The following is a 556,172-nucleotide window of genomic DNA, read 5'->3' on the forward strand; positions in this document are numbered from 1 at the left end:
TTCAATTCATCCACGTGTCCAGGAATCATCTTCCCACAATTTGGCACATGGCATGAGAAACCTGAAACCTTACACTTTTTTTCCAGTATATATATATATATATATATATATATATATATATATATATATATATATATATATATATATATATATATATATATATATATATATATATATATATATATATATATATATATATATATATATATATATATATATATATATATATATATATATATATATATATATATATATATATATATATATATATATATATATATATATAATATAACGTGAATATTACCTCGCAACTTCATTGCAGTTTCAGCATCCACCTCTTCCGAAATCTTCTGCATGCTGGTTGTTCAAATCCACTCTTTCAATTAAAATGTATTTTACACACTACAACTCTAGCTTCAACTATTATAAATATTTGAACAAATTTTTATTTGTGAAAAAGTGATGAGCGATAACTAAACGAGCGTGTACCTACTAATGGAAAATGGCGGATGACGCTTGGAATTTTTAACTTGGCGAGAAACGGCTTTTCCGTTTGGTAACTCCAAAACGGTTTCTTGTGTAATACCCAAAAATAGAGTCAGAGTTACTCAGAGATATTATACATGACAACTCAATTTTTGACGTTTACGAACATCATTCAAAACTGAGTTAAAAGTACTCAGAATCTGAGTAACTTTTTACGAGCGTGTACACAAGTTGAAAACTTTACTTGTGTCAGTTCTCAGCGGTATAACATAGAGCTGGCAGATTCTCGCGAATTTATAACATGGATTACACGTATACGATGGATACAACCTTAGAGGAACTGTTCTAATTGGACAAGCTTTCGAAAATTGAATTCTTCTTGTATCTAAATGCGAGGGTGGTCTGCTTTACAGGATCGAAAAAAACCAAGTTTTATTTTTATTGCTAAGATTCTTTTGAATTGGTGTGACATATTCCAAAAAAAAAGTCTTTCTATCTTTGTAGTTTAACGATTTCCAACGTCTGCGTCAGTGGCATGACATCACGATGGGTTATGTTCGATCGCTACCGATTGACGCTGGGCGTAGGGGTAAATCTATTATGAGAAAGACATCGCTCGTCACCGGAAAGATGTTTTTCACCAGCTAGCCTCGATGAACGCTTCCGTATAACGTTTATCCATGTTGTCCGGGTACTTCTTTACTGTTCGATTAGTTTCTCTAACCTCCCGATTCAGTGTAAGCAACTGGACGGGTTCACGACTGCAGACGATGTCGTCGCAGCCGTCAAGGAGCAATGCGACGTAACAATCGAGCGGGCCTCTGTGCGCTTGAGAGGGGGACCCTCCGGCACCCAAGTAGCCTACCTCAGGCTACTGAAATCAGATGCCAAAAAGGTTACCGTGATAGGTAAACTGAAGATCGGCTGGTCAGTATGCCCAATTAGCATACTCCAGCCGCCTTCAGTGGATAGGTGCTATCGGTACCTGGAGTAAATCGTACGAATGTAAGGGTATAGACAGGAGCAAACTATGTCGTCGCTGCGGCGAGTAGGGGCATAAGGAGCGGGGCTGTATCAAGGCGCATAAATGCCTTATCTGCACCGCTAAGAAGCAAGCCTGTAATCATGCTATAGGCAGACCTTCGTGTCCCTTCGGTGAGGCAAATAAGAAGAAGCCGTGAACGTTACACAGCTAAATCTTAACCATTGTGCAGCAGCCCAACAGCTGTTGTGGCAGTCGGTCTCGGAGTCGAGGACAGACGTCGCCCTCCTATCAGACCCGTACAACATCCCTGCCGGCAACGGCAATTGGGTGTCGGACGGGCCTGGGATGGTGGCAATCTGTACAACGGGACGGTTCCCGGTTCAAGAGGTAATACACTCCTCCGCCGAGGGTGTTGCGATTGACAAGATCAATGGTTTCTATTGTAGCTGCTACGCTCCACCAAGGTGGCCCATAGAACCGTTCAACCAGATGGCTCTCGTCAGACCTAGTGGGCCGGAAACCGGTAGTTATAGCGGGAGACTTTAATGCTTGGGCAGTAGAGTGGGGCATCCGCTGTACAAATAGCAGGGGCCAAGCGCTAATGGAGGCGCTTGCGAAACTCGATACTGTGCTAGCTAATAATGGCTTCGCTAGCACATTCCGTAGAAACGAGGTGGAGGCATGGATTGATGTAACATTTGCCAGCCCGAGTGTGTTTCCAGGCATGGAATAGAGGGTAGACGAAGCCTACACCCATAGCGATCATTTAGCAATCCTCTTTAGGATCAACTATGAAGTGCAGTATCCGAGGGCGGGAGATCCCGGTCAGATACACGGGTGGAAGCCCTGCGGGACTCCGGCGGTAATCGGAACCCTTTTCTGACCGGCATCGGTCTCGTATAGCAGTACGCGGTTCGGGAAGTAGCTTTCCAGAATCCGGTACAGACCCACCGGTAGGCTAAGCCGGTGTAACGAGAGCGTGATGGCATCCCAGCTTGTGCTGTTGAATGCGTTCTTCACGTCAAGTGTTACTAACGCACAGTATCGAATGCCTCGCCTTTTTCGTTGGATCGCTATCTCGACAGTCTTTATCACTGAGTTGAGAGCGTCCACTGTGGACTTACCCCCCTTACTCCCGCCCTCGGATGCTGCACACCATAGTTTATCCTAAAGCGGATTGCTAAATGATTGCTGTGGGTGTAGCCTTCATCTACCCTCTATTCCATGCCTGGAACCAGACTCGGACTGGCAAATGTTACGTCAATCCATGCCTCCACCCCGTTTCTACAGAATGTGCTAGCGGAGCCAATGTCAGCTAGTACAGTATCGAGTTTCGCAAGCGCCTCCATTAGCGCTTGGCCCCTGCTATTTGTACAGCGGCTGCTCCACTCCACTGCCCAAGCGTTAAAGTCTCCCGCTATAACTACCGGTTTCCGGCCCACTAGGTCTGACGAGAGCCATCTGGTTGAACGGTTCTATGGGCCACCTTGGTGGAGCGCAGCAGCTACAATAGAAACCATTGATCTTGTCAATCGCAACACCTTCGGCGGAGGAGTGTATTACCTCTTGAACCGGGAACCGTCCCGTTGTACAGATTGCCACCATCCCAGGCCCGTCCGACACCCAATTGCCGTTGCCGGCAGGGATGTTGTACGGGTCTGATAGGAGGGCGACATCTGTCCTCGACTCCGAGACCGACTGCCACAACAGCTGTTGGGCTGCTGCACAATGGTTAAGATTTAGCTGTGTGACGTTTACGGGTTCTTCTTATTTGCCTCACTGAAGGGACACGAAGGTCCGCCCATAGCATGATTACAGGCTTGCTTCTTAGCGGTGCAGATAAGGCATTTATGCGCCTTAGTGCAGCCCCGCTCCTTATGCCCCTACTCGCCGCAGCGACGACATAGTTTGCTCCTGTCTGTACCCTTACATTCGTACGATTTATAGCCGGACTCAAGGCACCGATAGCACCTATCCGCTGAAGGCGGCTGGGGTATGCTAATTGGGCATACTGACCAGCCGATCTTCAGTTTACCTATCACGGTAACCTTTTTGGCATCTGATTTCAGTAGCCTGAGGTAGGCTACTTGGGTGCCGGAGGGTCCCCCTCTCAAGCGCACAGAGGCCCGCTCGATTGTTACGTCGCATTGCTCCTTGACGGCTGCGACGACATCGTCTGCGGTCGTGAACTCGTCCAGATGCTTACAATGGAGAGTCATTTCCGCCCCTAACGACCTCACCTGGGCGCCTTCACCTTCTTGGGCCAAGGCCTTATAGACAGCACTGGATTGTACGCCTGTATTGGTGCGTCTCACGCTGCGCACGTCTTGCCCGAGGGCCGAGAGGCTTTCGGCCGCCCTCATCGGCTTTAGGACGTCGGCGTATTTGTCCTTGTCGGTCTTTAACCACAAGGCCTCGCTTCTGTCCTTAGCCTTCTTCGCGGGCCGCGGTGCATCCAGTGTCGGTGTCGGCTTCTTCTTAGTGACCAGGGTCCAGGGGTTTACGCCCCCCTACCCCGGTTGCGCCGAGTTACTGGTGTCTTCTTCCTGCCCGGCGGGGTCATTTGCGCCCCGGTTTACCTCGACCAAACGGCGTTTGGCCGTGACGGTTACACGCCGTATGGTGTTGGTTTTTGCACCCTCACCTAGTGACTTCCTATGGTGCTTCGCGTTCGACGCCGTCTTGCGCTTGCCCTTGCCCTTACCCTTCGAGGGGACCTCAGCCGCCTCTTCGAGCGACTTGGCTGCTCCATAGAAGGGGAAGGGGGAGGCTCCTGTCTGTGTACCTATGTCGGCCTTCTCTCTCCCCTCCCTCTTGGAGGCCACTGTCTGGGTTCCTCTGTCGGATTTTTCTCCACACTCCACCCTCTTGGCGTAAGCCTGCTGTTCCTGTCTTGCGACACAAACAACATTCCGGAGCACCAACAGGCTCTGTTTCAGCTCCTTGCTGATATTTTGCTTCGCGTTAGTGAACTCGATTATAGTATCGAGCTGCCCGTCCAGCGCGTTGGTAGGGCTATTTTCTACCACTGCTGGGGGGTCACTGGTGCTGTCGGATACAGCCCTCGTCGCTCCACTACTCTCCCCACTGGGGGGAGACCTCATCAAACCACCTTTAGCAAAGGGGTTCGGCACTTCGGTTTGTTTTTGTTTTTCACGTCGCTCATTGATCCCACGAGTCGCGCGAGAAGGTCCGCCACACCAGAGCTCCGCAGTAACGTGGTAAGGGACGCTTACTGTGGGGGTTGCCCAGGTACCCCACAGGCTCCGTTAACGATCGAGCATCTTTTCCACCCCCTCGATCACTCATCCCTCGGCACGAGTCACTTCACACCTTGGACTTGGGGTTATGACCTATTTTGCTTTACGTGGTGATCGCGGCCCAGATCATCATAACCATCCTCCTTTACTAGGTCTTTGGACCTGTAGCTCTGGTTCTCAGTAGTTCCAAGTACGTAGGTTATTACAGACATGCTACTGTTGAGATCCGTCATTCACTAGCGGAGGTACAGTATCCTCATCTAGCCGAGTCAGACCGCACTATTGATTTTAAAAATTGAATTACTCCAGCATACATGATTCGTTGTAATCGATGAAGTGCAAAACTGCCAGTTATAGTACTCCAAAACAGATAAAACGAAGGAAAAAAACATTTTACCTAGGGACAATTTCAAGAGTATTTGAATATATCTTCAGATGTTCTGGGCAGAAGAAAATTGAAATTATGTGGTAGTTTCTAAAACAACTCCCTAACATTGTACTAAACGCTTAATTGTTAAAGTCGGAGTTTTGTTTGATACCCGTAAATTTAATTTGAACAGATATAGTAGGCGAGGTCTTTTTCGAGACAGTTCTGCTTTTTCCGTCGGTTTTTTTTTTCTCTGCACTATTTTGCTGCAGTTTCAGAAGTTTTTATTAGTTGGACCACTTCAGACGAATTTTCGGTTGTGGAACACGGAGTACTATACAGTTAATAGCTAATTCAGAGTTCCCGGAACGATTTTGGCGTCATTGTGCTGCTCTTGTGAGTGGAACGTTCGCCGGTCTACCGCTCCTGGATATGTTCAGAAGTGACCTCAGCAGTACAGGAGACTAGAAAGGCATTTGAGCAGATTGAGCGTGCTGGTGCGTGGTACGGATGGACGCCCCAGCTGTGGCTGCAATATACTTTGCGGCTAGCAAGTTCCAGCAGCAAAACTGACACTGCCGACGTCCGAATATATTACAACAGGGCCACAACGCAGTGTGATGTATCTGAAATTACCGGTGAGATCCTTCTGATTATATTGTTTCTTTTTCTCTTTTCCCTTTTTTTATTTCGACTATGTTAGTCACATTTTCTTTTTTGCGTTTTAACGACATTCAATTAGCTAGAGATTACTGGGTAGGGAAAGTTATGAAACTTAGAGCCATAGTACTCAAGTGAGAGCAAGGATGTGAAGTAAACAGATCGGAAAACTAGAACTATATTGTTTCTACTTTCAAATTGTTGTCATTTTTTCTATGCTGCTCATGATCGCATAGTTGTTCCGTTTTCTATGAGATTTCCTATCTTTAAGGGACTGATTTGCGATCATGGGCAGTATTATTCCTTCCAAGTATTTCATTGCTTTTTATTTTCATTATCTGAAGTATATCCATAAGGTTCGTGGATCGCCTGTCCCTAGTCAAAAGATAATATCTGCACTTCCTTCTTAATTCTTCGGAATTATGAAGTTATTGTTAATATTATTATCTGACACGGCACGATAAGTTTGAGAGCGAGTAAAGGCGCTTTAACCTAGACTTATTAGCCAGGGCAAGGTGTAAATACCTCTGTCCCATCCCAAAGGACCAACGGAGTGACATTAACCTTCTTAGCCAAGTCACTCCCAACGATTTATTATATTCCCTTTAAACTGAAAGGTCGGTACGGTTGTCCTCGTTTCTTCCTCCTTTATGATTCAAAATAATTCGTCAATTAAATTATTCATTAAATGAATAATTTAATTGCCATCTAATTTTGAAAAAACTTCAAAACCCAACTCTGCACAGTAGGATGACCGTTTTGATATTCGCGACATATGCTTCAAATATTAATATTGACAAGAAAAACACTACAGACTAACTGCTGTGTTTTCCAGGATGCTTTTCAATACTGGCTGTGTAAGGGTTAGAATAGAATAGAATAGAATACATAACACGATAGAGACAAAAATCGAAGAAATGCACTTGGGAAATTATTGGATTGTTTTGATAACTATCATTCTTTGTAAACATCACAAATATTTTCAGACATATTGAAATAAAAATATAATTTAGGATTTAGAGAAATTTATATAATAAAGACGTGAATTTGTTTGAGTCCCCTTTGACGTTCCCTTTCTTCCTAAATGGTTCAACGAGAATTTGACTGACGTGCATAATTCATATTTCATTCATGCCATGAGAAGACGATCCTATTGCCAGACGGTTTAAGACGTTCTTTATGCCGTTTTGCGTATACTGATTCCAGCAAAGGTGTGCTCTATCAGCGAGCTGCAGAGGTTAACCACTTTACGTCAACCCACACGTGCCGTTTCACAACGGTGATAAAGGGGCCAGTAGCCGTAAATCAAATTCACTAGATATGTTTAGTTTAATGAAATTTTTTAGCAAAAAAATAAATAGAAAACTTAAAGATAGTTTCGAATTTTTCAGCAACCCCGCCATAATTTTGGAGTTCATCAATTCACTCAATCAGCTTTTCAAATATACAATTTACTTTCCAAAAACCAAAACTTCACCTTCAGTCACCATGCAATTAAATGCCTTTTCAAAACGGTTAGGTTGCAGTACTCGTTACTGATATTCAAAGATTTCCCCAAACTAAGCAACTTATGTGCCCTGCCGTTGCATTGCTCGATGGAACTGGCATGAAATTGCTTTATGCAAATCTAAATAGGCAACATTTGCCGCCCGGGGAGTACAACTAAGCCGCACTCACTGAGTGGAACCTTTGACTAGCAGACTTGGCATACTTTGTCGGGTGAATTGCACCATCAGGCAGGCAGTGTTTTACTGCCATCAGGATAGGTCGACAACCAATTTCGAAACGATTACGTTCGGTAAATATATATACATGTCTTGATGCAGTTGCCGGTAGTTGGCTTTCATCCGACCGCTTACACTCACTGCTGGCAGTACAGATCACGAAATCCCTCGGTAGGTTGGTAGAAGCAAGAAATGTCGCAGTAAGTTGATTCCTAGAAAGTATCAAACGTTTTGACTAATTTATCAAGCGGTTTCAGTTAGTCCTCAATGGGGGTTCTATTTGAAAACTGGAAGGAGATTAGCATTGCCGGATTTAGAAGAATAAAATAGGTGTTTGTCGAAATTCTGCTTTTGAAATTACCCTAATCCTGTTCCAATTCGAACTACCCATTTCTTATCTATTTTTTGCAATATAAATGAAATCCTATTTTGGCCCTAAGTTATTCCTATATGATTTTCCCTAAATATCGAATTGTGAAAGAAATATGTTCTTTGATATATAAAATTTTGTAGTAAATCTATCTATCTATCTATTTTATATATTCTATATATATAAAAGTCAAAGTTTGTATGATTTATAGACTCCCAAACGGCTTAACCGATTGCCGTAAAAATTTGTACATAGTAGGCATTTGTTATGGAGCGTGTTTGTGTGCTATTGGTTGGGGATTATCTGCCCGCCAGATGGCGCTTCGGAATAAATTGTGTTTTCCTACTATTTCGAAGAAAGTCGCAGCAACGCGCGATGGGTATTAGCTAGTATACAATAAAAAGAAAGAGTTGGTCCAAATTACCTAAAAATAGGTTATGAGCTATACCGTCGAAATCTGTCAACCGATTTGCGAAAACTTATGTTTTCCTAAAAGCTCGACCGACTGTGCACATTTTCCTCTCAAAGGGTTTTTTGCGATCGCGTATATACGATGTATATACGGCAAAAGGTTCAAATTGGTCCAACCCATATTCTATTATTCACACACCGATTAAACTAAAACAGTTGATAGTCTAGCCTAAAAGAAGATGCTAAATAAAAGATATTATCCGGTAGGTTCAACATCACGATAATGCACTTGGCTTAATAAATTGTTGTTGCCAACAAAAATTTTGTTTTTTGGCTTACACATTTTTCAAAAAAAAGCGCTCGAAACCATCATTCGCCCCTACCGCACGCACACGAAAATTGAGAACCGCAAAATTTTGTGAGATAAAGCAAAGCTACATGGCAGCCATGAAAATGATGTATACACACTTAGAAAAAATGAAAATTTCATTTGGCGCAAACAACATTGCAACGTATTTTGCTGTCTAATAATGGAATTTTACATGTTTTGACATGTAGTATTTTCAACGAGAACGCGAAGATATTTGGGGGGTGGGGTAGGGTTTATACTTCTGGGTGTAAGAGTCAGGGGAGGTAGGGTGGACAAAGATGACAGGGGGGGGGGGGAGAAAATTATCAACTTTCAGTTTCAAGCATCGGGAGATCAACGGCATAGATTACAGAATCGGGTGGCCTTCATCAGGAAGAATCATGTACTGGGTCACTGGGTGGTCCTCGTTAAGACGGCAGAGGTTTCGATTTCGTAGTACGGCTCAGATGTGGATTGGCAACACTTCGAGTTGCGCGTGTGATGTTCGTACAGTAGATCCCGTGTTTGTTGGCTCATTCGACAGAGATGTTTTGTGTCGCCTTGGAGTCGCATCATACCTTCGTGGGTGTATGGTACAGGTGGAAGAGAGCTTTTCTGAGTATGATAGGAAATAAGAAGGGGCAGTTAAATTTTTATATTAATGGTTTTTACGAAGATGTATATAAGGGACATATAGAGGACATCGCGGCTTGCCAGTACATCTCGAACCGCGACGTTGGGTGGTCTTCCTCGGGCCCGGAGGGTGTCCATAAGCCGAGACCTGGCGAAACTGTACTCGGTGCACACTAGGGTGACAGGAAAAAATGACCCCTATCGGCCCACCTCTGCGTCGATTCCTAGTCCCACCAGGAGTACTTGCACCAAATTTGAAGCAAATCGGACAAGTCTAACTACCGGACCAACGGGCCTGAAGTTTGTATGGGAATTTTCAACAATTTACATGGAGAAAACCCACCAGCACGCATTTTCGCCGCTAGGTGGCACTGTATGCATCGTATTATCACTGTAAGTGAAAATAAGAAGGATAATTGAATTGTCTACAACTTAGTCGAAGACTGCAAGTAAATCCGACTTTGTTAAAAGAAGTTATTAAACTTTTAACGAAGTGATGTCTGATTAAGTTTTGCATGGGGCCTAATAGTGCATGGTTGTGTATCAGTACTCGATTCACACGAACTAAACATTTTTGTGAAATAATCGTTAGGTTTAGCTCAATGGTATGTTCAGAAGAATTATAGTAAATAATACGAGTCATGCTTTGATTAGAAAATCTTAGTTCCACCTGTTACCGCATAGAGGGCGCCAACACTAACTTTTCAACGGAGAGAGATAGAAATTTGGTGTCTTCTACAAAGTTATAGAACAGGCATTTTTCAGTATTTCTTCTGAACATCTTGATACTCTATCTCTCTTCTATGAAAAGTTAGTAGTGGCGCCCTCTATGCGGTCACAGGTGGAACTAAAATTTTCTAACCAAAACATAAGTCGTATTATTTACTATAATTCTTGTAAACATACTATTCGGCTAAATCTAACCATTATTTCACAAAAATATATAGTTCGCGGGACTCGAGTACTGATACACAACCATGCACTGCTAGGCCCCATGCAAAACTGACTCAGACATCACTTCGTTAAAAGTTTAATAACTTATTTTAACATAGCCGGATTTACTAGCAGTCTTCGACAAAGTTGTGGATAATTAAAATATCTTTCTTATTTTCACTTACAGTGATAATACGATGTATACAGTGCCACCTAGCGGCGAAAATACGAGCTAGTGAGTTTTCTCCATGTAAATTGTTGAAAAATCCAATATAAACTTCAGGCACGTTGGTCCGGTAGTTAGACTTGTCCGATTTGCTTCAAATTTGGTAAAAGTACTGCTGGTGGGACTAGGAATCGACTCAGGGGTAGGTCGATTGAGTTTTCAAAAATTCATCATTTTTCTGGGCAGTCTAGTGCACACCCAGACAATGTGCTCGATATCGTGATAACCGTCGCCACAAGCGCAGATACCACTTTCCACGAGCCCAATACGCCGGAGATGTGCATCCAGCGTGTGATGGTTTGCCATGAGTCGGGACATCACACGAATGAAGTCACAACCCACATCCATCCCCTTGAACCAAGGTTTTGTCGATACCTTGGGGACAATCGGATGTAGCCACCTTCCTAGCTCCCCATTGCTCCACGAGTTTTGCCAGCTTTGGAGGGTTCTCTGATGAGTAATACTGAAAAATTCGATGAAGCAAATTGGTCTTTCATAAATGTCACCTTCTAGGGCACCCACCTTAGCTAAGGAGCCCCCTTCTCATTGCCCGGAATAGAGCAATGAGAAGGGACCAACACTACGGTAATATGGAAAGATTTGTCAGATAAAACACTCAGTAGCTCCCGTATTTTCCCCAAAAAATACGAGGAGTCCTTTCCATGTTTCATCGAGCGAATAGCGTCAACGGAACTGAGGTTATCCGAAACGATGAAGTAATGGTCTGTGGGTAATGTTACAATGACTCCTAAGGTATACTGAATGGCAGCTAGTTATGCGGCGTAAACTGAAGCGGGGTCACTGAGTTTGTAGGAGGCGGTGAACTTTTGATTGAAAATGCCGAAGCCAGTGGACCCTTCGAGGTTTGATCCGTCAGTATAAAACATCTTAGAACAGTCGACTTCTCGGAATTTATTCTAAAAAATGTTTGGAACCACATGTGGGCGTATGTGGTCCGGAATTCCACTAATCTCGTCTTTCATGGATGTGTCGAAGAAAACAGTAGATTCAGAAGTATTTATGAAATGCACACGGTTTGGATTGTAAGAAGAAGGATGAATATTCTGCGCCATGTAGTCAAAGTACAGGGACATGAAACGGGTCTGAGAATTGAGCTCAACAAGCCTTTTGAAATTTTCAATCACGACCTGGTTCAAGATATCGCATCGAATGAGCAATCGATATGAGAGTTCCCAAAATCGATTTTTCAACGGGAGAACACCCGACAGCACTTCGAGACTCATCGTATGGGTCGACTGCATGAACCCTAAGGCGATACGCAAACAACGATACTGAATTCTTTCGAGTTTGATGAAATGTATGTTCGCGGCGGATCGAAAGCAGAAGCATCCGTATTCCATTACCGACAGTATCGTTGTTTGATACAACCTTATTAGGTCTCCTGGGCGGGCACCCCACCACGTTCCGGTTATTGTACGAAGAAAGTTGATCCTTTGTTGGCATTTCTGTTTCAGATTCCGAATATGGCATCCCCAAGTACCTTTCGAGTCGAACCAAACCCTAGATATTTTACTGTGAAGACCTAAGCGATGGTTTGACCCATTAGTAGAAGCTGTAGTTGTGCTGGTTCACGCTTCCTAGAAAATACAACTAGCTCAGTTTTCCCCGTGGAGAATTCGATACCCAACTTAATAGCCCAAGCAGACAAATTGTCCAAAGTATTCTGTAATGGTCCTTGTAGATCGACAGCTTTGGGTCCCGTTACAGAAACCACGCCATCGTCTGCAAGTTGCCTTAACGAGCAGGAATTGTCAAGACATTCATCAATGTCGTTGATATAGAAATTGTATAACAGAGGGCTTAGACATGAGCCCTGGGGAAGGTCCATGTAACTAAATCGTTATGTCGATAAGTCACCATGCGAAAAATGCATGTGCTTTTCCGACAACAAGTTGATTAAAGCCGCTAAAAAACCATGCTGGTGCAGCTTCTCTGAAAGAATGTTGATAGAAACTGAATCAAAACCCCCCTAATATCTAGGAATACTGATGCCATCAGCTCTTTGCTAGCATAGGCCATTTGAATTTCGGTTGAGAGCAACGCATTTGCTTCAACCCAATTGTCGAGGCGAAACATGATCATTTTCTCGAACAACTTCCGGATACAGGACAGCATTGCGATCGGTCGATACGAATTGTGGTCGGAGGCTGGGTTTCCTAGTTTTTGGATGGCGATGATGGCGTCTCTTGGCAGATTCTTCAACAAGTTAAATTTGATTCTGTCTGGCCCTGCAGCTTTATTGTTACACGACAAGAGAGCAAGTGAGAACTCCACCATCGAAAAAGGTGTTTCGTTCGCGTTATCGTGAGGGGACGCGGCGCGGTAGATCTTCTGTGCCGGCGCGGAATCCGGACAAACCTTCTTGGCGAAATCGAATATCCAACGGTTTGAATATTCCACCCTCTCATTAGTACTGTTTCGGTTTCGCATACGTTGGGCTGTTCCCCAAAGAGTGCTCATCGATGTTCCTCTCGTTAATCCGTCGACATACCGGCGCCAATAACCGCGTTTCTTGGCTTTCATCAAACTCTTCATTCGCTTGTCTCATGTCGCGTACTGTCGAAAACTAGCGGGTAACCCGTCATTCCGGATGGTCTTAAACGCGGCGGTCTTCTCCGCGTACACGTCTGAGCACTCTTTATTCCACCGGGGATTGGGAGAACGTTTTTGTATGTTCGCGCCGGATACTGGCTTAGTCTGAGCTTGATTCGCGCTGTCGAGAATCAAGCCAGCCAAAAAGCTGTACTCTTCCTCCGGAGAAAGTTCTTGGGTAAATTCGATGTTGTCGGATATCGCGGCCGCACAGCTCATCCAATCGGTATTTCGTGTGAGGTCATACGAAATCTTGATTGATTCCAATTGCCTTGAGCCGTTATTGATTGAGATTACGACGGGCAGATTGTCGCTACCGTGGGGATCAGGGATTATCTTCCACGCGCATTCTAACTGCAGCGAGGTCGAGCAAAGGGAAAACTACTGATGCACTTGGGCGGGCTGGTGGGGGTAGTAATCCGTGTCATTTCACCGGTCTTTAGAATTGTCATATTGAAGTTGTCGCAAATATTGTGAATTAAAGAGGAACGGTTATCATCATAATGGCAACCCCATTCTGTACCGTGAGAGTTAAAGTCTCCTAAAACTAGTCGCGGTGCAGGCAGGGATTCTATGATGTCATGTAGCCGACGGTACCCAATCGCGGTGCTGGGGGCAATATATATGGAAGTTATGCAAAGATCTTTGCCCTTGATTGTTACATGACAAGCGACAATTTCAATGGCTGGTATTGAGGGAAGGTTAATTCTGTAGAAGGAATAGCACTTTTTGATCCCCAAAAGTACTCCTCCGTAGGGGGTATCTCGATCCAAGCGAATAGTATTAAAATAGTAGAAGTTAAGGATTATATCGGAAGTTAACCAAGTTTCACATAAAGCGAATGCATCGCATCTCAAGCTATTTATTAAAAATTTGAAAGAATCTAGAATCTATAGTGATCAAATCCGTGACCTCGTTCGATGAGTTTGCCATCGAAAGATACAATCGCTGAGAGGAGGGGCCATTTCGCAGTCAACTGCTTTAAAAATGTTCTTACTGTAGGTAGAAGAGCTAACATCAGACTTTTAATAGGATCAGTTATATTGAAAGTTTTTATTATCCAGTCCACAATGCCCGAGAGTTTCATAATTCCAGTGCCGCGATTATTCTCGAACTGAAACGAAGGAACACTTGGGATTTTTGATGTTCCGGGAAATGCTGGGAACTCATTCTCTGAATTTAATCCTCCGAGACTAGGAGCTACTTGCTTCGGCTTGGTTGCAACACTTCCAAGAGATGTCACTTTCGGAGCCCGGTCTAGGGACACCTTCTGGTCTTTACAAGGAACTTTAGGAGAGGAAATGTTCCTCCTCTTCCTATAACTTCTGGGCACCCTAGAAGATGTTCCCTCTTGTGGGTCATCAGCCTCGCCCTCGTTAGGAGGCAAGTGAGCATAGATGTTTGTTGAGGTTGGAGACGTAGCTTTCTTTAGCATTTCTGCAAAAGAACGTTCGGATCGTCCCGCAAGGGAACGAATCTCTACACAGTAAGGACACTTCTCAGCATTATTACTGCACGAATCATCTAGATGATTCTCCCCGCATTTTCCACAGCAGGCCTTATTGCTACAATGGGTGGCTGTGTGACCCAATTGTTTACGCTTTGTGCAATTCATGACCCGCGGCACAAACAGACGCACAGGCAGACGAACCTTGTGCAAGAGGACGTAATTTGGCAAAGCGCTACCAGCGAAGGTCACCCGATAAGAGTTTGATTGGGGGTACGCTTTTGAACCATCGCCCGCAACTACTACTGAGTGCAAACGCTTGCACTCTAGTATTTTCACTGGCTGAAGTAAGCGTTCTCTAAAACGGCCAACCCCGTACTCCAGCAGATCCTCGCATGTCAAACTCTCATCGGTGACAACGCCTTCAGACTGTACTTTTACAGCTGGAATATACACATAGTAGTCCTTCGTAAAGTGCTCGCAGCAAGCAATATCGTTTGCCTGCTTTGAATTAGCCAACACAACGCTGACCCTGTCTGAGTGGACCTTTCTTATTTCGGTCACAACCGAGAACGGTTCCGTCAGGTCTTTTGAAATCTGGAATAGATTAGGCGATTTTGTTTTGGGCCGAAAGAAGAAGGAAGGTGCCGTCCATCGACGCACGGGGTTAGCACCCGCGCAGACGGGAATAAACCGTAAATGTGTCAAAAGAGGTAGAGGTAGGTAAAACTAAAATTTGGCTAGCTACAACTGTACAATCAACATCAGATATTCAACAAACGAAGACTGCCCCCATAATTTATATACCATCATTCCACGATGATACAAGCAATAAGCAAAATATAGTCACAACAATATAGCTCATAAGACTAAAGACCACCTGAATTGAGCAACAAACGGAAAGCCCCAAATTCGACGCTTCGACGAAGTAATTAACCCAGGTGCTAACAGCGCACGCAAAAGCCAATAACCCAACCGAAGTTATTTTTTGATTCTCTTTCATCTAATATAATCTAGTAGTATCATCTCGTATTAAATAAACGAATTGGAAAAAAACAAATCTCTTGAAATAGCATTTCGAAGATTCTTAGACGAACCATTGAACGTTGTTGATATTTTCTAAATTCGCTTATTTGACACGACTCGATGTGTGAGCTTAACGGAGTGTGTGTGTCTTTTACTTTTTTGCAACAAATAAATAATAAAACATATCTTAAGGATTATGCGGTTCATTTTTCTAGTTATTGGCCTTACTTATTATTACTGCTGCTCTCTTGAACATTATAGGACGCTTTGATTTATTTCTTCAATTTGCGGATTATGGTAGTGGAATCATTGTTTTTGTTTTCTTCCCGTGGTGGTGTCACTTGTTTTGTTTTAACGAGCTGGATTTTGTTCTAGAGTTTTGCATTCGAATTCGTTGTGGAGATGTTCTTGGCTTGGGCACCTTCACGTATGGTTTTTCCATAGAGTGCAGATTATATACAGTACTGCACGTGGGAAACTGATAATCATAAGCGCGGTCTCAGAATAGGCAAATTCAGGTTTCAAGGTCACAAAGAAAGAAATAGGGTGGTTCGACCGCATTCTCAATTTGTTGAAAATGCCTGTGAAAATTCTCATTCCATAAATTTTGTAATATAATGAAGACCCGTTTTTATCAAACCCTTGGTTAATTTTGGCTGATAAATCGAGACATATATTTATCGGTTTTAAGAAACCGAAGCTCTTACAATATTTTTCTTTAGTCCCTAGAGGTAGCCACATAACCTATTCTGATTAATCGGTGCAATTTCTCTTCCATTTGCCCGAAACTGAAAGTTAATTTTTTTTTCTCCCTGCTATCATGTCCATATTTGCCCTCTCTGTGTTTTACTGATTTTGATTGCTAAATTCAATAATGTAATTAAAAATGCCTAACTGTACTACCACTCAAAAAATAGCTCTAATTGACACCCTACGTGTTTGTCGCGTGTATAAATTCGGTTTTCTAACAGTGTGGCACATTGGCATGTGTTTAGATGATTGCGCAGACCGTGAATGTAAATTTATAAGTGCTACAACGTTCACTAGTCACCAGGGTGTTCTCGAGTTTACGAGATCGCGGGCGTAGGTGAGCGTAGATGATCGCGAAGGACTCGAGTATTTGTATGCTAACATTTTTATCTCCTGTTCTAGCGTGTATGTAGCCTCGCGTGTATAAATTTTTGTTATAACCGTGTGGCCATTCTCATCTCCGCGTGCTCTTGCTTGATCGCGCGAACCGTGAGTCAGATGTTTTATGGTGTTGTGGTGTTGGCGAGATCACGGGCGTAAGTATGTATGAATGATTGCAATTACATGTTTTTGACCATGGTTGTGTTACCGCGAAGGCCACGACCGTTTATACGTTAGGAATGAGAGATATTGTGAGTGTATATGAGAGAATATTCAATTTATTGTGTTAATGAGTGCCAATTTGAACCTAATTTAAGATATAGTAATAAAAGGAAAAATAACATGGCGAATAAAAATTAAAAGGAAAGAGATTAAGTAGAAACGTACTAATTGATCTATATTATTTATGGCACACATGAGTAGTGGAAAAGAAAGCTACTAGAAGTACAACACAAGTATGTAACTGTAACTCGTTCTCAGATAGTTTTGCTGTTTCAAATACAGTAATCGAACAAAAAATTGAAATTAATGCACGCAGAAACGTCTACGCCCTTTTAAAACATTGCACTTGTATATTCCAAATGGCAGAAAAAATCAAAGATTCATAAACCGAACACAACTGCAAAGTTTCGTTCGAATCGATGTTATTTTCGCGGTCCGACAGTTTCTCATGAAATCCCTTATATTTTCCTTTCTTATTCTTCATCAGTCGGTATGAAGAATAAGAAAGGAAAATATAAGGGATTCCATGAGAAACTGTCGGACCGCGAAAATATCATCGATTCGAACGAAACTTTGCAGTTGTGTTCGGTTTATGAATCTTGCCCAAATCCCAAATCCCTCTCCTCCCGTTATCCTTCCTTCCTTCTGCGGCTGTTCGCCCATCTAAATATGGAAGCTGTTCTTCAATGTCAGCTTCTTTCACCGAACAGCCTAGATAAGCCGTGTAGTGTCGGTAGTGGTTGCTTCAACCGGCTAAGAATTACACTACGGACTACCTGTTTCAGTGGTAAAAATCTACCAAACAGGGAACCCCAATTCCATAGTGTCATGCGACCCGTGCTATGGGTAAAATTGTTGAGGGGGTTTAAAACATTCTCAATGGCGAACGGAGCCTGGGAAGAGTTGGGCGAACTCCCCAGTATGCTGCATTACGCAGCGGAACGTTCACTCTACACACCGTTTTTTTCACCGATGATCCACTTAATTTTGCCGAATTTTTGTTGGCTGGGGGTTTGCTGAGACTCTCGGCTGATGGTAGTTCGGTGAAGTTTTGTTGAGTTTCGATTATCAAATTTCGATGTGTACAGATGAACCTGCCCAGAGGCCGTGTGGTATCTGGCCTAGAATTGAGCCACAGGAGTCCTGCTCCCATGTCGTAGGAGGCGACTGAAAGTAGGAGACCCTAAGTCAAGGTGTAGTTCCGTGCCGAGGACTTAATGACTGGAGGGTCTAAAATATGCCAGTCGCGCACGGAGCATTTTGGGTTTTGCCCTTACTGTGTTATGCGAATCTCTGACACAGTGGACCATTATTTTCTTCGCAAATCGTGGGAATTAAATGATCATGTCCCATTTAAACCTGATATGGCTCGCTATATGCGTTAACATCCCAACTCGCTTGGTGTCCTCTAGTTGTTGTGCAATTTGTGTTGGAGATGAAATGTACAGTTCTCTAATCAACAATGGTTAGAATAGCACAAATCAATCTCCAACATAAACGTACAGCAACTATGAATTTATCTCGACTCATGCAGGAAGGTAAAGCTTCCATAGCATTGGTTCAAGAACCGTATTTCCATAAAGGAAACTTCTATTTTGGAAAGTTACTTAACACTGCCTTCATTGCTTACAACAAGACAGGCATGACTAACCCACGTGAAATGCCTCGTGCTTGCATTCTTGCAAATAAGGCTATTGACGCGTGTCTCATATCGGAGCTCACAACTCGCGATATCTGTGTTGTCACAGTTACATTGACTGTCGGAAACGTAGACAAAAATATATATATATATATATATTGTTCAGCATTCCTACCGCATAACGAATCATTTCCTTCTGATGATTTCAAAAGCGTTGTATCATATTGTAGCAGAAATGGGCTTCCGCTCATTATCGGCAGTGATGCGAATGCTCATCACATCATTTGGGGCAGCTCGGACATCAATCTGAGAGGCTCTGAACTGATGGAGTACATAAGTAGTACAAATCTCCATATTCTGAATGTGGGAAACCGACCAACTTTTGCGAGGTCTGGGAGGGAGGAGGTGTTAGACATAACACTTTGCTCTGATAGAATTTTGCATGAGCTGGGAAATTGGCAGGTTCCAAATGAAACTGAACCGTCTCTATCCGATCATAAATATATATTTTTCGATCATTTCGATGTCCCCTTCAATGTGGTGACATATCGTAATCCTAAATCTACAAACTGGGACCTCTTTTTGGAAAACTTGACGACTAAATTTCATGGATATTTTCCAACAATTAGTCAACTAGACGACTTAGATGACGTCGTGGATACGACAAACTCATTCATATTAGCATCCTACGAAGAAGCTTGTCCACTTCGTACTATTAAATCGACTAGGGGAACCCCTTGGTGGAGGGCTGAGCTTGAAAGAATGAAGAAAGTTACGAGAAGAGCTTGGAACCGGCGTCAGCGTGATGACTCCAGGGCTTTCAGGTCAGCTCGTAGTGCATATAAGAAATGTCTTAGATCTGCAGAACGGGCTGGCTGGCAAAGCCTATGCACTAATGTCTCTAGTCTGAACGAGGCTAGCAGATTAAATAAAATTCTCTCCAAATCGAATGATTTTCAGATGAACTCCTTAAAAACCAGAGATGGTGTTTATGTGACGGACGAAAAAGATGTTCTTAATTGTCTCTTCGACACACACTTTCCAGGTTGTATCGATCCGGAGTTGAACAATGTTCACAGATCTCATTCTGGTGATTCGGACTCTTGGGCGTTAGCACGCACATTGGTTTCCACTGAATCGATCAAGTGGGCAGTTGACAGCTTTGCTCCATACAAATCACCCGGAAAAGATGGAATACTTCCCGTGCTACTGCAGAAGGGATTTGATATTCTTAAACATGTCTTGAAAAAGATTTTGCTTTCCAGTCTTGCTACCGGGTATATCCCGAAAGCATGGCGAGAAATAACTGTTAGATTTATTCCCAAAGGGGGGCGCTCAAGCTATGAAGAAGCCAAGAGTTTTAGGCCTATTAGCTTAAGTTCTTATCTTCTGAAAGCTATGGAACGGATAATCGATCATCACATCAGGAACGTTAGTTTTGTTGAATATCCACTGCACAAAATGCAACATGCATATCAGTGTGGGAAATCCACGATCACTCTGCTTCACGATGTTGTTTACAACATTGAGAAAGCCTTCTCGCTCAAGCAATCTAGCTTGGGTGTATTCCTAGATATTGAGGGTGCTTTTGAAAATGTGTCCTTCCAGTCTATTCTGAAAGCGACGCGCGGTCATGGGATACCTGCATGTATCTCGGGTTGGATAAACGCAATGCTTAGTAACCGCATACTTTGCTCGTCACTGCAACGGGCTGAGATACGGAAGTTGAGTATTTGCGGTTGTCCTCAGGGCGGCGTTCTGTCACCTTTGTTATGGAACTTAGTAGCTGACGGCTTGTTGAAGAAACTCAATGAGCTTGGATTTCCAACCTACGGGTTTGCTGACGATTACCAAATACTAATTACTGGATTTTGCATCGGAACAATCTTTGACTTAATGCAACAGGCATTAAGAGCTGTCGAACAGTGGTGTCGACAAGTTAAACTATCAGTTAACCCAAGCAAAACTTCAATGGTTCTTTTCATGAAGAAGCGAATAACAACCGGGGTTCGTCCCTTGCAGTTCTTTGATTCTGAGCTACTGTGTGCAGATCAAGTCAAATAAGTTGGAGTCATATTGGATTCTAAACTGAATTGGTCTGCTCACATTGAGTTCAGAGTCAAGAAAGCGTGCATGGTGTTCGGGCAGTGCAGACGAACTTTTGGAAAGACCTGGGGTCTCAAACCTAAATACATCTATTGGATTTACACGACAATTGTACGTCCAATACTGTCATACGGATGCCTTGTGTGGTGGCAGAGGGGAGAGGTGGTGACAGTTCAGTCAAAGCTAAACCATCTGCAAAGAATGGCGCTCATGGCGTTGACTGGTGCTTTCACCACGACTTCGACTGCTGCTCTTGAGGCACTATTAAATATCAAACCATTACACATACACTTAAAACAAGAAGCACTATCATGTGCATACAGACTGCAGGATACTGGGCTTTGGAACAGTAATCATGTTGATCTTGCTACCAGTCATACACGATTGTGGTCACAAATGGTTACATGGGGTGAAGATATTCTTGCTCCCAGCGATATTACACTCACTTGTAGTTTTCCTTACAGGACATTCCATGTGAAGATTCCCTCTCGAGAGGAGTGGTTGTCTAGCTTTATGGAAAGACAACAACAAACGCAAGTAGTCTGTTACACTGATGGTTCTCTGATGGAGGGACGTGCCGGTGCTGGTTTCTACTGTCGTGAAATGAGATTGGAACAATCTCACTCACTAGGTAGATACTGTACTGTATTCCAAGCAGAAATCTTTGCGATTATGTGCGGGGTGCAATCGGCCCTTCAACTGAGTTTGTCCGGCAGAGTTATAAACTTCTGCTCCGATAGTCAGGCTGCAATCAAGGCCCTTAGCTCAGACAAATCCCGGTCCAAGCTAGTGATCGCGTGCCGAACCCAAATCGAAGAACTAAGCATTGTCAACACTATCTACCTTGTCTGGGTGCCCGGACATTGCGGTATTACTGGAAATGAATGGGCTGACGAATTGGCCAGGGCAGGTTCAGCGATTGACTTCGTTGGTCCTGAGCCCGCGCTGCCAATTTCGACAAGTTGGATAAGGGAAAAAATACGGTCCTGGGCTTCGTCCGAGCACCGCAATTATTGGAGAAATCTACAAACCTGTCGCCAAACAAAGGCGTTTCTAGAACAACCATGCCCAGTGGTTTCGAAAAATCTCTTACATTATTCGAAGCTCCACTGCGGCATGCTGACCGGGGCTTTAACCGGTCACTGCAAACTCAATTATCACATGGCAACATATTCGCAGGCAAGTTGAACTACTTGTGAGTTTAACTTACCTGTTGTTTATTTTTGTTTTGTGCTGTTATTTTTCCCACCCTTCCAATTCTACTTCCCCACACGTCCTTGTCCTTTCCTTCCGCTCAGGAAATGATGAAAACACACGGCAAGGCACAAATCCTCGACTATGTACGGGGAACGTGCCATTTGTGCCAATATATTCTGATTCATCAGTCTGTATGAAGAATAAGAAAGGAAAATATAAGGGATTCCATGAGAAACTGTCGGACCGCGAAAATATCATCGATTCGAACGAAACTTTACAGTTGTGTTCGGTTTATGAATCTTTGATTTTTTCTGCCATTTGGAATATACAAGTGCAATGTTTTAAAAGGGCGTAGACGTTTCTGCGTGCATTAATTTCAATTTTTTGTTCGATTACTGTATTTAAAACAGCAAAACTATCTGAGAACGAGTTACAGTTACATACTTCTGTATAAAAAATATACACTGAAAAAATGTTGTGCCATTTTTTTAAAAAACGATTTTTTTTTGTAAAAAATTCTAGTTTCACAAAACACCATTTTTAATTTTTTTATCTTCTATCAACCAGTACCTAAAACGAAAAGAAACATTTTGAATGTGTTAATGGTGGAGAACTTATCGGTAAATTTTTTTTCTAAGAATAACTTTCTACATGTTTTCAAAGTTTATGCTAATTGGCATACAAAACCATAATTTTATTATAGAATATAATTCTATTTATCTTGTTAAATCAAAATGCATTTAACAGAAATCTTCCAAAATGCGATAGTTGTCGAGATATTTGTAATTTTGCTCCAACACAAACAATTAATTGTGTAATTATACCCATTTTAAAAGTTATTCGCGTTACTCCTTAACAAAATGTCAATAATCTAATGTTTATCGTTTTAAAGATGTAAAACAAAGTTTTTCAATGTATTTGGATCATGGAGAAGCTTTCAATTAAAAAGTTGTCCTAAAAACAATTGTTGACATATTTTTATAACTCATACTACTTGCAGTAAAAAATATAATTTTCATTTAGAATATGATTCTAAGCGCCATTTTAAATCAAAATGCTTATAACAAAAATTTACTTAATCACTACTTAGTTAATCTAGTAGTTCTCGAGATATTTTAAATTTTGTTTTATCAACACAAATATTTTGTTTTATAGCGACTTTTTCATAGGTAATTTCCGGTTCTCATTCAATAGAAATAGGGTTTTCAAAAGGCCCATAACCTTTTCTGTAACTTTCCCTACTTATTTACCATTAACGACAATTGTTAGAATTTTATCATGCTGTGCTGCCCGGGAATGGTTGCTTTACCTACGTCGGTAAATTAATCGTACCTTAATCTATCCAATCCGATCTTCCAGAATGAATCGAACTGAACACCGGAAAAAGTGACCGACATATTCTTGGAAGGATTAACGACTATTCTATCATATAAGCCAGCTCTGCATCCATTCGTTAACCCAGCTATTACAAATACTCAGAGGAACACATACTCAGATGGACATACTACAAGCAAATAACAATTTTACACTAGAACTAAATCATAATTATCACAACCCAACCACCAATAGGCTTCTACTTTTATATTGACCAATGACCCTCACTAAGAGCCGTGTCCGCCAACACTGTCATTAAGCTGTGGAACAATGTCTGGAAACACGGCCCGAAGTAAACCGACGTCAACTCGACTCCCAGTCTTCTCGATGCACCACTATTGAGGTGTAATTCAATAACCATCTTGAAGCAATTTTATGTCAGAGGTCATTTAGCACTGCAGCACGAAATGTGCTTGATGATGTTTGCAATACCGCCAAACCCATCAACCAACGGTAGGGGGTTTCAAACTAACAATTAGGTCCTTTAAGCGAGAATTTTTCTTTTACGCCTACCTAAAACGGTAATTTTATAGGTAGGTCCGAATAGATCCGGGATCTCCTAATTTTTCTTTATTTTCGTTATTTTATTTATTTTAATTATTTTATTTATTTTATTTTTTTATTTTTTTTTATTTATTTTATTTATTTTATGTATTATATTTATTTCATTATTCATTTGAATTATTTAATTCATTTCAATCATTTGGTTCATTTTTTAAACTTTGTTCAATTCATGATCAGTCATGAGTCAATTTAATTTACTACAAATTCTATTATTTTATCACTACTTCTAAATATTACCTAACTTTACATTTATTGAGCTTCTCTAATTTGGTTTGTGTATTTTATTAATTTGACGTATATTAATCATTCCATTGTTTTTATGAATTTGAGTCAATTCAATTTATTCCATTAGTCTTATAACTATTTTAAAATATTGCCTAATTTTTCATTTGATGAGCTAATCTAATTTGATTTATGTATTTTATAATTTTGCTTTATATTAGTCATTCTATTCATTTTACGAATTTGAAAACTTTTTATTGCATTTTTTGCTTTATTTTTTCATTTCGTTCGTTTTTGATTTTTTATAATTTATCCAGTTCATTCGAGATTTTTTTCAGGCAGGACTAAGGACTGTTTTCATCCCAGCTTTAGTTGGGTGCCTACTTCGCATGAGTTGCAAACTAATGAATAATCACAGTGATAAATATATGAAATGTATCATACTGACAGCCAGAAAACGCGGGACATAGGGCTGCTCTTAAACGTGATATAGTGGTAAATAAATTGCTTCTAGAGTAACAGAATATCACCCGTCAAATTTTAGGTGCAGGTGAAACAAGTCAAATATGGTTAAAAATACCTCGTTTTACTATACCATAATAGCTACAAGTAGCAAGACACGTGCTTTTCCCATTTATCCGACACATATTGGACTCGATGTACAACGATGCGAACTTAATGCAATCTAAAGTGAATTGAAAAACTTTTTCATCAAATCACCTACTCAAGCAGCGAATTGACCTCTGCTGGGATGGAGGGGTAGAAAATAAACGACGAAAACTGACCAACCGATGGAATTTTCAGTAAATCATTCCTGTTACTGCTTGATTGCTTGAGACGTTCGACAAAACTTCCAATATCCTGCGCTGTTTGACATTGTAAAGCGACCCACTCGATAGCTCGAGATCCGGCGGACGAAGGGGAGGAGGAGCAGAAGATTGATTTCACCATATCAGTGGAACGAATTACTTCCTTCATCGTTGTCAAAGTTTAACGTTAACCGGAGATTTTTTTTCCGATAGCTTGAGGGTGGGATCCATCGATTTATCGGTGCTTGTCCTACATTGTATAGGTCGTTGTTTCCAAGGTTAGCTACAGCAAAACAGCGTTACAACTTATATTCATCGATTTAAAAAAAAAAAAAGGTGGGCTCTTCAAAAGGTACCAACTTTGGTGTAACAGCATGATCAGATTAGCGCAATCTAGTGGGTTTGGGTATCCTAAAAAAATTGAAAGCTATAAAATTTTATACATTTTGCCACATCCATCATCGGTGGTGCAAAATTACGTGATGGATGGAAAACTGGGGGCAATTAATTTGAACTGACAGTGAGTTGTCCTCGTTCGGCTAACCTTTAGTTTGGGAGGACTCGGCCTGGTAGCACCGAAACTGACCAAGCATGACACGAGTTCAATGGCAAAAAACCTAACCTTATCCCTTTCATATACAGCTTTTTCGTATGGAAAATAGGATTTCAAAATTAAATCGCCACGCAAACTTGGGGTCGAGGGCAACATAAATCTTACCATTGATTGAAATAACTGTAATTCACACAAGTTTTGCGTTGGAATTCAATGGATTCTAAAATCTTTTATAAGAGATGTCGTACCAAACGTTTTTCACCGCAGAGCCCAAAAAGTAGGAAATTTGACATGAAACTTGTTGTGATCAAAATCGGTGCTGTCCTCGAAGCTATTCTTCTACCATATATTCAAAATAATTAGAATGTTTTAATGGCGTAATCTAACATGTTTTGTGTCAAACCACCACTGCACACGCAATTTTTTTTAGAGTAAACGTAGTAACATTAAAAGCTCTACAATTTCATTCAATTACTGTTGGAAAGTGAAAGATTTTGAAGAGTGTTTGTAGAAAAAAACTTATATAAATCAGTAGTTCAGCTAGCTCTAAACGTCGTTGTTCAATTAACAACATGGGCGAGAAAAGGTTAAAACAACATTCCATTCTAACGGTCGCTGATTTTTTCCTACCTGCCAAAGCGCAGCGTGATTGGATTGATGGTGGTGACGGATGGCAGGGTTTCGATTATAAATGGCATGATTCTAGGTCATACTAGCAGTGTTGTACTAACATTGGAACAATTTTAAGTTCCCACGGGTTTTCAATGGGGGCGTCATGTAGAGTTAATTTATAAGCTTTAAGCGCGTCAATTTTTTTTATCGAAGACGCGCGTAATTAGTGATTTTCATTGCGAAGACCCCTTCGTGCTGCTACCATTGTTAACCATGATTCTTCCAATCGATAGCATCACCTTCATGAAAACCCATTTACATGAAAGTCAACATTTCGCTTCTGCATTCCTTCCATGAGAACGAATGGATCATTAACACATCATCTAGCTTGTACTGATTCAAATTTAATGGGAATATTTGGAAAATATACGAATTATTCGTTTGAAACCAGATGAATTTTTTGTGTAAATTAGGAGCTTCTCGTCAATAGCACAACACAACGTTAACGAAATAATTTCGAATCTGTTTCATAAATCGTGCAAATTGGTTAATAAAATACGCGAAAAAATTCGTTCTATGATACGAAATCGTTCGTAATATATACGAATAATGTACGTAAATATACTAAAGTTGATCTTCCACTCAATTTATTCCTTTTTGGACCTGTGCAATTACCGTGAATTTTCGTAGATATAACAAAGTTCCTTGCGTTTTTTTACGATCGATGTTCGTATGTACTACGAATATATTCGTGTGTTACTTCAAACAACCCCTACTGATAACGAAATGTATTCTTTTTGCCTTTCACGTAAAGGTTATGGAATTGCTCCAAAAAACAACTTTCCAACCGAGGCCCGAATGTGATACACCATTCGACTCAGTCGAAAGCGTAAAATTTCTTTGTGTGGATGTATATGTATGTGTATGTGAGAATGTGTCGGTTTCACAAACTTAGTCGCAAATGAGCCTTTTTTTGATTTTGTTGTAAAAACAAAATGTGGTCTACGCACAGTTGCATTGTTATATTTTTCGAAGCAGCATTATTTTTGATAAATTGCTAAAAATGTCAAAGGTTGTATAACGAAAGTTTAAATAACACATACCCCCTTAGCCGTAGCTATACACTTTTTTCAACAAAATTACGTCCCTATATTCGGTTTAATCAATTGGAGTGATTCCTATACTTTTAAAAAAATTTAGGGGGCCAAGTTTTGAAGAAAAGCTAATGAAAAACATCAAATACTGCACCTTTTACAATGTTTTAATGGTTCGTCCGCTCTTATAATCCAAGAATTGTACAACCTAACTCTCCAAACTTCTCCATTTGGATCTCTAGAAAAGTAAAAAATGCTGAAAAAATCTAAGACAGTTAAAGAGCACTTCAACAGATATAAATTTGAAATTTTACCCATAATCGGCCGATTTTTCATGGAATTAAAATTCGCCACCAGTAGAGAGCGTTATAGCAAATCCACGCCGAAGAAGATAGATAATACCCTAACCTTTCATTTAAAAAGTGAGCCAGATGACTTTTTTAATATGATGTTATTTTGGGACACCCTATTTTATAGCCTTTCTATTGGAGAAAGGCAAAATGGATTCTTTTACTCGTAACTCTGGAACCAATTTTCGTTCAAATTGATTTCCGTAGCAGCCAATGTGAATACTATACCTTTCATTTAAGACTTAAATTGAGAGAATCGAGTCAGTAATATATGAGGAACAGGTGTGATCTAATTTCGGAAATTGATTATTTCCTCGGATCTACCGGAATCCTTAATGGTTCTTAGTGTTGTCAAAAAGGCTTTGAATTGGTAATCTGTTCCAACAATTTCAAGAAATTTTGAACTCATTTAAATTAGTTTTGCAACATTTATATATAATGATTTTACCGGCTTATATGGGAATTTCCTATGTGACCCGAAACACAGGAACCTGAACCAACGGAATTTAATAGCAGCCAATAGAGATGTTGTAGCTTTAAATTTGAGAAAATCGACATTTCTATGAAGCAGACGTGAATTCAATTCAGAAGCATAGACACTTTCCCGAAGCTTCCAGTTGCACCGAAGGTGTCCAAAGTGTTCAATGTGGGTTTGAAGTGGCATAGACTATAAATCTAAGTGATTTAGAGCACATTTGATGAAGTTTTACATCTTTTAGATAACATGCTGATACCGATTCATATGGGAATTTCATGCGTTATCGCACTCTTCAACCCGTAACTCCAGAACCGGAAGTCGGAATAGAATGAAATTCAATAGCAACCTATGGGAACCTTTCATTTGAGACTAAGTTTCAGGAAATCGATTGAGCCATCACCGAGTAACCGATGTGCATTTGTTGGTCACATAAACACATACAATCACGCACATACACACATAGGACGTCAGAAGAGAGGAGGAGAAGCAGAAAGAAAATGAGGAAAAGAAGAAAAAGCAGAAAGAAGACCTTCGGCCACGCTATCAAAAGCATAGGGGAGACGCTGTAGTCGTCAAAGCAAACGACGGCGCACAGTGGCTGGAGGCTGGCCAAAAACTCAAAAATTTATTTTTGAAATATTGATATTTTATATTTTTCCCAAATTTCTCATGTATTGAATGATGTATAGTCATTGGATAAAAACAAGATTTTTAACATGAGTTTAAACGTAGCAAAGTCCAGATTTTTTAATGATTTTCATTTCCGAAACCACCACTGTTCACTTGATATGCATGTTGCTCTTTTGATATTGGTCCGATTTTAGCACAACTAGTCTCATTGTGTAGAGGAACGAAAGAAGTTGGTTAGTGAATAAAATACATTTGGTGAATTTGCTTGGAACTATGATTTTTTAGTTTAAATAGGAGCCGTTCATAAACCACGTAGACTCATGGGGGGGGACGGGAGGGGGGGGTATGGCAATAGTCTACGAGGGGGGAGGGGGGGTGTTTGAAAAAGTCTACGTAGACTTTTCTTTTTTGTTATTCTCGTATTACTAATTATGAATGGGATTTAAAGATAGTTGTATTCAAAATATCGGTCTATTCGGTATTTATGCAGAAACTTCAAAGCTAGTACACTATTGAGGTAACTACTCGTTAAGCGATTTTTTTGGACAGCTTCACACGTTGTTGTTTCTTGCGTATATTTTGATATAGTTTTGATCTAGGAATAATACAAATTGACAGTTCTAAAGACGATCGCCCAAAATTCCTCTCGACGGAAGATTTTGACTGTGAAATCATCTGAGATACCACTAGTTAGGGACCATTCATAAATTACGAAACGCAAAAATTGCCCAAAATTGACTCCCCCTCCCTCTATGTAACAAATTGTCACAAATTTTTCCATCCCCCTCCCCTGTTACGTAACAAATTCCAAGAATTTTTTTTTCTTCGATGAAAACATGTTACGTAACGATCTAGTTAACACCCCCTGCCCCCTATGTTACAACTTGTTGTACCCCCCCCCCCCTAAAAGCGTTACGTAATTTATGAATGGTCCCTTAGCAGACATACATGGACCATTAAATCCATGAACCATAAAAAGTTAAAAAATGGTCAAAGTTAAGCATTGTAACAACAAAACACCCGATTTTTAACAAGTAGATTAATTTTTTTATTTTTTATTTATTAATTTCGATGGTTAAAGCAGTAGTGTAGTTAAACTTCTACAACAAAGTGTTTACTCGAGTTAATCAGTTTCTCTTGCAATCATTTACACTGATTTCAAAATCTTTAAACACCCGTTAAATTTTACGTCTTGACCCTATGCAACTCCGTGCAAACCGGTTCTACTATATTTATCTTCGAAAATATTCGGAGTTAAACTTTGATACTTTTCGATAGTTGGCATCTTTACGCAGAAAATATATGTAGAAGGCGCTACATGCTTGGGGTGGATGTTTTGCGAATAAACTGTCAGATCAGTAGCAAATCTTTAAAAGTTTACGTAATTTTTGCATTGTTACGAAAATTGGCCTTAGTTGTATAAAAAAATGGAAGTGAAGTGGAAGAAAACTAATTTCCTTCAAGATGGTAATAGATTTATTATGCAAAACAGGGATAATATAGCATATTTTTAAATTTTTCTTTCTGAAACCTATAAAACCACTTCGTACAAAGTTGTGTACATTCGAAATGAGAGCTAATTCTTGCCAAAAGTGAATATATACTGGTTATGCTTTGATTGGTGTTTAAATATTCTTAACTCGGGCGGTTGTGAACCCTAACCTAGAAGCACAATATACACATTTTCGAAGATTTATTATGTTTAACGTGAGTGTATCTACTAAAAACTATTATCATTAACTTCCAAATTGTTTTTCTTCCCCTCTGAGTCCATTATTTACTATAATTGATGCGTATTTACGGAAAAAACTTCAAAAAATTACGTCAAATTACTTATCGCTCAAAAACTGTTTAGCAATTCTGCATTGTTGGTGTAGGTCGCAGTTCAGCCAAAATTTAAGCTAGTTATAGCAATATATCACAGACCTACCAGACAGTTCACTGAATAAAACGTGATCATCATTTCAAATTTAAATTCGCTTGGCACACTATCGCCGCCTCGTGCCGATTCTTTGAACTATATTATCTGTTTGACACATCTGTCCATTTGACATGAAGGTACATTGGTGTGCGTAAGCAGCTATTATGGGCAAAAGCACCTAACAACAAACATCAATTAAACGGAAGTCCGATTAGTCCTTTAAATTTGTATTCCGAAATGAATGAATTCTAGGAAAGGTAGAGGCTTCTTTACGGGCAACTCCACTATATGAGGAAACTGAGCAATGGGTAGGTCATGTTGCCTAGAAAGGATTATCGTAAAGAAAGAAAGTGATGAGGACAATTTGATCCGTGTTGTAATGTGGACCCCACAAGTTGTGCTGAAGATTGTGGCAAGTGCTTGTTTAACTAAATTTAAATTGAAGAGAATATTTCTACACAATGCCATTTGATTTTCATTATTTTATTTTCAACTGGATTAGTTTTAACTCTTAACAATGTGTCAAATAACTTCCTAATCGACTCTCATTTGTTGGCCAGCAGTAAAACTTGCGGAATTAATTGCGAACTCTTCCAAAATCATCGTCTTTGCGGTGCATTTTGATGGCCACTGTTTCCTGCATACATTGCAGTTTACCCTCGTTTTGTTCATACAGAAAGCACCTTAAAGTTTTGATTTCAAGACGAATGGTTACTACAATCAATTGTAGAGCACCAGTTCATTTTTGTTTGTTCCTAACATAGTTCATTTGGCACAATAAGGACAATAACAAAACGCGGACGTTTAATGGTATGTTTTTGGGTATTTTTGTCTATTATGTCATACGGTCGCGCGCCTCTTGCGGTGAGCACGGAAAGCTATGAGAATGGTAATCTAACATTTGCAAAGGTCATTAAATTTTTGCAACACTTTAGTGATCTCGAGTGTCATTTCTGGTAGGTCTGTGAATATATCTTTTTGCATATATTGGAGTGACTAACCTTGAAAAGAAGTATTTCGCTACACAAACGTTGGAAAGTACCTTGAATCGGTATTAATTGATTTGATCAATCATAGACAAAAAACCAATGTGAAAAACCTTTCTTTAACATTTAAAAAGCTTGAAATAAATCTGAACGCTAATTTTTAATTGAACATTATAATGTGCTTCTTGCTAAATTCACACTTCCTGCGAATAAAAAAAAATTAGAAGTCTACGTAGACTTTTGGCTTGGGGGGGGAGGGGTTGGTAAAAGTCTACTAAGGTCTACTAGGGGGGAAAGGGGGGTTAAAAATTCTCAAATTTCGGTCCACGTGGTTTATGAACGGTCATTGTTTGAGGTGGTCAGATCAAAAATACTTTTTTCACTAATGTATTCTGTACAAATTTCGGAAACATTTCGGAACGGTAACATAGTATACATTCTATGGGAAATAACCTCTACTTTTCGAATATCATGGTCTCGTTCTGCGCCTAGGTGCGCAAAAAGTTTTAAGGAGATTTTAAAGCTTTGTTGCTGATAAGGAGGCGCATGGTGGTTTGTGTAAAATAGTTAGACAATCTACAGTAATCCAACACGTTATACAATGGATTTAAAGTAGTGTTCTTCATTTTTTATGATATTGCTGACATTGGTGAACAGTAACGGAAAATCTATCATGAAAACGGAATCATAGTTATATGAAAGGTTCAATAACACTGTATGGAAAAATGCATTTAATATTTTACGACTTTTGACATCAAAATGAACTAAGCACCTCAAAATTAGCTTAAATTGTGATTTTCATCCAATTTAGGTAACATTTGAGGTTTTGTCCGACTTTTGTTTGAAGACCCGCCACTGTGCGCCGCTCTAAGGTTGCCAACAAGTTTTTTGGGTAACTAGTACTTGTATTGTATTGTACGTGACGTACGCTGCGATCCTCAAAAGGGTGAGAGAGGATCCAAGAGGGTGAGAGGAGATCAATTGATCAAAACTCGGCCTATCGAAAACTCGTAGAAGATGCGGTGGGAGGAAAAGCCAATGTGAGATCTTTAGTTCAGGAAGCAGTGGTCGACTGCAGGAATCTGAACGAGACCACAACGGAAGACAATGTGAGAAGCACGCTAATAGAGCAATGCGACCAGAAGAAAGAGCAGATCCCAAGTAGTAATTCTGGTTTCATAGCACACTACAAGTACATGTTAAGTTTTAAGAAGGATTTCAAGAGTGCCATAAAACTTCATTTGTTACTAGGAATATCAATCAGGTTGAGGAATGCGTACAGTGGCACACAGACAGCAATGAAACGCTTATCGCCAACCGCAGCCAAAAAGCTTATCTCGACCGGTAAAATCAAAATCGGATGGTCGGTGTGCTCGTTATGATTGATCCCTAGAGCCACTGAACAAATGGATAGGTGTTTCAGGTGCCTGGATTTCGGCCATCAGGCAAGAAACTGTAGAGGCCTGGACAGATCTGATCTGTGCAGAAAATATGGGAAGAACGAACACATTGCTAGAGACTACACGAAGCAACCGAAGTGCTTGCTCTGCACAAATGAGGGCGGTAAAGACCACATGACGGGAGGCTTCTTTTGCTCAGAATACAAAAAGGCGAAGGCAGGCCAATGATGATGGGTATAACCCAGCTTAACCTTAATCATTGTGACATTGCACAGCAACTGTTGTGCCTGTCAACAACAGAAACAAAGTGCGACGTTGCAATTATTGCAGAGCCGTATCGTGTCCCTCCCGATAACGGGAACTGGATGGTGGATAGTGCAGGGATAGCGGCAATCCAAGTGATGGGCGGTTTCCCTGTTCAGGAGGTGGTGGATAACAGACACGCAGGTTTCGTGATCGCCAGGATCAACGGCGTATTCGTCTGTAGCTGTTATGCTCCTCCACGGTGGACACCAGAGCAGTACAACTCGGGTGTTGGACGCATTAACCGACTCGTTAGTCAGACGGACGCCGGTTGTTATAGGAGGAGATTTTAACAGTTGGGGCATGGAGTGAGGTAGCAGGCTGACCTACACAAGAGGTTACAGTCTATTGGAAGCACTGGCAAAGCTGGATGTAAAGCTGTACAATGAAGGTTCCGCGAGCACATTCCGTAAGGACGGCCGGGAATCTATCATCGACGTAACATTCTGCAGCGTGTCGCTGATGGGTAACATGAATTGGCGAGTTAGTGAGCAGTACACACATAGTGACCACCTAACGATCCACTACATCATTGGTCGGCGAAATTGTACGAGAGTGCGGACTGGCGAGCGGAAATGGAAAATATAGGATTTCGACAGGACCTTGTTGTAGAAGCTCTTCGTGCTGACAGCGTTACTCCAATTCCGAGTGCCGATGAGCTGTCGGAAACAGTAGCTAGGGCATGCGATGTAACAATGCCGAGGAAAATGAAACCGAGGAACTACCGGCGTCCGGTGTACTGGTGGAACTGGTGGAACGAAAGACGAAAGGCATCCTCTGGACTACCTGCCTAAAAGCCAGAAGACGCGTCCAGAGAGCAAGATCTGAGGCAGTCAGAGAAGAGTGTAAAGTAATATTCCGGGCGGCCAGGGCCGCTTTTAAACGCGAGATAGTGCTAAGCAAGTCTATCTGCTACAATGAGCTGTGCAGAGAAGTAGACCCTAATCCCTGGGGTAATGCTTACCGTGTCGTTAAGGCCAGGATCAAGGCTCCAATGACGCCAGTCGAAATGTGCGCCGGCAAGCTGAAAATTATCGTGGAGGACCTTTTTCTGAAGCACGACCCAACCGCATGATCGCCTACACCGTACGTTGATGCAGACGGTGGAAATACAGGTGACAATCAAGTTTCCAACGACGAGCTCCAAAGCATTCCAGTGGCAAAAGGGCTAAAGCGAAGAAAGCTCCCGATCCGGATTGTATCCCCAACGTGGCACTGAATACTGCGATTTTGGAATTTCCGGACATGTTCAGGATAGTCCTACAGAAATGTCTGGACGATGGCTATTTCTCAGATAGATGGAAGATCCAGAAGTTGGTGTTGCTGCCAAAACCAGGGAAACCACCAGGAGATCCAGCATCGTATCGGTCTATATGCCTGCTGGATACTCTCGGTAACAGGCTGACTACCTACGCCGGACTATAGCAGAGGCAGTTCGGGTTCCGGAAAGGGATATCGACAGTGGACGCCACCCGCACAGTCATCGCGAACACGGAGAAAGCATTGAAGCAAAAGAGAAGGGGTAATCGCTACTCCGCCGTGGTACCGATAGACGTGAAGAACGCGTACAACAGTGCTATCTGTGGGGCGATCGCCGTAGCGCTGTACAGAATGCAGGTTCCGGACTATCTGTGCAAGGTGCTTAAAAGTTACTTCCAGAACCAAGTACTGGTCTACGAAACGAACATGGGACAGAGGTCGATTAGGGTCTCGGCGGAAGTACCTCAGGGCTCCATACTCGGCCCAACGCTCTGGAATATAATGTACAATGGAGTGTTAACACTGCAACTGCCCAGGGGAGTGGAGATTGTCGGCTTTGCTGATGATGTTGTCCTAACGATAACGGGCGAGACCCTTGAGGAGGTGGAGATGTTGACGGCAGAGGCAATAGGCATCATAGAAACCTGGGTGGTTCTGCTAGAAAGTGCAACACCAGTGCCCTCCACCACACCGGTGCACAATAATCGAAAATCCTATATGTGTATAGGGGGAATTTCTTTTTATTTTCACAGATAATGTTTTATACGATTAGATATGACCAGTCTTCCCTAATGACCATCGCACACAATGTACGCTCTGGTTCTGTGCTACCCTACTCTATTCAAAAATACTATACAAATGCATGTTATCAAATTTCTTCGGAATCTTTAGTTGTGTCTTGGGTCTGTTCACTTGACTAGGAGTACCCTTTGTAGTTTCATTTGCCCTTAGTGTTGTTGCTTCTTTTATCTATGAAGTGTGATAGTGGTTTTCGTCGTTACCATTTTCAAAGTTTCGTATAATTTTTTAGCTTGCTCCACATTTCGAGAATACAATACCCCGCATTCGCTTCGCACATTTATTTTCGCGCCGTCTCTTGTTATTTTTCTAATGCCATCCTCCAATTAATGTTGTTTAGTTTGGAAGCCGCTAGTGCCTTTTTGCTTCCTTCGTTGTACCGCTCTACAGCCCCGTTGGATTGCAGGCTTAGAGCAATTCATTTTCGAACAGCAATTTCTTTTTATTTCCATGTTTTTGCGAACTTATCGCTCTGGAACGGTGGGCCCTTGTCACTTTGTATAGTAAGAGGATAACCCCATATTGCAAAAACTTTGCTAAGAGCATCATTCATAGTATCAGTATCCATGGACTTCATTTCGATAACGTGTAAGTATCTAGAATAGGTATCGACTATCACAAGAAATTCTCCATAACCAAATTCCTTATCCGTGGAAAAGTCGATTTGTAAAATCTCCCATGGTCCTTGTGGCAATTCTCTACTACATAATGGAATTGGTGGATTTTGTTGGACATTCGTAGATAAGTTCGTTTCGTAGAGGCTGCTCCAACATGGCCTTGATGAGCAGAAGTAATCGCTCGTTGCTGCAATGCTGTTGGTAGAATAATACGATTGCTCTTGAAAATCATCTCCGAACACATGACGTTCTTCAGCATGACATTCGAATTTACTGAAACCGCTCTGCCAAACTCCGGTTTCATCAGCCAATCTTACTGCATTTAGGTCTTCGTCCTTTTGGGCATGAATGCATTCAAAAAATAAAGAAAATTCTTCTCATTCATATAATCGAATGATTTAGCTGTTTTCGATTGAGCCACAAATCTTGAAAGCACGTCCGCAACATTAATTTCTTCTGTTACTCGCTTCACATCGAATTGATAAGGCTGCAGCCTCAACACCCATGCTTCTGCTCGAGATACAGCTCTTTTCCCAATTCTGTGCAAACCTCCAACGATAAATTCATTTGACTCTACGTTACTACTCTACGTACTACGAAATTAACGCCCATCAAAATAGAAAATCTTTCGACTCCCCAAACCATATCCAGAGCTTCTCATTGTGTTTGGGGATACTTTTGTTCCGTAGGAGTTTTTCATGCACCAATGATTCTTGATTTATTGAACTGCACCATCACAGCACCCAATCCGTGTGGAGAAGCGTCCACGAAGAGTTCTGTTCTATCCGCTCTATTGAAGTAACCCAACGTCGTAATGGTTTTCAATGCATCGTTTTTCAAGTATTCGAGTTCTTCCTCTAGGCCATGATTCCAATAGAATCGATCGGCTTTAGCTAACTATCGAAACTTGCGAGTTTTATCAGCCCAATGAACAAAGTTTATAAGTCCCAAGAAACTCTTTACTTCGGCTAATGTTTCTGGACTTCTGAAATTTTTGATGGCATTTACTTTGTCCTCCTCGACCTTCCATCCATCCGATGAAATTGTAAATCCTAAGAACGCCACTGACTGTTCTCCAAGTGCTTCGTTAATCCTAACGTTATGGTTTCTTGGACATTCCAAAACTTTTGCCAAGTTTTTATCATGTACACTCTTATTTTTGCCTGATACTAAAATATCATCCAAGTAGTTAACAGTACCTTCGCATTCGGCGAGAACGGCAGTTTGCAGTTTCTCCTGAAAAACATCTGGTGCATTGCAGAGACCAAACAGGAGTCGACGTTATCAATAAATTCCATCTCCAGTGAAAAAAAATGTGAGATGATAGGAACACTCATCTACTTCGACGTGGAAGAAAGTGCTAAACAAATCGATCGTTGAGAACCACTGTGATCCATGGAGTTCCATCAAAATGGATTCAAACGCAGGCATCTTGAAGGGGATTCGATGAATACAGCGGTTTGGACCTCTAAAGTCAATGATTTGTAGTATTTGTCTTTATTGAAGCAGGGAAAAGCCCCTGGGAGTGCAACTTTTTAGCCGCTTTTTCCCACAGGCACAAAACCTACTTGTCTTTTCATCTGGTATTACAATGATTTTAAATCCTACTAGCTAACCCAATGAACTTTAAGTTCTTTGAAGGGTTGGCAAATGGTTTCTATATATATTTTTAGCATGATAATTTAAACAGATAAAGTAAAGCTGATTTTTTTTTATGCTGTTCTTATATAAATTATTTTTAAAGATATCGCGCTAGGCTACCGCTTAAGTGAAGTTTCAGTTTTTTTGTGAATGAATTCCTATTTGTTGAGTTTTTTATATCAGTAGGCAAGTTATTGTACATAATGATTCCATCGTGTGTCAACCTTTTTCTTACGTATTCTGTTCTAATTATATGCAATTGAAAGTGATTTGAGCGTCTAGTGTGATGCGAATGACTTTGTCTGGTAAGTTGTTGGTTTGAAAGCGTGTCTTCTATTTCAGTTATTTTAAAAATATAGGTCAGTTTCCTGTAATCATGTAAGGCTTGCAAGGGTAAGATATTTTTTACTACTTCCTCGTATAGTCGTATCTTAGGAAAATCATACGGTAGCTTGTAAACAGCACGTAATGATTTATTCTGTACAAATTTTAGTTTTTGAAGTGCAGTTTTTGGTGCAGCTCCCCATACGCTCACTAGGTATTGCAACCTGGAGTGCAAGTGTGCAAAATAAATGTTTTTCAGGATTTTTGAGGGAATAAAGTGAGATAGTTTGCGGATTAGTCCGCAGAGAGGTGATAATTTTTTGACCAAATGATCTATATGGGAGCGCCAAGACAATGTTTCATCTAAAATCAGACCTAAGTACTTGTATTCCATAACTTGTTCTATATTAGTCTGCCCTAGAGATAATCTCAAGGTTGTGTTTACACGGCTTCTCCTGGATTTAAAGACGATTGTTTTAGTTTTTGCTACATTCAATGATAACATGTTTTGATTGAAGTAATCGTTCAACATTACTACATCCGATTGCATAGGAACTTCAATATATGATACATCTTTACCAACATAGAAGCAAGCAGCATCATCAGCAAACAATCTCAATTTTCCTTTAAGAGGAAGTCTGCCCATATCGTTTATATGCAGTAGAAATAGTAAGGGACCCAAACTGCTGCCCTGTGGCACTCCTATAGAAATTGGTTTTAATGAACTGCGAACATTGTGTATTTCGACAAATTGGGATCTACCACTTAAATAGCTGTTAATTAGATTGCCTGGAATTCCCCGAATGCCTAATAACTCTAGTTTTGCTTTCAGAATAGTATGGTCTATCGTGTCGAAAGCTTTCCGTAAATCGATGAACAATGTCCCTACAATATTTTTCGTATCGAATGCGCTAAGAATATCATCAATTGACTCCATGCAAGCAGTTTCTGTGCTGGAACCTTTTCTGAAACCAAACTGATTGCTAAATAAAATATTATTAGCTTTTACAAATGACATGATTCGTTCGGTTAAAATTTTTTCAAAAATTTTGCTAAAGATAGAGATTGTGGCGATTGGTCTGTAATTGCCAATATCCTCAGGGTTACCACCTTTAAAAATTGGTATTACCCGTGAAGTTTTTAAACAATTTGGGAACTCCCCTTCCGATATGGCTTCGTTGAAAACTCTGGACAAAATATTTGAGAGAATAATTCTATTTTTTTTAACATCCGAAACAGTTATTCAGGGCCTGGACATTTGTTGGGCAACAGCTTGTTGATAATGTTTCTAATTTCCACATCTTCTACAGGTTCAAGGAAAATGGATCTTTCAATTCTACTTATTGTTCTATATTTGTTAAAGTTTCTGTTGCTATTCAGGCGATTAGCCAGTTCCAAACCGACTGTAGTAAAATAGTGATTGAATTGTATTGCCATTTTCGAAGGATCTTCTGTACTGCTACCATCCACTGTGATTGAAAATTTCTGTTTGTGCTGTCTCTGCTTTCCTAGCAGTTTATTGATATTGTTCCACATTTTTTTTTGTATTTCCATCACTAAATAAGGTTCTATAGAAATTTGATTTAGCTATTTGTTTTGCGTTGTGTAATTTTTTGTTAACATGTCTTAGGAGTTCACTTGTACGGATATCGGTGGGGTGTATTTTTCGTTTTCTGAGTAATTTGTTTTTTATTTGCATGAGTTTCCAAACATCGAAGTTAAACCATGGGCAAGCCTTATCTTTAATTTTTACTTCAATTTCAATATATTTGGTATGTTTTAATCTTAGTTCGTTATATTTATCGATGATCTGAAGCAAGGTATCATTAGGATTAAGTTCATTCGGGATGTTGCTCAGAAACTGCGCAAAATCAGACTGAAATGAATGATTATTTAGAATATGTTTTACCAATTTAATTTTTTTTTTTTATTTCGATTATAGAGGTTTTAACCTTAAGGTCATTCGCCTCTTCGGGTTAGAAAAATCTCTTATGAAAAATTTCTAACCCTATGTGCGGGGTCGGGACTCGAACCCAGGTGCGCTGCGTACAAGGCAATAGATTTACCAACTACGCTACGCCACCCCCACCAATTTAATTTGTTTTGTCTTCGTTTTCAGCTCGACTTGGGTTAAAACGGGAATATGATCACTAATGTCATTATAGATTGTGCTGTTGGTAATAGTAGTAAAGTTGTCCACATTGCAAACCACATGATCGAGGATGTTTTCACTAGCAGGTCTTGTGGGGAATGAATTAGTTAAGTGAAATGAACAGGAAGTGACAAGATTTTTGTATTCGAGCACAATTGAATTAGTTTTATTCGCTGGGATATTTATATCGCCCAGTATTACAGTTGGTGAATGGATATAACTTTCCATAACTGATTCCAAAAAACCTTTGAATTCATTCACATCGGAAGAAGGAGGACGATATACAGCACATACATATAAGTTTTCCGATTTCGTTAGCCTAACGCGTATGTTAATATATTGAAAGCATAATTCTGCGTTATCAGTTTGTACAAGCGCAAAACCATATGCAGCTTTTATAAAAACCATTAGCCCGCCACCTTTTCTGCCAACCCTACTCGAGTTTATCTTAGTATATCCAGGAATATTATAATACATTTCAATTTCATTAGCAATCCACGTTTCAGTAATAACAATAATATCAATTCTTATTTTCAATTCATTAATAAACAGAACAAAATCATCAAATTTGGATAAATCATTTAGGCCGCGAACATTTTGTTGAATTATATTGAGCCTTTTTCCATTAGCTCTTGCAAGTGGGGTAACATTTAAATTAAACTGTTCTATATCAGTGAAGTTTAAGTTAACAATTCTAGCATCCATTTCTATTTTTGATTTATGAACCTAATCCAACCGAGATCTACGAACAATATCTTTTAGGAGTTTGATCCTGCTGTGGACTGATTTCCGAAGCCGTCCGTTTACTTTTTTCTTTGATGAGCATACTCCGCACATTGAATGCATCGTTCCAGTTCCGGATTTTTATAATGGACGAGTTATCATCCCTTTTAATAAGAACTACACTGCTACGACCAATCCAAACATACTGTACTCCCATATCTTTCTGCTTGGATTTCAGCTCCTTGTAGATTTGGTGACATCGTCTGGTAGCCTCCTCTCGAACGAGTATAACTGTAGCCAAACCTTTAATCGTCCAGTTAGCATCAAAGTCTGTTGATTTTAAGTTATGCAGCTGCCTTGCGATATCCATAAACTTGTTCCTGCAGTCAATACTTTTGAATGTCACTCGGATTGGTGGGCTGACCTTTGCCTTGTTTTTTTGTGGAAATCGGAAAACAGAAAGTATATCGTTTCTCGTGAATAGCTGTGGTTGTTCGTATGTCATGCGGTTGATTATTGCTTGCACGACGTCGCTTGTGTTCTGGTTCGCAAATAATGGTACTCCAAAAAATAGTATATTGTTGGCTAGTCGCTCTTTGTGTAGAAATTCAACTTCACCTTCCAAATCGTGGACTGTCCTCTCGAGTTGTGAACAACGTTCTTTTAGGTTTTCCTGTTCTTTGCCTAATTCGTCGTGCCCAAGTTGCAAATTACGTATATCACCAATCACAGAGTCCAGTTTCTCAGTCAAGGCATCCTTGATAACAGATGAGATGTAATCTTTGTCATCCTCGCAAAGTTTTCTGCTCGCCGTGAAAGTTGTAAATCTCTTGAATATTTCGGCACACTTTACAGAACAGAAATATGGTGCACTGGATAGTTTGCTTAGAGTGTCCTTATTGATCTTTTTACATTTGATGTGGTAACTGTTGAAACAGCAATCGCAAGTAATCATATAATCCGAGGTTTTTTCTGTTCGATCACAGACCTTACAGGTAAAATTATCGCCAGTATCCATTATATACGGTAGTATAATCAGCAGCCAGATAACAACACTCCACATCAGTAACAGCAACAACGGATTTCACGAACAGAATGCCTTCGATAACAAAGGTCGATGAAATTGATTGGGGCGATGAACAGTGTATATAATCGGTGGACTAGGTTCGGGACAGGATGGGATGGATGCGGAAAGGAATTAACTAATAGGGAAATACGACTTGGGATTATCTATCGGTGGAAGTCACTTAGTGTTAGTGATGATTGAGCACATCCAAAATATCCAATCGCATCTCTTATTCCGCGCCTGTGTATTGGATCACGATGCAATTGTCTGAATAGATCACAACAATGCCAATGAGTAATGGCGTGTCACAGGAAGTTTTTTTCTATTTTTCGACACCTTTCGGTCTAGTTCAGCTAGTATTTCACTTTATGCAAAACAAGTCAGATCTATTCATTACTTTGGCGTAGGTGATTAAAATATTCACTTTGATCTTATAGTATATTTTTAAGAAAACTCCCTGCTTCTAGTTCAAGCTTGTTATCAGCTAGAAGTGTTGCCAATATCTGCCAATAATGACTAAACGAATGTCATTTTTTCCTACTAGCAAAATGATCTATCTATATTCTCTGTTACTTTCTCCATAATGCCCGCCGAAAGTATGCTAGATGAATTAGCTTATGCTTGGTAATGTCTTTGAATGCTAGAGGAATGTGAGTATAAACGTTGCGTGATGGCGGCATGCTCTTGTCATATGTTAACGAAACAGGGGGCATCTATGTTTTAGCTTTGGGCGTTGAAGTCTGGATGTATTTGTTGGTTTTCAGGGGTGCTCAAGCACGGTTTTTCATTAGAGCTCAGAAATATTGACATCCCCGGGTAAACTTGAAAGAAGAACGAAATTTAATTCATGCCCGCCGCGATGAAGCAAATGTTTCAATGACGCTTTTGAAACGCAGCACTCTTAGAAATAGTTACAACCACACTTAAAGATGCATACTAACATTATTACTGTAAAATTCCATAAAAAGTACTTCACACATCTTATTACACCGGATTCCCTTCATTACCTATTTTTATTTGCAGAATAAGATGCTTTAATACATTTGGTCAGCTTTTTTGACCCGAATACTCCTCTGCGAACCGGTCGTGGGAGTATCGCCTAGAAAAGAGCTAACGATTAAGTTAAAACGAATGGTTAGCCCCTCCTAATGAAAAAGGCTGCGCACTCCTATGCTAATGGTGTTATAAAATTTTATTATTACTGGGCCTTCTTTTTCATTTTTTCACGCAAAATGAGTTTTTAAGTAAAAATGAACCCATTTCTTTCGCGGATTACTTTCATGATAAGCCGAACTCATCACACAAAAAACAATACTTTTTTAGATACCTTCCCCGACAAATTCATCACACTAACAAGCCAATCGTACTCCCTTCACTCCGCTGCAAGTGCATCTATCAATCCAGCAAATGAGCTCGGCAAAAGCCATTGCACAAGTTGGATGACTTTCCAGCGAAAGGGGCCAAAGTCGAACCGCGATAAACTTTCCGAAGGGACGATAAGCCAGGCCAGGCAGGCAAGCTAAAGCGAACCATAATGCAGATTGGAAAAGTTATTTTCCGCTCAAAGAAATCTTCGACGGCTAACTTTCTATTTACGGAACGGGACAAAGTTTTGTTACGGGTTGCATTCTTCGCGCGTCGAAAGCTTCTGTTTTGGCTTGGCGTGAAAAGTAGGTACTTTCCCGAAGAGCAAGCAGTCTATGTGAGCAAGCATCAACTCCCCCCTTGCTTGCCATGAATATCAAAAGCTTTCACTAAGTCCCGCAACAGTTGATTGTAAAAGAAAGTTTTTTTGTTCATTGACCAACTCAATCGATTTGTTGGAGAGGAACAAAGAAGAATTATAGAACCATAAGTTATAAACCAGAGGGTATAAACTTTTAATGGCGAAGTGCTTGTTTGCGATTTTGTATCTTAGTAATAAGCAGCGATGCTGTTTATTAGCGCTGGATTTTTTTCTATTGATCAGGACGGGGCGAGGCAGTCAAGGTCAAATTGAATACCCCTTTATTGACAAGTTTAACTGAGAAAATCTCAAAAAGCAACATTCTTTGAAAACAAAAAACCAGTTTTTTTGCACTCCGTTGGCAAAATTTTGATCAGTACCGTTCAAACAATGCTCCGAATATATTGTTTAATTTTCATGAAAATTTTGTATAGGATAACGAAAAAAGCACTTTTAAGGTTTTGTCAGCTGAATTCGAAAATCCTTTTCTGCCAAACTATTGATTGCCTTCTCTAGCAAACGAGGCGATGTGGTCACGACAACTATAAAACTATTTTACCTTTTAAATTTGCACAGGACGGCGCCGGTGATTGAGTGGTAAGCGTGACCGCCACTCACCCCAGTTGGTCTGGGTTCAATCACAGTCAGAATCTGAGATTTTTCTGAGGTGGAAAAAATCTGTGGTCATGCCTTAGTTTGGAAGGGAAGTAAAGCCGTTGGTCTCCGGTCCATGAATTGGTGGTGGGACGATATCATCCAGATAGGAGAGTGGAGTCCCCCTCTCTGGCGTCGGTCTTGGGCTTCGTAGCGGAAATAAGCCGACGGAAATAACTACTAAGACATGAAGGAAAAAGAAGAAACTTGCGGAAATTGCGTTTGAAAATATACCATCAAGGGCCAAAAAAGTATCCTTCTCTAGCTCCGATTTAGCGCATTGAAGAAGTTCGTAGTTTGAATATTTTTTTCGTAAAAATATGGGGTGAGGACGTCTACCAATTCAGCAATCATAAGTTAACGTACTACGCTTAAATACTCAATTTACAATAATGGAAGAGTTCTTTATCGTTTTTTTAATTTTTTTTTTATGATTTAAAAACAAAGATAATACAGTTGAAGTGTCTTTTGAAATATAATCGAATTCGAAAGTGAAGAAATGAAACCATTTAAAAAAAATCAGCAATGTCTTATTGTGTTCCTCATATTCACTTGTGTTTAACAAGTTTCGCGCAAACCATGTCGTAATTTGACAGAAGCTAGAGCCTCATTTAAAAAACAATCGTTATGTTGGGTGGAACACTTTAGAAATGCGTCCCGTACATCCGATTGTCGGTGGAGCCAACCCGTGCTTGCTTTAACTAATGTTGAAAAAAGTGTGTGAAATCTTGTAAATATTTGTAAAGTATTAAATAGACCACTACTTGACGTTTGTTTCTATCTTGACCGTAATCTAATACTAAATCGCAAATTTCTAGCTGATGACTGCTACATTTACATAAAAATGCAACTCTCGTTGCATTACGTATCATGAACAATCGCAGCGCTTCAACTTTAAATGTGCCCCGCGGCTTAACTGTCTCTCAGTCTTTTAATTTGGCCTGTGTTACCTCTGGACAGGAAATATAAATTCAACATGTATTGTCCTGGTCCATACCCTGGATTAAATTTATGCTCACCATTAATTTGATCACCATGAAAATAAGCCAATAATAGCTCCGCAGCTAATTGAAATCAGAATTAATTGCGATTACGCGTTGTGTTTTAAACACCGGTTGTAATTTGTAAAAAGAATCCAACTTTACGATGGATTTTAGTATATGGTGTTGTTTTAAATAAATTTGATCTCAATCATTTATTTATTTAGAGGATGTTAGTCTATCGTCATTCACAACCTTCATTAAATTTGCTTTGAAAAGGTAAGTTACCGGAAATTTCGCATTGATTTTTGAAACCCTCTGCTAAAATAGTTCACTAATCAAAAGAAATCACTTAGCACTTACTGATAACACTTGCAATAAAAACAAAAAAAATGATCTCCGATTATTCATGCTATTTTTCTGCACCAGGTGTAGGTTCACCGTTGAATCGTCAATAGATATAAGTATCGTAAAACGGGGGAACATTGATCAATTTTTCTACATTTTTTCGAATAAATTTCTTCAAATCAGGAAAATGCAACTGTTTTAAAAACAAGTACTGGTACCCATAGATTGAAAACGCTCAAATTATTTGGTAATTTATTTCGTTTTACTATAAAAATAAAATAAATTTGTTGTAAATTTTCATACGTTGTTTTCGGGGTAACTTTGATCAGCAAAATATGTGTATCGAATTGAGAGATAAGGCTTCAAATGTTGTGCAAATTGCATATCTGCAGGCGATTTTATGTGTCGTCTCGTAAGAAAACAAAATTGCCTTTAACGAACTTTTTCTGGAAAATAGTCGAAATAAAATAGTTAGCAATAAAAATCTCGGGTTTTTTAAATAAACTATTGGACAGAAATATTTACGGTTTCTGAAAAAGTGATCAGTTCAATTGAAGTTGGTTGATTTCATTAATATATAAGGAATTGTTTGAACAGATTGAAACGATGCAGGAAAGTTGTATCATTTTCAATTTGAATTTGTGTTCATAAAAGTTACATTAAATGACGAAATAGTCGTTGCAGGTAGATGCTGAACATGTTTACAATATGGTTTGTATTTTGTTTTGATGATTTTGTTAGAGGGAATCAGCTTTTCGCACGTTACTGAAAAAAGTCTCATTTGATCAAACTTACCCCGGTGATCAAAGATACCCCGTTTTACGGCAAGCACACAGAAAAATTTGGCAGCTCTATAAGATCATTTACGGGAGCAACGTCTAAAGCAGTGAAGCACTCTACTCCTCACGTTTCACTCTCCATTCTTTATTTTTCACCCGTCACTCGTCACTGTCACCTGTCACCTGTCACCTGTCACTCGTCACTCGTCACTCGTAACTCGTAACTCGTCACTCGTAACTCGTAACTCGTCACTCGTCACTTGTCACTCGTCACTCGTCACTCGTCACTCGTCACTCGTCACTCGTCACCCGTCACTCGTCACTCGTCACTCGTAACTCGTCAATCGTCACTCGTCACTCGTCACTCGTCACTCGTCACTCGTCACTCGTCACTCGTCACTCGTCACTCGTCACTCGTCACTCGTCACTCGTCACTCGTCACTCGTCACTCGTCACTCGTCACTCGTCACTCGTCACTCGTCACTCGTCACTCGTCACTCGTCACTCGTCACTCGTCACTCGTCACTCGTCACTCGTCACTCGTCACTCGTCACTCGTCACTCGTCACTCGTCACTCGTCACTCGTCACTCGTCACTCGTCACTCGTCACTCGTCACTCGTCACTCGTCACTCGTCACTCGTCACTCGTCACTCGTCACTCGTCACTCGTCACTCGTCACTCGTCACTCGTCACTCGTCACTCGTCACTCGTCACTCGTCACTCGTCACTCGTCACTCGTCACTCGTCACTCGTCACTCGTCACTCGTCACTCGTCACTCGTCACTCGTCACTCGTCACTCGTCACTCGTCACTCGTCACTCGTCACTCGTCACTCGTCACTCGTCACTCGTCACTCGTCACTCGTCACTCGTCACTCGTCACTCGTCACTCGTCACTCGTCACTCGTCACTCGTCACTCGTCACTCGTCACTCGTCACTCGTCACTCGTCACTCGTCACTCGTCACTCGTCACTCGTCACTCGTCACTCGTCACTCGTCACTCGTCACTCGTCACTCGTCACTCGTCACTCGTCACTCGTCACTCGTCACTCGTCACTCGTCACTCGTCACTCGTCACTCGTCACTCGTCACTCGTCACTCGTCACTCGTCACTCGTCACTCGTCACTCGTCACTCGTCACTCGTCACTCGTCACTCGTCACTCGTCACTCGTCACTCGTCACTCGTCACTCGTCACTCGTCACTCGTCACTCGTCACTCGTCACTCGTCACTCGTCACTCGTCACTCGTCACTCGTCACTCGTCACTCGTCACTCGTCACTCGTCACTCGTCACTCGTCACTCGTCACTCGTCACTCGTCACTCGTCACTCGTCACTCGTCACTCGTCACTCGTCACTCGTCACTCGTCACTCGTCACTCGTCACTCGTCACTCGTCACTCGTCACTCGTCACTCGTCACTCGTCACTCGTCACTCGTCACTCGTCACTCGTCACTCGTCACTCGTCACTCGTCACTCGTCACTCGTCACTCGTCACTCGTCACTCGTCACTCGTCACTCGTCACTCGTCACTCGTCACTCGTCACTCGTCACTCGTCACTCGTCACTCGTCACTCGTCACTCGTCACTCGTCACTCGTCACTCGTCACTCGTCACTCGTCACTCGTCACTCGTCACTCTTCACTCGTCACTCGTCACTAGTCACTCGTCACTCGTCACTCGTCACTCGTCACTCGTCACTCGTCACTCGTCACTCGTCACTCGTCACTCGTCACTCGTCACTCGTCACTCGTCACTCGTCACTCGTCACTCGTCACTCGTCACTCGTCACTCGTCACTCGTCACTCGTCACTCGTCACTCGTCACTCGTCACTCGTCACTCGTCACTCGTCACTCGTCACTCGTCACTCGTCACTCGTCACTCGTCACTCGTCACTCGTCACTCGTCACTCGTCACTCGTCACTCGTCACTCGTCACTCGTCACTCGTCACTCGTCACTCGTCACTCGTCACTCGTCACTCGTCACTCGTCACTCGTCACTCGTCACTCGTCACTCGTCACTCGTCACTCGTCACTCGTCACTCGTCACTCGTCACTCGTCACTCGTCACTCGTCACTCGTCACTCGTCACTCGTCACTCGTCACTCGTCACTCGTCACTCGTCACTCGTCACTCGTCACTCGTCACTCGTCACTCGTCACTCGTCACTCGTCACTCGTCACTCGTCACTCGTCACTCGTCACTCGTCACTCGTCACTCGTCACTCGTCACTCGTCACTCGTCACTCGTCACTCGTCACTCGTCACTCGTCACTCGTCACTCGTCACTCTTCACTCGTCACTCGTCACTCGTCACTAGTCACTCGTCACTCGTCACTCGTCACTCGTCACTCGTCACTCGTCACTCGTCACTCGTCACTCGTCACTCGTCACTCGTCACTCGTCACTCGTCACTCGTCACTCGTCACTCGTCACTCGTCACTCGCCAGTATTCAATTTGGGCCAGCAGTTCCGGTCCGGACGACGACGGCAATTGGTTTTGCCAGAGTACACCACGTGGTTCTGCGTGTGATCGTGGATAGATAGTCACGAATCCACTGTTTCCAGAATTAGTCTGCCATGATCTGTGTTTGAGTACAACAGATCCCTCTATCTACCGGACTGTCATCGAAGGGAACCCACGACCTCAGACAGTTTACTGATCCAAACAGAAAATGGTTAGGTGATAGCACAGGTGATTCGTCGTTGCCCACGGGAATAGTGGTCAGTGATTGCGAGCTTCACGCTGCGGATCAGGCATTCCCATATTCCTCCCATGCGGGGCCAGCCCGGCGGACAAAAGGTCGACTGGGTGCGACTTACGGTGAATTAGCTAGCCAGTTTTCAGAGATCGAGCCGCTCGATCGCCTGCTTGGGCACTTGCTTGTAGCTTTGAAGTTAGTTCTGCGATCATTGTAAACGACAGCCGGTATTCCCGTCGTAGCTATGACGCTTCGAATTGCCGTTACGCAGTGTATGAGCGATCTGCAGGTGGATGCCGCGAGTGGCTAGACAAGTGACGAGAATCGCCCACCATTTCTCCGAGTGAAGTCCAACCGAAATCAGAATCGGGCCGAAATAGGCCACCTCCATATAGGTAAACGGGCGGCTGAAAGCGGCCAGACGAGAATGTGGAAGATGTGGACCGCATGGTAGGTGGTTTTCAAACGAGGAATACGATAGCGTTGTAGAACTTTGTTGATGATTGTGGAATGGTTTTAGTGGTTGAAACGCGAGTGAATATCGGAATGATCAGCTGTGTGATGTGACGGTTACGAGGAAGAATGACGGGTTCAACAGAATTGCGTTCGGCGAACTTAAAGGCTTTTGTTCGACCACGGATACGAGTTAGGAAGGCGCTTCGGAGAAGTGGGTTGTTCTTAATCATCTTCGTTCACTCATCTCTTGCAGGGTGATTTGCGGCTAGCACGGCGACCTCAACGATATAGACTTCCGACTGCGCTTGGTGGTACAAGTAGTTCTCCGTTCTAGCTAACTCTTGTTGAACCAGCGGTCCAAAGACATGATATTCTTATCCCGTTGTGAGCTGAAAATTGTTGACGTACTGGAAAATACATTAAAAAGCTGTACTACGAAGAGGGATGGTCCATCTAGAGTATTCTTGCAGCCTTATAACAAAATCAACTATTCCAGAATGAATAATTAGATTGTTAGTTTTGTCCACGAGCTTCTGGCCCCCGGAACCAGCGACTGTTCGGCGATAGATTGGGAACACGTATCCACTTCGTCCCTTCATCGGCGACGTTCTGCCAATTTTCATCGATTCTAAAATTTCACTGACGCGAAACGCGAATTGGGCTATATCGCCGGTGGTTGGATCTCAGACATCATTACACGTCCTTGTAATTTGTCAATTCCCTAACCGTGATGGACAGTGACGTCATAACCGTATCCGCCAATCGGACACAGAGTAAGGCCGCTTGCAACTCGAACTTCGGGATGAACAGGAATTTCAATGGCGCTACTCTCGTTTTCACTCCTACCAACGAGCTTTCGATCGTGAGCCCCTCGCGAAATCGAAGATAGACAACCGCCGCGAAACCGTTCTCACTCGAATCCTTCTGTGCCCTAACGGTCGTTGACGTTCGGTAACCTCTCGGTACTTCCACAGATCGTACCTTCTGAAAAACGGCCAGCTACGCCAACCATTTTTCGAACAGCGTGTATTGAATGGGAGCATCCCAGCCGACCTCCATATTTCTTACAGGAGAACCTTCAAAAACATCAACAGATGCGCAATCAAATTCAATGGATCGTACACCATCGTCAATGTGAGAAGAACAAATTTTCATCGCAACGGGAAGTAATTTTGAAACTGAATCGGCCTCCAGCATATTCCGAACAACTTTTCTATAATAGCTTAGCCACAGATGTTTAGGTTCTTCTCTTCCTGCGTTGTCTGTTTCAGTTTTGCCATGACCGTAACGGAGATTGATATCCAGTTTCGAATTTCAAACCCAGCTTGCTCGTGAATCTCCTGTGAGATATTCGCTGTGTTCTCCTTTGTCTCAGTGCTCACGAGTATAATATCAACACCGTATTGCTTGATGACTTCGTCGACCGCCTATTGACGGTCCTGCTCGAACCGTCTTGCGTTTATGTTCTTGATGCGTTGTGCAGTGCTCGGTAAACAACATGCGCCGAAGGTCATCACCACAACGACGTAGATACTCCGACTTCTCGAGCTCCGACTCGTTGTTACCTTCTGCCGATGTTGGTCTTCGTCTCTCATCCGTACTTGGTGAAACATCTCCGTGCTGTTCCCGCATACTACCACTCAGAATTCGCGTTAACGGATCAGCACCAACAACAGCGATGTTAGCTGATCTGGTCCTTTCAGGAGGACTGAGTTTAAAGAAACACCGTAGACGGTGGCAAAACACTAGGCGAAACTTGCCCAGCTTCACCACAACGATAATAGGTAGATACCGAATACGGGCATGCTTTTCTTGAAATTATTCCGGAGTCAGCTTCCTCACGTAACCCTTCTTGACATGGTCTTGGATCATCTGCTCAAGAGCCTCGGCTAATACTGGATCCTGGCTCAAACGGTTTTCGAGACATTTTCATCGGTCGAAAGCCATCACTTCACTGTCCGGAAGTCGAACGTGATCGTACCTCCAGAGCAGGCCGGATTCGAAATAGTCATGCAGCGGACGAGTTAGGGATTCTAACAGTGACTGAGTCCGTTGATGGCCCATAGTGAGTGCTACCCGGCGTGAAGTAAGATTTCATCGCTTCGTCAAAATCGAAACCATTCTCCAGCCTACAATCACTTCTTCTCATACCGTGAAAGTTTACGTATTCGCTGGCGTCTCCGTTGCCGGTACAATTACCGTAAATCGTCCACCCCAGGCGGGTCTTTACGGCGATCGGGTCATTTCGCTTTCCTTCACAACTTTTGACGGTGACAGGCCAGTTAGAAGGTTTGGACTAGAAGGTTTGGACTGATATCGCGACGATCTTCGAGTGGTAGTCCAGCCAGGTACATATGATTCTCCTGCACACTGGAAATCAGTAAGGTCTGCGGTCGTATCTGCACACTGAGACAGTGTGGATCCCCGAAAGATTGTACTTTTTTGAGCTTCGTGCTCCGGAGATAAGAACGCTGATGTGCAGCGATTAATGTTCTACCTTCCGCGTGTCACCAGTACACTTCCACACTCCTTGTGCTTAAGCACAAGGGCTTCCTAGATCATTCGACGTCAAGTTCAGGTTTGCTCTATCATGGTTAGTTCGAATCCATCGTTGATAAAGTCAAAGGGCTTCACTTCTTTCTTCGATCCTTGCAGCACTACTGGCACAATACGGAATAGCACTGCCGACTGCCCTTGATGTAGGCAACAGTTTCATTTCGGGCGAATCGGTTCAGAATAAGAGGAAACGGTAGGTTGAGATGCCGATGACGTAGCCACTTCTGCAATTTTAACATTTTCTATTCGCATAAATGAGTTGAACATAGTCTAGAATAGAGGTTAGATCTCCAATATTCCGTCGAGCTCTGGCCGTCTGTCGCGCCGCAATCTGGCTTCAGTTGAGAGCGCACAGGGGATCATCACTGCTTCACCTGGTTGCGGATGATCTAGTCGTATCAGTATTGATTGCTGACCTGGAAGGAATGTATCTGGATGCCTGGATTCGCCGTACGAACGCCAGCCTTGGATTCGTGGTCCGTGTCGTATACATGGCCGAAGCATTTTTCGCTTCAAAGCGTCTTCATCTGTCAATAGTTCTCAACAGACTGAATCGGATTCGCACTTCAATCGGGTTCCCTGTCGCAAAATACATCAACACACTCGCTTACGTGTGTTCGATGTCTGTAGTCAAGACATGACACGCTGCAACGCACACAGCTGTATCGGGATTTGTCCGGGTATCGGGATTCGTCGCAGAGATGAACGCCGATCTTGGATGTGTCTGTGATCGATGCGAGAAGCCACCAGCCAATTCAGCTGGGAACGACGGTCTAACTTAAAAGTTCATTTGGGCGAACATGGTGGCTCTCGTTCTGGCTGATGTACTTCCATGTACTTCCGCTTCTGGAGTTGCAGAAGTCATGACCGTCAGTCGGTTATCGAGTTGCGAGTGAGCAAGTAAATCAAGACGAGTTGCAGCATTGTGTCCCGCCTGGATACTGGATATTGTCGAAGATATAAACGCCGACGTAGAATTCGTCTGCGGTTGGTCCCGTGAAGGATGGTGCATCGAGTGTTGCGGGAAGCCATAGCCCAATTCCGCTGGAGGCAGTAGTCTAGCGTCTGTTCATTCGGGCGAACTCTAGGGCTGACAGCTCTCGTACTAGCTGCTGGAAGTAGGGTGTTCAGTAGGGATATTAATTATCCTGTTTAGAAAACCACGGACTGAAGCCAAATAGGAAAAAATATTTCTGCAATTATTCGCTCTGGAGCTGTACCAACAACAACGCTATATTCGAGCAGTGTGAACAGTGGTTTATATCGGTGATTCGCACTTTAGTCATCAACTCACCATGTCAGATGAAGATAGTGCTCCCAAACAGCTTCGTGGAAACTCAGTTTCGAAGTCTAGTCGTACCCCTACTAACGACATGAGTAACACCGAACTCGCTAACCTCATGAGATCTCAGTTCTCCACCTATCAGCGAAGCTCTAAACAAGACATCGAAAACTTGGGTAACGCTCTCACTGCCCAAATGGAGAAGCTGAGAGATGATATAACTCGTGATTTCGACAAGTTACGAGAGGAAAACAACACAACATTCAAAGAACTCACCGCATCGATTGAGAAAAACAAAACGGATTGCACGATCGCTATGGACCGTCTCACGCGAACGAATGATCTCATCGTCACAGGAATTCCATTTGTGCATGGAGCGAATCTGTCCAATTACTTCCGCACTTGGTGCATTTCACTAGGGTATAGTGAAAACAATTTTCCTCTCGTAGATATACGACGGCTAGTTAAAGGAGATCCAGTTGCTGGTAAAGTGTATGCTCTGCTAATACAATTCGCGATCACAGTCCAGAGAAACGATTTCTATGCTCGTTACCTACGCTCCCGCTCCTTGTCTCTCTGAGATTGGATTCGCCGTAAACAAACGCATATTTATCAACGAGAATTTACCACCGGTTGCAAGGGATTTGAGATCTAAAGCACTGCAATTGAAAAAGGCCGGAAAAATTGGAAATGTTTTTACACGAAACGGAACCGTCTTCGTCAAGAAAACCCTGAATGATCGAGAGATAGCTGTGTCATCGGAATACGAATTGAATCGTCTAACTCAACAAATTTAACCCTATCCTGATTTTGTTTTTCTTTTTCCTTCCACACCCGTCCCGTGCAATCCTATGATTCCTTCCTGAAAGTCTGTTCGAGTGGTTGCTGTTATTGCTAGCTGCTGTTGCCGTTGCTGTTGCTATTGCTGTTACTTGTTATTGGATTGAGGCTGGCTGATGAATACTCTTTTGGTGCTGATCACGAGTGCGCTGCCGACACCGGTGACTATACACGTGTGTTAAATTAAAAATGCGGAACAGTTTGCGTCGCCTATTTGAAATTTGAAGAATGATTGTTTTGAATTTGTTTATTTTAAATGTTTTAGATAATAAGAATGTGCTCAATTTACTTTTTCTCTTAATGGTTGCTTTTGTTAACTCCTTTAATGGCTGACAATGCCTTAGGGCATACCTCTACGAGCTGGTCTTTACCTGCTACTGTTATGCGTTCTGCCTTGCTACCTGATAAGTTGTCAGTATGTTGTATGAATAGCCAAAGTATTTGCGCCCGTAAGCTCTGCAAACTAGATGAATTACGCCATATTATTGAGTTATCAAAGGTTGATGTAGCTTGTATTAATGAAACGTGGTTGAACGACAAAACGAACGATAATGTTATTGCGGTTGAAAGGTACAACATCGTGCGGCATGATAGAAAGGGTAGATTGGGAGGAGGATTATTGATTTACCTAAAAAATTACTTGAAATACAATGTAATCGACAAGTCCACTGGTACAGTTGGTTCTGCTTACACCGAGTTCATTGCGATAGAAATAATTATTAATGAAAGCAAAATTCTACTGGTTACATTTTACAATCCACCGGATGCGGATTGCTGCGATGTATTAGATGACATACTATCAAGTCATGGGATGAATTACAAATACATTTACCTTTTTTTTTTTAATTCGTTTATTTGACACGGCTCATAGCGGTAGCTTAACGGAGCCGTGGATCTTTTATACGTTTACAATACATGTAAAAATAAAAAATACAAACAAGACTTAATTAATTGGATCTCGTGCGCGCAACTTTTTATTGCGAGCGGAGACCTTCTTTCGCGAGGTCTGTTGGCAAACAGCGTCAGGGGGGTCATTTAATTCTCTCTTGTTTTTCACGTCCCGGTCGAACCTGGCTTGGTGTCCGGGATCAGATGTTCTCCCTTGCTTCTTGCACTTATTGTTGATCAGTGTAAATCCGTCGTCATTGTTACTGCATTCGTTGCCGATGTTGCTTACAGTTGCTTTTGGGGTGCTGGATGATTCTTTTGCGGTTGTCATTATAGTCTGAACAGCTGCCACAAATTTGGCCACCGTTTGTGGTTCAGGCATTGGTATTGAAAACTCTGTTTTAGGTTGGTTTGCCGTACATGAGTTGGCAATAGGTTGAGATGCAATTTCCTCTGCATCTTCCGCGCAAGGTTGTCCATGATGAGCTGTCTGATTACAATACTTGCACGTAGGAGTTTGCCCCTCATGGGTGCATAGTGTGGTTTGCATAATTGTAGTTCCGTGAGTATTGAGTTTTATTGCCAAGTAGGAGGGTATAGGCCTTTCAACCCGCATCCTCACTACAAAAACGCCGTTAGGTGTACCCGGGAAGAAGTTTCTCCAAGTATCAGGTGTAACGGATTCTACTTCTCCGTATTGCGACATGCATTTTGCAATTGGCTCAGGAGGAGTACGAGGTGATAGGTCATATAACCTTACATCTATATAATCATTCTCAATGTATACGGGAATCTTAATTCCAACGTTGTCACTTTCAACCACGTGTTTTAAATTGTTCTTCAAAACGAAACGCTCGGCTTGTGCTAACGTGTTGAATGATATTAACACTACATTGCGAAGATGATGGTACTGAAGGTACAAGACTTCCGCAAGCCTAAGTTGCATTTTTACCTTCAGTAGGTATTCCACTTCACTAAAACTCGGTCGTTTTAAACAAAATTTAAAGTCGACGACCGCAGCATTGGGTCGGAGTAGAGCTTTTTCGTCAACTTTACTCATGATGACAAGAATAATCCGATATTTCCTTTGTTCTCGAGACAATGCACACTAGATCGAGAAATACATTTACCTTCTTGGGGATTTTAACACAAATCTGATGGATCTAACAGGTAATAAAACAACAAGGTTGAAAAATCTACTGTCCATGTATTCTATGTCAAGTCTTGGAAATGAACCTACACATTTCCACAGAAACGGTTCATCCCAGCTTGATTTGATTATCTCCAATGATGTTTCCAAAACATTACTATTCAACCAGGTAGAAGCTCCAGTTTTATCAAATCACGATCTCATATTTGCCTCGCTCGATTTTGATATAAACCTTACTCCTAGCATCGTACAATATCGCGATTACGCGTCCATCGATATTCCGGGACTAACGAGTGCTTTTTATTCTGTCGATTGGACCAATTTTTATAGAGAAAGTGACTCAGATGACCTGTTGAATTTTTTCAATTCCGTGATGAAAAAAATTCATGGCGACTACGTGCCCATTCGTACTTTTTACCCTACTCCAAAGAAAAATCCGTGGTTCACAGAATCCATTCGCAGAGTAATGATCGATCGAGATATTGCATACAAAAAATGGAAAACGACTAATGATTTGAATGATCATAATGTGTACAAATGTCTACGTAACCTTGTTAACAAGCATGTACGTAGAGCCAAAGAATCGTATTTTGAAAATCATTTCGCCACTATTACATCGACTAGCGAGATGTGGAAAAAACTTAAAAATATTGGGGTAGGGCAGAAAAATTCCAAAATGTTACATAACTTTCCAGTAGAAGATATCAACCATTCATTCGCCAATAATTTTTCTGATTGTAATAACAGTATCGATTCTACCAATGCAGATCCTCCACAGAATCCGTTCTACTTTGGCAATATAAGTGAACTGGATGACGTCTCGGCCATGTTCCATGTACATTCCAATGCTGTTGGACTTGACGAATTACCAATAAAATTTTTGAAAGCCGTTGCTCCATTGATTGTTAAACCAATTTCACACCTTTTTAACGTTATGGTATACACCAGTAAATTTCCATCGGCTTGGAAACAATCTAAGATAATTCCCATAGAAAAGAAGAAAAACCTTAACAGCATTGAAAACCTCCGACCTATTAGCATTCTATGTGCTTTGTCGAAAGTTTTCGAAAGAATTCTCAAGGCACAAATTTGTAACCATGTTCAACTCAATAAACTCTTAACTCCATTTCAATCAGGATACCGCCCCAAACACAGTACGAAAACTGCAATGCTTAAAATTCTCGACGACATAGGCATCGTTATCGATAACGGCCGACCAGTAGTTTTAATACTTTTAGATTATTCCAAAGCATTCGATACAATATCTCATAGAATAATGTGCTCCAAACTTCTCACGCACTTCAGTTTTTCCGTTCATGCAACAAACTTCATCGAATCCTATTTGAGCGGACGAATACAAACAGTTTTTTTTCCAATGGATCATTTTCAACTTTCCTTCCCATAAAATCCGGGGTCTCTCAAGGATCCATACTAGGCCCCATACTATTTGCACTCTATATTAATGATCTCCCAAACATAGTCAAGCACTGTCGTATTCACCTGTTTGCCGATGATGTCCAACTATATTTCGACTGTGCAGACCATTCTGCTGGTGAAGTTTCAAATTTGATTAATAGTGATCTCAGCAGAATTTCGCAATGGTCATCAAGAAATAAGTTGGCCATAAATGTTAATAAAACTTATGCATTGTTTATTAACACCCACCATAACCGAGAATACCAACAACCTACGTTGATACTCAACAACATCCCTGTTGTATTTGTTGATAATGCTGTCAGCTTGGGTATTACAATCCAGTCCAATTTAGATTGGGAAAAGCACATATTGGGACAGTGTGGAAAAATTTATGCCTGTCTCCGAACAATACGTACCACTGCTTCATTTCTTAATTTAAGCATGAAGATTAAATTGTTTAAAAGCTTGATTCTACCCCATTTTATATCCTGCGACTTTCTGTTAACAGAAGCTTCTGCGCATTCCCTATCAAGACTGCGAGTTGCCTTAAACGCTTGCGTGCGATTTGTCTTCAACCTCAACAGATATTCCCGCGTCTCCCACTTACATCGTCGGTTGATCGGTTGTCCGTTTGAAAAGTTCGCAGAAACGAGATGCTGTCAATTTATTTTTAAGCTTACGACCGTAAAAGAACCGGGTTATCTCATCGACAAATTGCAGCCTCTCAGAAGCTCGAGAACCAGAGAATTCACAATTCCCCGTCATCGTACTTCTAAATAGGGAAGTTCCTTTTTTGTTAGAGGTGTGTCATACTGGAATCATTTGCCAAATTATATAGCTTTTGAACAATCTGCAGCTACCTTTAAGAGAAAATGTATTGAGCACTATGATTCAATTTAATTTAATTTAATTCAATTAATTAGCTATATTCCAAACCTGATATTTTAAAAACTTGATTTTCGATTGTATTCTTAAATTTTTTGTTGCGCACGTTCTACAGACAAGCATATACATTGTAACATTTAGAAAGACATTTGTCTTAAGTTACATAATATTGATAAATAAATAATAATAATAATGATAATTAATGCAGTGGATTCTAGTACTTATATTAACGGTGCGTTTAGTACTAGTCGCGAGAGTGAGATTTTGTTTTACGGAAAAGAATTCCGACGCTGGGATTTATTGCAGATTCTGTTGTCCCGGAATCATACCTACCTGCGAATACTTACAATCTCCGGAAACTCCTGTGTCCTGCTGTTTCTGGAAATAAGTGGCTGCTGTTACTTACCTGCTATCGCTGTGTTAATCATAAGTTCCTTAGAGCAGGATGATGTCGAGCTCCGTTACTCCAACAACCCATGTTTAATTAACGAATCGGCCGTCATTTTCTTCTGGAAGCCTCACCACGTGTTCCAACACAAGGATCGAGCCCAAATTGGAAGCTTGCAAGTAAAGGTACTCGTCAATGATATCTTCTTACCCGTATTTGATCGTGTTAGACAATGTTTGACCGGGATCGTTTTCTTGCGGGACATCATGTTAGACTACGGGTTTACTAAAAATATATTTTTTACGTTTTTGCCAGTAAGCTAGTGTCGAATTTTGATAAGACGAAGTCGTAACGTAAATTCCATAACTAATTTATGGTCATACACGGACAGATGAAGTATTTGAGTATACGTGTACTCGGAGATTAACCATCCCACCGCATAAAACAAATTCATTTTGTGGTCGCATTGCCTGCTTGTGGCGAATCCTAGACCTGTACCTGTCCTTCAATCCAACTCCGTAATACCTATGGAAGCGTCGCTGAGTCGGGGGCCTTCCTTAAGTAGGTATTACATCAACATTTCCTACCCTATCCTAAGTATCGGTGAAGATGGTCGTGGCCGGCAATAACGATTCTCATGCTATTGGTTTTCTGAACTCATAAGAGATAAAGTTCATTTCCGATCATTTATCTCACAAGCAAGATGAGTTGAGCTACCTATAGGCAACATGATAATCGTTAGTATGCAATCTACGAATAGCACCGTGCTTCGCAACGCAACGCAACGCAACGCATACACGGACAGATGAAGTATTTGTTATCACATTAATTGATTTACCATGAACTATTGTAATACTGATCCACATGCTATGCTCGTATGAGCATGCTCAGTCTCTATTTCAAATAAAACCTACAATGATAACAGTGTACGCATTCTTGTGTACTCCATTCGAATCAGTTCGTCTGTCTCTTTCACATGCTTCATTGATACTGATCTACAGATGACAAAATCTCCCAAATCGCTGCTTCGGCCGCTAAAAGTCTATACGATACAATTGACGTTAAGTACACGTTTGCATAAGAACTGACCGGATTACCACATTTCGATTTATGCTCTGAGAATCCAAAACTATCATCACATCACCATTTCGATACCAAGATAACCTCGTCATAATCGTTATTAAATAAACATGAAATCTTGTGGGTCCCTTCTAAAAGATTTGAGAACTTGAAGGAAGTATGATTTAGCAGAGATTGCAAATCTACTGTACACCATACATCATTTCTTTCCAAATATTCGATCGTCGGATAACAATAGGCAGGACATTACAGATTCAGATCGTTGCGCATACTTCAAATGAAAATCGTTATGCTTTTTAAAATTAAGGTCAATACATGCTACACCTGACTTGTACATGAACATTTTTGTCTAATATGACAAAACGGGATGAAATGCACCAACAGCAGTTATAAATGGCTGCATTGTAGTTTTTTGTTCCTTAGCAAGATTTCTCCGCTCGGCATTTGTCTCAGCAATTCCGTCTTCCGTCTGAGAATATTGGTGAATTATCAATAATATACAATATTTTGCAATATCACGCATCATAAATAAAATTGAATACAATAAGATTGTGATCCAAAAGGAAATAAATTACTAAGTCACACTATGTACCATAAATAATTATTCCGTACCTCAACCAGTGCCATGAAAGTTGTTCTGCTTTTCCAAATAGATACATTCATTCTTATCCTTCTTGGTTTAAGAAATTGCGGTCGCAATATCAGTGGAAGTGCGTAAAATACGACAAAAACGGAATGATCTATAAAAACCTCGTTAAAATACATATCACATATGAATGCTCACTATAGGAGAAGGTAGCCTATGTCGGCCACTATGGGTAAGACGAACACATTGCGTTTCTAAAAAATAGGAGAAATTCAGTTAAAATGTACTGATACTATATCATTTTTGGAATACTTCAAATGATTCCGAAAGATACTATTATTATCTAATTCTTGAATTATCAGATATTTAAGCAAAACAGCTTTTTCACGAGCGTTCTCTAATGTATATATTTTTTCGACACCAGAAAATAACGATTTAAACCTGAAAACCGTTCATATCGGCAAATATTTCTAGCACGACATGATGTACTGATTATTTTCCACTTGATTGGTGAATAAACAAAACAAATTAAAGAATCGTTCATAATTTAGAAACATACGCTTGGGCTATATTTATTGTCATCGTAACATTGTGATGTACCGACAGAAAACAGAATATATTGGTCGAGAAGTGGCTCACTCTGCTTTTGTTCTATGTCCATCTTTACCAATGCCAAGTGTCGGTCTTTTCGACTCCAGTTTTGAAATGACAATGTTGTGCCTTTTTTAAGAACCATTTTAAACATCTTTCTGTTTGAAGTTAAAAAACGCTTTTAATCCACCTAACAGTGTGATGAGACATTTCTTATAACTCTTATCACTCTCTTCGGATATTATATCGTTTGAGAACATTTAGAACTTGATGCTTCGCGATGTTTTTGATAACACATACTACATGGGATAGTGGCAGGACTCAGAGAATCGCTCAAATCAGCATAGGACAACATCAGTGCTAGAAATCTCAAACCAAATCAATGGGAAAGCGAAAAAATGGCTCATAAAATAGACATACCAACTAATTATTGTTAATGCTCTGTTAATAAAATATTTAAATTGTGGTGAGAAAACTAAATTTTCCTAAAGGGGTTATATATTGTACTGAGCCAAAAAAATCGAAATTTTTTTTTTGGTTCGAAAAAAGAGTTTGAATCGCAGCATCCTTTACATTATAATTGTAAATTAACTTTTGCCATAATTCTTGTTTAATGTTACACATTTCGAATCTGACAAAAGTCGAATGTAGCTGAAGAAATTATGTATCCACTGCTATCATTATCTTATTTTTTGTCGTTTTGCGAGTTGGTCCGGTCTGACTTAACATCGACCATATTTGACCAATGCCGTGGCCATTGTTTTAACTTGAAGCGATACATATTAGCAATCTTTCGTCAACACTCAGTCATTGACCTATTCGTCGAACTGAGTAAACAAATTGAGAAATAACGTTCCTACATTGCAATCCTCCATATACGAATACTTTACCAAAAACCTATACTCCAATCCTTTTAGCATCAGAAAGATAAATATAGCTGACACAATCAACACCGCTAACACAATTCCAAATTGATTAAAAGGCACCCGCCATCGGATTTCATTAAATTAATGGTTCGCTTAATGGAGCGGAAAGGTAATTTTTCGTAAAAGTGTTACCCCTTGCCACCAATCACCGTGATAAACCGACGAAAAAAAAAAATATAGGCCACTAATGGATAATGCAGCAAAGCGATTCTTTGATGTACTTTTCAATGTAGGTACACTTAAATGGGAGCGGATCAAAATAAACAACCCGAACGGAATCCTATTTTGATTCCGCGCGTAGATTCGACGCCGTTCTCCTAAAAACCATTAACTCTGTTGGTTCCGATGGCTGAACGGCTACGTTCGCTAAAATCTTTTGTAACGGCTCATAATTAAATAATCACTGTAATTGAATTTCAGTACAGTAGAGATGGCTGCAGTGGAAACTCGTTTTTTTTAGAGTTGGTGAGATGATTCTGTTAACGCTTATCCATTAGGGTGGGGCACGGTTGTATGGGAAAGCCTAAACTTGACCGCATCAAACCAGCACACACCTATTTTGGTTCCGTTTGGGGTCACAAACAACCGTACAACATTTGAGGTCGATTAGTTATGACTCGGCGAAGCGCATTGTGTCTGAAATTTATATGGGAATTTGTATTGGACCACCTACTTCTTGCATTTTCATTTCAAGAGACCCCAGATTTACTTAAAGAATACAACGTATAATATATATGCATAGTCCAGGATACGCCTAAAACTTTGCTGAAAGAAGTATGGTGCTAGAGTATCTCTGAACAAAGATATAGTCCGATAGCTCGAATTGAATGCAAAATCTCAGTTGTTTTGACTACACGGCCAGTAGAATAGTTGTATTGTCTTCGATTGAATAAGTTACATCGCACAAACTTAAACTAAAAACTAACTTAAACCTATTTTTAATTTAAACGATTCTTTGCTGATGTTGAAATAAAACAAATAATAGACACTGCTGAAGAGTTAACACCAAACATCCAATTGATTATTCTGTCCGTCACAAAGAGCACAAATAGAAGAGGTCCGAGATGACTCCCTTGAGAAACGCACGTTGTAATGTGAAAAAAATCCGATAGTGTAGTTCCAAGTCGCACCGAGGCGCTACGATTAGCAAGATACGAGGAGATGCAAATAATCAGGCAGTCCAGTCCGCCTTAGCTTTTCCACAGGAAGCTGGTGAGGAACACGGCTAAAAGCTTACGAGAAATCGATGTACACCGCATTGATCTGTTGATTGGTAGTTGTCGAGCGCTGGTCCGAAGTGATGATGTGTTTTAATGCGTGGCAGATAAGATCTAACAATAGATTAATAGTAAAATAAAACCGTAGTTTTGTTGTTTTATCGTATTTAGAGGTTCAGATTAACTGTCCTAAAGCATTTGCCTATTTTCATAGACGTAGTTAGATGATGGAAGAATCGGTCGAAGGGGGGAGGGGGAGTTTTGTACGAAATATTATCGAGTTTTGAAATTTTGTTTTGAAAGGATTTCGATGCTGCTCTATCCTTTTCTCATAGAATATAGCCCGCAATTAATAAATTTATGTATAATGATATAATTTGTTATCAACCTTCGTATGGGCATATTTACTCGGGAATTTGTTTAAAAGTATTCATATATAATGTTATGAATTAGTGAAATAATTTTACATAAATAGGAATATTGGAATAGTTATTACTAAACTTTGCACGACATTGAACACGAACATTGAACAAGCCTTGACCAAGTGGCAACAAATTGAAAAGAGATACAAAATTTCTGATATTTACGATTCTTTGGTACCTACTGTTAATTTCATTCACATCACAAAAATCCCCACCTTATACACCTGTCTATATCTTTATAGTGCTAGAACACAAAGTTAACAGTTATATGATATATTTCATGATGGGTAAACATACAATGTGAGCAGTACAGTTAATCCTTAAATGGAAATTCATTATCAAAATTCGAAATTTATGACATGCAATCGTTTCATATTTTTATTGGTGCCCAATGAACTTGACACTACGGAAAAATTGATTACAGCATGTTTTCTGTTAGTATTTTTTATTCTGATTTTTCAAAACTTTCCTGGTCAAGTCTCCCTAGGCCTACATACACGAACGAGTATGTACAAATACCTACACACAGTGATTTGTACTGTACTCAGGTGGCTTGGGTTTTAAAATTTACGTTGAGTTCAATGTTGCAGGGTGTGACGTGTGTGTGCTACTTGTCAGTTTGCATTGGAATCGATTGCGTTATTTTTAAGCTTGTGTGTGCGTTGTGCTAGCGAAACAGATGGAAATCTCATGTCAACACATTTTCGACGATTTGTAGGTACCCGGGGTAATGATCCTTTGAAACTACTTATGTTTTATTGGTACACGCGTCTCATATCTCGAATATTCGTGATGCGTATTTTACCACTAAGGCGCATCCGACAACATGTTTCTGTAGGTATTTATGAAGCACGGGTAGACTGCTATAGGCTTAAGAATTTTGTTATCATTAAGGGTAGATTAATAAATGTTGTTTTAAGGGTAAAGGTGTATAACAAATTGTAGCATATGGGAGCAGAAAAAATAGCTAGAACGTGATAAAGCATGTTTTTACAGAGGACTGTGTAGTCTTTAGCCCTAATAAAAATCGATAGATTTGATGTATCAAAATTAATTTGCGAATTATATTGAATGCTCCTGAAAACAGCTAATTTTTAAATGTCACCGTATTCGTTCCAATACACAACCCTTTGTACTTCAAATATTTCTACTTATCATATTTTTACTGTATCGATTTTGTTGGCTATTTTCGGCAAAGTTGAGACTAAGAGAAACGAAAGCAATGAAATTGAAAGACGGATAGGTATTCTAGAACGAATCAGTTATAAACTTAGAACAGAAAACTAGGACTAGGCAGGCTCATATGGACATGATCGAAAGAAAATGTGAAGAATCCTTTGCCTTCTGCTAAGTAGGATTTGTGCGTTGCACCCAAGTCTAAAACATAGTAACTTATCATATTTTTATATTTCCATTTTTTCATGTTTTTATTGGGGGCCTGGGGCTATTAAGACCGTGGCGGTAATTCGGACCCACTCGATTTCTCAGAAAATCGTAAAACTTTCTGACTGTCGTACATATTCGTGGTACCGCTATTCTAAAACCTACTGCAATTCTTTGGTTAGAAAGAAGACACAACTCGTTTCATTTTTTGACCATCCTCAATACAAAAATCATTGTAATGGTAAAACCGTGATTAAAGCAGCAAATAAAAATGAAGTAATTAACAGATTAGTGTTTTGGAAAGCTTGAGCTCTTTGAAAGCTCCCATTTCATGGAATGGTTGTTGTTTAGACACAGATATTTCAAGACGCTCACCACTTTTGTGTGCAATGAGCGTACGGGGCTATTCGGACCCCTTATTCCATGAACCACCGTTCAGCGGCTTGCGGCTGTGCACGCGATTGCAATCGCCGCAGCAAAAAAAATACATGGTGCGCTAATCAACAACAGTGACTACTCAGATTAATTTTTTTAACACAATTTATTTATATTCTGCTTCTTAAGGGGTTTCTCCAAAAATATTTCATAGGCAAACGTTATTCCATGCAAAAAATGACAGCCTGAATAGCCCCGCAGGGGGTCCGAGTTACCCCTACATTGTAAAAGAATGGAACAACGTAGAGTATTTCAAATCGTCGCCTAGCGCTGACATGAAGTGGTGCAGATGAGATTTTATGATACCGAAATGTAGCTGAAGTTTAGGCTTACAATTAGGACCTTCGACCGATAATTTTTTTCACACCTATCCACCTAAAAAGGCGATTCGCTCAGGTAGGTCCGAATAGTCCCCCTATATTAATATGTTTGTATGCAAGGATTTCTTTTATAATTTTAGTCTATTTAAATATTAATTTCTTTTATAGTTTTATTATATTTTAATTTTTTTTTTATTTTCATATTTTTATATCTTTAAATTTTTATATTTTTGTTTTTTAATATTTTCATATTATTATATTTCTATATTTATCAGCTTTAAATTATTATTTGTTTATATTTTTGCATTTTAATATTTCCATATATTTATTTATTATATTTTAACATTCATAAATTTTCATATTTGAATAGTTTTACATTTTTGTATTTCTGTATTTTTTTATTATTACTTGTTTATATTTTTGCATTTTTACATTTCAATATCTTCATATCTTTATTTTTTATATTTTAACATTTATAAATTTTCATATTTAAATAGTTTTATATTTTTGTATTTCTGCATTTTCAAATTTTCATATAATTTTTTTTTACATTTTAATACTTTGAAATTACAGTAAAGACCCGTTTTTATCAGTCCCTTGGCGAATTTCAAGCTGATAAAACAGGGACATTGATAAAATCGGGACATATATTTTTCTGTTTTTTAATAAACCGGAGCTCTTAAAATATTATTCTTTCTTCCTTAGATATAGCCTTGTAACCTTTTCTGATTAATTACTTTAAGTTCCCCTTAAGGGAGTCTGACTGCGCAAAATTAAAAAAAATTAGCTTACTTTGACATTTGTCACAATATGAGAGGGGGGGCCTTTGAGAATTCAAAAAAATTTTTTTTTTGCAATGCCCTATTACATAGTTCAAATCTGACAAAAATCGAATGTAGCTGAAGAAATTCTTTGTCCGGTGTTATCGTTATCTCATTTTTTGATGTTTTGCGACTTAGTCCGGTCTGACTTAACACCGACCAAATGTCGTGTAAATGACGCAAAAAAGAAAAGATCACGTTCCCATTCGGTTGTCCAAATCGAGTAGTGTTTTCACGCATTGATTCGTTTTCGCTTTTACTTGGTGTTACACTGCCGTTATAAGCATATTTGTCCCATGTTCTATGGGATTCCCTATATACATGGGACAATTATGCTTAGAGCGGCAGTACACTGATGTAATAAAAAAAGACTGATTACATCCCAGTTTGAATAAGAGTAGCACCGACTACACAAGTTTAGCGCACTGGCCAAAACGAAAATGCCATAATACTAGATATATGGCGATTGGAAAACCTACACGTTTACGTTACATATTTGAATTTCGTAGTCACTACACAATAAAAGTTAGACTATCTGTTCCGGTGCACTATTACCTGTCTCGTAAATCAAAACTGTTGCTTCGTAATACTAGCATAGACCGATTAAAAATGATTCTTATTCTAGTTTCTACTTCAGGATGGCAAAATCAGTCGGAGGACACCCTTGTTCATAAATGCCAATTTTCAAACAACACGTCACGTTACAGAGACAGTTGCCTCGAGCTTAAACGAATGAATCGAGACCGAAGCACACGAGCAAACGCAAAGAACGGACGTCAAATCGATATGATCCTCTTGGGGTTTTCATTCCTAGCAAAGTAGCTTTGCTCCGGCAGCGCACAGTTCCTCTTTTAGCTACCGCTTTTGTGATCATATGCTCCGAACAAATATGCTCATATGTTTACAAAGCAACCATAATGCTGCTGGTCGAGTTTTTTTGTTGTTGAAAGGGAAAGGCTTCATTGCCGACAGGTTTTCCGGTCAGAAAGAATGTACTTTAACGTTTTATCTGATAGCTTGCGTAAATATTATTTACAATTTTCTTTCTATGTCTAGATAAAGGAGACGGAAATTGGTTGGTGCTGCTTGAAAATCTTATTTGTCATTTATTTACTGAAGAAAAGTGCAAAATAAAATACAGAGCCGTAGCAACCTAAGGTGCAAGAGGTAACTTTGCCCCACCACGCTTTTCCCGCCGCACCGCGCATTTTTGTCATATATGAAACCGATACTAAAAATAATGAAGAAAATTAGAAAATCATCCAATAAAAACAAATAAAGAGATTGTCACCCTTGGTGAACATGTTCAACATACAGGGATATGATAGTATAGGCAGCAAACGTTCTGTGAGAGTTCTCGCTTTGAAATTGTATTGTGTCTGCTTGGTGCCTCGCCCAGATTCGAATGTTTTGAGAACCATTCGCTAGATACATATTCTGACCTGTTGGTGTCCCCAATGCGGTGAATTTTGGAACTATTTTTTTGTCTTTCTCATCACACTCCCCTCAGATCAGTTCCCCCGTTCCACCTCCCACAAACTCTTATTCCCATTGCCCTCACCGATCAGGTATACCAAAATAAGCTGGTGATAGGTTTTTCAACCTGTCACACACCCACCCCCACAAGCCCAAATGAGCTAATAAGAAAACAAAATTGAACTAATGCTGACTAATTAAGTATGATATTTTTTGTTTCAAGTGTTTCAGCGTAGACACGTACCTCATCAAGCTCGTGGCTGGCGAGCCATTGTATATAGAATGTAATGTAAGAATGTAATAGACATTTCCCCAATTATATCTATCATTACCAGCCACGAAATCAAAGTTTGGAAAAATGAGAAAGGCATTATTACACCACTAAGTGGATTAAAACAGGTTTTTAGCTAATATTACATCAGCTTCATTAACCTGATTGATCAAGCGAAGTGCTCAAATTATCAAAAGCTTTCAACGCATTAAATTGGACGTTTGCGAAATGTTTGAACAACCTATTATTTTATCCAATTTCAAAAAAGAACTCAAGAAAGCCTGTAGTGAAACATTTGCCTCTACATTTTTTCTGAATATTCTCACGTTGGCTAACAGAAAGAAAAATAACCCGTAATACGCGGTAAACGATAATTTGTCAGTTTTTTCACTACAGATATTTACGATCAAATGGGCGGGGCAATTGTGAGAAAACGAAATAAATTACTAACGAGTCGGATCCTATTACTCTCGCCGAAAGTTAAGCTGACATTCGCATTGCATTGTAGCTGCTCCACCCACCGCGTCGCTTTGCCACCGCACAGTTGACCAAATTGGGAAAAAAGTTTCTTTAAAATTATATTGCGCTTCTTTTGGGATAGGTATAGAAAACAGTTCTTTAGTCTTAATATTTATCCTTGCAAACATTCCTATTTGAACGGCTGGCGTCCGAAACGGGTTAATTCACATATTTTTTCCAAAATTGACATTTTTTTAATATTTCTAATGGATTCACGTGTCATTTGAGAAATTTGAAAATAATATTTTGATTTTCTGCTATTGACGAATTTCGCGCTAAATCGTATTCAGAGTTGGCAGCACCCTCTCAGATTTGAATGAAATTTGCTGTACATGAAGACTTTGTCACAAGAAGCTACTTTGCATACTTTGTTTTTCCAAAAATGATCTAGACTGTCTTGAAAACTGTAAAACTTTTTTTTTTCAAATTGTGACGAACCACGAAGATAAACACACGTCCGTGAACAAGTTTTTTCGGGACAGTTTCCCGCCACGTTTAACCAGTGAGGTGAAGTGCGCGCGTGCGACAGATAAAATACCTGTCGAAAAGTGCCGGCTCGTGGTTCGGGCACAGTAGAAAGTGTGGTGCTGGATCGCCGTCGGGGGAAGCTAATTATCAAGGAGCTTTCGCTTCCCCGGCTAACCGTAAAGGATCCAGACGCACCAATCCGGCCTCGCTGGGAAGGATAAGCCGAACGAGCCTTGCTCTTCTTCCCAGCTAATAGCCAAGGAGGGCTAAGCAGGGTGGATAACGGCTCCCCCTGGGAAGAACACTGCGGTGTCTTCCGGGATTCTTTGCGGGGAGCAAAGAATCCGGTGATTCGTCACCACCGTCGCTAGGGAGGTTCCGACAAAGGAGCAAAGCTCACCTCCCTAGCTAATTGTTAAGGACCGCTGCCGGAGCAGCCAACGTAAACAAGGAGAACTCGGCCGTTGCTGTCCAAGCCGGTCGGACGAGACCGCCCACCTTTCCGCCCAGCAGTAGCAGCTTAACAGCAGCAGCAGTGGAGAGTATTAGGAGAAAATAAACACGGTAAAATTTAATTTATTTGTTTTTCCTTTTTGTTTGTTGTGTTACGAAAATCCGAAATTCTGTAGAGGCGCCTAGGCCGCCCTGAAAAGAAGGGTTCGCCGGGCAAACAAGAACCCGAGTAGTGGGCAAACCTCTACTTACATTTGTCTAAAAATGACAAATCCTACAAAAAATGTTGTAGGAGTGATATTCACAAATTTAGTCAAATTTTTGAATAAAAATAAAAAAAAATTCTTCATCAACTCCTACACTGAAAAAAATCGATTGTAAAAATTTAAAGTCGATTTACAAAAAAACCCATATTTGATTTGGATGAAATTTTGTTCCAAGATAGGTAATTACGTTACCTATCTACCGTCAAAATTCAAGTTGTGCCTTTTCAAGGAAAAAAAGTATTTGACTCCAGAATCCAGAGTTCAGTGTCGAGAATGCAAAGTCCAGAGTCCATAGCGCAGCGATCAGAACTAAGAGTTCCGAAGACAGAGTTCAGAGTCCAGCGCGCAGCGTTCAGAGCCCAGAGTTCAGAGTTCAGATTCCAGAGCCCAGAATCCATAACTTAGAGTCCAGAGCCCAGAAACCAGAGTCTTGTCCCAAAAAACTCAGAGTCTTCAGCACATAATCCAGAGCTCAGAGACCAAAGTCCAGAGCCCCTAACCACAGACAAACAGACGTAACACGAGATGAATTTTCATCGCCCACAGAAAAACGGTCGATTTGAATTATGTAAAATGCGCCACCTCACCAAGCGTGGCGCTTGTGAAGCGATTTTGCCACATAGCCATAATGCGTCACTTCGTTACCGCAAGCACCCGAAAACCAAGATGAAGGGAAAGAAAGGTGGGAGCATTCGTCACTTTTGAATGTATTAGTTTTATACACGTCAAATTGAACATGGCGTCGGCGACCCATAAAATAAATAAACAAAGATCCGAACAAGCATCCTGATTCTTTTGCGCACGATGAAAAGAGAGAAAAGGCTGAACTTCACCACGGATCTTCTTCTTATCGTTATCGAAGAAAAATGACAACAATGGTCCAGAAATGTGAAATGAATTCCTGTCAAAGTGTCCAAGGCAAGAATTGTTCAAAATCATCTCGTAGTTTCGTGCACGATGTCGGTCGTTGAACAGATACATTTTAAGATCTTGCCAATTTAACTGGTTCGGTGTAACGAAACTACCTGGATGTATGCAATAGATTCGAATATGTCGGTCCCCGGAACTTACGGAGAATTTCAGCGTTGGCGGGGTGCAGGAGCTATGGAACCCAAAGATACGCTGTGGACATATTCAATCTAGATATATTTAATGATCAGTCGCAACCCAACAAGCGATAAAACATCTAGTCGTCGTAGAAGACCAACACATCGAGCATAGTTTGCACTCAAGAGAAAGATCAAAGATTTCGTTGAAAGGGAAAGTAGTCTCATGTACTCGTATGCAGAATCATCGTGGCGAACCATCAGTTTAGAATTTTAAAAAAATAAATTCCCCCATTGCCTACATAGTGAGTTTTCATTTACGGAAAACTAAAAGTGACATCGTTGATGCGAATTGATCTTGATATTGGCAAGGAAATTTTAGGGGTTGTGTCTCTGCGATCTTGATCCAATGACCTCGGTAATACAGCTAACTTTTTAAAAATAGGCTACATAGCCTCGTTTTTATAGTAAAAGTAACGCCAGTTTGAAAAATAAAATAAGGGCTTCCTGATGACTCCGGGATTCCAAAAGAGCGACGGCAAAGAAGAGTAAATAGAGACAAAAATCAATCATACGACCAATAAACGATAATAATTGATTTTTTCACACGAAAAGAAAAACAACTTTAGCATTGACTAATTTCTCGTAACAATAAATGGTTGAGTTGAGTTTTATAAATGCAGATGTAGCTCAGCATTCTTTAAATTTGTCAATTGCAATCATTATGCTATGGAAATTAAAATACGTGAAATAGGCGATTTTTCTATTTCGCTCTTCAAGTTTAACAACTGCAACAATGTTCCTACCTTTCATCTACTATCTTGCAGTTGACAAGCGTTGTGGGAATTGTTGACAGGACTTCGGTTTAAAAAAATATTTTTTTTTCATGGTTGCCAAGGTGAATTCTCACATTTTGGGCAATGAGTTCAACAGATGTCGCTAGTATAACGTGGGTGATGATTTTTTTAGAATTTTCTTCGAGCTGTTACGTCTGTTTGTCTCTGCCCTAACCCAAAATAGTGAGACCAGAGTTTAGAGTCCAGAATTTTTGATTCAATAATCCGGGGTATAGATTCCATAGCCCAGCGACCAGAACCCAGAGTCCTGAGGAGAGAGCCCATAGTCCGGAGTCCAGAATCTAGAGTCCCGAGTGCGGAGTTTAGAGTCCATAGTTCAGAATCCAAAGTCCAGAATCAAGACCCAGAGCTTATAGCTCAGAGACCACAGTCTACAGTCCAGAGTCTATAGCACAGAATCTCGAGGCAAGAGCTCAGAATCCAGAGCTAAGAATCTAGAGTCCAGAGTTCAGAGTGTAGAAAACAGAGTCGAGAATTCTGGGACCAGAGTCCTCAACCCAAATTACTGTGGTCAGAGTCCAGATCTCTGAGACCAGAATCCGGAGCCCGAAGTACTAAACCCAAAACACTGAGGCAAGAGTTCAGGCTCACGAGCCCAAAGAATCTAGAGCTCAGAGTTCAGAGACCTCAACCAAAAATACTGAGCCCAGCATCCCGAGCTCAAAGCCCAGTGTTCAGAACACAGAGACCAGAATCCAGAGACCAAAATACTGAACCCTGTTTCCCGAGTTCCGAGCCCAGAGTCTAGAGCACAAAGATCAGAATCCAGAGTCCACAGTCCCGAGAAGAGAGCCTGCAGTCCAGAATCCAGAGATCCGAGGGCAGAGTCTAAAATTCAGAGTTCAGAGCCTAGAGTTCAGATTCAGAGTCTACAGTCTAGAGTTCTAATTCCAGAGTCCAGAATCAAGACCCCAGAGACTATTGTTCAAAGTCCAGAGTCCATTGTACAGAATATCGAGGCCAGAACCCGGTGTCTAGAGCCCAGCGTGAAGAATGCCGAGTTCAGAGTTCACAGTCTACAATGAAGACTGACTGGGTATTTTCGGAATGATCTTGACGAATAGGTGCCAGAAATGATGCCATGTTGAAATCCAAGATGGCAACTTCCGGACGTAAATTATTACGATTACACTTCGGGTTGTTTATCTTTGCACAGCACTTGATACTGTTTAACTTAGATTTATACAATTGATCCATAATGATAATTTTACTAGCACTGCTCTTCACAACTGTTGTTACTAGACTACTGTAAGGCCTTAGTTTTATAGTACTGTTATTTGCTAAAATGAGTATCGATGCAGGTAAGGTACAGGTAACCAGAGTAATATGTCAAACGAATACTTATGGCATGTATCAGGCAACTAGCAGTTGGGAAATTGAATTCTGAGATGATTAAGACTTTCATTGATTTAGTTTTCGATAAAAATACATAGAAAAAAAATTCAATTTAGACAAGGAAAAGTTTTTTTTAAAATACCTTTATTCCTTGAAAGTGCACTGATAAAATATATTCGTAAATCGCTATGCATTAGTTTCGTACAGATAATTGTCATAAAATATACGAATTTTTCGAACATATAATGAATCGTTCGTAGTTCTATTGGAACACATTTATTTTTTCTTACGAGTTTTTCGTGAAAACCACGAAACGACTTTCGTTGGCTTATTACGAAGCAGCTTCGTTCGCCAAAAGAATTGTTCGCTGCTATATACGAATATTTTTATAATATTTACGAGCACCATTCGTCGAACCGTCAACGTCAACAGAGTTTCAATAGAGGTAGAATATGGAGTCATTGTTGCTATACGTCAGATAATTGTTGATGTTCACGATGGTCTCGATCTGGCTATTTAATAGCCGCCGGTTTCAGGAAGATTTTCTAAACCTCTTCCGCTTCTAGTTGATCCAGAATCCGGAGCAGTACGGATTCAGTTGAGCCATCGCTCGATGGTTTTGCATAAATAATTTTGAGTTTTCTCTACCGGAGCAATGTAAAAGAATATGCTATTAAATACTAAAACTTCTCTTAGATGAACGAAATAAATTCGTGCGACCAACGAGATTGTTCGTAATATACATAGACGTTTATTAAAATAAACAAAACATTTTGTTTCATTCACGAAAATTAATGTCGTTTTCAACGACAGCATTCGTGCAATGTACACTAAGTAAGTAAAATGCACGAAAACTTTCGTTCATCAAGCAACCATTTCTTCGTACCACAGTAAAATCGATTTGGCCACATCGATTTTTATAAATAAAAAAATCGATGTTGTCAAACATGACTGAAAACAATAAGAGGCCAATAATACGAAACTTTTCTAATATGTACAAAATGAATTCGTGCGACCAACGAAATCGTTTGTAATTTACACAACTGTTTATTAAAATAAACGAAACATTTCGTTTCATTCCCGAAAAATAATGCCGTTTTCAACAATAACATTCATGTAATGTACACCAAATATGTAAAATTTACGAAAACTTTAGTTCATCAAGCGGCCACTACTTCACACCACAATCTTTTTAGTCCTCGATAGAAGGGAGCAGGTTGATTTAAAATCGATTTTGCCAAATCGCTCCTTTTAGTTAATTGAAAAAATCGTTGTTGGCAAACATCGATCCTAAAATATCGATTGAAAAAATAATATGCTAATGAATACGAAAACTTTCCTAAGATGAACGAAACGAAGTCGTGCCACCAACGAAATCGTTCATCATATAAATAAACATTTATTAAAATACACGAAACATTTCGTTTCGTTCACGAAAAATAATGTCGTTATCAACGATTACATTCGTGTAATGTAAACTAAATAAGTAAAATTTACGAAAACTTTCGTTCATCAAGCGGCCATTTCTTCGTACCACAATAAAATCGATTTGGCCACATCGATTTTTTTAAATTAAAAAAAATCTATGTTGTCAAACATCGATCCTAAAAGATCGACTGAAAACAGTAAGAGGATAATAAATACGAAAACTTTTCTAAGATAAACGAAATTAATTCGTGCGACCAACGAAATCGTTCGTAATATACACACACGTTTATTAAAATAAACAAAACATTTCGTTTCATTCACAAAAAATAATGTCGTTATCAACGATAACATTTGTGCAGTATACATTAAACATGTAAAATTTACGAAAGATTTCGTTAACCAAGCGGCCATTGTTGTTAATGAAATGAACGAAACCTACTATTTAGAATGCACGAAAATACTTCGTTGCAGAAAACGACGAATGAATTCGTGTATTGTATGATCGATTTCATTATATTACGAATTAATATTATCAGTGTGCCCAATTTGATTTTTGGCGGTAGGTATCCCGATCAAAATGAAATAACATAATTATAACACAATAAAATTTTCGTAACAGATTGATCTTTTTCTTATGTGTTCCTGACCGGGTAGAGAACATAATTACTAATCTTAGAACAAAATTTCATCAAAATCAAAGATGGGTTTTTTTGCAAATCGAATTCAAATTTTTGCAATAGATTTTTTTCAATATTTTTATTGAAAACTTTGACTAATTTTGTGAAAATCTAACTCCTACAACATTTTTTGTAGGCTTTATCATTTTTATACTATAGCCATTTGAAAAAAATTGGCAAATAAAGTATGACCCTTTTCAAAAGATAGTCTAGATCATTTTTGGAAAAACAAAGTATGCAAAGTGGCTTTTTGTGACAAAGTTCTCATGTACAGAAAGTTTCATGAGAACTTTGTCACAAAACCCATTATTGCCCAACCTACTATATATAGTAGGTGCTAAGAATAACTCCTATTACTTAAGGAATAACGCACCCCTTAAGGGGTTACACATTTTTGTCATGATGAAAAAAATTGAATTTTTGTAAATTAGATATTCTCAAACTACATACGCTGAGGAAAATTTTCTCAAAATTTCATTAAGATCGGAATACTAAAACTTGAGTTACAGCGATTCATAGACCGCTACCCATTGACCACTCGTAGGCGGTGCGTAGTGTTTGATACGCTAGACCGTTGACTCGCTGCAGCGACAGTAAAACTCGATTATCTCGGAATTGTATTTTGTTGAAAAGTTCATTCGCGGTGACCACGATATCTCAGTAATTAATTAATCGATCAATCTGAAATTTTCACTGGTTGTTCCTTATTGTATCAGCTACTCTTAATAGGAAATTAATTTCACTGGAATGACCACATCATTTTTTCCAATCGAAAAACTCAATTTGTGCTGCGTGTGAAAAATAAGTTGGGCAATAATGGGTTAAGATCTGAGAGGGTGCTGCCAACAATTGTTCGAGTTGGCGCGAAATTCGTCTATTAGCTATCAAAGTTGACCATGAAGGTAACCCCTGTACTAACTGGTGTCCAAAAGACCAATCTTCCTTAAGGTTGCTCGTAGTTCCCGGCCTGTACCACGGGGAGGTAGGGATAGGAGTTGCTGGGAAGAGGCTCTGTCTTACGCATTACCCAGCCTTTACCGACCCAATTTCCTTGATTTATAACATAGCTCTTTGTCTGTATAACGTGTCATCACTCGGTAGTTTTCAACCTATTAAATATATCGTAGAGAAAGAATAGCAAAATCTATCTAAATACTGTTGCAATAAATACTGATCCCATTATGCACATAAGATTAACTTTCCTAGCCACACGGTCAGCCGTGTGGAGTTCAAATTGCTTTTGATTAGAAAACAGGATACTCTTGGCAGCCGGCCACCCAGAGTTTAAAAAGAACCAAAAACTAAACAAAATCTTTTCCTTTTTGAGTGATCATGTACTCGAAAACCAACTAATCAACTACTTAATAAATTATGCTTTACAGGTCGCATCGCTTGCTTGGAGCGAATCCTAGACCTTATATCCTTCCAAACTACCAACTCCGCGACATCTATGGAAGAGCCTGATGAATCGTTTACCTTCCGTTAAGTAGGTAGAACATCAACACTTCCCGTCTACCTTATCTTTTATCCTTCCCCGTGAACGATGGAGATGGCGGCGGCCGGCTATGATGGCTATCATGCTGTTGAGGTTTTAATATGGGTCTGATTGGTATGAATTCCTACTTACCACTTCCTAAGCAACTCTTATTAGAAAATCAGCAGTAAAACATGATAAAGTCAGTGTGCAATCCATCACAACGCAACGCAACGTGACACCTAGTATCCCTAGTAAAATTTATTAGTATAATATTTTCTAAAACTAACACATTAACCCTGCCTGAATATTAAACTTCGATATCACTACTAGATGTAAAACGTGACGAATGAAAAATTTTAAAGTCGCGTTAATAAAACTAAAAAAATGTCGGAATAAAAGGATAGTGCATTTCTTGTCCAGAAACTTGACCCCTGACTGAAATACAATATTCACGAAATACAATTAACCGGCTGGCGGTTGGCCGGCTTCACACAACTCTGAACCACTGTGTGCCGTACCAAGGCTTCTCCCGAACAAACACCGCATCCCACGGATCGAACAGATGCAGGGTAATTAAGAGTGCCTCTCGTTTCGCAAATTAAATTTATTCGTTGTTTTTATCTTTGACACTGAATGATAAAATAAATCCTATTCCAGTGAAATGGGAATGTACCGAGAAACAAACAAACAAAAAAATTGCTTCACGCACCATAAGGCCACTAGTAACTGGCGACGATGATAGCAGTAAAACGAGACAAACGACCGACACGAAAGTAGGATTATTTTGCGTTTGCCACCACACAATTGATGATTTTTTCATGTTTCGGAGGAGCATGCAATCATTTTTTTTCTCGCTGCAATTTAATTTCATTTCTCAGCTAACATGCCTATGACTGCTGAACGGATTAGAATGGGGAAGTTTAGGTTCATTGCTGTCATTATCTAGAGCTGTGAATATTCGATAACAAGAGGCATCTGGATTAATCTCTTGTGGACTATTCAAAATCCGAATACTATATATCAGGTTACGTCCCGCATTAGACTGGACAGCACTGGATTTTTGGGACTTGTCCCGCAGAGCAAGACGTACCGACAAGTATTCCGGATTTTCCAATATTTGTATTAAAAGGACCCATATATATATTCATTGTGTACATTGTGTACAACACTCAAAAAGTTTTGAGCCGTGCTACCAAATCTCCCAACAAGGCGGGGAACGTAAAAATTGTGTCTATTCTGATTCTCACGATATTAATCAGCTCATGAATATTTGCTAAAAGTTTTCTACTCCTACAAAAGTTGCGCAAATGGGTGAGAAACGTACATATTTAAGAGGTTTCTTGAGCATCAAAATGTCGATCAATAACTTTAAAAGAACGCGCTTTGGCCTCTTCCAGGTTTAAGAATATTGGTAGCACAAGTAATAAAAGGAAAATTGACATATTATTCGTGGCATTTAAAACTGGACTCCATGAATGTGCTACTTTTCTTATAAAAGTGCGCTTTTACATTGAATCGTTTTCATTTAAATGTTTTCATGTAGACGTTCATAAGGCGCACTTATTCCTCGTTGGATAATACATAAGTGCGTAATAGACACCAAGACGATTCAACGTAAAAGCGCAGTTCTATTTGCATTTCCGCACTTTCAGTCGCACTTATTAAGTGCGCAATGCGCTATATTTAGCACGAATGTGTGCATAACCAAACTTCAACTATCAATTATTATTTTCTGTTACCGTTTCCAATACAAAAAACAATCGATCGGCTACATTCTCAACCTCAATCAGACAAATCTAATAGCATGTTTGTTAGAAAACAAATTTCTCCCCGAAAGCTCTCTTCGATTCATTATTAATTACTAAATGAATAAATGCCGAAACCAAAAGGTCAAAGACTATTGACACATCAAAAGAAGCCGTTCCGATAATTCCTCTTAGAATTATAACTGTTTGCCTTGTACCTCTCTCTCTAGCAATTATGTCTGGATGCAACAAGGAGATAAACACAATAATGATGTTTACCGTTTAATTAAATGATTGTTCATTAATTATTAGCCGTGATTGAGGTGCATTTTGGAACGAATTCTCGCAAATCAAGCCAGATCAATCGGTTCTTTGATTCTCAGGAGGAGCAAATTCCATGGAACAGAAATTAATTAATTCTCCTAAAAGGCGCTGAACAAAGTAGCAACAATACTTCCTAGTATACTGGAGTCTTTGAACAGCAACTGAAGAAACGAGCCGATTGAATAGTAGGGAATGGCAATGTCAAGGATAGTCTTCGCTAGAAACCTAAAGCAAAGTATGTACACGTTTAGATTAACTAAATACTAGTTGACGGCTAGAGAGTGATGATTTAACAAATAGGAGATTTTCTGCAACGAGATGAATCACTTATTCTGAATTGAGTAAAAATTTTCCTTCCAATTCCAGGCTTATGACTTTCTGACTTGAGTTGCATCTTTTGATTAGTAAAGAACATTCACGGTGTGTTTGGTAGAACAATTTTATTCGAAAAAAATCGGCATCGCTAAAACTTCAGCATGTGATAGAATGGTTTTTCCCTTTCATTTGAAACTAAAATTAAAATATTCTGCGGGGGCTCCAGAGTCCAGAGCAGCTTTTTATTTTGTTTGAAAACTTAGGTTTTTCAATGAAACTGGTTCACATTTTTGCAACTAGGTAGTACTTTAGGGGCCGTACACAAATGACGTAGCTTTTTTTCGGCGATTTTTGAACCCTCCCTCCCCCCTCGTAGCATTTGGTCACAAAATTCCAACCTCCCCCTCGTAAATAACGTAGCATTTACCTACCCCCTCCCCCTCGTCCCTTGCAACGCGCCCGGGTGATGAAAAAAATTACATATGTTTTTCAGTTATTTTAAATACATGTTCTTTCAAAATGTTTGACGACTTTTATCAACATTTTCATTATAACAACAAATTGCGTGCAAAATAAGCCCATTTAATGACAAATATAGTGTTGATAGTTTTGTTTTGAATTTTATATGTTAAGGGGAGCATGAAGACAAGTTCTCTCAGTTCACAATCGTGAAGCTGCCAATGATTCTAAGAACCATACGTTGATCTAAATTACTAAATTTTGTTTGGTTGAATCCGAAGTGAAAATTTAATTCAGCTTCGAAACTAAGTCTACTAGTTAGCAACATTAGCGAACTAATGTAGCAAGTTAAATCCGCATATAAAATCTTTTCATATTTTTGCGAACTTGTAATTTCGCGAATCGAAAAATTTACCTAATGAATAACCACATCAAAAGTAACTTGTTTGAATTTAAATTCATTTCTCTTGGGAATGGAGGATCATTAAATTGTTTTCTCTAAACGATGGGTTTTAAACTTATTGCTACGTCGCGCAACTTCTGACCCTACCCTCCCCTTCGTCACACTTCGTCACAAATTTGGTATACCCTCCCTACCCCCCAAAATGCTACGTCATTTATGCATGGTCCCTTAGACATTCAAATATTACCAAAAGTGAGAATCTGATGGACAATTTAACTGTGTACAACTATTGTTTAGAAAACTACATTGCGATCTAAAATCGCCAGAGAAAGCTATTAAGCTTTTATCAATGTTTCTAGATTCGCACGGGGCCTATTGGTTAAGAATTTCAGATTCCACCGTTTTATGCGCATAAAGAAAGGTTATGCACGTCACGTCAACCTAATCCCGGCCCGGAGGTCCGAGTGTCATATCCCATTCGACTCAGTTCGTCGAGATCGGAAAAAGTCTGTATGTGTATGCATGTGTGTGTGTGTATATATGTGCGTATGTGTCAAATAATGTCACTCATTTTTCTCAGAGATGGCTGAACCGATTTGCCCAAACTTAGTCTCAAATGAAATGTGCAACCTTCCCATCGGCTGCTATTGAATTTTGGATCGGTCGGAATTCTGGTTCCGGAATTACGGGTTTCAGAGTGCGGCCACACAGAAATTTCTCATATAAACTATAGGAAAAATTAAAAATAGAATTTTTATTTTTGATGCTAAATGTGTTCAAGGTGCATGAAACGTCGAGATTTGATGCAAACTCGAAAAAAAATTGACGGCGATTCACTTTTTTGGATTTTGGCATATATTTGCCTTTCTCATATAGAAAGGTTATGCAATCATAACATCGCATAAGGTTTCTGGATTTTAACAGGGGCGTAGTTGATGGTTTACGGAGAGAGGTTACACCCCCCCCCCTCTACTGTTCACTCCCCTCCCTTAAAAATATCCTTAAATCACCCCTCAGACCACCACCCCATCCAGCCATCATACCACTACCTTTCAACCCCATCATCTTGTGTATAAGTGCAAAGTGTACTAAGGATGTAATGGACATTTCCACAATTATGTTGAACATAAAAAGCCTCCATGCCATAGTTTAGAGAAATGAGAAAGGCACAATTGCACCGTTAGGTGGATTAAAACAGGTTTTTATTTCATCACTCATTCTGAAGTATGCTTGATGTAATCTTGAATCAACCTTTTTGCTCTTTAGCATCTTGTGGGATATATTTGGCCTAAATTTTAACTTTTTATATGAACAATCTCGATTAGATAGGGGAAGATGGGGTAAAACGCACCCCCTAAGGAAATATGATCATAACTAAGCTATAGAACATCAATTGAGAGAATTTAATTAATGATATCGCGTAGCCAACATTTTCATCTGTAATCAAAATCATAACGCTTTGCAAAATATTCAAAAACATGAAAATAATTCAATTTTTCAAAATCATTAAAAATCACCTTTTGAAAAATAAGCGGGGCAAAACGCACCTGTGCGGGGGCAAAATGCACCACAACAACAGGGCATAATGCACTACAACAACGGGGTAGAATGCACCGCAACAACGGGGCAGAATGCTCGATAAACAAGCAAGTAGTTTTGTTTTCTAACGAGATTTCACAAAGGTGTGCCATTAAATAGCCTTAGGTTATGCAATCGGTAGGTTTTCAGAACGATTTTTCTGTTTTCGATTAAAAACCAGCAAAATCAGAAAAGCGGGCATTTTGCCCCCGAGGGAGCAGAGATATAAATTTAGCAAAAAGTGAATTATTTAGTAGATTTTTCATATGTAGTGCGACAGAATAATGCGCAACGGTATAAATAGAACTGGAATGCTCTAATATAATAGTAAAACAGTATTTATAAGAGCTGAAAATCCTTGTTGCACGAGCCACAATAATTACATGAGAAGAGCACGTTATTGTTTTTTGTTTATTTCTCGAGCAGCTATTGATGTACAATTGTCAAACTTTGACAGTGTATGTTTACTATGGCGGACTTCCGACTGGTGTTACCGTTTTCTAGAAACTTTCAGCTGTTTTCGATATAATCAAGAGGTGCATTTTGCCCCGGGGATGCGTTTTACCCCATCTTCCCCTATTCAGTCATTTGAATTGATTTGGATTGAGAATCCTGATTGACAGTTTCATGAAGGATAGAAAAATAATTCGACGAGATTTATGTTTAAGTTTTGCCTTTCTCATATAGAAAGGTTATGCAATCACTCTGAAAAACGTCAACCTAATCCCGGCCCGGAGGGCCGAGTGTCATATCCCATTCGACTCAGTTCGTCAAGATCGGAAAAAGTCTGTATGTGTGTGTGTATGTATGTATGTGTGTGTGTATGTATGTGCGTATGTGTCAAATAATGTCACTCATTTTTCTCAGAGATGGCTGGATCGATTTGTCCAAACTTAGTCTCAAATGAAAGGTGCAACCTTCCCATCGGCTGCTATTGAATTTTGGATCGATCGGAATTCTGGTTCCGGAATTACGGGTTTCAGAGTGCGGCCACACAGAAATTTCTCATATATACTATAGGAAAAATTAAAAATAGAATTTTTATTTTTGATTCTAAATGTGTTCAAGGTGCATGAAACGTCGAGATTTGATGCAAACTCGATAATAAATTTGACGACAATTCACTTTTTTGGATTTTGTCACATTTTTGCCTTTCTCATATAGAAAGGTTATACAATCACTCTGAAAAACGTCAACCTAATCCCGGAGGGCCAAATTTTTTTTTCGACTCTCATAAGGTTTCTGGATTTTAACAGGGGCGTAGTTGATGGTTTATGGAGAGGGGTTACACCCCCCCCTCTACTGTTCACTCCCCTCCTTTAAAAATCTCCTTAAATCACCCCTCAGACCACCACCCCATCCAGCACAAAGCATACCAATTTAAGCTGGGGAGTCGTTCGTTCATGGGACTTTCGCCCTCCTCACATACCCACCCCCGCATGACAAAATGAGTTAGCAAGCAGATAACATTGATCTAATGCTGATTAGGCTAATGGAGTATGATATTTTTTTGTTTCAAGTGTTTCACCGTCGACACGTAGCTCATCAAGTTCGTGGCTGGCATGCCATTGTGTATAAGTGCAAAGTGTACTAAGAATGTAATGGACATTTCCACAATTATGTTGAACATAAAAAGCCTCCGTGCCATAGTTTAGAGAAATGAGAAAGGCACAATTGCACCGCTAGGTGGATTAAAACATGTTTGTTAACTTTTAGCAATCGCTTTACATAAGACCTTTCCACATCTTAAAAAAGTTTTGAAATATACATGGGTCAGCTCAGATTTTTGTTCTAGGTGTTAATTTAAAAACTTTCGCCAAAAATGACTTAATTTGACCATGATTTAGAGGTGTCTCCAATCAAAAATCGTGTTTTTGCTATGTTTCCATAGGAAGATCACTTTCACTCTGATTTAATAGCCCCTACGTGACCACATATCATCAAAGGTTGTTCCTTAGATATATCCTAACCCGTTTTAACAGGTGACCATAGCTCTAATCGCAATAGAAAATTTGTTTACTGGATTTTTAAATAGAAAAGAATATCAAAACCAAGGAAAATTAGAAATATTTTTTCTTAGTTTTGATATTCACCTTTACCGGAAAAACGTGTTGCTGTTAATGTCTCCAGATTCTGAACTGAACTGGCAACTCTGTCTTCTTGATATGTTGTCTTTGCTCTTATCCCATATTATGAGGGAAATCTTCAATAAACAAACTTGTATTACTTTTAGAATTTACTGAATGTATGGTCCAGCCTGATATTTTCTTGTTCGTTTTCTGTTGTGATCCGTGTTCAACGAGTAACGACTCCGGAATTTCTTCTTAAAGGGCATTATGAAACTTGGTTTTGTTCTTTTTTCTAAGATTATGTGAAGTGTGTTCGATTTGGAAATAAAATTTGAGAGCTTTTTTCTCTTTCAATCATCTTTCTTTTAAAGTTGATAATGTTGACAGGATTCTCAACCCAAAGTTGCAATAAAATCGTTTATTACAATGACTCGAACTGTCTACTTTAGTTCATTCAAATCAGACCCACGCGCATGTTGGGGGGTTTGGGGTTCAACCCCCCCCCCCCTCTCATGAGCTTTTGAATTGCTTTTAAAAATTTATTATTTTCCTGTCCAGGAAAAAACTATACTGCAAACCGTTTGGACACATAAAATGTCATTTGAGTTCGGTCACTCTAGAAACAAGTCAACGAAGAAACCAAGGACGAAAATTTGCGAGGGTGGCTGGAAAGGGATGTATGTCAAATTTGACGGCTTCTCTGAAGGATCGGTTCACGTTTCGACAAGCTTCTATATTAGCAAAAGTAGTGAGTAGACAGCAGATGTCGGTCCGCGGGCTAGCAACGGCAGCTAAAGAGGAAAACACGAAGTTGGAGAAAATCGGGATATCGTTGTTTAGAGAAATTTTTCCGCCGATGATTATTCCGTTAGAGCGGCAGCGAAATGGATCGCGAATATGGGCATCGGTATAGGGTGAAATACTGCCGCCAAGAAGTTCTCAGCACCAGCTAGCATATCAATAGGAACGACTAGCACCAAGAAAGATAAGAAACCCGGCGATGGTGATTGTAAACAGATGTAAATCCTTATGGTCGACACCCCCCGATCCGTTCATGTATCAACAGGGTACGATATTTGCAGCAGACCTGAGCAGGTGAGATATATCGCGAAGGTTTGACAGCAAGTAAGGAAAAGTAGCTATGGATAAAAGCATAATCGTCAAATACAAAACAAAATAAGTAAGAACACAATCCTTACTAAAGCAGTACTTAACGGTTGCCCCGGATGGATGAGGATTACGGGATACAAGAGGTTTAAGTTTAGTTTAGTTTGGCTTAACAACTACTACAAACCAATCCGAGTCCACCACGAGCCAGCAGACAACGCACAGTGGTCGGAAATGCTAAAAATGTCACTAGAGGTCAAACCATTGAATATATTCATAGGATATCTTTGGAGAAATTGTTCGTAAGAATATTCCCCACAATCTGATAAAAATTAAATTGAGGCATGGCTTACTGTGAGTGAACTAGAAAAAATAACTTTTTATACTGGCGAGGTAGAAAGTAGTTTAGGAATGCTCATAATAAAGAATTTTGTTGAACTTGAGCTTGTAGGACTTAATGTTATCGATTTATAAAGCGTTTTCCAAGGCAAACCCCTTAAATTTAGCTTTTTAATCTAGATTTTTTCGCTGTGACTTTTCGTGCAAACGATGTTCCAGATAAATGTTTAGGTATTAAAACCACATAATATTGTTGAAGACAGCATATAAAAATTAAATTATTGTTGAAGACTGCATGTTAAAAATTTTGTTGAGCACTGCATATAAAATTTTTACCTGAAATCGGCGCACACCTCTTGTAAAAATACTCATTCGTTTTAGAGTTATTGAAGAATTTTAATTTTTTTTACACTAAGTTCAACTGCGTATAAGAGAGAAAGTTGCAAACCAAAATGGACGAGCAGGCACTATTTTCAATGTCCGGGCTACGCATAATAAAGGTAAGAAGGTTTTAAGCTCATTTTGAAATGATTTTTACTTGGGTATTTTAACTTACAGTTTTCAACAATATTATTTGGTTTAAACGCCTCAACTTTTGTCTGGAGCACGGTTTGCACGAAAAGTTAACAGTGGAAAAAGTTATATTAAAAAAACTAAATTTGAGGGTGGTGCCATAGAAAACGTTTAAAAAAAGATTACATTAAATCCTACAAGTTCAACTAGTTAACAAAATTCTTTAATACGAGCATTTCTAAAACTTTGTCGAAGACACCAACTTTCTACCTCGTTAGCATAAAAAGTTAATTTTTTTAATTTGAACGTAGTAAGCCATGACCAATTTTAATTTTTATCAGTTTGTGGGGAATATTCTTACGAACAATTCGTCCAAAGATACCTTGTGAATATATTCGATGGTTTGGCCTCTAGTGAATTAAGTTCACGTTTTTGGGGTTTCCGACCAGTATGAAGCGGTGTCTTTTGAAGACTCTTTCTCGATAACAAACATTTACCCAATTTGTTGAGCAGAGTCGTTTGATTCACAAGACTAGGTCCAGGCTTCTGAAAAAATCTTCAAAGTTTGAGGGTTTCTGTACGTTTCTTTTTAAATAAACGTTAAAAAATCACCATATTTACAATAGCACTTACAGTCATCAATTGCAACGTAAGATTAAGATAAGCTCATTTCTAACTTTTTGTTACATGAATTTCCTTCATTGCATCCAATATATTCACCTTATTAATAAGCAATATCGTCATTATCTCAATGTTGTTCATCATCTCACGATCACCGTTGCATTACTCAAACAGTTACCTTTTATCACTGGACTGAGATTCTCTGTTCTATTATATTATATTATATTGCATTATATTATATTGTATTATATTACACTGTGCTATATTGTGTTATATTATATTATATTGAATTGTATTGTTATATATTATGTTACACTATATTATGTTATATCGTATTATATTGTATTATTTTTTATTATATTATACTGAGTTATATTATACACTCAGGTTTTCCATTACGGCGGATTCTTTAAGTTACGGGGTTACGGGTTTTTTCAATTTATGCGGTTTTCATTTACGCGGTTTTTTTTAAATTTACATCGTTTTCATTTCCGCGGCCGGTATCTCCCTTGTAAAAAAACCTGAGCCCATTGTATTATGCTATATTATAATATATTATATTATATTATATTATATTATATTATATTATATTATATTATATTATATTATATTATATTATATTATATTATATTATATTATATTATATTATATTATATTATATTATATTATATTATATTATATTATATTATATTATATTATATTATATTATATTATATTATATTATATTATATTATATTATATTATATTATATTATATTATATTATATTATATTATATTATATTATATTATATTATATTATATTATATTATATTATTCATTCTTTACATCTTTTATTATTTTTTCAATTAGGTATGAACAAAATATCCATTATATTTATCGATATTGAGCTATGTGTCTACTATGCTATACTACATAATATACAATAAATTTAATTCACTATATAATATTGAAAACTGGGAGGGGCTGGGAGCTCCAGGGTATCATATAAATTGAGGACAGGACGAAGGAACGTGGGTAGCCAGTCTAAGTCACTTGAAGAAAACTTGTTTTCTTCAAAAGGTCTGATATGAGTTTGACGCACCCTTCTCAGAACAAACTATCAGGTGGGTAAAGCAGGTATAGCGAAATCATCTTTTGACTGGAGTATTATTGTTGGAAGGGACTCTTTCTTACCAGCAGGTGCGTGTAAGTGCTTCTGCTTACGGACCCGCCCAAACCTTTTGATTTCCCTTCGTAAACAGCAATAATGCGAAAGTTTCACGATAAACTTTTTCGGGGCTACCGTAAGTCTAACCGCATCCATTGGAAAACCCTTGAGCTGATGGTGGCTAAATATCACATCACATCACATCATAATCAGACATTCTAGTTGAAATTTGATTTTTTTTCGAAACACCAGGATAATCGAATTCCCGGATAATCGAGTCCGAACTGTATACTTATATGTGTTTAATGTATTGAGTGGTTGCATATTTCCGTTAAAATAAGTGAAACAAAATGCATAGTTTTTAGCTCTACAGTTATAGGAAAACTTTAATTTGAAATGAATTATGCATTGTTCAACTTGAAATTTATATGTTAATTTATATGTTAATATTAGTTAATCAAATACTCTAAATTGACACCTATTTTTGTTAATGGCTAGTTGAAATCACTGGTGTGAAAAACTTATGCTAATGCTACGACTGGCCTACTCACCCTATTTCAACGAAAAAAATAATTAAACATATTTATAATGATGTTTTCAAAATAAAAACAAGTTTTAGCCTTTAACGTGCGCAGTTTTTTTCAGAACCACGCGCAAAGATTCAGTATGATTTATACGAAAATTCCCCTTAATTGGTTACCACATAGTCATACAATATTTTGACGTAGCTCGCTATGGCAGTGAATACAATCGTTCTATGAAGACGTCATATTTTGCTCATTTATTAAGTTGCAGAGGCATCACTTCTTATTAACCCTTAACGGCACTTTTTTTTTAAATTTTGTGAAAATTATCTGATAGCTTCAAAACGTTGTTGTGTTAATTTTGATAAGATTTTCGCAATATTGTTTTAAAACAACATTGCGCTTTTAAGGGTTAAGTTAAGAATGAATGATGAAACCCCAAAATATTAGGAAAAAATATTCTTCCAATTGATGTAGTGCACGAAAGTAAACTATTTATAATCAAACTGATAAATCGTAAACCGTTACTTATCATATTTCCACTATATGTCTTATTTTACGGTATGATTTTCACTGCGAAACGTAAACAACATACGTACAATAAAAATTGTCAAGTGCTCCTCGAAGTAAATGCAAGGCACGTACACGCTTTGAATCTTAATCGTATGCATTCAAAGCTCGAACTTCCGCAAATTTAGTGAAGGAACACTTACGTATCAAACCCAAACTGCTAAACCCCCGTTCATCGGTATCCGCAATCTAGAAAATAACCGTTAAAACGAAGTACAACTTTATACTGTGGATTTCCCGAAAGGTCGATTCGATTCCGCAAAATACCCTGACCTTTCACCTGAACACTTGAAAGCTGGTCGTTTTCTTTTCTTACTATTTCTTTATTCGATGTTCGCCTGACTGTGCTGAACCACAATCCTTTTCCTCCTGTGCACTTATGCAGGTACCCAGCTGGATTTACCAGCAGTGGGAATCTGATTACCAATGTAAGCAATAACACTTGGATAATGATTCCAACCCGGTGACGGGAAGTTTCGGAAAGTTTCGGTGAGTGGAACTGAGGTGAAAAATATCAGTTTTTGTTTCCTGTCTTTTATTGCTTTGAACTTTCCCACTGGTGTTCCGATGGGAAAAAATTATTTTTTCTGAAGCGCTATCAGAACTTCCGCGCCACAGGTTAGGTTTAAGGGAAGTGCCATTAGTATTATGTAGTTTAATTCATTACTGCCAAATTTACTTTTCGTGTTTAGCACAAGTAGATATCATCATTAGAATAAAGACGTTTTCATTCAAGAACTAACTATAGAGTAACTGTGCCCTAATTCTTCTTAGAACCACTATTCATCCAACCCATTTGAATACATTGCTTAGAGCAGTGTCGGTTATCTCTACTCAACGCATTGGCACAGACAAACAGACGTAACAGGTTGAAGAAGATTCTAAAGTAATCATCGCCCACTGTATACTAACCCCAACTGTTGAACCCATTGCACAAAATGTAATTCTGGCAACCATGACAAATATTTTTTTCAACCGAAGTTCTGGCATCACCGCTTGTCAAATGCAAGATGATAAATGAAAACTGGGAGCATTGTTGTAGTTGTTAAGTTTGAAGAGCGAAATAGAAGAATCGCCTATGCCGCGTACTTCAATCTTCCATGAGATAATGATTGCAATCGGCAAATTTAAAGAATGCAGAGCAACGACTGCATTTTTAAAACCAAACACAATCATTTATTGTTACCAGAGATGTTTGTATAGCGATGCACAAAGACTGAAGCCAAAACTTCCAATCGAACCCAAAACAACGGTTCCAAACGAGCAATGTAAACAAATATGGCGGATTTAGGAAGTAAATCGTGGGTAGTAATGAGATTAAAAAAAATCCCATACGAAGAGTGTAAACTTTATATACATACATACTAAATAACTTTAATTACAAATAAAGTACGAGTAAATTTTATCACATTTCAAACATTACAAAGCCATTGATCGATTGTCTAGTCCCTCATTTTATATAACTGGTAAATGCAAAGTGTGAACATGATGAACTTATCGTCTAGTTTTCTCCTATTATCGTGACATTCGTCATAAATGACGAATTTCGCGCCAACTCGAACAAATGTTGGCAGCACCCTCTCAGATTTTAATGAAAGTTTCTGTAGATGAAGACTTTGTCACAGAAAGCCACTTTGCATACTTAGTTTTTCCAAAAATGATCTAGACTGTCTTTTGAAAAGGGTCAAACTTTTTTCACCAATTTTTTTTCAAATGGCTATAGTCTAAAAATCACAAATCCTACAAAAAATGTTGTAGGAGTGATTTTCACACAATTAGTCAAATTTTTGAATAAAAATATTGAAAAAATTCTTCATCGAATCCTACACTGAAAAAAATCGATTTTAAAAATTTAAGGTCGATTTACTAAAAAACCTCATCTTTGATTGGGAAGAAAATTTGTTCCAAGATAGGTAATTATGTTCCCTACCTATCGTCAAAAATTAAAGTTCTGCACTTTCAAGTAAAAAAACTTTTCCTTGTCCAAACTGAATTTTTTTTTCAGTATATTTGTATCGAAAGCTAAACCAATGAAAGTCATAATCCTCTCAGAATACAATTTCCCAACAGCAACAGTATCAGCAACGAATTTGGTATATATTCATAACAAACTTGAACGTAAACTTTCAAATGAGCACAAAAATTAATTAACACTAATAGGCTTCTACTTTTACAATTTTTTAAAGGATTAGCACGATGACGAAGTCGACCGATAAATCATCACACAATGACCTCCACTACGAGCCATGTCCAACAACTCAGACCGGTCGTTTGTTTGAGCAGGTGCGGAGTATGAAAAAACTGCACACATAAAAAAGGCCCATAAGCTCTCTCGGTCTCCTCGATGCATTACTATCCAGGCGTAATGCAATAACTATCTTAAAATACTATGCTATATTTCACCCTAAGGAGGAAAATTTGGTAAAAACCAAAATTTCTCACTAGGGTGAAAATTTGTTGGTAAAAACCAGTCTTTGTACAGGAGGGCACAAATCCTTATTTCATACTATGTTGCGTTTCGGCTTCGCCTCATCAGAAACCGACACTAACGTATTGTCGGAATAGATTAGCGCCGGCTTGACGCAAATCCCTTAAAACTAAAACACACTATGTGTTTCAAACAAACGACTGATCAAACGTGATGTCCCGTGGCTTAAGCCGGCGCTAATCTATTCCGACAATACGTTAGTGTCGGTTTCTGATGAGGCGAAGCCGAAACGCAACATAGTATGAAATAAGGATTTGTGCCCTCCTGTACAAAGACTGCTTTTTACCAACAAATTTTCACCCTAGTGAGAAATTTTGGTTTTTACCAAATTTTCCTCCTTAGGGTGAAATATAGCATAGTGCTTTCGCATAGGCCTGCTAAGCCAACACAAGTTTCGGCTTCACTTGTGTCTCATCGGCATAAACAGAACTTCTGCTCGAACGGGACATCACGTTTGATCAGTCGTTTGTTTGAAACACATAGTGTGTTTTAGTTTTAAGGGATTTGCGTCAAGCCGGCGCTAATCTATTCCGACAATACGTTAGTGTCGGTTTCTGATGAGGCGAAGCCGAAACGCAATATAGTATGAGATATCTTAAAATAATTGTCTGTCAGAGATTCTTTAGCACTGATGCACGCAATATGCTTGATGATGTTTGCAATACCGTCAAACCCCTCAACCTAGGGGGGAATACAAGTTAGGCCATTTTTAAAACAAAAAATGAGAATAACTCAAGAACTGTTCGATATATCAAAATAATCGGTTCAAAAAAACGATGTATTTCTATAACGGTAACAAGTTTGTGGAACTGAAATGCTTGAAAATCTTTTTTTAGAGTTGTCCTACTGGAGTAGTAGAGCTAGGTTCTCGAAAGGGCTCCCCGTCAGAATCACACACTACAATTGCAGACAAGACAGGCAACGTTGCCCACTAAAACACTGCTTAAGGCTAATTGCAGCGGGCCGTGATTCTGAATGTGATATTCATTGTACGGTTCAGATATGTGCGGGCGTAGAGATTTTGCGATCGCGTGTATCATCGCGAAGGAATCGAGCATTTGTACGCTAAAGTGTTTAATCGTGTGTGCGTTTGTATGTTGCGTGTGCTAATTTCGATTTTATAACCGGGTGCCTTTCGCACATTCGCGTGTGTTCTTGGATGATCGCGCGCGAGCTGTGAATATTATACTCAATTTTCGGTGTACGGTTTAGATGTTAGAAGAAAGTAAGATCTTCCATATCACTGAAGTTCCCGGTAATGTCGTGTTGTCGAGTGGATATGAGAGCTTTCTTTTTTAATTGGTTTAATTGAAGGCATGAACCTAGTCTGCTGATACCAGAGATAGAATCTTCCGGAAGTGACCGATTTATGATCGTACGAGCGCGGGAGTTGTTAGGTTCACGCTTGAGATCGCGTTTGAAAATTTATAAGCGCTGAGGCGTTCACCTGAATATCCGGATGTTATCATGCTTACGTAAAATGGTGTGTCACGTTATCGTTCCTCAGAACTAAATAAGAAAATAAAGAAATAATAATGGAATATTTGTTTAATGACAAAAATTCTTTTCAATGGGATTCTTGATTAGTAAAAATATACTTAGTTGCTAAATTAGATAATATATTCTCACAAACTGAGTTTTTATTGGATTCTGAGATGATTACGACTTTCATTGGTTTAGTTTTCGATAAAAATGCACTGGGAAAAAAATCAGTTTGGACAAGGAAAAGTTTTTTTTTAAATAACTTTTTTCCTTGAAAGTGCCCAACTTGAATTTTTGACAGAAGATGGGGAACATAATCACCTATCTTGGAACAAATTTCATCCAAATCGTTTTTTAGTAAATTCACTTTAAAGTTTTAAAATCGATTTTTTTCAGTGTAGGAGTCGATGAAGAATTTTTTCACTATTTTTATTCAAAAATTTGACTAATTTTGTGAAAACAACATTTTTTGTAGGATTTGTCATTTTTAGACTATAGCCATTTGAAAAACATTGGTAAAAAAAAAGTTTGACCCTTTTTGGGAAATATTTCCCAAAAAATCGTCAAGCATTCATTAAAACAACAAGTCATTCGCTGTTTACACAAAATTCCTGGTTGCCAAAACTAGCAGACAAAATAACTTGGTCAACCGTGCAGCCAAATTACCTGCTTTATCTCCGCGTGTCTTTATATTTAAAACATCGTCTTTGGTGCTCATGTATGAAATCAAGCGGCGTATAAGCTCGAGTTGAGCTTGCGCTTGAAAAATTTGAGCTGAGCTTGCGGTTAAAAATATTGTACACAAGCTCAACATGGTGTATGTTTTCTTGAAGACTGGTTCCAATAGTCGAATACTTACGGAATAATTTTAATATGTTAAATGAAAGCTTCCAGTCCCTTTTCATGCAAAAAGTATAAAGATTACTTATTAATCAATTAGCGTATATAAAACCGCTTGTACCACTATAGGAACACATGTGCCAGTAGTAGTGCAATTGCCAATTTCAGTTCTTATAAGAGAAAATCCCATAGATTTATTATGGGACATGCAACTATAGGTACATTCACTTAACTATAGGTTCAAAGGAGCTCAACATTCAAAGTAAATGATTTTTTTCAATTGCTATTTGAGCTAATTTCAAGGATAAAACTTTAAATTGTTGCATGATTTTAGTGTTATGTAACTATCAAAAATATTTGATGACTGTTATAGCCTACTACTACTACCATTAGTACACCTCAACTATAGGTGCACTCACTTTAGTTTCAAATCAACGTTGACTTAAATTATTATTACTCACCACATTTTCATGCCCTTTTCCTGAACATGTCAAGCCTGTTAACGAATTCTAAGATTAAGCAATAAAACTGTAAGATTAAGTTGCAATAAAACGATTACTCTTAACAGTTTTCCCCGACAACCGAGTACTTGCCAAGTACTGTAATAATAATCTATAACCTCGTAAGTACACTTTACGAAGCAACTCGTATCAAATCATCAGCAGAAAATCATAATATTAGCATGCGGTAAGCCAACACTTTCTCCCATACACAACAAAACAACCAGCGCAAATCAAGTCGTCAATCGCACCCGCACTGCCGCTCGCCAGAAGAAAACGAACCAAAGAGCACACGCCAGTGCGCACTCCAGTATACAATTCAGTGTATACACCGCAGTGCACTCTGGAGCGCGCGCGGTGAATTTATGTGAGCGCGCCGCAGAGAATTTAAGAGCTTTTTTCCACACTCTAGACTGTTCTGGTGTTGGGTGTATAAAAATTTACCTCTGCCATCAACATGTACTCACCACACATATCGAATACGGTGGTGTATATTAACAAAAGAGAAGCGCTCTCGTTTGGCTTGGCAGCGTGTGGGGAGAGATTATAACTACTAGAGGTCGAATGTCGCTGTTAACACTGATAATTTATCATCTCGCTTTTACATATGCTAGGCCCTTTAGTTTGACACATATTACTCCGGGTGCACACATGTCAAAGTAATGGGATACAATATGCTAGAGCGAGACCCCATGTTTCAGTCCGTGGATACATGGAGCTAGTGTCTCCATGTTGCTCCCTCTAGTAGTTATAATCTCTTTTATATGGATATCACTGCGTGGAAGCGCCATTCTGAAACTTTAATTTTGACAGATAAATCTCATTATGCAGTTTTTTTACGTGTTTATTTTTTTGTCATCCTCAAAACAAAAATCATTGTAATGATGAAACTATGATTAAAGTAACTAAGAAAAGGGAAAAAATATCAGGTAAGTGTTTTGGAAAGAAATTTTATTGAAGGATTTTTTTTTTGGGTCGTCAAACGGTGAGATAAAATTCTCACAAGTTTCCCATCTCATGCCTCCACGTGAGTCTAAGTCTATTGATGACATTTGGTCCTTAGACCGGTGACCACTGGGTGCTGGGTCAGCCTTCTTCCGATAGTAGCAGAATGAGAGGGTGCGAACGGATCTAGTCCAGAAAAAAATTCCGGAAAAATAAAAAGTTGATCGGAAATTAGTCCCAATTAGACTAATCGGACTAATATCAATGTTCACTGGTCAATATGTACTTAAAATTCGCCGCGTCTGTTGTTATGAACCTAATTTCAAGCTCCACTATTTCCAACAAGCCCGTGAATCAGGTTAACAATCCTTTATATTTCCCTTCAGTGTTCGTTATTATCTCTTGTATACTTATCCCCGTTTGGACAAATTGCCAAAACTCTTGATTTTCTTTTGATCATATCTCTAGTTATATTTACTCTAGAATCAAATCGCAAGATGTCTTTTTAAGGAAATTATTCAAGGAGTCTACAAAAAATATTAATTCTTGGCGGCAGTGCTGCCAACTATGCGGTTTTTTCAGTTAAATATTAAAAATTAATTTTTCTCCTAATACATATATTTTAATTCTGAAAATTCTAATGTCATCGTATTCCTCAGACATTATAATCTCAATATAATTTGAGCGAATCCTGAGATACAGCGTTTGGAAGGGAAAAATCGCAATTTCCTATATAAAATCGCGAGCACTAAAACCTAACTTGAATATTCTGAGTTCAAACATGATTTTTAGTGAAGTAGACGAGAAATGATGAAAAACTACGTTTTTGATTTGCTTCTAGCAGATCAGGGTCGATGTTTGTGAACGCTTGAAGATTTTCTCAATTTCGGCAAATAAAAAATGATTTTTATATGAGAAAGGGCAAGTTTTTCCCTTCAAAATGGTGTATCTCAGGATGCGCTCAAATTATATTGAGATTATAAGTGTTTCTTATGCAAAAAAGTCTGAGGAATGCGATGGCATTAGAATTTTCAAAATGAAAATATATGTATTAAGAGAAAAATTAATTTTAATATTAAAAAAAAACAAAAAATAATTATATTTTTTCTAGACTCCTTGAATAATTTTTTTCAAAAGCCATCTAGCGGTTTGATTCTAGAGTAAATAGAACAGGAGATATGATTAAAAGAAAATCCAGGGTTTTGGCAATTTGTCAAAACGGGGGGTGCTCCCATGACGCGAGGGGTGGTTCAATTGACACAAAAATTTGGGTTTTTATATATTGGCCCTAGACGAACAATTCCATTAACCCTTAAATGCGCAATGTTGTTATAAAACAACATCCTGAAAATCGTCTAAAAAATATTGTGTTAACGTGATATAGCTGTTGGACAATTTTCACAAAATTCTAAAAAAATTGATTTGCGCCTTTAAGGGTTAAATTTGGTTCAAATCCGTGAAGGTCGATTTCAAGTTTGCATCTTTTTTTGATCACTTCGCGTGGAATGACCCATATTGATTGTTACGGTTTTCTTTCAAAGTATATAAATACAACCGAATAATGTTTATTAATTTTTGTTTTTAATTCCTTGGCTTTTCGGTCTTTTAAATCAGAACTAATATTGTACACTGGCCGACGTTTCGGCCACTGGTTTTGGCCTTTTTCACGGGAAATATGTTATCGTTCTAGGTCTAAAAAAGTTAAAAAACAGCTCAGCAAGATAGCTTTTCAGATGACATTTCCTCCCATCATGTCTTGTACGGCAGTATTTGGTTTCAATTGTTTTACCACATTTTTTTCAAGTGATGCTTGATATTTTTTTAAAGAGAATAAAACCGAACAATTCGTCGGATTGATACCATTTTCAATAAAATTTACATCTTTCATGTAAATTACAGCTGTAATTGCACCTGGCTAAATTAAGTCATAATTTACTGGATCATTTGTTTCTCTCTTACAGTTGGAAATGTCTTTGCTCGAAATTTAAACAGCAAATTATGAGAAAAGTAAAACTCGCTACCAATAACGATTGGACAAACACCTAATATTTGCACATTTAACTTTCATAACTAAGTACAATCTTCTCTGTATGCTATCTCCTGTCGACTTCTATTGAGTGCCACGCCGTCGAAAAAGATGCAGACCCAATCAGTCAAGCTACAAAACTTTTATGTTTGAGCTTTAACTGCTCTTTACCGGCGAGCCACCGGCAACAGGCACAACACTGAATATACCCTTCCTGTTAGTAGGGCCACTCTTCAAAGTAACATCACAATCGAACAACTTTTCTCGTTTATAGTAATAAAATTTACGACTATTCTCGTTAATCCTTTGTACAGTCAGCTGCTAGGAACAGCCTTTCTTCCGCTGCTTTTGCGGTGAAAAATGGATCTCAATGGACAAATCCGCACAAGCCTGCTAATATGTAGTGACAACAAGATTGACGACCGGCACCATAACGCGACTCTTAGGGTTCCGATCTGGTTTACTGGTGAGAAATATTGCCTTTCACTGGTTGCCAGTGCACTATGGAGCCGTATATGTTTACTATCGTACAGTACGTTTGGATCTTTAGACAACTTTCTTGATATTGTTTTGCAGTTCTTTTGATAGTGATGAAATTAGGGTTCCTGGCCACTAAGGATTCGAAGCTCAAAATATCAAATATTTTTAGTTGCATGTGGTAGAACTGAGTAATATTTGAAATAGTTCGAAAACATTTATACTGTACTGAACAAATAGAATTTACAGCTCTAATGATTCACTGGTACCAGAATGTTTGATGGTGTAGATATTGGGTATTTGATGCGTGTTTCACAATACATTGGATGGGTAGCACATTGAAACAAAATCTATTTGCTCTTCTTATCATAAACATGCCCAAAAATAGTACAAAACATGTATTTGCAAGAAACTGATACATATATAAAAACTGAAATTGACGAAAACCAATTTTCGAAAGTTTTCTTATTGAATTGAAAATAATAATACGTGAACCCCAACAGGAAGAATTTTTAGTTTTTCAGTAGAGCTACTTCAAAATAATTATTTTGAAAATTTGCGAAACATTACTCCAAACAAGATATTTTGAACTCACAAACGAATAGAACAGACCTAATTTCAAGATTATGAAAAGATTAACCAAAATATGAAAAAAAAATTCCCGAAGACACTGTACAGTACATACATCTAAATGTAACCATACAGACGTAAACATTTTTGTCTTCCTAAGAACGGCTTTGGGACCATAGTGCAGTGTCTCGATGGATGTCATCTTACCATCCGAACATGCCCCCCCCCCCCCAGCCACGCTGCTCATCGCCCGCCGCAGAACAGTACAGAATTAGGGGGGGGGGGACTTTTAGCGTGGGTTCGGTAACAGCTGTGCTTATTACACGCTTGATGCTACAAAGGGAGTTCGGACAAAAATTTACGACACCACCTAATAGTAGTGAGTTCGCTCGTAAACGACGATCTTCATTGTGGCCGGTTTTGGTTCAGACAAAAGGATTGCACTACCATCAGAGAGAGAGAGAGAGAGAGAGAGAGAGAGAGAGAGAGTGTTTTGGTTAAGTGTGTATGTTTAGACCATATTTGGGACAAAAAAAATGTGGAAAAAGAGGGAAGTACAATGATTAACAATAATGATAATCTTGCCATCAAAAGATAAAAGGATGGGTTCAATGTTACTGGTGCACAGCGGTGACGAGAAATTACATTCCATTGACGTTGATTTCTGCTTTCAGTTTCATGCGAGCCATAATTCAACTACTTAAGTTTGGTTTGAAAACAATATGCCGCCTATGATCGGAAAGATAGGAAGTCCCAGAGAAAATAAGACAAATATGCAACCATTTGCCGTATATCGGAATATAAAAAGGTAAAAAATAGTTAAGTCACGATCAATTAATTAAGGCACAAAACAATCAATCAGTACGAGTTCTTCATAGTTTTGGTGTTTCAGTACATAAGGAACAAGAAAAGGATCTGGAGAAGAATATCACCGGAATGATCTTTCGTTAGACAATTATAGCCCTCTAATCCTTTGCAAAACGAATACAGTTTTTGTTACAATATTTTTATTTTCAATGCACTCCAATCACGTGACGCTTTTAAAGCTAAAACAAAACTTACGACAGCTTAGGTAGACAGCTCATATTTTAACTTCATGATAGACCAAATCCAAATCAGTACAAAAATGAATATTATTTTCTTCGAAAAAGTTGTAGAGCAAGTTTTTGTCAACAACTTTGTTGAAAACACAAAGTCCCAATCATTATTACCTTCAACATTATTGCTTGTTAGTTTTGGATGACCCCGTAATGACTACTTCATGAATATAACTTTTAAATACCAACCGTATGTTCCGCAAAAAAGTTTGAAATTCCAAAATGTACAGCTTTCTATATCACATACTTGGTTTATGTGCGCCAGCTGGAGTTATCCTTTTTCAACATACAAAAACTTCGCCTTTTTTCCAACCGATTTTTACAAGTAAAGTTTTTTAGGTTATTTTATGCCATTTATTATAAACCAAATATAGAATACAAAGTCGATTAAATGACCACCCCCATTCGATGCACAAAAAGCAGCTCTTTTGCGGGCACATTGCATGGCATCGGACAGCATTTCTGGCTCAACCGCAGCAATTTCAACTCGTATATTAGCATTGAGTTCGTTAAGGTTCTTAGCTTTACTAGAATGAACTTTACTTTTCAAGCAACCCCACATAAATAACAAAAAAAACTTTCGCCAAAAATAACCTTTTCGGCAAAATAACCTATTCGGCAAAAATAACCTTTTCGGCAAAAATAACCTGTTCGGCAAAAATAACCTGTTCGGCAAAAATAAATTTTTCGGCAAAAATAACCTATTCGGCAAAATTACCTATTTGGCAAAAAAACCTATTCGGCAAAAATAACCTTTTCGGCAAAAATAATATATTAGGCAAAATTACGTTTTCAGCAAAAAAAACGTGTTTAATCCACCTAACAGTGTGATGAGACATTTCTTATAACTCTTATCACTCTCTTCGGATATTATATCGTTTGAGAACATTTAGAACTTGATGCTTCGCGATGTTTTGATAACACATACTACATGGGATAGTGGCAGAGAATCGCTCAAATCAGCATAGGACAACATCAGTGCTAGAAATCTCAAACCAAATCAATGGGAAAGCGAAAAAATGGCCCATAAAGTAGACATACCAACGAATTATTGTTAATGCTCTGTTAATAAAATATCTATATTGTGGTGGGAAAACTGAATTTTCCTAAAGGGGTTATATATTGTACTGAGCCAAAAAAATCGAAATTTTTTTTGAATCGATTTGAAATTTATACTTTACTCAAATTTCCAACGCGACTGAGAACTAAGAAATCAACATTTTTTCTTGAAAAGGGCGACACCATTCAAAGAAAATCAACAGTGAATATTTCCAGAACTATTGTGTTTTTTTTACATCCTAGATTGCATAATTTAGTGATCGAAACCCAAAACTTCATAAAGTATTTGAAATTATTAAATTAAAATTTGTTTTTGCTATTGAAATTGACAAAATGATAGTATCGCCCCTTTGGCGATTGTTTACTTTTTCGGTCCCACCTATCAGCATTGAAGTATCGCCCTTACGTTTTTTACAATAACTACCGTTTTACACCACCGATTTCGTCCAGGTTTTTTCAATAGCGATCATTGTTACTATTTATAGCTGGTATCAGCTTGATAATCCTAAAAAATACGAAAAACAGTTTCGCCTCTAAACTGCTAGCAAAAAAAAGTATCGCTCTGTTTGTTTGCATTGAACGTGGAGGGAGAAACTTTAAGTAAACAAACAAAAATTCAGTTTCGCCCGTTGTATTTTTTGCTGTAGTTTAAGAAAGCAATATCGTAGAATCCAAATTTTTAGGTTAATTTGTTGCGTTTCAAAGCCCTCATTCGCATGTATGAAAAAAGCCTTATGTTTACATTTGTAAGTATCGCCCTTTTCACAAAAAAGCGTTGAAATGAAATCGCACTTCCTGATATCACGCTATCTCTGAAGTTCCAAATTTTACTTCGACATCGACTTTTTCTAAAGGAAACTTCCTAGTAGTATCCTTGATTTGAATTATTATCGCTAATCCTAATGTCACAGAACAAATAAAATCCTCTCGAAAACGAACCGTTTGGGAAAATCATCATCATTACTTTTTCATTTTCACGAAACTTTTCGATAACCTTCCGTCACTTGCGTTAATGCACTGGGTGCACAGTGCTCTGAAAATCTAGCGAAATCGTCTTAGGGCACCAGCGGGTCTAATTCAAAGCTATCTGCGCGGCGAGCTAAATCTGTAAAGAATACTAAAAATTAATTTCTATTCCATAATTTTCAGTTCAGCAATTCGAGAAATCGTGCTCACCGCAAGCCATGAAAAATAGACTACGTTGTGAAGCGATGGTCACTATTTATTAAAGAATCACGGTTAAATAAAAAATAAAACTATTAAAAAATTTCAAATAGTTTATAATTTTCACAAACTTATTAGGAAAGATTGTTTAATAAGCTTTCCTAATATTGTGTAGGAAAAAGCTGAAAATTTCAGTATTTTTTCTATCTGCAACATATAAACCCTTGAGTATACCAATTAATTGGTATACGAATTGGAATAGGTTCGCCAAATTTTGGAAGAAGTCTATAAAATAACCCCTTGAAAACTCCCTAAAAATTGTTGTAGTTCGATGCGATAAAAAAAATCTCCAAAAAAGAAATGTACCTATTAATGTGAAACACAGCGAATAATACATACAATAAAGACCCATTTTATCAGTCTCATGGTGTATTTTAGGCTGACAAAATGGGGACATTGACTAAATCGGGCAATTTTTTTTCTTTATAATAAACTGAAGCTGTTAAAATATTCTTCTCGTCCCTTTGTTGTAGTCTGATAACTATTTCCGATTATGATGATCTTTTTATTTTCCATTATTTCGCATATCTTCGTGATAAGGAAAACATGCTCCAGAAAGGATTTACTCGTATTCAGTCTTGTTCGTCTGCTAGAGCCCATCAAACATATATTCATATTTGGCTGATAAAATCGGGGTTTCAATGTGTTATAATAGATATTCAGCATTCGAAGAAGTTTCTTGTGAACGAGTGTAGAACGACTTTGTTTCTACTTATTTGAAATCAGCGGCGTAGCCAGAAATTCGGTTTGGTGAAAGTCGATCATACTGTCCAAACGGCATAATTCCGAAACCGTGATTTTTTAAGTTTTAAAATTATGCAGAATTAGTTTTTCAGAAAATAGTAACAGAGTTCATGAATAAAATTCACCATACATACTTCTTGGACGATATACCGCCAAAATTATTATATAAAATGATGCGCTGTTTAACGTTTGTAAAACTCATCGAAGATACTAAACCTCCGAAATTGGCGGTTTCAAAATGATGTTATCTTGACCTTACATTACTGTTTTTGAACATTTGACCTATACATATAATTGGTCATACAACAAAAATCAAATGCTCATCAAAATCGATCAGAACCTGCTAGAGTCGAATGGAAATCGTCATTTTTCATAAATTTCTCTACATTCGGAAAGTGTTATCCTCGTTATTAATCATATTACGTTTGCGTCTCAACTCGACGCATTCCCAAAATATAAACCTGTTTTAATCCACCTAGTGGTGCAATTGTGCTTGTCTCACTTGTCCAGACTACGATGGTTATGTTCAATAAAATGGTGGAAATGAATATTTCATGTTCAGTACGATTTGCACATACATACAATGGATCGACAGCCACGATCTTGAGATACTATGTGATACTGAAACATCGCTTGAAACCAGCGGCGGATCATGGAAAAAGATCCGGGAGGTCCGGGTTCGGCCGGACTTGTTAAAATTTTTTGAACTAGTTTTAATTTTAAAGTAGCAACCCCTCACTGCATACTCCCTCCGGGCCGGTATGATTGACGATTTTTAGAGTGATTGCATAACCTTTCTATATGAGAAAGGCAAAAATGTACCAAAGTCCAAACAAGTCAATTTTTGTCAAACAAAAATTGACTTGTTTGGACTTTGGTACATTGTCTTACGCATTTTCCAGCCTTTACCGACCCAATTTCCTTGATTTATAACATAGCTCTTTGTCTGTATAACGTGTCATCACTCGGTAGTTTTCAACCTATTAAATATATCGTAGAGAAAGAATAGCAAAATCTCTCTAAATACTGTTGCAATAAATACTGATCCCATGATGCACATAATATTAGCTTTTCTAGCCACACGGTTAGCCGTGTGGAGTTCAAATTGCTTTTGATTAGAAAACAGAATACTCTCGGCAGCCGGCCACCCAGAGTTTAAAAAGAACCAAAAACTAAACAAAATCTTTTCCTTTTTGAGTGATCATGATCGAAAACCAACTAATCAACTACTTAATAAATTATGCTTTACAGGTCGCATCGCTTGCTTGGAGCGAATCCTAGGCCTTATATCCTTCCAAACTACCAACTCCGCGACATCTATGGAAGAGCCTGATGAATCGTTTACCTTCCGTTAAGTAGGTAGAACATCAACACTTCCCGTCCACCTTATCTTTTATCCTTCCCCGTGAACGATGGAGATGGCGGCGGCCGGCTATGATGGCTATCATGCTGTTGAGGTTTTAATATGGGTCTGATTGGTATGAATTCCTACTTACCACTTCCTAAGCAACTCTTATTAGAAAATCAGCAGTAAAACATGATAAAGTCAGTGTGCAATCCATCACAACGCAACGCAACGTGACACCTAGTATCCCTAGTAAAATTTATTAGTATAATATTTTCTAAAACTAACACATTAACCCTGCCTGAATATTAAACTTCGATATCACTACTAGATGTAAAACGTGACGAATGAAAAATTTTAAAGTCGCGTTAATAAAACTAAAAAAATGTCGGAATAAAAGGATAGTGCATTTCTTGTCCAGAAACTTGACCCCTGACTGAAATACAATATTCACGAAATACAATTAACCGGCTGGCGGTTGGCCGGCTTCACACAACTCTGAACCACTGTGTGCCGTACCAAGGCTTCTCCCGAACAAACACCGCATCCCACGGATCGAACAGATGCAGGGTAATTAAGAGTGCCTCTCGTTTCGCAAATTAAATTTATTCGTTGTTTTTATCTTTGACACTGAATGATAAAATAAATCCTCTTCCAGTGAAATGGGAATGTACCGAGAAACAAACAAACAAAAAAATTGCTTCACGCACCATAAGGCCACTAGTAACTGGCGACGATGATAGCAGTAAAACGAGACAAACGACCGACACGAAAGTAGGATTATTTTGCGTTTGCCACCACACAATTGATGATTTTTTCATGTTTCGGAGGAGCATGCAATCATTTTTTTTCTCGCTGCAATTTAATTTCATTTCTCAGCTAACATGCCTATGACTGCTGAACGGATTAGAATGGGGAAGTTTAGGTTCATTGCTGTCATTATCTAGAGCTGTGAATATTCGATAACAAGAGGCATCTGGATTAATCTCTTGTGGACTATTCAAAATCCGAATACTATATATCAGGTTACGTCCCGCATTAGACTGGACAGCACTGGATTTTTGGGACTTGTCCCGCAGAGCAAGACGTACCGACAAGTATTCCGGATTTTCCAATATTTGTATTAAAAGGACCCATATATATATTCATTGTGTACATTGTGTACAACACTCAAAAAGTTTTGAGCCGTGCTACCAAATCTCCCAACAAGGCGGGGAACGTAAAAATTGTGTCTATTCTGATTCTCACGATATTAATCAGCTCATGAATATTTGCTAAAAGTTTTCTACTCCTACAAAAGTTGCGCAAATGGGTGAGAAACGTACATATTTAAGAGGTTTCTTGAGCATCAAAATGTCGATCAATAACTTTAAAAGAACGCGCTTTGGCCTCTTCCAGGTTTAAGAATATTGGTAGCACAAGTAATAAAAGGAAAATTGACATATTATTCGTGGCATTTAAAACTGGACTCCATGAATGTGCTACTTTTCTTATAAAAGTGCGCTTTTACATTGAATCGTTTTCATTTAAATGTTTTCATGTAGACGTTCATAAGGCGCACTTATTCCTCGTTGGATAATACATAAGTGCGTAATAGACACCAAGACGATTCAACGTAAAAGCGCAGTTCTATTTGCATTTCCGCACTTTCAGTCGCACTTATTAAGTGCGCAATGCGCTATATTTAGCACGAATGTGTGCATAACCAAACTTCAACTATCAATTATTATTTTCTGTTACCGTTTCCAATACAAAAAACAATCGATCGGCTACATTCTCAACCTCAATCAGACAAATCTAATAGCATGTTTGTTAGAAAACAAATTTCTCCCCGAAAGCTCTCTTCGATTCATTATTAATTACTAAATGAATAAATGCCGAAACCAAAAGGTCAAAGACTATTGACACATCAAAAGAAGCCGTTCCGATAATTCCTCTTAGAATTATAACTGTTTGCCTTGTACCTCTCTCTCTAGCAATTATGTCTGGATGCAACAAGGAGATAAACACAATAATGATGTTTACCGTTTAATTAAATGATTGTTCATTAATTATTAGCCGTGATTGAGGTGCATTTTGGAACGAATTCTCGCAAATCAAGCCAGATCAATCGGTTCTTTGATTCTCAGGAGGAGCAAATTCCATGGAACAGAAATTAATTAATTCTCCTAAAAGGCGCTGAACAAAGTAGCAACAATACTTCCTAGTATACTGGAGTCTTTGAACAGCAACTGAAGAAACGAGCCGATTGAATAGTAGGGAATGGCAATGTCAAGGATAGTCTTCGCTAGAAACCTAAAGCAAAGTATGTACACGTTTAGATTAACTAAATACTAGTTGACGGCTAGAGAGTGATGATTTAACAAATAGGAGATTTTCTGCAACGAGATGAATCACTTATTCTGAATTGAGTAAAAATTTTCCTTCCAATTCCAGGCTTATGACTTTCTGACTTGAGTTGCATCTTTTGATTAGTAAAGAACATTCACGGTGTGTTTGGTAGAACAATTTTATTCGAAAAAAATCGGCATCGCTAAAACTTCAGCATGTGATAGAATGGTTTTTCCCTTTCATTTGAAACTAAAATTAAAATATTCTGCGGGGGCTCCAGAGTCCAGAGCAGCTTTTTATTTTGTTTGAAAACTTAGGTTTTTCAATGAAACTGGTTCACATTTTTGCAACTAGGTAGTACTTTAGGGGCCGTACACAAATGACGTAGCTTTTTTTCGGCGATTTTTGAACCCTCCCTCCCCCCTCGTAGCATTTGGTCACAAAATTCCAACCTCCCCCTCGTAAATAACGTAGCATTTACCTACCCCCTCCCCCTCGTCCCTTGCAACGCGCCCGGGTGATGAAAAAAATTACATATGTTTTTCAGTTATTTTAAATACATGTTCTTTCAAAATGTTTGACGACTTTTATCAACATTTTCATTATAACAACAAATTGCGTGCAAAATAAGCCCATTTAATGACAAATATAGTGTTGATAGTTTTGTTTTGAATTTTATATGTTAAGGGGAGCATGAAGACAAGTTCTCTCAGTTCACAATCGTGAAGCTGCCAATGATTCTAAGAACCATACGTTGATCTAAATTACTAAATTTTGTTTGGTTGAATCCGAAGTGAAAATTTAATTCAGCTTCGAAACTAAGTCTACTAGTTAGCAACATTAGCGAACTAATGTAGCAAGTTAAATCCGCATATAAAATCTTTTCATATTTTTGCGAACTTGTAATTTCGCGAATCGAAAAATTTACCTAATGAATAACCACATCAAAAGTAACTTGTTTGAATTTAAATTCATTTCTCTTGGGAATGGAGGATCATTAAATTGTTTTCTCTAAACGATGGGTTTTAAACTTATTGCTACGTCGCGCAACTTCTGACCCTACCCTCCCCTTCGTCACACTTCGTCACAAATTTGGTATACCCTCCCTACCCCCCAAAATGCTACGTCATTTATGCATGGTCCCTTAGACATTCAAATATTACCAAAAGTGAGAATCTGATGGACAATTTAACTGTGTACAACTATTGTTTAGAAAACTACATTGCGATCTAAAATCGCCAGAGAAAGCTATTAAGCTTTTATCAATGTTTCTAGATTCGCACGGGGCCTATTGGTTAAGAATTTCAGATTCCACCGTTTTATGCGCATAAAGAAAGGTTATGCACGTCACGTCAACCTAATCCCGGCCCGGAGGTCCGAGTGTCATATCCCATTCGACTCAGTTCGTCGAGATCGGAAAAAGTCTGTATGTGTATGCATGTGTGTGTGTGTATATATGTGCGTATGTGTCAAATAATGTCACTCATTTTTCTCAGAGATGGCTGAACCGATTTGCCCAAACTTAGTCTCAAATGAAATGTGCAACCTTCCCATCGGCTGCTATTGAATTTTGGATCGGTCGGAATTCTGGTTCCGGAATTACGGGTTTCAGAGTGCGGCCACACAGAAATTTCTCATATAAACTATAGGAAAAATTAAAAATAGAATTTTTATTTTTGATGCTAAATGTGTTCAAGGTGCATGAAACGTCGAGATTTGATGCAAACTCGAAAAAAAATTGACGGCGATTCACTTTTTTGGATTTTGGCATATATTTGCCTTTCTCATATAGAAAGGTTATGCAATCATAACATCGCATAAGGTTTCTGGATTTTAACAGGGGCGTAGTTGATGGTTTACGGAGAGAGGTTACACCCCCCCCCCTCTACTGTTCACTCCCCTCCCTTAAAAATATCCTTAAATCACCCCTCAGACCACCACCCCATCCAGCCATCATACCACTACCTTTCAACCCCATCATCTTGTGTATAAGTGCAAAGTGTACTAAGGATGTAATGGACATTTCCACAATTATGTTGAACATAAAAAGCCTCCATGCCATAGTTTAGAGAAATGAGAAAGGCACAATTGCACCGTTAGGTGGATTAAAACAGGTTTTTATTTCATCACTCATTCTGAAGTATGCTTGATGTAATCTTGAATCAACCTTTTTGCTCTTTAGCATCTTGTGGGATATATTTGGCCTAAATTTTAACTTTTTATATGAACAATCTCGATTAGATAGGGGAAGATGGGGTAAAACGCACCCCCTAAGGAAATATGATCATAACTAAGCTATAGAACATCAATTGAGAGAATTTAATTAATGATATCGCGTAGCCAACATTTTCATCTGTAATCAAAATCATAACGCTTTGCAAAATATTCAAAAACATGAAAATAATTCAATTTTTCAAAATCATTAAAAATCACCTTTTGAAAAATAAGCGGGGCAAAACGCACCTGTGCGGGGGCAAAATGCACCACAACAACAGGGCATAATGCACTACAACAACGGGGTAGAATGCACCGCAACAACGGGGCAGAATGCTCGATAAACAAGCAAGTAGTTTTGTTTTCTAACGAGATTTCACAAAGGTGTGCCATTAAATAGCCTTAGGTTATGCAATCGGTAGGTTTTCAGAACGATTTTTCTGTTTTCGATTAAAAACCAGCAAAATCAGAAAAGCGGGCATTTTGCCCCCGAGGGAGCAGAGATATAAATTTAGCAAAAAGTGAATTATTTAGTAGATTTTTCATATGTAGTGCGACAGAATAATGCGCAACGGTATAAATAGAACTGGAATGCTCTAATATAATAGTAAAACAGTATTTATAAGAGCTGAAAATCCTTGTTGCACGAGCCACAATAATTACATGAGAAGAGCACGTTATTGTTTTTTGTTTATTTCTCGAGCAGCTATTGATGTACAATTGTCAAACTTTGACAGTGTATGTTTACTATGGCGGACTTCCGACTGGTGTTACCGTTTTCTAGAAACTTTCAGCTGTTTTCGATATAATCAAGAGGTGCATTTTGCCCCGGGGATGCGTTTTACCCCATCTTCCCCTATTCAGTCATTTGAATTGATTTGGATTGAGAATCCTGATTGACAGTTTCATGAAGGATAGAAAAATAATTCGACGAGATTTATGTTTAAGTTTTGCCTTTCTCATATAGAAAGGTTATGCAATCACTCTGAAAAACGTCAACCTAATCCCGGCCCGGAGGGCCGAGTGTCATATCCCATTCGACTCAGTTCGTCAAGATCGGAAAAAGTCTGTATGTGTGTGTGTATGTATGTATGTGTGTGTGTATGTATGTGCGTATGTGTCAAATAATGTCACTCATTTTTCTCAGAGATGGCTGGATCGATTTGTCCAAACTTAGTCTCAAATGAAAGGTGCAACCTTCCCATCGGCTGCTATTGAATTTTGGATCGATCGGAATTCTGGTTCCGGAATTACGGGTTTCAGAGTGCGGCCACACAGAAATTTCTCATATATACTATAGGAAAAATTAAAAATAGAATTTTTATTTTTGATTCTAAATGTGTTCAAGGTGCATGAAACGTCGAGATTTGATGCAAACTCGATAATAAATTTGACGACAATTCACTTTTTTGGATTTTGTCACATTTTTGCCTTTCTCATATAGAAAGGTTATACAATCACTCTGAAAAACGTCAACCTAATCCCGGAGGGCCAAATTTTTTTTTCGACTCTCATAAGGTTTCTGGATTTTAACAGGGGCGTAGTTGATGGTTTATGGAGAGGGGTTACACCCCCCCCTCTACTGTTCACTCCCCTCCTTTAAAAATCTCCTTAAATCACCCCTCAGACCACCACCCCATCCAGCACAAAGCATACCAATTTAAGCTGGGGAGTCGTTCGTTCATGGGACTTTCGCCCTCCTCACATACCCACCCCCGCATGACAAAATGAGTTAGCAAGCAGATAACATTGATCTAATGCTGATTAGGCTAATGGAGTATGATATTTTTTTGTTTCAAGTGTTTCACCGTCGACACGTAGCTCATCAAGTTCGTGGCTGGCATGCCATTGTGTATAAGTGCAAAGTGTACTAAGAATGTAATGGACATTTCCACAATTATGTTGAACATAAAAAGCCTCCGTGCCATAGTTTAGAGAAATGAGAAAGGCACAATTGCACCGCTAGGTGGATTAAAACATGTTTGTTAACTTTTAGCAATCGCTTTACATAAGACCTTTCCACATCTTAAAAAAGTTTTGAAATATACATGGGTCAGCTCAGATTTTTGTTCTAGGTGTTAATTTAAAAACTTTCGCCAAAAATGACTTAATTTGACCATGATTTAGAGGTGTCTCCAATCAAAAATCGTGTTTTTGCTATGTTTCCATAGGAAGATCACTTTCACTCTGATTTAATAGCCCCTACGTGACCACATATCATCAAAGGTTGTTCCTTAGATATATCCTAACCCGTTTTAACAGGTGACCATAGCTCTAATCGCAATAGAAAATTTGTTTACTGGATTTTTAAATAGAAAAGAATATCAAAACCAAGGAAAATTAGAAATATTTTTTCTTAGTTTTGATATTCACCTTTACCGGAAAAACGTGTTGCTGTTAATGTCTCCAGATTCTGAACTGAACTGGCAACTCTGTCTTCTTGATATGTTGTCTTTGCTCTTATCCCATATTATGAGGGAAATCTTCAATAAACAAACTTGTATTACTTTTAGAATTTACTGAATGTATGGTCCAGCCTGATATTTTCTTGTTCGTTTTCTGTTGTGATCCGTGTTCAACGAGTAACGACTCCGGAATTTCTTCTTAAAGGGCATTATGAAACTTGGTTTTGTTCTTTTTTCTAAGATTATGTGAAGTGTGTTCGATTTGGAAATAAAATTTGAGAGCTTTTTTCTCTTTCAATCATCTTTCTTTTAAAGTTGATAATGTTGACAGGATTCTCAACCCAAAGTTGCAATAAAATCGTTTATTACAATGACTCGAACTGTCTACTTTAGTTCATTCAAATCAGACCCACGCGCATGTTGGGGGGTTTGGGGTTCAACCCCCCCCCCCCTCTCATGAGCTTTTGAATTGCTTTTAAAAATTTATTATTTTCCTGTCCAGGAAAAAACTATACTGCAAACCGTTTGGACACATAAAATGTCATTTGAGTTCGGTCACTCTAGAAACAAGTCAACGAAGAAACCAAGGACGAAAATTTGCGAGGGTGGCTGGAAAGGGATGTATGTCAAATTTGACGGCTTCTCTGAAGGATCGGTTCACGTTTCGACAAGCTTCTATATTAGCAAAAGTAGTGAGTAGACAGCAGATGTCGGTCCGCGGGCTAGCAACGGCAGCTAAAGAGGAAAACACGAAGTTGGAGAAAATCGGGATATCGTTGTTTAGAGAAATTTTTCCGCCGATGATTATTCCGTTAGAGCGGCAGCGAAATGGATCGCGAATATGGGCATCGGTATAGGGTGAAATACTGCCGCCAAGAAGTTCTCAGCACCAGCTAGCATATCAATAGGAACGACTAGCACCAAGAAAGATAAGAAACCCGGCGATGGTGATTGTAAACAGATGTAAATCCTTATGGTCGACACCCCCCGATCCGTTCATGTATCAACAGGGTACGATATTTGCAGCAGACCTGAGCAGGTGAGATATATCGCGAAGGTTTGACAGCAAGTAAGGAAAAGTAGCTATGGATAAAAGCATAATCGTCAAATACAAAACAAAATAAGTAAGAACACAATCCTTACTAAAGCAGTACTTAACGGTTGCCCCGGATGGATGAGGATTACGGGATACAAGAGGTTTAAGTTTAGTTTAGTTTGGCTTAACAACTACTACAAACCAATCCGAGTCCACCACGAGCCAGCAGACAACGCACAGTGGTCGGAAATGCTAAAAATGTCACTAGAGGTCAAACCATTGAATATATTCATAGGATATCTTTGGAGAAATTGTTCGTAAGAATATTCCCCACAATCTGATAAAAATTAAATTGAGGCATGGCTTACTGTGAGTGAACTAGAAAAAATAACTTTTTATACTGGCGAGGTAGAAAGTAGTTTAGGAATGCTCATAATAAAGAATTTTGTTGAACTTGAGCTTGTAGGACTTAATGTTATCGATTTATAAAGCGTTTTCCAAGGCAAACCCCTTAAATTTAGCTTTTTAATCTAGATTTTTTCGCTGTGACTTTTCGTGCAAACGATGTTCCAGATAAATGTTTAGGTATTAAAACCACATAATATTGTTGAAGACAGCATATAAAAATTAAATTATTGTTGAAGACTGCATGTTAAAAATTTTGTTGAGCACTGCATATAAAATTTTTACCTGAAATCGGCGCACACCTCTTGTAAAAATACTCATTCGTTTTAGAGTTATTGAAGAATTTTAATTTTTTTTACACTAAGTTCAACTGCGTATAAGAGAGAAAGTTGCAAACCAAAATGGACGAGCAGGCACTATTTTCAATGTCCGGGCTACGCATAATAAAGGTAAGAAGGTTTTAAGCTCATTTTGAAATGATTTTTACTTGGGTATTTTAACTTACAGTTTTCAACAATATTATTTGGTTTTAACGCCTCAACTTTTGTCTGGAGCACGGTTTGCACGAAAAGTTAACAGTGGAAAAAGTTATATTAAAAAAACTAAATTTGAGGGTGGTGCCATAGAAAACGTTTAAAAAAAGATTACATTAAATCCTACAAGTTCAACTAGTTAACAAAATTCTTTAATACGAGCATTTCTAAAACTTTGTCGAAGACACCAACTTTCTACCTCGTTAGCATAAAAAGTTAATTTTTTTAATTTGAACGTAGTAAGCCATGACCAATTTTAATTTTTATCAGTTTGTGGGGAATATTCTTACGAACAATTCGTCCAAAGATACCTTGTGAATATATTCGATGGTTTGGCCTCTAGTGAATTAAGTTCACGTTTTTGGGGTTTCCGACCAGTATGAAGCGGTGTCTTTTGAAGACTCTTTCTCGATAACAAACATTTACCCAATTTGTTGAGCAGAGTCGTTTGATTCACAAGACTAGGTCCAGGCTTCTGAAAAAATCTTCAAAGTTTGAGGGTTTCTGTACGTTTCTTTTTAAATAAACGTTAAAAAATCACCATATTTACAATAGCACTTACAGTCATCAATTGCAACGTAAGATTAAGATAAGCTCATTTCTAACTTTTTGTTACATGAATTTCCTTCATTGCATCCAATATATTCACCTTATTAATAAGCAATATCGTCATTATCTCAATGTTGTTCATCATCTCACGATCACCGTTGCATTACTCAAACAGTTACCTTTTATCACTGGACTGAGATTCTCTGTTCTATTATATTATATTATATTGCATTATATTATATTGTATTATATTACACTGTGCTATATTGTGTTATATTATATTATATTGAATTGTATTGTTATATATTATGTTACACTATATTATGTTATATCGTATTATATTGTATTATTTTTTATTATATTATACTGAGTTATATTATACACTCAGGTTTTCCATTACGGCGGATTCTTTAAGTTACGGGGTTACGGGTTTTTTCAATTTATGCGGTTTTCATTTACGCGGTTTTTTTAAATTTACATCGTTTTCATTTCCGCGGCCGGTATCTCCCTTGTAAAAAAACCTGAGCCCATTGTATTATGCTATATTATAATATATTATATTATATTATATTATATTATATTATATTATATTATATTATATTATATTATATTATATTATATTATATTATATTATATTATATTATATTATATTATATTATATTATATTATATTATATTATATTATATTATATTATATTATATTATATTATATTATATTATATTATATTATATTATATTATATTATATTATATTATATTATATTATATTATATTATATTATATTATATTATATTATATTATATTATATTATATTATATTATATTATATTATATTATATTATATTATATTATTCATTCTTTACATCTTTTATTATTTTTTCAATTAGGTATGAACAAAATATCCATTATATTTATCGATATTGAGCTATGTGTCTACTATGCTATACTACATAATATACAATAAATTTAATTCACTATATAATATTGAAAACTGGGAGGGGCTGGGAGCTCCAGGGTATCATATAAATTGAGGACAGGACGAAGGAACGTGGGTAGCCAGTCTAAGTCACTTGAAGAAAACTTGTTTTCTTCAAAAGGTCTGATATGAGTTTGACGCACCCTTCTCAGAACAAACTATCAGGTGGGTAAAGCAGGTATAGCGAAATCATCTTTTGACTGGAGTATTATTGTTGGAAGGGACTCTTTCTTACCAGCAGGTGCGTGTAAGTGCTTCTGCTTACGGACCCGCCCAAACCTTTTGATTTCCCTTCGTAAACAGCAATAATGCGAAAGTTTCACGATAAACTTTTTCGGGGCTACCGTAAGTCTAACCGCATCCATTGGAAAACCCTTGAGCTGATGGTGGCTAAATATCACATCACATCACATCATAATCAGACATTCTAGTTGAAATTTGATTTTTTTTCGAAACACCAGGATAATCGAATTCCCGGATAATCGAGTCCGAACTGTATACTTATATGTGTTTAATGTATTGAGTGGTTGCATATTTCCGTTAAAATAAGTGAAACAAAATGCATAGTTTTTAGCTCTACAGTTATAGGAAAACTTTAATTTGAAATGAATTATGCATTGTTCAACTTGAAATTTATATGTTAATTTATATGTTAATATTAGTTAATCAAATACTCTAAATTGACACCTATTTTTGTTAATGGCTAGTTGAAATCACTGGTGTGAAAAACTTATGCTAATGCTACGACTGGCCTACTCACCCTATTTCAACGAAAAAAATAATTAAACATATTTATAATGATGTTTTCAAAATAAAAACAAGTTTTAGCCTTTAACGTGCGCAGTTTTTTTCAGAACCACGCGCAAAGATTCAGTATGATTTATACGAAAATTCCCCTTAATTGGTTACCACATAGTCATACAATATTTTGACGTAGCTCGCTATGGCAGTGAATACAATCGTTCTATGAAGACGTCATATTTTGCTCATTTATTAAGTTGCAGAGGCATCACTTCTTATTAACCCTTAACGGCACTTTTTTTTTAAATTTTGTGAAAATTATCTGATAGCTTCAAAACGTTGTTGTGTTAATTTTGATAAGATTTTCGCAATATTGTTTTAAAACAACATTGCGCTTTTAAGGGTTAAGTTAAGAATGAATGATGAAACCCCAAAATATTAGGAAAAAATATTCTTCCAATTGATGTAGTGCACGAAAGTAAACTATTTATAATCAAACTGATAAATCGTAAACCGTTACTTATCATATTTCCACTATATGTCTTATTTTACGGTATGATTTTCACTGCGAAACGTAAACAACATACGTACAATAAAAATTGTCAAGTGCTCCTCGAAGTAAATGCAAGGCACGTACACGCTTTGAATCTTAATCGTATGCATTCAAAGCTCGAACTTCCGCAAATTTAGTGAAGGAACACTTACGTATCAAACCCAAACTGCTAAACCCCCGTTCATCGGTATCCGCAATCTAGAAAATAACCGTTAAAACGAAGTACAACTTTATACTGTGGATTTCCCGAAAGGTCGATTCGATTCCGCAAAATACCCTGACCTTTCACCTGAACACTTGAAAGCTGGTCGTTTTCTTTTCTTACTATTTCTTTATTCGATGTTCGCCTGACTGTGCTGAACCACAATCCTTTTCCTCCTGTGCACTTATGCAGGTACCCAGCTGGATTTACCAGCAGTGGGAATCTGATTACCAATGTAAGCAATAACACTTGGATAATGATTCCAACCCGGTGACGGGAAGTTTCGGAAAGTTTCGGTGAGTGGAACTGAGGTGAAAAATATCAGTTTTTGTTTCCTGTCTTTTATTGCTTTGAACTTTCCCACTGGTGTTCCGATGGGAAAAAATTATTTTTTCTGAAGCGCTATCAGAACTTCCGCGCCACAGGTTAGGTTTAAGGGAAGTGCCATTAGTATTATGTAGTTTAATTCATTACTGCCAAATTTACTTTTCGTGTTTAGCACAAGTAGATATCATCATTAGAATAAAGACGTTTTCATTCAAGAACTAACTATAGAGTAACTGTGCCCTAATTCTTCTTAGAACCACTATTCATCCAACCCATTTGAATACATTGCTTAGAGCAGTGTCGGTTATCTCTACTCAACGCATTGGCACAGACAAACAGACGTAACAGGTTGAAGAAGATTCTAAAGTAATCATCGCCCACTGTATACTAACCCCAACTGTTGAACCCATTGCACAAAATGTAATTCTGGCAACCATGACAAATATTTTTTTCAACCGAAGTTCTGGCATCACCGCTTGTCAAATGCAAGATGATAAATGAAAACTGGGAGCATTGTTGTAGTTGTTAAGTTTGAAGAGCGAAATAGAAGAATCGCCTATGCCGCGTACTTCAATCTTCCATGAGATAATGATTGCAATCGGCAAATTTAAAGAATGCAGAGCAACGACTGCATTTTTAAAACCAAACACAATCATTTATTGTTACCAGAGATGTTTGTATAGCGATGCACAAAGACTGAAGCCAAAACTTCCAATCGAACCCAAAACAACGGTTCCAAACGAGCAATGTAAACAAATATGGCGGATTTAGGAAGTAAATCGTGGGTAGTAATGAGATTAAAAAAAATCCCATACGAAGAGTGTAAACTTTATATACATACATACTAAATAACTTTAATTACAAATAAAGTACGAGTAAATTTTATCACATTTCAAACATTACAAAGCCATTGATCGATTGTCTAGTCCCTCATTTTATATAACTGGTAAATGCAAAGTGTGAACATGATGAACTTATCGTCTAGTTTTCTCCTATTATCGTGACATTCGTCATAAATGACGAATTTCGCGCCAACTCGAACAAATGTTGGCAGCACCCTCTCAGATTTTAATGAAAGTTTCTGTAGATGAAGACTTTGTCACAGAAAGCCACTTTGCATACTTAGTTTTTCCAAAAATGATCTAGACTGTCTTTTGAAAAGGGTCAAACTTTTTTCACCAATTTTTTTTCAAATGGCTATAGTCTAAAAATCACAAATCCTACAAAAAATGTTGTAGGAGTGATTTTCACACAATTAGTCAAATTTTTGAATAAAAATATTGAAAAAATTCTTCATCGAATCCTACACTGAAAAAAATCGATTTTAAAAATTTAAGGTCGATTTACTAAAAAACCTCATCTTTGATTGGGAAGAAAATTTGTTCCAAGATAGGTAATTATGTTCCCTACCTATCGTCAAAAATTAAAGTTCTGCACTTTCAAGTAAAAAAACTTTTCCTTGTCCAAACTGAATTTTTTTTTCAGTATATTTGTATCGAAAGCTAAACCAATGAAAGTCATAATCCTCTCAGAATACAATTTCCCAACAGCAACAGTATCAGCAACGAATTTGGTATATATTCATAACAAACTTGAACGTAAACTTTCAAATGAGCACAAAAATTAATTAACACTAATAGGCTTCTACTTTTACAATTTTTTAAAGGATTAGCACGATGACGAAGTCGACCGATAAATCATCACACAATGACCTCCACTACGAGCCATGTCCAACAACTCAGACCGGTCGTTTGTTTGAGCAGGTGCGGAGTATGAAAAAACTGCACACATAAAAAAGGCCCATAAGCTCTCTCGGTCTCCTCGATGCATTACTATCCAGGCGTAATGCAATAACTATCTTAAAATACTATGCTATATTTCACCCTAAGGAGGAAAATTTGGTAAAAACCAAAATTTCTCACTAGGGTGAAAATTTGTTGGTAAAAACCAGTCTTTGTACAGGAGGGCACAAATCCTTATTTCATACTATGTTGCGTTTCGGCTTCGCCTCATCAGAAACCGACACTAACGTATTGTCGGAATAGATTAGCGCCGGCTTGACGCAAATCCCTTAAAACTAAAACACACTATGTGTTTCAAACAAACGACTGATCAAACGTGATGTCCCGTGGCTTAAGCCGGCGCTAATCTATTCCGACAATACGTTAGTGTCGGTTTCTGATGAGGCGAAGCCGAAACGCAACATAGTATGAAATAAGGATTTGTGCCCTCCTGTACAAAGACTGCTTTTTACCAACAAATTTTCACCCTAGTGAGAAATTTTGGTTTTTACCAAATTTTCCTCCTTAGGGTGAAATATAGCATAGTGCTTTCGCATAGGCCTGCTAAGCCAACACAAGTTTCGGCTTCACTTGTGTCTCATCGGCATAAACAGAACTTCTGCTCGAACGGGACATCACGTTTGATCAGTCGTTTGTTTGAAACACATAGTGTGTTTTAGTTTTAAGGGATTTGCGTCAAGCCGGCGCTAATCTATTCCGACAATACGTTAGTGTCGGTTTCTGATGAGGCGAAGCCGAAACGCAATATAGTATGAGATATCTTAAAATAATTGTCTGTCAGAGATTCTTTAGCACTGATGCACGCAATATGCTTGATGATGTTTGCAATACCGTCAAACCCCTCAACCTAGGGGGGAATACAAGTTAGGCCATTTTTAAAACAAAAAATGAGAATAACTCAAGAACTGTTCGATATATCAAAATAATCGGTTCAAAAAAACGATGTATTTCTATAACGGTAACAAGTTTGTGGAACTGAAATGCTTGAAAATCTTTTTTTAGAGTTGTCCTACTGGAGTAGTAGAGCTAGGTTCTCGAAAGGGCTCCCCGTCAGAATCACACACTACAATTGCAGACAAGACAGGCAACGTTGCCCACTAAAACACTGCTTAAGGCTAATTGCAGCGGGCCGTGATTCTGAATGTGATATTCATTGTACGGTTCAGATATGTGCGGGCGTAGAGATTTTGCGATCGCGTGTATCATCGCGAAGGAATCGAGCATTTGTACGCTAAAGTGTTTAATCGTGTGTGCGTTTGTATGTTGCGTGTGCTAATTTCGATTTTATAACCGGGTGCCTTTCGCACATTCGCGTGTGTTCTTGGATGATCGCGCGCGAGCTGTGAATATTATACTCAATTTTCGGTGTACGGTTTAGATGTTAGAAGAAAGTAAGATCTTCCATATCACTGAAGTTCCCGGTAATGTCGTGTTGTCGAGTGGATATGAGAGCTTTCTTTTTTAATTGGTTTAATTGAAGGCATGAACCTAGTCTGCTGATACCAGAGATAGAATCTTCCGGAAGTGACCGATTTATGATCGTACGAGCGCGGGAGTTGTTAGGTTCACGCTTGAGATCGCGTTTGAAAATTTATAAGCGCTGAGGCGTTCACCTGAATATCCGGATGTTATCATGCTTACGTAAAATGGTGTGTCACGTTATCGTTCCTCAGAACTAAATAAGAAAATAAAGAAATAATAATGGAATATTTGTTTAATGACAAAAATTCTTTTCAATGGGATTCTTGATTAGTAAAAATATACTTAGTTGCTAAATTAGATAATATATTCTCACAAACTGAGTTTTTATTGGATTCTGAGATGATTACGACTTTCATTGGTTTAGTTTTCGATAAAAATGCACTGGGAAAAAAATCAGTTTGGACAAGGAAAAGTTTTTTTTTAAATAACTTTTTTCCTTGAAAGTGCCCAACTTGAATTTTTGACAGAAGATGGGGAACATAATCACCTATCTTGGAACAAATTTCATCCAAATCGTTTTTTAGTAAATTCACTTTAAAGTTTTAAAATCGATTTTTTTCAGTGTAGGAGTCGATGAAGAATTTTTTCACTATTTTTATTCAAAAATTTGACTAATTTTGTGAAAACAACATTTTTTGTAGGATTTGTCATTTTTAGACTATAGCCATTTGAAAAACATTGGTAAAAAAAAAGTTTGACCCTTTTTGGGAAATATTTCCCAAAAAATCGTCAAGCATTCATTAAAACAACAAGTCATTCGCTGTTTACACAAAATTCCTGGTTGCCAAAACTAGCAGACAAAATAACTTGGTCAACCGTGCAGCCAAATTACCTGCTTTATCTCCGCGTGTCTTTATATTTAAAACATCGTCTTTGGTGCTCATGTATGAAATCAAGCGGCGTATAAGCTCGAGTTGAGCTTGCGCTTGAAAAATTTGAGCTGAGCTTGCGGTTAAAAATATTGTACACAAGCTCAACATGGTGTATGTTTTCTTGAAGACTGGTTCCAATAGTCGAATACTTACGGAATAATTTTAATATGTTAAATGAAAGCTTCCAGTCCCTTTTCATGCAAAAAGTATAAAGATTACTTATTAATCAATTAGCGTATATAAAACCGCTTGTACCACTATAGGAACACATGTGCCAGTAGTAGTGCAATTGCCAATTTCAGTTCTTATAAGAGAAAATCCCATAGATTTATTATGGGACATGCAACTATAGGTACATTCACTTAACTATAGGTTCAAAGGAGCTCAACATTCAAAGTAAATGATTTTTTTCAATTGCTATTTGAGCTAATTTCAAGGATAAAACTTTAAATTGTTGCATGATTTTAGTGTTATGTAACTATCAAAAATATTTGATGACTGTTATAGCCTACTACTACTACCATTAGTACACCTCAACTATAGGTGCACTCACTTTAGTTTCAAATCAACGTTGACTTAAATTATTATTACTCACCACATTTTCATGCCCTTTTCCTGAACATGTCAAGCCTGTTAACGAATTCTAAGATTAAGCAATAAAACTGTAAGATTAAGTTGCAATAAAACGATTACTCTTAACAGTTTTCCCCGACAACCGAGTACTTGCCAAGTACTGTAATAATAATCTATAACCTCGTAAGTACACTTTACGAAGCAACTCGTATCAAATCATCAGCAGAAAATCATAATATTAGCATGCGGTAAGCCAACACTTTCTCCCATACACAACAAAACAACCAGCGCAAATCAAGTCGTCAATCGCACCCGCACTGCCGCTCGCCAGAAGAAAACGAACCAAAGAGCACACGCCAGTGCGCACTCCAGTATACAATTCAGTGTATACACCGCAGTGCACTCTGGAGCGCGCGCGGTGAATTTATGTGAGCGCGCCGCAGAGAATTTAAGAGCTTTTTTCCACACTCTAGACTGTTCTGGTGTTGGGTGTATAAAAATTTACCTCTGCCATCAACATGTACTCACCACACATATCGAATACGGTGGTGTATATTAACAAAAGAGAAGCGCTCTCGTTTGGCTTGGCAGCGTGTGGGGAGAGATTATAACTACTAGAGGTCGAATGTCGCTGTTAACACTGATAATTTATCATCTCGCTTTTACATATGCTAGGCCCTTTAGTTTGACACATATTACTCCGGGTGCACACATGTCAAAGTAATGGGATACAATATGCTAGAGCGAGACCCCATGTTTCAGTCCGTGGATACATGGAGCTAGTGTCTCCATGTTGCTCCCTCTAGTAGTTATAATCTCTTTTATATGGATATCACTGCGTGGAAGCGCCATTCTGAAACTTTAATTTTGACAGATAAATCTCATTATGCAGTTTTTTTACGTGTTTATTTTTTTGTCATCCTCAAAACAAAAATCATTGTAATGATGAAACTATGATTAAAGTAACTAAGAAAAGGGAAAAAATATCAGGTAAGTGTTTTGGAAAGAAATTTTATTGAAGGATTTTTTTTTTGGGTCGTCAAACGGTGAGATAAAATTCTCACAAGTTTCCCATCTCATGCCTCCACGTGAGTCTAAGTCTATTGATGACATTTGGTCCTTAGACCGGTGACCACTGGGTGCTGGGTCAGCCTTCTTCCGATAGTAGCAGAATGAGAGGGTGCGAACGGATCTAGTCCAGAAAAAAATTCCGGAAAAATAAAAAGTTGATCGGAAATTAGTCCCAATTAGACTAATCGGACTAATATCAATGTTCACTGGTCAATATGTACTTAAAATTCGCCGCGTCTGTTGTTATGAACCTAATTTCAAGCTCCACTATTTCCAACAAGCCCGTGAATCAGGTTAACAATCCTTTATATTTCCCTTCAGTGTTCGTTATTATCTCTTGTATACTTATCCCCGTTTGGACAAATTGCCAAAACTCTTGATTTTCTTTTGATCATATCTCTAGTTATATTTACTCTAGAATCAAATCGCAAGATGTCTTTTTAAGGAAATTATTCAAGGAGTCTACAAAAAATATTAATTCTTGGCGGCAGTGCTGCCAACTATGCGGTTTTTTCAGTTAAATATTAAAAATTAATTTTTCTCCTAATACATATATTTTAATTCTGAAAATTCTAATGCCATCGTATTCCTCAGACATTATAATCTCAATATAATTTGAGCGAATCCTGAGATACAGCGTTTGGAAGGGAAAAATCGCAATTTCCTATATAAAATCGCGAGCACTAAAACCTAACTTGAATATTCTGAGTTCAAACATGATTTTTAGTGAAGTAGACGAGAAATGATGAAAAACTACGTTTTTGATTTGCTTCTAGCAGATCAGGGTCGATGTTTGTGAACGCTTGAAGATTTTCTCAATTTCGGCAAATAAAAAATGATTTTTATATGAGAAAGGGCAAGTTTTTCCCTTCAAAATGGTGTATCTCAGGATGCGCTCAAATTATATTGAGATTATAAGTGTTTCTTATGCAAAAAAGTCTGAGGAATGCGATGGCATTAGAATTTTCAAAATGAAAATATATGTATTAAGAGAAAAATTAATTTTAATATTAAAAAAAAACAAAAAATAATTATATTTTTTCTAGACTCCTTGAATAATTTTTTTCAAAAGCCATCTAGCGGTTTGATTCTAGAGTAAATAGAACAGGAGATATGATTAAAAGAAAATCCAGGGTTTTGGCAATTTGTCAAAACGGGGGGTGCTCCCATGACGCGAGGGGTGGTTCAATTGACACAAAAATTTGGGTTTTTATATATTGGCCCTAGACGAACAATTCCATTAACCCTTAAATGCGCAATGTTGTTATAAAACAACATCCTGAAAATCGTCTAAAAAATATTGTGTTAACGTGATATAGCTGTTGGACAATTTTCACAAAATTCTAAAAAAATTGATTTGCGCCTTTAAGGGTTAAATTTGGTTCAAATCCGTGAAGGTCGATTTCAAGTTTGCATCTTTTTTTGATCACTTCGCGTGGAATGACCCATATTGATTGTTACGGTTTTCTTTCAAAGTATATAAATACAACCGAATAATGTTTATTAATTTTTGTTTTTAATTCCTTGGCTTTTCGGTCTTTTAAATCAGAACTAATATTGTACACTGGCCGACGTTTCGGCCACTGGTTTTGGCCTTTTTCACGGGAAATATGTTATCGTTCTAGGTCTAAAAAAGTTAAAAAACAGCTCAGCAAGATAGCTTTTCAGATGACATTTCCTCCCATCATGTCTTGTACGGCAGTATTTGGTTTCAATTGTTTTACCACATTTTTTTCAAGTGATGCTTGATATTTTTTTAAAGAGAATAAAACCGAACAATTCGTCGGATTGATACCATTTTCAATAAAATTTACATCTTTCATGTAAATTACAGCTGTAATTGCACCTGGCTAAATTAAGTCATAATTTACTGGATCATTTGTTTCTCTCTTACAGTTGGAAATGTCTTTGCTCGAAATTTAAACAGCAAATTATGAGAAAAGTAAAACTCGCTACCAATAACGATTGGACAAACACCTAATATTTGCACATTTAACTTTCATAACTAAGTACAATCTTCTCTGTATGCTATCTCCTGTCGACTTCTATTGAGTGCCACGCCGTCGAAAAAGATGCAGACCCAATCAGTCAAGCTACAAAACTTTTATGTTTGAGCTTTAACTGCTCTTTACCGGCGAGCCACCGGCAACAGGCACAACACTGAATATACCCTTCCTGTTAGTAGGGCCACTCTTCAAAGTAACATCACAATCGAACAACTTTTCTCGTTTATAGTAATAAAATTTACGACTATTCTCGTTAATCCTTTGTACAGTCAGCTGCTAGGAACAGCCTTTCTTCCGCTGCTTTTGCGGTGAAAAATGGATCTCAATGGACAAATCCGCACAAGCCTGCTAATATGTAGTGACAACAAGATTGACGACCGGCACCATAACGCGACTCTTAGGGTTCCGATCTGGTTTACTGGTGAGAAATATTGCCTTTCACTGGTTGCCAGTGCACTATGGAGCCGTATATGTTTACTATCGTACAGTACGTTTGGATCTTTAGACAACTTTCTTGATATTGTTTTGCAGTTCTTTTGATAGTGATGAAATTAGGGTTCCTGGCCACTAAGGATTCGAAGCTCAAAATATCAAATATTTTTAGTTGCATGTGGTAGAACTGAGTAATATTTGAAATAGTTCGAAAACATTTATACTGTACTGAACAAATAGAATTTACAGCTCTAATGATTCACTGGTACCAGAATGTTTGATGGTGTAGATATTGGGTATTTGATGCGTGTTTCACAATACATTGGATGGGTAGCACATTGAAACAAAATCTATTTGCTCTTCTTATCATAAACATGCCCAAAAATAGTACAAAACATGTATTTGCAAGAAACTGATACATATATAAAAACTGAAATTGACGAAAACCAATTTTCGAAAGTTTTCTTATTGAATTGAAAATAATAATACGTGAACCCCAACATGAAGAATTTTTAGTTTTTCAGTAGAGCTACTTCAAAATAATTATTTTGAAAATTTGCGAAACATTACTCCAAACAAGATATTTTGAACTCACAAACGAATAGAACAGACCTAATTTCAAGATTATGAAAAGATTAACCAAAATATGAAAAAAAAATTCCCGAAGACACTGTACAGTACATACATCTAAATGTAACCATACAGACGTAAACATTTTTGTCTTCCTAAGAACGGCTTTGGGACCATAGTGCAGTGTCTCGATGGATGTCATCTTACCATCCGAACATGCCCCCCCCCCCCAGCCACGCTGCTCATCGCCCGCCGCAGAACAGTACAGAATTAGGGGGGGGGGACTTTTAGCGTGGGTTCGGTAACAGCTGTGCTTATTACACGCTTGATGCTACAAAGGGAGTTCGGACAAAAATTTACGACACCACCTAATAGTAGTGAGTTCGCTCGTAAACGACGATCTTCATTGTGGCCGGTTTTGGTTCAGACAAAAGGATTGCACTACCATCAGAGAGAGAGAGAGAGAGAGAGAGAGAGAGAGAGTGTTTTGGTTAAGTGTGTATGTTTAGACCATATTTGGGACAAAAAAAATGTGGAAAAAGAGGGAAGTACAATGATTAACAATAATGATAATCTTGCCATCAAAAGATAAAAGGATGGGTTCAATGTTACTGGTGCACAGCGGTGACGAGAAATTACATTCCATTGACGTTGATTTCTGCTTTCAGTTTCATGCGAGCCATAATTCAACTACTTAAGTTTGGTTTGAAAACAATATGCCGCCTATGATCGGAAAGATAGGAAGTCCCAGAGAAAATAAGACAAATATGCAACCATTTGCCGTATATCGGAATATAAAAAGGTAAAAAATAGTTAAGTCACGATCAATTAATTAAGGCACAAAACAATCAATCAGTACGAGTTCTTCATAGTTTTGGTGTTTCAGTACATAAGGAACAAGAAAAGGATCTGGAGAAGAATATCACCGGAATGATCTTTCGTTAGACAATTATAGCCCTCTAATCCTTTGCAAAACGAATACAGTTTTTGTTACAATATTTTTATTTTCAATGCACTCCAATCACGTGACGCTTTTAAAGCTAAAACAAAACTTACGACAGCTTAGGTAGACAGCTCATATTTTAACTTCATGATAGACCAAATCCAAATCAGTACAAAAATGAATATTATTTTCTTCGAAAAAGTTGTAGAGCAAGTTTTTGTCAACAACTTTGTTGAAAACACAAAGTCCCAATCATTATTACCTTCAACATTATTGCTTGTTAGTTTTGGATGACCCCGTAATGACTACTTCATGAATATAACTTTTAAATACCAACCGTATGTTCCGCAAAAAAGTTTGAAATTCCAAAATGTACAGCTTTCTATATCACATACTTGGTTTATGTGCGCCAGCTGGAGTTATCCTTTTTCAACATACAAAAACTTCGCCTTTTTTCCAACCGATTTTTACAAGTAAAGTTTTTTAGGTTATTTTATGCCATTTATTATAAACCAAATATAGAATACAAAGTCGATTAAATGACCACCCCCATTCGATGCACAAAAAGCAGCTCTTTTGCGGGCACATTGCATGGCATCGGACAGCATTTCTGGCTCAACCGCAGCAATTTCAACTCGTATATTAGCATTGAGTTCGTTAAGGTTCTTAGCTTTACTAGAATGAACTTTACTTTTCAAGCAACCCCACATAAATAACAAAAAAAACTTTCGCCAAAAATAACCTTTTCGGCAAAATAACCTATTCGGCAAAAATAACCTTTTCGGCAAAAATAACCTGTTCGGCAAAAATAACCTGTTCGGCAAAAATAAATTTTTCGGCAAAAATAACCTATTCGGCAAAATTACCTATTTGGCAAAAAAACCTATTCGGCAAAAATAACCTTTTCGGCAAAAATAACAATTTCGGCAAAAATAACCTTTTCGACAAAAATAATATATTAGGCAAAATTACGTTTTCAGCAAAAAAAACGTGTTTAATCCACCTAACAGTGTGATGAGACATTTCTTATAACTCTTATCACTCTCTTCGGATATTATATCGTTTGAGAACATTTAGAACTTGATGCTTCGCGATGTTTTGATAACACATACTACATGGGATAGTGGCAGAGAATCGCTCAAATCAGCATAGGACAACATCAGTGCTAGAAATCTCAAACCAAATCAATGGGAAAGCGAAAAAATGGCCCATAAAGTAGACATACCAACGAATTATTGTTAATGCTCTGTTAATAAAATATCTATATTGTGGTGGGAAAACTGAATTTTCCTAAAGGGGTTATATATTGTACTGAGCCAAAAAAATCGAAATTTTTTTTGAATCGATTTGAAATTTATACTTTACTCAAATTTCCAACGCGACTGAGAACTAAGAAATCAACATTTTTTCTTGAAAAGGGCGACACCATTCAAAGAAAATCAACAGTGAATATTTCCAGAACTATTGTGTTTTTTTTTACATCCTAGATTGCATAATTTAGTGATCGAAACCCAAAACTTCATAAAGTATTTGAAATTATTAAATTAAAATTTGTTTTTGCTATTGAAATTGACAAAATGATAGTATCGCCCCTTTGGCGATTGTTTACTTTTTCGGTCCCACCTATCAGCATTGAAGTATCGCCCTTACGTTTTTTACAATAACTACCGTTTTACACCACCGATTTCGTCCGGGTTTTTTCAATAGCGATCATTGTTACTATTTATAGCTGGTATCAGCTTGATAATCCTAAAAAATACGAAAAACAGTTTCGCCTCTAAACTGCTAGCAAAAAAAAGTATCGCTCTGTTTGTTTGCATTGAACGTGGAGGGAGAAACTTTAAGTAAACAAACAAAAATTCAGTTTCGCCCGTTGTATTTTTTGCTGTAGTTTAAGAAAGCAATATCGTAGAATCCAAATTTTTAGGTTAATTTGTTGCGTTTCAAAGCCCTCATTCGCATGTATGAAAAAAGCCTTATGTTTACATTTGTAAGTATCGCCCTTTTCACAAAAAAGCGTTGAAATGAAATCGCACTTCCTGATATCACGCTATCTCTGAAGTTCCAAATTTTACTTCGACATCGACTTTTTCTAAAGGAAACTTCCTAGTAGTATCCTTGATTTGAATTATTATCGCTAATCCTAATGTCACAGAACAAATAAAATCCTCTCGAAAACGAACCGTTTGGGAAAATCATCATCATTACTTTTTCATTTTCACGAAACTTTTCGATAACCTTCCGTCACTTGCGTTAATGCACTGGGTGCACAGTGCTCTGAAAATCTAGCGAAATCGTCTTAGGGCACCAGCGGGTCTAATTCAGAGCTATCTGCGCGGCGAGCTAAATCTGTAAAGAATACTAAAAATTAATTTCTATTCCATAATTTTCAGTTCAGCAATTCGAGAAATCGTGCTCACCGCAAGCCATGAAAAATAGACTACGTTGTGAAGCGATGGTCACTATTTATTAAAGAATCACGGTTAAATAAAAAATAAAACTATTAAAAAATTTCAAATAGTTTATAATTTTCACAAACTTATTAGGAAAGATTGTTTAATAAGCTTTCCTAATATTGTGTAGGAAAAAGCTGAAAATTTCAGTATTTTTTCTATCTGCAACATATAAACCCTTGAGTATACCAATTAATTGGTATACGAATTGGAATAGGTTCGCCAAATTTTGGAAGAAGTCTATAAAATAACCCCTTGAAAACTCCCTAAAAATTGTTGTAGTTCGATGCGATAAAAAAAATCTCCAAAAAAGAAATGTACCTATTAATGTGAAACACAGCGAATAATACATACAATAAAGACCCATTTTATCAGTCTCATGGTGTATTTTAGGCTGACAAAATGGGGACATTGACTAAATCGGGCAATTTTTTTTCTTTATAATAAACTGAAGCTGTTAAAATATTCTTCTCGTCCCTTTGTTGTAGTCTGATAACTATTTCCGATTATGATGATCTTTTTATTTTCCATTATTTCGCATATCTTCGTGATAAGGAAAACATGCTCCAGAAAGGATTTACTCGTATTCAGTCTTGTTCGTCTGCTAGAGCCCATCAAACATATATTCATATTTGGCTGATAAAATCGGGGTTTCAATGTGTTATAATAGATATTCAGCATTCGAAGAAGTTTCTTGTGAACGAGTGTAGAACGACTTTGTTTCTACTTATTTGAAATCAGCGGCGTAGCCAGAAATTCGGTTTGGTGAAAGTCGATCATACTGTCCAAACGGCATAATTCCGAAACCGTGATTTTTTAAGTTTTAAAATTATGCAGAATTAATTTTTCAGAAAATAGTAACAGAGTTCATGAATAAAATTCACCATACATACTTCTTGGACGATATACCGCCAAAATTATTATATAAAATGATGCGCTGTTTAACGTTTGTAAAACTCATCGAAGATACTAAACCTCCGAAATTGGCGGTTTCAAAATGATGTTATCTTGACCTTACATTACTGTTTTTGAACATTTGACCTATACATATAATTGGTCATACAACAAAAATCAAATGCTCATCAAAATCGATCAGAACCTGCTAGAGTCGAATGGAAATCGTCATTTTTCATAAATTTCTCTACATTCGGAAAGTGTTATCCTCGTTATTAATCATATTACGTTTTCGTCTCAACTCGACGCATTCCAAAAATATAAACCTGTTTTAATCCACCTAGTGGTGCAATTGTGCTTGTCTCATTTGTCCAGACTATGATTCCATGGCTGGTTATGTTCAATACAAAGGTGGAAATGAATATTACATGTTCAGTACGATATGCACATACATACAATGGATCGACAGCCACGATCTTGAGATACTATGTGATACTGAAACATCGCTTGAAACCAGCGGCGGATCATGGAAAAAGATCCGGGAGGTCCGGGTTCGGCCGGACTTGTTAAAATTTTTTGAACTAGTTTTAATTTTAAAGTAGCAACCCCTCACTGCATACTCCCTCCGGGCCGGTATGATTGACGATTTTTAGAGTGATTGCATAACCTTTCTATATGAGAAAGGCAAAAATGTACCAAAGTCCAAACAAGTCAATTTTTGTCAAACATCTCAATGTTTCATGCATTTTAAATTCATTTGGCATCAAAAATACAAATTTGATCTTGAAAATTTTTCCTTTCAGTTTATATGGGAATTTGCTGTGTAATTGCACTCTTCAACTCGTAACTCCGGAACCGGAAGTCCAGTCAATAAAAAATTCAATTGCAGCCGATGGGAAGGTTGTACCTTTCATTTGAGACCAACTTTGTGCAAATCGATCCAGCCTTCTCTGATTAACAGAGGTCATATTTTTTCCACATACACACATACATACACACACAGACATTTTCCGATCTAGACGAACTGAGTCGATTGGCATATGACACTTGGCCCTCCGGGTCGGGATTAGATTGACGAATTTTAGAGTGTTTGAAAAAGGCAAAAACATTTTTAGCAAATGTTGAAAGTTATATATTTTTTTGGTGAGCAGTTCTATGTTTCATAGACATTAAATCAATTTTAACTTCACTTACTATTAAATAAAGACCCTTATTACAGTACATCGCTACAAAAACGAGCTCAATTTGAAAATAAATCTGAGGATTATGATTGATTACAGAACTCTGGAATTTTCTATTGGAATGTTTTCAGGCAGGAATTCGATATTGATGTTATCAGACAACTGTGAAATCAAGACCAATAGATCAGTTACATATCAGGACCCCATTCCAACAATTTATCAAAAGTCCTCATGATGTTTACAACAACAGGTAATCAATCTACGGATCAGATAATTGTTATTGTAATATTGAATTAAATCAGTCTGCATCAATAAATTTTCAACTTCAATCCAATTCTTTTTTGTGTGGTGGCGGGGGGGAGTTGTATGGTGTTAAACCCCAAAACCTTCTCTTGGCTACGCCGTTGCTTGGAGTTATTTACTTCGCTTTTCATTTTCCGATATGTTTCAGATCGATCCGATGGTCATAAGTTAGAAAAATTGCAGTCAGAAGGTTCGCACAAATGAACATTTTTGTACTGATAAGTTATCAAGTTCCTTCCAGACAACTTGGAAGTGTTCGGTGATTATTTCTAGCGGTTGTAGATAGTAAAATGAAATACAAAATTCGTTTTATCGAAATAATGTTTGGCTTATTTCAATGGATTATTACTATATTGAACAATAAATAGGCGACAAAGAGTAATCAACAAACAACAAGCCATAACTTTTAAAGTATTCAAAATAGATATTTAAAGTCTTTAGCAAAGTTATTCGCAAAAGTAAGAGCTACAAATTTGCTGAAGGCATCATTTCGATATAATCACTTCCAAGAAAATTTGTGAAAATATCTCACTCATAGGGGGATTAATCAGCAAAAGCACAATACCAAAAGAAAGGGCATATTGCCTCCATTATATTCTCCGAAGATACTATTGACCTAAAATAAGCCGTTTTGGCGTTAATAATAGATTACATGTTTTTGGTCATATTTCTGGCAATGGGAAATGATAAAAATCTTTCGTCCGCATTTAATGTTAAATATCTCTTTTGATAATAGTCCGATTTTAACAATCTATAGCTTGTTCGAAAGGTATTCGTTGAAGCTGTCGAAAAACATATAAATTGTTAATCTATATTGTCAATTTCGACAGAAAATTAAAAAAAACTGCAAAAAATGCCATTTTTACGCATTCAAACATTCATATCTTGGAAACTAAACATCAGAATCAAAAACAAATTAATAGCGTTCATACTGTTTTTTAGTTCTTTCATTTAAAATTGGTTTGGATAAGATCGGTTCAGCCATTGCTGAGAAACACGAATGAGAATTTGTCCGTTACATACACACACACACAGACACACACACACACACAGACATTGTCCCAAATCGTCGAGCTGAGTCGATTGGTATATAAGACTCGGCCCTCCGGGCCTCGGAAAAAATCTTGAAAGTTTGAGCGAATTCTATACATTTCTTTTATAAGAAATGTAAAACTTTTCGGCAAAAAAAGCTTTTTCGGCAAAAAAGCTTTTCGGCAAAATAACCTTTTCGGCAAAAATAACCTTTTCGGCAAAAATAAACTTTTCGACAAAAATAACCCCTTTCAGCAAAAATAACCTTTACGGTAAAAATAGCCATTTCGGGAGAAATAAGGTAAAAATAACCTCTTCGGTAAAAATAACCTCTTCGACAAAAATAACCTACTCGGCAAAAATAACCCTTTCGGCAAAAATAACTTTTTCGACAAAAAATAACATATTCAGCAAAAATAACCCTATTCAGCAAAAATAACCTTATCGACAAAAATAACCCATTCGCAATAATAACCTATTCATCAAAAATATCCTTTTCGGCAAAATATAACCTATTTATCAAAAATAACCTATTCGGCAAAAATAACCCTTTTGGCAAAAATAACCTTTACGACAAAAATAACCCAATCGCAAAAATAACCTATTCGGCAAAAATAACCTATTCGGCAAAAATAACCTATTCGGCAAAAATAACCTATTCGGCAAAAATAACCTATTCGGCAAAAATAACCTTTTCGGCAAAAATAATCTATTCAGCAAAAATAACCCATTCCGCAAAAATAACCTTTTCGGAAAAAAGAATCTATTCGGTCAAAATAACCTCTTCATCCAAAATAAACTATTCGGGAAAAAATAACCTTTTCGACAAAAATAACCCATTCGCAAAAATAACCTATTCGAATAAACCATTCGAAAAATAACCTATTCGGAAAAAATAAGCTATTCGGCAAAAATAACCTTTTTGGCAAAATTAACCCTTTCAGCAAAAATAACCTATTCGGCAAAAATAACGTGTTCAGCAAAAATAACCTATTCGGCAAAAATAACCTCTTCGGTGAAAATAACCTATTCGCAAAAATAACCTTTTCAGCATAAATAACCTTTTGCGACAAAAAGAACCTATTCGGCAAAAATAACCCATTCAGCAAAAATAACCTTTACTGCAAAAATAACTTTTTCGACAAAAAATAACATATTCAGCAAAAATAACCCTATTCAGCAAAAATAACCGTATCGACAAAACTAATCCATTCGCAATAATAACCTAATCGCAAAAATAACCTTTTCGGCAAAAAATAACCTATTCGGCAAAAATAACCCATTCATCAAAAATAACGTATTCGGCAAAAATAACATATTGGGCAAAATAACCCTTTTCGCAAAAATAACCAATTCGGCAAAAATAACCCAAACGCAAAAATAACCTATTCGGCAAAAATAACCTTTTCGGAAAAAATAATCTATTCGGTAAAAATAACCTCTTCGGACAAAATAACCTCTTAATCAAAAATAAACTATTCGGCAAAAATAACCTTTTCGACAAAAATAACCCATTCGCAAAAATAACCTATTCGCAAAAATAACCTTTTCGGCAAAATTACCCCTTTCGGCAAAATTAACCTATTCGATAAAAATAACCTATTCGGCAAAAATAACCAATTCGGTCAAAATAACCTATTCGGCAAAAATAACCTATTCGATAAAAATAACCTATTGGGCAAAATATTCGGCAAAAAAAACTTTTCGACAAAAATAACCTATTCGCAAAAATAACTATTTGGCCAAATAGGCTTTTCTGCAAAAATAACCTATTCGGGAAAAAGAACTTTTTCGGCAAAAATATTCATTTTGGCAATAATAACCTTTTCGAAAAAAATAACCTATTAGCAAAAATAACCTTTTCGGCAAAAATAAACCTATTCCGCAAAAATAAACCTATTCGGCAAAAATAACCTATTTAGCAAAAATAACCTATTCGGCAAAAATAACCTATTGGGCAAGAATAACCGATTCGGCATAAATAACATATTCGGCAAAAATAACTTTTCGGCAAAAATTATCTATTCGGCAAAAATAACCTATCTGGTAAAAATTTATTTATTTAATTATTTCGTCAATCGATGTAGCCTACAGATTCCCTTAATTACTAATGTGTATATTTCGTGAATTTAGTATAAATGAAGCAATTTCGGCTTTTACAGAATCATCCTCTTACGCGTTAGAATTTCTTTTGTGTATAAAATATTGTTTTAGTTTCAGTTTAGACATTGTAAAATCAATTGAGTCGCAATAGTGATTATAAATAGACATCATTCGATTTATGGGGCTATATTTTGCATAGTTTGAGCGAAAAGGAGTTATTGAAAATATACTTCGATTTCGTAGCTGTCGTGAAGGTGCATAAAAGTTCAATTTGGATAAAATTTCAGCTGAATCGATACGATGCGAAACGATATTATTAATGAACGAGAACATTGCAAATTCGCGACGCTCCTTTAATGTTTGAATATTGATAAGCAAGCAGCGTGCTTCATAAGATGGCAGAGGGAATGCTGTCCATCCTAATTTACGAAGGGCAAATAATAAAACTGTTTTTGTACCGATTCTATTCGTTCTTCATGTCTGCTTGAAAAAGGGCACCAAATAATATTGCAATATTCCAATATCGACCTAACATATGCAATATATAATATTTTTATTGTATAAGGATCTTCAAAATGATAGCTAAAGCGATTTATAAAACTGAGCATGTTGTTAGCTTTGTGTATAATTGTGTTATAATGATCAATAAAATTTAACTTTGAATCTAATATAACACCTAAATCCCTAATTCTTTCACATTTTACTACAGTCTGATTTCCTAAGGTAATCTCAACATTCGGTGTTTGTCGTTTTCGACTAAAGGTTATTGAATTACACTTTTTCACGTTCAGTTGTAAGAGGCTTTTTTGACACCACATGTGGAAAATTTGTATTTCGTTTTGAAATGTATTAATATCCTCGGCACTTCTTATCTCCAAATAAAGTTTCATATCGTCCGCATAAATTAGTATTTTCAGTTTTTTGAGAATGAAGGAGATATCGTTCACGTATAAAATAAACAATAGAGGGCCTAAATGAGAGCCTTGTGGAACTCCTGAGGTGACTTTAATTGGATTAGATTGCTTTCCTTTAAATTTAATTATTTGCTGACGTTCGGAGAGATATGATTCTAACCATGTAAGTAGCCCAGGCTCAATGCCGATCTTTGTCAATTTTAAAGTAACATTGGGATGTCGATTCGATCAAATACTTTACTAAAGTCTGTATAAAGTGCCCCCACGTAGTTTCCATTATCCATTGCGATCAGTGTATAATTAATAAATTCTAGTAAGTTTTAACCTATTCGGTAAAAATAATCTATTGGGCAAAATAACCTATTCGGCAAAAATAAACTTTTCGACAAAAATAACTCATTCGCAAAAATAACCTATTCGCAAAAATAACCTATTCGGCAAAAATAACCTATTGGGCAAGAATAACCGATTCGGCAAAAATAACATATTCGGCAAAAATAACCTAATCGGCAAAAATAACCTATTCGGCAAAAATAACCCAATCGCAAAAATAATCTATTCTGCAAAAATAACCCTTTTGGCAAAAATAACCTTTTCGACAAAAATTAATTCGCAAAAATAACCTATTCGTAAAAATAACCTATTCGGCAAAAATAACCTATTCGGCAAAAATAACCCTATCGCAAAAATAACCTATTGGGTAAGAATAACCTATTCGGCAAAAATAACCTATTCGGCAAAAAAAACCTATTCGGCAAAAATAACCTATTGGGCAAAAATAACCTAATCGGCAAAAATAACCTATTCGGCAAAAATAACCCAATCGCAAAAATAACCTATTCGGCAAAAAAAATCCTTTTGGCAAAAATAACCTTTTCGACAAAAATAACCCATTCGCAAAAATAACCTATTCGCAAAAATAACCTATTCGGCAAAAATAACCAAATCGGCAAAAATAACGTATTCGGCAAAAACAACCCTTTTGGCAAAAATAACCTTTTCGACAAAAAGAACCTATTCGCAAAAATAACCCATTCGACAATAATAACCCAATCGCAAAAATAACCTATTGGGCAAGAATAACCTATTCGGCAAAAATAACCCTTTTGGCAAAAATAACCTTTTCCACAAAAATAACCCATTCGCAAAAATAACCTATTCGGCAAAAATAACCTTTTCGGCAAAAATAACCCTTTTGGCAAAAATAACCAATTCGGCAAAAATAACCTATTCGGCAAAAATAACCAATTCGGCAAAAATAACCTTTTCGGCAAAATGAACCCTTTCTGCAAAAATAACCAATTCGGCAAAAATAACCTATTCGCAAACATAACCTATTCGGCAAAAATAACCTATTGGGCAAGAATAACCGATTCGGCAAAAATAACATATTCGGCAAAAATAACCTAATCGGCAAAAATAACCTATTCGGCAAAAATAACCCAATCGCAAAAATAATCTATTCTGCAAAAATAACCCTTTTGGCAAAAATAACCTTTTCGACAAAAATTAATTCGCAAAAATAACCTATTCGTAAAAATAACCTATTCGGCAAAAATAACCCTATCGCAAAAATAACCTATTGGGTAAGAATAACCTATTCGGCAAAAATAACCTATTCGGCAAAAAAAACCTATTCGGCAAAAATAACCTATTGGGCAAAAATAACCTAATCGGCAAAAATAACCTATTCGGCAAAAATAACCCAATCGCAAAAATAACCTATTCGGAAAAAAAAAATTCTTTTGGCAAAAATAACCTTTTCGACAAAAATAACCCATTCGCAAAAATAACCTATTCGCAAAAATAACCTATTCGGCAAAAATAACCAAATCGGCAAAAATAACGTATTCGGCAAAAACAACCCTTTTGGCAAAAATAACCTTTTCGACAAAAAGAACCTATTCGCAAAAATAACCCATTCGACAATAATAACCCAATCGCAAAAATAACCTATTGGGCAAGAATAACCTATTCGGCAAAAATAACCCTTTTGGCAAAAATAACCTTTTCCACAAAAATAACCCATTCGCAAAAATAACCTATTCGGCAAAAATAACCTTTTCGGCAAAAATAACCCTTTTGGCAAAAATAACCAATTCGGCAAAAATAACCTATTCGGCAAAAATAACCAATTCGGCAAAAATAACCTTTTCGGCAAAATGAACCCTTTCTGCAAAAATAACCAATTCGGCAAAAATAACCTATTCGCAAACATAACCAATTCGGCAAAAATAACCCAATCGGCAAAAATAACCTATTCGGCAAAAATAACCCTTTTGGCAAAAATAACCTTTTGGACAAAAATAACATATTCGCAAAAAGAACCTATTCGCAAAAATAACCTATTCGGCAAAAATAACCCAATCGCAAAAATAACCTATTGGGCAGAATAACCTATTCGGCAAAATTAACCTATTCGGCAAAAATAACCCTTTTGGCAAAAATAACCTTTTCCACAAAAATAACCCATTCGCAAAAATAACCTATTCGCAAAAATAACCTATTCGGCAAAAATAACCTACTGGGCAAGAATAACCGATTCGACAAAAATAACATATTCGGCAAAAATAACCTAATCGGCAAAAATAACCTATTCGGCAAAAATTACCCTTTTGGCAAAAATAACCTTTTCGACAAAAATAACCTATTCGCAAAAATAACCTATTCGGCAAAACTAACCTATTGGGCAAGAATAACCGATTCGACAAAAATAACATATTCGGCAAAAACAACCTATTCGGCAAAAATAACCCTTTTGGCAAAAATAACCTTTTCGACAAAAATAACCCATTCGCAAAAATAACCTATTCGGCAAAAATAACCCAATCGTAAAAATAACCTATTCGCAAAAATGACCTATTCGGCAAAAATAACCCATTCGCAAAAATAACCTATTCGCAAAAATGACCTATTCGGCAAAAATAACCCAATCGCAAAAATAACCTATTCGGCAAAAATAACCTATTCGGCAAAAATAACCTATTAGGCAAAAATAACCTATTCGACAAAAATAACCTTTTCGGCAAAAATAACCTATTCGGCATAAATAACCTATTCGGTAAAAATAACCTATTCGGCAAAAATAACCTATTCGGCAAGAATAACCTATCTGATAAAAATAACCTATTCGGCAAAAATAACCTATTCGGCAAAAATAACCAATTCGGCAAAAATAACCTATTCGGTAAAAATAACCTATTCGGTAAAAATAACCTATTCGGCAAAAATAACCTATTCGGCAAAAATAACCTATCTGGTAAAATAACCTATTCGGTAAAAATAAACTTTTCGAAAAAAATAACCTATTCGCAAAAATAACTATTTGGACAAATAGGCTTTTCTGCAAAAATAACCTATTGGGCAAAATAACCTATTCGGCAAAAATAACCTTTTCGGCAAAAATAAACCTGTTCGGCAAAAATAACCTATTTAGTAAAAATAACCTATTCGGCAAAAATAACCCATCCGGCAAAAACAACCTATTCGGCAAAAATAACCTATTCGGCAAAAATAACCCTATTGGTCAAGAATAACCGATTCGGCAAAAATAACATATTCGGCAAAATAACCTATTCGGCAAAAATAACTTTTCGACAAAAATAATCTGTTCGGTAAAAATAACCTATTTAGCAAAACTAACCTATTCGGCAAAAATAACCCATCCGCCAAAAACAACCTATTCGGCAAAAATAACCTATTCGGCAAAAATAATCCTATTGGTCAAGAATAACCGATTCGGCAAAAATAACATATTCGGCAAAAATAACCTATTCGGCAAAAATAACTTTTCGGCAAAAATAACTTTTCGGCAAAAATAATCTGTTCGGCAAAAATAACCTATCTGGTGAAAAAAACCTATTCAGTAAAAATAACCTATTGGGCAAAATAACCTATTCGACAAAAATAAACTTTTCGACAAAAATATCCTATTCGCAAAAATAACTATTTGGCCAAATAGGCTTTTCTGCAAAAATAACCTATTCGGCAAAAATAATCATTTCGGCAAAAATAACCTTTTCGATAAAAATAACTTATTGGGCAAGAATAACCAATTCGGCAAAAATAACCAATTCGGAAAAAATAACCTATTCGGCAAAAAATAGCAAATAGGGTTTTCGGCCAAATAGCCTTTTCGGTCAAATAGTCTTTTCGATCAAGTAGCCTTTTCGGTCAAATAGCTTGCTTTTCGGCTAAATTTCCCTTCCTGTCAAATAGACTTTTTTCGACCAAATAGAATTTTTTGACCAAAAGCATTCTTTCGGCCAAATAGCCTTTTTCGACCGAATAGCAGTTTTTCGACCAAATAGTCATTTTCGAACAAATGGCACTTTTCGGCCAAATAGCGTTATTGGAGTTCATAATAGTCATTCTATTTTGCTGTAAATTTCATTACATATACTCATTATTTTTTTTAATATTTTCATTGATTTTATTCGTTTTATTTATTGTATCCGACCTGTGTATTGAACCAATTTTAAATATATAATAATTTCATTTTAATCATTTATTGCATTAGGTATATTATTTTTATTCATTTTTTTTGTTTGAGTTCATTTTTCCATTTTATATATTTTATTCGTTTCTTACGCTGGAATCGTGCAGATGAGTAAATTCTTTTCACAAATTTAACTGGTTTTATTCATTATTTTCAATTTGCGCATGTTGTTCATTTAATTTATTTTATTCGGTTTATTAATTTTATTCACTTAATTTGTTTTGTTCATTTAGTTCATTTTATTTTATTAATTTTGTTTATTTGATTAATTTTAGTAATTTTATTCATTTCAGTCAATTTAGCTATTTCAATCTTTTTATTCATTTTATTCATTTTATTTGTTTTTGTTCATTACATTCTTTTGATTAATTTATTTATTTTGTTCGTTTTGCCTTTCTCAATAGAAAGGTATTGCAATTGCTCTGAAAACCGACTTTTTAACGGAGGCCCGGAGGGCCGAGTGACATATACCATTCGATTCAGTTCGTTGAGTTCGGCAAATGTCTGTGTGTGTATGTATGTGTGTGTATGTATGTGTGTATGTGCGTCTGTGTGTGTGTACGCGAACACAATCTCACTCACTTTTCTCAGAGATGGATGAACCGATTTTTACAAACTTAGTCCCAAATGAAAGGTGCAACGTTCCCATAGGCTGCTATTGAATTTCTAATGGATCCGACTTCCGGTTCCGGAATTACAGGGTGATGAGTACGATCACGCAGAAAACGTCGATTTTAAGAAATTCTGCAATGAATGTATAATGGTGAAAATTTTTCCAAAATGTGACCACAACTGCTTCGATTTGTAGTACTAGGTCATTAACAGCCATTCAAAGTCTCTTTGGTCACATTGGCCACCATCATCGGTTCCGGAAGCCCTGGCGGAAGTATCTAAATTCGGAATAACAGTCACATCGGTTTCTCGGAGATGGCTAAACCGATTCGACTAAACTTGGCCTCAAATGAAAGGTATTGCGTCCCCGTAAATGGCTATTTAATTTCATCCCGATCCGACTTCCGGTTCCGGAGTTACAGGTTGTGGCGTGCGATCACATAGCAAATTGTGATTCAAACCGATACTCCGATGAAAGCAAAAAAGGTAAACAAAATTTTTTTCAAAGGGGGGACCCCATGAAATTTCAGAAATCGAATTCGTATTTTTGATGCCAAACATCTTTAAAATACATGAAACGTCGAGATTTTATGTTATCTCGAAAATTTTTTTTTTATAAAAATCGACTTTTTGGGACTTTGCCGATTTCGCACCTTTTTGCCTTTCTCAATAGAAAGGTATTGCAATTGCTCTGAAAACCGACTTTTTAACGGAGGCCCGGAGGGCCGAGTGACATATACCATTCGATTCAGTTCGTCGAGTTCGGCAAATGTCTGTGTGTGTATGTATGTGTGTGTGTATGTATGTGTGTGTGTATGTGCGTCTGTGTGTGTGTACGCGAACACAATCTCACTCACTTTTCTCAGAGATGGATGAACCGATTTTTACAAACTTAGTCCCAAATGAAAGGTGCAACATTCCCATAGGCTGCTATTGAATTTCTAATGGATCTGACTTCCGGTTCCGGAATTACAGGGTGATGAGTACGGTCACGCAGAAAACGTCGATTTTAAGAAATTCTGCAATGAATGTATAATGGTGAAAAATTTTCCAAAATGTGACCACAACTGCTTCGATTTGTAGTACTAGGTCATTAACAGCCATTCAAAGTCTCTTTGGTCACATTGGCCACCATCATCGGTTCCGGAAGCCCCGGCGGAAGTATCCAAATTCAGAGTAACAGTCACATCGGTTTCTCGGAGATGGCTAAACCGATTCGACTAAACTTGGCCTCAAATGAAAGGTATTGCGTCCCCGTAAATGGCTATTTAATTTCATCCCGATATGACTTCCGGTTCCGGAGTTACGGGTTGTGGCGTGCGATCACATAGCAAATTGTGATTCAAACCGATACTCCGATGAAAGCAAAAAAGGTAAAAATTTCGCTAAAATGTCTCTCAAATAACTTAACTTTGCAGTTCTAGGTCACCGACGGCCAAAAAAACTTTCGTTGACTACATTGACCACCATAGACGGTTCCGGAAGTGCCCGGGAAAAGCGGCCATCTTTCATAACTAGCAAACTCATATCAGTTTCTCGGAAATGGTTGGGCCGATTTTCACAAACTTAGTCCCAAATGATAGCTATATTATCCCCACAGATGTCTATAAAATTTCGTACGGATCGCTTCTATGGGTCCGGAAATATAGACTGAACGGTCCGGTCACACATGAAATTCCCATATAAGCCGGAACTCAAAATTTTTTTCAAAGGGGGGACCCCATGAAATTTCAGAAATCGAATTCGTATTTTTGATGCCAAACATCTTTAAAATACATGAAACGTCGAGATTTTATGTTATCTCGAAAATTTTTTTTTATAAAAATCGACTTTTTGGGACTTTGCCGATTTCGCACCTTTTTTCAGTTCGATATTACTGTGGCTGTTTTTGCTTTTTCAAAATTTTAGAACTCGAATAATGATTTATTTTCCTGTATATAGTTATCATGTGATGTATAATAATAAAATGTAATATATTCATTTAAAAGTTTTTAATGAATATAAACAACGCACACATTCTCGTGATTCATGATTGAGAAAGGCACAATTGCACCGCTAGGTGGATTAAAATAGGTTTTTCAGTTCGATATTACTGTGGCTGTTTTTGCTTTTTCAAAATTTTAGAACTCGAATAATGATTTATTTTCCTGTATATAGTTATCATGTGATGTATAATAATAAAATGTAATATATTCATTTAAAAGTTTTTAATGAATATAAACAACGCACACATTCTCGTGATTCATGATTGAGAAAGGCACAATTGCACCGCTAGGTGGATTAAAATAGGTTTTATTCATTTGTTCTTCTTATTCATTTGTTTTTTTATTTAATTTATAATTTATTTTCTAATGTGTTTATGTTGCATAACATTTTACTTGCAGAAGTTGTGTTCGATATTATGATCCTCGAGCACAATCAGTATAGTATCTTAATTTTAAAAATATTGCAGTATTCAAATCTATTCCACGAATGTTTATATTTTTCGATTGTACGTACAAAGACATTTCTGTAGCCGTACAGATATTACCTAATTTAAAAGAAGTTCATTTTTAAAACTTTACTTCTTGACGTTAGTCCAAAACAAGAAAAACTTTTTCTTGTGCATCTCGTCACCAACTTCACACTTTCGCCTGATGAATTCAAAGAATTTGCTTTTGACTGTGGTGTACGTGTCAAAGTCATAATCCCGGAGTATTGAACCTGAAAAATAATGATAAGTGTCGATTGATATACCGTTTTATTGAAATGATATTCAACACACTCTATGAAAAATTGTGAAGTTTTATTAATTCCATTTGATTGCAAACCACCAACTAACCCGTAGTCGTAGTTGGCGGGATTTCCGCGTCACATATTTATACCCATAAAACTGAAGACAATTTCGTTACATATGTCAACACTCTGATAAAATCCTAATACGTGGCCAGCGGTTTTCTCCTTTAAGCAACGTGTTCCAAATTTAAATTGAAAGCATCACCAACTAGCTAGACTCTTCGCCCGACGAATTTTATAAACGAGTCCTTTATATTTCAAACTGTTTAGTAACCAGTAGTAGTCTTCAACCAAGTAAACCTACAAGTTCCAAAACTATGATGGCATGATAATGAAAACAGTTCTAGCGAACAAACCTGAAAACACAGTTTGAGTCTTTTCATCTACTAATCGAGGCTGTTCGAAGTGCTCCTAGTAAATATCTTTCGCTTCTAACGAATAATGTCACAACCTGAATGCAGTACACTGAAAGACAACTGGTCGTCGGGGCAGTCCAGAAGCGGGGCTTCCTTGACGTTCACTTCGTCAGCGAACGTGTAATGGGTATGCATCGTTCGTTTCGAATTTGGCAAAAGGGTAGACAACTTCATTAAAAAATCACGACAACAGAGAACATTCATCAAAGGGCTCCTCGCTTCGGTAAGACCGATCCCGAAAAAGGGGCAGAAGTTTCCGTTTTTGTTTCCTTGCAACCCACACCACCCGGTAAAAAAGCCGCTACTCGACCGTGCTTAATGGTACTGTGCTGTGGATGCTCGTTATTATTTGAACACAATGATTTTATTGGCTTTATTTTCAAACATAGTTCCAACTGTGCAAGCTCTCTGGTTGACTTTCAACTAAACGGTTTTTAGTTTGGCATAATAAGGAAAAGTTTATTATATGTCAACGGGAAATATTGAATTCCTTCCGATGATAGGAAAGCATCGCGCACCAATAGAGCCTCATTAGAATAGGAATCAAATAAATTGTAATAGAGTTCCTTTTGCTTGTGAAGGAACGCCGAGCACAAAGTTCAAAGCGGTGATAATAATTCCAATACAAATATATCACCGAAGCATCCCCGCGTTACAGGAAGCTAAAGAGGAATGAACGATTCCGGAGCGCAATATTTCCAGAGGCGAAAAATGCTCTCGACATCGTTCTTCAATAACGTCATTGATTGAGATTCCTATGCTGTTCCAACGACTTCCGCCTTCTGCCGGTGCCGTGAGCTTTTTGGGCTTGAAAGAAAAGTACGACTCGAGAAATGCGTTATTCCGATTGAATATTGAACTATACAAACTTTTGAAAGACAAGCTAGCAACGAAGGCTATGGGAGAAAAAAAATGAACTAATGGACTACCAGTATGATAAGAGTAGTTCTGGTTTGTTTTTAGTATGTCAGGCATTTTCCTTTTAAAACCGAGATACAGTGCTAAGCCTAAGGAAAGGAAAATTCAATCCCGAATGATAGGAAAGTCGCATCACTCATCACGATGCACAGTGTGGCACGGTACCAGTACTCGGGGTACGATGTTTATTCAAATTGTCTTCGAGTGGATTGTCGGCTTGACTTTCGAACCAACCAGCATCGTGCTAGTTCCGGTAAGTGGATCACAATAGCAAAGTGGTTCGATTAGTTACAAGCTATCCTGGTTTCTTCTGACGGCTCTGTCGTGGCACAAGTCAATTAGGCAGCTTGTTTTCTTGGCAAACAGCACGGATAGTTTGAACGTGCAACCGGATTCGGTGAAACGAGGAAACCGAATCAATAACAAGAAACTGTGGTTTCTGATGCATGCTCCATTAGTACTCCGGTTGGAAACATAATAAATTTCTTAGACAGGAAATGGTTGAACTTGTAAATTCTATTGGCATGTCGAAGGAAATTCGCTCGTCTATTAAATAATATTTACTATTACATTTGAAAGAAGTCATAACTTCTTATGACTCGTGTAGGAACATGCACAAATAAGAGCTGATTGAATCCATCTAGTAGTAAGGATAAGCCATATCTCTTATATCCATATATGCAAAACTATTTTCAATATTTTTTTTTCAGGCGGTGGTCAGCTGTTTTCGTTTGCGTCTGCTATCACTTATTTTAATAAAGTGATTCATCAGCAATGCTATCTTTCAAAATGAACCACCTCGGTTATGCAACCAATTTTTTCCAATGTTATTTTAATTTTAAATGTTCTTTGATTTGATGGCATTGTAAGAGTGTGGCCACTTTTGAATGAGATCAGATCCGTAGATTTTGAGATTACCCCAAGAATTCATTTTTGGAGGAATTATCATACGTGAATTTGGATTCTTTGGTAATCTCAATTGCTGTAGCGTTTCTCTATCTTGGAATTAGTTTTTATTTTCTTAAAGAGCTGAATTGGAGCCCTGGGGCGTTTTTTCAGCAACTTTATTTAATACTTTTCAGTTTTAGATCAGCAAATAGTTGATATTTATATCAGTTTTTCTGTTTTCATTGAAATTATCAAGTTATGAAACAACATAATTATGGGTAAAATCTTCCATTGATAAGTTTAGTATTATCGCGAATAACTAAAAAAAGTCACGTCCTGATTAGATGTGCATATTATACAATACATATAGTCGTGTTAAGACAGAACTACACACTTAATTTTTTCTGCCGAGTCACAGCTTTTTTCGCATCTTTTGCCGAACTCAACAGCTGAAATCTCAGCAAACATTTTTTTTTGCAGAGACTTCAGTAAAAGTGACGTTTGATAGCTGAGTCTCGGAAAATATTTCACCGAAAATCAACAAACAAATCTCACTTTACTGAGACATCAGTTTTTGAATTTGCTGACTAAACAGCTGTTGGGAAATTGCCGAGCCGAATTGAGTGTGTGACAATAAATTGATTTCGAGAAAAACGAGTTTAAAGTTTGAATCACATCATCCATTACGCTATAATTTAAAAAAAAAATTTGCCATAATTCTTGTTTATTTTTACATATTTCAAATTTGGCAAAAGTCTAATGTAGCTGAAGAACTTCTTTATCCAGTGCTATCATTATCTTATTTTTTGATGTTTTGCGACTTAGTCCGGTCTGACTTAACACCGACCATATAAAAGAACTAACATCGACTCTGGTTTATAGCTTAAAGTGCCTAGTATCACCCTATTAGGGAGGGTGCTTCACTAATTCATTAATTACTCGGTCTACAATCGATGGAATGCGTACAAATTAGCATCAACAGCTTTTCTTCCTTGTTAAAAACCAAGATAATAACACAAAGGCCTTGAAAACGGTGAAATGCTCGCGATTGAGCGCTACGAAAACTAGAATCGACTGCCCCAATTGTTGCCCTACCGTTTGACTCAATGCGTGGAACAAAGATAGCAGACGCTACTGTAACCAACGGCTTCAAATGGGTAGGCTGCTAACAGAAACATGGCGGCTAGTGGAGAGAACATAATTTTTATCGGTGCGTGAAAGAGAGAAGCATCCAAGCATTGTTAACTTACGCTGAATGCAAAACGAACAACTGTGCTGTAGAAACTCGATAACTGGTATATGCGAGAAACCGAAAATATGTAGGTTCAATTAATTGACTTTAGGAAGAACTCGTATTGGCATATTTACGATCTTACAGATTCTTATCATATCTTATAGATCAGCGACATGAATGGCAGATCCCGGCTGGCGAACATTGAGTGATCTAGCTCGGACTTTTAAGAAATTTTATGACCAAACAACATGCTCGATGTCGTGGTAACCCTTGCCATACACGCATAATTCACAATCAGTGATCCCAATATGAAAGAGGTGTGCATAGTGTGTATATCCAGCGAACGTAGATGATCCGGACTCTTACTAAAATTCTATGCAGAACGTGTAATCTGAATGTGAAAGAAAAACACGGAAAGGAATTAATACTTTGCGCACGTAGCTAAAAAGGATATCCCAGAAATGAAATTCGATTTCGGGCAATACGCTAACAACGCTACTACATTCGTTCCACGTTGATAATATGATAATTTGCGGCTGAATCGAAACAGTAGCTCTCATACTCAGTTACAGAGAGTATAGTTATTTGATACAATGTTTTTATGTTTCCTTAGCAAACACCGGATCAAATTAATGCGCGAAATTAATTCCTGGGTGACATTTAGTCTAACGATATCGCATGTTTTTTATTCAAATGCATAGTGAATTGAACTATCCTTCAGGTACTTAACTGCGAAATTTCAGCGATTATTATATCTTTTATCAGAAGCTGAAGTTGAGCTGCACCACGCTTCATTGAAAACCAGCTCAATGTCCTTCTTGGAGAACTCGATACGCGAATTTACAGCCAGAGTATAAAAGTATTCAAAGATACGTTGCATTGCTTTTGGCAAATGTGTACCTCTGTGACAGAAACCACGGCTTGTGGAAACAACAAATTATACAAATAGTTATTTAAAATTATACGAAATTATACGAACAGTTATCTAGAATTAACGGTGAAGTTTATTCAAGATTACATTTGCTACAGAATCGTATGCTCCTTTATTGGTCACGAATACACAAACCAGTTGCTCTTTAGAGCGTATACTAGTTGAATTTTCGCCGAAAGCATCGTAGGAAAATCATTCGTACCCTGCCCTTTGCGAAAGGCAAATTGAATTTTAATAACAAGCCGATAACCGTCTGAGCGTATTGTAATGCAATCGACCGATACGAATTGTGGTAGAAAGCGTATTATATATGAATAACAATCAATGTTAATTGTCCCCTTTCCCGTGGACCAATTCCCTTCTGCAGAAATCAGTTGTATGAATTCAACTATCGTCTCTTTGTCGGATCAGCAGATACTTCAAAAATTGAGTTTAATTCTATGAAGACCATTATTTTTGCATGACACTAGTGCATCTGGGAATTTATCGTTAAATGTGAGAAAATTATGTAGTTCCTCGGAGACATGTCACGCACAATTTTCTGCATATAAACGGAGTACTGGCAAACCGTTCTTGCAAAATCTAAAGTTTATCACGTCGAACTACCAACTACTGTTCCAAAGAAAAGGTCGAAAAAATCCAATCATCGTTTCGTTGGCATGACGATTTTTGCCTAAGGTTATGTTACACCTATTTCTCGAGTGCGGGATCTGCACCAACGACATCCAGTTTCACAACTGAACAGAACTTTAGTTGTTTTCTTTTCCTGCAAACTAGCTACATACCCGGTTATCGGTAGTCAACCGTACTTTATATACCTTACATGTTTGCATACTAGTTGATAATCACTTTTGGTGAACGAAACCCACCTCATATCTGAACAGAGCAACAGGGAGTACCAGCGATATGTATGGAGAATGTTTTGTATGTGTCAGTAGGCTGTGGGACTTCAGTTGAATACGCAAATCGTAGAAGATGTCATTTACAGCTGCAAACCGCTTTTTATCTCACGGCTGTATGCGTTATCACATGTCACTCATGTCGCTAATCTTCCAAGATATATGAACTTGTCGACAACCTATTGCCGCATCAATTTCTATCTTGGAACCGACTCCGTGCTGGCGACCGGGTTCTCTATCAACTACAATTTACTTTATTTTTGCTATAGTTAATACTCAGACTTCTCTTTTAAAGGGCACAAAAGCCTCTTCCACTGCTCTACGGTCGACTCCAATGGTGTCTAAGTCACCCAGAAACCAATAAGCATGCGAGATCTTTTAATGAAAATGGCGTTCCTTTGCACAGCAGTTATTGGCATCGCACTTTCAAGAACACTCCAACAACAAATCAGGAAGTGCATCGCTCAGCTACAATACAGCAAGCGTCATAAACGAGTCGGACGATTAATAGCCAAAGATGTAGGTTGTTTTTAATCCAAACTATTTTGAAATCTACAAGCAGATAATAAGTTCACAAGTTGTATTCCCAGAATATAGGGTTGGTCTTCTAAAGAGCAACTATTAAAATCGTGAGCCATTACTTTGTTGTATTGGTTAATATTCGTGTAAAAAGCTTAATATCGAATTTCCGGATTTAAATATAGATAACTCAAAAAAGATATCCTAACAACTTGTTCGAACATGTTCAATGTTTCTGGAATTTGTTTCAGTAACTGCACAAATTTGAACAAAGTTTTCTGGTTCCACAAAATATCCCAATATTTGTTTCACTTTCAGTCTTCTGCCCTATAATACAATTTCTCGATGCGAATAATCTGCTGAGTTCATCGGTGATCTGTCCCACTAACGTCAGAAATATAATAAATTTCAGTTATAGGGTCCGATGATATTTTAAGAATTTGTTTATCATCGAAGAAATTATCCATTTTTTCAACCCATAGTTAATATTGGCTCAAAGGTACCAATAGTATTCCCCATTTGCCTTCATGAGAGAAAGCCCCCATCGTCCATTATGAAATGAACAAACTTTACGAACTTTAATTTAAATGTTCTAGATTGAATACTAGTCAAATTTTGCTGAAATATAATTCGCGATTCTTGTCTATTCCGATGTAAAAACCGAATGCGTATTATTTTTCTAAACTTCCGTAGAATTCTGAAGAAGTTTTGAAAATTCCGTAGATTTCACGAGTTAATGCGTAGATCCGTACAAAGGACAGCAATCCGTAGATCTACAGGAAAATCCGTAGATTTGGCCACCCTGAAGGGAAAACGTATCCGCCGGTTGGTGCCAATCGAGCTGGCATTTATTTAGACTGAGCAAACTATTTTTTTTGTTTGTTTAGTGTTTATTTGACCAACTAGGAAACTAATCCACTGGGTATTTAATGCGCGTGGGTAATTACGCATGGTCTTGTCCGAGTGAATGATGACTTTTGAATTATGTGTGAGGGTTGAAAATTGACAATTCGCAAGAAGAATTCCAAATCAGTTAGGGGAACTGGGGGTAAGACGGACATGTTAAGGTTATACTCAAATAAAACATAGTAAAAGCATGTTTTTGTCAACATGAAATACTCTATGTTGTAGCTCCATATGTTGGCTTTCGAGTGCCCAGAGGGATTATGTTACAAAAATCAACAAGTATCTTTTTTGAAAGAAATCGAAAACAAAGAAATATCTGCACTTTTTCCAGACTGCGGGTGAAACGGACATATGGTGGGGGTAAGACGGACATGTCGCCGGAAGGATGATCACAATACGTAATATTGAGAATTGTGACTGGTGGCTACGGAGGGTTGGGGAGAGTGGTGGGGGGGTCTGCGGTAATGAGTAGAGATGTTTGTGTGTGTAAAGAGTAGTCGTGGAGTGTGTAGTGTAGCTTAGGATAAAGAGTAGTAGTGTAGTGAGTGATAGTAGTGAGTCGTGTCGTGAGTGAGAGAGTAGAGATGAGTATATATAGTTAGTATATATATATATAGAGTATATATAGTATATATATATATATATATATAATATATATATATTATATATTATATATATATATATATATATATATTATATATATATAATATATATATATATATATATATATATATATATATATATATATATATATATATATATATATATATATATATATATATATATATATATATATATATATATATATATATATATATATATATATATATATATATGTTCAATTCGAGGTGAAAAATAACGTTTTGGGGTTCAATTTAAAGTTGAAGCAAATGATGTATTTTTTAATATCGTTTTTTCCGTTTTCATAAAGAGGCTATACAATCAGTTCCAATGATCAGTCAAATCATTTATACAAAACTGGAAAGTTGCATATTAAATACGCAATTGGTAACATCAGTTCCTAGATTACACATAGCCAGAATACGGGACCTGCACAAAGTCTTCTACCTTTTCCAGGTCCTAGGAATTCCGTGTTCAGAAGTCAAGCCGAAGCCGAAACGCAACATAGTATGAAATAAGGATTTGTGCCCTCCTGTACAAAGACTGGTTTTTACCAACAAATTTTCACCCTAGTGAGAAATTTTGGTTTTTACCAAATTTTTCTCCTTAGGGTGAAATATAGCATAGAAATATTGTGATTTTTCCCAGATTTTTCGGAAATTTATCAGTTTTTTTCTGTTTTAGTTATCACAAAAGTAATTTTTGGCCGAAACACAGATATCAATGTGGCTTCCCTGTTTGTTAGCGATTGCCTGCGCAACCTGCATGATAGCAATCTGTGCTTTCGTTGCGCAAAGACGAAAACTTTCTTAGCAACAAATTTACGCGGATCGATGAAAAGCACAACGAAAGTTTATTATTTACTTTCGATCAATTCATTGAGTCATTTTCACTTCACGTGATTCATTTCCACTCAGCCTATTCTATTTTGACTTCGCTAATAGGTACATACTACTTTTATGAATGAATGCACTGCCACTCGAAAAACCGTTGCAAAAACGCCTCTAAGTCGAAATATAAAATTGTTTTCGATTCTTGTATATTTATAGTTTCGATATATAATTAAGACCACTGCATTCGCTACATTCGTATTCGTACTTTAGGAAACTTATAACAACGGCAAAATATAACTAGAAAGCTTGGATTACACATGAAATGTAATCATATTGTCTAAGAATTGAGTTTTCTTCACCAGTCCGGTCACAATCGAAAAGTTTTTACAATTTTTTAAAGTTGATCTTGTGCTATAAAGATTTAGTTCCAGATTTTAGTTCGGTTACGGTTTTCTGTCTTCTTTCTTCAGATCTTCTCAAATAAGTTTCATCGGATTCGATCACCTACTACAAATGAAATGACCTGTTAACAAAGAAGGTTTGGTTCAATATGTAACATTCGATGTTGATTGGTTGTGCTTAGACTATGCGTAAAAAATATATTTGATTTATTATTACTCTAAATGTACTATGAAAATCAATATTTTACATTAAGTAGTATAGTCCTACATCTACAGTTTGTGCAACCCTGTAGGGCATATTCGCATGTAGTTTTTAATTACAATTCAAGTCACAGATAATGGATGCTTTAGCTCGATTCAAAATGTGTTTAAACATCGGTACATAATTGAAATTTCGAACAACGCGGGTGGCTTAAATGTGCTTTGTGGCGCAGCGATTGACGCAATGCAGTTGGACTGCAACTGTGACTTTCAACGTTTGCCAAAGTTTTTCAATAAATTTTGTTCCAGCCTAAATGTCTTTTATCTGGTCTCAAGCTCGAATTATTTCGTTATGACCGGAGCCCGAACAATAGCCGAAAATCCACCGAAGGTGGCGTGTTAGTAGCAGTTAATTCCAGCTTGAAGGCAAAAGCTGTCGAGAACATTTCTTGGGTTTGCCTTGTAAATTTGTTCGGCAGTGTTGTCGAGCTTGGCGACCGTAAGTTGTTCCTGTGCGCGTTGTATGTTCCACCCGACCGCGCGAGATTTATCAAGTATCGCACAATACCATTCAGAAACTATTGCGTCAGTCTCAACCACGCATATAAACCAGCCAGTCAACACTCTATCTTTCGATATCAGCAAAATATTCAGCGTAATCTTAAGTCGCATCCTAAACGTTTCTGGAAATACGTGAACGAGCAGCGCAAGGAATCTAGACTGCCGTCGTCTATGACTTTCAATGTAAACAGAGTTACCACATCTCGAGACATATGTGCACTATTTACGGAAAAATTCGCGAATATATTCACAAATGAGGCACTAACCATTTAGCATATCAAACTATCCTGAAAAGGCTTTGATTACTCCACTTCTTCACATCTTTCGAGCATCTATTGCTAGAGGAGTTTTCCCATCTTGCTGGAAATACGCGAATATGTCCACAAAAAGGCTAATAAGCGAGACGTCAATAATTACCTTGGAATAACATCATTGCGTGCTGTTTCGAAGTTGTTCGAGCTGGTGATTGTGGAACTTCTTCAGGCTCACTGTAAGCAGTACCTAAGTGACGATCAACGCGGCTCCATGTCCGGATGGTCAACAGCATCTAACATGCTGTGTTCAATTGAAGATTGCAGATTTCTCCAACTGCAGCTTTATGTCTTTGCTGATGGGCACAACACGAACCGCATGTGCGTGAACCCAAAGAAGTGTTCGGTAGTATAATTTTCACGGATAAAGGATTCGATTCATTTTAACTTCATTGAACGCGTCAGTCACGTTAATGATCTCGGCGTGATTCTAGATTCTCAACTTACGTTTAAAAAACACGTCTCCTATGCAGCTGGTAAAGCGCTTCGAGGACTTGGATGCATCTTCAGGATAGCTAAAAATTCTACGGATATCTATTGTCTCAAATCGCTCCAGTGCTCTTTATCGCGATCAATCCTAGAATATTGCTCTGAAGAGTAGAGTGTGGAGTCGTTGAGAGAATAGAGTCCGTTCAGCGTAGCTTTTTACCTTCGCGCTTCGTGGATTGCCATGGAGAGATTCTGCCCGACTACCTTGCTATGAGAACCGATGTCAGCTGATTCAACTAGAGCCCCTACATTTTCGAATGAATTCCACAAGAGCTTCGCTCATCGCTGACACTCTGCAAGGTCGTATAGATGCCCCAGCTATTTTGAACAAATCAACATAAACGTCACACCCCCGCAACATTATATTCCGGTCACAATTACGACGCACTAATTTTAGTATGCATGGAGCCATCACCGGTCTGCAACGAATTTTTACCCAGGTAGCTTCAGCATTTCAACATTTCTCGACAAACTTTGTGTAAACGTTTTTCCACGCTTTTCAATCAATTCGTTAACAACACTTGATCTTGTTATTCTTTGTTTTTAATTATTGTATGACTATTGTTTTGTGTACGACTTGAGACATAAGATTAGTATTATGGCCAACATTATTGGGGTTTTGATATGTCTGTTGATGTATTAAACAAATAAACAAATATACAATAAGTATGCAAGTTTAAGCGCAAGGCGAATATAAATTACAGGTATGTAGATACAATGGTCATTTTGGAATCCAAGATGGCGACTTCCGGTTAAGCAAAACATTCTAAAATCTTAACAATTAGGATATTTTTGGAACGTGCGTAACAAGTAGATGACTGAAATCGATGAGTGAGGTCATTTTGAAATTCAAGATGGCAACCTTCGGTTGGGCAAAACTTTTCAAAACCGCAACAATATGGGTATTTTTGGAACGGGCGTGACAAGTAGATGATGGAAATCAACGAGTGTCGTCATTTTGGAATCAAAGATGGCGGCTTCCAGTTGTGCAAAATTTGCTAAAACACTTACAATATGGATATTTTTGAACCGGGTTTGTAGAGCAGATAGCAACTAAAAGTTGCAAATTTATTTTTTAAAGTTGTGTCATATATTGAGTTGTGGATTCTAGAATCTACTCAGCTAGTTTAAAAATATCCATATTGTTAGGGTCATAGAAAATTTTGCTTCAACAGATGCCGCCATTTACGATTGTAAGATGGCATCGAAAATCGATTTCTAACATTAATTTTGCACCCCTATTCTGAAAATACTAATAATGGTAGGCACATCAATAATTTAGGTCAACCGGAAGTAGCCATTTTATACATCAAAATCATATTAACCGTTATGTGTCCGACGCGGTACCCGGGTACCATTTTAGGTTTCAATTCGAGAAATTCCTATATTTATCCATAGCTGGAAAATGAAACTTTGTGACATCGTAGAACTTCACTAAGTCAAGCTTTTGGGTTAATAATATTGTTGATATAGTAAGGGGGGGAGTTAGGAGGAGCTCCTGAATTTTTTTACTATGTAACAGGCCGACGTGGGTACCCGGGTACCCACAAAACTAAAAAACCAATAACTAAGGTAATATCCAACCGATTTCGATACTTTTGGGTGTTTTGGATTCAGGAACTCATCCGCTTTTGGACTTGGTAAAAATAAATCGGGTTACTTCATTCGGTTTCCGGGTTTCCGGAAGCAGGTTCCAGTACTGGGATATTATTTGTGAGCTTCAATGGAATACTAGCAATATGGGTATCAAAATTCTTGGAATTGCATCAGTAGGCTGTATCTCGTGGTTTTGGAACCATTTGGTGATTTGAACACGGAACGGACATTCCGGAGCAGGCTCCCGTGGGGCCGTGAGTGGCCATTCCATTCCAATTCCACTTTTTTAAATTGCCATAGGGTCCCGTAACAATAAATACTAGACTTCCGAGACAATTTGAAGAGTTTTGATACTAATATTGCTAGGACATTATTAAAATTTACATATCATACCCTAATACTGGAACATTACCCCGTAAAATCCGGATTACCAAGCACCGGATCCATTTATCCGGTTCAATTTTATAAATCAAAAAGTAGACGAGTTCCTGAATCCAAAAAATCTAAAAGTGACCAAATCGGATAAAGAAAACCATAGTTATGAGCATTTCAATTTGTGGGTACCCGGGTACTCACGTTGGCCTGTTAAAGGTGTTTTTTGTTGGACACATAACAGTTAAATGTATCGATTTCTGTCATTCACTCGAAATTTTTGTTCCGAAAATCTCCATTTTGTTTTGTTTGTTTGATCCAAGAAAAATTGGAGTACACAAATGCTTTCTGGGGTATTTTTTTTACCTTAAAGATTCAAAAATAACGACATAATTTTTTTTAATTTTGCTCTGGAGATTTATGATTAATAATCAAAGGGTTATGAGGTCGTGTCTAAGGACTACCGGAACCGGAAGCAATAATCTTGGATTTCTAAATGGCCTAAAACGTTGATTTCCGGCATCCAATCCTCAATCCTTTTCCGAAAATATTATTGAGGTTATGGAGCGTTTCTAAACCGGATTTCACCGTCTTGGACTTCAAATTGGCCCATAATATTGATTTCCGTCATTGACTCGTCAATTACATTCCGAAAATATCCACATTGTTGATTTTATAGGGAGTTTTCTAAATCGGAATTCGCCATCTAGAATTTCAAAATGGCCTAAAACATCGATTTCCGTCATCTACTCGTCATTCCTATTCCAAAAATATCCATATTTTTGAGGCGGAAAAAAGTTTTCTAAACTGGAAATCACCATCATGGATTTCAAAATGGCTTAAACATTGATTTTTGGCATCCAATCGTCGATTCTTTTCCGAGAATATCCGAAATTATTGTTGAGGTTATAGAGCGTTTTCTAAACTATAAGTCGGCAACTTGGTTTTCAAAAAGGCCTAAATATCGATTTCCAGCATTGATGCATTGGTCTCATTTCTAAAATGCATAACTTTTTTAGTAATATTTAGCTAAAAATATTTTAAATTGTGTACCTCATACGGTACTGTTCGTACTCAAATAGATTTGGAAAAGAGTTCGATATTTCGAATTTGGTTCGTTAAAAAAGTTACGTTAATCGAATATTAGGTAAAAAGACTTCGTAATTGGAGGTTTCAGTGTACAGAAAGCTATATTGAGGAAAGGGTACTTTAAAGTTCCGTAGATCGTATAAATACATTTGATATTTATATACCTCATATCTATAAAAAAAATCATGTAGGCTGTTCGGAACAATTGTTGTTTTACTTAATCTTAAAACTCACTATTTACAAATCAGGATTTTGCCACCAAAAGTATAATACGTGTTTTACAAAAGACGCACGCTGCGAAATTAATAATAAGTATAAAGAACAAATGTAATTTTTAGAGATAAAACAATATCAATGAGATAAATGTATTCTGCTGACAATTTGGATAAAAAAAACACATCTATAATAACCGGGACCACACTCTATATAAAATGGAACCACTGTGTGTTAACTCGATCCTCCTGGAACAACACTTTAAGGGGACATAGATGTTCTTTACTGTTTTCTGACACATTTTCAATTTTTTTTCCTCGAAAACGGGAGGGCAAAATGGATTGTGGTTTTTTGCATATTACTAAACACACCTTAGTGTTAAATGACAATTTTTAGTTGCATTCGAAAACCTCTTCGGCACTCTGCACCGGTCATATAAATTTTCCAATGCAAAAAATAGATGACATCCCGAACAAACGAAAAGCCCATAATACACCCATGCTTATGGGGTTTGACATGGGTGTTTGAAATGGGTTCAACCCATGAAAACACCATCACCATGGTCCGGTAGATCCCTTATAAAATACCATATGTTGGTGTATTTATGGGTTATTGAGACCATTTTATGGTGTCTTGATGGTTGTGAATTTTGGCACGGGCCATGTTTAAGGTCTTTTCAAGGGGCTATGTGGTGTTTGAACCCATGAGTATTTGCTCGGGATGCGATACCAATCCAGCACGCACGATCAAATTGAAAAATTCGAAAAGCTGATTAAATTAGTCAGCCCTAAACAAATCCTTTTTCGAAACATCAAATTATAGAAAAAATGAAGGGGATTTAAGCAAAAAAAAAATTCTTTTAAAAATCGTGTTTGCTGGCATCAAAATACTACTTGCACTTTAAAATGTTCCAAAAAGGATGGGTCAAAGACTAGATCAATTTATAAGCGGTTCTTAAGATATCCATGGTATCGATTTGAAGACATGGTTTCGAGAAAAACACGATTAAGGTTGAATAGAGAAACAGACAAAAATCGAAAACGACAAAAGCAGTTTTTTTCCGCACCGTTTGTGAGATCTTCATGAAAATCAGTCAGCAGTACTGTAGCAATATTCTACATAAGCTGATTGATTTTCATGCAGATCTGACAAATTATGTGGAAAAACTGCTTTTTTCGTTTTCGATTTTTGTCCCATTGTTCGTTTCTCCTTAAAGTGCTCAAACCAAAATTTATTTATTTTCTTCTTTCAGAAGGGAGATGATTTTAAAATAATAATTCCTAAAATGTTAATATTTCAAGAAGAAAAAAGAAAGAAATCGATATTTTTTAGGAAAATAAAACTTCTATGCCCGGCTTGTTTTCATCCCAGTACGACTATTGTCTTCGAGATAAGATAAGATAAGATTTAAATGAATATAGCTTCTAACTGGGTAAGTGTTCCGAGCTGGCTCAATTTTAGCCTCCAGCAAAAACAACATAAGACTTCCAATGCAAACCCAACCGATACAATTAATCATTTATGCATGTTCGAAAATCGACAAGCAACCACCACACGAATGTATTATTCATTCGTTCGATTTATGCCCAGCACAACAACGTTAATTCAAGGTCTAGCCTAGCTAACCGCCTATAATAATTATGTACACTTGTGCAGGCTACTGTCTACTGATTTGCATCTCCTACTCGCTCCCATTGCCGTAAGCCGTAAGCAGAGCCACCGCTGAACCGCAACCAAATCGCCAACATTCGAGCAGCTGCTGTTCGCTTGACCTAAACAATAAGCTACATTCAGTACATCCATGATTGATATTCCCACGGGACAGTAAATCTACCAGCAGGGTAGCAATAATTCTCTTCGCTGTGTACCTACCTACTGTTAGACAATCGTAGTTTATGAACCTCGACGCTGCTGGACTAAATTTAGGTTAAGTACACCGAAACCGTGCCCGGCACAACCCAGCGAGACCGACTCTCTTACAGGAAGGAAGTTTAATCCCGAATGGCACTAGGCCGTTTTGCATCGACTATACCGGTACTGTTCTGTTTGGTGAAATTATAACATGTATTTCGATTTTTTTCGGCATGCGGCCTCTGGAAATATATTTCGTTCTAATAGATAATTCCATTTAAAAGGTCGACAATCGGCTGATGTGACAACTGTTTTGAAAGATTTTCTAAATTATTTAGACCCAAATGTACAATTCAATTGAGTAACGATTTCAGGAACAATTATTCGGAGTAAAAATAATAGCCGAAAGCTTCCAAAATTCCGGCTGTTCTGAATATTTGAAACCTTAAAGGTAATGAACAAGTTGGATTAAAATACTAAATCTTAATTTGTTACGGTCTACTGAATACACATATTTTATAGATGTTGACAGCTCAAAAGAAACGTATTTCCAACAATTTGTTCAAAAAAACCTGTTTTAATCAACCTAGTGGTGCAATTGTGCCTTTCTGATTTGTCCAAACTATGATTCCATGGCTCATTATGTTCAATACAATGGTGTAACCAGCGGCGAATCAAGGAGGAAGATCCGTTAAGAAATTTTAAACTAGTTATAATTTTAAAGTAGCAACCCTTTACTGCATACGCCTACCTAAGCCTATACAAGCCAAAAAAATTAGGGGCCGGGATAAGGTTGACGATTTTTAGAGCGACTGCATAACCTTTCTTTATGAAAAAGGCAAAAATGTGGCAGCCAAAAAAGTCAATTTTTGTCATTTTTTTCGATATTACATCAAATCTCAACGTTTCATGCATTTTAACTCATTCATGCTCATGTTGTTTGTGGACAACAATGTTTTTTAACAGCAATAACCTTTGATTGAGACGATATTTACTCACAAAAACAAGTAAGGCTCATTAATGTGATTATTACCTTTAATTTGAGTTTTAACAGTTACAAGGATCAGCTCTAGAACAGAAGTTATTGCAATTAGTCTGATTGGATTCCGGTGGAGCAGTGCTGCCAGGGACAGTTTACGTTGACGACGGAAAATTATTTTTTCATATATCTTCGTTATGGTGCAATATTATTGAAAACTGATAAAACTTATCAATTTAGTCTGTCGTTGGCTACGTTTTCCATGTAATTGAACTATTGTAATTATTCTAGGAGAATTGTATTGAGTGGAAGGTAAAAATTGACCAGATTCTAGCACTGTCATGGAAGCACCTATCTTTATAAAAATAGACTTTTCGTGTTTCTTGACCCCACCGTTTTCAATGAAAAATAGTTTTGAAACCCTACATTCACTAGAAAAAAGTTGGGCATGAAAGGGTTAAAGTCATTTGACATCCATACATACAATTTCGATTTTGAAATTTTCCCTTACTCCCCCCCTTGAGAATTTTCCATTTCAGTTTATATGGGAATTTGCTGTGTGGTCGCCAGAGTTAAAAATAATCGAAGCTCTTTTTTGACGCCTGAAAATGAACCTGACACCACTCGCGGTGAATAGAAAAAATATTCAATCAAATATCCATCCTTATTCATTCAGTTGAATGTCGTACAATATATTCATTTCACTGATTATCTAGGAAAATGTTTTCAAATGCAGATAAAGCATATGAAACAACAATCATCATCGCTTACATTATGCCAGGGCCTACTTTGATGCGTTTGATTCGTTGCTGCACGGTCGCTTCGTGTAATAATCGGAGACGAATGAAAATCTGCATGGATGAATGGGCGGTTTGTTCGTTTGATGTTTTCAGCTGCGTCACTGAATATTGAAAATGAATGCGGCTGACTATGATCAATTTTCATTCAATGAATTTGAATATTTTTAACTCTGGTGGTCGCACTCTTCAACCCGTAACTCCGGAACCAGAAATCCAATCAACAAAAAATTCAATAGCAGCCGATGGGAAGGTTGTACCTTTTATTTGTTCTAAGTTTGTGCAAATCGGTCCAGCCATCTCTGAGAAACATAGGTGACGCGAATAACTTATGAAAAGGTCGCAATCAAACGGAATAATTGTTTTTAAAATTTAAAATATCTTGAAAAACTACAACATTTGGATAAATTATTGATATGGGCATTTTGATCTTAAATGGCCTATAGAATTAGTATGAAATTTGGCAACATGTTTAAAGTCTTCGTTAGGATAACTTGTGTTCGGGACAATGGCATTCCAGATGCCGGTCACCCTATGGTTGATGAGAAGATAAAAGACACATGCACCTAACCCGTTGTAATCCCAATCAGAAACACATAACAAAAAGATTTTAAATCTATATTCCGCTTTGTTATTTGTAATAATTTTCTGTTATTTTAACCAGCAACGAGACCAAATGTATAACACAATATGTTACGAAAAATGCTTTTTTGGTAAAACTGTTGGACAGAGAACTCTAACCTAAAACCAACAAACTTTTAGAAGCTGGTTTGTGCGGTTGCTTCCGTGCACAGATTCATCAATACTCTCCAGCGTTGAGAGCACCTTTGCCTTTGCTTCATCTTGTTGACCGCAGCTTGCTGTGGTGTTTGTATTATCAATGATATCACTATGATCGACTACGAGGTGAGTACCATATCGATGATGGGAAATCTGAAATCGTACGGTAGATGCTCGCCGTTTGCCTTCCTAGTTTCCAAACGTAAAAAAATCAGCGATCGTTCAAGAACGGTGTAAGCTTAATTAGTTTACTGTTCGAATCCAATATTTCACGCTTCTCCAAGGGAACCTTCTGATTCCTGCTAATGACGAGAATCTCTTTGGCATACTCCTGGAACAGCATTTGCTTCCAGATTGTTCTCACTAGTGTTAGGATTTTTTCCCGACTGAAGCACTTCGATGTTTGGATAGCTTTGTCATGTCTTTCCATGAACATCGACAAGTTTGTTCTTGTGTACAAAATTTCGTGCTCGCGTTTAACCTTAAGCATGCTTCGTATTGATGTACAGGTTCGCCTCGAACATCGAACCCAAGCGAACGATGTGCAAACTCTAGTTCAAACATCCGTGTACGTACATCGGGTGCGTACATGAGAACGATTCGCACAAAGGCAAAAAGAGGCAACGTCAGCAGAGCTTTCACCATTCATTCAAAATTGAACTGAACGAACTATGAAACTGCTCGGCACAACTACAGCGCTCACGCTGACTGGCTGAGGTGCCGCTATTACCTGTGAAGACACAACATAAGAAAACAGCAGCGATAACGAATGCTCTCATACATGCAAGCGGATGAACGCGTCCTTATATAATTATATAGTGGTGAGCATCGTGTGAAGAGAGCGTAGCAATATTCTCAAATCTCTTAAATACAAATCGCTTATTATATTGGTGGCTTAATGGTATACATGGTTCAGCCTTCTTCTGGTTACTGAATCATTCACATTCAGTACATATTCCAGAATTTGAATTTGGAAAAACTTCAGTGCGTTGTGGTTTTCAGTTCTATGAGGATCTAGAACTATGCGCGCGTATACTATACATTTCTCGTCACTGAGTTGTTACGTTGAAATATTACGTGCCGCAAGGGGGTTGAGGATAGGTAGTTTGGGATCAATTATTCCACAATGTAATATATCGGATGGTTTTGTAATATTATATTTAAACATTTATTTTTGTTCCACAGACAAACAGACATAACACTCTAAAACGCACCATCGCTCATGTTGAAAACAGTTATTTTACAAACATGTTAGTGTGCAGAAACGCCGCACTCAATATGATGGCGCCACTAGTCATATTTAGAAGCTTGTACATAGTAGCCTGGTAAATAACTAAATTGGTTGAAGGTACGAGTCTGTGTTATGTCAAAGCAAAGAAAGTTCGACAATATGAAAATCATTCGGTTTCCAGGCGGGAAATCGTTTGGATTTCAGATCATTGTATCTTATCTGTAAGATGAAAAATGCAACTAGGGAGGATGTACCAATAGTCGCATGCTTAAGGAAAACTTTTGATAAAAAATCGATTAATAGACCTATGGGCAATGTAATTACATTAAATGAAAGCTTTCAGTCCCTACCTCATAGGAAAAATATAAAGATGGCTTAGTAACCAATTTATGTATTCAAAACCGCTTGTACCACTATAGGAACACATGTACCAATAGTGGTGCAATCGCTAATTTCGGTTCCTATTGTTGCAAATCCCATTGCTTTCTTATGGGACTTGCAACTATAGGTACACTACATCAACTATAGGTGCAAGGGAGCTCAAAATTCTAAGAAAATAATTTTTTTCAATAGTTATTTGAGCAAATTTCAAGGATAACAGTTTTATTGTCGCATAATTTTAGTGCGATGAATCGATAAAAAAATATTTGTTGATGGTTGGTATCTTAGTTAGGCGTATAACCCACTACTGCAACTATTGGTACACCTCAACTATAGGAGCACCCACCCTATGATTTCGAGCAGCGCATTATATTGCATAGGGTTTCAAGTACCTCACTGTGTGCAAACAAAGATTTAAGAAGTTCCATTGTCCGACAGAAAGTGAAAACAAGGTTGAAACAATTAGTCTCGATCCGTGTGGGGCTTACATCTGGCAGCATTGAAACTATTTATTGCTTAATGTCATTTTTACACTCTAATACAATGATTATTAGGCAAAGTGAATTTTACCGAAAAGGAAAAGAATAAACAACGCTTTTTGTATTAACTTGCTTGAATAAGGTTGGCTGAAAATTAGTTCTACATTTTATGTTTCGATTACTGTTGCTTTGTAAACAGTAAAGTGGGTTGTACTGAGGATAGTTGTTGGAGAACTCCATAATCATTCCAATAACAACCATATTATGGCCAAATTACGGTTTCCGGCAATATCAGTCCTAATTTTTTCGCAGTGAATAAAAACTACCATATTTGCGCTAGTTTGAGCATTACACAAATAAGATCGAATAACACATGCAATATTGGTTTCAGACAGGAATACATTCAGGAATTATTCGTTGAATTAAATCGATTCGATATCATATTGTTGCTGTACCATGATCAGATCGTCTATCTAGTTAATTTTGGCAAGTAGATGTGGTATACGTAACGTTCTCGTTATGATGGCTAACACACGTACCTGAAACTTTTTTCATTACGAATCTTCTATCTGTTAATGGCAACTAGCGCAGCGTCGCTTTCTTTGATAAGGTCAATAAAACGTTGAGCAGGAATGACGATAGGTTGCGCTAGTGGCAAGAAGGAAAGATCGTATAAATGTGATCGATAGAAATTTTGAATAATTGTTCAAAGAGTTATGTCTGTTTGTCTGTGTTTGTTCGTTACAAACAGTTGTATAGACGGTTAGAAAATTTCATTGAAGTAAGATTTAACATATATCGCATTATGCAAACGTTACCTATAACGCCTATTTATTTCGATTATCTACGCTGCAACTTACCTTGTGAAGTTTTTTTCTCATGAATTAACTAGCAACTTCAATTCAAATTCTGAATAGACTTGATAAGTAAGGCCAGAATATTCGGTTGAGAAGAAAAATTCGAAATATTAGACTGATTATTTTATTCCTCTTTGATTGTTATATAATGAGTTCGGCAATACGCTAGTTGTCCGATTTATTTAAAGCATCACAAAGTGCCGCTGGGATTAGCGGTTCATTTAATTTAATCTGCATGATGTTCTCTAGCATTTCCTCGCCAATTGTGTGACGATATGGAGTAAAAACTAATGAGAAGTGTGAATTATCTCTCTCTACTGAAACTTGAGTAGATGCTGCGGAAAACACAATCTTAACAATATCCCAGATGCGACAATTGTACACTTTCTGTTTAAAATAATAGTCAACTATTTTGAAATTGGAGTCCGAAGCAGATTGCCGTCGTTGGTACTGTATATTGCGTAGTACTGACTCTATATTGTTCTCAGCTGTTTTGACTCTTCTTTTCCCTCTCCGAAATGGCTAGATACGTATTTATCTATATCGAAATCATCCGTCGAACGTTGTCCAGGATCCTGGGATGTGCTGGCCTTTGCAACTTGCGTGTTACCACGAATGTTAAATTTATTCCACACACCCAACAAATATTGCTGACAATATTATTTTTCTAAAACGTGCATATAACCTATAGTAATGAAATGTTCTTACTATTATTGATTCTTTCTCGTTTGCAGTAAATAGAGTCGAGCCATTGTAGACAAACCTCGGATCCATGTAGAGTGCTGCTCGATAAGCTTGATTCTTGAAAATTGTCATTTGGCGCTTTTGCATGGAGTTGAGTATTCTCTGTTTGAAACGATTGGTCGAAGATATTGAAGAAACCTTTCCGAAAACGGTATGCCATTCCAAATAAAATTGGCTTAACGTACAATCAAGACTTTGCACATGCACAGTTGTTACATAAAGAGATGCAAATGCTTCATTGAACTCGTTCACAAAATCCCAATATGGTGATAGATCTGAGAAAAAACGGCAGATTGTTTCATGGCGAACAATGTTATGTTAAAAATTCTTACTTAGTTTTGAATGATTTGTACCCAGTTTATCAAAAAACATGCGCCCATCTTTCAAAACTTGCATCAATAGAAAACACGTTCCCCATCGGGTGATATTTGGAATTGGAGGATATTTTTGTTGTTTGAGTTCAAAAGACTCTTTGAATTCAGCAAGGCGATAAGCTTTTACCACCTCGATAATCTTGGAAATATTGGCAGAAGTCGCATTGTTGTGGATTCCAAATGTATTATCGGTTACTACGAGATTGAATGTGTGGGCACGACATCGAGTACATTCAAGTTCTTGAATGTTAATACGATCGGCCGGAATGTTAATATGATTCATTCATCAACTCGCTGTAATCTTCTTTCTGTGATTCTTTTAGTAACTGTCCAGTAGCCACAACGTTCCGTGCATTGTCTACAGTAACACTGTATATTTGCCATGATTTAATCCCAAATCGCTCATAAATCTCCTCAATCTTTTTAGTTAAGTTAATTGCAGAATGTCGCTCGTGAAGCTCTACCATGCCTATAAGAATTTTTCAAAATCTGTCAAAATCTACACTATGAGCGGGAGGATCTAATAGATTTTTTTTTGAAATGCACAGCGCTACGTGTTTTCACTAACAACTATGCCTGAATATAAAAGCAGCCTATTTGAGCTGTCACTATTAAGGGGTTACATACCTTTTTGTGAGAAAAAATCAGCCCGGGGACAACTTGACAGCTCCCATATATTGAACTCATAGGCAAATTTTGTGGTGATTTGGTGATGTCATGGCGGCTGGAATGGAACAAAATTTAAAAAAGACGCATCCCATCTATTATTTTCTATAGCTGTAAAAAATGAACAATTTAAGCATTTCTATCACCAAATTTATTTCGCTGTTCAAATTGAAAACTGTCCATACCTTAACAGAAACATAGATTCCATTTTGGATCTAAAAATCCAAGAAAAATAAATCGATTTTCAGAAATACAAGAAGATGGTTTTCAAAATCGAGCCACTTCCACTTATATTGAAATTTCCGAAAATCTTCGAGATCGAACCGACATGAAATACTCCGGTAGACGTGATTCAATTAGTTTTCTGTCGGGCTGGAGCTGAGTAATATACGAAATGAATTCTGAAGGCATCCGTACCAAAACCATCGCAAAATCTTTTGGACAGAATTATTGCAAAAGTCGAATAAAACTCTGGCAAGAGTCGAAAATAATTGTAATTCCTGGCAGCATTCTAAAACCGGGCAATACCAGTTTGCTGCCAGAATTCTGGTAAAAGCGCTCAAATTCTATCCAAAACCAATTTTGCTAACTGTGTAGAAAATCCTACATATTTCGTTTATATTCCCAAACAAAATTATAGAATTCTTGACGTTCTTAATTAATTTGAAACAAGATGTCATATGTTCACGAATTGTTAGGCTTGGTGATTTACTTTCATTGGCCAAAATGATTTTCATTCATATTTCTCGGGCAAAAAGCACAAATGATTACACACTTCACACAACAATAAAACAAAAAAAAACAACGACTTCCAGTTAAATTTATAATAAGATTTATGTACCTTGCTGACAGTTTCCAGTTAGGGATAAGTTTATTCTCTAATAATTGTTTTCTTTATCCACATTTTTGAATACGCTTTTTCTAAATGTTGTTCTTGCTGCTTTGACGACGTTCATAACACACGTAACGAAACACGCTTTTCTCTTGAAACTATTTCGTTTCGTTGTTCGTGGTACTCGTACGGAGAAGGCATACTAGCGCCACCATCAAATTAGTGGTACACATATGAAACAAGCACTATCTGTCAAGTTGTCCCCGGGCTGGAAAAAATAAAGGGATGTTTGAAATTTTTAAAGTTATGGAGAATTTTTTTTCTTACATCAAAGTTTCAGTTCTTTTCATAGTACATTTTTAGTGAAAAAATAAACATTAGTTTATAAAACATATTGATAATTGGTGCAGTTATGGTGTTTCCCCCGGTTTGCGCTGAAATCTCAAAAAATTGCGTTAGCATAGCAGAATTTCCGGTACTTAAACGATTAGTTGAATAAATAATAATTTCTACCTGCACCCGGAAACGTTTTCCCAAAAAATCGATGCTTCGAGCTCTTAAAATTGCATCAAAAAAGTTCTTATCTGCAAAAAAAACATTTATACGCAAAAAAGGAATCGTTAAGGTCAAACAATTCAAAAAAATAAATTAAAAACATTGGTTAGGTAGTTGTTTGGCAAACGTGATCACGGAAAATCCATTTTTGAAAAAAGAAAACATTTCGAGATATTCGAGTTGGAAATTTCAAGTGGTCACAGGTTTTGATAAAGGAGGCGTGCTTCGAAGCGCTGCAATTTTCGATCTATTGATCGGATCTTTATGAAAATTTGAGCAAATATTCTCAAGGAGTTGTACCCTCAGATAAAGTAAATTTTTCTTTCGATTTATGGAAAAAGAAAAAAAGTATGTAACCCCTTAATGAAGTATAAATTTATGAAATTGTTTTTCGGGCAACTGAAGTTGCACAATATTTATATTTCAGTTCAGATAATTACTCATTAAATGTGGGATAAAACGTGTGTTCAATATTATTTTAATGAATTTCCCGAAGATTACTAATATCAAAACTAACACAGTGATTATAACTTAGGAATGAACATAACAAATTTTTAATTAACGAGATGAAAAACTGAAACATTCTATTAAAAAATTTGACTTACCTAGAGTTCGTTTAACCAATATATTATTTTTATAAAACTGAGCATTTAAACCCAATACACTGCGGTACCGTTTTGTTGTGGTGTCGAACTTCAAAGATACTATTTCTCCTTTTACCTCTTCAGAAATCAATTTGTCAATTGCTAAACGCAAAGCTCCAACGTAATTCCCAATATTTTTGTTATTCAATTTAATGTTAAACGGTGCCAATTGATGGTCAATGATATCGTGCAATCCATCCCAACTTAAGGCATTAAATGGCAAACTATGTTTTGTAACCAGTTCAGTGGCGTAGTAAGAAAATTTTTCGGGGGGGATATGAATTTTTTTTGTATATATATGAAAAAATGTTCAAAAACATTCTGAGCAGGAAAAAAATGTTCAAAACCTCAGGGAACGGATTTGGGTAGTCAAGGTAGTAAAGCTGTTGGTATAGAATTAATGCTCTTCCCCTACGAGGACAATCTGGGCGGCAAATTTCAGACTGTCTAATTTACTGAGCCCTTCAGTTCCCTTGTGCCATTCAGTACCACTTCCTCGTTGAGCTTCCGACTGGTTCGCGAACTACTCGGTCTAGTCCCCGACGATAGATCTAGCCTACTCCGACGAAAAGTTCCCCGGCGAGAGAAGTTCGAAAGCAAGCCAACGAGCCAGGTGCTGCGAGCAGTTCGGCGATTCCGGTAGAGTAGGGCATCCGGTTTGCTGGAGCCCCGGCGCGGCTGGTGGTGTATCGTCGCGATCTACGCGGTCTCGTTCCCGGCGGTGAATCTGACTACGCTGACGGAGAGGTCCCAGACGAAAGAAGTTCTCCCGATACCGATTCTTATTTGGTTTCAGTACTACAACTTCTTGAGCCCTTTGGCTCCGTGGCCGGTGCCATTTAGCACCCCAACTACTTTAAGCTCTTTAGTTCTCTTCTTGGGCCATTTAGCACTACTTCCTTGATGATTCATTCAGCTCCTCAACTTGTTCGCGAACAACTCGGTCTATTCCCCGACGATGGACCTGACCTACTCCGACAGAGAATTCCTCGGCGCGAGAAGTTCTCCCGAGATCGAGCTAATCAGCTAGGTGCCAAGGTCAGTTCGGCGATTCTGGTGAAGCAGGGTGTCCGGTGCACTCGTGCGCCGATGACCCGTGACTAGTGGTGGCTCGTCGCTGTCTACTCAGTCTAGTCCCCAGCGGTGAATCTAGCTTACGCTACCGGAGAGTTCCCTGGCGAAAAAAGGTCTCCCAATATCGATTCTTCTTTGGTTTTCGCTATTTTCTATCGGAACAACCGGTGGGGTGCCGTGGTCGGTCTGACGAATCCGCATGGAGCGTGACGTCCGGTTCGCTGGCGTTTCGACGACTCATACTCGCTGCTCTGTTGCAGTCTACTCGACTAGTCCTCGGAGGTTCGATGTCCATTCCGTTGTAAGACGGTCATGATCTACATCAGCGGTTCTCAACCTTTTTCGTACCAATGACTCCTTAGATATCACACTGGGTTGCTGCGGACTCCCATAGTTAAACATCAATTTTGTATGCTATCAATATGTTATTTTCAATTTGTTAGGAAACATGACTTGCAATTTCAATATGCACTCGGAAAATATGTTTTTCTTCGCGGACTCCCAGCAATGACTTCGTGGCCCCCTAGGGGTCCGCGGACCCCTGGTTGAGAATCACTGATCTACATCATATCTCTGTTTACTGCGTTCCACGTCTTTACGTTGCTTGTCATTCTGTAGGCTACATTATCCGGGTTGATGATGATGAGGACCGTTTTAAGTAGCTCCCTGCACATCACTCCAAACCTCGGACATTCAAAGACTCTCCTCGGACATTCAAAGACTTCTAACCTCGGACATTCAAAGACGCTCCGGTGTCTCCTCGACGATCTCACACTCCAAGCACAGTATTGACGTTGCGTACCCACACCGATGAAGATACTCCTTAAGCAGCCGTGGCTCGGTAGGAGCTGTGTCAGGTGGAAGGTCATCTCTCCGTGCTTTCTATTGACCCACGCCGATAGGTTTGGATGAGCCGGTAGGTCCACTTTCCTTTCTCCGTATTGTCCCATTCCTGCTGCCACGTTACCATCGAATCGATTCTCATCATCTTCCTCACGTTTCTGGCTTTTCATTGTTTGTAGCACTTGATATCCTCCGTCAGGATAATGTAGATGGGGATCATCTCGGCGACAAGGCATACTGCCTCCGGTACACGATCGCAACTCGTACGACCAGCAGTCGAAGCGTCCTGTTCAGCTTTTCGCGGTTTCATTGTCTCCGTCACCGACACCTCCATTTCTTCAAGTGTCTCACCGTTAGTGACACATCGTCCACGAAACCAACGATTTTCACTTTCCTGGGAAGCCGCAGTGTTAAGACCCCATCGTACATCCCATTCCAAAGTGTTGGACAGAGATTGGAGCCCTGAGGAACGTCCGCTGTGACTCGCATTGCATATTGCCCGTTTGTTCGTCTGGTACAGCAGTGCTCTACTCTGGTAGTAGCTCTTCAGGAACTGGCTCATTCTTTTATGTCACGCTGCAGCATTGGTCTATTCGAGGCTGGATGGCCCGGTGACTTCCCTGACTTTAGCAGCAACATCAGTTTCTACACCTTCCTCATTTCGGGGATTACCATCATCTAAAGACTTCAGCAGTAGCATCCTGAATATGTCCGGATATGCCAGGATCGCAGCTTTCAGCGCCACGGTTGGTATTTCATCCGGACAGGGGGTTTTCTCTGATTTTAGTCACATCGACGCTTCTTTGAGCTCGTCGTTAGTCACTTACCACTCGGCTGTGTTACCTCCTTCTTCTTCGCCGTACGGTGTCGGTGAACAGGTAGTTGAATCGTGATTCGGGAAGAGACCCTCAACGATTATCTTTAGCTTACCCGGGTATATTTCAGCTGGTGTCGACGGACCCTCGTCTTCGTCATGACGACTCAGTACGCGTCCCCCAGGGATTGGCGTTTATTTCTCAGCACAGCTACTTATGGCAATTGGCTTGCTAAGCTTGATCTCCCGTTTTAAAGAGTCCCTACCTTCTCGAAACGTCGCTTGCGCTCCTCTCTCACTCTCCGTTCTTACGATCTGAGCCTGCCTTCTGGCTCTAAGACAAGAAGCGTGTACGCCGTCTACTGCATGGCCCTAGTTTTCGTGACATTGTATCGTCACAAGTCGTCACAATCCTTCTTGTTAGATCAGCCGCATCAACGTACTTGATTACGTTGTTCGCCGAAGTAACTAGGTTTTCGTTAAAGTCTTTCGTCTTCCACTTTAGCTTGCGGCCCGTCCTTCTTCTTGCTGCAGCAGGGTTCCATTGGCTGATGCGGTAGCGAATCGCCTGGTGGTCTCTATGGGGATACTTCTCTCGCACTCTCCAGTCCATGGTCGCCGTCAGTCAAGGACTACAGAATATGGCGAAATTTCTCTCGGTACCGATATCCGTTTCGTGAACCAATAAGCTCCCAGCTCCTCGCTTCGCCGCGATCTACTTGGTATAGTCCTCGGCGGTTGAGCTAGCCTCCACACCGTGCCGTCAGGTAGGTGTCGAGTCTGCAGCCAATTTTTACTACAAGGAAATATTTTCACAAGATAACTTTAGCAAATAAAACTTTGAGAATTTTATGTAAAATTTTAGGTATATTTTTGTTTAACATATTGAATTTTTGTAAAATTCTCCAAAATATTTCGGGGGGGGGGGTTTCGTCCCCAAAACCCCCCCCCCCCCCCCCGCTACTACGCCACTGAACCAGTTTAATTACACCGCCTAGAACCCGCTGTTTGGACACTTTGACAAGAGCAGACTCTTCAATTTTTCTCGTACTTTTCACAACACGACTGATATTCTCATTGCATTCTTTGCCCAACTCCAGAATATTGTACACTGTTGGGTGATATGCCTTCACGTGACGTGCAAAATTATGTTGGTTAAAGGACGACTGCTTATGGTTACATTCTTTATCAACTTCACAGTAAAAAATACCATTTTCTTCCCTGACAAAACTAAGCACTTTTTGTTTCAAAGTGGGTTCACCTGGAGAATTTATTTTTCTTTTAGTGGCCATGTCTATTGAGGTAATAATTATCAGGCACAAAATGCAACACGTGTACAACGAACAAATCAACCAAATAGAATGAGAAACAAATCTTCTAGCGTTGCCCATAGAGCAGGAGAGATTTCCTTCAAGTCTTTTTTCCATGCACTATACATAACATCTGTGTGCACACGAGTCTCACGACTCTTCGCTCTCTAGCGAAGAGAGTGGAAGTGTTTATGTACAGTATACGAGATATGGTGAACAGTCATCGGCAGTAGCAATACATACGAATGGTAAAGCTAACGAACGATGATTACTGATGTGTATACGCTTTTAAAAGAAACCCAAAAGAATAGTGGTTCACTGGTTTCGGTGTAAGGGAACCACGGTCATCAACTCAGCAACTGGATGGTGAATGATTCTGGTGCTCATAGATATTTGAACAGAATAGCGAATGAACAGCGTTTGTTCTTATTCGGCATGTTCGTTTTCCAAGCTCTGAACGTCAGTGATGATGAGAGTGAGAAAGGGAAAACTGGGGTTCGGTTGTGCAGGCAAACATGTGTACGTGTTTTGGTATGAAATAGCGTGTTTGAGTTTGTACACGAAGCGTAGGTTTAATATGAGCACAGAACCAGAGCGAACATTGTGTACGATGTTCATTTGGAAAGACTGACGGACACAATAGGATGGGGAAAGATGGGCATATTTCTTGGGTGAAACACAGCAGAATGCCGTTGTCCTATCTTCATCTTTACCAACACCACATGTCCATCTTACCCATAGCAGTTTTGAAATGTTGATTTTGTGCTTCATTTTAATAACCATTTTAAACATCAGTTTCAGTTTGAAATTTTATTAATATCAGTTACTATGTTGATGATATGTGATCTCAAATCACGGTTGGCGTACAATTTGCGAGCACTGCATCAATCGATGAGTCGCATTTGCTATTTAACTATAAGGTGTCTGTCGTAGGCACAGTTCCCCTAAACCGCAAGTAAAATGTAATGTGAAATTCATATTTGGAATAACCAAAAACTATTTAAAGCAAAAATGTGAAATTCAAAATAGAATTGGTCTTGTAGTAATGAATTACTTTACCATTACGCGAATTATTTTAAGAATACAGACAATTACCCTGCTTATTATTGATTACCAATGTAATCGACGCATTACCGAATTATTTCGAAAAAATCGAAGTAATTCTTGATTAAGTGTCACTATTTTGGCTTGTTGTATCCCTTGGTATTATCCTAGGAATCATGAACCAGTTTACGAATAGATCAATAATATTTGATGACTAATATATTAAGAATCATGAATTAATTCACGAGGATTGTATGGATTCATGAATAAAATTCCGAGTTTCGTGAAATAGTTCACGAGAAGGTATCCAGATTGATTTGATTTTATGAACTAATGTTCCTAAATCTATTAATAAAACCATCAGTCAACCTTTGATTTTGTGAATTATGTTCATAACGTTGTAAACCAGTTCACGTACGGAAAATCGATTTGGTAATGACATGGCGGGAAACATGATTTAAGTTCACAAAACAAACACAATTATTAACACTAATAAAAGCGTTACGAGGGCATTACTGAAAGGAAAATTGAACATAATTATTAAAGCCATGATTTTTTATCATAGTCCTGTTTTCGTAACGTAAAAACGTGGCTGTTCCAGCATTCATGGCACTTTATTGACGATTTTGGGAAGATTTTTTTTCCGTGGATGTTTGACGAAACATTATCCATTTTAGCATGAGACCAGTAAGAGTTGAGAGCAAACACACATTGGCACTACCACTAATTACGAGGTCTCTTTTAATTTCCAGACCAAATACTTTTCTCTATACCTACGCATCCATAGATGGTTTGAATTACTCTCCCAGATTCTGCCACTATTCACGGTTCTGATTGACATCAAACAGGATGCTGGTTGCAGAAAAAATAAGGTTAGGCACATGTGCAGTGATATTTATCAACAAATATTTTTTTTCGCAGAACCCTGGGAAAAAAGAGAACAATCCATACCTAATTTGAACCGGCTGTAACCTTTATAATAAAATTTAGAAAGGGTAGGAAGCACTCCATGTTTTTATGGACTTTTACAACCATTTCATATAAGATTGAGATATGATTGGATCAGTCTAGAATATCTATCCATCCAAAGTGTTCATATTCGTTGTTACTCATCGTATCTGTATTTGATATTTGCAGTTGAAATCCATCTACATGTAGGAAATATGATTAATGTGATTTGTGTATTTATTCAGTTGCACTGTTGAGTTGAGTTCGAATAATTCCGAGTATCGTACTGATTACTGAACATGTTATTTCACCTGAAACGCTCTCGCAGCTTGCTTCATCAGTATGCTATTGAGTGAAAAATATTTATTATTGCCATCAAACAATTATTAAACCAAACTTTACACCCAAGCGCTCCAATAATGTTTTAATTGCATTTACATTTCGGTTTCCATTGAGAGTATTTTTCTATTCACAGCAGCTCTTTGCTGGCTTTTCACTTAGCGTTTTATGTGCGGCAAAACTTGCCATTCAATTTAATTTTCGCTGCTCAGTTTTCAGGGTTTTTTTTTCTCTTCAGCTCTTGCAAAACCCCACAGCTCCTTTACCCGCCTTTTGTGAAATCCACAGAAAGTTGCTCATTCATTAATATTATACATTTTGCTAATAGTTCTGCACTGTGGGAGTCATGGGAACATGGCCTAAAACTGAGGGGTAGCTGAAGCGAAAAGTTTTCCCCCCATCCGGAGCTTTCTTTCTTGCGTTGAAATATCTTTCAGGATCCGTAGGTGGGGTTAAAAATTTTCCCCAACAGGAAGCAGGAAATTATCATAGACAAATTCATGAGTAACGTGAGAACTTCCGGAGAACCGTATGACGGCAAATCTGCAGAAAGATAATGAAACTGACACATTTGGTGAATGACGTGAATTGCCTTAATGGTAATTTTGTTTCACATAACCCGAACTGTTAGTTGTTGAGTTATCTTCAACTATTTCTTCGCTTGATTATCAACACAACCAGTGATGCCACAAGTACAGATTTATCTGGAAAGGTACAGATTTTTGAAGCATTTTTGGTACAGATTCTGTACGGTACAGATTACAGATTTTTGTAAAAAAGTACAGAATAGTACAGATTTTTTTACATGACAGCAAGGTAAAATAAATTGAACCCTGCGATGCATCCCAGTAAACAGCCGGTAAACGTTCACACTTTGAAAAAATGAAAATTACATTTAACGTAAACAACCGTGCGACGTATTTTGCTGTCTAATAATGCAATTTTACATGTTTTGACATGTGAAATAAAATTTTGTGTCTTTTTTGATATAGTACTCGGTTGCATTGAGATGGAAATTGTGAACAAAGCACATTTTTACATGTTCTTGAATGAAAATTCATGTGAATTGTGACGCTCCTTTTATGTGCATCTTACGAGATGTAAATATTTTTAAGTGTGTTGAGTTAGGCAGCAGTGATGGCAAGAATATGAAGTGGAGTTGGTACTGATTGAGCTTGAACTGAAACTTCCAGCAAATCAAAGGGATGATCTCTAGTGAAAGCCGAGCGAATCTTCTCGGAGTGCATACATTTGCTCTGACCTGCTCCATTTGAATTCCTGCAAGCAGGTTTCTCGCATCCTATTGATATTACCAGCCCCATCTCGGCCGTTTTTGAAATATTTTGCAAAAGACTGGCTTGTTTCCGTTATTAATGCATGTCATACAAGCTCCAAAAATTATTACAACATCGCTGAACATGTTTTCGACAAAATGGTATAGAAATCGATTTGTTGCATCCAGTACAATTAGTGTCCCCCTCTATGGAAAAGTAAGTCGTTAGTCACGAAAAAATGGTCTGATAATGCCGATTCCTCTTTTGTAAAGGAAGTCTGAAGCAAGTATCCAAGGCTAGTAACTTTTGTGCCTATTAGAAGACAATGCCATTATTAAACGACCCCAATTCTATCCATAGAATTCTCTTTTCCATATTGCAGATAGTAATTGAAACTCTTGAAGAGCAATTTGCATCGAATTAAATTGTTGCCGTGTAGAGACCAATTTTTTAAAACAAACTTTATCTGCTCCGGCCAGTGTCTTGCCTGTGGGATTCGGGATACACAAAAGACCACCCTCGTCAACTCAGATGCATAGAAAATATTCCATGAATATAAATTTCCGCCTGGTGCACACTCACACAAACACTAGGCCAAGCTTAATTTATTTTAAACCACACACTTGCTCTCCCCAGTCGTCGTTTACCTTAAAGCGAAGAAACGTCCAACAACACTCTTGTTGTTTGATGGTGATGGGTGCAAACTGCATACCGACTCCCGCTCCTGCTCCACCCGGTTGGAATAAAACATAAAAATTATGAAAACTATGAAAACTATCCCCTTGGAGCATACAAACTCGATGAGTTGTATCGTATATGTGTGTGTGACAGAGGAACAAAATGCGGAACTTTGAGGAGGGTGGATGATGGATGCATTAGCATAAGCATTGCATGGAAAAACGGTATTCCCTCTTCGAGCCAAAGCAGACTAAATCTAGTTAATGCAAAACGACACCTCGGAGGATAGAGCGGTGTGCATTAGATTTATTGCTCGTACTTTCATAATATCCGTAACGAGCTGCTTGCCTTTCGGAGACACGGTGCTCGAGCTCAGTGGAATTCTGGGTGCTTTCGTAGATATGGATGTAGGCACTGTTGAACCGCGAAAAACGAGGAAATTCAATTAGTTTTAGAATAACTTAAATTGACATTTGGCGATGCTTTTATTGCTATCAAATTCGACTGGAATTTTTTGGTATTATTTCCGGCACCAAACAGATTAAATCTGGAAACTTAATTTCAAAATGCACCGTAATTAAAAAAAAAAAATAAAACAGACGCAGAGTTCAATTTGCACTGACAACCGAGAATCTGGTTAGCATTGATTCGCCTAGTTTTGCTTTGAGAACAAAAATAATTTACGATCAATTTAACCACAGCTGAAAATATGAGCCATAAACCAACTGCGAGAGACAAAATGTTATGGCAAACCACCGATCTGACACAGATAGAGAGAGTGATTATTCATAAGACGCCTGGCCGCATCTATTCCGGTTACCTTTGGCTGTGGCACAAAGAAACTTAGCCTATTAAAGATTCAGTGGCACGATAACGTAATCCATTTTCCAGCCATCTGCACACCACATTCGAACGCGGGAACTTGTCCCCCCCCCCCCCCCCTCAGCATCAGTGGGTAGAATTACCACGGGAAGAAATCCCATTCCATGGCCATACCGACAAACTCAGATGCTCCAGAGCAATGGAAGATATCTCTAATGATGCATTCATATGGTGGAGGTTGCTTAGAAGACGGCATACCTGCCTGCCAGCAGAGCGGGAAGAAACTTTCAGCGCGGTTACCGAGTATACATCTCTCGTAAAGGACCACAATTGAGCTCTAAGTGTACGTGTCAACTCGGTTATCGAAGCGAACCCGGCCGCCCCAAGTTGACAACCCGTCACGTTTTTCGGTGCAGGATCATAGTTTTCCACTAGCAAATGGCTCTTTAGCGTACCTTCAGTGCACAGCGGCGGTGTGGGGGGTGGGGGCGGGCACAATATACCATTAGTTCGCGTAGCAGTTTTCCATATTTGGAAATATGGCAGCCGAATTCCGCCCACACATCAACCACACTGGCTGGATTCAGACGCGTAGCAGCCATTTGGGGGTGATAAACTAGCTTGCGTGCAATACCAGTTTTCCACCTGCTAAGCTATGAATGTGGTTCTCTGCGCGAGAAGTTTTGAATAAATAATTTAAGATACCAAAAATCGAACGGAATTGTTTAGGAGTTTCAGTATGGATCTTTTTCACTCTGCGGTTTATCAGATGGATGTGAAGCTCCGATTATTTATCATTATCGCGTTTTCTTATTTATAAACGGGAATTTTCTAAGAAATAAGTTCATCAGTCTTTCTCGAAACCAAGCAAGATATTTCGTTGCTCACAACTTAAAATGGCATCCAAAGGTGTCTCTTGAAGATTTTTTTTTGTATTTCTGCACAGGATCGGTTTTAGAGTCCCTGAAGGGAATACTTCAGATTCTCCTCGTGCTGCTTGTATGCAGGACTTGCGGGAGTTCATGTAGACTTTCCTCACAGTAGAGACATTTTTCGACATTGCTTCCATAGGAATTATTTACATCTATGAACAAAACCAAGGGTCCATAAGTTGAATTAGAAATGCTCGTTATTTGGGATTTAGCTCGTAAAAAAGTTCGCTTCACATTTTTATCTCAAATCGTTTCGTCGAAGCAGTTCACATAATTTAATGAATACAATATAACATATTTTTGGAACAGGCTTAACATGTAGATTATGGAAATGAATATTTGGCGTCATTTTGAGATACAAGATGGCGGCTTCCGGTTGAGCAATATTCTCGACAACACTAATTATACAGGTATATGTTGGAACGTGATTAACGAGTAGATGATGGAAATGGATGTTTAGCGTCGATTTGAGGAATAAGACGACGACTTCTGGTTGAACAATATTGTAAATAACTCGAACTATATGGAAATTTTTGGAACGACGAATGCTTGGCACCATTTTGAGATCCAAGTTAGCCAGTTCCAGTTGAGCAATACTCTCCATAAACCTAACAATATGAATATTTTTGGAACGGATTTGACAAGTAAATGATGAAAATTTCGTTTCCAAGTCGAAGTCCAAGATGCGGATTACGTTTGGTTAATATTCTCGATAACTATAACAATTACGGTATTTTTTAAATTTTCTTGCTGAATAGATTATAGAAATTGATAAGTGACGTCATTTTGAAGGCCAAGATAATGACTTCCTGCTGAGCGAAATTGTCTATAACCATGCCATCACTATAACTATCCCTATACATCTACTTCATAATTTACCACTCCGGAAACACTTATTTTGTTGAGGTTATGGACATTTATCTAAGCCAAATGTCGCCATTTTGGTCTACAAAATGGATTCCGAGATCGATTTTCGCCATCTACTTGTTAATACCATTCTGAAAATATGGTCATTATTGATAATATTGAGAATTTATCTAAACCGGAAGTCGCTATTTTGGAATTTGAAATGGCTTCAGACATCGATCGATCGTCATCTATTCGTCAGCCCCATTCCAAAAATAGCCATATTGTAGAGGTTATAGAGAATTTTCTAAACCAATAAAATTGTGAAAATGGCTTCGAACAACCCGTTTCCGAAAATATCCAACTTTTATTAGTAATAATTAACCAAGAATGTGAAATTGTATTCAACCTCATACGGTATTGCACACACCAAAACCTTTTTTTTAACTTGGTTCATAAAAACTGACTTAGTCCACCTAAGAGTGAAATGTCAGATTTCTTACACATATCACTGTTTGCTGAACTCATGCGAAGTAGGCACACAACTAGGGATAGTAGGAAGACAGTCCTGCACGAATAAAACCTAGAATAAATTGAATACTAAAATCTATAAAACAAATTTAATTATTTAGAATATATATTAAGGCACAGACTAAACCTAACAAATGTTGCAAAAAATTTCAGTTTATAATGTTATGCAACTAAAAGAATAAATTGAGTTGAGTAAAATTGGCGAAACGGATAAAACGGATAAACTGAACAGAGTTAATATGATTAATAAATTGAAGAAACTAAATGAAACACATAAACTAGAAAAAAATTAATGAACTGAATAAAAGGAATTAAATTAATAAAACGAATAAAAATAAAATGGATAGAATTAATAAGATCAATAAAATGAATTAAATCGATTAAACCACCAGACGAATTTCGCGCTAACTCGAACAAATGTTGGCAGCACTCACTCAGATTTCAATGAAACTTTCTGTACATGAGAACTTTGTCACAAAAAGCCACTTTGCATACTTTGTTTTTCCAAAAATGAGCTAGACTGTCTTTTGAAAAGGGTCAAACTTTTTTTCAAATGGCTATAGTCTAAAAATGGCAAATCTTACAAAAAAGGTTGTACGAGTTAGTTAAATTAGTCAAATTTTTGAATAAAATTATAGAAAAAATTAAAGTACTCAAAAACTCCCATGTTTTTCTCCAGGAAATACAAAGTGTGCTTTCCATGCATCATCAAACGGGGATCCTCCTGTAACTGTAACGATCTGGTCATGATCGTTGATAGGTAAATAAAAAACAATCAGTTTTGTGGGAGAATGTTGGCAGCACAGCCTCTTTTATGATTGCACTCACCACTACTGCCAAAATAATTAGCATAAAAGCGATGCATAGCTGTCATCATACGACGAACGTTCCGTGTATTCCAATCACAGGATGAATCGATTACACAACGTAGGCCCTAGCCACCAGACGAAACATTGTTTCTCTGATGATCAGTCCGTTAAGGGGGGCTTCTACTCTTACGGTTTCAAAAAATCGATTTTTTTCTTTCTTTAATTTCAATCTATATGTATCTGAGAATACGCCACAGAAAGGAAAATCATATTCCTTGGTATGTTTCTGGGAACCGAAAGGTACCCATCTCCGGCCATTTCTGAGACACTAAGCGCGACGCACCACGATGGCGCTTGTCTATGGAAAAATTATTGTTTAAAGAATTCACCGGTCCTTTATTGACGGTTTATGGATATATGAGCATCTGTGAATGATTTCTTGTTTTTTGGGGACGAGATAATCGTACGGAAGAAAGAATGCGTCGGGCATGTTGAGGAGCGTATGGGAACAAGATTACGAAAACTGTAGAAACAAACCAACGGTATCGGTGGGAAAGGAAAGGGAAAGTTGACAGAAAAATTAATCGGCAGGCTAATAAAATTTTACGGGCTGGCGATTTGAAGAAACTCAAATTCTGTAGAGTATTTTCCACAGCGTGCCTTGTTTCCACAATAAATCGCTGTAGGCCCAATTCAGTTCATGCCGCGCGACAGAAAAAGGCGAAGAGGTAGACTAGCCCCGTCCAAAGGATCAAAGTTTGGTAGAGCAGATTCGGCGAAAGGTTCGAAATGAAGCTGATGGAAAATATGTTGTTTTCATATACTTCTTGATTTTTCCTGAACGCAGTTGCTTGCGAACCAGAATTTTCACTGGCCGGAGCAAAGGGTTCTTGAAGGAGTGAATCCAATACTTCGCAATTAAGGCCCTTGATGGAGACTACACCATCAATCTCTACTTCCCGGGCGGGTACATAGACAAGATATTTCTTCGTACACGGCCAAGTGGTATTTAGTTAAATCTCGCATATATCGACGATGTTAAATGGCTTATCATTGTCCTCATTCAAGTTTGTTATGAAAATATACCAAATTTGTTACTGATGCTTTTTGCATGTATCAGGCAACTAGCAGTTGGGAAATTGGATTTTGAGCTGATTATGGCTCTTATTGGTTTAGTTTTCGATAAAAATACACTGAAAGAGATTCGGTTTGGACAATGAAGTTTTTTTTCAAATAACTTTTTTTTCTTGAAAGCGCCCAACTTGAATTTGCGACGGTAGGTAGATAATTACATATCTTGGAACAAAATTTCATCCGAATTAAAGATGGGTTTTTTGGAAGTCGACTTAAAATTTTAAAATCGATTTTTTTCAGTGTAGGAGTCGATGAAGATTTTTTTTTAATATTTTTATTCAAATTTTGTAAAAATCACTCCCATAATATTTTTATGTAGGATTTGTCATTTTTAGACTATAGCTATTTGAAAAAAATGGTAAAAAACCTTGACACTTTTCAAAAGACAGTGTAGATCATTTTTGGAACATCAAAGTATGCAAAGTGGCTTTTTGTGACAAAGTCTTCATGTACAGAAAGTTTCATTGAAATCTGAGAGGGTGCTGCCAACTCTGAATACGATTTAGCACGAAATTCGTCACCAATAAAATTAATCAAATTAATAAATTTCATTAAATGAATCAAATAAACATAAAAATGGATCAAATTAACGAAATTAGTAAAATAAATAAACATCTCAACTCGCACAGAGCAGAAGCATAAAAAATCGCTCCTCTATAGTGAATAGCACGACCTGCGATAGCCACTGATTTCTCCTTCGTAACTTTTAGCGGTTGGCTTCTTATTCGACCGCTCTCAACCGTTTGCGATTATAATGCTCTTCGGGGACTTCAACAATTATAAAGGTCGCCAGGAGTGCAACGTTGGGCTTCAAAATTCATTTTGACAATCAGTTATCAGCTTTTTATTCAATCACTTTCACACAAATCAACTTTACGGCAATAATTGGCTAACTGACTACTTTCGCTCTAACTCTATATCCGTACGCTACGGAGTTACTAACCGGTCTATGCCGGGCGCGAACTACCTTAAGACTCACCCCTTAATATTGGTTCAAAAGATTTTTTAACACGCGCATGTAGACGTCTTTCGCGCGTCTCTGAGAATGCCAAGGTTTTAAAAGTAAACAGAAAGTAGAAGTTTGGAATCGCTCTGAGAACTCCATTTCGAAACATCTCTACAGGCGCGCATACCGTACTATCTGAAGCACAAAATAAATTATATACTCCATCACAGACGATCATCCTAACCTTGGTGGAGAAAAATTTGATCATACTAACGCTAATGATGTGGTAATTAGAACGCGTAAGAGAATCTCAATTGACACACTTCGACACAAGTTTGGTGCCACAAACCCGTAACGCGGGTGTCGTCGTGTGAACTGTTGAATACAAATTGCTAATTGCCATAGCTTAATTTCAAACATGTAAAAAATTATACAAAACTGATCTTGCAGAAATGGTTTTCGATGAAAAAAAAATAGAAACTTTGGATGAGAGCGACGGGCAGGGTTGTTTGAAGCAATCATCACTAAGTTTTTTGTTTCCGAGTTAGCCGCCGATTTATCCTTCTTCCATATTGTAAGTTTCTTAGAACATTACAAATTCGCTAAATAACGTTTAATAACAGTAAATATAAATACGAATTCCACTTGTCATTAATTTGGCAGTAATTGGACGCGTTTGATGCTGCTTCACATTCGCGTGATTCTATCATAGATGAGGTTAGAATCCATCTCGGGTGCTGAACATTCAACATTCCAGTATTGAAAAGCACCCTGGAGTTACTCTGAAGTGTTTTTCTTGTCAACATTAATATTTGAAGCATATTTTCATATGTCGCAAATATTAAAACGGCCAGGCCTACTGTGCAGAGTTGGGTTTAAAGATGTTTCAAAAATAGACGGCAATTAAATTATTCATTAATTGAATAATTTAATTAACGACTTGTTTTGAATCTTAAAAGTGGAAGAAACGAGGACAACCGTACCGACCGTTTTAGTTTAAATGGGATATAATAAATCGTTGGGAGTAACTTGACACAAAAACTTAACACTGCCATGGGGTTCATTGCGAGAGTATTTCGGCTGTCTACTTGCAAATCTGAAATCGAAAAGAAGCAGACGGTACGAGAATATTTACGCAATAATAATTACCCCAGCGGCCTGATAAACAAATTAATAAACCGAATCATCAACCAGCAAGTGAGTGCTGAGAGTGAGCGCATCCCCGAGAGCGAAAAAATGGAATTTCGATCGCTCCACCATGTAGATGGTCTCACGCCTGCCCTCTCTAAAATCATTCAAAGAAACCACAAAAATGTTTCCTTAAGCTTTAAATGTACAAAAACCATTTCTTCTCTATTCACAAAATTAAAAGATCCAACATCAGAACAATCTAAGCGGAATGTGATCTATCGCATTCCTTGTTCAGATTGTGAGAGCTCATACGTTGGCTTAACAACTCAGCAACTCAAACAACGACTAGCTGGCCACCGCTCGCTTATAAAACGATACAACGATTTCAAATCGTCAAACTGTGAGCGGGAGACGGGAAACGCAGATGAGTTCAAAAAGACGGCGCTAATGGTTCACACGATCGAAAAGGAGCACAGTTTTGATTTGTCAAGAACCAAAATTCTTGATCATGACAATAGACTGCCGGCCCTTCAAATTCTAGAAATGTGCCATATTTTCAGTGACGGTTCGACGATAAATTTCAGGACCGACACAAATAATTTGAACGCAGCATACGCTGGTGTGTTGCATTCTCTCTCGCATTAAGCATAACCATTACTTGCTCTTTCTCTCATTGTTTCTCTCGCTCTGCGGATTCATCCCATCTGTCAAATTTTCGTTTCTACTACCATCTGTTCCGTACCAAGACGATAATTACACATACTTTTGCTCTATTGAAACATTTCATTGCTCAGTCTGCTAGTGATGTGCGCGGGGTTCCTTTATGTAAGCTTTCCGATAAATTAAATATTTCCGTTTAAAATTAATTTCAACCAAACTTAATGATATTACAGTGTAGAGTAGCGTGTTGCGTTTTGAGATTCAATGTTCAAAATCACTTGACTATGATATTATTGTAACCGTTGTAAGTAATTCTGTACTGATTGTAAATCTGTGATTGTTATATGTCATCAAGTTGTTAATTGTAGTTTTGCCCTGAAGATGAAGGCGGTAGACCTTCGAAACGTAGGCGATAGACAAAATAAAATAATATTGGCTAAACCGTGACCAAAAGCCATCTCCATCTGTTAATAAGCCTAGGTTATATCCCCGTTCAGTGTTTTCCTACCGATTAGTTGTTTACATAAATCGCTCCAACTATTTTTACTTTTTGACGAGATTTGTGAAGTTTTTATCGTTGTTTGTCGTGTTAATCGACTCAGTATTTTGTTTTTAACATTGTTATTGTGCAGTGTGAAAGTGTCTCCTGTTTGCTTTCGTGTTGCGAAAAAATCAGCGAAGAACGTAACTGAGTGAACTTCTGTGACTTAACCACCAAAACTTTACACCGAACGCAGCGCCATCTATATTTCATTGTTCGCATGCTCAGATCGGCACGCATTATGGCAAGTGCATGCGATCACTGCGCGAAAACCGTCAAATCGGATGACGACTTTATTGAATGTATGGGTTTTTGCAAGAATGTGCTACATATGCAATGTGGGGAACAACTTAACAAGCCGTTTTTGAAAAAACTTGCGGAAAACCCAAACTAATTTTGGATGTGCAACGAATGTGTCAAGCTGATGAAGTTTGCTCGCTTTCGCGACACCGTTTCTTCACTTGGATGTATTATCGCTGGGAAAACGGATGACGTCTGTGCTGAACTAAAGGACGAGTTATCCAAAAATAACCCGCAAATATCGCGCCTGGCTAGAAAGGTTTCAACAGCTACTCCAGTCCGGCCAAACTCCGGTACCTCTCGACCACCTCAGAAACGTCGTCGCGAGGATGGCTCTGATCCGAGCAATATTCTTGTTGGTGGTCAAAAGCTAGTCGATAATAGCAACATTATTACGGTTCCACCTAACGCGCCGTTGCTCTGGATGTATCTTTCCCGCTTTCATCCTAGCGTTAGCAAAGAGACTGTCGAAAAAATGTCTAAAGAAGGACTAAATTGTAACGAGGAGATAAAGGTTATTCCGTTTGTTAAAAAAGGGCATAGACGTACTTTGAACAATTCCATAAGTACATATCCTTCAAAGTTGGAGTTCACCCAAAGTACCGTGATGCAGCTCTTAATCCTGACACATGGCCGCAAGGCATACTGTTCAGGGAATTTGTAGACAGCCGTAACCAGAACATTTGGAGCCCGCCGACTGATTTTCCACTGACTGATTCCATGTACCTCTCTAATGCAACCCGGCCCATCAATGGTCCTGCAGAGCACTCCGCAACGATTGGCCATGCCACTATACCAAACCACACCGCCCTTGTGAAGGAGTATCGATGCCGATCGCATACTGGGATGCAACGCAGTTGGTACTATGGAAGCCCTCGATCCCCCCGCCACAGTCGAGCACTTGCAGCCAGCGATCATCAGTCGTCCCGGTCCTGTGTGTGGGATGGGTGAAAGGGTCTTCCAACCTGCCGCAAATGGCAAGTATACATCTGTTCCGAACACTTCAAGCGCTGATGTATTCTTCGCTTCCAGTCTTTTGCCTTTTGGTCCGACATCTTGTTATCAGATGCCAACCATTTCTCTCGACGATGACGATAGTCGTATTTTGGGGCGCGACGCAACAACATCGAGGTTTACTACCAGAATGTTGGTGGCTTAAATTCATCAACGGACAGCTATTTGCTCGCTACCACGGGTTGCTGTTACGACGTTATCGCCTTGACCGAGACGTGGTTAGACAACCGTACTCTGTCTAGCCAGGTCTTTGGTTCAACATTAGATGTCTACCGCTGTGACCGCAATGCCCTCAACAGCCACAAGACATCAGGCGGTGGTGTGCTTATCGCCGTTCGCCGTGGTATAAAAGCCCGAGTGATCAACGATGACCGGTGGGCGAGCTCCGAGCAAGTGTGGATATCAGTGAAACTTGCCGATCGCAATCTGTTCCTGTGTGTTGTGTATTTTCCACCTGACAGAATTCGTGATTCCATCCTGATCAATGTACATCTTTCCTCCGTTTCTTTTATAGCCTCGATCGCCGCCCCGTCTGATGATATCGTTATACTGGGCGACTTCAACTTACCTGGCTTGACGTGGTGCCAAGCAAGTAATGGTTTTCTACGATTGGATATCGAAAAATCTGCGCTTATTATCAATTCCAGTTGTATTTTGGACAACTACAGCAGCGCAACTCTTCGGCAAATTAATAATGTCACCAACGAGAATGGACGTACATTGGACCTCTGCTTTGTAAGTGCCCGGGACTGCGCTCCGTACTACTGCACTGCACCGACTCCTTTAGTCAAGCAGGTGCGTCATCATCCCCCACTACATCTTGTATTCGCTGGTATGCTAGGAGTGAATTTTGAAGACGTCTCAAGCTCTATCGTCTACGATTTTAAAAACGCTGACTACGACGGCATTGTTACCACGCTGTTGGATATAAACTGGGACGAAAATCTTAACAATGACGACGCGAACGAAGCAGCGTTGACGTTTTCTAGTATTCTTAACTACCTTATCGACCGTCATGTACCAAAACGAACAATTAGTACCGATGAACACCCTCCCTGGCAATCAACCGTCCTTTGACGTTTAAAATCTGCCAAACGAGCTGCATTTAAAAAATTCTCGAAGCATAAGACACTTGCATTACGAAATCACTACTTTCAACTCAACCACGAATACAAACAACAAAGCAGACGCGCCTTTTTTAGACACCAGCGAAACGTCGAGCGTCAACTGAAATCCAAGCCCAAGTCGTTCTGGAAGTATGTTAACGAGCAGCGAAAAGAATCCGGTTTGCCATCTTGTATGTCGTTTAATGGAGTTTTAGGCACCGACACTAAGGAAATTTGCCAACTGTTCTCCGACAAATTTTCAAGCGTTTTTTTTTCCAACGAGCGCCTGCCACCACAACAAGTCGCTGCCGCCGCTAATTTAACTCCTTCTCTAGGACGAACCATCAACCGAATTTGTGTCGATAATTCTTGCAGCAAATGCCAAACTGAAAGCATCTTGTTCCCCGGGTCCAGATGGTGTTCCCTCGATTTTTGTCAAAAAGTGCATCAGCGGGCTTCTTGAACCACCTCGGCGAGTCTTCGAGCTATCACTCACTACTGGTACATTCCCTTCCTGCTGGAAAGCAGCGCACATGTTTCCAGTTCATAAAAAAGGAACCAAATCGAACATTGACAATTATCGGGGAATCTCGTGTTTACGTGCTGTATCAAAACTGTTCGAGCTGGTTGTGTTAGATCCTATTTTCTTTCACTGCAAACACTACATTGCAGATGACCAACACGGTTTCATGCCTAAACGATCGACAACGACAAACCTGCTCTCGTTCACAACATATGTACTCGATGGATTCGCTGACGGATTGCAAACCGATGCTATTTACATGGATCTATCCGCGGCCTTCGACAAAATCAACCATGATATCGCAATAGCGAAGCTTGACAAACTCGGCATTCATGGTCAACTTCTGTGCTGGTTTCGTTCCTACCTCGATGGAAGGCAACTCCAAATCAGCATTAAGGACTGTCTATCTGCACCATTCTTCGCTACATCCGGCATACCACAAGGAAGCCATCTCGGTCCAGTAATATTCCTCCTCTACTTTAATGACGTCAATTTCACATTACAAGGACCCCGCCTTTCTTTCGCCGACGACATGAAAAATTTTCAACAAATACGGGATAAAACCGATGCCGAGCTTCTTCATAGGGAACTGGACAGCTTTAGTACGTGGTGTGATCTAAACAGAATGGTTTTAAACCCGAGCAAATGCTCAATCGTTACGTTCACGCGGAAACGCCAACCGACTCAGTTTAACTACCATTTCTTCGGCTCGAGCATTCCAAGACACTCTCACATCAAAGATCTCGGAGTCATCATGGATTCGGTATTAACTTTCAAACCACATACGTCATACATCGTGGATAAGGCATCACGACAGCTTGGGTTCATCTTCCGAATAGCGAAAAACTTCAGGGACGTATATTGTCTTAAATCGCTTTACTGCGCGTTGGTCCGCTCAACGTTAGAATATTGTTCAGCTGTTTGGAATCCGTACTACCAGAACGGGATTGACAGAATCGAGGCTGTCCAACGCAGGTTCATACGCTTCGCCCTTCGTCATCTCCCATGGCGAAACAGATTTCAGCTGCAGAGCTATGAAAAGCGTTGCCAGCTAATACACCTCGATAAACTCAGCATTCGGAGGGACTGCTCTCGAGCCCTGTTCGTCTCGGACTTACTGTCTGCCAGAGTGGATTGCCCTACAATCCTCGGACGTCTGGATATTCAAGCCCGCGTTCGAGCTCTACGTAATAACTCCGTTCTGCGAGTTCCGTTCAGGAGAACCAACAAGCGACTTTGACTTCAACTGGACGTGGAATGCGATAAAAGCGAAAATTTTGTCATTTTTAAAATGTAATTAGTTTAAGCAACCACCATTGGGGCCAAGGGGCAACATAAACGAAAAAAAATATATTTACCTGGTGTTAAATAATACGCTGCGTATTGTTTGTAGCATTGTTGGCAGTGTGTAGGTTTCGTATCATTATCTCCCGAATATCTGCCCTTCATTTTTTTAGGTAAAATTTCGATTTATTCTAAAGTTAATCCAAAAATTACTTCATTTTAAATTTATTTTCAAACCTATTAGCGGTCACATGGTTACGCCATTGTACCACATCTAACTGAATTAGTTCGCAACGAAACAAATCAAATCAACGAAAACTCATTCAGCAACAACGAATTCGGCGAAAACAAATAATTGCTTTCACCGGTCCGAACAAAAGCCATTCTTTCACTTTGAAAACTCAATCATCATGGGTAGCTTCTGGTGGGTTGCTCTATCTGCCCACCCGTTATCCAAACCGATTCAGCGATCGTCCCCTTTCCGCCATTGCATTTGCTTAGTGCCAATTACCAAGTCCCCATTTGAACAGCGGAAAATTCAAACTCACTGCCAAGCCGACGGATACCCCCACTGTACTGGACCAACCAACAGCGCCCGGAAAAAGCCGGAAACTAACTCCCACTCCCCGGTGACTCCAAACACGAATAAAGCCCACTGGAATAGGAAGAGAAAAAAGGAAAAATCTTCTAACCCGGATAAAATTGATGTTAATTGCCAAAACTTTTGTCGTAGGAAATTTTATTATTTCTTTTCTTCTACTGGGCACAACCCAAAGTGAGGTCGAACAGAGGCAAATAAGTTCGAGCTCTTTTGTGAGGCTCGCCTCGGCAGGAAACGTGCAGACAAAGACAAAGTTTGCTCTTCTTTAATCACCCCGGTCCGATAGGGTGGCTTTATCACCTGGTGTTAGATTTTTTCCGGTGCTTCTTTCAATTGCTGTTTTATCTGCTAAAGGCGACACAATTGCATAGTGAAAAGGTTATTCCTAAGCTTTGATGACTGTGGTTGAACGTTTCTAAGGTTAACTCAGTTGCATAATTTACTAACCCACAGGAAGCTTCTCAATTGCTTCTATCCCTCTGGATTACGAGCTAAACCTGCAGATAAGACACAGGTCATTGGAATTGAGAATAGAACTTTGACCCTAGCTCAGGTTCATGACCAGTTGTCTTTGTATGTGATATAAATTGAATGTTTCCTAAGAATGGTTTTTATTTCCTTAAAAAAAGAAATTTATAGTCACTCTTTCAAGTCGACATCATTAAAGCTTTACCGACAGAAAACACAAAACCATTATTTTTAAAGGAATACGCAAAAGCACGGTATACAAGCTATAGAAAGCAACTTTTACCTCGCAAAAAGTCACCAACGGGATGATGGCAGCTTTCAACGTCACTAGTCTCCCTTCCAAACGAACGAATGAATATACAAAAGAACGCTTCCACTGTTCCAGAAACCGGCGTACTGAACCCGAAAAGGGCAAACCATCCTGCTGGATTAACTAATTGGGCGCCATCGTTTTGTGTCATCCTAAACGACAGCAAAAACCAGGTGATGATAAAAGATTGCGCGATAACCTGCTCCGCCAATCCCACGGACATTATGCAACCTCGACCATTTGATGTCCGGTAACTGTTTCGTTCCTTTTGACGTCTCTGTTCCATCCGTACGGCAGGTACCTACTCCCACTCAGCCCGCTCAACCATGCCGCGCCGTAATGAACGAACGAACGATACCGGCCCGATTCGCCCGAAATTAACTGAAGTGGTACTCCTTTATCGTAATTTTCCGAAACATTGCACGCAGGGTTGCCTTCTCGAAAAAAGGATACTTAATTTGAGCGGAACAAAGCAAAGTAACACCGAAGTAATTGGCAAAGTTTCCCCGGGTTAGGTGTTTTTTGCATCCTAGGAAATCAAAGGCTATGTTGACCTTTGTTCTGAGAATCAGGAAACAAATAAAAAAATATAGAGTACTAGATGGTTATTAACCGGACCATTTTCACACGCGCTGGATGTAATTACGAAATATTGATCCAACATTGTTTTCTGATTATTTGGACAAACTTACACCGTAATGCCAAATTGTTATTTGGAAGAAGCTGGGGAATATTGGGATATTTGGAGTCCTTACCATATTTACATAAGGCAGCGTTTTTTTACAATGAAGAATACATTTACGTACTAGCCCAGTACACGTGCTATTAGTAGATGCCAAGCTACCACACGGGGTGTACTGGGGGTGTGTCGGGCTCGAATGGTGAAGCTGCCATTAATACCGACTAAACTCCATTGGGCTCCGCCATTGTTCCCCCCAGGGACTACCTCTCGGTATTACTTCTGGGGGGATGGCTGTACTTGATGTACTCATTCACTCTCACTCACGCGCTCATACGTCCTGTATGAGGCTTACTTGGGTGCTCTCTTTCTCGCACCTTGATTCACTCTCTAACACTCCACATGAGGCTGACTTTTGTGCTCACCTTTCTCATTCCTTGATAGGCTTACTTTTGTACTAGCCTCTAACCATGTGAGGCTGACTTGGATGCTCACCCTATCACCTGGTTCACTCTCGATCGTACCACTCTATTATATCCCTGTCGCTCCCCATGTGGGACATTTTTCTTAGGCCTTTCCTGACATACCATTCGAGGCTTACTTGTGTGCTCACCGTTTTCATACCTTGTGAGGCTGACTTTTGTGCTCACACTTAACATACCGTGTGAGACTGACTTGGATGGTCACCCTTTCACTCAGTGATGCCACAAGTACAGATTTATCTGGAAAGGTACAGATTTTTGAAGCATTTTTGGTACAGATTCTGTACGGTACAGATTACAGATTTTTGTAAAAAAGTACAGAATAGTACAGATTTTTTTACATGACAGCAAGGTAAAATAAATTGAACCCTGCGATGCATCCCTGTAAACAGCAGGTAAACGTTGAGTTAGACAGCAGTGATGGCAAGAATCTGAAGTAGAGCTGGTACTGATTGAGCTTGAACTGAAACTGATATTAGAATGCGATATGCGAGAAACCTGCTTCCAGCAAATCAAAGGGATGATCTCTAAGTGAAAGCCGAGCGAATCTTCCCGGAGTGCATACATTTGTTCTGACCTGCTCCATTTGAATTCCTGCAAGCAGGTTTCTCGCATCCTATTGATATTACCAGCCCCATCTCGGCTTCTCGCTGCGACTCTGTTGGCCACCTTTGGTTGCAAACATAGTGGCGGCGAGAATTCGAGGTGGAGCTTATATTGACATTACCCAGTCAAACTGTCCGGAATTCTAACTCGTTTCTTGCGGAATTCCAGCTCAAACAAACCAACTAGTTTGATTTTCCCGAATGAAAAATATGTAAAAGAAAAATGATATTTATAATACAACCTTGTTATTATTTGGGTACAGAATCCGGTACAGATTTTTCTATAGAAGAGTACAGATAGGAAAGATTTTTCAACTCCCGGTACAGATTTAATTGTGGCAACACTGCTTTCACTCCTCTGCCACGCCACGAGGCATCGATAGCTAAGTCCCAACATACTACGTTACGAGCCTCCTATCTTGGCATAAGGCAGTCCACATATACGCCTATAGACTCACTCTTCTGCCTTGCTCACCCCTTCGGGGTGGCTGGGTTTACCCCTTACGCGGTTGCCAGTCGCTGCGCCAAACCTGCCTCAGCAAGAACAAACCATTCACTCAGTTTTTTGAACTCGGCCTTTTTCGCTCCAACTAACCAATCACTAGTTAGTCGTGCCCGTCGTCTGTTGCTCGGTGCGCCAAATTACCTGTAGCCTACAGGCAATCTGGGTGGTTGCAGTCGAGACTGCGTTCCACTTCTGCACCGATTGACACATCCGCTGAATAAGGGTATCAGGGGTTGTGTCCCAGCTACAGACGTCAAGCATTGCTCTTCTTTCGACGTCGAAACGAGGACATACGAACAGTATGTGTTCGGCAGTTTCGTCTACACCTGGGCAGTCAGGGCAGGCGGGGACCTCCGCGTACCCGAACCTGTGGAGGTATTGTCGGAAGTAGCCATGGCCTGACAGGAATTGTGTCAGATGGAAGTGAACTTCCCCATGGGGTCTGCCCACCCAGCTCGATATGTTAGGTATCAGCCGGTGGGTCCACCTACCTTTCGAGGAGTTATCCCACTCACGCTGTCATCTGGCGACCGAGGTCACCCTGGTGCGCTCGCGGGCTCCTCTATATCCACGTAGCTCGAAGCACTCCTCATCTTCCCGAATGACCAGCCCGACTGGTATCATGCTCGCTATCACGCAGGATGCATCGTGTGATACCATGCGGTAGGCTGATATTACTCTCAGGCACATCCAGCGGTAGGTGCGCTCCAGTTTCTGTGGGTAACTGGTTACCCTCAGTGCTCTAGACCATGACGGGCCGCCGTACCTGAGGATAGATACGGCAACGCCTGCCAGTAACCTACGTCTACTGCCGCACACCTTTGAGCTGTTGGACATCATCCTCGATAGTGCCGCAACAGCAGTCGACGCTCTCTTGCATGTATAGTCGACGTGGCTGCCGAAGGTCAGCTTGTCGTCTATAATGATTCCGAGACACGTCAGACTCCGCTGTGTAGTGATCACGACTTCTCCCACATGGATAACTGCATGTTGTGCCGTCTTATTCCAGGCTCATCCATTCCTCCACCGTGTTGATCGCGTGTTCTGCAGTTAGTTCTACCTCAGGAATTGACTCCCCGTAGACCTCCAAGGTTACGTCGTCGGCAAAGCCAACGATCTTGACCCCAGGAGAGAACTTCAGTTTCAGAACCCCGTCATACATGAGGTTCCATAGCACCGGGCCTAGGATCGAGCCCTGCGGGACTCTGGCGGTAATCGGAACCCTTTTCTGACCGGCATCGGTCTCGTATAGCAGCACGCGGTTCTGGAAGTAACTTTCCAGGATCCGGTACAGACCCACCGGTAGGCTAAGCCGGTGTAACGAGAGCGCGATGGCATCCCAGCTAGCGCTGTTGAATACGTTCTTCACGTCAAGTGTCACTAACGCACAGTATCGAATGCCTCGCCTTTTTCGTTGGAACGCTATCTCGGCAGTATTTATCACTGAGTTGAGAGCGTCCACTGTGGACTTACCCTTCCGAAAGCCAAACTGGTTGCTTGACAGGCCGTCCGTACCTTCCGCGTACGGGGTTAGCCTATTGAGGATAATCCTCTCAAGCAGTTTGCCAGTCGTGTCGATCAGACAGATTGGTCTGTACGCCGATGGGTCGCCTGGCGGCTTCCCGGGCTTCGGCAACAACACCAATTTCTGCCTTTTCCATGTATCGGGGAAACGGCACTCATCAAGGCACCTCTGCATAGCTAGCCTGAACATGTTCGGGTTCGCTATGATCGCTGCCTTGAGAGCGCTGTTTGGAACTACATCCAGCCCTGGAGCTTTGTTCATTGCTAGGGAAGCCACTGCGAGTAGTTCTTCATTCGTCACCGGAGCCACCATTTCGGCCGTGCCCGCACTGTCTCGTAGTGCAGGTGGCCAGGGACTTGTAGCTCGAGACGGGAAGAGTACTTCGATAATCGTCGCCAACCGGTCCAGAGACCGTTCTGGTGGTGAAGAGCCCCCTTTGGTCTTGGCCATCACGATTCTGTAGGCGTCACCCCACGGATTCGCGTTGGCACTCTCACATAGGTTGTCGAAACACGCTCTCTTGCTGCTTTTAATGGCCTTGTTAAGGGCCAATTTCGCAGCTCGAAACACTTCACGGCGGTTCTCTCTTCCATCCTCGGTGCGGGCTCTTTGCATCCTACGTCTAGCTCTGAGGCAGGCTGATCGTAGAACTGCAATCTCGGCACTCTACCAGTATACCGGGCACCTGCCGTTTCTTGGCAGGGTTTTTCTCGGCACAGTGGCGTCGCACGCGCGTGGTAGAACAGCTACCAGTGCATCCCCGCTTAGACTGTCGGTGTTGGCCTCCAGTCCCAGGTCCGCGGTGAAAGCTTCGCTGTCGAAGCGATTGGACTTCCACCCGCATACCTGACAGGGATCTCCCGCCCTCGGATGCTGCACACCATAGTTGATCCTAAAGCGGATTGCTAAATGATCGCTATGGGTGTAGCCTTCGTCTACCCTCCATTCCATGCCTGGAACCAGGCTCGGGCTGGCAAATATTACGTCAATCTACGCCTCCACCCCGTTTCTACGGAATGTGCTAGCGGAGCCATTATTAGCTAGCACAGTATCGAGTTTCGCAAGCGCCTCCATCAGCGCTTGGCCCCTGCTATTTGTACAGCGGCTGCCCCACTCTACTGCCCAAGCGTTAAAGTCTCCCGCTAAAACTACCGATTTCCGGCCCACTAGGTCTGACGAGAGCCTGTCGATCATCTGGTTGTACTGTTCTATGGGCCACCTTGGTGGAGCGTAGCAGCTACAATAGAACACCATTGATCTTGGCAATCGCAACACCCTCGGCGGAGGAGTGTATTACCTCTTGAACCGGGAACCGTCCCGTTGTACAGATTGCCACCATCCCAGGCCCGTCCGACACCCAATTGCCGTTGCCGGCAGGGATGTTATACGGGTCTGATAGGAGGGCGACATCTGTCACAAGGCAGTGTACCTTTGTGTAAATGTGGTATGGACTCCAATTATCCCAATACTCCCCAGCTGTTTTCAATTGACATTTTCGCATTAGGGCGTAAATGTGTCCAAATGATCTGAAAATAATGTTGGCTTTTGGGGCCCCGAAATTATGATAAATATAATATCATAGCAATCTTCTTACGAACGAGTATGAGGTGATTGAGAGGTGGAAGCAGTACTATTACGAGCACCTCAACAGTGAAGTAGCAGAGGACGAAGGTGGTATAGCAACGGATCTTGGAGCACGGGCAGAAGATAGGCTGCCGGCCCCTGATCTCCAAGAAGTCAATGAGGAGATCGGTCGACTAAAAAACAACAAAGCTGCCGGTGTAGATCAACTACCCAGCGAGCTATTAAAATACGGTGGTGAAACACTGGCTAGAGCGCTGCACTGGGTAATCGCCAAAATTTGGGACGAAGAGATTCTTTCGGAGGAGTGGATGGAGGGTGTCGTTTGTCCAATCTACAAAAAGGGTGACAAGTTGCATTGCTGCACCTACCGCGCGATCACACTACTTAGCACCGCCGACAAGGGCCTCTCCCAAATTCTTTGCCGTCGATTGTCACCATTTGCGGGATTCATGGGTTCCCGCACCACCACGGACCAAACTCTCGAGTCCCTTTGAATCTCGAAGAGGGTTTACGGCAAGGTGATGGTCTATCGTGCCTGCTGTTCAACGTTGCGTTAGAAGGTGTAATAAGGAGAGCGGGGATTGACACGAGTGACACGATCTTCAGAAAGTCCGTCCAGCTTCTTGGCTTCGCCGACGACATTGACATAATGGCACGGAGCTTTGAGGCGATGTTGGAAACGTTCATCAAACTGAAAGCTGAAGCCAGCAGGATTGGGCTTGCCACCGACGTTTCGAAGACAAAATACATGAGAGGAAGAGGTTCTAGAGACGACAATGTGAACCTCCATCCCGAGTTCGGATTGACGGTGACGAAATCGAGATGGCCGACGAATTCGTGTATTTGGTCTCACTGGTAACCGACGACAATGGTACCAGCAGAGAAATTCAGAGACGGATCTTGGCGGGAAATCGTGCCTACTTTGGACTCCGGAGGACGCTCCGGTCAAACAAAATTCGCTGCCGCGCGAAGTTGATTATCTACAAGACGCTGATTAGATCGGTGGTCCTCTAAGGCCACGATACCTGGACTATTCTCGTGGAGAACCAACGCGCCCAGTTTTCGAGCGAAAGGTGTTGCGTACCAACTATGATGGCGTGCAGATGGAAGACGGAACGTGGCGCAGACGAATGAACCATGAGTTGCATCAGCTGCTGGAAGAACCACCCATCGCGCATACCGCAAAAATAGGACGTTTGCGGTGGGCTGGACACGTCGTAAGAATGTCAGACGACGACCCGGTGAAGATGATTCTTGAGGGCGACCCTACAGGAATAACAAGACGGGGCGCACTGCGAGCACGGTGGATCGACCAGATAGAGGACCCTTCGAAGACTGCGAGGCTGGCGACAAGCAGCAATGGACCTAGTGGAGTGGAGACAGCTTCTGCATACAGCAAGAGACAACAAGGTTCCAGCCTGAACGGTACAGTAAGTAAGTAATATCATAGTTGCTCAAGGGTGTACGGCATCAAATTGCATCACTTCCAAGCTTCCGTATTTTTTCCCTTCATTAGCTATTTTTCATTGCAATTGTACGTGACATTATTTCAATGTGTATTGTTTACATTGTGAATATTATACGGGCAATTGTGCAACCATTGCGAAAATGGCGTCACAAGAACATCACCGCTCCAGATCTCTCTCAGCGTGCCATTAACAAGAAGCTAGGCATGATCCAATCTACGGTAAGTCCTATAGTTCAGTGAGAAATGTGGTGAAAAGTCTGCATTTGATTGGCAATATTGGAAAAGATGCAAAAAAACAGTGAAGGACTAGCACGTTCAAAGCGAGCCGAATGACGGCACATTGTAGTGGGCGAATGACATGCGCGGAAGCTCTACACTCAGTTGTTGATAAATCCGCATTGTCTCAGAACCGATTTTTGGCAACTTTCTGGGCTTCTGTTCTGTCCTGCTCGTCATTGGAGGTTAGCAAGCAGAATATATCTGATTTACAAAAAAAGCATTATTTGGCAAGATATTTGCTCATATGGAAATTAAAGCACCGCATTAGGGACCGTTCATAAATTACGTAACACTTTTAGACGGGAGGAGGAGGTACGACAAGTTGTGACATCTTGTGAAATATGGGGGAGGGGGAGTAAGCTAACATGTTTTTACAGAATAAAACAATTTTTTTCGAAGAATTTGTTACGTAATAGAGAAAGGAGTATAGATAAATTTGTGACAATTTGATACATGGGGGAGTCAATTTTGGGTAATTTTGCGTTTCGTAAATTATGAATGGTCCCTTAGTGACAGCCGGAATACCTTCAAAAAGTCTACTTCCACTCCTGAGTCTGGATTAAGCGTCGTGCAAATTACTCGAAAGAAGTTCTGGAGTTGCTAAAGTGGTCAATTTCGTACCAAAGGATCTTAATCCCTCGAACCCCCAGAAAATGTGACCAATTGAGAAATGAGAGGCTGAGAGCAAGAGTGGGTTTAAAATTTTGAATAAAAGTACAGTACAATGATATATTTATTAACACCTCAGGCAAAAGTGCGTCGAACACTAATAGCGCAAAAATAGTTCGACAAAATTTTCAGATAAGGTATGAAATATTAACCAATTTTTGCGCTAAGAAAATAATACATAGGTTCATAACAATTCATTTATTATTCGGACTTGTGGGTAATGGAATTTTGGTACATTTTTCGATGCCTTAGAAATCGTGAGATATAAGATCCGTATAGGTCAGTAGACATCGGAAATTGTTTATTGACGCCGCAGTGGAAGCCAAGATGGCGGCTACCGGTTACCACAAAACAGTGAGGACCAGCATCAATATTGATGTCATTTGAAAGGGGATGGTCAGTAGACATCGGAAATTGATGATTAGCGCCATTTTGAAATTCAAGATAGCGACTTCCGGTTCGACATAAAATATTGAGAACCATTATCAATATGAATGTCATTTGACAGGATGTAGTCAGCAGATATAGTAAATTAGCGCCATTTTGAAATCCAAGATGGCGACTTCCGGTTACAACAAAATAGTGAGAGTGATCATCAATATGAATGTCATCTGAAAGGGGGTGGTCAATTGACATCGCAAATGTATGATTTCCATTTTGAAATCCAAGATGGCGACTTCCGGTTGCCACAAAATGGAGAGAGACATCATCAATATGGATGTCATTTGAAAGGGGTTGTGATTACCGCCATTTTGGAATTTTGGTGATGCAGTAATGAACTTTGTCAGTTCATACTGTGTTGTTAATATATATTCATAACCTTCAGAGGGAATCAATGGTCCTACAAGGTCTAGATAGATTTTTTCAAATGCTGTTGCAGCTGTTGTGGTTATCGTCATTTTTGGTTTTGCAATATTGGTAGTCTTATATTTTTGACATATTTCGCAAGATTTAATGAATTTAGTCACATCTTGTTTCATGCTTTTCCAATAAAATTTCTGTTTTATTGTGTTTATCATTCTTCTTATACCTGCATGTCCTGCAGTGGGTAGTATGTGGTAATCGTTCATTATTAGTTTTTTGGTCATATTGTCATTTATAAATTTCACTTTATTTGATATTCTTGTTATATTTGGGATTCCCTTTATTAAATCATTATTAATTATTTCTTCATTAAATTTGTGCGCACTGTTGTTATTCATTTTTATATATAATTCGTCGACGTTATTTTTCTTGCATATCAATCCAAGTTTATCCATTGTCTGTCGTAACGAGACTAATGTTTCTGTTGGGTTAAATAAATAAATAAATAATGATTACCGCCATTTTGGAATCCAAGATGGCGACTTACGGTTACCACTAAACAGTAGAAACCATCATAGTGAATCGAATGCGAATAATTTAAAAAATTAACGCTTCTTTATCAGCAGGCATACTGGTGGACTTGACTGATTCGCAGCTATGCTGCCTAAGCTCGACCCCCATCAGCAGAAGGCAAAAGTTAAGCTCGTGATGTATTAAGCCTGTTCTAATGACTGCCACTTCTAGTTTTCCGATCTGTATACTTCACATCCTTAACCCATTATGTCCTAGCGTATGAAATTTCATACGCAAAAACAACTCATTTCTGGATCATACTTGTTATACAATAAAGCCGTTTTCAAACTTCTGGTCTTCTGTGAATGTTAACTAATACCCTATAGTTTATAATGTGTATGCTCAATAATCATTTTTTATTAAATTCCATTGTGTTTTCGAATGTCAAAGTTGGATAAAATTCAAACCAAAATGTGAACAATACATATTATTAATTTTCTCTTCTAAATCACTAATTCTTGTTTCGGATTGTGAACGAATGGCCATAAGAGATGTGAAAGATGTGGCTCAGTGCGAAAAAATGGAAGAAATTGGCGAAACAAATGCAAACATTCTGCTGGTAGTTCAACGTATGAAATTTCATACGCTAGGCTGAACCGATATCTTTTTTCCCAAGGCAAAATTATTTTCTCTTTAGGATTAGGAGGAGAATTACAACTTTCTCGCTGATTTTAAAGTTGAATCAGTACATTCAAGGCTAACAAATGCTTAATACGTAGCAAATCATACCTGGTTCTACCCGGAATATTTTTTATGTAAATTCTCGTAAGAAAATGTTCTTTTTCTTAAAATAATTACTAAGTTTGAGGGAAAGATGGTTTGATGCAACGAACCAATCATGAGACGAAACGGCACGAGAGAGGAGAGTAGTGTTAAAATCATTCAAAAAAGCTGCTAAATGAATGATCTCGCAAGGTTGAAGATATTATTCTATTTTATGCTGAGTATAAAGATTTTAGCCGAATTTTCTCTGTAATGATTTTTTGATACCCTATCAGCCCAGCGTATGAAATTTCATACGTTAGTTTTTTTCGCAACGAAACGGTCCAAAGTGGTTATTTTATTTTTCCCATACTTAATTCGGCATAATATGAGAGCTCACGAAGTATTTTATAAATTACCAAAAGTTTTAACATAGCTGGGTTATAATGGGTTAATCTCTCTTGAGTACTATGGCTGTAAGTTTTCATAACTTCCCCTACCCTGTCATCTCTAGTTAATTGAATGTCGTTAAAATGTAATTAACAGATATACTCCCTCTAATTTCATGCTGGATGCATTATGATGCCTATAAAAAGAATGTATAGACAGAAAAGTAACATTAACTATATCATTAATTAAATGAAACCGATTGAATCTTACCACTAAAAGCAGAGTGACATTTTCCTGTTTCAGCGTTCTCTGTATTATCGGTTCCTCTAATTAACTTTTTTCGCATTCATTTTTTTTCGGCAAGTAAGCTCCATTCTTCAGCATGCGCCATCTTGGTTTCATGCATTACAAAAGTTTAGAGCATTTCATTTCATATCTATTAATTGTCCTATGATTGTTACCGTTGTCAGATAAACTAAACTGAAGTGAAGGAGCGTCTTCTTGAACTTAAGTGATGTTTCACGTAGCTTTGACGTGTGGTTTATTTTGAGTGTAGTATTTTTCTACCAAACCGTGAACCGATCTACTGTCAGCGCCCCTTGAAAAATACTTCCTTCGATCGAGCAACTCTTGTCTTGCAGCGGTTCACTTTATCACAATTGCATTACATTCAAATTTATTCAAACCGCTACTAGTCACTTCCAATTTTCACTTTTCACTATTAAAGCAGTTGATAATGTACACTATAAAACTGTTTACACTTATAAACACTCTTTATAACACCTGAAAATAGTTGATAAATTTCATTGAAAAAAAATCGTTAGTCATAGTACAGTGTTTCCAGAATCTCTCTATCGAAAAACTTGTTTGGGAATTCACAGTCGGGTCCTCCTTCGGCGAACAGTACACGTTTCGTTTTATGTTAGACTGGATAGACGGTATTATTCGGACCTCGTATCTACCCGAGAATGGTAAAAATAAAAAAAAACATGTGATGACAATTTCCAAAACTACCATTATAGTTTTCAATGGTGAAAAGCAAAGCTCTACGAAAGCTATTGTTGTTTTATAAAACGCGCAAATTTGTTTAATTTTGGTTATTGGAAAAAAATGTATTTGCTCCCTGATTTTTTCAGCGAAGGGGGGTGACATAATATTGACGTAGGACTATGTCTTTGTTCTCGATATGGGGGTGCACTTTGAAAATTCAACAAAAATGGCATGTAACGAAAAGTGGTCCAATTCTAAACGCTTATAATTCAGCCATCTCACGATAAATTTTCAATTTTTTTGCGCATATCGCTTACGAATACTTCTAAGAATAGATTCTAATAGATAAACCCAAAGATTTTTGATATCATGGCATTAAAAATTTAAATAATGGTCCACATAGTAAAAATACCACGCATTTGCACACAGAAGGCTGCGCTTCCCTAGCCTAGCACGACAGATTTATGTACCTAACGCGCAACGCTTCTATAACTGACGTCATCATCGACTATTTAAAGGGTAGATTTGGTCGGACAAGCTCAGTTGCCTGTTGAATGGCAGGCAGAGCTGAGTACTGCGCTGCGTGCTTCCACAGCCAGTGTAGCAGACTGATAAGTCTGTTACACTGGCTGTTGAGATACGCTACGCAATGCAGTTCAACAGCCGACTGAGCATGTCCGATCAAAAACAATGCTTTTTCTTGTATTGTGCTCGTTTCAAGCACACAATTCATGTACTATCTCGAAAGCATTAATTCATAAAAAAACACGTGAACAAAATCGCTTGTACAGTCAACCCCCCTGTGCAAACACGGTTAACATAGCGTTGTGGTACTAGTTGTCTCTTTCGCTCCACCAATCATCACCAGCGTTAAGTCATTTTGCTTGGTGCGTATCTTCCATTCGTGTACGGATACGATGTACTGCCACAGTTTTTTGATTCGAGCACTGTACACCGTTCGCTTGGGTTGGGTTTATTGTTTGAGGCGAATGTGTAGGTATATCCAAGTGTTGCGTGTATGATAGAAAACTGAGCTCTCGTTGCGCGAAGTGAAAGCTTTCGTTTTTTCTTCGTGTTGTCATCTCCATGACACGCTAAGGAGACGAAAACTGTATTAGCAACAAATTCACGTGAATCGATGGAAAGTGCAACGAAGGTTAATTATTTACGTTTTATCAATTTATTGATTCCACGAGATTCATTTCCACTCAACCTATCCCACTTTGATTCTACCAGGCCCGTGCGAAAGGAGGGGGGCTCAAGCCCCCCCCCCTTGAGTGTTTTGGGTTACTTTTGAAAATTTATTAACTTTCTGTTCAGGATACAAATATACTGCAAACCGTTTTGACATATAAAACTTTAGTTTGGTCACTCTAGTGACAAGTCAATGATGAAACGAAGGACGAAACTTTGCGAGGGTGGCTGAAAAGGGATGTATGTCAAGTTGGACTGCTTCTCTGAAGGATCGGTTCACGTTTCGACAAGCTTCAATATTAGCAACAGTAATGAGTAGACAGCAGATGTCGATCAGCGGACTAGCAACGGCAGTTAAGAAGGAAAACACGAAGTTGGAGAAAATCGGGATATCGTTGTCTAGAGAAATTTTACCGCCGATGATTATTCCACTGGAGTGGCAGCGAAATGGATCGCGAAAATGGGCATTGGTATAGGGTGAAATACCGACGCCGAGAAGTTCTCAACATCAGCTAGCAGATAAATAGGAAGGACTAGCACCAAGAAGAATAAGAAGGCCGGCGAAGGTGGTTGCAAACAGATGTAAATCCTTATAGTCGACACCTCCGGATCGGTTCATGTCTCAACAGGTGACGATATTTGCAGCAGACCTGAGTAGGTCACATATATCACGAAGGTTAAACAGCAAGTAAGAAAAAGTAGCTATGGATAAAAATATGACGATTAACACAAAACAAAATAAGCAAGAACACAATCCCTACTAAAGTAGCACTTAACAGTTGCCCCGGATGGATGAGAATTGCGAAATAGAAAAGGTTTAAGTTTAGTCAGTTGGCTTAACAACTACTACAAACCAACCCGAATCCACCACGAGCCAGCAGGGAGCGCACAGTGCACAGTGGTCCAGAATGCGAATTTAGCAGGAATTTTAACTTTTCGCTAAAATTAAATGACTTAGCCTTACAACATGTTTGGCAAAGTTGTTGTGCTTCGCAAGGCACTTCTTTTTGTTTAAACCGATGCTAGGGTGGTTCTAAATTTAGCAATACTTAAAATAGAACTTTTTAATGGTTTGAGATAGAGCTTTACTGTCTTGGAAAAAGTTGTAGAGCAATATATTTTAGACAAATTTGCTGAAGACATTCAAGCTTTAGCTTTTATATTTTCCATTGCACGAGGAATTCAAATGTAAGCTTTAGAGTGTACCTTTAAAAAACGGGTTTATTTCTATAACTTTTGAAATTTTTATTTTACGCTAAAGTACCCTTTGGACAACTTGAACATTATTTTAGGGCGCATAATTTACTTTAAAACACCAACTACTTAACTTTTTTCGTTTTAAAGTTATAAGAACTATTATATAAAAAAATATAACTTTTTCAAATAGGATTATCTTCGATTCGGGCACTGAACATTGAATACTGTTGCTTTCATAAAAAATAGCATGCTTTGTAGTATAGATCACCAAAAATGGCAAATACGATATTTTTTATATCTTGCAATATTTCTTTAAGAAATAGTTTATTTTTAGTAAAAAGTATATATAACTTTCTAACGAGCGAAGCTAGAGGTTCATTATATTAAGACAAATTGTTCTCCTTCAAAATATCTGAAAGTATTTCTAAAGTGATCGTAATAAAAAATCTAAACTGCAAAAGTTATACAAAGAAAACTATTTTTTTAAGAAACACCCTAAATTTTTGTGGTAAATTTCTTGTAAAATGAAAAGTACACGACATAGAGTTTCAGTGTCTTCGACAAAGTTTTTTAAAATTTTACTTTCTTCAATTTTCTGGAAGACAGCTAAACTCTATCTCGAACCATTAAAAAGTCATTGATTTAAAAAAAAATAGAACCACCCTACCCACTATTTAAAATAATAGAAAAGTGTTGTAAAGTGCAATATTTTACCATGAAAATGAAACTACATTTTTATGTTGTTCACCGTGAAAGTAATTTAAACAAATTACAAAGAGTCAATTCAGGAAAAACCAAATTTTTAATATAACTTTTTCAGTTTTCATTTTTTTACAACCTATGCTTCAGATATTTTTCAGAGTTTTTGAAGACGAACATTTTCTTCTAATACATCAAAACTCTAGCTTTTATTGTTCAGAAGATATAAGAACTTAATATTTCAAAAATAGATTTTTTAAATCAATTTTATGAAATTTTAAAAAATATCGTATTCGCCCTTTTTTGCTCAATTATAACTCTAATCATGACCTTATTTATAGTTCAAAAAGAATTATCTTTTATTTGCCCCAAATGAGTGATATTGTTACTCCAAACAACCCCATTTTTGGCGAAAAAGTGCGCATAACTTTTCAACGCAAATAGCTAGATATATAGTGCCACGAAACAAATTATTCGCCTTGAAACAACCTTAAAGTTGTCTGAAGACTACTTCAGTTTTAAATGAATACAACAAAAGTTATTGGAATAAAACTGTATTTCGAAGAAACACCCTAAGCTCCGACTTTAAATTTATTGTTAAAAAAAGTATGACAGATAGAGCTTACATGTCTTCAGCAAACTTTACCAAAATTTGTCGTTCTACAACTTCGCTGAAGGTCGTTTGGCTCTAGGCAAAATGATTAAAAAGTTAATTTTTTGATCTTGGTAAAATTAGAACAACCCTAACTGTTGTTTTAACAAAAAAGGGGGCTCATAAAATACGAAAACTTCTCTAAAGACTTAATAAGGCTAATTAGTTTAGTTTTAGTAAAATCTCAAAATTCCTGCTAAATTTGCATTCTGGACCACTGTTCAGTGGTCGGAAGTGTCAAAAACGTGAACTTAATTCACTAGAGGCCAAACCATCGAATATATCCACAGGGTGTCTTTGGAGGAATTGTTCGTATGAATATTCCCCATAATCTGATAAATACTAAAATTAGGCATGGCTTACTATGATTGAACTAGAAAAATTGTAGGACTTAAGGATATCGATTTATAAAGGGTTTTCTAAGGCAACCCCCTTAATTTTAGTTTTTTTATATAACTTTTTTCACTGTGACATGCAAACGATGTTCCAGGCAAATGTTGAGGTATTAAAACCACATAATATTGTTGAAGACCGCATGTAAAATTTTTACCTAAAATCGGCGGCGCGGAGCACACCTCTTGTAAAAATACTCATTCGTTTTAGAATTATTGAAGAATTTTAATTTTTTTTCACCAACTTCAACTGCGTATAAAAGAGAAAGGTGTAAAGCAAAATGGACGAGCGGGCACTATTTTCAATGTCCAGACTACCAGGGATGCAAGAAGCACAGCACGAGAGCCTAACACGAGCTGAGCGGCCGCTTTGAACGAACCAAAAGCAATAAGCACTGACACCGCTCATGCTAGGTAACCTTCGTGCTCGAGCTGTAGGATTCGAAGAGCTAGCACAACGAGTTAGCACGATAAGCTAGAACCATGAGCCAGCTCGGTAAGCTGGCACGAGCAAGCTCGGTGAGCTAGCTCAGTGAGCTAGCACGAATTAACTCAATGAGCTGGCACGATAAGCTTGTCCGATGAGCTAGAACGGTGCAGTAGTGTAAGCTATGGAACGAAGGATTGGACAAAGCAAGAAATATGCGTTGGTGAATGTGCGACAGGTTGCTGAAAAAACGATGCAGGCATCATTACTCACACTAACGCGTTGTTTTTTTATTCTGCTTTGCTATTGCTGAGCTATAGCTCCGTGCAGCGTGCTAGCTAGCACCGTGCTAACGAGGGCTCTCGCTCATCGGTGCTCGTGCTACTTGCTAACTCTAGCTCATCGGAAACCAGCGCAAGCACTAGCTCAATGAATTTAACGCTGACACATTATGAATCAATGCACAGCAATAGGACACGGAGCAGCACCGTTCTTGTACATGCCTGCAGACTACCCGTAATAAAGGTAAGAAGGTTTGATGCGTGGCACTCTAGAGCCCTATGAACAGGATAAGCTCACTTTATAATGTTCATTTACTTTTTCCATATAAAAATCAACAAAAAAAATTTTCGGATTTTTTCGCAAAAATTTTTAATTAACGGTAAAAAATTATAAAATCGTCAATAACTTTGAAACGAATGAGTATTTTTACTTATAGTCTTCAACAATATTATGTGGTTTTAATGCATCCATATTTGTTTGTAACAAGGTTTGCACGAAAAGTCACAGTGGAAAAAGTTATATTAAAAAACTAAAATTTAAGGGTGTTGCCAAAGAAAAAGCTTCATAAATCCATAAACTTTAGTCCTACAAGTTCAAGTTGTTCAACAAAATTCTTCATTACGAGCATTTCTAAAACTTTGTCGAAGACACCAACTTTCTACTTCGTCAGTATAAAAAGTTTTTTTTAGTTTGATCGTAGTAATTCATGCCCAATTTTAATTTTTAATAGGTTGTGGGGAATATTCATACTAAAAAATCGTCCAAAGGTACCCTGTGAATATATTCGATGGTTTGGCCCCTAGTGAGACTAAGTTCACGTTTTTGGGGTTTCCGACCACTATGCAGCGGTGTCTTTTGATGACAGCTTCTCGATAACAAACATTTACCCAATTTGTTGAGCAGAGTTGCCTGGTTCACAAGACTCTGTCCAGACCTCTGAAAAAATCTTCAAAGTTTGAGGGTTTCTGTACGTTTCTTTTCAAATAAACGTTAAAAAAATTAAACCCCCCCCTTGAGAATTTTCTGCGCACGGGCCTGGATTCTACTAATACATAGGTACTACAAAGCCTATTTACTGTTACTCAAAAAATCGCTGCCAGAAACGCATCTAAGCCCATCTATAAAATTATTTTCGATTCTTGTGTATGTTTTGTTTGGATATAGGATTAATACCACTGCTTTCGCTACATTTATACAGGGTGTTTGGTTCATGGTTAAGAATCTCTTGGGGGGTGATAGACTGCCATATTTGGAGAAAAAAATTGTTCTACACATACCATCAAATCTCAACCGTTACAGAGTTATTGAACTTTTAGTATAAAAAACTTATTTGTCTTGAAATACCTTTAACTTTAAAAGTATACTTTGTATTTTAAATGTTTTAGTTCCATTTGAAAGGTGAGAAAATTTCGCATTGAGTGATGCCCTCACGTGTTTCAGCTAAAGAGTTTAAGTAGCCTTTTCAAAGTAATTTATTGAAAATTAAACAATTTTAAACGATTTTTCGTTCATTTCTTGAAAATCCTAATATTTAACCTCATCATTTTAATAATTCAGATTGTTAGTCTTGATGAGCTGTTTAATTCGTTCTTTAACATGATACACTTACCTTTTCTTATTTTCATGATTATGGGTTATTCAACTTGGATATTTTTATCTCATTTTCACTAGTACCAGCTCTAATTGCAAAATTATGGCACTTATTGTACTTTTTTCTTTTTATTCGAAAGCCAGGAAAATTTTACAGTGAAAAATGTATTATTACCTTTCAGTTAAGTGAATTTAGTATTCGTTTAAAAGTAAATTAGTTTAAAGTTAGTGCTATTATTAGCATTTTCGTTAATTTTCTTCAAATAGTAAATAATAAACATCACCATTATTATCATGGAAATAATGTATCTCAGCAAGTTCTACAGTTCTTTCTTTGAATCAATTCGATTATCTCTTTTGGTTTCGACGCAAAATCGTTTTTATCATATCGTTTCATATGCAAAAATAACGATTTCGAACCCATTACATTTGTGGCCAACTCATGATGTGTTAACTATTAAATATCAGAAAAATGAAAAGAGATATAGACAAAGTGTCTAATAAAAAGTTATAGAGAACATTAGGGGGCATCAAATGAACAATAGTAACGATAAATTTTGTTGATTAATAATTAGAATAATTAAAAAACTCTCCAAAAAACACAAATTTTGAGTTATTTCGTTAGTAAAAAATCATTTAGTACACTTAACTAAAAGATATTTGTACATACACTGATAGGACATTTTCTCAGCTTTCCAATGAAATCTTGTAAATAACGATATAAAGCATATTTTTTAGATTAGAGTCTTTTAAGCACTTGCAAGTCGGTTACTGGAAAAGTATAGTAATGAAATTACAAAGAAATGAGACGAGATAGAAATATGACGTCCAAGAACAAATTATGAATCGTCCTAAAACCCAACTTTTGGATAATGGATATTGCCAGGCTTGCTGGAGCATCACTCATGATGCAAAAATGAGGTGAGGTATCAATATTCTGAGGAGGACTTCACACACCTCTCCAATAGCAGAAAAAAACTCTTCTCCCACTCAACAAGCAAACTCATCATCAGAGGTGATGACTTGTTCAATGATTAGAGGATGTTATGTGCATCACACAGGAGAGGCGAGTGCGCAAAACTGATTGAAGATGGGTTGGAATCCCTCTTCCAAAATGCTGAGAGTGTGGAGCGCGAGAGTGATTGTTTCCCTCTCTTGTTTTAATGGAATTTTGTCTGCTGCGTAGGATGGGGATATAAGTATAATTTTCGTGGTGTAGATCAGTGCTTCGTGGAATATGGATATCATCATGTGGTGGGAATGTAAGAGGCTGGAGGACCCAGTTTTGACTCTACTGTGGCAAACGGCCTTGAGCACAGGTTTCAATTGAGCGAGGATTCAGTGGCCTAACTAAAATACTAACGATCAGACAACACTAAGCTCGGAAAATTTAAAATCAATCCTATTCGTCAAACTCAATAACACCATAATAGAAGATAAATATTTTGATTTTGAAATCTAATACAACATGAAATCGCTTCCAATTAAAATGGGTGCAAAATATTCGATTCTATTCTAGTGTTCTTTCTCAATAAAATTTTTAAAAAAAATGTTTTTATCAAATAGTTTCCTTTTTATCTCCTTTATATATTGTTTTGGCCGGTTAGTTTCCAAGTAATGAAGTTTTAAAAAATAGTTGTGTTTATTTATTACTAAATGTCAAAGTAGAAAGTTTGTGCGGATTAATTTCCAATGGGCAATACATTTTTAAAATGAGATATTTATCGACAGCAATATTTAAAATTATATATAGTCGAAAATTTTATGCTATTCTGATTATCTTTCAACGCTAGGGTAATGAGCCTATTTTCGGCCTGTTTCTATTATCACCCTACTAATTTGTAGCCGTTGGTTAGAGCAGTTTTTCCCATCTTTGTTCAACGTATTGGATTAAAAGGTAAGGCAATAATTGGAACACTCGATTCGAGTTTTCGTTGCGCTTAAATACGAACATTTTACAGCTTTCATACCAATTCAATCAGATTCACAAATTTTGTTTTCGTACTCGAAACGCTTCTCCATAAATAGTTTAGTTATAGGTTTGTAAGAGGTTTACCTCTTTTCCCTATATTCGGAGCAGAAGACGAAGCTTCTTATTTTGATACTGATTTCACTAAATAATCCCCCTAGAAGAGAAATAATGTTTTAAACAGATTGATTGACATTTGTAAATTTTCATTGCACGTTATTAAAAATTGGGTGAGTGGCATTGAATTTTCAGGAGGAAACTCGAAAAAATGCGGTGTACACACTAACTTATGTATTGTATTGCCTTCAAAGTGCCTTCAAAGTGCAATGAAAAATTTGAAAAAATAAAGGCTGCTCTCATTACTCCTTATCATCTTCACTTATAGCAAAAAACATTTTCTGAGACCTTTGGCACCAAAACATTAGTTACGTTGTCCAGACTTAGCCGATTTCTAGAAAGTTCTAAAGAGAACAATTGCACCTTTCCAAAGGTATGCTGTATTATTCTGTTATGCAAGAAATATTGTGCTAAATTGCGACAATAATAAGAAAATTGTCATGTTTTGCATTTTTTTCATGACAAATATGCAAATGGTTCAACATTCTTCCAAAGGCACTTTATGGTTCTAATAAGAATTCGGAAGAACATTTAATTCTGTTATAAATCAATTTGGGGGCATGCAACATTTTTCAAAACATTTTGTGTTGCACTATAACCTATGCTAGTTCACTTGAAAAGTTAAAAAATCACTATAGCACCATAAAATGAGTTATGATGAAGTTTTGGTAACAAATTCTTAATCCACCTGGACAGTGCGTAACGAATAAACGGTTTGCTTCAATAGAAACATGTGTGTCACGTTTTAGCTTAGCTATGGGTGCCATTAGGATTCGTCGCGGTGCGGATGTGGGCGGTAAATGGATAGTCCGCACCACAACCGCAAAAAAAAAATAATAAAACCGCACCGCTTACCGCAACCGCATTGCATTTACCGCACCGCACCGCGCGGTAATGCGGTAAAAATCATGTATTTTAAAAATTGTGATGAAAAATTATTCATTTGTTTTGAGTAGCCATATATAGTAAAATGTTATTCTTATTTACACGAAAATTATCTTTGACGGACTCCTCAGAATGTAACTTTTATGAAAATATTCAACTTTGCAAGTTTTATTAAGAGGGGTGAGGGTTTTGGCGTGAAAAAACACTTTTTCTCGATTTTTTAAACTTTGAGTGAAGTGAACTGATCAAAACTTTTGTACATTATAGTGTATCATTTCAATAACATGCTGTAATTTTTCCATGCAAAAATATCGACAAACGACTCGGTGACGAAGCTTTTTGTAGAACGTCTCTGAAAAAACATGATTTGCGGTGTTACCTGCCATTCAAAAACTACTTAACCGATTTCTTTCAAACTTTGTATACAGATTCTACGTAAAAACCCCTATGTTAAAGTTTCGAGATAAATTTTCAATTAAGACAAAAACTGTCCAAACTATGCAAAATTTGGCATCTGGGCTAACTTTGACTTGTCACAATATGAAGGAAGACCTTGAGGGAGACTTTGAGAAACACAAAAAAAAATCGCAATGCCCTACACTAACTTCGAAAGCTTTACTTTCAAAATGTTACAAAATACTCCTAACTGAAAAATATTATTTGTTAATTTGGTAGAAAATGTTCCCAGTTGGACAAACAATGGACGTACGCGAAAAAAATTCCTTCGAATTCGTTTGGTTTGATGATGATAATTACATGCTTTGGATTGTTTTTATCATTAGGCCATCTCTAAATTCTCCAAATTAACCAAAATTCACAGTTGAGACAATGTCATCGAAAACGATTCATAATTCCACGATTTCTAAGAGGAATCAGGAGAAATGATGCATTTTGTAATTGGATTTGACAGTAAAATTCAATTGTTTTTCAATGATTGGATTTTGCGTTTTATGTATTTGAAAAGGTTTATTTGTAATTTTTTTCTTTGAAGTATAAAATAAATAGTTTTCAAAATATGTCGTTAAAATAATGGCGCCAAATTATATTGGACACAGCTTATAGATTTTATTTCTTAGTATGTTTTATCATGTTTGAATGACCAAAATGTAAAAAATCAAGTAGCGATGGGTCGAATACAGATTATATTCAGATTTCTTTTCAAATCATTGTCAAGCCTATGGAAATTAGAGCAATTAAATGTTTATCATGTTTCTCTATTGTAGGGTAATAAATAAAACTCCAACGTTCTGAGAGAGAGAGAGAGAGAGAGAGAGAGAGAGATGTTCCTAATAATGATATTGCTAAGTATTCGTTCAGAAAATCAATCTAGTTGCGTCCTTCTTAAATGGTAAAAGTCATAGCTTTAATCCACTTTTTAATGCAGACTTTATCAATTATTTTTTGAAGTGCGGTTGCGGTAATACCGCGCGGTAAAAGCTCATTTCCCGGACCGCATCCGCGAGAAAAAGTGTCTCACCGCACCGCTGTTTTTGCGGTGCGGGTGCGGTAAACACCGCGCGGTTGCGGTAATTACCGCAACCGCGACGAACCCTAGGTGCCATACGTCAAAAAACGTAGCAATTTTTGATACCTAACTACTTCTTCCTAAACGAGTATTATATTTTAATAATATATCGCTTGGCAAATTATGGCCCCTTAAGGAGGGTATTGTACTATTTCATCACTTACGAAGCCTACAATCGATGAAATTTCTATAAATTGACACCAACACGTTGGCTTCGTTCCTAAGAACCACTAGTAAAATAATAAATGGCCCGAGAATGGTGGAATACTTCTGTTTGAGTGCAACGAAAGCTCTAATCTGGTGCCCAAAATATCGCACTACCATTTAAGTCAAAAGATAGTACAAATATATGGCAAACGCTACTCTAACCAATGGTTTCAAATAGGTTAAGAGCTGATTGTAATAGGGCGAAAAGAGGCTCATGACCCTATACATATTTGAAAACTATGTATATATTTAAACAGTTGAATTGCTTCATGCAACGCTTAACTATACATTCATTTCAAAAACAAAAATATATATCAGAAATAAACTTTGCACACGCATCAAACCCATATAACAAAACCTCATAGCAACTAATCATTACCTCCTCACAAGGCATGTGAGGACATCACAAACTCCTCTTGAATCATCATGAGGTGTAGCCCACTCTCCTCCACGGAGCAAATATCCCACGCGTAATAAAATATTTTTCCACATCATTTCGTTGAGCAAGAGAGGAACTCTCTCATTTTTCGGGTCCTCACACACAACGGTAGAGATGCTCCCGTTGCATCATTCTTTTCTACCTCATCCTGAGGGAGGGATAGCAGCCCTCATTGTGTGTTGAAGTGTTTATAACAAGTCTGGCTATAATCATACTTCATTATTTCGAGAAAATTAGCAAAAACCTCCTCAAAAACACTAACTTTTAACTACTTTGCAGCTAAAAGGTAATTAAAACTAATTACTTAAAAGAAATGAGAACACCATTCAATAGGAAATTTTCTCACCTTTCGAATGGAACTAAAACATTTAAAATACAAAGTATACTTTGTAAGTTAGAGGTATTTTAAGACAAATAAGTTTTTTTACACAAAAAGTTCAATAACTCTGTAACTGTTGAGATTTGATGGTATGTGTAGAACAATTTTTTTCTCCAAATATGGCAGTCTATCACCCCCCGAGAGATTCTTAACCATGAACCAAACACCCTGTATGTGTGCTTTAGTAGAATTACAATAACGGCAAAAGAAAACTATAAAGCTTGTTCTGTACATGAACTTTGACTGTATTGTCTAAAACATGATTTTTAAGCATCGGTCTGGTTTTTTGCCGCACACAATAGAAAACCTTTTAAAATTTTGAAACAGTTCCCGATATTAGTTCGGTTTTCCATCGCAGTTTTCTGTCTGTTTTCTTTAATCGAATTCAATTGCCCTTTATAAATAAAATGACCTGATGAGCAAGACGGTTTGATTCGTGAAGTGAACTGTAGAAAGAAATATGCTTGAGTAATTATTAATCCAGATGTAATATGAAATGAAATATTTTACGTATTGCAGTCCTACGGCTACAGTACGTATAACCCCATAGGGCTGTCCCTTGTAGTTTTTAAAAAAGATTTGTAATGGCCTTACCGTAAAAGTATTAGACACATTCCAGCGTTAGGGGACAACGTTTGCACGCATTATGCAACTGTTAACAGCTCGGCGTTTGAAAAATCCTACGATGTACGCTCCAAAAACTTAATTGAATACTTTAAAAGTCCTAACACAACGTTAATGTTACGGGTTTGATGTTTTTCAGGTTGTTCTTTCATTCTGAGAGGTGAAAACGTCGCGTTAGGGGACAACAGCGCAAAAAAATGATTTTCCACCCTACAGTTGTATTTATCAAAAAACCTGCTCTGTCTCGAACTTTAGAGCATCTATTTGTTCTAGAAATTTGAGCATCGTTAGTCACAGAACAATACTGTATACTTAGATTTTCGAGTTTTTAGGAATTTTTTTCACGACCGCTGCGAACACTGCGTTAGGGGACAACACCAAAATGAACACAAACGGTCGCATATGAAGTGTTGTCCCCTAATGCGACTGAGGAATTTGTTGAAGCTCAAACAAAGCGATGTATATTACCTTTGAACCTGTGAATAACTCAAAATAAAGATTTGAAATGCCAAACCAGATGTATTTCTAGTTTCACCTTCATGTGTTTTATTATGAAATCAAATTAATATGAAATGAGAACAGGACATACCGCATACCACAGTGTGGCCCGGTATAGAAGAGATTATAGGCCACAATCGCCACTTTCTAATGGATCGAAAAAAGTGGTTTTGAAGTAGTTTTGGTAAGTTTAATATATTATTGACATCAGTGGCGGATCCAGGGGGAGGGTCTTGGGGGTCCGGATAATTTTTAAAAAAGTTTCTTTTTTAAATTCATTCTAAGTTCAAATTCTTTGCAAACCAGATTCGATTACCAAAACTGATTTTAATTAAATGAGGGTATTACATATTACGTATTGTACAATGAACATTTTAAAGTCGAAATTTTGGACCCCCTCCAAATTTTTTTCTGGATCCGCTCCTGATTGACACAGGAAAATATATGAAATAAAATTAACTGTTTCATAGGGTGACTCAATTTTTTTATTTCGTTCACCAACTAAGTTTTTTCATGTAAGTTTGATGCACTGACTTTGTTTTTTGACCTTATAAAATCTTGAAAATAAAATTGACTGGCGATTAGGGCAGATAAAATACTCCATAGGGTGGTTCAATATTTATTTTCTTGCTACGTTACAAATCAGTGACTCAGAAGCAATTCAACAAAGTAAAGACTGTCTAACGATTATACTCAGTCGAGCAGTTATTCTATTTACATATTGTATATAATGTTGTCGCGAAATACGAGGAACACGGTTGAAAAAAAATCGAAAGAGAATATCGCCCTTCCAGTTCATCCTCTGGCGTTTGCACAACTGTTTCTACTCATAGATCTGCAAAACGACACTTATTAGTGATGATTGCGGAAATTAATCAAAATGTAGCCGTTTTACGCAATTTTCGGAAAAAAGAGTAAGATCCAGCTTTTTGAAAATTTAGATATATTAGAGTACAAAAAAATTCGTTAAAAAAATTCACACAATTGCGGTCTTATGGCTCAGATGGCTGGCTTATCATTGAATTATCTAAATAATGGAAAACTGGAGAATTTCGTGAAATTGTATCTTTTATTAGCGAATTCTAAGAAATGCGCATCCTCAGGATAACAATTTGAATTTAACGTATACAAACATAAAAAACGGCATTAAACTACGATGTTTGGTTCATGTTGAAGAAAAGCTATCCCGAAAAGACAAATCGGGTTAGTTCCAAGTAGTCAATAGTTATCCCGCTAATTTAAAAGAATGTGACGACGAGTGAGTGTTATTCCCTATGACCAAATTCTTCCGCGCGCTCTCATACTTATTTGGTATTCTAATGCGTTCCATTCTATATCTTTGAAATCACTTCGAACTCTGTTCTGAAATTGTTGATTTATCCTTAGATAGATATTTACTGATATATTTAATAAAAAAACTTGATAATTTTTCGATATTATAAGGCCTCCCCCTTAATGGAACCCACCCCCCTCCCAGCCCCTGAAGCCACCTATGACACTGCATGGCTTTTGCTGAAATAGGTTGGTTATATCTGTTACGTCCATATACTATTCTCTAGGCTCTCAAAGTAACTCTGCAGAAGGATTTATCGTATTGCAACGGAAAGCGTTAGGGGACAACACTTCAGTGCACCCCTCTGAAAGAACGATTCCAAAGCTTGTTATATACAAATAGCATATTTTTAGAAAGGTATTGATGAGTACTAATAGCTTCTAAAAAGATTTCATAGATAGCGTGCTTTGTTTTCATGAAAAATTGAAAAAACATGATATTTGCGTTAGGGGACAACGCAAAAATGGTCAATTTTTGCCCCCCTTGTATCCGATGATCAATTCACTCAATAAATCTGCGTCCGAAGATGAAATCTTTGCACAATATGTGAACAATAAAATGGAATTTAAGATTATTCCAAATAAATTTTCTTACAAACCTGTCGGTGTAGTGCGGCAGAATGAATTCAATTATTAAAAACGAGTCATAAATGTATTATTGGTTTCCATTGACGACCGTCATAAAATTCTTTTAAAAAATTTCTGCATATCTATGATTTGGGAGCCTTAAACCTACACCAACATATTTCAGAACAACTTTTACTTATATTAACAGATTTATTTTCATAAGGTAAGCGATACAAGTGCGTGGAATGTGTCATTACGGCCTAGTTTTGGGTTTAGTTTTCATTGATTTGTTATAAATAATTTCTGAATCTATTCTTAGGATAAAAATGGAAATATTTATTTTCTCAGGGCAAAAGTGGTATATCTTTTTATCCCATTTCTGCTTTGACTGGTACACAAGCCAGTTTTGCTCTTAATAAAACGTATGCCTTTTTTGCTCGCAGTGAATTTTTAACCTCCTCTTGCTCTCAGCCTCTCAAATAAATCATTGTTCACGTAATATGTAATTTTTACTTTTATGAAGTGTGTGGAATAAGAAAATTTTCATCTTCCTGTGTAGTGTGTCGAACAGCATCCCATCATCTTATTCGTGCACAAATATAAACTGTAGCAAAAAATTAATGCATTCCTGTGTCTTCTTCAAGTTTGAGGAACGATGATATAAAAAAAACTTGGTTATTGTTCTTTCGGAGTAATGAAGACAAAGCAGAAAAGTTTCCTAATGGTATCGACAGAAATTAACTTTCATCGTTGGCCAGACAAGTGGATGTAATGCACTCCATAGTAACGACCATAAATGATTCTCACATCTCGACCAGCAGCGTCCAGCTGCTCTGGTATAAGCCATTTTCTCGGATCACTTGGTACATGAAAAGAGGCACACAATGAGGCTACCTTCCAGGCCGTCAAAGTCCGTGTGCACGCTGTGGGAAATAAATTTTCTAATTTATTCGCATAACACTGGGAACGGTGCCGACCGTAAGCTATTGTTTTCCCGACAGCGCGCCGAAATGAAAAGCGACGGAAATGACAACCAGCGACGGCCCGGGGAGGTAAATGAGGGGTTATATTGCTTTCTGCAAAAAGGCGAGCTGTTCCGTGGAAGTTTGATGGGAATCCAGCAAAAGTTAGTCCTAGCTTTGTTGCGTTTCAGCGAGACGAGACATCGACAAAGCGTGGCAGGTGCCAGCAAAAACTTGCAAGTTGGTTAAATTATTAGATTAATAGCGTGCCCTCAAGGGCGCCGAGGGAAAGCGTGAAATTTTTGTTTACACTAGAGTAAATCATTTGTTCGAATTCCGTTTGTGTGATAATAGTTTTCTGATTGTTTCAGTGAGATTATCACACGCATTGTGTGTGCTGGAGCCGGCTGTTGCGACACAGACGAAGTTTTACTTTCGGATATTTGCATCACCGCATGAGTAGCTGACGATATGGGGAAAAGCTTGTCGAGCAATTAGAGTATCTAATCAATTCCAACTCAAGCTGCTGTCATTCATCAACTACAATAGACCGTAACGCAAAAGTTGTTTGAATTTCACTAGCTTATATTCGACGGTGTCAGCATCAAGCACTTGAATACATTTATTTTTTATATTTTCACAATACTTTAAGCCTTTCACGTCTAATGAAAAGCTATGGAATTTAACTTCAAGTTGGCAAATGAAAGGTTGCACTCGAAAGAAGGTACGGCTTGAACACGTTTCAGGTTGGTGTAGAACATTTCCACGGATTCGTTCTCGAAAGTGGAATGAATAAAGTCCATTAACTTGTCTGTACACCTATAGTCAGCGGTAAGAGCAAAAAACGATTTCCTTTTCCTTTACACTTAACACCTACGCCGATAAATTTAACCAAAAGTCAGGAAAAAGTGATTCATTTTTATTACATATTATCAAGACCCGTTTCTTGAGAATGTTTGGTATCTTCAGATCTCAGACTCAACAACAATAGAGACCGATCCTGCATTGAGCTTTGCAAGTTACTATGGACCAAGTTGGGGCAACAATGGCTGAGTTTTTGTCGTCCCACAGCTTGAAGTTCTGAAGATAGCAGGCCAGCAGGGTATTGGAAAGGTCGACGAATTTGTTTGGCTTTTTGTCGAGCAGTAAACTTATTTTTTGGGGTTCAGCACTTACTGGTTTATATCAGAATGATACAATGCACAATGGGGCTGGAACGAAAAATAGCAAGACAAAACCTCTAGCGCTGTGGGAGTGCATTTTTTTGTAGTTGCTGTGTTCAGCAAAGTATCTTGGTTTTATCTGCGCCTTATTTTGATGATGTAAATTAGTTTGAATTTTCACAGCACAGGTTCGCATCTTAAAGGTTTGGTGTCTTCGGCTCAAAACTACGACAAGTAGTCCAAGATAGTTAAGCTCTATGTCTTCAAGAACCAAAGCTATAGCGATTATTATAAAACTTCACTGAAATTCAAGTTTTTTGTACTATTTTCTTCATACAGTAAAGACCCGATTTTATCAGCCACCGATTTTGTCTACCCATGATTTTATTGACTTTTTGACCCTTTTTGCCTTTCTCATATAGAAAGGTTATGCAATCACTCTGAAAAACGTCAACCTAATCCCGGCCCGGAGGGCCGGGTGTCATATCCCATTCGACTCAGTTCGTCGAGATCGGAAAAAGTCTGTATGTGTGTGTGTATGTATGTATGTGTGTGTGTATGTGTGTGTATGTGTGTGTGTATGTGTGTGTGTGTATGTATGTGCGTATGTGTCAAATAATGTCACTCATTTTTCTCAGAGATGGCTGGACCGATTTGCCCAAACTTAGTCTCAAATGAAAGGTGCAACCTTCCCATCGGCTGCTATTGAATTTTGGATCGATCGGAATTCTGGTTCCGGAATTACGGGTTTCAGAGTACGGCCACACAGAAATTTCTCATATAAACTATAGGAAAAATTAAAAATAGAATTTTTATTTTTGATGCTAAATGTGTTCAAGGTGCATGAAACGTCGAGATTTGATGCAAACTCGAAAAAAAAATTTGACTACGATTCACTTTTTTGGATTTTGGCACATTTTTGCCTTTCTCATATAGAAAGGTTATGCAATCACTCTGAAAAACGTCAACCTAATCCCGGCCCGGAGGGCCGGGTGTCATATCCCATTCGACTCAGTTCGTCGAGATCGGAAAAAGTCTGTATGTGTGTGTGTATGTATGTATGTGTGTGTGTATGTGTGTGTGTGTATGTGTGTGTGTGTGTATGTATGTGCGTATGTGTCAAATAATGTCACTCATTTTTCTCAGAGATGGCTGGACCGATTTGCCCAAACTTAGTCTCAAATGAAAGGTGCAACCTTCCCATCGGCTGCTATTGAATTTTGGATCGATCGGAATTCTGGTTCCGGAATTACGGGTTTCAGAGTACGGCCACACAGAAATTTCTCATATAAACTATAGGAAAAATTAAAAATAGAATTTTTATTTTTGATGCTAAATGTGTTCAAGGTGCATGAAACGTCGAGATTTGATGCAAACTCGAAAAAAAAATTTGACTACGATTCACTTTTTTGGATTTTGGCACATTTTTGCCTTTCTCATATAGAAAGGTTATGCAATCACTCTGAAAAACGTCAACCTAATCCCGGCCCGGAGGGCCGGGTGTCATATCCCATTCGACTCAGTTCGTCGAGATCGGAAAAAGTCTGTATGTGTGTGTGTATGTATGTATGTGTGGGTGTATGTGTGTGTATGTGTGTGTGTATGTATGTGCGTATGTGTCAAATAATGTCACTCATTTTTCTCAGAGATGGCTGGACCGATTTGCCCAAACTTAGTCTCAAATGAAAGGTGCAACCTTCCCATCGGCTGCTATTGAATTTTGGATCGATCGGAATTCTGGTTCCGGAATTACGGGTTTCAGAGTACGGCCACACAGAAATTTCTCATATAAACTATAGGAAAAATTAAAAATAGAATTTTTATTTTTGATGCTAAATGTGTTCAAGGTGCATGAAACGTCGAGATTTGATGCAAACTCGAAAAAAAAATTTGACTACGATTCACTTTTTTGGATTTTGGCACATTTTTGCCTTTCTCATATAGAAAGGTTATGCAATCACTCTGAAAAACGTCAACCTAATCCCGGCCCGGAGGGCCGGGTGTCATATCCCATTCGACTCAGTTCGTCGAGATCGGAAAAAGTCTGTATGTGTGTGTGTATGTATGTATGTGTGTGTGTATGTGTGTGTATGTGTGTGTGTATGTGTGTGTGTGTATGTATGTGCGTATGTGTCAAATAATGTCACTCATTTTTCTCAGAGATGGCTGGACCGATTTGCCCAAACTTAGTCTCAAATGAAAGGTGCAACCTTCCCATCGGCTGCTATTGAATTTTGGATCGATCGGAATTCTGGTTCCGGAATTACGGGTTTCAGAGTACGGCCACACAGAAATTTCTCATATAAACTATAGGAAAAATTAAAAATAGAATTTTTATTTTTGATGCTAAATGTGTTCAAGGTGCATGAAACGTCGAGATTTGATGCAAACTCGAAAAAAAAATTTGACTACGATTCACTTTTTTGGATTTTGGCACATTTTTGCCTTTCTCATATAGAAAGGTTATGCAATCACTCTGAAAAACGTCAACCTAATCCCTAATTTTTTTTCGACTCGTTTAGGGTTTCTGGATTTTAACAGAGGCGTAGTTGATGGTTTACGGAGAGGAGTTACACCCCCCCCCCCTCTACTGTTCGCGCCCCTCCTTTAAAAATCTCCTTAAATCACCCCTCAGACCACCACCCCATCCAGCCCTCATACCCCTCCCTTTCAACCCCGTCATCTTTAAACCACCACTGTATCACAAAGCATAATAATTTAAGCTGGGGAGTCGTTCGTTCATGGGACTTTCGCCCTCTTCACATACCCAGCCCCGCATGACAAAATGAGTTAGCAAGCAGATAACATTGATCTAATGCTGATTAGGCTAATGGAGTATGATATTTTTTTGTTTCAAGTGTTTCACCGTCGACACGTAGCTCATCAAGTTCGTGGCTGGCATGACATTGTGTATAAGTGCAAAGTGTACTAAGAATGTAATGGACATTTCCACAATTATGTTGAACATAAAAAGCCTCCGTTCCATAGTTTAGAGAAATGAGAAAGGCACAATTGCACCGCTAGGTGGATTAAAACAGGTTTTTATTATAATTTTTATTAACGTAACTTTAAATTTTTATTCATTCGTCACGCATGACTTTTTGACCCGATTTTGTCGGCTTCATATGAAAATTGATAATTGGTAGTTTGATGGGTTCTAGCAGACGAACCATGTTGAATTCGAGTAAATCCTTTTTTTAGCACATTTTTCTTATCTTAGTGTTTCCGCGCGAAGGAAACGGAAACGAAACGATTGGCAGCTGGCACCTAGAGACGTCCTTTCGTGGAATTGGTTCTTTTACTGAGATAAACTTCTTCAGACTTTAGGCTAGTGCTCTACGATATGAGAGCCGGCGCTTCTAAAGTGGAATTGTTTTACATCAATATAAGAACAGTTCTTTTAGCGCTGAGATAGACGTTGAAATCAAAATAGACTAGCATCTCACTGCAAGTGGAGACCTATATTACTATTACGGATTTCAGAACGGTTTTCGCAGCGAAAGAACCTTTAAAACCCTATAGGGGAGAATTTCGGTGTGTACAGCACGACGCATCGATTAAGACTAACCGAAAAATTCTAACTTTATTAACAATCTTTGGCCTTATATACTAGTTCCTAGCCTAACCAAATAGACCTCTTGCATTGATTGCATTATTTGATAGGCAAACATTTCCCGTATGCATCTCATGCGCTGGTTCTATTTTTAATTCTGTTTTCTTCACCCACGCATGGCTGAGGGCTAGCGCATGGTTTGTTTTTGTTTATACATTTATTTGAGACGTTGCACATTGCAACGTTTGACTCGTCGCGCGGTAACACTTAGAGATCCGAAAAATGCAAAAATAAAAATCTCATTTTTTTTAAATTTTGCCCTGTCCGGCCCCCTTAAGCGAAATGTAAACTAAGTAATCCAAAAGGGTTATGAGGCTATATCTAGGGATGAACAAAGAAAATTGCAAGAGCTTCGGTTTCTTAAAAAGAAAGGAAAATATATGTCCCGATTTAGTCAATGTCCCTGTTTTATCAGTCTAAAATTTACCAAGAGGCTGATAAATGATTCATTCGTTTTCGAGCTCTCCATCGAGACAGAGGTTGTTTTTTTTTTCTAGTCCGTAGTGCTGTGTGAGGCGATAAAGAACAGTGTTAATCCGCATTCAAGGTTATTTTGCCAGTTCGGTCCGGTCCTCAGTCTTTTGTTCGCGTGTGAGGATTAAACAATAGCCAGCTGTATAAGCTGGATCGGTTCGTCGTTGGACACCAGTTTAAAGCTAAGTGGTTTTTGTCATTTGTAACACATTTATTGCTTTCTTCCGCTGCGCGGGCGCTGACCCCGTGCGTTGACGTTTTCTATGGTTCCCTCTCCGGATGGTCAAATGGAAGTTCAATCGGGTTCAACTTCTAAGGCTCCCCCCCCCCCGGCCCAAATGCTATCAAGAACTCTCAACTGGTCTAGAGACCTGACGGAATGGTTCTCGGCTGTGACCGAAATTTCAAAGGTCCGCTCGGACAAGATAAGGGTGTTGCTAGCCAACTCAAAGCAGGCAAACGATATTGCTTGCTGTGAGCACTTTACGCGGGATTATAACGTGTATATTCCAGCTGTAAAAGTACAATCCGAAGGCGTCGTAACCGATGAGAGTTTGACGTGCGAGGATCTGCTGAAGTACGGGGTTGGCCGTTTCAGAGACCGCTTACTTCAGCCAGTGAAAATACTTGAGTGCAAACGTTTGCACTCAGTAGTAGTTGCGGGGGATGGTTCAAAAACGTACCCCCAATCAAACTCTTATCGGGTGACCTTCGCTGGTACCGCTTTGCCAAATTTCGTCCTCTTGCACAAGGTTCGTCTGCCTGTGCGTCTGTTTGTGCCGCGGGTCATGAATTGCACAAAGTGTAAACAACTGGGTCACACAGCCACCCATTGTAGCAATAAGGCCCGCTGTGGAAAATGCGGGGAGAATCATCTAGATGATTCGTGCAGTAAGCAAGCCCAAAAGTATCCTTACTGTGCGGAGAGTCTGCATGATATCTCGGCATTTCCCGCGTACAAACTACGCGGGGATAAACTGAAACGTTCCCTTGCGGGACGATCCAAACATTCTTTCGCAGAAATACTAAAGAATGCTACGCCACCATCCTCAACAAACATCTATACTCACTTGCCTCCTGACGAGGGCGAGGCTGGTAACCCACAAGAGGGAACATCTACTAGGTTGCCTAGAAATTATAGGAAGAGGAGGAACATTTCCTCTCCTAAAGTTCCTTGTAAAGGCCAGAAGGGTCCCTTGACGGGGCTCCGAAAATGACATCTATTGGAAGTGTTGCAACCAAACCGAAGCAATTAGCTCCTGGTCTCGGAGAATTAAGCTCAGAGAAGGATTTCCCAGCACTTCCAGGAACATCAAAAATCCCAAGTGTTCATTTGTTTCAGTTCGAGAGTAATCACAGCACTGGAATTATAAAACTCTCGGACATAGTGGACTGGATAATAAAAACTTTCAATATTACTGATCCTATTAAAAGTCTTATGTTTGCTTTTCTCTCTACAGTGAGAACATTTTTGAAGCAGCTTTTTTGACTGCTAAATGGCCCCTCCTCTCAGCGATTGTATCCTTCGATGGCTAGCTCATCGAACGAGGTCACGGATTTGATCACTGTTCTACAGTGGAATTGCAGAAGTATCATCCCGAAAATCGATTCCTTCAAAATTTTAATAAATAATTTGAGTTGCGATGAATTTGCATTATGTGAAACTTGGTTAACTTCCGATATAGATCTCAACTTCAACGACTTTAATATTATTCGGATGGATCGAGACACCCGCTATGGAGGAGTGCTTTTGGGGATCAAAAAATGCTATTCCTTCTACAGAATTAACCTTCCTTCGATAACAGGTATTGAAGTTGTCGCTTGTCAAGTAACAACGAAAGGCAAAGGCCTTTGCATAGCTTCCATATATATTCCCCCCAACACCGCGGTTGGGCACCGACGGCTACAAGACATCTTAGAATCCCTGCCAGCACCGCGACTAGTTTTAGGAGAATTTGACTCTCACGGTACAGCATGGGGTTGCCTCTATGATGATAAGCGGTCTTCCTAAATTCACGATCTTTGCGATAACTTCAATTTGACAATTTTAAACACGGGTGAAATGACACGGATTCCTGCTCCTCCAGCACGCTCGAACGCCTTAGACTTGTCCCTTTGCTCAACATCGCTGCAGTTAAATTGCACGTGGATGGTAATTCCTGATCCCCACGGCAGCGACCATCTGCCGATCGTAGTCTCAATCTATAACAGTTGGATTGGAAGAGCTATGCTACCGCGATATTCGACAACATCGAATCTACCCAAGAACTTCCTCCGGAGAAAGAGTACAGCTTTTTGGCTGGATTGATTCTCGACGGCGCGAATCAAGCTCAGACTAAGCCAGTACCCGGCGCGAACATACAAAAACACTCTCCTAATCCGTGGTGGGACAAAGAGTGCTCAGACGTGTACGCCGAGAAGACCGCTGCGTATAAGACCTTCCTGGACGACGGGTTACCCGCTAGCTATCGACAATATGCGACGTTAGAAACGCGAATGAAGAGTTTGATGAAAGCCAAGAGACGAAGTTACTGGCGCCGGTTCGTTGACGGACTAACGAGAGAAACATCGATGAGCACTCTTTGGGGCACGGCCCGGCGTTTGCGAAACCGAAACAGTACCAACGAGAGTGCAGAATATTCAAACCGTTGGATATTCGATTTCGCAAAGAAGGCACAGAAGATTTACCGCGCCGCGTCCCCTCACGATAGCGCGAACGAAACACCACTTGCTCTCTTGTCGTGTAACAATAAACAATAAAGTAACAATAAAGCTCCAGGGCCAGACAGAATCAAATTCAACTTGTTGAAGAATCTGCCAGACTCTACCAAAAGAGACTTGTTGAACTTTTTTAATAAGTTTCTTGAGGCTAACATTGTCCCATACGATTGGAGACTAGTAAAGGTCATCGCCATCCAAAAACCAGAAAACCAGCCTCACACCACAATTCGTATTGACCGATTGCAATACTGTCCTGTATCCGGAAGTTGTTTGAGAAAATGATCCTATTCCGCCTCGACAATTGGGTCGAAACAAAATGGCTTGCTGTCAGATACACAATTTGGCTTTCGCAAAGGCAAAGAGACGAACGATTGTTTTGCGTTGCTCTCAACCGAAATTCAAATGGCCTATGCTAGCAAAGAGCAGATGGCATCAGTGTTCCTAGATATTAAGGGGACGTTTGATTCAGTTTCGATCAACATTCTTTTAGAGAAGCTGCACCAGCATGGTCTTTCAGCGACTTTAAACAACTTTTTACTAAACTTGTTGTCGGAAAAGCAACGACATTGATGAATGTCTTGACAATTAGATTGATTTAAAAAAAATCAATATGTAATCCCCTAGTTTGAAGTAATTTAAAATGTAAAACAAAACAAAATTGGCACCTTTAAGCTAACGCAACGTGGCTTATCAAATAAACAAATTGAATAAAAAAAACTGTTTTGGGATAAGGGACGAGAATCCTTTGAAACAATTCGAACCTTGCCGGCGATTCGTTTCTGCTGCATACACACAGACGAACATTCCTCTTTCGCAGCTCACGTCAAATGAGCACTATGTAACACAAGGCGATCTCTGTTATCAACTTTTTGGTGCAGATGGAAGACCATCCTTTTGTGCGACAAATGAAAATATTTTCACCATTCTTTTTGGTGTGGCTTTCGCTTAGTGGCAGGGTTGCCACATTCACCGATTTCGTTAAAGGTTTGGAAAAGCTATTGGGTTGGTAGATTATTATTTTGAAGAATATTTGAATATTAGGGTGTCTTAAAATGACACCATGTTAAAAAAGTCATCGGGCTCACTTCTTAGAAGAAAGGTTTGGGTATCAGGACCACTTTCTTTTTCGGAGTGAATTTGCTAAAACGCTCTCTACTGGTGGCGAATCTTGATTTTTCCGATTTTGGGTAAAATTTCAAATTCATGCCTGTTGAAGTGCTCTTTCACTGTCTCACATTTTTTTAGCATTTTTTATTTTTCTGGAGATCCAAATGAAGAAGTTTGGTTAGTTAGTTTGTACAAATTTTGGATTATAAGAGCGGCAGACCCATTAAAACTTAGTAAAAATTGAAATTTTTTATGTTTTTCTTTAGTTTTTCTTCAAAACTGGGTTTCTACAAAATTTTAAAAGTAAAGAGAACACTTCAAATAGTTGAGCCGAATATAGGGGCGTATTTTTGTTGAAGAAAGTGTATAGCTATGGCAAAAGGGGTGTGAGTTATTTAAGTTTTTGTTATATAACCTTCGACATTTTTAGCAATTCATAAAAATAATAGTGATTCAAAAAAAACAATAGAAATGTGCTTAGACCACATAGGGACCGTCCATAAATGACGTAGCATTTTTTGAACGATTTTTAACATCACCCTCCCCATCGTAGCATTTCGTCACAAACCTCTAAGTACCCGCCCTGGTAATTACGTAGCTTGACAGTAACTGTCCCCCCCCCCTTGTCACCGTAAAAATTAAAAATAAAAATAAAAAAAGCAATGTTAGTTTTTCCCCTTTAAAAAGCTACGTAGCATGCACATGACCCCCTGTCATCACACATCATCACAAAATACAAAACTCCCCCCTCCCCCATATAATGCTACGTCATTTATGGATGATCCCATATTGTTTTTCGCAAAGTAGATGAAAAATGGTACGTCTTTAGTACGTCAGGATCGGGTTTAATGTGAGTTTGATGATTTTTTTGTACCATCAATTATAAAAATAATGATAACTTTGCTAATGATGCCCAGTCTCAAATTAATTTATGAAGAGTTAAAGCTCCATTATTACTTCTTATTCACCAAAATTATTGTGTTAGAAGATGCACTGTATTCTGTTGCAAAACATTTTCGAAAATACGAAGCCTTCAAAATTGACTATTTCTGAATTTCTAAATCGCAAAGATCAGATTTTTACATTTGCCCTACTCTTCTGCATTTTTCTTCACTCTATGATACCTAACATGGAAATGAGACTTTATTTACAAAATCTTAATACGCCAATCAATTCGGCATTCAAATACACCCAGGATTTTTTTACGCGGGGGATACGTACCGCGTAAAAACCGCGTTAATTGGACAATCCGCGTAAAAAACCGCGTTAATTGGAAAATCCGCGCAAAAAAACCGCGTTAATTGGAAAATCCGCGTTAAAAAACCTCGTTGATTCGAAAATCCGCGTAAAAAAACTCAGCAAAAGACTAAGAATATTTTTGGAAGTTTTTTTGCGCGGATTTCGCAATTAACACGGTTTTTGAAAAAAATATTCTAAGTCCTTTTGAATGCCAAAGGTTTTCGGAAAGATGGAAGAGACGGGTCTGGAAGACTCCTTATGGCCAAACGCCAACAATATGGGTATTTTCGGAATGGTCTTGACGAGTAGTTGCCAGAAATAAAGAAATCTGCAACTTCCCCGCAAGGTTTTCCATGAAAATTGATTTTTGGTGCCATTTTCAAATCCCAAATGGCGACTTCCGGCTTAGCGAGATTCTCTACAACTCAATCAACATGAGTATTTTCGGAATGATTTTGACGAGTAGCAGACAAATGGTTGGCGTCATTTTAAAATTGTAGATGGCGACTTCTGGTTTACCGAAATTCCCGCATGGAAAATCTGGGCAATCATCTAAATAACCCTCAAATATAACATCTAATCATAAACCAGCAAAATGCAAAATATTTTTATGTGTTCATCCAGGAAAGTGCGGTGAGAATGGAAGAGAGAGAAGAAAGAGACCTATGTGGTGTGAGTTGGGGGTTTGAATTTATTCAAATTAAACATATTGCTTAAATTTAAGTAAATTCAGCTGTTTAATTAAAACTATTTGTACTAAAACTTCAACTTCCAAAAATACCAATATTGATTGGGTTATAGCGATATTCGCGAAAGCGGAAATCGCAATCTTGGATTTAAAAATGGCGCCAAAAATCAATTTTTGGAACCTATTCGTTAAATTCATTCCAAAAACACTCATATTGACTGAGTTATAGTGAATGTGGCTAACTCGGAAGTCGCCATCTTTGAATTCAAAATGGCGTCAAACATCGATCTTTGTCTACTACTCGTCAAGACCATTCCAAAAATACCCATATTGTTGGGGTGCGGGCCATAAAGAATCTTCCAGACTCGTCTTTTCCATCTTTCCGAAAATCTTCTGAGTCTTTTGCATTCAAAAGGACTATTTTTTTGCAAAACCTGTGGTAATTGCGAAATCCGCGCAAAATAAAAGCTGCCAAAATTTTTCTAAGTTCTTTCCATTAAAAAGGACTTTTTTTCAGAAAGAAGTCTAAGTCTTTTGCATTCAAGAGGACTTGGAATATTTTGTAAAAACCGCGGTTATTGGAAAATCCGCGTAAAAAACCGTGTTAATTGGAAAATCCGCGTAAAAAAAACCTCGTAAAAAAACCCGAGCAAAAAAAAACCGCGTAAAAAACCTGGGTGTATATGCCATAATTTGCAGCTAACTCAACGTATTTGTTTAATTTTCGTAATTTTCAACCCCTCTAGGTGGTTATTAATATACTAAATATTTTTAAAAAATCGTCAAATGCTCATAAAAACCGATTCTGGTTTACTAGAGACAAGCGAAAATCGCCGTTTTTATCACTTTCCTCCTTTTTTCCGAAAAACAAAATGCGGACTAAGCACACTGAAATTGTTTTATTTTCTAGAATAGTGTTATTTTTGATGAATAGCATGAAATGTCAAAAGGTCATCTAACAAAAACTTAAATAACTCATACCACATTAGCCGTAGCTATACACTTTCTTCAGTAAAAATACGCCCCTATATTTGACTCAACTATTTGAAGTGTATCCTATATTTTTTAAAATTTTGTAGATACCCAGTTTTTAAGAAAAACTAGTGAAAAACACAAAAAATTACAGTTTTTATCAAGTTTCAATTGCTCTGCCACTCTTGTAATCAACAATTTGTACAAACTAACCAAACTTTTCCATTTGGATCTCCAGAAAAATAAAAAAAATTCTGAAAAAAATCTAAGACAGTTCAGGAGCACTTCAACAAGCATGAATTTTAAATTTTACCCAAAATCGGCCCATTTTTCAAAAAATCAAAATTCGCCACCAGTAGGAAGCGTATTAGCAAATTAACTCTGAAGAAGAAAGTGGTCCTGATACCCTAACCTTTCATTTAAGAAGTGATCCTGATGACTTTTTTTTAACATGATGTTATTTTGGGACACCCTATTGCATATATTATGATTCACTGGTAAAAGTACAGAATTAACAAGCACAAAATTAATACAAGTTAATAAAAGGAATTTTCTAATTGAATTATTTTCCATTATATATTCGTCCTAATTAGGACGGTTTACTAATCGCTATGTTTTGGGATACGGGACGAGAATCCTATGGAACGATTTGAGCCTTGCCTGCACGGCTGATAAGCACGGTATAAACCAGCAATTCGCCATCTCGCTTCTGCTCCGCTATCGTCGTTTGAAGATGCGAACAAAATCCTTCCAGCGCATACAGACAAACGTTCCCCTTTCGTAGCTCGTGGGTCAAATGAAAGATCTAACAGCTATCCTACAAGCAACAATAGCGACAATCTAACTAGTTCTGCCAGAAGAGCCAGTGGCTGTTCGGCCATCTATGGGAGCTGTCCATAAATGTCAGCTTCTTTCTCCGAACAGCCTAGATAAGCCGTGTAGTGTCGGTAGTGGTTGTTTCAACCGGCTAAGAATTACACTACGGACTACCTGTTCCGGTGGTAACACCAAACAGGGAACCCCAATTCCATAGTGTCATGCGACCCGTGCTATGGGTAAAATTGTTGAGGGGGTTTAAAATATTCTCAATGGCGAACGGAGCCTGGGAAGAGCCGGGCGAACTCCCCAGTAACTGGCTGTGGTCCACCAGGAGGTTGATAACTCTATTATCTTTCTCCGGACAAAACCAGCCTAGAGGCCGCGGGGCATCCGGTGGGTTTGAAGTATGTCAGTTATGGAAATAACAGTCAAATTCATTCGCAAAGGTGGCCGCGTCACTTATGAGGAGGCAAAGAGCTTAAGATCGATCAGTCTGACCTCCTTCCTTCTCAAATCAGTGGAACGTTTAATCGACTACTACATTCGGGATGGTAGCTTGGGCGAGCACCCGCTGCATGCAATGCAACATGCATATCAGCGGGGGAAGTCTATTACCACCCTGTTACACAATGTTGTCTACAACGTTGATAAAGCTTTTTCACAAAAGCAATCAAGTTTAGGAGTTTTTCTCGATATTGAAGGTGCTTTTGACAACGTGTCTTTCGAATCCATTTTGGAAATAGCACGAGATCATGGAGTACCTTCATATATCACGAACTGGATACACGCAACGCTTAGCAACCGACATCTGTGCTCATCGTTAAGACAAGTAGAGATGAGGAAATTGAGTGTCTGCGGATGTCCTCAAGGTGGTGTAACTAGCCACACAAGACTGTGGCCCCAAATGGTTACTTGGGATGAATATACACTTGCTCCCAGTGACCTTACACCCACATGTAGTTTTCCTTTTAAAACTTTCAATGTGAGAATTCCTCTTCGTGAGGAATGGCGGTCTGGCTGGATGGAGCGACAACTTGAATAATACGTAGTTTGTTATACGGACGGTTCTTTGTTGGGGAGCCGAGCCGGTGCTGGTGTCTATTGTCATGGGATGAGATTAAACCAATCTTATTCGCTTGGTAGATACTGTACCGTATTCCAAGCAGAAATCTTTGCGATTCTGTGTGGCGTACAATCCGCACTTCAACAGGGAATTTGCGGTAAAAGAATCTATTTTTGCTCTGACAGTCAGGCTGCCCTGAAAGCACTTAGTTCGGCAGATTCGAGATCGAAATTAGTAATCGCATGTCGAACTCAAATCGAAGAACTTAGCCTTTCAAATGCTATCTACCTTCTATGGGTACCCGGTCATAAAGCACAAGATTCGCTCTTGGGCTGCATTCGAACATGCCAAACATTGGCGTAGCTTGCAAACTTGCGTTCAAACAAAGGCTTTTCTGCCGGATGTGAGTCCGAAAATGTCAAGAAATTTGTTGCATTTTTCCAAGCACAACTGCAGTATTCTGGTCAGGGCACTGACTGGACATTGCAAACTCAATTATCACATGGCTACTATTCAGCGCGCTGAGTATTATTCATGTGATTTTTGTGAATCCGATTACGGAACATCATATCATTTGATATGCAATTGCCCTGTATTAATGCAATTGCGCATCCGGTTTTTTGGTTCTCCATACATAGATGAACCTATGTACAGAGAGCTGAAATTTAAAGATATGCTTTTGTTCCTAACCCAGTGTGGTAAAGAGCTATAGTTTTTTTAGCCGTATTTGAATGACAATATCTCTTCGGGGGTGTTGTCGTTCTGTTATCTCAATATCCCCTCGGGGGTGTTGATATATCCGCTCACTGTTTGGGTAGAGGTTCTAAATCCCTCCGGGGGTTGGAAGTTTTATTCCTGCTGTTGTAACACCTGCAGATCGTTCAGCATCACTCCGGGGGTGCAGAATGCTCTGTTTTAATTGTTCTGTGTCGTTGTTTTCCTTACCCCTAACCTTACCACTTCCCCAATCCTTCCCATCAGGAAAATGATGAAAAGACGATTCTTGGCAAGGCACAAATCTCCGATCAATATGGGGAACGTGCCATTTGAGCCAGACGCTACTGATTCCTGATTCCTGACACAGACAAACGTTCCCCTTTCGTAGCTCGTGGGTCAAATGAAAGATCTAACAGCTATCCTACAAGCAACAATAGCGACAATCTAACTAGTTCTGCCAGAAGAGCAGGCATGACAATGAAGGAATTCGGTCAAAAACATTCCTTTTATATCAAGCGATGAAATGTGTACGACGCCTATGAATGTCGAGATGAGGTGCGTGTTAGGGAATGTCTTGCGCAAATTTGTGAAAATTGTATATGTTTTCCATATTATTTGCATATTTACAGATTTTTCAATTGTGTGCTAATAAAATTTGATAACAATTTTTTACTGGCAATTTTTAGAGTCAATTGGTGTTCGAATCATGAAAATCCATCAATAATTAACAAAACGTAAGCGAAAACTTTGCTTTTTTACATTTTCCCAATGTTTTAACAATTGTACGGATTTTTCAATATAGTTCAGTTGAAATACCAATTTATAGTGGCAACCAATTTTTAAGTTGGACTTCTCTGAATCAATTATTATTTAAATGAACAAATCCATCAACAGTTTACAGCACTACAGTCCTTTAAAATTATGCCACATTTTCGTGACGCAGTTTAAAATCGGATTTTAGTTTTACACCTAGCCCCAGCCCCATATAGTAGAGTAAAGCATTTTCAAAGCTAAAAAATCTGAATTAGTATTTGCGTTTCGACTTCGTCACATCAGAATCCGACACTAACTTAGTTGACGAACTTAAGAAGTGTCAAAGAGAAGGATTTGTCGAATTCGTAAAATCTTTTACAATAGTCGAAAACCATCAGTTCTGGTAGAAGCGTACTGTTGTAACTGGTAAATTTAACAAATATGATGAAGACCCGTTTTTATCAGCCTCTTTTTTTAATTCAAATCGTTTATTTGATAAGGCACGTTGCGTTAGCTTAAAGGTGCCAATTTTGTTTTGTTTTACATTTTAAATTGCTTAAAACTAGGGGATTACATATTGATTTTTTTTAAAATGAAACTAATGTGATTTTATAGCTATCTTATATATCTACACAAGGGGATAATATTATTTTCCTAAGATTAGGGGGGTCATTTAGTTTTTGTGGCAATATAGTTTGACATTGTTATCAGTGAGATTATTGGAGCAAATAATGTTTAACTAAGGGGGACAATTTTTTACGACTATCTTAAAAGTAGGAATAACTAGAGGGCATGATTGAATTTTGTAAACATTCGTAATTATAGTTATTTTTGTGGGTAGTAGAGTTGGGCATTTTCAACGAGATTATATAATATAATAGTTAAAACTAGAAGAGACAAGAAGAGCTAAATGCTTCGTGATGATATTGGGGGGGGGGGGGTAGGGGTGTTACTTCTGGGTATAAGAGTCAGGGGAGGGAGGGTAGACAAAGATGGCAGGGAGAGAAAATTATTTCAGTTTCAGGCATCGTGAGATCACCGGATGGATTACAAACTCGGGTGGCATTCATCAGGGGAATCATGTACTGGGACGCCGGGTGGTCCTCCTCAAGATGGCAGGGGTTTTTCCAGACGATTTCGTAGTACGGCTCAGATGTGGATCGGCTCAGATGTGGATTTCGAGTTAAGCGTGTTATGTTCGTGCCGTAGGTCCCGTGTTTGTTGGCTCATTCGATACAGATGCTTTGATACAGGTGGAAGAGGGTTCTGAGAATGATAAGGAAAATAAGAAGGGGCAGTTAGACTTGTATATTGATGGTTTTCACAAAGGTGTATATAAGCGACATATAGAGGATATCGCGGCTTGCCAGTACATCTCGAACCGGGACGTCGGTTGGTCTTCCTCGGGCCCGGAGGGTATCCATTAGCTGAGACCTGGCGGAACTGTACTCGGTGCACGCCCAGACAATGTGCTCGATGTCGTGATAGCCGTCGCCACAAGCGCAGATACCACTATCCACGAGCCCAATACGCCGGAGATGTGCATCCAGCGTGTAATGGTTTGCCATGAGTCGGGACATCACACGAATGAAGTCACGACCCACATCCATCCCCTTGAACCAAGGTTTCGTCGATACCTTAGGGATTATCGAATGTAGCCACCTTCCCAGCTCCCCACTACTCCTCGAAGTTTGCCAACTTTCGAGGGTTCTCTGATGAGAAATACTGAAAAATTAGCTGAAGCAAATCGGTCTTTCGTAAACGTCTCCTTCTTAGGCACCCACCTTAGCTAAGGAGTCTGCCTTCTCATTGCCCGGAATGGAGCAATGAGAAGGGACCCATACCAAGGTAATCTGGAAAGAGTTGTCAGATAAAGCACTCAGTAGCTCCCGTATTTTCCCCAAAAAATACGAGGAGTGCTTTCCATGTTTCATCGAGCGAATAGCGTCAATGGAACTGAGGCTATCCGAAACGATGAAGTAATGGCCTGCGGGTAATGTTTCAATGACTCCAAGGGTATACTGAATGGCAGCTAGTTCTGCGGCGTAAACTGAAGCAGGGTCACTGAGTTTGTAGGAGGCGGTGAAATTTTGATTGAAAATACCGAAGCCAGTGGACCCTTCGAGGTTTGATCCGTCAGTATAAAACATCTTAGAACAGTCGACTTCTCGGAATTTATTATAAAAAATTAAACGACATCGAGCACATTGTCTGGGCGTGCACCGAGTACAGTTCCGCCAGGTCTCAGCTAATGGATACCCTCCGGGCCCGAGGAAGACCAACCGATGTCCCGGTTCGAGATGTACTGGCAAGCCGCGATATCCTCTATATGTCGCTTATATACACCTTTGTGAAAACCATCAATATACAAGTCTAACTGCCCCTTCTTATTTTCCTTATCATTCTCAGAACCCTCTTGTGGGCGTATGTGGTCCGGAATTCCACTAATCTCGTCTTTCATGGATGTGTCGAAGAAAACAGTAGATTCAGAAGTATTTATGAAATGCACACGGTTGGGATTGTAAGAAGAAGGGTTAATATTCTGCGCCATGTAGTCAAAGTACAGGGGCATGAAACGGATCTGAGAATTAAGCTCAACAAGCCTTTCGAAATTTTCAATCACGATCGGGTTCAAGATATCGCATCGAATGAGCAATCGATATGAGAGTTCCCAAAATCGATTTTTCAACGGGAGAACGCCCGACAGCACTTCGAGACTCATCGTATGGGTCGACTGCATGCACCCTAAGGCGATACGCAAACAACGATACTGAATTCTTTCGAGTTTGATGAAATGTATGTTCGCGGCGGAGCGAAAGCAGAAGCATCCGTATTCCATTACCGACAGTATCGTTGTTTGATACAACCTAATTAGGTCTCCTGGGTGGGCACCCCACCATGTTCCGGTTATTGTACGAAGGAAGTTGATCCTTTGCTGGCATTTCTGTTTCAGATACCGAATATGGCATCCCCAATACCTTTCGAGTCGAACCAGACCCCTAGATATTTTACTGTGAAGACCTGAGCGATAGTTTGACCCATTAATAGAAGCTGTAGTTGTGCTGGTTCACGCTTCCTTGAAAATACAACTAGCTCAGTTTTCTTCGTGGAGAATTCGATACCCAGCTTAATAGCCCAAGCAGACAAATTGTCCAAGGTATTCTGTAATGGTCCTTGTAGATCGACAGCTTTGGGTCCCGTAACAGACACCACGCCATCGTCTGCAAGTTGCCTTAACGTGCAGGAATTGTCAAGATATTCATCAATGTCGTTGACGTAGAAATTGTATAACAAGGGGCTTAGACATGAGCCCTGGGGAAGGCCCATGTAGCTAAATCGTGATGTCGATAAGTCACCATGCGAAAAATGCATGTGCTTTTCCGACAACAAGTTTAGTAAAAAGTTGTTTAAAGTCGCTGAAAGACCATGCTGGTGCAGCTTCTCTAAAAGAATGTTGATCGAAACTGAATCCAACGTCCCCTTAATATCTAGGAACACTGATGCCATCTGCTCTTTGCTAGCATAGGCCATTTGAATTTCGGTTGAGAGCAACGCAAAACAATCGTTCGTCTCTTTGCCTTTGCGAAAGCCAAATTGTGTATCTGACAGCAAGCCATTTTGTTTCGACCCAATTGTCGAGGCGGAATAGGATCATTTTCTCAAACAACTTCCGGATACAGGACAGTATTGCAATCGGTCAATACGAATTGTGGTGTGAGGCTGGTTTTCTGGTTTTTGGATGGCGATGACCTTTACTAGTCTCCAATCGTATGGGACAATGTTAGCCTCAAGAAACTTATTAAAAAAGTTCAACAAGTCTCTTTTGGTAGAGTCTGGCAGATTCTTCAACAAGTTGAATTTGATTCTGTCTGGCCCTGGAGCTTTATTGTTACTTTATTGTTTATTGTTACACGACAAGAGAGCAAGTGGTGTTTCGTTCGCGCTATCGTGAGGGGACGCGGCGCGGTAAATCTTCTGTGCCTTCTTTGCGAAATCGAATATCCAACGGTTTGAATATTCTGCACTCTCGTTGGTACTGTTTCGGTTTCGCAAACGCCGGGCCGTGCCCCAAAGAGTGCTCATCGATGTTTCTCTCGTTAGTCCGTCAACGAACCGGCGCCAGTAACTTCGTCTCTTGGCTTTCATCAAACTCTTCATTCGCGTTTCTAACGTCGCATATTGTCGATAGCTAGCGGGTAACCCGTCGTCCAGGAAGGTCTTATACGCAGCGGTCTTCTCGGCGTACACGTCTGAGCACTCTTTGTCCCACCACGGATTAGGAGAGTGTTTTTGTATGTTCGCGCCGGGTACTGGCTTAGTCTGAGCTTGATTCGCGCCGTCGAGAATCAATCCAGCCAAAAAGCTGTACTCTTTCTCCGGAGGAAGTTCTTGGGTAGATTCGATGTTGTCGAATATCGCGGTAGCATAGCTCTTCCAATCCAACTGTTATAGATTGAGACTACGATCGGCAGATGGTCGCTGCCGTGGGGATCAGGAATTACCTTCCACGTGCAATTTAACTGCAGCGATGTTGAGCAAAGGGACAAGTCTAAGGCGCTCGAGCGTGCTGGAGGAGCAGGAATCCGTGTCATTTCACCCGTGTTTAAAATTGTCAAATTGAAGTTATCGCAAAGATCGTGAATTTAGGAAGACCGCTTATCATCATAGAGGCAACCCCATGCTGTACCGTGAGAGTCAAATTCTCCTAAAACTAGTCGCGGTGCTGGCAGGGATTCTAAGATGTCTTGTAGCCGTCGGTGCCCAACCGCGGTGTTGGGGGGAATATATATGGAAGCTATGCAAAGGCCTTTGCCTTTCGTTGTTACTTGACAAGCGACAACTTCAATACCTGTTATCGAAGGAAGGTTAATTCTGTAGAAGGAATAGCATTTTTTGATCCCCAAAAGCACTCCTCCATAGGGGGTGTCTCGATCCAGGCGAATAATATTAAAGTCGTGGAAGTTGAGATCTATGTCGGAAGTTAACCAAGTTTCACATAATGCAAATTCATCGCAACTCAAATTATTTATTAAAATTTTGAAGGAATCGATTTTCGGGATGATACTTCTGCAATTCCACTGTAGAACAGTGATCAAATCCGTGACCTCGTTCGATGAGCTAGCCATCGAAGGATACAATCGCTGAGAGGAGGGGCCATTTAGCAGTCAAAAAAGCTGCTTCAAAAATGTTCTCACTGTAGAGAGAAAAGCAAACATAAGACTTTTAATAGGATCAGTAATATTGAAAGTTTTTATTATCCAGTCCACTATGTCCGAGAGTTTTATAATTCCAGTGCTGTGATTACTCTCGAACTGAAACAAATGAACACTTGGGATTTTTGATGTTCCTGGAAGTGCTGGGAAATCCTTCTCTGAGCTTAATTCTCCGAGACCAGGAGCTAATTGCTTCGGTTTGGTTGCAACACTTCCAATAGATGTCATTTTCGGAGCCCCGTCAAGGGACCCTTCTGGCCTTTACAAGGAACTTTAGGAGAAGAAATGTTCCTCCTCTTCCTATAATTTCTAGGCAACCTAGTAGATGTTCCCTCTTGTGGGTTACCAGCCTCGCCCTCGTCAGGAGGCAAGTGAGTATAGATGTTTGTTGAGGATGGTGGCGTAGCATTCTTTAGTATTTCTGCGAAAGAATGTTTGGATCGTCCCGCAAGGGAACGTTTCAGTTTATCCCCGCGTAGTTTGTACGCGGGAAATGCCGAGATATCATGCAGACTCTCCACACAGTAAGGATACTTTTGGGCTTGCTTACTGCACGAATCATCTAGATGATTCTCCCCGCATTTTCCACAGCGGGCCTTATTGCTACAATGGGTGGCTGTGTGACCCAATTGTTTACACTTTGTGCAATTCATGACCCGCGGTACAAACAGACGCACAGACAGACGAACCTTGTGCAAGAGGACGAAATTTGGCAAAGCGGTACCAGCGTAGGTCACACGATAAGAGTTTGATTGGGGGTACGAACCGATACCGATCACTTTCCACTATATATATATATATATATATATATATATATATATATATATATATATATATATATATATATATATATATATATATATATATATATATATATATATATATATATATATATATATATATATATATATATATATATATATATATATATATATATATATATATATATATATATATATATATATATATATTTTCTTCTTTTGCCCGATATTTCGCTTCAATAGAATAATATTGGAAATATTTTACAAATAAAATATTGCAAAAGAAGCAACACTTTTGCTTAAAGTTTTAGATACAAAAATACCTTTACCTTTAATGTTAATTTTCATATATTAATATTCGGCAAATATCTCAAAAATTAGAACAAAAATTTACACAACGTCGAATTTCATGAATTATATAGATGTGTTTACAAACCCCAATACTTTAAATCGCAAACTAATCAACCTCTGAATTCTCAATAAAGTAGTATTCTTTTGCTAAGATCTTATTTTTAGGTATTGGAAAAGGTTAAACGAAAAAGAATAAAACATGTCATATTTTGACAATATCATCAAACTAAAAAGCATAACCCAAAGCAAATTAGAGAGGTTTAATTGCCATATTACCTTGACATGCAATATCTTGTTTACATTCTTATGCTAAACTAAAATTCATCTATCCTTAACACCGTACTTTCTTCCCATTACATGAACTCCCCTAGCAAATTCATGCCAGCATGAACTTTCGATTATTTTCTCACTCCAACCCCAACATGTGCCGGAACCATCTGATCCAAACCAAAACATTCAACTTCGAAAAGCCGGTCTCTTTCCCCGCAAGCAGTTTCTCTGAGCGGACCAACTCCCCAGCGAGCGTTTGCACATTTTATGCTCATCTCGGGCACGGGGTGAGAGCACCTCCCAATCAGGTCTAGCTGCTGCGGAAAATTCTGCCTGGAACTACCGGTGGTTGGAAAATTGGATTCAGTTTATCGGGATTTCTGTACCAGTTCGGACATAGTTCGGAGTTGATAGCAGCAGCGGTAGTAGCTGATCAACGGTTTGAATACTGGGGGCCCTCATTCAATCATCTCATCTAGCCCAACGGTAGACCCAAACCACACGGTCATAGTTTTTTGCTCAACCTAGTCACAGGATGTGAGTGTGTGTGTGTTTCAAGTGCGCCAACATTATTGTTGCCCCCATGTCTCAGTGGGTGAACGTGAAGCTTCGTTTTCCACCGACGCGCCAGCGGCTTTTCTTCCGTAGGTTTACGAAGTGCAAGGTTTCTAGATGACGAAATTTTCTGAAATGAAAGTCGGCTGAAGCTTGGAGAAGGGGAAATTTTTTTCCGCAACTCATCATACTTTCGGATAGAAAATCCGTAGGACTTTGAGAGTGGTCGTCGTGGTCGTCAGCGTCGTTCGCGTAGTTGGTTGATTTTTCGAGGAATGCTACAGTTCACGGTTGACCTGCAAGGTGCTGTATTTCTTCTGGGAAATTTTACGCCTGACCTGATCCTGTTGGGTCGAAATAAGTGGTGTGATTTCAGGCAATAAAGTGTGCGTCAAATTTTGGGACAGCAAAATAAAGGGAATATTTAATGATTCGTGGAGGGCGGTATAATTCATCACTTGGAGAAAAAAAATACAGCTAAGTGTGTTGTTGTTATTGTTGTTGCTGTAGCTGTTGAAGAAGCTATACTCCAGCTCGGAGCCTAAAAGCTACGGTAAAGTGTTCGTTGAGTGAAAATATGTGAGGCAGAGAAACAAAAATTACGCCGTTTGAAGAGTCAATGTCGAGCCATAAATCATCCGACTTCAGTGTCTGAGCAAAAAAAATCGAATTGAATTCCCGATCCATCCATAGAAAATTGCGCTCAACGTCCGAAGCTCTGTTCCCGGCGTGGATTAAAAGCCCTCGCGGCATGACGTAGTGTGCGATTGAGTGCTAAGCTTAAAACGAAGTGTGATGTTGCTGATTGAAGCAAGCAAGTCATTCCGGGAAAATCCTGGATACACCTGTGCGGTGCCCGTCTGAGCTGGCGAACGGGGAATAGCGGAAGTTGTGTTCCGACTTCACATTTGGCACAGTCATCGGTCGCCGTCGTCATCGTCATCATTGTCGCAATCGGGTGAGAATAACGAGTACGAAATTGATTTTATTTGTGCAGTTTCCATGTATTTTTTGGAACTACTGAAATAACAATCTGAAGTATTTTAAGCAGCTTTGTTTTTTTATTTGGCTTAGGAAGAAGGTTCGGTTAGCTTGATTTCAATTTATTCGTAGCGGACACTTTCGATTATGGCATTATAGTCACACGAGGAAAAGGAAGCGCAGTGCAGTGGTTTTAGTTCTTTATTTAAGACCTTGGAAAAAATATTCATCGTTAGTTAAAGTCTTATCACATATTTATTGTGTTTTTTAGTGTTTCGGATTCTCCTCGTCAGTAACTAACACCAACTTAATGCTAGTTAGATAAGTCCGATTCACATTCCTCGTCGGCAAACAGAACTTCTGTGCTAACTATCGAGACATCACTCGATACTAGCCAGTTGTTTAGCGTTCACAAAAGACGTGTGACTTTTTGGATTACAGTGTCTAACTAGCGCCAATTTGGTGCTATTTTGGACTTATCTAACTAGCATTAAGCTGGTGTTAGTTACTGATGAGGAAAATCCGAAACACTAAAAAAACTATGCTGTATGTAAGGTCTTGTGTTCTTATGAAAAAAATTTCACATATTTATTAGTTTATAGATTGATTGGGCCTTTTTCGCCAATTTGATCAAATTTTGTTTTATCGGTAATACTAAATTTGCAAATATTGGGAAACTTCTAATATGCAAACTAACGAAAATAATGTTCAACGAGCAACATTGATTTGAATCAAATGTATATTCATCACTTTACCATATTATTTTTGAAAAAAAATACAAGCAATACGTTCAACAGTGCAAGCTGGGAAGCCATTGCGGAATCACTACACAAAATGAGGGTCTCTAACTGTCTATAGCTATGTAGAATTATAATGAGTTATTTCCAGAATCGGGTCCTGATCTATGTGACAAATGGGGGCCAAAAATCGATTAGAACTACGGCAGGATTCCCGCAAGGCTCTACCCTGGGTCCAATGCTTTGGAACGGGATCTATAACGGATTGGAAACTGGATGCAAGAAGCGAAGTTGCAGATAGCCCATCACAAAACGGAGGTACTATTGGTCAGCAACTACAATTTTACTGCAGCGAGCAGTAATCACAGTCGGGAGCATGTCATACTCTATGAAGCGGGCGCTGAAAGAGCTGACCGACTAAACTTCAACACCCATGTCGACTATGCCTGCGGGAAGGCGGCCAAAGCTATAAACCCTTTAGCCACACTCATGCCGAACAACGCCGGGTCATGCAATAGCAACCCGATCAGGAGAGCATAACAAAACAATAATACAATTATAATTATGGTTGATATTTATAACAGCTGGAGTTATATTCAGATAACGGAATTGAAAGTAAATTGCGGACAGTTTTCTGTACTATCAATATTATAACATAGTCTGTTATGAAACGATCAATTTCTGAAAAAAATTTTTTTGCATATTTCGGATCTCTAAGATAAGAAAAATATGCTCAAGAAAGGATTTACTCGAATTCAACTTGGTTCGTCTGCTCGAACCCATCAAACTACCAACTATCAATTTTCATATGAAGCTGATAAAACCGGGGCTGATAAAAACGGGTGCTTATAAAATTGGGTCTTCACTGTTCTGTCGATAGCACAAAAGCCGTGCATTCAGTCGATTACAATACAGTCTCTTTCCTGTCATCCTTATAGCTTCTATTGTTTCATTCGGAATTCTTGTTCCGGAGATATGGATTAATGAGTCCTACACAAACCAATACCACGAAAAAGACTACTAATTGTGACGGCCATTGAAACTCCAACTAAGGCAATCTCAGTATACAGCAAATATAAACAACTACAACCTTCGCTATAAGTAAGCAGAATAATTATACCTGCAGCCCCCATCGAGAGTTCAGGGGGTCTTTGGGAGACTCTTGCCCTGATTTAATTTTGTGGATATTTTTTGACTTAGATCCAATATTTTTATAAAAGTTCATACCAATAAATAAATATGCATATTCATTTATATCTTTTCAAAAAAGTAAATTTTTGTTTTCAGATGACATATTTGGACATATGTTTCATTCAAAAATCACTCCAATCAGCATGCGTTGAAAAAACCAAAGTTTGACGAATCATTAAAATCCATGATTTCATCACTCTTGGTTTTTTGGCTCCTGAGAAGTGAAAACCGCCAAGAAGTGAAAACAGGTTACTAGCTTATAATTGCAGCATTGGCTGTTTATAGAGTTTGAAAGCTCGATTTTAGGCTCAATTTAGATTTTCAATTTTCATTTTCTCAGGCGTAAAATCAAAAACAGAACCTTGGTGCAGATCGTGGCGAAACCTTCTTTTTCGACAGACCTCGCAGGATAGCATTCGATAGCTGGCGTAAACGGGTATTAGAGTAAATAATAAACATCTAATATAACTGCCACAATATATTTTGAAGTATATTTATTACTGAATAATCAACAATGTTATGTATGTAAGTTCAACGATGGAATTATGTTTCGACAATTAAAATAAGAGATAGGTATCATACTGTTGGCGCTCCAACAAATAGTGGACCGAGAATTTTCCGTGTTCGTATAACTTTATTGAAGAAATAAAAATCTCCTGAAATAGGACAGCTTTGAGTTCAGTGTTGTTCGTTAATGCTTAGACTTACGTTTAGTAATCCTCGGCCACCTTTCTCTTCCCGATTTTCTTCCGCCTATATTTGCACTACCTACCAATATACGGATTCGGAGCAGATGGATCTGCGTTCTAGCTACCTAACCTAACCGTAGTTTAATTAGGTTTTAATTCAGTTAATAATTAATAATTTTAGTTACCTTTAAGGCTCAGTAGTGACAATAATTCAATAACTTAATTATTAATTTAATCCAATTAATATCTTGAAGAATGTGGTAATTTTAATATTGACTTACGATCAAACCGTGCAAGTTTTTTAATCGCTTTGATGACAATTTGCCTCTGTCAACTATCACGCCTGTCATACGATGTCGTCACAGGATTGCAGCCTTTGGGTGTTACCCTTTCAATTTTTATCAGGGTGCGTGTTGCTCGAAATAGCGCAGGCAATACATACTGTAAAACATATCAATTCTACTGCTTCTTAGCATAATCTACCACAGATATTACTTTTGATATCAAGTCCCGATTGCATCGAAGTAATAGAAGGTTGTCTAATTTTTCAGAACCCAATCTACATCTGTGATTGTCAAGCACAATTTTTAATGCTGAGAAACACCTCTCAACCGATACCTGTGTACACGTTGCACTTAGAACTGTGTATGCTAAATCATAAAGATCCGGTTCTTCGTATTGCTGCCCATGCCACCAATTTAGAACATCAAGCTTCGAATTTTCGCTTGTCGTTCGAGCACCGAAGTTCATCAGCTTAGATTTTACGTCAACTTCGTGTTTACCCAATCCAGATGCAACTTTGCACTCAGTTTCGATTATTTTTTTCAAATTCGTCTTCATCAGGCTGCATTTCCTCCCCGACAAGCGGTTCTTCTGCAAACTGCGAATTCACTGACTTCAATAGTTTAAAAGTTTTCAAAATATGTTCCTACAATAAGAATTCTTAAAATCGAGGAGCATAAGAGTTTAAAAATTTAGAAACATACATTTGCCATAGTCTTGTCAGCAGCTGATATGTATGGTGTGCTGTGAAAATTCCAGCGAGGATCGAAGTAAAGTGCAGCTTTGAACCAAACATTTCCAAACAACTTTTGCCTTCGACTCACGAGGTGGTTTAGTATAGTAGGGACCAGTGAATTAGTCTTCGAAATTTTCGTTAATTTAAATTTACATTCGCGGATTATTTTAAACATGTCTCCCAAAACGAGTCTTATTTTTTGCAGTTCTATCGTTGCTTCATGAAAAGGTTTGAATGCTTCTAAGAATCGTCCCATGTAGGCGAAGTTTGGAATTATTGTTTCCCAATTTTCTAAAAAATGGTTCGTCAGGTTTCAATGAATGCAGCATGAAATACGTCGACCCCCAAGCATGGCATTCGTACTCCAGCTTCTTTGAATAATATCCGGTACTTCATTCGCTTCATTAACTTGATAATTTTTCGAATTTTCGATAAATGTCCAAATGATAAATTGAAGAACTCATACTGTCTTTTACAATTAGTTGAATTGTATGTGCACCATATCTACCATTTTGAATGCATGATTTACTATCTAGGCCATTTTCCTTTATTTTCCTCGCTATTTTCAATATCTTCAAATCCTATTTTTTCATCCTCATATTTTCTATCTAACAATTGCTGATCAACAAAAGTTTGTAATAACTCGCTCTTCTGCGCAATATTTATTTTTTCAATAGATTTTGTTATATTTCTTGCATTGTCTGTTGTAACTGCGTACACATGTGCCAGTGAAAGGTCATATTCATGCAAAACTCTTCTGATGTGCGCACATAAATTTCAGACGTTTGTTTATCAAAAGCTTCTGTCATTGCCAAAGTGTAGTCCTTCACCGAGCTTTCTTCATTATACTGGGCATTTATGCCCAGTATATGCCGGTTCATTCGAGTGGCCGAATCGAAAACATGCGATTTTGAAGCAACTGCGAAATAATTTTCCTAGTTGTATTTGCAACATCTTTTACAAACCGCGAATATGTAGCCTAGGTGTGAATAGAAAAGCCATAGCTGTCGATTATATTTCTACGTACCTAGGGTGGATGTACCAATAGTCGCATGCTTAAGGAAAATTTTTGATAAAAAATCGATTAATAGACCTATGGGCAATGTTAATACATTAAACGAAAGCTTTCAGTCCCTACTTCATAGGAAAAATATAAAGATGGCCTAATAACCAATTTATGTATTCAAAACCGCTTGTACCACTATAGGAACACATGTACCAATAGTGGTGCAATCGCTAATTTCGGTTCCTATTGTTGCAAATCCCATTGCTTTCTTATGGGACTTGCAACTATAGGTACACTACATCAACTATAGATGCAAGGGAGCTCAAAATTCTAAGAAAATCATTTTTTTCAATAGTTATTTGAGCAAATTTCCAGGATAACAGTTTTATTGTCGCATAATTTTAGTGCGATGAATCGATAAAAAATATTTGTTGATGGTTGGTACCTTAGTTAGGCGTATAACCCACTACTGCAACTATTGGTACACCTCAACTATAGGAGCACCCACCCTAGATGTATTCGATTCATTTACGGTCATATTGATTGCCCCCGCTATTTGTCCCGCAACCTTGTGGAATGCTGCTGAATTGAATAACCTCAAAGGCGTGGAGTGGATCGTTACAAGTTCTATGATCCCTTCCTTAAATTCATTCTCATCGATTGTCACGGAAACTTTGACTCGCTTCTGGTCACGTCTTCATCATTAATTCCTTTCAGTTTGATTCCTAGTTGATTGGCAATATTCGGATGGCTTCAAGCTATCTGACGATTCAAATTAGATGTATCATCTCTAGATAGTACACCTGTTTTGCACCCTTCCACTATACATTTCAACTTTTGGATTTCTTCACTCCGCCACAAATATTTTTTCACTGGAGTTGAGGTGTGTTTTCCCATGACTCTATAGTTATAATCATAAATTTGTTAAAGAAATTTAATTGAGAACAAAGGACTTGCTTATATATATATATATATATATATATATATATATATATATATATATATATATATATATATATATATATATATATATATATATATATATATATATATATATATATATATATATATATTATATATATATATATATATATATATATATATATATATATATATATATATATATATATATATATATATATATATATATATATATATATATATATATATATATATATATATATATATATATATATATATATATATATATATATATATATATATATATATATATATATATATATATATATACACGTGCTGCTTGGATAATTGAGAAATTGAACGCACAAAAGAACTGTTAGCCTATGCAGTATGAAATTGAATTCGGTCTATAAGCGGCAATAGCACAAGAATCACAAACCGGAGTGACCACGAGGAGCCAAAACCAGGAGTGAAAACCTAAGGGTCAAAACCTACTTGGATTGCTTTTATTTTTTACTCACGCCCAGAAACGTGCAAAACAATTATTGGTTTCCACCGCTACTTTGTGGTTTATTTGAAATACTGTTAAAAATCAATATAGATAGGAAAAGTACAAAAAAAACGCACGTGGAATGTCTGTTTTCAAAATTTTCTTCAAACATCCATATTACCCAGTTAAGTCGAATATTTGTCTGAAATACCCAAGGATTCTGGTAATCATAGTACGTGTACAAATACTCAGTAAAGAATTGAATTAAGTTGGAGTTGATGTGGTTTTCAAAATTTTGGGTTACGTGCCTTTCCATAGTGCAACATTTCAAAAGAAAATCCCTTCGTCTTCAGGGAAAAGTAGGGCTTGAACACAAATTAGTTATAGTTTTCTTATAATACATTTTACAAATTTTCGCAGGACTACAAATATTTTCATTTTCAAGTAAGAGGTAATCTTAAAATTGTTTCCGTGAATCTGTTTCTAACATGAATGTTGAAGTCTAAAATACTGTTTATAGGAAAACAGCAGACAAATAATAGTTTTGTCTTCAGAAACCTTGGACAATAACAAATATTTCAGATAAGTAGAAGATCTTTTGACACAACTTTAAAATGGATAGAGAAATAGCAAGACATATGTGAGTCGTGAAAGAGAGATTGAGATAGAGAGAAGAGAAGGGGCGTGTGAAAAATGATAGCTGATAGTTGGTGCCGTGACGTTATTTTTGTATACTTTGCGTTATTTTATTTTCTTGAATCCTTATTTTAAATAATGCAACTGGTAATTTTTTTCGCCGTGACCAGTAAAACCTAAATCCTGTAAAAGAAATGAAATTTTCACTACAGTTTTGGGATTCAAAAATAAAGTTGCTCTCGGTGCTCCGCGAGTATAATATAAATATGAATTATATAAATATTATTACACAGATTACTTTGTGATCTGTGTAATAATATACCATCCAACATCTACCCATATTTTGTATTTGAAGTGAACTGACATATGAATTTTAAAGAAATAGTTAGTTCCTACATCATCAAGTAGATTCACAAAAAGTTTTCGGAATCTATTTCCTTGAATCTATTTCCTTGAATCACATAGATGTTTTTTCGCCAATATTCAAAATCGGTTAGATTTTGACCCCAAACACCAGTACAGAAATTCTCTTTATGTAACGGTATCGTTTTTAGTTATTGAAATTTAAAAAGTGAGGAATGAAAATATATAAATATATAAATATCTCCGCCGTTCATGAACGAATTTTGACAACCCAAGTAGCAATTTTTGTTTCAGTAACTATTTCATAACCAATTGGTAACAAAAAATAAGTGCTGTTCAGGAATCAGGAATCAGTAGCGTCTGGCTCAAATGGCACGTTCCCCATGTTGATCGGAGATTTGTGCCTTGCCAAGAATCGTCTTTTCATCATTTTCCTGATGGGAAGGATTGGGGAAGTGGTAAGGTTAGGGGTAAGGAAAACAACGACACAGAACAATTAAAACAGAGCATTCTGCACCCCCGGAGTGATGCTGAACGATCTGCAGGTGCTACAACAGCAGGAATAAAACTTCCAACCCCCGGAGGGATTTAGAACCTCTACTCAAACAGTGAGCGGATATATCAACACCCCCGAGGGGATATTGAGATAACAGAACGACAACACCCCCGAAGAGATATTGTCATTCAAATACGGCTGAAAAACTATAGCTCTTTACCACACTGGGTTAGAAACAAAAGCATATCCTTAAATTTCAGCTCTCTGTACATAGGTTCATCTATGTATGGAGAACCAAAAATCCGGAATACAGGGCAATTGCATGTCAAATGATATGATGTTCCGTAATCGGATTCAGAAAGATCACATGAATAATACTCAGCGCGCTGAATAGTAGCCATGTGATAATTGAGTTTGCAATGTCCAGTCAGTGCCCTGACCAGAATACTGCAGTTGTGCTTGGAAAAATGCAACAAATTTCTTGACATTTTCGGACTCACATCTGGCAGAATAGCCTTTGTTTGAACGCAAGTTTGCAAGCTACGCCAATGGTTGGCATGTTCGAATGCAGCCCAAGAGCGAATCTTGTGCTTTATCCAACTTATTGACAGTGGTAGAACTGGTTCTGAACCAACGAAATCAGTCGCAGCGCCAGCTCTAGCCAATTCGTCCGCCCATTCATTTCCGGTAATACAGGAATGACCGGGTACCCATAGATGTTGTCGAGAACTCACCAGTCATCGCCATCAAGTCCATCCTCTGAAGATGGTTTAACTTTGATTGGATTGTCATGACTTCTCCCTTCTGCCACGAAACAAGGCACCCATATGCCAGTATTGGTCTAACAATTGTTGTGTAGATCCACTGAATGTACTTGGGTTTGAGTCCCCAAGATTTGCCGAAAGCCCGTCTACATTGGCCAAAGGCCATGCAAGCTTTCTTGATCCTGAAATCGATGTGAGCTGTCTAATTAAGTTTTGAGTCGAGAATTACCCCAACGTACTTAACTTGATCTTCGACAATAATTTCAGAGTAAAAAAACTGCAATGGACGAGCTCCGGTTGTAATCCTTCGTTGCGTGAAAAGCACCATTGAGGTTTTATTTGGATTAACTGATAGTCCAACATGAAGACACCACCGCTCAACAACACATAAGGCTTGTTGCATCAAATCAAAAAGTATGTTAATGCAAATACCGGTGATCATTATATGATAATCATCGGCGAAACCATACGTCGGAAACCCAAGCTCATTTAGTTTTCTCAACAAGCTATCGGCGACAAGGTTCCATAGAAGTGGTGACAGCACACCACCTTGAGAACATCCGCAGACACTCAGTTTCCTCATCTCTACTTGTCTTAACGATGAGCACAGATGTCGGTTGCTAAGCATTGCGTGTATCCAGTTCGTGATATATGAAGGTACTCCATGATCTCGTGCTGCTTCCAAAATGGATTCGAAAGACACGTTGTCAAAAGCACCTTCAATATCGAGAAAAACTCCTAAACTTGATTGCTTTTGTGAAAAAGCTTTTTCAATGTTGTAAACAACATTGTGTAACAGGGTGGTAGTAGACTTCCCCCGCTGATATGCATGTTGCAGTGCATGCAGCGGGTGCATCCCGAATGTAGTGGTCGATTAAACGTTCCACTGATTTGAGAAGGAAGGAGGTCAGACTGATCGGTCTTAAGCTCTTTGCCTCCTCATAAGTGACGCGGCCACCTTTGGGAATGAATTTGACAGTTATTTCCATAACTGACATACTTCAAATCCGCCGGATGCCACGCGGCCTCTAGGCTGGTTTTGTCCGGAGAAAGATAATAGAGTTATCAACCTCCTAGTGGACCACAGCCAGTTACTGGGGAATTCGCCCTTCCCAGGCTCCGTTCGCCATTGAGAATATTTTAAACCCCCTCAACAATTTTACCCAAAGCACGGGTCGCATGACACTATGGAATTGGGGTTCCCTGTTTGGTGTTACCACCGGAACAGGTAGTCTGTAGTGTAATTCTTAGCCGGTTGAAACAACCACTACCGACACTACACGGCTTATCTAGGCTGTTCGGAGAAAGAAGCTGACATTGATGGCCGAACAGTCAATTTATATATAAATATATAAAACGTTAAATATCTCCGCCGTTCATGAACGAATTTTGACAACACAAGTAGCAATTTTTGTTTCAGTAACTATTTCATAACCAATTGGTAACAAAAAATAAGTGCTGTTGCAACTGACATCCAACTTCCTGCGTGACCCAAAAAGCGCAGTTTTAGACCGATTTTCAACATAATTATGATTGAACAAAACTGTAAAAACTAGTTCCCGTTTCGTTGCAATAACGATTCGAGAATAGCTAAATGAAATCATATTGTTGTCAATATGTTACATGCAGATCGCAACAAAATTACTTAATGATATCTTTTTGTCGTTCACCTGTACTGTCAATCGCAACTAAAAAGTAACATATTTTCATGCAAATAGTTAAGATTATGTTACCAGTGGAAATTAAAATGAATACCAAGTCAAAAAAAAGTTGATTATTTAAATATGAACAGTACCGCCATTCTTCATATCAAAAATTGCCAATGAAGCATCAAATTTTACTGCACATCAGAGTCAGTCGAGTGATATTTTATTCCACTTCTTATTATTTCACGCGCTCTCGGTGAAACCAAATTATAAATAGTATTTAAAAACAATTTTTCAAGGGGAAACCCGAAACATATTAGAAATTCAATGTTATTCAATAAAACACACACTAATCATAAATCAGGAACATAAATTGCTTTAACAATAGACTTTTATAAATGTTCGCAAGCCGGTTGAGGTTTTATTTCCAATACAATAGAAAATGATGCATTTAAACAACATGGCTTTCATGCCATCATGGTTCAAATTTAGGATGTGATTTTGGTGAAAACGAAACAATACGCTTTACGAACAAATTTTTATCAATGAGCAAAGCTTTTCATTTGTAAACAACTATTATTCCAGCATACGATTTGCCTCCATCGAACAATTTTAAGTTCACATCAAAATATACCTTTCCTGAATATGACCCTGTACTATACTATTATTGCTGAAAACGTTATAGTCGTATTCTTGTCATACGCACGTATCAGACACATGTCATCGTTATACCGTGAATCACAAGCTCACACGTATTTATGAAAGGTATTCGCAACACTGAATTGACCAACTCATAACTAAAGTTCAGTAAAATAATAATTAAGTTGTATTTTTGTTTGCATTACGTTGCGAAAATTCACCGATGACACTTCATGCGCTACACTTCATATTATAGAGGCGTCGAACTGTACAGTGGCTCCAACTATAACATGTTCGGTGTATCGGAAACATGTAAACATGTGACATGAATGATTTCAACGAAATATTTCTGTTGCCGCAGTAGTAGCATTAATACCAATAGTTGAACTATTGGGTTATATTCCTATGCGAAACACAGGAAAATATTATTACAAGACACAATAAAAATAAACTATTTGCTCTAAAATAGAAGCTATTTTAAACCAACGGCAAATCAAACGGATAGGGATAAGGACTCAATGGTTATAGGAACTGAAATTGGTAATAACACAACCAGTGTTACACATATTGAAAAATAATTTAAAAAAATGACATGTGATCATCCATTTTTTCATTATTTCAGTTTTCGTTATCTTCTGAATCATTACAAATGACAGACCGTTGAACCAAACTTTCCCTAGTTCACCAAGTTCCACCGTATTCAATTATGGCATCTAGCTCATCAGTTGTTTAGATTATGAGAGACATAAATTCGAATGGTATCGAAGCGCAAGAGCAGGCGGTCAATCGACATTACTCTTTTTCAATATGATTCATCTTTCGAACTTGGTTTCAATTAATCGATGGTCGGCCGTATGACTTATTACACCACTAAATCTAAAACTAAAGGTGTTGCAAACCTTGTACGGCAACATTTGGAAACAAGCAGTTCTCTACATAATTTTTGACACAAAATTTATAGGATGCCAGGGAGTTGCTAGGATATCTTCAGGCCACTCATCATACCGACAACATCATTTTGTTTGTTTTCCATACCCGTTTTAACCGAAAAATAGCCTCGCCTAAAAAAGTAATTGTTTTAGGTAAAATATCAAAATTCGTGAAGGTAGTTCAAGCGTAGATTTTTTCATGAAGGCTGCAACAAAAAAAATAAGGATACTACATCAACTCATTTGGTAAATAATCTCAATTGTAAATTAAATGCTACCTACCTACCTACCCATTTTACCGCCGCACGAATTGGAAAAAAATATTTTAGTGGAACATTTTTAAATACTTTTTGTTGGGAAAAGCCTACTCAAGTATACGAATGGGTCTAAAAATGCCGGAATTTTATCTGCACGGTTTGTTGACGGTCCCTTTTCGGGTGGCGGTATCAAGAAATTTTTGCATTCATAGACAAAATGTCATTCTGCAAAACAATTACAAAAAAAATATTTTGAAAATTAACATATCATGGAATAGTATTTTCAAATGCTTCACATTTTAAACAAGGAATTTTCTAAATAGTATTACTCTTAATATCACGTTATTTTGCTTTCGGAAGGTACTCTAAGTAAATGATTTGTTTCAAATTCATATTACTCGTTCCACCCTTCTTGTTCTTACTTCCGAAATTATTTTCTAGTATATTAATTATTAATAATCTGTGTGGAAAGTATTTAGTCGTTTCGTTTAAAATCAGTAATAACATACATGCTATTTGTTTATATTTTTCCAAAACACCGAAAATATAATAGTTGGCGCCACCGTACAGTTCAATGCCTCTATAATATCAAGTGGAGCGCATGAAGTGTCGTCGGTGAATTTTCGCAATGTAATGCCAACAAAAATACAACTTATTTTTCGTTTTGCTAGGCATTAGTTGTGAATTTGTTGGTCCAGTGTTGTGAAAGCATTTTGTTAATACATGTGAGTTTGTGCTGAAAGGCGTAATGGTGGTATGTGACGGATACATGCATATAACACGAATATGACTTTGTAAACTGAAAAGTTTTCAGTAAGAATCTTGGTGTTGGACAAATTGTCAAAATAGTGTTGAAATTGTCAAAATATCGTCACAAAATCAAAATCGTAACTAAATTTCAACAAACTCGGCAGCATCAGCAATCAGTTCGGAACATTAATGAACATGTTATAGCTGGCTACATAAATGACTATTTGGTGACAAAAGATGTTATTAAATAACCTTGATGTTATCTATGTTCAACCAGTGTAACAAAAATAACTTTATTGCTTTCTCGTTGCAACATAGTTCGGACTTAGACGATTAAAACTAGTTGCGATTTGCTACTTGGGAATAAATAGTTTGTTAAAAAGGTATTTTTATAGGGTTTCAAATTGTATGCAAAAAGTGTGACGAAATTGCTTCTACTAATGAGACATTAGTTTGAATCTTGGTAAGTTCCCCGGAGCATCAAGAACCGTCATAGGTGGCCAATGTGGTCAAAGCAGGCACGTAGCCAGAGGGGGGGCTAGGGGGCTAAAGCCCCCCCCCGAAATTTTTCAAAAATAAATTTAAAAAACCGGTGACTTTTAACAAAACTTGTTGCTTATTTGGTTTGAACAAATTATTGAGAAAAAGTTAAAGAAGGCTATTTCTAACCACCGAAGGCAATGGTCACGAAATTCAGTGTGCTTTATGCTTTTGCTCGAGCCAGTGCGAAGCGAACAACAAAAAAGTAACTTTTATATTGTTTGCCTTGTCTGAAGAATACAAGAGACTGTTACTTTAATTGTAGCTGTAATAATCTGTCGAGATTAGTGATTAGCAGAAGCAAGAATTGGTGCTCCAGCCAAATACGGTGATTATAAAATTATTGATCATTCGCATCCTGAAGGTGTAAATAGAGATTAGACTTTCGGAAACCGGCTCTATCGAGTTCTACCATGGCAGGCATTTAGCGCTCAACAAATTAGTGCAGACGAAACCATTCATTTCGCACAACTTAAAGCACAAGGTTGTGTGTGACAATGCTATAATTAAGATCCTCCTTTATATGGACGATGAGAAAATGAATGTTCCGGTATCCGATCGGATACCGCTTACTCGCAGATTAATGTCACATTTGGGAGAGATGAAATCTGTTTGGAAGGACAATTATTGAGGGCGAAAAGCAAGGAAGATATTCGCGAACATAAAGGCAGCAACTACGATGATGACACAGAAATGTACAACAGCGAGATAGAAATGAACTACTCCCCCCCAAGACATAGTTGGTGAGGAAAAAAATATTTCCTCGCCTCGTAAACAGGTTTCCACGTGCAATGGCTAAGCGCTTGCGCGAGATCTGTAGGACAACCACATAAACTCGTTATATTATTTTTATTGGTTACATAAGGAAATATATGACCCACGACCCAGTTTGTTATTTTTAAATGATAAGTTTTTGAATTGCACACAATTTTCAATTTCTGTATTAGGTCAGTGCACACTGTACACTCTGTTCTCTGTACACTACTCTGCGCTACACAAAAAGTATTTCAATTTATCTGAGAACGATTGAGCCGAGAATAGAATTTTCATTTCGCGTCATTTTAACGCAATACCATTTTTATTATCGCTTCATTTCATTGTTACGAGTAATTCGTTCCGTACTAATACACTGTTAATCCATAAATCCGTGATATCTTCGACAAACGTGCAAAAAAAATTCTTTTAAAAGTGGACCGGGCAAAAAGTGGTAAAATAATAGGCAATCACGAAGAGGGACTAAAATGTTGGGACTGATTGAATCTATAAGTCAATAAGTTGGGATAACAGTTTCGATTTCATGTCTTAAGTATGTGACAGTCTTTCGTTCCGTTTTTGCTCGTCATGGAATAAAATGAGAGAGATAATCTTAAATAAGAGAGCAAAGAGAGGAAAAAATCAACCAATCTAAATCGACTCAAGATCACTCTTTTATCTTTACTATACACTCAACACGAGTTCTTTCCGAATTGCGCTCTGATCTTCTCATTTCGTCTTCGTTGCGTTAGGTGCAACAACTTTAATTGAAACTTTTTCCCAAATAGTGGTAAAACAAACATGTAATCAGACAAACATTACAACTTTCTTCAAGAAATCATACATCTCTTCCAATCTTGATGATGATTGAAAAAAATCAAGAGCTAATTATTTTTAGTCACAAACAAACCTATTATTAAACAGATTAGTGTTCATATTTGTTTAATGAATTGACAAAGAGTTTTGCAAAAGTTTTACAGGAAACGGATAATTTGCTGTAATTTAAAAACAGACAACTCTAAAAGAAAGCCTCGGCAAATTAGGTGCAAGTGCGATGTGTTCTCTTCCATGTGTCGGAAGCAAGTGATGCTGAAATTATTATCTATGTTTATAGTCTCTAGTTATTTTGGTGGTGTCATCAATGTTATATTTACCAAATTTTATGTAAATTAGAAGCATTGAGTAATCAGTGCTAAATAATTTTCTTTCGATTTGTGAATAAATTCTGAGCAGTTTCGCTCAGTAGATTAAATTCTGGGTAGTTTCCATTAGTAGATTAAATCATTGAAATATATATTTGACATTGTCCAAAAACCCACGAATTCCGAAATAAAACCTTCAAATAAATAAATAAAACCAAAATGTTCAAATATAATATTTACTTAATCTAGGTAATCTTCTCAAGTTACAACGGTTTTGCAAGATTGTCAAAAGTCAATAGAGCTAAGGCATTCTTGCTTTGTAGTGAAATCAGTAGTTTTTGCACTCACTTTACATTTTGACTTTTACTATAGTTTTAGGGATCTAGGAAAATCAGTCTACGATATTTTTAATTCATAAGTACAATGATATAAAAAGTACCTAAAAAGAATCAACTTAAATAGATAAAAAGATAGTTATTCTGAGTTGCCTGATAATGTTGTCGAAGATAGTCTTTAACCCATTACCTATGAGAGTCAAATGAAAAAAACATGTGTTTTTTTCAAGATTGTTTTGATTACGACATGATCAGTATCATTTAAATTGAAAATTTCATAAAGTCGAGTTAAAGCAAACTTCGGATGAAGTCACAGAACTAGTAATAGTAGAAAGAAACCTGATCATGAAAATAGGAGCTGAACCTATTTTCTGCATCTACAAATCGCCTGCCTTATCAGAAGATTTGAAGCAAATTTCGACATTCACTTTGTTCGGACATTCTTTGCAACGGTAAACTTTGATTTCACACTGATATATTCCTATTCATGGGGACAACCTTGACGTTGGTTTCGTTCTTCTGATTAGCAAATGCGTGTAAAGTTTCATGAGACGGGTTTTTGGATATTTTTCTACTCATTCCAATTTAGCGTCTTCTACAAATTGTAAAGGTGTATCGAATGTGTAGCATTTTCAAGCAGCGTAGCATGCAGCGTAGCATTTTCAAGCAGCCCTTAATACTTTGAGCTCTTGACTATTCATTTTTGTAACTAGAGAAATTTCTAACTTGTAAATCAAAAATAATCAAATTTAATTCGTCGATGCACTATAGCCTTTCTTGTAACAGGCAACATATTATTAGAGTTTTTAGTGTCTATTGTCTTATTTTTGGAATTGTTTTCACTAAGAACTTTTCATAATTACGTTCAGTTTCCAGTGATTGTTTCAAGTCATCAGAATTAATACATTTATGCAATAATTTTTAAGCCCCTCCCGAAACAAAAACCTGGCTACGGGCCTGGGTCAAAGCTACTTTGATTGGTCATTAGTGATCTGGACTCGATCTAGTAATGTTGCATATATTCTAATATGTATTGCATCCTTTGGACATCATGGTGGTATCAGCATACATCAGAATTTGCTGCGTAACCGCACTGTTCAACCGGTAACACGGAAACCGGAAGTGCGATAACAAAGTGAGCGCCGATGTACCTGATTTCGCCGGCCATATTCACTTGTGGCAAACGTAGTGAATTACTCGTAACCTAAAGCACCATAAACGATGAGATTAACAAATCTGAGTACCCCCAACACTGGCTTTTTCCAAAAACTATACAGTACATTTCATAATGAGTCATCAGAGTTAAATCCTAGTAATGGAAAAAAAACGCCAAGCGGGATGCTGGTAGTATAGTATTATCTTAGACAAAAGGACATGTTTTAAACTTTTATCGTATATTTCTTGACTGCATGATTTGAGACATGGGACAGATACGATTGGAACGACAGTGTAATTCGTAACAAATTTTTAACAGTTGATTAGTTTGTATTGTATGTTTGTTTCGAGCGAATAATAGCTCCCAACCGTCGCAGTAAATCTGGGGTAATAATTCATATGATTTTGTTACCGATGCTTAAAAAATTACATTGCATAACAAATAATGGCCCAAAAAGTTATGATATGGTAAAATTTAATTCAAATCATTCCGATAATTTGTTGCATGTTACCATTTCCCACGAGTTTTGTGCTCATTCACAAGGATATCACCAAACATCGGGGAAGCCTGACTATCTATCACCTACCGTGCATTTACGATTCATTAAATAATTTGCTGACTACCACACAAGGTATTCATATAGATACGTATGTATAGTACCAAACCGGAAACCGGTAAATCGATAGAAAATCATACGTCATTCATGTGGCGCTCACTCGTAGCTAATGTACGTAAAGTGAAACTAACCAATCAACCCACGCCACTGCCGCCTACTGCATAGTAAACGAATGTGTGAACAGTCGTGTTCCCTGTCAAGCACCACCATTGCAACCAATCAGACAATCAGGTAATTGCATAAGGCAGGCACCTAGTCATCAGAGTCAATCAGTTGAAAATCATTTTTAGCGGATTGGATTCGTCCAATTCGTTTAATTCGTCGTAAAAAAGTGTTCGTTATTTTGCTTCGCAAAACAAGTGCTCGTCAGATTTTTTTGCAGTTGATTTCGTTAAACAAGTTTATGAAAATTAATGATTATATAACCTAAAACAGAGGAAGAAAAAATTGGGAATTTCAAAAAGTTTTTCTTACCAAAATTGGCGCAGTGTGTACCCTTCTAAAAAGAAAAGTGCAGTTAAGTCCTTTTTTTAATAATTGTTAAATTTATTTAGGCCCAAATGCGGTAGCTCGACAAGGCCGATTGTTCGTTTTTGACAATAAATAAAAAAAACAACTAAGTCAAGTTTTTTGTCTCGTTCAGACGCAGCTTTCTGCTGCGTGTTGAGATCCTTTTTCTAGGGGGCGAAATATTGCCAGTGTTGTCCACTGCAATTTGAGGTTCGATCCGTTTGTCTTCTTTCGCGTTGTCGTTCATGTCCATGTCCTCATCGGTACTACTTTCCTGCTGCTCGCGGTCAGATGTTCCAGTTTGTGTCTTACTCTTATCGGTCGTTATTGTATGTTCGTATTTTTCGGCATTCGTTTCGTTGTTGTTGTTGCTGGTTGTTGGTGCTTGATCCGGAGATGTTGGTTTTGCAGCTGTTAGTGGTTTAGCGTAAGATGGTTCTGGGCTAATTTCAGTTGGATTGGTTAAGTTTTCCTTAACAGTTTCTACGCAAGGTTTTCCGAGGTGCAGCTTCTTCGTGCAGAATTGGCCCTGGGTACGTGACTAGTGATGTCTGTTGAATGAGAGCATCGTCCCTTCCTAACACTGTGAAGCTTAAGTATGAGGGAATTGGCTTGGTCACACGCATTCTCACCACACGAACACCGTTAGGGATCCCGAGCAAACGGAAAGTCCATAATACCCCCATGCTCATGGGGCTTGACATGGGTGTTTGAAATGGGTTCAACCCATGAAAACACCATTACCATGGTCCGCTAGATCCCATATAAAATACCATATGTTGGTGTATTTATGGGTTATTGAGACCATTTTATGGTGTCTTGAAGGTTGGGAATTTTGGCACGGACCATGTTTAAGGTCTTTTCAAGGGGCTGTGTGGTGTTTGAACCCATGAGTATTTGCTCGGGATGCCCGGGAAAAAAATCCTCCATGTATCATGTGTAACGGAGTCTACTTCTCCGTATTTTTGCAAGCATTTTTTAATCGCGCCGTAAGGGGTACGTGTAGCCAAATCATGGACCCGAATTTCTACAGCACCGTTCTCGATGTATACGGGAATGCTATATTCAACATTGTCGCATTCGGCGGTGTGCTGCATGTTGTTTCGCGAGGCGAATGACTCAGCTTGGTTAATGTTGTTGAACGAAATCAGCACGCAATGTTTGATATGATGCATTTGTAGGGTTTTCACTTCAGCCAGATTGAGTTCCATCTGCACTTTTAATAACTGTTCCATTTCCCAAATGGCTGGTCTTACGGGGCATTTTGAAAAATCAACAGCAACACAGTTCGGCCGCATCTGGGTTGCTTTTTGCTGGGCACCGTCACTCATCACTATATCGCACAGTAGGTATAGGCTATTGTTATATGGACTGCTTGTGTGATAGGCACCGATTGATTTTTAGGTAGAATTGACTGTTTCACTTGCGCGGGACGATTTTTTGCTTCTGCTCAGGACGAGATGTGAAGACAAACTGAGTTAAGTCCTTTTTACAGATAGCATTAAACAACACTCAAACATCAACTTGAAATTGATTTTAAATTTGTAACTAATTTTAACAAAATAAATATTTCGGTGGTGACTCGGACCCCAGGACCCCCTATGTATCTAGAACCAATGACGAAACCAGAAATTCAGTTTGGTGGGGGTTCTGATGAAAATCGATGATTTTTCGAAATTTGATAGAATTTGATGTAACATTAATAAAATAGTCCACAATCAATAAAAATCATTTATGACTTTCTTTTATAATATCTTTCAAAAGATGAAATATTCTAGATATGCTCTCGCGAACTATTTCTGCGAAATTCAACATTTTGTTCATGAATCCATTCAATTCTCGTGAACTAATTCATGATCTCCAATATATTAGGTACGATCCAATATCCGTGCTCGTGAAATAGTTCACAAAATCATCAAATATTATTCATGTATTCGTGAACTGGTTCATGATACCTAGTATAAGTCACAACTCACGTTCATTTTTGTGAAATAGTTCACGAAATCATAAAATATTATTCGTGAACTGGTTCATGATGCCTAGTACATGATTCATAATCTATTTTGCATGCAGGTGATAAATAGAAGATATCGCTAATCATTTACAATTTCATGCAACATGATAATGAAATTTTCCCGTGAACTCTTTCACAAAATTTGGAGAATCATTCGTGGAATCATTTTTATTCCATGCATTGTTATATGAAGTGCCCAGCTGCTAGCGACCATAGTAATAGACACGAGCATTAGATATAACAAAAAAAAACCTGTTTTAATCCACCTAGTGGTGCAATTGTACCTTTCTCAATAATGAACACGAGAATGTTTGCGTTGTTTATATTCATAATACGCTTTCAAATGCATATATTACATTTTATTATTATACATGACATGACAAATATACAAGAAAAGAAATCATTATTCGAGTTCTAAAATTTTGTAAAAGAAAAAACGGCCACGGTAATATTGAACTGGAAAAAGGTGCGAAATCGGCAAAGTCCCAAAAAGTCGATTTTTATAAAAAAAAATTTCGTGGTAACATAAAATCTCGACGTTTCATGCATATTAAAAATGTTTGGCATAAAAAATACAAATTCGATTTCTGAAATTTTATGGAATCCCCCCTTTGAAAAAAATTTTGAGCTCCGGCTTATATGGGAATTTCATATGTGACCGGACGGTTCAGTCTATACTTCCAGAACCATATAAGCGAAATTTTATAGACATCTGTGGGGATAATATAGCTATCATTTGGGACTAAGTTTGTGAAAATCGGCCCTACCATTTTCGGGAAACTGATGTGAGTTCGTAAATTTTGAAAGATGGCCGCTTTTCCCGGGCACTTCCGAAACCGTCTATGGTGGTCAATGTAGTCAACGAAAGTTTGGTTGGCCGTCGGTGACCTAGAACAGCAAATTGAAGTTGTTTGAGAGACATTTTAGCGAAATTTTTACCTTTTTGCTTTCATTGGAGTATCGGTTTGAATCACAATTTGTTATGTGATCGCACACCACAACCTGTATCTCCGGAACCGGAAGTCGGATCGGGATGAAATTAAACAGCCATTTACGAAGACGCAATACCTTTCATTTGAAATCAAGTTTAGTTGAATCGGTTTAGCCATCTCCGAGAAACCGATGCGACTGTTATTCTGAATTTAGATGCTTCCGCCGGGGCTTCCGGAACCGATGATGGTGGGCAATGTGGCCAAATAGACTTTGAATGGATGTTAGTGACCTAATACTACAAATCGAAGCAGTTGTGGTCATATTTTGGAAAAATTTTCACCTTTATATATTCATTGCAGAATTTATTAAAATCGACATTTTCTGCGTGTTCGTACTCATCACCCTGTAATTCCGGAACCGGAAGTCGGATCCATTAGAAATTCAATAGCAGCCTATGGGAACGTTGCACCTTTCATTTGAGACTAAGTTTGTCAAAATCCATCTCTGAGAAAAATGAGTGACATTTTTGGTCACATACACACACATACGCACATACACACACATACATACATACACACACAGACATTTGCCGAACTCGACGAACTGAATCGAATGGTATATGTCACTCAGCCCTCCGGGCCTCCGTTGAAAAGTCGGTTTTCAGAGCAATTGCAATACCTTTCTATTGAGAAAGGCAAAAACTTTTAGAACCTCGAACATCGTTATTCGTTTGATAAGGTCCATGGTGATGTCTGGATAGAAAATGAAAATTGCGCTGAGAATCCCAAATAGAGTGCGTGATATTATTCACAGAACACAAAATCGCGAATCAGTCACATTTTTATGATCCAGTTGTCACGCTATTCCGAAAAAACCGATAGTAACCATAAAATAATAGATCACAATTAGGCGAAGAGAATTTACGTATACCATAATAAAACTGCTGATATCATGAACATTAGTCATATTACTCTCAAATTTGAAAGTAAAAGATTACGATAACTTGAACAGATTACGAAAATCATGACTAAGATCCTGAAATTATGAACATGAATCACTCTACTCATAACTAAAATATCACGATAGCGTGAATAGAAATTACAAAAACCGCGACAAAGATCCTGAAGTCATGAATAAGATAGTACAATAACGTGATGAGAAATTACAAGAATGGCGAATAAACTCTTGAAATCATGAACAACATTTGACTGTCGGCTGTGTATTTCCAAATCATGAACTAGAATCACAACAAAAACTAAACATGTCCAGGGAACAACAACAGTACCCTAACCAAACATTCTAATGAAACGCCATGTATATATTCGGGGCGAACTCGTTTTTTGAAAACACAAATAGTTTCATGAATTCGAGGTTTATAAAACATAATTTCAGGAACTTGGTCATGGTTTTCGTAAATTGTGCAGTTCTCGGAACCGTGACCTGTAGTTCATGAATAGATTTTTTTTTCAGTGTACGATTCCATGGCTGGATATGTTCAATATCATGATGGAATTGTCTATTATATATTCAGTACGATTTGCACATACACAAAATGGATCGACAGCCACGAACTTGAGAAGCTATGTGTCGAAGCTGAAACACTTGAACCCAGCATGAAATTGAGCAAAGGCTTTTGAATAATTCATCCAAAAGTATCAGTGTGGTAAATCTAAAATATATGATTTTATGTTAGTATATTATATGCAATATCACTGGAATGCCTGCAGTGTTTGCAAGAAAAATGATTTTTAGCATTAAATTCGATCTATCGAACTTTGAACAGCTATAACTTGCTCTATATACATTCTAACACCATACAGCCTTCAGCAAAGTTGTTCAGCATATCCTGGACTACACTTCTATCTAATTGTTGGCATACTGCAGGAAGAATTGTAGTGTGTAGAATTGAAAATGCAAAACAGTAGGTTTTCCCATACTAATTTCCATACAAATTTCAAACGCAATGCGCTACGCCAGGTCAAAACATATCGACTTCAAATTTTGCAGTTATTTGGGACCCCAAATGGGATCGAAAAAGTACTGTGCTGAAAAAATGATCATTTCATCCCACCCTAATACATACACACACAGACAATTGCCTAACTCGACGAACTGAGTCGAATGGTGTAAGAGACGGTTTTCAGAGTGGTTGTATAGCCTTCCTGTAGGAGAAAGGCAAAAAATCATCGGGCACACTTTTTAAAAGATAGGTCAGGTTCCTACTACTTTCTTCTGGTGCCGAATATTAATTTTTTGAATAATGGGCCGCAGAGCCATTTAAATTTAGTAAAAAGTATTTTTTGCTGTTTTTCGTTAGTTTTTCTTCAAAACTGGGAATCTACAAAATATTGAAAGTATAGAAAATACTTCAATTAGTTGATCCGAATACAGGAGCGTAATTTTGCTATAGAAAGTGCATGTGATGTGTTGAACTTAATTAACATTAGTTTTTCTGATGGAGATATTCTTGCTGCCATTGGAAAAATGAAGTCATCAACATCAACTAGACCAGATGGGATTCCTGCTATAATCCTGAAAAAATTTGCATGCACAAAATGTGCTCCGTTGAAATTAATCTTCAACCAATCGCTTTCCCAAGCAGTGTTTCCGCTGTGTTGGAAGATTTCAGTGTTCAGGATTCCAGTAGTGAATGTCCTATTCAGAGCGACTAAAACGTACATATCATCAGAACTTTTTTTTTCCTTTTTTATTTCGACTAGCATGTAGTCACATCTTCTTTTTCACTTTTAAACGACATTCAATTCGTTATAGATTATTGGGTAGGGAAAGTGTCAGGAGTCCCCAGGGAAGCAATCTTGAATCCCTACTTTTTTCCTTGATCTTCAATGACATTTGCTTTATCTTACCTCCGGGATGTAAACTAATCTACGCTGACGATCTCAAACTATTTCTCATCATACGTTCCATAGAAAACTGCATCGCACTACAATGAAACTTAGATGTTTTCTATTATTGGTGTGCTCGTAAACTTTTAACTCTCAGTGTGTCCAAATGCTCTGTGATCTCATTTACCCGCAAAAAAATCCAATCTCTTGGAGTTCTACGATCTCAGGACAATCACTCGAAAGAGTGCCAGTTGTAAGCAACCTTGGCGTTTTGCTGGATCCACAGCTGATCTTCAATGATCATTACTCGAATGTTATATCCCAAGCAAACAGAAACCTTAGTTTCATCACTAGAATCACAAAAGAATTTACCGATCCGTACTGTTTACGATCTCTGTACTTCTCGTTTGTCCATTCTATTCTCGAGGGGTCAGTTATCGTCTGGAGTCCACACACGGGTGTTTGGACAAATATAATTGAAGCTGTTCAAGCTAGGTTCATTCGTTACGCTCTCAAATCTATACCATGGCGAAACCCTTGCCAAATGAAGAAATATGTCTAGAGCTGTTTTCATTGGAAACCTTTTAGCCACTATGTTAATCATTGATTGAACTTCCATTAGCTGGAATTCCAGCTTATTCCAGTTTCTATTAATGCAGTGTCCGTACCTCTTCCGGCACTGGTCAATATTTTTCAGAAGCTTGCTGTACTTGAGTGACGTTTAGAACATGACTTGGTTTTCATGTCGCATCACACTGAATAATACAATGGAATACGATCGGAGCTGGATGGTGGCCACATATCATTCGCTCACAACGGCAGATGTTACTACAACCACTTCTGACTACGATTCGAGGTGTGACACGGTGCCCTATCTTGTTAAAATATTGCTCCATATTGCTCTTTTATCCATGGTCCATTTTGTACCATCCGAATTCACCAACCCAAATACCGTAACACTATCGGAATGTTTTGTGAAGTACACAAGGGGCGGGTATAGTGTTGTTCCATTCCCAACCCCGCACATAGGCTTAGAACTTTTTCTAAACGGATTTTTCTAACCCAAAAAAGGAAGCGAATGCTTTCAATAATCGAAATAAAAAAAAAGTTCAGTACACAAGCACTCGTCTGTCAAGTATTTTACTGGAAAGTGAGTTTATATAATGGTCGGTTCTGGAATAGGGCACAGGATCGACGGTAAACATATTCTCGTCTGTGAACCAATCCATTTTTTGGATTTTAATGTAGAATACATTTAAGCTTTCAATATAGGGGTCCCGTTTCAAAATATCGGCTGTGGCAGCCGCGTCAGATTTTGAACGTTAAAAACTTCCATTATACTTAACCCTTTCATGCCCAACTTTTTTCTAGTGCATGTAGGGTTTCAAAACTATTTTTCCTTGAAAACGGTGGGATCAAGAAATACGAAAAGCCTATTTTCAAAAAGATAGGTACTTCCATGGCAGTGCTAGAAGTTGGTCAATTTTTACCTTCTAATGCTCAATACAATTCTCCTAGAATAATTACAATAGTCCAATTACGTGGAAAACGTAGCCAACGACAGTCTAAATTGATAAGTTTTATCAGTTTTCAATAATATTGCACCATAACGAAGATATATGAAAAAAATCATCTGCCGTCGTCAACGTAAACTGTCCCTGGCAGCACTGCTCCAACGGAATCCAATCAGACTAATTGCAATAACATCAGTTCTAGAGCTGATCCTTGTAACTGTTAATACTCAAATTAATGGCAATAATCACATTAATGAGCCTTACTTGTTTTTGTGAGCAAATTTCGCCTCAATCAAAAGTTATAGCTATTTAAAAACGTTGTTGTCCACAAACAACATGGGCATGAATGGGTTAACAGAATGTTTTGATGTTTGGGCCATTTTGTCGAAAATATGTTCAGCAATGTTGTATTAAAATTTGGAATATGTATAACATGCATTAATAACGAAAAATTGTGTTTTGAAGAATCTTTCGAAAAGTAGTCGGAAATGGCGAAAATTTTCAGCGCATCTCGGTCCGAGCCGTTAATATGATGCACCAACCGAACACTTATATGATGAAAAGTTCTAAATATAGGTCCGCTATTATCATTCGAGTTTGTCTGCTTGGTGCGAATAAAGGTCTGTACAATACCAAGGAAATATTTGTGAGCTGTACATGGCTGGGGGATGTATCAGTTTGGGTCGTTACGTGCTACTTGAAGAGGCTATCAGTTTCATTTCCGATTAGGGGAAGATAGCATACACACATGAAAAAACGGATTTTCAAACATTCGACCGAAGCTGGTTATTGTTTGGTTCCCGCTAATTTCATGCACCGAACTGTTAATCTTCCGGAAGTATTGATTGGATTGCACGATTTATATTAGTTAAGCTTGTTGGATGGACTACATTTCAACATCGGGAGAGAAGATGATTATTAAGATTCAGCCGGGTTTGTGAACTGACTGCAATACCAATTATTTTGTACTAGTGACGAAGACCAATTGGACCAAAAATCTCCCACCTAAAGAACCTTTTATTAAGGAGTTATATATGTTGAGATGCGGGAAAAAAGGGAAAAGTTTGAATTTTTGTAAAGGTATGTAGCCATATTTTTATGAAATACTTGTTATACGTCTAGCGTAGTACAATGTCCATTTTACAAAATCCACTTGAGAACATAAAAAAACATAAATAATTGTCGAAGTTATAGCAATTTTCCGCAAAACGCGTTTTTTACAGAGGTTTGCCGTAACTATGATTCCAGTCCAACAGCTCAACTGAAAGCATAAAAACTACAAAAAAATCATTAGTATATGCACCGGTAGTGTCTTTGAACGATTGATTTAAAAAAATGTTTCTTCTTTTTGGAAACGAGAAGATTTTCCAAAAAAAACACTATTTTCACCTGAAAATAATCATTGAAAATTCATAACAATAATATAAAAAATTTCCCGAAAAAATGGAACCGAAGGTCCAGACAGTTAAATTACGAACAAGCTAAAAAAAGTTTTGAGATCGGTTGAAAACATTTTCAGCAATCGTAGTCAGCGTGAAGGCGTTTTTGAGAAAACAAGAATTCGAGATAATCGCTTTTAAAGTTTCAAGTATAAGCCACGCCTCCGTAAGGGAGCAAAATGAAAAACGCTATAACTTTGCTTCTACTGTTCCGAACTCTATAAAAATGTGAGATAACATTTTTAAGAACCTGAACTTTACGATAGAAGAATAAAACAAATTTCGATTTTTTGGCCGACCTCAACATATGTAACCCCTTAACGACTAAGAGAGAGTCAGTTTTTATCTTATATTTTTATCGACATTTAATTAGCAAGTGACTGGAAGGTGAAGTATATTTTTCAATATTAAGTACTTAAGGGAGAGCAAGGAGTTGAAGGAAGAAAGCTTAGAGAAGCATGGAATAGGGTCATATGGGCAAGCTTAGTGTTTCCCGGCGACTTAACCCTCTGTCTGCTACCGCAGGAGTCAAGATCTATTTGTATTAGAAGCGCGAATCACCTGAGTCTGCGGAATGTGCGGACAAGTTTAAAGTAACTATGTACTTCATGCTGTCGGAGCCGCGCTATCCAACAGTAAACCGAAAATTAAATTTGAACGTACTTTCCTTCACAAACTATTATTTTTCTTTCGGGAGGGTCGAAATTAGCATATACACACGAAAAAAAACCCGATCTTTAATCATCTGACTGAAGCCATGCCTTATTGGTTCCGGCTAATTACATGAACCGAGCTGCAAATCTTTAAAAGTTTTTGTTCGAAGCTCCTCCTCTTTCTCGATGCAAGTGAACTTATTTCAGTCGATGGCCTGCCCATTTGGCTTCGAACGCAGCCTGAACCGTACACAAATACATTATTTGTAAGGAGTAGTGCGCGAGGGACGCGAGTGTTGATTTTCTTTCCTTTCGATGGCCAGCTCCTTTGGCTTCGAACGTAAACTGAACCGAGTACAAAACCGGGAGTCGTATGCGAGTGCGGCATCATTCGTGTGTTCCACCCGCACTGGCAACATGCGCTCGTCCGGTCGCGATAGAGAAGGAAAGGCGAGGGAAATGCATATGTCCCGTTTAATTCGTGCCGGTCCAGGCACGTAGCCAGAGGGGGGGGCTAGGGGGCTAAAGCCCCCCCCCCCGAAACTTTTCAAAAATAAATTTAATAAGCAACATGTTTTTCGGTAACTCGTAAAAAATTGTATCTTGTTTGGTTTCAACAAATTAATGGGAGAATGGTGAGGAAGATTGCTATTTCGAGCCACCGAAGACATCGGTCACGATATCTACTCAGTATGCCGAGTCTGATAACACACTTCCTTTCATATTGTGTGACTCGTCGGAAGAACAAAAGAAACTGTTACTTTAATTCTTGCTGGGGTGATCCGTCGGATGATTGAATCGTAGAAGCAAGAAGTGGTGCTCCAGCCAAACGTGGAGGCTATTGACTTCTGGAATTTTTGCATAACCGAATTTCATGATGGGGAATATTTGCTGAAGGTGAAAATAGAGGTTATGCTTACGAACATCGCCTTTAACGAGTTCTACCTTGTCAGGCATTCAGTACTTATGTTACTCAACAAATTAGCCTAGGCGAAACCAGTCATTTTGCAACTTGTAATACGTGGTTGATTCTCATATATATGGATGATGAGAAAATCAATGTTCGTCTACAAGATCTGATACCTCTTACTTGAACCGCGGGCGAACGACCAGAAGGTTAAAGCCCCAATAAACAAACTTAACTTCTTTGAACCGTGGCCATTAAAAGATTCCTGTCACATTTGGAAAAAATGTAATTTATTATAAAGGACTCATCTAGGAATTAGACGGGTAGGGTCAGCTAGGATTTCGTCCTAGCTGACCCTGCACGCACAAAACGCAATGCGATAATATCATCATACACGTTACATCTTTGCACATCCATAGTCTCCAATACGATTACCTGAAAAACAAACAATTGTCAAATTTGTGGCTGCTGTTCATATAATATTGACGGCAAAAACTGCGTCTAGTATCTCAAAATTAACAGTCAGCATCATCATTGAGGAAGTCGACACTGGTGGCCCGTAAGGGGACAAAACAAAAATGAAATCAGATATTCGCGAACTGCCATGTCCATAGCAGTTACCACGATAATAATACGGAAGTGTACAAGATAGATATGAACGACCACCAAGACGCGGTTGGTTATGAAAAATATTTCTCAATCAGTAAACAGGTCAATCGCACGAGATCTGTTGGACAACCATTAGCGTTTTATCATTTTCATTGTTTTGCATCGTGGAAATATATTAAAGACTCAAGGCTTCATTTAGCTAATGCATTGAACCGACTCAAGTAAACGAATTGTATAATAAAAAATTAGAAGTTTCATAGAAAACTGAGTACAAAAACTGTCCCAAAATTAACATTCATCGCTAGTAATGGTATCTAACAAAACTCATTTTATGCTAGATATTGGCCTGAATAAAGAAAGTTAGTTAAATCATACGCAAATTGAATTTCTGTAATAGATTAGAGCAATGTGCGCTTAATATAAACGTCAAGCATCTTCCAAACTGTTTTCTTACATTCTTTAGCTAAAAATAATTGACACGTATTTTTTGGTTTGGCTAAATATTATATTTTTTTCAAGTTATTCGCTTTTGAACTTTTGAAGTCTATAAAATTGAACATTTTTCAATCACTGATAACTCGGAAACGACTCGATATATGGAAAAAAATATTAAATAAAAAAGTTGCGTTTTCAAATAAGCTTACCAAAAAAAAAATCACAATTTTTTTGTTATATAACTTATGAAATTTGCAATTACTTGAAACAAATTGAATTTTTTTAAGGCTGGACCAATTTTTTTATTTATTATTTTATTTAAGTATTAAAATCGTGTTAAAAAGATTGTGTAAAAATTTGGCAGTGGAATTCTTTGCGAGATATTACAATTATAAACATAAAACATGGCAATTTTACACTAAACGCCCAGCGAAAGGCCTGTTATAACTGAAATGTCTCGTAACACTTCGAGTTCCATTCTGAATTTTTCACATAATCTTCTTAATATAGTTATGTAATCAAAATAAATTTGATTTCGGGGGACTTTAGAAAATATTTGCATTTGACATGAGAATACCCCCAAAAAAGTCTTAAATTTGCAGAATGCGAGTCATTCCACGATTTACAACTATAATTTTAGTTCCCTTCAATTTTTTTGCACTCTTTAGCTGAAAATTATAGACACGATTTTTTTACTTTGGCTGAATTTGACTTTTTTTTCAAGTTATGAGTTTTTGAACTTTATAAAGTACTAGCTAATACCCATCGCACGATGATGCGACTTTCAACGAAATAGGAGGAAACCATAATTTGTTCCGAAGCGCCTTCTTGTAGGCAGATAATCCCCACCAATAGCACACAAACACGCTCCATAACAAATTCCTACTATGCATAAATTTTTACGGCAATTGGTTAAGCCGTTTGGGAGTCCATAAATCACATACATACAAATATCGACTTTTAATAATATAGTGATTTTTTAAAGTTTTATAAATTTAATAGAATTGGACATTTTTCATTCCCTCATAACTGAGAAACTATTAGATTTCTGGAAATAAGCAATAAATAATAAAAGCTGCGTTTTCGGAAGATCTCGGCGGATTTTTTTTTTGTAATATTTGTTTTTGTTAAATAATTTATGTATTATGCAAATATTAGTAACAAATTTTTTTCAGGGTGGAGCCAAAAAAATCTTTTTAGCTTTTTCAAATAATTTATAATTATATCGAGAAGATTGTGTACAAATTTCAGAAAGAAATTCGAAGTATTTTACGAGATATTTCAATTACAATAGGCCTATCACTAGGCGTTTGGTGTAAAATTGCCTTGTTTTAAGTTTATAATTGTAATATCTCGCAAAGTATTTTGATATCCACTCCCAAATTTTTGCACAATTATTTTAACATGATTTTTAATATTTAAAGAAAATAATAAGTAAAAAATTGGTCCAACTTTAAAAAATTCAATTTGTTTCAAACAATTGCAAATTTCATAAGTTATATAACAAAAAGAAATTGCTATTTTTTTCAGTAAGCTCACAACTTTTTTATTTAATATTGTTTTTCCATATATCGAATCGTTTCCGAGTTATAAGTGATTGAAAAATGTTCAATGTTATAAACTTCAAAAGTTCAAAAACTAATAACTTGAAAAAAATTCATATTTAGCCAAAATAAAAAATACGTGTCAATTACTTTAACTAATGAATGCAAGAAAAAAAATGGAAGGAATTCAAATTTTGATTGTAAATCAGACGTGGAATGACCCATATATTTTGATCCTATTGATCACCAAAGATCCTCCTTCCTAACTGGGGTATGCCAAAAAATTATGTTAGCATGATGCATTAGAACTGGTAATAGTTACAGGACGCCAGATCAAGAAAATAGAAGTTGAACCATCTACAATTCGTTTGCTAAATCAGAAGATTTTGTGCAAATTTAGACATTCTCTTCGATCGAACATTTTATGGATATTTGTCTACTCATTTCAATTTAGCGTCATCTACACCTTTTAAACGTGTAGCTTAGAACACCTTGCGTTTTCCAGCACCGTCAAGGATTGTCATATTCGGTTAGCGCATAAATACTGAGAACTCTAGAATATCCATTGTTGCAACGAGAGTAAATTGTAACTTGTAAATAAAAATAAATAATAAAAATCAAATTAAACATCAATAATTCGTTGATGTACTATAGCCTTTCTTGTGACAATGAACATGGATTGTCTTAGATTTGGCTTTGTTTTCATTAAGAACTTTTCAAAATTTCGTTTAGTTTCTGGTGACAATATGAAGTAATTAGAACTAAAAGCTTTATGCAGGGGCGGGTAAAGCGTAGTTGGTAAATTGATTACCTTTTACGCAGCTCATCACGGTTCGTTCATCAATCCCGCACATGTAGGGTTAGAAATTTTTCTAAAGAAATTTTCTAACCCAAAAAGAGGCGAATAACCATAAGGTTAAAACCTGTATAATCGAAATAAAAAAGCTTTATACAATAATTTTTTAAGCCCCTCCCGAAATAAACTCCTGGCTACGGGCCTGTGCCGGTCACCAGTTTCCTGTCGGTTCGCTGAGAAAGGGTCACTACGCCGAGCGTGTCGGTGCCGGAGCACTCGGCTGCAGTGAATATCTTGCCATCGTATTGGAGCTGGCAGGAAATGCCCGTGATAACAAATAAATCCAAAGCAGGCTCGTACAACTTAAAAGGCAAACTTTCTGTCCGAAACAACGAAAAAACCGCCCTCTTCAGGGCGACGATTTTCTTCGTATAAAGAATTGAAATTGTTTGCACTACGGGCAAGGACAAGGGCGTACTTCGTTGCTGCTGCTGATGCTGGCTGCTAATACGTCACAGACGGTCAAATATGAATGGTGAGAACTTTGATTCGCAGGAATACGCACTACTATTACTCTCTCATTCGTGTTCTTGCCATGTGTCTTTTCATTCCTTTTTTCTACTAATGCTAGCATAACCAAAATAAATATGCATCGTTCCCCCACCATCTATTTAGTGCCCAGTGTTGCCACAGGCATTTTCAGCTTTTCATCAAAAGCTTTCTAACAATGTTTTCAAAGATTGTTGCAGATTGGAACAGAAGGAAAATAGTTAGTGAAGCAAAAAGATTCTCAATTTTTTTACCATATTTATTCTAATGAATTGTTTAAGAATTTCCCATTTAAACAGGATAGTAGTTTTGATTTAATACTCTGAAGCGTAGTCACGGCACTCCGTTTATAGCCTATTTCAGATTCCTAGTTTAAAAATATGGGTGGATGCTGTACCCATATTTTTAAACCAGGAATCTGAAATTTTCGAAAAGGAGAAGTGGCAGCATTGGCAAATCGCCCGGACGTATTGTAGTTAACGTCCAATGTTTTTCAAAGTTTTTCAGTGATATACAATATATTCAACAGGAAAATGAATTCAATCGTTTAATAGGTAGTTTTTCCTGTTGAGTTACGTGTTAGTAGGTTGAAATATCGCGAGAAAAGTGTGATTTTGCTTAGAAATTTGTCGTCACAATTTTGTCATTGAAGTAAGTGAAAGATACAAACGGGAATCTTCTCACGGACCAGTGTGAGGTGATCCAGAGGTGGCGGCAGCACTACGAAGAACACCTGAACGGCGATGCAGCAGACGACGAGGATGGCACGGTAACGCACCTGGGAGCACGCGCGAAGGACATTACACTACCGGCTCCGGATCTCCAAGAAATCCAGGAGGAGATCAGCCGGCTCAAAAATAATAAAGCCGCTGGGGTTGACCAAATACCAAGCGAGCTACTAAAACACGGTGGCGAGCCACTGGCTAAAGCGCTGCACTGGGTGATTACCAAGATTTGGGAGGAGGAGATTTTACCGGAGGAGTGGATGGAAGGTGTCGTGTGTCCTATCTACAAAAAGGGCGACAAGCTGGATTGCTGTAATTACCGAGCAATCACCCTACTGAACGCCGCCTACAAGGTACTCTCCCAAATACTATGCCGTCGCCTATCACCAATTGCAAGAGTTCGTGGGGCAGTACCAGGCGGGTTTCATGAGCGAACGATCTACCACGGACCAGGTGTTCGCTCTTCGTCAAGTACTGCAGAAATGCCGCGAGTACAATGTGCCCACACATCACACATCGTGGGGCAGTACCAGGCGGGTTTCATGAGCGAACGATCTACCACGGACCAGGTGTTCGCTCTTCGTCAAGTACTGCAGAAATGCCGCGAGTACAATGTGCCCACACATCATTTGTTCATCGACTTCAAAGCCGCATACGACACTATCGATCGAGATCAGCTATGGCAGATTATGCACGAGTACGGATTCTCGGACAAACTGACGCGATGGATCGGGTGATGTGCGTAGTACGTGTCTCAGGGACGCTCTCGAGTCCCTTCGAATCACGCAGAGGGTTACGGCAAGGTGATGGTCTCTCGTGTCTGTTATTCAACATCGCGCTGGAAGGTGTAATAAGAAGAGCAGGGATCGACACGAGTGGTACGATTTTCACAAAGTCCGTTCAGCTACTTGGCTTCGCCGATGACGTTGATATTATTGCACGAAACTTTGAGAAGATGGAGGAAGCCTACATCAGACTGAAAAGAGAAGCCAAGCGCGTCGGACTTGCCATCAACACGTCGAAGACAAAGTACATGATAGGAAGAGGTTCACGAGAAGAGAATGAGAACCGCCCGTTTCGAGTTTGCATCGGTGGCGACGAAATCGAGGTGGTTGAAGAGTTCGTGTACTTGGGCTCACTGGTGACCGCCGACAATGATACCAGCAGAGAGATTCGTAGACGCATCGTGGCAGGAAATCGTGCTTACTTTGGCCTCCGCAAGACACTTCGGCCGAACAGAGTTCGCCGTAGTACGAAGTTGATAATCTACAAGACGCTGATTCGACCGGTAGTTCTCTACGGGACCTGGACCATGCTCGTGGAGGACCAACGCGCACTTGGTGTCTTCAAACGGAAAGTGCTGCGTACCATCTACGGAGGAGTGCAGATGGAAGACGGCACATGGAGACGGCGAATGAACCATGAGTTGCATCAGCTGTTGGGGGAGCCGCCCATCTGTCATACCGCGAAAATCGGACGACTACGGTGGGCCGGGCACGTAGCCAGAATGTCGGACAATAGCCCGGTGAAAACGGTTCTCAATTGCAATCCGTCCGGTACAAGAAGACGTGGCGCGCAGCGAGCACGATGGATCGACCAGGTGGAAGACGATTTGCGGACCCTTCGCAGACTGCGTGGCTGGCGACGCGCGGCCATGGACCGAGTGGAATGGAGGAATCTTTTGTATACGGCACAGGCCACTTCGGCCTTAATCTGTTAATAAATAAATAAATAAAATAAAAAGTATGTGAAAGAAGACGCGAAAAAATACGCCCGTTCGTTCCGCTTAGCTTGTGCAGCGCCGCCTGGACCTGAGTAGCTGATGCAATAATTTCACGGAAGGAGGAGAATTCTTCACAAAAATCTTATGAATTTATTTATTCAGGGCTGGTGATATCGTTTCATGTCATTTTTCAATGCTTGTCTACCTTCATAAATATTTTGCTTTTTGTAAATACGTGCCAGATCAATCAGATCAAAATATTTTTTATTCTGGAAGTGCGAATATATTGCAAATATCCAATGGATGCGTGGATGTAATCGCGCGGGGCTTATTGTATATGAAGGCGGCCTCAGAATGTACGTGTAGGAACAGGCATTCTTGAAATGAATCGTTGGATGTACAATAGAGCTATCGCCTTTTATTTCCAGGTACAAACATGTGTACATCTATCGATGGAAACCAAATATATTATTACATAGACGCAGACAAGTTTCTTCCATAAAAGCACTGCCGGACAGAGGGAAATGGATTGTATATACACACACAGGAATCTGAAATTTTCGAAAATTTGTGCCTTTTCATTCCTTGCTGCTACTAATGCTAGCATAACCAAAACGAATATGCGTCTTTTCCTACCATGCATTTAGTAGCAAGTGTTGCCAGCGCCATTTCAGTTTTTCATTATTAATATTCCTACAATATTTTCAAAGAATGTTGTAGATGTGAAATGAAGGAAAACAGTTGGCGAAGGAGATTTATTTTTTGACCATAATGATCATAAAGAATCATTGGAAAATTTCCCACTGAAACATGATTCCGTTTCATATCATTAGATTTGTCTCCAAGCGTAGTCACGACACTCCGGTTATGTCGCAGACTTTTTTTATAATGAATAATTTGAAATATTCCTCGCCCAGATCACTTTTTATCCGGAAATTCTGAAAAGTACGTATTTAATTTTTGCTGCGAATCTCAGTTTTCTTTTCGCATCTTTTGCCGAAATCTCAACAGCTGACATTTCAGTAAACAATTTTATTGCTGAGATCTAAAAAAAAGCGACATTTGATAACTAGGACCCGGAAAATATTTCACAGAAAACCAGCAAAAACAAATATTACTATACTTAGATATCAGTTTCTAAATTTAACTACGCGGCTGTTAGGAAATTTTCCAGCCGAATTGAATGCGTACTCAACGCATTTGAGGTACCGGCTCCTTTTGTATTCTACATCTCTCCGGTTATGTCGCAGATATTACCCACCCATTTTTTTTTCGATTGAGAAATTCCAAAATCTTCTTATAGCGCTCGATTCGTAGCTCTTCTTTTATGATTTTCTGGGCAGTAATTTCCCTAATTCCAATTTACTTCGCAATTTTCCTCGTGGAACACCACACATGATTAACCCGGTGGAGTGGCCCTGTTCAAAGCTTTGCATACCGCACGTATTTTGCCCCAGTTTATGTGTTTGCGAATGGTGTTTAAATGCGAGGAAGGCCAAATGGAACAAATTATTGCTTCTCACAGCACGGTAATCTCTATAATCTGATCAGTGTTATTTCCTACCTGATTTATGGTAATCGGGCACGGCAGAAAGCTTCAGTTGACACATCAATTTGGCGACGAATAATTTATGTGCCTATTCCCAAACAGTTACTCTCGATTCATAAGCAGTCTTCGTGTGTGTGTTCACCGTTCCACGTCCTTTCGTGCCGCTAATTGAATGCCAATAATTGATATATGATTCACTTTTGGCTTGTTACGTGTCATGCTTCAATTGTTGGCTGCCGCGGTTCAGTGCTCCGGAGGGGCGAGAACCTCTTATTCTGATTACTTGCGTAAAAATAGATTTTCCCAAATTGATTGAAATATGTACTCAAAGGCGCACCACGGGCAAGCAAGTACCTACATACAACAAGAATAAGAACCGCATGTTGTGCCCATGGACATGTCGAGCTGCCTGAGTGTACGTAAATATTCATTTTGATTTCTTTTCGGGGTTTTTTGCTCGCAAAACCCCTTTTGATTTTTTGCTTGATTAGGTATGGAAATTTCACCTGCTGTTGCGTGGTACCTTTTTTTACTACCTTCTTCTACCCCGAAGCATGCTGTCGGCACCGGCTGCCTGTTTTGTAAGGATGGAGGTTTGCACAAAATTTCCACCCATGCCGGCGGCACTCGGGGAAAATTAAAACGTGCTCAGATACAGAGTTTCAGTTTGTTTTTGGCCCGTCATCCCTGTACGAGGCATCAACGTGTACAGTGCGGATTTACACACACACACACGTGTGGTGCTGAAGGACCTGCAAACCTATCGTCGTCATGTTTTATTTTATGGTGCACGGCGGCGGTTTGTTGGTTCCGTCTGATAGTACTTTTTTCTCTTGAAGTCGCAACCGGGTCGTTGTTTGGTGAGAAATTTTCAACAGACACCCGAAGAGCCTCTTCCGCAGTCAGCATTGCGTCGTGTGAAGTGAATTTAGGTTAGGATAATATTTTTTTGAGATTCCATATCCTTGTTCGTATCGCGAGAGGAGAATGAACTATAAGGCGGAACAGCAGGCAATTACCTGGTACACAAACAGCAAGTGTAATAACAAGCGAACGTGTTCATCATTCGCGAGGAGTTTTTTCAATGGATTTATCCATAAATGATGCGATGTGATGAGCCATTGAGATGTCATATAATGAGACCTTTTATGCGTCGCAATAAGTGAACAATAGGTTGAATAAATGGTTATCATACGGTGTTGACATCGATTGTTCGCATATTTTTTTATGTTCCTGCGTTGATTGAAAGGCAGAGATATTTTATTTCATATTTTTATATCGAAACTTGGTTTGGCTTAGCAACCCAATGAAATATACACTATGCTTTATTTATCCTTAGTGGAGAAAAATATGGTAAAAACTATTTTGCCTATATTGAGGAGGAAATTGTTTAAAGCCATCTTTGCGCGTGAATAGCACAAAACTGATGGCTAAGTTAGTTATGGAATTTGCGAATGCCGCGCGATCTGTGGAAATAACATAGGGGAACTAGTGGTAAAATGAACACGTTAAGCAAAGTCATTATTTTCTAACTAATAAGTCATTGAGGTACTATAATCACCTTATATATTTCTTGTTAGACATGTTTTGTACATATTTGATGAAAATACTTCGACATACACACAAGTTTTCAAACTTTATTCTTGATTTCAAAACATGTCTAAAAAAGAGACATGTTTATAGCGTGTGGGTAAAATGAACATGTGCTGGTGGTAAAATGAACACCTAGCGACCTGCAAAATTTTCTGTATGTATGCAATGCTTAACGTTGAAAAGCGTTTTCCGAACAATTGCTGATGTCCCAGCGGCTCATGAGCATTGCATACACACAGGGCATTTTGTAGGCAAAAAAAACTTGTCACGGAAAAATTAAATTTGCATGTAATACTAACCAATTTACGATTCTGTGACATCGAAACATATCTACAAACTTGGGGTTATCCATATCTGTTTAAACTTTAAGGATCTGTTAGAGAACAATGAAGATATAGCAACTTGAACTTAGCGATTTATTTTGAGGCTTGGTACTTGGAGCAGCAAGATGGTTCATGTTACCCCCCTACAACCTGTTCATTTTACCCCCTAAGACATTTTATTTTCAAACAGCCGTTCCGATTGACCCAATTTGTTCTCATCCCTACTTATTGCTGTGAAATATCTGCAAGATGTTCAATTACTGTCATGTAACACCATTTCCATAATAAAATAAAAATTTCACCTCAAAAGACCTTATATTCTACATGCCAAATTTTACATCAGCGACAAACATGAATGCCGATTTTGGTTTTCATCATATTTATTTCACATTCGACAGCTTTTTATCAAAAGAAATGATTTCAATATCCTTTGAATACTTGGCAGGTCACGTTTCTGTGAAGTTTGTTCTAAATTTAACTAACATTGACTTGATTTGGCAACCTGTTAATTTTACCCACAATTCCTCTACTAACGCCCTAGAGAGTTTGAGAGCCACCCGCGAGCTATGAGAATACCACACTAGTGCCCCAGAAAGTTTGAGAGCACCCTGCGAGTTTTGAACATGTCCTACTCTGCCGCCCTAATTAAATATTTTAAGTAATCATGCTCCCTACAAAACAATTTTTATTCTTTATTCTTTATAATATATACCTGATTTCATTACAAAAAATAATAAAAAGCACTCTTTAGTTGGTTCGATCTGTTGAAGAGATTTGAGATATCTGGGCCGGTCGAACACGTGGGTAGTATGGGTAGTACTACCCACTCGAAAATTACCGAGGGGGGAATTACCCACTTGAAAGTTTGGAACAAATCTGAGATTAACCACGAATGTGTCTCGCACGCAAAATGTATGCGTCTGGAATTCTGGATGTAAAACAATTTCACCTTTTTTATTCAGATACAAATTTCTTTCTTTTACAATTTAATTTCAAATATGTGATAATAATAAAGGAATTGCTTGAAATTTGAAATTATTTTTTGTATTAGTATTTGTATTTGTAAAAATTTTATTCATCTAACATATGTCTCAATGAAATTTCCTAAAACTAGTGTAATGTTAAGGGGAATGCAAATAAGTAGTTCAGATCGGTATACAAAAAATATTAATGCGTTTTATTCAGACTAAAGCATGTAGTAAGAAATATTTTTAACTGTTATGTGTCCAACAAAAAAAACTCTTTAACAGGCCAACGTGGGTACCCGGGTACCCACAAATTGAAGTGCTCATAACTATGGCTTCCTTTATCCGATTTGGACACTTTTAGATTTTTTTGGATTAAGGAACTCGTCCACTTTTTGATTTGTAAAATTGAACCAAATGAATGGATCTGGTGTTCGGTAATCCGAATTTTCCGTGGTAATGTTCCAGTACTAGGGTATCATTTGTAAATTTTAATAATGTCCTAGCAATACGAGTATCAAAACTCTTCTAATTGTTTCGGAAGTCTGTTATTTATTGTTACGGGACCCTATGGCAATTTAAAAAATGGAATTGGAATGGAATGGCCACTCACGGCCCCACGGGAACCTGCTCCGGAATGTCCGTTCCGAGGTCAAATCACCAAATGGTTCCATAACCACGAGACATTGCCTACTGATGCAATTCCAAGAATTTTGATACCCATATTGCTAGTATTCCATTGAAGCTCATAAATAGTATCCCAGTACTGGAACCTGCTTCCGGAAATCCGGATTCCCGGGAACCGAATGAAGTAACCCAATTCATTTTTACCAAGTCCAAAAACGGATGAGTTCCTGAATCCAAAACACCTAAAAGCATCAAAATCGGTTGGAAATTACCTTATGTATTGGCATTTTTGTGCGTGATTGAATTCGTTCGGGTGATGTTAATTGTTGTGGTCTAATTAAATCAATTTGCGATCGGGAAAAAGATCAATTACCGCCGCAATATTGACACCAGCGGGTGCGCGAAAAAGTTTCTGTAAGGTGATACGGTTTGTTTAACGTTTAAAGTGCAATCTACTTAACTAAAGCGATAAAACGCTTTGCTATTGCCACCGGTCAGACACAACAAAAGCCAACCAGTGATCAGTGGCTTATTATTGCTTCGTTGGCCCGTCGCGGGGCGAAGCAAAGAAGAGCGTGAAACACCGATAGTCAGATGTGACTACTGTGCTGTGCAGCGCGTGTGCCTTGAAAATTTCGTCAAGTGATCGTGTGTATTGTTTCGGCGGCTGCGATCACATCCTACATGTGAAATGTGCGGATCTCAATACCGCTAGTGCAAGTGCCCTTAAAAGCAGTAATGCGCTACGATATGTGTGTTTTCACTGTCGTAAAAACAGTCTTGCCTGAATGATGTACTGAAAAAATGCGGGAACATGAGCTGACCAACAAGTTGTTGAATGAATGCGTGAGTAGAATCGAAAGCGGGATCAAGCAACAACTTGCGGACCTTTTCCAGTCTAGCAAACAAGCGTCCGTGAATGTTAACTCCGGCGGAAACTTAAATGTTCGTTCATATGCTGACGTCGTTCAATCCAGTGTGGGCCACCCCGCATCAATTAGAAAGAGGAAAGCTGCCGTCATAACTGCAGGTGATCTTCCGGTGCACAAACAGTCAAACTCTAATTGCGACTCCATGGAAGTAGGTCAACTTCGGTCGGACAAACGTCGATTTTTGACTGTTCCACCTAGCAGTGATAACCTTGGCAATGAGAATACGCCCAAAAGCGCACCCCTGCGTAACTTTGCAGAAACACATCCAGATTAGTCTAATGCAATTGTGAAGCGAGAGCGAACAGTCATCATTAAACCAATCGAACAGCAAGTCGCGACTGTTACAAAGCAGGAAATTCAAGGCAAGCTTGACCCAGTTTCATTGGGTGTCAAAGAAGTATATTACCGACCCAATGGAGAAGCAACTGTTAGATGTGGCTCCCGTGAATCAGTGCATAAATTTCTCAGTACAGTGAAAGCGAATCTGTCTGATAAGTATAACGCCGACGTCCAGAAAGCTCTAAAACCCAGAGTAAAAGTTGCTGGTTTTACTGACGACATCACTGCGGAAAACTTCGTGGAGAAACTAATTCAGCAAAATAATTTTCCTCAGCCTGCCAACCTGACGGTGATACGAATTGTGCGAAACGAAAAACACACAGATAATCCGGTGTCTGCCATTATTGAAACTAATGCCAAAACATTCGAAAAGCTGATGCAACTACAACATGTCAACTTGGGTTGGATGCGCTGCAAGATCTCTGAATGTGTAAACGTGCTCCGCTGTTATCGCTGCTCGCATGCAAGAAGTCCCCATGCTGTCCGATTTGCGCCGAAGGGCATGAGCACAAAGAGTGTGTCTCAGACATCCAAAAATGCATTAATTGTCACAATGCAAATGTGACAAGAAATCCTGAAGATCAAACGCCAACTGATCATGCTTCCTGGAGTTCTGAGTGCCCCCTGTATCAAACTCGACTTAGGTAGTCACGCCGTATTATTGACTACAGTACATAGCAACTAGTGCAACACGGCGAAGCCGCCCAGTTTTCCGACCGATGTAATCAGCAAGAATCTGCCACCGACGCCCATATGATTGGCACGGAACATAGATGTTATAGCAGCGACCTTTCCCGGTCAGGTAAAGCAAAGGAGGGTATATGTCCTCCCGAAGCTATTCGAGATACTGCGCGCCCTGAATTTGGTCTACAATTGCAGTTTGCCAACGAACGGAATCAGCTTGACTCCACCACCGACTCCCACCTGTTTGCCGTGGAACTTGGAAGTTATACTGGCGATCTTTCCCGGTCAGGTAAAGCTAAAGAGGGTATATGTCCTCCCGAAGCTACTCGAGATACTGCGCACCCTGAATTTGATCCACCATTGCAGCCTGCCAACAGACGTAATCAGGTCAACTCCGTCACCGACACCCACCCGTCTACCACAGAACTTGAAGGACACGACATCAACCTTTTCCGGTCAGATAACAACGCTCTAAACAAGTCAGACCAACTCGAAGGACATGGAATTCCTGTATCCGTTTCCTCAGGTAAATACAATGAATGTATATGTCCTTCCGAAATAGGACATACAGATGCTGTCCCCGTTGAAAGCCCACCCCATTTACAGGCATTTGCTTCCACAATCACTCGATCTACCACTGTTCAACCGTCAGGAGAATACTTGCAGGGACATATTAAAATCTACTATCAGAACGTGAGAGGGCTACGCACAAAAATTGATGAGCTGTTCGTCGCTGCTTCGGATGTTGATCATGATGTTATTGTTCTGACCGAAACGTGGCTGAATGATCAAATCAACTCGCTCCAATTATTTGGCTCAAGGTACTCTGTATATCGTAACGATCGCGATCCTAATAGTGCAGGGAAGAAACGTGGTGGTGGTGGTGTGCTCATTGCAATTTCCAACCGACTCTCATCCAAACACAAAAATGACTCTCACAATCTCGAACAACTCTGGGTAAATATCCGTGGCCCCTATACTAATCTCTGTGTGGGTGTTGTATATATTCCCCCCGATTCCGCAAGTGATGTAGAAATTATTCAGAAGCACATAGACTCCGCACTTGACATTGCAACTTCCATTGAACCCAACACGGCACATCTACTATTTGGTGATTACAACCAGCCTGGACTTCTTTGGAAGAGCACTCCCTCCGGGTATGCTTTCCCAGACCCTTCTGAATCAACCTTTTCGAGGGCGAGTACTATCTTACTGGACGGAATGTCTGTACTGAACATGCGACAAATGTCTACATTGAATAATAGGCGAAATCGAATCCTGGACCTCCTGTTTATAAATGAAGAAGCTTCAATGAACTGTACCGCATCAGAGGCACTTGAGCCTTTAGTTGCTATAGACGCACATCATCCTCCACTTCTGGTAACGCAGATTTGTCCGCAGCTGGTTCTCTATGACGAGATGGAGGATATCAGGGAGTTCAACTTTTCGAAGACTGACTTCTCTAGGCTTCATAACTCACTACAAACAATCGACTGGGAGACTTTCTTGAATTTCGCGATCGATGTAGATGCTGCCGTAGAAAAACTCACACTGCTGTTAAAACAGCTTTTCAGTATACATGTGCCTGCACCTCGTCCCCGAACAAAACCACCATGGTCCAACAACAACAACAACAGTTTTGGTCCTTTGTAAATGGGAAACATAAAGAAAATGGGCTTCCTTCCAGTATGTTCCTCGCAGGTGAAACGTCCAATACTCCCAGCGGTATCTGAAATTTGTTCGCAAAACATTTCTCGAGTGTGTTTAAAAATGAATCGGCTAGCTCAACTCAGGTGGCCTTCTAGATGTCCCTCACGATGTAATCAATTTTGGAAACATTCAATTTACTGACGAAGACATTATGGCTGCCATAAGCAAGTTAAAGTCCTCTACATCGGTGGGGCCAGATGGGATTCCTTCCATTATACTGGAAAAATGCGCAAGCGCATTGTGTACACCTTTACGACTAATCTTCAACCAATCACTGTCGCAATCAGTGTTTCTCGTGTGTTGGAAAAAATCAGTAATGTTTCCCGTTTTTAAAAAAGGTGATAAGCAAAATGTTGCGAACTATCGTGGTATAACCTCACTCTGCGCTGGATCAAAGTTGTTTGAGATCCTAGTAGCAAAGCATACATATCGAAGGACCAACATGGTTTTTTTGCAGGCAGATCAACAACCACCAATCTAGCCCAATTTACATCGTACTGTATTAAAAACATCGAAGATGGATCACAAGTAGACACTATATACACTGATCTTAAAGCTGCCTTCGATCGTGTAGACCACTTTCTTCTTCTGGCAAAGATCGAGCGACTGGGTGCTCCATCAAATTTTACAGGATGGCTTAAATCATATCTCGTAGATCGTTCTCTGTCTGTGAAATTAGGAACTAACGTGTCATATAGCTTCATCAACTTGTCGGGTGTACCTCAAGGGAGCAATCTCGGACCGTTGCTTTTTTCTTTATTCTTCAACGACGTCTGCTATGTTATACCCACAGGGTGCAAACTCATATATGCTGATGATCTCAAACTCTTTCTCATTGTGCGGTCAATAGAGGACTGCATCGAACTTCAGCGACATCTAGATACTTTCTGTAACTGGTGTAATCGCAACTTGTTGGCTCTCAGTGTGTCCAAATGCTCTAAAATATTTTTCACGCGCAGAAAAAATCCAATTCTCTGGAACTACAACATCGCTGGCCAATTGCTAGAGAGAGTGTCAGTTTTTTATAGAGGTTTTAACCTTAGGGTCATTCGCCTCTTCGGGTTAGAAAAATCTCCTATGAAAAATTTCTAATGTGCGGGATCGGGACTCGAACCCAGGTGCACTGCGTACAAGGCAATCGATTTACCAACTACGCTACGCCCACCCCCTAGTGTCAGTTATCAGAGACCTTGGTGTACTCCTGGACTCGCAACTGACATTTAGAAACCATTACTCTCACGTTATAGCACAGGGAAATAGAAACCATGGCTTCATAATAAGAATCGCCAACGAGTTTACTGATCCATATTGTCTGCGGGAATTGTATTTTTCACTTGTTCGGTCTGTCCTGGAAGCTTCCGCAGCCATTTGGTGTCCTTATACGAGCATTTGGACTAACAGAATTGAAGCAGTACAAGCAAGATTCCTCCGCTTTGCTCTTAGAACTTTGCCGTGGCGTAACCCAACAGAGCTACCACCATACATTGGTCGCTGTCGTCTGCTCGATATGGAAACTCTGGCAAAAAGGCGAAATACATCCAGAGCGATATTTGTTGGGAAAATATTGACTGGCCAAATGGATGCCCCAGATATTCTCTCACAAAACAACATTAACGTACCCCCCAGAAACCTTAGATCACGTAACTTTTTAAGACTAGACTTTCAGCGCACCGAGTACGGTCAGAATGAACCCATAAGGGCGATGTGTAATGTTTTCAATAGTGTGTATGACCATTTCGATTTTTATGTTTCTAGTGATGTTTTCAAGAATAGACTTAGGAGGTTGACTTAGCTTATAAGATTATGTGAAAATATTTCTGTAATGTTATTGAAATGCTGTATACCTTGTATGTAATTAGCTATTATGTAACTATTAGCAAAGCTGCAAATTTTCAACAGGTTGTTTTCAACTTGAAGGAGGAACAAATCTCAAATCATGCCCTACTATGTTCAATTCATAGTTTTTCTTTTGTATCATTCATTCAAACAGCCGAGCTACTCAATCATTTTCCGTTCATTTGCAATTTCATTGAACCTGTGCATATCCTTCTACTGGAGTATTTACTAGGTTTTTCAAACAAAACTACCCTGTACATACCTCTTACTGTTCATGTAAGCTTGAAAACGCAAAACATGTCAACATTTAAGCTAAACTAGTCTCTACAGAGTAGATGACAACTTTGCTTGGTGAGTGAAAAAGCAAAAATTTGAAATGAAGGTACGTACGGTTTAGTAATGAAAATCCCGCCAACTTGAAAGTGAATGATTAAACGAGGCTTTGAATTTGAATTATGGTTGGAGTGAATTGAACTGAAAGTTGGCAATTGAAAATGAAAATTTGCATCACTGGCTGTTAGCATGTTAACCAAAAGAGAAAAGATTTGGATATCAAACGTGTTTAAAAACATGTATATGAGAGACATATAGGATCGATCGAGGATAGCCACTGGACTGGAAAGAGGCCGAAGAAATTTGTTTAGCGGTGATCTGGCGCCGGTGCACTAGGCCTACGACCAGACAACATGTTTAATGTTGCGATAACCGTCACCAGCGCAGAAACCGCACTCCACGACCCCAATACGCTGCAGATGCGCATTTAACGTACAATGATTGGACATGACCCGAGCTATCACCTGAAGGAAGTCACGACCTTCATTCATTCCCTTTAAACCAAGGTTTGTTAATACCTTTAGGATTGCTAAACTTCCCTTCGAAATTTGCCAAGTTTCGAGCGTCCTCTGACAAGAAATACTGAAAAACTCGTTGAAGCTCGTTCATAAATATCACCTTCTAATCCCTAAGTGTCCGCCTTCTCATCACAATTCTAATCTAGGTCTCGCCTTTCTCATTACCTGGGTATGGAGCAATGTGAAAGAACTCAAACTAATATTTGTATCTGGTACGATTGAAACGAAGCACTCATGAACTCCCCATTCCCCCAGGAAAAACAAGAAGTTCTTTCCATGCTCCTTCAAACGGAGAGCATCCTTGGAACCGAAACGATGTGGGCATGGTCGTTGATGGGTAAACATAAAACCATAAATTTTGTGTGGAGAATGTTTGCAGCACAGCCTGTCCTATGATCGCCCTCACCGCTACTGTCAAAATAATTAGTATAGAAGCTATGCTCTCCTTATCTCAACATGGAATGCTGTCGTCGACGAAAAAGGATTCTTGGTTCCGTGTATTCCGATCAAAAGTTGAATCGAGAGTACATAACGTAGGGCCTAACCACCAGACGAAATATTGTTTTTCTCGTTAATCCGTCGACGAACTGGTGCCAAAAACCGCATTTTTCAGCTTCATAAAGTTTTTCTTCTGTGTTTCTAAAGTCGCGTTCATTCGGAAAAATTCGGGCGATCCGACGTTCAGAAAGTCCTTGTAAGACTTTTGCGCGTACAATTCAGTGCTCTTACTGGCCACCACGGTATGGGAGACCGTCCACGGTTGTTCGCGCCGGGTACTCGTTTCGTCTGACCTTTAATCGCAGTAAAGAGAATCAAGCCTGTCAAAACGTTGTACACCTTCATTGGAGGAATTTCTTGTTTTGGTTCCATTGTTTCGAATATAGTGCACGTTGAAGACTTCTAGAACCAGCTGAGGTGCGATGAATATGAAAGCAATATCAATAAGTTTCTGCCTTTGATTCGGACTTGAAAAGCGACAACTTCAATGCTAACAGGCTAATCCGATTGAAATAATAGCATGTGTTGATCCCCAAAACGCTCCTACATAGTGTATTCTCGGCCCCGACGATTAATGTTAAAATTGTGGAAGATCTACGTTAGAAGTTTACAAGGCATTGTGAAAAACCTAGGAAAATAATAGGATGGACGCACTTACGTCGGTTTTGTAACAACATCCGTAAAGGGACATTCTCAGGTCTTTATGAGGAAGTTTAGGAGAGGAAATGATTCTCCTCTTTCGAAAATTTGCAGGCACATTGGAAGATGCTCCCACAGTGGGATTGTCAGAATCTCACCGTGGCCGGTGGCGCAGCCCTTTTAAGTGTTTCTTCTCGGAGCATTCCTTAAAAGAATGCTTCAGTTTTTCCCCGTATAATTTATATGTGGACAGTTCATGCAGAGTCTCTCCACAGAAGCAAAACTTTTCATAATTCACTTCGCATCTTCCACACCGTGCCTTGTTTCTTCAATGGGTAACTCTATGGCTTCATTGTTTGTAACAACGGCAGTTCATGCCCGCGGCACAAAAAAACGAACAGGTAGATTAGCTCCGTTCAAAAAATCAAAGTTTGGAAGAACAGATCTGGCGAAACACGGAGCGCAAATGTCACTGACTAAAGCGAAGGGTTCTGGAAGGAGCCATTACCATATTCCGCAATTAAGGCCCCTCTCGGAGACTACACCATCAATCTCTACTTCCCGGGCGGGTACGAAGACAAAATACTTCTCCGTACACGCCCGAGTGTTGTTTAGTTACATTACACGATATATGGATGGTGCGAAATGGCTTGTTTTTGGGCCGGAAGTAGACCATCCAGGGGCCGGATGTATTAATTGGATATGGGTTGTATGGGAAAGTATTATTTTTGCCATTGGTATTCAAAACCCATTAAGCCAGAAAGGATATTGGTCGACGGAGTTGTCTTCCCATATTTCCACATCATTATGGGGGCTTCAATATCCATCAAGAAGGTTCTATCGCAGGGAATGGAAATTTATAAGAAAGGAATAATTGGAACTTAACGCTACAAATGCACCATGTAGTATCAATATTCAACAAACACATTTTCGCTGAGCCATCGGTCATACAGCTCGTCAACAGACGATGTTTTCAAATTGCCTTAAGCTATTATCAGGGAATTTCCGTTTTCATTTACACACGCCATGTCCGAACTTTCGTCAGTACGGGTAGAAATCATTCCGAATCTTACTACCCACTCGGGAAAAAAGTGTTCCGCCGCCCCTGTGATATCTTACTGTCAACATTTTAATATTTTAAAATAAAAGAGGATGCGATAAGGAAGCTCAAAATTCATTCCAATCAGATACACACTACAACGCAAAGTTCCTAACGTACCAGCAATGTTGTACCGAAGAATACCTTTATCCTTGATCCATGAATAGTTCACTCGGCAGCGGCGAAAGATAAAACACAGTTGTCAAGTTCATAGCGTGTCCAATATTATCTTAAACATACCCAGCCCACTTCCCGCTTCCAGTTCCGCAATCGCATTCTTAGCCCGCGATTCGCAGTTTTCCGCATGGTCGCGAGAAAAAAAAATCCCGACTTCGGTGAAGCGTATACTGGAAAACCTGTTAGCCAAGTGAATCGAAAATAAATAGCACATCGGGTGCGCGTTCCTCAGTTCCTCCTCGCGAGGATTTCTTTCCAGTGAGGAAAAACGAAAAGTCCGCTGTCTGTATCTCTACAGTTTTTTTTTCAATTCAAAAACGATTTTCCAGCTTGATGCGATTCTAACGATTGCCGGTGGAACCTAGAACCCTGTACATTGAAATGTGGAAACATCCGGGGAATGCGAAAAAAGAGCCGGAAGCTTCGCTTCTTTCTTAGAAGCTGATCCCTTGCCAGAGCTACCCACCAATCGTTCACTCAATCATTCGGTTGAACTGCCGAAGTTACGGTCTTATGGACCAACCGGCCGACCCGCTGCTAAAATGTGAGTTATGTAAATATATTGCTCTGACGTAGTTCGAAATCCATCAGCAGCAGGAGCAATGTGATTGGGCGAGGTGGCCGGAAAATTGATATGTTTGCTTTTGCACGGTCTGCTAAATAATGAATGCCACTGACCCACCGATGTATATGAGACTGTTGCTTTCGGGTTTGTGTTATTGAGCTAATCATTTCTAAGAAGCTTCACAAGGCTACTGCTGTGAAGATTGAACACTGATTAAGTTGCTGTTTACTTTTCCAATAATTGGGCTGAAAGTTGTAGCACATTCGATAGCGTGCTTTCTTAAGAGAGATAATCGGAAAAGTAGGGGTCAGGCTAGAAGTGAAATCTTTTTATCCGAATGATATCGTAGTATGATATTCGTCTCGCTTACAAAATTTCTCAATCGGGGATGGGCGTAGCGTAGTTGGTAAATCGATTGCCTTGTACGCAGCGCACCTGGGTTCGAGTCCCGACCCCGCACATAGGGTTAGAAATTTTTCATAAGAGATTTTTCTAACCCGAGGAGGCGAATGACCTTAAGGTTAAAACCTCTATAATCGAAATAAACAAAAATTCTCAACAACAGGACACACAGTAACCAACGGCATGATCTGTAGCCTTCATAAGGACGGATTTGCCGTACAGTACAGTAATTAAGTAATTAGTATTCAGTTTTGTTCGCCAATCCGAGCTGTAAAGAATGGCCACGATTTTCCACTCCAGAGCTTTCTTGTACTTTTTAATCACTTGAACCAGAGATTATGCTAATTGAGCAGTATTGAAAGCTCCCGAGTTTACACTGATGGATTTTGGAGGTAATCGTGCACAATTATTCTCCTTTTTCTGAAAATCTCATAACCACGTTAGTTTAAAATAGACCGTGCGGAACTGTTTTCTAAAGTCTTTAACAGTTTCGAAGACTATGAGTTTTCACAAGGATTCTTACCATGAACGTAGGCAGCAATAAGGCGCTACCGAAACAAAAAAAATATTTTGGGAACCGAAAAAATGGAACTTTTGATGTCCTTAAAAACCCGTAGCGAAGTAATATAAAAACTGGAACATGGTTTCACAGTTTAAAACCAAAATTTGTATAGAAGAAACCCTGAACCTTTGTTAGTAGAAACCCTGGTAATTGTTAGTTTTATTCTGTTCCGCAGTTCAGTTCGTTTTGAAAATAGAACGGTTAAAATGTTTGAAGTCCCAAGGAAGATTTTTTCAATTATCCTCAACTATCGCCAAAAATTTTTGTTTTCAAGATTATATATCATTATCAAGGTATAAGATTTTTTTTTCTAAACATATACTTTTGCGTTGACATCAGACCTCGACTTTTCATTTTAAATTCAAAATGATTTTTTTTATTTCCGTAGAAGCCCTTGGTAAAATTCCTATTGATGACAATTGTTCAATCTTAAATTGTACAAAGTAACCGGACCCACTTAAAATGTTACGTTATACGTTGGTCAAAAAATACCAACTAATTATTTTGTTAAATATCTTTTTAGTGTAATATATTTCGATAATGTTTTTAAAGCAAACGAGATAAAAGAATGATTACTCAAGTTAATATCGTTTCGGTCGTTTAACGATTGAAAGATCAGAAGCAGAAAGTTTCCCCTATGACATCAATCAAAAATCTGTTTCTGCTATCAGTGTGATCAAATTGAAAACTCGTTGAAATGTTGAAATTTCTTGTTGATTAAAAAATAAACATTTAACTTGAATCTTCTAAGGAACACAAAGTGAAAACAATAGCAAAATGAGAAATATGATTGTTATGACACCGAATTAACACTTCCAAATTCGAGATCTTATCCGTCACAAAAAACATGCTTTCCTTGCTATTGGAGCAGATATCTTGCCATATAATATTTTTTAACAAACACAAACTTGAATATGCCACGAAACTTTCCGCGGACAAGAACCTTGGAGAATTTGGGCTCCAGCATTTGCTTAAAATCGGCTTTCGCAAATGGTTCATCGCCGACCAAGACACATCCATTGAGCTTCATCAATACCTGGTTGTACAGAAAATGGAGTCGTATTTTCACCGCTATTTGTTTTTTGGGCCTTTGGCTGGGAGTCAAGATTTTTTTTAAATTGAACTATTGAAGAATCGCGATTTTTTGGACGCAGCGGTCTAGCGTGGAAAGAGGCACTCTAATGACAAAATAAAAAACTACAAGGGGCAGCCCAATGATGTTGCACGAACTGTAGACGTAGGACTATACTACTGAATGTAAAATATTTATTTTCTTAGGACATTTAGAGTAATAATAAATCAAATATATTCCTTACGTATAGTTTAAGCACAGCCAATCAACATCGAATGTAACATATTGATCTATTTGAGAAGATCTGAAGAAAGAAGACAGAAAACCCTAACCGAACTAATATCTGGAACAAAATCTTTATAGCACAAGATCTGCTTTTAAAAATTGTAAAAACTTTTCGATTGTGTGTTGTAAGAAACCCGGACCGCTGAAGAAAAATCAAATTTTAGACAATATAATCACATTTCATGTATAGACCAAGCTTTCTAGTTATATTTTGCCATTATTGTAACTTTACTGAAGTACGCATGCAAATGTAGCGAATGCCGTGGTCTTAATCGTATATCGAAACTATAAGTATACAAAAATCGAAAACAATTTTATATACGGACATAGAGGCGGTTTTGCAACGGTTTCTCGAGTGGCAGTGTATTCATTCATAAAAAGGCTTTGTAGTATGTACCTATAAGCACAATCAAAATAGGATAGGCTGAGTGGAAATGAATCACGTGAAGTGGAAATGAATCAATGAATTGATCGAACGTAAACTTTCGTTGTACTTTCCATCGATCCGTCTAAATTTGTTGCTAAGAAAGTTTTTGTCTTTGCGCAACGAAAGCATAGATTGGTATCATGCAGTTTACGCATGCAACCGCTTACAAACAGGGATGCCACATTGAAATCTGTGTTTCGGTCAAAAATATCTTTTTATCATTTGTGATAACTGAAACAGGGAAAAATTTGTGATAAATTTCCAAAAATCTGTGAAATTTTCATCAAAATTTCAAACATTGTGAAAAAAAATTGTGATATTAGCGAAAAATTTGTGAATATGGTAACCCTGCTAATAAATTAAGTACGACTTACACGATACACCATGCTTCCGTCACCGGTACGGAACGTCAAGATTAGCTACATGCAGTCAAATGGAGGCATTCACACACAACATCAACGGCACGGAACGTTTTGTCGTACGGCACGTGTGAACGGGCACAAGAGAAATGCATTTAACTTATCCTGACGGAACGGTGACGTTGACGGAAGCTGATGTATCGTCCTTTAGATATACCTACATTCGCTTCAAACATTGAACTCAAGCGCACAAAGCAGAATGAGTCAACGCTGATGATGATGGGTAGAGCAAAAGAGACAACTAGCATCACGACACTATATTTGCAAATAGAGCTCGAATGTACAAGCGAAAATATGTACGAATAAATGTGTTCGAGATTGTACGGTGATGAGCCCATCTTCGCCATGTTTCTATTATCATGCTACCCATTTGAAACCGTTGGTTAGAGTAGTATCTGCCATCTTTGTTCAACGCATTGAGTCAAATGGTAGCGCAACAATAGAGGCACTCGATTCGAGTTATCGTTGCGCTCAAACACGAGAATTTCACTGTTTTCAGCGCATTTGTGTAATTATCTTGGTTCTTAACAACTAAGCAAAGCTGTTGATGTCAATTTTTACGCATTCCATTGATTGTAGGCCAAGAAATTCATGAATTAGTGAGACACCCTGCTTAGTATGGCGAAACTAGGCACTTTACCCTTCATAAAAGTGTACTGGAAATGAGCACAACACAAAAGAAAACATAGTGTTTTAACGGACAAGCTCAGTCGTGTGCAGCGTTGCCAATGTTCCAGATTTATCTGGAATCTTCCAGATTTTTCCCAACTAAACAGACATTTGTTCAAGCCAGATATTTCGACTGATTTTTAAAATTTTGCCAGATTTTTCCAGATATTCCGAATTTCACGTTACACCCAAACAATGTTACCATTATGCCAGATTTATTTTGAACAGCCAAAGTTTTTTAAGCTTCCAGCCAACAGTAAAACTTCGATGACTTTGAGGTCGTCAAGTGACAGATTTTGCCAGACTTTTTTAGTTGAACTGCCAAATTTTCTTCACAAAATAGTGACAACCCTGGTCGTGTGCTGGACGGCACTGGGTAGCGTACCTCCACAGCAAGTGTAACGCCAGCTACACTGACTGTGAAAACACACAGCGCAGTGATCTGCTCCGCCTGCCGTTCAACAGGCAACTGAGTTTGTCCGACCAAGTCCGTTCTTTAAATAGTCGATGATGACGTCATTCATAGAAGCGTAGTGCGCTAGGTACATAAATCTGTCGTGCTGGACTTGGGAAGCGCTATCTTCTGTGTGTAAATGCGTGATATTTTGACTAGGTTGCGCTCATAAAACGGTACAATGAATTCAAATCGTCAAGCAGCGAGCGAGAGACAAGCAATGCAGACGAGTTTAAAAAGACAGCGCTAATGGTTCATGCCATTGATAATGAGCACAGCTTTGATCTATCAAAAACAACAATTTTAGACCATGACAACCGATTACAAGCTTTACAGATTTTGGAAATGTGCCACATTTTTAGTGATGTTTCAACAATTAATTTCAGAACCGACACTAATAATTTGAATGCAGCATACTCTGGGGTGCTACACTCTCTCTCTCTCATTAAGCATAAACTTCGCTCACTCTCTTCTGCCCGTTTCCTATACGTCAAATTATTGCTGTTTCCACTTCCATCTGTTCCATACCTCGATACTGTTTACGACACACACTTTTGCTTTTTGAAACGTTTCATTGCTCAGTCTGCTAGTGATGTGTGCGGGGACCGTCTGTGTAAGTTGCCACAATTAAAACGAATTTGCAATTCAAATCAAATTCAAACTTAATTTTGACATTACAGTGTAGATCAGTGCGTTGTTTTTTCCGTCTAAATGTTCAAACCAACTTGACTAAGATAATATTGTTCGTGTTGTAAGTAATCTGTGTGTTTGCAAATTGAATGTTGTATGTAATTATTGTTCAAATTATTGTTCAAATTGTAGTTTTGCCCAGAAGATGAAGGCATAGACCTTCGAAACGTTGGTAATAGACGCAATAAAATATTATTGTAAGAAATCCGTGACCAAACGCCATCTCTCATTACTGAAAACAAAGTGGTCGTTCATCTTTCTATCGAATAACAACAATGGCGCCAAGATTAGATTCCAGTACCGCAACCTTCTACAATAGTTTACAGCCGCAACATCGCAGATTGTACAAAAGCTATGCGCAAGCCGTCGGAAAACTGTGCGCTCAACTAAACCGGAAAGAATTCCTGAGAAGATGTAGGAAATATGGATTGAACCCAATACACATCCAGAATAGTTTTCGCTGCATCAATGGTCTTCTTGAAGATGCTAGCCCATACAGAGGAAGTTTGCAAAAAGCAATAGACCGCTTCAAGCGAACGATCATCAACATCGAAATCAAGGACAGTTTCTATAAGATCAAACAGTTAGAAGAAACTAAAGTGTCACTCGTAAGTCAGATAACGCAGGCAACCCCTCCACACATATACAACTCATTCTTTAGTGGTCAGGAATGTTACTTTAACAAACAAGGTCGCGCACTCAAAGCAAAAACAGACAGTAAGTTTCAACGCCTAATGGCGAAAGTGGAAGTTGAGTCGCCTCTCAACTTCACCGTAAACGAGTCGTGGATACGGAACACCACTGATGTGGAAGTTCCCAAAGAAACAATGCTATTACTAGGATATGGTCCTAAGTTTGCCTTGCCTTTCCAGGATAATCGAGAAATTCCGTATTTCAAGATTATCGCAGACTTAGAATCTATTCTAAAGCTTGAACCCGACGACACGGTGCAAGCGGCAAGTCGCAACCAGTTCACCAACATAATTCACAATTACGTGAACAAACGAAAAAACGGTTGCTTCAAATCATCCACTGATCCCGTCAATCATTTTTTGATCGAAGCATACCATACGACCCAAAAGTTCATCCGTGACAATCCGGAAATATGTATTGTGGCTGCCGACAAGGGTAACAAAACAGTAATAATGAAAAAAGAAGAATACGAAATGAAAATGCAAACCCTTGTTGGCGACAGCGATACGTATGAAGGTATTGACACGGACTGGACAAACAAAGTACAGACCAAAAATAATCAAATGGTAAATGCTCTATACGATCAGAAAATGATAGACCAGAAAACCAGGCATCAATTAATAACACATCACGCGACTTGCCCTAAAATTTACGGTCTTCCAAAAATACATAAACCCAATAGTCCGCTGAGGGTCATCCTGTCGTGCATTAATTGCCCAACATATGATCTCTCAAAGTATTTAGCTGGTATTCTCAGACTATCGATCAATCAGAACAAATACAATGTCCTAAACTCTTACGAGTTTTGGTCATTCATAAACAACACAACGCTGCCCCCGAATCATGTGTTGGTTTCGTTCGATGTCGTTAGTTTGTTTACTTGCATCCCCAAAGACCTGGTCATCCAAGCGGTGCGCAATAACTGTAATTCGATAGAGAAAAACACAACCATCAAAAATGAAAAAACTTTCATAGACCTCATCGATTTCAATCTCTCCTCCAGTTATTTCGTATTTCGCGGAGCATATTACAGGCAGAAATCGGGAACAGCAATGGGTAATCCATTATCCCCTGCCTTAGCAGATCTAGTAATGGAAACATTACTAGATGACGTGTTGAAGACGATCAATATACCTATCCCCTTTTTAAAGAAATATGTGGATGATTTGATCACCGCTCTCCCAGCTAATGAAATTGATCATGTGAAGAGTGCGCTGAATGCCTATAATCCACATATCCAGTCTACATGTGAGATTGAGAGCAACAACCGTTTGCATTATTTGGACATGGTTCTGATAAGAACGGACGAGCAGAGGATTCTCACCGACTGGTACAAAAAGCCGGTGGCATCTGGCCGAATTTTAAATTTTCTCTCTCTCCATCCGCTCACGCAAAAGCTAAATACAGCCATGGGGTTTATTGCAAGGGTATTTCGACTATCAACGTACAAAACAGAAAACCAGAAAAAGCTAACGGTACGAGAATACTTGCGCAATAACAATTATCCCAGCACCCTGGTAAATCGACTGATCAATCGATTTGTCAACCAAAATCCCAGCACAGTAAATGATCGCCCTCCCGAGAGCGAACAAAAGGTATATCGATCGCTCCACCACGTAGATGCTCTCACACCCGCCCTTGCCAGGATCGTTCAGAGGAATCACAAAAATGTAAGGTTAGGTTTCAAATGTACAAAAACCAATGCAATATTGTTTTCCAAGCTGAAAGATCCCACTCCTCTTCTTTCAAAACGCAATATAATCTACCGTATACCCTGTACAGATTGTGACAGTTCCTACATAGGTTTAACTACACAACAACTCAAACAGCGCCTGTCTGGCCACCGATCGCTCATAAAACGGTACAATGAATTCAAATCGTCAAGCAGCGAGCGAGAGACAAGCAATGCAGACAAGTTTAAAAAGACAGCGCTAATGGTTCATGCCATTGATAATGAGCACAGCTTTGATCTATCAAAAACAACAATTTTAGACCATGACAACCGATTACAAGCTTTACAGATTTTGGAAATGTGCCACATTTTTAGTGATGTTTCAACAATTAATTTCAGAACCGACACTAATAATTTGAATGCAGCATACTCTGGGGTGCTACACTCTCTCTCTCATTAAGCATAAACTTCGCTCACTCTCTTCTGCCCGTTTCCTATACGTCAAATTATTGCTGTTTCCACTTCCATCTGTTCCATACCTCGATACTGTTTACGACACACACTTTTGCTTTTTGAAACGTTTCATTGCTCAGTCTGCTAGTGATGTGTGCGGGGACCGTCTGTGTAAGTTGCCACAATTAAAACGAATTTGCAATTCAAATCAAATTCAAACTTAATTTTGACATTACAGTGTAGATCAGTGCGTTGTTTTTTCCGTCTAAATGTTCAAACCAACTTGACTAAGATAATATTGTTCGTGTTGTAAGTAATCTGTGTGTTTGCAAATTGAATGTTGTATGTAATTATTGTTCAAATTATTGTTCAAATTGTAGTTTTGCCCAGAAGATGAAGGCATAGACCTTCGAAACGTTGGTAACAGACGCAATAAAATATTATTGTAAGAAATCCAAACGCCATCTCTCATTACTGAAAACAAAGTGGTCGTTCATCTTTCTATCGAATAACAACAATGGCGCCAAGATTAAATTTTTAATGCCATGATATCAAAAATGTTTGGGTTTATCCATTGGAATCTATTCTTAGAAGTATTTCAGGGCGATGTGTGCAAAAAAGTTGAAAATTTATTGTGAGATGGCTGAATTATATGCGTTTAAAATTGGATCACTTTTCGTTACATGCCATTTTTGTAGAATTTGCACCCCTATATCGAAAACAAAGACATAGTCCTACGTCAAAAATACGTGCCTAATATGTTTCAATAAAGAACGATTCTAATAAATATTACGAACGAATTTCGGCTAAATGACCCATTCGGCTAAATAACAATGGTATTCGGCCAAATGGCTTCCGGCCAATTGACCTAGAATTGATGAAAGTATTGTAAAATGTCCGCATAAAATAATTTGTTTATTATTTTTATTATTTATTACATGTTATTTTAATATAAATACTTTAAATTATATCTTTCTTGCCTTCGCTGTGGGCAGAAGTTTCACCCTTTTTCTCAGCGTAGTTTTTGAAAAACTAAATTTGAAAGTGGCATTGTTTACATATTTTCGACTAACCAATACATCACACAAATGCAATTTGCCGCGTATTTTGATGAAATTTGTTAAATTTATCTGTAAAAGTTTTATTAGAATTTGTACTGAATTTAAATATATTAATACCGAGTAAAGAACATATAAGAAAAAATAACCAAGCAGACCTTATTACGGGACAAATTGAAAGGGCGAGATAGCTGCAACTAGCATAAATATATAATGAAAGTAATAAATATAAATAACCATTTATTAAATTTAAAATTTTGTGGAAATAAAAACAAATAATTTAGCAATTGTGAGATAAATCAAAAGTAAGCACATGACAATGTAACTCATCTTATAAAAGAGTGTTTTCAATGACCCTAGGTGACAGGCGGCCAAAATGAAACTCCCCGACATTCGGATATTTGCAAACAAGCTAGTATAAAGTAAACTGCTGCAATGTGGGTTTTTTCTTTCTCCGACCATTCAGGATCACAACGCAGCGAACGCGTTCTCCTTTGGTTGTTGCATTGGCTGCCCCGGCAGCGCTCCTCAACGATTACCTAGGAATGTGAGCAAGGTTCTTATTTTGGAACCTTTCTAATGATAGGGCGACTAATCGCCGAGTCCACTCACGCTGGGAAAGGCCAAATAATCACCTGTTTCGCTTTTCTTGACGATCAGCAGTGGAGGAGAGCACTTGCATGATATGCTCCGTAATGAGCAATTCATAAACCAGGTCACAGATCCTTAAAATTATCTCCTCAATATATTGGTCTTGATATACAGATATAGCATATTGAAAAAAAAAGTCCCTATCAATCGGAAAAAATGTCTTATAATGTCGTGGAATATCAAGATCTGGAGTAATCTAGAAAAAAATGCCTCTCTGGGACATGAAATTTTAATTAATTGAGATGCGACCTGAGTTTGGAGATGCAGTTTTTAATTTTTTGGATGTCTTAGATATGCGTGTAACGTCGAGATCTGATAACAATTCGAAAAAGAAATATTTTGATACTTTTTTAGAAAATCCAAAAGTTCCAGAGGGTATGACTTACAGTCGGGTCTCCTACTACGCGATTAACTGGGGGCGTGAAAAAGGAATCCGCGTTGGGCAACTCCTACTTGAATTCCCACACAGTATACGTTTAGTAAGCAGTAGCTGGTGGCGCACACCTCTTGATTGCATTGCACCGTCCCACACGAAATTGTTCTTATTCTCGTCTCCCTAGTATTTTCAACATTCAACGTAAAATTCATTCAACGTAACGATTCCAGCATGCAAACAATGAGTTTGTATGAAAGCTTAGAAAGTTACGAAGGAGGTTTGGTAGGAGTAACAACGTAAAATCGTGTTTTAAATATTTAACAACGACTCTCCTAAATCCTGCCAAATTGCGGGGTCATGCAGCACAGCGTTGAAGCAAAAATACCACTGTGGGAATAAATATTATTCCATAGGAACAATAAAATGCGTTACAATGAAAAACCTTTTCTATACTATCGTCATCTCGACTACCGATAATAGTCATCCTGTAGTTTGAAAAACCTTCGTTTCGGCGAAGCTGGCCCCAACAAAGGGTAGCCTCGAAGGAGCTTTTTCACAACAACAGCGAAAAAACTCTTTCAAAAGTCGAATCAGCATTAACATATAAATCCACTCATAAACACGTGAGTCCCTATACCTTTGCCCCGGTACCGGTTCTCCCTCCCGCTCGCCAGGTTATTCAAATGGAAAGCGAAAGATCTGAACGAGGGTAGAACTGATAAAACTATGAATGAACCCCCGCAGTGGAGCATAACCTCGTATTGGAATGAAAGCTTTCAATAGCATATTAACAACACCATCAGCTTTTTGTCACGATCTAATGGGCTGCCGAGTGCTACTGTGGTGTCACTTTTCGAAATGGCGATGAAGGATGGTGGTTGACTGTGAGTAACATCCAGTCATCGGCAGCACACTTCGCCAGGCTGCATTCCGGTTCTACTTTCACGAAACATTTCTTTTGAATTCAACTCGTCACAACGATCCAGAGGCTAGTGCCTTAAGTCCAGATGCTCTATATCTACAGGATCAAACCTGCTTCCCCGCGACGCGCCGGTCGAACGGTATGTTAAGTGTTGAGGGCCCAGGCATGGCATCGTTCAGCTTCCCATTCACCATCGCAAAGCAACTTCCTTCCTTCGGGCAAATCACAATTCACACTTGCTGTGCACCAGGGAAAACTGGGAAGCCGCTGCCGTTGACTGGTTGGGCTGCCAGGTTCGTTCGCCCCGACAGGTGTGTGAGTTATTATGCACATATGCATTTGCCCGTTCATCATCAGAAAAGGCTACAACCTTCCAAGTGTGTACATATAGAAGTCGCATTCGGCAGTCAAGCACATCCCCCAACTGCAGTCACCATTCACTGTCAATCACGAGCACCTACGCTTCCGTTGTAGACTTGTGGGGGGGGAGAGGGTGCAATCTGGCAAACAATCTCTTTCAATGTTTCCAAACAATTTTCCCCGTAGCATCAATGCACGCATGAATCCGCTAGGCCGCGTTCCGGTGAAACCGGGATGAGGCACTTTCGCATAGAAGAACTGACACAAGTGTGCAGAAATTGCTTCGGGTTTGCAGTTTTCTTTATGGTTCTTACTCGAGAACTACTCGAGCGTTCGTATTCGTTTGAATGATTGCATGTAGGCCCTCCGGAGTGGAACTATTTCAAGCGAGAAGTGATTCTTCACGAGGAAGATAAAGCAGCTCGAAAGGCACTTGATTATGTTCCCATTTCAATTATGACAAGCGGCGCGATAAAAAATAATTGGGTCTTGACTAGATAATGCAAGTGAGAATATGACGGCTGTGTGGCAGTAAAAATGGTTCAATGCGTTTTGCTATAAATACAAAATTACATAGTTGTTCTTATTATAGTATTTGTATGCACATTCGCCGTACCTATTTGTTTAAAAGTTTTAACTATAAAACGGCCCCTGATTATCAGCTGTTTCAGGCTAATGTTTTCATTATATCTTATGCAAACCTATTTATTTTCGCAAAGAGAGTTCAGTTCGATAGTTCAAATAAAGATTCATTTAAATTGTTTACCCGTTAATTCAACTGTCATTAAATAAACTCGGATCTATTTCATTATTTGTACGAATTGTTCAATGAAATTCACGAAAAATTTGGTTAGGGTAACATTTCTAAAAATCAATCCTGTATCAAAGTTAACCATACAATATTTGATTTAATCATTTTTATCAATTTCTACAAGTATCTAAAACATATCTAAAACAATGGTTTTTGTCATGAGAAAATATTCATCAAATTTCCACGTACATTTCAAAAAAACTGTTTTGATCCACCTAGTGGTGCAATTGTGCCTTTCTCATTTCTCCAAACTATGACTCCATGGCTGGTTATGTTTAATATAATTGTGCAAATGCCTATTACAGTCTTAGTACACTTTGCACTTATACACAATGGCTCGCCAGTCACGAACTTGATGAGCTACGTATCGACGGTGAAACACTTGAAACAAAAAAATATAATCTTTAATTTAACAAGTTTTGCATGATTTTAATAGTGGTGATAGTAGTATCATAGTGGTACCAGTTTCAATGAAAAATTGCTGTGTTACCGCACTTTTCAACCCGTAACTCCGGAACCGGAATCCCGATTGAACCGAAATCGATAGCAGCCGATGGGAAGGTTGTACCTTTCATCCAAGAGTAAGTTTGTGCATATCGGTCCAGCCATCTCTCAGAAACAGAGGCAATATTATTTGCCGTTGATCGCGAAATGGACCCTCCTTTCAGCGATTGTTTTCTCCGATGGCAGTCGGTCTCGGAGTCGAGGACAGATGTCGCCCTCCTATCAGACCCGTACAATATCCCTGCCGGCAACGGCAATTGGGTGTCGGACGGGCCAGGGATGGTGGCAATCTGTACAACGGGACGCTTCCCGGTTCAAGAGGTAATACACTCCTCCGCCGAGGGTGTTGCGATTGCCAAGATCAATGGTGTGTTCTATTGTAGCTGCTACGCTCCACCAAGGTGGCCCATAGAACAGTACAACCAGATGATCGACAGGCTCTCGTCAGACCTAGTGGGCCGGAAACCGGTAGTTTTAGCGGGAGACTTTAACGCTTGGGCAGTAGAGTGGGGCAGCCGCTGTAGAAATAGCAGGGGCCAAGCGCTGATGGAGGCGCTTGCGAAACTCGATACTGTGCTAGCTAATAATGGCTCCGCTAGCACATTCCGTAGAAACGGAGTGAAGGTATAGATTGACGTAACATTTGCCAGCCCGGGTCTGTTTCCAGGCATGGAATGGAGGGTAGACGAAGGCTACACCCATAGCGATCATTTAGCAATCCGCTTTAGGATCAACTATGGTGTGCAGCATCCGAGGGCGGGAAATCCCTGTCAGGTACGCTGGTGGAAGTCCAATCACTTCGACAGCGGAGCTTTCACCGCGGCCCTGGGACTGGAGGCCAACACCGACAGTCTAAGCGGGGATGCGCTGGTAGCCGTTCTATCACGCGCGTGCAACGCCACTATGCCGAGAAAAACCCTGCTAAGAAACGGCAGATGCCCGGTATACTGGTGGAGTGTCGAGATTGCAGCTCTACGATCAGCCTGCCTCAGAGCTAGACGTAAGATGCAAAGAGCCCGCACCTAGGATACAAGAGAGAACCGCCGTGAAGTGTTTCGAGCTGCGAAATTGGCCCTTAACAAGACCATTAAAAGCAGCAAGAGAGCGTGTTTCGACAACCTGTGTGAGAGTGCCAACGCGAATCCGTGGGGTGACGGTCACCCCCAGAACGGTCTCCGGACCGGTTGGCGACGATTATCGAAGTACTCTTCCCGTCTCGAGTCACAAGCCCCTGGCCACCTGCACTACGAGACAGTGCGGGCACGGCCGAAATGGTGGCTCCGGTGACGAATGAAGAACTACTCGCAGTGGCTAATTCCCTGGCAATGAACAAAGCTCCAGGGCCGGATGGAGTTCCAAATAGCGCTCTCAAGGCAGCGATAATAGTGAACCCGAAAATGTTCAGGCTAGCTATGCAGAGATGCCTTAACGAGTGCCGTTTCCCCGATAGATGGAAAAGGCAGAAATTGGTGCTGTTGCCGAAGCCCGGGAAGCCGCCAGACGACCCGTCGGCCTACAGACCAATCTGTTTGATCGACACGACTGGCAAATTGCTTGAGAGGATCATCCTCAACAGGCTAACCCCGTACGCAGAAGGAACGGACGGCCTGTCAAGCAACCAGTTTGGCTTTCAGAGGGGTAAGTCCACAGTGGACGCTCTCAACTCAGTGATAAAGACTGCCGAGATAGCGATCCAACGAAAAAGGCGAGGCATTCGATACTGTGCGTTTGGACGTGAAGAACGCATTCAACAGCGCAAGCTGGGATGCCATCGTGCTCTCGTTACACCGGCTTAGCCTACCGGTGGGTCTGTACCGGATCCTGGAAAGCTACTTCCAGAACCGCGTACTGCTATACGAGACCGATGCCGGTTAGAAAAGGGTTCCGATTACCACCGGAGTCCCGCAGGACTCAATCCTACCGGTGCTATGGAACCTCATGTATGACGGGGTTCTGAGACTTGTAACATGTTCACCTTTTTCGTAGTTTTTGTCATTATTCGTTCACTACGCTCACTATGCCAAAACGCATCACATCAAGAAATATTCAGACGCTTGTGTACAAATATTCCCTTGCATGCAATTTTAGCCTATTTCGGATGAACTTTCAAAAAATATTCCGTCTCACCGAAACCCAAATGCGCATTAGAATGAAATGGATAGATACGAATGTGTTAAGAGGAAAGAGTATTCTTAAAATTCAAGCGAGAGAAATGGTTGTCGAAAGAGTAGTATTTGTAAAAATACGTACTTTCGACTACGAATACTCGAATCACTTGACGCCTATCTGAGGATCTACAGAACTGCAACTCGTCCATTTCGATCCTGATCGTGGAAGAGGCAGCAGTGTGAAGTTCTTTTTTAGTATCGCGGTGTGTTTTAAAAGGTAGTTTGTCAAAAATGTGAGAAGTTCTTTTAGGATTAAATTTATTAAAAAAGTTCCTTTCCGATAGGCATAGCTAGTGCGGTCAGTGAATTGTGCGGTCAGAAATACAAATTTGAATTCGCTACATTTCGTGCGAACTTGTGTGTGAAAAGAAGGTAAGATTAAATAATTGAGTTGTGTGATAAAAAGCTTCAAAGCGTCGAATAGCCGATCGACGGCTTCTTTTCTTTTATTGCAAAAGTTTGGAGATTTTCCGCCATCCGCGTTCTAGCGACGCATACGCTCGGCACACCGCCCGTCTCGTTTACCACCCTGCTGACCCCACGTTCCGGCTTCGAAAGTTCCCGACGCTTTTGGCAAAAGGTCGGAAGGAAGCAGCAAAACCATCAACGCGCTTCGTTAGAGCGACGGCCATCTTCATCGTCGAAAAGTTGGCCGAATTCAACACCCGGTAGGCAAAGACCTAATTAGCGTCATCATTGCGACGCCATTGTAGACGCCGTTCGTCGCCATCGCTGAATAGGTTTGCGATAGGAAGTCGGTGCCGAAGCCGCAATACCAGTCGGCACCCAGCTGAGATGCAGTTCTACTAGATCGACGCTGTTCCTGAAATAGCGCATGTAAGTTAAAAATAGATCATTGATCCGTGCACGTAGATCCCTACACACACAACACTCAAACCTTCGAAAGCTTTCTTTGCCGCTCGAAAGCTAAAGCCGAGCGCGCATTTGTACTGCTCAGCGCAGCTTTATCCGCTAGCAGGAAATTTTGACCGCACATAGGTAGACAGGAAAGGGGAAAGCTAGAAAGGGAAGGAACCGGAAAAATGTACAGTTAAATGAATATATAAAACATAGGTTAAGAATAAAATGCCGTATTTTAATCCGTCCAATAAAATGTTTTCCTGTTAGTTAGTGTTACCTGAAATGTTTGTATTTTTTATGTTGATTAGCTTTCCCGTGTAGTGAATTTGGTTCGAGAAGATTTCTCACGTTTCGCGTCGTTTCCGTAGATTTGAATTTTCTTTGTGTTTGTTTTACTCCGATGGGCTATCGGGAATTAGTCCCCACTACTACTTACGAAGCGAGAGGGAAAGAGTGTTCGACTGAGTTCTGCCTGTGATGATAACTGACCGTTTTTTTAGTGCATGAGCTTTCGAGTTGGTATAACGATCATTTCTCTTGCGTCTTTGCTAAACATAGTAGTGGCTCCATCTATACGCGAAACGGAGTGCATCTTTTCACATTTTGTGTTTACCTACCGTTTCTTTGCGCCATTTCGGGATCAATTTCTATAACCTGCCCTGAGGTTAGGTTTCATGCTGGGCAATTCTAACCTGACGAGTGGTCCTCTTCGGGGGTGGCGCTAAAGCTACTCGTTTAAAACGTCCTGAGGAGCGTTTTGGTAGACGGAAACCGTAAACGGCCATTAGGCCCGCTACATTTTGGCGCCCAACGTAAATTTTGGGGTAATTTTTTTCCTGTTGCGCGCATCACATTTTGGCATCCAACTTTAAAAAGGCTAAAATTTTGCGGACTCATGTAATGCAATTTGCATCTTGAGTTAATCTAGTGTTGGAATTTTTTTAGTTGTGTTTTTGGGAACTGCATTTTCTCAAAAAAAATACATAACGATTTCGGGTAATTTTTTTTCGGATTTGTTGAAATCAAAAACAAAATTGGGCATTTTTATAACGTTTATTCTTCTGTTTTTTTATATTTGTACATGCGTCCTGAATATACTTAAGTTACAAAAATTTATTATTTCTAGTTTCTGTACATATATTCTTCTATGATAACCTTAAATTTATTGGTACACATTAATTTTTTTAACTTAATAAAAATAAGGCAGTGAAGTTGGTGAGTGAACTTGATTTGAATTACTGATTGTTGAATTTAACATTTGAAAATGGCTTTGAAATTTCCATATGCGGAACACTTGTCGAATGAAGAAGTGGATTACGAACTATTGCTTCGGAATCAGTTAGAGGAGCGGCAAAAAGACACGTCGTCAAAACTACGGTTATTACGACGACTATTCCAGGAAGACCAGAAGGAGGGAAGGGAGTATCGCCCCCCATACAGATTCGAGCAGGAAATTGACGTCATTAGGAGCCGGCTACACCAAATAGATGTGTCTCTGCAGGATGGATCGAGTCCCAAGTTGGTGTCTCGTCTTAGACACTATGATTTGCGGGTACATCGAGGTGAGGCTACAAACGAGAGTGGAGAAAGAGCGCGCCAAGAGCTTCTGAAGTACATTCATGAATTGCTTCAGAAAGCTACCAATAAGCTTCAAACACTCCCCGAATATGACGGGAATGAGAGCGAAGCCGTAGGAGGTGAGGACAAACAAGAACTTGAGGCTGACCTGGAGAACCCTAAAGGCTTTAACCGGGAATTAACACTGGATAAAAGCTTTGGAGCGATCCAGAAAACCAACCAGACACCGGCTAAAACTACAAATCGGCAAAATAGTGAGTCGACAGCGGTGCAACCGTCGATTGAAGAACTCCTGAAACGCATCAACCAACTCGAATCGCAGTTAATCCAGTGTAAGATGGAAGCAGCCAATAATATATATCCTAGAATGAATGCAACCGGATCAGAACACGGTAACAACGAGCCGGAGAGGAGAAGATCAGTTCAGCTACAGGCAGGGCATGTCGCCAGGACGGAACGACAATACCCGGATGAGACGCTAAATCGTAGGATCAGCGGACTGCCGACTCAACGAACCGAAGAAAGTAGCGAAGTTGAATCGGAGGAAGATTTTCGAAGACATAGGGCGACAGACTGGCAAGGCAGATGTCATAGGCAGAACTATAGAGAGGTCAGCGATGATTGGTACGGTTCGGGAGAATACAGTGACCGAGCAAGCCATGGAAGGATGGCGCGTCAAGGCGGAATCTTGCGAGAGAATCGCGAACCTCGACACTACCGGAGAATAGAACACTGGAAATTATTTTTTTCAGGTGATACTAAATCCGTTTCGGTGGAGAACTTCCTATATAAACTGAAAAAGATCGCCGGACGTGAGGGAGTGTCAGACAGGAGTCTACTGCGTGACATTCATCTCATTTTGGAAGGACAAGCTTCGGACTGGTTCTTTACGTACGTCGACGAATTTGAGAACTGGAACGATTTCGAGGAGAGGATACGATATCGGTTTGGCAACCCGAATCAGGACCAGGGAATTCGGCAGAAAATCCAGGAACGCAAGCAGCACAGAGGAGAGCCGTTCATTGCGTTCGTGACAGAAATAGAGAGGTTGAACAAACTGTTATCAAGACCCCTCTCACGCAGACGAAAGTTCGAAGTAGTATGGGACAATATGCGACAGCACTACCGTTCGAAAATTTCGATCGTTCCGGTGCGAGATCTTGACCATCTGATTCGACTGAATCACGGCATCGATGCAGCCGACTTCAATCTTCAACAGCCGGATGCTCGAATACAGCGGATGGTTAATCACGTGGATTGTGAGCAGTCAGAGTGCGACAGTGACACCCCGCAAGCGATCGACGCAATCAATCCAAGAGCGGAAGCGAAAAATTGGAGACCGTCAGCAGATAAAAGGAACGCGACGAATCTTCAAAATGCAGAGCACACCCAGCTAAATATCTGTTGGAACTGCAGGAAATCCGGTCACAATTGGCGGGACTGCAGAGAGTCCAGAAGGGTGTTCTGTTATGGTTGCGGAGAACTGGGGAGGACGATTCGCACTTGCACACATTGTGCTGCAACTGCTCGAATACAACCCAGTCAGAACCAGGGAAACCATTAAGGGGGTGTACGCCGGGGAACACGGTCATCCCTACAAACGGCAAAGTTCCCATTAAACTCGGTTACGACCCAATTAATCGTGTCCACACGATTCAAATCGAAACAAGAAAGTGTCCATATTTGCGAGTGAACGTTTTTGACAGCGAAATAACAGCGTTGTTGGATTCCGGTGCAGGCATATCTGTAATTAATTCGTTGGAGCTCTCTGAGAAATACGGATTGAAGCTTCAGCCAACAAAGCTGCGAGTGTGCACGGCCGACAACACCCAGTATAATTGTCTGGGTTATTTAAACATCCCGTACACTTTCAAAGGTGTCACGAGAGTAGTTCCGACCGTCGTAGTTCCCGAAATTTCAAAACCAATATTAGGTTGTAATTTCTGGAAAAGTTTTGGCATTACTCCTATGGCCGACCTGGGACACGGACCAGAACCAGTAGGTGATTTCGGTAACGTTAACGAGCTCATCGCTTTTACGTTAGAGCCGTTAGGCACGTTGCCACCTCTACCGCTAACAGGCGAGGATATAACGCTGGACGTTCCCACATTCGACGTACCGGATAACGCACAGGTCCCAACTGAGGATTCGATCGAGGTGGAGCACGAATTGACACCTAACGAACGTCGAGAATTGGTGGAAGTTGTGAAGGACTTTGCATTCACATCCAGCGAAAAACTTGGTCGAACCAATATGATCGAGCACGAAATCGTTTTGAAGGAGGGGGCGAAACCTCGGAACCAGCCAACGTATCGCTGCTCTCCTAGCATACAAAAGGAAATAGATGCTGAGATTGAGCGATTTCGGAAAATGGATGTGATAGAGGAATGCTACAGTGAATGGACAAACCCGCTGGTGCCCGTGAGGAAGTCGAACGGGAAAATACGAGTTTGTCTCGATTCCAGAAGGCTGAATGCGATGACGGTGAAGGACCAGTACCCAATCCGGAACATGCTAGAGATTTTCGGCAGACTAGAACACGCGAAGTTCTTTTCCATCATCGATTTGAAAGATGCGTACTTTCAAATTCCGCTGAAGGAAGAGTGTAAGAATCTGACCGCTTTCAGGACCTCGAAGGGCCTGTTCCGGTTCAAGGTCTGTCCATTTGGAGTAACCAATGCGCCTTTCACTATGTGCCGACTAATGGACAAGGTGATTGGCTTCGATCTCATGCCAGCGGTATTTGTCTACCTGGACGATATCGTTATTGCGACCAAGACGTTGAGCGAACATTTTCGTCTCTTGCGGATTGTAGCCGAGAGATTGCGAAATGCAAATTTGACTGTTTCATTAGAAAAGTCAAAATTTTGCCGGAAGCAAATTAAATACCTCGGATATTTGCTGACAGAAAGAGGTGTAGCAATCGATAGTTCCAGAATCGCACCGATTTTGGACTATGCGAGACCGAAGAACGTCAAGGACGTAAGACGGCTGCTGGGATTAGCCGGATTTTATCAGCGGTTTATAAAAAACTATAGTCGGATTACCGTGCCGATAACCGACCTGCTGAAAAAGTCCAAAAAGAAACTCGAGTGGACCGAAGAAGCGGAACTGGCATTTACAGAGCTCAAGTCAGTTCTAACGTCGGCACCGATACTGGCAAATCCGGACTTCAACCAGCCTTTCACCATCGAATCAGATGCGTCCGACACAGCCGTTGGAGCAGCATTAGTCCAGAGCATCGACGGGGAAACACGGGTGATTGCATATTTCAGCAAAAAGCTCAGTAGAACGCAACGAGCGTATTCAAGTGTCGAGAAGGAATGCCTCGGAGTGCTGCTCGCGATAGAGAACTTCCGACATTATGTAGAGGGGTCGCGCTTCAAAGTAGTCACGGACGCACGAAGCCTCTTATGGCTGTTTACCATCGGAGTTGAGTCCGGAAATTCAAAACTCCTCCGATGGGCGCTAAAAATACAGTCATACGACATACAGCTGGAGTATAGGAAAGGAGCTTGCAACATTACCGCCGATTGCCTTTCAAGGTCCATCAATCTCCTCGATCTAACGTCCCAGGATGACGAATACGAAGAACTGGTAGAACAGATTAAAGCAAATCCAGCGAAGTTCGCCGAATACCGAATAACGGACAACGTAATCTACCGTTACGTTAAAAGTGAAAGCCGTGTCGACGATCCACGATTCCGATGGAAAATGTTCCCGAGAAAAGAAGAGAGGGTACCAATCATTCAGACCGAGCATGATATTGCGCACTTAGGAGTAGAAAAGACGCTGCAGGCACTGAAGCGTCGCTACACCTGGCCAGGAATGGCTGAAGAGGTAAAAAAATTCTGTCGCGAATGCGTTAAATGCCAGACCTCAAAAGCCAGTAACATCAACGCAACCCCTCCGATGGGAATGCAGAAAGAGTTCGTTGAGTATCCTTGGCAGTTCGTTACGCTGGATTATGTAGGGCCGCTTCCAGCATCGGGAAAGGGTAGACACACGTGTCTGCTGGTTGCCACCGATGTTTTTAGCAAATTCGTCCTGATACAGCCATTTCGAGAAGCAAAGGCGAATTCGCTTGTCGATTTTGTCAAGAATATGATCTTCTTACTCTTCGGCGTACCAGAAGTGATTCTAACAGACAACGGTACTCAGTTCACGTCGAAAATCTTTCGCGATCTGTTGGCAGACTTCAACGTGAACCACTGGCTTACACCGGCTTACCACCCTCAGGTAAACAACACTGAGCGAGCGAATAGGGTAATAACAACAGCGATTCGAGCCACGATAAAGCAGCACAAAGATTGGGCAGACGATCTGCAAACGATTGCATGTGCAATCCGGAATGCGGTTCACGAATCGACGAAATATTCGCCGTATTTTGTAGTCTTTGGTCGAGAAAGGGTGTCTGATGGTTTTGAATACCAGAAAATACGGGATCAGCCAACCGCAGGTCCAATGCAGAATGACGAAGCACAGAAAAGAAGAAAAAAATTGTTCGACGAAATAAAAGAACAATTAACGAAGGCTTATGATCGTCATAAAAAGCAATACAACCTTCGGTCAAACTCAGATTGTCCCACCTATGCTCTCGGGGAGACTGTTTTGAAGCGAAACTTTGCGCTTTCAGACAAAGGGAAAGGTTTCTGTGCAAAGTTAGCCCCAAAGTATGAACTCGCCGTAGTCAGGAAAATATTAGGAAAACACTGCTACGAGCTTGAAGATTCGACTGGGAAGCGACTTGGCGTCTTCTACGGGAACCACCTGAAGAAGATGCATTTGCCCAAGAAGTAAAAATATTCTCAGCTATGAAACTCTTCGGAGTGACAAAATGAACTCGTTTCATAATAAAACACCTTCGGGTCAATACTGAAACATTGTTATGGAGTAACAACACCCTATTCTCAGCTATGAAACTCTTCGGAGTGACAAAATGAATCCGTTTCATAACAAAATACCTCAGGGTCAATACTGAAACTGTGTTGTACAATAACAACATCCAACGATTTCCAGCTATGTAGCTCTACGGAGTAACCACATACCACTTTTATAGAAAATACCTTCGGGTCAGTATTGAAATCGTGTTGTAAAATAAGACCCACTTCTTCCAGCTATGAAGCTCTACGGAGTAACTACATGCACGTCATAATAAAACACCTCCGGGGTCATTATTGAACATATAGAACAACACCACCCTTTAATTTCCAAGCTATGTATCGTGAGAGACAAGAACTTCAAAAAATATTTCAAGAAAGTAAACCCACGAATACTACTTGAATCATTTGCTTTGAGATAGCCAAAGAGGAATCTGTGCGTTGATTTCAAGAAAGTAGTAGGATTCATGAATGATAAGAACGAGCCAAGGCGATGACCTGTCAACAGTAGTTAACAAACGAATGTTTAAAGTGAGCCTGGCGATGACTTCGAAAAACAAAAAAGTATATGTTTCCTATAAGAGCGAGAATGAGCACGACTCTGAAGCCATCAAAAGTCGATTCTTGGAGTCATTCTCTAGGAAACTTGCTAGCTTTCTTCGATCACAGTAAAACGTGATCAGACCTCACGAGATGGATTTCGAGCTATGTTTACTTCATCTGAAGCAACTAAGAAATTAAAAAAAAATCCATCAAAAAACCCAAACGGAGAAGAAATAATCAATCAACAAAGAGGACTTACTTCCCCATGTAAATACTGTAAATTAGTGATTAGTACGCGCCTAACGCCCTACGTTAAATGTATTGTTAGTTTAAGTTTCTGTTAGTTAATTGTTCAAAGACTCACGATTAATTCATTGTTCTTCTTCTTATTTTTTATCCAAATCATTTGCATGCCTTCAATTTAGTATCTCTTCTCTTCATAGTTATTTTTTCAATATTTTTCTCTCCGTTGTATTTTTTATTTTTGGCCATAATTATTCGTTGCATTCGTTTACATTTTTTATTGTAATTGTAGTCGCATTTGATCCATCGCTAAAACCATTTTCCTCCTGCAATCTACCTGAAAAGGAAAAATCGCCGGGTTCCTGGAAAATAATTGCTCAAATAAGCAAAACAACGACACGACACATAAATAAAAAAAATACTTCCCTAAGCTTTCGGCTGGATTTTCCGGGGTTTTCCAAAGAAAATTTACGGAAAACCATTCCGCAACCGTCCGGGCACTACAAAAGTAAACAAAGCCGCCATCACTGTATTTCATTTTGACATTTGATTTTTCGTTTTTGTTCCGTTTTGTTGGCAATGCAGAAGGAGTGAATGAGCTACGGGAGTGAGTGACGATTTGCTCCCAGTATGGATGTGAGTGATTGAGAAGTAAATTGGTATTGTTAGTTTCGTCGAAAATATAATATTTTCGATTTGACGTTTTGTGTTTATGATATTCAGTTTTTCGGATTATTATTTCTGGAGAGTTTTTCATAGCGCAAGACGAATTTATTGTGGAAAATGAATGCAATCAGAGTTTCGGAGTATACTCTGGAGGGATTGCCATTCAGGATTCACAGGTTTATTATTGTGGAGAGTGAATACGATCAGAATTTCGGGATTAATTCTGGAGTGATCGTTATTCAGGATTTGCAGGATTATTTTTATCGTTTATAATGTGGAAAACGTACATGATCATTAATTCGGAATTTATTCTGGAGTAGATCATGTTTCTGGATCCACAAGTCGCGGGTTATTTTACAGATTATTGTTTTCAGTGGTTCGGCTAATTCGTTGCTGAAGTGAAAACAATGTTCTAGTATTGTTATTTTCTGGAATTTTCATAAATTTCAGTAAAGTAATGTTTTTATAATTGTTGAATGAATGTTTTTTGTTGCGTGTTGATGTTTGAATGAGTTTGCTTGTCATATTTATTTTGGAATTTCATGTCAATAGCCAAATTTTTCAATTCAGTAAAGTTAAACCCTACGAAAATTTGATTGAATTTTGCAATTCAATCAAATTTTCGTACAATTAGTAGGGGATGATGTAACATGTTCACCTTTTTCGTAGTTTTTGTCATTATTCGTTCACTACGCTCACTATGCCAAAACGCATCACATCAAGAAATATTCAGACGCTTGTGTACAAATATTCCCTTGCATGCAATTTTAGCCTATTTCGGATGAACTTTCAAAAAATATTCCGTCTCACCGAAACCCAAATGCGCATTAGAATGAAATGGATAGATACGAATGTGTTAAGAGGAAAGAGTATTCTTAAAATTCAAGCGAGAGAAATGGTTGTCGAAAGAGTAGTATTTGTAAAAATACGTACTTTCGACTACGAATACTCGAATCACTTGACGCCTATCTGAGGATCTACAGAACTGCAACTCGTCCATTTCGATCCTGATCGTGGAAGAGGCAGCAGTGTGAAGTTCTTTTTTAGTATCGCGGTGTGTTTTAAAAGGTAGTTTGTCAAAAATGTGAGAAGTTCTTTTAGGATTAAATTTATTAAAAAAGTTCCTTTCCGATAGGCATAGCTAGTGCGGTCAGTGAATTGTGCGGTCAGAAATACAAATTTGAATTCGCTACATTTCGTGCGAACTTGTGTGTGAAAAGAAGGTAAGATTAAATAATTGAGTTGTGTGATAAAAAGCTTCAAAGCGTCGAATAGCCGATCGACGGCTTCTTTTCTTTTATTGCAAAAGTTTGGAGATTTTCCGCCATCCGCGTTCTAGCGACGCATACGCTCGGCACACCGCCCGTCTCGTTTACCACCCTGCTGACCCCACGTTCCGGCTTCGAAAGTTCCCGACGCTTTTGGCAAAAGGTCGGAAGGAAGCAGCAAAACCATCAACGCGCTTCGTTAGAGCGACGGCCATCTTCATCGTCGAAAAGTTGGCCGAATTCAACACCCGGTAGGCAAAGACCTAATTAGCGTCATCATTGCGACGCCATTGTAGACGCCGTTCGTCGCCATCGCTGAATAGGTTTGCGATAGGAAGTCGGTGCCGAAGCCGCAATACCAGTCGGCACCCAGCTGAGATGCAGCTCTACTAGATCGACGCTGTTCCTGAAATAGCGCATGTAAGTTAAAAATAGATCATTGATCCGTGCACGTAGATCCCTACACACACAACACTCAAACCTTCGAAAGCTTTCTTTGCCGCTCGAAAGCTAAAGCCGAGCGCGCATTTGTACTGCTCAGCGCAGCTTTATCCGCTAGCAGGAAATTTTGACCGCACATAGGTAGACAGGAAAGGGGAAAGCTAGAAAGGGAAGGAACCGGAAAAATGTACAGTTAAATGAATATATAAAACATAGGTTAAGAATAAAATGCCGTATTTTAATCCGTCCAATAAAATGTTTTCCTGTTAGTTAGTGTTACCTGAAATGTTTGTATTTTTTATGTTGATTAGCTTTCCCGTGTAGTGAATTTGGTTCGAGAAGATTTCTCACGTTTCGCGTCGTTTCCGTAGATTTGAATTTTCTTTGTGTTTGTTTTACTCCGATGGGCTATCGGGAATTAGTCCCCACTACTACTTACGAAGCGAGAGGGAAAGAGTGTTCGACTGAGTTCTGCCTGTGATGATAACTGATCGTTTTTTTAGTGCATGAGCTTTCGAGTTGGTATAACGATCATTTCTCTTGCGTCTTTGCTAAACATAGTAGTGGCTCCATCTATACGCGAAACGGAGTGCATCTTTTCACATTTTGTGTTTACCTACCGTTTCTTTGCGCCATTTCGGGATCAATTTCTATAACCTGCCCTGAGGTTAGGTTTCATGCTGGGCAATTCTAACCTGACGAGTGGTCCTCTTCGGGGGTGGCGCTAAAGCTACTCGTTTAAAACGTCCTGAGGAGCGTTTTGGTAGACGGAAACCGTAAACGGCCATTAGGCCCGCTACAGACTGAAGCTCCCTCCTGGGGTCAAGATCGTTGGCTTTGCCGACGACGTAACCTTGGAGGTCTACGGGGAGTCAATCTCTGAGGTAGAACTAACTGCAGAACACGCGATCAACACGGTGGAGGAATGGATGAGCGCGAGGCCTGGAGCTCGCTCAGCCTAAGACGGAGGTAGTTATCGTCAACAACAGCAAGTCGGCACAACATGCAGTTTTTCATGTGGGAGAAGTCGTGATCACCTCACAGCGGAGTCTGAAGTCTCTCGGAGTCAATATAGACGACAAGCTGGCCTTCGGCAGCCACGTCGACTATACATGCAAAAGAGCGTCGACTGCTGTTGCGGCTCTATCGAGGATGATGTCCAACAGCTCAAAGGTGTGCGCCAGTAGACGTAGGTTACTGGCAGGCGTAGCCGTATCCATCCTCAGGTACGGCGGTCAAGAGCCCTGAGGGTAACTAGTTACCTACAGAAACTGGAGAGCACCTACCGCGTGATGTGCCTCAGAGTCTGCCTACCGCACGGTATCAAACGATGCATCCTGCGTGATAGCGAGCATGATGCCAGTCGGGCTGGTCATCCGGGAAGATAAGGAGTGCTTCGAGCTACGTGGAAATAGAGGAGCCCGCGAGCGCACCAGGGTGACCTCGGTCGCCAGATGGCAGCGTGAGTGGGATAACTCCTCGAAAGGTAGATGGACCCACCGGCTGATACCTAACATATCGAGCTGGGTGGGAAGACCCCATGGGGAAGTTCACTCCCATCTGACACAATTCCTGTCAGGCCATGGCTGTTTCCGAGAGTACCTCCAAAGGTTCGGGCACGCGGAGGTCCCCGTCTGCCCTGACTGCCCAGGTGTCGACGAAACTGCCGAACGCATACTGTTCGTATGTCCACGTTTCGATGTCGAAAGAAGAGCAATGCTTGACGTCTTCGGGTGGGACACAACCCCTGATACCCTTATTCAGTGGATGTGTCAAGCGGTGGAGAAGTGAAACGCAGTCTCGACTGCAACCACCGAGATTGCCTGTAGACTACAGGGAATCTGGCGCACCGAGCAACAGACGACGGGCACGACTAACTAGTGATTGTTTAGTTGGAGCGAAAAAGGCCGAGCGTAGAAAAAGTGAGTGAATGGTCTGTTCGTGCTGAGGCAGGTTTGGCCCAGCGACTAGCAACCGCGTAAGGGGTAAACCCAGCCACCCCGAAGCAAGGCAGAAGAGCGAGTGTATAGGTGTATATGTGGATTGCCTCATGCCAAGATGGGAGGGTCGTAGCGTAGTATGTTGGGACTTAGCTATCGATGCCTCGTGGCGTGGCAGAGGAGTGAAAGGATGAGCATCCAAGTCAGTCTCACACGGTATGTTAAGGGTGAGCACAAAAAGTCAGCCTCGCAAGGAACGAAAAAGGTGAGCACAAAAGGCAGCCCGTGTGGAGTGTTAGAGAGTGAATCAAGGTGCGATAGAGAGAGCACCCAAGTAAGTCTCATACAGGACGTATGAACGCGTGAGCGAGACTGAATGAGTACCTCAAGTACAGCCATCCCCCCAGAACTAATACCGAGAGGTAGTCCCTGGGGGGAACGATGGCGGATCCCAATGGAGTTTAGTCGGTATTAATGGCAGCGTCACCATTCGAGCACGACTCGCCCCCAGTACGCCCCGTGTGGTAGCTTGGCTAGTACGTAAATGTCTTCTCCATTGTAAAAAAAAAATCCTCCGATGGCTAACTCATCGAACGAGGTCACGGATTTGATCACTCTTCTACAGTGGAATTTCGGAAGTATCATCCCAAAAACAGATTCCTTCAAATTTTTAATAAATAGCTTGAGATACGATGCATTCGCATTACGTGAAACATGGTTAACTTCCAATGTAAACCCTAACTTCCACGATTTTAATATTATCCGCTTGGATCGAGATATCCCTACAGAGGAGAACCTTTGGGGATCAAAAGTGCTATTCTTTCTACAGGATTAACCTTTCCTCTATACCAGGCATTTAAATTATCGCTTGTCAAGTAACAACCAAAGGCAAAGATCTTTGCATAGCTTCCATATATATTCCCCCCAACATTGGGCACCGCCAGTTAAACGCATCATGCAATCCTTGCCTGCACCGCGACTAATTTTAGAAGACCTTAACTCTCACGGTACGGAATGGGGCCTTTATGATGATAACCGCTCTTTTTTAATTCACAATATTTGCGACAACTTCAATATGACAATTCTATGCTGCCGCGATATCCGACAACATCGAATCTACTCAAGAACTTCCTCCGGAGGAAGAGTACAGCCTTTTGGCTGGTTTGATTCTCGACAGGGCGAGTCAAGCCCAGACAAGCCAGCACCCGACGCGAACATACAAAAATGTTCTCCCAATCAGTGGTGGGACAAAGAGCGCTCAGATGTAAACGCAGACAAAGCAGCCGCGTATAAGACCTACCGCGACGATGGGCTACCCGCTAGCTATCGATGTTAGAAACGCGAATGAAGAGTTTGATGAAAGCCAAAAAACGTGATAACTGGCGCCAGTTCGTTGATGGATTAGCGCGAGAAACAGCGATGAGCACTCTTTGGGGCACGGCCCGGCGTATACGAAACCGAAACACTACTAACGAGAGCGTGGAATATTCAAACCGGAGGATATTCGATTTCGGCAAGAAGGTTTCTCCGGATTCCGCCGAAGAAGATTTACCGCGCCGCGTCCCCTCACGATAACTATAACGCGAACGAAACACCGTTTTCGATGGTGAAGTTCTCACTTGCTCTCTTATCATGTAACAATAAAGCTCCAGGGCCAGACAGAATCAAATTCACTTTGTTGAAGAATCTGCCAGACTCTGTCAAAGACGCTTGTTGAATTTATTTAACAAGTTTCTTGTGGGTAAACCCATTCCAGTAACATTTTAAAATATAATCACATGAAGATAACATTGAACTCAGGCTGATAAAGTCAATTAAATATTATACTTTTTGTTTAAAGTGATTCGGTGTCAACTTTCGTGGTAGTAGTAATACGTGCTAGGGGTGAGCGTAGCGTAGTTGGTAAATCGATTGCCTTGTACGCAGCGCACCTGGGTTCGAGTCCCGACCCCGCACATGGGGTTAGAAATTTTTCATAAGAGATTTTTCTAACCCGAAGAGACGAATGACCTTAAGGTTAAAACCTCTAAAACGAAATAAAAAAGTAATACGTACTACGTATAATAAGAATGTAATAGACATTTTCACAATTATATTGAACAATCCCAGCTAATTAGCAAGGGACTGGTAGGTGTGAAATATTTTTCAATATTAAGAGCTATAGTACTGAAGGAAGAGCAAGGAGTTGAAGGAAGAAAGTTTAGAAAAGCGTGGAATAGGGTCATATGAGCAAGCTTGACGGCGCCGGTGGTTGAGTGGTAAGCGTGACCGCCACTCATTCCAGTTGTCCTGGGTTCAATTCCAGCCGAGGTCGTTGAGATTTTTCTGAGGAGAAAAAATCTGTGGTCACGTCTTCCTTCGGAAAGGAAGTAAAGCCGTTGGAAAATGAAATTGGTGGATCGATATCTAGTCCAGGTAGTGGAATCACCTCTCTGACGTCGGTAAAGAAGAAGTAGATCCAACTTCTATACTCTTACTAACAAAAATATCCTCCTCCCGTGATACTTGTGGAGTGAGCAGTAGTGTATACGGTCTCTAGCAAATGCAAGTATCGGACTAACCATTCCTTCCCTTTCCTTCCGAGATCTACGTTCGGACCGTGCCGGCGCCGGTATTGATCAAAAGCACTTTAGGGTTACCAGGAGTTGCACATTGAAAGATGTTTCGCTACTCCCAAGCATAATTATCTACTGATTCCCTGTGCTACTTCAGCTAGTCCCGATCGATAACGGAGTAGCAGCCAGGAGTAGTCGCACAAGCTCAAGAATAGGGTCATATGAGGAAGCTTCGAGTTTTCCGGCGATTTAACATTTTGTCTTCTGCAACGCAGGAGTAAGGATATTTTGGCATTAAAAGCGAATCGCTTGAGTCTGCGGTATACCCAGACAAGCGTAAAGTCACTTAATGACTTATGTTGCCAGAACCGGGACAAACTAAGCTTGCTCATATGACCCTATTCCACGCTTTTCTAAACTTTCTTCCTTCAACTCCTCGCTCTTCCTTGGCTCTTAATATTGAAAAATTTTCACACCTTTCAGTCCAGGCCCGTAGTCCGGATTTTGTTTCGGGAGGGGCTAAAAGTATGCAATTTATAAAGTGTTTACGATTAGAGATGACCGAACAAGTTGCAAACCAAAATGAGGTGCAGGAGACAACAAACCGAATTGTCATCACAAAAGTTCGTGTTCGTAAATGCAGTTACTTTTCAATTCGATGTACATCGCGATCGATGACACAATTTGCGTAAAAAATAACTTAAGTTTTCTTCGTAAACAAGAATATTTCAGCAGGCCAATCTAAAGGCATTTCAGAGTAATTTCAAAAGAATAAAATGAATTTTTTCTTGCGGCCGATTTACAGGTGTGGTAAAACTGGCATTGAATTCTACTTTTCACAACTAATGCAACAGAACTATTTACATTCCCATTACGAGAATAAATCTTGCATTTTTTTTTATTTTGCTTGAATTAAAACAAGTAAATGTTTGAATTATCGCCTGGGCCGATAGACTATCCAACTCAATTCATTCGCCAATATCAAAATGGGAGTGGGATATACCAAACCATAAATGAAACTAATCTGCTCAGTAAACTCACGTGATACATATTCGATAAATCTCGATCGTGTTCATGAATTTTTTATTACTCCAATCTAGGGGCAGATCACTCTGGGGATGTATAACAAATTTGGATGAAATCAGCAAAAATGCATTTAATCTCCATTTTTGCTTCAATTTTACACTACCTCGCAGAAAAATTTGTTTTAACAAACGTTCTACGCTGATCCACTTTGTTCGACGTTTTGTTGAGTATAGGACAAATTTTTTATAGGGTTTTGACGCTTTACATGCAACGCAAAATACATTGCACGTAACGCAAAATTCATGATGAATTTCTATTATGATGGAAAAAACTGCATTTCATTTCGCTGATTTTTAAAAATGCTTCACAAGTGATCTGCCCCTAGACTACAATACTAACAGTGCACAACCGCAATTAAAAATAAACGGTTGTTGTCTAAATAGTATAATCACCAAATTATTAAAAGTATTTTAATCAGATGATTCTGATTGGGTTAGTGCATAAAAGAACACAATCTACCGACAACCTGCAAATTTTAATGTCTCATGGCCCCTAATAGTAATTTTGGACATGCAAAGTGAAATCTTTAAAAAGTATCGTTGACTTATCCACGGCTCAAAGCGCTAGCTTAACGAAGCCTTGGATCTATCATATATTTTTATAATGTATAACTTCAAATAAAAAAAATTAAGTGGGTGTCCGAGAGATCACGCACACGCAACCCGCTATTTTGCATGGAGATCTTTCATCTGGGAGAAACATGGGCTTTAAATCACTCTTGATGCCGTTATTAGCATCTTCAATGATGTGATGGTGTTTTTGTTCAGATCTTCTCTGTGATATTAGCATTCTGCTGGCAGTTTGTTCGAGGGTATCGGACGCAGCTTTTGACTACTTGGATATGAGCACCGCTGGTTTTAGACTGATTACGTTTTGGCGTCTCTACTGTTTCCTAATACATTGCGCATGTGTGTATATATATATAATCATGTAACGCGACTAAAATGTTGCTACTGATAGCCACATTAGGTTCCTCATGATAAAATTATCTAAGAGCGAATGATGGAAGCAAAAATTGATACATATTGACGTGACTAATAAATCTATATGTGATCGGAACCCGACCAAAAGAAACGACTGAATCACGTTGCTTACTTCACTTACTTTAAGGGGAGGTTGTCATTCTTCTGACCAAAAAGTAAAAAAAAATGGATTTTTTTGTGGGCCAATGATGAATTATAGAAGGAAATAGTTTTAGGGTTCAAAATTATAGAAGGAAATAGTATTAGGATTCACTTATATTTTCGTCTTCATTTACAATTTTTTTCAAGACGAATAAACAAAATGGCGCCCGTGGCGACGTCCTGTCTAATTTAGGTGCGCGTGGAATACCAAAACTGCACAGAACCTGCTGCTTCAGGATCGATCTAGAAAACCAAACTTATTATAATGCTCTAAAGTAAACTAAATTTATTGGAGGAATTATCTAAGAATGGGTAAAAAACTTCAAATTTGACGTAATGGTGCGAACGCAAACTTTGAGATTGATTTTTAGCCCTTTTTCCACTTTAAGGATTTACTGAAAAAGGTGAATACGAAGTATTTGTAGATTTTATGGGTCATTTCTCCATTTAAAAAGGTTTTCTTTCGAGAGGTAAAAAGATGAAGACTTTAAATTGAGCCGTTTTCAAATGAAATTGTACGCAGTTTCGAAAAATGATGTTTTGAGATAAACACGTTTAAAGTTTTGAGCACACTTTCGATTATCCGTGGTAGAATGTCAATGCTACATAAAATTATGTGTTTTGGACATCGCTGATCACGAATCTGAAGTCAGTTTTTCATAATTCAAAATGGCCCGTCCAATATGGCGGACCCCTCCTAAAAATAAGTGGTATTTCATTCAAAATCGTCAAAAGAAGAATTTGTGGTTTAAAAACAAGAATTTGAACCTAACCTTAATATGTATTAAAATTAAAAAAAAAATGAAAATGGCGATTCCAATATAGCCGACTAAAATGTTATTTCAACAATTTTGACCAACTTTTTTCGTTTTTCACCGTTTTCTGTGGTTGTTTGAAAACTCACGTTTAATCTGCGATGCCTCTACAGATCAAGCCGTGAAATACGTTCCCGAGACATGTACACTCCTCTTCTACCTGATCCCGTCCTGGAGAAAATAACTGGCCAATAACCTGAGCATACTATTTTCTGGTATCATACCAAAACCTAGTATTAATTTATTATTAATACCTCATTGAGGTATTAAACGGGTATTGAAGAAACATTTTCCAATACCTGCTTAATACCTCAATAAGGCATAATTCTTAATTTTAGTATTCTTTATGTATTCCAGTGATTTTTACAAATACCAAATCAATACCTTATTGAATACCTCCATACAGTGAATTTTGTTATTGGAAGGTTGAAAAGGTTTTGTTATTACTCAGGTATTATAAAAACTCGTTTTATTATCAACTAGTTATTCGTAGTATATGTCTCAGTTATTATTTCAGGTATTTTACCTCTTATGCAAGGCTCCTCAATACCTTATTGTAGTGTACAAGTATTGGGTACAGTATACCTGAATTTAGTATTCCGAAGTTATTTTCTTCTGCTCGGGATGAGCGCGTATCGAGCCGAGAGCGTTCTTTGACGGCAGGTACGCTGCTTCGAACAATGGCCTGTAGGAAATTTTTTGATGCGCCGTTTAACACAATATAGTAGACATTAGTGTCCTTTCCAAAAATGTATAAAGTCATTTTTTTGCAAATTTTAAATGATAATCTCCCCTTAAACATTTTGTCTTATACTACTATATACGTACGCAATTCTTACTAACATGGAAACACCATAGGCTCTCACGACTAGATTCGCAAACCGCTTAAATTTTATTGAATACATTGAATTGCATAAGTAATAATCTGTTGATTATGATTGTAGCAATCAATTTTATCGCAAAGTCTTCTTTATGATATCTTCTACAACATTTTCAAGTTAAGATGTATTCACTAAACGGAAGTGTATTACAAATTGTTTAGGATTACTCGAAATATCTAAAAAAAATCAGAAAAGTTTCGGGATGGGCTTTAGCCCCCTAGCTCCCCCCCCTCTGGCTACGTGCCTGTTTCAGTCCCTTGCTAATTAAATATCGTTACAATATAAAAAGAAAAAGATTGACTCACTCTAAGTCGTCAATATCAAAGAAAAAAACAACTAAGGAAACATAGTTTGGATAAATGAGAAAGGCTCAATTGCACCACTAGGTGGATTAAAACAGGTTTTTTAAAGTGTGTCTCCGTCGACTTTCGTGGTAGTCGTTTCCTCAATTATATTGAACATAACCAGCTAATGAATCATATTTTAGATAGATGAGAATGGCACAATCACACCACTAGGTAATTTAAAACAAATGCAAATGTAATGAATAGTATCGGAATAGCTCGATCTCACTATTTGCTGAATTTAATCGGATTTTTGACTTCTGAGTTAGCTTTAGGTAATTCGAAAAAATATTTTTTCAGAAGATCATAAGTCTCTACGATGAACAGGTTCTAAGATAATTAGGATTGAAGCGTAGGTGGTGGTACATTTGCCGTGTTGGCAGATTTACTAAAATTCTGTGGTTAATTCAACAAAATCGCAAAAAATATATAAAAATCCTGGAGATGCAAAAAATTACATTTTCTCTAATTCTAAATTCCCTACTAATTTTAATTGCGTTGTGCTCCCTAATTAGGATTATTTTGAATTTTATCCTCGAGCCAGTCTAATGTGTATTCAGGAATGTTTCTGGGATAAATATGACCTACTCAAACCTTTTTGGTTTTGATATAGATGAGTTCTATCCGTTGATAGAAATTTACTAGTTCGTTTAATTGCTTTGAATTCGACGCCTCTACTCCATTGAAGCTGTTTTATCCAAAACATACCGTTTTATCCGAAATTTATTCTATTTAGCTAGTCACTTATTTAACACAATCGAGAAAAGTGACGCAAAAAAGTTATAACTCCCCCCAAAAACATCCCATTACTGCAATTTAGAAACCTTCAATTTCAACCAAACGATAATTGACAACGTTTCTGGCATGTCCGTCTGGTGATGTTCATTGTTCATTGTTGGCATGTTAATATCACCATCCCTCAAAGTAATGGACTCCTGCTGCTTCCGGTATCAGAGCCGAAGAATTATGCAAATGAAACAAGTCATCTCTCTCCTTCCACCTCTCTACTCGTTATCGGAACTGCGTAGCAAACTTTTAATGAATCACGGCACAAACAATTTTCGAAAAATCGTTCGATCCCAGGAAATTCGAGAATCTGACACCCACAGCTGATACATATCTCACCGAGAACAGGAAATTTTACATTTGCCGGTGCGAAATGAAATTCGAGCTGTTAAAACTCACTCGGCGAGATAATACCGTCGATCGCATGAGATTAGCATAAATTTCCCTCCTGGGGCGAGCCACATCAACAACCGCCCATCAAAAAACTGGTTGCGATAATAGCTCCAAACGTTCTACTCAACTTATGATGAGATTACAACTTTTTGATAGTCGCTGTGCGGCAGTGCGAGAGGTTTCCCTGCAGATCAAAACTTTTCCGGACGAGATTTATTACTAATATAATAATACTGGGATAACGAGAAATATGATTAGTCTTAATGGTAAGATGGTAGATCTCCTTGCAATCGGGACATTGACTACGGTCACTGAATTTGGCCCATTTAGCCTTTCCTTCTATCGAACTGCTTGAAGCGATGATTTCATTGCCATGAGTCATAACTTGTTTTCGGTTAATTTTTGACCGTTATTGATACTGAGTTGCGATTTGTGCTCGTTATCAACCGATCTTCGACTCCATTTTCCAGCAATTATTCCACCAACCCGTTTAAATGCTACTATTAAAATAAACGTCAAATTGCCTCGCACTTTATTCCAGATAAGCGCAGTGTCGTTCTGTTTTTTCTTGGCTGGCAAAAGCGTTCTTTTTGAAGTAAACGGTACAATGAGCGAAGATAGGACGCATTTTCACGCATTCTAGCATGAACAATCCCAGCACCATTAGGATACCCCCAATGAAGATCATGGGTGGCTCCAGTCGGGTGGTAAAGCGGGGGGACGCCTTCTTGGCAAATAGTATGTCATACACCATTTGGAAAATGGAATATCGAATTTCGGAATCGTGTTTCCTAATATGCGTTGGCAATTCATGCATAGAAATCACTGAAGATGTCGCTCAAGGAAGCCACTAAAGACAACTCGTATCTGTTTTATTCATCAATACTATTGATTCAAAAAGCATCAATGTACTAAATAAAGACATTAACACTTAATACTGATTTAAAAACACAAGGGCCCCCATCGTGCCTCCTCCGAGAGCCGCCACTGACGAAGATTATTTGACAATGGGAGCTTCGCTGTGCAATTGCCGGTTTTGGTCCAGTGAAGTAGCAAATAGATGCATATCTTCCGAGGGAGGTTAGCATTAAAAATAATCTTTTCTCTTCTCTAGTTTTAAAAAAAATTGAGTTCCACTTTCACTAAATTAGTTTACAAGTACTGCTCGATAATATTTCACGAAATGTTCCTTTGTGCATCCAACCAGAAAACCTTTTGAGTTTCATATTCGTAAAATTCCAATGTTCGTTCCATAGCTGGACAATTGAGTAATTTGCACTCTTGAAGTCTCTTTTAAAACTTGTATTGCACTTGTAGTGTACTATTAAACTTAAATTGTTACTTGGGGATTTTGATCCTTAGAACATCACCAAAAAATTGATTACGATCAAATTGTCAATTGGTGTTTATAACTATGACAATTTTTGGTCAATTTAGATGTTTCGGAATCGTGATGAATTCAATTGATTCCTGAAATGTTGATTTTCGAAAACATGTCCCCGTACAGGAATAGTGTTTGTGAACTGTAATAAACTGTTACCAATATGGGAACCAAAACTCTTGGAATTACATCATCTTATTATTGTAGGTCTATCCATGGTTTAATCCCGGAATTGTCTTATTCTGGACAGGTTCTAGTGGGACCATAAGCAGAGAAGAGAAGGGCTACTCGAAATCAAAACTTCTCACAATTCTTTTTAAAATCACTAGCGGCACGTGGTGTCGAAGCTCTGCAAAAAACGCTGTTAATCAACACATTAGTTCAAAATTATACGACGTTACTGGTATAAAATATCTAGCAAATCCATCCCCGATAATCCGACAAGTGGTCAGAATATGTTCTACCAAATAAAAATTGTTATGCAATAATTAACCCATCTTTCAAACATTGACTGCGTTTTTGGGTTGCAAACGGTTATTTTACTTTAAATATTAACCTATCTTTTTCCATCGTAAAACGAAAGTGTTAATGTTGAACTATGTAAGCATGCATTTACGTTTAAATATCGAAAGTTTTGACTGCACAGTTCATTCTTAGCGCACTGCCCAAGAAAGATTTTCAATGGATATCTTCCCAATGGCTATTGTGTGTCCTTTCTTTTGCGAACCACCAAGCAAGTACATTAAATATAAACACAAACAGCATTTTGTTAGCCAGCAATTTTCCTTTTCCAGGATTCGATATAAGTTTTTTGGTCCTTATAAAAGTAGAGGAAATGAGTTTATAATTATTTATAATTTATTACAAAATGTCACCAAGGTGTGTGAACCATGACAATCGTTCTGACTACTCACCAGTGCTGCCACAATTAAACCTGTACCGGGAGTTGAAAATTCTTCGTATTTTGTACCAATACAATGACAAATCGAATCATTTTATATAATTATTTTTCATTCGAGATAGTGACATACTGAGTTGGTGCTGATGCTGATATTTGGCTGCGAAAAATCAAAAAAATCCGACTCGGAATCAGTTGTTTCATTTGCGATAACATTTCGGCAGAAACCAGTCAAAACTCCGGAGTGTTCTACTGGGCAATGTCAAAATCAGCTCCAGTTCAAATTCTCGTTGTCATTTTGTTTTCAACCTAAACTGAGCTGCGGCCAGGGTCACATTGGAAGCTGTGTTTCAGTCTAAAAAATCTTTTGGCCATCTGTTTTGCTTTGAACAGTAGGCAGATCTGTGTAAAATTTCCGAAAAATCTATAAAAAATTGAAACATTTCCAAAAATTTGTGGAAATCGGTGAAATTTTCATGAAAATGTTAAAAATCTGTCTTCTGAAAAAAAGAAGCTGTGACCAAAAATTAGGCAATCTATGAGACGTTTGTTTGACAACGCAGTGGAGGGTTTTGTAATAAGTTTGTTTTGCTTTACTCCTGCAAACACAAACATCTTTCATTAGTTCCGATTCGTTTTATGTTGGAGCGAAACAACGGTTTTATCGGACGTTGTGCCCAGCTGATCCAACACGTCTCATTGATTACCTAATTGTTAAATAAATCTGTGACATTAAAGAAAAATTTGTGAATGTGCAACCCTGGCTGGAGCCTGTATTGACATTTGGATGCGAGATGTGACAAACTTGTATTCAGCAATTCAAATGAAGCCCATGGGTGCTTTCAGAGTGGTGGCGAGAAGCTAAGCTGGGGCTAGAGCTGACATTAGAATGCGAGAAACCTGCTTGCTGCAAACCACAGGGATGATGTCAGAGTATAAACCGAGCGGATCTGCACCGGCTATCTGCTTTTACACTGGCAGGTTCGAATTTGATATGCTGCAAGCAGGTTTCTCGCATCCTACTGTCATAAGTAACCATAAGTATTATAACGTAGCCTAATATCTGCTTTAGATCCACATATAATGCTGTCTTAAAGATCCGTGAAGCCTGATATAATGCTGATATTATGCCAGAACAGGCGATATATAGTGCTATTACTGTGCATAGATTGACAGCTCGTTTCTGCAGCACTAATGCTATTAGCATTAGTTTCAGTTGGCTGTCAATGTCCGCCATGGCTTTAAAATCATTTTTTATGTTTCCTTTCGGTATGATGAGCAAAAAGGAAACATTTTAAAATAAAATGTTCTGTTTAAAACCGTAATTGACTCTTTTCTAATGCATTGTAACGAATATCCTTAATGGGTTTTCGTTCTCACATGATATTTATTTATTTATTTATTTATTTATTTATTTATTTATTTATTTATTTATTTATTTATTTATTTATTTATTTATTTATTAATTTATTTATTTATTTATTTATTTATTTATTTATTTATTTATTTATTTATTTATTTATTTATTTATTTATTTATTTATTTATTTATTTATTTATTTATTTATTTGTTTTATTTCCAACGGACCTCAGCGGTCTTATTGAAATTCTAAAGTTACTTGGTACAATTACGTTTACACAAAATAACATAACAACATAATGAACATATTTTACAAATATTTCAATAATTAAACTAGCACAATAAAACAAAATATAAAAACATCACAAATGTTCAGTGCGGTTATGGTGCCCATGGATCCTGAATAATTCCTACGAAATTCTCGGTACCGTAGCTTTTTCCTTCACTGAAGAGTGTAGTTCAATCTTGAATGAAACAAAGTCGAGGGCTGTAGTGCCTTGCCAAGCCGGGACAAGCTTCTTAACCGCTAAAGGTATTTGGTTATCTAAACATGTTGAAACAAGATTAGTCACTTGTTCTTCGCTGACGTCACTACAAATGTTCGAGAGAAATAACTCGAAATTTGTACCGGGTTCTGAAATGCTAGCAGCCATGTTCGATTGCGTCGATGACAACAGGTGAACCCGCTCAATTCCAGTAACATTAGCTACGTTCTCGAATAAATTTTTCGATGCCGGTAATCCAACTAAGCTGTTCACAGATGCGTTCAACTGATCGATACTGGACTGTAAACGAGCAATCTTCTCATCGCGTCTCCTTTCACTTTGTGATTCTAAAGATGAAATAGTGCTACGAAATCTTGCATTTTCCAACACGTCGCGGCACCTATCGCACATCCCGAAAACATTTGAGTTTTTGCATGCTTCAATTTCGTCTGCATATAAACCAGTAGATTTCTTGTGGAATACGCGCCAACAATCGCAAAAACCATCGCAAATCACTATTTCGTTTTTTCAACGTGAAGTGTACACTTCCCACAGTTAATTTCCATCTTTCAATGCAAAGCGTAAACAGATATTAGATATGAATGTTTCACGAAAATTACCTTTAGTAAGTCTCGAACTGAGGTACCTTGCCTCGTCCTTCACGGTAAGTGCGCTGCGTTTGCTCCCTAGACTATATTGCATATGTTCGATTGAAATGAAATATGCCCAATATAATCTTCAAGAAGAGTTGCATAACAAATAAACCCATACTGCCCATAAAAGCATAAGAGTCCCATATTGAAAAACAGCAAGCCGAGAAAAACGTTGTTGAAGATTTATATTCTCATTGAGCCTTATAGATGGGACAACCATGTTTTGGTATTTTTTCGATATTTTCTAAACAAACCTGGTAATCTTATTTGTGCATTGTGATTGAGTGGTGATACAGAATACAATCCAACAGATAACTCATTTTCGACAAAAATCCATATGGGACTCTTATGCTTTTATGGGCAGCATAGTATTACAATAGCATTATATCGGCTTTTTATTTGCTCTATAATGGCACTAAATGCACTTGTAAAGCTTACATGTTTTAAAGATCCTTGAAGAATGTACGCGTTATATCAGCTTTATATACGCATATAGAGCCAGTGATAATGCTATATGTCGGTTGCGCAGTTATGCATTATTGATGCTAATATAGAGCTTTATTGCATTGTTAATGCTGTAATAGAGTTTCAATGCAACATTAGTGCAAATGTATAGCCAATATAGTGCAATGGCTTAATGCTTATGGTTACTTGGGCAGCACATACACAATTTCGCGCCGCCACTCTATAAGCGGCCTATCGCAGTAAACGCAAGCAATCCGCGCAGATCTGCTCGGCTTACATTAGGTTTGTTTCAATACACGGTTCTTACTCCTAGTTGCTCCGTAGCAAACAGGAACAAAAAAACTTGCTGATTTTGTGGGACCAAAAATTCAAGAAATATGCCCTACTTGCTAATTTTTAATTCGATTTGCTACTAGAAGTAGAAAAGGAGATGTACTTTCAGTTTCTCCTGGTACTGTAACAAACCTATTTTGACATCAATTTTTTGATTTGCTGCAAGCAATTTTCTCAAATCCCGCATCCTAATGTCAGTGCTAGCTCCAGCTCAGTTTCTCGCCATCACTCTGTCAGCGGTCTAACTCAACATTTAGAACCTGTTTACTGGTATGCATACCAGTGTTAAATTCTTTTACCTGTCGTGTTAAAAAAAACTGTACCAAACTGTACTTTTTTACAAAAATGTGTTATCCGTATCGTACAGAATCTGTACAAAAAATACTCGAAAAATCTGTACCTTTCTAGATAAATATATACTTGTGGCATCACTGCTACACACTTTTCAGATCTCCGTACCGAGAAGCTATTCTTAATCAGTTACTCAGCAGCCAAGTTAAAGAATTTTTCTAAAATACATTTAAAAATAGTTAAACTGTTAGACAATAACAACTGCTGTTAAGACCGACGATGGCGAGATTGTATACGTTCATTGGGTCATTAAGCCATATGCTGTTTTCGATTTTTTCCGATGCAGCTGACGTTTTATCGATTTTTTTATGTTTTTGTTCGAAAAATTACAAATATTTTTTTTTACAAAATTGTATTATCACGACAAAAATCTTCCATTGGATTCCCTAATATGTGCTAAGTGCTCTTGTGACCTTAAGTACTCACATTAGCTGTCACTGCATTGGATTGAAATTCAGAGAAAAAGTTAACTTCTTCAGCTTAATTATCTCAAGTAATATTTATGACAAATGGAAAAATCCTCCAGTCATGCGGAAGATCACGTTCCACCAGTTAGAAAGAGGGCTCTGCAATCATGTGCTGCTTAGCAAAGGTTCCTTACGAGTTACTCTTCAATATGCAAAATTAATAAAAGCGGACCAGATATTCAGAGAAAATTCCATTGAAACTGGATGATTCTCCGGACGCCCCGCAAAAATAACAGATAATTTAGAAAACGAGCGCTCAATGATTACATACAGCAATAAGCATAATATCAATCAGATAAGTAAAATCTATGATACGAAACGCAATAATACATTTTCTGTTATTTACTATACGCTTTAGCGAAGCTCGACCTTGCCGCCTGCAACGATGTATACGAACCAGTCTCAAAAGTTATACTAGTTGAAACGTCATATGGGTGCACTATCAATTCAAAGCAAGGAAAACCAGCAACAAATCCGATTCGCTTTTGTGAGAACTTTCGTAATTTTTTTTGTTCGAAGTGGTACTTCTCTTCTCTTCTCTACCATAAGTGAGCGTTAAAAGATCATATAATTTAAGTTATTTCCAAGAATGTTGACACCCGTATTGCGAAAATTCTAATGAAAGAATTTCTGAGTTCAAAATATTCCTATCTTTCACCAAAGAATTTCTTTGCTGAATACATATCGGTAGAGTTGCTGTTCAAAACCATGTATCGACTGCAATAACCCTGTCACGAACTCAACATACACATCAGAAACGCCCCTGGCAACTGCTCTCCCGACTGTTCCGACCTGCACACCGCAGAGTGCAAAATCCCACCAAAATGTCGGCAAAGCACCAAATCGATGGCGCTTTGTTGATGGTGAAAGTGGATTTAAAAAGTTCGTCCTTTTCCCTGTTCTTCAAAACATTTCATCTCTAATAGGTTGGTTGTGCGAGGGAAAATTTTCCACTTCAAAAAGCTTTCTGCAAGCTGAAATGAAGATAAATTGCACGTTTCTTCCGTTCCCACGGCTAGACGATGTGGCCATGGCCATCGTGGCTTAAATTGACGCCATATACACACATAAACCGGGCCAAAGTGGAGAAAATTAGGATAAAGCCAGGGAGATTTTTCTCGTAGTTGAGGCAGCCACCCACCTCGCGATGCGGGATGGGGTGATATCACTTTTTGTTCATTTCTCCTTTGGGACTGCGGTGCTCCACTTACTTCGGGCGATGATGATGGGAAAGATAATGAAATTATAGGTGACGAGGATGAAGATAGAGAGCGAGCGGGAAGTGCTATAATTTGATTGCGACTGATTGGTCCAGCGTATGCGTGTTATGGACTATTTGAACCAGAAGGACCATAATCATGTTAGACGAAGACGGTCAGTTAAGAGAAAAAAAAATTGCTGTAGAGCAATGAGTTTTTTTGTGTGTTGATGGTAGATAATTCAGGGCAATGAGCGTTACTAATCATATCATCTGCACTAAACCCGGAACTCATCGTCCGACGGTACAATTCAATCAGACAAAACGGACATCACCTGAAAGGTTAATTTCGATGCCGAATGACTAGGGAAAATTGTATTTAGGTGCGATGAAATTCTCCGTGGTTATAACATATCAAATGGTGTTCAACTATCGTTCGATTGAAAAGGAAGGAACAACCCAGAATAGCAATGACGATTTGGGTGTGATCGGTCCTGGCCACCCTTGCAAATGCGTTCACCATAAAAAACTAGGCTTTAATATCTTCCAGCCATAAAAAAAATTCTGAATGGAAGGACAATTATTTAATAAAAGATAATGTGTCTCATTCCTTTCTATGTCACAGTTGTGATTCTTGATTGTACTACAGTCCGTATGCTATAAACATGAACGCTTCAGATTTTTTGTAAAGTGTATAGCATTTCAATTCTCTTTTCCTTTCCCAAACTCCAGACAAACCCACAGTGGTCCAGAGGTGTATATTTAGGAATGGGATGACTTTGAAAAAAGCCCCTACTCTTGGCGATGACATCTCAATAAATGGGTGTTCAATAAAAAATGCGACTTTTTCAGTCAAAAAACAAAAAAAATTCAAATAATTCGCTATTTTTTATTAAAAACATAATGTTTATTCTTCAAAAAATATATTGGAGAAGGGACCATGGTCAGCCGTACGACGCAACTTAGTCGCGATACTCTCACAAGAGCACTGGACGACACTGACGTCCATCTTCCGGGTACAATTCCGGATCCTGGTGGTCAACTGCTTCATATCCTTGACCCGCCAATTATTTTTGTACGCTAGGGTACTGAAGGAGCTGAAAAAATCCTCAATGGGGGGGCAAGTTAGTCGGGTTCGTTTCTTTCGGCACGTACGATATCTTTTTCTGCTATATCTTACTTCAGCGTCTTCTTGGCGTAATGGGAAGGCACCTCGCGCGGCCAGAAGACATACTTCCCATACGCTCGATGCTCCTTTAAGAACAGGAGAAGAATTTTCTCAAGACACTCCTCCTGGTACACTTGTTGATCGATTGCCAGACCGCTCGGCTTGAAATCCCTCTGAACGACATGGCGCATAACTTTATTTTCAAATTTCTGCTTAAACTTATATTCTACTTTGGGGGGTGTGGCCGACTTGTCGCTGGAATAGTAGCTTTCATTTCCTGGTATGTGGGTCTTCGAAAGCGGAAAGTATCTTTTGTCGTCCAGCACGTCCCGCAGTAGTTCTTCGTCATCCACCGACACTACGATTTCACGATCGCTATCTGCTCGTCCGTGTACTCGGCGGACCGAGCCTTCTTCCGACAGATGATGCCCTCCATCTTTAGGGTTTGGTGAATCAAGCTATAGGAGCAAGGATATTTTCGGCCGGCGTCACGCAAACTCGTTCCGTCCTTGTTGTCGATCAGCTTCATCAACGCTTTCTTCTTCTTCTTCTTCTTCTTCTTCTTCTTCTTCTTCTTCTTCTTCTTCTTCTTCTTCTTCTTCTTCTTCTTCTTCTTCTTCTTCTTCTTCTTCGTCATTATCTTCGCCGGACGGCCGCTACTGGCTACGATGACCATGCGTTTCGTAAAACAGTACAACACGCTCGCGGAGTGCTTGCTGTTTCGACACCATCTTCGATTGAACTGACAGCACCCGGGCGAAAAGAAACATGCCACCCATTTCTAGAAAGTCGAGAGAGCAATTCTTCAATTTATGCTCTTTACTCTAATTACAGAAAGGTATTGAAATCATTCTCATTTTTTATTGAGCAGCCGTTATTAATTCATTTAGTACACTGAAGCCTGTATTTATGAACCCTTTTTGCCTTTCATCTACAGAAAGGCTATGCAATCACTCTGAAAATCGACCAATTAACCGAGACCCGGAGGGTTGAGTCTCTTTTACTATTCGACTCAGTTCGTCGAGTTCGGAAAATGTATGTATGTGTGTTTTTTTTTTTTTTTTTGAGAGAGAGAGAGAGAGAGAGAGAGAGAGCAGAATAAAACTTTCAAAAAAGCACTGAGAATGCACGAAAAAATGTACAAAACCCTACTCAGCGAACGGGTTTGGGCTTGCTATCACGCGACCCGCTAAAAACCACTGCTCTTGCCCAGAACCCGATTCCTCCCCGGCACTACCTTACGGCATTACTTCGGGCAAGGTTTTTATGTGCATAGGACCCACTCTATTTCAACTACTAAAATTTAGTTTCTTCTGTAGCGTTACAGCACTACTCCTGGACACAGTACTAGTTCACCACCATCCACCAGTCGGAGAACTAACCTGTGGGTTGAGATTTAGTGCTCTTCCCCTACGAAGACAATCTAAGCGGCAACTTCAGATTGTCTAATTTACCGATTCCTTCGACTCCCTTGTGCCATTCAGCACCGCAACTCCCTTCTCGTACTATTCAGCATCACTTACTCGTTGAGCTCCCAACTTGTTCGCGAACTCCTCGGTCTAGTCCCCGACGATGGACCTAGCCTACTCCGACGGAGAATTCCCCGGTGAGAGAAGTTCTCTGGAAACCGAGCCAACCAGACGACCTGCGACTGGTTGTATCTCGTCGTGGTCTATTCAGTCTAGTTCCCGGCGGTGAATCTAGCTTGGACCGACGGAGAGTTCCACGGTGAAGAAAGTTCTCCCAATACCGATTCTTCTATGGTTTTAGCACCACAACTTCTTCAGCCCTTTGGCTCCCGGTCCGGTGCCATTAAGCACCGCAACTCCAACTCTACTTCCACGATGAACTATTCAGCTTCCGCCCGGTCTAGTCCCTGACAATGGATCTAGCCTACTCCGACAAAAAATCCCCGGCGAGAGAGCTTCTCCCGAAACTGAGCGGTAGATTTCTCCTGATTCCGATGTTCTTTTCCGTGAGACATTTAGCTCCCTGCTTCGTCCCGATCCACTCGATCTAGTCCCCGGTGGATCTAACCTTCTCAACGGGCCAGCAGGAGCTGAGCTTCCGGTCCACTAGAGCCCCAACGAACCGCAGCTAGCTGAGCCACGCGGTCTACTCAGTCTAATCCCCGGCGGTGGATATAGCCTACTCACGAGCTACCCGGTAGGGTGTCCAGGTCGATCCGGCGATTCCGGTGAAGCTTGACGTCTGGTTCACTAGCGCTTCGACGACCCAAACCCGGTGCTACGTCGCGTGCTACTCTTCTGGTCCCAGGCGGTGGACCTAGTCTACACCGTCGGAAAGTTCCCCGCCGGCGGAATTTCTCTCGCAACCAGATTTGTAGCTTCACATCGATTTTCTAGACAGTGGCGCTACTTTGTTGGTCCCTTCACCATTTCCTCTGCAGCTCGGAGAGTATGCTCCTAACCACTCTGTTTACAGCATTCCAGGTATGCTCGTCGTGGCACATCTCTTCGACGAAATTGTCCACTGTCACATCAGGTATACCCCTACGAACTTATTCGAACCTAAGGCATTCGTAGACCACGTGATCCGGTGTCACGTACACGTTCGCACACTCCGGGCAAAGGGGTGACGAAGCATGTCCAAACCGATGCAAATACTTCCGGAAGCATCCGTGCCCGGACAAAAACTGCGTCAAATGGAAGATCACCTCTCCATGCTTCCTATGCACCCAAGCCGACACATTTGGGATGAGTCGGTGGGTCCACCTTCCTTTCTCCGCGTTATCCTACTCCTGCTGCCATTTAGCCAATGAGTCCGCTCGGACCAGTCTCCGCTGGTGGCATTTCACGTCCTCTGCCAGAATGATGCAGATGGGGATCATCCCGGCGATAACGCATATTACATCCGACTTTATTGTCCTGTGGGCACTCGCGGCTCATACGGCCATCAGCCGGAATGTCCTGTTCAGCTATTCACGGTTCCGCTTGGTTTTCAGCGTAGCACCCCAGGCAGGAACCCCATATCGAAGTATCGATGACGAAACAGTAGATAGCAGACGTCTCGTTGCCTTCGCCGATTTTTCGCAGGCGTAGTCGACGTGGTTGTTGAAGCTCAACCGGTCGTCGATTATCACTCACAATTGCTTCAGTGCCCGCTTCGATGCAATCACGTGCCCTCCGACGTCGATCTGCATCCACTGAACCGCTTTGCAGTTGCTGACCAATAACACCTCCGTCTTGTGGTGGGCTATTTGCAGCTTAACCCCATGCATCCAGCTCTCGATCGCATCTATTGTCTCCGTCACCGATACCTCCACTTCTTCAAGCGTCTCATCCATCACCGTTAGTGACACGTCGTCCGCGAAACTAACGATTTTCGCTTTCCTGGTCAGACGCAGTGCAAAGACCCCATCGTTCCAAAGAGCTCTGCCCTTCACTCATCTCGTACAGCAGCACTCTACTCTGGAAGTAACTCTTCAGGATCTGGCATAGATATTCGGGAACCCTCATTTTGTGCAAAGCCGGCCACCCAGCTGGCACTGTTAAATACATTCTTCACATCTATCGTGACCACAGCGCAGTATCGATCTCCTTTTCGCCTGTTTAGATGCCTTTTCAGCACTCTCGAGCACTGTCATAATTGAATCCACTGTCGATGCTCCTTTGCGGAATCCGAACTGCATCTTGGACAGTCCGCGTTCGCCTTCCGTGAATTTGGTCAACCTGTTAAGGATTGACCTTTCCAGGAATTTTCCTAGTGTTTCCAGCAGGCATATGGGCCTGTAAGAGGCCGGATCGCCCGATGGCTTCCCTGGCTTCGGCAGCAACACCAGCTTCTGGACCTTCCACATTTCGGGGAAGTTGCCTTTATTTAGACACTTCTGAGGTACCATCCTGAACATGTCCGGATATGCCAGGATCGCCACAGAACGAGCAGCCGCTGGTGTACTAAGATGATTTCGCTAAATTTTCAGATCAGCGTGCATTCAGTGCACTAGCGCGACTTCCGGAAGGTTAATCGGGTACATTTCGGCAAAGGATCTCGAGCCCGTCATTTTCGCCATGACGACTCGGTACGCGTCGCCCTAGGGGTTGGCGTTTACTTCTCTGCACAGCTCCTTGTGGCAATCTGACTTGCGAAGTCTGATCTCCCGTTTTAAAGCGGCCCTAGCTTCCCGAAATGCTGCCTTGCGCTCTTCTCTATCTGGCTCCGCTATTGCTCTCTGAGCCTGCCTTTTGGCTCTGAGACAAGCATCGCGTAGCGTACTGAGCGTCTTGTTCCATCAGTAAGGTGGACACCGCCTATTGCCTAGTTCCAGTTTTCGCGGCATTGTGGTGTCACAAGCCGCCACAATCCTTCTTGTTAGGTCAGCCGCATCCACGTTCTCAGTGCGTCAACGAAGATGTCTTTGTTGACGACTTTCGTCTTCCACTTTCATTTACCGGTCTTCTTTCTCCGTTCTGCAGCAAGGTTCCGTTGACCGATACGGTAGCAAATCACCTGGTATGCATATACGTTTCGAATACTTTCCAGTACATGTTCGCCGTCAATGACGGACTACTGAATGTGAAGTCGATGATAGGCTCACTCTCGTCTCTCCGAAATGTGCTAACAGAACCATCATTGCACAATTGTATGTCTAACTTCGCTAGAGCTTCCTGCATGATACACCCTCTTGTGTTGGTTACTCTACTGCCCCATTCCACAGCTCAGGCGTTGCAGTCACCACCAATGACTACCGGCTTCCGACCGATTAACTGCTCCAGTATTAGGCTGAACTGCTCTACTGTCCACCTTGGAGGAGCTACACACGAAGACGCCGTTGATTTTGTCTCTCATATGAACGTTCAACCACTTCTTGAATGGGGAATCTGCCCATAACCTGTATCACAGCCGTTCCTGATATGTCCGCCACCCAGTTACCGTTATCAGGAGGGATTTGATAAGGCTCTGCGATCAATGCGACATCGCGCATAGTTTCGGTCGTAGACAGCCACAACAGTTGCTGTGCGGTGTCACAGTGATTCAGGTTTATCTGGGTTATCTCCATTACCGTGGCCTGGAGTAGCCTTCTTGTAAGCGGGGCATTTATAGCCACCCGTCTGGTGGATGTTTCCGTCCGCTAGGGTGCAAAGAAGGCACTTCGGCCTCTGCTCGCAGTCTCTCGCAAGATGGCCCGTCTCCCCGCATTTCCAACAACATCCCAGATCTGTCCGGGCCATAGCAGGAACCTGCAAAATGTCCAACGCTCAAACACTTGAAACATTTCTCCGCTTGCGTTGCGTTTCGTTGCGTTGCATTGCGTTGTGACGATGGTTTTGGCGGATTGCACACAGACTTCATCATGTATGACTGCTGATTACCTAATAAGAGTTGCTTAGGAAGTGGTTAGTAGGAATTCATACCAATCCGACCCATATTAAAACCTCAAAACATGATAGCCATCATTGCCGGCCGCTCCCATCCCCATCGTTCACGGGGAAGGGTAAAGAATAAGGTAGACGGAAAGTGTTGATGCTCCACCTACTTAACGGGAGGACGACGATTCATCAGACTCTTCCATAGGTGTCGCGGAGTTGGTGGTTTGGAAGGATATAAGGTCTAGGATTCGCTCCAAGCAAACAAAAGCAATTTGAACTCCACACAGCCGGCCATGGGAATATTGCCTACAAAAGCCAATATTATCTGCGTAATGGGCCGGATCATTATCTATTGTAACAGTATTTAGACAGAATTCGGTACTTCTTCTCTACGATATATTTATTTGGTTGAAAACTACCGAGTGATAACACGTTATACAGACAAAGAGTTATGATAGCGCGAAATGTTATAAACCAAAGTATGTACTTGTATGTATGCCATTGAAAAGAAATACAAAGAATTGTTAACCTGATACACGGGCTGGTTAGCAATAACGGAACTTGAAATAAGATTCATAAAAACAGACGCGGCGAATTTTCAGTACGTATTGACCCGCGGTTATCGATACTAATCGGATTAAAGTCTCATTGTGGCTGATTTCCGATCAGATATTCATTTGTACGGTAGTGTTTTCTTGATTAGATCTGTTCACACCCTCTCATTCTGCTACTATCGGCAAAAGGCTGATAGCACCCAGTCGTCGCCGGTCTAAGGACCAAATGTCATCAATAGACTTAGACTCGCGTGGAGGCATGAGATAGGAGACTTGTGAGAACTAAAGAGATTAAAAAAAAACAAAGAAACGACATGCTCCGTCCTGAATCCGAACTCAGCTATAAGCTTCTACAGTTGAATTGAAACTCCAAACGGAACATGGCGTCTCCTTTCCATTCTAATTCCTTTAGTGATGATCATATTATCTCACGTTTGACGACCAAACACTTGAAACATTTCTTCGCTTATTTATTTACTCGTGGGGCGTCTCGCATCGGGCATCTCGACCATCTAACCGTAACTTTGCCTACTTCCAGTGCATTCTCTGCAGCGGTTACCGGTAAACGAATCATCGCTGTCTGAGGTCCTCCGTATCTCTTCCTTAACCGGATCGTCATGTGCACCTCACCCAGGTTACACTGCTGCTTCATTACTCCACTCAGTTCGTCTTCCGTCGTGATTTCATCGTCATTTCATCCTTTCACACAATGATTTTCATTGGGTTATCCTCCAGTATTTTAACAATATGTACAGCCCACACCAACTGATCAATTTTCAGCGTATGTACGATGAGTAGCTCATACGTGAATACGGAACGTTCAGTCGTCCATCTGTACTCCATCGTAATTGGTTCACAGCACCTTCCATTCGGATACACCAGAGGGGCATTTTTTCTTCGCCGGCATACTCTATGTCACGCGACCGATGAGAACAACTATTCCAATAAACTTTTTGTAAGTGGGTAGTTTCATGCGGTAACTATTTACTCTACCATATGAGCTCTTAGTATAAATAGACAACATGACAGTGATTATAATTTCAACAATACCAAGCAAGTCTAAATTAAATTCCACAAAACTGACATCATCAAAATTAAATAAATTGCGACTGATTCACTGAAATACGTACGCTCTGGCAAAACAAAGAACACTGTATAAGTATTGACTTTGTGTTTCTGCTAGATAGAAAGGAATCGTCAAATGAGCAAATATGTTAAATGGTAAAAAAATGTTGCACGAAAGTCATGCAATGAATCCAACATAAAGTATTTCTATAATAATGCAACCAATCCCGCTACCAGCTAACAGTCGACACTGATTTTACGGTGATTTCGACGACTAACTGAATCAAAAAATTGGCGCACCTCATAACGGCAGGCAGAAGACGAAAAACTTTAATCGATATGTTTGCCAAGCATGCAACACCCCAATAATCACGTATAGCTAATAAAAACGTCGCTGCGCTAATCCAAGCCGTCCCCAACGGTTCATAGAAAGTTTACCCGGTTGGGCAAAAACGGTTAAATCATACATGCCACAGTACTAGCTATAAGAATATGTAGCCAGCAAACGTACCGACCAATTTTCATCAAATTGCCACCACACTGCCGCGACGCTGCTGTTGCTGGTGTTCCTGGACGCGAAACGGTCCGGAAAGGAAAACCACACGCCGAAAGCAGGTTATGCAAATATGATTCATAACGTTCCGACCGAGCCATCCGGTGAGTTACCGAGCCAGAACAAGCCTTTACTTTTATGCTGCCGCAGAGGACGATAACCACAAAACTACGAGAGAGAAAAAAAGAAAACCCACCCGTCAACCGACGAAGGCACGAAAAATAAAACACGACCAAATATAAAGTTTGCGTGTTTGAAATTTATTTCTTACCGCCCAACCCCGCCATCCTGGATACGTTCCCCGTTTCGTGGGCCCAACAACCCCCACTCTCTACTTACGATCAGATGGGTGCTTGGAATATTATGATTGTTCGGCTCTTCTTTGGCTACACATTCTGCATCCACCGGTAACTCTCGCCAGGACGCTTCTCTTACGCTACTGTGCAAAGCATCCTGCTGAGGGGGAAATTAATAGACCGAGGCTGAAATTCGTGACTGATATATCCAAGAAGGAACACCCCTCCTCTGAAACCTTTTTCGGAGCATGAGGCAATCGAAAGAAGGTTTTTTTTCCTTTTTTTGTGAAGGTAATGTAATTATTCTTTTACTGGTTTCGTTCTCGATGTTAGTTTAGGTTCGACCGCGCTTTGTTTGAGTTCAATTATTCTAGTTTTGGCTATCTAGCAGAGAACGAATATATTTCGGCAGAATTTTTATTATTTAACCATAAAATCATTCACTTCCACGGTAAGTGCAAACTTTACTTGCATTTTTGTTTTCGCGCTTTCCCATTCTCAATCTTCAGGTCAAAATTTTTCACAATTTATCAAATCAGGGAAATCCATATTTTTATAAAAGATAACAATATATCAAAGATATTTTATATAAATAATCTGAATCGATATCACCATCTTTCAAATTAAAACTCGATTTAATAGACGTTTTGCCAACAATTAGGAGCATACGAAGCTGAAACTGTTTTGTCCCCCCCCCCAAATGTAAGCTTCATCATATAAAGGCATACCAGAAAATATCCCTAGGATGTGTCGGATAATTTGTGCCCGAGCAAACTTAATCTGTGCATAACACACAGTATTTGTAATTATTCAAAACTGCCTGGGGTATAATTAGTTGTGTTTTTCAACAGTACCTGACATAAGACGATTGTTTAGCGGCTGCTGTTGAAGCGTATAGCCTAAGTTAAAATCCGCAAAAGTTTTGTGTACATCCCTGAACTGAATCAAAAACTTATCATGAACTTTAACTTGCAGGCCTAAGGAACAAACCAAAACATATGTACATAATGTAGCCGCTTCTTAACGAGTTGAGATGATGTCTATTTGTGTTTGGAATGTGTTAATTCAATTTGTTGGAGGTTGCCCACTCCCCCCTTAACAGAAGCCATGAATCAATTGGCGATTTGCGGCAAAACCAAAATTAGTCATGCGACACTAGAGTGGCCCAAGAATGTATGAAAAAAGTGCAAAGTTTGGAATTTCAAACCTTACCCCCCAAAATGATAGTTTGGGTCCCCACCAAGCTTTCCTGAAAATTTCAGCTCGATTGGTCCACTGTAAGGGGTTCCGCAAACTGCTCAAAGTTTGTATGGAAAAAAGAGACCAAATGTATGGAGAAATGCATCAGTTTCACATTTTCAGCTCTAGGTGGCGCCGTAATCGATGAAAGTCTTTCGTGTGACAAAATAAGAATCTTCATGTAACAATGAATGGACTCGTGAAAACCGGAGGTCAATCTGATGACAGCAGACAAAGTTATAAGCGGGCAAAGTTGAGGGTGTCTGGTACTGCAGTTGGGGTGGCTCTGTCGAAAGTGCAAAAAAAAAATTTGCTTATGAACGCACGAATTACATGAGGTAGAAACACTCGATTACATGGTTTAACAACTTCTAATAACTCAAAATGCTGGCTATTTGGAAGAGTGGTATCTTCGGCAAACTGGACAACTATGTCAAGGGCTTTCCCGTAAAGACCTGAATAATTCAGAATTCTCTCACTAGGTGGCGCTAGAGCGAATGAAAGTGCCCTATACTTTTTTTTAATAGTGCTATAGCTCGTGATCGGGAACACTTGGCTGACCGTAGTCTTCTGCAAAGTAGATCATAAGGTCAAGGGCTTTTCGACTGAGAACAGTTTAATTCAAAATTCTTCCTCTGTGCGGAGTTGGAGTGCCTGGAAAATTCTAGCACTCTCTCATTTTATATTTCATTTTATCTCGTGATGGGAATCATTTAATGGGGCGGAGTTTTCGGCGCAGTAGTACAATTTCTAACGGTGAACATGATTCTCGTACTAATCGACATTTTATTTTTCTTTTTGGCTTATTATCTCTCAAGTGAAATTATCCGGTGGAGATGTAGAGTGGTTTTTTTTCTCAACATTTCACCAGAGTTACACATCTATTTTACATTTATTAATTTTATTGTGCTACAAAACCTTCCTTTATTTTAGTGCGTGTGGTCTTCGGAAAAGTCTGTCTACGCTGCTGCACTACTTGCAGAAGAAATTGCAGTTGATCTTCATTTTTCGTCAATTTTCCACAATACTCCTGGATCAACTTAACACCTCGTTCCGCGCAATCGTTCACTACTAGTAATGCTTTATTTTTTTACTGCCTTCTAAAAAATCTGCCAATTGATCCCATTTGTTCGGATCTTCCGGAAGGACATTCACGGATTTTCCGGTAATTTCGAAAAAATTCATTGAGTTTTGAGAAACGACAACTCGTATGACTTCACTTTCACCGACTTTTTTGCATTTTTTGATAGTTCTAAGTAATAATCCACGTGTACTGCCATTTAAGAACCTTGAAAATAATTTTTAGATTTTTTGCAATTAGCAGTCAAAGTTGACCATGAAGGTAACCCCAGTACTATCTGGCTTCCAAAGGGGGCCCCACATTGAGTCTTATGGGAATTCAAGTTTTCTCGTTCGTTTTCCAAGGTTTTAAGAAAAAGTAGTCTGTCGATTCGCAATCAGTAAATTTTATGTTGAAACTCACATATCGGCGAACTCGATATAATACTGTTTTAATTGGATTGCATTGTACGTTGACGTTCCGGCCCAAACAGTCGTTCCTGAAGGTAAGGGCAGCTGATACACTTGCTATGTATGACTATTTTCTATCTAATATTTATTTCTTGCGCAAATGTATATTTTTGAGCATATTTTTCGAAAATTCCAGTGAAGGTATCATGTCACTATATTGAAAGTTCACCGAACAATACGGAATTAAAAGAAAAACGGTACATTGGGGTCGGAAAGTTGAAAAAAATTGAATAAATTATTATCTTTCGTTATAGAGTTATCATGCCTTCGGAAGAGTTTCTGTACGACAATTAGCGTTTTATTTGGTTGAATAACACTAGTTCGAAATTCAGTCACTAGGCGGCGCTGTTACAAACTTTTTAATAAAGCTAGATAGAAATGTAGTGTCTTCGAAAAAGTTGTAGGTTCTATAATTTTAAACATATCTTGCAAAACTTTGTAGGTCCTGTATGTTTCGAGATAGAGAAGGTTTTAGTTAAAACATTTACTTATAGATTATGTTTTCAAAAATGCGCCATATTTCAAAACCTGTATGACCTACAAAGTTGGTATCTTTAGAAGATATATTTATAATTACCTGACATACAACTTTGCCTAAGACACCATCTTTCTATCTCATTCCATTTAAAAGTTGAAAACAGCGCCGCCCTAGCGATTGTTTCCGAACTAATATGAAATGATCAAATAAAGCGCTAGATGTCACACAACAACTTTGCCAAAGGCACCATACCTAACTCTAAAACGAAAAATAAGGAAAGGACGTGTGAATTGTGGGTTGGCCCTTTTTGGACGCTAGGTACCCCCGAGGTTCGCCCCCTCCCCCGAATTACGAAAATGTTCGTGAATTGAAAACTAGTACATGTAATGATCTTATTTTTTCTAGACACCATGGGTCAATGAACTACTAATCAAATAGTGTATTTTTACAATGCAGACAATGCTAATTTGGAAATGCGGAAGTTTTTTCCATTTCCTTTAAAAAATGCAAAATGTGGGTTAACCTCTTTTGGACGCCAGCCATTCAGTTGTTCTTTCTTGTTATAAACCTTTGGTTGCTGTTGAAAATCGTAATATCGTGATTGCAACTTACGTTTTTTCCCGCTATTGTAGTGTTGATAGTTTTGTCTTGAATTGGATGCCATGGAGCATGAAGAGAAGTTTTCTCACTTAACAATATTGCAGCTGCCAATGATTCTAAGAAGCACACGTTCATCTAAATTACTAAATTTAGTAAGTGTTTGGTTGAATCTGAAGAGAAAATCTAATTCAGCTACCAAACTAAATCTACTAGTTTGCAACATAAGCTTACTAATATGCAAGATAAATCCGCATCTTTTCTTTTTTTTGCGAGAATGCAATTCCGCGAATCGTAAAATTTGCCACAACAGAAACCGCGTGAAAACTAATTTGTGTGAATTTTAATTTATTTCTCTTCGAAATGGAGAGACATTAAATTGTTTTCTCTAATCAATGGGTTTTGATGCTCTTAAAAACAATTAAACTTAATGCTACATCGCACAACTTCGGACACTACCCTCCCCCACGTCACACTTCGTCACAAATTTGGTATACCATCCGTACCCTCTAAAATGCTACGTCATTTATGTATGACCCCAAAAAGGTTTTACACGGGGTCTGAAATTCCGATTTTTAAATGTTCGGTTTTAAGACAGAGCGAACTAAGTCACAAAACATAGCATTGGATAAAGAATTTCTTCAGCTACATTCGACTTTTACCAGATTTGAAAATGTTGCCATAAGAAAAAAATATGGCGTAAATTCTTTTCAAATTAAAATATAAATTATGCTGCGATTCAAACATTAAACTCGTTGTTCTCGAAATCAATACAATGTCCCTTAATCCGGTCTGACTTAACACCGTCCAAATGATCATTGTACAATACGTAAGGGGTTACATACCTTTTTTCAGAAAATCGAAAAAAAATTATTACTTCATCTGAAAGTACAACAGCTTAAGAATATTTTCCCAAATTTTTATAGAGATGCAAGAAATAGATTGAAAGTTACAGCGCTTCGAAGCGCGTCGAATGTCGATGTCGATTAGTACGAGAATTATGAAATTATACTACTGCGCCGAAGACTCCGCCCCATTAAATGATTCCCATCACGAGATAAAATGAAATATAAAATGAGAGAGTGCTAGAATTTTCCAGGCACTCCAACTCCGCACAGAGGAAGAATTTTGAATTAAACTGTTCTCAGTCGAAAAGCCCTTGACCTTATGATCTACTTTGCAGAAGACTACGGTCAGCCAAGTGTTCCCGATCACGAGCTATAGCACTATTAAAAAAAAGTATAGGGCACTTTCATTCGCTCTAGCGCCACCTAGTGAGAGAATTCTGAATTATTCAGGTCTTTACGGGAAAGCCCTTGACATAGTTGTCCAGTTTTCCGAAGATACCACTCTTCCAAATAGCCAGCATTTTGAGTTATTAGAAGTTGTTAAACCATGTAATCGAGTGTTTCTACCTCATGTAATTCGTGCGTTCATAAGCAAATTTTTTTTTTGCACTTTCGACAGAGCCACCCCAACTGCAGTACCAGACACCCTCAACTTTGCCCGCTTATAACTTTGTCTGCTGTCATCAGATTGACCTCCGGTTTTCACGAGTCCATTCATTGTTACATGAAGATTCTTATTTTTTCACACGAAAGACTTTCATCGATTACGGCGCCACCTAGAGCTGAAAATGTGAAACTGGTGCATTTCTCCATACATTTGGTTTCTTTTTTCCATACAAACTTTGAGCAATTTGCGGAACCCCTTACAGTGGACCAATCTAGCTGAAATTTTCAGGATAGCTTGTTGGGGACCCAAACTATCGTTTTAGGGGGTAAGGTTTTGATTTCGAGATTTATGCCATTTTGGGCCAGTCTAATGCGACACCTATGATTCAGCTCATGAACTGGCAAAGTGATACACTTTACTTTTTTTCACCCGCAAGTGAGTCGTAGCTTACAACAAAACCTTCAAAATATGAATGAAACTAGTAAGAAATTTAGTTTTATTTGCAATTATTCTGAAATTACAGTCATTTGCAACTATTTGGTTCATACATTTCATCGATATGTAATCGGGGTATTATTGTGGTTATAAAAAATCGTTCCATAAAAAAAGTTCCAACTCGAAACCGAGACCCAATCAGTACCAATGTCAAACTCCTTCATATTTTGGACTACGTAGAAGATTCAGTGAAGACTATCAGAGAGAAGGATCGGCTGTGTATGATACAAACCTGACACTTTCTTATTAGTCGGACATATTCTTTCCTCCGGTGCTCAACAAATTACATTTCGGAACAGCACACATATAGTTCTGCGAATAACACTAGAAACCACTATGTTATACACCCTTTTCGCAAGAAGTTTAATCATTATTATAAATTATGGTTTTCCTTCATTTTCATAAACAATTATCAACAAATTGATCGGTGATTTGGTGTTAAAAAGTTATTTTTTACCAATGTTTACAGATAATATATGTACTATGACAGAACAGAATCAAATCAGCAACACTTTGCTTCCAGCGCTATCTGTGAGCGGTTTCAACGTAGAATCGCCAATAGCAACTGGCACAAATGGAACGTTCCCCATGTTTATCGGAGATTTGTACCTTACCGTGATTTCCCTTTTCATAATTTATTCTCATGGGAAGGATTAGAGAAGTAGTAAGGGTAGGGATAAGGATATAACCACATAGAGAACATAGACAACTATTCTTCACTCCCAAGAGTAGTGAAGCAGCAGTACTTCTTTACCTATAAGCTGCCTGGATACAGCTACATTTACAAGTTAAGTACCGTTATAAAATTACATTTTCCAAACATGTCTCTAATACCATCCCGCACTGGGCAATGGGCCAGTGCACAAATAACCCCCAGCGAATGGTTTACCTCAAAACGAGATGGATACCAAAAAAAAATCGACTCCCCGGTTCAAGGTATATTATGCTCGTACATAAGGCACGGTACGTGATCTTCATCCGGGCCAAAGACAAATTTATAAGAGATATCACGAGTTGTGACGGAACGATATTCGATCATCACAGAAATATCGAAAATTCGCACCGATAAGCTTCGGGTGGTGGTAAATAGTATGAAGCAGGCAAATGATATTGCTGGATACGAGTATTTTTTTTACGAAGAAGTATAGAGTATATGTACAATCAAATCAGGTTGAATGTGACAGAGTCGTCACCGATTCGAGTTTAAATTGCGCGGATCTGTTGACACATATGGTTGGTCGTTTATAAGACCCCATGATTCAACCCGTGAAGATACTAGAGTGCAATCGTTTGCATTCAGCATCAGTCGCAGCACGAGGACACATATCAACACAGACTCGTACTAGCCAACTTTTGTAGGGTATACTCTACATCTTCTTTTTGACTTTTTGACATCTCCAGCCTTTCCTTTCCTGAGCTTCGTTGTAAAGGGCAGAAGGTCCCCCTAAAATAACTACTGGAGGAAGTACTGGTGCAAAACCGAAGCAAGTAGCTCCTGCTCTCAGAAACCTGAGCTCAGAAAAGAGTTCCCAGCACTTCTCGGGAGCTCAAAAACCCCAAGTGTTTCCATGTCTCAGCCGAAGGAAAAAACCAGCGCTGGATTAATAAAATTCCCTGACATTGTAGACTGCATTTTTACAGCTTTAAGTATTTCTGATATTTGAAACAGAAGCACCAACAAAGGATCAACTTTCTCCATACAATAACCGTAACATGCGCAATCTCCAGCTGATGCCGTGTATTTGTTTGCTGATTTTTTTCGTGGAGTGTTTAGAAGCGACTATACCGTCCTTTAAGAAGAGTATTTAGAAACATTTCCATCGTACAACATAAATCTCCCTCGTCCCGGCTTAAAAGCTCTGACTGCTGTTGATTCTTCGAAAGGTCTAGCCCCAATTATAAAAGGCTGCGCCCATGTGCTGTCTCTGCCAGTGTGCCTTATTTTCAATCACTCTCTCGCTGAAAACATTTTTCCTATAGGCTAGCATGAAGTTGCAATTGTTCCCATCCATATGGCTGGAAATATTCACAAAATCGAAAATTACAGAGGTAACTCATTATTAAACTGTCGCTCCAAAGTTCTGGAAAAGCTGGTCTACAACGTTACATTATCTCGGAGTATCAACACGGATTTGTAACGAATGATCAACATCTTCTAACCTGATAGCTTATGCCTCTATGTTATTTCCCGCCATCGAGAGCGTCATCAGGTACCGCACAATACGGTTAACTGGCAAACTGGTTGCAGTCTTGTCTTTCCGATGGCTCGGCATTCATCAATATAATAAACACGCGCTCACACGCAGGTGTGCAACAAGCCAGTCATCTGGACCCGCTTATTTTTATTTTATTTATTAACAATATCTGTAGTCGTATCAAGTCTAGGAAATTGCTACACGCGGACGATTTGAAAATCTTCCGAAATATCGCTTAGGGACTTGACGCCGTAGTGCTTCAAGAAGATATTTGTATAATTGGTGAATGGCGCACGTTTAACGGAATGGGGGTCAACGTTAAAAAATGCAAAGTAATTATTTTCTGATGTTTTGCTTACTCCAGGACGTTTTGAATACAGCCTACAAGGTAGAACAATTGAAAGCGTCGACTTGATTCGTGACTTGGGAGTACTCTTCAATAGGAAGTTCGGAAGCTTTTCAGACTATTTCACTGCGACAACTGCTAAAGCTTTCGAAATGCTGGGTTTCTTAAAGCGGAACACCGCGGACTTCGATGATTTCTACGCACTGAAAACACTTTACTGTGCCCTGATCAGAAGTGTCCTGAAGTATGCTGCGCAAGTGTGAGCACCATAAAATGCCTTTCAAAGGAACCAACTTGAACGTATACAAAGATGTTTCGTGCGATTCGTTCTCATGGAACCATGGAATGATCCTATTATATTGCCTCCTTACGCCAAAGGATATATGGTACTCGATCTGCAGACTCTGGCGACTCGCTGTATTTTCCTGCAAAGAGTTTTTGATTTCGACTTGCTGCCAGATAATATCGACAGTCCAGATCTTCTCTCGGGCGTTAATTTGCATGCGCCTCGCCGTGTTCTCCGTAACCCCACCGTGTTGTGGATCGCTAGACATCGTACTGTAAATGGACAAAATAATCCATTGGAAAGATGTTGGTGCGGATTTAACGAAACTTCTTCATTGTTTGATTTCAACATTTCAAATCAAAATATGGGAGCTCTTGAATGCTTTGTCTGTTAGATTCGGGTTAGAGAAATCTCTATTGGAAAATCTCTAACCCTCTGTGCGGGGGTGGGAATCGAACCCAGGTGAGCTGCGTACAAGGCAATCGATTTACCAACTACGCTATGCCGTTCCCCAGTTGGAAAAACTTTTGACCATCGAATTTTTCTAACGCACTAAGCTTGGAAGCAGAACAAATCAAAATTATGGCAGGGATTTAGGGTTCCAACTAAATTATTGTGAAAAATTTTTTGAAAAACATTAGACTTCTGTCAAGCATGAGAAAATCTCATCGTGAACCGTTCGTTCGCACTTCACAAGCAAGTTTTCTTCAGTAGTGATGCATTCTGTTAGCTTCGAAAGTGATAGCTAGCAACCTGTCGCTACGGACATACGCGAGCCAAAGCTATAACAACCAACGAAGAATCACATCAGTTGCGACTTTATTCTATCCTTCCCCAACGCGGATGACTTCGTTCGCGAAGCTCTTCTCTAGCGGTTCGCGGTTTGTATATTTCATGTATTTTATTTCATTTTCATATTCGCACAAAATTATTAATAATTGGAAACTAGCTGATAATCAAATTCTTCAAAATTTGCAACAATTCACCGCCAAAAAGTGGTCCGCAAAGAACTTCAGTGGATCAAATTGCTTGTAAAGGGCGAACACGAAATTATTGCGACACATTCAACAGGGCATAACTTTTTTACCATTGGGTAAAAATCAACCAAATTTTGCACACTTTCTCATTGATGTGTATTGTTTACATGCTGTCAAACTCGAAGTCGTGTTTTTCGATTCAACAAAAATGGAGGTGAACCAACGCGAGTCGAGAGAACAAATTCTTTCCAAACACCTGGAATTTCCTGACCTGTTGCACCTGCAGTTGGGAAAAATGTTGAACATTCACCATTCAACCGTCTCCAGAGTGTTGAAGCGGTTCCAGGAGTGGTTGACGTTGGACCGCGGCAAAGAAGCTGGAAGAAAACCGGGACCGGAGAACAAAAAGACGGAGGGAAAGGTGAAGCGGATGATTAAAGCAAATCCCAACGTCTCAAGCCGTGATTTGGCTAAAAAAGATCGGCATGTCGCAGAGCTACGTCCAGAATGCAAAGAAGAGAGCTGGACTACATACATACAAGGTACAGAACTTCCCAAACCGCGATGAGCGGCAACAATCGACGGCTAAAACTCGGGCTCGGAAGCTCTACGAGAAGATGCTGACAAAATATGGCTGCTGTGTGATGGACGACGAAGCATATATAAAAGCCGATTTTAAGCAAATTCCGGGGTTGGAGTTTTTCATCGGCAAGAGCAAGTTCTATGTGGACGACAAATTTAAGAAGAAGAAAATGTCGAAGTTCGCCTCCAAATATCTCATTTGGCAGGCCATCTGCTCTTGCGGACTGAGGAGTGAGCCTTTCGTGACAAAGGGCACAGTAAATGGTGAGATCTACAAATCTGAGTGCCTCGAGAAGCGCCTTTTGCCGTTCTTGCAGCAGCATGACGAAGCTCCGCTATTTTGCCAAGATTTGGCATCATGCCACTCTTTTAAAAGTGTCCTGGAGTGGTATGATGCCAATTCTGTCCATTTTGTTCCAATGGACATGAATCCGCCAAACTGTCCGGTGCTGCGCCCGGTGGAGCAGTGCTGGGCAATGATGAAGCGGGAACTTCGGAAGAGCAAGACGACAGTCAAAGACGAGAAGGACATGTTAAGAAAATGGAGAAAAACTGAGATACTGGTACCGGATGACACTGTAAAGACTTTGATGGAGGGCATCAAGCGAAAATGCGTTCAATTTTACACTCAAGGCTCCATCGATTAACTTTTCTTTTGATTTTTGAAGTAAATATATGTATAAAACTAATCTAAAATTTTGGTTTGATTTTAAACATTATAAGAAAATTGGCATGACATTTTCGGTGTCGCAATAATTTCGTGTTCGCCCTTTGAACAAGAAAATATAAAACTAATAATGGAATATTTGTTTAACGACATAAGCTCTTTTCAATGGGATTCTTGATTAAGGGGTTACATACCTTTTAGTGATAAAAATGTCAAGAAAGTTTGAATTTACGTAAAGAAATAAAGCAATGATTTCATTACATCAAACTTATAATATTTTGGTAGTACATTTTTCAGTAAAATAAACAAGCGCATGTTTATAAAAATAAATTGATAATTGGCGGAGTTATAGCTTTTATGCGAAACCCTTTTTTATTTGAGAGGTTTGCGGTAATCACGATTGGTAATCACGATTGGAGTCCAATCATCTAAAATCCCAAAACTCAAAACATTGCATTAGTATATGAGTGTACCACGTACCTTAACGATTAGTTGAATAAATAATAATTTTTTCCTACATTCGAGAACGTTTTTAGTAAAAAATCGTTAGTTTAAGCTCCAAAAATTATATTAAAAAATTCTTATCCATGAAACAAAAATTTATGAATAAAAAGGAATCGTTAAAGTACGAGAAAAATTATTTACGATCAATTAAAAAAAATAAGAAAAAAATAAGTACGATCGATTAAAAAAAACAAGAGTAGTTTTTGGCAATCATGATCACGGAAAACCATTTTTAGTAAAACGACATTTTCAGGGCCGGCGGAAAGCGTGGGTAGTATGGGTAGTACTGCCCACTCGAAAATAACCGAGTGGGTAATTACCCACTCGAAATTTTGAACCATTTCAAAAAATTTAGATGCGCAACGCTTGTATCTCGCACTACACACATTTGAAAACATCGATGTACCACAATTCCATTTGCATAAACGAATGTGATTTAATGTGAATGTAATGTAAGCGTGTGCATTGCGAAAAGGGAAAAAATCCTTACTAATGGACCCCTCACCCTATGCTTTCTACCCACTCGGGCGTAAAGTGTTTCGCCGCCCCTGGACATTTTGAGATAATCGAGTTTAAAATTTCAAATTACCACTGCTCTCGGTAGACGAAACGCGCTTGGAAGCGCTGTAACTTTGGTAAAACATTCTCAAGGAGTTGTACTTTCAGATAAAGTAATAAAAAAAAATCAATTTCATGAAAAATTAAAAAATAGTAAACCCGATAATAAAAATACGCTTAGTTGCTAATTAGACAATATCTTCTCACAAACTGAGTTTTTTTTGGATTCTGAGATGATTATGACTTTCATTGGTTTAGTTTTCGATAAAAATACACTAAAGAAAAAAAATTCAGTTTGGACAAGGAAAAGTTTTTTTCAAATAACTTTTTTTCTTTAAAAGTGCCCAACTTGAATTTTTGACGGTAGGTAGGGAATATAATTATATATCTTTGAACAAAATTCCATCCAAATCAAAAATGGTTTTTTTGTAAATCGACTTTAAATTTTTAAAATCTTTTTTTTAGTGTAGGAGTCAATGAAGAATTTTTTCAATATTTTTTTTCGAAAATTTGACTAATTTTGTGAAAATTACTTCTATAACATGTTTTGTAGGATTTGTCATTTTAGACTAAAGGCGCTTGAAAAAAAATGGTGAAAAAAGTTTGACCCTGTTCAAAAGACAGTCTAGATCATTTTTGGAAAAACAAAATATGCAAAGTGGCTTTTTGTGACAAAGTCTTCATGTACAGAAAGTTTGATTAAAATCTGAGAGGGTGCTGCCTACTCCGAATTCGATTTGGCGCGAAATTCGTCTATGATGTCTTCGGCAGAGTTGTTGTATAGCACTTAGCGCTTTATTTGGTTAAATCACAATAGTTCGTAATTCAGTCGCTAGGGCCACGCTGTTATCAACTTTTTAATAAAACTAGATAGAAATGTGGTGTCTTCGAGAAAGTTGTAGATACTATCATTTTAAGCGTATCTTCTGAAGATGTAAACTTTGTAGGACCTGTACGTTTTGAGATAGAGAAGGTTTTAGTTAAAACATTTACTTACAGATTATGTTTTCAAAAATGCGCCATATTTCAAAACCAGTAGAACCCACAAAGTCGGTGTCTTCAGAAGATATACTTATAATTACCTGACATAAAACTTTGCTGTAGACACTATATTTCTATCTCGTCCCATTAAAAAGTTGATAACAGTGCCGCCCTAGCGAATGAATTCCGAACTAATATGAAATGATCAAATGAAGCGCTAGATGTCACACAACAACTTTGCCAAAGACACCATAACTCTAAAACGAAAAATAAGAAAAGGATGTGTGAATTGTGTGTTAGCCCCTTTTGAACTCTAGGTTCCCCCGGGGTTAGCCCCCCGAATTACGAAAATGCTTGCGAATTGAAAAGTAGTACATGTAATGATCTTATTTTTTCTAGACAACATGGGTCAATGAACTACTAATAAAATAATGTAATTTTACAATATAAACAATGAAGAATTTCGCGCCAACTCGAACAAATGTTGGCAGCACCCTCTCAGATTTTAATGAAACTTTCTGTACATGAAGACTTTGTCACAAAAAGCCACATTGCATATTTTGTTTTTCCAAAAATGATCTAGACTGTCTTTTGAAAAGGACCAAACTTTTTTCCCACTTTTTTTTTCAAATGGCTATAGTCTAAAAATGACAAATCCTACAAAAAAATGTTGTAGGAGTGGTTTTCACAAAATTAGTCAAATATTCGAATAAAAATATTGAAAAAATTCTTCATTAACTCCTACAATGAAACAAAACGATTTTAAAAATTTAAAGTCGATTTACAAAAAAAAACCATTTTTGATTGGGATGAAATTTTGTTTCAAGATATATAATTATGTTCAGCACCTTAGGCTTCAACTAAATTTTGTTTGGTTGATTCCGAAAAAAACAATTAATTCAGCTACCAAACTAAGTCTACTAGTTAGCAAGATTAACTAACTAATGTAGCAAGCTAAATCCGCATACAAAATCTTTTCTTCGTTCAGTAGTGCCCAGGGGCCCCGAGTGGTCTAAAGACGGCCCTGTCGGCGATGGTCATGTTTTATGGTTGGCCGCTTTCTCATGTAATTTCTTTACTACTGTACATAATACGATTTTTGAATTTACGCGGTATCCATTAATGGAGGTTTCAATCAACACGGATTCTTAAATTTTTGCGGTCTTCATTTACGTGGCTTTTGAAATTTACGCGATTTTCATTTACGCGGCCTGTATCCCCCGCGTGAAAAAAAATCTGTGTGTAGTTTTATAGCATCGAAAGGGGTTCATCCTGTTAGGTAAACAGAACAATAGTAACGCAAGATATTGTAAACTTTATATTTGAATTAAGAAGATATTGAATAATAGTTTGGATAAATGCAAATAGTTTTAATAATTTCACCCCTTAAAAGATTAAAACATTTTTGATTTTTGAAAATTTCGCACAGCAGATTTCATTGCTAGAATAACATGCGTCTCTATTAAAATGTACTCATATGTAGACGCATGGTGTTTTAGCACAGAGAGTATTCTATCAGATTTCGGACTAGAAACTGAGCTGCACTGGATTCACGTACATTATCGTTTATTTACAAAAATAATGCGAAACATTTATAAAAACTTATCATATTAGAAATGATCGAGTTAAATAACCTAACTGAGCGCAAATGGATAGTTAATAGTTGGATCTGTCAGCTACAGTTAGATCAGCCACCAAACCGGAGAAAGTGTGATCTCTTTGCATGGAAACTGAGAGAAAGAGTTGCAGTATTGTGTCGTGTAGATGATCACCGCTGGGGAAAGCCAAGACCGATTATATTTGATGTGTGAATTTCGTGGTGTGGTGAACGTATCAGGTACTGAATAGAAAGATTTTTCAAAACCTTGTGTGTACTTTACTTACTCTTTCAATATTCTGAACAGTCGTTTCGACAATTCAGTATTTTGGTCGTTCTGCTTCCGTAGTATGTGTGTTATTTTTCAGCATATTATGTAAAATCGTTGGTTAAGAGGTTGCATACCCATTATTTTTCAAAAAATCATAAAAAAAAATCTTACTTTATCTGAAAGAACAACTCCTTAAAAATATTTTCCCAAATTTTCATAGAGGTCCGAGTAAAAGTTTGAAAGTTACAGCGCTTCGAATTTTTTCGCTTAAAATTTTAAACTCGATTATCTCGAAATTTCGTTTGTCGTAATGTTAAAGCAACACTACGTTGACGATATGCTCCTGAGTGTGGAATGTGAAGAGGAAGCAATACAAATGGTTCGAGAAGTACAGACAGTGCACAGATCAGCAAGCTTCGTAATGCAAAACTGGATCTCTAACTCACCCATAGTTGTGGCAGCTATGAGTGAAGCAGGCTCAGCTGAGAAAAGCCTGTGACAAACACGTGTCAGAACGGGTTCTCGGAATGTGGTGGAACACCTCAAAAGACTGCTTCACATATAAAATGTCACTCCCGTACGAGTAGCTACTGAACAGTGGGCAGCAACGACCGATAGAACGCGATATATTTCGTACGTTGATGACGATATTTGATCCCTTAGGACTCATTGCGCACTCCTTAATGCAACTAACTGCCGCAGGTATCGTCAGTGCAGTGTATTTGCGTTTTCAGGAAGGAGAAATCATCGCATGCAGACTGGTCGGAACAAAGACGAGAGTCACGCCGCTAAAGTATCTCTCAATTCTAAAGTCCGAATTGCAAGCCGCCGTGATAGGCGTGAGATTAGCGGATACCATTGCCAAATTTCTATCCATCAAAATCAATCAACACTTCTTCTGGATTGACTCCAGAGATGTCCTCTGTTGGCTCAACTCAGATCACCATCGGCCAATTTGTTGGCCTTCCGTGTAAGCGAGGCCTTCGTAACGACGAACGTCAACGAGTAGCAGTGGGTGCCGCCAAAGCTGAACGTGGTAAAGAGGTAACCAAATAGACACGAGCTCCGGATATGACTGTTTTCAGTCAGTGGTTTTGCGGTCCCGAATTTCTCTGACAACCGCAGGAAGCATGGTCTGTTTCCCCGAATTCATTGGGATCGACTAAAGAGGAGTTGCAACCTTATCTTCTGCTTCATACTGTGCCGTGAGACCCAGTGGTTAAACCACAGGATTTCTCGGAATGGTCTTCTCTACTGCGCCGATTCGCCGATTTCGTTGACAACCTGAGGCGAGCTAAGATAAAATAAAACAACTCAAGCGGCGTCAGCGGTAAAACATATGGAGAGTTATGTTCTATCAATGACCATGCGGTAGACTTGGGTGGAAAGCCCAACTCCTACCAGCAGAAGACAAAAGATTATTCACGTTTCCTTTCGGCCATGTCCACATGAGCCTGCCTAGTCCTAGTTTACCGTTCTAAGTTTATAACAGATTCTCTTAGTCTTAAATTTACCTAAAATATCCAACAAAGTCGATATAGTAGAACCTTTCGGCAATTAAAACATAGTAACATTGAACGATTATTGTTTAAGCAACAATTCCGTGGACAAAATAATTTCTACAATTCCAACAAGTGAGCGAATTCCCTTGCAAAACTGACACGCAGTTTACGAGTTGCACACATAGCTCACTTGTGCAAGCAACACATTGTATGTTTCATTCTATGAACAAAAAAACCCCACATGAAAAACATTTTTCACCCGAGCATATCAGCTGCGCGTGACACTGGCACGTGAGCAAACGGTGCAGTTGTTCTCTGATAAATAAATCCTCTTTCCTGTAACGCTGTATATTTTTTATAAATCGTACCTTTCTACCACTCGGGAAAAAATCCCCGTGTAAATACAATGTTGGACAGGAAATAAAACCTGCCGAATCGACCGCATAAAACGCAAAATTGTCAAAGTTGTCTTTCGGTTGGGCTAAAAATTTCCACTTTTCAATGCAAATCCAACCTGTCGGCGACCCGACTGACCAGAAGTGGTTTTTGGTCGGAACCTCCACCGGCCACGTTGGGTGTACGTACCGACGGACGGGACACCTCTCTCTCTGGTGGCATTTGTGGCTTACGTCAGCGAAACCAATTATCGCAGCCAATAAATCAACATCAGTTCGCTTTCGTTCGGCCGGTTAGTTTGCGAATCAACATCGAATTGAAATATCCATCAGAAGAGCTCGACCGCCTCACCACACACCAACACACCAGGTTTATCGGTTCTAGCTTTGAGGAGTTGGGTTAATTTTTTGCTCAATTAAATTTTACAACGGTGGTGCGATGAAAAAATATCCAGTTATGAATATTGAATTGGGCCGCACGAATGGTGCGAATGATATTACTTATGGGATATTGGAGTTTGTATTAGATGGAATTATTGCTCCGGTATTTGTGCGTTGTAGAGAAAGTGTTGGATCAACAGCGAATAATTCATGATTTGTTTGTTTTATTTTACAGCTAATTTATTCATTTGATATTGATTGTTTCTGGGGTTTTTATAGTGATTTGATACATTAATGAGGTACTACGAATAAGGTAGCACTAATTAGGTGCTGCGGTACTGTATTTATATCAATAACACCAGTTGAATTGACACAATTTTCGGCATCGAACACCCCCGAACTATTTTTCCTCGAAAACATTTCTATTTGATAGCAAAATCGTCGCAGGATTAGATTCCTATGGCGTTCGTCCTTTAGAATGCCACAATTGGTGTTTGAGAATTAGATATAAAAAATCGATTTTCTGAGTTGTCGGAAAGTTCCAATTGACAGATTTTGCAGATCCATGCTTTCAATTTTTTTTATTCACAATTTACAGAAATTTCAACACATGTTGTTTAGTGCAAAATGTTCACGTTATCTCAATATGAGTATACAGTAAGCGATACTGGAATCTAAAAAGTGGGACAAGTTCGAAATTCACCGAGTTGTTCAGATGGTAAGGATTTAATCAAATTGAAATAGTCATTTTTTGTGCGAATAGAGGTCATGAAAAATCAGACACTCTCAAAAGATAGGTCTTGTGATGCATCGGAGCCGGCGTTACACGTTAAGCCCAAGTGGGTTGTACACTGATAATATAAATTCTTAAAGATAACGAAATCGAGCATGCAATGCACGAATTCATTCGTCGTTTTCTGCAACGTTTGTGTATATTACGAACGATTTCATTGCTCACACGAATTTATTTCGTTCATCTTAGAAAACTTGGCGTATTTATTAGCATGTTGTTGTTTTCAGTCGATCTTTTGGGATCGATGTTTAACAACATCGATTTTTTTTATTTAAAAAATCGATGTGGCCAAATCGATTTTGTTGTGGTACGAAGCAACGGCCGGTTGACGAACGAAAGCTTTCGTAAATTTTACTTATTTAGTTTACATTGCATGAATGTTATCGTTGATAATGACATTATTTTTCGTGAATGAAACGAAATGTTTCGTTTATTTTAATAAACGTTTATGTATATTACAAACCATTTCGTTGGCCGCATTCGATCTTTTAATTAAAGAGATCGATCTGGCAAATTCGATTCTATTTCAACCTGCTCATCATTGTTGAGGACTAGAAAGATTGTGGTGTGAAGAAATGGCCGCTTGATGCACGAAAGTTTTCGTAAATTTAACTTATTTAGTGTACAGTGCACGAATGTTATCGTGATAACAACATCATTTTTCGTGAATGAAACGAAATGTTTCGTTTATTTTAATAAACATTTATGTATATTACGAACGATTTCGTTAGTCGCACGAATTCTTATTGTTCATCTTAGAAAAGTTTTCGAATTTATTATCGTCTTATTTTTTCATTCGATCTTTTGGGATCGATGTTTGACAACACAATTTTTTTTTAATTAAAGAAATAGATCCGGCAAAATCGATTTTATTGTAGCATGTAAAAATGGCCACTTGATGCACGAAAGTTTTCGTAAATTTTACTTATTTAGTGCATGGAAAGATAGAAATCAGCTGTTTTTAAGAGAAGGTTTTAGTTAAATAAAATCCAGGACACAATCCAGCAAAACAAAAACTAAAAATAAAATTTGCATTTTCAACTTTGTTTGCGGTTGAATTTAGGAATGAAAACAGCATTCTCAACCAAATAGATAAAGAATGCTATTTTGTTATTTCGGGGCTGTGTATATAGGGTGAAGTGCCTATTTTCACCATACTAAGGAGGGCGCCTCATTGATTCATTAATTACTCGGCCTACAAACAATGGAATGCGTACAAATTGGCATCAACAGCTTTGCTTCGTTATTAAGTACCAAGATAATAACATACATGCGCTGAAAACAGTAAAATTCTCGTGTTTGAGCGCAACGAAAACACGAATCGAGTGCCCCTATTGTTGCGCTAGCATTTGATTCAATGCGGTAAACAAAGATGGCAGACACTGCTCTAACCAACGGCTTCAAATGGGTAGCGTGATAATAGAAACATAGCGATAATGGGCTCATCACCCTATGCTGTGAAAATTCAGCACGGCGAATAGCAAAAACCTTTACTGAATTTTATAACCAGAAAAATTATTAAAAACAGAACAGTTTTTGCTCATGTCAAATTCACTTGAGCGAAAAAAATAAATTGTTAGTAATTGGTGTTGTGGCTGATTTTTGCACGAAATATTTTGTGAATTAACGTTGTTTAGTTATAGTTCAAAAGGATTATTGTCAATAAGTAGTGCACAGATAAAATGAGAAGTTAATGTTGCATGAAATTGTCCACGAAAAGTGTAGTATTTTGGTTGAAAATGGTGGTAAGCTTTTATTTTTCTCTTATATTCTGGCCTGGTGGAGTGAAATTGTGGCAATGTATGTATTGTCAAGAAAGATTTAATGTCAGTCAAACAATTATAGTATCATCGCATAATGTATTTATTTAGCATGTTTACGTCCGTTTAGTTCCCTACGTATAAAATGTGTCAGAGGTGGATGTTAAGCGCCATTTTGAAATCCAAGATGGCGACTCCCGGTTAATCAAAATTTTTTTGCAGCACAATCAGTATAGGAATTTTTAAAAATGACTGACGAGTGAGTGCCGATGGTTGATGTTTAGCGCCATTTCAAAATTAAAAATGGCGACTTTCGGTTTAACGAAGTTCGGAATAACCTAATCATTATGTTTATTCTAGGAATGGTTCGGATGAGTTGTTTCCAGAGACAGATGTTTTACGCCATTCTAAAATCCAAGTTGGCAACTTTACACGCAGAAAAATTAAGCATATTTAAACCAAAAATATGTGTTATTGAATCTTATCATTTATTGTTTATTACTTCAAAAAATAAACTTATTGGTCTGAAAATATTTTTTTATCGCAACAACAATAAAAAAATTTTTCAATAGAATCATATTTAATTTCAGTAATTTTGTTTTAATTTTAATAACATATTAATTAAAAAATGGAATAATATTTTTTTTGAAACAATAAATAAATTTTATTGAAATCAAAATAAATAAATTTTGTTGTCTCCCGACCAATAATTTTATTATTGAATTTAATCCATATTTTTATTGAACCTACAAATCTTTTTTTCTGCGTGTAAGTTAAGTGAAATTGTATAATCTAATCACAGCTTTTTCGAAATGGAGGTGACGAATAGGTATTAGAGGTCGATGTTGTTTGGGGTTTTATGTGATTAATCCAGAAATTATGACAGATTCAAATAAGGAATATTTGTCATAGTTTGTGGTTTACGTTTTTAGAACCCATTTACGAGAATATATTCCTAACAAGAAATTGTTATAAGCCAAGGTTAGGAACCAAGGAAAAATTCACGCAAATATTCATCAATCCTATTCAAAAACAACTATACTGAATGAGTTACAGAATTATATTCATCTTGATTGGGTTAACCCTTTGCGACGCGAGTTTTTTTTTCATAGTAAATACTGTTATTTCTAGCTTTATATAGGTCACTGATTCTGATGCTGACGTCAAAAATGTAAAATTCAAAATGCGAATCCAGTATAACGACTATGGGACCCAAAAAAACCGTGAATCGAGTTTTATACTGACGGTAACAAAATTTGCCAAATTCGTAAAAATGGTTGCCATTTTGTAAGCGCCATTTTGAATTTTCGAATTCTGGTATCAGAATCGTAATCAGTGACCCCAAAAACTCTCGTTAATCGAGTTTTATGCGCATTTTTTCAAAAAAATTGACCTACGAAAAATTGTGCAAAAAATATATTATTTTGAACTAAATAATATATTTTTTGCAGAATTTTTCGTAGGTCAGTTTGAGATACTTTCAAAAAAAATGTTTGAGTCTCTAGGACTTTTAGTTCATTTATTGTAAAAAACGAGATTTTCGAGTTTTAATTGTTTATAACTAATAAGTAATTAACAAGTTCACATATTTTTTGTGCTAGTTATACTTCTTAGAGGAGGGGTGCAAAGGTTTCAGCATGAAAAAAAAACACTTTTTTGATTTTTTTTAAACTTAGCGTGAAGCGAATTGATTGAAACTTTTATACATCACAGTGAATTTAATAACATGTTATAATTTTTCTATGCAAAAATATCGACAAACGACTCGGTGACGAAGCTTTTTGTAGAAAGCCTCTGGAAAAACATAATTTGCGGTGTTACCTGCCATTCAAAAACTACTCAACCAATTTCTTTCAAACTTTGCATAAACATTCTATTAAAAAAATACCTAACTCCTACGTAGAGTTTTTAAGATAAATTTTCAATTAGGGTTTTTTTACTCATTTATTTTTTTTTGTTTCGCGAAAATTACGCCTTTTTATTAGTAAACACCCCTTTAATCGAAAAACTATCTCAAAAACTCAACGTAGGAGTTAGAGATTTTTACATAGAATGTGTATGCAAAGTTTGAAATAAATCGGTTGAGTAGTTTTTGAATGGCAGGTAACACCGCAAATCTTGTTTTTTTTTTCAGAGACAAAAGGCTTCGTCACCGAGTTGCTTGTCGATAGTTTTGCCTAGAAAAATTACAGCATGTTATTTAAAAAAATACACTATAATGTACAAAAGCTTTGATCAATTCGCTACACACAAAGTACTAAAAAAATTCGCAAAAAAGTGTTTTTTTACGCTGAAACCTTTAGAACCCCCCCCCCCTAAAACAAAATTTCGTTAAACCGGAAGTCGCCATTTTGGATTTAAAAATGGTGCTAAACATTGTCCTCCGGCACCCTCGTCAAAACCATTTCGAAAATACCCATATTGATTGTTTTCTAAAGGACTTCAACTGAATAAAATTAATGTCGAAATATAAGTCTAAAAAGCAGGAATTTTATTTTTTTAAATCAGTAGAAAAAACGCTAAATTTAACCAAAGCTGTCGTAAATTTAAAAAATTGACATTCTAAATTTAACTACGAAAAATTTTAGATTTAAAAACAGAATGGCTTAAATTCAAAACTGACATTTGTTGAAATCAACTGAGGAAAAAACTAGATTGAACAAAACAACCTCCCTAAAATTATCATATTTTTTCAGGAATTCAACTTAATAACTAGATAATTTTAATGCCAAAAAGTTTTGAATTTAGAGTATAAATTAGTTGAAATAACAGAAAATAGCACTAAATTCAGCACAAAATTTAGTTGAGAAGATGGAGAATGTGTCTCCGCTAAAAGTGACAGCATCATTTTCTCGCCAAATCAGCAGAGAAAACAGAAATTCCAACTAGCATTTTAGCTCTTTTCGGGAAGATCGAGAACAACTAATCAAAATCAGCAAATTGAGAATTTGCTTAGTGGTCCTAAATAACAACTAATTCAATTCAGTAAATCAACTAAGGTTTTCGCATCTGAGCCGAATTTTGGTTCTCCGTGTGTACATTGCACGAATGACGTCGTTGAAAATGACATTATTTTTCGCGAATCAAACGAAATGTTTGGTTTATTTTAATAAATGTGTGTGTATATTACGAACAATCTCGTTGGTTGCACGAATTCATTTCGTTCATCTAAGAGAATTTTTCGTATTTAATAGCATATTATTTTGACATTACTCCAGCAGTGAAAAACTCAAACTTATTCATACAAAACCAACAAGCTCAACTGAATCCGTACTGCTCCGAATTTTGGATCAAATGGAAGCGAAAAAGGTTCAGGAAATCTTTCAGGCAGACACGGATACGGCTACTAAATAGTCAGACCGAGACCGTCGTGATGATCAACAATTATCTGACGTATAGCGACAATATTCTATCTCTATTGAAGCTCCTTTGACGTTGACAGTTTGACGAATGGTGCTCGTAAATATTATAAAGACTTTCGTATATACCAGCGAACAATTCGTTTGCCTAATGAATCTATTTCGTAGTAAGCCAACGAAAGTCGTTTCGTGGTTTTCACGAAAAACTTGTAATAAAAAATAAAAGTGTTTCAATAGAACTACGAACGATTCATTATATGTACGAAAAATTCGTATATTTTATGAAAGTTTTCTGTACGAAACTAATTCCTAGCGATTTACAAATATATTATATCAGTGTATGATGGGGCATATGGTGGGAGCTTTTACTAGAGATTTGTCACCTTTTCATAAGCTTACAAAACAATCGCTTAAAATTACTGCGCTTGTGCAAATGAAATCCTCGTATATAGAGAATTTCAGACGTGCGCTTTAAATGGAGTACGGAATCGAATGGTATCACAGATGACTGTAATCAAAATTCATCATCGTTTTCACACTTTCAGGGAATAAAATATTATCGATATTATCGATCAGAAGTGGAATAAGACGCTTTGAAGGCATTTTTAAGTACACCCCAGGTTATTTTGAAAAGAATGCTCTGCTTTGCATATGAGCAAATTGCCTGCCAAATCATGTTTTTTTGGTAAACATAGACGTCTTCTGCTTTCCAGCTTCCTCAAGAATGTCGATCTTATGACAAGCTGTAAAAAAAGAATGCAGCCGGAAATCTGCTTCTATATAATTCTCGTCATCCTTAACGAGATGGTACCGTTTCATCAACAGTTGAGCATACAGCTACCGCGCACATGACTTCCCCATAGTATTCTGTTGTTTTTCGATTTGGTACCAAGTGGAAGAAAGCTACAGCAATTTGAAAGGGATGGAATTTGAGTTCGTACACTTTTTAGTAGGTAGCTATAGTATCTTATCATTGCAAACTTACACCGGTAACAATACTATTGTAGAAAAATTAACTTCCTTTCTGGAATATGAGTAATGAGGAATTGCAGAGGAAAAGACATTTTTTAATGTTGTATAAAATATATTTTCAAAAATGGGAGCACTTGGCGTTTGTTCTGAATGGCAATAAGTGTAATTTTATGTCATTGCGCATGTAAAGTATATGTTTCGTGAAAAAATATACGGAACACGGTAACGTTTCGCCATTTCGTGAATTACGGTTTGTTAAGTTGTATCATGCTTGCAATTACGTCATTGATAAACTTTATATTTTTTTGGTGTGTATGTATTAATTACGGCGTCGTTTATGTTTTCGTGTATATGTTCTGCGAAAACGCTTTGACTTTCGTCCTCAGTGCAGTACATTTAATCAATGTAAAAAATGTCAAGTTAGTTTTATCTTACGTAAAAATCGATGCTGAACGCGAGTTTTGTGTTGGATTTTATACATTTTTGTTTAAAAAAAACGGACATCAATATAAAACATACGTTTGTGGGGCACAATACGTCAGCCGTTTAAGGTCACTATAGTTCACTACTATAATATAAATTTGTACTAAAAAGGAAAATGGTGCGAGAAGGAAAAGGAATCAGAAAAATTGTCCGAAGCGCAAACGTGGTTGTCCCACAGGTAAGAAACCACGTGATCCAGAATGCACGACTTCCATTCTACACTCTGGAGACGACGAGGACACCGAAGAAGTCTTTCGCAAGTACAAAAAAGGCGCAGTTACTGAGACGTTTTTCAATATTTCCTTCCGAAGTTTCATAACTTTTCACATCTTTTGCCACTTCCTCATTTTCTTGCCTGAATAACGTCAATGGATTCCATTTATTATTTGTGTAATTATTTTTAAATAATCTGGCAGTATTCGTACTCTTAAAATAGAAGTTGGACCCCTTACCATCACCATCGCACGAACTCGCCAAAGAAAACTGATCTACTTGACCCCATTCTACTCTGCTAAATATCAAACAAAATTTTCTAGTAACAAGGTTTGTTTAAGGCACAATGTGTTCTGTATGTATGTAATGTTCGAAACCGAAGATGGTTCGCGATTTGAAAGATCTTCGGACTAGTCTTGGCGGGATTACTCTATAGAAGTTTGCAAATTTAGGAAAAATCCTCTTGAATTGTTTCGAGATTTATTTAAAACTCGGTGACAGTTTAGCAAACATACTTTTATTTGTTTTTATGAAATCAATTAATGTTCAGATAAAACTACACAAATTTTGAGAACATTTGAGCTAGAGCTTGAGCTTGTGCGACCACCCCTGGCTGCTACTCCGTAATCGATCTAGACTAGCTGAAGTTGCACAAAGAAGAAGTAGATAATTATGCTTGAGGTAGCGAAACATCTTTCAATGTGCAACTTCTGGTAATTCTAAAGTGTTTATTGATCAATACCGGCGCCGGACCGGCCCGAACGTAGATCGCGAAAGGAAAGGGAAGGAATGGTTAGTCCGACAATTGCTTTTTCTAGAGGCCGTATATACTACTGCGCACTCCACAAGTATCACGGGAGAAGGATATTTGTTAGTGAGTATAGAAGTTGGATTCTACTTCTTCTTTACCGACGCCAGAGAGGTGACTCCACTTTCTGGATTAGATATCGATGCATCAACTCATGGACCGGAGAACCATCGGCTTTACTTCCCTTCCGAAGGAAGACGTAACCACAGATTTAATCATCTCAAAAAAATCTCAACGACCTCGGCTGTAATTGAATCCAGGCCAACTGGGATGAGTGGTGGTCACGCTTACCACTCAACCACCGACGCCGTCACAAATTTTTAGAACATTCGATTAATATTTTCTGGTTTGCCTTCGAACTGCGATGCTGGGATCAAATCTCCCCAGGGATCAAGTTTTCTCAGTCTCCTATAGGAATTATAGCATGTGTGTCCGGAAAAATTACCTCTATGTATTGTTCCATAATATGCACGGAATTTTCGAACTCGGAAGAAGTATAAGTACTCCCAGGACAATACCAGTTCTTTCATAGATGGAAACAGACTAAAACCAGATTTCCATGGCCCAAAAATGAAATTTTTGCAGTAATTTAAGATAAATTAAGCAGAATGGTAATTAATCGATTTTTTGCAGAATAAAACGATTTTCGTATCCGCCTTTTAAAACTAAAAATTGCTGTTTAAATATTGCTGTACCATTCTGATAGCGATATTTTTTTGTTGGAATAAACAATGTCTAAACAAATTCCTCTCAAAAGCCGTAGCAAACCAACGTGGGTTGAGCATTAACGTTGCTCATTAGTTGCTTAGACTGAAGCGTGTGTAGGAAGGGTGCACTATAAGAAGAAAGATCGAGGATGACCTTGAATTGGCCCAACATTAAAAATTTCTCAACCATGTGATTAACAATCCACTACCATTGAAACTGACCGATTTATTGGAATACCGCACGCAACATTTATTGCCATTAGAAGAGACCGGCTGTGGATGTGACAATAGACCGCAAAACTCTGCATCATTGAATCTAAATTAATCCACTAAACCATTCGTGAGGTTTGGAATGGATGTTTGACTCAAGATATAAAAACTATAGAATCAGCAAAGGTAATTGTGAACTTAAATAATTCATAATACTATGTACGCGATGCAAGCACGTAACATTTTCCCTAGACATCTGACAACCGAAAAAGTTCCACATTTGGAAAATCCTCTTCGATGGAGCAATGGTACCTGCAGATGTTAAATCATAATTGCCAGGGCAGGAACGTGATTTTCACCGACCGGTCATTACTGAAAACTGCGGTACTGTCGAAAAGCACGTTTCACATTAGGGATACACGTGGCACACAATCCATTTGCTTCTGCCAACACGTGATAAGCTCCTGGAATGGCACTTGAAAAATAAAAGCTAGCAAGTACATTCAGGGAAAACAGGAAAAAAAGCCCCAATAAAGTTTTTGACTCACGTCTACGCAGCGTAGGACCGATGAACCCAATTGAGTAACTAGGTTTCTTTGTTTAGTCTGGCTGCACCGTGGCCGAGGGCGGTGATGCTAAAAGTCAGAGAGTGCACGGAAAGAAGGTTCGCCAGCATTTCAACTGAAACAATGAATTAATATTTTTTTCAAATGACCCTTCACCGCGTACTAGTTAATGAAAGCGTTATCAAACAACACACGTCAAAATACGGAGAAGTGGATACCATTAAAGAAGATACTTCATTCGTTTTCGAGCGGTCGGTCAAAACACAAGTGTTTTGTTGCCAGTCCGTGCAGTGTATAGCGATAAAGAATAGTGCTAATCCGTGTTCAAGGTTATCTTGCGCACTCTCCGCGTCGTCGAGGTTTCAGTACTTTTTCCCTTCTTTTGTGTTTCTGAGTACCGTTAGCCAGTCAGTGACCAGTGAAGCAGTGTTCTTCTAGTAAGCCGTTTGGATACCGTTACATACACAAGTTGAGTATTATTTTACGTTTCCCGTTCTTGGTTCTCCTACAAACGTGCACTGGGCAATTGTCCCGTGAAAAATGACTTCCCTTGACGGTGGTTCACCTCAAGGTGAGATGGACGTCCAAACAAAATTGTCTCCCCGGCACAAAGTATATCCAAGTTCGGCCACCGGGCCCTTCGTGATCTTCTTCCGGACTAAAGACAAAAAGTGTTTGAATCTGCTGCAGATTTCTCGAGTTCTGACGGATCGGTATTCGGCTGTGACAGAAATATCGGAAATTCGCCCTGATAAGCTTCGGGTGCTGAGTTTAACTCAGGCAAACGATATGGCTGGCTATAGGCCCTTTACGAAGCAGTACAGGGTGTATATACCAGCTAGCAGGGTTGAAGTCTGTGGGGTCGTTTCCGATTCGAGTCCAAATAGCGAGGACCTGCTGAAATATGGGACTGGTTATTTCAAAGACCCCATGCTTAAGCCATTGAAGACAATGGAGTGCAAACGTTTGCATTCAGCAGCAGTCACCACTGACGGGAAGAAACATACGTCAACTCAGACTCTTATCGGGTGACCTTCGCCGGTTCTGCTCTACCCAACTACCTCCTCTTTGACAAGGTTCGTCTATCTGTTCGCCTTTTTGTGCCGCGGGTAATGAACTTGCAAACAATTGGGACATACAGCTTTTCATTTTAGCAATAAGGCCCGTTGTGCGAAATGCGGTGGGAATCATGAGGATGATTCCTGTGGAAGGGATGTCGACAAGTGTATCTACTGTGGGGGAAACCTACATGATCTCCCGGCAAATCCCGCGAAAAAACAGCGCGAGGAGAATCTAAAGCGTTCCCTTCAGAGACGCTGTAAGCGGTCTTTTGCAGAAGTGCTTAAGAAACTATCGAACACGAAAACGCCACCGGCCTCTACAAACATCTATACCAACTTGTCCACTGACGAAGGCAACTGTGATGAATCCCGGAAGGGAACATCTTCTGCTGTGCCTACAAGCAATAGAAAAAGAAAGAACATTTCCTCTCCCAAGCTTCGTCGTAAAGGCCACAAGGTGTCTCTTCATGCCCCCTAAAATAATAGCTCAAGGAAGTACTCGTGCAAAACCGAAGCAAGTCGCTCCCGGTCCCAATCTCAGAAAAGAAGTTCTCAGCACTTCCAGGAACATTAAAAACCCTAAGTGTTCCCATATCTCAACCAGAGAAAGAAAGCAGCGCTGGCTTAATAAATTTCTCTGACATTGTGTACCGTATTTTTACAGCACTAAATATTCTGACCCTCTTAAAAGCATCTTAATAATTTTTCTCCCCGCAGTAAAAACATTTTTGATGCAGTTCACTGTGAAATGGACCTTCCATTCAGCGATTGTATCCTTTGATGGCTAATTCATCGAACGAGGTCACGGATTCGACCACTGTTCTACAGTGAAATTGCAGAAGCATTATCCCGAAAATCGATTCCTTTAAAATCTTACTAAATAACTTGAAATGCGAAGCATTTGCACTATGCGATACATGGCTTACTTCAGAAATAGACCTACACTTCTACGATTTTAACATTATTCGCTTGGATCGAGAAAACTCTTATGGAGGAGTACTTTTGGGGATCAAAAAGTGCTATTCTTTCAATCCAATCGACCTCCCCTCGACACCAGGCATTGAAGTTGTCGCTTGCCAAACCAGAATTAAAGGCAAAGATCTTTGCATTGCTTCCACCTTTATCCACCCGAGCCTCAGTTAGCCACCGACGGCTTTGCGATATTGTGGAATTCTTCCCCACACCGAGGCTAGTTTTACGTGATTTAAGCTCCCACAGTACGGCCTGGGGTTGCCTTCATGACGATACTGGGTCTACCTCAATCCATGAGCTTTGCGGCAATTTCAATAAGACTATTTTGAACACGGGTGAAATGACACGGCTTCCGGCCCCTCCAACGAGTCCGAGCGCCTTAGACCTATCCCTCTGCTCGACATCGCAGCGGCTAGATTGCATTTGGAAGGTAGTCTCTGATCCCCACGGCAGCGACCATCTGCCAATCGTAATTAATATTGCTAACGGCTCAGGGCCAGACAGAATCAAATTTATTTCGTGAACCTGTTGACATTTTTCTTCAACGAGAAAAGTCAACAAGTTCACGAAATAAATATGTTGCGGTTACCATAAAATCATGTAGAATCAAATTTAACTTGTTAAACAATCTACCAGACTCTGCCAAGAGATGCTTGTTGTATTTATTTAATAAGTTTGTTGAGGGAAACATTGTCCCTCATAACTAGAGGCAAGTGAAGGTCATCGCCATCCAAAAAACAGGAAAACCAGCCTCCGACAACAACTCGTATCGACCGATGGAATGCTGTCCTGTATCCGAAAGTTGTTCGAGAAAATAATCTTATTTCGCCTCGACAATTGGGGTGAAGCAAATGGCTTACTGTCAGATATAAAATTTGGTTTCCGCAAAAGGCAAAAGGACGAACGATTGTCTTGCGTTACTCTCAACAGAAATTCAAATGGCTTATGCTAGCAAAGAGCATACATGTTGCTGACCAAGGAATCCTCTGCATCTATCTCCTTATGTATCGCAGGAAGGGGAAATTCATTAGTAAGTGTGCCATTAGCATTATCATGCTATAATAGTTCTGGGCAGCTGGCTGCCGAGTATTACCGAGATTTATTATTTGTAGTATTATGTTACTATGTTTTAATTGCCGCAAGGTTCTACTGTATCGATTTGGTTGGCTATTTTCGGCAAATTTGAGACTAAGAGAAACGAAAGCAATGAAATTGAAAGACGGATAGGTATTCTAGAGCGAATCAGTTATAAACTTAGAACGGAAAACTAGAACTAGGCAGGCTCATATGGGCATGATCGAAAGGAAATGTGAAGAATTTTTTGCCTTCTGCAGAGTAGGAGTAGGGCGTTCCACCCAAGTCTACCGCATGGTCTATGGTAGAACATAACTCATCATCATGTTTTACCGGCGTCGGCGGTAAAACATGATGATGAGTTATGTTCTACCATAGACCATGCGGAAGACTTGGGTGGAACGCCCAACTCCTACTCTGCAGAAGGCAAAAAATTCTTCACATTTCCTTTCGATCATGCCCATATGAGCCTGCCTAGTTCTAGTTTTCCGTTCTAAGTTTATAACTGATTCGCTCTAGAATACCTATCCGTCTTTCAATTTCATTGCTTTCGTTTCTCTTAGTCTCAAATTTGCCGAAAATAGCCAACCAAATCGATTTGTAGTATTAATACGATTTGTGAAACAAACACCTTGAACTCCGGGTAGCCGTCTACACACTTAATTTTTTCTACCGAATGTCAGCTTTTTTCACATCGTTTGCCGAAACCTAAGATCTCAGTAAACTTTTTTTTACTGAGATCTCAATAAAAGTGAGACTCGGAAAATATTTCACTGAAAATCAACAAACAAATCACACTATACTGAGGTATCAGTTTCTAAATTTACTGACTACACAGCTGTTGGGAAATTACCGAACCGAATTGAGTGTGTATAACGACTTGCTAATGCGTCTATGTTCCCATTTGAATAAAATACCAAATCTTATTTGTCTGCAATTTACTTTTTCTGTAGCAGGTACCATTCTTATGTATAGTTGTGATTGCTAACGTATTATGACTTTTACTAATAGTATAAATATTAAGAAATCAATAATGGAAAACTGTTATTTCCATAGCACACAAACGAAATGATACTAAACAATCATTACGGGAGCGCTTTATGTATTGTTATGCTAACTACTGGTTGTGCTAAGGGACCGTTCATATACCACGTGGACGAAAAATCTTCATTTTTGATCCCCTCCTTCCCCTCCGTGGACAAGCGTGGACTATTCCTATACCACTACCCCACGTGGACTTTCCAAAATTTTGTTTGGGTAATTTTATAAATAAAAATGGGTCTTCAATTCTAAAAGAAAATTTCCCAATATGTTAAACTTACTTGATGAAACTTTTGTTTAAACTTTAACCAGAGAACACCAAACCAAAAGTTCGTATAAGGGAGCTTCATAAGCTTCTCGTTTTAGGTAACTCTGCGATAAGTTTCGTGTTCTAATTACGGCTTAAGCAGCATTCAAGTTCCATTAAACCTTAAGCAGCTTGAAGGTTCGCTAAGCACTTTGTATGAGCTTTGAAGTGTGCTTTTTAGGTATTTTCCGAACTTTTAGTTGCATGGGTATTATAGAATCTCTTTGAGAAATTTCCATGGAAATGTCTCATTTAAGTTTTAAAGATTCATCATATTAACTCAAAGTTGATATAGATAGATTGAAAAATTCTTGAGTTGGCAGGTTATATGAAGGCCTGCTCATTCACACACTATGCTATAATAAGCGCTTTGGCTATTACAAAATCTTGAAAAATTTGAATGTAATCAGACGCTTACACAAATGACGATACAAATTTGTTTCACTTTCCTATATACGACAAAAATTTAATGCAAAGTACACGTGGACATTTCCCATACCCCTACCCCCATACCCGTGGACAAGCGTGGACTTTCTCGTTACCCCTATCCACCCCTTAAATTGTCCACGTGGTATATGGATGGCCCCTAAGTAAGTGACAGTTAACTACTAAACACTCTAAATTGCATCGCGTAAAAAATTACCTAGTGAACCGATCCTTTCACTGAAAATATAAATTCGTAAATATAATGAAATTGATCGTACAATGCACGAGTTCATTCGTTGTTTTCTACAACGAAATATTTTTGTGCATTGTAAATAGTAGGTTTCGTTCATTTCTTGAACTGAAGAAATGCCCGCTTGGTGAACAAAAGATTTCGAAAATTTTACATATTTAGTGTACATTGCACGAATGTTATCATTGATAACGATTTTTTTCGTGAATGAAACGATATGTATCTTTTGTGTCAATAAATGTATATTATGAACGATTTCGTTGGTCGCACGAATTAATTTTTGTTATTCTTAGAAAAGCTTTTGTATTTATTAGCACACTATTTTTTTATTCGACCTTTTTGGATCGATGTGTTTGACAACACCGATTTTTTTTAATTAAAGGAGGCAAAATCGATTTTATTTCAACCTTCTCACCACTATTGAGGACTAGAAAGATTGTGCTATTGTAACCCGTCAGGGTAACAATTTAGCACTGGGTGGAAATATACCTATTTGTGCGTACTCTCTCCGTAGAGTGTATTGTTTACGTTACTTATGCTCACCACTGTTCCATATGATCGTTCGCTTTTTACGTTAAATTCTGTTTATATTTTTGTTTGTGAACGATTTTGTTAAATCAGATAGGTGTAGCAATTTTTCTAAACATTTGAGTATACATAACATAGGGTTTAGTTAGGTAACCGCTCTCCTCTCTCTGCAAAAGTGATTGCTGACTATGCTGTACCTTAGCATTGACAGCTATGCGGCGGTGCATTGTTTTGGTCGAGTGAAAAAGGCGGCCATCGTAAAAAGAAGAAAGCGACGGACCACAGCCACGAACAGACGTTCGAAAGCTATTTCTTCTTTTCGGGACAGTTTCCCGCCACCGTAACAAAAGTTCAGTGCGCGCGTGTGACGGCAAGTGAAATTCGTCAGTGGATCGGTGTGTGGTCCGGGCATACAAAAAGTCCTGGTGTAGGGTCGCCGAGACGGGAAGCTAACCGCCAAGGAGCCACTCGTTTCTCCGGCTAAATAAAAAGGACCCAAGTGACACCAGTGCCGTTCTCACTATGGAAGATCAGTCGAACGAGCCTAAGTTAATCGCAAAGGAAAACGAAGCAGGGCAGACAAAGGTTCCCCCTGAGGTAGGTCACTGCGGTGTCTACCTGGGCCATTCACGGGGAGTGAGTGGACCCGGCGATTAATCGCCCCGTCGCTAGGGAGGTTCCAACAAAAGAGCCTTGCTCATCTCCCTGGCTAATTGTAAAGGACCGCTGCGATACAGCCAACGGTACCAGCAGGAGAACACGGCCGTCGGAATCCCGGCCGGTCGGATAAACCTTCACCTTTCGCCATCATCAATAGCAGTAGTTTACAGTAGGGTAAGGTGGGGCAAATCCGACCGTTGGGTAAACCCGACCCCCCTCTGTTATCGCGATTCGGAAGCACTAAGCGAACTAATATCACTGTTGTCGTGTAGAGCATCGAAAATAATCATAATGGTGTCACGGCAGCATTTTATTAGTCTACATTGAGATGCTCAAACGACAATAAGTGTGTTTTTACAACTTTTGATTTGATTTTTGTGCATCATTGGCTACAGGATATTTTTGAATGTTAAAGTGATTGCATAAAAAAAATGTAAGTGGATTTAGATTCTTTGATTAAAGTCCTACAAAGTGCATGGATGAATTTACTCCAACTTTTTTCATATTTTTTTTTATTGGCATCGTAATGAAAAATGACGCGGTGGGGCAAATCCGACCTCTAAATGGTGGGGTAAATCCGACCGCTTTTTTGCTAAGAAAATGTTTTTTTATCAAATTGAAATATATTTTTATTGTTATTATTTATTATTTTTTTGCACAATGGTTCATAATTTTAAACGAAAGACACAAAAACGTGATGAATGTAGTATTCGTCGAACAATTGTTCCGATGCAAGTGCAATATCTCTACGTGCTACTGCTCGTGATCTTGACATTCCAAGATTGACATTGACTTCCATTTTCTTCATGTTACAATTCAATAACATAACATTTATTGATTTATCATCGAAAAACTATAAAATTTGGGTAATATCTGTACTAAATCAACCAAAAACATAGGCGGTCGGGTTTACCCCATCATTTTTGAAAACAGCAAAAATAAATGTTTTCGTAAAACGCTTGTATCTCAAAACTTTCTTAAGATACGAATATTGAGCTATTTATAGAAAGTTGCCCAGAAGTCTAAGCTTTAATTTGGCATGTAAAACTACTTGATCCGATGTAAAATGAGCATATTACAGCCAAAACCATTTACTAGGTCGGATTTGCCCCACCTTACCCTATAGAGGAGGAGAATAAAAGTCGGTAAATTTAGTAATTTATTTTGTTTTGTTTACCTTTTTTTATTGTTACTAAAATCCGAAATTCTGTAGAGGCGCCTAGGCCGCCCTGAAAAGAAAGGTCCGCCAGGCAAATGAGAACCCGAGTAGTGGGCAAACCCCTACTTACACTATGAACAAATAGCATAGCAAAACCAACGAACAATTCACGATGACTCAACTAAACCCGATCGAATCCGTACTGGTCTGGATGCTGGATCTACCGGACGCGAAAGAGGTTCTGGAAACCGACGGTTTCTGACTGTTTGAGTGACGTAATGATCAACAATTATCTGACGAATACCAACAATGACACCATATTTTTTTTTGTTTCGGTTATAGAGGTTTTAACCTTAAGATCATTCGCCTCTTCGGGTTAGAAAAATCTCTTACGAAAAATTTCTAACCCTATGTGCGGGTTCGGGACTCGAACCCAGGTGCGCTGCGTACAAGACAATCGATTTACCAACTACGCTACGCGCACCCTCTGACACCAGATTCTACCTCTATTGAAGCTCTTTTGACGTTGACGGTTTGATGAATGGTGCTCGTAAATATTATAAAAACATTCGTATATTTCAGCGAACAATTCGTTTGCCTAATGAAGCCGATTCGTAATAAACCAAAGAAAGTCGTTTAGCTTTTTTTAAAAAAAACTCGTAACGAAACAAACGATACACTTGCCGTACGTGAGTTCGTTGTACTTTAAAATTTGCGTTCTCTTCATAACATATACCATTTCATGTCAATTCTGAGGGCCCTAAATTAGATTGCACATTAGTAAACAAAAAATATTAACTTTATTGCCCGATTTGATATCATATATTACACTGAGTCATTCTACTGATGAATATGTCATTTAACTCCCATTATTACAAGATAGATTTCTGGAGGTGATGGTAATTTAGTTCTCGTCAAGTTTTAGCTCGAGATTAGATATTTACATTATAGAAAGTTTTACATATTACCGAAAATACCGGTACTTATTATATTTACTACCGATATTTCGGTACCAAAAATTGGTCGGTATTCCCGGATTTTCGGTACCGCAACCATACTCACCGGTTTCAATTGTTGGGTCCAATACAATCCGACCTCGATGCGGCATTCTCCCCTGTCTTGTCGCCACATGTGTTCAGTTACTTGATTCATTGTTGAGTTAAGCAACAATTTACTCGAGCTCTGCGTTGAGCTTGACCCACTTCCGAAAAACCACGAAACATGTTCTTAAATAATATATTTCTTTTCGTCCTACTCCTGGACGTCTAAGATCGGTTTCGTTGATTTTCACCCCATTCGATGACCCAAAAATAAGTGATTTTTAACCATTGGAAACCACTGCAACAATCAAAACCAAATCCAATTTTACAACTTTTCTAATTTTTCAGTTGTTTCGTTCTTTTAGTCACCGAACGGCTTTCCGTGTACAACATATACGCCATGACGCTTGCCCTAATAGCTCGAGGGGCCAGGCAAACATCTGTGCTTCCTAGCTTCATTTGTTTGCTCGAACTTTGTATTCCAAATAAAAAAGTAAAAATGAGATGGATTAGAACAAACCAAGTTGGCAATTTGATGGACGAGTAAGCGGAGGAAGCGAAACCCACTCGAACATATTCGTGATGAACCTACGCTTTTTCTACCCCGACCTAGCTGGAGACTCGATTCTTGAACTTATCAACAACCGGTCACAAAAAATGTCAAAGATTTTAGCGACCGTCATTGTTACTGGCTCTCATCATCCTTTTGTGGACACATCTCCCGGCCAGCGGTGATTTGAGAACGGAAGAAATGCTTCCCGGGCGTACCTTCCCGCCCTTTACACCCACCACCGGAAGGCGCACAAATATTTTAACGTGCAAAATGGACCACATTTTCATTTCTGATTCCTGATGGCCAACAAAACGCAGCAAAAGTTCAAAGCAAAGTAACAGATTACAAACTTTTCCACGTTGCTATGCTTTGATGTGGTTTTGACGGTTGGTTGGGACGAAAAGAAGCAAAAACTTTTCCCTTCCAGCCGAAAGGTGTTTGATCTTGTCATTTCGTGTGGACTTGTTTGAAGAATTTCGGTTTTTCGATGGTTTCTTCATGCACGTGTAAAGTTAGAGAATTTCGGAGACGATGTCAAAAAATGTTTTTTTCTTTTAAGCAATTTTTTACGAAATAGATTATGCTTAGGCTAAAAATTCGTCTGTTGTAGGTAAGACTCAAATCTGTTTGATTTACACAAAATTGAATTGAAAATTGAATAAATCGGCTTTACAAGACTTTTGCGAATAAGAACAAGGTGTGGACCAGGTACAATAGACCTACAGTTGAGTCATCAGTATTAGATCTATGCTATATTTTTTCTTTTCTCTTCTCTCTATTCCAGGCGAATTCAGACACTGAATATTTATAATATTAAATCCGACGACGAAATCACTTCATGTCATGTCAACCGATCACTGTTGCAGCACAGTTCACAAAACGAGTCCAAGCCCCAAAAGCCAGGCTACCCGAAACCGATGAGTATATCGCTACCGACTGCCACGACGGAAGCATGCATTCGGACAGCGAGCATCACAAAAATGTCCCATTTCGCCAACAATGACCATTAATCGCGCCGGTAATGATGTTCTGCGACATCTTGCTTTGCGTCTACTAGTAGCTCCATCCATTAGCTGGGAATTCAGGCCGAAGTGTTTTCTCGGGTGCTGCAGCCGAAAGGGGATCGTCAGTTCTAGTAACAGTATCAGCAGCAGGTTCCGGTGGTTTCAGGTGTTGTGCGTCCTGCTGACGGTGATCATTCCTCGCAACGGCCAGAGCTACGCCAAAAATGAGAAGGAAAATTTCGGTAAGTTTAATCAGAGCAAGACACTACTGAGCCAATTTTTTTCTTACTTTTGTAAAGAGGGACAAGTCCTTTGGCATGTTGGTAGACTAGAGCGACTGACAGTAACTCTTCCTAAGCTCGACTCCAACCAGCAGAAGACAAAATATTAATCCGTTAAATTTTGGACATATTAATGACCCTGCTACTTCAAGTTTTCCGATTCAAGTATTTAAAATTCTTGTTCTCATTTGAGCACTATAGCTTTAAATTTTCTTAAGTTTTCGTACTTACTAATCTCTAGTTAATTCAATGTAGTTAAAGGGAGAAACTAAGAAAGAGACTAGTTTATAAAAACATCAGTCCCTTCTCATATCGTAGTACAATTTATTTTATTGCATTTTGTGGATTGGAAGCTTTTCTGAAATTTACAGGATATTGACCCGATTATTCGAACAATTTCTGAAACTATGCACACTACTTTACACATAAAAAAATCCGTGGTCCCGTCTTCCTTCGGAGGAAGTAAAGCCGTTGGTCCGCGGCCCATGTGTTGATGGGTCAATATTTAGTCTATATCGTGGAGTCACCTCTCTCTCGTCGGTATTTGGCCTCGTAGCGGAAGTAGGCCGACAGAAAATAACTAGATCAAGAAGGCACCCATAACCTCTAATTGATGTCAGCTCTTGCGCTGGTCCTTCGCCAGCATAGTCCAGGTTTTGTAACATAAGAGAACAAACGGTCTAATGAGCGTTTTGTAGATGGTTAACTACGTATTGTACTTTCACTATATTTTTTTCGGGGTAATCGGTAGGGTGCCGTGGTCGGTCCGGCGATTCCGAGTGGAGCGTGGCATCCGGTTCGCTGGAGCCCCGACGATTCATATTCGATGCTCTGTCGCAGTCTACTCGACTAGTTCCCGCCGGTGGATCTAGCCTACTGCGGCGAAAAGTTTCTCGGCGGTGATTGCTCTCCCGAAACCGTTGCTCGCTTTTTATCACGCCATCCCCGCTCTAAGGCGGTCATGATCTGCGTCACCATTCTTTTGTCCGCATTCCACGTGTTTACGTCGCTTCTCATTCTGTAGACGACATTATCCGGGTTGATGTCCAGTCCTTCCGTTTCAACCCACTCCCTGCGCGTCTCTTCGAATCTTGGAAATTCGAAGACCACATGCTGCGGTGTCTTCTCGACGTTTCACACTCCAAGTACAATAATGACGTTGCGTGCCCAAACCAATGAAGAAACTTCCTGAAGCAGCCGTGCCCCGACAGGACCTGTGTCAGGTGGAAGTTCACCTCTCCTTTCTATTGACCCACGTCGACTGGTTTGGAATGAGCCAGTAGGTCTACCTTCCGTCCTCAGTATGGTCCAATTGCTGCTGCCACTTCGCCATTGTATCGATTCTCACCATCTTTCTCACGATTGTGGTGTTTCTCTGATTATAGCTCTCCAGAAATGGCGATCATCCCAGCGATAACGCATACTGCCTCTCACGATATTGTTTTGTACGTACTCGCAACTCGTACGGCCATCAGCCGGAACGTTCTGTTCAACTTTTCGCAGTTCTGTATGGTTTTCAGCGCCGCACCCCAGGTGAGAACTTCATATCGCAGCATCAATGACGAAACACTAGATAACAGACGTCTCGCGCCACCGATGTTTGGCATGATCCTCGCTAATGCGTTCGTTGCCTTCACCGACTTTTCGCAGGCGTAGTCGAAGTGGTTGTTGAAGCTCAACCGGTTGAAGCTCAACCGGTTATCACTCCCGATTGCTTCAGTGCACGCTTCGATGCAATCACGTTCTCTCCGATGTCGATCTGCATCCGCTAAACTGCTATGCAGTTGCTGGCCAACAATACCACCGTCTTGTGGTGAGCTATCTGCAGCTTGAGCTTGCTTCAAGTGTCTCACCCATCACCGTTAGTGACACGTCGTCCACGGGATCCACGATTTTCACTTTCCTGAACAAGCGCAATGTCAAGACACCATCGTACATCCCGTTCCAAAGAGTTGGACTGAGACTGGAACGCTGTCACTTGCATTGGCTTCTGCCCTTTCATCGTCTCGTGCAGCCAGCACTTTCTCTTGATTTAACTCTTCTGGATCTAGCATAGATTGTCGGGGACCCTCATTCTGTGCAGCGCTGCGACGATGGCCCCCCAGCTGACGCTGTTAAACAGATTCTCCACACTTATCGTTACCACAGCGCAGTATCGATCTTCTCTTCGTTTATATGCTTCCTTCGGACTCTCGAGCACTGTTCGATTTGCATCTAATTTCGATGCGCCTTAGCGGAATCCGAACTGCATCTTGAAGAATCCGCGCTCGCCCTCCGTGCATTTCGTCAGCTGGTTAAGAATGATTCTTTCCAGGAGTGTATCCAGCAAACATCTACGAGATCGGTTCACCGGCGGCTCCCTTGCCTTTGGCAGCAGCACCAGCTTCTGTAACTTTCTGTGCAAGAAGCAAGGGAGAACATCGGGAGATCCCGGACACCAAGCCAGCTTCGACAGGGACGTGAAAAACAAGAGAGAATTAAATGACCCACCTGACGCTGTTTGCCAACAGACCACGCGAAAAAAGGTCTCCGCTCACAATAAAAAGTTGCGCGCACGAGATCCAATTAAGTAATTCTTGTTTGTATTTTTATTTTTACATGTATTGTAAACGTATAAAAGATCCACGGCTCCGTTAAGCTACCGCTATGAGCCGTGTCAAATAAACGAATTATAAAAAAAAATTCCTGCTAGTGAAAATAAGAAAGATAATATCATTGTCTACAACTTTGTCTGAGACTGCAAAACAAACCAACTTCCTTAGGAGGAGTTATGAAACGTTCAATGAAGTGATATCTGAGTTAGTTTTGCACGTGGCCTATCAGCGGTGAACTACTAGTCGATTCCGATGAGTTTAATTTTATTGCGAAATTTTAATTGAGTTTGGCTGAATAGTATTTTTGGAATTTTAGTACATGATATGAGTCATCTTTTAACTAGAAGTTTTAGTATTACATTCCACCACATAGAGGGCGCCAGTACAAACTTTTCAACGGAGAGAGATGGACATTAAGTGTCTTCTACAAAGTTAGAGAACAAGCCGTTTCCAGTAATTCTTGTGAACAGGACCATAGTCTATCTATCTTCTTTTAATAGTTCGTCGCTGTTGTGCTATCTTATGACAAACGCCATTTTGGGGTAAAGTAAGTTAGATATGCCACATTACTTGTTTGAAAAATCTCTACAAAGTGGCGTTTTCAGAATTTTGAAATTCTACTTGGTTACTTAGATATAGCGTGAAACATGATGAGAAATTTTGAGTTCTTTGCTTCAAACCACCGTATCTAGGGATTTGCACAAGTTATATTGAAGGTTTAGATGTTTTTATGTGTAAAAATGTCTGAGAAACACAATGGCATTTTCAAAGGAAAATTACACCAGTTGTTAGAAAAACACAGTTTTAGTTTTAAACTGGCAATAAAGGATATTTGGCAACACTGTAACCAAAAATAACAATTTTTTCTAGATTCCCTGACTCATTTCCTTCAAAATGCATTTCACCGATTGTTTATAGACTATATGAATGCAAAGATATGAATAAAAGTTAAAAATTGATGATTTTTTTCTATGGAAAATTTTCCATGCACGATTATGACACGTCATACAAATTTTGTCATCAATATACGCCTATGACACGTGTGAGTGCGACTTTTGTTTACATTCATAGTAAAAACTCGCAACATAGTCAACCGATCTTCGTAATATTTGAGAGATTAATGCAGAATAGGTAGAATCATCAATTGTCGTCTTTGGATTGTTTATAGCGTTTATAAGTTTCAAGACATTCAATCTCAAACTTTAAAAATCGTTTTTCTCGAAATGTGCTAAATGGCGCTTGTCATAAGATAGCACAACAGCGACGAGTTAGTGTTGACGGCCTCCATGTAGTGAAATATAGAACTAAAATTATCTAATTGATAGATGACCACTGTTCCATCATCATGTGCTGATAGGCCCCATGCAAAACTGACTCAGACAACTTTTCTTCAAAAGTTCAATAACTTCTTCTAACGAAGGTGGATTGATTTGCAGTCTTCGGTAAAGTTGTAAGTAACTATCTGTCTTCTTTTCACTTGCAACACGTTGGTCCGTTAGTTAAACTTGTCCGGTTTGGTTCAAATTTGGTGCAGAGATTCCTGGTGCGGTTTTTTCTGGGATTCATTTTCCTCGGTAATGTTACATCACATGCCCTTCCGACTGCTCATTGGCGTTCGGAATCGGAGTGAGGATGTCAGCAAGAAGTACTGTGAGTGTGTGTTAATCCGTCTGGATGGCAGTGGTTTTATGAAAAAGTGCATAGGGTCCTACCAACCCACGCAAATAACTCTTGGGATGTAGTAGGTGTTAGCTCTACTGATTTTCCAATGACCCATTTCAGAATGACAGAGGCCTTGCGATGCATTCCTGGGTAATTTTCCCATCGGCAAACCCCGCTCAGTTATTATACGTGTACCACAATTATATTAGTGCTATAATCAAACTTGCGATTCTTTGCCATGAATTCGCGTTCAATGATCCTACATCGATTCGATTCCTTGACGCTAGATAGAATAGAGTGAAAGGTTTTTCTACTATAAACAAAATTATTGTTGGATTTAAAATCCTTTTATATTAAATATAGCTTGAATTCACACAAAGAGGCATTATGGAAAGTTTCTAATTTCTTAGATGCTTGTTTGAAAAGAAAGGTTTCTCGGTTCGAGTATTTCCTTCAAAATCACCTGCTCATAGAAACAGTCAAAATTCCCTCCATTGCCTGCTGCCTAGCACCACGTGCGCCATTATGACAAAATCTCCCCGGAGCCATTAAACCCCAATCAGTTACCATTAAAAATGCCTTTGTCATAAATCGTACAATCCCCGGCAACAAAACAAAAATAAACCGTATCACTTCCTCACTTTTAATCGAAAAACTTTCCTCGACCGTGTCCCCAAACCCCATTCATCAGACAGTACACGACCAGATCATTCCCATTTGCTGGTGCTTCCGCACGTAGCTCTCATAAAATCATCCCCAGAAATGAGATTAATTAATATGTTTCCGCAAAGCTCCTACGGCTCTGGTTATCATTGCCGCAAAAGTGAAGAAGTCAAAGAGACGGCAAGCTTCAGACCGGATCTGACGTCACCGGCACCCGACGGCGGCGGCGACCAAACACATAGTGGTTTAACTCGCAGTACAGTTAGTACAGAAATAGGACAAATTACGTTAACGAACTGGTAATGACCAACTTTTTCCCCGCAGTTTGATTCAATCTAATTTAGGCCACGAGTATCAGAGGAAATTATTATTTCTGTTTAGTGAACTAGTCATTTCTAAACTTCAATCCGACTTCGCCAGACTATGATCAGAATGATAACCCTGGTTAGGAAAACATTTTCTATCACTGTTCCATCTTGGGATGCAAACAAGAATGCTTCGGAAAGAAAATACTCTGGTCGGCGCTGCGAAAAGTTTTGCATACAGTTATAAATTAGATTTTAAATATTAATTGTTTAATTCAGAGTTCACTATTTTATTAATATATATACACATTGGTAAAACCGAACAGGTGGAACTCAGGGGAGTGATGATGAGCGGCCGCTTTCCGAGCGGTTTGGGGAAACGGAATGAATGGATGCCCTCAACTCAGGCTGACACGCGAAACGCTGCCCTATTATTTATACCAGGTAATTTCGGTAAAATACCCCCATGAATACCGTATGAATTTGTGAAAATTTTCCTCGAGCTCAAAAATTATTACGGTTCGCTTTTTGACTCATTCCGAGCGACTGGCACGACCACCTTATCCAGTAGAGGGTGTGTGTGTGTATGAAGCACACCACGTTCTACTCGTTTTGATGTTTTTACGTGGAACCGGGATAACGCCGGGCAAAGTATTTTTTTAGCTTATAGCTGCGGCTTATCAAACGGGGAACAGATATAAAAGGCCCCTTCCAGCCACCTACTGCTAGCAAGATTTATACTGAAGGTCAGACACGAAACGCAAATACCTATATACATTTGTACAGGAAGGGGGAGGTTCCGGTGAGTGGGTTGTTCAACAAGTGAAACAAATCGGATTACAGATATTCGAGTGCTGTGGCCGAGGTCGTGGTAAAAAGCGAGTCAATTTTGCTAGGTTTAGGTCAGCAATTATATCACTTGGGTGTCGGGATGTTTCGGGAACGAGTGAAACATTTAAACGAAATCGACCCTAATTTATCCGTAGAAGAAATATATAAAGCGAAACGAGTTCAGGTAAACCAGTTCCGGTGATTCGTAGTACATGGGAAGTAATTGCTTCGTGAAACTAGTTGAAATATGTAAGAACTCACGAAAAGTTAGTCGCATAAGAAAACAGTAGCTCGAAGTTATACCTCAGCAGTAATAATCCTTGAGTAAATTTATTCGTAGGATAATTAGTTCAGTAATCTGTTCTGGGAATAACAATAACTGTCGACTTGTATAAGGTGCAAACTGGTTCTAATCTTTAACCATTTGAGGAATTGAAGGGTGAGCCATTTCTGGAATAATGGAGGAACGACGTTGTTCAAGAAAAAATATTGTGTTGGAAATAACTGTTTGGTGTGATTACATATATAACAAAACACTTTTTGACACGTCATGTATTAATTATATCACAGACTAACAGACATAACACACAAAAACAATTGATCATCCGCCTTAACGGTCATTTTAAATATGTTTTGAATTAGGACTGTTGTCGCAGATGCAATGATAGAATCAGTCTGCCTTCTCTCACGTCTTTCTCGATTCCATTTCTATACAACTAAGGAATTGAATTTTTGGGGATTCTTGAAATTTGCGACATAGCACGCGTTTTTCAAAATCCTCTTTTTTCTGAAATATACGTTTACTCGAGGTTTCGTTTTAACAGATTTGTCATAAAAATATCTATCGTTTTTGGATTGCACAGTAAATTCGACTCTAATTTGATGTATTTTAATCATATAGAAGACAGAAGACGAAAAAAGGAAAACGGAAGACGGAGGACGGAAGACGGAAGATGGAAGACGGACGATGGAAACTGGAAGTCGGAAGACGGAAGACGGAAGATGGAAGACGGGAGACGGAAGACGGAAGACGGAAGACGGAAGACGGAAGACGGAAGACGGAAGACGGAAGACGGAAGACGGAAGACGGAAGACGGAAGACGGAAGACGGAAGACGGAAGACGGAAGACGGAAGACGGAAGACGGAAGACGGAAGACGGAAGACGGAAGACGGAAGACGGAAGACGGAAGACGGAAGACGGAAGACGGAAGACGGAAGACGGAAGACGGAAGACGGAAGACGGAAGACGGAAGACGGAAGACGGAAGACGGAAGACGGAAGACGGAAGACGGAAGACGGAAGACGGAAGACGGAAGACGGAAGACGGAAGACGGAAGACGGAAGACGGAAGACGGCAGACGGCAGACGGCAGACGGAAGACGGAAGACGGAAGACGGAAGACGGAAGACGGAAGACGGAAGACGGAAGACGGAAGACGGAAGACGGAAGACGGAAGACGGAAGACGGAAGACGGAAGACGGAAGACGGAAGACGGAAGACGGAAGACGGCAGACGGCAGACGGCAGACGGAAGACGGAAGACGGAAGACGGAAGACGGAAGACGGAAGACGGAAGACGGAAGACGGAAGACGGAAGACGGAAGACGGAAGACGGAAGACGGAAGACGGAAGACGGAAGACGGAAGACGGAAGACGGAAGACGGAAGACGGAAGACGGAAGACGGAAGACGGAAGACGGAAGACGGAAGACGGAAGACGGAAGACGGAAGACGGAAGACGGAAGACGGAAGACGGAAGACGGAAGACGGAAGACGGAAGACGGAAGACGGAAGACGGAAGACGGAAGACGGAAGACGGAAGACGGAAGACGGAAGACGGAAGACGGAAGACGGAAGACGGAAGACGGAAGACGGAAGACGGAAGACGGAAGACGGAAGACGGAAGACGGAAGACGGAAGACGGAAGACGGAAGACGGAAGACGGAAGACGGAAGACGGAAGACGGAAGACGGAAGACGGAAGACGGAAGACGGAAGACGGAAGACGGAAGACGGAAGACGGAAGACGGAAGACGGAAGACGGAAGACGGAAGACGGAAGACGGAAGACGGAAGACGGAAGACGGAAGACGGAAGACGGAAGACGGAAGACGGAAGACGGAAGACGGAAGACGGAAGACGGAAGACGGAAGACGGAAGACGGAAGACGGAAGACGGAAGACGGAAGACGGAAGACGGAAGACGGAAGACGGAAGACGGAAGACGGAAGACGGAAGACGGAAGACGGAAGACGGAAGACGGAAGACGGAAGACGGAAGACGGAAGACGGAAGACGGAAGACGGAAGACGGAAGACGGAAGACGGAAGACGGAAGACGGAAGACGGAAGACGGAAGACGGAAGACGGAAGACGGAAGACGGAAGACGGAAGACGGAAGACGGAAGACGGAAGACGGAAGACGGAAGACGGAAGACGGAAGACGGAAGACGGAAGACGGAAGACGGAAGACGGAAGACGGAAGACGGAAGACGGAAGACGGAAGACGGAAGACGGAAGACGGAAGACGGAAGACGGAAGACGGAAGACGGAAGACGGAAGACGGAAGACGGAAGACGGAAGACGGAAGACGGAAGACGGAAGACGGAAGACGGAAGACGGAAGACGGAAGACGGAAGACGGAAGACGGAAGACGGAAGACGGAAGACGGAAGACGGAAGACGGAAGACGGAAGACGGAAGACGGAAGACGGAAGACGGAAGACGGAAGACGGAAGACGGAAGACGGAAGACGGAAGACGGAAGACGGAAGACGGAAGACGGAAGACGGAAGACGGAAGACGGAAGACGGAAGACGGAAGACGGAAGACGGAAGACGGAAGACGGAAGACGGAAGACGGAAGACGGAAGACGGAAGACGGAAGACGGAAGACGGAAGACGGAAGACGGAAGACGGAAGACGGAAGACGGAAGACGGAAGACGGAAGACGGAAGACGGAAGACGGAAGACGGAAGACGGAAGACGGAAGACGGAAGACGGAAGACGGAAGACGGAAGACGGAAGACGGAAGACGGAAGACGGAAGACGGAAGACGGAAGACGGAAGACGGAAGACGGAAGACGGAAGACGGAAGACGGAAGACGGAAGACGGAAGACGGAAGACGGAAGACGGAAGACGGAAGACGGAAGACGGAAGACGGAAGACGGAAGACGGAAGACGGAAGACGGAAGACGGAAGACGGAAGACGGAAGACGGAAGACGGAAGACGGAAGACGGAAGACGGAAGACGGAAGACGGAAGACGGAAGACGGAAGACGGAAGACGGAAGACGGAAGACGGAAGACGGAAGACGGAAGACGGAAGACGGAAGACGGAAGACGGAAGACGGAAGACGGAAGACGGAAGACGGAAGACGGAAGACGGAAGACGGAAGACGGAAGACGGAAGACGGAAGACGGAAGACGGAAGACGGAAGACGGAAGACGGAAGACGGAAGACGGAAGACGGAAGACGGAAGACGGAAGACGGAAGACGGAAGACGGAAGACGGAAGACGGAAGACGGAAGACGGAAGACGGAAGACGGAAGACGGAAGACGGAAGACGGAAGACGGAAGACGGAAGACGGAAGACGGAAGACGGAAGACGGAAGACGGAAGACGGAAGACGGAAGACGGAAGACGGAAGACGGAAGACGGAAGACGGAAGACGGAAGACGGAAGACGGAAGACGGAAGACGGAAGACGGAAGACGGAAGACGGAAGACGGAAGACGGAAGACGGAAGACGGAAGACGGAAGACGGAAGACGGAAGACGGAAGACGGAAGACGGAAGACGGAAGACGGAAGACGGAAGACGGAAGACGGAAGACGGAAGACGGAAGACGGAAGACGGAAGACGGAAGACGGAAGACGGAAGACGGAAGACGGAAGACGGAAGACGGAAGACGGAAGACGGAAGACGGAAGACGGAAGACGGAAGACGGAAGACGGAAGACGGAAGACGGAAGACGGAAGACGGAAGACGGAAGACGGAAGACGGAAGACGGAAGACGGAAGACGGAAGACGGAAGACGGAAGACGGAAGACGGAAGACGGAAGACGGAAGACGGAAGACGGAAGACGGAAGACGGAAGACGGAAGACGGAAGACGGAAGACGGAAGACGGAAGACGGAAGACGGAAGACGGAAGACGGAAGACGGAAGACGGAAGACGGAAGACGGAAGACGGAAGACGGAAGACGGAAGACGGAAGACGGAAGACGGAAGACGGAAGACGGAAGACGGAAGACGGAAGACGGAAGACGGAAGACGGAAGACGGAAGACGGAAGACGGAAGACGGAAGACGGAAGACGGAAGACGGAAGACGGAAGACGGAAGACGGAAGACGGAAGACGGAAGACGGAAGACGGAAGACGGAAGACGGAAGACGGAAGACGGAAGACGGAAGACGGAAGACGGAAGACGGAAGACGGAAGACGGAAGACGGAAGACGGAAGACGGAAGACGGAAGACGGAAGACGGAAGACGGAAGACGGAAGACGGAAGACGGAAGACGGAAGACGGAAGACGGAAGACGGAAGACGGAAGACGGAAGACGGAAGACGGAAGACGGAAGACGGAAGACAGAAGACGGAAGACGACGGAGACGTCGAGAGGAAGAATAATGGGTAGCCTTTCATAGGGTTTGTTGGTCACTTTTTTCGGGTGTTCCATTCGAGCATTCGATTCGATTCATTGAAGATCGAATTGGATAAATTGAGGTACAATTAATTTCCCAACGCAGCTAATCACTTGGCACCTTCCTATATTCGGAATGTTATTTTTCCTTTACTATATATCATAAATTAGATCCATTCTTACACTCACTAACACAATCAATTGCATATTCTCCCGCAATCTCTCTCATTTCAAACGTACAAGCACTAGTAGTCTCCACAATAACACAATCCTGATAACAATAGCGAAAATGAAAAATCATCCAGAATATTAACGCCCAAGATATAACAACATTAAGTAACTAAGTGAACGTTATAGCACCTACAAATTAACAAACGCGATGTCGAGCTCGCGCGATCATGATTCGGAAGTCTCTATCCTATGCCTCATATTTGTTGTTCGACTGTGATGATTTCTGCTTAATGATTGGCTTTCTAAGTCTTGTATATATAAATCAAACGACTTGGTTTTGAATTATCCAACGTTTCGACCGTTTTTGGCGGCCTTTTTCAAGGAAAACTGTATGCCTCATATTCACTAAACAACAGATTCCATAGCGACATATTCGACATTCTTTAAGTACACCACGCAAATATACGAATGATCACATGGTTATAAAAAAGAATTTATCCACGCGAAGTTATACACACGCTAGCAGACGCGACAAACACGTTAACATTCAAATACATGAGCCTCGCCCACGCACAACTACGTCTGCGATCTCGAAAGCATGAAAACTCTTTGGTAATGTGAACGTGAAACTGTTGCTTTGTTTTCATCACCGCTAGCGATTTTAGTATGGACGGTCATCGATTTTTTTCGATCCATACCGAACGTGAAACTCATAAACGCGGTCTCAACGTACGAAAATCCCTACCCTTGACCCTTGTAGCATCGGTCCATGCCTTCAGTTGAACCAATAAAAAAACGACGCTCATATCTACTAAACAACGCGTCTCATGGCGACAAGACCGGGAATCCTAGTGATATGGGGAATTTCACTTTGTTCTAGTATTCAGCACGTTACCATACAAACCCTTAAGACATTCGCGATCATCCACGCATACCAAATCCCGCGGGCTCGCAAACGTGAAAACAGCTCGATGATTAAGTGAATGCTTCAGCACAGTCAAACATGTCACAATTTGTCCTACCCCTGCTTACCACCGCCCCCCCCCCCCTAAAAGCGTTACGTAATTTATGAATGGTCCCTTATTAACGCGGTACCAAGTGAAAACCTACAAGCCCTACCATTGCCCATGTTCGCGCAATAGTGCTTCGGTCACTTCCGGAAATTTCTGCCTTCGGTCTTAGCAGCATAGACTCATGCTTTCAGGTGGACCAAAAAATTGATGCTCATATTCACTAGACATCACATGGCTACATTACCTACTCTAAATCTACTCTTAACTTACTCTCTTCTGGCATCTGAACCAGGCGCTAAAAATGAAGTATTAGATTCACGATACGCGCGTGATCATTTAAAAATTCGCGCGAATATGCAAATGGACACACGGTTATAAGAACGAATTTGTGCACGTAAAGTTACATGCACGCTAGCACCCGCGACAAGCACGTTAACATGCAAACGCTCGAGTCTTTAGCGATCATCCACGCACACCTATATCCGTGATCTCACAAAAAGGATAACACCCCGGTGACTAAGTAAACGGTTTAGCACTGATAAATTTACAAAAGCGGTGTCAATGGCAGCAACATTTAAATCATTTTAAAAACGTTCTTCCGATCAATCTGAATTGTAGTTTGATTCGCCTTCCTCCCTGTTTGCCAGTGAGAGGAGGCACAAAAAAGTGGCTCTTCAAGGTGACTCTTTGGTGTACAGATCTTTCTCTTTTTCGTTTTTAAGTTTCTCTTTGTGCGGGTGTTCTGCACATCGCAGCGATTGCGTGATGCTCTATTTTTCATCAGCGAATTTCGCTCTTTGTTCACATTTTGTGAGCAAATCAAAAGCCTGCTCAAGGGTGAACCTACAAAAGCCGGGTGGTGGCGCGTTCATAAATCGGTTGCATCCGGAAGTGCCTACTTTCGGCCCTAGCAGCCTAGGTCCATGCCTTCAGTTGGACCAATCAAAAAAATGGCGCTCATATCAACGACAACACGTTCCATGGTGACATAACCGGGAAGCCTAGTACTGTAGAAGAAATAATTCTCTTCTAGGATCTGAACCATACACCGAAAATTAAGTATCAGATTTACAGTCCACGCGCGATCATTCAAGAACACACGCGAATATGCGAATGAACAGACGGTTGTAAAATCGAGTTTATACACGCGACATAGAAACGCTCACGCAATCGAACACGTTAATGTACAAGCGCTCGAGACCTTCGTGATGATATATGAGAACGTAAAGTCCCTACGCCCGCACATATCTGTACCGTGCACTGAATATCATATTCAGAATCACGGCCTGCTGCAATTGGCCTTCAGCAGTGTTTTAGTGAGTGACACTTCCAGTCTCGTCTGCAATGGTAGTGAGTGATTCTGATGTGGACCCCTTCCTAGCTCTACAGCTCCAGTAGAACAACTCTCGAAAAAATGCTGCTGTGCGTTGACATGGTTTTTTCTTTGCAGTAATGCGGCTTGTTCATTACACTGCACTGTATTGGGGATCAATCAGTCTGCCTTCTTTCGCGTTATCGTTCACGTCCATGTCGTCAACGACGACAACGATTGACAGTTTTTGTTTGTTTATTATTCTTATAAGTCAGTCTTCTTCGGCGTTTGTTTCTTTGTTGGTTATGCTGGCTATTTGGATTGGTTTTGGTTGAATTCTGTGGATTATCTCTAGCAGCTTGTGCACAAGGTTTTCCGTGATATAACGTCTCCTTGCGGATCTAGAATATCATCCGTGAATTTCAATGAGATGGTTGTGTATGACGGAATTTACCTAGTCGCATGAATCTTTTAATCATGTCTGTATTTAACGTTGCCGCATTCTGTAGTGTACTTCATGTTGATCCGCGAAACGAATGACTCTACTTGATTGATGTTCTTGAACATAATGGTTGATGCCTTATTGAGGTTCGTTTACTTATTTAGTATTTATTTAGTCAACTCCCCGGCCTAACAGAACATTCCAAAAAGTCAGCACCAACACAATTCGCTCGCATTGGTAATATTTTACACTGTGGTCACACACTATAGACAGGGGCAACGATGTATTATTTTAGGTACTGCTTGTGGAGTGGACAACGACAAAGCGGTTGATTGAATTGACTGCTTCACTGGTATCCATAGCGGAAAGATGTCTAGCTTCTGTTCGAGTAATGAACAATTTAAAAACAAATATTGAATTTGGAACAATGCATTTATAAAAACACTCTCGGTAGCTATTATTACACTAATACAATTAATGACGTTTCAAGGTCGCAAATGTCATTTTGGTCTTCGAAATTAAAATTTTAAAAATCAAAACACGTAGCGTAAAAAAAATAAAAAAACATTCGGTAGACATTTTTCAATTTATTCTCCCAAAAAAAAGCCTAATTTATAGCTTCGAGAGATGAGAGCCCCCTTTAATGTATGCTGAAAAATAATCAATGGGGTACGTGGAATCCAGCCACCTTTAGTTCGTGCTAAGATTCTGTGAGTATTTATATCTTCGGTGCCTTCTAATAGTGGCTTGGGGATCACCTAAATCTTGTTACGTGCGGTCTGTGGGTTTCTGCTCGACGTCTTCCATGATGATTCGTGCGTGGTTTTGCGTCACTGTTCGGCATAGAATTGTTTGCTGCTGGCTATCTTCTTAAATGGTAAAAAAATCCATTACAGAAAATGAAAGAAAAGGTATTTTTGTTTAACTAAGCGATATCGGCTAATGTCCCATTGTTTCGTCGTTTGAGAACGATTGTACCATGTGTGTGTTTCGACGGATCTGAAAATTTCATTGTTCTTTAAAATTTTATACGCAACCTTGGCCGGCATATTTTCAACTTGGTATACAATTTTACATTCGTATCCCACATCGGGATTTGGTAGCAGCGTGTTTATGTGTTGATTCCTGCTTCGAATAAGCAATTTCATAATGGAAAATTCTTGAATCGGGCTTACACTGCTGGCTTGCCATACTTTTGGTGTTTGCATTCCAAAATAATAACAATAACAGGGCACACACATGAATGGGCACGTGTGGATTGAATACCATTAGTAGTTCCATCGTTTACATTTCGGAGGAACGCATGTTGCTTTTGCGCAAAATTTTACCAATCAATGACGTGGGACGGAACACATAGAATTTCGATGATTGAAATTATTCTACCGCGTGGCAGTAAAAAATAAAAGCATTACCGAACAAATTTTACGACTATTATGAATGGAAATTACGCAATACCAAATTATATTATATCTTATTATCACTTATATTGCTCATATTTATGACTCAAGAGCATTAAACATAATTGCATATTAGCACCAATTTTCACGACAAGCGGTTCATTGCACACCTTTTTCTTCTAAAGTAGGCCGGACGCCAACCAATGTTGCCACAAGAACAAATTTATCAAGAATATTATAGATTTTTCAGTTTTTTATAACGCTTTTTGCTATCCATCTTTTCATAAGACAATAGCTCACAATCCTATTTTTGAATAAGATCGTGAGCTGCCAACAGAATACCAACAGAGTGGCGGTGATCTGAGAAACATGCTTGCAGCAAATCAAAGGGTTGATGTCAAAGTGGACGGCGAGCAGATCTTCGCGGATTGCCTACTTTTACTCTGATAGGATTGTCACCGCCACTCTGTTACCAATCTTATTCTGCTCAAAAATAAGCTCGTAAGTTAACTTTTCGCAAAAAGATGAACGTTATAATACCGGCTTGTTTGTCTTTTGCTGATCAAACTAAGCAAACTATTGTCTATTCACGAAAAGGCAAATTTCAATCTCAAACATTACGTATTGTTAGGTTTTACCTGTCTGACCAAAGTAGTCAAACCAGTGAGATTATCAAAGCTCGTCTCTGAATGTATTAAATTTCATGGCCACAGCCCTAACCTTAAACGGAAAATGGCCAGCCTTGGCACCGTTTCACAATACACAGTGCACGAAACGCCACTTTCAGCATCCGCGAACAAACAGCACCGTAACAATGAACGACTTGCGGTCTTCTACATGTTTCCACCAGGCAAAAAAAAAGTTTTTTTTCCGTTTGTCGGTCCCCGATTTTATGTACAGAACTAACCAACGGGCGGCGACTGTCTCATTAACATCGTCTAGTTCATTAACCAACGGTTCGAGGGGTGAGGAGAGGCCGCGGGTGGGGTGACTCTTTTCGAAGAAAACTGAAATTACTTCCTGTTTCTCCGCTTGTTTGCCACCACAACACAAGGGCCGTCCTTCTCAGACGACACAATGTCCCACAGCTCATTATCTCACGACTCTAAAGCGGATGCTTACGACTCGTGCGACCGCTGCTGGTGATGAGGACCGACACCGGAAGCTTCGGAAGTTGGTTCTTTTCTACCGTTTTAGGTGGCGAAAATTTGTATCATTGTTGGAAAATGCTTTTAGTGAGCCTCGGGGGATGATGGAAAACGGAACACACAGTTTGTGCGGAAACGTGGAAACAAATTAGGAGAACAGAGGTATATTTTTTTCGTGGCAGTCTACATCAATGCATCGTTTGAAATTAAAATCTTCTGATGTGTAACAAAATGAAGTTATAAATGGTGATGTAGTTGAGTGGACAATAATTTTAGCGAAAATATTTTGTGTGTCGTGTTTAACAATGTAGTGAATCAAACATGCGTTACGTGGCGTTGCGTAAGCACGGTATACGCAGATTGCAGACTGATGACTCTCATTCTCACACAGACTACTTGAGATACATTGTTACATACATCAATTATCCCAGTCCCAGCGAGAACTTGGCCTGAGAGCCACCATTGCGGGCCATCGACAACCATCTTTACCGTAACTTGGGATATTGGAAAAGAAGTGTTGATATGGTACTTACTTAACGGCTCCGACTCAGTAACACTCCCATAGATACCACGGATTAGGCAGTGGGAGGTAGCTAGTCAGGAATCACATCAAACAAGCGTTGTGACTGAGAATATAGTTTTGTGTTGTGAAAGTACTGTATTTACTTATGTCTGGACAGTTTACTGATTGATTAGAATAAATATATACAGTTCTATGTAGAATATTTAGACTCTGGATAACCGGTTGTTGAAAGTAAATGTCGTCAGAATGAACTTGAACTCTGGAAAGCCGGCCATAGGGAATGCTGTTATCAATTAAAATTTTATTTATTTAAGGATGCGTAATATTTGTTATCATTTGTTATTGCCCCTGATGATAAACCCTAACATGGACAAACAGTCTTGAAATCGTCAAGTAGATCCAGGAAAGCATTTCTTATTGGAGACTACGCAAATACGAGCGGTAATAATGGCCTTCAAAGGAAAATACAAGGAATTGATAATCTAATGCACGGGCCGATTAGCAATAAGGGAACTTGATATTAGATTTAAAAAAAATGCAGAAGCGTCGAACAGTGGCGGCGCGAGGTGTTTTGCCGCTCGGGGCCAAAAATTGAATTTGCCGCCCCTCTTATATGAATTTTCAAAAGAATTTTATTTTCCATCTTTTCATATGAAACAAATATGATAAAAGTATTAGTAAGGGTGTACACAAAAATAAACTTTTTCATATTTTATTGTCAATACTTTGTCCTGGCGGTAGTGTTGCGCATAAATTTCCTCGCGAAAGGTGGCGCTACAACTCCGTTCACATGTTTGCTCCGTGATCGCGGCCTTTAATTATGGCAATAATTGGTGCCTAAATTTTTTTTTGTTTGAGCCATTCTTCATTTGGTTTATAACTACTGATCACAGAATTGGACAAATCATTTAAAAAAAGTATTCTTGTGAGCTACTGGCGATCAACCTTTTTATTAAATTCTCTATCTAAACATCCAGGGAAACATAATTTACCTTTAATCCTTATCAACCCATTGCAACACAAGATAATGTACGAAATATGCTGTATAACCTCAAAATCTTGATTTATAGCCAAAAAATTTCGTATTTTTCGGGGCCTTCGCCGCTAAAGGAAAAGTACTCAACATTTTTATTTTATTAAAAAATTAGAGAGATTTAATTCTGCATCTAACGATCAGCTTATGTCCAAATTCGGCTGAAAACTTCAAACTTTAACTTTAAACTTTACAAACATGATTTCAAATTATTTTATATGAAACCGTCCACTTGAACGTTCATGCGAGCAAGTATTTAGAAACGCTGACATTTTTCAAATGATTGTGATTAAAAATACCACATAACAATATTAACAAAAAAAACATCACATAGTATACCGTTGATAAGGTTATTTCTTCCTCGTTACACCCAAAACGTACCCGGTAAAAATCGCTTACATTAATGCAATAATTACAAGCGAAAATTGCGAGCGTTCTGTTAATGTGCAAAAATGGCAAGAACCTTCCTTGCATGCAATGCAAGAAATAGAAAAACGAGTGTTGCCTATGTATTAGCAATGTATGTGTATTGGCGACAAATATGCGTTAGATAAAAAAAGACGCTAGTATTGGAATATGAGCCCCGCACGGGCAGCTTACTAATCAATCCTTTATCCTTCCAACCACACTATCAGATAGTTATGAGTGGATAAAAGTAATATATAAACATTTGAATGACATTACGATTAATGATATTGTAAAAGACGCAACCAGATTTGAACTCATGCCCTTAAGCATCGTAGCACTGACTGTTAGCACTGATCTGTTCTTACATATATGAACAGGACGTTAAACGTACAATCAGCACATCCGCAATTCTATGCTGTCTCGTGTGTAATGAATAAGCCATAATACTACGTTTGATGATGTCAGTGTGGAATGACTAAAATGCAGCCAGTAAATAAAAACTCGGCGTGCGTTTACCAATATAGGCAAGTGAATGTGGTTGCAATCCTTTGACAGTGTGTTGAAGAAACGTATGGCAAGAGATGAAGTAATTTTATATGCTTGCAAACATTGCATGCGGCTGTAACTGCAAATTTGCAAGCGATGTTGCTTGCAATTATTGCAAGAGATTTTTGTTTTGAGTGTATGCATATTCTAATCTCACTCACTTTTCTCAGAAATGGCAGAACCGAATTGCTCAAACTTAGTTTCAAGCTGGCATTGAATTTTAATTGATCCGACTTCCGGTTCCGGAGTTACGGGTTTGAGAGTGCGACGACACAAAAATTTTTGCCTTTCTCATATAGAAAGGATATCCAATCACTCAAAAAATCTCCACCCTAATTTCGACTGACATAAGGTTTCTGGATTTGAACAGAGGCGTAGCTAGGGTTGTACGGAGAAGGGTTACACCGCCTTCCCCTCACTGGTCACACCCCATTTTAATTTCCCTTAGATCACCCCTCAGACCACCACCACCCCATCTATCACTCATACCGCTCCCTCCCTCAACCTCGTCATCTTTATGTCACCGCTATATCACAAGGCATACCAATCTAAGCTAGGGAGTGGTTATTCATCCTCCTCACACACCCACCCTCGCATGACAAAATTACTTAGCAGGAAGACAACATTGAACTAACTAATTTTCGAACAACTCGGGTGTTCCTCAAGGATTTAATTTGGGCCCACTCTTATTCACACTCTTTATCAATGATCTAGCTACAGTATTACCACCGGGATGTCGTATATTCTACGCTGATGGCGTTCAATTATACATGAACGTCAAGTGTATCAGGGATTGCTTAGCTTTACAACAGCTCTTGGACACTTTCAGTGACTGGTGCTCCTTAAACTCGCTTACAATTAGCATTCACAAGTGCAGTGTAATATTGTATCATCGACAGCACAAGCCAATTTCATACGACTACTGTATAGGAGATCAGAAACTTGAGCATGTACTACAAGTGTGTGACCTTGGAGTCATTTTGGATTCTGCACGCACTTTCCGACCTCATTTCGACTATTTTTTTTTTAAATTTTTTTAGTGAATTTAATAACCCTCTCCTGTCGATATTGGAATCTAACTCCGTAATATGGTGTCCATACCAAGCAACATGAATAGCAAGAATGGAAGCAATTCAAAGAAAATTTGTTCGTTACGCACTAAGACACCTTCCGTGGCAGGACCCTATTAATCTTCCGTCATACGAAGACCGCTGCAGATTATTAGGTATACGAGAAGAAGAGTAGCCCAAGCAGTTTTCGTCGCGAAGATTCTTCTAGGAGAGTTAGATACGTCGGAATTATTGGGTCAACTCCACATCTATGCACCGGAACGTGTGCTCTGTCAACGAAGCTTTTTACCGTTGGAACATAGGAACTCCCTCTATGGTGATCATGATCCGATTCTCTTCATGCCTGCCACATTCAACGAAGTGTTTGCGGATTTCGATTTCAACGTGTCATCTACTACCTTCAAGAACCGGATATTACGCAGTTACTGACGACATTTTAATCTGTAAAAGGAAGATTAAAATGCATCTGCAATAAATTCAAATTTGCGTAACAAACCAACAGTCATCATCATTATCTTAGTGTCCTAGTGACCGAACAATCCAGATAATCCGAATAATAATTGATTGTATTTTGGAGTTCAATTATCTTGGACCGCCAGTTTCGAACTTCCATGGACGCCCACTGCATGCGCTCCTTCCTTGGTATCGTTGGGGGTTCATACGACCGTGCCATTCTCCATTTTCTACTGTGCTGCCGAGTATTGAACGCCGAATTCTCTCAAACAAACCGAGCACTCGATTGTCTACTTCCTTCAACATCCACGCCTCATGGCCGTACAGCGCAACAGAGAGTATCAGCGATTTGAATAGAGCAAGTTTTGCGCGTATTCTTAGGCTGTGGGACTTTAGCTTACTACGTAAACCACATTCACAGCTGCAACATGCATTTTTCCTTCACGGCTAACATCGTTATCATATGTCACTAGTGTTCTAAGATAGAAATTTGTACCCCATCGATTTCCACTTCGAACTCAACACGACTACCACGTTCTCTACCAGCTACCATGTACTTTGTCTTATCAGAATTTACAGTCAGTTCGATTCTTGCAGCTTCCCTTTTTAAAGGTAACAATGCCTCCTTCACTACTCTGCGATCAACACCAAAGATGTGTATGTCGATCGCGAAGCCAAGAAGCATGTGAGATCTCGTGATGATAGTTCCATTCCTTTGTACATCAGATTCTTCTTGACCCCATTCAGAAGTTTACCAAGAGTATCCAGCTTCCCTGATTTTGGCAGCAACACCAGATTCTGGATCCAGAAGTATCCTTCCTTCAGGCATTTTTGTTGAACTATTCCTAACATGTCCGAAAACGCAAGAATCGCGGTCTTGAGTGCCACGTTGGGGATACCGCCTGGACCGAAAATTTTTCTTCATTTTCAGCGCTTTTGCTACTTTAAGAAGCTTACCGCTAGAGACTCGATTGTCACCAGCATTTCCACCGTTGTCATCAACGTTCGCTGTAGGCGGCCATGCGTAAGTTCGTGCTTCGGGAAAAGACCATCCACGATGTTCTTCAGTTTGTCAGCGCACATTTTAGCTGACGTCGTTAGATCCTTGATATTGGCTATCACGACACGGCAAGCGTTGCCCCAGCGGTTAACGTCTATTTCTCTGCAAACCTCCTTATAGCAGGTAGTCTTACTAAGTACTATCACTAAAAGCTGATCTAGCCGCTCGAAATACATTACACTTTTCACTGTCCTTCATCAATCTTCTTGGATTTTTTCGGTTTCTCCTCCTCTCCTGGCGTGTCCCTTATTCTTTTCATGGAACGGGAATACCGGTCACCCTTCGGCGTCTCATAGGCTTCTGCTTTCGCTACCTCAATGGTCTTCAGAGCTGTATCAGCGTTTTCAGCTCTCTCCAGTAGCGCCCCCTGTTCGCATTCGGCGTCTGCTACGGCGGATTTGATGCGGATAACTACATCCCTGATCCGTTCGTTCACGTTGTCCATGCTTTTCACGATCTCGTAGAGCTCTTTGATTTTTTACATCAGCTCCATCACCTACGCGAAACCTTAGCATTCTTTTGCGCTTCATTGGTTTGTCGCCGCTTGCCGTCGGTATGGCCTCCCTGGGCTTCTCCCACTGCTCCGGCGGCATTTGCTGTTTCACTTGACCGTTTTGCTAGGTCGGCGACCTTGGTAGCCCATCTTTGGTGAACGGACTTACCATACTTGTTCAGTTATAGTTTTTTTTATTTTTATTGTTTTTGTCCTTTTTTAGGTTACTTGGGTTTTACGAAATCGCTTAATATTTTAGAGATCTCACGAGAGCTGACTGCTAACTACCCGGCCGTAGCTCAGATAACACGTGTTCAAGCCAATAAGATACGCATTTTAGTGAACGACCTCGAACAGGCAAACCAGATTGCTCGCTGTGAGCGTTTTACGAAGCATTTCAGGGTGTATGTGCCTTGTAGGCGAGTGGAGATTGAACCGAACCTGGTCTGAAGTGCGAAGACCTGTTGAAGTACGGGGTTGGCTGCTTTAAGGACCCTTCACTTCAACAGATGAAGATTCAGGAATGCAAGCAATTGTATTCAGCAAAACGGAGGATAATAAGACAAGTTATTCTCTGTCAGACTCGCTTCGGGTGACTTTCTCCAGGTCTTCTCTTAACAACTATGTGCTTCTGGATAAGGTTCGTCTACCTGCTCGCCTGTTTGTACCGTTTGCAACAAGTGCAAGCAGCTGGGTCATACAGCAACCTATTGTGGCAATAAGAAACGGTGCGGCAAATGCGAGGGAGGGAGAACATGAAGATGACGCTTGCGGTAGCGAAACTGAAAAGTGTATTTACCGCTAAAGAGTGCTCTCGCTTCCCCGGTAAAACGCGAAGGAATCAAAGCGCCGACCGTTCTTACTGTGGATGATCAATCGAACGAGCCTAGCTCTCCTCCACAGTTAATCGCAAAGGAAAACGAAGCAGGGTGGACCCCCTGGGAAGATCACTGCGGTGACTTCCACGATCGTATACGGGGTGTAAACGATCCGGTGATTTATCACCACCGTCGCTAGGGAGATTCCAACAAAGAAGCTAAGCTCACCTCACTAGCTAAAAGACAAGGACCGCTGGCGAAGCAGCCAACGAAGATACGACCGAAGAAGAACGCGGCCGTTATTGACCCGGCCGGTTCAATGATACCGCTCATCGCCAGCAGCAGCAGATCAAGCATCAGCGTATAGAGCAGTAAAGGGAGGGTGGACGTAGTGAATAAAAGTCGGTAAATCTATTAATTTATTTTGTTTGTTTGCCTTTTTTGTTCATGTACAAAAATCTGAAATTCTGATAAAAACTCCTAGGCCGCCCTGACAAGCACTGTCCGCCGGGCAAGCAAGAACCCGAGTAGTGGGCAACCCGCTACTCACAACAAAAAGAGAGACCGACTCCACTCAAGTTTGAGCGAGTGTAAAATCGAGTGCACTGTGAAAACGACAATCCCATTAATCTCCAACGCAGTGTATTTTTGACATGCAGAGCTTGTTAAAATCAAAATATGACAGTCGTGATTCACTGGTTGTTCACTTTTTAACTGGACCGTTTTTTAGTTGGACCTCCGCTAGTTGGACCATTGTCCAACTAAACAACATCGGAATGCCAAAATTTCATATCAAATTTACTTTGACAATCAGTCTGGCAATAATTAGAGATGTGAACAAATGCAATTGAACTACTACACTGATAAACATCATACGATTAAACCATATGAAATAAAATATAGTTTTCATGATTTTCCTTTGGATTTCACATGAAAATTCATTAAAACGCATTTCATGTGGCGATTTAAATTATATTCATACAACTTTCACATACAAACGACACATTTTACCATTGAATTGTGGTTGCCATACTTTTCACATTTCAAATTCCATGATGCAATCACACTTAAAAATTTCTTTTCTACTTAGGTTTTCTCCTGAAAAAATGGGTTTTTAATGCTGTTTTTTACCAATTCTGCGCCCAATTTATCGGAAAAAAGAACTAATTCGTAACAATTCATACTTGAATTTTTAGTTCTTCTGTACAAATGGCGGTTATGGCTGTCTCGTCTCACTACCCGCCAAACTCGATTCCGGAATCCGGAATCTTATTTTTAGAGTACGGTGACAGCGATATCTCAGGAACAAATTAACCGATCAACCTAAAATGTTGAACAGTCCATTCTAATTTAAATGACACAGAAGCAGTCCGACCGGAAAACTCAAATTGTTCTACGCATGGTAAAAAAAAGTTGGGTAGTGATGGGTGTTGTGACAGCTATGAACCAGCAGAACTAAAAAATTACGTTCGGCGAGATAGACCGCGAACGGTCTCAGCCGTCAAGTAATTGACACAGCAAAGAAAAAAAAAAGAATTATGTTCTCACCACTTCTCATCACTAACTTTTATATCATTTGATATTTTGAAGTCCCAATAAGTTAAGCTTGATCGAAATTGTGCACCTCTTCTGAATCCTATTTTCAATCAAGCGAATCCTGCATTACCCCATAAATCTTCTCAGTTACGCGCAAAGTTCAGTAACGATGTTAAGCTGTTATGCACAATTCTCCGTTTGACTCGTATCATCAGTCGAAATAGCGAATGCGTTGCTGGGTAGTAGCCATATCAGCCCACATAAATAAAACAACGACGGCAGAGTGCTTTACGTGCTCTATATATACTAAATGCTACTGAAATTGCACGGAATTGCAACGAGCGAAACCTCATTAAACTTTCATTATCCGACCCACTGTAACAGATATTCTCCGCCAGCTACAGCAAAACTCAATGAAAATCAGTCGGACAGATCTAGATTGCAAGAATCGTCATGGTGGTTGTGGATAGGCCAAGGTTGTTACATATAAACCTACCAACGCGCGGCCCGATCCTACTGCCCGCCATGCAGCCAGACGACTGACAAACGGCCCATTCGCCGAAAATGGAATGTTCGTGTGGAAATGGAAACTAACTGCAGAGAGTAGGTTATGCGGAGGCCAAATCCATCATCAACCCCAATAGTAGGATATTCGCGTCATCCAGGCGACAGTGATGGTTCCTGCACAAAGCAAGAACCAAGGGGTAAAATGCGACCATCGCTGTCGTCATCCTAAATTAAACTTTAATCCGATTAATCCAATATTCATATCTTGGTTCCTCGAAGCTGATGCAAGCTGCTACTCATGGACAAAGTTTGATGCCGATACATTGGAAATTCGAACCGAGCTGTTAATTTGGCTTAATTAGGTCCTATGAGAGAGTGAAAAGTAACCTTCTCACAGAAAGATTTTACCATCAGTATTTCTGCCTACATCGCACCCTTCTACGAAAATATTTGAACCCACAGCAACCAGCAACGAGCCGTGAACAAAAAGCAGCGAGCTATTCAAGAGTATGGTAGATTTCATGCGAAAACTGACGCACGGTGGTACGGCCGAATCTACATTATGCTATGTTTCCACACCACGCTAGCACGACATATGGCGTGTCCTCCTAAATGAACGGTGGCGCAGCTATCGCGAATAGCCGAAGAACTTCTATGACATTACTAATTTTTTAGCTTAAAAATCTTGCTTGGAATATTCGTAAGTTGTTTTAAATAACGTTTTGGAAATATTCTGAAATGATTTTTCTCAGTGCTACTTGATCAGATTATAATCCTGAAATTTGACTTTCTGTGATTCACGTCTGAGTATTGCCTCATTTGCACTAATTAGAAGGAGCTAATTAATTGTATTAAAATTATACACTTCGCTCGCCGGTTTCATGCGTTGTTCCTACCTGGGCAATAATGAAAAGAACTGTGTAAAATCTCAAAGTGATTGGTCCTGGAGATTTTCAGTTCTAGTGTACTTCGATTTTTTTCGGTGTTTCTTGAAGATTCATGTCATCCGCCCATCCAAATTGCTGCAGCTCATCGTTCTCGAATTTTTGACACATTGCTGTTCTATCTACATCTCAGAAACTCAACACGGTTTCATCCCCAGTCGATCTACTTGCACTAATTTAGTAGCTTACACCTCATTTATAACTCACTCGCACAGGATCGATTGCAGGTAGATGCAATATACACCGATTTGTCGGCCGCCTTCGATAAAATCAACCATCAAATCACGATCGCGAAACTGGAACGTCTCGGTTTCTGCGGCATTTTTTTTTTGGAATGGCTCCGATCTTACTTGTCAGGCCGTAAAATGTATGTTAAAATTAGTAATCATTTATCTTCGTCCTTCGATGTAACGTCCGACGTAGCTCAAGGCAGCCATATCGGTCCTTATATCTTCCTCCCATATTTAAACGATTTGAATTCATTGATGAAGTGCCTCAAGGTGTCTTATGACGATGATTATAAGTTGTTCTACATAGTTAAAAGAAAGAAGAAGTTTTTGCAATATCACTTAGACATTTTCGCAAATTGGTGCTTGACTAACAGGATGTTTTTTAATGCCTCAAAGTGTTCGGTGATTACGTTTGCACGAAAACGTTCAGTCGTAACATTCGACTACATTTTCTTGCAAAACAAATTAAAAAGAGAAACTAGAGTGAAATATTTAGCGGTTCTTTTGGATTCCAAGCTTACATTTAACGATCACATTGCTTTTATCTCTTCAAAGGCTTCGCGGAATCTAGATTTAGTTTTTAGGGTCACTAAGCATTTCACTAAAGTGCAGTGCTTGAAAACGTTGTACTGTTCGCTCGTTCGTTCCACACTGGAATATGCCGCAGTTGTTTTAGGCTCCTTTCTAAAAGAACAGTATTCAACACATCGAGTGCATTCAGCGTAAATTTGTGCGTTTTGCGCTGCGCCACCTACCTTGGAGCGATCCCAGCAATTTCCCCAGATATGAAGATTGTTGCAATCTTGATACACTGTCTTTGCGCCGTAATGTGTAGCAAAAGTGTCTTTTGTCGCCGGTCTCTTATTGTCTCGCATCGACTTCCTGATTTACACAGTCTTCTCAACATTGATATTCGCATCCGAATCCTTCGTTCCCACTCTTTTGTTCGTGTTCCCATGTCTTGCACTGATTATGGCAAAAATGAGCCCCGTATGTAGAGCATTCAATCAATGTTACAATGTCTGACTTCAATTTGTCTCGCACGTCTTTAAAAAATGTTTTCACGCACCCTTTCCCATACCTGATAGTGTTAGCCAAATTTTATGTTAATTTTAGTACTATACCTATGTAAAAAAGAGTTTAAGAAGTGCTTCGTGGGTTTTGAGTTTTATAGTCAAGTGGAAGGGGATAGGTCTTTCGATCCGCATCCTCACCACAAGAACACCGTTAGGTGTACCCGGGAAGAAATTTCTCCACGTATCATGTGTAACAGATTCTACTTCTCCGTATTGCCACATGTATTTTGCGATTAGATCAGGAGGGGTACGTGGTGATAGGTCATGTAGCTTTACATCTACATAGTCTTTTTCTATTTACACGGGAATATTAATTCCAACTTTATCACATTCAACCACGTGCTTGTTGTTGTTCTGCAAAACGAAACATTCGGCTTGGGCTAACGTGTTAAATGACATGAGACTTGATTTGTGAAAATCGGTTTAGTCATCACCGAAGAACCAATGTGACTAATTGTGGAATATGCCCGGAATCCGGGACTCCCGGAATCGTCGGTAGTGGACAACATATTCAAAGAATGTTTCATTGGCAATCAGCGATCTAGATTTGCGAATCGAAGTAATTTGGTGACCATTTCAATAGTTTTTAGCCTCTGAGATATTGCGATTGTAACGGTTTATATGGGAAATTATAGTTTGACCTTACTAACCAACCTGTAACTTCGGAATCAAAATCCAAAACCGAATGAAATTTATCAGCAGTCAACGGGGTTATTGCATCTTTCATTTGAAATCAAGTTTGTAAAAATCAGTCAAGAATTCGCTGGAAAATAGGTGTGATACTAGCTTAGGAACTTGACGAGTTCTCCGGGGGCATCATGAACTGTCATAGATGTCCAAAGCTACTTTGAATGATCATTAGTGATCTAGACCTGCAAATCAGAGTAATGTTACACCCTTTTTAATATGCATTACAATATTTGGACATCATGGTGGTACCAGTTTATGTGGGAATTTGCTGTGTGATCGCACTCTTCAACCCGTAACTCCGGAACCGGAAGTCGGATCAACTTAAAATTCAATAGCAGCTTATGGGAGCGTTATATCTTTCAGATGAAAATAAGTTTGTGAAAATCGATTCAGCCATCTCTGAGAAAATTGTGTGAGTTTAAATTACACTCACATACACACGCACACACACACATACATACACAGACATTTTCCGATCTCGACGAACTGAATCGAATGGTATATGACACTCGGCCCTCCGAGCCTCGGTTAAACAGTCGATTTTTACAGTGATTGCATAGCCTTTCTTAATATAAGTCCCATAAAGCCGCTTTTTAGGAGTTTATCCTCGACAGCCGAAGTGGTTGGTTCGCTCTAAAACCTCAGAGTTACTTTCTACCTAGTGTCTCATCACCAGTGACCAAACTGTCTATTACAATGACGAAAAGTGCAAAAGATGCAGCAATGCATGAAGTGACCCAGTTTTAAAAAATGAAAAATGATTCTCCACCCGTTAATCGTATTAGATTATACCCGAAGAGCGCCAAGGCTCCCTTCATCGTATTTATTCACAAGCGTGATGCAGATATTAATGTGCTTCAGGTTTCAACAACTCTACACAGCCAGTATAAATCTGTTGTAGAAATTAGAAAAATGACCAACGAGAAAATAAAAATAACAATGGGCAATCTTAGAGAAGCAAATGACTTTCTAAAAAGATCATTTTATCGATCTCCCTTTCGCGTAAGCATCCCCATATATTTGATAGAGACAGATGGAGTAATCGCCGACCCTTACATCGGCACCGCTGATGTGATCGGTCATGGTGTTGGGGTTTTCAAGAACCCGAAGCTTCCACCAGTAGCTGTATTGGAGACTCGTCGGTTAGCGCAGTATTCTACCGAAGACAAACAGTTCGTGCCCTCCCCCAAAATTCGTGTTACGTTCTCCGGAACACTGTTGCCAGATTTCCTACAACTCAACCATGTGTTGTTCCCGATACGACCATTCTTCCAGAAACCTATGACGTGTTCAACTTGCAAGCAATATGGGCATACAGTGAAATATTGCTTCAACAGAATTCGCTGCATTAAATGTGGTGAAACCCATACAGAAGACCAGTGTACAGTTACGGAAACTACTTGTGTTCGCTGTGGAAACTGTCACACAGATGAAAAAAATTGCACAGTTCACATCGAAAAATGCAGAGAGACATACCAAAAAGCAAAGAAAAAACATCAATCGAGGAGAACCAGAATGCGGAATTCGATAATTAGTAATCTTTTGGAACCCAGTGAACCAGAAAATATTTCGACAAACACCATCAGTCAAAATCCTCCACAATCATACGAACAAACACCAACTAACCCGACATATGTAACTAAAAAAACTGAGCTACATGCAAAAGGATCGCCAGTGATTAAACGTGACCAACTAGATCAACAAATCAACCTATCAGCTTTAACTACAATTCATCATTTGATCAATACGATATGTGATTCTCTTGGAGTAGATTCCTCTTTGCGAACCATTATTTCAGCATTAAACCCAATAATTTCTCATTTATGGAAAGAAATAATTAAAAAATTCCCACTTTTAGCATTAATAATTTCACCTTAGTAATCACGCAATGTAACATAACTAATATTACAGTTAAGCAGCATTGTATCACTAACACGGCTCATTATCACCCTACAGGTTACCGAGCCAGTTGCAAATAAACAGAAGGCAAAAAAAAGCCGCTTTTTAATTTTTTTCGAGATACCATAAAATCTCGACATTTCATGCATTTTAAAGATGTTTGGCATCAAAAATACGAATGCGATTTCTGAAATTTCATGGGGTCCGCCCTTTGAAAAAAAATTTTGAGCTCCGGCTTACATGGGAATTTCATATGTGACCGGACGGTTTAGTCTATAGTTCCGGAACCATATGAGCGGTCTGTATGAAATTTTACAGACATCTGTGGGGATAATATAGCTATCATTTAGGACTAACCATTTCCGGGAAACTGATATGAGTTCGTTAATTTTAAAAGATGGCCGCTTTTCCCGGGTACTTCCGGAACCGTCTATGGTGGTCAATGTAGTCAACGTGAGTTCGGTTGGCCATCAGTGACTTAGAACGGCAAATGTAAGTTGATTGAGAGACATTTTAGCGAAAATCATTTGAGACTAAGTTCGGTTGAATCGGTTAAGCCATCTCCGAGAAACCGATGTGACTGTAATTCAAAATTTGGATACTTCTGCCGGGGCTTCCGGAACACATGATGGTGACTAATGTGGCCAAAGAGACTTTGAATGGCTGTTAGTGACCTAGTACTACATATCCAAGCAAATTTGGTCACATTTTGGAAAAAATTGCACCTTTATACGTTTATTGCATAAATTGTTAAAACCGATATTTTCTGTGTGATCGTACTCATCACCCTGTAATTCCGGAACCGGAAGTCGGATCCATTAAAAATTCAATAGCAATATGGGAACGTTGCACCTTTCATTTGAGACAAAGTATGTGAAAATCGGTTAAGCCATTTCTGAGAAAAATGATTGAGATTGTGTTCACGTACATACACACAGACGCACATATACACACATACACACACAGACATTTGCCGAACTGAATCGAATGGTATATGTCATTCGGCCCTCCGGACCTCCGTTAACAAGTCGGTTTTCAGAGCAATTGCAATACCTTTCTATTGAGAAAGGCTAAAAACATGTACAAAATTTCAAACAAGTTTGCGGTTGGATCAAACGATTTTTGCGATTTTTTTTTGAGTTTTTTAAACAATTTTGCTTATGCTTCGAGATTATGTAGCGAATTTAGCCAGCACTCAATTTGATAGCTCTACAATTTGCTCGGAATTTCTAGTTGACACTTGAGATTCATCTAGTAGTTTAGAATCTAAAGATTTTAATTAGTTAAAAAGTCGATCTTTTGGCAAAAACGAAAATCTAACTTTTCTAGATAGTTCTCTTAAAATATTAGCAAAAATCTTCTATCAATGGTAGGCCATTCACATACGGCAAAGTTATAATTTTTTTGTGAAGGATTAGTAGGAAACATACACTTTGAAAAATAGTAGGAAATCGTAAAGAGATGTGAACAAGTTGCATAGGGGAACATGGGAAGACTTGACCAAGCGCAAAATTCTATTATCAGCTATGACGAGTTCTATTAGGGTCTTAAAATTTTTAAATTCTTCATGCAATTGGCCGGAATAAATGTCTCCTACATTGGCGAGATACACAAGAAAAAGATTTTCTTGCTTTGGAGTGAATTCCAGAAATAAATTTTTTTGATGACTTTTCTTGCACTGTAAATAGTACCGCCAACTTGCCCCGCGTGCAGCACCGCCAACTTACCCCAATCGCATATTTTATTAGAAACTATTTAAAAAATAACTTTTGTTTGTGGATAGATATAATATCAATACGGATACTGAAAGCTCTTTTCACGCGCTGTCAAAAAATACTATCATTCGGGAAATAGATTGAAAATCACCCTAAATAACGCAAAGTATTTAAAATTAAGAAAATTTACTTGGAATGCTCGAAAACACAATATCACCCACAACCTCCTCCAGTCAAGCCGTTTTGCAACAAAAATACATTGGATAACGGGTTTCACATGCCTTGAGGTACACAAGAAGAGGCATCGCTTTATGTCTAATAGAGACAGAGAAAAACGGATTCCGCCAACTTACCCCAACCACCAACTAGCCCCGGGCTCCTCTACATTTAATCCTTAAAAGGAAATGCATTAAAAACAGTCGAAATTTATGAAATGCAACATTTTTATTTTTTTACTGGCACTTAAGGATCTCGACAATATGTAAAAATATGAAGACAGCATGTTTTATGTTTTTGATTTTACAAAATTTTCTTGGTCAAGTCTTCCCAGGCCTTGGTCAAGTCTCCCCGCGGTGTAGAGACTTGACCAAAAAAACTCATTCCTGAAAAAAATATAACTTTGGAAAAAGTAAACTAAAAATTCTGCAAAAAATTATACATACGCACAATACTGCTGCGCATTATGTTTAAATGAGTTTTGAAGGATTGAAAATGTTTTTAGACATTTACGTAGGTTTAACTGAAAACCTGGTCAAGTCTTCCCATGTTCCCCTACTAGAAGTTTATTTATCTTTTTGCTTTGGTCTTTTAGACATAAGTGTTTTGATCACCAAAGGACTACAATTAAGACCAAGGACGATAAATAGGAGCATAAAGTTTTCTGTTCACTGAAAATTAAGTTGGTCACGTCGGGCACATAAAACCAGTTGTTTCTCGTGATTGATTTGTAAATTTGTAAAAATGTAATTTTATCAAAATGAAGACAGTTCCCTCATAACAATAAAGATTTTATGGTAATTTTATAGCCACTGATAAAACTTAGATTGCACTTGTAATGTGCTATAAAACTGTCAACTGTTACTTGGGTTAACCGTTATGTGTCCGACGCGGTACCCGGGTACCTTTTTTAGGTTTCAATTAATGAAATTCCCATGTTTTATCCATAGGTGGAATTCGAAACTTTGTGACATCCTAGAACTTCACCAAGTCAAGATTTTGGGTTAAAAAATTGTTGATATAGTAGGGGGGGAGTGAAGAGGGGCCCTTTTTTCAATTTGTTTATTTGATAAGGCACGTATGCGTTAGCTTAAAGGTGCCATTTTTTCATTGTTTTACATTTTGAAGTTCTTAAAACTAGGGGGTTACACATTTCAATATTATTTTGTTTTATACAATGAAACTAAAAAAAAAACTTTACAGCTAACTTATACATATAAAAGAGGGTATAATATAATATTCGTAAGATTTGGGGGACGGGTCATTTTGTGTGTTCTTTTTATAGTAATTCACTTTATGATTTTTAGTAGGGAGATTGTAGGAGAAATTAATTATTAACTAAGCGGAACATTTTACAAGCTTATTAACTAGAAATAACTAGAGAGAGTGGTTCAAGATTAGGGGGAATTAATTAGGGCTATTTTACAGTAGTGGTACTGTTGTGCATTTCTTAAAGAGATTAAATATTGATCAACCAAAACTAGAAGATAGGGGGGCACATAAGTTTTGGGAAGGGTGGACAAGGCTGAAGGGGGGGGGGGGGCGATATAAACTTTCAGTTTCCGGCATCAGGAATTAACGGCCAGGATTACAGATTCGAACGGATGTATCAAGTATTGGGACGCCAGGCGGTTTTCCTCGAGCCGGCAGGGGTTCCTCCAGACGATTTCGTAGTACGGCTCAGATACGGATCGGAAACACACCGCGCTGCGCGTGTGATGTTGTACTGTAGATCTCGTGTTATTGGTTCATTCGACAGATGTTTTGTCTCGTCTTGGAGTCGTATCAAACCATCGTTGGGGTACGGTAGGCGAAAGAGGGCACTTCTGGGAATGATAAGAGAAAAGATAGGGGCATTTAAATTTGGATATTGATGGTTTTGAGGAACGTGTATATAAGGGACATGTAGAGAATATCGCGGCTTGCTAGTACATCTCGAATCGGGACATTGGGTGATCTTCCTCGGGCCCAAAGGGAATCGAATAGAGATCTGGCAGAACAGTACTCGGCGCATGCCCAGACAACATGTTCGATTTCGGGATAACCGTTGCCACAAGCGCAGATACCGCTATCCACGAGCCCAATATGCCGGAGATGTGCGTCCAACGTGTAGTGATTGGACATGAGCCGAGACATCACGCGAATGAAATCCCGACCCACATCCATCCCCCTGAACCAAGGTTTCGTCGATACCTTAGGGATTATCGAATAAGCCACCTTCTTGTTGCAGTCGACTTCTCGAAATTTACTATGAAAGATGCTTGGGATCACTTGCGGACGTATGTGATCCGGGATTCCACGAATCTCGTCTTTCATGGATGTGTCGAAGAATACAGTTGAATCAGAAGCATGAAAGAGTTTGACACGGTTGGGATAGCATGAAGAAGGATTGATATTTTGTGCCATGTAATCGAAGTACAAGGACATAAATCGGGTTTGAGAATTGAGCTCGACAAGCCTTTCGAAATTTGCAATTACTAACGGGTTCAAGATATCGCATCGAATGAGCAATCGATATGAGAGTTCCCAAAATCGATTTTTGAGCGGAAGGACGCCCGCCAGCACTTCTAAACTCATCGTATGTGTCGAGTGCATGCAACCCAAAGCAATACGCAAACAACAATATTGGATTCGCTCTAGTTTGATGAAATGTATGTTCGCAGCGGAGCGGAAACAGAAACTCCCGTACTCCATCACCGACAATATTGTTGTTTGGTACAGCCTGATCAGGTCTCCTGGGTGGGCATCCCACCATGTTCCGGTTATTGTACGGAGAAAGTTGATCCTTTGCTGGCACTTCTGTTTCAGATACCTAATGTGACATCCCCAGGTTCCTTTAGAGTCGAACCAGACCCCGAGATATTTGAAAGTTGAAACCTGAGCAATAGTTTGACCCATTAATTGAAGCTGTAGTTGCGCTGGTTCACGCTTCCTTGAAAATACGACTAGCTCAGTTTTCTCCGTGGAGAACTCCATACCTAGCTGGAGGGCCCAAGCAGACAAATTGTCCAAGGTATCTTGCAATGGTCCTTGCAGATCGACGGCTTTGGGACCTATAATAGAGACCACACCGTCATCTGCAAGCTGCCTTAGCGTGCAGGAATTGACAAGACATTCGTCAATGTCATTCACGTAAAAGTTATAGAGAAGGGGGCATAGACATGAGCCCTGGGGAAGACCCATGTAGCTAATTCTTGATGTCGATAAATCACCATGCGAAAAATGCATATGTTTTTCGGACAGCAAGTTTAGCAGAAAGTTGTTTAGAGTCGGTGAAAGACCATGCTGGTGCAGTTTCTCAGAAAGAATTTTGATAGAAACTGAATCAAAAGCCCCCTTTATATGTAGGAAAACTGATGCCATCTGCTCTTTGCTAGCATAAGCCATTTGAATTTCTGTTGAGAGCAACGCAAGACAATCGTTCGTCCCTTTGCCTTTGCGGAAACCAAATTGTGTATCTGACAGTAAGCCATTTGCTTCAACCCAATTATCGAGGCGAAACAAGATCATTTTCTCGAACAACTTTCGGATACAGGACAGCATTGCAATCGGTCGATACGAGTTGTGGTCGGAGGCTGGTTTTCCTGGTTTTTGAATGGCGATGACCTTCACTTGCCTCCAGTCATGAGGGACAATATTACCCTCAAGAAACTTATTAAATAAATTCAACAAGCGTCTCTTGGCAGAGTCTGGCAGATTCTTTAACAAGTTAAATTTGATTCTGTCTGGCCCTGGGGCTTTATTGTTACATGATAAGAGAGCAAGTGAGAACTCCACCATCGAAAACGGTGTTTCGTTCGCGTTATCCTGAGGGGACGCGGCGCGGTAGATCTTCTGTGCCGGGGCGGAATCCGGACAAACCTTCTTGGCAAAATCGAATATTCAATGGTTTGAATATTCCACGCTCTCGTTAGTACTGTTTCGTTTTCGTACGCGCCGGGACGTACTCCAAAGAGTGCTCATCGATGTTTCTCTCGTTAGTCCATCGACGAACCGGCGCCAGTAGCTACGTTTTTTGGCATTTATCAAACTCTTCATGCGCGTTTCCGCCATCGCGTACTGTCGGTAGCTAGCTGGCAGCCCGTCGTCCCGGAAGGTCTTATACGCAGCGGCCTTCTCCGCGTACACGTCTGAGCACTCTTTGTCCCACCATGGATTGGGAGGACGCCCGCGTGAGTTCGCGTCTGGTACGCGTTTAGTCTGAGCTTGAATCGCGGTATCGAGAATCAAGCCAGCCAGGAACCCGTACTCTTCCTCCGGAGGAAGCTCTTGTGTCGATTCTACTTTTTCGGATATCGCGGACGCGTAGCTCTTCCAATCAATATTTCGTGTGAGGTCATACGAAACATTGATTGTATTCGGTGGCCCTGAACCGTTAGCAATATTAATTACGATTGGCAGATGGTCGCTGCCGTGGGGATCAAAGACTACCTTCCACATGCAATCTAACCGCAGCGATGTCGAGCAGAGGGACAGGTCTAAGGCGCTCGGACGAGCTGAAGGGGCAGGAATCCGTGTCATTTCACCCGTATTCAAAATGGTCATATTGAAGTTGTCGCACAGCTCATGGAGTAGGGTAGATCGATTATCGTCATGAAGGCAACCCCATGCCGTGCCGTGGGAGTTGAAGTCACCTAAAACTAGCCTCGGTGCGGAGAGGAGTTCCGCAATATCGCAAAGCCGTCGGTGGCTAACTGAGGCTCTAGGGGGGATGTAGGTGGAAGCAATGCAAAGGTCTTTGCCTTTAATTCTGGTTTGGCAAGCGAGAACTTCAATGCCTGGTATCGAGGGGAGGTCGATCCGATTGAAAGAATAGCACTTTTTGATCCCCAAAAGTACTCCTCCGTAAGAGTCTTCTCGATCCAAGCGAATAATATTAAAATCGTGAAAGTGTAGGGTTATTTCTGAAGTGAGCCATGTCTCGCATAGGGCAAATGCATCGCATTTCAAATTATTTAGTAAGATTTTAAACGAATCGATTTTCGGGATAATGCTTCTGCAATTCCACTGTAGAACAGTGATTAAATCCTTGACCTCGTTCGATGAATTAGCCATCTAAGGATACAATCGCTGAAAGAAGCGGCCATTTCGCAGTGAACTGCATCAAAAATGTTTTTACTGCGGGGAGAAAGCTTATCAAGATACTTTTAAGGGGGTCAGAAATGTTTAACGCTGTAAGAATACGGTCCACAATGTCAGAGAAATTTTTAAAGCCAGCGCTGTTGTCTTTCTCTGGCTGAGATATGGGAACACATGGGGTTTTTGATGTTCCTGGAAGTGCTGGGAACTCCTTTTCTCAGCTCAGCTTACTGAGACCGGGAGCGACTTGCTTCGGTTTTGCACCAGTACTTCCTTGAGTAGTTATTTTAGGGGGACCATGAAGAGACACCTTCTGGCCTTTACGACGAAGCTTGGAAGAGGAAATGTTCTTCCTTTTTCTACTACTTCTAGGCACAGCAGAAGATGTTCCCTCCTGGGGTTCATCACAGTCGCCGACAGGTGGCGTAGCTATCTTAAGCATTTCTGCAAAAGATCGCTTAGAGCGTCCCTGAAGGGAACGCTTAAGATTTTCCTCGCGCTGTTTGTACGCGGGACATGAAGGGAGATCATGTGGGTTTCCCCCACAGTAGAGACACTTTTCGACATCTCTACCACAGGAATCATCCGCATGATTTCCACCGCATTTCCCACAGCGGGCTTTATTGCTACAATGGGAGGCTGTGTGTCCCAATTGTTTGCAATTAGTACAGTTCATGACCCGCGGCACAAAGAGGCGAACAGGTAGACGAACCTTGTCAAAGAGGAGGTAATTTGTGCAGTTTATAACCCGCAGTACAAAAAGACGAACAAAACGGTACAAAAAGACGAAACCTTGTCAAAGAGGAGGTAGTTAGGTAGGGCAGACCCGGCGAAGGTCACCCGATAAGAGTCTGAGTTGACGTATATTTTCTTGCCGTCAGCTGCGACTGATGCTGAATGCAAACGTTTGCATTCCAGTATCTTCACTGGCTTAAGCATGGGGTCTTTGAAACAGCCAGTCCCATATTTTAGCAGGTCCTCGCAATTCAGACTCGAATCGGAAACGACCCCACTGACTTCAACCCTGCTAGCTGGAATATACACCCTGTACTCCTTCGTAAAGGGCTCGTAGCCAGCAATATCGTTTGCCTGAGTTGAACTGTTAACCACCACCCGAAGCTTATCAGGGCGAATTTTCGATATTTCTGTCACGGCCGAATACCGATCCGTCAGAACTCGAGAAATCTGCAACAGATTCAAACACTTTTTTTCTTTGGTCCGAAAGAAGATCACAAATGGCCCGGTGGCCGAGCTCGGATAAACCTTGAGCCGGGGAGCCGATTTTATTTCGACGTCCATCTCACCTTGAGATGAACCGCCGTCAGGGGAAGTCATTTTTGCACGGGCCTATTGCCCAGTGCACGTTATTTAGATAACCAAGAAGGGGAAACGAAAACTAATACTTGGCTTGTGTAGGTAACGGTATCCAGACGGCTTACTAGAAGAACACTGCTTTACTTGTCACTGACCGGCTAACGGTACTCAGAAACAGAAACACAAAAGAAGGGAAAACATACTGAAATCTCAACTAGGCGTAGAGTGTGCAAATAACCTTGAACGCGGATTAACACTATTTGTCGCTATAGAGTGTACGGACCGATGACAAAAGACTTACATGCACCGATCAGAGAGCAAAGATTATCAAAAATTCCAATGCCGGTTATTAAAAATGTCTCTCCTCCGCGGCTACGCTTCTGCGCACGTAAATATTCAAGATATGCGAGGCTCGATTGAAATTTCCCTAATGGAGGCCTCGAACCATCCATCCCAGCAAAGGATGCATACGTTTAATTTCCATCAGGCGGAGGAAAGGCCTTCGTACAGAAGAAGGGAGGAAAATCACATTTAACGATTTACCATCAGCGGGTTCCGTAGCTGGTGACAACCGAGTGATGTGAACTAATTTTGGGCTATCCTCAGCTGGATGTACGTACAACCATGATGATCCCTGTGTTATTTATAGTCCCATATATGGGGTAAATGATACGCGCGGTTGCTTTAATGAAGTTAATTTTTCATCTAGCTCAACCTCGATAAGTGTGAGAAAAATGAGAAAATAATTATGGTAGACGCTTTGCCGCAGTTAGGATAAGTGCGACTAATTTGCATTTTTTAATTGAAACTATCAACTCTATAGGGCACTGATTTGATTTATTCAACGATTTTTATTTGAAGTGTGCGATATCCGGGATGATCTTTCAAAGACTGAAACTAAGCTATACGGTAACGATTGAAAAATATAAAAATATATTTTTCACTGTTCTCAATCAGTTAAAATTCAGGAAGAATTTTTTTTTCTTAACTATATTACAATATCGCCAGAACGACCATATAAAATCACACTTTCCACTTCGATTAGCACCGATTGCTTTCATTAGCGTTCAATTGATTGAGATTTCAAGCACCCAATATCCTGGCCAACCACTATCTTTTACCCCAGCCAATGACGATGACGATGATGATGATGATGGACTATATGTGTTCTCTTTGCTTTGATTTTCATTTCCAGTTAAAACGTCCGATGTCGAAGCTATCGAGGACCACCAGGCAATCCTGTACTGTCCACTTCTAGCGTCGAATCGCGATAAAATCAATATGGTGCTGTGGTTTCGAGACAACGCCGGTATTCCACTGTACAGGTGAGCTATGCCAATGTAAATCATCCGAGCAGAACTGCACCGTCGTTCTGGTGCCGCTCTGTACCAACATCATATTTGATCGAATTGCGAAACAGGGTTTGTGTTTGTCGTGTTTGGATGATGATGAGTGTAACAGGATTGGCCAATTGCGGCGGTGATTCAAGCTAATACACGAACGGCCATGTGGCTGGCTGGTAACGTTTTCATTTACAATTAGAGATCCTCTCCGGGTAGTCAACTCCTATTTGCTCGTTGCGAAAAAGCAGTACGAGGTTACGTTGTAGTGTTAAGCAGTAATGTATTGGGATTCTGGGCATATTGAACTGAGATATTTGCTATCGCACAATTGTGCATCAGCTTAGAAACTTTGTAGCACTATTTTGAGATTACTTCAGGCGATTATTGTGATTTGGAATTTAATTATTCAGTCATGTCCATACGATCATAATCATTTTGACGTTTTTCAATATTTCTCGACAAACATATGATTACGGCTTAAAAGCCAACTGTCACAATCCTCTTCAAAGGGCAATTCCGGACATACCGTTACTGCCCAAACACGGTTTACAGTACTAAATGTTAGAGAAAACTTTTCTCTTTTGTTTACTATCAACATCTGTGACTGACTGGCAAATAACCGTTTGTCCGAAATTTTCATTCAAAGTAAATTTTGACAGTTGGCTTTTAAGCCGTAATCATATGTTTGTCGAGATTTGCAAGTTTTAACCTTCCAGCGCACAGTGCACTATGGTCCCAAAAACGTATATGGGTAGACAAAGTTATTTGTGCTTAAACCGTTAGTTTTAGATATATGGTGTCTTCAGCAAAATTTCTTAGTACTTTTTTTTGGTAATTTTTCCGTTTTTTTCTTTTTTAGATTTATTGGTGGTATCAAACAGATAAATTTTTTTTAGTTAAACAGAAATTTAAAATTGGCACTTACGTCAAAGCCAAAAAAATCTTCCATATTATTTCTATTAAAGTGGCCCTTGGGTATAGGCTGTTCAAAAATTTATTTTTGGGGCTGTACAAACGTAAGGACTCGGTTCACATTGACGAAAACGCGACGCGAGTTGGGTCCTGTCTCGCGTCACATTTTTGTAACTAAGGGTTTCAAATAATCAACTTTTTAGATGTGTGAAATAAACTTACGCAATCTTCTACAAACTTATAAAACAAAAAAATCGAGGAAATTGTGCTGAATAACCTATATGGCTATCTCTAATGGTTCATGTGTTATGAATTTGTAAATTTTTTCTATTATAGACATTTTAACCTTAAGGTCATTCGCCTATCCGGGTTAAAAAAATCTTTTAAGAAAAAATCTCAAACCCGGGGTTGGGGTTGGGAATCAAACTCAGATTCCTGATCTGCGTACAAGGCAATTGATTTGCCAACTATGCTGTGTCCCGAATTTGTAAATATTTAAAGTAGGATGATTCTTGACAACTCTGTATACATTATACATACAGAGTGATTGGTTCATGGTTAAGAACCTCTCGAGGGGTGATTGACTGTCATATTTGGAGAGAAAAAAATCGTTCTACACATACCATCAAACCTCAACCATTACAAAGTTACTGAACTTTTTGTGTTAAAAACTTATTTGTCTTAAAATACCTCTAACTCAAAAAGTATACTTTGTATTTCAAATAATTTAGGTCCACTGGGATGGTGAGAAAATTTCGCATTGAGTGATGCCCTCACAAGTTTCAGCTAATGAGTTTAAGTAGCCTTTTCAAAGTAATTTATTGAAAATTAAACAATTTCAATCGATTTTTCGTTCATTTCTTGAAAATCATAATAGTTAACCTCATCATTTTAATAATCCAGATTGTTAGTCTTGAAGAGCTGCTTAATTCGTTCTTTGACATACTACACTTACCTTTTCTTATTTTCATGAGTTTTGGTTATTCAACTTGGATATTTTTATCTCATTTTCACTAATACCAGCTCTAATTGAAAAAGTATGACTCTTATTGTACTTTTTTTCCTTTTTATTCGAAAGCCAGGTAAATTTTACAGGGAAAATGTATTAATACCTTTCAGTTAAATGAATTTAGTATTCTTTTGGGAGTAAATTAGTTTAAAGTTAGTGCTATTATTAGCATTATCGTTAATTTTCTTAAAATAGTAAATAATAAACATCAACATTATTTTTATGGAAATAATGCATCTCAGCAAGTTCTACAGTTCTTTCTTTGGCTCTATTCAATTATCTCTTGGTTTCGACGCAAAATCGTTTTTATCACATCGTTTCATATGCAAAAATAACGATTTCGAACCCACTACATTTGTGGCGAAGTCATGCTGTGTTAACTATTAAATAGCAGCAAAATGAAAAGAGATATAGAGAAAGTGTCAAATAAAAAGTTATAGAGAACATTAAGGGGGATCAAATGAACAATAGTAACGATACATTTTGTTGATTAATAATTAGTATAATTAAAAAAACTCTACAAAAAACACAAATTTTGAGTTATTTTGTTAGTAAAAATTCATTTAGTACACTTAGCTAAAAGATATTTGTACATACACTGATAGAACATTTTCTCAGCTTTCCAATGAAATCTTGTAAATAACTATATAAAGCATATTTTTAGATTAGAGTCTTTTAAGCAGTTGCAAGTCGATTACAGGAAAAGTATAGTAATGAAATTACAAAGAAATGAAAAGAGATAGGAATATGGCGTCTAAGAACAAATTATGAATCGTCCTAAAACCCAACTTTTGGATAATGGATACTGCTATAATCATACTTCATTATTTCGAGAAAATTAGAAAAAACCTCCTCTAAAACACCAACTTGTAACTACTTTACAGCTAAAAGGTAATTAAAACTAATTAACTAAAAGATATGAGAACACCATTCAATAGGAAATTTTCTCACCTTTCGGATGGAACTAAAAGATTTAAAATACAAAGTATACTTTTAAAGTTAGAGGTATTTTAAGACAAATAAGTTTTTTACACAAAAAGTTCAATAACTCTGTAACGGTTGAGATTTGATGGTATGCGTAGAAATTTTTTTTTCTCCAATTATGACAGTCTATCACCCCCCGAGAGGTTCTCAACCATAAACCAAACACCCTGTATATTATCTTATTACACCGAAAAAAGAACGCTCGCATTTTCTGTTCTTGCGCTCACAATCTCATTCCCTTATGCAATCCTTGTTGATTATGGAGCGTTTCGCGTGCTATTTGAACGAGCTCAAAAAAAAAATCGTCCGATCCCACTTACATATAAAATAGACTTTGTTAGTATAACGGGTGGAATCCATTTGCTGCAACTAACAATCTTGCTGAGTTTGCTGCATTTCATTTTAAACCATTCCGAAGCCACTTGAAATTTCCAGGAAAAACTCACTCGTCAAAATTTCTAGGCTAGAACCAACAAACATTCAGTTGCTAAGACACCCCGTTGCTCGCCTTGCTATAACGGCACATATTCCTTAGAGTGAAAAATGGTTTATAGGGTAAAGTTGCTATTTTGGCATATTAGGGAGAATGCCTATCTATTTCATTAAATAATAGATGGAATGCTATACACTAAGTAATAGTAATTAAGTAATAGATGGAATGCTATGGAACTATTTATTCCTAAGCACCAATATTATAAAAACAACTGGCCTGAAAATGATGAAATGCTCGAATGCCTCAATTATCGGTTTACTATTTGAGCCAAAGCGTTGAACAACGATGGCAGATGATGCTCCAACCAACAGCTTCAAATTGGTTGGGTGATAATAAAAACAGGGCGAAAATAGGCGTATTACACTGTAAGTTTCAGATGCGTGATGAGTGTGCTTATATCCTCTGCCTCACTGCCATCGGGCATCAATAATGCATTTTGTTTTGTACCAATTTCCGGCTGTTACAAATAACTGTTCTATGTATGGATTGGGAACTAAGCCTCACCAGATAAAAAAAGATGAACTGCTGCATCAGGGCTAGAACCGACAAACTTCTGGTACGCTGAAACGTCACTTTACAGCAGCGTGTACAAGTTTTTAGAGTGGGATTGCTCAGAGATGGTTGAATCAGGAATCAGAATGTATTGACTCAAAGTCACGTTCCCCGTACGTGGTCGGTAATTTGCCGAGTCTTCTAATTTTTTCCCTGATCGAAAGGAAAGGAGAAGAAGGAGGGAGGAAGTAGAATTAGAGGGATGGGAAATATAACAGCACAAAAACACAGAGCAGGTAATCTAAACTCACAAGTGGTTTAAATCGCGTACGAAAAAGCCTAAAACTCTTTACCACAGTGGATAAAGAACTTTAGTTTGTGCCTGAGTTTCAGTCGTTCAAATGCGGTGTCCTCTAGGTAAGGACAACCGAAAACTCGAAAACACAATTGCGTTAATGCTTGGCATTGTACACCACACATAATCGCGAAGATTTCTGCGTGGAATACAGCGCAATATCTACCTAGCGAGTGAGACTATTCCAATCTCATTCCACGAGAGTAGACACCAGTACCAACACGTCCCTCCACTCGAGAGCCATCAGTGTGACAGGCCACTTGCGTTTGTTGTTGTCTCTTCATATAGGCAAAAAACCACTCCCATCGAGAGGGAATCTTTACATAGCATGTTCTCTAAGGAAAATTACATGTGAGTGTAATATCGCTGGGAGCAAGAATATCTTCACCCCATGTAACCATTTGAAATTTGTGTAGCTCATGACCCGCGGTACAAAAAGACGAACAAGATGGTACAAAAAGACGAAACCTTGTCAAAGAGGAGGTAGTTAGGTAGGGTACACTCGGCGAATGTCACCCGATAGGAGTCTGAGTTGACATATGTCTTCTTTCTGTCATCTGCGGCTGATGCTAAATGCAAACGTTTGCAGGTTTCAGCAATCTTGTTTTGCATGCTTCAGCAATGTTGTTTTGCGAACGCAGGATCGGGTATCCTTCCATTCACATTCGTAAGTGAACGTATCTGGTACAGATCGGCTGCAACCATAGAGTCCGTGATAGCTTGATTTGACAAGGCGTTAATAGGCAAATAACGTTTCAAATCACTGCAAAGCGACCACTAAAAACGAGGAAAATTGTAATCACCGATGATGAGACCACTGTCGGAATCACTATCTTTGTCCGAAATATTTTGAGCTTTGTACAAATCTGTGTCGCTATGTGGCTTGAGGTTACTGCAGCAAATAAAGATAGACTGGTGGGGAAGGGTAAAACTTACTGCGATTTGCTCCAAATTTTCAACTTGCTCAGCGAGGTAGTTCTTACACGCTATGAGAACGCCACCATCACGGCGCAGATGGCTAGATGCTGAACTGCGATCACATCGCTATATGAAGTAGACTAGCGAAAGTACTGAATTGAATACGTTATCACGCAGCCATGTCTTCATCAGAATAATGACGTCACATTACCAGTGGTTGGGGAGCAAGAACAGTAGGAGTCGTGCAGGAACGAACTCGTTTGTCAAAGTATTCTGTAGGCCGAAAGGTGATTCACAAACAGCGGATGCTCGATATAAGCAGGAGATGATGGTGATGAAACATTTCCTCCAACCCGGCACGTAGCGCGGATTGGCCCCCGTAGAGGAGCGCAGAAATGTTGACCTACTTTTCAAATAAGTTAGGCTAAGTCATAACATAAGTGTGTCATTTCCAGGCACTTCCTAAGTTACTGCTCGAAAGACGAACTAAAAAAGAAAGTCAATGTAATAATTAAGGGGCGCAAAACTTAGACTCCACCAATGGCATCAGAAGAGTTCGCTACGGCCTGTCAGGCCTATTCAACTTTATTCACAATAAATGGCGTCAAATCTAAAGGACGGCGCCGGTAGTTGAGTGGTAAGCGTGACCGCCACTCATTCCAGTTGGCCTGGGTTCAATTCCAGCCGAGGTCGTTGAGATTTTTCTGCGGTGAAAAAATCTGTGGTCACGTCTTCCTTCGAAAGGGAAGTAAATGAGTCTATTCTCAACCACCAAAGGCATCAGTCACAATACCAGTGTGCTCTCTGCTGCTACCCAAGCCAGCGCAAGCAGTTGCTTTTTTCTTGTGTGCTTTGTCTGAAGAACAAAGGGAACCGTTTCTATTATTCTATCAAGTTGACTGAGTCTCGACAACAAAATGTGATTCTTCGGGCCAACACGGTGGCCATTGACTTCCGGTCTTTCCGCATAAGACCGAGTATTGGTGATGTGGAACATTTGCTGAAGGAGAAAATGCAGCTTCGGTTTTCAGACGTCAGTTTCATTCAGTTGGAGCACGTCAGACACGCGGTGCTGATAACGTTCAACAAATTCGCCCAGGCAAAAAGATTCATTTCGCAAAACAACTTGAAACACGTTCTGGATTGTGACACCGCAAAAATCAAGATCCCTGTGTATATGGATAACGGAAACGTGGAAGTTAAATTACATGATTTGGCACCACGTACTTGCAAAGTGGCTATTAAAAGATTCATGTCGTATTTCGGAGAAGTGGAATCCATTACGGAGGATACGTGGAGGAACTACTTTCCAGGTATTTCAAATGGTGTTTTGTGGTGAGAATGCGGGTAGACCAACCCATTCCCTCCTACCTTACCCTGCAGTACACAACAGAAGGGGGTGATACCATTATACAGCGAACTCTATGTACATATCAAGGACAAACTAACACGTGCCAGTTCTGTGAACAAACGGACGGACAACCCTGCCCAGAAACCGCTAAGAAAAGCTCATCTACAGAAAGAACTACCAACACTCAGTCTCCAATATCATTCCCTGAACCACAAACGATTGTCAAATTTGTGACTGCTATTCAAGCAATAATGACAACTGCGAAAGCCGCGTCAAGTACCACAAACTCAACAGCTGATTCTAGCAACGAAGGAGCTACTAGCAATGAAGGAGGGTTCACGGTCGTGACCCGAAAGGGAAAGAAGTCAGGAACAACACCTGATCGCGAACATCAAGGCAGTAACCCCGATGATGACCCGGACATATGCGAAGACGACAAAGATACAAATGAACCCCCTTGATATAGTTGACGTGAATGCAAGGATTTCCCCGACACGAAAACGGATCTCCGCGCGCAATGGCAAGTCGCGGGTACGGGATCGATCTTAGCATTAATTGTTTGTTATTTTTATTGTTTACATCATGTAAATATATAAAAGACCTACGGCTCCGTGAAGCTAACGCCTTGAGCCGTGCCAAATAAACGAATTTGAAAAAAAGAAAGGAAAGTAAAGCCGTTGGTCCCCGGTCCATGAAATTGGTGGATCGATATCTAGTCCAGGTAGTGGAATCACCTCTCTGGCGTCGGTAAAGAAGAAGTATATCCAACTTCTATACTCTACTAACAAAAATATCCTCCTACCGTGATACTTGTGGAGTGTGCAGTAGTATATACGGCCTCTAGCAAAAGCAAGTATCGGACTAACAATTCCTTCCCTTTCCTTCCGCGATCTACGTTTCGGGCCTGGCCGGCGCCGGTATTGATCAGAAACACTTCGCTAATCTCTGATTCCCTGTGCAACTTCAGCTAGTCCCGATCAATAACGAAGTAGCAGTCAAAGGTGGTCGCACAAGCTCAAGCTCAATAAATGGCGTCAAATCTAAAGTGGATAGAACAATAAATAACGAACCTAATTGAGTTACACGACACAAAAAATTCAACTGCAAATTTTAAATGATTTTAAATCAAAAAACAGCGCAAACTATTGCTAGCTTATTCGATCGTTTTCACTGTTACATAGCTACACTAATGTAACAAAAACTATAGTCATATACAGTAGAGCAGGCCATCTCCATAGAGCTGTAGAAAAGATCCTGGAGTAAAGCTAGATCCATTATTATTGATAAAGCAACCCCATGCTGTACCGTGAGAATCGTAGTTTCTTCAATAGGAGCTCCTCAATATAACAAAGTTTTCGGTGCCCAATCAGCCCTACACTAAGTTGAATCACTGATTGAAATTTTGCGCCCTTTGGGGTTTTGGTGTTCCTGGAAGCGAAAAATATTCCTTGTTTGAACTCAAATTTTTAAAACCAGGTGTTGGTTTCTTCGACTTTGTATCAAGGTTTTCTCGAGCAATTATATTTGGCGTCTCCTCAAAATACAAATTGTAGCCTTTACGAGGAGTTTTATCCGCCTATAGTTTTTATGGACAGTATAATATGTCACACCGTACGCATGACCATTTCGAATTGGTGTCCACACCATAGATCTCAACTATGTGGACGGATATGTAGACGCGGTAGTCCTTCATAAAACACTTGTCGTCAGTAATGCAATTTGCTTGATTTGGACAGAGTATCACAATTCTTAGCTTATCTGGGAGAACTTTCGAGATATTTGCAGGATTCAATATTGCTGCTTCAGTTCTTTCTAAATCTTGCCACCTAGTGTCAACTGATTTCACTACTAATCAGTTCAAGATGTGCAACTAAAATTTACATGAAATGAACGACAGTCTAACACAAACGAGCTTCGGTTGAATCATTTGGAAATCCGGTTACCGGAAATAAATTTAACAGTTGGTGAAGAAACAAATATTGAAATAAATTCTTTGGATTGTTATATGATAGAGGGTGCTGAAATTTTCTAATGAATCGTCTGCTTAGTGAGCTAATCTGCACTAGAGCTTCCATCCCGGGAATTTATTTCCCGGAAATCCCGGGATTTTTGGATTTCCCGGGATTCCCGATTCCCGGGAAATTGGGTTTTCTCATTCCCGGGATTCGGGAATCCCGGGAAAAACAATTTTTAATTTATTCCTAAAAGCTTCGGTTCTGCGAAAGAAATTCTGTAGGAAATATGTTTACCGGCAAATATTTGGAGTAAGCAATGAATGCAGATTGTGCTTTTCCAACTGATTTGCAAATCAATGGACTAAATATCCTTAGGCTAGCTGATATGTTTTCGTGATTTTTTTTATGTATATAGTCCAAGCCTTACTCAAAACACTGCTAAAAATGTTGATATTTTCATGCAAAAATGGATTAATTTGCCGGCCGTTGTACCAAAGCATTTCCTTACAGTAGCGTTAGTGATGCGATATCTCTGCATTAATTAATTAATCAGATTTCTTTTACAGTGCTTTTAATAGTTTATTTTAATAATTATATTTTAAATGAAAGGGCTTGCAATCAAATTAGTAATTGAAACAGCGGTAATTTCTTAAAAAATCAATGAGGTTTTGTTTCAAAACTTGGGATGGTTTGTAGTGATATCATGCTTAACGCAAACGCTATTTAAAATAAGAAATGTTTCTAGAACGTCTGCAGAAATATGTTATCGGTTCATCGAATGCATATTTCGTCTAATTTGTTATACCGTAACTGTAATATCTGTAAATTTTTGGATGCATGAAAAGAAATGCATAAATGCTGTAGCTGTCCAATATCATGCGCATCCAAACTCTTTGAATGTCGATTTCAAGGATGCTGGCAGGATTTTTGAAGGGATAAGATCAAGCAATCCAGATACTCGCCCGTAACAGGAAATCGATGGTAGATTTTGATTCACACTTAATTCGTAGTGCTGCTGGTCCTACTGCGACGGAAATGGATTCCATATATCACATTTTCTCATTTGATCAGAAATAACTGCACAATACACTGAAGCAGCTCAATCTTTTCATTCAAATTTTCATTACCAAAGAAGGTGCTTTGCATTAAATTGATCACATTCCATCGTATCAGAACAACGAATTCCAATTTTGGTCAGTAACTCCAGCTGCTGCGTTCAGTATATCGTCCAATTGTAATCGTAATTACCAAAATTTAGGTTACACATATAGCCAAGAAAAATTATCAAAAGAAGTTGATGTTGCGTAAACTTATTGACGAGATATCAAATGATTGAATAATTTGTAGGACACCAAATCGCCGTTTTCTGACAACTGCTTCTAGGACAGATATACATGTAATCAAACGGGTTTGAAAACTTTTCAATTTATTCTTTTTTTTAAGAAAATCATTAACCTTTTCATTTTTCTTCTGAATTCCCGGGATCCCGGGATTTCCCGGGAAATTTATTATTTATTTCCCGAATCCCGGGAAGCTGAAAACCGTCGGGAAATGGAAGCTCTAATCTGCACGTCTCCCGGAAAAATGCTTCATCCGATGCCTCCAAACACCCAGTGTAAGATGACTTCACAAATTCTCCCGCATTCGAACACCTGACTTCAAATGTTATTGCAGACAAATCTGCAGGAAACCTATCCTTAAATTTCACAAAACTTTAGGTTCTCTGTTGGAGCACAATCGTTAGGTTCTCCATTTTCGTGTTTTAATATAAAAGTTGTTTAAAATTGATCGATCCGAGTGTTAATTCTGCTCACATTTGCATTGGCAAATTTCGACTTCTGCGCACATTGTGCGAAAAAATAATATACCTGGACGTCTGCAAGGGACGCTTAAATCTTCAGTTGCTTTATAAACAAAGTAACGATGCAAAATAAAGTAAGTCGAGATAAATGTAAGTACCTTTTTAAGCACACACTTAATTCCACTAGTTTACAGCATTTCTGAACTAAACAAGCTAGTTTTCAATGTAAAATCGTGTGCTGAATCCGAAAATGAAGTCCAAAAAATTTACAGTAGAACAGTTTTCGAGTTACAACGAAAAAATGAATTTTACCTTTAAATTTAAAAGTATGTTCAGTAAAATCCAAATATCTTCGGTTGTAGTGCATCGATATGAAGTATTATTATGTTGAATTAAAGGTAACTGAATGCACTTCCGATCGTTAGGACATTTTGTTTTAGTGCGACTACTGGTTATGACGTTATTTACGAATCTATTGAACTTTTTCTTAATTTTTCGTTGTTTTTTGAACAAAAATGAGGGTGTGGTCAATATTTTCAGCAAAATAAAGCAATCCCAAAAAAATATATTTTTATGGGAAATAAAAGCCTGCTAATAGCCAATGAAAATAAGCACTTGTTAGTTTAAATTCGATGAAAATTGCGAAAGTTGTTCAATTTTTTGTAAAATGGCAATTTTTTTGTTTCTCTGGGTCAACTTATTGAACCGTCTCGATTCCAATTTTTTCTAGGGCTTGTTTAATAATATATGAGGGACTCTCTGTCAGAATTCTGTTATACAAGTAAATGGAAGAATTTTGCAAGAATTTTTTGTGGGGTAATATTCGAACTCGTTTATCCAAATGATTAAGAACTTCTGATAACAATAATCTCAGCCGCATTGGAGTAATGTCATCAAAAATTCGGCATTTAAAAATACGCATAATATTTACATGTACAGAATCGTATATGTACTAAACTTGATACACGCATCGGAAGCTTATGACTGTGCAAAATGCTAAATTCGGGCACTAGCCTCACGAATGATGACTTATCCACCTATTTAGTCACGTTTTATTCTACTAACAATTTATTTTACGTTATTAAAACCTCTAGAAGTTTATAATTTGAAATTATATTGGATTCATATTGGCTTCTATGATGTACCGATTTTACTGTACTGGGTCACAAAACATCAACATACTACAATATATTGCGTAAAACATCTAAGTGCAATTACAGATATTCTACGTTCTTCAAATCATTGTTAATTTCAGATTTTGAGATTTTAATCCTAAAATAAGTCTTGTGCGATGTCCTACATAGTTTCAAAACACAAACTGCTAGATGTTCTATGAAGGAACCCAAATTAAAAGTTTTACAAATTATTAATGTTATAATACTTGACGTATGTAGTATCACATATTTCTACGGATTCGTATAGTTTGTATTAATATTGTACAAAACTCAATTGAGCAGCTAGCGTTTCAAAATACTAATTTAATTACGTGTGCGGGCTTAGTTTCCAACGAATTTTGTATCGAAAAGTGTTATTTTATGTAATACACTTGTAAATATTACACGCAGTATTGCATACCAATCATTCGATGACTTATAATTTCATTGAGCCTGAAATTGTTTGTTATCAGAAGTCTTTAATCATTTGGATAAACGAGTTCGAATATTACCCCACATTAAATTCTTTCAAAATTCTTCCATTTACTTGTTTAACAGAATTCTGACAAAGTCCCTTATATATTATTAAACAAGCCCTAGAAAAAATTGGAATCTAGACGGTTCAATAAGTTGACCCAGAGAAAAAAAAATTGCCATTTTACAAAAAAATAACTTTCGCAATTTTCATCGGATTCAAACTAACAAGTGCTTATTTTCATTGGTTATTGACAGGCTTTAATTTAATTTCCCATAAAAATATATATTTTTAGGATTGCTTTATCTTGCCGAAAATATTGATCACACACTCATTTTTCCCTAAAAATGACGAAAAATTAAGAGAAAGTTCAATAGATTCGTAAATGACATCAGAACCAGTAATCGCTTTAAAACAAAATGTTCTAACGATCGAAAGTGCATTCAATTACCTTTAATTCAACATAATAATATTTCATATCGATGCACTACAACCGAAGATATTTGGATTTTACTGAACGTACTTTTAATTTTAAAGGTAAAATTAATTTTTTCACTGTAACTCGAAAACTGTTCTACTGTAAATTTTTTGGACCTCATTTTCGGATTCAGCACGCAATTTTACATTAGAAATGATGTTCGAATATTGATGTTCAGATTTTTATTTTTATTTTGTAAACTAGTGTTATTATTCGAAAGTCGAACAGAAAATGAAAACCAATGTAAACACCAAGGTGGCGCCAAATTAAGACTCCGCCAAGGGTACTAGAAGCCCACGCTACGGCTCTGCCCTCAATCCCGGTAGTAGTTGGCCTGTTAAAATGATCACAGGCGATTTGATGAACACCATCCCCTACGCAATCATATTGCTACGACTGAGAGGCATTGCGTACAGGAGGGACGAAAACATTACTAGAATACTCGCCTCTAGCACGAAAGACACGCGGAAAACATCTTATCACTTAGGAAGTTTACGGACAACATCTGCGCAGGCTCTACTCGATGGCGTCTAATATTAATCTGCAGGCCCGTGCGGGGTTCAAACTCCTCCCATGAAAGTTTGAAGTTTTGTAAATTACTTAACTTCCTGAACAGGAATAAAAGTTTTATAGAGCTGTTTGGACATACAATGTCATTTGAGACGGCGCCGGTGGTTGAGTGGTAAGCGTGACCGCCACTCATTCCAGTTAGTCTTGGTTCAATCCCAACCGAAGTTGTTGAGATTTTTGTGAGTTGAAAAAATCTGTGGTCACGTCTTCCTTCGGAAGAGAAGTGAAGCCATTGGTCCCCGGTCCATGAGTTGATGGATCGATATCTAATCCAGATAGTTGAGTCACCTCTCTGGCGTCGGTAAAGAAGATGTAAAATCCAACTTCTATACTTGCTAACAAATATCTCCTGCTGCCGTGATTCTTGTGGAGTGCGCGGTAGTATATACGGCCTCTAGCAAAAGCAAGTATCGGACTAACATTCCTTCCCTCTCCTTTCGCGATCTACGTTCGGGTCTGGCCGACCCCGGTATTGATCAATAAAACACTTTAGGACTACCAGGAATTGCACATTGAAAGATGTTTTGCTATTCCCAAGCATAATTATCAGTGATTTCATGTGCAACTTCAGCTAGTCCAGATCGATAACGGAGCAGCAGGCACACAAGACAATTTTTATCATGCTAACTATTAACGACATTTAAAAAGGTCGACGTAGTTATTTTTCCATTTATTAGAAGATGTATCACAATTGTTGTATTACTATTCAATTATTGCATTGAAGTTAAGTTAAACAATATTCGCACTAGTCATTTACCATAATACGAAAACTAAACACAGCGAACACTCTGAAAACAATACCCCTATGTCACATGTTCCGAAGAAATCACATTGAACATCCAAGAAGCGGAACATGTCAGTCGTTAGCCTGCTCGCTGTGTCACATCTACAAGTACGACGAATGCTCAACATCCGCAGTGAAGCAGAAGTTATTTTACACCTCATGAAATATAAACGAAAGCTACACTGCATCAGGGATATAGATGTAAGCATATGGGATCCTCTATGGCCACTTTCTGTGATATGCACAGTACGTACTGCGACTGTGAAGAAAATACACAATCTCGCCCTGGTGGACCGTATTTGAGGGCAGACTCCACCGCAAGAGAGCGCGGTAAATTCTAGTCTTAAAAGATTAATAGATGCTGCAGGAAATAATGGAACTCGAAGCAGTCGTTGGCTACTACCGAGAAGAAGATGGCACGGAGATGCACTTTTGTTGCTAGTTTTGGCACGACAGACACGTCCCTTTCATATCTTTTTCCTTCTCTATGTTAGTACCAGCAAAAAATCTTTGTTTCTAAGCTTAAATCTGATATGTTGGACATGATTTATTCAATGAACACTCTCGTAAACCCAAAAGTTTTTGTTGTTAATTTTTTTTTGTTCAACTGTCATAACGATCCACCAGGGTCAATCTCCCACGTTATCAAGCTTTACATCAAGGGGATTAATGACAGACAGTAAACGTAGCTTCCCGTTGTGTGCAAACTTACAGAAGTTAGGTTTACAACACCGCCCGTTGCCTCGATTGTGTGCAGATGTGTGATGATGTGCTTCTCTACCGAGAACCCGACGATGCAAGGATGTCCGGTCCATCTCAATGTGCCATGCTAACTTTCTTCTCCATTTAACCGCACGGATTCAACATTGAAAAAACAAACCTTTCCCTCAAACTGTTTTTTTTCTAACGTACGGAAAACTTTTCAGCTCCCTAAAAGTTACGACGGGAACTAAACAATAGTTCTGATAGCGAGCAACCTGGTTAGAGCAATATAACTAGGTCAGCTGGCAGTTTTGGTAGCGGAAATGGTTATGGGTACAGGTGGTTCAACTTTTTCATTCTGCGCATGGGAAACACAGTCGAATTAACAAAACAAATCCAGGTTTCGTCCGGAAATTGTCTTATGAACTAGTTTAAATGGTAAGAATGGTGCAGTTGAAACAGTGGAAAGAAAGCACACCTATTGAGCGAAAGTAATTGGCTGATTCTAAGTTGAAAAGAAACTTTGGAATTTTATGTTTGCAGCACTGTTATGGAAGTAACAAGCAGGTAGAGTATGATCAAGGCGGAAGTTTTTGGTAATAAGATTTCCCTTGAATGAACTGTTTAAAAAATCTCTGCCGGAGAAGGGCAACTGCACACAGATTGGAATAAAACGGAACAAGTAATAGATAGGTAAATTTGTTTATGAGATGGTTGCACGGAAATTCACGTTAAATTCTGATTAATTTCTTGCTGTAAATTTGCCGGAGATGGAAGCAGAATGCTATTTATTGTCGATAACTATTGTGTAATTCAGAAAGAAACGATGGGGAATTGTGAACAGAGTTTGATTTTCGGGACATCAAACATTGGTTGATTTCCAGTATTTGAACTGGCTTTTGTAAAGGACATCTTAATACATCCACAGACTGAAGCAATTTAACCCTAGAACGTTGCGCTGGGATACAAATGTACCCCACGTCTTCTTTGGAGCCGTGTGAAGACGAGAATTCGGCATTTACCGAACTGGAACTCTAACCATAATTTAATTTAATGTTCCTGGTAAGAGTAGGAAAAGATGGTATAGCCAGTTTGCTTATAGCCTTCGCGGAAGTAGGTGTCAAAGATGGCATTGGGGTATATTTGTACCCCAGTGTTCGGTTGCCGTTAGCGTTTCGTCAGGTTTCGCGCTGTCAGTGGAAATGTGACTCGTGACAATACTAATTTATATACTGATTGTTTCATTACGTAACAATTAGTATTATTTAATCGTTTTTAATCATTTATTCAAATAATATAATTTAATTTTGAAGTGGACAAAAAATTGTTCTCATTTCTTTCATTTGATTTTTATTGTTTATTTTTTATATTTTTTCACAACAATGCCTCGCAAATATAATTTACGCACAGTAACTGCTGTAACAGTAACGTTACGTGTTACCAATGTATTACTGGTCAGAAATATTTCTTTCATTTCAATGCACAGTGGTCCAGGAAGTGAAATTAGCGGGAAACAATTGCTAACGCATTCATCTTTAGGTTTAGAGATTTGGTGTCTTAGAAACATTTATTGTGCGTGATAAACTGCATCTTTTGGCTGAAACGGTTTTAGGGTGGCCCTTAAAATGTCAAAGTTGTAGACATTATCTCAAATTATAGTTCAGAGAGAATGATACTTTCTTCTGCAATATTATAGAACAATCAATTCTGAGCAACTTTGTTGAAGATACTAAATTTGTATCTCAAACCGTTTTCATTTTATAGTGAGTTCCATATCATAACTTAGGGTGTCTCTCAAAAAAGCAGTTTTCACCGTACAGTTTTTTAATATGATTTTTCTCACAAAAGTACCCTTCAGTGTACTTTTAGAGCATGATTAGAGGCAACTTTTGCTGAAGAAAGAAAAATTTTATCTTGTCTGGTTCAAAAGTAATACTTAATTTTCATTTAAAAATACGCTCTTTTCAAATGTCGATATCTCAAAAGGGGGCAAACGAAAATTGATAATTTTGATTGCATTTGAAAGGCTGTACTTTTGCCTACAATATATTGAAAAATTGGAGAACACTTTTTTGTCTTTCTCAAATAAATCAAATTTAAGTAAAAGCATTTTTGCGTATAATCCTACAGCGCTCATATTAAAAAATATTTGTTTTACGCTGATTCTGTGAATTTTTATAAAGACTTTTCAAGGGTCACATACATTTGCAGGCTTTTCCTAATGCAGATAGGGTAAAGACCACCAATCACCAATGACTTGACCTATAATTTGCTTTGAATTATTGCCAAGATTTCCCAAAATCTACACATATTTACAATCGATTTCGTTCATTTGCAGGAACGGTTTCAGCAGGTAGCAGTATCAGTAATACTAGTAGTAGTGGCAATGGGATTAAATAGAAAAGAACGAGGGTGTCTTTAATTATTTTACATACTGTACACTTAGGCTTCTTTATGTAGGGGATGCGCCTAAAAAGACTTTAGTGAATATTTGCATTTTCGATAGCTCCATTATGTTTGTTGGTGGTATGGTAGGGTGGAAGTAAGAGGAAAGCGATTCTAGTTTCTATTGCACTCGTATACAAGTTATTTAATATACTGGTTTTCAGGAATAAAGCAAATATATTGACCCTAACGCATTGATCATAATTTATATAGGTCATTCCACGCGAAGTGATCAAAAAAAGATGCAAACTTGAAATCGACCTTCACGGATTTGAACAAAAATTGGAGAAATTGTTCATCTAGGGCCAATAAATAAAAACCCAAATTTTTGTGTCAATTGAACCACCCCTCGGGTCATGGTAGCACCCCCCGTTTTGGAAAATTGCCAAAACCCTTGATTTTCTTTTGATCATATCTCCGGTTCTATTTGCTCTAGAATCAAACCACAAGATGGCTTTTGAAGAAAATTGTTCAAGGAGTCTATAAAAAATATTATTTTTTGCCGACAGTGTTGCCAACTATACAATTTTTTCAGTTAAATATTAAAAGTTAATTTTTCTCTCAATACGCATATTTTAATTTTGAAAATTTTAATACCATCGCGTTCCTCAGACATTTTTACATAAAAAACACTTATCGTCCCAATATAATATGAGCGCATCCTGAGATATACCGTTTTGAAGGGAAAAACTCCGATTTTCTCATATAAAAATCCATTTTTATTGTTCAAAATTGAGAAAATCTTCAAACTGTCATAAAAATCGACCCTGATCTGCTAGAAGCAAACCAAATACGTAGTTTTTCATCATTTCTCGTCTACTTCACGAAAAATTATGTTTGAACTCAGAATACTCAAGTTGGTTTTGTAGTGTTGCGCGCTTGCGATTTTATATGGGAAATTGCGTTTTTTCTCTTCAAAACGGTGTATCTCAGGATGCGCTCATATTATATTGGGATGATAAGTGTTTTTTTATGTAAAAATGTCTGAGGAAGGCGATGGCATTAAAATTTTCAAAATTAAAATATACGTATTGAGAAAAAAATTAACTTTTAATATTTAACTGAAAAAATTGTATAGTTGGCAACACTGTCGGCAAAAAATAATATTTTTTATAGACTCCTTGAACAATTTTCTTCAAAAGCCATCTTGTGGTTTGATTCTAGAGTAAATAGTACCGGAGATATGATCAAAAGAAAATCAAGGGTTTTGGCAATTTTCCAAAACGGGGGGTGCTACCATGACCCGAGGGGTGGTTCAATTGTCACAAAAAATTTGGTTTTTTATATATTAGCCCTAGATGAACAATTCCTCTAAATTTTGTTCAAATCCGTGGAGGTCGATTACACGTGCCTTGATCACTTCGCATGGAATGACTCATATGCATTTCAACGATTGTACATAGATCGAGCAATTAATGATAGAGTGCGCCACCCTAACGAGTGAGCCCAAAATAGGGTCATCACTCTATTGGCAATATAAAAAACCTGCAAGAGTATGTGATCCTTGAAAAGTCTTGACAAGAATTCACAGAATCCGCGTAAAACAAATATTTTTTTTCATATGAGCGCTGTAGGATTATACGCAAAAATGCTTTTACTTAAATTTGATTTATTTGAGAAAGACAAAAAAGCGTTCTCCAATTTTTCAATATATTGTAGGCAAAAGTACAGCCTTTCAAATGCAATCAAAATTATCAATTTTCGTTTGCCCCCTTTTGAGATATCGACATTTGAAAAAAGCGTATTTTTTAGTGAAAATTAAGTATAACTTTTGAACCAGACAAGATAAAATTTTTCTTTCTTCAGAAAAAGTTGCCTCTAATTATGCTCTAAAAGTACACTGAAGGGTACTTTTGTGAGAAAAATCATATTAAAAAACTACGGAGAAAACTGCTTTTTTGAGAGACACCCTAAGTTATGATATGGAACTCACTATAAAATGAAAACGGTTTGAGATACAAATTTAGTATCTTCAACAAAGTTGCTCAGAATTGATTGTTCTATAATATTGCAGAAGAAAGTATCATTCTCTCTGAACTATAATTTGAGATAATGTCTACAACTTTGACATTTTAAGGGCCACCCTAAAACCGTTTCAGCCAAAAGATGCAGTTTGTCACGCACAATAAATGTTTCTAAGACACCAAATCTCTAAACCTAAAGATGAATGCGTTAGCAATTGTTTCCCGCTAATTTCGCTTCCTGGACCACTGTGCAATGTCCACCCCATTTCGTGGTATTTTCCATAATCCGATTCCTAAACTTTTCACTCTTCCAAATAATTGTACTTTTCCAAAAATGTCTAGATTCCATTTTATATCGTTTCTAGACCATTCTTTCAACTTTTAGAATCATTTGATTTTTTTCAAATCGGTTGAAAATTCGCAAAATTATAGTAATTTTTGTAAAAAAAGTCAAAACCGCGATTTTTCAGTTTTTTTTTGCTCAAACCAATTTATGTATCACTGATTCAATAAATTCCGTACTTTCACTCACACAGCTGTTTTCGTAACTAAAAAACGAAGAAAATTATGTGTTACACATTTCTTTTGTTTGCATTTTTACCTGCGAAAATTGTGATCAAACACGTGGGGTACATTTGTAACCCAGTGCATCGTTCTAGGGTGGAAAACGCAAGTGCAACGTTCTAGGGTTAAAACAGTCATTATCGTGTTTGAGATATGGCAGATTGCGTTAAATACGTGGAATCGTTAATTTTTCATTTTAGTTGGGAGTTATGAACCTTCGCAAAAAGTAAGAGAAAATAAAACATGTTTGTGGTTTATTTTTATTAGGCCTATAGAAGAGAAATATTAAAATATTTTTAAACTAAAGAAGAGATGAAAAATTGATTTGATTGGCGAATGAATGAGCGGCAACGTGATCCCCATCGAGCCAGTTAAATTCAGGATCGCGGCACGAGGGGTTTAAAATTGCTTTAGAATCAAATTCTTCGCATAAAAATGAACATTTTTATATCATATAAACAGTGGCGTAGCCTGGGGGAGGGGGGGGGGGTTGGATGTCAACCCCCTCCCCCCAACCAAAATTAATTGAATAGAATTTAAATTTAAAATTTAAAATAAAAAAATATTTAATTTTTAATATTTAAATAATAATTTTAGAAGTACTACGATGGGATGCATATGAAAGACGGAATGCGGAGACGGCGTATGAACAACGAATTGCAACAGTAGCTTGGAGAACCACCCATTGTTCGCTCAGCGAAATTTGGGTGGCTGCATGCAGGCATGGGAAAAATCATTTCACGAAACGATCAATTTGAAATCATTCACCAACATGCTCTTACTGTGAAACCCGATCTCGGCAACCCTTCTTGTGCAGAGTTACGCGTTCGTGCGAAAGCGAGAAGCAAAACACAGAACTGAAAAAAAGTGACAGCGCCCGGCTATGATTCATTCTCCATCGCATACGTAGTGTTTTGAATGAAAGCAGAACGGATCGCAATTGAATGCATTCTTTCATTCACAAAGATTCATTTCAAAACATTCACCGGATCGTTCTAATAAAAAAAAACTTGTCGTTCTTGTTTATAGACCTATGAAATTTTCACTTGGTGATATCTTATTGTTGAGTAAGTAGTTTGCAATGTGCTGGTGGAAAAAAATAACTTAAAACGATTCCGTGCATATAACAATATCAATTTCAAGTGGATTGTAGTGCAATTTACTTCTCAACATTGATTATAGTGTACATTTGCACTATAAAGTTGACCTAATTCAACCAGAGAATACAATGTCACATTCATTTGTGAACTAAAAGTTGATTCACTTGTGAATGTTTACAGTACAATCTTCCGAATCAATCCGCGAATGAAGAACACGATCTTCTTCATTCAACATAGTACGTGTCATTCTTTTACTTGGCTCACATCTTCGGAAGTTCATCTCTACCTAGGTTCAGTTGTGTTCTTTTGGAGAGTTTTAGTCGGATCGTGAATGAACGACTGGCTGCTGTCAAAGCAATGAGCGGATTCGCCAAGAATCATGCGAATGAAGGATAATTCCCATCCCTGGCTGCATGTTTTCAGAATGGTGAACAACTCGGTAAAATGGCTCTAGCAAATCATCGTTCTCAACACGTTGCATTCAAAATCACTAAGAACGCATTGATCTCCCCCCAGCATGCTCCAGGTTTCTTGACTGTAGAAGACAACCGGTCCAATAAGCGATTTGTAGAAGATTAACTTCATAACTTCGTCGATCGAAGGGTTTTTCGAAGCCCAAAGTAATAACGTTCACCTGCTAGAATACTTTTCTAAATTTCTCTGTTGGTGTCATTATTGGCAGTCATTAGTGAGCCCAAATACACGAGCTCACCCAGTGAACGAAAAGGCAACTAGGCGAGTTAAAACATGCCGACGATTGGTAGGCTCTGGAAACATTGTTCTAGGCTACCCGCTGTAACTCGCCAACAATCTGCCCTAATTGTGTGGATATCAACCAACTAGATATCATAGTCATCGCTTCAACCGTCAGTCGGATGTACGTTCCCACCATCGTCTCAAGATTGTGTGGCACAATATTGACGTTACCGGCTAAGCTAAAAAGCTGAGCAGACTTCCGGAAAACCGTGTCAATCTTAGCTCTTATTATCACACCTTACCGTAGTCCTTTCCGAGTTTCAAAGGACTCAAAAGTATTACTAATACTCATCACATATCACTCGATCTATTTTCGCTGCTCCGGAAATCCGTATTTTGGCGTTATATGCTAGTTTTCTCAACGATCTCGCTTGCTAACGGTTATTCAGCAATATGATTGCTCGATAACTATTTGCAGCAATCCCGCTTAACACTCTTTTTAAAGATGGGACATACTACTTCGTCCATCCAATCTTCCAGTAAAATCTGTTTCTCCCAGATCTTTAAAACCACCTAGTGGAGTATTTTACACAACGCCTCTCTTCCGTGTTTTAGCAGCTCACATGGCAGTTGATCATTGCCAGCGACTTTATCAGTCCTCAACCCGCCGATTACTTCATGAATCTTCGGTAGATCTTACGCTGGGAATCTGTTGTCGGCTGCGCATGTCCCCAGACTGATTCTTGCGATACTCTCGTCGTCTACTGATATTTCGATGCTCGTCATAATACACTTATCGATCAGTTCACACTCGGTCGTGAGAAGGTCTCCATTAGTATCTCTTCATATATCAGGCTGTGGCACATAGCCTTTGCTTGAGCGATTTACCTACTCGTAGAATTTTCATAACTCTATACAGATGCTCCATCGCCTATCTTCCTGTAGGAGATTTCGAATCTATATTCGCGCTGTGGACGGTCCGCACAATTGTGATGTTGGAGAAAATTTTTCCGTTCATTAGAACGTGGTCGATTTGGTTCTCAATTTGTTAATCAGGTGATCTCAGGGGTGAGGTTCATGTCACTGATGAGGAGCTTCACTTTCTGCTGCAGGCTCCAAATGCGCGTAAAAGGTATTTCTCGTTCTCGGGTAACGCTTCGTGAGGGCAGTGCGCGTTAACGATGCTGTAGTTGTATAAAATGCCTTTGATCCACACACCTTCTTTCTCTGATCGTCTGGTACTTGATTACGTGTTGGTGTATCTTGCCCAGCAGTACAAAGCTGATTCCCAACTTGTTTGTTGTGCCGTCGCTCTCGTAGAATGTAACCACGCGATGCCCGCTTTTCCAAACATTCTGTCCTGTCAAGCAAAGTTCCTACAATGCTACGTCTTTGAAGTTGCGAGTTTTCAGCTCATTGTGTGGGATTCGTTCAAATCCAGGGAAGCAAAAAGACTTACAGTTCGATGTGCCAAGTTTCCAATCGTAGTCCTTTTTTCGTTACGTGGGCTTTTATCGATTACTTCGACCCACCTTGTCCTCCTGATTCTTCGTAACGTGGTGTTTTCCGGGCGGCTTTTTGGGTTTAACACAACCTCCTGTCTCCTCGGACAGCCGCGCGGGGTTTCTTTGCCACCTCACGTATTCAGTTCTGTCTACGGTAGGGTTATAGCGCACATGCCCACTCGCACCTTCTCATTTCGCTTCTACTGCAGAAGACGGTAGTACACAGTCGATGCCGGGATACAGATTAAATGTCATCAATAGACGCACAGGAAAGCATGAGATAGGAGCTTGTGAACACTGGGAAGTATCCACCATTTGATGACCAACCTTCGAAGTTTTGTGATGTTGACCGTAAGATATATTCCATTTTAAAACTCTATGATATTGAAGGTATTCTTTATTTATTTCTTATTTTTAGAATAAATGGTAACCGCTGAACTCTTTTTGTTTGTGAACTTTCAATATTTTATCAAATTTACATTATATTGAAGCATTTTCGAAAAATCAACGATATTCCAAAGAACAAACGTAAATTAGTTTTGCACAAAAATCTCCCATCTATAGTTTAGCATATTCATTCTTCTTTTCAATGAACTTAAAATTGCTCCAATCGGGTGTGTACTTCTTGAGATATCGCCATTTGAAACTCTACGGTACTAAAAATTCTAATGAATTGAATTGAACAGAAATCCTCGACATCACTTGCTTCAACGACATGTTAAAAATTCATTTTTCATCCGATTATAGTAAAATTTTGAAATATCTTTATTCAAACTAAGAGAAAAATAAAATAAATATTTACAAAAGAATTACAAGACATTGATTTTTGGGGTTTTGTCACTCGTCGTGCCACTGTGTGTCATGGCGGCTCGAATGAAGCAAAATTTGAAAAAGGCGCATCCCATTTATTATTTTCCATATCTGTGAAAAATATTCATTCCACATACTACCATACCTAAATATAAATTCCGTTTTGAATTTGAATAATCAAAAAAAAAATAAATTGATTTTCGGAAATACAAGAAGATGATTTTCAAAATCAAGCCACTTCCACCTATATTGGAATTTCCGAAAATCTTCCGGATCGAATCAACATCTCCCCAGACATGAAATCCTCCGGTAGATGCCGTTCCGTTAGGTTTCTATCAGATCGGTGCCAAGTAAAGTACAAGAATAAATCTGAAGGGATCCGTACCAAAACCATCGTAATATCTTCCGGACAGAATTATTGCAAAAGTCGAACAAAACTCTGGCAGGTCTCGAACAAAATTGTACATTCCTGGCAGCATTCTTGCTGAAACTGAGCACTACCGGTTTGCTGCCAGAATTCTGATAAAAACAAACAAATTCTATTCAAAACCAATTGTGCTAAATGTGTAGAAAATTATACATATATTGTTTATTTTGCCGATCATAGTAACTATAATTATACACAGATGCTCGTCGAAACGAAATGGTTTGATCGGGGTGGCTTGAGAGTGACGGAGATGTACACTAGACTGCCCAGAAAAATAATGAATTTTTGAAAACTCCATCGGCCCACCCCTGGCTCGATTCCTAGTCCCACCAGGGGCACTTGCTCCAAATTTGAAGCAAATCGGACAAGTCTAGCTACCGGACCAACGTTCCTGAAGTTTGTATGGGATTTTTCGACAATTTACTTGGAGCAAACCTACTATCTCGCATTTTGACCGCCAGGTGGCAGTGTATGCATTTTAATATCACTATAAGTGAAAATAAGAGAGATAATTTAATTGTCTACAATTGTCAATCCGGCTGCGAAAAAAGAAGTTATTGAACTTTTGACGATGTGAGTCAGTTTTGCATGGGGCCTAGACACTGAATTTCTATCTCACTCCTTTGAAAAGTTAGCGTTGGCGCCCTCTATGCGATCGTAGGTGGAACTAAAATTTTGTCACCAAAACTTGACTCGTATTATCTACTATAATTCTTCTGAACATAATCTTGAGCTAAAGCAAAATGGTTAGTTCGTTGGAATCAAGTACTGATACACAATAGGGTGTCCCAAAATGACATCATGTTAAAAAAGTCTTCGGGCTCACTTCTTAAATGAAAGGTTAGGGTATCTTCTTCGGAGTGAGTTTGCTAAAACGCTTCCTACTGATGGTGACTTTTGATTTTTTGAAAAATGGGCCGATTTTGGATAAAATTTCAAATTTATGCCTGTTGAAGTGGTCCTACACTGTCTTAGATATTTTTTCAGCATTTTTTTATTTTTCTGGAGATCCAAACGGAGAAGTTTGGTTAGTTAGTTTGTACAAATTTTGAATTATAAGAGCGGCAGGGCCATTAAAACTTAGTAAAAAGTGAAATTTTTGGTGTTTTTCAGTATTTTTTCTTCAAAACTGAGTATCTACAAAATTTCAAAAGTACAGAAAACACTTTATATAGTTGAGCCGAATTTAGGGGCGTAATTTTGCTGAAGAAAGTGTATAGCTACGGCCAATGGGGTATAAGTTATAAATTTGAGGCATAAATTTGAAATTTTATCCAAAATAGGCCCATTTTTCAAAAAATCAAAAGTCGCCACTAGTAGGAAGCGTTTTAGTAAACTCACTCCGAAGAAGAAAGTGGTCCCAATACCCTAACCTTTCATTTAAGAAGTGAGTCCGATGACTTTTTTAACATGATGTCATTTTGGGACACCCTAAATACACAACCATGCACTGCTAGGCCCCATGCAAGACATCACTTTGTTAAAAGTTTATTAACTTCTTTTCAACAAAACCGGATTGACTAGCCGTCTTCGACAAGTTGTAGACAAACAAATCAGCTTCCTTTTTTTCACTTACAGTGATAATATGATGCATACAGTGCCACCTACCGGCACAAATGCGAGCTAGTGTGTTTTCTCCATGTAAATTATCGAAAAACCCCATACAAATTTCAGGCGCGTTGGTCCGGTAGCTAGACTTGTCCGATTTGCTTCAAGTTTGGAGCAAGTACTTCTGGTGGGACTAGGAATCGACTCAGGGGTGGGCCGATAGGGGTCATTTTTTTCTTGTCACTCTAATGTACAACACCTAGAAAAAAATCGTGTAAAATTACGTCTCCTGACCCTGATATAAACGAGCGTCAAAATGACACAGTTTATGTTCAATTTTAATTTTACACTACACTGAATTTCATAAATCACGTAATTTCACTCCAGATATGACGCGTGTCTTGAATTTTGGATACGTGTAATTTTATAGAACTGTACATGTAAAGTATATCTTTCATGTAAAATTAAACGGAACACGGTTATATTTGGTCATTTCGTTAATTACGGTTTGCTAAATTGTGTAATTTTTGAAATTACGTCAACGAGAAAATTCAGATTTTTTTGGTGTGTGTATATAACCAACAGAAACAGTAACAGATCCAACACAGTTCGATTTGAACAGTCAGATTAATACAATTCTTATAATCAATATTCCAATAGGTAGATTTAGAAGGGCCCGTGAGCAATACAAGCCTTGTGGCCCGACGCGGCTCTCGACGGCCTGAGGATGAAGCATGACAAAAGTTTCAAAAGACGAATTTCGCGCCAACTCGAACAAATGTTGGCAGCACCCTCTCAGATTTTAATGAAACTTTCTGTACATGAAGACATTGTCACAAAAAGCCACTATGCACACTTTGTTTTTCCAAAAATGATCTAGCCTGTCTTTTGAAAAGGGCCAAAAAAATTTTACCATTTTTTTTTCAAATGGCTCTAGTCTAAAAATGACAAATTCTACAAAAAAAAATGTTATAGGAGTGATTTTCACAAAATTAGTCAAATTTTGGAATAAAAATATTGAAAAAATTCTTCATTCACTCCTACACTGAAAAAGATCAATTTTAAAAATTTAAAGCCGAGTTACAAAACTACAAGGGGCAGCCCTATGGGGTTGCACGAGCTGTAGACGTAGGACTATACTACTTAATGTAAAATATTTATTTTCTTAGTACATTTATAGTAATAATAAATCAAACATATTTCTTAAGTATGGTTTAACCACAACCAATCAACATCGAATATTACATATTGAACCAAACCTTCTTGGTTATCAGGTCATTCATTTGTAGTTGGTGATCGAATCCGATTAAATTTATTTAAGAAGATCTGAAGAAAGAAGACAGAAATCTGTGACCGAACTAATATCTGGAGCTAAAACTTTTTTAGCTTGTAAAAACTTTTCGATTATGTGTGGTAAAAAACCCGGACCAGTGAATAAAAATCAAATTTTAGATAATACAATCACATTTCATGTATAGACCAAGCATTCTAGTTATATTTTGCCATTATTGTAACTTTCCTAAAGTACGCATACAAATATAGCGAATGCAGTGGTCTTAATCATATATCGAAACTATAAATATACAATAATCGAAAACAATTTTATATATGGACAAGATGCGTTTTTGCAACGGTTTTTCAAATGGCAGTGCATTCATTCATAAACAGGCTTTGTAGTATGTACCTATTAGTAGAATCAAAATACTATAGGCTGAGTGGAAATGAATCACGTGAAGGGGAAATGAATCAATGAATTGATCGAATGTAAATAATAAACTTTTGTTGTGCAATTTAGTTACAAATTAGATCTAACTACCTACACATTTGACTCAAACGTTAAACCCAAGCGCACAAAGCAAAATGAATCAACACTGATGATGATGGGTACAGCGAAAGAGACAACTAATACCACGACACTATGTTAACCGTGTTTGCAAATGGAGCTCGCATGTACAAACTATTTTGTGTACGAATAATAAAAGTGTGCTGGAAACGAGCACAACACAAAATATAGCATAGTGTAGCGTACCTCCACAAGCAGTGTAACAGACTTCTAACTCAGCTACACTGGCTGTGAAAACACACAGCGCAGTGATCTGCTTCGCCAGCCGCTCAACAGGCAACTGAGCGTTTTCGGCGAAATCCGTCCGTTTAAATAGTCGATGATGACGTCATTCATAGAAGCATAGCGCGCTAGGTACACAAATCTGTCGTGCTGGACTAGGGAAGCGCTATCTTCTGTGTGTAAATGCGCGATATTTTGACTAGGTTGTTCATTATTTAAATTTTTAATGCCATGATATCAAAAATCTTTAGGTTTATCTATTGGAATCTATTCTTAGATGTATTTCGGGGCGATATGTGCAAAAAATTGAAAATTTATCGTGAGATGGCTGAATTATATGCGTTTAAAATTGGACCACTTTTCGTTACATACCATTTTTGTAGAATTTGCAACGTGCACCCCTATATCGAAAACAAAGACGTAGTCCTACGTCAAAAAAAAATTGATTTGGATAAAATTTTGTTCCAAGATAGGTAATTATGTTCCCTAGCTACCGCCAAAAATTCAAGTTGGGCACTTTCACTATTTGAAAAAAACTTTTCATTGTCCAAACTGAATTTTTTTTTCAGTGTATTTTTATCGAAAACTAAAACAATGAAAGTCATAATCATGTCAGGATCCATTTTCCCAGCTGCTAGTTGTCTGATACATGCAAAAAGTATCAGTAACGAATTTGGTATATATTCATAACAAACCTGAATAAAGACTGGAAGATTGGAAGAGCGGAAGACTGGAAGACTTGAAAACTGCAGTTCATTTGTTCCTCTCAAAACTGATAAATTTTATGAAATAATTGACAAACGTTTCTAAAATTTATTTTATGCCTGATGGAGCAGCAGCACAATACAAAAATAAGCAAAACTTCGCAATCTTGTGTAGATTCCAGTCAAAGAATGAGTTAAGCGCAGGATGACATTTTGTTGCAGCATCCCATGGAAAAGGACCCTGTGATGCTATTAGTAGCACTCTCAAGCGAATGGCAAAAACAGCCAGTCCTGCTCGCGAATATGGAAATACCATAACAACTCCCCGAGAGTTATATAACTGGGCAGTTGAACAAACTGATAAAAACATCCCAAAATTTATTTTCTGCTACATATTCACTGAACAGTACAACAAAATGTCAGAAGAACTCGAAGAGCTGTATAATACTGCCAAAACAATATTTGAAACACAAAAATTCCACAGTAGAGACGAAAAGGTATTCTAATTCAGAAGATGAACCAAAAATATTTTCCTTGTATAGAAATAATACAAAATAGCATGCATAAAGATAGTTTTAAGACAAATGTTGTATATAAAAATAAATAAATTAATTATGTAAAATTCAAATGAAAGAAATATCAAAAAAGTTTGAATTTAAGTAAAGGAATAAAGCAATGATTTCATTACATCAAAATTATAATATTTTTGTAGTACATTTTTCAGTGAAATAAACAAGCATAAGTTTATAAAAATAAATTGATAATTGACGGAGTTATGGCTTTTTCCCCGAAACCCTTTTTATTTAAGAGGTTTGCGGTGATCACGATTGAAGATCAATAGATCATCTAAAATCCCAAAATTCAAAAAATTAGTATATGAGTATTCCTCGTACCTTAACGATCAGTTGAATAAATAATAATTTTTTCCTGCATTCGAGAACGTTTGCCGTAAATAATCGCTGTTTTAAGCTCTAACAAATTGTATTAAAAAATGTCTTATCCATGAAGCAAAAAATTATGAATAAAAAAGGAATCGTTAAAGTACGAGAAAAATTAATTACGATCAATTGAAAAAAAATTAAGAAAATTGATTGAGTAGTTTTTCGGCAATCGTGATCACGGAAAAACCATTTTTAGTAAGACGACATTTCGAGATAATCGAGTTTGAAATTTCAAATTACTATTGCTCTTGGTAGACGAAGTGCGCTTGGAAGCGCTTTAACTATCTATTTCTCGGATCTCTATAAAAATTTGGGAAAACATTCTCAAGGAGTTGTACTTTCAGATAAAGTAATAAAAAATAATTCGATTTTATGAAAAATGAAAAAAGTATTAACCCCTTAATAAAAATATGCTTGGTTGCTAAATTAGTTAATATATTCTCACAAGCTGAGTTTTTTTGGATTCTGAGATGATTATGACTTTCATTGGATTAGTTTTCGATGAAAATACACTGAAGAAAAAAAAACAGTTTGGACAAGGAAAAGTTTTTTTCAAATAACTTTTTTCCTTGAAAGTGCCCAACTTGAATTTTTGACGGTAGGTAGAGAACATGATTATCTATCTTGGAACAAAATTTCATCCAAATCAAAAATGGGTTTTTTTGTAAATCGACTTTAATAATTCAAACCGGCAGGTACCCAGACTGTTTAAAAATAGCCCGAGTAATTCCAATTTTCAAAGCTGGTGATCCAAACCAACCTTGCAACTATAGACCAATTTCAACATTGTGCGTTTTCAATAAAATTCTTGAGAAATTGCTCATCACTCGACTACTCGAGTTTTTGAACAAACACAACATAATTTACAACTACCAGTATGGGTTCTGACAGGGCTGCAGCACTTTAATTGCAATGACCGAATTAATTGACTCCATCATTAGTCAAATTGATAGCAAAAGAATTGTTGGTGCCCTTTTTCTGGACCTAAAAAAAGCATTCGATACTCTGGATCGCTCAATCCTGCTTAAGAAGTTAGAATGCTATGGTATCAGGGGATTAGCAAATCATATTATTCGTAGCTATCTGTCGTATAGGAACCAATTCATATCTATTGGAGACTCGTGTAGCTCTTATAGACCAATAGAAATAGGAGTACCCCAAGGCAGTAATATTGGGCCACTGTTATTTTTATTGTATATCAATGACCTAGGTAGACTCGGGTTAAAAGGGACTCCTCGTCTTTTCGCGGATGACACAGCGTTGTTCTACCCGAACAACAACTGACTGGATATTGTACGCGACATTGAATCGGATTTAAAAACACTAACGACGTATTTCAACGAAAACCTTCTTTCCTTGAACCTATCAAAAACTAAATATATGCTGTTATGTTCATCTAGAAGAGCTATAGGCGTGCATCCAGACCCAAGAATGGGACAGTCTGTAATTCAGGAAACTAACTGCTTCAAATGTCTAGGACTTCAATTAGACCCCACACTCTCCTGGATTGAGCATATAACATCTATAGAGAGAAAAGTTGCATCGTTATGTGGGGCTATGCTCTTTTGTTCCCCAGCATGTACTTCTAAAATTTTATTATGCGCACATCCACTCATTGCTGAACTACCTTGTATCTGTGTGGGGCCGTGCCAGTATTTCGAATCTGAAAAAGCTACAAACGCTTCAAAACAGATGTCTTAAAATTATTTATAAAAAACCAATTATGTACCCTACTATTTTGTTATACAATAATAATGCCCATAACATTTTACCTTTGCTTGGGTTGACTAACTACGAAACAATAATATACATCCACAATGCTTTGCATAATACTATTGCTCATAATAATCTAGAATTTACGACAGGAATTCGAGCTCACAGCACCAGACAAGCCAATCATTTATTATACTCCAGAGTATCCACGAACCTTGGTCAAAGACGCATTTCTTTCATCGGACCTAAATTATTCAACCAGCTTCCTACGGATTTAAAGCAAATAACATGTCGCACTCGTTACTCGTTTCCAAGCAAAATTGAAACTAATTTTAAAAAATAAAATAGGAGAATTTTTAATATAAACTTCGTTCACCACCAATCGAGCTTATTCTTTAATTATAATTGGTTAACATTTTTTTTTTTTGATAACAACAATTGATAAATGTAGTAATAAATAAATTTAAATTATTATAAGCTTCCTGCAAAGCTACGATGGGACCCTCAAAAGGATTCTTTTCCGCTGGGTACTCGCCGTAGCTTCTTGTCAAATTTTGTGTTTTGTCGGTCTCGTATTGTTTTTTTTTGTTCTCAGCGTTTCCGCGATTCGTAACTTTGTTTTGTTGTGCTGACCTTTTTTTTGTACGCTGAGAACTGATGTGTCCACTACCAGGGGGCTCCGTTTGGGAGCTTTTTGGTGTGGGGGTAAGAGGCGGGCTATTAATAAAAAATTAATAAAAAAAAATTGAAATCGATTTTTTTTCAGTACAGGATTCAATGAAGAATTTTTTCAATATTTTTATTTGAAAATTCGACTAATTTTGTGAAAATCACTCCTACAACATTTTTTTAGGATTTCTCATCTTTAGTCTATAGATATTTGAAAAAAAAATCGTAAAAAAAAGTTTGGCCCTTTTCAAAAGACAGTCTAGATCATTTATGGAAAAACAAAGTATGCAAAGTGGCTTTTTGTGACTAAGTCTTCATGTACAGAAAGTTTCATTAAAATCTGAGAGGGTGCTGCACACTCCGAATACGATTTGGCGCGAAATTCGTCAAAAGAACATGTTTTAAGAATATAAAGAATATTTCAGGACCCTTGACATCACCATAAATTGTGGACCGCGCAAGTAAATGATTGCAGAGATCATTACCATGCTTAAATCATGTATAATAAATAAAAATGATAAAACAATTTCTGCCACGATCAGCGAGATTAATTGCACTTCTATTTTTTTTTTTTTTTTCATCGCAAATGAAGGCACTAACGATCAGTATCACATCGTCGTTATAGCATTCTTTTTTAATTTTAACTTTTTTCCTCTTCCGCAGCCTCGACGTTCGGGGCAAATCGCTCGACGACGCCCAGCACTGGTCCGCACCGCAGGTCTTCGGAACCAGGGCTCGTTACGTTATCGAAAGTGACCCAGCGTATTTGGAATTGAATGTAAGCCACTGGAAATGTTGCAAATCTGGAGGTTTCATTCGCCTTCCAGACACCGCCACCGCCCCGATGTCTGGAACCAATGGAACCGTAATGAGTCTAATTACAAAGATTTCCCCTCACTCTCTTTTCTTTCATCTCTTTCATCCCTATCACTTTCCGCAGGAAATTAAACGTCATGATCAAGGCATTTATCGGTGCCGTGTCGATTTCCAAAACAGCCAAACACAGAGCTTTCGCTTCAATCTCACCGTCATTAGTGAGTATATTGGTTTCTACTTTAGTGTCTACTCTATCTTAACCATTTGTGCCGTTCGGATGGAGGTGGATGAAACGTCGCGAGAACGAATTGAACCGATTCCTTTTTTCGTGCGCAAACAATAAATAAACAATCGTTCTCTCGTCGTATCTCTGTAAGGTAACGAGGGGTTATTTCGGCCTGTCTTTTTGTATTGTTATGTATTGGTTATAACATTTATTTTAATTTATGATTATAACGGGAAAGCCAACTGTCACGAAGGAAAATTCGGATGATCCGTTGCTTGCATATAAATTCATAGATAGACAAAAATGAATAGTTTCGTTTCATTACTCTCGTTATCACAAGTTTCTCAAGAAATGTGTAAAATGTCTGAAATAGAATGTTGCCGAAAAAATCTTTCCCTACCCTACGCAGGCACAGGAACTGTCGATAACAATCGAGCGAACGGAGAGGAACGGAGATTTATATTCGAAATCGTAGAATTATACCCCGCATCGGTGAACAAGCGAACCTACATCCATCGTGACGTTCCTATCCTGGTCCTGGTACGGCGAAACCTCTATTCAGAAACAAATGCACTACCATAGAGTCTATCGTGATGGGTGAAAAAACCATAAATTAAACTGCGCCTTGACACGCGGTAAACTCCTGCCAAGACAGGACAGAAACGATCCCGAAGCTGCGTATTTTCCCGCTGTCAAGACTGAACAATCATGGTTTGTCGTCCTTTAATTATCAATCCTATTAGGTTCATCATGTTCCCAGGCCTAATTTATTCGCTCGGCCTGTAGCTAGGAAACAGCCCGTTGTGTCCCCTTTATCATCAATTGTTTATCGTTTCACAGTAACCTAAACAGGACCGTTTATCTTCTCTTCCACATTGTACCTGAACACAACAACGCGTGACGGTGTCGTCGCACGCTGAAATCATCGCATCGCGCCTATTCATTACTCACCATCACCGTGAATAACAAACACCCAACGTCATTGGTTTTGACACCTGGTGAACCCTCGTCCCGATTCGGTTCCGCAGTTCCACCCGAGCCACCGGTGATACTAGATCGATGGGGACGCGTCATAAATAGTACAATAATAGGACCAAAGGAGGAAGGAGATGATATACTGCTCACTTGCCGAGTGGTTGGAGGTAATTTATCTAAATTTAAGTCGCTTGTTGTTTTTGTTACCGCCATATCCTTCGGTATTCGCTTTGCCACTAGGGGGTGACAGTATGCCAAGTATCTTTCGAGAATATGTTCACACAGCTTTCGAATCTATTCCAGGAGACAGTAACCGGGGAAAGCGATTATAGCACATAAGTGAGCTTCAATGTGTGCCATGAAGATTTATATCCGAATGTGTTATGATATAAGTACCGATAGCTTTATTGAGCCAATATAACACTCGTTGCCAGCATTCGGTTAGGCGAATGGGAAGGATAAGAATGGGACAAACTGGAACTGTGGATAATAATAACGGAAATGTTAAGCCAATACGACAGCCAGAGCAGTCCGACCGTGGGTGGAGGGATGGTTTCGATCCGATAGTCGACAGAAGACTAGCTGTGCATCTCCACAGTAAGTGTCCAGGGTCCCGTTTAAGCTTGGAATTGATATTCCCCATTAGGACAAGCTTAACAGTTCCATCTGTTATGGACCCGAAGTGCTGGAAATTGATCGTTTGCTAGCTGGTACACGATTACCGCACAATTATGGGTTGATACAAATAGCTAACCGATACTACGATCCGAAGCGGGATTTAAATTTGAAGATTTCGCACAAACTCGACCAATGCTTTAGCGTTGTAGGCTTGAATTCTATTCTTGGTTTTGGCCAAATTGTTTATTAGAAACTTACATTTATTAAGGTAGATAAAACTGTAAATAGCAGCAATTCCAGGCAAGATCGTTAAGCGGACCTTATACAAGACAGAAATATTGTCAATAAATATATTGACAAGACTGCTTAATCCATCAATCCCCTTTAAATTCTACAAAATCAATATTTTCAAGATGACCATACACCATCAATATATTGATCAATATATGATTTATTGCCAATATTTCTGCTCGTGTAGGGTCCGCTTTAGAGTTTTCCGTAGTCGCTTATTCCTTTAAAACGAGTAGTAAAGTCGTTGGTCCCAGTCTCTTTTTTGATGTAGCGATATGTAGAGGTCAGCTGGTGGGGTGGGCTATCTGGTATCGGTGATAAGCACTCTGTTTGGACAGCCGGCGACGAAACATAAATATAAATTTATAAGAAACAAGAAATAATCAGTATAAATTGGAAACAGCTTTTAGGTTCAAATTCGCGGTTCACGAGAACAACAAGCTTCAGTAAACAAATCACTAGAGTTGTTCCGTAAATTTGCATCCAAAACACATATTTCACATTGTTGTATTAATTTAACTTTTTTTCTCTGTGCTGCATTTTATACAGATTAAACCGATTTTTCAGTGCACATGCAGTTCTGTTACATATTTAACACAAAAAACTATTGGAAAATATGTGTATCTCGACTTTCTCAATAGCCATTTTTTACATCTCATCAGAATTGCATAGCATATTATATTAGCATAATCATGTATTAGTTGAAAAGTTGAGACCTTTTAGAAAGCATTCTGATCATGAGCATGGTCATCTATAATTTCAGAGTAAAATGCCATCGTGCGGCATCTCTCCTCTACAATTGGGAGAGATGCTGCATCAAAATTGCGGGTGAGTAGCTGCACACAATGGCGGAGGATGCGTATTTTTTCACATCAGAATGCCATTAAATGGACATTTGCGTCAGATATATGTTTTTAATAAGGTATATACGCAAACTAACGGACTTAACATCGTGACATATAGGATCATTACTCTTTTTATCTATATAGTTAAACGGGCTGCTTGGTTACTTCGGTTTATTCTTTAAAGTTTCAGGCACTAACTTTCGTGAGCGCATAAATTTGTATTGATGTCAATTTTGTTATAAAAACGAACATTTCAAAGAATAAATACTTTTTTTTTCAAAATAAAACTTTCATGCATAAACCTAAGTGGTATAAATTCAGAGTGCCGAGACACCGCCAGAAAACTACTTTCAAGGAATCCCTACCAATATTAGAGTGGGACACGGGTTTATGAAAAAAATGCAAATTTTAAGCTCGATGGGTGAACCCAAATTATTGCGCCCAAGGTTTAAAGTTTACATGGAATTTCGTATGGGGAAATCGTGTTTTGCAAAATAATTCTTCCAAGAGTCACCTGCCTCCCTCCTAAAAATAAATTGATGTCTGATTTTTATGGGAAATTTGTAAAGGAAACAACGTCTGGAAAACCGCGAAACGATCTGATGCTTGTGGAAAAAGTTATTAAGGGGTTATATACAAAGTTGTGGCTAAAAAGTGAGCTAAGTTCGTGAATTTTAAAGCATAAAAGCAAATTGTTTTTGAAAAAGCAAAAGACAGCTCGTTGGTAGTGCTATCGTAATTCGAAAAAACAAGTAGAATTAAAAAAAATATTGAAGGTTGGCGGAGTTATAGCCCATCCCCCGTAGCGAGTTTTTTTGGCAGAGGTTTGCGGTGAACGCTCTCCAAGCCGAACTGCTCAACTGAAATAAAAAAAAGTAAAAAGATTATTGAAGAAAAATGTATTTTGGTGTACTTGAACGGATCAGTTCCCAAAAAAAAATTTACTGCAAAAAAAACGTGTTAACCAAAAAATTGAGTTTTGTGGTAATCAAAGTTTTAAACAAAAACTCATGGTAAAGAATAAAAAAAATTGATAAAAAAATTCAAGTCCACTAGAATGTCAATACAAACAATTAAAAAAAAATATGAAAATCGGATAAATAGTTTTTGCGATATCACGTTCACCGCAACGGTACTTTTCAAACAACTTAGTTCCGAGATAATTGCGTTTAAAGTTTTGTGTTAACTTCATACGCGGAAGAACCAGCGCACTGCGAACGGCTGTAGTTTGAAATATAGTGCTCCGATCTGGATTAAATTTCGCACAGATATTTTCAAAAGTATGTACTTTTAGAATATCCAATAAAATTTTGTTCGATTTTTTGAGTTCCAACTTTGTATATAACTCCTTAAGCAAAAACCAATTGATTTTCTGAAGATTGTTGCAAATTTCGCTTTTCATAGCATCACTGCTGCTCAGGGTGGTCAGACCTACCGATTCCATCGTAGTCCTACTGATATTCGGCTTTCCTACACCATCTTTCGTTTTTGAATTGGATTTGGTCTGAAATCTGTTTTCAAAATTTTGCAATTCTATATCAACACTACGTTTTTGGGACAAAAACAAAGCCTACGGTTAACTACCTATAAACTTTTAGTAAGTCTACAGATATTAAGGAATTCTATCTGACCATCCTGCTGCTGCTGACGATCGAATTATATACAAAAATTTTCATTCATTTTCGAGCACTCGGTCGAGACACAAGTGTTTTGTTGCCAGTCCGTGCAGTGTATAGCGACAAAGAATAGTGCTAACAAAGAGTGCTCAGACGTGTACGTGGAGAACGCCACTGCGTATAAGACCTTCCGGGTCGACGGGCTACCAGCCAGCTACCGACAGTACGCGATGGCAGAAACGCGCAAGAAGAGTTTGATGAAAGCCAAAAAAACGTAGCTACTGGCACCGGTTCGTCGACAGGCTAACAAGAGAAACATCGATGAGCACTCTTTGAGGCACAGCCCAGCGCCTTCGAAACCGAAACAGTACTAACAAGAGCGTGGAATATTCAAACCGTTGGATATTTGATTTTGCCAAGAAAGTTTGTCCGGATTCCGTCCCGGCACAAAAGATTTACCACGTCGCGTCCCCTCACGATAACGCGAAGGAAACACCTTTTTCGATAGTTGAGTTCTCAATTCGTCTCTTATCATGTAACAATAAAGCTCCAAGGCCAGACAAAATCAAATTCAACTTGTTGAAGAATCTGCCAGACTCTGCCAAGAGAAGCTTGTTGAACTTATTTCACAAGTTTCTTGAGGCTAACATTGTTCCATACGATTGGAGACTAGTGAAGGTCATCGCCATCTAAAAACCAGTAAAACCAGCCTCCCATCACAATTCGTATTGACCGATTGCAATACTGTCCTGTATCCGGAAGTTGTTCGAGAAAATTATCTTATCCCTCTTGACAATTGGGTCGAAGCAAATGGCTTATTGTCAGATACACAATTTGGCTTCCGCAAAGGCAAAGGGACGAACGATTGTCTTGCGTTGCTCTCAACCGAAATTCAAATGGCCTATGCTTGCAAAGAGCAGATGGCATCAATATTCCTAGATATTAAGGGGGCTCTTGATTCAGTTTCTTTCAACATTCTTTCCGAAAAGCTGCACCATCATGTTCTTTCAGCGACTATAAACAACTTTTTACTAAACTTGTTGTCAGAAAATCACATACGTTTTTCGCATGGTGACTTAGCGACATCACGATTTAGTTACATGAGCCTTCCCTAGAATATTAAACCTTCTTATTCAGAATATTAATCCTTCTTCTTATAATGCCAACCGTGTGCATTTCATGTTTTCTTCGACACATCCATGAAAGACGAGATTTGTGGAATTCTGGACCACATACGCCCACAAATGGTTCCAAAAAAATTTTGTGATAAATTCCGAGAATTCAACTGTTTTAAGATGGGTTCGGTACTTTCAATCAAAAGTTTACCGCCTCCTACAAACTCCGTGACCCCGCTTCAGTTTACGCCGCAGAACTAGCTGCTATTCAATATACCCTTGGAGTCATTGACACATTACTCGCAGACCATTACTTCATCGTCTCGGATATTCTGAGTTCTATTGACGCTATTCGCTCGATGAAACAAGGATAGCACTCCTCGTATTTTTTGAGGAAAATGAGGGAGCTACTGAGTTCTTTATCTGACAAATCTTTCCAGATTATGTTGGTGTGGGTCCCTTCTCATTGCTCCATTCCGGGCAATGAGAAGGCGGCTCCTTAGCTAAGGTGGGTGCCCTAGAAAGTGACGTTTATGAAAGACCAATTTGCTTCAACGAATTTTTCAATATTACTCATCAGGGAGCCCTCGAAAGTTGAAAAACTTCGTGGAGCAATGGTGAACTAGGAAGGACATTCGATAGCCCCTAAGATATCGATGAAACCTTGGTTCAAGGGGAAGGATGTGGGTCGTGACTTCATTCATGTGATGCCCGACTCATGGCAAACCATTATATGCTGGATGCACATCTCCGGCGTATTGAGCTCGTGGATAGTGGTATCTGCTCTTGTGGCGGCGGCTATCACGACATCGAGCACATTGTCTGGACGTGTACCGAGTGCAGATGTTCTGGACAGCCGCGATCTCCTCTATATGTCCCTCGTATGCACTTTCCTAGAAACCATCAATATACAGATTTAACTGCCGCTTCTATTTTTCTTGTCATTCGCAGAAATGGTTCCGCCTGTACCATACACCCACGAAGGTTTGATGCGACTCCAAGGCGACATCAAACATCTCTGTCGAATGAACGGTACGGTACTTCCAGCACGAACATCACACGCACAACTCGAAATCTTTTCGATCCGCAACTAAGCCGTACTACGAAATCGTCTGGAGGAACCCCTGCCGATTCGCGGAGGACCACTCGGCGTCCCAGTACATAATTCTTCCTGATGAAGGCCACCCGAGTCTGTAACCTATGACGTTGATCTCCCGACGCTTGAAACCGAAAGTTAACCCTCCGGAAGTCGCGCAAATGGCCCACTGAACGAGCAGCCGCTGGTGCGCTAAGACAATTTCGCTATATTTTCAGAGCAGCGTGAACTCAGTGCACTAGAGCGACTTCCGGAAGGTTAATAATTTTCTCCCCCTGCCATCTTTGTCTACCCTCCCTCCGCTGACTCTTATACTCAGAAGAGTAACCCCCTAATCCCCCCAAATATCTTCTCGAAGCATTTAACTCGTCCTGTCTATTCTAGTTTTAACTATTATATTAGAGAAATTCCACGAAGATCCGTCCGAAAATTTTTAAAATCTTACCATCCTAGATTCTTATGAAACTTTACACGTTTCACCGGCATGGAAGACTAAAAATTTTTGACTCAAGAGCAATTTTTAAAAGGGTGTAGACTACGTGCATTAATTTCATTTTTTTTTTTGTTCGAATACTGTATTTTTTACATTAAAACTTTCTGAGAATCAGTTTCAGGGAATGAATATTTATGTACACGTAACTTAGGTACTTTGAGCTGTGCGTCGCTTTCGCACTTATTAGTGTTGTCAAAAACAAAACGAGAGATTCGACTCAGTCGAGGTCTTCCGTGCAGTAAGGTACTTTTAAGTTGTTTGGGGTATACTCAAAATTAGGTAAATTCAACTTAAATTTAAGTAAATTAAACTCAAGGTTGAGTTATTATTTTTGCCGTAATTAAATGGAAACTACCTTCAACACGGTTTACCTAATTTTACCTTCCTGCACGATACCACGAGATTGAGTCAAAAGTACTGAATTTTAGGTAGTTTTTCGGTGGCGTGCAGGAAAAAATATTCACTGAAAAAAATGTTGTGTCATTTTCACAAAAACAAAAATTTGTATTAAAAATTTAAACTGCAAAAAACCCATTTTTCTAATTCTTTATATTTTGTCACCAAAAACCTAAAGAGAAAAGAAATATTTTTCTCCAACCACAACAATAGGTTTTTCAAAAGGCTCATTTGAAAGCTACACGAAAACAACCAAAATATGAACGAACTATTTAGTTTAATCATAACACCCCATGGTTGAATAGTATTTTTATTGTTTTCGTATAGCTTTCAAATGGTTTACAATATTACCTTGATGTCAAAGAGAAAGTTACAGGAAATGTTATAATCCTTTTGAAAAACTTCTTGTTGTTGATGGAGAAACGCGAACAACTTCTGAGAAGGTCGAAATAAAACAACATAATTGTGTCGTTAAAACAAAATTTAAAATATCTCGAGAACCACTACATTTCATAAAATTTTTGTTATTAGCATTTTGATTTAAAATGACGTTTAGAATCATCTTGAAAAAGAAAATTGTATTTTTCACTGCAAATAGTATGAATTATAAAAATATGTCAAAAGTTCTTGTCAAGAAAACTATTTTATTGTAAGCTTCTCCATGATCCAAAGGCACTGAAGAAGTTTCTGTTACGTCTTTAAAGCAATAAACATTAGATTTTTGATATTTTGCTATGGCGTAACGCGAATAACTTTTAAAAAGTGTATAATCACGCGAATTAACTGGTTTTGCTGGAACAAAATTCCAAATATCTCGAAAACTATCGCATTTTGGAAAATTTTTGTTAAATGCATTTAGATTTAAAATGATACTTAGAATTATATTCTGTAATAAAATTACAGTTTTGTATGTCAATTAGTATGAAATTTAAAAACATGTATAAAGTTATTGTTAGAAAAACTTTATTACCAATAAGTTCTTCGTCATAAAATTACATTCAAAATATTTCTTTTCACTTTAGGTTTTTGTTCACAAAATATAAAAAATTAGAAATAATGGGTTTTCTCACAATTTAAATTTTTAATACAAATTTTAGTTTGTGTGAAAAATGACACATTTTTTCAGTACAGTATATATTTTTCTCGTGAAGTATTCATTCCCTGTAACTCGTTCTCAAAAAGATTGGGTGTATAAAATACAGTAATCAAACAAAAAAAAAAAAATTATTGCGCGTAGAAATGTTTATGCCCTTTTGAAAAATTGCTCTTGCATCAAAATATAGTTATATAGAAAATCATGGAGATTCATAAACCGAACACAACTTCAAAGTTTCGTTCGAATGGACGATGGTCATATTTTGTGGTCGGCCGGTTTCTCGTGGAATCCATGATTACACAATCTTATTGAAAATGCCCAACTCTACTTGTGGTAAAAATAACTTTAATTAATCTTCCCGAATCTTTACAACATTCAATCACGTCCTCTAATTATTCCTAGTTTAAAGATAGTTGTAAAAATTGTCACCCTTAGTTAAAAATTATTTTCTCCAATAATCTTCCTGCTAAAAATTCCAAACCAGATTGCCATAAAAACTAAACTACCCCCCTAATCTTACGAAAATTATATTACCCCCTTGTGTATATGTATAAGTTAGCTATAAAATCTCCATAGTTTCATTAAAAAAAATCAATATGTGATCCCCTAGTTTTAAGTAATTTAAAATGTGAAACAAACCAAAATTGGCACTTTTAAGCTAACGCACACGTGCTTTATCAAATAAACGAATTGAATAAAAAAACGACAAACGATTCCGTGACGATGCTTTTTGGAGAACGTCACTGGAAAAAGGCGAAATTATCTCGAAAACTCAACGTAGGGGTTAGGCATTTTTTACATAGAATGTGTATGCAAAGTTTGAAAGAAATCGGTTAAGTAGTTTTTGAATGGTAGGTAACACCGCAAATAAATCATGTTTTTTCTAGAGAAGTTCTACAAAAAGCTTCGAGTTGTTTGTAGTTATTTTTGCATAGAAAAATTACAGAATGTTATTAAAATGGTACGCTATAATGTACAAAAGTTTTGATCATTTCGCTTCACGCAAAGCTCTAAAAAGAATTGCAAAAGAAGTGTTTTTTTCTTCAAGCTGAAATCCTGCTGAAATGATTTTTTTTTCATGACAAAAACCATTTCAGTATATTTTAGATACTTGTCGTAATTGATGAAAATGATTTTATCAATTATTGTATGATTTATTTTAATGTGTGATTGGTTTTAACCCTAGAACGTTTCACTGGGGTACAAATGTACCCCACGTCTTCTTTGGAGCCGTGTGAAGACGAGAACTCGGCATTTACCGACCTGGGACCCTAACCATAATTCAATTTAGAGTTCCTAGTAAGAGTAGGAAAATGAGGTATAGCCAGTTTGCTTATAGCCTTCGCGGAAGCAGATGTCAAAGTTGGCATGGGGTACATTTGTACCCCAGTGTACGGTTGCCGTTAGCGTTTCGTCAGGTTTCTCGATGTCAGTGGAAATGTGACTCGTGACAATACTAATTTAAATATTGATTGTTTTTACTACGTAAGTAACAATTAGTGTTACATAATCGTTTTTAATCATTTTTTCAATTAATATAATTTAATTTTGAAGTCGACAAAAAAATGTTCTCATTTTTGCTGATTTTTATTGTTTATTTTTTATAGTTTTTCACAACAATGGCTCGCAAGTATAATTTGCGCACAGTAACTGCTGTAACAGTAACGTTACGTGTTACCAATGTATTACTGGTCAGAGATATTTTTTTCATTTCAATGTCCACCCGATTGCGTGGTATTTTCCATAATCCGATTCGTAAACTTTTCACTCTTCCAAATAATTGTACTTTTCCAAAAATGTCTAGATTCCATTTTATACCGTTTCTAGACCATTCTTTCAACTTTTAAAATCATTCGATTTTTTTCAAATCGGTTGAAAATTCGCAAAATTATAATAATTTTTGTGAAAAAAGTCAGAGCAGCGATTTTTTTCAGTTTTTTTGCTCAAACCAATTTATGTATCATTGATTCAATAAATTCCGTACTTTTACTCACACCGCTATTTTCGCAATTGAAAAACGAAGAAAATGATGTATTACACATTTCTTTTGTTTGCATTTTTACCTGCGAAAATTACGAGCAAGCGCGAGGGGTACATTTGTACCCCAGTGCAACGTTCTAGGGTGGAAAACGCAAGTGCAACGTTTTAGGGTTAAAAAATGTGCGGTATCTCTCCCCAAATTACCCTAAGCTCCAATAATTCGCGCTTATCGGCGTTGATAAATGTAAGTTTATTGCTCTTGGTGCATAATTATGGAAGACTTGTTTATATTTTTTTTTATTTCGATTATAAAGGTTTTAACCTTAAGGTCATTCGCCTCTTCGTTTTAGAACAATCTCTTATGAAAAATTTCTAACCCTATGTGCGGGGTCAGGACTCGAACCCAGGTGCGCTGCATACAAGGCAATGGATTCACCAACTACGCTGCGCCTACCCCCGTCGACTTGTTTATACTTGTTTATATGCTTCTGCACGGTGTCTCTGGTAAAGGGACTAAATTTGTGCACAAACAGTATCGAAATGTGAAGAAAGAATTTGTTCATGTTCATGCGATCCTCTGAAGACACAATTAACCTAAATTTAGCCGGCCTTGTAATACCCAAAATAAAACACATTAATTTTTTTTTTTCCGCAAAATATTTTTACTCGGGGTTCTTATGAAATTTCTATCATTTTCTGATTCCTCGGATAATTTAATTTTTAATTTTTTGTTTCGTTGACAAAGTTCAGATATCCGATAGATAATAACTTGACAAAAATCAAACCGCTTAGATTCGAAATTTTGTATAGTTTCAGTTTATGGAACTATTGCGGGGGTATTTACTGCACTGTAGTATTTCCACTTGTTTAAATAGTGAGTCAATTTATCATCTATGTCTTTGGATTTTCCGTCATGAATATTGAAAAGCCTGTACTGATCCAGTATTCCACATGTGAGGAAACAAAAACCATCAGCATTGCACACATCGTTAACCAAAGGTAAACACACTGGCTGTCATTACATTTTCCATGTTTGTGTGGATCTGTACGTTTCTCATATCTCTACACATAGCCAGTTCATTCGCCCTGGTGTTCGCTTGGAATACTGATGGTAAAATAATCTTTTATTTATTTTTAATTTTGAAACCATCAGAATTAAACTCTCCTTCCAACCTTCAGTCCAGCTTCTAGCTATGGCAGAAAAAGAACCGTTTGTTCACGTGCGTACCTTCCAGTCAATTTTACTTTGCTGAACAAGAACAGAACCTCGTTCTAATAACATACCTTACGACTGAAATTAAAAATAATAGGGTAGAAGAGCGCTTATTCGTCGCAGCGACTATGTTCATTGCATTCATTGGAGGGCATTCGTAGAAATAGCAAACGCCATCTCTCTATTTAACGTATCTGCTCATATGGCCAAATCTGTAGGGCAGTGTTTAGGATCATGCTAAAATACTAAATACATAGATAAAATTGCCCTGCAGATTTGGTTTTTATCCAATTAATGTGTAAGGCTTGATACTTATCTTACTGTGTGGCAAATACTTCGTATTCACGCTATAAAATAACAGAACATGTTAAATACTCGTGTTTGAGCAAAACGCAAGAAACCATGGGCCGATCTGATACCTACGCTTCACGCTATCCATAGGAACTAGAGCTAATCTGTATCATTTCCTCATTGTATACAGTTAATAAGGATGTCCTTGGTCTTTCGCTTCATCATGGCTGAATGAGTTTCGATTTGGTTCAGGGTAGTTCCGTGGATTCATGTCCGTAGGGAGAAAATGTATCAAATTACCATCATACCATTTCAGCTTACTTTCATAATTATGGCTTTCGGCTAAATCCGGCTCAAATAGTATTTGTTTATTGTGCTACTCCAGAAGTGACACGTTTCTAGAGGCCGCCATTTTGTCATAATCGACGGACTATTGTGACGAAAAATTCACTTCGATATCCACAGCTACACATTGCCTGCCAAATAAATTATTTCGTTACGAATTTCCACATTGTTATCCTTAGTCAACCGAATTTTTTTCTCACCGATCAGATCTATTCTACCTTGATCGCAACACAACACACAAATACGCAATTCACTGATTGAAAATAATAGGGTGCAAAATTTGATTAATTTCTGTCCGCTGAGGAAAAAGTAGTCGTTTGTAAGTGTTCAAAAAATTTCTTATTCACTTTTCATAGCTTCATATAGCGATACTAGTTTGAAGAAACCCAACCTATTGAGTGTAGCCCGAATAATGAGGAAAGTGATGTGCCACCCTTACTAATGATATGAACATGGGATCATTCACCCTATCTAATCAAAACTCAAGCTCTATCTAACAACACATTTTAGTAGCATTACGGTTTTGGAAGACTGTCCTCCCTCGCGGCATGTTCCACCCCACAGATTACTCCATTTCTTCTTGTCCTACCTTGAAAAAACATTGAATTAACTCCGGTCGTACACCACTTTTTCTCTCTCTCCATCTATTCCTTTTGCAGGGAGACCACAGCCCGATGTGCTCTGGTTTATCAACGATAATCTGGTGGATAATCAGATCGAGCAGAACACCGGCAACGTCATCGAAAACCGGCTGCTGTGGACGTCAGTCCAGCGGCACCATCTGCACTCGGTGTTCACCTGCCAGGCCACCAATACCAAGCTGATGCCGGCCCGGTACAGCAAGTTCGTGCTAGATATGTACCGTAAGTATCACCACTAGTCCGGTTCCAGCTACGAGCAGTTCCATGTGGACAGTGGATACTTCGATGGTTGGTGTACAGTCTATGCTGCTACATATGTTCGATATTCAGGATAGCCATTGGAACTGCCAGCTGTTGAACTTGCATTATCGTTTTCTTTTAAATTTTAATGGACAGTAATTGCTCAGTTATTAGCTATTTAATTTTTGTTATGGAACATTCAAGTTAATGAATTTTTACACACTCTGATATAGTTCAATTCAATTTTAATTGTACTGATTACTGTTCCCAAATCATAAATATGTCAAGCTATGAGATACTCCAACTTAAAATTTTCCCAAAATATAAAATTTTCAACCTTCACACTAGCTTTGATCACAGTTGAACAGTAGGAAGGTGTTGTGCTCGCAGTAATGAAACACTGAATATGACACTATGTATAACTTCTAGCTCTATGCAACTTGGTGGTGTTGGCTTGCAACGCTTGAGTGGCATTCAAAATAACTGTTATTGTTTGTAATTGAAGTAATTGCATGTGGGCTCTGTGTTTGATTGCAAACAATTATTATGTTATGACTGTAGCAATGTGTCGAAGCATCGCATAAAGAGTGTACAATACCTCTACAACGCCTATATACTCTACAATTGAGATTTGTTTAAACGATAAACCTTCACTGACCTGACATATAATAAACTGATTTTCCTACAATCAAACGCGTACACTATACATTTCATCCCATTAGCCACTATGAGTAATCGATTAATTCTGTTTCAACTCCTGATACCACTATAAAGGTAATAAACCCTAAAGCATCATCTGGACCTAACTGACAGAATAACCATGCAAATTAAAGAGTTGTGAGATTTAAGATTTCATCGGTTTATATCGGGGAACATTTTTACATTTCTTATAAAAGAAATGTATAGAATTCGCTCAAACTTTCAAGATTTTTTCCGAGGCCCTGAGGGCCGAGTCTTATATACCAATCGACTCAGCTCGACGATTTGGGACAATGTCTGTCTGTGTGTGTGTGTGTGTGTGTGTGTGTGTGTCTGTGTGTGTGTGTGTATGTAACGGACAAATTCTCATTCGTGTTTCTCAGCAATGGCTGAACCGATCTTATTCAAACCAATTTTAAATGAAAGAACTAAAAAACAGTATGAACGCTATTAATTTGTTTTTGATTCTGATGTTTAGTTTTTCAGATATGAATGTTTGAATGCGTAAAAATGGTGTTTTTTGCAGTTTTTTTAAATTATCTGCCGGAATTGACAACATAGATTAACAATTTATATGTTTTTAGACAGCTTTAACGATTACCTTTCGAACAAGCTATAGATTGTTGAAATCGGACCATTATCAAAAGAGATATTTAACATTAAATGCGGACGAAAGATTTTTATCATTTCCCATTGCCAGAAATATGACCAAAAACATGTAATCTATTATTAACGCCAAAACGGCTTATTTTAGATACTTTTATTTATTTATTGTCGTCAAACAAGAGTAGACCGTTTTGTTACAACGATAAAATATAGTATACACTTAAAACATAAAATACTAATAACTAAACTAAACACTATCTGGTTTACATAGCACTACTTTAGGATGTTCTTTATAAGCGAATAGAATTGAAATATTTTTTTAATTTGCTTTTTGTCATTGTTAAGTCAATAGCTTCGCAGTGCTTGTTGTAAGTTGCCATCATCTGATTTAATGGTCCAAACTTGGCATAATTTGTATGATAATTGTTTGTTATAAATGTATTTCGGATTCGTAACTGCCGGGAAGGTATATAAAAATTAAGTTTAGATAGAAGTTCGACTGAATCAATACGACACGAAATTATATCGTTTAGAAATGAAACCATTGCATATTCTCGGCGCTCTTTTAGTGTTTGGATGTTAATGAGCATACAGCGAGCTTTATAAGATGGGAGAGGAAATCGTGTCCAACCTATTTTGCGAAGTGCAAACAATAAAAATTGCCTTTGTACTGATTCTATTCTTTCTTCATGTGTGATTGAGAAAGGTGACCAAACTATGCTACAATATTCCAGTATTGACCTTACATACGAGATGTATAATGTTTTAATTGTATATGGATCATTAAAATTGTAACTAAAACGCTTTATAAATCCAAGCATGTTATTTGCTCTATTGATGATTGTGTTGTAATGGTCAATGAATGTTAATTTTGAATCTAGAATGACTCCCAAATCTTTAACTCTTTCGCACTTTTGTACCACTTGATTTCCTAGAGTGATTGAAATGTCAGGTGTATTTCGTTTCCTACTAAAAGTTATTGCATTACATTTTTTTACGTTTAGTTGCAGAAGGCTTTTGTTACACCAGAGGTAAAACATATGTATTTCTTCCTGTAATATCTTTATGTCTTGTTCGTTCCTAATTTCTAAAAAGAGCTTCATGTCGTCGGCATAGATAAGAACTTTTATGTTTTTGAGAATGTATGATATGTCGTTTACGAATAAAATGAACAAAAGAGGGCCTAGATGGGAGCCTTGAGGAACTCCTGATGTGACTTGAATGGGATTCGATTTCTTCCCTTTAAATCTAACTATTTGTTGACGGTTAGTTAAATATGATTCGAGCCATTTGAGAAGACCTGATTCAATTCCTAATTTTTTCAGTTTGAATAATAGCAAGGGTATGTCGATACGATCAAATGCCTTGCTAAAGTCCGTGTAAAGAGCTTCAGTGTAGTTTCCATTCTCCATTGCAATCAATGAGTAGTTAACGAATTCTAGTAAATTTGTATTAGTTGAACGTCCTTTGAAGAACCCATGCTGCGTGTTAGTAATTCTGTTTTTGATTTGATTGAATAGTTTTTCGTTAACGATTGCTTCAAAGAGTTTAGGCATACATGACATAATGGCAATTCCACGGTAGTTACATATGTCAGATTTTTTGCCACTTTTAAAAATGGGTACCAGGTACGAGCTTTTCCATAAATTGGGGAAAATGCCAGATTCAAGCGACATGTTAAAAAGCCAAAACAGAGGAGCTGTGAGTTCCAACGCTAAGTTCTTCATAAATACGGGTGGGATCCCGTCAGGTCCAGAACCTTTGGAGGCATCTAGTTTGTTTAAAGCCTCCATAATATCTTGCACACTGACATGATTGACGCCAATGTCTGTGGTGAATTCTGGGAAGAAACCGAAATATTCGCGATCACGATCTTCTTCAGAAAATGTGGTATAGATGTCTTGAAAGAAGGTTGCGAAAAGATTGCAGATTTGTTCCGCGTTGACACCGACATTTTCTTTAAGTTTCATTTTTGAAGGGAAGTTTTCCGATTTTAAATTATTTTTAACATGATTAAAGAAATTTTTTGGGCAAGATTTTATTTGAAGTTCGGTTTTTGAGTTATACTCTTCAAATGCTATTTTAATGGATAGGTTTAGTTGATCGCAAATGTCCAAATAGTTAAATAAGTTCCTTTCATTTCTGATTTTTTTATACTTTTTGTGGGCCTTTTGTTTACGATTTTTTAAATTTTTAATTTGCTCGTTATACCAAACTGGATATTTTGTGTTGCCTTGTCGCCTAATTTTTTTCAGTGGTACTTGTTCAACTATTATATCAAACAATTTTGTGTAAAAGACGTCTACTATAAACATCTTCGGAGAATTTAATGGAGGAAATATGCTCTTTCTTTTGGTATTGTGCTTTTGCTGATTAATCCCCCTATGAGTGAGATATTTTCACAAATTTTCTTGGAAGTGATTATAACGAAATGATGCCTTCAGCAAATTTGTAGCTCTTACTTTTGCGAATAACTTTACTGAAGACTTCAAATATCTATTTTGAATACTTTAAAAGTTATGGCTTGTTGTTTGTGGATTACTCTTTGTCGCCTATTTATTGTTCAATATAGTAATAATCCATTGAAATAAGCCAAACATTATTTCGATAAATCGAATTTTGTATTTCATTTTTCTATCTACAACCGCTAGAAATAATCACGGAACACTTCCAAGTTGTCTGGAAGGAACTTGATAACTTATCAGTGCAAATTTTAATTTAAGTAATTTAAGGTCAAGATAGCATCATTTTGAAACCGCCAACTTCGGAGGTTTAGTATCTTCGATGAGTTTTACAAACGTTAAACAGCGCATCATTTGATAAAATAATTTTGACGGTATATCGTCCAAGAAGTATTTATGGTGATTTTTCTCAGGTTAATATTCATGACTACAATAAAGTCTCAACAAATTCGCTAGACACGAACTCTGTTACTATTTCTGAAAAATTAATTCTGCATAATTTTAAAAGTTCAAGAATTACGGTTTCGGAATTATGCCGTTTGGACAGTATGATCGATTTTCACCAAACCCCCACCAAACCGAATTTCTGGCTACGCTGCTGACTTCAAGTAAGTAGAAACAAAGTCGTTCTACACTCGTTCACAAGAAACTTCTTCGAATGCTGAATATCTATTATAATACATTGAAACCCTGATTTTATCAGCCAAATATGAACATATGTTTGATGGGCTCTAGCAGACGAACAAGACTGAATTCGAGTAAATCCTTTCTTGAGCATGTTTTCCTTATCATGAAGATGGAAATATGCAAAAATAAAAAGTTCATCATAATCAGAAATAGTTATTAGACTACATCAAGAATATTTCAACAGTATTTTTAAAGGTTCAGTTTATTATAAAGAAAAACAAATTGCCCGATTTAGTCAATGTCCCCATTTTGTCAGCCTAAAATACACCATGAGACTGATAAAAATGGATCTTTATTGCATGTATTATTCACTGTGTTTCACATTAATAGGTACATTTCATTTTTGGGGATTTCTTATTGAATCGAGCTACAACTTTTGTTTGTTTTTATTTGTTCTTTGGCATTAGGATTAGCGATAATAATTCAAATCAAGGATACTACTGGGAAGTCACCTTTAGAAAAAGTCGATGTCGAAGTAAAATTTGGAACTATGCACGCATGCACTTCAAAGATAGCGTGATATCCGGAGCTGCGATTTCATTTCAACCCTTTTTTGTGAAAATGGCGATACTTACAAATGTAAACATAAGGCTTTTTTCATACATGCGAATGAGGGCTTTGAAACGCAACCAATTAACCTAAAAATTTGGATTCTACGATATTGCTTTCTTAAACTACAGCAAAAAATACAGGGCGAAACTGTATTTTTGTTTGTTTATTTAAAGTTTCGCGCTCCACGCTCCATGCAAACAAACAGGGCGATACTTTTTTTGCTAGCAGTTTAGAAGCGAAACTGTCATTTTCGTATTTTTTAGGATTATCAAGCTGATACCAGCTGTAAATAGTAACAATGATCGCTATTGAAAAAAACCCGGACGAAATCGGTGGTGTAGAACGGTAGTTATTGTAAAAAACGTAAGAACGATACTTCAATGCTGATAGGTGGGACCGAAAAGGTAAACAATCGCCAAAGGGGCGATACTATCATTTTGTAAATTTCAATAGCAAAAACAAATTTTAATTTAATAATTTCAAATACTTTATGAAGTTTTGGGTTTCGATCACTGAATCATGCAATCTAGGATATAAAAAACACAATAGTTTTTAAATAGGAAATAAAAGTCTGGAAATATTCACTGCTGATTTTCTTTGAATGGTGTCCTTTAGGAAAATTCAGTTTTCCCACCACAATTTAGATATTTTATTAACAGAGCATTAACAATAATTCGTAGCTATGTCTATTTTATGGGCCATTTTTTCGCTTCCCATTGATTTGATTTGAGATTTCTAGCGCTGATGTTGTCCTATGCTGATTTGAGCGATTCTCTGAGTCCTGCCACTTTCCCATGTAGTATGTGTTATCAAAAACATCGCGAAGCATCAAGTTCTAAATGTTCTCAAACGATATAATATCCGAAGAGAGTGATAAGAGTTATAAGAAATGTCTCATCACACTGTTAGGTGGATTAAAAGCGTTTTTGTATATATATTTAAAATAAATCATTAACCGAAATAATTGGATGTGAAGTACTTATTGAACTTGTGTTGATCAAACAATTTACATATTGCTATAATTTTTCTAATAAATATCTTGGAACGTATTATTGTTTTATTTCGTTAATTTGACACGACTAAATGCAAAGCATAACAGAACCATGGGCATTTTAATACTTACGATGTGATGAGTTTTATAACTTCACGTACACTGAGAAAATATATTCCTTAATATGCTACAAATAGGTTTCGTACAAAAACTTACGTACATTTAAGAATTTTTCGTAGCTCTATGGAAACCTTTTTATTTTTCCTACGAGTTTTTCGTGAAAACCACGAAACCATTTTCTTAGGCTGATTACAAATCTGTTTCATTAATGAAACGAATTGTTTGATGAAATACACGAAAGTCTTTATAATACTTACGAGCATCTATCCTAATATGAACGATTTTTTCCGAAGAATCCCCAATATATTTATGCGCAAAAAATTCAAATCGCTGAACGAATTGATTAGTTAATCTGCTACGAATAGGTTCATCCGCGGATTCGAGCATTTTCGAGCAAAACAAATAGTTCATTTCGAGAACTAAAAACATGGCGATTTGAAAAACTAGAAGCTTACTTCACAATTAAAAAAATTTAGCGTGCGTTGCACGAAATTTATCGTTGAAAATGAAACCATTTTTCGTGATTGAAACGAAATGATTCGTTATTTTACTACATGATTCTATCTAGCACAAATATTTCGTTAATCGCACAATTTCATTTTCGTTCACCGACCAAAGTTTCTGTATATTTTTGCATTCGATCTTTTAGGATCAATGTTTTACAACATCGATTTTTGCATATTGTTGAGATCGATCTGCCACAATCGATTTTTTTAAACGAGAACGACGCAGTTTAATATGAATTACCTCATTCATGACATCATGGAGTCATCGATTTATATGGGAATTTGATCTGACACCGCACTCATCAACCCGTAACTCTTGAACCGGAAGTCGGGTTAACTAAATACTCAATAGCAGCTTATGGTAGCGTTAAACCAAAATAGCAACAGGGACAGAAAGGACAAGAGTCCAGGCGCTTAACGAACACCCCCCCCCCCTCCCCCGAACCTACAGTGAGGCTATGGTGGGGTTTGAATTGGGCTCTGCTAAACCTCTAAAAATAGCCATAACTCCGAAAGCAGCTCCGACGAAGCGCGTCTGTGCCGCATCCAAAGATCTCAGTTATCAAAGATCTTATCAATAAAAGCACTCTAGCTCAACCGGAGTGTCAACCGGCACATCAGAATCGACGCCAGTAACATCCTAACATTCCTTGGTGAACGTCAACGGACAGGACACGGTTCACAAACTGAACGGCAAGGAAGGATGACACCACTAACATCACGGCTGCCTCCGTCTCTACAAAACCCTGGTAGGTCTCCCGATTCGCTAAAAACTGGTCATTATTTGGTTGATGGCACTAGATTCGGATGGACCATTCCCGATTTTACGCAAATCCGGCTTTGGACACTACTCCCCATGAAGGATAGTGTCAACTTTAGCATCACCTCGCTGCTGCATAGATTATCATGGGATCACAAGAGGTGACTACGTACAACGAGGTGATATAGCGGCCCGGATTTGGGACCTACCAGCATGGAGACATCAAAAAAAAAACAAATGAGATTGGAGAGGCAAGCAGAGCAAAGGAGGACTCGATTGCGTTTGCAAGGAGTGGTAAGCTGTAGAGATCACCAGTTACGCCACCGGTAGCCACAGCGAGTACCAACAGCGACTTGGTACAGAGTGAGCCACGATGAAACCAACGTGGGATGGGGTTACTGAATCGAGCCTTCAATCCGAGATCAGATAGCAACACCACCCAGAAAGACTCATATCTTGGGATGTCGTACTTGACGGAGGAGAGGAGAAAAATCGACAAAATCATATGGAGGCGCTCAAACGGCGGCAATTCGATTAGCGATGCTCGTTGCCAACGAGCTGACGGAGGCCGGCAAGAAACAAGTCGGAAGCTCGGTGTGCTCGCTTAGAGTCACTCCAAGAGTTACCAAGCAGAGGAAACCATGCTTCAGGTTCTTGTACATCGGACATCAGGCGATGTACTACAAGGGCCCGGACAGGTATGCTTACTTGATACTTGATACTTGATGGGCAACCATTCGCTTCGTTGAATCTACGCCGAGTGAAGAATTCTCTTCCAGTCACCCTGGACATTGAGTGCTTTTAGGTCCTTTTCCTCTGCATACAGCCATCGTGTACGCGACCTGCCACGGAGTCGTCGGCCTCTTCCAGGTTCTCTACTGAATATTATCTTCGCCTGTCGTTCTTCCGGCATTCGTGCCACATGACCAGCCCACAGCAGCCTGCCATTTTTATTAGCTTGACAATATCCACTCCTTTATATACTTGGAATAACTCATGATTCATGCGACGCCGCTAGATGCCATGTTCTTCTTCACCGCCGAATATTGTTCGCAGCACCTTACGTTCGAAGACACCGAACGCTCTACGATCAACTTCCTTTAACGTCCACGTTTCATGGCCGTACAAGGCAACCGGAACTATCAATGTCTTGTACAACGCGAATTTTGTCTTCGTCTGCAAACTACGGGACTTTAGCTGGCTACGAAGTCCGTAAAAAGCTCTATTTGCAGCTGCAAGATGCCTTTTCACCTCGCGGGTAACATCATTATCGCACTCACTAGAGTGCCACGGCACACAAATTCTTCCACTACTTCAAATTTATCACCACCTAACACCACATCACCACCAATATCACTATTGAACCCACATATTCTTCCAGCTATCATGTACTTCGTCTTGCTGGTGTTGATTGAGAGACCAATTCTTGCTGCCTCCCTTTTAAAAGGCACGAATGCCTCTTCCACGGCTCGGCGGTCGATTCCAATGATATCAGTATCGTCCGCAAATCCTAGGAGCAAATGTGAACGAGTGACGATGGTACCATTCCTTTGCACGTCTGCTCTCCAGATGGCACCTTCAAGAGCAATGTTGAACAGCAAGTTTGACAGCGCATCACCCTGCTTCAATCCGTCGAAGGTTACGAGGACGTCGAAATCTCATTCGCAACCCGAACACTTGATTTCGATCCATCCAGCGTTGCACGAAACAGCCTAATCAGTTTCGTCGGAAACCCATGTTCTACCATTATCTGCCATAACTCGTTTCTTTTCTTTGAATCGTACGCCGCTTTGAAATCAATAAACAAATCTAGGAATTTATCTAGGATCTGTCGCAGCGTAAACATTTGATCCGTTGTTGATCGGTTTTCACGAAAACCACCTTGGTATTCGCCGACGTAAGACTCATCAAATGGCCTCAATCTGTTGAACAGAACTATCTGTGTCCCTTTTTGTATAAGGTACAAAGGAGGCCCTCTACCCAGTCAGCAGGTAGTTCTTCTTCTTTGCATACCTTCAAAAGAGTACGGTGAAGTATTTCGTGCAGCTGCCCACTACCGTGTTTCAAATGTTTGGCCGGGAGCTCGTCCTTTCCAGCAGCCTTACAGTTTTCAGCTCTTTGATTGCCTTTTTCACCTCTTCTAGCGTCGGAGGCTCCACAGCTTGTCCATCATCACTTATCCTTATTCTGTTCGTTGAACCCTAACATTTTCTCTATTCAACAATGTCTTGAAGTACTCTCTCCGCCTGGCTGCTACCATAGTTTTATCTGTCAGCAAGTTACCTGCACGGTCATTGCACATGACGGGAAACGGCGCTGTTTTTCTCCGTACGCCATTGACAGTTTCATAAAATTTCCGCATATCATTTTGTTCCATACTGCTTTGCGTCTCAGTAATGACGTTCTTCTCATACTGCTTTTTCTTTCTGTGGTGAATTCTTTTTTCGGCTCCTCTTGCTTCCTTGTACCGCTCTCTGTTCTGCCGCGTACCAGACACTAACATCCGGCTTCTGGCAGCATTTTTCTCATCCGTCACTCTCTGGCACTCCTCATCGAACCAACCGTTTCTGGGTCGTGCACTGTGTGGAAAATACGTAGAAAAGGGGCACGTTGCTAAAGACTGCACGAAGCAACCAACGTGCATGATCTGCAAATCGGAAGACGGAAACTACCACACAATGGGCGGTTTCAAATGCCCTGCGTACACAACGGCAAAGGCAGGCCAACATTGATGTAGATAACTCAGCTTAATCTAAATCATTGCGACATTGAACAGCAACGGTCGTCAAACAGTGGGATGACAAAATTCTCACAAGTTTTCTATCTCATGCCTCCACGCGAGTCTAAGTCTATTGATGACATTTGGTCCTTAGACCGGCGACAACTGGGTGCTATCAGCCTTCTGCCGATAGTAGCAGAATGACAGGATGCGAACAGATCTAGTCGAGAAAACATTGCCGAAAAAATGAATTGTTGATCGGAAATTAGCCCCAATAAGACTAATCTGACTAGTATCGACGATCACGGGTCAATACGTACCGAAATTTCGCCGCGTCTGTTTTTGTGAACCTAATTTCAAGCTCCGTTATTGCTAACAAGCCCGTGCATCAGGTTAACAATCCTTTATATTTTTCTTCAGTGTTCTTTATTATCTCTTGTATACTTGTATTCCACAAACTATCCGATATGGAAAATAAGAAATATTTTCCTCGATTTATAAAGTCTACTATCATAACTTTTTGCCTGTATAATGTGTTATCACTCGGTAGTTTTCAACCCAATAAATATATCGTAGAGAAGAAGTAGCGAACTCTGTCTAAATACTGTTGCAATAAATAGTGATCCGACCCATTACGTAGATAAGATTAGCTTTTCACACAAAACTCCCACGGTCGGCCGCGTGGAGTTCAAATTGCTTTTGTTTTGGGACCATAGGATACTCTCGGTAGCCGGCTGTCTAGAGTTTAAAAAGAACCACAATCTAAACAAGATCTTTTCTTGTTCGAGTTATCGTGTACTCGAAGACGAACTAAGCAACAACATAATAAACCATACTTTACACGTCGCTTGCTTGGAGCGAATCCTAGACCTTATACCCTTACAAAATGCCAACTCCGCGTTACCTATGGAAGAGTCTGATGAATCGTCGTCCTTCCCTTAAGTAGGTGGAGCATCAGCACTTCCCGTCTACCTTATTCTTTATCCTTCCCCGTGAACGATGGAGATGGGGGCGGCCGGCAATGATGGCATCATGCTGTTTAGGTTTTAATATGGGTCGGATTGGTATGAATTCCTACTTACCATTTCCTAAGTAACTCTTAGTAGATAATCAGCAGTCAAACATGATGAAGTCAGTGTGCAATCCGCCAAAATCTTCGTCACAACGCAACGCAACGCATCATTGCGACATTGAACAGCAACTGTTGTGGCAGTCGATAACAGCAAATCCACGTAATAGGTGGTATCCCTGCCCAAGAGATGGTGGATAACACACACGAAGAGTTCGTGATCGCCAGGATTCGTCTGTAGCTGTTATGCTCCGTCACGATGGGTACCAAAGTAGTAAAATCGGATGCTGGACGCATTAACCGACTCGTTAATCGGACGAACACCGGTTGTTATAGGAGCCATGGAGGATGGTATCAGCCTAACCAACAGAAGAGGTTACAGTTTGTTGGAATCCCTGGTGAAGCTGGATGTAGGACTGTGCAACGAAGGCTCCTCTAGCACATTCCGTAAAGACGGTCGTGAGTCAATCATCGACATAACATTCGGCAGTCCTTCGCTGATAGATAATATGAATTGGCGAGTTAGTAAGCAGTACACACATAGCAACCATCAAGCGATCCACTACACCATTGATCGGCGGAATTGTACTGTAACGCGGAGAGAAGTGGAAAATAAAGGATTTCGACATGGATTTTTTTGTGGAAGCTTATCGGTGGAAATGTTGGTGACCATCGAGTCTCCAATGACGGCGGACCCTTCTTATCTGGGCGACCTAGGTGCTTCTACTAAGACATTCAGATTTTCGTAACACAACAAGAAAGGTACACGAACAAACAAATTACTTTTATCGTTTATTCTCCCGAAGCTCTCCTCTGCTGGTTGTTCTTTATCGTCCTCAGCTGCTGACGATGGCTGGAAGGTGACGGATTTTTTCCGACCGGCCGGGACTCCAACGACTTCGTTCTCCCTGCTGCGAATACTGGTTGTAGTTGGCTGCTACGATAGCTTTCTTTGCGCTTAGCCAGGGAGGTGAACGTGGCTCTTTTGTTGGAACCTCCCCAGCGACGGTGGCGAACTATCACCGGATCGTCTACTCGCCGTAAACGATCCCGGAAGTCATCGCAGTAAACATCCCAGTGTGAACCATTGTCCGCCCTGCTTTGTTCTCCTTGGAAATTAACTGTGGAGGAGAGCTTGGCTCGTTTGACTGATCCTCCGCAATGAGAACAGACGATGGTTCGGATCATTGACAAATAGCCGGGAACGCGAGTGGATCCTTCGCGATTAGCGTTCCACTACGACGATCCTGCACCACACTTGTAACCGGACCACGGGCCGGCATTTACGACGGGCTTAATTCGTGCACTTCACACTCGGTTACTGTGCCGGAAAACTGTCCCGAATAAAAGGATTGAGCGTCTTTCTACTACCCTGGTCCGTCACTAACTAAACTTGATGGCTGCCTTCCAACTTGTCTAAAACAAACCACTCGTGGTATACCTGACATTGATAAGCAGCATAACCAGCGCATGTTTCCATGGGAAAATCACTTACACTCTGAATTAATAGGCCCTACATGCCCACATATCATCAAAAGTTGTTCCTTAGACTTATCTTAACATGTTTTAACAGGGAAATATTGCTCTAATCGCAATAGAAAATTTGTTAATTGGATTTTCACGTAGAAAAGAATACCAAAACCAGGAAAAAATACTACTAATTTTCCTTGGTTTTAATATACTTTTCTATATGAAAAATCCAGTTCACAAATTTTCTATTGCGATTAGGGCTATGTTCACCTGTTAAAACATGTTAAGACATGTCTAAGGAACAACCTTTGATGATTTGTGGGTATGCAGGGCCTATTAAACCAGAGTGTAAGTGATCTTGCTGTGGAAACATAGCAAAAACACGATTTTTGATTGGAGACACCTCTAAATCATGTCAAAATTAAGTCATTTTTGGCGAAAGTTTTTTAAATTCACACCTAGAACAAAATTCTGAGCTGACCGATGTATATTTCAAAACTTTTTCAAAATGTGGAGAGATCTAATGTACATCATTAACTAAAATACCACCTTTATCCTAAAGATAAAGGTTGCTGTTTCTAAATTTTGGACAGAGTTACAAGACTTCTTGATATGCAAGGTTTACAGCTAATACAGATATAATAGTCAAATTTTGAAAATACAAAAAATACATGGAGAATATGGGCTAATCCGACGAGTAAAAATTCATAATTTTAAAACTGTTTTAATTTAGTTTCCTAGGTAATCAAATTCAAATTCAAATTCAAATTCAAATTCAAATTCAAATTATCAATATTGAAAGCATTCAGATTTCAGACATGTTCTAAATCAAAATTGAGTAAAAAAGGAAAATTGATTATTCCAAGTATTCACAATCAACTGTTCTTTACAGTTGCACAATGTATAACATTAAGAATTAACAGAAAATCTGAACCAACTTAGTTTTAAAATATTCCAAATGGTTTAATGGCTCCTGAAATTTATAAAAAAAAAGTTATTATTGATTTTTTACAGAGATTTCAAAAATATATTTTAAAGCCTCTCTAACTTTCAAACACATTCTCGAGCAGACCCTAATTAAATTAATTACTGTTATCTTCGTCTTCATCATGCTCACCCACATCCGCCACAACCAACAGTCAAACCCCAATCCGTCAAAATCCTAAACTCAACGCTGTCGCTGGCCGCCCACAAGGAGTATCGGATCGTGTGTCAAACAAGCGGCGCCCGACCGGATGCTGTGATAACCTGGACGAAGGGCAAGAAATCTCTCAAACGTTTCAAGGAGCACGTGATGCGCAATGTGACCGTCTCGGTGCTAAACTTTGTCCCGACGGTGGAAGATGACGGACGGTTGCTCGGATGCCGTGCGGAAAACCCTAAAGTTCCTGGCCTCTATCTGGAGCAGTTTCAAAACATTAGTGTTCACTGTAAGTTCACACGCGATAGCACCATTTATTGATTGTTCTGATGACACGTGTATTCCAGATCCACCGGTGGTTAACCTGCAGCTTGGTTCAACGCTTTCCATCGATGACATCAAGGAAGGTGACGACATCTACTTCGAGTGCAGAATACAATCAAATCCAGCGTGGCGGAGGCTCGCCTGGTTACACAATGTAAGCCGATTGAAATTGAGAGATAATAGTTTCAAAATTGCACCACATATGTTCTCCTATTACCGCACTTCCGTTATTGGCGTCCTGTTGGTTTGCCATTAATTCAATTACCTCAACTGTGACCGCACGTATTCCATCGAACGGTTAAACGTGTATGTGACACTGTCGCTAAACGATCTAATTGAAATTCATCCTACGCATCCCTGTTCACTTTGCCTCTATCCATAGTAATGAATCCCTATTTTCTCCAAAAGCCACACGAGCCATTATCTTGCTCCAACTTCTGACGCGTGATTATCGTTATTTTAACACGAAAGTAATATAATGTTCTCGTTCAATTCTGCGAACTGTAAACTTTACAACCCGCACTCCATTCGACAAACATGCGAAGCTGAAAACACACCAATTAAAACGAATTATTATAACCCGTCTCTTCCTCCAACCAATGCACATCCCAGTTAGAAACATAATATTTGTTCCCAACTCCGTACAGCCCCCCTTCCTAAGTATTCCACAATGCTGTCAATTGAGCCCTTTTCGCCACTTCAACCCCTTTCTCGCAGCTTGCGCATAAAGCTGCTATTCTAATCTCCTAACTAGTGACAACAAGCGGTTTCACACTCGATTTTCTTCTTCCCCCTTCGCCATTTCTAACTCAACAGGGAGTGCAACTACCTCAGAACTCATCGTCGACGAAAATCGTACGCTCCAACCAGAGCCTGGTAATTCAAAAAGTGACACGCAGTTCGAGCGGGGCGTACCAGTGCGGGGCGCTCAATACCGAAGGCGAGACGCTCAGTAACGCAATCGAGCTGAACATCAAGTGTAAGTAAACCAACGTTTCCTTCTAAATATATATACATACCGTCTCACGGAATTTGATAATGGATATAATTTTGGATGAAATTTGCCGTAAATTGTAAAGTAATCCGATGAGAAAATTCTATTAAAACTGAAGCTCCCGTTGATATACATTTTAATTTGGTAATCACTTAAAACCATTTGTGGTGATTCTTTCTGCTAGTTTTATTATTTTCATTTATATCGGGTATGCGTCATAAAATTTTGGTATCTTCTACTCGAAGAAATCAATGTGATGAAATGATTCACGCAGTAATGACCGCATCCTCATCACATACAATACATGCTAATCCCAAGTACCAATGCTTTAAGGATATAACCTCACAAAAACGCAACGCAAGGCTGGACACAACACTTATTTTCCTTACTAACGAGAAAAAGGATATATCTTGAGCGTTTTTTCAAAACGTCATATCTGCAATGAGTTACTCTCTTTGTTTACTTTCTCTTTCGATTTTTACGGCGTCACTATAACACTTTTCACTTATTTTACAGTACAGATCGAAAGACGGTGGTTTTAACTAGCATATTATGCAAAGAGCTGAGGGATAAATGTTAAAGTGACCGAATTATTAACAGGAGAGAAAGTAAACAAAGAGAGGAACTCATTGCAGATATGACGTTTTGAAAAAACGCTCAAGATATAACCTTTTCTGTCGACTAGTTTCGGGCTCGATGTTGCCCATCCACAGGACGATGTCCGGCTATGTCGTTCTGTAGATGGACAACATCCAGCCCGAAACCGGTCGACAAAAATGGAATACTTTTCCTTTTTGTCATTAATAAGGACAGTAAATGTTGCGTCCTGTCCCGCGTTGCGTTTTTGTGAGTAAGAATCGAAGCCATACGGTAGCACAACGCCAAAAAACAAGCATTCATCATTGTTTTATCCTGGTTTTAAGAAGGCAGCCATCGAAGCCGATGATTTTATTATGGTTTTATGAAGCATTATTGATCGTTTATTTGATAAGACACGTTTGCGTTAGCTTAAAGGTGCCAATATTTTCTTTGTTTTACATTTTGAGTTTCTTAAAACTAGGGGAATATATTTTTAATTATTTTTTTATATGAAACTAAAGAAGCTACCCCTTACGATTTTAAGCAGAGAGATTATTGGAGCAATTAATTATTAACTAAGCGGAACATTTTACAATAATATTAAAACTAGGAATAACTTGAGGGGGTGATTCAATTTTATTAGGATTTGGGGTTAATTAAGACTATTTTTAGTAGTAGTACTCTTGGACATTTCTTAACGAGGGTATGTATTGAACAACTAAAACTAGAAAATACGGGGGACAAATAAGTTTTGGGAAGATATTCAGGGGGGTGGTGAATTCCTACATCTGGGTACCAGAAACAGGGGAAACAGGGTGGATAAAGCTACTAGGGTGGAGAACGATAATACCTTTCAGTTTTCTGCAAATTCCCAAGTGGAAAATTTTTTGGACAATGCCAAATTTTTTTTGTGCATAAGGACACAATACCTTACATTAAGTATGGTTTTTGTTTTAGTGTTTCGGATTCTCCTCGTCAGTAACTAGCACCAACTGGGTGTCTAGTTAGACGATGTATCTAAACTAGTACCCAAATTAACACTAGTTAGACACTAAAATCCAAAAAGTCACACGGACGGTCTTCATTAGGATACATCATATACTGGGACGCCGGGCGGTCTTCCTCGAGCGGGTAATCCAGAAGATTTCGTAGCACGCCTCAAATGCGGATCGGCAACACACCGCGTTGCGCGTGTGAAGTTGTGCTGTAAACAGAGCCGTAGCGTGGTCTCCTGGTACCCTTGGCGGAGATCCAGTTTTGCGCCCCGTGCGTCATTTGTCTACGCTAGAAGTATTTTCAGCGAATATGCCGCAGTGAATATGAAGTTAAGTATCTGTAAGACAATCTAATCGAAAGGTAACCTATATTCCAACGTACCTGAAAGACATAAGGTTTTGAAGAATGTAATTTTTTCGCCCATTTCAGGCAAAGCAGATTATTTAAAAATTAAGTTGATGTCATTCAAGTAAGAAAACGAGAAGTGGCATATGCTGTGAAAAATCATGAGACCGCGAGAGGAAATACTACATCTGGCTTTGTACTTGCGAATGGCTTATTCGGTGTCCTCGTCGTCGCCAGAGTGTGGAATTGAAGTTGTTCATTCCGGCTTTTGTGATTTATTAGCTGTGAGACGATCAGTAGTGATCTATAGTGCGCCCCCCCCCCCTCAAACGGCTGACCTATCGTGCCCCCAAGTATATGTTTCGTGTTAATATGTCCGGTTTTTTCCACACCAGGAATATCGAAAAACTAACACAAAACTATGCACGCAGATATTCGCACGTGAAAATGATAAAATTTAATATGAATGACAAAAGGCCCTATAACCTCAACTTCTTGTATTCGGAAATGGGCAAAAAGGTTCCATTCGATTTCTTAATTTTTTCACGATAGAAAAACTGCAAAATATGTATCCAAATTTGCTGTAATTTCCTAGATATTTCTGTTTCTCGTTGTTGTTCACATATTCCATATGTGAAATTTGGCATCAGAACTTTTTTTGACATTAGTCGCAGTATAAGAGGGAATGGGCCTTTGAGATTTTTTTTTTGCGATGCGCTATTATCCGTACAACTTTGATGCGTTAGGCAGGGTTCGTCGTGGTTGCGGTAATTATCGCAACCGCGCGGTATTTACCGCACCCGCACCGCAAAAACTGCGGTGCGGTGAGATACTTTTTCTCGCGGTTGCGGTGCGGGAAATGAGCTTTTACCGCGCGGTAATACCGCAACCGCACTTCAAAAAATAATTGATAAAGTCTGCAGTCTGCATTAAAAAGTGAAATAAAACTATGACTTTTACCATTTGAGAAGGACGCAACTAGATTTATCTTCTGAATTAGTAATGTCATTATTAGGAAAATCCCTCTGTCAGAACGTTCGAGTTTTACTTATTACCCTACAATAGAGAAACATAATAAACATTCAATTGCTCTAATTTCCATAGACTTGACAATGATTTGAAAAGAAATCCGAATATAATCTGTATTCGACCTATCGCTACGTGATTTTTTATATTTTGGTCATTCTAATATGATAAAACATACTGTTACTAAGAAATAAGAACTATAAATTGTGTCCAATATAATTTGGCATATATAATATAATTTTTACGACATATTTTGAAAACTATTTATTTTATTTATCAAACTAAGAATCTACAAATGAACCTTTTCAAATACATAAAACGCACAATCCAATCATTGAAAACAATTGAATTGTACTGTGAAATCCAATTAAAAAATGCATCATTTCTCCCGATTCCTCTTGGCAATCGTGGAATTATGAATCGTTTTTGACATTTTCTCAACTCTGAATTCTGATTAATTTGGAGAACTTAAAGATGAACTAACAATACTTAGATTTAAAAACAACCCACAGAATGTAATTATCATCATCAAACCAAACGAACTTGGAGGAATTTTTTTTTCGCGTGCATCCATTGATCGTCCAACTTGGAATATTTTCTACCAAATTAACAAATAATATTTTTCAGTTGGGAGTATTTTGTAACTTTTTGAAAGCAAAGCTTTCGAAGTTAGTGTAGGGCATTGCGATTTTCTTTTGTTTTTCTCAAAGCCTTCCTTTATATTGTGACAAGTGTCAACGTTAGCCCAGATACCCAATTTTGCATAGTTTGGTCAGTTTTTGCCTTAATTGAAAATTTATCTCGAAAAATCAGCGCAGGGTTTTTTTTACATAGAATGTGTATGCAAAGTTTGAAAGAAATCGGTTAAGTAGTTTTTGAATGGCAGGTACCACCGCAAATCATGTTTTCCGAGACGTTCTACAAAAAGCTTCGTCATAGAGTCGTTTGTCGATATTTTTGCATGGAAAAAATAACAGCATGTTATTGAAATTATACACTATAATGTACAAACGTTTTTATCAATTCGCTTCACGCAAAGTTTTAAAAAAATCGACAAAAAAGTCTTTTTATTTGCGCCAAAACTCTTACCCCTTTAATAAAGTTGATTTTTTTCATAAATGTTATATTCTGAGGAGCCCGTCAAAAGTACCTTTCGTGTAAATAAGAATAACATTTTGTTTTATATGGTTATCCAATTAAATGAATAATTTTTAAAAATACATGATTTTTACCGCATTACCGCGCGGTGCGGTGTGGTAAATGCAACGCGGTTGCGGTAAGCGGTGCGGTTTCATTATTTTTTTTGCGGTTGCGGTGCGGACTATCCATTTACCGCCCATATCCGCACCGCGACGAACCCTAGCGTTAGGTGCAACACCTTTAATTAATACTATTTCTGAATTAGTGGTAGAACAAATCTGTAAGCAGACAAATATTACAACTTTCTTCGAGCAGTCATATATCTCGTACAATCTTGATAGTGATTGTAAAAATTGGAACAATTTTACTGGCTAGGTACATACAATACTGTATTTCAAGCAGAAATCTTCGCGATTACCTGCGGGGTACAATCAGCCGTTCAACAAAGTTTGTTCGAAAAAGTCATAAACTTCCGCTTCGGTAGTACGATGCAATCAAGGCCCTTAGCTAAGACAAATCACGCGAATTTTTCTGTTTTGGGCGCAGTTTATCTATTGGTGGAGAAATTTTAAGGCCTTTTCTTGGCAGTTTGGGAAAAGAAGACTGTTTTCTTTTTCTGGAATTTCCGGGTAAAACAAATGATGTACCTTCGCACGCTCCGTCAGAGTCAGACTGTTCCGAAAATAGAGATGTGTAAGTGTTTTCTAAGAAGATCGGTTTTAAAGGTAGCATTGTTTTACATTGGTGCATAGGAGCGCTTAGACCCCTCCTTCAAGGATCGTTTAATTTTATCCTCGCGCAATTTATAAATGGGGCATGCAAGGAGCTCATGGGAGTTTTCTCCGCACATTAAACATTTTTCTGAATTTTGATTGCATGTATCCTCTTGATGAGAACCCCCACATTTGCCACACCGTGCCTTTTTGGAACAGTAAGTGGCTGTGTGGCCAAGCTGTTTACAATTAAGGCAATTCATTACACGAGGGATAAAAAGCGAATCTTATCGATAATGACATAGTTGGCAGTGCAGACCCAGCGAAAGTCACACGAAACGAGTCAGACAGTCGATAAACTTTTTTATCTCCTTCGTGTGATACTGAATGCAATTGCTTGCATTCAAGTATCTTTACGTCTTTAAGTATGGTGTCTTTGAAACGACCAACCTCATGCTTAATTAAGTCATCAACAGTCAAACTCGATTCTGTGACGACCCCATCAATTTCAATTTCCTTTGAAGGAATATACGCTCTATATTCACGCGTAAAAAGCTCGCAAGAAGCAATTGCATTGGCTTGTTTGAGACTACCAACGACAATGCGTATTTTATCTTTATTAACTTTGACGATCTCTTTTACACCCGAGAATCGCGAAGTCAAATCTTTCGAAATTTGGATGATATTTAGCGCCTTTACTTTACGCCTAATAAATACAATCCATGGTCCCGTTGACGACTCTGGGTAAATTTTAATTCTAATCGGGTTTACATTTTCAGCAGAACGCTTAGGGGGAGGGTCTGTTACTCGTTCTCCCATCTCGTCATCCATTTTACGTAGCAAGAAAAACTATCACTAAAAGGAATGAAAAATATACCTGTTATCTGCTATTTATGAGGTGACAAAGACACCGGTAGAACGTTGTAAACTCGGTGCCCGTTGTTTGACAATGTGACACTTGCTGTCCTTCTTCATCGCGTTGCTTCTTCAGTAGAGAAATAGGCCTACCTGCAACACATCAAAACTCTCTCCGGTTAAGCTGCTCGTCGGTATCACCACCACAAGCGCGCTCTCTCCGTTTCCACCACCGCGGTAGACAAATGTGGCTACCTGTGGCTTGCTGCGAAAACCCCACCGTCGATGCGGCACTTTTCGGTGCCACTTGTTTTCCTTATTCGTCGTACCGCTTCTGCGGTAGACAAATAGAGCAAATGGCTCTACCTGTGACGCTTCCCCTCTCGTCGATTAGAATTGCCCGACGACACCAATACAATATATTTTTCCTTTGTGTAAAGGCCCGATCGCTGTCGATTTCTGAAACCGCGGTAGGCAAATTCGTCCACCCGCGGTTTGCTGTCAAAACACCACTTGTCGAGGATGCCGTTGACCACGCCTCCGACGTATCAACTGTCGACTCACACTTAACAAACTGGTCTCTCTCTCCCACAAAAACGCATACAGCGTCTCGCACTTCGTCGCTCTCTCGAGAACAAAACCTTCCACCTGGAGGCACAACCCTCTCAGCCGGTTGCAAAAACTGTTATGATGATGTTTATGTTTATGTTTATTAGTTTCACCAACAGATCCCTTGGCCCCAATGGGGAGTACTTAAATGAATTACATTTCAAAATATTTAATATTTTCACTTTTATCGAATTCCTCGTCCGGTTGAAATCAAAGGCCATCGTCATTTCAAACCTTTCGCTGAATCTGCTCTTCCAAACTCAAATCTTTTGGACGGGGCTAGCCTACCTTTTCACTTGTTTGTGCCGCGAAACATGAACTGCCGTCGTTGCAAACAATTGGGCCTACACCGACTTATGGTAGACACATTGCACGCTGTGGAAAATCCCGAGAGAAACATGAAAAATTTCCCTACTGTGGAGAGACTCCGCATGATCTCTCGACATATCCCGCACATAAGTTATGTGGACACAAAATGAAACATCCTTTTAAGGAACGCTCCGATAAGAAATACAAAAAAGTACTACGCCACCGACAACGACTAATTTCTACGTTTCCTTGTATACTAAAGAGCGAGAGTCTGCCTATAAATTTCCGAAAGAGGAAAATCAGTTTTCTATCGTAAGCTTCCTGAGAGTGTCCCTTAACCGGTGCTGTAACAGAACCGAAGTAAGTGGTTCCTGGTCTCGGTAATCTTAGAAACTAGCAGGAATTTCGACATGGGACATCAGTGCCTAAATTTTCCTCCAGGTTTTACACAATGCATTTGCACTACGATTAAAGGTCAGACAAAACGAGTACCCGACGCGGACAACCGTGAACAGTCTCCTATTTCGTGGTGGGCAGAGATTGCTTAGAATTGTACGCGAAAGGGACTTTTGAACGTCGGATCGCCCGATTTTTTACAAATATACGCAACGCTACAAATGCAAATGAAAAACTTGATGAAAGCTGAAAAACGCGATTATTGGCACCGCTCCGTCGACGGATTAACGGACGGATCATCAGAGAAACAATGTTTCGTCTGGTGGCTTGGGCCTACGTTGTGTATTCGGGGTGATATCTCGGGTCATGTACAATCATTATACGTAGAATGCCCATCACAGGCGTATTGGGGTTGTGGAGAGCGGTCTCTGCGCGTGTGGGGGCGGTTATCGCGATATTAAAAATGTTGTCTGGTTTTGCGCTAAGTGTTCTAGTACCAGATCTCCCTCAAACGAATCCCTTCGGCCTCGTTTCAGTACAGTCCGAGATGCCATACCCAATTCGTTACTGATACTTTTTGCATGTATCAGGTACCTAGCAATTGGAAAATTGGATTCTGCGATGATTATGACTTCATTGGTTTAGTTTTCGATAAAAAATGCACTGAAAAAAAATCAGTTTGGACAAGGAAAAAATTTTTTCAATTTTTTCAATATTTTTATTCAAATTTTTTGTGAAAATCACTCCTACAACTTTTTTTGTAGGATTTGTCATTTTTAGACTAAAGCCGTTTAAAAAAAATGATGAAAAAAGACCCTATTCAAAAGACAGTTTAGATCATTTTTGGAAAAACAAAGTATGCAAACTGGCCTTTTGTGACAAAGTTCTCATGTACAGAAAGTTTCATTAAAATCTGAGTGGGTGCTGCCAACATTTGTTCGAGTTGGCGAAATTCGTCATGTGCGATGTCAATAAACCTAACGCCGATATTAGTATAACCTTACAATATAACAGTAAACCTTTTATATTACCAAATTTAACTTCCAGACATCCCAATCTGTGCCACCGACAAGATCGTCAGCTTGGGCGTATCAACAGACGAAACGGTGCTAATCAGTTGTAACATCATAACGCATCCTGCGGCAAGCCGTTTCTACTGGAGATTCGAGAACTCCGAAGAAGTAATCGAAATCGATCCAGCTAGGTATACGAACAACGGCACTAGCAGCCACCTGGAATACACCCCGAGCTCCGAGCGGGACTACGGAACTCTTTCCTGCTGGGGAACGAATGAAATAGGCACGATGGCAGTACCCTGCATCTACCATTTGATCACCGCAGGCCTACCAACACCCGTAATCAACTGTGGCTGGAAAAACGACAGCACTGCGATAGAGGTCACCTGCCACGCTGGCTATGATGGGGGTCTACGGCAACAGTTTATGCTGGAGATGTTATCCAACCAGAATCCGGGAATTGGGTAAGTTGATTATTGTGGTAATTTTAAAAAAATATTAATATAGATTACATAATTACAGGATTAATCTTACCAACGAGGAAGAACCAACCTTTAAAACAACGTTCACTGCGCTACGGGAACAACTGCCAAATATTCACCAGTCGGATTCGCTCAAACTATTCGCATACGCCGTGAACCAAAAAGGCAAGAGTCCCCGAGTGTTCATAGCGGACCTGTTCGTACCGGCCGTCGAAGAGCAGGAACAAACAAGTGGGGAAAAATCCCCACTGCTTACACCGATTCTAATCGGTCTGCTGCTAACTATCGTGCTCATCATAGTCGTTATAGTTGTAAGAATTTATCTGAAATCGAAAAGACTTAAGCAAACTATTGGTAAGGAGAAACGATACACGGAGGAATCTAAGAATACTTTACTGTTAATGGAACAACCCAAGGTAGGATTTGTCCTCAGATAAAATATACGAGTTCTAATACTTTCTTTCATAGAAGGATAAATCCCAAAAGGCTTCCAAATGGAAAAATAGCATGGGTAGTAGCATAAAAACTAGGAATAAAATCGAAACCATAGACGACGAACAAGATCCCGACCTGATCCCTGTAAGACTCTGACAACCTTGTCTTGCCTTGTTATCAATATTTATAAATTTTGAATGCCTTACAGTATCCCCGTCTCACCGACATTCAGCAAGAGGAACTGATTCCAATGAATTCGGACATATCCTTCAAACCGAAAATGGTCCGACTGCCGGCAGTCATCGCTACCACCTCGACCGCGTCCACAACTACCATCAGTTTCAAGGACGAGGACGTATCCGAGGCGGAAATCAATCTGAAAGGAATTGAGGACTTTCTCATGACGAATCGCGTACCGGAAAGCTGTGTATGATATCGACGGTAGAATCATTGAATCATGTAGCAAACCGGATGGTAAAAGCAATCCCCATCATCAGCCATTGATCGTCGGTACCGTTCTCGGAAGTGCACTACGTGAATGCGCTCGAGGGTAGTATTTTGTATATTGCCACTTTTTTGTGTTTAGCATGTAAGTTATGAATGTGCTTGAGTGCTGTGGGTAACATGCAATCTAATAAAATGAAGTGTAAAATAATGAACACCGCGAACCCTTTCGTTTGAGTCACAAAACGAAATAATCTAAAGGCCGCTTTCTATTACTGAGATAACGAATACAGCGAGACGGAAAAGTAACGATGGAAAAAGGATACAATAATTTAAAAATGCAGCAGAAGAAAAACGAACAAATAATAGCAAAACATAGATAAACAAAACTAATAAAATCTGTATTGAATATGGAAGTGTACCTAAAAGATATATTATTGTAACATTATTGCTATTGAAAGTATTATTGAAAAGGATTGTTTGTACAATAAAGAGATTTTATACGAAATACACGCAGTTTTTTATTTGTCTGAATACAATGCAAGAACTAGGTTAAACATCGACAGAAATAACATCGAAGTAAGTAAATGACCACACTACAAATTTCAAAACCAGCATTCACATGACAATAAATATTTAATAAATAAAACTAGAAGAGACAGAAAGAGCAAAATACTTCGAGAAGATATTTAGGGGGGAGCGTAGGGGGTGATACTTCTCGGTATAAGAGTCAGAGGAGGGAGGGTGGACAAAGGTGACAGGGGGTAAAAATTATAAACTTTCACTTTCAGGCATTCGGAGATCAACGTCATAGGTTACAGACTCGGGTGGCCATCATCAAGTAGAATTATATACTGGGACGTCGGGGTTTTTAAAAAGGTGTATACGAGGGACACATAGAGGAGATCGCGGCTTGCCAGTACATCTCGAACAGGGACGTTGGCTGATCTTCCTTAAGACCCGGAGGGTATTCATTAGCTGAGACCTGATGGAACTCTACTCGGTGCCCGCCCAGACAACCTGCTCGACATCGTGATAGCCGTCGCCACAAGCACAGATACCACTATCCACGAGCCCAATACGCCGGAGGTGTGCATCCAGCGTGTAATGGTTTGCCATGAATCGGGACATCTCACAAATGAAGTCACAACCCACATCCATCCCCTTGAGCCAAGGTTTCGTCGAAACCTTCCTAGTTCCCCATTGCTCCATGAAGTTTGCCAACTTTCAAGGGTTCTCTGATAAGTAATACTGGACAATTCGTTGAAGCAAATTGGTCTTTCATAAACGTCACCTTCAAGGGCATCCACGTTAGCTAAACAGTCCGCCTTCTCGTTGCCCGGTATGGAACAATGAGAAGGGACCCAAATCATCTGGTAATCTGGAAAGATTTGTAAGATAAAGCATGTTTCATCGAGCGAATAGCATCAATGGAACTCTTCAGTTATCCTATCCTAAACGATGAAGTAATGGTCTACGGGTAATGTGTCAATGACTTCTAAGGGTATACTGAATAGCAGCTAGTTCTGCGGCGTAAACTGATGCAGGTTCGCTGAGTTTGTAGGAGACGGTGAACTTTTGTGTGAAAATACCGCAGCCAGTGGACCCTTCGAGGTTTGATCCGTCAGTATATAACATCTTAGAGCAGTCGACTTCTCGGAATTCATTATAAAAATGTTCTGGGCGTATGTAGTCCGGAATCCCACAAATCTCTTCTTTTATGAATTTGTCAAAAAACAGTAGATTCAGAATTATTTATGAAATGCTGAAAGCACACGGTTGAGGTTGTAAGGATTAATTTTCAGCGCCATGCAGTTAAGTACAGTGACATCAAACGGGTCTGAGAATTGAGCTCAACAAGCCTTTCGAAATTTTCAATCACCTCCGGGTTCAAGATATCACATCGATACCCAGCTATGAGCAATCGATATGAGAGTTCCCAAAATCGATTTTTCAGCGGCAGAACGCCCGACAGGACCTCATCGTATGGGTCGACTGCATGCACCCTAAGGCGATACGCAAACAAGGATACTGAATTCTTTCAAATTTGATGAAATGTATGTTCGCAGAGGAGCAGATTCAGGACAGTATTGCAATCGGTCGATACGAATTGTGATCGGAGGCTGGTTTTCCTGGTTCCTGGATGGCGATGTACCTCACTTATCTCCAATCGTGTGCGACAATGTTACCCTCAAGAAACTTGTTAAATAAGTTAAACAAGCGTCTTTTGGTAGAGTCTGGAAGATTCTTTAACAAGTTAAATTTGCTCATCGATGTTTCTCTTATAAGCCCGTCGACGAACCGGCGCCAGTAGCTACGTTTTATGGCTTTCATCAAACTCTTCATGCGCGTTTCTGCCATCGCGTGCTGTCGGTAGCTGGCTGGTAGCCCGTCGTCCCGGAAGGTCTTATTCGCAGTGGCCTTCTCCGCGTACACGTCTGAGCACTCTTTGTCCCACCATTGGGTTGGGAGGACACCCGCGGGAGTTCACTTCTGGTACGCGTTTAGTCTGAGCTCGAATCGCGGTATCGAGAATCAAGCCAGTCAGGAACCCGTACTCTTTCTCCGGAGGAAGCTGTTGTGTCGACTCTACTTTTTCGGATATCGCGAACGCGTAGCTCTTCCAATTAATATTTCGTGTGAGGTCATACGAATCATTGATTGTATTCGGTGGCCCTGAACCGTTAGCAATATTAATTACGATTGGCAGATTGTCGCTGCTGTGGGGATCAGAGACTACCTTCCACATGCAATCCGCAGCGATGTCGAACAGAGGGACAGATCTAAGGCGCTCGGACGCACTGGAGGGGCAGGAATCATCTAAAACTAGCATCGGTGCGGCGAGGAGTACCACAATATCGCAAAGCCGTCGCTGGCTAACTGAGGCTCTAGGGGGGATATAGGTGGAAGCAATGCTAATTCTGGTTTGGCAAGCGACAACTTCAATGCCTGGTATCGAGGAGAGGTCGATTGGATTGAAAGAATAGCACTTTTTGATCCCCTCCGTAAGAGTTTTCTCGATCCGAGCAAATAATGTTAAAATCGTGGAAGTGTAGGTCAATTTCTGAAGTAAGCCATGTTTCGCATAGTGCAAATGCATCACATTTCAAGTTATTTAGCAAGATTTTAAAAGGATCGATTTTTAGGATAATGCTTCTTCAATTCTGCCTTTACGACGAAGCTTGGGAGAGGAAATGTTCCTCCGTTTTTCTAGTGCTTCTAGGCAAAGTAGAAGATGTTCCCTCCTGGGACTCATCACAGTCACTTTCGTGAGCAGACAAGTCAGTATAGATGATAGGGTCCGATGGCGTAGCTTTCTGCAAAAGATCGCATAGAGCGTCCCTGCAGGGAACGCATAACATTCTCCTCACGCTGTTTGTACGCGGAACATGTCGGGAGATCATGCAGGTTTCCCCCACAGTAGAGACACTTTTCGACATCCCTTCCACAGGAATCATCAGCATGATTTCCACCGCATTTCCCACAACGAGCATTATTGTTACAATGGGAGGCTGTGTGTCCCAATTGTTTGCAATTAGTACAGTTCACGAACTGCGGTACAAAGAGGCGAACAGGTAGACGAACTTTATCAAAGAGGAGGTAGTTGGGTATAGCAGAACCGGCGAAGGTCACTCGATAAGAGCCTTAGTTGACGTGTGTTTTCTTCCCGTCAGCTGCGACTGATGTTGAATGCAAACGTTTGCACTCCAGTATCTCCACTGGCTTAAGCATGGGGTCTTCGAAACAGCCAGTTCCAGGTTTCAGCAGCTCCTCGCAACTCAGACTCGAATCCGAGACTACCCCGCAGACTTCAACCCTGTTAGCTGGAGGGCCCGTAGCCAGCAATATCATTTGTGTGATTTAAACTGTTTACCACCACCCGAAGCTTATCAGGGCCAATTTTCGATATTTCTGTCACAGCCGAATACCGATCCGTCAGAACTCGAAAAATCTGCAGCAGATTCAAGCACTTTTTGTCTTTGAACCGAAAGAAGATCACGAAGGGTCCAGTGGCCGAGCTTGGATATACTTTGAGCCGGGGAGCCGATTTTGTTTCGACGTCCATCTCACCTTGAGATGAACCGCCGTCAGGGGAAGTCATTTTTGCACGGGCCTATTACCCAGTGCTCGTTGGTAAGAGAACCAAGAAGGGGAAACTTAAAATAATACTCAACTTGTTTATGTAACGGTATCCAGACGGCTTACTAGAAGAACACTGCTTCACTGGTCACTGACCGGTTCGCAAGATCACCTTGAACGATTATCACTATTCTTTGCCCGTATACACTACTCAGACTGGGAACAAAACACGTGTGTCTCCACCGAGCGCTCGAAAACGAATGATGTCAGAAGCATTTGAAATCTTTTAAGTCAAATGTTTCATCCATAGCTGGAAATTGAAACTTTGTGACATCCTAGAACTTCACTAAGTCAAGCTTTTGAGTTAATAATATTGTTGATATAGTAAGGGGGAGTGAGGAGGGACACCTGAATTTTTTTACTACGCAACAGGCCGACGAGGATACCAGGGTATCCACCAAACTGAAATGCCAATAACTAAGGCAATTTCCAACCGATATCAAAACATTTGGATGTTTTGGATTCAGGAACTCATCCACTTTTAGACTTGGTAAAAATGAATCAGGTTACTTCATTCGGTTCCCGGGAATCTGGATTTCCGGAAGCATGTTCCAGTGCTGGGATACTATTTGTGAATTTCAATGGAAGGCATTTGTGATTTGACCCCTAAATGGACGTTCCGGAGCAGGTTCCCGTGGAGCCGTGAGTGGCCATTCTAAGGTCAAATTGCCATATTGTCCCGTAACAATAAATAACAGACTTCCGAGACAATTTGACGAGTTTTGATACTCATATTGCTAGGACATTATTAAAATTTATAAATCATACCCGAGTAATGAAACAATACTCCGGAAAATCCGGATTACCAAGAACCAGATCCATTCATCCGGTTCAATTTTGCAGAATCAAAAAGTGGACGAGTTCCTGAATCCAACACATCTAAAAGTGTTTAATCGGTTTAAGAAAGCCATAGTTATGAGTATTTCAATTAATGGTTGTATTAAAATTACTGAACTATTCGGTACTTTTTGACAGATCAGCAAATTAAATACCGAATGTTCTATAATTGTTTCAATAACCGAAGTGGTTACCGAACGTTCAGCTGTTGAAAGTTCGGTAAAAATTGCCGAATGCCGCTAATATTCTTAGGTGTGTACATTTGAAAGTTTACACCGCAAGGTGTGTTTTTTAGGTTTTTAAATTGATTCGCTTCTATCTTACAGACTGAGTGGTAATGGTTGTCAATGGAGATTTTCATGGATTCACATTTACTTTTAAAAATCAGGAATAGCCCAGGAAAGCTATTTGGGACCGTTGATATTTCGATTCGTGTATTTAGTGCTCACCAGTCTTTCGTAGACAATCTCAAAATATTTTGTCTCATCTGCTCAATTGAGGGTGGCAGATTTCTCTAACAACTTGAAACCTGCGCTGATTGTGCTGTAACAAGAACAGTGTTTGTTTAAAGCCGAATAAGTTCTCGGTTATCTAATTCTTATAAGACATTTTGGCAGAACTCTGAAATGTTTTATGACTGCCAAAAACCTGGAGAGAATTTCGACCCACGTTCGACCGAGTGAGTTTTACTCGCCTGATATGTTCACCATTATATCACTCTAGAACATCATTCGAGAATAAATCTGTCCAGAAATGTGTAGGGCCGTTGTGAGACCTCAAAAATGGAACTAAACGATTAATGAGGCATTTTTAAACACATTTACCCATTAGCCGTTCCGATAGTGACGAGCGGGGTGCACCGCTTTCCACACGAGCAAATTGCCTGCCAAATCATGTAGTTTTCAGAAAACGTATGTGTATTCTCTGTTGTATTGTACCATTCATCGCGTTTTGGCGCTTCTTGGATTTTAAACATGTGTAGTCCTTCACATTTTTTCGTGCATCTGACATAAAAGTTTAGCTTAAATACAGTTTTTCCACCGCGACTCTCACTGAACTATTGGAATTCTCTATGAAAGCTACTCGCTTGTGATGTGATCATTTATCACATTTACACTTTTTCGAGTTGTGTGTATTCCCTCCGACCGGTTGTTTGTCAGCTGAGCTGCTTTCGCTTTTTCGTGGAAAATAGTCGCGCGATCGATTTCCATATCATATTTTGCTGCCATTCGCTTTTATCGGTTATAGTGCACTGTTTTCGGATCCTACATTTTACATCGCTGGTGATATTATAGATAAAAAGCCGATTTTTCGCCCGATTAAACGAACTATCCGTTTGTTCTATCATTCGGTGCTACCGCTTCTATACAGTCGAAAACAAAAGAACGTTATTCTTCATCATACCAGCTGTATTGAACAAGAGAAAGTCGTGCTGCTTGAAGATGTTTTGCTGCGAATGTGCCTTGCCTATCATGCCTGGAGTAGACATGTACGCCGCCGCGCCACGCTGCCGCCGCCGGTAAATTTCAACAAACACTGACGCCGAAAGGTAGATCGGCGGCGCGCCGCCGACGCTTTTTTCTAACGCCGACAATTCGCGAACTCGAAAATCATTGGCTCATAATTTTATCCACAAATCTATGAACATTGTCTATGGTCCGAATATACGACATTAACTGATTCATAATTCATCACATATTGATCTTTATTTGGTATTAGTGGTTGTGAATTAGATCACAAAATTAACAAAGTCTTGATATTTTCTCGAAAATCATTACACGACACTCGGGATATAATTCATGGATCCATTCTTGCTTCGTCAACTGGTTATGATTGCGAGCACACAAATTCAAAAATTGGTCCACAAATTCAAAAAAACACTTCCACTTTCAAGATATGGTTGATACCTAATATGTTCGAAACGATTCACAAGTCGAGTTCGTGAAACTGTTCATGATATAGTTCATAAATTAATAAATCTTTCACATAATCTTAATATACTTACGAAAACAATTACAAGGAACTCAGACTATTATTCATGGATTATTCGCTCTACTCTTTGGTTTTGAAATTTCTATGTGAGCTATTGTGTACAACTGCTAGCAACCAGTCTCATAGGTGCGAGCATTTGATACAAGGAAATTAATAGGACCTGTAACCCTGTTATTCTTTTGTTAAGATTCAGTGTAATTTTCGAAATTAAATGAAACTGCGCTGAGCACCAAAATACATTACCTAGCCACAATTCATGTCCGTGAAATAATCAAGAAAACTATAAGACAAGTGACTCTGTCTAAAAAATCCGAAGCTCAAGACTAAAATATTACGATAACACGACGAGAAGTTACGAAAACCGTTGCACATCATGGGGGCAGATCACTCTAGAACTGTATAACAAATTTGCATCAAATTAGAAAAAATGCATTTAATATCCATTTTTGCATCAACTTTGCACTCCCTCGCAGAAAAGTTTGTTTAACAAACGTCTTACGCTGGTTCACTTTGTTAGACATTTTGTTGAATCTAGGGCTAATTTTTTGTACGGTTTTGACGTCTTACACGCAACGCAAAATATATTGCACGCAACGCAAAATACATAATGAATTTCTATTTCGATGGAAAGAAATGCATTTAATTTAGCTGATTTTTAAAATTGCATCACAAGTGATCTGCCCCTAGTGCACATCGTTCAATTCTTGACTTTTTTAGTCAATAAAGTCAATATAAATCAATGTCTCATCAAGTTATGAACTAGAATCATAAAAATATTAAACATATTCAGATACAACCACCTACTAAACATTTGAGTATAATGAAATCTTTTTTTAGTGAACTAGTGTTGTAAAAACACAAAAAATATTTTCAATGCGAGGTTTATTTATCATTGATTGAATCGTGACTTATTTTGAAATTTTTTTCTTGAAGAATAGTTGGGCAGAGTGATCTTGACTTTTCGCGACGTTGGTGCACTGATGTGGCGATGCAGAGAGTAAGATTTCTAGTCTCATAAATTATTCATCGTGTGATCTAGCCCCACTCAGGAAAGATTTTCAGTGGCAGTTGCATCAGCCCGGTATCACAGACAAATAGGACGTAACCAAAACAAACAAAATGGGCTGGAAATGTTAAACTCATTCTTGTCGAAGTGCCCAAGGGGAGAGTTGTTCACAACCATTTGTTAAGTTACAACACGATGCCGATCTGTGAGTAAGCGCATAATAGGATGTTAGTAAATTAATTGATTCGGTGTATCGAATCTAACTAGATGTATGCAATGGATTAGAATTTGTTGATCCCCGGAACTGCTGGAGAAATTGGCGGTGTGCAGGTGCAACGAAAACTAGAGATACGCTCAGACCATTTTCAATCAGACTTGTTTAGTGATCAGTTTTAACCCAACAGGAGCTAAAACATCAAGTCGTGGAATTATTATGAATGATAGTAACTGTATATTTAGGTTTCGTCAGAGTGTAGATCTGTATGATTTCAGCACATCGAGCATACTTTGCATTCAACATAGAAGAAAATCTTGCTTTGAAAGAAAATGTAGTGCCATGGCATCGTATATGCTTTATCATCGCGGCGATTTTGTACTTACAAGAAGTAAAAGTAAACTCCAGCCTGTAAAATGAAGTAATCCCAGTAAAGTTCAGCCGGAATTGAACTGGAAATCTGGCTGGTTCCAGTTCGTACACGGGATCCAGTGGCACAACCGATTCTAACTAGAATCGGTTGTGTCACTGGAGCAGGAATACGAACTGGAACCAGCCAGAATTCCGGCTCATTTCCGGCTGAGCTTAACTGGGATGTGTCTACCTTGAAAGGTGTCCTTACACGATCATTAAAAGTGACATTTCTGCGCAGTAATGCCATTAATAACGTCTCGGGTTATGGCACCTGATATCTGCGGGATTCTAAAAGAGCGACGGTAAAGAAGACTAAATAGAAACAAAAGATAATGAAACGACAACAAGAATTAATTTCCTCAAACAAAACAAAAACTGTTTTCACGTTGCTTAATTTCCCAAATATAGAACAATAAATAATTATTATGGGTCATTGAAATACAGTCGTTACTCTGCATTCTTCAAATTTGTCCATTGCAATCATTATTTTATGCGAAGTCGTAGTATGCGACATCGACAATTTTTCTATTTCGTTCTTCAAATTTTACAACTGTAAAAATAGTTCCACCTTTCATTTATTATCTTGCATTTCGCAAGCAGGGTAGGCACTATTAGACCTTCAGTTTTAAATTTTTTTTATGTGGTAGCGAGAATTACATTTTGTGCAATGTGTTCAACAGATGTCGCTAGTACATTCTGGGCGATGATTTTTTTAGAATTTTCTTCAAGCTGTAACGTCTTTTTGTATGTGCCTGATACAATAGAAACCGAAAATTTGGGAAAGGAATTGTACTGCCAAGTTTTTTTTTAGTTACATAGGCGTTAATATTCGTCACGCCGACACACGCCGGCGCGCCGCTGCCGACAGGGTCCAACGGCGTGACGCCGCCAACGCCGCCGCCGCCGGCCAAATATGTCGCTTACGCCGCCGCCGATTAAAAATACATCGGCGCACACCTCTAGCCTGGAGAGGTAACCATTTCTTGTGATGGATTTTGTCAGGATATTTATCATGCAGAATGTGCTGTGCTGACTACTGCAGAGGTCACCTGCTGCCAAGGATGCAAAATGCCTACCTTTTCTGCGGCTGTATTTTTTCTGCCTACATTCTCATTTCTCTTTTGACGCTGCTGTCGTTCGCTATTGCAGGACGCCCAGCGCTGTACGGCAGTCTGTAAGCAAAGTAGTACCATGACAAAGAAATACTGCCCCCAGTACAGCCACCAGACGCGAGCGGTACAGCTTCTCTTTCCTTATTTTACACTTTTTAATATTTTTAATCTATTCAATATTTCCAATCAAAAACGACGACAATAAATGCGGTTCGTTTACGCCACGACCGGCATCATCGCTTTTGTGTGCGGGCCTTTGACTACGCAGAGAAAAGTGTACCAAGCGAGAGAACAAACTTTACTACGCCACACTCTCACCGAGCAGTCGGAGTACAGCAGCAAAACAAAAATGTATTCTACTGCTCTACGGGAAAATGTACTCGGTTTGGCAACCGTTCTGGCAAGAGCTGTAGTGATGCGTCGCTGTAGCGGGCTGTACGGCTTGTGCAAATGTAAATATACCGAAAAAAATGTAGTTTACCAGTACCTTTGGCATCCCTGCCTGCTGCAACAGGTACAAGAATATATGGTGGATGTGTAGGCTTTTCGAGATAAACGCGAGGCGATCACCGATGCTACTTCATTTATCCCTGCTCATGCGGCTACTGTTGCTGTCGATGTAAATACTGAGACAAACAAATACAGTACTGATATAATCAAAGAAGTGTCGAATATGAAAAACGAAATCGCTGCAATTCGTGAATCAATTACCGAAATGGCTGGATCTCGTTTTTCTTTGGCGGAAATAAGTTCACCTCTAGCTCAATCAATCCCGCAAATGTCGTCCACTCGATTGAAACAAGGGTGTAGGGTTGCTGGTTCTTTGGAGTCAAGTAATTCTACAAATCTTGAGCGTTTTTTTAAAACGTCATATCTGCAATGAGTTACTCTCTTTGTTTACTTTCTCTTCTGTTAATAATTCGGTCGCTTTAACATTTATCCCTCAGCTCTTTGCATAATATGCTAGTTAAAACCACCGTCTTTCGATCTGTACTGTGAAATAAGTGAAAAGTGTTATAGTGACGCCGTAAAAATTGAAAGAGAAAGCATAAACAGAGAGTAACTCATTGCAGATATGACGTTTTGAAAAAACGCTCAAGAAATCATTGTTGGCTATTCTTTACGCGTGTCAAGAACACAGTGAGTGAGAAAGATATTGCTACTCTGGTCGCAGAATCACTCGGAACTAATGCTGCAATTGTGAAGAAGCTCGTACCTGAATGGAAGGACGAGTCATTAAGGCCGTTCATTTCATTCAAAGTAAGAATTGACGCAAGGCTAAGAAAAATAGCACTATCTCCATCAACATGGCCATTAGGACTCTGTTTCCGACAATTTCACGAAAAGTTTGACATTTGGGAGCCCCCACATCGCTGAATTTGTAATTAAATTTTGTTTGGAATACTGTATTGTTACCTTTAAATGTTGCTCGATTGTCTGTGGTGTTATATATTGTTACTGTACATGTTAAATAATTTTAAGTAACAGTCTGTATGGCAGAATTAGCCAAAGACGAAGGAATAAATAAATAAATACACAATACGGAGATCCATTTTGGTAACATTTTTCTTTCTTATAGAAGGATCGGCCAAAGGTTCGTTGGATCGTACCAAAACTCGGCTTACCGTAGATTGGACCATCCCAATTTCTTGCTAATCGTACGGGCAAAAAAGCAGAGCGAGAATATACGCTTTAACCTAGGCTCATTAGTCAGGGCAAGGTTAAATACCGCTGTCTCATCCAAAAGGACCAAAGGAGTGACATTAACCTTCTTAGCCAAGTCACTCCCAACGATTTAACCCAACCCCCTCTAATCTGAAACGGTCGGTACGGTTGTCCTCGTTTCATCCGCATTCAAGTTTCAAAACGATACGTTGGTTAAATTGTTCATTAAATGAATAATTCAATTGCCGGATAATATTGAAACATCTTCAAACCCAACTCTGCACAGTAGGCCTGGCCGTTTTAATATTTGCGACATATTATAATATGATTCAAATATTAATGTAGACAAGAAAAACACTAAAGTATAACTGAAGTGTTTTCCAGGATGCTTTTCAATACTGGCTATGTAAGGGTTAGAATAGAATAGAATAGAATAATCGTACGGGCAAAAAAGCAAATATAAAAAATGAAATTGATTTCTATAAAAACTGAAGTACTAATATTCACCAACCGATATCTCCGGAACTGAACTTCCGATCCATTAATTAGCAGTTAATAAGGACATTACACCAGTTACATCTCCAATATTCATCTCGTCGAGTGGAGTTGATTTGTTCATTGTTTTAAAATTATCTCATTCTCAATTGACTCAATTGAACACAAGTGAAACAGAGCGAAAGTTTGACTTAAATTTTTTAGACACAATTCCATCAAGAAAACATGGCCCCAATTATCTCCAGCAATGGTAAATATTTACCATTACATTTAAATAAATACCTTACAGACACAGGTCAATGTTTTGAGCTAGAGCGCGTTCTCGCTAAATTGCCTTATTATATTATATTGCCTTACATTTGGCAAGAACTCGCACGAGCTCAAACGATTGACCTGTGTCTGTAAGGTATGTATTTAAATAAAACGTCTGTAATCTGAATTGTTAGTCACAGTGGATGCGTTGTCGGTTGATAAGATTAAACTCGCGCGACTAAGCATCAGAAAGGCACAGTGATGCCCAGGCTTCTCCCCAAAAACGTATATAGTATCAGTGGTGACTCGGACATCGATCGCATCATGGTGAACGAAGATAAACTTCAGTTAATCCCGCAATCCGAGTGGATCGACCTGAGAGACATTTATAAAGTTGATTGGCCGAAACACGAGATGGCTTACAATACGATCCAAAACTATATCAATTGGGTTAAGATAGATTCTCGAATAAAGCACCTGAAAATCTATAGCCTGAGCGATAGTTGGAGAGATAATGGAACATATATAATTGTGGTGAGTCATTACTCAAACGATTTTCGACGTATTATTTCGCACGAACTGAGCAGACTGCTGCAAAAGTAATTGTTGATAATTTCTAAACCATAACTGCTAACATTTTATTACCCACCAGGATCGCTACCAAATGTTTTTCTATTCGATAGAAGAATCCAATGAATCTCTGGGACGCGCTCTACGCTTGATCGATTGGGATTACAGCTACAAAATATGTTACATACGCAAGTGTCATCGTTCAGCTCTGGACTTAGTGTTAAAATCTGCAAGCATTGAGCTCCAGTGGGAAACGTTCACTTACCTGTACCACCTTCCCAAGGAGGAATCTCTCAAGTTCGAGATAAATTTACCGGATGGACTGCGGTTAAAGCGATTGCAAGCGGAGCACGCAATTACCGCCAACAATATCTGGCCTCACCGATGCGAAGGTTCGGAATACTTTCTGAAACGGCTAGCGGTTTGGAACATTTCCATAGGATTATTCAACGAGTCTGACAAGCTGGTCGCGTGGTGTTTCTGCTGGCAGACGGGTGCAATGGGCCCTCTGGAAGTAGCTCCCGAGCACCTTAGGAAAGGTTACGGGACCATTATGGTTAAAGCCATTGCCCGGGAACTGGCCAACAATGGGCTGAACTGCTACGGGACAGTGCTTTGCACGAACAAGGCATCACAGGGGATGTTTGAAAAGCTTGGATTCAAACGTGTTGATGGTCACTATTATGTTCGAAACCAACCCAGAAAATTGGTGGAATGGGCCTGTTGAGTGTCTCGGTGGTAGTCATCAGTATTTATCTGAACATGAATCACGGTCGTTTACGATTACTCTTTATTTTGATTTCCACTTAATAAATTCAATGAAACTCTGTTCAACAAATAGTTTTTCAAACAATTCTTCGAAGTTAGCACTCACTAGTCATAATAATGAAACATTTTCGCATACTATTTTGCCAAAGGCAGTTTCTGACGTAACTGAATATATTTTTTGCGTGAGATTCGACATTGAACAATAGAATCTATCTTACTACTCGTGCGGGGTTTAACCCTGGTTTAAAAATTACAACTCTATATAAAACTAAATCTAATGGACGAAACAATTACCTTCTGCTGACATCTTGATCTTGCTTAATAAATACTAGATGCGTTATTTAATATTGGAGGCATTCGCTGCTGATAGTTATTACCGCTACAAGACAACTACTTACGAATTAAATCGATAGTACGACATGGAGGTTACGAAGCTGATATTGCTTCGCTTTTTTCTATTCTCAAAAGTGACTCATATGATGTATATGTGTAATAAAATGTATTGGACGATATGGAAATATAACATGGTACTGGTAAAGGCCGGGATTCGATCTACCCAAGGCTCTGAATGCATGCAGGTATGGCTCTCAACACTTCGATTTGAACACATCTTTTGCTGCGTCTACCATATATCGGTTATCCTCCCTGAGGTTGCTTAGTAGATCCAATTGACCGGTACCCACTGATGCTCGTGGCTGAGGGCCTCCAACGCGTCCGTCACGGCCCGGAATGTCACATCGAAGTCTTCGTTGACTATGACCGCGTCCAGGTATTTGTCGTATTTTCGCTGCAATAAGGCACTTTCCTCGCATGCCGAGACGAGATCCTCATCCTGTTTGGCCGGTTAAAATGATGTTAGAAAAGAGTAAACACGCGTGGTTAGTGGAAGCACTTTTACAGTTCTACATTGGAAACGAGCCTTGACAGTAGGGAAAAGCTTCGGCGAAGCGCATGCGCACCATCGATATATCTTACCTCGTACAGTGATGCCAGTGATTCCAATGTTTTAGCGCGGCGGGAACTGAATCGGATGGAGCTTTGGCGATCGAACTATATTGGGAAGACACATGAAATAAACAACATTGAAAGTGCATGCATACGTAATTATGTTATGTTAGATTATATCGCATTACAATGTTACATCGACCTCCTGGATTAGAAGTTTCAATAGACAAGCCGGTCATTGCCATGAGAATTCTAATAAGCAATTATTCTTTTTCCAAAATAATACGCTGCTACAGTGGTTTTATACTTTTCAAGTGACCTAGTATAGATTGTGAATCTCATTAAATGCAACACAAAATAATGTATGAAAAATGTTGGAAACTCTCAAAATCTTAATTTATAGCAAAAAAAAACTGTTTCCCGGGACTTTCGGCACTAAATTTTTTTCCAAGCGTTCATTTTTCAACCAATTTTCAATTTTCGTGTGTTCTGGAAAGAAAAAGAAATAAGCTTTTCAACGGTATCCTATGATATGTCCTTTTGTTAGAAATACTATGCAGCTTTGGCATAACAATTTTGCGATTTTTTCAGGAAAATTATAAAAATTCACAGAAAAAATATTTTGTAATTTTAAGTTTATTTTCATGCACATATTTGGAGCATGAATATAAATGTAAAATTAAGTTCCACCACAAATACACACGACTTGTCGTGCTTTCTTCAACGAATTTTATTATAATTTTACACGTGGATTGAAAATTACAGTTTCTTTAAACGGAAAACCAATGCACTTCAATGTATTTTTACTCGAATACTACTGTAAAATGAATGACATGAATGAAAGTGTAAAATTATGTGCTGCTCCAACTGATTTTAACGTAATTTTCAATCAAATTTTTGATTCAATCGTTGTATGTTTACATTCGTATTGATTTACATGTCGTTTAAATTTCATTATTTTTTGGTGTGTTGCTCAACATTCTTCTAAAGATGCATTTTTGCTTTAATAAAAATTTTGAGAGAATTCTATTCCGCATAAAACGATCTATTTATCATCAAAGCCGGTTGAAAAATAGTAGTTATGATTTTTTTCCAAATGAGAAACTTGCTCGCACGAACAGGAGGCATTGTCGGGCACTATAGAATTCTAAAATTATATCTTCTGATATTTTTTCCCAATTTAAACTTCAATGTTCACACACATACTTTTCAATGTATACCTACGAAATCGAGTAAAAACATTCGATTTTTTGAAAATTTCATTTGAAACCGTCCCCTTAAAAATTCATGCGAGCAAGTTTCGAATTTGAAAAAAAATTAATAACTGTCTTTTTTCAACCGACTTTGATGATGAATAGGCAGAGCCGTAGCGTTGTGTTGTGGCGCCCTTGGCGGAATCTCAATTTTGCACCCCTTTGGTGTCTACTTTGGCTTTCTTTTCCAATTCGACCATCAAATAATAATTTGTGTACATGCATGACACACCTTCCCCCTACTTCATTCATATTTGACTATCGTTCATTTCATAGAAATACCACAAATCATTTATTGTATATTTATGAAATCATGACGCTAGGTGTTTGAAGGCAACATACAAAAGACTGTATATTAGGGTGCCGGTCGACATTCCATGGATTTCTAAAACATTTGGCATACAAAACACAAATAAAAACTGCATTTCCAAACTCAGGTCCCATCTCAATTCCTAGCATCTTAAAGGCATTTTTTCAACACTACATCAGTTCTCGACGGTTCATGGCATTGTTTTTCGATTGCGCTTAAATTTTGCATGGGGATTTTTTTCTCTAGAAGCAATACTTTTGAGGTGTGTTCAGTTTGAAAATTCCGTATAACTATAAATATTGGCACTCTAGCGTATATCTAGTATACTGAGGAGACAATTTTAGGAACTTTGAACTGATTGGTAGATTGTTGATTAGGGTGCATATCATTATATTTGAATTACCAGGCCAAGAGCCGTCACGGCATTCCAGTTATATTCCAGACAGCACCCATCTTTTTGCAAAAGTGCACCAAAAATGCAATAAAGTTTTTCGCATATCCTTCGATCCAGTTTCTAAGAAAATAGGTTGCATCCAGTCATATATCGAGTGAAAACAGATGACCACATTATTCCTTTATTCATACTTGTCCCCATGATTTCTGTCTCTTCTTTTATATTCTACAGTTTTCCCTTTGCGTCTGGCTCGAGACCCGTGCATAAATGAACTCTCCTGGAATGACCCAAATGATCCTAAAATAGATGTCGGACAAGATACGTTATCAAAGGCCATTTGAAATCAAACACATTGAACTGGGTTCGACCGTATGCGATCTTCTTACGGTTCAAAGATAGTCCGCTAAGAATTCTAATATTCCGCAAGACGCAGAAATATTCAGCTGTACCAGATATCTTGACAGTTCGCTCCGATAAACTCAGAATTGTTATATTTTATCGAAAGCAAACAAATGGCGTTACTGGCGACAAGACTTTTATAAAAAACTAACGCGTTTACATACCCGCTCACAAAGTTTAGATCAATGGTGTAGGTATAGATTCGAACTTGGTATGCGTGGATATTTCAACCAGAGTGCAGGATTGGTTGGACCTCGGTTGGGAACCGGCAACTTTATGATATTGCGGATCAAGGAAGTGGCCTGCTTTACTGCCCATGACCAAATTTCCGTTCCCCTTGTTTCTATGACACGGAGAAAACGTGCAGACAAAGTTTGCAATAATTTCCGCTTTTTTGTAGAAATATTAAGTCTTTGTCTTGTTGGAGCAACGGTTCCTTCTGGACTAACAGAACCGTAACGTAGTTTTCTGGCGCCTTCGGTAGAGTCTCAGTTGTGCGCCTTTTTGTTGTGTACACTGGCTTTTTTCAGTTCGACTTTCGAACAATAATTTTGTGTGTACATGGGAATGATACGCCTATCCTGACATATTTTATGACTTAACCTCACTTATTTTATAAAACAGACCAAAATTTTAGCGCCCCCCTTACGGTTGGCACCCTTGGCGGAGGCCAATCTGGCCAACCGCACTCTACGGTTTTGTGAATAGGTCGTTGGATATGGAATTAAATTTACTCTCTAAACTTAAATTAAAACAAAGACACATCTTAATAAAAATGTTGAGAAATTTTCATATTTTTAAAAAAAAACCGCAAAATAATGGTTGCTTCCATATTGTTGTCCCAAAATCGCATAGTATTTTTAACAAATGAACAGAACAAAGCCTAAAGTTAGTAAGTACATTTCTTATCTTCAGAGCACTCAAAAAATTGAAAATCGCTTGAAGAATAAGTCCTGAAATATAGTTTTTTCTATAAATCAAGATTTTAAGGGTATATTAAATTGATTTAACGTGGTTTTGTGTTGCATTTGACCAGACCAACAACCTCTAACAGATCACCTTGAAAAGAAAATTCATTTTTTTTTGATTTTGTAGCATTGTAGTTGTTTTTTCTATACGTTGTTTTTTCTATACGTTTATTTGACACGGCTCAATGCGCTGGCACAACTGAGCCGTGGATCATTTATGTTTTTACAATATAAGTAAAGCTAAAAAATACTAAGGATATCTGTCTGCCTGATCTTGTTGACGCAGTTTGCAGCTGCGTGTTGAGATTCTTTTCCTTGGCGATGAAGCATTAGTTGCCTTATCCGGCGCAGCTTACGGGTCATTCCGTCTGCCTTCTCTCGCGTTATCGTTCACTTCCATGTTAAATCATGTATTGCCATTCCATGGTTAAATGGGTCATTGTTTTTCGTTTATCTGTAAGTGTTGGCGGCTGCTTGTTAGAGTTGTTTGTAGTAGATAAGTTTTGACTAGTTGCTTCGGTGCATGTTTTGCCGTAGTGAGCTGTCTGGTTACAGAATTGACATGTAGGGATCTGCCCGCGATATGTGATCAGCGTTGTTTGCTTATTGGTTACGCCATTATTGGGTGATTTGCATTCGATAGTCATGCAAGAAGGTTGGGAATACCGGTGAAAAAATTTCTCCAAGCGTCATTCGTAATAGATTCCACCTCTCCGAATTGCGACATAATTTGTTTGATGGAATCTTCCTTAGTGCGCGATGCCAGATCATGTATACGAACGTCCACCATGTCATTTTCCATATACACGGGGATCTTGATTCTGATGTTATCAAATTCGACCTCGTGTTGCACATTGTTTTTGCAATGAAGTTTTATGCCTGTGCTAAACTTCTTAATGTAATCAAAACAGTTTTTGACGTTGTGTAGCTAATTGTACCTAACTTCCGCGAGATTAAGCTCCATTTTTCCTTTACCTAGTTTCACCTCCTGAACTGTTTTACTTTGGTAGACTCATTTCACTGCGAAGTCGGAGGTAACGATACAATACTGTTTGTGCACTGGATATAGAACAAAGTGCTGGTTTGATTCACTGGGGCGATTTTTTTGCCTCTGCTTTGTTTGAGGTCAGAAAATAGACTAAGTTATTCTCTTATTTCCCGTCTGCGCGGATATTGTTTTAGATACCCAAATAGAGGTCGAATCGACTTCCAAGACTCAGGCTGACCCTGCTGGAAACCCCTGAACTAAACGGTACCCAGAGCTCTCAACCGATCCGCTTGTCTTGCTGTTTTTGGAGAGATCCCATAAGTTTCTGTGCGTATCTTCGCAAATTCCTCTAGTGTTCGATGAAGTGGTTGGTGGGTTCCTCCATGAATGCTTTAATGCAGTCATTTACGGGAACAATTGCCCTCGCTAGCTGATTGATAGAGGCCAGATGGTTAGCATTCTCGTTGTTCATCATTCCACAATGGCCCGGAACTCAGCAAATCGTAGTGAGAATATCACAAGTGTCTTCGATTTCCTGGATGTACGGATGCTTCGATGACCGAAAGGGACTCAGAATAAATTACCGTTGGTGTGCCTTCAGATCTTCTACTTATAGTTACGGCGTGTGCTTTTGCGGAGAATACCGAGCGTTCTGAAGACAGACGGAAGGCTCAACGATACCGTTCACCCCTATTCCCACTTCCTATTCCAGCTTTGAGCCGCCAGTGAAGATGAGAGCTGTAAAGGTCGTCTCTTTTGACGATACGTGTTACCATAGTTTGGTGTCCTGGTTTGGACAGCGATTGTTTCAGGAGTGGTACCTGACCCTGCACATACTGGCAATATTTGACATCACCCTCCTGTCGTTTTTCGAAGAAACTCAACGCTCGTTTCACAACGTTTACCTCTTCCTCCCATCGATTCGATAGAGTACCTGCCTTCATGCAGGCGGAATTCACCGGTGTGGTAGGGAGCAGTTATGACACGAGTCTGACCGCACCATGATAAACAGGTGGCAGTATGGTGGACCGACCCTCCCAGTTTTTGCAGGTGAGCTCCAGGCCATCACATATTTGTTAGAAGTGGTATGTGAAGGTTATTCTCCGATCTACCTTAATTCCGGATCCTTATAAAATGGTATTGCTGCGCTGGCGAGTTTCATAATGCAGGTGGGAATTGCAGCAGTGTAGGGCACTATTAAAACTGGTTGCTTCGGCATACGGCATCAACAGCTGCTTACAATTTTATCCTAGTTGTAGCGATCGCCTCAAAATAATATCATCAGCGTGCATGAATATGAAAACTCCGTCCGGTAAATCATTGAATAGAGAAGTTATTCTCAACCTGGGGTCCGCGGACCCCTAGGGGGCCGTGAAGTCGTTGCCACGGGGTCTACGAGGAAAAAAATATTTTTCGAGCGCATATTGAAATTTCAAGTCTTGCTTCCTAACAAACTGAATCTAAAATATTGATAGCATATGTCTATCAGATGTTTATCCGTGCAGGACCGCAGGAACCCAGGGTGATTTCTCAGGGGTCCGTGGTACGAAAAAACTTGAGAACCGCTAAAATAAAGTATTCATGCTTACAAGAAAAAGGGTGACTGGCAACACGGATCCTTGTGGGACTCCATTTACTTCCCCGAAGGTATCCGACATGTTTCCCTCGATGTATACTCGGAAAGTTCTGTTCCTGAGAAATTCTCGGACGAAGCCGCCATATTCACTTTCATCTCCCACTGATGCAATTGCCGCAGTACACCCTCTCGCCAGACCATTTTGTTGGCCTTGGCGAGATCAAGGATCGCGATATCGGCGTGCTTGTTTTACCCAAGTGCCTGACCGGCTACCTCTATAAAGGAACCGAAATGGATAACTGAATCGAATCCTTTTATGAAGGCAAAGGACGAGGTAGCTGCCCTCCTCCAGAAAGGTTACAAGACACCAGTTTACTAATCTCTCCATCGTTTTAGCTATACAACGCCTCGTGCCAAGTTTATGGGTAGTCCCCACCTTCTCAGAATATGGTCAAGCATTATAGTAAGGTTCTTTTTGACATTGGTGGGAGGTGTCTGGCTGAGCATTGATTAGCCGACTTCGTCGTGTCCAGCCGGTTTCCCGCGTACCGCGCTTAGTGCAGTGGTGAATTCCATTCCGGAAAAAGGTTGCTTGTACGGTGCACTACAGTTGAGTCCGAAGCTCGTTGAGTTTGCTTCTATGACGGCTTTGCGCCGGTAGAAATTCGTCGGATGATATCTGCTGAAAATAAGTCCCGATCTGGTGTGGTACTTCAGTAAGCTTCAAAATAGTTGTTCGATGGATATTGAGGTAAAATCTTATCTGTCGACGTTTGTCGCTAAGTACGTTAACCCCTCTCCACAGCTGGAGAGGGTGGAGGAAGTCGAGTTAATGCCATCGAAGAACTCTCTCCAGCTTGCTGCTTTGGTTTCCTTTCAGAACAGCTGCAATCTTGTTGTTCCGCCAGTGGATTGCTCTTGATAAAAAAGTAATGGGGAATGACAATGGAATTCAGACAATTGTCTGTCCTCAACAGTATCACTCACGCAATCAAGGTTTCACACACGAACAAAAAGCTCTGCATGCACATTGCGCTTTCAAATATTTTGAATTATTTTTTTGTTAGTAAAATATGAACCGGAACCATCCCTCGAACAAAAAAAAATCAATCACCTGTAAACTCCTCATCGATCCCTGTGCGGATCTACGTTCAGCGTACAGCTGCTTCAGCTGTTCCATCCCAGGAGCGGCGATAAAAATCACGTATGGCATGAACTCAGCACTGTTGTGTAAAGTTTTCAGCGCACTTGGAGCACAGTCGAGGACACACATTTTACCTGAAAAATAAGTCAAATAGATTGAATTCAGATACAAGCATCCACGGTGGTGGTCTGCATTTCTCACCTTGCCGAATGACATCCCGTATCGAGTCCAAGTGCGTCCCGTACAGATTACCGTTGTGGTCACCGTATTCCAAAAAGCGATTTTCTTTTATTTCCTGCTCCATTGTTTCACGATCGGTAAACCAATAGGCTTTTCCGCTTTCTTCGAGCGGTCTCGGTTGCCGTGTTGTATCTGAAAAAAACGAATAGTCTATTAATCTGTAGTCCTGAACACAAAACATAATTGCTAGTATATATACGTGGTAGAACGGAACCAAATTTGTCCGGATCGCTGTTGATCAATCGATTCTTGAGCGTTCGTCGTCCAACGCCGGCCACACCGATCAGAACCAATGTTTTCCGCTTGAATGGTGGCATTTTGGTAACCTCTTCGTACAGCATCAGATCCGCCTTATCGAACTCACTGTTTTGCTTAGTTTTGTACATTGTCTTACGCTTCTTCTTGGAAATCTAAAACCAGAAATGAATTGTTGAAAAGTATCCATTAATCCCAAACACACCCACCTTTGTGCCGCATATGCTAATCTTGTGTGCGTAGTCTGCCTCCGGCGCAACGTAGGCCTGTCGTCGTTCCTCCAACTCCTGCGAGGGAACCAAACCGATGGGACCATCATCGCCGGCATGTCGTGCTTGCCACCAGTTGGGATCTTTGACGTTAATGATTTGCAGAATATCTCCACGTTGGAATGATAAACCAATGTCCTGACACGGTAGCAGATTATCCTCGGACGGGATGTAATCGAACAATGCTCGCATGTAACACTGTAAGGTTTCAAAGAGAGAAAATACGATCAATCAGTCGTAGGATGGTAAATGATAATACATTATATTTTTAATCTAACCTAATCCTCTTTATACTTAGATGGATGCATGCTTCAGTGTTTTTTTCGTGACAATTGAGTAAATATAAATACATTTTTCTTGTTTTTTTTAAATGTGGAGGTGTAATTGATTCTAAAAGTGTGTGTCATGTTTTTTAAAAATATAGAAGAATGCATCCAACCGTTTTAATTACCAATCCTGCCTAAGTACTACTATCGTTAAAAGTTACATACATACAGTTAAACATTGAAGAAGTGCACTTTTAGCCTACGAGAACTAATTTTTTGGGGGGACAGCACAAGTGCTAGTAGTGGTAGGTTTGGTAAATCACACACAAGTGTACACTTTCGCTCCCAGCATCAGTAGTGAGGTAAGTTGGCGTCCGCATTCATCATCGGTGATCTCATAGTGGTTTTTTGTGAATAATAGTAGCTACTATTAACACAAACGCAAACGAAAACAAAACGCAAACAAAACAAGACGCAACCGAAAGAATGCAGCGAATTTAGAAAATAATAATGTATGGGATGATTGTGCTATCTCTCAACAGTCGAATTACTTATAGGGTTACCAAATGGGCTAAGAGCAAATTGAATTTTGACCGAGACAAGCAGGACCGTCTTAAAACAATTTGGGGCCCTGGGCACTTTTGAACTAAGGGGCCCCTATCATTGAACAGGTGTAAATAAATAAATACATAGTAGCATGATTCTCCATATCACTCAAAGATTCAGATATCAGCTAGGTAGGCATTCAAGTGGCAATATACACGTGAGAAGATCTGAGTTGCTGAGAATCTATTGGCAAGTCGCGGTTTTTTTTCAATTAAAATACCAGATATAAGTTTGAATGCAATGAAAGACCACCTGTTGCGTTCAAAACCACGTAAATGACGAAATAAACAAACTACCAAGAATTGTCAAACATGAACTAAATTTATTGATGCCAACAGTTTGTAAAACACAATAAAAGAATTTCTTTAATTCATGTTCCAATTAAGGCATCCTGGAGTATTAAGAGGTATCATCCCACCAACTCCTACACGGTCCGGTCTAAAATACGAGAATTTCATAATACCCCATCGTTCGAATTAAAATTTCCCTAACAATCGACCTAGGATTCTGAAGCAATAGAGACTGTGATTGAAAAGCAAGAAGAACTAAAAACACACTTCACAAAAAATCGAAACTTTTTCTTTACGAATGATATACTAAAACTTTCTACCGCTCCTGTTGAGCACTCTAAGCTAAAAAGCTACACTTAAAAAGGAAAGCGAAAATACAAAACAAACACTCCACTTACCGTCAGTTTTTTCCCCGGCTCTAAATTTTTCCCATTCTTTACCTGTCCACCGGCCATCGTGATGCGGGCGGATTTCATCTCCTCATCTAGGCTGGGTCCTATCTTCAACGTAACGGATTCCTTCGCCCGGGAGATTTCAGTCTGTAGTTCCTCGGGCGTCGTTACCGGAACTCCGTTCACCTCCAATATCACATCACCCGCATGCAGAAGCCCCTGCCGGTCGATCATTCCACCGGCAATGATCCGAGCAACCACCAGTTGATCGTGCTCGTCGACCTCCACGGTCAGACCCAACGGTTCGTTCGGATTTCTCCGGATTCCGACCATTTTGATCGTTTCTCCGGGCATCCCGTTGCCGGCCGTGATTACTGCCGTTCCCAACAAGCTGTCGACCTCGGAATTGCTACCGCTGCCGGGTGATCCTGGTACGTTTTTGCTGCTGCTTCCCGGACTGCTACCGTTTTGGTGAGATTTTAGCTTTTCCACAGTCAGCTCTCCAACTTCGTCGTGCGATTCGATGAGCGCCCGGAAGTGTGGATAACGGAATATTCGCGCTAGTTCACGTGCATGTGGATTCCGCGACAGGCTGCATCGATCGACCACTTCCCGCACCAGTGAGATATTGTTCAGTCGGATGGGTTTTAGCGGGGGCGACACCTCTTCAAGTTTGTCTTGGATCTGCAAGTGCGAGGAGAAAAACACAATTGAATTAATGGGTGAAACAGGTCAAGGTGTCACAATGGCTCTAACTGTACTGGCTGAATGTGACGAAATCGGTCACAATTTAGCGCATGCTTGGCTTAGTGACATTATTGACGACAGTACAATGGTCGGTGTGTGCGCGCTGTGCCATACCTAATCGTTGTCACACCAGCACACCAAATGCCGACACCCAGCAAGATCCAGGTTTGTTTTCGTTTCTGTAGATAATGTGCAATACAACAATTGTTCATTCCATGTTTGCCTATTATTCTGCTCGTAACGTGCGTCAATGAGATCGTATATTGGCTAATGTGCAAGTAGTTGAAAAACATACGCGGTGAATCATGCTTGCACAAGCGAACAGTTCTAGAGAACTGCCGATGCTGCATGATTGAAGGTTGGAGTATAATTGATTAAACACGATCATTTCGTGTTTATTTTATTCTACTGCACACTGGTGATATTTATTCTTTGCATATATGAACTGAAACATGAGGCTAGAAAAGATATTTAGCTTTTTGTTAGTTTAAATGGAAGGAATACGATTAATTCATAGATTCTTTAATATATATTTTCATAACTAGTTTTTCTCTCGGATATTTGCCATACTGTCACTGCCGTCTGCACATACAAGGACACACACAGGACCATGGGATCGGAATTCCTTGGACCCGCACATTGATTGGAAATAACATTTATTAAGTTATGTGCACTGACGCGCCATAAAAAATCTAAATACGGAAGGGTTCCTTTTCGTTTCGTTCCAAAATTGACTTATGATTTTATGAGCGTAGATCTCTACTATTGGAATAATACCGGGAAAAATGTTATCAGAAGTATGTTTTTATTACATTCTACGCTCTCACATAAAAAATATAAACCTCTATCAAGGAAGCATTCATAAATTAAGTATCGCGAAAATTCCCAAAATTAGTAAATTTCCAATGTATCAAATTGTCACACCCTCCCCTATTACGACAAATTCGTAAAAAAAAATATTTTTCTCCAGTAAAAATATGATACGTCACGCTCTAACTCATTCACCCTGCCCCATATACAACATGCACGCTCTCCCTTTAAAGCATTACGTAATTTATGAATGAACCCCAAGCCGTGTTTTTGTAATCTAACACTTTTTACATCTGCTTATAGCTCCGAAATCTGTAAACTACGAACGATTTTTCTTGTATTTAGGTGGGTTAATTCGGCAAAAAAAGAAAGTTTTTTTCAATATATACGCGGACGGATGTCTTAGTGAAATGTACGTAATGTTTCAAAGGTCTTCCTCCATTTAATTCCACTATGTTTTTGCAAAAACATAGTGAAATTAAATGGAAAAAAGCCTTTGAAATAAAGTTTTTTTAATTAGTTCAGGTGTTTGTGTTTCGACTTCGTCTTTTCAGAACCACAGCACTTGAACAATGCACCGGGCTGATGCTAAATCCAAAACTGGAAACACTCCTTGTGAACACACTAAACGACTTCTACCTTACGATTTCCCGTAGTTGAAGAGGTTCTGTTTGCTGAGGGGACCTACTGGAATCGAACTTTGTTTTCAGCTAAGCAGGCGAATGCTAGCAAATGCTATATTACTTCCAAAGGAGAAAATTCGTACTTATTGTAGGGAAACGCCCAACATTGGCAGAGAAGAGGTGTTAGATCTAAATTTTTGCTCTGACGGTACTATGCATGAGTTGGTAAACTGGCTCGTACCAAATGAGCTTGAACCGTCGTTGTATGATCATAAGTAAATCGTCTTTGATCACTTAAACGTCTCTCTAGATATCGTCACATATTGCGATCCCAAATCTACGAACTGGGACCTCTACGAAGAGGACTTGGCGACTCAGCAGCTAGCAAATAAATAGGAACGACTAACGCCAAGAAGGATAAGAAACCCTGCGAAGGTGGTTGTAAAGAGATGTAAATCATTATGGTCGACATCTCTGGATCGGCTCATGTCTCAACAGATGACGACATTTGCACCAGATCTGAGCAGGTCAGATATACCGAGAAGGTTGGACAGAAAAAAAAGAAAAAACATCAATGGAAAAAACATGAACGATTAACACAAAATAAAAAGAGCATGAGTACAATCCCCACTGAAGTAGTGCCTACACGGAAAAAATCCGAACATAAATCCATGAAAAAATGATCGCTATTTCGTGAACTGAACGATTTACGAAAACCGTGACCAAGTTCCTGAAATTATGAGTAATAAACCTCGTATTCACGAAACAATTTGTGTTTCCACAAAACTAGATCGTCCCGACTATATGCATGGCGTTACATTCAAATGTTTGGTTGGGTTATTGTTGTTCGCTAGAAATGTTCAGATTTTGTTATGAGTCTTGTTCATAATTTGGAAATACACATCCGACAGTCAAGCGATTTTGATGATTTCCGGAGCTGATTCCCGATTTTTGTGATTTCGTATGACGTTACCGTGCTATTTTATTCATGAGTTTACTATCCGATTTTTATGTCATGGTAGCGGGATCTATGTTCATGATTTCATGATCTTTGTTGCGATTTTCGTAATTTATATTCACGTTATCGTGAGATTTCAGTCATGAGTAAAGTAATTCATGCTCATAATTTCAGGATCCTAGTCACGATTTTGAATATTTCATTAACGAGTAATGTTATTTATGTCCATGACTGCAGGAACTTTGTCATGGTTTTCATAATTTCTGTTCATGTTGTCGTAATATTTTAGTCACAAGTAGGGATTCATTTTTATTTATGTTCATGATTTCAGGACCTTAGTCACGATTTTTGTAATTTCTGTTTATCTTATCGTGATATTTTATTCTAGAGCTTACTTTCAAATTTGAAACGTGGAGTAATGTGACATGATTCAGCAGTTTCATCGTGGTATTCGTAATTTCTTTTCGCCTTGTCGCGATCTGTTATTTTTTGGTTACTATCGGTTTTTTACTCGTTGTAACGTGATAAGGTGAACTGGATCATAAAAGTGTGACTGGTTCTCGGTATCTTGTTCTGTAAACTATATCACGAACACAATTTGTGGCGCTCAGCGCAGTTTTCGTTTTCTATCCAGACATCACACTGAACCGTATCAAATGAATAACGATGTTCGAGGTCCTAATATTTTTTTTTGTATCTTTAGGTTGTATCTATTCGTGGTCGCTGGCAGCTGGATATTTTATGAAAAGTGCACGGAGCAAGAATGATTCCACGACTAATACTCCAAATTTTGTGAAAATAGTTCACGTAAAAATTTCATTATACTAGAAATCATGAACCAGTTCACGAATACATGAGTAATATGTAATGAACTTGGGAACCATTTCACGAGCACGGATATTGGATCGTGAGCAATATACTAGGTTTTACACCAATCGACATAACCCCACAAAATGAGCCGGATGAACTTCGTTTGACAATTCTCGGCGGTTTGTTTACATGGAAGTTACGTGAGTTCGAATGTAACAGATGAGCACCCGTTGCACTCGTACTCACGCAACTGACAAAGTAAACAAACCACCGAGAATTGTCAAACATGACCTTCAGTCATCATGAGTTCATTCGTGTCGTCATCTTGTAGAACTCAATTAGGAATCATGAACCGGTTTACCATTACATGAACAATATTTGATGGATTTGTGAACTATTTCACAAGCACGAATGGTAACTTGTGACTATTATACTAGATAAAATCAACTGGTTCACGACATGAATAACATTTTATAATTTTGTGATTTATTTCACGGGTACGCACGGGTAGCAGGAATCATGAACGAGTTCTCGAATACATGAATAATATTTCATGATATTGTGAACTGTTTCAGAAGCACGAATGGTAATTCTTGACTAATATATTAGGCATTACGAATTAGTTCACGAGGATTGAATGGATTTATGAATAAAATTCCGAGTTTCGTGAAATAGATCACCAGAAAATATCCACAATGTTTTGATTTTGCTAACTAATGTGCCTAAATCTATGAATAACATCATGAGTCGACTGACTTTAATGATCATAAAGTTGTGAACTAGTTCACATACAGGAAATCGATTTGGTAATGACAAGGAAACCGTGACTGAATTTCACAAAACAAAAACAAATATTTACACTATTTCCGCGTTATGAGGGCATCACTAAAGCGAAATTGGACATAATTATAAAATACATTATTTTTGTTCATAGTTTTGTTTTCGTAACGTAAAAACGTGAATATTACAGAATTCATGGCACTTAATTCACGATTTTAGGAACAATGTTTATACGGTTTAACGGTGGCGCCGGATGGATGAGGATGGCAAGATACAGGAGGTTGTTTAGTCGGTAGGATTAACTACTTCAAACCAATCAGACACTACCGCTAACCAATTCCATTCCTTCTCGATAATATACATTTACCTAATTTGTTGAGCTGAGTCGATTGGTACACAATACTCGGCCTTCCAGGTCTTATAAAAAGTCGTCAAAGTTTACCCTTTCTTTTATAAGAAGCGTAGAAAAATCAAAACCCTCCCCATGAGCATTTTCTGCGCACGGTCCTGGCAGCACACCAAGAGGTCTGTCCGCTTCGAGCTATGCTTGCTTCTAAAGTAACACCTTTGTGGAATATGGAACCTTCTCGACTCAAAAAGATATGTAGTAGAGCTTAGAATCACAGCCGCAGAGAGAGTTGGAGGTATTTAAGCTGGCTCGCAAAGCATGCTGAAATGCCCTTCGATTCTCTAAGCGAAGTGATTGGGAAAGCTTCTGTACAAATGTCTTGTAGTTACTCTCGAAATCGAAAGACTTTCATGTCAATTCGATTTGAACTGCAAACGGCGAATATTTATTTCACGAAGATGTAGTACTCAACTGTCTTTTTGACACACACTTTCCAGGCTGTACGGAGCCATTACCGACGACTGTCCATGAGTTCGTTTCAGGTAGTTTTAATTCTCGGATAATATATATATATATATATATATATATATATATATATATATATATATATATATATATATATATATATATATATATATATATATATATATATATATATATATATATATATATATATATATATATATATATATATATATATATATATATATATATATATATATATATATATATATATATATATATATATATATATATATATATATATATATATATATATATATATATATATATATATATATATATATATATATATATTAGGGTGGGACAAAAAATAGATTCCAGCTCCGAGCAACTTTTTAGGTACCATTTGGGTCCTAGAACAACTGTGCAAATTCTTAGCTCGATCGGTGAAACTATATTTTTGCGCCCACTGTTTAAAGTTTACATGGGATTTTGTATGGGAAAGTTAACTTTTACAAAATAATTCCTCCAGGAGTCGCCCATTACTTCCCAAAAATAAATCGTTATGTGGCTTGTATAGGAAATTTAACAAAGAAAAAAGTCTCGAAAACCACGAAACAATCTGATGCTTGATAAAAAAAGTTATTAAGCAGAAACCGATTGATGCTCTGACGATTGATAAAATATTCATTTTTTCTAGCACCACTGCTGTTGGTTGTCCAATTATACGCAATTTTGTTTTAATCCTCTCTTAACGTATCTAAATCGTTTATCTATACTATTTGGCCACTTCGCAAGGTTTTGAGGGATAAATTGAGGCTTCTTTTGTACATAATAAGAGAAAGTTAAATTTTTTGTATATAATAAAACCGTCAGAAGCAGTGATGCTATGAAAAGTGAAATTTTCATCAATCTTCAGGGCATCAATCGGTTTTTGCTTAATAACTTCTTCCACAAGCATCAGATCGTTTTGCAGTCTTCTAGACTTTGTTTCCTTGACAAATTTCCTATAAAAATTAGACATCTGTTTATTTTTAAAAGATAACGGGCGACTCTTGGAAGAATTAATTTGCAAAAGACAATTTTCCCATACGAAATCCTATGTAAACTTTAAACCGTGGGCGCAAAAATATAGTTTCACCGATCGAACTAAAAATTTGCAGAGTTGTTCTGGGAGCTAAATGGGACCCAAAAAGTTACTCGGAGGCAAATTTTATTTTTTTCATATAACCATGTCCCACTCTAATATATATATATATATATATATATATATATATATATATATATATATATATATATATATATATATATATATATATATATATATATATATATATATATATATATATATATATATATATATATATATATATATATATATATATATATATATATATATATATATATATATATATATATATATATATATCATATATCACGCAATTATTAGAAATCTACATATGTGCTCATCGTTAAGACAAGTAGAGATTAGGAACTGATTGTCTGCGGTTGTCATCAAGGTGGTGTGCTGTCACAACTTCTTCTATGGAACCTTATCGCCGATGGTTTCTTGAAGAAACTTATGAGATTAGGTTTCCGACATATGTTTTCGCTAATAATTATCAAATAATGATCACCGATATTTGCATTAAAACACTTTTTTATTTGATGCAACGATTCTTATATGTTCTTGAGCAATGGTATCTTCATGTTGGACTATCAGTGAATTCTAATAAATCATCAGTGGTACTTTTCGCACAACGAAGGATTACAACCAGAGCTCGTCAGTTGCAGTTAAGGACGTTGGGGTAATTCTTCACTCAAAACTTTGTTGGACAGCTCACATCGCTTTCAGAATCAAGAATGCTTGTATGGTCTTCGGCCAATGTATCGCTTTCGGCGAATCGTGGGGACTCGAATCCAACTACATTCAGTGAATCTAGGCAACAATTTTTGGGCCAATACTGATGTCTTGTTTGGTGGCAGAAGTGAGAAGTCATGACAATCCAATCAAAGTTAACCCATATTCAAAGGATGCTTTTGATGGCGATAACTGGTGCGTTCTCTACAACAGCTACTGCTACTCTAGAGGCAATCTTGAACAGAACTATGTGTGTTTCTGAAACAAGAAGCACTTTCTTGTGTATACCATCTTAAGGTTAGTGGGCTCTGGAACAGTAACCCAATAGATCGTGCAATAGATCGTGCAATTAGCCGCACAAGATTGGGGCCCCAAATTGTTATTTGGGATGAGTATATACATTAGACTGCCCAGAAAAATAATGAATTTTTGAAAACTCAATCGGCCCACCCCTGAGTCGATTCCTAGTCCCACCAGGAGTGCTTGCTCCAAATTTGAAGCAAATCGGACAAGTCTAGCTACCGGACCAACGTGCTTGAAGTTTGTATGGGATTTTTCGACAATTTACATGGAGAAAACCCTCTTGCACACATTTTCGCCGCTAGGTAGCACTGTATACATCAGATTATCACCAAGAGTGAAACTTAAGAAGATATTTTTATTATCTACAACTTTGTTAAAGACTGCAAAGAGATCCGACTCCAATAGGAAAAGTTAATAAACTTTTAACGAAATGATGTCTGAGTCAGTTTTGCATGGGGCCTAGCAGTGCATGATAGTTTTTTTTTTATTTTGATTATAGAGGTTTTAACCTTAAGGTCATTCGCCTCTTCGGGTTAGAAAAATCTCTTATGAAAAATTTTAACCCTATGTGCGGGGTCGGGACTCGAACCCAGGTGCGCTGCGTACAAGGCAATCGATTTACCAATACGCTACGCCCTCCCCCTTGCATGATAGTGTATTAGTACTAGGTTCAAACAAACAAAACATTTTTGTGGATTAATGGTTAGATTTAGCTGAATAGTATGTTCGGAAGAATTGCAGTACATAATACGAGTTATGTTTTGGTTAGAAAATTTTAGTTCAATCTGTGACCGCATAGATGGCGCCAACACTAACTTTTCAACGAAGAGAGATAGAATATCGAGGTGTTTGGAAGAATTACTGCAATATTCTTGTTCTACAACTTTGTAGAAGACACTTAATTTCTATCTCTCTTCGTTGAAAAGTTAGTGTTGGCGCCATCTATGCGGTCAGATGTGGAACTAACCAAAACATAACTCGTATTATGTACTACAATTCTTCCGAACATATTATTCAGCTAAATCTAACCATTATTCCATAAAAATGTTTTGTTTGTTAGAACCTAGTACTGATACACTACCATGCACTGCTAGGCCCCATGCAAAACTGACTCAGACATCACTTCGTTAAAAGTTTAATAACTTTTCCTATTGGAGTCAGATCGCTTTGCAGTCTTCAACAAAGTTGTAGATAATAAAATTATGGCTGGATGGGATGAAAACTTGAAGAATACGTTGTTTATTATACTGACGGTTCTTCGTTGGAGGGTAAAAGAATCTGACAGTAAGGCTGTCTTGAAGGCACTTAGTTCTACCTACCTTCTATGGGTATTACTGGAAATGAATGGGCGGACGAATAAGGTAGAGCTTGCGGTGCGACTGACTTCGTTGGTCCAGAATCAGGTCTACGACTGTCGATAAGTTGGATAAAGCACAAGATTTGCTCTTGAGATGCATCCAAATATTCCAATCATTGGCGTAGCTTGCAAACTTGCATTTAAACAAAAAAAAATCTGCCGGCGTGAGTTCAAGAATACCAAAGAATTCGTTGCATTTTTCCAAGCACAATTGCACCATTCTAGTCAGAACTAGACATTGCAAACTCAATTATCGCATGGCTACTAACCAGCGTGCTAAGTATTATTCGTGTGATCTTTGTGAATCTGATTACGGAACTGAATATCATTGGATATGTAACTGCCCTGTAGTAATGCAATTGCGTATCCGGATTTTTGGTTCTCCATACAGAGATGAAGCTATGAACAGAGAGCTGAAACTCAAGGATATGGATATTGTTCCTAACCCAGTATGGTAAAGAGCTATAGTTTAAGCAGGCCCGACGAGAGGGGGGGTCGGGGGGGCAACTACCCTGGGGCCCGGGTCTGTTTTGGGGGCCCGCATTTTTAACCGAATTAAATTTATTTTAATTTAATTGTTGAAGTTTATTGTTTCTGTTGACACTGCAAATATTCTACAATCAAATACGTTCCAATGGTTTTCTGAAGTAGGTGAACGTAACCCAATCAGATTCATTTAACAGTGCAATTGAACCATTCTGGTTTCATTTATCGCAAGTGTTTTTCAAAGTGTGCAGTATGAAGTGGTATACAATTTATCATATTCCTAGTTAACTGTCACTAATAAAAGTTGGATATTCTCGGAATAGGATTGATGAATAGATGACGAAAATCAATGTATTTTGAAAATCAAGATGGCGAATTCCAGTTAAGACATCATTATAACCTAAAATATTGACGTTTTCGAAATAAGATAATCATATAATCGATATAGGTATAGTGATTTGTGATGCGAATGATATGATTATAGAAAACTTTTCTCAACCAGAAGACGCTATATTGGCCTTCAAAAGGGCATCGCTCATCTACTCATCAAACCCGCTTAAAAATACCCTCATAGTTTATACAGATATTGTTCGAAATAGCTCCAAGCTACCGTTTCTATCATCTACTCGTCAAGCCCTTTTCAAAAATTCCCAAATTGTTAGGGTTATCGAGATTATTGTTCAATCGGAAGTCTCCATCCTGGATTTCAAAAAGGTACCAAATATCCATTTTCATCATGTACTTGTCAAGCCCGTTCCGGAAATACCCATATTGTTAGGGTTATCGATAATATTGCTCAACCAACGAATTTTAATAAGAATGCGAAGCGAACTTTTTTTACGATCCTAATCCCAAAAAACGAACTAATTTAATTTACGAACCCTTGGCTTGGTTCGTAAATTTGAGGTTGCAGTGTACACATTTGATGCAGAAAATATGGGAATTTAACTAGATACTTATTCTACCCATTAGTTTCCACCAAAAGTTGAAATTCTTTCTCTCACAACTCTGTCTCAGTCTTTTAACAGCAGATTTCGCTGTTGGATCCCAGTCATCGCATTCGGAATGTTTTCTCTCTGAATATCAGCGCAAATGTAACAACTGATTCCAAAACCGATTTCCAATGGGTGACATACAATTTCATCTCAGTCCAGATTATCGTATGAAAGTTAGCTTCAGGGCAAAAAAGATTATGCATAAAATTGCTGCCTTCACCACAGTCTGAAATATTTGAAAATATCCAGCCGGTTAATGCACCCATTGGAAAATCATTCAATATCAGTGTTAACCTTCCGGTAGACGCACTAGTACACAGAGTGCGCGTCACTCAGGAAATCAAGCGAAAGCGTCTTTGAACACCAGCGCCTACTCGTTCAGTGAGCCATGCACGCGACTTCAGGAAGGCCAGACATAAAGGAAGGCCAGACATAAAGTGTATAACTTTTGAACGGGTGCTTATGGACAAACAATTTTACCTTTGTTTTGTAGATGAAACCTAGTCCTATTAGAATAATTGATAGTATAATTACAATTTTTGCCGATAGTGAAGTCACACGGGTTCAAAAACAGGCCAAAATTGAATCAAAATCAGTTATAAGTCTTTACACAGCATTCACAGCTATCTGGTCTCTTCGGAAAAGTTGTGTGTTTTATGATGATAAAAATACCTTAGAACATTGTTAATGCGAAAAATTAGAAATAAAAAAGTTATGAGTAAAAATAGGAAATGAAGGAGTTCACCATAGAGAACTTCTCATAACTCGATTACTATGAGTGACAGAGACAACATGTTTTCTGCAAAATTTATAAAAATACTCTCCTCTACAACTTTGTCGAAGACAGCCAAGCGCTATCTCTTTCGGTTCAAAAGTTAAATTTTCTATAGCCTACTATGACCATTTTTAAAAAAAGATAATATCACCAAAAGATGGCGCTTTTTACACACACAAACATAGTAGGATATGTGAAATCACTAATATGGACAGTTTTGACTCCAGTGAATTAAGTACCTCAAAACGCTGTTTTGAGCCACTGTGCAAAGTGGCGTTTACAGAATTTTGACAACCTGCTTGGTTACTGAGATATAGCGAGAAACGTGCTGAGAAATTTTTCATTTTTTACTTCAATTGACTGTGTCTAGGGATTGGCTCAAATTATCTTGATGTAAAAGATGTTTTTATATGTAAAACTATCTGAGAAACACAATGGCATACTCATTTTTAAAACAAAAATGCACGAATTGTGAGAAAAATGCAAGTTAAGTTTTAAACTGGAAATGTAGCATATTTGGCAACACTGTAACCAAAAATAACTATTTTTTATAGATTCCCTCACTCATTTCCTTCAAAATGCATCTCATCGATTGTTCATAGACCAAATGAAGCCAAAGATATGAATAAAAGTTAATAATTTTTTTCTATGGAAAATTTTCCATTCACGATTATGACACCCTACAAATTTTGTCATCAATACACGCCTATGGCACGTGTAAGTGTGACTTTTGTTCACATTTATAGTGAAAACTCGCAACATAGTCAACCGATCTTCGTAATATTTGAGAGATTAATACAGAATAGATAGAAGCATCAATTGCCTTCTTTGAATTGTTTGTGCAATTTCTAAGTTTCAAGATATTCAATCTCAAACTTTAAAAATCGTTTTTCTCGAAATGTGCTAAATGGCGCTTGTCATAAGATAGCACAACAGCGACGAGCTAGCATAGAAACAAGATTCAGTTTGCTCCTGAAACCGAACATATGCGAACATGAATGCGTTGTACCGAAAAGCAAAGGACGAGGGAAACAAACCAAACATTCGATTCATCGCGGCGGGCATGAATTGAATTTTGTTTCTCTTTCAAGCTCACGAAGGGATGTCAATTTTTCTAAGCTCTGATTCTGGGCAGCATTATTGTGCGTCAAGGGAGCATGAACAATGCCGATATGGACTGTATGGCAATGCCACAAAAAAGGTTTCCAATTGGAATGGTAAATCTGACGCAAGTCATTCTAATGGCCAGACACAAATATTCCTTTATTAATTTTTATTTTTTCCATCTATTACATGTTTAAAATACTGACGACTCTGTTAAGCTAACGCGTTGAATCGTGTCAAATAAACAATTTTCATAAAAAATAGTTTAATTGAAACGGTTGCATCCGTATAGTTTCTCTAATCGATATTGAAATAAGAAGTCATATATGGTAGGGCCCGTCAGTACTTCAAACCCCGGGGCCCGGCGCGGCTCTCGACGGCCCTGAGTTTAAGTCGTATTTGAATGACAATATCTCTTCGGGGGTATTGTTGATCTGTTATCTCAAAATCCCCTCGGGGGTGTTGCTATATATGCTCAACAAGAACTTTAACTTTTTTGGTTATAATGTGCATCTCAAAAATAAAAATTACTATTCAAGAAATAACCAACCGAAAATTATTGCAGCTTCCTATTCTGGAAGCAATGCTTTCCGCCCATGGTATGTGCATAGTGTTCATTGCATGTAGTTAATACCTTGAGGCGATCTGCTCTCGAAAGCCATAAAAAAGAAATAGGTTGGTTAGCCGCATTCTCACCACCCGACCACGGTTGTGAAAAAGTTTCTCCAAGTGTCATTTGTGACCGATTCCAGTTCTCCATATTTCAAGATGAATCTTGGTGCTAGTGCGGGGTGCCAAATCGTGCAGGAGAATTTCCTTCATATCATTGTCCATATACATGGGAATCTTAGTTATAATGTTTTCATATTCGACGTCGTGCTATTCGTTTCCACGAAGCTTTTTACCGCAGCTGAACAATTGAACGCTATCAGTACTGCATTACGTGTATGATGTGGTAAGCACAAGCTCCATTTTCGCCTTAATCAACTATTCCACTTAGCGCAACTTTTTTTGGCGATTCACTCATTTCGTTCTCTGCAGGGGACAACGGACCTTTGCTGTTTCTTTGGTGCATACGTATACGGGTAGTCTTTGTTTGTTTATTTGCTGTCAACAAGCGGTTTTTGGTGTGTACGCGATGAGAAACCCTTTTCTTTGTCTTTGCAAAGTGTGTTTTCTAAGATATCCTTGCATGTCTTGGATATTTGCTGGCTCCAACCCAGTAAATCCAGCCGGAATTCCGTCAAGTTGGAATCGTTTGTGTCATTGAAGCCGGAATTCTCGCAAAGGCCAGCCGGAATTTCGGTTCATTTTTCGGCAGTCTTTACTGGGTTGCCTCTTCCGTTTACCAGCAAATGACGATCTAATGCCATTCGATGTAATTTATGCATCTAGGGTTACTGTGCCCTAATTCATCTTAGCACCTCTATTCATCCCACCCATTTGAACACATTAGTTAGAGCAGTGTCTGCTATCTCTATTCAACGCATTAGCTCAAATGGTAGGATGAATAAGGGTGCGTTGTACTCGACTTTTCGCTTCGCTCTAACGCGAGTATTTTACATTTTCCAAGCCAAATGTTTTATTGATCTGCTTCTTAAGAACGAAGCAAGGATGTTGACACGAATTTAAGCGCAATCCAATCAGTGTAAGCCGTGTTATCAGCGAAATAGTGTGACATCGTGACTAATGAGTGAATAAGGGCACGTCTACTCTACCAGCTCCAAAACGCAGATCCACTAAGTCGGTGTTCACTCTTTTATAGATAAAGATATAACACAAACACAAATTGGCCACAAACTTATTATGTCCATATACAATGGATAACGAAAACTAATCAGATCGTTCCCTTCAAAGATTTTCAAACAAACATTTAGTTTACCGTTACTTAAAATCAGCTTCACTTAGAATCCGCACACTAAATGTATTCACAGTAGTAGCGACTCTAGTTTCGGAAGTTTTGACAGCCATTTATTTGAAAAATACATCACGATACGTTTAGCATTAAAAAAATATGCTGGATGTAAAACGAAAAGACAAAACTGATCCAGCACACCCACGTCGAAACTCCTACCGTGTAATATATTCACAAGCGGTTCCGTGAGTGTGGCCTAGAAGATCCAAAGCGAATTTCTTGCTGGAAATTCGAATCGGTAACTGAGTAGGAAGGTGCTGAAGTCGATCAAGAGAAACCCAGGACTTTCGGATCGGTATGTTCTTAAAAATACAGTACCAACCATTGTGCTGTCTGTGCCTCTAAGCAACCGAACAGGACGATGAAGTATAATTTAGTTACCAGAATACAAGTTCGGAGGATATACAAGTACAGATTTATCGAGAAAGATACAGATTTTTTAAGTGTTTTTGGTACAGATTCTGTACGGTACAGATTACAGATTTTTGTAAAAAAGTACAGATTGGTACAGATTTTTACATGACAGCAGGGTAAAATAATTTAACACTGCGATGAATCCCAATGAATAGTAGGTAAACGTTGAGTTAGGCCGCTGACAGAGTGATGGCAAGAATCTGAAATGGAGCTGATACTGACTGAGCTTGAATTGAAGCCGACATTAGAATACGATATGCACGAAACCTGCTTCCAGCAAATCACAGGGATGATGTCGAAGTGAAAACCAAGCGAATCTTCTCGGAGTGTCTACGTTTATTCTGACATGCTCCATTTGATTTGCTGCAAGCAGGTCTCTTGCAACCTATTGTCATTAATAGCCCCAGCTCAGCTTCCCGTCGCCACTCTGTCACCGACCTTAGGTTGCAAACAAGCTGGCGGCGAGAATCTCACCTGGTCCCTGGAGCTGATATTGACATTACCTAGTCAAACTCATCCGGAATTCTGACTACTTGCGGAATTCTAGCTCAAATAAAACAATCAATTCCGAGTCGAAATTTCTGGTTTGGTTTCCCTGAATGAAAATTAAGTGTAAGAAAAATATTTTTTAAAAACAAACTTGTTATTGTTTGGGTACAGAATCTGGTACAGATTTTTTTATAGAAGAGTACAGATAGAAAAGATTTTTGAACTCCCGGTACAGATTTAATTGTGGCTACACTCTTCACATGTAAGGGAGAGGGGGTACGCTTGATCCCATTTTTGTTTTTCTTTCATAACTTTTCCATGAAATAAAAATTTCAATTGCAAAATTCACCATTTTGTAGTCAATTAGAAATGTAAAAGCTATGAATAATGTTAAAATCCGAATACTATGTCCTGTCAGTAATACGAACAGTTTTGTAAATCATGCCAAAACGAGGTTTTTGTAAAAATGTGTGGTAACTTGATCCCCCGCCTACTAGCGCTAAAGAAACAAAGCACACTATGACTAATAGACACGAAAGTTCAACTAATCACCTATCCTGACAAATTTATTAATAAGACTACCTTTTTAGATGCACGACAAACTTTAACCACAGTAGAAAGTCAAGATAAGTATTTTCGGTAAATCAGTGTGGTTTAACTGGCCTTTCCAACCTTCAATAACTTATACCATAATTTGTTCACGGAAAAAGGATTTTTGATCAATTAATAGTGCCAGGTGCTTTATGAAAATGATATTTTTCTCTTTCTACACATTTCGCAAGTGTTTGAGAGAGCTAATGATTGAAAATTACGTTAAAATCAATGCACTCAATTGTAGCATCAAAAAGCATACAATGTTACACTTTCATTCATTCATTTTACAGCAATAAGCGTGTAAAAAATACATTGAAGTGCATTGGTTTTCCGTTTGAAGAAACTGTAATTTTCAATCCACGTGTAGAATTATAATAAAATTCGTTGAAGAAAGCACGACAAGTCGTGTGGATTTTCAGTGGAACTTAGTTTTACATTTATATTCATGCTCCAAATATGTACATGAAAATAAATTTAAAATTACAAAATATTTTTTTCTGTGAACGTAATATATTAGATTTGTTTTTTAAACATCATAAACGACCAAATATTTCATTTTCTTGTTATATTATGATAATTTTTTGTGCATAGATTATGAAATGTGGCCAGGGAATCAAATATCTCCAAGGATCAAGTGTCCTCACCCTCCCCTAATGTTTCCAATTTTGAACTAGCGTGAGTCCGGTGCAGTAGTCAAGCGCCATGGTTCTGAAGAGACGAAACCGAACCGTAAACCCCTGAACTTATAGGGTAGACGGGTTTAAAACGCACAGAAATAGCTTTATTTCAGCGTTGGGCTTTAAGATGTCTGTAGTAACTAGTCTAATTTATTGCTAAATTAAGTACAAAATTGTTCCCACTTAAGTTCTTGTTGAAAGTATGCAAATAAAAATGTTATAATACATTTGTCAAAGATGCTCAAATTCTAGTTTTATCGCTTACCCAAGGCCAAATGCCTCCAGTTTCTGTGTAATAAAATAAAATGAGAGAATACGCCACAGCAATCGGTGAGTATACCCCATAACAATATTCCCTAATCGAACTATTAAATTTTTTATCTTGCTAAAAAAAAGTCACACATTGTATGAAAACTTGATTTGTCTAAGGAAAATCTATATTACTATTATTTGAAGCTTATAATTGGCTCAATAGTTACTTTACGGTTGTGCCAATAAAAGGGCATACCATCCAGAACTTAATGAGGTGTTTTATCCGGTGATGAGCTGTGGTGTAGACATAAATAATTCTACACGCACACGTAGTTTCGTCATTCCAAAAACTAAGATAGGAACTTTAATATTCCAATATGTTGCTCGAAATAGTTCTACCGATTCCGACTCTTTCTAATAGGTTAAAATGATACTGTTATAAGTCATTTTTACGTTTCAGCCAATTCAAGAATCCTGGAAATAGAAATTAAGTATTTTGCCTGGTGGGGCGTATTATACCTTTTTACCCTAAAAATCGAGCTCCATCCAGCTTCATCACTAAAGAAACGTAATTTGAAAGCTGAGAAAAATCCACTCGACACTCTCCAACTGGAACATTTATTTAAAGGGGTCGATGGCCGGATACCAATGTTACGCGATTATTGACCAGGCCCCAAAAATTTGAACAGTTAGATGTTCTTGTCGCCTCCCATTTTTGGTATATGATTGTTAAGACTCAATAGCACATTTTAGCCCAATAAAAATTCTATTTTTTTTTTTTTAAAAATCTACAGCTCCTTAACAAAACTTAAACCAGAACGGTTTAGTTGCGGAACCCAATTATGTTTCAATAGATACCACAACCAATTCATAGTGTACCCGACAATTACAGGGCTAGGCTACAATCCTACCAACCAAAATGAACCATTTCTGGCTGGGGGTCGAACAACAATATATCAAAGTTAGACCATTATTCAATAACTTTGCAAATCGACCATAGTTTCAAATAATTCAACACGTATTGAATACTTTCTCGGAACAAAGTGTACCAAAACTAATAGACTGAACTAAACTGTGCGTGATTCGAAATGCATTGAAAATCTAGCAGTATTATTGAGTAGGTATTTTCAACCCGAACGACCAACTTCAGTTGATATATCGGGCGTTGTTTCCATTAAAACTTGCGCGATTCGGAAGTTTTTCACGCTCCGAACTTTCAGTTTTCCAACATCATACCTATAGCTATAGCAGTGTGATTCATTGTAACCAAAGGGAATAACTCCATTTGAGAGATTACATTTCCCCCGATGAGTGCTGTTTGCGTGCTCAACTTCACTTAACTGCATTCTAGAGATAATTTACCGTTTTCTAGTTTTTCTTTTCCATCGGGAATTTACGCTACTTACCGATATGAAAAACGCAATACCTTTGTCGGCTGATGAGTGAAGTCGAAGATTAAATTGTTTGTTTCTTTTCACTGTCATTATTTGATATGAATAAAGGTAATGCAATTCGTACTCGAATTGATCTAGTGTCAACTTTATAATAATTCACTACACTCTGCTTTAAGATCTCCGTTAAACGTACAAAAACCTTCCAACATCCAAACCATTCACCATTCCAACTTTTATCTCGATCTCATAACGATCAAATTAACACGCTATTACCGCAGCAATTCTTCCAGACACGAAAACTTCCCATGAGAAGCTAACCGGGCGACCTTCGGCAGCCGGAAGACCCTCTTGAAAATGGGAAGAGCAAGATTAAGGCAATTAATCAGCCCAAAGGAAATTATTCCTACACATAATCCTTTCAAAATGGACAGGATTTATTATTCCCTTTTGCTGCGAGGCCGAACCAGTGCGTGGAAGGAAGAGGCTGGCTGGATTGGTTTGGTTGTACGCACGGAAGGAGAAAAACTTTTGATCTTAGCCAGAACAGCTCTAGTCTCAGCCAGACCCGGTGTCGGTGTCGCACTTTATTAACACCTTTCTGATTCAACAAGTTTTTACTTTTCTTTCTCTACCGATGAATTCCAACGCCTGACTAATTATCGTCAAGTCATCATCATCTTAATTACACCGAAGCCAGCAAAGGGTTCGATGGAGGGTGGATGGATTACGGGGAACATTCCGGGCAAGCTGGATATTTAAATCAGTTGGAATATAATTATGTTTAAGCATGGAGCTGTGTTGTTCGATATGGAGGGATTGATTATATTTATTGAGTTTAGGAATGTTCTAGCATTTCAAATGCGTTTGGACCTAGCCTCATCAGAACAAAGTTTCGATTTCATGAACTCTTATCAGCTTAATCAGAACTCAATCTCTTGCGGAACATCACGCAGGACTAGGTGTTTGCTCAGAAACAGAAATAGTATTTTCGGTTTTTTGGGCTAGTGTCAATCCGACGCTAACTTATTCCTGTCACTAAGCTAGTGTCGGATTCTGAAGAGACGAAGTCGAAACGTAAATTTCCTAACTAATTCAATTCTCTACATTTCTGTTATAAGAGATGCAAAAGAAACATTGCATCCAAAGAGTTAAATCTGGTTTTATCAAAAGTTTCCGAAAATTTCCATTTGAAATTACTCAAATCGGATAAGATTTCATTATTTCAAAGCATTTTATATCTTCACATGTGTCGGTAGACAAAAGTGTGACTTTTCTCTAGAGCCGCTTCCGGTTCACAGAACAGTCTGAAAAATGTGCTGAAGTTATGACTTAATCAATTATTTGAAGTCATCAAATTCTAAATGCCTACGATTCTCCACATACATATACCGACCATGATCGCATATTTGTCCCATTGTCTATGGGATTTCTTATTTTTATGGAACTGATGGCAGTATAGTAATTTGTAAATTGATACAACGCCGGGTTATGAAACTAGCCAAGGTTTATTAATTACCAAGAAAGATTTTCTTCCAGTAGCCATCAAAACTTGCACTTCAACGTGACTCAACAAATGTACTCATTTTCCTTTCCCAACCACAAACACTCACTCTGTCAGAAATCACTGTCAGGTTTATGCATTCACTTGAAAGCGGCGTAGGAAATAAATATATTGTTTCATGAACTTGCCTGCCCTTTTTACTGTCCGCTTTGACTTCCAGCGGTCGGGTGATGTTGTAGCTTTCTAAATCTGAAGATATTTTATTGCACTTATATGGATTAATTTGATCGAGTTGGAAAATCAACGTTGAATTTGTTCAGTAATAGATTCCGGTTCAGCAGATTTTTTTCAAGGAGCGACCAAATAACTAACACACGAAAGATCGGCCACGAAACACGTGCTCTGAAGACCACCAATGGTGCAGAACTAATCTATCACTTTGCGTTTCGTATCGCAGTCTAACCGTTCTAACGAGGTTTTTGGAAAGTTTGTTCTAGGCTCGTTACTAGGCCACTGAACGCATTACTATAAATGTAGGGCGGAGAAAGAAACATGCATGCATTAGGAATGGAAGCTAGACTTCATTATTTATACGGGCGTCTAGGAGAGACAGGTGCTCAAATAGGGTACGGTAAAGGAAGAGTTGCGTAGGGGCTCCCAGAAGAACCCAAAATAGTTACTGTAGAAATGCTTAACGACTGCAATGATGACGGAGAGAGATAGACATAAGGTAGCAAGTGGTCGTCATGGCTTGACTGCAACGTTGTTTGGCACTGCGCACAAATTCGCAAATACATGTATGCGAGTATTGGCGGACGGTCAGATAGAATTGTAATACAGTAACAATTAGGAGCAATGCGTAAAATAAAATAATCTACTCGAGCTCTTTGTTAGGTAAAAATAAGTTATAATAAGCTGAACACACTTAAGACAGATGTCTTCCTTCCAAGTTTATTTAAGATTGTCGTAATAAACATTGTTGCCAGTTTAAACTATACAAAAATTTACCAAGAGCGCACGATATTCAAATTAGTACGGTTCAGTTATTGTCATTTTGCAGTCTCCGTGCAATAGACAAATCTCATACCAGCAGGTAAGAACTAAATCCATTATAAACACTTTACAACTTTACAACTTATCTTACATGAATGAATGTAAGATAAAAGCTGTAGCGCAATCCTTCCAACCTTATCATAATGCCCTTAATCGTTAAGAAATAGTAGTTCTCTTCCTATCGAGGGGGAACTAATCGACAAAACGGGTATGGAAATTAGCAATTCTATTAAAAGATCACACCTGTTTCGTAATAACGTATCGAGCCCTGCTTCATAATCTGTGTAAATAACGCTTAAAAGGGCGCACCGTATATCGAGGCCGCTTTGATCACTCGCATCGAAGCAAATTTTTGGCCTGAATGATGGTTCGGCAGATCAAAATTTTGAGAATTTAGCTCAGAACTATTCCATATATACAGATTTACATTATATTACATTTCTTAAATATGTTAAATCCAATACACCAACGCAGGGCCGCCACGTGGGGAGAGGGACGGGGTGTTTTCCCCCAGGCCCGCAGTTGCGGGATGGGGCCCGGACTTTGAACAGAAGGAATGATTCTGTCAAATATTTTATCAATAACAATTTATTTGAAAATTCAATTAGGATTTCAATGTTTGTATGATTTAATTTCCTACAATTCCTATCATAAAGTTAATCGTACATTACATTATATAGTTTATACTGCATGAAAGACTAATCAAAAGAAAACTTTGAAACTTAGAATTCAAAAACGATTTTAACGCGCAGTGGGCAAAAAGACCACATCTTTTTTTGTAAATTGCGCATTAAAAAACAAAAATTTATTTTATATTTCATACTTTACAACAGTTATCTCAAATAAAAATTTAAGTTAGTTAAAGTTAAAAGTTCTGGGCTCTCGAAATAGATTCGTATTTTACTAATTAATTCGAAACATTCAATCTGTGTATGGGTTTCAAAAAACAGTGGTATTTTAGAGATTAGTCCAATTGCGATTTTTTATTTCTTCAGGACGATATGTGACTTCTATTTCTACTTAATTCAATCCATCGTGGCTGCTAAATGAATCACAAAAGAATCTATTAGAAAGATGAATAAAGCTCAGCAACCTTCTTTTAGAATGCTTGACTGGTCAAATACGATTTATGAAACTAATTCTGAATAACTCCACAAATCAAGAAAGAACGTGAAAATCGACGAATTCATTTGAAATTTTTTATTTAAATACGAGAACCCGAAAGTTTTTACTATCTTTAACAAACTTTCTCAATTTAAAAAAAATCCGTTTTTTTTCTCTTGTTTCATATTTGCTTTTTTGTTTCTTTGTCGATTTCATCCAGATATTCAGGTTTTGTATCTTTCTATTTTCTTCATTCAATCTTATTTTACTTTTTTGTATATTTTGCCCCATATTTTTCATTTTCTATTTTTACCATTTTTGTGTCTTTTTTGAAATTATGGGACAAATTTAAAAAAAAAGACATGAAAATGACAAAAATAGAAAAAAGAAAATAAAAGGCAGAATATACAAAAAAGTAAAATAAGATTACATGAAGAAAATAGAAAGAATACAAAACATGGATGAAATGGAAAAGGAAACAAAAAAGCAAATATAAAACAATACAAAAATTGTGTATCTGTCCCATTTTTCAATTCGTTTCATCTTTTCATGTTTTTCCATTTTTGCATTTTATCTATCGTTTTATTCGTTTCTTTTGTATTCGTTTATTTAATTAATTTCATTAAATTTATTCAACTAAACTTTTATTTCCTATTATGTCTTTGCATTTTTTCATACATTCCAATAAACTTATTTTAGTATTTCTGTATCCTCCTTTTTCCATATATTTCATTTTAGGTTTCTCTCATTTGCTTGAAGTTTTTTTTTATTTTTTTCGTTTTAATTTTTTTATGTTGTGAAATTTTCTGTTCCCAATTAATCAGTTTTGAAATATATGCTTTTCTTTTGCATGGATTTTTCAATATTCGCCCAATTTTGATTACTGGTATGTTCCATTACCTTTAATATTTTCCTTTTTTACCCATTTAAACAGCTTTGAATTCCATGTTTTCTATTTTGCTACTATTTTCATGATTATGATCTTTTTGCGTTTCGTGCATGTTTTCGGTTTTCCATTTCGTCAATTTTTTCGCTTTTACTTTATAAAAATTTATTTTTGAACCCATTTATTTTTCAAAAATTTCTCTTATTTTTCTTCATGATAATATTCCTGTTTTTTTATTTTTTTTTGTAGGATTTTCATTGTTACCCATTAAAATCATTTCGATTTTACATATTTCTATGATTTCACTATTGTCTGTTTTGGGCTATTTCCACTTGTTCCTGTTTTCTATTTTTCCTTCAACTATTTATATTTATTTTTATTTATAACTAGCTAATACCCATCGCGCGTTGCTGCGACACTCTGCGAAATAGGAGGAAAACACAATTTGTTCCAAAGCGCCATCTGACGGGCAGATAATCTCCAACTAATAGCACACAAACACGCCCCATACCAAATACCTGCTGTGTGCAATTTTTTACGGAAATCGGTTAAGCCGTTTGGGAGTCTATAAATCATATACATACAAACTTTGACTTTTATATATATACTAGCTACAACCCATCGCGCGTTGCTGCGATTTTCAACGAAATAGGAAGAAAACACAATTTGTTCCAAAGCGCCATCTGGCGGGCATATAATCTCCAACGAATAGTACACAAACACGCCCCATAACAAATACCTACAGTGTATAAATTTTTACGAAAATCGGCTAAGCTGTTTGGGAGTCTATGAATCATATACATACAAACTTTGACTTTTATATATATAGACTAGCTAATACCCATCGCGCTTTGCTGCGACTTTCAACGAAATAGGAAAAAAACACAATTTGTTTCGAAGCGCCATCTGGCGGGCAGATAATCCCCAACAAATAGCACACAAACACGTTCCATAACAAATGCCTACTATGTACAAATTTTTACGGCAATCGGTTAAGCCGTTTGGGAGTCTATAAATCATATACATACAAACATTGACTTTTATATATATATATATATATATATATATATTTTTTGTTTTCATGGTTATTTCATTTTTTTAAAGTTCATTCTTGTATTTTATCATTTATTCTGTTTGAAACGTTTTGCAACAGTTTTAACATTTTCTTATTTACTTGTTTTCATGCTTCCCATTTTTTAATGCGGTAATAGTTTATATATTTCAAACATTTTGTATAATTTTGCTATATTACCGTCTATCACAGTGAATCCATTTCGTTCGTTTCTGTATTTGTTTATTATAGTCTTGTTTAACTGTTTTCCATGTCCATGAAGTTTTAATTTTAATTTCGTTATTTACCCGTTTTTCACTATTTTATCAATTTTGCAATATTTTTCTATTTTTCGATATTTGTCTAATTTTCTTTTTCATTTCCTTCGTTTAATTTCATTGATTTAATTATGCAATCGGTTTTATTTTGCTACTTCTTCAAATTGTTTTCATGCAAGCATTTTTTTTTAAATTTTTCCATTGTCTTAATTTTGTCTTTTTCTGTTGTTTCTCCGTTTTTGATCTTTTTTGATATTAGCAGGTTCTGATTATTTGTATATTTTCATTCTTTTCCCATTAATTCAATGTCATTTTGTACCTTTTTTCTTTTGCTTTATTTTAACTATTTATTCGTTTTCCCTCGTTTGTTCCTTTTGTACCAAATATTTAAATGAAGAAATCGCTAAAATCACCTGAATCAGTTTTCCCAGAAACCAAAAAAAAATCAGCAACACTACCGAACAAATGAGAAGTTTTACCTGACAAAGATTCGAAAAAATCCATGCAATACCGACTTCTGAATAAATATGAAAACTCAAAACCACTCAAAATTTCGTAGAGATATTTAAAAGGTCGACTTAAACTAAACGCATTTCTTTGCGCGATGTTCAACAAATTCGCAAAAAACTTTATTTGCATTCGTGCAGAACGATGACTTTATTATTTGACATTTCCTCTTAGACAGTGTCGTCCAAGCAAGAGAAGAAACACAGGGAAACGGGAGGAACAGTGTCCGACATTTTTCAGCATATGAAGCTGCCGAAGTTCACAAAGAAATATCTGGTTCGGCAGCTTTTCTGTACTTGTGGTTTTAAATGCGATATTTTTATTGCGACCGAGCCCGTCAACGAGGCCATTTATGTGAAAAATGCATGAAAAAACGCCAAGCAAGGTTGAAGCAATACGAGTATTCCGCACTATTTTGGACGAATTTTGAATACTATCATTACGGAAAAAGGAAATATAGTGGTATAACGCCTACAAGGCTCTGGTGGTGCCTAAGGACATGAACCCTCCCAACACGCTATAACTCGGCCCTATCGAGGAATATTGGTCCATCGTGAAGCGGAACCTAAAGAAGACTCAAAACTGTCAAAGTAAATTGTCTGTGGCGAACAAAGTGGACGAGGTTGCCGTACAGAATTTGATGGCAGTACTTAAAAGACGCTAAATCTAAAGCTTAGCTGAATATTTTTCTGCACTTTATGCTATTTGAAGTTATGAAAAAAATAAACATTGTTGTTTGACAAATTTGTGATCATAGACGACGCCGGTCGTTGAGTGGTAAGCATGACCGCCGCTCAGTACAGTGCGTCTGGCTTCAATCCAAACCGAGGTCGCTGGGATGTTCTGAGGTGAAAACTCTGTGTCACATCTTTATTCGCAAGGGAAGTAAAGTCGTTGGTCCCGGTGCAAATGAACCGATATCTGGTTTTGGAGTCACCTCTCAGGTGTCGGGGATAGGCACACAGTGCGAACAGAGACCAACGGAAAATAAACGAAAAAAAATGACCGTGCCACCCTTTGAAATACCCCTATAGTTCTCCATGAAATACAAAATAACTGATAATTATTTTTTCCAACATATATCGAGCTTAACCGTTTCTGTGTTCGAAAAATCTACAATGATGGAGGGGGCCTTTATGCCGGACCCCCCGGGCCCGTAATTTCTCTCTGCAGCCCGGCCCCAACTTGTTAATATAAATTAGATTACTTGTTATTCGAAGAACTTCTAAAATTTTGTTACGTATTGGTTTCGTAACGTTCTTATGGTGGTGGTGGGGCCACACTGTACTCACCAGCTATTAGGGTCGTTTCACGGTTGTCTCCGGGAGAAATTCACACTAGGCGGACTTTTCTTCCCACACTATGGTCACTGAGCGAATCGTAAATAATTTTCGGCGGAAGCAAGTACCAAAAAGGACTACATTATAAACAAAATGGACGACACAACTTGTATATAGAGACCTTACACTTGTAATTTATTATTAATTATTCTTTTGAAAACAAACAGAAAATATTTTTGAATTTTTACTTGCGCACTTTTATTCACCAAAACCTTCTCCTGGCGATACCGTTGCGGCCGTGATGATCGTTGGTCGACTTTCTTCAGGCTGGATGCGGGATGGGCTTCGATGGTGGTGCAGGAACAGACGGACGATGGCGACGGGGGACTCCAGATGAAGCAGCAACTCGGCCTATTTGTAGCGGAGGCCTGCGTTTCACTATTGGGCCCGGAGAGTGGTACAATGCGCACTTTATCTTCAACACGAGTGTCTAACACAAAGTCGAGTGGGATTTACAACGTTTTCGGTCTAGTAGAGCCTACCCTCCGGTAACTTGGGTACTGGCATCTACAATGGCGTAAATGACTTGCCAATCACAGACCGTTCTTGCACTCGCGTCGTACTAGTACGTTCACTACACGGAAACCGGTAACCACACTGATCCCACTCGACTGACCGGACAGAACCTTAACGTTCGTGTGGTGGTTCTGAACGGCGAAAACAAGATCCCACGGATCTGCTTATCACTGCACTTTTTTACGTTGGAAACGCGCGGTCACTTAATAACGGTGACAATCGCTGCTGCTGGTCTTCACTCCTCCGGGCCGATGAACTATTAGAGACCGCATTACTTTTTCGCGGTAGATTTTATCCTTGCCCTGTCCGTTTTCCAAAATATACCCACCGCGCCTCCTCGCATCCCACCCCGCATTTGATGACGGTGATGATGAGATGACAGGACGATGACGGTTGACATTTACAAAAATTTTATCGTTTTGGTTGGTGTCACGAAATATTTTTGGTACAAAAGCTATCAAGAATATTTAATGTGCGGTACTTGTTTCCTTGATTTTTTTTTTAAATATTGAACACTTATAACAAAAAAATATAATAACAAAATGAATAATAAACAAGCAAAATAAATAACAAATATAAATAAATAAATAAGCAAATAAATAAACATATGAATAAATAAGTATATAAATAAGTAGATATAAAAATAAATAAATAAATAGACAAAAAATAAATAAATCTCTGAACAAAAAAATAACAAAACCTACGTTTGACACCAACCTGGGCTATTAAGCAGAACTTAAACGCGACTCAAACATGCAAGCACGGAGTAGTAACGGTTTGACGTTTAAATTCTACTTAGACATTTACGAACAATAATTTCAAACTATAAACAAAGAACAGGCGTCGTCAAATACACGAGATAGACCGTACACTGTTATTTATTTATACGACAAAAAAAATAACAATATTTACAAATATATACAAGCTGGGCTCAGTGACCAAAGCGACGATATTGTGACCTAAGAAATCACAGGTCACAATTTTCCCCGACTCGGGTAAAAAAAAAACCCAAATGGTTTTTTTTTGAATGAATGCCGACTTCAAACGCGACTACTTCTTCCCGAGTGCCAGTTTTAATTTCGTGGAATGATTTTTCCAAAGGCCAGAGGAATCTGTCCCACGAAATTACGTGACGCTGAGGAAGTGAGCCTGCCCGTTTTTAGTCCCGCACACTCACCGATTTAGCTATCACAATCAGGTACGATTCAATCCATCCATCAATCCCAAAACAACTGTGAAAGTTTCACTGTCGAAATTGCCTATAATGCGTCAGAATAAAAGCCGTTGCTGCATTTGCTGAGTAGAATTATTGATCGGATACGCTTCAAATTGCGGAAAATTACCAGAAAGAATTCAGACGGAATTTGACATTTCTTTCTGCTACCATTACCGTCACAAGGGCTATCCTTGGACGAAACATCTAACACTACCGCTTACATACCGCACACACTCACTCAGAATTCAATTTGCTAGCCTTTCATTCCTCTTCATTTACACTCACATCCATGCCATAAATAACACTAAACACTAACTTTTAATTATGCTAGGGGCCCCTAAATTTAAATTTGTGCTTTACCGGACTCTTTTTCAAGAGTCGGAAAGACTATTACTTTTGTGAAATGGTTAACTCGTTGCGAACTTCTTTTACTCTCTCGACATGCGAGAGAAAACTAGCTGAAGTTACGCAGAATTAACCCATTCACACTTAGAGTGTAAAGTCGACTTAAAACTGGCGGCGGGCAAACGTAACCCCGTCGTAACCCAGCACAACCCTGTCGTCAGATTGTCTATTATCCGATCTGTCACAGCTACTCATACTCAGCTGACTAATGTTGATTGTTTATGTAGTGTTGAAAATAGGATGATTCGTGATGTTGGTAAGTATTTTTGATTGCTAATTATGTTTTTTTTTTGTTTTGTTTTAGATTGAACGTCGAAGCTTGCACCGTTATCTTTGAGATCGGTGGAGGATACCGGAGGACTCTGAGTGTTGGTAGATAGTGCAGCTGCCTTTTCGTTTTATTTGGACGTGCGAATAAAGTGTTTCAGTTTTCCTTTCTTTATACTTTTTTTTCCCGAAATCGTACAGCTGCAATGCGGAAATGATGCTAACCAGGTTTTAGATGGGCAGCCGGCCAAATCCCTAAACTTTTGCCCTTCAAATCTTCCAGCTCATAGGAGGACGACCCAATTTTCGCCTTGATGCGGCATGGGAGAAATTGTTGGCCGTACTTGGCATTGTAATTCTGGGCCGCACTTGACGGTTTCATATTTCTCCGATACACCAACTGGCCGTCTACAAACGATTTGGAAAATTTTCTGTGACGTAAGTTATAGCGATGTTGGGAAGCATTGTGAGCTTTCACCAGATTTTTGCGGACAAGGTCGTAGATTCGCTCAAACATTTTCGATCGTCGTTCTTCCATCTCTTCCGAAGTCAGCTTTACATCGAGACGGGTGAGTAAATGATCGGTGCCAACTTCAGAGTACTCGTGACCGTGATTAATGAAGTATGGTGTGAATCCAGTCGACGAGTGAACACTGGTATTCAAAACCATCTCGATCTCCGACACACGAGTGTCCCAAAGGCGTTGGTCCTCCCTCACGTATGTCCTGATAGCAGCATTGATAGTTCGGTTGACTCTTTCGACCGGGTTTGCCTGTGAGTGATATCGTGAGTTGAGCCAGTGGGCAACTTTGAAACGATCCAACAGCTCCTTGAACTCTTTGGAAATGAAACTGCTTCCGTTGTCAGTGATTATCACTTCAGGAACCGAGTTTCTCAGGAACCATTGGAACCCATTCGAAACCCCCCCCCCCACTCAGGAACCCATTTCGAAAAGTAGTCACAAACTACCAAAATGTGCTGACTACCGCGACGAGTGCCGGGGAGAGGGCCAATGAAATCCGCTGATACGATCTGCCAAGGGCGGGTGGCAATTTTCATGTTTCCCATGGCAGGTGCAACAGGGACGGAAGAAGCTTTGACTTCCTTGCACATTCCACACTGTTGAACGTACCGCCGTATTTCAACTGCCATCTTAGGCCAGTAGAATCTTTGACGGATCCGTGCAAGGGTTTTGTCGTAGCCTGGATGAAAGTAATCGTCGTGGTACTGTCGAAGAATATTAGGAACTTCGGTGGGCGGGGGAATCATTTTCCACTCGAAGCGAGTATCACAGGGATTATCGTTCACGGTGATAAACTTGAAGAGTTTACCATCGTCGATCTTGAAGTCTACAAAATCATCGGGCCGGCGAGCCACTTTGTCGGACATTGACGCGTACCACGACGATTCTTGAACAGCTGCGATGCTTCGCGAGAGGGCGTCCGGAACCACGTTCTCCTTGCCCTTGCGATGCTTGACGGTCATATCGAATTGCTGCAGATTCAACGCCCATCGGCTGCATCGTGACCCGACCTTCCATTTTGTACTGAGTATATGGGTCAGCGCGGAAGAATCGGTTATTAGGGTGAAGTGGTAACCCTCAATATACCCACGGAATGCATCGATGGCGAGAATGGCTGCAAGCGCTTCCTTTTCTGCGGCATGGTAGTTCTTCTGGGGCGTTGTCAGTTTATGGGAGTAGAATGAAATGACCCGCTCTACCCCATCCTGTTCTTGTGTGAGAACCCCAGCTACCGCCACGTCACTAGCATCCGTTTGGATACAGAACTCCTTGCTGAAATCAGGACTGCCCAAGACTGGTGAAGATATCAGCCGCTCTTTGATTTCGCAAAATGCCTGTTCGGCGTCATCGTTCCAACGGATGGTTTTCGTTTTGCTTTGCAGAAGGTTTGTGAGTGCAGCGGTCACCCCGCTAAAGTCTAAGATGAAGCGCCGATAGTAATTCGCCATTCCTAGGAATCTCCTTAGTTTTGTTACGGTATTGGGCCGTTCGTATTCGACAATAGGACGAACTTTTTCCGGGTTGGCTCGAAGACCGTCTGTATTAAGGAGATATCCCAGGAAGGGAATCTCAGACACTCCAAACTTAGACTTTTGGAGGTTTATGCTTAAGTTTGCTTCCCTTAAGCGACGTGCAATCTCCACTAGAAGGCGTTCATGGTGTTCGAATGTCTCCGTCACCACAACAATGTCGTCGAGATAGACGAAGACGTACGGTTCAAGCATCCCATGGCCCAGGACATTGTCCATCAGTCGTGCTAACGTAGCAGGACTGTTGATCAACCCAAAAGGCATCCGTGTGTATTGGAATAGCCCTTTACCCTGTACACAAAAGGCCGTGTACTTCCGCGATTCTTGGTCCAGTGGAACCTGGAGAAACGCTTCAGACAGGTCTATCGTGGACAGGTATTTAGCCTTGGGAAGTTGACCTAAAATTCGACCGGGATGAGGCAACGGATAAGCATCCCGAACAGTCCGCTCGTTAATCTTGCGCGCGTCCAAACAGAGCCGAACTTTGTTGGGCTTGATGACCGGCACACAGTTAAGCGACCAATCCGAGTTGCTCCGTTCCAAAATCCCTAAACCCAACAGTCGTTGCAGCTCGACGGCTACCAGATCCTGCGTCTTCGGAGACATCACGTATGGAAACTGGCGGACTGGCGGTTTATTTTTCCATTCCTCTCCCAACACGATACGATGCTGAGCTCGGTTGGTCAGGGTCAATTTCCCTTCTTGAGCAGGAAGGAAAAGTTTTTTGACGTTCTCGATCACCATAATTTCATCATCGGTCAAAATATTTGCAGAACTACGGTGTTCGGTAATAGATGCCGACGCCGTGGACTCAATCCCTTCACAGTTTTGCATCGCGGGCTGAATTTTGAATTTCCTCCAAAAATCCATTCCGCAGATACAATCTATGGACAGATTTGCAACTACCAAAGTAGGAACTATTTTCACACATCCTTGGAAAGCAAATGGAAGATGAGCCTGACCTTGAATTTGCAGTTCGTCTCCACTTGCAGACCGTAGAATCACGTTTTTGGAGGGACGATGCAACTTTTTGTACTTCAATTGCGAAAAAAGGGTTTCGCTAATAAGCGTATGATTGCTACCGCTGTCCAGGAGAGCACGTACCGGGCAACCGTAAATCTTTACGTGTGCGTACGGCCGGTTATCGTGGGGGACAGGGTAGGTAATTTGAAGAATTTCTGTAGATTCAGCGTAAATATCTCGGGTGGCCTGTACCCAGTAAGGGGGAGGCGTACGTTGAAGAAAACGGTCTTGACTTACGCGTTGGGTGTCTGCGAACGACGATTTTGGTTCGCGTTTGGTCCGTTTTTTAAACAAAACGGGCAATAGTTAGTCGGAAAACCGCGAAGACAGCACGTACTGCAAAATATGCCCCGAGGCTGTCTACACATCGCTACGTGATGACCAATCCTCCCGCAATTGTAACAGGTATTGGCCGGTGGGGGAATGTGCGTGTTTATCAATTCTTCCAACGTGAACTGTGGACGAGAATTGAACCCAGATGGCACCGCGACCGGGTCTGGTCGGGCGGTATTTTGAGACGAATTTTGACTCGTTTGGGTGTTCGGTAAGGATTGGTTGTTTTTGTTGGAAAGTTGATTGGGACGAGACGAATTAGTGGATGTGTGTGAACTGTTTCTATTTTGGTTGACCTGAGACACTGCTGCGGTTTGATCTATCACCTGTTGAGTCTGGGATTGGTTCTTGTTTTTTTTCTTCGAATTGTTTTCAGAGCTTTCGACCACTTGGACATTCCTGTCCGTCCCGAAAACCTTGTTGTATGCCGAGAAATTTAATGCATCTAATTTCTGTCCAGCAGCAACAAGTGTTTCAAGGTCGACTATCGGAATAAATGTCATTTGTCGCTTGTAGTCTACTCGCATATTCTGCTGTAGAATCTGTACTTTTTCGTAATCGGGAATCTGAACACTCATGGTTCTGAACAGTTTCTCGATTTCGAAATAGTACTCGTGGAAAGATTCATGTTTTTGTTGACGACGCTGGTAAATTTTCATTTTGATCAACGCGTCCAAATCAGGGTGCATGTAGGTGCGTTTTAATTCAAATACCAAATGCTGCCAATTCATCAATCTACCAGTGGTTCTTTGTGCCATATACCACTTGAGCGCTGAACCAACAAACAAATGCACAGCCGACTCGAAAAGCTCGACCTCCGACACATGCTCAGCTTGGGATAAAGCCTGTACAATTTCCAAAAACTCATTTAGCTTCAGCCCTTGATCGTCACCACTGTATTTAGTGATGTTCCATTTGGACACAGGAAGAGTGTGACGGTTGTGGTACGGTGCGGGGTACGGATTGTGTAGAACACCACTATACATGGGAGGTGAATTTCGTTTAGGGAAAGATGGGATAGCCGAAGCATGGTTGTACATCTCGGGATTTGCTCCAGTAGGATTAGAAATTCTCGTCGGATGATAGGGAATATTGTATGTATTGTTGGGAATTGGTATATTGTTAGAATGTAATGTACGATCTGGGATATTTTGAAAATTATGGTAACTAGATGAAGTATCGAATGAATTGGAAGGCTTTGTTGGCGGAAAATTATAGTTTTGAAATGTTCTGAAATTTGTATCGGGGTGTTGTGAATATGAAGTAAATTGAGCATGATCGGGAAGAGTTTGAGTTACAGCATCTTTTACTTCTCTTCGTCGAGCTAAATCGGCTTCTAGATCCGTAATTCTCGCTTGCAACGAATGGATCCACTCAAGATCATCCTGACTGAGAACGGAAACTCTCGGTCTAGGATTTTCATCTGCCTTGTCTGCATCCAACAGAGCTAAAAGATCATTTCCCTCTTGCTGATCCCCCTGTGAAGACGAAGCAGTACCCCGAAAGAAATTATCAACAATCTCCGCTAACTCAACTACCGTATTTTGCAACTGACTATGCAGGTTAGGCGACCCCCGCGAGTCCCTTAACACAGTCACTAAACGCATACCGACATGTACCATTCTAGTAAAACAAACCTTCTTTTCCTCTAAATCCTCCTGTTCCAAACAACCTTTTAACTCTTTAAACTTATGCGTACAAACCTCGACTTCCACAGTAGGATCACCCACTACTCTTCGTGGGCATTTTCCCGACGGATCATCCCTTTCCACCTTCAATTGGTCTCGCAGCCACTTGCGTTTTCGTGAGCGATCGAGACCGATAGACAAACTGACAGAACGGGCAGTCAGTTCATAATTCAGTTCATCGTCGGCTAAAAACTCCACACTCATATCAAAATACCAACCTTGGATCAACTCACTAGCTTGATCGAATGTGAGCTGTGCCATTGCCATTGTATAAAAAGGCAAAAAATAACAAATTTATCACAAACCACAAATAGTTTTAACACCCGCTAGAAAAGTAAACAAAAACCCGACAAGAAACAAATGTAATGGTATTAGTAAATGTCAAATTCAATCCGATCAATGCTACCTGTGTATGAAATATGTTCAAAACAAACGATCAATTTTTCTACTCAAGCACTAGCAAACGACGGCGTGCCAGATATACAATTTTTCATCACTCGCTACAATTCGCAATTCCACTAATCATAATTAACTTTCAGGATCAACTTCAAGTTTGGATATCGACCCAATGACTTCGCGATTAATGAAGTGAACAATGTGAATTGAATTTCTCCGGGAGACACAACGAAAAAGGGATTTGCTTCTGGTCTTGGAAACAAATCACTTTTTCTTTTATTTTGCGTTGGGCGCCAATTGTTACGTATTGGTTTCGTAACGTTCTTATGGTGGTGGTGGGGCCACACTGTACTCACCAGCTATTAGGGTCGTTTCACGGTTGTCTCCGGGAGAAATTCACACTAGGCGGACTTTTCTTCCCACACTATGGTCACTGAGCGAATCGTAAATAATTTTCGGCGGAAGCAAGTACCAAAAAGGACTACATTATAAACAAAATGGACGACACAACTTGTATATAGAGACCTTACACTTGTAATTTATTATTAATTATTCTTTTGAAAACAAACAGAAAATATTTTTGAATTTTTACTTGCGCACTTTTATTCACCAAAACCTTCTCCTGGCGATACCGTTGCGGCCGTGATGATCGTTGGTCGACTTTCTTCAGGCTGGATGCGGGATGGGCTTCGATGGTGGTGCAGGAACAGACGGACGATGGCGACGGGGGACTCCAGATGAAGCAGCAACTCGGCCTATTTGTAGCGGAGGCCTGCGTTTCACTATTGGGCCCGGAGAGTGGTACAATGCGCACTTTATCTTCAACACGAGTGTCTAACACAAAGTCGAGTGGGATTTACAACGTTTTCGGTCTAGTAGAGCCTACCCTCCGGTAACTTGGGTACTGGCATCTACAATGGCGTAAATGACTTGCCAATCACAGACCGTCCTTGCACTCGCGTCGTACTAGTACGTTCACTACACGGAAACCGGTAACCACACTGATCCCACTCGACTGACCGGACAGAACCTTAACGTTCGTGTGGTGGTTCTGAACGGCGAAAACAAGATCCCACGGATCTGCTTATCACTGCACTTTTTTACGTTGGAAACGCGCGGTCACTTAATAACGGTGACAATCGCTGCTGCTGGTCTTCACTCCTCCGGGCCGATGAACTATTAGAGACCGCATTACTTTTTCGCGGTAGATTTTATCCTTGCCCTGTCCGTTTTCCAAAATATACCCACCGCGCCTCCTCGCATCCCACCCCGCATTTGATGACGGTGATGATGAGATGACAGGACGATGACGGTTGACATTTACAAAAATTTTATCGTTTTGGTTGGTGTCACGAAATATTTTTGGTACAAAAGCTATCAAGAATATTTAATGTGCGGTACTTGTTTCCTTGATTTTTTTTTAAATATTGAACACTTATAACAAAAAAATATAATAACAAAATGAATAATAAACAAGCAAAATAAATAACAAATATAAATAAATAAATAAGCAAATAAATAAACATATGAATAAATAAGTATATAAATAAGTAGATATAAAAATAAATAAATAAATAGACAAAAAATAAATAAATCTCTGAACAAAAAAATAACAAAACCTACGTTTGACACCAACCTGGGCTATTAAGCAGAACTTAAACGCGACTCAAACATGCAAGCACGGAGTAGTAACGGTTTGACGTTTAAATTCTACTTAGACATTTACGAACAATAATTTCAAACTATAAACAAAGAACAGGCGTCGTCAAATACACGAGATAGACCGTACACTGTTATTTATTTATACGACAAAAAAAATAACAATATTTACAAATATATACAAGCTGGGCTCAGTGACCAAAGCGACGATATTGTGACCTAAGAAATCACAGGTCACAATTTAACGGATTTAAGAGTTGATAATGTTCTCATATTTATGTGGCTAACACTCAAATGAACAACTCACATTGTACGGTGTATACTAGAGTGACAAGAAAAAAATGACTCCTATCGGCCCACCCATGAGTCGATTCCTAGTCCCACCAAAAGTCCTTGCTCCAAATTTGAAGCAAATCGGACATGTCTAGCTACCGGACCAACGTGCCTGAAGTTTGTATGGGATTTTTCGACAATTTGTATGGAGAAAACCCACTAGATCGCATTTTCGCCAGTAGGTGGCACTGTGTGCATCGTAATATCACTGTAAGTGAAAATAAGAAAGATAATTTAATTGTCTACAACTTTGTCGAAGGCTACTAGTTCATCCGGCTTTGTTAAAAGAAGTTGTTAAAGTTTTAGCGAAGTGATGCCTGAGTCAGTTTTTCATAGGGCCTAGCAGTGCATGGTTGTGTATCAGTACAGTAAGATTCCGTTTTTGGCATGCTCCATTTCTGGGAAAAAAGTTCCGTTTTTTTGCAAAATTGTTTTTGTTCATAGTAAATCTTTTAAAAAATGCTAAATACGCATTTTGTTATAATAATGTGTATCACTTTTAACTTTATTTCCGAACATAGAAGTCATATTAACTATATTTTATGGGGGCGAACATAGCGAATAAAATTAAATTTGCTGATTTTTTTCTATCTTTTCATTCTTTTTCACATATTCTTATATAACTAATGTTCTTGTAACAATTATGATGTCACAAACTGAAAATATAAGCTTTTAAGGTAAGGTTTCATTTTTGGCACGGTTTCAGTTTTGGCGACTAAAAAAAATGTTACCAAAAACGGAATCCTACTGTACTCGATTCCCACGAACTAAACATGTTTGCGAAATAATGGTTAGGTTTAGCTCAATAGCATGTTCAGAAGAATTATAATAAATAATACGAGCCATGTTTTGGTTAGAAAATTTTAATTCCACATGTTATCGTATAGAGGGCGCCAACACTAACTTTTCAACGGAGAGAAATAGAAATTAGGTGTCTTCTACAAAGTTGTAGAACAGGCATTTTTCAGTAATTCTTCCGAATATCTCGATATTTCATCTCTCTTCTATGAAAAGTTAGTGTTGGCGTTCTCTATGCGGTCACAGGTGTAAATACAGTTTTCGTATCAAAACATGCCTCGTATTATGCACTAAAATTCTTCTAAATATACTAGTGAGCTAAACTACATTATGTATCAGTCTAGCTGTAGCCAAACGATTATTTCGCAAAAATGTATGATTGGCGGACATCGAGCACTAATACATAGCCATGCGCTGCTAGGCTCCTTGCAAAACTGACTCAGACATCACTTCACTAAAAGTTTAATAACTTCTTTTAACAAAGCCGGATTGACTAGTAGTCTTCGACAAAGTTGTAGACAATTAAATTATCTTTCTTATTTTCACTTACAGTATTCATACACGATGCATTTCACGTGGATTTACCATGCCATTTTTGTTGAAAGCTACGAAACCGAGGTAAAGTAGCTTTCCGGCATAGAAGTTTCCTTTATGGGGTTCTTGAACCAAAGCTATGTAAGCCTTTCATTCCTGCACAAGGTGGGATAGATTCATAGTTATTTATGCTGAAGATTAATTTGTACTACTCTAACCATACTCGATCACAGCGCTACACATTTCATCATCAACACTTGTTGTACAACAACTAGAAGAACCGAACATGTTCGCTTATAATCGCCTATAGCGAACCCCGAAGTGGGTATTAGAGACATGACCATCATTTGAATCCCACGTTTTTCGAAGAAACAAACGTCCACTGTGTCAGAGATTCGCGTAATACAGTATGAGTAAGACCCACGAAAGTTTATGCGCGATGGGCATATTTTAGTCCTGCCAGCCAGTCAGTCCTCGGCTCGGAGAAACGCCTTGACTTGAGGACTCCTGTTTTAATTCGCCGCTTACGACATGGGAGCAGGAACTCAGTGGATAAATTCTTGATTGAGAAATTTCAACCCACCGGATGTCACAAGGCTGGTTTTGCCCGGAGAAAGATAATAGATTGTTTTCAACCTCCTAGTGGACCACAGCCACATTTACATTGTCTAGCATGGGTTACTCCCGCATGATTGGCTCCCATCTGACTGCCCAACCAATTTGACATGCGTATCAAGTGTGTTCGTAGCACCCAAGCTTGAATTATTCAGAATTAAAAATCGAACTATTAGATCAATTAATTAATGCACAATTTATTAGTTCCGATAATCAATCACGTTACGTCAATTGCTCGCGGCGGCTTTGCATTACAGCCATTTGCGTCACTTCGGCGAGAATGCAGTTTAGTAGAATCGGAACGAAAATGTAATGTACCTTCGCGTCAGGCTGCCATAGAGATCCGTGCCCACAACAAACAAGTCAGTTGTGCGAACGCACGCGCGTGTTCTGAAGTTCGGTCTCTAACACCATACTGCGACTGCGACCACCTACCTGTACAATACGTCACACCACAGACAAGGGTAAGTCATCTATCTTCAGGGAGGCGGTTTATTATGCATACAATTTACTATTCATGATCCAATTTTTTGCTTACTCATTCGCTCGGTATACCGTAGCCGGACCTGTTTATGTTCGTAAGTATAGTCTATTCAGAATTATTTAGAATCCGTGTTTAATAGTTTATGTTAATCTACACATTCGTTTTCGACTACGAATCGTGATAACAATAACATCATGAAAATCTGTGTTACTATTCTCAGTAAGCCGAACATATGACGCTTCCCCCTATCTATGTGCAGTATCGACTGCACCCCACAGCGAAGGTTTCATCGACAATGTAATGGCCTGGTCAGTGTGGGTGTAGGAATTCGGAAAAACAAAATACCCTTTACAATGATAACCTAATTCAACTGAGTACCGTTGCAGCAGGTAAACGAGAGGTAAAAGGTGAATGACATATTAATGTGGGACATGTCGTAGTTTGGACGGTAAATTACTGTATCATTGGTAATTCGTTCGGGTTTGTCTACTGCAGTCAATTTTTGGGAATGGGTTTTTATTATATACGTCATTATATTTTTATTCATTATGTTATGTCACAGAGTAAACGTAGTAGGAGAAAACACTGCGTTTTGTTGTAGAATTCGGCGCGAAGACTGCTACTTCACAAGATGTTTAAAAAATTGTATCAATAGTAAAATTTAAATTGACTGATACATAATGTAATTTGGAAAAACAAAACTTCGGATAATCGCGAAAAATTTCTCCACATCAGCAGCGTAGCCAGGGGAGGCGGGTGCTGACTGCTAGCCACGAACTTTACCAAGTACACAAACATGCTGATACTAGAAGTTTTATTAAACACGGCAGACTACAGTGGGCTGGACATTAGAGTGGGACATGGTTATATGAAAAAAAATAAAATTTTGCTCCGAGTAATTTTTTATTTCCCAATTAGCTCCCAAAAAAACTCTGCAAAATTTTAGCTCGATCGGTGAAACTATATTTTTGCGCTCACGATTTCAAGTTTACATGGGATTTCGTATGGGGAAAACGTCTTTTGCAAAATAATTCTTCTAAAGGTCGCCCGTTACCTCCTAAAAGTAAATGGATGTCTGATTTTTATTGGAAATTTATCAAGGAAACAAAGTTTAGAAGACCGCGAAACGATCTGATGTTTGTAGAAAAAGTTAATAAGCAAAAAACCGATTAATGCCCTGAAGTTTGACGAAAATTTCACTTTTCATAGCATCACTGCTGCTGACGGTCGAATTATATACAAAATTTTTATCTTTCTCTTATAATGTACAAAAGAAGCTTAAATTTATCTCTCAAATCTCTTGAGAAGTGGCCAAATAGATAAATGGTTCAGACACATTAAAAGAAGTTTAAATAAAATTGCGCGTAATTGGACAACCAACAACAGTGATTCTACAAAAAATGAATATTTTAACAATTTTAACAATCGGTTTCTGCCTAATAACTTTTTTCTCGAGCGTCAGATCGTTTCATGGTTTTCGAGATTTTGTTTCTTTGTTAAATTTCCTACAAAAGCCATATAACGATTTATTTTTAGAAAGTAATGGGCGACTCCTGGAGGAATTATTTTGTGAAAGTTAATTTTCCCATACAAAATCCCATGTAAACTTTAAACAGTGGGCACAAAAATATAGTTTCAGGGATCGAACTAAGAATTTGCACAGTTGTTCTAAGACCCAAATATCACCCAAAAAGTTGCTCGGAGCAGGAATCTAATTTTGTCCCACCCTCCTGAACATGCAGCGCGAATGCTGGAAGAAAGACCAGCTATAGCTATGCTCAGTAGAGAACCTGAAAGACGTGGTCGACTTCAGAGCGGGCCAGACCCCGCACTAGCTAGTTGTGGCAGGCATTCAATGAGACTGAAGACTGGAAGCCCAAGATTGAGTAACCTGGAAATCTAAAATATATTCAGTCGTGATTGCACTCGAGTGATGTTTAATCATGTATATGCCACTACTTTTTGTTCAAAGTTATTTCCATTCATTTTGATTTGAGGGTGCGGTAAAAGCTGCGACAGCCATTTGGTCCAAGCGGGTTCGCGGCAACGCAACCTATTAACGCCTTCAGTCCGTATTTTTAAAACCCGTGCGCGGCGACGTTCGACATGGAATAACTTGGTTACAAATGGCGAGCTATTTTTCTGTCGGCGACATGTTGTTAAGTACTAAAAGAAGTATATGTGTTTTTTCGAATGAAAATGAAGTCAAGAAGATCCTATTTTCATGTTGACAAATATACACAGTTTATAAAAAACAACATTGAAACTTTTCGAATCGGAATAAATCACGAATAATCTGTATCTCTTGACGATTTAGTTGCCGATTTTACAATCGAAATCGGTCAATAGGTTCGCTCACAATAAATTTTTGAAACCAAGCGGACTATAAACTTTAAGTGGTAGTATAACCATCAAAAACATTTTTCGCGAGATCCACCTGGATATGATCTGATGAGACGAAGTCGAAATCAAATTTGATAACAAATTTGATAAATGATGCTTTATTTGCATGGAAAATTTTTCATGCGTAATTATGACAAGTCATACATATTTCGTCATCAATACACAGTTATGACATGTGTGAGTGCGATATTTGTTTACATTTTTAGCAAAACTCTCAATATAGTCAACCGATATTCGCAATAATTGAGTTATTGATACAAAATAGATAAAAGCATAAATTGTCTTCTCTACATTGTTTCTGCCGTTTATAAGTTTCAAGATATTCAATCTCAAACTTTAAAAATCGTTTTTCTCGAACTGTGCCAAATGGCGCTGGTCCTAAAATAGCACAACAGTGACGAAATACAACTGAAAAAATTACCTTCCACTGAAATTCTAATTTAACCTATTTTGACTCAAACTCGTTACACCTGATACTTGGACAAACTTTTTCTAGGGAATTCCTCATCCACTGCTATCAAATACAAAACACAGTCTTGAATGTCATCATCTGATATACAAAGGTTTATCCATAATGTGACCATATCAGACGAGTAAAAACCCAGGGCAGTCAGAACAACTCGCTCGTACCTGGTGAAATTCTCCCCCGGTTTTCACCAGCAGAACTCTGCCAGAATATCTTTCATGAGAAGTCGATCATCGAGCACACAAACAGCAAAGGTTTCAAGCGGTTGATGGAGCAATCTGCAATCTTCAATTGAGCACTGAATACACGTTACTGAAGTAGTGCAGAAAAATCAACGGTCCCAACTAGATTCCCTGGGTTATTCTTTACGTGTAAGTAAATGTGGGTGCCTAGCAATCTCCAATTGTAACAATTATCTCTCTATCTGTAAATGAAAAACGAAACAACTTGAAATTCATCCTTGAAATTCAACATCAAAAATGTAAACATAGCGAAATTCAAACACAGAGAAACAAAGGCTAATCGGTTTGGAAAAACTGCCCGGCATAGCTGTCGGAATAATAGCAGAATTTTAACGCGCCATTTTAATAATTTTGACAGGTTCCCAAATCTTGACCAATATCCGCTGGTTGCTAGACTTTCTTCCAAGCTATGTAAGCTGCATGCCTCGTTGTTTTTCTTTTCAGATTCCATGTAATTGGTAATTGAAAAGAGAAATAACGAGGCACTGTTTTAAAGATTTCAAAGAGACATCGGATGATACAAGTGAGAGATTTGATTGTATTAGGTTTTGTTTCTCGTACTCTGCTTTAGAGTGTGTTTGCGTTGTAGTTATGGCTATTAGCGGCCGTAACTGCGACCTGTTCCAGAGAGAATCAAACGAAAATTCAATGAAATAAAGATATTTCTTGTTTAGAGAAGAAAAACCAGGACAAATCAAGCATTTTCCTCGACATCCCAGGATATCATCAGGACATCCAGTTATAAACCAGGACATGTCCCGCGAAACCAGGACGTATGGAAGGTAATACAAATAACGGCCGCATAACACTCGTGGCATTTTTCTTACTTACTCTGTTCTGCCTTTTTAGCTGAACGTTTGATCCGCAAATAGGGGCAATAATTCCTGGTCGTTATTTCTATCAATTCATTCAAATTATACTAATAAACTTTGTCAACACAACTCCATGAAGTAGAATTATTATCAACGAGCTACCTGTAATAATATCTGAAACGTGTTTTTGACGCTACCTATCATCTTGAAACATTCCACACACACCCACCCGAAAAAAAACTGTTAAAAACCATTAGCACGTGCGCCCGCTTTAGTGCAGTGAAAAAAAGAATAAACACCATCAAGATAGGAACAGAAATTCAAAGCGTCTAGAACAGCAAATAGAAAGTTGAACTCAAGTAAAAAAAGAACAGAAAAATGCAGGGTCATTGATCTGACCTCGAAAAAGAAACACAGAAAGTGACGCTCCCGTGGAACAGGGGAACACGATAGCAGCAGCTACTGACCACAAGTGAGAAGCGATACCACAGTAAAACACGATTTTTAATGGCATTTCAGTTTTATTAATTATTTATCTTATCAGCTAAATCAAATCTTGTAAAACAGATTTCTTTTCACATTACGCGGTTCAAGAAGAGAATAGAGTCGTTTCGATTAAAATGCACGTCTACACTCCGTTTAATTGTCTTCAGCTGCGACACTGTCAATTGTCACTGCATGTACTTTTTAACCATTCTAAAACCTAGATTATTGGACGGACTTAGTAGCTATTTTATGCATAAACGCGTTCGTCGCTTAACATCTAATGATTTGTATGATTTTTGTTTATCGAGATTCTGGCCTTCATCGTTTTGTGCAACCGGCCTCAAACCACACCCCCAACGGGCATCGTTGAAACCGTGCTGTGTGGTGTCGTAGGTCGTGAACCGGCCAGTGAGTGTGCTACCGAAGCATTCAGCGACTGCATCGTACCCATTCGAAGATGGGCCAAATCTTCCAGCTTGGTTAGGTCAGCCAGTTCCAGATAGAGCGAATAGACCATCACCCATCCGTACACCGACGCGAGTATGATCAGAATCCATATCAAGGTGATCAGAATGTTGTAGGCGAAGATCAGATCGTTGACGATTGAGAATAGCAACAGCGCTAGAAATCTGAATATGGTGAACACGGCGAAAGTCCAGAGCCAAGGAACTACTCGGTTCTCGTGTTCCTTACGTAGGGCATGCACCAACATGATACTGGTCACAAATGTTACGAGACCTCCTATCAAAGAGAATAACGCCGCGATCATCAATCCATTCCGAACGTGCTTGTTGCCGACGTAGACGAACTCGTAGGAGATTATATAGTAACCGTAGTGTGTGGACCCCGGAGCGGCCATCACAAGGCAGTAAATGTCAAAGATTGCCGTAAAAATCGTGAACAGGGCGACAAAGATCGAAAACGTTCCGGTAATAATAGCTCCTCGCTGAATGTCCATGTACTTGTTATTGTGCAGGATCGGCTTCTGGTACCAAGGTATTCGAAGCGATTTCAGTGACTTTGATCGCTGCGAGTGCAGATTGGACTGCGACCGGCCGGTGATGTGCGAATAAACCGACGGTGTCGACCTGTAGGTCGACGGAGTCTTCCGTCCATAATTCATCGTTCCACTCGACGTTTCCGGCTGCAAACATACAAAACATACAATGCATTCAATGCTTCCAGATAATCATTACACTACAAACAATAATCTTCGTTCGCTTAAAACAGCCACTTGTTGCAAAGCAGCACCCGGTGACAGAGAAATGTACACTTGAACTTGACTCGGAACGGTACCGGACCAGACACTTGATGGGACAGCGAGCGCGTGATTGTGACGAAATTGACAGATGTCTGATTCGCAGACAAAACAGTAATCGAACAGAACGCGATAAAATGGCACTGGCGGGCAAGGATATTGATCAAACGAGAAATAACAACCGACAAAACAACAAACATAAGAGGACAAAAACGCGAAGGTTGGTGAAAATATTTTCTATCTGGATCAGGATTCAATTCGATTCAAAGTGAGTGACGTGTTTGGGAAATCGATAAAAATGTGCCATTTTATCGGGGGCTAGTCCTGTTTTACCTCAAACCAGCCGAAGTGGTTTTGGTTCTGGAAGGCCCTCTTACGCGAGTCGTTTTGTTCAGCTGTAATTTCTCGTCATCGGAGCTTTTTGATTACAGTGCCAGTTTTAGCGCAAAATATACACTTATAGAGTAAGGAGTTAGATGTCATCGATAGCACGGAAGTTATATGATGTTGTTACGTGGGACGATTGTTTCAGCTGTTTCGGTTGGTCGGATTGTGGATGCATATGTGTTTTGAAAGAGTCAAGAATACGTCCCATATACAAATAAAATCAAGAAATTTAAGGAGCTAGCTGAGACAGAAAACGTTATTTGTATTGTTTTGGTCGTGCATTAAACTATCCATAAGAAAAGTTTTTCCACATGTAATCGACGTACTACAAAAAGATATTACAATTTTTTCAAGACTAACCAAATACCGAGGAACACGTCTTATATAGCAATTTTCTCGAACCATGTTTTCGAAGTCCACAGCTAAAAAGAACCCTATAAAATCCCATTCAATGAGGTCTAACAAAAGCATCCATCGCAATTAACAGAATGATGCAGGTTATATGAAGATTATATGTTATAATATATAATATCATAAACGTTTAAATATCATTCCCAATAACTTCAGGGAAGCTCAGGGTTATTTAGCGGTGGTTTCAGTTTTCATTGTTTACCACTTCGGTTTAGGTAGATCTTGCAAGATAGAACACGTTTCACACATCTTTGATTTTTAACAAAGTACTTGATGCATTGTCTTCATTTTCATGAATGTATATGTGAGGTGGAGATCCCAACAACTTACTTCGATACCGGAGTGAATTGGTGATACGTGAAATGGTACTTGTTTTATAGCATATAAATTACGCATTTAGAAGATATTCCTAATAATTTTCACTTCCATGATGTTGTTCGTAATTAAAGTAACTTTATAGTGTTGATAATGTTACGTAAACTTGTGAGATGTGTCACAAGACCATGATTTCTATTTCAATTCACATACAGTTTTGTATAGGTCCCTTTTATTGGCATGTGAACTATTTCACGAAACTTAAAATATTGTTCATAGATTGATTCAGGCCTCGAGAGCTAGCTCATGATTCGTAGTATATTAGTCATGATCCACCAGTCGGCCAGTGAAATAGTTCAAGAAATCATAAAAGAGTTTCACCATTCATGCAATTTTGATCATGGTCTCAATATTGTCACGTGAACAATTTCTCAGAATTCGACATATTTTTCATAGATCCACATTTGGTTTGTGAACTGGTTCTTGTTTGGTTCACTACCTATATTGTGTGCTCGTGAATAAGTTCATAAATTTAGAAGGTATCCTAATCATTTTCAATTTATTTTAACTCTACTCAACTACTTGAACATGAATTATCACATGAATTATTCTACAAACTTTTGAATACTTTTCATAGATTCATTTCGTTTTCGAGCGCTCGGTCGAGACACAAGTGTTTTGTTGCCAGTCCGTGCAGTGTATAGCGACAAAGAATAGTGCTAATCCGTATTCAAGGTTATTTTGCGCAATCTCTGCCACGTCGAAGTTGCAGTCTTTTTCCCCTTCTTTTGTATTGCTGTTTCTGAGTACCGTTAGCCGGCCAATGACCAGTGAAGCAGAGTTCTTCTAGTAAGCCGTCTGGATTCCGTTATACACACAAGTTAAGCATATACCGTT

The 556,172-nt window shown here is 39.0% G+C and overlaps 3 protein-coding genes across 6 annotated transcripts in view; 2 read left to right on the forward strand and 1 right to left on the reverse strand.

Moving 5' to 3' along the window:
- The first annotated feature begins 238,410 nt into the window (after positions 1 to 238,410).
- On the forward strand, positions 238,411 to 486,829 carry LOC131681451 (uncharacterized). The gene is made up of 14 exons (XM_058962244.1): positions 238,411 to 239,542; positions 376,594 to 377,055; positions 416,072 to 416,201; positions 448,467 to 448,581; positions 448,744 to 448,837; positions 449,874 to 449,987; positions 461,875 to 462,078; positions 475,877 to 476,167; positions 476,226 to 476,356; positions 477,019 to 477,181; positions 485,212 to 485,644; positions 485,703 to 486,078; positions 486,131 to 486,241; positions 486,306 to 486,829. The coding sequence occupies exons 2-14, from the start codon at positions 376,809 to 376,811 to the stop codon at positions 486,528 to 486,530; spliced, it is 2,634 nt and encodes an 877-aa protein (XP_058818227.1). The 5' UTR covers positions 238,411 to 239,542; positions 376,594 to 376,808; the 3' UTR covers positions 486,531 to 486,829.
- An 11,975-nt stretch (positions 486,830 to 498,804) lies between these two features.
- On the forward strand, positions 498,805 to 500,076 carry LOC131681454 (uncharacterized). Its single transcript, XM_058962251.1, has 2 exons — positions 498,805 to 499,202; positions 499,321 to 500,076. The coding sequence occupies exons 1-2, from the start codon at positions 498,930 to 498,932 to the stop codon at positions 499,963 to 499,965; spliced, it is 918 nt and encodes a 305-aa protein (XP_058818234.1). The 5' UTR covers positions 498,805 to 498,929; the 3' UTR covers positions 499,966 to 500,076.
- The window catches only part of LOC131681453 (protein PALS2), a 133,835-nt gene continuing 77,673 nt past the window's right edge, over positions 500,011 to 556,172 (reverse strand). For 3 of the 4 annotated variants that reach the window (XM_058962247.1, XM_058962249.1, XM_058962248.1), the window contains exons 3-9: positions 510,308 to 510,985; positions 508,688 to 508,945; positions 508,423 to 508,633; positions 508,185 to 508,355; positions 507,954 to 508,117; positions 500,982 to 501,056; positions 500,011 to 500,838 (exon numbers count right to left, since the gene is read on the reverse strand). In XM_058962247.1, coding sequence (XP_058818230.1) covers positions 500,662 to 500,838; positions 500,982 to 501,056; positions 507,954 to 508,117; positions 508,185 to 508,355; positions 508,423 to 508,633; positions 508,688 to 508,945; positions 510,308 to 510,985 — 1,734 coding nt within the window. In that variant the 3' untranslated portion in view covers positions 500,011 to 500,661. Of the gene's footprint in view, positions 500,839 to 500,981; positions 501,057 to 507,953; positions 508,118 to 508,184; positions 508,356 to 508,422; positions 508,634 to 508,687; positions 508,946 to 510,307; positions 510,986 to 552,932; positions 554,049 to 556,172 lie in introns of those variants that run through there. The other variant, XM_058962250.1, reaches the window with a different exon arrangement.

Source organism: Topomyia yanbarensis, chromosome 2 (assembly GCF_030247195.1).
Source record: "Topomyia yanbarensis strain Yona2022 chromosome 2, ASM3024719v1, whole genome shotgun sequence".
Taxonomy (NCBI): domain Eukaryota; kingdom Metazoa; phylum Arthropoda; class Insecta; order Diptera; family Culicidae; genus Topomyia; species Topomyia yanbarensis.

Coding starts and splice junctions, on each gene's coding strand:
- LOC131681451 (XM_058962244.1), top strand. CDS start 376,809: ATGACCATTAATCGCGCCGGTAATGATGTTCTGCGACATCTTGCTTTG. Junction 449,988..461,874: donor CACTTGCCGAGTGGTTGGAG/GTAATTTATCTA, acceptor TTCCTTTTGCAG/GGAGACCACAGCCCGATGTG. Junction 477,182..485,211: donor AATCGAGCTGAACATCAAGT/GTAAGTAAACCA, acceptor TTTAACTTCCAG/ACATCCCAATCTGTGCCACC.
- LOC131681454 (XM_058962251.1), top strand. CDS start 498,930: ATGCCCAGGCTTCTCCCCAAAAACGTATATAGTATCAGTGGTGACTCG. Junction 499,203..499,320: donor ATGGAACATATATAATTGTG/GTGAGTCATTAC, acceptor ATTACCCACCAG/GATCGCTACCAAATGTTTTT.